Source organism: Phyllostomus hastatus, unplaced genomic scaffold (assembly GCF_019186645.2).
Source record: "Phyllostomus hastatus isolate PE091 unplaced genomic scaffold, TTU_PhHast_1.1 phas_contig_40, whole genome shotgun sequence".
Lineage (NCBI taxonomy): Eukaryota > Metazoa > Chordata > Mammalia > Chiroptera > Phyllostomidae > Phyllostomus > Phyllostomus hastatus.
In genome coordinates, this window is record NW_025333872.1 from 3,479,531 (window position 1) to 4,003,788 (window position 524,258).

At 41.6% G+C, this 524,258-nt stretch overlaps 3 protein-coding genes and 2 non-coding genes across 5 annotated transcripts; all 5 read right to left on the bottom strand.

The window, feature by feature from the left end:
- Positions 1-20,307: 20,307 nt before the first annotated feature.
- On the bottom strand, positions 20,308-34,230 carry KCNK17 (potassium two pore domain channel subfamily K member 17). Its single transcript, XM_045843661.1, has 5 exons — positions 33,842-34,230; positions 30,855-30,969; positions 26,098-26,258; positions 25,459-25,633; positions 20,308-21,037 (listed from the first exon to the last, which is right to left on the bottom strand). Exons 1-5 carry the CDS (start codon positions 34,112-34,114, stop codon positions 20,727-20,729), a joined length of 1,035 nt encoding a protein of 344 aa, XP_045699617.1. The 5' UTR covers positions 34,115-34,230; the 3' UTR covers positions 20,308-20,726.
- Positions 34,231-35,951: 1,721 nt separating this feature from the next.
- On the bottom strand, positions 35,952-42,062 carry KCNK16 (potassium two pore domain channel subfamily K member 16). The gene is made up of 5 exons (XM_045843917.1): positions 41,850-42,062; positions 38,868-38,982; positions 37,438-37,604; positions 36,513-36,678; positions 35,952-36,199 (listed from the first exon to the last, which is right to left on the bottom strand). The coding sequence occupies exons 1-5, from the start codon at positions 42,060-42,062 to the stop codon at positions 35,976-35,978; spliced, it is 885 nt and encodes a 294-aa protein (XP_045699873.1). The 3' UTR covers positions 35,952-35,975.
- A 6,897-nt stretch (positions 42,063-48,959) lies between these two features.
- On the bottom strand, positions 48,960-465,969 carry KIF6 (kinesin family member 6). Its single transcript, XM_045842819.1, has 23 exons — positions 465,837-465,969; positions 460,278-460,387; positions 455,339-455,413; positions 379,582-379,729; positions 374,446-374,555; positions 351,552-351,681; positions 323,435-323,641; positions 311,614-311,757; positions 310,608-310,694; positions 298,223-298,326; positions 255,519-255,624; positions 254,520-254,658; positions 249,741-249,956; positions 148,513-148,621; positions 136,027-136,082; positions 92,971-93,021; positions 72,270-72,354; positions 70,495-70,630; positions 69,434-69,531; positions 60,526-60,615; positions 59,075-59,181; positions 58,702-58,778; positions 48,960-49,169 (listed from the first exon to the last, which is right to left on the bottom strand). Exons 1-23 carry the CDS (start codon positions 465,900-465,902, stop codon positions 48,960-48,962), a joined length of 2,661 nt encoding a protein of 886 aa, XP_045698775.1. The 5' UTR covers positions 465,903-465,969.
- Positions 283,512-283,646, bottom strand: LOC123822326. Its single transcript, XR_006786294.1, has one exon. It is a non-coding gene; the product is annotated as a small nucleolar RNA SNORA48 (small nucleolar RNA).
- LOC123822373 lies at positions 296,389-296,495 on the bottom strand. Its single transcript, XR_006786325.1, has one exon. It is a non-coding gene; the product is annotated as a U6 spliceosomal RNA (small nuclear RNA).
- Positions 465,970-524,258: the final 58,289 nt, after the last annotated feature.

Genomic DNA, 524,258 nt, shown 5'->3' on the forward strand with positions numbered 1-524,258 from the left:
CATTATGAAATGAGTCCATAATAGTATCTAGCCCTGAGAACAGTGGCACCACTATTATCACCATCTAACGCCCATTGAAACCTTTTAAAACGTGGAGTCACTGGGCATACATGTCATGAGGTGTCCTTGGAGGTGATTGGCCTAACTGCCTGGAATGGACCAGGTCAGACAGAGACTGTTCGTTTTGAGAATAAGAGAGAATGCCCATCTGACCACAGCAAACATGGGCATGGGCTGAGCCAGGCTCCTGGGAAACAGGGACCAGCTGGAAGAGTCAGGAGCTAGAGAATCCGCAAGGTCTCAGCCCCAGGCAGGGCTTGGTGAGGGGTGTGGAAAGGGGAAAGCCTGCCTGTACTTACAGCAAGAGGGTTTGGTCAGTGTCCCAGGGATGTTCACATCAGTCAGCCTGAAGGACTGATACATGCAAATGATTTGATACCTGGATCCACCAGGAAGACCCACAGGCCTGCCTTTCTGTGGGTACCCCGAGGGCCTTTAGAAAGAACACTGTTCCGTTCTAGGAAGCAGGAGGTTGCATATAAAGCCTTTACAGGGTCTTGTGTTTTGTGAAATACTCATGTACGTACGGACTAAAGACTGGAAGGAAATATGTCAGAGTGTTAACCATCGTTTTTTTCACTTAGTGGGATAATGAGCAGTTTAAATTTTCTCCATGGCTTCATGATGTAGGTGGATGGAAGGTGGAATGGAAGAAGTCAACAAAGATTTTAAAAAATGTATTTTCCTCAAAGTCCACTTAACTTGGGGGTGAGAATCCATTGCCAGCTTATGACTTCTAGTAAACAAGTGACAGAAACCCAGCAGTGGGGGCTCCATTACCCCTTTCAGGATGGAAGTAAGGGTGGCCCGCGAAGCCTGAGTGATCCTCTCAGATTCTCACTTGTTCTCTTCTTCCTCACAAGGAGGGAAAAATGAAGACGAAGGCCCCATTTGCCCCCAGGGCTGTGCCCGGAGGAGTCTGATGCTCGGAGAAGGCCTGTGGAGAGAACTCTCTGAAGTCTAACACCAGGCCCAGCTTCTCATTATTGGGAGGGAGAGTCTGGACCCCGAGCCTTTAAAAAAATTATTTATGTATTTATTTATGTTTTTATTTTTAGAGAGAGGGAAACATCAGTCAGTTGCCTCTCCCAAGCCTCCAACTGGGACCTGGCCCACAACCCAGGCCTGTGCCCTGACCGAGAATCAAACCCATAGCCTTTCACTTTGTAGACTGACGCCCAAACCACTGAGTCCCACTGGTCACGGCCGTTCACCGAGCCTTTTGATGATCTGGTAAAGTTTGTGTTTGGCACTCTTATCTCTCTTTTCTGAGCTTTCTCTCCACTTCCAGACAAACCTTCTTGTTCTCCACTGTCTATGTATTTTAATGACTCTCCTGGCCCCATGCCTTACCTGTCCCCAAATTGTCCTCTTTTATCTCCAGATTCCTTCCCTACTTTTATGTTCCCCTCACTGCCCTGTTCTTTGCTATCTCTTTGCAAAGGATGCTGACATCTTATTCATACTATAGTGTAAAAGACCCCCACTTTGTGTTACCATTCATAAAACAAGATATTAATAAAAACAGTTTTATAGTGGAATTCACTCTCTGGAGAAGTAAGTGTAGACAAGCCAGAACCCAGAGCTGGAATCAAAGGTCTGAGTTTAAATTTTGTCTTTGCCGTTAAATTATTGGCTAACTTTGGGCAAGTCACACTCTCTCTGAGCCTTAGATTACTCGCCTGTGGAAGCGTAATAGGCCCTCAAAATTGCCTTTTTAAAAATCAGATCACAAGATATTTTTCCTGGGGTTCCCTTGGCAGGAAGCCCTGCTATTCCAATTTGCCTTTCAAAGCCCAGCTCAGATAAGCCCTTCTCCAGTGGCACACCCTGCCCCTACCCCCAGGTTGGTGAGTCTGTTCCGGGACTGGGTGGCCTCTGCATCTGGCACTGGTTCTTGCCTCTCAGCCCCTCCTTACCTTGCATTAAGAGCAGTGACCTGTCATTGTTGCTATGGTTCCCCAGGGCCTGGCACACAGTAGGCCTTCAGTGGTTATTCTAGTAACATTGAATGACACCAGCTGCTCTGGATTCTCTCTTCCATAGTGTTTAGTAGCTCACCCTACATGGTTTCTTCTAGAAATCCCATGGGTGGGTATTTGTGTCTTCATCCAGGTTTCTAAAGACAGTACTAGAAAGATCTAAGGGTGGAGGCCAGGGCCCCCTCTGCAGAGGCTGCCACCCTTACAGTCCTACAAACACAGACGGATCAAACACCAAAGAACTTTCAAATGACTTGCCCTGCCCTGGGCCAAATATCATTTTAGGAGTGCCCAGCCCAGCACCAGCACCCAGTAGGTGCTTCTCTGATGTCAAACACTAGTTCCTGCCTCCTCCCTTCCCTAGCAGGTGAAGTAAGAAGGGGTTTTCCCATAAATGCCTCTATGAGGGCTGAGTAAGGGGTCCAGCTGCCACCCAGTGACCCAGCACCTAGGCCACTTTGTAACTTATTCGGAGTCTCTTTCTTGCTCTCAGGGTTCTGGGTGTCCTTCTCCTAAAGGAGTTAGAGAGGTTGGGGTGTGGTGACAAAGAGCACAGATTTGGAGCTGGGCAGTCCCAGGGCCACCACTTCACAGAAGGGCCACCTGAGCAAGTTCCTGAGTCTCTCAGGACCCCAATGTCCTCATCCTGTAAAATGGGATAATCACAGTTAACTGCCTCATTGGGTTGTTGAGAGGCTTAGGTGAGAAAATATTTGTGCAGTGACAGGCCGAGTAACCTGGAATAGTAATCCCTATGTTCATCTCCAAACAGCATTGCCATTGTGGGCAGTAAGAAATGTCCACTCAGAGCAGCCCCTGCCAGGGCCGCTGGTCTAGAGTGAGCCCAGGAGAGGCCCTGGCAGTTGCAGGGCACCCAGACAGCCATGCCCTTGCTGCTGGCGGGGCTGCAATGACCTGGGTGCTTGCATAAGATTCGGGGTGAAAAGGCAGGTGGTTCAGTGTTGTGCAAAGCACAGATTTCCCCAGGGCCACAGAAGCTGCAAGCCCTGGCCAGGCTCTCCTGGTGATGAAATGTGCCCACCCTGGGTGGAGCCGGTCAGCCACAGCTATGGCCGGGCTGCCCCACCCTGTTCTCTGGAGTGAGGAGAGAACGACTTGTCTTCCTTTGGGTGTCAGCCTGGCCCAGAGCCCAGGGTCCAGGTACAAGGAGGGAGGGTCAAGCAGAGGCAGAGAGATGGTAGACCCTGATGAGAGCCCTGGCTGTGCTCCTGGCAAGCTGTGTGGCTTGGGGCAGGCCCCTTCCCCTGGCTGGGCCTCAGTTTCTGCTAATTTCTAAGGCTCCTTTTACCTCAAGGAGTGCCTGCTTTCCACCCTCCCAGGTAAAGGCAGTGGAGCTGGCTGACTTCTTGTTTTTGTAAAAGAAACTGAGTTTGGGTTCTAGTTTCATTCATTGATTTGTTCACACATTTGTTTGTGTTTTCCTAAGAGCTGGGTCCATTCTGCTGCAGTTAGAACCCCTGTTCTTGAAGCTTGAGGGTCCTACTAAGGTGAGAAGAAAAGACACATGTCCTCACATACCCCGAATTGGTCAGGTGACAGCAAGTGCCCAGAGAATCTCAGAGAGTGTGATGGCAGCTGTGAGGAGCCACGTGGGGCTGAAGGAGAGAAGGGTGTGGCACACTGAAGAGAAAGGGAGGGCATTTCAGGAGGGGGCGCGTGGTGTGTGCCTGAGAGGGCAGGAGCCAGAAGCCCCAGACAGTGCGGGGCCCCTGAGACCATCATCCAGACTTTGCTTCAGGGCACTGGCCCTGCTGTGGGGGCTCCCTTGGGTCTAGCCTTTGTTCCTGGCCCCTGCCCCCGGCTCTGTCCCCTGTCCGTGGTGGTTTTGGTGGTGCTGGTGACAGGTGGAGAGCAGCCGCTGGTGTGGGTGAGACTGGCCAGCTGTGGAGTCTGCGTCAACAGCTGCCTTTCTCTCACCATGCTCTCTTTTCAGGTTGCATCCTGGTTCTGTCAGGAGCTGTGATTTTCCTACCGCTGAGTCACCCAGGGAAGGGCAAGGAAGGAGCGTGATTAAAAGTGTTCCAGTTCCCGGGATTTCTCATTTCTGTTTACAGGAGTTGATAGCCAAGTCGCAGAAGTCCTGTGGTGAGCTGGGCAAGAGCGGCAGCAGGGCTCTAACAAGAATCCCGGTCAGATGAATTGTTCTCTCGGGGCACAGGCAGGGTCTCCAGAGCCCATGTCTCCCCTCAGACTGGGGCTCCCCGAGGACAGGGCTGTGTCTCCTCTTTTTATCAGGAACTTTTTGAGGGGTCGGTTCAGCTCTCATTTTTTTGTGCCAAGTTCCCTGTTGTCAGGGGACTCTGCATGCCCCTTGGGAGATACTCTTAACCCCACTGTCAGGACTAGACTAGGTGGGCTGGTATCGCCTCCTGGGGTTTCTCTTGCATCCAGTGGAAGGTTCCAGGACATGGAATCTGTCATTTCTCTGTTGTGTTCTTTTCTCCTCTTTCCTTTTCCTTTCTCCTAGTCGGATCACCAAGGTCTGGCGAGCCTGGGGGCGGCCTTTTCCCTCTCTCCTGTGCCTAAGACCTGACATCTCTCATCTCCCCTCCCCATCCCTCAACATACCATTCCTACCCATCCCTTGGGGCCCCTGGAGTAACCTCGGGCCACTCTGGTACTCATTGACCAGGGACCAAAGGTGGCAGAATTGGGCCCTGTTGTTGAACCATAGAACAAACAGACAGAACAGGACTGGCCATTTTCCCTCTTGGATCCTCCTCCTTACTAAAGTCCACTTGGGTTTGCTCTGGCTCCATCCTCAGTGGGAGCTGAGGACCAGAGAGAACTGACTCACAGGGTGAGATAACAGGAAGGACTTGCTGGTAATTGGCCAAGCTGGGAGCAGCGAACATCAACCAGCAAGTGGTTCTGGCAGCATTTCCATCATCTCTCACATTGTCCATGACACTGAGGTCACTGCCCTGGGAGCAGCTCATCAAGGTGACTCCTGTGTGCCCTGCAGCCCCTTCTATACACAGCTGCTCCAGCATCAGCAGCCAGTGTTTGCAGAGCCGGCCCTTTGGACCTTGGGTGTTAGAGAATGTGGCTCCTTCTCAAACTTTTCCATCCAAGACGAGCCCAAAGAAGCCAGACCATATTTCCCTGAAGGCCTTGGTTTGAAACAGCCAACTAGACGCCGTAGTAAAATCTCAAGTCTTCTCTTTATCTGAAGCCCACACGTGAAGTTTGCATTCTACTTCGTCATATTTGTGTTGAATATGCAAGTAATATTATTTTCCTCGCATTCTTTGGGTTAGATGGATGTTGCAGGAAGATGGGGAACATTTATCCTTTGGCTTCACCACCCTGTATAGGGCTTTTCCCCTCAGAGGGCCACTTGGCTCTTCTCCCTGGGAGAGACCGGAGAGGAATCTCACTCAGGGAGTAGTTGGCTAATGAATTCACGGACAGTCGGGGCTGTGTGTCTCATTCCATCTTGGGCCCCTTCTCATGCCCATGAGCCCAGCCACCCGACAGCCCTGCGTGTGGAGCGCGGCGGTGCTGGCAGAAGCGTGAGTGTGCCATCCAGCCAGACTCTGGGCCAACCCAGAGCCTGGGGGCGGCCTTTTCCCTCTCTCCTGTGCCTAAGACCTGACATTTCCGACTCCCAAATGCTTCTCAAACCCACTTAACTTTATTTCCCCCAGTTTTGTTGAGACATAATTGACCTACAGCACCGTGTAAACTTAAGGTATACAGCAAATGACTTGACTTTCACGTATTGTGAAATGATTATCACAATAAGTTCAGTTAACATCCATCATCTCATATAGAAACCCACCCCCCCACGCAAAAAAAAAAAAAAAAGAAAGAAAAAAGTTTTTTTCCTTGTGATGAGAATGGTTAGGATCTATTATCTTAACAGCTTTCAAATACACCCTAGAGCAGTGTTGGCTCTAGTTATCACATGCATTACATCCCCAGGACTCACTTGTCTTAGAACTGGAAGTTTGTACCTTTGGACCACTTTTATCCAATTCCCCTTCCTCCTACCTCTAGTAATCACAAATCTGATCTCCTTTTCTATGAGTTTTGGTGTTTTTGTTTTTTTTAAGATTTTACAGGTAAGTGATGTCATAAAGTCTTTGTGCTTCTGTCCGACTTATTTCACTTACTATAACATCCTCCAGTTTCATTTATGTTGCCGCTAATGGCGTTCACTTCTTTTTTATGGCTGGATAATATTTCATTATTAACCCCACATTTCTTTATCCATTTCACCCATCAGTGGACACTTAGGTTGTTTCCATGTCTTGGCTATTGTCAGTAATGCTGCTAGGAAATGGGGGTGAGGTTATCTCTTCAACACAGCGTTTCTGTTTCCTTTGGATATATTCCCAGAAGTAAGTTTGCTGGATCATATGGTAGTTAGTTTTTTTTTGTTTGGAGGACCTTCCAAACTGTTTTCCACAGTGGCTGCACCAATTTACAGTCCTACCAGCAGTGCACAAGGGTTCCCTTTTCTCTGCATTCTCACCAGCATTTATCACTTGCCTTCTTCACCATAGCCATTCTAATGGGTATAAGGTGATATCTCATTGTTGTATTGATTTGCATTTCCCTAATAATCAGTAATATTTAGCAACTTTTCATGTACCTGTTGGCCATTCACATGTCTTTGGAAAAATGTCTATTCAGATCCTTTGCCCATTTTAAAAAACAATTTTTAAAAAGATTTCACTTACTTTTTAGAGAGAAAGTGGGGTTGAGAAACACATATGTTTGAGAAAAACACCAGTCAGCTGCCTCTTGCACACCCCCAACTGGGGGCCTGGACCACAACCCAGGCATGTGCCCAGCAACCCAGGCGTGTGCCCAGACCAAAAATCAAACTGGCAATTTTTGGATTCACAGGCTGGCTCTCAATCCACTGAGTCTCAGCAGCCAGGGCCATTTTTAAAATTGGATTGTTTGTTTTTTTGCTATTGAGTTGTAAGAGTTTTTTTAAAAGTATATTTTGGATAGTAATCCCTTATCAGATATATGGTTTGCAAATATCTTTTTCTATTTTGTAGGTGGTATTTTTATTTTGTTGACATATTTTTCAAAGTAAGCTTTGAATCTTATTTCAAAATCTTATCACATTCTGTTGCTTAAAATCCTCCATAGATGTCTCACTAGATTCTGGGTAAAATCTGACTGGTGACCGGTCTGCCTGTCTCTCCATTCCCACCTCTTCCCTCTCTCAAGTCTGACATCTTTCTTTTCTCTTCCTTCAGAGGCTTTGCAGGTGCTGTTGTCTCTCTTGTAGAACAATTATCCAACCCCACCCCCAACTCCATGCACCACACTCCTCCCCCTACACCTTTTTGCTGCCTCTACTGGGCCTCCTCATGCTCTAGGCCTGGATGAGGTGCCCCTTCCTCCCAGCACTTTTCCTCACAGCAGCTGGGAGATACTTTTGAGAGGTTAACTGGTGCCCTATTTTCTCAGGGATGGGCCATGACAAATTGGAGAGCAGAGAAGTCCCTGGCCTTTGTGTTCTACTCCCCAAGCTCCTAGGGGAACGGCAAGGATGAAGGCATTAAAGAATGGGAGAAACATTAAAAAAAAGTAAGCACATGAAAAAACGCCGAGCATCACTAGTCATTAGGGCAAAGCAAATTAAGACTACAGTGAGATACCACTTCATACATATTAAGATGACTACTATTAAAAAACACGTTTGTCAGAATGAGGAGAAATTGGCACCCTTGTACACTATTAGTAGGAATGTAAGTGGTGCAGTTGCTGTGGAACACAGTGTGACAGTTTCTATAAAAATTGAAAGTAGTATTACTATAAGATCTAGCAATTCCACTTCTGGGTATTTATCCAAAAGAATTGAAAGCAGGGTCTCGAAAAGATATTTGTACACCTGTGTTCTTAGTAGCATTATTCATAACAGCTAAAACATGGAAGCAACCCAAGTGTCCCTTGATGGATAAGCAAACTGTGGTGTATACTCACAATGCAATATTATTCAGCCTTAAAAAAGGAGGAAGTGTTGCAACATGCTACAACAAAGATAAACCTTCAGATGTTACACTAAATGAAATAAGCCAGTCACAAAAAGATAAATACTGCATGATTCTACTCATATGAAGCACTTAGAGTAGTCAAATTATAGAGATGGAAAGTGGAATGGTGGTTGCCAGGGGCTGGAGGAGAGGAGCAGAATAGGGATTATTGTTTAATGGGTATAGAGTTTTAGATTTTCCAGATGAAAAGAGTTATGGGGATGGATGGTGGTGAAGGTTGCACAACAATGTGAATATATTTAATACCACTGAGCTCTACACTCACAATGGTTGAGATGGTAAATGTTCTGTTGTGTGTATTTTACCACAATTAAAGAAAGGTGAAAAAAAAAAAGAAACGGGACCCTTCTCCACTTCCATGATAGATTGTATTTCCAAAAAATGGTCACAATCATATTTCTTTCCCATATGCTCTTCCAGAAGAGGTGAAGTCTATTTCCTTCAAGAGATGGAGTTTATTTCCTCATCCTATTGGAGCTGGCTGGGGCTTTGTGAGTGTCTGGGAGAACTGTGTGCTTCCCAGGCTGGGATTGTATGGGGCACTACAGCTTCTCTCCTCTCTCTGTGCTCTCCTTTGACAAGCAGCCACCATGATGGGAAAAAGCCTAGGCTATGTGTAGGAGTGCTAGGTCTCAGCCAACAACAAACCTCAAATACCAGACATGAGTGAGTGACTGCAAATGACCCACCCTGTTTTCAGGCCCCAGCTGCTGCTGGGAGGATCAGAGTTGTCCCCACTGAGCCCCACCTGAATTGTAGCTTTGTGAGCAAAATAAATGTGGTAATTTTAAGCCACTAAGTTTTTTGGAATATTTTGTTATACAACCATAACAATTATACTCCCCAGCCCCTATCCCTTCCTTGACTTGAAAAATACTTTGGGCTAGAAGAAAGGAGGAGAGATTGAAAGCAGGGGATAGAAATAGAGAGGTTGAGAGCAAAGGATAATGAATACATTCTCTTATCACCTCACTCAAAGAGACATTTAAAATAGAGATTGAGCTATAAAGAAATAAAGAACATTGCAATTCTTGCTGATACAAGATTGTAGGTGGAAACCTCTCTGTCCACACAGAACTGGGATTGCCTGTTGACATGTTTGTGTCCTTGACCCCGTGTCTGTTATTGTCTGGGTCCCCTGTGACTCATCAGACCCAAGACCATCCTGTTGTGGAGAAGACACTCAGCAAATATGTATCAATGAGTCAATGAATGAATGGTGAGTGAGTGAAACCCAAAGCTCATTATGGGTTTTTCATAAAGGTCTTGGTCATATATTCAGAGATTATTCATGTAAAGTCAGGCTGAGAGACTTACTCTTTTTACAGATGAAGACAGTGGAGTCCAGACTAGGGCAGTGACTGGCCCAAGGCCTTGTGTCTAGTGGGTGGCAGAGATGATCCAAAACTCAGTCTTCAGGTGCCCACCTATGCTCTGCCCACCCACTCACTGGCCCTGACCACCACTAGGCCAGTCATACCCTGGAAAGGATCAATTTGGAGAGTCTTCACCCTCCCAATTGTGATCTGCTCCTGAGTTTACTGGCTGGGCTGGTCCTGGCCCCTTAAGAGAAAATGGAATATTCACAGAGACCACCAGAAAGGGAGCTCTTGTGGGCTGGTGATGGGGACCAAGAGAAGTTGCTGTGGAAGAGTATCTATTACATCGTAGGTACTCCATTAATGTTTGCACTGAAAATGAATTGCACTGAAATGAATTGAAACACCCAAATAAATATATAAACAAAAAAGAGGCAAGGTAATAAATCTGACAAGTTTAGTGACTGAAAGTAAACTCACAGGGTGATCTGATCATAAATTCCTAATTGAGCAGGCCATGGTGGGTAGTCACACCCCCTGTCTTTAAAAGATTTATCTTTACCTTAAGCCAGCCCTGTTCATATTGACCTTGTGCATCTAGGTTGGCACACCTTTGAAGGGTCAGAAGTGGTCCTCTTTTCCAGAGCCCTCAGAGTCATAACCATCCTTAGGAGCATGTAATCTTGTTCCAAATGTATGAAAATAACTGAAAGCATCATTCTCCAGGGTATTTGAGGCCTTGCTTTCTGGCTCAAATAAACCTGTAAAAATTCTCTACAGATTTGGATGTTCTTATATCTATAATAATTACAAATTTGTATGGTAAGTGCCATGTAAAAAATTTCAGGGAGATGTAGAGCATTTGAAGAGGGTCATGCCTTCCTTCTGGTGAGGTCTCTGAGGAGATGACACTTGAGCTGAGCACTGACGGGTGAGAAGGGGTTGAGGGTATGGGGAGAGTGAGGGGACAGCCTGCATGGTGTTCTCGGCAGAGGATATGGTTTGTGCAAAAGGCTCCAAGTGACAGAGAACTGGGCTTGTCTGAGGAAACAAGATAGGGCAATGTGACTGTTGTAACAGAGGAAGGCGGCATGTGACAGTGGTGGAGATGACAAGGCTAATGAAGTAAGCAGAAGCCAGACCAGTGGGGCCTGGGCACTTTGTCAGCTAGCTAAAAGAGTCCATTTCCCAGCTCCCCTTGCAGTGAGACGTGGTCATGTGACTAACTTCTAGCCAATGAAATGTAAGCAAATGTGTTGCCTGATCTTTAAAAACCTCTCTTTAAAAAGAGTGAGGAGCCCTGGCTGGGTGGCTCAGTTGGTTTTAGCATTGTCCTGTATACCAAAAAGATTGCAGGTTCCATCCTGGTCGGGGAGTGTATGGGAGGGAACTGATTGATGTTCGTCTTTCACACAGATGTTTCTCATCCTTTCTCTCTCTCTCTCTCTCTCTCTCCCTTTCTAAAATCAATAAACATATCTTTGGGTGAGAATTAAAAAAAAAACCTGAGGAGTGTGGAGTTCCTTCTATTCCTCTTCTCCTTTTATTCTCTCCACCTGAATGTGGATGACCCGAGTCATCTCCTGGAATTCATGAGGCCATCTGGCACCATGAGATGGCTGGAGATGATGATCATAAACTACTCAGCTTCAGAAGCTCCACGGGGAAATATGGTTTGGAGATAAAAATTTGAGATAGGTCAAGCTGTATATAGTTGGTTGTTGAAATCTTGGCAGGCACGTGATAGCCTAGGGGAAATGTGGAATGAGAAAAGAAGATGGCCTAAGGAGAAACCTTGGGAAAAAACAACATTTACAGAAATTGAGTTGGCCGGGTGTCTGGGATATGACTCCAGTTAAAGCTGTCAGTCTCCACCGGCCCAATTAGAAGAGCTCCAATATCTTCCTCTGGAATTCCCTTATCTGCAAACAACAGGACCCTCCAGGGGTGTAATCAGTCCCTAAGGGCTAACTCCTGAGGCCAAGAATGGGATGAGAAGAGTGGAGCCTTTTAGTCCCACAGACCTCATGGCCACAGGTCACTATTGTAGACTGGTGCAGCACATTCCTCTCCCTGAACATCCCTAAGAATTTATGCAAATTGATCCGCCCCCTCCCCCGTTGCCCTGCATTTGAGTAGCTAAGTTGTTCCTTGGAAGCAACACTTTACCTGACAAAGAAGGTCAGTTGTCCTCCATTTCAGAAAGGAAGGAAGAAAAGAAAGAAGCAAGAAGGGAGGAAGGAAGGAAAGAAGGGAAAGAAGGAAAAAAAAAATTTCAGACAGACATCTCTGCTACACCTCAAAGTGTGGCAAGGTAGGTAAGAAGAAGTCCAGGAGAGGCAGCCCCAGGATGGCCAGGCTCTTGAGAGGGGCATGTGAGACGAGGCTGGAAAGGGGCTGGTGCTGTGGCCTGAATGTCTGTGTTCCCTCAAAACCCACAAGTTGAAGTCCTACCCCCAAGGCGATGGTGTTAGGGAGCGAGGGCTTTGGGAGTTGCTTTGACCATGAGGGTAGAACCTGCATGGATGGAAGTCATTCCCCTTATGAAAGAGGCCCTAGAAACCTCCGTCTCACCTTCCACCACTGAGGACACATTGGGAAGGAGGCCATCTGTGAGCCTGGACATGGAGGTGAGGGGAGTCACCAGACTTCCCAGCCTTCAGACCATGAGGACTGAACTTCTATTGTTTACAAGTCACCTAGTTAATGGTATTTGGTTATGGCATCCCGAGCTGACTAAGACACCTGGACTTAACAACACGAAGGGACACTTTGGGGTCAGATTCCACAATGGAGGGTGTGAGGGGTGTGGCCAGGTGAGGAAGCAGCCCCTGTGCACCCCCTTTTCCTCCATGTTCTCTTGGAATCCTCACAGCCATTCTGAGGACGGGTATTGGATCCTGATCTACCTGAGGACAAGTACTTAGAAGCAGGAAGACTGAGGCCTCAAGAGGTTATGTGACCTGACCAAGGTCAAGGAGCTCCTAGGAGTACAACTAGAATTCAGACAAGGTTTGTTTGGGGCTAAGTTCCTAAACCAGCAGTTCTTAGAGTGCGCTTCCCAGACCAGCAGCTTCAGCATAAGAACACCTTAGAAAAGTCATTTCCCCTAAAATCACACACTCTGTGGGTGGGTCCAGCAAACTGTGTTAGGACAAGAACTCTAGGGCATACAAAATGCACGCTCAAGTTTGAAAGTGACTGTTCCAAGCCAAACCTGAAAGTTGTGCCTGCTGGCCCTCCCCTTCCCTCTCCTAGGCAAATGCAGCCATGGAGAGGGATTTAACCCTGACCAGCTCCAAGCTTCGGTTCACTTGCCAGCCTCACCCTTGGACTTAGCTCTACTGGTGCAAGCAGGGTCTCCTCCGGGTAGGGAGATGGCTCTGCCCACCCAGTTTTCCCCAGGAAACTCATAAGGGGTGGGGGGTGGGCAGAGAAGGGTGTAGCTGTGGCCTCAAACCCTGAATGTAGTTTGGGGTGAGAAGCGGAGGTTCACATTATCTTGGAATCAAGTCTTTTGGTCGCCTGACATTTTGTGTAGAATGCATGGGATCTCTCTCACTCTCTCCTTGTGTCCCACCCCCCATAGTCTCAGGACATGACTGTCCAAAGCAAGGTTGTTTTTAAAGGGGAGTTGGGGAAATGGGGGTTTCTGGCACAGGCTTTGGGGAATTTGGTCATTTCTGGTTCCCTCCATGGGCAGGGGGTGATTATGATAATGATGATGACCACTGTGTCTATAACCTTTACTCAGAGCCAGTCCATATTCTAAGGTCTTTATATTCATTAATCACTTAATTTTCACAACCTTGTGAGGGAGGTATTATTATTATCCTGTATTAAATGGAGAAACTGAGGCACAGAGCGGGTAAGGCCCTTGCCCACTGTCCAACAACCAGTAAGCAGTAGAGCTGAGCTCTGAACCCAGATGGTGTTCCTGTCGTGTCCATGCTCTCGGCTGCTGAGCTGTTCAGCCTCCAAAAAATAATGAAGGTGGTGATGGGGCTTTTCAGATTCCAGGCACTGTTGAAAGTGCTCTACCTTTAAAAACGTGGATGTTCTTATTATTGCAACAAGTGAGATATTTCCAGCTGACCCTTCACATTGGTGGACTAAACAGTTGTGGTTTAGGTTATTTTTATAACTGAGCTTGTGTGTGTGAATGTGTGTGTCTCCCCAGGAGAAGTGGGAAAGGCGAGGCCAGAGATCGTTGCTCTTCTCGTGGTGTCATGTTCTAAAATGAACCTGCACATCACGCTGTGGTTCCTGGGGAAAAATAAACCAATCCTCACTACCAGACAAAACAACAATATTTGCACAGCTCTGGTAATAATCGCTGGAACCTGCCCTCCCTCTGGCTTGCTGGTGGCGCCTTGCCCCCAGCTCACTCTCACTCACAGGGCCCCACAGCCTTCTGTCCACGAAGCTCATGTTCTTGGACTCACAGCTGTTCCTGGCTGGCTCAGGGCTTGCCTCTTCTGGGAAGGCTTCCCGAGGGCTCACGCCTCCACTCTGGGCAGGACTCAGCTCGAGACCTCGATGCTATCTCGTTGCCCTTCTCTCCCTTTGACCTCAGTGTTGCAGGACTCCGTGGTTCTCCTTCCACTTCTGTGATTCAACTTCCTGTCTCTTCCTCCTCTTCTAAGTTCAATTCTCCCCTTCTCTCCTTCCTTCCTTTCAATTGTTTCTCTTTCCTTTCCCTTTTCTTCTCCTTCCTTTTCTTTCTTTTACATGCCTTTCTACCCTGCCTATTCCTGCCTCTGCCTTTGCTCTTGAGGTTCTTCTACCTGATGTACCTCCCCTCCCCCTTACCTGTCCACCAGGGACCAATTCAGGTCCTTAGGCCTTGGTCCTGCCTTTCCTGAGGCCCACAGGTCTGACTGCACCCTTCAACAGCCCACAGCTCTTCACCATCTAGCCAGCCCCACTAGCTCAAGCATTTGGATCATTCTCAAGTTACCTGCCATTCATTTAAACATGTACTATGCATCCTCCAGGTGCAAGGCCTGCCTCTTCCATTGTCTGGACAACTCCTACTCATGCTTCTAAGCTCACCCAGACAATATCTCCTCCTGCCGTGATGACTTTTCCCACAGCTGGGCAGGTGTCCTTTGTGCTCCCCTGACCCCTGCAAATGGGAAGTGTGGCTAACACATACGTGATGGATGCTGGCAGTGCCCTGCATCCATCTGTACATCCACCTTGTACTCACCATTCCCATGTACTCAGCAGGCTTCTGTGTCCCATGTGCTAGGGAGTTAGCATCTCCCTCCCCAGGGAGCAGTCCCCAGGCAGTGAGGAAGGGGATTTGGGGATTATATTTCCCAGCTTCCTTGTCCCTCAGTGGGGTAACTGGGAGACATGATCCCCCCACCCCAGGCTTCCAAAGTTCTGTAGTGAGATGGAGCCCCGATTGCTCAGAGCAGTTACCTGCTCATTACCCCTCTCCGCAACGGTTTTCTTTCTTTGCTTATTTTACTTCCTTACTGGTGCTTCTTGGAGCCACTTCCAAACAGACTACTTGCAGTCAAGTCCTGTCCCATGATCTGTTTCTGGGGAAATCAAACAAAGAAGGCAAATCATATAGAACTTAGTCCATGACAGGTACTTTCAGAGTTCTGGATTTTCATGAGCTCATTTCATCGACACAACAGCCTCCCTCATGAGGCAGAGATGCAAATATCATAACTATTCATGTATGAGGAAACTGAGGCATAGGGTGTTTAAATAGAGTGGACAACTGTCCCACTGCTCTGGGGACTGAGGGGTTTCCTTGGATGTGGGACTTTCCCAGGTCAGTGTCCGGAAAACTGGGGCCAGTTGGTCACCCGAAGGTGAAGTGACTTGCCCGAGGTCAATAGGAGTGAGTGGGGGGATGAGACTGCACGTGCTCTGGGCCACCTGCCCAGCACCAGCCACGTGCTTCCCCGCCAGATGGCAGGGGTCACGTTTTGCACATTTCTGTGTCTCTACATTTTGAGGAGATGTTTGCTGATGACTGAGCCAGATGTTGGGGATGAGAAGGAAACAAGCGAGACGCAGGCCTGCACTCAGGGAGCCATGAGTCAGATGGGGGAGACATGATTTTTCCCGTCACAGAGCACAGAGTCTGGTGAAGGAGTTTCCTGTTGGGGACAGGTCTGCCCTTCCTCCCTGACCCTTCTGCAGGGCTCAGAACAAGGTTTAGGGGAGACTTTTCCCCTTCTTTCAATCTGCTGTCACCAGCCAGGCAGAGGCAAAGGCAAGCGAGAGTGGCAGGGTCTGCCTGGCACCTGGTCTGGGTCTCCACTCTTGATGTCACTCAGAGCAAGAGCTGGAACCTCTCCCAGATCAGGTGGCTGGATTGGCTCCACAGCTTTAATTCTGCGCTTTGAGCCCCAACCCCAGTCGGGCTGCATTGTCAGGGAGAGGGTAGAAGACTGAGGGACTGAGTCCTTGCAGGGAGCAGATGGCACTTTCCAGGGGTTCACTGCAGAGACTATAACAAAGGGCCCAGACACAGAGTGTGGGCAAGTCTAAGCCATGAAGTGACTCCTGGAGACTAGCAACAGTGGGGAGTCGTTGCCGCCCCTTGCCTGAGGACAAGGGAGGGCTCTTGCTACAACCTAGCCAATGCTGCTACCCAGGGAAGGGGACCACAAGGATAGGTTCTGTGCCCTCGGCAAGGAAGGAGGCCACTGCCTGAGCCAGGACCAGCAGGGAAAGGGGACAAACACCCTGGCTTCTCTCCAAGCCTGTGGTCCTACCACCTCCTCCCCTCTCAGGCCCAGTCACATTAGAAATGAAAGACTGAAAGAGCCTGGGGGACTCAGTCGGTGGGGGTCAGCCCTGCCCCCACTCGGCGGGTTCGGGGGTTCAGAGAGTGGATGGAGAGAGGGAGCAGAGAGAGATTAATAACCAGAGTAAGGCTGAAGGCTCACACCCACCCTCTGTCCCCTCCCCCCAGGGCAGTGACCTGGCCCCAGAGGCCCTGCCAGTGGGTGAGTGGGAAATTGCTCCTCCAAGACACACACTACCCCTCTCACTCTACAGGCCGTCTCCTGGCCTCCCAGAGCACTGGCAAGTTTATTCCTTCCATCCCCACCTCATTTCCTGCCCCTCCCAGGACCACTGGAGGCCAAAAAGCAGGCATGCCCAGGAGGTCTTCTCAGAGGCAGAGGTGCACAAAGGCTCCAGGAACTGCCCGATGAAAGAGGATGGGGGTGGGGGGAGAGCTTCAGTCCAAGAAGAAGGGAAAGAGGGGGGAACAAATATTTCAGAGCCCTATTTTGTACCCTATTTTGCAGCACGGCTGCTTTTTCATCCATTACTCACTTCCCCAGATTCATCCAAATATTCCTGAGATTGACATCAGGATTTCCAATTTTGGGATGGACACATGAGGCTCAGAGAGGTTTTGTGGCTTCTCAAGTGTTACACAGCAAGCAAGCAATAGAGTCAGTTATAGAGTCACATCTGCCTAAGTCCAGGAAAGAATAAATGAGGTAGAAGTTGGTCTGAAAAGATGTGGAAAAGCTGGAATGTGGGCAAAGGCTGAAAAGCAGCCCAACCTCAGGGCCAGGCAGGGGCAGGGAGCTCAGCCAGAGGCTGGTGGGAGGAGTCTGCATGGTTTTGCTTTTGCACTTTGGGAGAAAGAGCTGGTGGGGTGGGGAGCGTCCCTGGCTCCCCACAGGGCCATAAGTGGGGTGGGGGACACCCAGCTCGGTCACCGGGTTGCCGTTTCTGCCTCCAGGCATTGGTCTCTCGTGGGTCCTTGAGGGGTGGGGAGAGGCTTTGTGATTCGAGTGGAGAGGGCCTGAGAATCTTGAGCAAAGACCCTAGAGAGAGGCTGAGAAGCCCTTGGAGGAGGAAGACTGCTATCGTCTTGGCCCCAAGAAATAATTTTAACTGGAGATGAGTTTTGGCCAGCAAAGAAGGCTAAGAGATAGAGGCTCCAGCACTGTGTCCTTGGGGGGAAGAGAGAGGTCACTGGGGTCAGGGCAAGGACTAGTACTGTATGTTTATGGGGGTGGGGGTGGGAGGCCCAGGGACCAGCAGTCAGGGTGGTTTGGGGAGGGCTAAAGGGAGGGGTGTGGCTTTAGGGCAGTGCTCTCTGGGCCTGGGGCCCTGGGTGGGGACATGGTGAGGTAAGAGCCCAGGGGGATTGGGGATGGGGGAGTCTTAGCATAGTCGTTACCCCAGACTGAGGAGTCCTCTGGCCTGGTTCCTAATGTAAGGGGTCACCCCACCCCCAACCAGGCCTTCAGGATTGGAGGAACCATGAGGGAGGGGCCTGGGGAACTCTGCGTGTGCGCGCGTGTGCGTGTATGTGTGTGTGTGTGTGTGTGTCCGTCCAAAAGCTTCAGGCAGCCCCAGGAGATGGGTGGGGCTGGGAACTGCCCTCCCTGAAATGTGGTCAATTAGAGTAATCCAGACAACAGCTGAGGGAGTAGTAGTAAAATTCAGACTCCCTGAAGCCAGCCTCTTCTTTCACAGGTGATGAGGCACAGAAAGGGAGGTGGCTGGTCAACACCGCACAGGCTTAGAGGGAGGGTCTCCCTGCCCCAGGCTGGGCACTGGTCTTGCCGCCAGAGGGCTGGCAGCAACCCTCGTGATGACGCTCAGGGACAGGTGACTGACTATCTTTGGTCCTAACATCCACCAAAAATCTAATTTCCCTTGTCTTAAAACAGCATAAAAATAATAGCTCCTTTCTCACAGAGATGGTGGGAGAAGTAAACGACCTAGTGTAAGTGAAGAGCTTAGAACAGTGCTTGACACACAATAAGCACCCAATAAATGTTAGAAACGACGATAATGATGATGATAAAGGATGCCACTGTTTTAAGGGGGACCAAAATAGGACATGAGTCTGATTTTGCCCTGGCTGTATTGAAGCCACGGAGCTGGGCAGCCTGTCCGGCAGGGAAGGCCGCTGGCGTGTGGGCCTGCCTGTGTCTCGGTGGCACGGGAGCAGCGGTGGCCCGGCGTCTGCAAACTCAGCCTGCACTTCCTAGTCTCTGCCAGGAGGTTCCCCTGTGACTTGTGCTTGTCCAGAGCCTCCATCCTGTCCTGCGTCACTGCTTGCTCAGCCCAGTCTGCCTGGCCGGCCCAAGCCCCAAGAGGGGTCAGCTGACACACTGCCTGCCACATCACATCGTCTGCCTCCTGTCTTGCCCCTTGGGTCTGCTGTGAGTCGCCAAAATGCGCACTATGCTTTTTCTGGGCTGGTGCACACTTCTCTGGTACTTTCCATGCTGGTCCATTTAGTCTGGGAGAGCAGCCTTACTCTTATCTCCCTTTTGGAGAGGAGAAAACTGATGCGGAGACCTTAAGTGATTTGTGCAGGTCACAGAGATGGTGAACCAGGCAGGCTGGCTGCCAACTTCACACCCTTCACAGCCATACTCTACTGCTCCAAGGAGACCCCTTTTCTTCCTCCTAAGGCTTGGTGGCCTGACCAAAGCTGTGGGAATGAATGAATGACTTTGTTGATGGCTGGCATTCTGGAGGACTGCCTTTTCAGACTACCCCTCTCAGGTCATCATCACCTCCCCTCTCTCTCCCTCTTGCCTATGAGGAAAAGCTCTCACTGCTCATTTTACTCCACGATTTCTGTCCAGTGGCCTCATTGTATTTTCTGGTGACTTTCCCAGACTCAGACCTCTCCACGTGACTCCAAACGTGGTTTCTTGCACCTCTCTCTACAACCCCTCACTCTTCAGTATTTGTAAGGCAGTTCCTGTGACTCTTCTCATTGGCTGTGGAGCTGACATCTGTAAAGAAGTGGCCAATCAGAAGCTTTCCTCTGTTCCACCCCCAGCACCACAGTTTGCTTACCTCTGAACATGAGTGAGGGCGTGCATGGGGTGGAGGGTTTGATGGGGGACAAGGACTCTCTCTAGAGAGGCCAGGCATGAGAAAGTGTTCAAGGTGAGTTGAGACCACAAAAGCCAACTCAGTGCTCTGACCTCTCTCTCAGTTTTGAATTGCTAGGTCCTCATTCTGGAGTGTAAGTACAAAGGATGCCATGTCCATACCTCCAGCAATCTCTTATTCACCTCCGTTTACCTCTGCTCAGGCTATGGGCCTTGGGAAGTGGGCACGGGCCTTGTTTACTCACTGGTGTTTGCCCCTGGGTCTGGCCTTGGTCCCACTTAGGCCCGGGCCAGATGGTGCAAGCTGGATGATGTAACAGCTCTTCCTTTTTCTTTGGCCAAAAGGCTGCTCCTGGCCCAGTTTCAGAGGGCCCTGATGCTAAGGGGTTTGTCCACAAGGAGGTGCCACATGAGTCCCCAGGGTCCCTGTGATGCTGTCTGTAGGATGGTGCACGTGAGCAGAGACACAGATATCCACTGGGGCCAAGAATCTAGCTGCCCCAGGTGACCCTCAGGTGTTGGCTGATACTATCAGGGGCTCCTGGCTGGGCTTGGGTACCCAGGTATGGTGGGGACCTTCCCTGGGTATGTAGCAACCCTGAGCGAGAGATAGAAATGCTCAGGGTGAGATGTTCTGCAAACCCTACCTGGCTTTGCAAACTGTGGCTGGAGCTTCCATATGCAGTGGAGCAGGAGGAGGCAGGAGGAACCCACTGGCCCGCCCCTGGCTTTTCTGTGGTGTGAGTGAACGACAGAGCATGGAATCAGCATCCAAACTGTGACCAACGGTCTGCTAGCTGTAGTAGCAGTGCAAGTTCTCACAAGGCTTTAGTGGGTTTACCTGAGGCTCTCTGATAGTGTGGGTGGGGGGCACACTCCAGCCTTCAATCCGTTCCCTCCACCGGTCCTGGGAAAACTCACCTGGGGAGGAAGTGGTTTCTCTGTGTGTGCCTTTGTCTCCAGATATGTGTACGTCAATTAGAATTAGTTTTAGTTGTGTCAGAAAAACCCAAATAATAGTGTTTTAAATAAGATTGACATTTATTTCTCTCTCACATAAGTGATGTCTGGCAGTATTTAGTCCAGGTTTGTTATGGTGTCTCTGTAACCATTAGGAATCCGAGCTCTTCCTATTTTATTGTGCCACCCATAACAAATATGACCTCTACCTCATGGTGCAATATGGCTGCTGGAGCTCCAGCCACCATAACAGCATTGGAGTCAGCTCAAAATAAAGGGAATAGGGAAGAAAAGCACACACTGCCCCGAACTGAAAAACACATCCATATGTCACACAGGATACTTCTTTATGTATCCTTTTGGGCAGAATCTAATCATATAGCTGCCCTTAGCCTCACGAGAAGACAAAAAAAAATGTAGTCTTTAGTCTGGGTGGTCATGTGCAGGATTAAAATAAGGAGTCTTGTTACTGAGAAAGAAGGTGGAACAAATACTGGAGTGGAACTAGCTGTCCTTTCCGCAGCACGAGACCTGAGTAGAGGGTTCCGGATGCTGCGTGGTTTCCACAGGCCTCTCTGGATAGCAGCCTGGTCGTGGGGAGTGGGGCTCTGCCTCTTCATCGGGGCCCTGCCTCCAGCCTCGGGGCCTGAAGTCCCCCTTGCAGCTGTGGTGATAGCAGGAACACGACTTTCCTGGGGTCTCCATCAGGGCGAGGATCAGTTTGATGATCAAGGCCAGCCATGCCATCCCGAAGAGGATCCACAGGGACACTGTGTTCTTGTACCACAGTGGGTATCTCCGAGAGGGGTCCATCCCTATGCGGGAGGCAAGGTCAGAGGATGAAGTCCTGGGAAAGTCAGGGCCGTGGTTCCAAAACAGAAATGGACAGACATGGTGTGACACTATGAGCAGAATACAGGAAGTCCATGTTGGTCTGAGACTGCTGGCCTGGTGGTCAGGTCCGTAAGACTCCAAGAAGCCTCCCTGGATTGCTACCCTGGGTTTGGAAGCTACATTTCCTCTTTGTTTAAGGTACTCTGTGTTCTAAAGTGGGGTTCCAGGACCAGCAGTGTCAGCACCACCTCAGAGTTTGTTAGAAATGCACATGATTGGGCCTCACTCCAGACCCACTGCATCAGAAGCCCTGGGTGTGGGCCCAGCAAGCTGTTCTGACACCTGCTCTCCTTTTTGCCTCTCTCTGCGTGTGGCTTTCCTCATGTCTGAAGGGAGGCAGTATGCTAGGAGCCTCGGGAAGAACAGAACAGACGGTGCTGCTGCAGTTTGTACCTGCCTCAGTTCTCACTGTCTGCGTGCCCTTCATCTGTCTGACTGTCCCTCACCTGTGGAAAGGAGAAAATAATTTCTTATCCTTGGTTTTTATGATTAAGCCCTAAATTCTTATCCCAGGGGTCCTATTTACTTCTCCAGCCTCAACTTACACACTTCTCCTTTTGTGTGTTGGGCTCCAGTTACTCTGGTCTTTTCCCTTTGCTTCATCTATCACCTTTCCTACCCCAGGGCCTTTGCACTTGCTGTCCCCTAAGCTCAGGATGCTCTTCATTTCTAATTCCTCTTGGCCTGCTATCTCCCTCTCATCCTTTAGATGTCAGTTCAGACGTCACTCCCCAGAGACTAGACTGGGACCCTCTGTTAAAAGCTCTCACAGTGCATGCGCTTTTGCTGGGTGAGTGGGCCTCAGCTTCCTCATCTGTAAGATGGAGGTAATGAGGGTGTCCTCCTTCTAAGACTGTTGTGACTATCCTAGGGTTCACGATCCGAAGTGCTCAGTGTGGTGCCTGCAACACAGCATGGTGTGCTGTTTGCTGTATAGGTGGGCGATTGTTGCACTCACCATTGGTCCCCACACTGGTGCCCCCAACACAGTCAGGACTGGCTGAGTAACAGCTGAGGGAGGGAGCGAAGGGGGTGCTGTGAGGCTCAGATAATCATGCCGAGGGCCTGCTCGTAACTGAGTTCTCCCTGTCTGTTTCCCAGGGGCCGTCTGGCTGCCCTCGTTAGCCCAGGGTCGTTCAGAGGAAGATCTGTCCTCCTACTTCCTTGGCATCCTTTTCTCTCTTCGCTCCCTGTACCAGCCCTCTGTCCGCCCCCCGCCCTGTCCCACTGGCCCCAAGACAACCTCGCTGTCCTGTCCTCCCACGGCCAGGCCCCTCGCCTGGGTCCCAGCTCATGGAGGAGCCCGCAGCCTGGGACTGATCTCCCTGCCTGCAGGAGCCGGTATTGGATTAGGCTGATTGGGTTACAGGGCCACGATTCCGCTGGCAGTCCCAAATGCGATCAGCACTGTGTCAGCTCACTGGCCCGCCACCCACTAGCTCAGCTTGCTCCTGGCAACGGAGGGGAGAAGGTGTTCCTCTCCACGTTCATTTTATTTTTTTAGCTGAAATCACAGGTGGCAGGAGACTTGGCAGCTGGCAAAGCGCTCAATTGAGTTGCAAATGCAATTGTGGGGGCGATGGGTCCAGGGAGGAGCGGGCGGCTGGGACCTGGGGTCTGGTCCTGCCACTGCCTTTGGGCAAAGAGGAGCAGCTGTCTGTTGGGACACCACCCCTGGGGCTGCTGACTCAGGGACGATGGACACCCACAGTCCAGTGGTGGACCTTGGCATTACCGTCCAAGAAAGGGGTTTGACCCTGTCCCTGGAGGACAGGGAAGGCTGAGAGACATGGAGACTGGGGTTTGTCCCCTCCCAGCTGTGGGGGACTCTGGAACACATGCATAGGAGGAGCCCCAACTTAGGGGTCTCTCCTAAACCTGCCCTAGGCTTGTCTGCTCTGTGACCTTAATGAACTTTCCCCCCCCCCTCAGGGCCTCATTATCTCCTTGTACATGAGGCAGTCAAGGGCTCTCAGTGTGGTCACTCGCCACTGAAATGGCTGCAGGAGGAATCAGAGTGAGCAGCAAACCTCTGAAGAGGTAGCAGAGGGGGTAGCCCTGCCTGCTGCCCCTCTGGACTTTTAAAGGGCCCTTGTGGGTTTGGGCCAGGCTGCCTGCGTCAGGGTGTTTGGTGGAAGGGGGCTCTGGGAGGTCTGTGCCCCATACCCCTGCCTGGCCACTCCCCAAGCGTGGTTCACAGGGTAGCAGAGGCCCTGTTCAGCCCTGCCCTCCCTCGATGTCAGCAGAGGCCTTTCCTCCCATGGTGCCCCAGGGTGCCCATGTCTGCAGGGGGCCGCCCCTCCTCCCCTGCCCTGCCTCAGGGGCTGTGGGGCCTCACACACCCTCACAGAGATTCCCCTCAACTCCACCTAGGTTTTCCCTGTGAGCCCTGGTGGTCGTGGCTCCGAGAGCTCCTAGCTGGGGTCCTGTTTCCACGTTTTTGCTCTCCCCCTGCACTGGGCTCTCTCAGAGAACCAGGCCTTCTGGGTTTAGGACGATCACTGGGGACAAATCCTGAGTTTCGTGCTCTGAACCCTGGGGTGGGGAGGGGGGTGAAGGGTGCTGCAGGACCCACTGGTCAGAAGAGTATTTCCGGAAGGCCCAAGTGCGTCGTGGGAGGAAGGGGGCTCAGAGTGGAGAGGGAGGCAGGACCTGGTCACACAGAAATTCCCACAGGCCTTGTCATGGATTTTGTACTCTGTCCTTAGACTCTGGGAAAAACGGAAGGTTCTCAGAGGAGCTGGGCAGGTGACTTGACAGCACTTGTCATTTTCAGAGGTTGTAAGAGCCAAGGGGGGGCAAGATAGAGCCTGTACCCACCCACGGTGCCATCCTCATTGTCCTCTGTGTCAATGCGACACAGCCAGCCAGAGGCAGCTGCCCCGCCTGGACTAGGGAAATTGCAGGGGGAACAGGGGGGAGAGTTCAGACCCCAGAATCATTCTGTGAGCTTCGAGGGGCAGACGGAGCCCTTGGCGCTGCTGGCCTCAGCTCTCCTAAGACATGCCTCTCCGCCCTGAGGGGAGCAGGGGAAACATGACCCAGTTGGAGGAAGACTTCCCCAGGATTTCCTTCCAGAGTGAGCCTCCCTCCCAGGAAGTAAGACGCCAGGAAGGGGTAGCATAAGGCACCTGACACCAGACCCTTCTTCCTGGAGAAGGAGAGGTTCAGAGGAGGGGACCTTGCACACAGGCTAGAAGGCACTGAGGATGTCCTAGTCGTCGTCTGGCCCAGGCCCCTCAGATTACAGACAGGATCACTGCGTGAGGCCCGGAGAGAGCGTTTGTGAGTTGGTCTGGAGACAGTATGAGTTTTGGAATCAAAGAGGAGAGAGTTAATATCTCACTAGCTGTGCGATCTCAAGCAAATAGCTTGGCCTCTCTGAGCTTCAGCTTTCTCCTTAGTAAAATGGGGTGACACCCATGACTCTAGGTTTCCTGATGAGCTAGCTCTGTGTTACTTTGGTAAAACCACATACCCATATTCCAGGCTGGTTCTGTCTCCAAAGGAGTAAAGATGGGCAGGGCTGCCTCCCTAGTTTAAGGCCAGGGGTCCAAACAAAGGCACAGGGCTCCCTGAGCCCACTGTGGTGGTGGTGCCAGTGGCCACTGCTCATACAGTGGACCTTGAGGCGCTGAGGCTGAGCTGGTGGGTCCAGCCAGCCCTCCCTCCCACCGCTACAGAATGTCCTCTACTGCCACCTGCTGGGCATGTGCCTCAGCTTTATTATGCAAGGATTTCTAAGGCCCTACTTTTCCCCACGTTGAGTTAAATCACAGATTAAACCCCACCTTTGGCCCTCGGGGTCATGCAGCTCATTCATCCTGGCACTCAGAGTGCAGTTGCCAATTGCTTTCCAGTGGGGCTGTAGGGTGGTTTCCTTAGTCTCCCGGGCTCTCCAGCCTGATCCTTGTGGGCCCAGCCCAGGGGCAGTGGGAAGCTTGGTGTCTAATGGGGCAGAGTGAAGTGGGGAGGAGAGACCCTGGGACAAGGACAGACCGGGGAGGGGGTCAGGGACTCCCCTTATCTGGTGAGCTCCAAGAATGAAAGTTGACCTGTGGACATGCGGGGCCCTCCCAGTGCTTGTCGAGATGGCCAGGAGTTCAACTTACAGCCTGAAGCTCTGCTTCAAACTCCAGTTGTCATTTTTGCTGGGCAACCTTAGCCTGATCACGCGACAAAGGTGGGCTGACCCTGTCTCCTGGTCTTTGGGCATCAGGCCCCCACTGGGCCTGGAATGAAGCAGGTGCCCCGAGGACATGGCCAAGGGGCAGATGAGTGGAGGGCAAGGCCGCTGAATCCCCAGCCACCCCTCCCGCTCGCCGCTGCTGGGGGCTCTCACCAATCACGTAGTCTCCGAAGCCCACGGTGCTGAGGGTGATGAAGGCGAAGTAGAAGCCCTCCACGTAGTTCCAGCCCTCCATGTGGGAGAAGAGCAGCGGGGGCAGCAGCAGGAAGAGCAGGAGGCCCGAGAGGAGGGCGCCGGAGCCTGCCAGCCAGCGGGCCTTGGCTGGGTCCTGGGGGTGCACACAGCGCTCAGCCCCCCTGTGGCCTCCGTCAGTGCAGGGGCAGGGAGCGGGCAGCCTGGGGTCTCTGGGCTCCCTGGGGCCTCTCCACCTGTCTGTGTTCTCCGGGTTCCCAGCCAAGGCCTTGGTGCCCTGTGCCCTAACTACCAGATCCCACCACGTCTCCTCCAGTGATGCTCTTTTATTACTAAAAACCCCCTTCTGGGCAGTGACCCGCCCCCCCCACCCCCCCACCCCCACAATCCCCCCAGGTCCACACCAGTAACTCTGATTCCTAGAAACAGACCTCCTGTCCCTGGATTGACCCTCGGGCCCCGACTCCCACCACAGCTGTCTCTTCCCACCAGACACTCTCCCAGGGGCACAGTGACTGCCCTCACCATCAGCGGCACAACTCCCAGCAGTGCCCCCTCATTCCACAAGTGCCCCTCCCCTCCCTGACCCTTGCCCCTCACCTGCCAGGTGCCGCCCAGCCTGCGGGCACAGCGGTGCACCCCCTGCTCCATGAGGTGCCCCAGGTGATTGAGCACCACGAGGTTGAGCGGGATTCCCACCAGAGCAAAGAAGATGCAGAAGAGGCGGGCGGCCATCGTGTGGGGGCTCAGGTTGCCGTAGCCTGAGGGGAGATACGGGCACTCCGGAGGATCTTTCTTCACTGGGGGTCCCCATTCCTAACCCACTTCTGATGTGGCAGAAGTCTTCCTGTCCTGTGCAGGCACTGTGCAGGGGGCCAGTACGTCCATTCCCTCTTCCCAGGTGGGGTTGATGCCCCATGTTTTGCCGACTGGAAAACATGCTCTAGGAGCCTCAGCAGTGTGTGTGAGCTCCAACCCACGAAGTGTGAGAGTCCTGTCTTTCCTCTCTTCACTTCCTGCCTCTCTGGTGGGTGGAGGAATGTGGGACAGGGGCACGGGAGGCTTTGGAACCCGCTGCCCCTGCCCCTCTGGGATTCAAGCTGCTGTGCCCAGGTGGCTCCCAGCACCAAAGGCAAGCTGCTCCTGCCTGATGGACTCCTCTAGCCAGTCGTCTTGCTGGGGGCGTCCCATCGCCTGGCCAGGCCTTTCTCAGAGCGTCACTGCCGTCTGCGGCTCGTCCCCATCCAGGCCCCTGCCTCCCCTCTCTCCAGTCACAGGTATCAGACCTGCTTTGCAGCTGAGGCTCTCACCATCTCTCCTGCTCCTACTCTGTGCTTCAAAGGTGCCCCCTCCACACACATCTCTTACACACCTGATTCGGTCTTGATAATCTGATTTCCAGAGGGTTCTAACACACCTGGGATCCTTTCCAAACCCCTCCGGAGTGGGGGTCAGAGGATGGACCATCAGGTAACCTGGGGGAGGTGGAGGTTGGGCTTCTGTCATGAATATAAAGGAGTGGGGGGAGGAGTCTATCAGTCTGGACATTCCTTCTTCTTTCATTCCCCTCCACCCCTGTCTCCCCACTTCTTGGTCACCATTGTCTTGTCTTTCTAAAATGTGAAACTGATTCTATCATCCCCCAAGTTATTATCCTTTATGGTCCATCATGTCTGCTGTGGGAAGTCCAAACTTTCACCCAGCCCATCACTGGTCCAGTTCTGGGTACACTCCTGCCCTGCTGAACCTCCAGATGCCCTCATAGCTCCGTGCCTTTGAACATGACACTCCCCCTACCAAAAGCGTGCTTCCTTTCCCTCTTTGCCCACCTGCAAATGGCCCAGCAAGTCAAATCCTGGCCCCCTGGTGGAGGAGTGGCTCCGCCAACACCCTGCTTGACTTAGAGGGTAACCTACTCCTTGTATGAGAATGATTCGTTTCCATGCCTGCCACTCCTGAGGGCTGCGAGCCCCTTAAGAGCGGGGGCTGGGCTTTAATCATCTTTATATTCTCAACAACCAGCACAGGACTGACACTCCATAGGAGCTCGCCATACATGTGTTGAATGAGTACAAAATGAGTGAACGAATGAAAAATACAGGAATGAATGTACAAATATTAAATAGACAAACAGAACTCCTGAGGGGTTTGGGGAGGATCCCTTGCACCCTGCCCCACAGTGCTGCCTCAAGTCCCCACCCCTGACTCCACACTGAACTTGCACTGTGTTGAATGAAACTGGTGGTTTACTCGTCTGCCTTACTAAGAGTTCTCAGAGGATACAGTCCCAAGAGAGGCCAAAGTGTGTACTAGTGTAGAGGATGGGTTTGAGAGTGAGAGCCACTTCCGGGGTTTGAATCCCAGCTCTGCCCCTTGCAGGCTGTGGGACCTGGGGCAAGGGGCTTGAACTTTCTGAGCTTCTGCTTCCTCATTTGTAAAATGGGGACCTCACAGTGTGGTACGGGAATGAGAAGAGGCTGTGGAGGTGTCCTGTAGATGAGAATGTGAGCCCTGGAGCATCTATCTATTACACAGAAAGTGCTAAACAACTGTTTGTTGTGGGAATGAATGGATGAATGATCGAACTCCACTGAATCAGCTCTGGTCTGAGGACATCAGAGGCCTCATCCAGAGCCCCCTCTGTTTTTCCCTCTTAGCCTTCACAGGTCCCTCCTTGAAAGGAGGGAAGTCTCTTTGCCGTTGGCATCGGGAAGAGGTAAATGTCTTGGTAAACCTGTCTGCCTGCCTTCTCACCACCTCCTCCTCCTCCAGCTGTGGGTCCCACGGGGTCCTGTCCTCCATCCCTGGGGGTCTTTTCTTTCTAACCGGAGGAATGGCAGCACGCAGATTTTGAATCTGGGAGGTCTCCACAGATGCCTTTGCCTTCCAAAGGCTGACAAAGATGGGTTTTTCTCCTTCCCATCCTTCTCAGTCAGCCCTCAGGTGGGCAGGACTGGTGGACATCGATTCAGTCTGTTGACTGCTCGGTGGCCATGGCCCCAGTGCCACCTAATCCCCCTCTCATTGCAGTGTACCTCCCACCTGTCACCTCTTTTGCAGTCCTAAAACACCTTGCCCTACAAGGTCCTCTGTGGCTGGGCTCCCCTGTACCTTCCCCAAATCAACACTCAGTTCCAACCCTCTCTCCAGCCACCTGGTCCTCCTTATTGCCCCCCAAACATGCCAGCCACGCTGTACTTCAGGCCTTTGCACGTGCTGGTGGAGGGTGCTTTCCCCACTTATCTACTTGGCTTATTCCCTTATTTTGTTTCTGTTTCTGTTTCACTGTTACTATGTCAATGGCCAGCCATCCACAGCAGCCCCCACCTTCCATCACTGTCAAACTCCCTTCCCTGGCTTTATTTCTCTCTAAGCACCTCTTATAACCCAAATATTGTCTATGTATCTGTTAGTTTGTTGTGTGCTCCTACACAGTAGAATGTCATTCCGCCAAGGGCAGGGACTTGCCAGCTCGCTCGCCATTGTATTCCTGGCACCCAGAACTATCTGGCCCACACTAGGTACTCAGTCTTTTCATTAAATGAATGGGTGGATAGATGAGTGAACGGATGAGCAAGTTGTGGGTGGACTTGCAGATGGCGAACACTTTCAGGGCTCAGGCCCGTCCTGCTGCTGGCCCAGGAGTGTCGCATGCCTGTCAGACCCTGTTTCATTCCAGGGCTTCCAAAGCGCAGCCTTTACAGGGTGCCGGTCCTAAGGTACTGGAAACAGCAGCACAGTCCCTCAGCTGGGTTTCAAATCCTAACTCTGCTGCTTACTGGCTATGTGATCTTGGGGAAGCGTGCCACTTCTCTGTGCCTCAGTTTCCTCATCTGTGGCACAAAAATAATAAACCCTGCCCTTGGAGTTTGGAACCTATGGACAAAATGTGGGGTGTGGCAAAGTCCCCCTTTTTCTGCCTTCCTTCCCCTCAGACAGCAGAACAAAGCAGAGAAGAAGGGACAGGGGAATAGACCAGGCTAAGCCCTATAGAGCTGGGAAGAGACATCCTGTGGAATTCTGAATTCAGGGGGCCAAAGTCATAGGCCTGAGGCAGATGGTGTAGTCAGCATGGGGTTCAGAGACCTAAGACCCCTACACATGTGGCCGTGTATCAACATCCTGTCACCCCAGAACTCAATACATGCTGTCGGAATAGGTACTTTTGGAATTCATTAGTGTGTCAGTGTTTGTTGAGTCCCATTGAATGCTGGGCCTTGTACTAGATCCTGCGGGTAGAGAGACGCATAAATATCATCCTGGCCGGTCCTTCCAGGGCACAGGGTCCATGGAGTGTGAGGGGCCTTCCAGAAATGCTTGCCTCAAGTTGGAGCACTGTCCAAGCTCCTGTGCAGCCCTGAGACCTGCTTCCAAGAAGCTGATTTCAAACTAGATCAAAAGTTTGGCTGATTTAAAACTAGATGGAGAGTCCCCTGGGTGCTCCTGCCTGGCTGCTCTCTGGAAGGACAGTGCCTGGGGTGCTGCTTTCCTGGGGAGAGGAGCCTGGCTGGGCAGAACTGGTGGAGGTAACCCCGGACACAGGCAGTGTCAGCCTGCCACCTGGCGGTAGTTCTTGTGTCATGCAGGGCCAGGGCAGGGGGATGCAGCCATTTGACTTATTTCCTGGGTCTAGAGCTGGGGTACCTAAGGCTGCTCTTCACCTTCCCCTCACAAAAGCCCTCCCAAGACAAGTTCCACCTCGGCTTTCCTGAGGGCAGGGCTAGAGAAATGGGGGTGGCAGGGTGGGGAGACCTGGCCCAGGTGTCCTGGGTGTGAGGGAGGAAAGGGGCTTGGAGAGGATGGTGATGGGGTGAGATGGTGCTTTGGGGAGCTGAGGAGCGGTCTCCAGGAATGGCCACTTCTCCCCAAAGGCTGAGAACTGGTCAGGTTGAAAGGCTGTTTTTGGATTTCTCTCCCCTTGTCCTGACCTCCCCACCCTCACCCATGTCCCACCCCCAACGACTGCTGGGCTCAGTGTTGGGTGAGTTTGGCCGAGGAGACCAGGGCACATACAGCACCCAGAGCAACTTTACTCCTGCACGGGGAGACCCTCTACTTCCTGAGAGGTTTGTGGGAGGCAGAATCCCAGGGAGCTGTCCATGGGATTCTGTCTTAACTGGACCTTGCACAGAAACTCCAGAGGACCCTGGTGAAATGCAGAACCTGATACAGCAGACCTGCTGTGAGCCTGAGATTCTGCTCCCAGGTGGTGCCTGCACTGCAGAGACCACCTACCCTCAGAGTCCTGAGGCCCTGGTAACCTCATAACCTCCCGCCGCAAAAGGCACTGGTCCCCTGTCCCTGAGGGGGAGGCCACCCTCCCCAGCCCTGCCCACCTGACCCCATCCTGCTCTTACCAATGGTGGTGATGGTGGACACGGAAAAGAAGAAAGAGCCCATGAGCTCCCAGCGTCCCATGCTGGTGGTGTTGCCTAGGACGATGTCCCCACTTTGGTATGCTTGGACGATGCCCTGGGGGAAGAGGCTGCAGTGACCACCGGGCTCTGTGGTGTGACTGGGCTCCTGCGCCCAAACCCACATGCATGTGCACATGCACACACAGGCACACACAAACTCATGGCTGGTCCTCACAACCACTGAGGCCAGACTGGCCTGGGCCAGGAGGCACTTCCCCTCCAACCTGGGACCCCCCTGGGGCAGGAAACATGGGGGCAGCTCCCTCCCTTCCCTTTCCCCCAGAGCCCAGGTCAGCTAGGACATCTCACTGGCTAGAAGAACACCATATTCTTCTCTGCTCACTCCTGTTCTTGCAACAAGCACTGGACAGGCACGACATGTGGTGTTTTAGGGGACACGAAGATGCAAGAGACATGACCTCAGCCCTCAGTGGGACAAAGACAAACTTAACTCTAATGTGGTGCAGTCAATGCAACTTTAAGGCAGTGCAACTGCGTGATAATAGGCAAGACACTCAGCCTCTCTGTGCCTCAGTTTTCCCATCTGCAAAATGGGAACGCTAACAGCACCTACATCATAGAGCTGTGAGGGCTAAATGAGGTACTAGATGTAAAGACTTAGAACAGTGCCTGGACAGGGTAAATGTTAGTGGTGGTTGTCATCATTATTATTACAAATATAATGCTGGAGGAATACAGAGAGGAAAGGTGTTCATTCTGAAGGGGGTAGGGAAAGAGGCTCCATGGAGGGGATGAGGTCTTAGCCGGGCCTTCCTTGAGGGTCAGACAGGATTCTCCCGGGGGGTAGACGGCAGGCAAGACTGCATCTGGGATCTCAAATAGGGAGACTGAAAGGTCTTTGGGAGCCAGGCTGTGCTTGGTTCTGCCACACCAGGGATAGGGTGACAGGCCTCTTCCGAGGCCACTGAGCAAAGGAGAGGCAAGCTCAGGGTGTGTGCTCTATGGCAGCTGGCAGTGTAGAAGATGTTGGCAGACTGGAAGAGGAAAGACACCTGCAGGGGTGAGTGATGGAGAGGGCCTGGCCTGCATCCTGGCACAGAATGGCCCAGGAAAGACAGAGAGGAGATATTCAGAAGCCCAGCCCTCTGGCCCTGTTTGGTGTGGGTAGTGAGGGAAGAATGTGCGAATGTCAGGCCGGTGGAGGAGGAGGGCTGCCTGGTCTTGACCTTGGGGGAACTACATGGCTGCTAGGAGGTTGCATGCACATGTCTGGACTCAGGGAGGGAGATCTGGGTTGGAGACACCATATCCTTGTTCCTGGGGATGAAACCAGAGGACGGCGTGAATGGCAGGAAGCAGGAGGGGGTTGGAGGGGAAGTGTACAGAGAGGAGAGCCTTGCTGGAAACGCCCACATCCACAGGTGCACACTGAGGCAGTACTCATGGTGGTTCACAGCCCCAGCTTCTTGGCTGGGTAGCTATATATTTGTATTCAACCTCTCTGAGCCTCTGTTTCTTCACCTCTAAAACTGGGGTGGTAACAATGGTACTTATCAGTTAGGTAGGTGAGGATGAAGCAAGTTAATATGCTAGAGACAGTGCTTGACACACAGTAAATGCTACACAGAAGCATTTGGTATTGTTATCATCCCATCATTGTCATTTTCCCTGGGCCCAGGGAAGTTGATCTCCTTTGCAAGGGGAGTGGCACAGAGCCTCCAGGACCACCAGGCAGAGGACTGCAGAAGTTCAGAGGTGGGTAATGGAGGTGCTACATTAGGTCTTTAGTGGAGATGGTCCTTGCCCTCCCCAGCTCCAGGCCCTGCTGAGCCTCAGTCCAAGGGCTCAGGACTCCACCCCAGCCCAGGTGCCCAGGTTGCAGGCCCTGCCCTCTGGGAGGGGATTTCTGGCTAAAGGGCAGCTGTCTGGGCTCCGGGACAAAGCCAGGGTCTGGGATGCCAATGCATCCTCCAAATCGAAGCAGCTCCCAGTCCAGCATCGCTACGCTCAGTTGGAGGACACCTTCAGCCATCCTCCACGCCCAGCCCCAAGAGCCCTCCCTTGCTCTCCTCCCTCCGAACTCCCGGCTGGGTCCCCATTCCCTCAGCAGTCTTCGTCCTCAGGAACCCCTGCATCCTCCGGCCCACCGCTCCCTTCTGCCCTTCCAAGTCTCCACGTCTGGCCCAGTGTCCCAAAACGTGGGGTCAGCTAAAGAGCGCCCCTGCATCCTCCTCTCCTTCTCTCTGACTCGGGTCTGCACACTTGCAGCCCCAGGACCCTGGAACTCGCGCCTGGGTCCCATTCCACTACCATCCGGACAGGCGTGCTCTGAGTCTCCTTCCCCCAAGACGCAGAGGGTCATGCCCGTGTTTTTGCTCACTCTTGGGCACCGCGCAGCACCTGCTGTCGCCCTCGCTCCTAATTTGCATATTTGCATCGGGAGTCTGCCGAAGGGGCCAGGTGCGCCCCTTTGTTCTTCGCCAGCGGTCCGACCCCGACACAGCGCCTCTGGGTCCCAGTTCGACTCCCTCCCTTCCACCTTCCAAGCCAGCCAAGAGGGCCCTGCCCCTGTTCTGACTCGACCGTGTCGGCTCTGGAAGCTCGTGACCCCGGTAAGAGCGCCCCCAGTCGTCCTCATTCCCAAATTCGGTGTTTGCACCAAGAAACCCTCCACTGGGCGGGTCCTGCCCTCTCGTCCCTACAGGGCTCCCAGAGCCGCCTAATGCGGCCCGTTCCTCTCGCTGGAACTTTCCCTGGCTGCCCAGCCCAACCCTCTCTCCCCGACCGCCACACACGCGGCCTTCGCCGTCCCTGTGTCTAGCCCCTCCACCTTTCTTTTGGAGAAGAGCTCCCGGCGTTTTCCTGTCCTGAGCCAGGGCGCGCCCTGTTGCCCTCTGCCCGCCACCCCGTGCTCCCCTGCCCCGGATTTCCCCGCCGCGCCCCGGCCGGCCCCGCTCGTCCCTGACCCGGATCAGCGAGTCCAGCGCCGAGCTGTCGAGACACGTGAAGTTCCGCAGCAGCGCCCACTTTTCGCGCTGGAATTTCGCGCTGGAATCCTTCGCCGCGGGGCTCTCCAGCATCCAGAACACGCCAGTGCCCAGTGCCAGGTACGCCAAGTAGGTGAGTAGCAAGAGCACGATGCCCGGCACCACGCACCCGTTGGCCTTGCCCTCAGGTGCTGCCCGGCCTCTCTGCTTGCACATAGTAGGACAGACAAGGAGGCTGGAACCAGGAGTCATGGACGAAGTGGAAATAGGAGTTCTGCAGTCCCTTCTCTGGCTAATGGCTGCCTGTGCCCAGTTTTCTCAGCAAAAGAGGCGCGTGCTGGACAGCTCTGCCCCACCCTGCACCGGGATCCAATCCCAGGGGCAAAAAGAGGCCCTGAGCTTTGGCATCTGGCCCCGCCTCAAATGTGTACGGAGTGCTCCCTCCCAAGGCCCCCCCCTGGGGAGAGGGGAGGGCTTCTGGGTGACTGCCAGTGCTAAGAAGGAAGTGGTCCAGAGGCCTCAGCTGCCCTGGAGCAAACAGTGGGAGGGACTCCTGGAGACCACACTCAGAGGGAAGAGAAAGCAGAAGCCAAGTTTATTGTCTTAGGGCCCTTGCCTGAGTCCTTGGACCCTGGGACTATCTCCAGGATTTGCTGCCTTTCAAGTCCTCCCTGGATCTCTCACGCCATCATCCTTTCCTTTCTGTACCCAAAGATGAGGACCCCAGCTGATCACCACTTGTCCATGAACTTGGAAGGCAGGGGAGCCTTAACCGGTGGGGTTGTCCATTCCCTAGTTCTGAAGAGACCCCAAACTCCCTCCTCTACCCAGAATGGAGGAAGGGTCCTGGGCAGGTCTTCCCCAGGGATCCTCAGCTTCAAATCAGGAAGTCCTGGGATGTGACCCAGGTCTCTCTTGCTGCTGTAGCTCCTTCCCTGGGCATCCCACTTGGAGCCTCCTCTGCTTCACAGCCCTTGCCTCAGGCCCGTCCAGAGGTCCCTGGCCACTTGTGGGCCTGCTGTGCTGGCAACAGCCTAGGAAAGGTAGGGGACCAGGTTTGCAGTCCTTGGTGAGGCTGGGCCTTGGGACAGTCTGGCCTAGCTCTGTTCTCTCCTTCTGGCCAGAGGTGTTGCAATCTGGCAGAAGAAAGGCCATGCAGCAGAACTTGTTCCCAAGGGGAGGCTGTGCCTCTGTGGAGCTCATTTCCTGAAAGTCTTCTGGGATCTGTGGACTCTTCATTTTCCCAGGGAAACATGTGTTTGAAAAGGCTCTTAGGAAGACAGGACCCCAGAGAGGGTGATGATGTCAAGGGGCGCCTTGTGGGGGGAGCCAAGGGAGACCGTGACCAGGAATGTGGGAGGGACACCCAAGACCCCGTAAGCCTTGTTCACTGACAGCTCTAGACTTCTAGGCAAGGGGCCCTGGTAGGCTTTGACAGGCAGCTTGCCTGCCCCTCAGTGTAGCTTCCTGAGGGCAGAGATCTTTTTTGCACTAAGATGTGTCAAAGTCCCTGCTCCTTTCCTTCACCCTCCCTGCCAACCATTCCCATGGGCTCTCTCATAGCCTGGTCTGCCCTTGTCATAGCAGTTTGAGTACTGGGTTGGGTGGGGTTGCCTCTCTATCTGGCCAGTCCTTCCACTCAACTAAATGCACGTGGCGGGCAGGAACTTTCTTTCTTGTACCCCAGAGCCTGACACAGTGCCCGGCACATAGTGGGGCCCAGACCAGTGCACGTGTCCAATGAGGCAAAAGTAAAGTCACCCTTTGTTTGCGTCCTGTATGAGGTCTCCTGGGAGGGGGTGTGAGTAAGACAATGGGGATTTAGCCACAGTGATCCATGCCTGGTCACTTTGGAGGAGAAAAGGGCAGGGGCTCTGAGACAATGGCATACATCTTGCTTCACACACATCTGCCATTGATGCTGTCTTGACATTTTCTTTCTGTTACTTTCTTAGACATGCCTGCCTCCTTTCTTTTTCCAGTGAGCTCCAGCAACCAGTCCCGGCTGGGAAATGAGTGGATTGGGAGAGGAAGAGGTGGGGTGGGAAGTCCAGAGGGGGTATGGGTTGGGCTGGGGAAGGTGGGAGGGGCTCCAGGGGCCACTGGGGGGGCCTCATGTAGAGATTGCGATCTTCTGAGATCTGGAGAGCCCGTTGGTCTCAGGGACTCCCTCTTCCTTGAGGCCGAGGTCCCTGCTGAGCAGCCAGAACTGGGAGCACCTGTGCAGAAGTAGGGGACCTAATGGGAGGACCAGCGCCAGCCATGCCAGGCCCAGGAGGATCCAGATGGCTGCCAAGCTCCGGTACACTGAGATGTAATGCTTGCTGGGGTCCGTGCCTGGCAGGGAAGGGGGACATGATATTTGCCAGGGGTCTGTGGGCACAGCTACCCCCTACCCCCCAGGTCCAGAGGGGTCCTGCTAGCCTCCTCATAACAAGGATCAGCAACAGAGGCTTCTGGGGAAAGGTGACAAGTTCCACACCAGCAGCTTTGCAGAATGCTGTGAAAATCCACAGCAGCCTCAGACATCACTCATCTCTTCCAAAATCCAGGGGCTGCCTGATCCTCAGTAGGAACCCCCATTGACATCTCCCTATCCCCCCAGTCCTGGTGTCTTTGACCCTGAGATACACGACTGTCTCGTTCTTACCAACAACGTAGTCCCCGAAGCCGATGGTGCTGAGAGTGATGAAGGCAAAGTAGAAACCCTCGCTGAAACTCCAGCCCTCCACGTGGCTGAAGACCATGGGTGGGAAGACGAGAATGACCAGAGTCCCCAGGGTCAGGAACAGAGCCAGGCCCAGGATCTGCAGTAGCTGGAGGGAGGAAGGGCGTCTGTCTCTGAGTCCACTTGGAAGGCCCGGGGACTGTATGGAGTGGGGGTATCTGGGGCGAATTTGGCAGTGGGGCTGGGTCATAGCTAGGTCCCTTTCCTGCCCTGCAGACCTTTGGGGTGGGGCTTAGATACCTGTGTGAACGATCTTGCTCAGCTTAGGGAAAGATTTGGTCAGGGGGACTGCATTAGGGGTCAAGTTAGAATTCGGAGATTCCTTTGGGCTGGGAGATCCACTTGTACTGAGGTGTCCCAGATTCTTCTGCGCCCTTGTCCTCCTAGTGTGCCTGGCCAATGGGGTGGGCACTGGGGGCACACTGGGTGGTCTGGGTCTGGTGTTTGTTTTCAACCACAGGAAAGGATCTGAAGCTCTGCAATGACCATAGAGATGCTCCATGTTGACCTGCTGTCAGCAGGAGGCACCCAGCTGTCAGCTCCTTCAGGATGTATGGCAGCTACAGAGAACTGCCTGGCTCAGGGACATGCCTTCCCAGGAAGTTCTGGTCTTTCAGCCTGCTGCAGGACAACTCGGATGCTGGCACATGTTGCAGAGCTCCTCGAAGGCAGGCCAAGTCTTTGCCCAGCCTGCATCGCATTGAAACTCTCCCTTTGACCTGTCCTTTTCTTCCACCGGTGCCTACCTAGTGCCTGCTTGCCACACCCCATCTCGGTGTCAGCCTCTGAAGGATCAACCTGCAACAGCTTCTGTCACAGCAAGGCCTCAGGAAGGGAGGGGTCCTACCTGGAAGCGTCTGGGCTGGTCCTCCCACCTCTCGAGGGTGGTCAGGTGGCCACGGAGCCCTGTGCCCAGGTGGTTGAGGAAGATCACGTTGAGTGGGATACCCACCAGGGCATAGAAGACACAGAAGACCTGGCCTGCCTCTGTGCTGGGTGCCAGATTCCCATATCCTGCAGGGGAGGAGGAGAGTGTAAATGTGGGGAAGAGAGAGTTCAGAACTGCCTCCCCCACAGACTCTAGCAGAGGGTGGTGGTCTTCTAACATCTCTGCAGGGAGGAGAGGAAGTTCCTCTGATCTCATGAACACTCTTCCCATTCTCTGCTAGAATGATCTCTATTTATAAGACTCCTGCTTTTCTTTCAAGGCTTCTCTGAAATGACATTGCCTCTAGGAAGCCCTCCTGACTGCCACCCTTTTCTTCCCTACTAGGTGTGATTCCCCACAGTGCTTTGTGTCATTCCTATCTAATTATCTACTTTGCCTTGTATTATTTTTTTTAATCCTTACCAGAGGATATGTTCACTGATTCTAAGAGAGGGGGAAGAAGAGAGAGAAACCTCCACCAGCTGCCTCCCGAACACACCCCAACTGAGGATTAAACCTGTAACCCAGGCCTATGCCCTGACTGGGATCAAACCTACAACCCCCTGGTGAATGGGATGATTCTCCAGCAGCTTGGGCCACCTGGCCAGGCATGTACTATTGTTTTTGGTGTGTTTATCTTATTCCTCTTCATGGGATTGGAAGCTCCTTGAGGGCTGAGTCTGGGTCTGATCCAAGTTTGTATGTGTCCTCCCACCCCTACTCCTTCCTCTGCCTCCTGTGTCACCAGGGCTCAAAGAAGGCGTTGGACTTAACTGGCCTTGATTAAATGGATGGGGGTTTCCTTGAGGGAGGCGGAGTGTTTTCTGGCTGAGGGGTGTAGCAGACGTTCTCGGTGCCCTGTCCCCTTGGAACCCCTGGGATATCACCCACAGCTCTGTGCACGGTTCCTGCACACACAGATGACTTCCTACCCCAGGTCCCTGCATCTCTCTGTACCTGACAGATTTTTCTGCTGCAGGAGTTCACTAGGTCTGTAGGCAGGTCCAAAATGTTAGAGAGGTAATACATCCAGGATTAGCTCTCAACCAGCCAGGGCAGGAGTTAGGAGATAAATACCCCTTGTTTTTCACCCCTCACAGGAACTGTTCAGAGGATGTGCTCTACCTAGCCTCTCCGAGGGTCCCCAGTGGGCAGGAGCCGAGGTGCCCTGCCCAGTAACCTGCTCACTGATGCAAACTTTATTGCTTTTTCTCTCTGTTTCACTTTCCCACTTCTCTACTGGTGCTTCATGGAACTGTCTCCTAGAAAAACCACATCCTTGTTTCAGCACCTGCTTCTGGGTAACCCAGACCTAGAGGGGGGAAGCCCTCCTTCACCCTGCCCGTTACCTATGGTGGTGACGACTGTGCCCGCAAAGAAGAAACTGCTGCCGAAGTCCCAGTTGCTGGGGTTGGTGGAGTTGCCTTTGGGGTTCACGCCCTTCACCCAGGCTTCCATGATGACCTACGGGATGGCAGGAAGAGGGTGCTGACTGCACCAGCTGTTGGCCAAGTTCTCAGCAGGTGCTTCTGTTGTCACCTCACTTAGTGATATTCTTAGTCTCATTTCCCTTTCATGGGAAAGGAAACTAAGGCTCACGGTGGCTCCTTGCCCAAGGTCACTGGATTCCAAATGCACTGTCTGTCCTCTGTCCAGGACTGACTGCAGCGTGGGCTGCATGCATGAGCTGGTGGGCGGGAATGGGTCTAAGGAAGCAGAAGATGCTTAAGGAATGGACCAGGTGGGAGAGGCTGCCTGAGGCCAACAGGGTGAGGTGCAAATGGGTTGTTATGGCAATGGGAAGATTTCAGGTTGGATGTTCCTGGAAGGGTTTAACTTGGGAACACAGGGTTTAGGGGCCATTGGGAAGGCAAGGGGCTGCCTTCCCATGGGGCCAAGGGTTCCTTGTGCTTCCAGTGAGCTGGTAGCCTGGCTCTTTGCTGCCCCCTAGTGAGCATCAGCCCAGGCCTACAAGAGAAATTCCATCAGAGGCCAGGGCAAAGGTCTCCTGTGTGTATGTTGCTGTGTTGCAGGTGAATGCATGCTTTATGTGTATGTTGAATGCTTTGTGTGTATGTGTGTTGAGTGTGTGTTTACAGAACCTGAACCCGTCCCTGTAGACTCAAGCCAAGTTCCTCTGCTCCTGGGCTCAGCCCTCTTGGACATGGGCAGGGCTCCCTCCCCATCTGCTCCCTGATCCAAAGGCAGGCAAGAGTCAGTGGGGAAGGGGGCAGCTCCGGCCTCAAGTTCCTGTGGGAACCATTTTCCCACTGAGCTCTGGCCAGGGTCGGGTAGTCCCCTTGGGCCAGGCCGGTTAGGGGTCCTGACACGGGCTGTCTGCTTCTTCTCACTTGGGCAGAATTGGCCTCTTCACATGTGGACTTTGGCCTCCCTCTCTTTCCCACACACCCAGACAGACCAGGATGGAACATTCTGGAACACACCCTATCCCTGGAGACCCTCCCCCTTGGGAGCCACACTTGCCTGGACCCCGACCGTTCCCCACCCCTGACGTTCTCCATCCCGCTGAGGAGGGGCCTCGATGTCACTGAGCATGCTGATTGGGGTGCCCCTCGTGGACCCTCCGCCCTTCTCTAAGAACGCATGGTGGGGAAAGCCAGACTCTGGTCCTGTGAACCTCGACCTCATTTCCTGATGGCGTCAGCCCTTCATACTGCCTGCAGTATTGTTTATGGCTTTTTCCCTTGTGATTTGAACAGTGATGTGTGTTCTGGAATCTCTTCCCAGAGTTCTGCTTTTCAGCTAGACGTCCCCGGGCAAGTGAGGTCCCTCCTCAGGGGCTGAGGACCTAGGGATGTCCTGGCTGCCCTGGGGAGGCCCCGGGTGGCTGGGGCTAGTCAGTGGCACCTCCCTCAGGGCCGCGGTCAAGCCTTCTTCTGCAGAGCTTCCCACCCAGCCAGCAGCCCTCCCACACCCTCTGGGTTTTGCCTCTGACCCGGGGCTGAGGGAGAAGGAAGGCCAAGGCTTCCAGGGCCTTTCCCTTATCCACACCCCATACCTCCCGGAGCCCTGAGCGTCTTCTGAATCTTTCTCAGTCCTGATACAGGTGCTGTGGCCCCAGCCCTGTATTGCTGGGGGGCAGGCGAGTGAACCCTGAGGCTGGGGGCCTTATTTTCTGGAAGAAAGGGCCGGGGCAGGTCTCTCACAGTCAACCCATCCTCTGGGCCAGCTGTTTCCCATCTCGAGTGGGCATCGGCATTCCTGACTCAGTGGGTCTGACATTTCTGACGAGCTCCCAGGTGGTTGGTGCTGAAGCAGCTGGTCTCGGGGGCCACACTCTGAGAACTGCTGCTCTGGGCTGCATGCTGCCCGGCACATTTGTGTGGTGAAGAGCAGCAGCCTGGGTGTGAGTTCTCTCAGCCTTGGCCAGCACACGCCACCCTCTGTGCCTCAGTTCCCACCTACAAACTCGAGATGGCGATAATGTAGGTGATTATGAGAAAACCCCTAAAACACTGGGCCTCAGGTGATGGATCATGACCAGTGTAGCCCCATCATGGTGACCCTGTTCTCCACTGTTTAATGCACATTGTAAATGCTCAACAAATACCAATGATCATTGTGATGACCCTGCACCTGGCTTGTTTTTTTGAGGTGAGTGTCGTCATTCACTCCGCCCCCTAGTCTTGAATGCATTTACCTTCCCCGACAACACTCAGGTTTTGCCTTGTTTCTTGGAGAGAGCCTTCTGGGGCCCCAAAGTTTGTGCAGGGAAGCAGGAGGGGTCCAGGCAAGGGGTGACCCGCCCTGCTATCAGAGGGAGTTTCCCATGGGCGTAGGGCTGGCGGAGCTCAGTCGCTCTGGCTGTGCTCACCAAGCCCAGCTCCAGGTGGAACCAGCCTGGGGACGGCCAATGTGGTGGCTCCTCTCGGCCTTTTTCTGTGTCTGCTACCCACAGCCATGCCCGAGTGTGGTCAGCACAGGGACGTGAGCTGGGGAGAGTGTGGAAGGAACAGCGGCCTGGGGTAGGGGGCAGGGAAGTGCAGGAGTGTGGGGGAAGGAAATTCGCACAGCATGGAAATGCTGAAGCTCAGTTCACATTTATGCAGCAAGAGGCCAGTTAGAAAGTGCTTTTAATCTGCTGTTGAATGTCAGTAGCACAGATATGATTATTATCTCCACCTTCTCAGTGAGGAAATTTGGGGCCAATGTCACCGCATTCCAGTTTTAGACCTGGCCCTAAGTCTCCCTTGGTTCTGTTCCCACACCCTCTGCTTCCAAACAGGGCTTTGGTCCTGGATTGTAGCTCTGGACCTGCCACCCGAACCCCCATTCTACCCACCATCCCACAGCAGCGCACTCCCCTTCACCTGCACAAACTGCTCCAGGGCCTGCTGGTCCAGGCAGGTGTAGTTCTCCAGGAAGCGCAGCTTCTCAAACTGAAACTGATCCCTGGACTGAGCCTCCGCCTGCTTCTCCAGCAGCTGGAAGACCATGGCTCCGAGCAGCAGGTAGCAGATGTAGGCTAGCAGCAGGGGCAGCACCCGGCTGCCCCAGCAGTGGCAGAGCCCAGTGTGGGGCATGGTGTGGCCAGGACTCTGCCAGGTCTGTGGGGCTGGCTTTGGGAGGAGAAGCGGGAAGTGCGTGGAGGACCTGCAGCAGCCTCCTGCCTGCCTTGCCCTCCTCTGCACAGGTGGCTGGGAGTCTGTTTGAACAGTGCAGCTCAGCTTGGATGCACTAAGTGCCGTGAGTGCAAACAGGCTGCCACCCCCCACCCAGCCTTTATTTTCCATACAGAGCAGCAAATGGAATGGACCCCTCGAATAGACCTACTGGTTCCTCCTGAAGTCATCGTGTCTCGTCACCCTCTGCCTCCAAGCTGGATGGATGTTTCCAGGCCAAACCTGATGCTCTCACTCTGCGCAGGCCTGAATGGCCCCCTCGGCAGCCCTCAGCTTCTTACCCATGATGGCTCCAAGCCCCCAAGCTTAGGAGCTGGGAAGAAATCAGACTGGGTGTGAATAGACCTTGTCCTCAGTTGCCTTGGCTACAAAATGGGACAGGACAATTGACCTGCCTATTGGGGGAATTGAGGATGAGTAAACTGGGTAACAAATCAGGGCAAAGCAAATAGACAAATGACACTCTCAATGAGGAAGAGTTTAAGGGTTGGAGCTCCTAACAAATTGGATGCATTTGCTTCAGAGCTTTTGCTGATAGTTTTCCTTGCTTGAAATCCTTTAGCTGATTCCCTTCAGAGGATACTGTGTTGGTGAGACATATGTGTGAATAGAAAAGAGGTTAAAAGCATATGCTGGCTCTGAGTGGGTGTGATTGAAGGTCTTTTCTTCTCTTTCTCTATTTTGCTTATGTATGTATGTATTTGTAATAATTTTATTGAGATATGATTTACATGCCACACCATACATTTAGAGTATACAATTGAATGGTTTTTAGCACATTTTTAGAGTTGTGCAACCATCCCTACAATCAGTTTGAGAATGGTTTCATCACCTCGAGGGGAAACCCTGGACTCTTTAGCTATCAGCTCCCCTCCCCACAGCCTGTCCTGCCAGCCTCTGGCAGCCGTTGGTCTGCGCCTGCCACCCTGGGCTTGTCTGTTCTGGACATTTCATACAAATGTGACTGTTCAGTATGTGGCCTTTAGTGTCTGGCTTCTTCTGTTAGCTTAATGTTTTTAGGGCTCATCCATACTGTAGTATGTCAGTACTTGATTCTTCTTTATGGCTAAATGTGTTTCATTGTATGAATATGCCAACATTTTATTTATCCATTTCAGTTGATAGATGTTTGGGTTGTTTCTACTTTTTGTGTGCAAGTTGTTGTGCACACACATGTTTTCAAATCCTTTGGATATGTGCCTAGGAATGGAATTGCTGGGTCACACGGTTACTCTATGCTAAATGTTCTGAGGACCCACCAGACCATTTTCCAAAGTGGCTGTACCACTTTACATTCCCACCAGCAGTGTGTGAGGGTTCCAGGAGCTCTGCTTGTGTTTTCTGATGTTTTCTGTAGTGAGCTCTGGCAGAAGACACTAAGTAGCCTGCCCAATATCCTTTCTTTCCTTCCTGGCGAACATGTCACTTTGTACGTGTCAGGCAATGGAACATGACTGGTCCCACCCATCACAATAATCCTGCTCCCTGCTGTCCCCAGGAGCAGCCCTGGGAGGAGGTTTGTGTGTGAGCAGTGTGTGAGTCACGACCAATAAGGGAGTGGGGCAAATGGGGCCGAGGAGGCACCATCGTGCCGTCCCACCTTCACCTGGTTCCTGAGGAGCCCAGGTGGGTCCAGCACACCCAGTTAGACCCAGGTGGAGGCGGGGGAGCTGGGCTCTCATATTCCCACACTGGCCATCTGGCATTTCTGGCTCTGTGCATTTGCAGGCAATATGTCCCCAGTAGCTTGTGAACAGTCCACTGGAGAGGCCCAGGTGCAGGCCAGGCCATTGGAAGCAAGAACACCTCAAGTGGGGGAGAGGGGCTCAGAAATGGGGAGGGGGTTAAAGGATCGACACCTACTTTCCAAGCTCCCTTGCTGCTGGGGTGGCCATGTGACCCAATTCTGACCAATTAGATCTGGGCAGAGTAGGCCAAGGAGGTTCTCTCCTGACAAAGGGTTCAGCCTCAGTGGCCCTCTTCCTGTCTTTTCTGAATGCGCAGATGACTGCACCTGCTGAGTGAACTTGTGTCCTCAAGGGAAAGGTCAAGAACGATGCAAAGATGCTCAGCTGATTCATGCACACACCTGTCTCTAGCTCTCTATTCATGTTAGAAACATAAAGCCTATTTGTTTAAGCCACTGTTAGGTATTCTATTACTTTCCAATGGTTACACGAGGTTTTGTGTTTTGAATTGTTCAAGGCTTATTTGAGTTGGAAGGAATAGGACCACTCTCACGAAATCTCAAGTAATTGAAGTAATTTGTGGTGGGAAGCCAGGAGCAGCCAGGGTTCTGGAGGAACCAGGTCTGCCTCCTCACTCCTCACTCTCCACTGGGAATGTGCCTGCCCCTCCCCTCAGGGGAGCCCCTTCCCCTCATCCTGGAGGGTGTGTTTCTGGTCAGCACCAGCTCCCAGGGGCTTCTTCTCTCAGCATTTCTTGGCTCAAATGCTCTAGGAGGCAGTGTGTCTGAGAGCCCCCTTTCACAGGGGCCACATCAGGCTGAGGATTGGCTGTCCTTGGGTCAGTCCCCACCCTCAGCTGATTAGCCCCAGTCAGCTGACACCCCACGTACAGGTGCCACTTGGAAGGAACTATGGGGAGTCACACACTGTGGCAAGCACATCCGGGACAAGTAACTATGGTTCTGGAATGGGAGTGGGGAGGAGGAAGGGGGTGGGGAGGGAAAGAGAGGGAGAGGGAAGCAGGTATGCCTTACAGAAAATAAAAACAAGGGGGGATTTTTGCTCTTTTCAGGTACAGGAATGACCAAGAGAGTGATAGTGACATAGGGTTCTTCTGCTCCAAAGCCAAAACCAGAATGACCACAAATACAGGCTAGCCATGGAGGCTGTGCATAAGGACTATCCCGAGGCAGTAACAAGTGGGGTCCTTCGCAACACCTCACCCATTCTGTAGTTTGGTGGGGTCCTGTCTGGGGTGGCAGCTGCCTTCTTTGCAATCCTGCCGATTCTGCATTCCGTGAGGTCCCCTGGGATCTGCAGCCACCCAGCACAAAGCCCTCCGCACACCCACAGCTTTCCCAGACAGCACTGAGCTGGGATGTGGCCTATTCTTGGAGGCAGATGAAAGCCACGGAGCCATAAACCTCACCCTGGACTAGTGTTTCCTTGTGTTTTGGAGAAATGGGACAACAGAGTGCTGGCTGTCATCTTGTCACTACAGACTCATTAATTTCTGGTTTTAAGCAAAAGTTGTAGTTAGAACTGCAAGGCTGTGTGATAATCAAATCCTATTTTATTGCACTGGAGGAGTTCAGTACGTGAAGAATTCTCTTGTGTGCCGTTTAGGAAGCTTATCGGTTGAAGTTTGGGGATCTCAGGAAGGTCTTAGCAACCTCTGTAGCCTGAGTATCCTCAACAGGTCTGGACACCGTTCACAGGTGATGGTGGTTGTTCCCAGGTGGAAGGAAGTGAAGGGCGAGAGAATGCATTCTCTGCATGGGAGAACGTGGTGGGCCGGAGGGACGTCAGTGAGGTGCTGGGGAGGAGGGAGGGCTGGATCAGCCGTCACTGAAGCCCTCCCTCACTCAGGCCCTGGGCAGGGAGAGGTACCAGGCTTGCTGTGGGCACGGCACAGCACTGCATGCATTTATGGACGGCAATAGTGTTCCCTTATCTGCAGTTTCGCTTTCCATGGTTTTAGTTATCTATGGTCAGCTGCAGTCTTAAAATATTAATGAAAAATTCCAGAAATAAACAAATCATAACTCTTAAATTGCATGCCATTCTGAGTAGTGTGATGAAATCTTATGCTCCTGCTCCATCCCATCCAGGACATGAGCCACCCCTTTGTCCAGCGGCTCCACGCTGCACATGCTCCCACCCATTCCTCACTTAGTAGGCTGTTGGTTGCCGGATTGGCTGTCACAGTGTTGCAGTGCTTGTGTTCAAGTCACCCTTATTTCACTTCATGATGGCCCCAAAGCACAACAGTAGCGATGCTGGCAATTTGGATGTTTCAAAGAGAAGCCATAAAGTGCTTCCTTTGAGTGAAAAGGTGAGTATGTACAGGAAAACACACACACACACACACACACACACACACACACACACACTTCAGTACTATCGTGGTTTCAGGCATCCACTGGGAGTCTTAGAACGTATCCCTGTCAGATAAGGGGGAACTACAGTCCCTGTTGAGAACCTACTACGTGCTGGCAAAATCAGCCAGACTGTGGCTTCCTCCCACCTTTCCCGGCTGCTTTTCATCTCTCTGCTCTCTCTGGGTGCACCCCTCCCTTCCTCCTCTCACACTCAGGTTCTTGCAGACACCCACAGACCAGCAGGGCTGGAGCTAAGGACAGAGTCTTCCCCAGGAGCACTTCCTGCTCAGTGGGGAACTTCTGAAAACCCAAGGCCACAGAGCCAAAGGGTGGCAACACCATGGTGGGTTTGGTGGGTGGGGTTCAACATGAGAGGTTCTCAAAGCACTCTGCCCACGTAGAGGGAGCCCCCTTTCTCTGTCTCCCTCCCTTTACTCATTTAGTGAGGCCCGCTGATCGAGGCCTTGTGTGTGCTGGGACGTGCCTCAGCTTCTGGTTGGCTGTGGCCTCACGTGCTCAGGTTTAGGAGCAGGGCTGCAAGACTGCTGGGGCCTCCTCTACCCTGCAAACGTTCCAGCTCCTTGCCCGACACCTCCCCAACAGGGGCCCCACTCCACTGTGAGCAGCCGACGGACATAGGTCATGATTTATAATCCTTTTCAGGGAATTATTGCCACTAATGGGCAAAGCCAATTTGTGCTTCCCAAGGAGGGGAGGGCAAAATCAATTAATGGACAGTACCATGGCCAGGCCTGATGGCAGAGTGTGGCCTGACATCCGGCCGCGATAAGGAACTTTCTGAGGCTGAACTAATAAGGAGATTGGAGGAAAAAGAAGAAAAACAAACCCCCCAGATCAATTTCATGTACAATGGGCAGAGAATGCAGAGTAAACAGAGCAGCTGGGCCTGGACTCTTTCCATCTGGGTGAGTCCTGAGATAAGGAAAGGACAGGCTGCCTCCCCACCATCCAACATCGGCATTCACTTATGGAGCCACTCAATAGGCACATATCCGCACAAATGAAAAAGGGCACGTTCCAAACCGGAACCCAGGGGAGAAGATAAGGCCCACCTGCCCCAGTGCGTCCCCTGCAGGGAAAGCCCAAGGGGAGAGAAGGAGCCCTGGTTCAAGATGCTGCTGCCCTGGCAGAGCCAAGCTAACAGATGGCACCATGGGCTGACAGTGACACGGGCTGCCTGTGGTTGTCTGGGCTGGGGAGGTCTCACCACAGCACAGGGTGTGGAGCGTGTCCTGTGTGGAGGCAGCGGTGCAGGTGCAGGTTTGTGCGGGCCTTTGTCTGCCCTCGTGGCCAGAGAGTGTGATGTCAGGGGAGGTCTGGCCCCACTGTGCGACCAGCAGAGAGGATGGGGAAAGTTGAGGGGTGATTGGAGGGAAAGGCTCAAGACAAACAGACAGAGAGGCAAACAAACAGACAAAGCTTTATTTATTTTGCTCAGAAATTTTTTTTTAGCAGCAAGACTCCTCTCTCACGTGAGACCTTCCCTGGAGCCCCAGTGTGTAGCACAAGGCAGGGCCCTGGTTGAAGGTGGGAGGGCTCTTGTTTTCACCAGCCCAGAGAGCTTGATTATAAGAGCCCCACATGGTTCTGAAATAAACACCCTTGCCTAAACTGGACTTACCTCAGAGCAGACCCCGAGGCAAAGTTTGGATGGGAGTAGTTCATCTGGGAAGAGATCCCAGGAAAAGATGCCTCTAAGAGAATGGGGAAGAGAGACAGGGGCCAGTGCACGGTGTGTAATGGAGCAGGTGACGGCTGCGGGCACCCGGGGCTCAGCTCCCACTGAGGACCTCTGGGAGACTGTGAGGCTGTCCCTCAGGGCGGCAAGGATCTGGCCACTCCTGCCCCTCATTGGGTGAGGACTGCTCCAGGGGAGGTTACCTGTTGAACCACGAGCTGCCCTGCACACGGGCTGCCCAGGGTGCTCCTGTGGCCGAGAGAATCTTCAGGAAGAGACACACAGGTGCTTGGGACAGGAAGCCATTGGTACGAATGAGACTGTCCACAAAAGCTGCACATGAACTCCAGGTGGGCTGGGGGACATGGGCAGGGCACTGCCAATGTCTGTCGCAGGCTCTTAGTTGGCTACTCCTTTTTCTGAGTTGTTGTGGTTTGTAACTCCCACAGGGAAATAGCTCAGCTGTGCAACCTAGTGAAGGAGTTGACCAGCTTGGGAGCACAACAAGAATGAGGGGACCATGCCTCCTTCCCTTGGTGGCTACTACATTTGAGGAAGGCAAAGGGATTGTTCAGGAATTCACTGGACATTCCATATTAAAGCAGCCCCTTAAGTCTCCTTACCTCTACAAACTGTGGAAAAGACCCAGAAGCAAGAGAGTTTGGAGCTAAAGCAGCAATAAGCCCAAGAAGACATGGACCAGGATGTGGATGAGGGGTGTTGACCAAGACAGACTTCATCTCAGCCCCAGGGAAGAGCAGAGCCTCCCCAGGGCCTGAGAGAGAGAATGAACAGGGGACTGAGATCAGAGAAAAGGCCATGGCTGCTCCTGGGTATGTGGAGTCCTGGTACATATTTTTTGTCTATATAAGCAATTTGATTAAAAAATGTCCCAAATTCATGAGTCCATGTGAGGTATAGTGATTTGTTGGTGAACATTCAGAATATATGGTAGGAGAGTGATACTCATGGATTTGTTTGTTGCCTAATCACAAACATGTAAAGGTTCTTTGTCCTATGTCTGTGAGGGTCACTCAGAGTGGCACACTGGCACCACCCTGGTGGCCCAATCTTGAGCAATGCCATGAAAGGAACGATCAGTCAGCAGGAGTGATCGGCTCATGGGGCTGTCCTCCTGGAACCAGGGACTGACAAAGGAACTCCAGGACAATCCCATAGACATGAACCCTGGAGCACCTCGGAGCATCTGGTCAACCCCATGCAGGAGCCGAAGAGCACCCTGCAGGGCGAAAAGAAAACTGAGGCCCACAAGGGGCCTTGTCTGGGCTGGGGGTGGCCCACAGGTCTGGCATTGCTGGCCATGATGGCATCAGAGGGAGACTCGGAAACTTTCTAGTAAGGCACTTCAAAGTTCATGGCCCTCTGAGGCATGGTTGAGGGGATCTCCTTGCCTGGCTTTAAGGCCACTAATGAAAAAGCAAACCCAAAAGATGTTTACTTGAAGAGAAGATGATAACAGTATCTCACACCTGGGACCAGAGGGGGAATGAAGCTGGTCTGGGGAAGAGCTGCCTTTTTGAGACAAGGAGTTCAGTGGACAGAGAGGGTGGACCTAACCAGCTCTCTGCCTGCTCTTGGCTCTGAGTTCCCCTTCAGTGTGCACAAAACTGGCTCAGCCCTGCTGGCTGGCACGTGGCCATGGAGATCCCTAAAAAGGGGTGCTGCCTCTTCCTTTGCTGTGAGAGAAGCACCCAGGGCCATATCCAGAGGCCACTTTTCACACAGGAGAGAGAGCCTGTATTAAAGGAAATGCTATTCCTCCTCCCACGTTTTACACATACATTTTCAACTTTCAACACTCACCACTGACTTTCCTATACCTCCTCTGTCTTAAAGCCCAGGCAGCCCCTGGAAACACATCATGGAAGACTTTCCTCCCCCATATTCTTAGATGACTCAAATCCCCCATAGATCCCCTCTTTTCCACGCTCCACGTTCCCGTTCAACTGCTCAGCCTGATCTCCTCTCACGCCCCCCGACCTGCTATCCTAGTCCCAAGACTTTTTCTCTTTTGCCTTCCTCTCCACACTTGCCTGGCTCTCACACCCTTGCCCACTTTGCCAGTGAACCTAGGCCCATCCTATCCCACCCCACTCCTTAGCTCAGATTCTCTTGTTTATTTCTTTATTGTCTATGTCCCTAATTAGAATCTAAGTTCCAGGAGAGCTGGTGCTTTCTCTGTCTTGGTTACCTCCAACTCCTTAGAACTCAGGACAGTGGGAGGCATATCCTGTTGAAAGAATGTCTAGATCAATGACTCATGTTGACAATGAAGGAATTACAACAGACATCTTTCTGCCTATATTTTAAATACATATGCACCGCATTTTAAAAAATGTCCCTGTCTACTTTATCTGTCATCTCTGTCATTCACAGGTCTGTTTCTATTTGTATCGCTTGGTTTCTCTCCTCATTATGGGCCTACTTTCCTACTTCTTTGCATGCCTGGTAATTTTTAAATTGGATATCAGATATTGTGAATTCTGCACTGTTGGGTGCTGGATATTTTGTATTCTTTTAAATATTTTCAAGTTTTGTTCTGAGACTCAGTGGAGTTACTTGGAAACTTACTGGAAACAGTGTGACTCTTCTGAGGCTTGCTTTTCAAACTTTGTTAGGCAGGGCCAGAGCAGCCTTTCATCTGGGGCTCACATGGACCCATTTCTGAGGCAACACCCTTCTGAACTTGGTATTCAACGACCCTTTTGTGAGGAGATTTCTCTGCTTGGCTGCTGGAAACTCGAACTGTTCCCAGCCCTGTGTTATCTATCTCCTTCTTTCTGCTAGTTCTTTCTCCAGTCTTGGGTGATTTTCTCACACTTATTCATTGGTCAGCAGTTAGCTGAAGACTCAGGAGTACCCTCTGCAGATCCCCAGAGAGCGCCCTCCACCTCACCTCACCACCTCCATCTCTATCTCTTTCTCTCTGCAGCTGACTCATCTCTGGTACTCTGCCTTGCAAATTTAAGCCACCTTGGCCTCCCCAGACTGCCCCCTCCATTTCCTAAATTCAAGGAAACCACTAGGAGATGCCCCCTGGCGCCCCCTTCTTGAACGGCAGCCTGAACACTGCAGATAGTAAGTTGTAGCAATCATAAGGCCACCTCATTTGTTTCTCTTTTGGGTACCAATGTCCTCCACTGCCTTTTACCCAATATCTGAAAACCATTGTTTTGTATATATTTATATTATACCATATATATATATGGTCTAGTTTTCAGTTGTTATTATGCTCCAGAAGGACTGGGCCCTGCCCCAGGGGCCTCTGTCACAGAGCCAGCCTCAGCAGCAGGAGAGCTGGGCTCTGATTCTCCCCCTCATCACCTGAAGGAGTATTTATTGAGTACTGACTCGTGCTGGGGCCACAGTGAGAGCAAGACAGACAGATCCCTGTGTCATGGAGATCTTAGTCTAAGGGTTGGGGGGTGCAGGCCATAAAAAATAAGCCAATAAATATGATATGTTAGCTAGCGATAAAGAAGGTAAAACAGAGTCATGGGTTAGAGAGTAACTAGGGGGTACTTCTAGTCGGGGTGGTCAGGGGAAGCCCCCCAAGGAGGGTGCTTTTGCCACTAACTAGCTATATAATTGAAAGCCAGGGCTTCCCTTTGCTTCAGCTTCCTAATCATGTTAATGAGAGTGTGGATTAGAGGAGCTCTATGGGCCTGTCCAGCTTTCAAATGCAAGGATCTGTCTTCTCCTGCATGATTCCTCCACCCTGTCCTGAGAAGAAGGGAATATGCCAGTAGTAGTGTATTTTCTCTCTGCTCTCTCTCCAGGGTGGCGAGGTCCTGTGTCTATAGAACAGAGAGAACAGGGCCAGTGGACAAGCACTTTTATTCTGTGAGCTTCATTTCCAGGTGCCTGTCCTCCCCCTGCCCTTGTAGCCACCACCCAATGCCTCCTAGGGGTTGGACACCCTCTGCTGGATCTGCACCGGGAGCCAGGGCCTGGAGTGTGGGGAGGCTCCCTGAGACAAGACTCCTGGCAGCTGTTTCTCCAGTGGGAGTGGGAGTTTCATACCAAATTCTGTAGCACCCCAAGGTGCCCACACTGTAGAGCTCCTGGGAGCTATCCACTGCTCTGTGGGTGCCATGGTGTCTTTTGACCCTGCAGGGTGGGGGGATCCCTGGAGACACAGATCACTCAGGCACTGCCTAGGGGTCATCAGGACATCGAGGTGATGGTACAGGGTTTGGTCTGAGAGATTGGAACTGGTCACCAAGATGCCCTGCCTCCCACTGCCCTGGCGTTGACTCTGACCCACTACCTGGCTTGCCCTGGCTGTTCCTGGGCTTCTACACCAAGGGCGGGGCAGGGGAATGGGCTGGTGAATAGCTAAAAATGACTATTATTTCCCTCTGTTCCACCACTGTGAAGTGCCCCTGCACTATATTATAATAGTACTACTTTATAATCTAAAAGGGTCTCTGTTGTTTATGAGAAACACTGCTACATGAGTGAGCTGAATCCCTTGTCCTGACCCCAGCACCCTGGCACTGCCTGACCCGGCCTACAGCTCCAGCACCCACAGCAAAGATGGCCCCAGCCTCATAGACAGCCTCCAGGACACCACCCCTAAAGAAACACAGCCTCCTCCATTGAAATTAAAGTCACTAGTTGCTCCCAGCAGCCCCCAGATCTCTTCTGAGGCCAGGGTAAGCGAGAAGAGGTGCCTTCATCTGTCTTCCATTCTTGCTGGACACTTATTGGAAACCTGAAAGGAGACAGGATGCTCTTGGTTAAGCTGTGCAAGGGGCTCTGACTTCACCCAGATTGAAGGGCAAGGGGTGGGATGTGAAGGCCACACCCCCTGGGTGTCCCGCCAGGGACTTCTCAGTGCCCTGACTGCCAGCGGCTTCATTTACTCCCCAAGCTCTAAAGGAAGAAGTCTTCTTTGCCCTTTGCTGAAGTTTCATCTCTCTGAGCCAGAACCAACACTCATTTTCCACCCCACGGTTTTCACTGACACACCTACTTCATTCTCCAACGGATTCCCTCCTTGCTTTTCGCTCCAGATATTTGTTACAGTCCAGCCTGGCTCCTCCCGATCACGTCCCCTCCATGCCTGTCACCTCCCATGGCTGGGCACAGAGATGGGCTCTCTGGATTAAGAACCAGAGCTCCTGAGTTCTAGCCAGGATGGTCCCCCACCTGTGACATTCGTAAATTTGGAACAATCATGTTAGTTTTCTGGGCCTTGCTTTCCTCACTCCCTAATACCTGGACAAAGCAAAGTGGCCAGCATGGCTCCTGGCTTCTCCCTGTGGCCCATGGACTGGCAGCATGGGCATCACTGGGGACCTTGTTAAGAAATGCAAAATCTTGGGCCCCCCGCCCCCCAGACTCACTGGACCAGAATCTGCTGTTTAACAAAACCTCTAGTCTCAGTGACACGTTAAGGTATGAGGAGAACTGGTGTGAGTGACATGCAGTTAATCTGCTTAAAGTTTCGCTCTCAAAATAAGAGCAAAAGGGAATTTCTGAAGATTTTTGGGCAGAGTAATGAACACACTATTTAAAACCACCTGCAGAAGGTGGAGAGCTGGAGGGGTGAGGCAGTTGCAGCCATCCGGTATGTGGCCACGGGGACCTGGCAGTGGGCGGGGAGGGTGGGTGAGGTTGGCCTGGTGTTGCTGAAGGAGAATCGGTAATTCTCTGTGACACATTGAATGTGGGAGGTAGCTGGGAGGATGAGGTTGAAAAAAAATTCAAGGCTATGAGCCCTTGGTCCTTCAGATCTAATTCTGTGTGCAGCTCCCTGGGCTGGCTTCACTGTTCACAGAGCTGATCTTTATTTTTAAACCACTCCTAGCTGTCCTCACTGAAGCAACTCTAGGACAGGAAGGAAGGCACACCAGACCAGCAGGCACACCAGAGCACATGACGGTGATGTGTCCCAGTCACTCTGGACCCCCGGTTCACAGCTCTGCTGCTGGTTAGAAACCTCTCCGGGGCCTGTAGAAATGCTGATACCCAGGCCACTCTTGTGGCTGATTAAATCAAAATCTCTGGGTGGGGTCAGGAGATTCTGACGGACAGCTGGAGCTGAGACCCACTGCTTTCCTGTCTCTGGTTCCAAGGATTGGTGAGGGCAGGTATAGGGCACCACCAGCCATGTGGCTGCTGACCAAGTCTCTGGTCTTATGTTTCCTCTGCACCACTGACCAAGCAGCCTGGGCCAGTAGGGCAGAGTCAGAGCCAGCTCCCAGCCCAGGGCTCTCACTGGCCCCCACAGACACTTGCGTGCAGGAGTGACTGGGGTGGGGATGGGGTGGAGAAGAAATGACACTGACTTGGGCTGAGAGGGCATAGCACTCCAAGACATGGTTCTCAACCCCAAATAAAAGGCACCATTTTACTCTGGCTGGTGTAGCTCAGTGGATTGAGCGTGGGCCTGTGAACCAAAGAGTCATGGGTTTGATTCCCCGTCAGGTCACACACCTGGATTGCGGGCCAGGTCCCCAGTAGGGGTCATGTGAGAGGCAACCACACACTGATGTTTCTCTTCCTCTCTTTCTCTTTCCCTTCCCATCTCTAAAAATAAATGAATAAAAATATTTTTTAAAAAGGCACTGCTTTTGCTTCATATTTTACTTTATGAGCCCCAGTTAAGTGATGGGGCTATCAGTCTATATTCAGATTTTGTGACTGTAGATTCCCAGAGTGGAGGTTTATCTGCTGCTACAGATAAACCATTAAAAAAAATCACACCTCACCATGTGGTCAGACCTCACCACAGAGGCCAACGTCCCCACCCATAGCACCCTGGCACTTGGCATTTGTGGTCATTATTTGGCAGAGGCCGACCACTGGGCAAAGGTGGAATCTGAACTTGACAGATGAGAGGGAGGCTGCCAAGGTCGCACAAGGCAGAGATAGCCCCAGCATTTAAGCCTCTTCCCTCCCAGTTCCGTGTTCTTTCCATTGCACAGGGAAGGACACAGAACAAAGGAGAGAAAGCTGGAGGCTCCTTAGAGTGGAGAGGATGGGGTGGGGGCAGTGGGGACGCTGAGGCACTTGGTCAGAGCCTCTTCCTGCTACCAGCTGGAGAAACGGGCATTGTGGTCATGGGAGTCACACTGAGGCTCCCGTCCAGATGGAAATACTTCCAAACTCAGGAAATAAGGGGGATTAAAAAAAAACATTCTAGAAAGGATTTAACCTCGTTTTCTCAGATTTTAAAGCCATCCTTGGTAGTTAGAAACAGCAGATTTGGCACCATGGATGACTAACGCCTCTTATGGGAGATATATACCTGTCCGCAGGTGCCCCTGGCAGGGGTTTAAACTTTCCACAGCTTTCCCTTGAACCCTAAATCAAGTAGATTCACATGGGCTTTGGTGAGGTCTAAGAGCCGGTGGGAGGCTTATGTTAAATCACCCTCTCTGGGCTCCTGTTCCCAGACTGATAGTCACAAATTCCCCATAATGAGCACTGCTGAAGAAGCCCAGACAGGCAGGCCCCTAAATTAAGAGCAGAGGGAGCCCAGGGGAGAGGGGAGTGTTTGCTTTGGCCGGGGAAGGTGCCTGGGCCCCGGCCTGCGTGTTTGCCTGACAGGCAGGCTTGATAAGTGGGCTGTGCAGAAAGTGCTGTGCAGTGGGACCGGGGCCATCTGCCACGCGTCCAGAGAGGCTGCACCTGCTGGACTCTCAGCCCTGACCTGGCAGGAGAGGGACCCTTTATCATCCTGTCTTCAGCTTCCTTTGCAGCCCCATGGTCACTAAGAACCCGGGGTTATTTTTCTTCCCTTAAGAATAAAAATTGAACCCTTGAACTTGTTTGTTTTGATGAATGACTTCCAGGCTGCTGTTTGTTTGGAGAACAAAGCTCCCCAGCTGCAGGGAGGGTGGAGGCCAAGAGACCGACAGGGACAGCAGAGTGGCTCTAAGACCCTGGGGCCCAGCGGAGAGTGTGCAGAAGTCCTGGGCTCTCCTGGCCCTGCCGTTTGTTTGCCGGGCAAGTTATTCAACCTCTGTGTGCTTCTGTTTCCTCACCTGTCGAAAGGGAGGTCACACTCTTGGCTCCATATACCTTACAGGAGTGTTGAAAGCATCAGATGGAATAATATAAATAAAAGATGTATAACTGGTAATGTGCTGTACACATTTTAGTAAGAGTCCCACCCCTCAGCCCAGCTTTATGCACGGTTGGGCAGAGTGGGGCAGGGAGACACCATCCCGACACAGGCCTTGGGTCCATGTTTCTTCTCTTCTGAGAGGGCTGGATGAAAAAGTCTCCATGACGTGTAGAAAAGGTGAGTAAACATAACTTAAAAATATTGCTCACTTGTGGACTTCTTGATGGGAGAAATGACAGTTGATTTTTATGAGTTGTTCTGGGGAGGGGGCCTCCCTGCCCCCAAAGCCAACCTCTTTCTCCACATGGCCTGGAAATTACATCTTGTACTTTTCTCAAAAGATTTTCTCCTGCAGTTCTGGTCCTGTTTTCCACATCATCAATTTCCTTTGTTCTACTGACCATTCCTTTCAGTATATAAATGTCTTCAAAACCATTTAAAACAAAAACAAAATCCTTCCTGCTCTGTGCCGGCTTCCTGTAGCTGTAGCCTCCTCTCCTCTCTTCACAGGTAAACTCCTCTGAAAAGGCATCTCCACTCACTAAACTGTGAGTTTAGAGGTATCTAAATTCACAGAGAGAGGCGTCTCTGCTTCCTCTTCTCCCCTTCTTCCCTCCACCCCTGCGGCCACGGGGGCTGTTATCCTTGCAGTTACTGGCCCGAGAGGACACGTGTCCAGGGCCATGCGTCATGCACGTGGCCAGGGGTCCACGTTCTGCCCTTGCTGACTCAGCCTCTCAGCAGCACTGCACTCTCCCAGCCTGTCTGCCCTGCAACACACTCTCTCGCTGACTTGCCTGGGGTCATCACACTTACTCACCCGCTGGCCCATCTCTGGCACTGGCTGCACCTTCTCAGGGTCTTGGCTGCGTTTCCCACTCTACCTCTAAATCTCATGGCAACTAGGGATTTTACACAATGCCACACCACCCAGACCTCCCTGCTGAGCTCCTGACTCAAGTCCAGCTGCCTACTCATCTTCTCTGGGCTCTCACACGGCTTCTGCAACTCCAGGTCCTTCCCTCTCTATCTGCTCCTCCCTGTCTGTCTCATTTCAGAAAATGACACCACCATCCTATCATCAGCTGCTCCTATCAGAAGCCCAGGAGCCCTCCTGACTCCCTGTTTCCCTCACAACTCACATCCAATCCGCTGGAAAGTCCAGGCTGCCCCCATCCCTGGCCTGGACCTTCCCCGGAGCCTGATCGTTGTGCTCCTCCTGGTCCTCTACAGCCCACTGTTCATACAACAGCCAGAGTGAGTTTCCCAAGGCAGCAGTCACAGCTCAACCTGCCACAGTTTGAATTCTTCAGTGAATTCCCACTGCACCTAGAATAGAAGCCAAACCCCTCACACAAGACTTGTGTGACCCTGCTGCCTTGCTCGGCCCCCCAGCCACCCCTGGACTCATTCCCATCCTGTGACCAAGCAAAGCCCCTTCCCTTCAGGCCTGCCCACTCTGATTTCTCTGCTTGCACTGCCCACCCACAGAACACTGCACAGATGCTTCATTCTCACTGCTCAGCTATCGGGTTAAAGTTCTCTTCTCCAGAGAGGCCTCCCCCACCCCTCCAGCTACAAGTGGACTTCCTTGTTGCACTCTGCATTACATACTTCAGCTGTTTCATAGCACTCATGAGCACTTCAAATTATCTGAGGTATCAGTTGATGTGGCCATCATGTCTCCTCCCTCCTCCTGGAATGTCAAGGGCACTCTGTCTTGTTCACTGCCACGGTACAACTCACTGCACTGGCACAGCACCTGGCATACTCGAGATGCCCAATAAATAGTGTTCCTTCCCTGACTGGCTCTTCAGAACTATTTGGTGTCTGATACATGTCATTAGAGTTTTTTGGCCATAGATGGGGCCTTGGAAATCACTGAATCAAAATTCATTTTTTTTCATTTTCTTTTTTAGACAAGGAAACTGAGGATGAGAGAAAGCAAGTTATGTGACCAAGGTGTCAGGAGAGATTGTTGGAAGAGCCTCACTGCCTTCTCTGGTTCTCACTGTCTCAGGTCTCAGACTAGACTTGACGATGGTGTTGATGGTGCTGATCCTAGTGGGGAGGAGAGGACAATAAGTAGGACAATAAGCATCCTGGTGAGGAAGCCTACTTGCCACTGATGAGGACAACATGGCAAAGGCCACCCTCTACTGGGGGTGCTCCATTCATGTGCAAACCTCCTAGTCTAAACGGCAGAGAGTTGGCCATGAAGCCGAGTGTAGGGACCTCAGGGCAGGTGTCAGTCATTGTAGGATCCAGGTCTGCCATTTCATCCACCAAGGAGCCTGTTGACCTGTGAAAGCAATGCTAAGCCTGTCTAGTAGCCTTCAATTATCGGTTCGAGGCTAAGAGTAGAAGCAGGCTGGGGTAAGGGCCCTGAGGCTCGCCCGTGTGTCTCTGGGGCGAGGGAAGGCAGGAGAAGAGGTGACCTGTGCACAGCAGGTGGGAACCTGCCAAGGGGAAGGGGGCGGGCAGTGATGAAGGCCAGGAAGGGCCTTCTCTTTCCCTTCCTGTTGTCTGACACCCCACACATATGGTTTCTGTAATTGTTATGGTGTCTTCAGGCCTGGGCTTTCCAGTAGTGTTTACAGCTACAACTCACTGGCAAGATCCATGCTCCAGCAGGAGACTGATGTTTCTAGCCAGGGATTCCACAAGTTACCAAACCTCCCAGCCCCCTCCTGTTTGGTGAGGCCTGAGCTAAAGAGAGGTGGCTTTGGGGACAGCGAATAAAGAGAGCTGATGACCTGGAAGAAAAAGAGATGCTTTGCCAAACAGGGCAGGTGCGGCTGGGCTGGTCATGCTCTTCACCTGTCTTGGGGTTTCTGTTACTGTCTCTTGGGGCTTTCTCCAGGAGGACGCAGAGTCCAGGCACATGGAAGTGACCGCAAGGCCAGTCCTGTGGCTTCAGGAACATGCAGGAAGCTTCCTCCTTCCTTCTCACCTCACTGCCTTCTCCAGCCTCCCCCCTCACCTGTCCCAGGGATGGTGAGCAGAGTGTGGTCACCTGTGGCCCTGGAGGAAGGTGCACTTACATTTCTTCTGCAGAATGTTCTGTCTGGCCTTGATGAATGCCAGGATGTCAGAATCCGTCTGGCTGTCTCCGGTGAGAGGGATGGACGACACTGGCTTTTCAGGGATGCTGGGGACAGCCACATGTCACACTTTACTACACCCCGTGTTTGGGCTCAGTGCTTACCTTTCCAAAGTGCTTTTTCCTTTTCAGTGACCCGATATCACCCCGGACACTATGAGAATGAATTTGCCTCCTCCTCACTCCCTCCCCCTTATCTGTGCAGTAGCCACAGCAAAACTTTACATGCAGATGTGTCATGTTCTCACCACCTCTCCATCCCCTCACTATTACGCCCCTCCTTTTGCCCTCCAACTTACCCAAAGCAAGTGCATTTGACCTGGGACCTATCTTCTTCAGCACCCAATTTAGATGTCATATGCCCTAGGATGCCTCCCCACTGTGTCCCCATCCCCTCCATGGCTTAGCTAGTTGCTCCGGAGGCAGAGATAACTATTCTCCCTTCTCTCCTTAAAAACAGAACCACAATATTTAGCTAAAGAAGCTGCTATAGCTAAAAACTACATTTCCCAGGTTCCTTTGCAACTAAGCGTGGCCAGGTGGCCAGGCTCTGGTCAATGAGACTTGTAAGAAGTACAGAAATCCCCTTAGGAAGGGAGGGATGCCTGTGTCTTTCTCCCTCTTCTTTCTCCATCCAACTCCTTCATATAAAATCCCCCTAAAGAAAATTCAGAGCAATGTACTTTCCTGGCCTTACCAAGCTTCCATCCTTACACCCATCCTTCCACACAGCAGGTGACAGTCTCCACTCCCTTGGAAGGCAGTGAGGATTATATGCAATCAAATATTCATTATCACAAGTAATATTTTGTATCCTCATTCCAGCTGCAACTCAGCCAGAGGTGCTAAAGCAGAGTCACAGCGGGAGGCAGGGAGCTGGGCTGGGGCTATCCCTTCTCTGTTCTCTCTGGGGTGGGGGAAGGCCTGGTGGAATTCACCCCTGGGCATCTTGGGAGAAGAGTAGGGTCTGCCAGGCACAAAGGGCAGGCGCTGGGGAGAGGCTTGATTCACTTTGTTCACCCTGGAATGAACGGCCCACAGGACTGAGGCCAGGCTTGCAAACTCTGTGTCCTTCCCTGCTTGAGGACTCCGTGGTGGAGTTAATGGCCTAGATTGGGACTGTCCTGGGCTGGCTCTTCTTTCCTTTAATGGCCCCATGTACATCTATTCACTAGAGACATGATGCATCTCTGCCCGCACAGGGCCCCAGCGACACTGGGAGAGATTCCAGGGGATTCCAGGTAGCAGAGTGGAGACTAGCCCTGGCTCTATCTGTGCGGCCCCTGCTCAAGGGGCTCCTCAGGTTGTGAGGGGAAACAGACTGACGACTTTGATGCAGTCTGCCCACAGCAGGGGCTGTCACAGGCGCAGAGGGAGGAGAAGACCACAGACCTGCCGTCCAGGGAGGCTTGAGTGCTGGTCTGCTCCGGGCTGCACAGGATGGGGCCAGGTGAGGGCAGGACTTTCCTGGCGCTCACATCACTGTAAAAACCAAACCTACAAAGGAGAAGGTATGGGAGGAGGCTTACAAAGAGAAATTCAGTGTCTATATTTAGGGACTGTATGGAGTGAATATTTGTGTCCCCTCAAAATCCATCTATTGCCTTTCCAACTTTGATGATGTCTGGAGGTGGGGTCTTTGCGAGGTGATTAGGTTTAGATGAGGGTATGAGGGTGGGTCCCCATGATGGGATTGGTGTCCTTATAAGAAGATGAAGAGAGACCAGTGCTGTCTCTATCACGTGAAGACCTGGCAAGAAGGCAGCCACCTGCAAGCCAGGAATAAGGTTCTCACCAGACTCTCTCTTGACCTTGATATGGGTTTCTTCATCCTTCAGAACTGTGAGACACGAATAAACTCCTGTAGTTTAAATTTGCCTATGGGGTTTTGTTATGGTAGCCTGAGCTGACTCAGATGGGGGCCAAGACTCCCCCGCTGTGAAAGATGTCTTAGTCAGTTCAGGCTGCTGTAACAGAAGACCACAGACTGGGTGGCTTAAACAACAGGAACCTGTTTCTTAGTTCTGGAGGCTGGAAGTCCGAGCTTGGGGTGCCAGCGTGGCTGGGTTTCTGTGAGAGCCCTTGTCAGGAGAGCCGGTGGCCGACTCACCTGTGTCCACGTGGTGAGAGGAGAGCGAGGCAGCTCTCTGGCCTCTCTTTTCAAGGGCACGAGTCCCATTCAGGAGGCCTCCACTCTCAGGACCTAGTCACCTCCCAAAGACCCTGCCTCCAAACATCATAGATTAGGGATTAGGTTTCAACACACACATTTTTGGAGGACACATTCAGTCCATAATATTCCACCCCTGGCCCTCCAGAACTCAGGTCCTTCTCACATGAAAAATACCTTCATTCCATCCTACCAGCTCCCCAAATCTTAACTTGTTTCAGCATCAACTCTAAATCTGAAGTTCAAAGTCTCATCTAAATTCATTTAATCAGGTATAGGTGAGACTCAAGGTATTCTTGGTTCATCTAGAGGCTAAATTGCCCTCCAGCTGTGAACCCGTGAATCCAGACAAGCTACGTGCTTCTAAAACACAGTGATGGGACAGGCCATGACAGACATTCCCTTTCCAACAGGGTAAAGAGAAAATAGGGACAGGTGATGGGTGCTAAGGGAGTCTAAATCCTAGCAAGGCAAACTCTCCAGGGTTCTGAAGGCCTGAGAATAATCTTCATTGGCTCAATGATCTGCACTTCAGACTCACTAGGGTTAAGGTCCCGCCTTCTGGACCCACTGGAGTAGAGGTCATCCAGGCTCTGCTGGCCAGGGGTCATGCCCTCATGGTTCTGCTAGGTGCCTGCTTTACTCCAGCTTTGGGCAGATGCTGTTTGACCTGTTGAAAGCAAGTCAGTGGGCCTTCCTTTTGAAATGGAGGCGCAGCTCTGAAGGTCTCTGAATCCCCTTTGGGGTTGTTCTTCTATTGCCTTAAAGAATAGTGCATGTTCACAGCAGAATAGCTCTATGGTCCCATCCCGTGAAATCCAAGAAGTCCAACAGCGTGCCTTCGTTCCTCCCCAGCTCCCCCTCTCCAGTTCACACCGTCAGGGTTCCTGCTGGGGTGGCTACTGAGTCCCTGGTTCACACCCACACTCATCTCCTTATGGTCGCTTGGGAACACCCTTGGTGCTCTCTTCTGAAGACACTTCCTTGTTTTTTGCAATAACGATAGGCTGAGATTTTCCAAGTCTTTACATTCTAGTTCTTTTTTGCTTAATAATTTCAACTTCATGTGATTACTTGCTTCTTATATTTTACTATAAGCAGTCAGGAGAAGCCAAGCCAATCCCTCAACACTTGGCTTAGAAATTTCCTCAGCTAATATCCAGTTTCATCATGTGTAAGTTCTACCTTCCACAGAATACTAGAACTTGAACACAACTCAGCCAAGTTCTTTGCCACCTTATTACAAGGATTGTCTTTACTTCACTGTCTAATACCACGTTCCTCATTTCTGTCTGAAACCTCATGAGAATGACCTTTACTATCCATCCCTATTTCTATCAACATTCTGAACATGGTTATTTGTCTTCTCTAAGATGATGGAAGCTTTCTCGACAGCTCTTCTCTTTCCGTTCTGAGTTCTCCTTAGAATTCCTGTAAAAGTCCCTTTATTCCCTGGCCAGGAGGCTCAGCTGGTGGGAGCATCATCCCGTGTGCCCAAAGGTTGCAGGTTTGGTATCTGGTCAGGAAGTGTAGGGAGGCAATTGATAGATGTTTCTTTCACATTGATGTTTCTGTCTCTGTATCCATCTCTGTCTCTCTCTCTCCCTTCCTCTCTGTTTAAAGAGTCAATAAATATATTCCTCAGGTGAGGGGGAAAAATGTCCCTTTATGATAGTTTTGGCTACTTCTAGTTACGTAGTTCAAAACTTTCTAGCTTCTACCAATCACCTGGCTCCAAAGCTGCTTCTACATTTTTTGGTGTTTGTTATAGCAGCACCTGACTCCTGGTACCAATTTCTGTTTGAGTAAGGTCAGGTTGCTCTAATACAGTACCAGTTCTGAAGGCCGGAAGTCTGAGATCAGGGTGTAGCATGGCTGTATTCTGCTGAGAGCCCTCTTCTGGGTTTCAGACTGCTCACTTCTCATTGTGTCCTTACACAGAAAGAGAGTGAGTGTCCTCTCACGATCTACTCCTTTCCCAAAGACCCCATCTCCAAATACTATCACAATGAAGTTAGAGTTTCAACATGTGAATTTTAGTGGGGGGGGGACACACAGACATTTAGTCGAGAACAGATGGTTCACACATTAATTTTCACATTGCAGCATTGCACGCATTGGCTATGCAAATTGAACAAAAACAACAAAAATCACAGTTGTCATTTACAGACACCGTCTACACACCAGGTTCTGGGGAAGCACTCTGCAAACATCATGCCATTTAATCCTCTCGACAGCCTCATTATCCCTACTGTATACATGAGAAAACTGAGGTTTTCAAAAATAAATTTTGAAAGAGGTTAAAGGAATTTTGAAAGTTACCCAGCTGGTAGTGGCAGAATCTGGGTCTAACAACTCAGTCAGGCTTTAGGACCCCTGCTCTGAATCTCGATGTGATACTAACTGGACCCAACTCTGGTGCTCTGCGGGAGCACGCTGGGTGCACGGCTTATCCCTGGCCACACCAGCTGCCCTTAGGAGGCCAGCTGTGTTTCCTGAGTGAGGAGTCAGAACCAGCAGCTCACACAGATGCATTTTTGCCTGTTTTACTAGGCTGCCTAGTGCAAGGGCCTCACCTTGGATTCTTCGCTGGGTATAGCAGAACCCAGAAGCACCCCTTGGGAGATAAAAGGCCAATGGCCAGAGCTGTCCCAGACTCCAGTGACGGATGGGATCTTCCTCCTTGCTTTGGATCCGGTCTTACCTAGACAGCACATCGAAGAAGGAAGAGGTCTAAAAAGTCACCTGGTCAGAACCCTCCTTTTGCAAATGGGAACTCTCAGACCCATGGTTAGAGGCAGGTGCACCAGATTTGCCAAGTCTGCATCAGGACTCCAAGGAACTCCCCAGGCCTGACATGATGCTGACTTACCCCTGATTACAGCCCCTTCCCCAGCTCCAGCCTCTGCCCTCTCCTGTCTCTTCCAGCATCAGGCCTTCTTACCCTGGGCCTGCCCTTCACAGGTTCAGGACTGTGGTTCAAACAAAAGGAGAGTAAATCAGACCTGGGACTTCTTCCCCCTGATGCTTAATTCCCAGCACCCCAGAGACTCTTCACTGAGGGGGCCAGTTGAAGATCTGTTGTTTGATGAGGGCTGCTGCAGGACCAGAGATAGCCACTAGGTGGCAGGCTATGCACACTTTTCTTTAAGGACAGGGTTCAATTCTCTGGGCTCTAATTGGCGAGTTCTCCCTGCAGGTCAAGAGAAGGGAAGGAGAATGGGCTTTCCATTCCGCAGTACAGGTCAGTTTGGAAGCCATAGCAAATCTTGTAAGATCAAGTGATTAGCACACAAATGCTTCATTAACTCGATGGTTTCCCAGTGGAGCCTTTCCTAAGATTCCAGGGAGTGTTCACAGGGGCCAGCTGGGAGTAGACAGGAAAGGTCAGAGATGGACATGGCAGGGCAGAAGGGCATTGTGACCACACCGTGGCAGGCCCCCCGCAGGCCCAGATGCCCAGCCTGGTGCTTCCACCGGCCCCTGCAGGAGCATGGCACAGTGCAAAGGCATGGGGCTCCTGAGGGAAATAACTCCTCTGTTCCTAAGCTGCTCCAGTGTCACTGGATGCCACAGCTTGGTTTTTGAACCCTCATGCTGCAAATTGCTTCTATCCTTTCTCACGTCCAACCTGCCTTTGACACTGAATTCATTTCTCATGTTGACATTTGTTCTGGAGAGAACATACCAGGCATCAGAATTAATTATCCTTCTTAATAAAAATTAATAAACAATATTAATTGTAATTAGACCTCCTGGGTTGCCAGTTGGAGTGTCGTGAACTTAGTGACCGACCCGCAGGCCCTGTGCATCCTTGGGGAAGTGAGGACGTCGGGTTTCTTTCAGACCCGAGGAGCGGAGGAGCAGCCCCTGTCCCGCACAGAGTCTGTCGGCAGCAGCCGCGCTGGAGCTCAGGTGCAGGCAGCCAGCTGGACTCACTCTCTCGCTCCAGCAACTCCTCAGTGGCACTGACACATTTATCTGCTCATAGAATAACAGTGTCGGAGGGACCTTGATGCATCTTACAGAAGATGGAGGGAATTCCAAAGAGGGAAGGTGGCTTGCCCAAGGGCCCCCTGCTTGAAAGAGCTCTGATGAGGATTTGTTTAATACACTCTTTGTGAAAGTGTAAAGGGGGACTCTTGGAGGCGACCACTGGTGATCTGATGGGCACCTGTGAAATCCAAGGTCCTGAACGTTAAGGTTAAAGATCTCTTAGCAAGCACATCCAGGGATCATCCTGAATTGGAATACCCAGGAAGGCCAAGCCAGCATGGGTCCTACTTCTCAGACAAGGTGGGTGCTGAAGCAGGAGCGCGATCCTAATGGCTAGTTTTGGAAGGACACCACATCCAGGGCTAGTTCTTAGACCTAGTCCGCAGTGGGCACTCTCTCAGAGAGCTGGCAGGTAAAGGCCTGGTAAAGGACAGGTGGACAAGCAATAAAGAGTGGCAGCCTTTGCTGATAAGGAGATGGGAGAAGGGCAAAGAAGCATAGAGAGGACGAGAAAAGAAAAAAGGGAGAAAGGGAATGCAGGATGGGCATGCAGACGGGTAGAGTGAGAGAGTGAAAGAAAGATGGGAAGGTGAAGGCAGTGATGGAGTGAAGCTGGGAAAGGAGGGGAGGCAGGGAGTAGGGAGCAGGGAGCGGGAAGGAAGGAAGAAATGCCGCTTAACACAGAGTCTGAAAGTCTGGAGTAAGCTGTAGCTCTGCACATTACTAACCAGAGTCTAAAGCATCACACCCCCTTCCTGGGCCTCAGTTTTCTCACTAGTGAAACGAGGGGATTCACTTTCGGGTTTCTCGACCAAAATAGTGGGGCTGACAGCAGGGAGGTCTGGTTTCCAGGCCAGAGGCTGGCCTTCGAGGGTAGCACAGATTTGCTCTTTGCAAACCCTGGCCCCTTAGGAAAATCAGAATGTGGACACATTGAGAGAGGAGAGGCTCCATGCAGGAGAGACTGGTGTTTGGCAGAATATAAAGAAAGCACGTTTGTATGAAACAGTACAGAACACAAGCAGGAAAATGCCACCTCCCACTAAACAACAGAATGTGCCCGTGCCCCTGAAGCGCAGTCACTGATGTTAATGGAAATCGACTCGAGGAGTGGGGTGGGGGCGGCCAGATGCTGGTGGCCTGTGTTCCAATCCTGTTTCAGCACCTATTAGCTGGGTGACCCTGAGCAAGCTAATCAATCTCTCGGAGCCCAGTGTTCTCACCTGTAAGGTGGGGACAACGAGAGTACATACTTTGCACATTTGTTCAGTGCCTGGCCCAGGGAGCCCTTGGTGGATGGCAGGGGATGTTATTACTGTAAGAGAAGAAAGTCAATCCTGTCTCCCTGGGGGAATTTAAGGGCATCAGCAACTAGCCCTCCACTTGGATGTTCACAGACAATGCTTGAGATGCCACAGTGGCCGGGCAGAGCTCTGTGAGCTCTGTGAGTCAGCCTGATAAAGCAGGTGGCAGGTGATTTCTTTGTCAGAGGGGAGCCCTAGGCTTCTCCCTTTCCAAGCTCTCACCTGCCTGTTTATAACCTCTCTACCTGTTGTTTTTGGTGTTGAACTCCTGCTGTGGGAGGGAATTTAGGGGTGCTGACCACGTGCAGTCCAGGCATCTTAACAAACACTGGTCAGGACAATTGGTTATTCTGATGAGGGCTAGTGATTGGACCAGAGCACGGCTGCCCAGGGCCCACCTGAGAGCCATCCCCCCAGGGACTGTCCTTCAGCAGCCCTCAAAGGGCTTGCATGGCACTCCAGGAGCGGGTCGGAACAGCTCCCATGGCGGTCTGACATACACATTTGAAATTCAAGGCTCTGAACGTCACTTTGCAGGCACAGTCTATGTCTACCTCCTAGCCCCAGGGTGTGCTCACTGGGCCTTTCCTGACACCCCCGGTCATCTCGGACACACACTCTCTCTTCATTCATTGTCTTTGGAACAAGAGAAAAGTTGGAGATGGGATTTCTATTTTTTGGGCAGGATAGTTCCACCAGGAGCAGCTACACCAGAGATCAGACTGAGCCTGGGGAATACCCAGTGGTTCTGAGCCTCACAATTAGGCGGGGGCCTTATTCCCCTGTCGAGGACACAGGAGGGGCTCAGAATGGAGCCAGAGCAATGATTGGGGGGAGCTCTGGCCGCTTGGCTGGCTGGCTGTGTGTTTTTCGAGCATGCTCTGTGGAGTCCTGGGGTTTCTGGGAGGGGCCTCTGTGGGGAAGGGGGCAGGTGTGCAGGGCTGCAAACTCAAGTGCCCCGGAGGCTGTCAGGGACCCAGAGAAGCGCTGCTGTCTACTTACATGGCCTTTTCCTCTTCATTAGTGGTGTATTTTCAGGGAAGTTTTATAGAAAATTGAGCAGACAGTACAGAGAGTTCCCATGTAACCCCTTCTCTCTCCTTATGGTTTCCCCCTATCATTACCATCTTTGCATTGGTGTGGTATATTTGTTATATCTGATGAACTAATATCAATACGTTATTATTAAGTGATAGCTAACACGGGCTCCCTCTTTCTGTCGTGTGTTCTATGGGTTTTGAGAAATGCATATCACATGTCCACCATTGCAGTGTCCCACAGCATAGTTTCATCGACTTAAAAATCCCCTGTGGCCCTGGCTGGGGACACTCAGTTGATTGACAATTGTCCTGCAAAGGGAAGGGTCGCCAGTTCAATTCCCAGCCAGGGCACATGCCTGGGTTGCGAGTTTCTAGTTCCCAGTTAGGGGCTTGTGAGAAGCAACGGATTGACGTTTCTCTCCCCCTTTCTGCCTCCTTTCCCGTCTCTCTAGAAATAAATAAATAAAATCTTTTAAAAAATTCCTCTGCATTCCCCTCTTCACCCTTTCTACCCTCCACCCAGCCCTTGGGCATCCCTGATCTTTTACTGTCTCCATAGTTTTGCCTTTTCCAGAACGTCACAGTTGGAGTCACACAGTGTGTAACCTTTTAAGACGGGCTTCTTTCACTCAGCAACATGCACTTAACTTCTTCCAGGTCTTTCTGGCTTGATAATTTGCCTCTTTATCACTGAGCAATATTCCAGCATCTGGATGCTCCACAGTCTGTTTACCCGTTCACCCTTTGAAGGATGTCTTGGGGCAATTATGAATCAAGCTGCTGTGAACCTGTGAACACCCACGGGCGAGTTCTTGGGCGCACAGGATCCCCAGCTCCTTTGGGGATCTCCGTCGGCTCTTCGTGCTTGGGACAGTTTCTCAGACTTTTCCCGTGTCTGCTGACAGGTATTTTGTAGATCGTCCCTGCATTGGGACTTGCCTGCTGTTTTCCTCATGATCTGACGGGGTTATGGGTTTTGAGAAGAAGACCTCAGAGGCAGAGAGCCATTCCCATCACACCAAACCCAGCAGGCTGTCTGACACCGGCCCCGTGCCCGCCTTTCCAGTGCGAGAGCTCAGCCCCATCCAAACCCGGTCAGAGGACCGCTCCTGGTGGCGGAGGCCGAGGCCGCTCTCCTGCCCTGGCCTCTGTCGCGACCGTCCGTCTGGGCGCTGGTGACAGCGGAGGCATACGTCACTGACCTGCGGCCTGAGTAGTGTGGTTGGAAAGAGATAAGGGTGTGGATGGCACCAGAAGGGACCTGCCTTCAAAAGGCGGTGAGCGGGGAGGTGGCGCCCCTGCCGGGTCATGCCATCATTCAGGGAAACCAGCTCTGGGCCGGCCACGGTCCTCATCGGGGCTGCCCACCTCTGTCCTGACTGTGTGCCGGACAGTCTTTACCAGAGCGCCCCCGGATCCTGGCGGGCCGACTCCCCTCTGCCCTCCTACCCACACCCCTCCCTCTCCCCCCCACTACTCCCCAGCCCCACCTGCTGCCCACCCCTTCTTCCTGCTCAGGGCAGAACCAGGGCTTGTGGGTCAGCTGCTTCTCCTGTTGCCATGGCAGCGGGTCTGTGGCTGTCAGAGCAAGGGGAGGCCTGAGGGGTTGTGCTGAAACAGGCCTGAAAGGCACCAGCCTGCGTATTTACACACTATTTAACAGTGAAAGTGAATGATCCTCCCAGACCCCACAGCCTATAACCCTTTAGAGCAGCAGGAGCGGGCTGAGGGCAGGAAGGGGCCATTTCCGGCGCCCCCCACCCCCCTTGTCAGTAGAACTGTCTTCCTACCTGTTGCTGGGGGGAAGCTGGGGCCTTTCGTGCTGAGATTCAGGCACCTGGGGGAAAGGCTGCGTGTGGCCGAGCGGGTTCCCTGCTGCAGGGTTCACCTGTTGGCCCAAGAAGGAGTTTCGTTCACAGTGTTCGCCTGAGTCTGATGACCGGGGAAATGCCCTTCATTCAGCCCCCAGGGGAAAACCAGCTGTGGGCTGGCATGTGTGGCACAGGTGGGGACAGGGAGACATAGACGTGCAGTGACAAGTGTGATGACAGGCCCCAAGACACCGTCTTTGGGTGGCAGGGTGATAGGTAATGTGCGATTTGTTCTTTGTGCTTTTCTGGGCTAAGTTTTCCAAATTGGGCATGTATTACTTCCTGCACTTAGGAACACATGTTTAAAATGTGATCCAACAGTTCTCCAGAAGTCCTTTCTGGTTCTGCTTCCCCTGCTCCAGAGAGATGCCCGCTTTGTGCGGGGAGCAGTCCCGCCGCACTCCCTGGGGCCTGTGCGTCTCCACGCAGGGCTCATGGACAAGGCTTCCCTGCAGCTTCTCTGGGTCTTGGCAGAACGCCCAGAGCATGAGAGCGTGGGGGTTCATTTCCCACTTGCCTCCCTGTCCCCCCGGGATGCTGTCAGGGGACACTCTCCGTATCACCTCCCATGTTCTGATGAGGCTTACTGCTTTCTGGCTCGCCCCACCCAGGGTGCAGCCCCACTTGGGGTGTGTCCGCAGGCTGTAAAACCGCTCAGTGGCAGCACAGCCGTGGCACCTCAGGAGCAGGGTGCCCCATCCTCCCTGTTGCAGTCACCTGGTCCCTTTTAGGTCAGTGACATCCTGTGGGACAGAGGACTCACGGAGCTGACACCTTTGCGTTTCTTGTTACTAAAACGAGGGCTTGCTTCCTGAGCTGGGGCTGAGGGCACGTGGGCTTGAGAGTTGAAGCCCCCACACTCTTCCTCTGGCAGCCCCATGGGGGCCGTGTCTGCCTCTCCCCAGCTGCCCTGACTGTCCCTGGGCCCCAGGAGGAGGACAGGTGCTAGGGCAGCAAGGGGTCTGGCCAGGCACCCATACCTGCAGTCTGCTGGCCTCCTTGATCCACCAGGCTTCAAATTCCTTCTGCAGCTTCACCTTGGCTTTGTCCATGAGCAGCTGCAAGTGCTCTATCTCCACCTTCAGGGCCTTCAGGCGTGTGAACATGGTTTTATACCTGCAGTGGCATCAGAGAAGAGTCTTGAAAGTCACTGGTGGGAGGGAGGGCTGCCCAAGGACCGTCGGCTGCCTGTCTGTGCCTCAGTACTGTGTTGGTAAGAGGGACTGTAAAGTTGCCCACTGAGGCCAGCGTGTCCTCCCACCACAGAGAAGCAGAGCCGGGTGTTTTTGTCCAGTGGGCCCACAGGCCTCCGTGTGGGAGATGAACAACCGTTTCGCATAGTGACAGCTACCGTTATGGGGCATTTGCAAAGGGGCAGACGCTGCGCTGGGCACTGGACATACACAAGCTAATTCAATCCTCTCCACAGGATTACGAAGGAGACACTGTTATGTATCCTCTCTGCTGCACAGCTTTGGAACCTTGGGCATGGGAGGGTAAGTATTATAACTTGTTTCACGGCACAGAGCTAACAATGAGAGGAGCCAGGGTGGGGACCCAGGCCGTCTGGCTCTGGAAGCACAGTCTTCACTGCCTCCCAGTCCGCTGGTTCACCCCCGTGCTGAGGACCAGAGGCGGCAATGCACTTGTCAGTGCACCTGTCGGCATGGGTCACGCATGTGTGGGCGTGGGGCATGCTGCGGTGAGTCAGAAGCTGTCCAGCGGGAAGCGTTGAGCTGACCCTGAGGTGGGAAGTGAGGACCAAGGAGTCAGGATGGGGCACAGTGAAGACACAGAGGGATGGATTGGAAAGGAACTGAGAAAAGTGAATGGAGTGAGGGGGACAGCGGACACCTGGGGAGTGAACCCAGGGAGCAGCTGTGCAGGAGGGCAGGGCCAGCTTTCTGGAAAGAGGGGGCTGGCAGGAGGAACCACAGCACATAGTTATCAGGAGCGACCTGCCCGCCAGCTGCATGGGACCTGTCCTCAAGTCTCTGGATGGCAGGGGTGTGTGTGTGGGGGGGGCAAGGGTGGAGGGGTTTGCTCAGGGTGGGTGCCTAGCCAGTCAAGGGCAGCCTGTGTCGCAATGACACCATTGGCACCTTGAGGGCAAGGAGGTGACTTGTTTGGTCTCCCCAAATCTCTCCATGGAGTGGAAGGAAGAGCAAACATTTGCTGAATGCACGTACAAATGAATGAACTAAAAAGCTTGGCTGGAGTGTTAAGCAAGATTCTGTGACCATGCTGTGTATCAGTAATGGCCACATGTCTGTTTAGGCTTGAGGTTCCTCACTCTGTAACTGAAATCACCTGGAGGCCTGAAATGGCTACAAGGGGATACAATGTTCTCAGGACGCCTTACAGATTAAGAGACCGAGGAGGGAGGTGGGTGAAGCCGCAGGCGGGAGGCAGACCTCTCTGGTCATACTTCTTGCGTCCCCTAGATGGCAGCAGTAGACAAGGCTGGTTGCTTCCTCAGCGTCAGCCTGGGACATTGAGCCGCGTAGGGGGCTGACAGCAAAGGGCTCTCCCTGCCTGATACTTCAGTTCCCAGTCCAACTTCACCTGCCCAGGGATCCCGCTCAAAGGCAGCAACGTCTCCAGCTGTTTTAGGACACAGCTGCTAGGCCCACTTCCCAGAGAAGCTCTAGGCCTGATCGGGGCATAGCCACTCTTTGGACCCTAGGCAGCTCCAGTCTCCCTGGGAACCGTCTGAGGCTGGGGGCAGGGTGGGCAAGGAGAAGAGAAAGGGCACCTTCTCTTTTCTTCCTCCAGTTGTGACCGCAGCTTCTCTTCCAGCTGGTCTGGCCCTGAGCGCACGGCCATGTTTTCAGAGATACCTGGAGAAGGGAGATCAGTGCTCATGGTTTACTTCAATGGGGGAGAAAGGTGAAGGGGAAAGTGTGATATTTAGGCAGACGATGGAGCCAAATGGATGAAAGGGGACCCTGTGAGTTCCTTCCAGGGCCTCAGGATGGGAGCCCACTTCGGCCCCCTCCTCTGGATGGCGGCCCCTGCTCTGATGGAAGCCCCCACGAGGCTCCCGTGACTCTGACTCTGCTGGTCGGCTGTCCTCACGCCCAACATCTGTCACAGGAAGAGGATTCTTCCTTACGTAGCTACTAATCCTTTTGCTATTGAGTTCTCTCATTTCCTCTGGAGTCCCTAGGGAAGATGCGAAATAGCATTTCCCCATCCTTTGGTACAGAGCCCTTTGCAAACCAAGAAGACATCATTAAACCAGCTCACGTCTTTCTTTGCACCAGCTGAGGGGCTGAGTTCTGTAGGTTTCTGGTTTTGACTTCCCTCTAAAGCAGTGCTTCCCAAGCCTGATTCACCCAGGCACTGCGACAAGAGCCGAGACCCACACTCCCATGCGCTGCCCATAAGACAGGGTGACAGGACTGTGTCGAGGCCTTGGGGAGGGCCATGTCCCCACGTGTGATGACCCCCACAGCTGGTTGACGGGCTGCCCGCTCTGGCTAGTGTGGTTGTCTGGAGCCTGTTCTTTCCTGGCTGGGTGGTGAGGTCTGCTTACCCTCCCAGGAGTCTGTGGGGCTGCACTGCATTTTTAGCCTCAGAGGAGGCCCTGCTTTTAACTCCATGCAGGGCAGAATCTACTATGGGCTGGGTAATTTCTCTGGACATGACCAGACTTAATCCTTCTAGTACCCATCTGAGGCGCTGTTGTTCCCACTTTACAGAGAAGGGCTTTGAGGGTCAGAGAGGTTAACTTGCACAAGGCCACATGGGCCATTTGTTTGATTGCAAGGGTCTTGGGTTCAGAAATTCCTTCTATGACATTTCTGCTGTATGGCCATTCGGTTTCTGCCTAAATGATTACTTCCAGTGGTGGGGAACTCACTACTTCCTACGATAGCACATTTCATTGTGGGCAGCTCAGTTTCCTCTGTGAGCTGAGACCTGCCATACTAACTTCTTTTCACCTCTACTTTGGATCTTTGGAACAGTATAACATGTCCTCCTTCTAATATGATGGTTCTTTAAATATCTTAACAACAACAACAACAAAATACCACATGTGTCTGGAGCGATATTCTCAGGCTGACTCTGTCCTCATCGAAGGGCTCAGTGACAGTTAACTTTCTAACTGATCTTAAGTCCAGAGTCTGAACCTGGACACAACACTCCAATGTGTCTGAGAGGGACAGGGCAGAGAGGGGCTCTCCTTGCCGTTAAAAGTTTATGCTCTTTATTTCCACAGCAGGTGAATTACTAACAATGACCATTTATGGAGTGCCTTCTGTCTGCCAGGTTCTGCCAAGTGCTCTATACATCTTACTGCTCGTTCTCACACAGCCAAGCAGGGAGGTGTTACTGTCTCACTCCAGTTAGACTTGGAGGCACAGAAAGGGCTGTGACGAACCCAAGGACACACAGCTAGCAAGTGGCGGAGCTGGTTCCAAAGAGCTGAGTGCTGACACCGGGCAGCCTTCCCAGCAGCCTTGTCATTGTCTTGGCCATGCCAGTTTGTCACTGGCCATTATTAAGCTTGAGGTCAGTGGAAACACTTCTCATGTTTTTAGGAGTGGTTGTCGAAACACATCCCATTTCAGTGTGGTTGTCGTTTTGACCCCAAATGCAGCGTGCCCATTTACTGGGGTTCAGCCTGTGGAGAGGTCCTTACTCTGTCCCGTGCTTATTTCCCCCCTGACTGCCATTTCTGTCATTACCTAATTCATTGTTAAGTGTGTCCTACAGATTAGGATTCTGTTCTCTATCTTCCAGGTCCCTGTTGCTTTCTATCCCTGTGTCAAGTGACAGCTGCCATTCATAAAGTGACCGAGCAAGCGTCTGACTCCATCGTTGAAACACAGGAGATGTTTCTTAAACTTCCCCACAGAAGACCACACCGTCGCCCATGCTGGTGCATTTTATTGGCCCCAAGGAGCCAGACTGCCTGTCCATGTAGCCATGTGCCCCAAGCACAGCCCCCAAGGCAGGGAGGTCAAGGCACGGCCCTTCTGCTCTTCGCATCTCCCCGACTTTGTTCGCGGGCAGGCGCCCTCAGTGCGCTCTGTGTTTGCCGGCCCTCGTCCTCTGAAGAACGTCAGACGTGAGAAGCTGAAGACAGTGTCTTAGCATCGAACCGGTAATGGCAGGACTTGACATGGACAGACTATTTCCTCTCTTAACAGTTTCAGAGATGGACAAATGTATCTTCTAGCCTCTCAAAAACAAAAGCTGTGAATCTCCTTCCTTCTGTTAATACTTTTGAGCACCACACCAAGACAACCTCTGAGAAATTCAGTGAATCCCCTGCTCTGTGGTGACCGGCTGGGCGTCCTGCAGACACACACTGCACGACCGGACACTGGAGGCTGGGCTCCTGGGGCTGCCTGGGGGAGTCTCATCCAGCGTCCCCCCACCCCCAGGCAGTCTCAGGGGGCCTTGGGCACGGCAGAGGGCAGGACAGAGGCCGAGATGGGCTGGCTGCTCCAGCTGGAGTGCCAAGCCCTGTGCAGGACAGGGGCTCTTGCCCCACCCTGCACTGGCTGTCTTTTCCTGGAGCATCTTGCAGGTGCCCCTGGCAACAGTGAGTTGTGAGTATCCCGGAAACCTGAGGGTGCCCAGGAGCCTCGGGCAAGGAGAGCATTCTGAAGGCAGCTGAAGAAGAATGGAAGATGATGTCGGCTCCTGTGGGTGGGGCTGACATCATGCTGTGATTCATTCTTGTCACTCTGGCCGGCAGATATCATCACCTCCATTTTCCAGACAAGGAGGCCAAGGCTCAGGGTGACCAGGTGGCTTGCTCAATGCCATAAAGCTACCAAAGAGCAGAGCCAGCCTTTGAGTCCAGGACTAGCCATCTGTTCACCTATGTAACAAATGTTTGTGAGTGTTGACGTGGGCCCACTCCTGTGCCAGGGGCAGCCTACTGTGGAGGGCAGACATTCAACTACTTGAAAACTGAGTCTATGATAGAATATAGGGGTTGAAAGCTTCTGTGAGGAAAGAGAAAGCTGGGTACAAGTTGGACAGCAGCCATGTTAGGCATGAAGTCAGGGGCCTCTCTGAGGAGGGGACATTTGAGCAGAGCCCTGAATGAAGAGAGAGAACAGCGCGCAGAATTCAGGGGTGAGAGCAGAGCAGTAAGTGCAAAGGGCCTGAGGCGTGTCTGCTGGTGCAGCTGGAGAACAGTGGGAAGGCCAGTGTGTCAGAGTGTGGCCCCTTCTACCTGGTGTGATTTTGTGGTGTGAGAGAGATCACTAAGGCTCCTCTTCCTACTTCTCCATTCTTCCTGACCTCCCACCCACACCCCCCTCACCCACACAGGGCGAGGGAGAGCAATGGGAGTTGAGGCCAGTGAGGAAACTGAGCCCAGATCACACAGGACCTTGTAGTCATGGGAAGGACTTTGGCTTTGAGAGAGACCAGAGGCCGGAGGGTTCTGAGTAGAGGAATAGCTTGATCTATTCCTTTGGTAGCTAAGCCAGGCAGGTTTTTCTGCTGAGCAAGACAAAGCTACTTCAAACTGAAGAATAGTTAATGTGAGGTGGCGCCAGCATGCTGCAGACCTGTCAAACGATCTAGGACAGAAAGCTGGGCCATGGAACCTCGGGCAGCCAGAGTGAGGGCACAGCATACCCCCAAGACACAAGCGATCTGCCTTGTCATGACAACCAAAAGGGGCTCTTGCCAAAGTTGCTGTTTGCTTAGTGAATGGCACTGTAACCCCACCAGGAGACAGCCCCTGGCGGCATCTGATGCTTTCAGCTGCTTGGCCTTTCTGAAGAGAAATAGGGGCTGGGAACTCAAAGGGAAGCGAATAAAAGCACTGAGCAGAACAGAGGAGGAGGGAGTTACTGAAGAGTGTTCGGGCTTTGTGGGTCTCTGTGCCCGCTGGGACTGCTGCCAGAGACAGAGCCTCCAGTCACCTGACAGGAGCACACAGAGCCCTCCTTTCAAGCCTGGGATTCTGGCTGGGATGGGGGCGCAGGAGGTCACTGACCTGAGTGGCCTCTGAGGTCACACTGTGAATCTGTATGGGCAGTCGGCTCCAAAGCAACACAAAAGCAAGGAGGAAGGGCTTTATGCCAGCAGCTGTGGATCTGAATGTCACACTCGGAGGAGGCCCCGAGCTGTGAAATAGTAACTGAAACTTCAAACGGGGCACACATGGTCCCAGGCTGGCCCTGCCTCTGCCGTGTCAGGTCTTCAGGAGCTCACAGTGTGCGGAGGACAGGGCCCTTGCCAGGAAGGCCAGCCTCCTGCGTGCCCCTCTCGCCTGGCGTGATTTTGGAGGCCCTAGAGAGATCACTATAACTCCTCTTCACACACACACACACTGCACACCCTCAGACTCTCCTGTGCAGTTATTTAATGTCTGGACTGTGCAGAATCTCCTTCCTTTGGTCAGGGTCTCTCAGCTGGAGGTGCACATGAGAATCACTTACAGAGTTTGCAAAACACAGGCAGCTGAGCCCCATCCCAGACCTACTGAGTTAGAATTTGCCTGTACATTCCCTCGTGAATCCTTTTTTTAAAAAATCAAAATATTTATAGCCATAAGCATTTATCTGGTAAACACTATAGCAACTAAATAAGCAAAACCCAAGACAAGCAAGGAAGAATTGACAAACAAATTAGCGTTTGGTCTTTGTCACATAATTTAAATTAAATAATCAATAATACATTCCGGAACAGAATGATATTATTGATAAGGTTGATTTAAGTGCCGTCAGTGGAAATCTCCTTCAATGACAACATGTGCTCTCACCTAGTCAATAAAAACCTAAAATAAACTGTTGTGTGAAAGACTCCATAATTTTAAAAATCAAGACGAACTATATTGGAATCAAATGATCAGATTACACTATTCTGAAAGGAAAAACTAATTGATAAAGTGTAAGCAACAAAGAAGGTTATTAATAAGTATGAAATAACACAATGGTTAATTAATCTCGTGTTACACTATTTCCCTGGGGAATTCTGATGCTCACCCCTTGTTAAGAGACACCGCTGAAGGCTCTGAGCCCTGCTTCAAAGCACGTGCTTTGTGCAGGAGACAGCAGGAATGCAGAGCTGCCAAAGGTTGGGTGGGGTGGGGTACGAGATAGCGTGTCCCTTTGTGCATGGCCCACCTGCCAGATCTTTGGGAGCCACTGTGGAGAAAAAGGGCCTCAGAGTTTGCAGCAAGGAAAGTGCACTCTGTGGGGCTGGGTCTGCCTGCACTGGCCCTTGTGGGTGGTGGGTGGAATCTGAATAGCAATATCCACCGTGCGGCTGCTCCATGGATCAGGGACTTCATGTGTCTTATCTTATGTAATTACCACAGCCCCCGCTACAGATGAGTTCTGACAGGAGAAGTAATCAGCCCAGGATCGCTTCACTGTTGGGCAGAGCTGAAGTCAGGAGCGGGCTTTATCTGACTTCAAAGCCTGTGCTTTTTCCTCCGTAAGTGAATCCAATAATGAAGGAAGCCACAGGGCAGATCATTGAAGTTGGTCTTGACTTGTCCTTGGTATTTGAAGGTGATGCTCTTTTCCTTGGATGCCTTTCAGATCTGGGGCTTGGGCTGAGAGAAAGCTTCAGTTTCTTCCCGAGTGCTGGCCTGAGAAGGCTGCCCTTTACTACCAAAACCATGGCCTGCACCCTCACTCCACCTGGCATTTGCAGCTTGCCTGTTGGAGCCCGCCCCTCTCCAAGTTCAGACTCCGGAACGGCCATAGCCAGCCTGCCGCATCCACCCCCTTACGGTGTGCAAGGAGTCTGAAGAAAGGCAATACTGACATTCAACCAGAATGGCAACACTGACAGCACCAGAGCTGAATGTGGGTTTCCACAGAGCCAAGGCTGCGGGGCCCAACATGGCGGTCCTCCGGCCACTGCTGCGTGGGAGGAGGCCGTGAGTTATGTGGCTCTTCTGTGGCAGGCAGTCATCAGAGCCAGGGCAGCCCTCCAGCTGGTCGCTGCAGCTCTCCAGCACATGATTCATTTGCTGAACACCCTCTCTGGGCCTCCTTGGGGCTAAGCTGTCTCACAGAACTATAGATCACTCAGCCTCACCTTGTTTGAGAAGTCAAAGTGTCCATTCTAGTGGAGATTAATGGTGTCAGTGGCTCAATGACCATGATGGTCAGCAGCTCAGAGGCAAAGAGGCTGGCTTCCCAATCAGGCCATTTCCTGTTTAATGGCTCAAATTTATTGTCAGCTGAAGTGATCACATGCTAACGGGGGCTCAGTGCCACCGTCCATCTGTCTTAGTGTTGATTCTCCGAAACAGCAGCGCTGCCCGTGGCCTGCTCAGACTGAAGGGTGTGATGAACAGCACCCTGCAGGCACGTGGCTGTAACTGATAACCACACACTCACAGCCACGGCCGCAGGCCCCACACTCACTGCCTTGGCCGTCCCCTCGGGGAGAGCAGGGCACTCTCTAGAGGGGACATGGCCCTGCTTCAGAGCAATCACAGTTGTTGGGCATGCCAGCTCAGAGCAAAGACAGACCCAGACATCCCCTAAAAGAAGGCCGTCTGCCATCCCTTCCCGCCTGAGTCACCTGTTACCTCCCCTGCTGCTACTCTGGGCCTCGCTGCCTGAGATCACGCCCCTGGGATGGCGGCCTCCCTCCTTCGGCCCTCGCTGCCTCCCCTTCCCCGTTGTGTTCCCTGGGGAGGATGTGGGCCACAGAGGGTCAGCGGGCACCAGGGTCAGTGAACTTGCAGGCAATATGAAGGAGACCTGGGGCATACGGCATTCCCAGGAAAGCCATTTCTAGTCTTGTTACTTGCTTTAGTTCACACAGGTTCCCTTCCATGGCCACCTCTGTTCTCACTCTCCTATCTCTTCACAGTCCTTTCTGCTGTAGCCCAAGACCTACCTTTTGGCTTCTAGTCAGCTTTTCCCTGGTGGCATCCACTCAGAGCCTGGCTTGGTGACACTCTTACCGAAGCGCGTAGCACTTCTCCCGCCCACGTCAGCCCTCCAGGGGCAGGCCTGTCCTGAGGCTGCCCCTGCCTGCTCTCCAGCCCACCGTGACTTCCTCACGCCTCAGTCGGAAGCGTGTTCGCATCTGACCTCAGAGTCCAAGTCTCTTGGCAATTCCACCCTCTCTCACTTCAGCCGCACTGGCCCATGTGATCACATGCCCCCGTTCCAGTGGCTTTCCAGAGAGACATTAGCAGGAACCTTGGCATCCCTGAAACCCAGCCACATCTTTGTCACACAGGACCCAGCCAGTCGGGAGTGTTCTCAGGACACACAGGACCTTCCGGGGAAGACAGTTTCTTTCTCGCCTGCAAGGGTGAGCGGGGCCATTCCTCCGAGAAACGCTTCTGAGGATGGTGGTTAGTGGGGTTGGGTGATTGTCTTGACTGGCTTATAAGGGAAATTTCAGGACTATCAGGAGCTGAGTTGAGGACTCTTCACAAAACGGTCTCCTTCCACTTTTGGAAAATGTATCTGCTACTAGGCAATTTATAAGTTAATATGTTCATTTGGCAAAAATGTATTATACATAGTCAAAAGTTCTGAGACAGACCTCACAGTAGAATTGGTACATTTTCAAAGTAAGATGGCAAGAGGGAGTTGGACAACCAAAATACCCACAACAACGTTGGAAAGGACTGAAAGGAATTTTTGATGAGGATTTCATTAGACGGAGCGAGCATTTGCCTTAAGCCTGCCTTATCCTCTTCACTGGGGCGATGTGTCTATCTTCTCCCTCTCTCAAAAGTAGTCACGGGCTCTGGGCTGGCTCGAAGGAGACCACTTGGAAAGCTTGGTAAGAGTTTTCAGACAGGATAGTGAGAAGCTAAGAAAGTTCCTGGGCAAGTGGAATAGGGAAACTGAGACGGCTGAACACAATGGCCTGAGCAGTTTACAGCCAGGGGCAGATGGCAGGGGGCAAAACTGGGAAAAACAAGACCTCACCCCAGGGTAACCTCTCCTCCCCTGGCCTTTCCTCCCTGGAGACAACATCTAGACCTCCACTGTGTTTCAGCTCCAGGCCCAGAAAAGCAGTAAAACCAGATGGGTGATGCCAGAACCAACTGTAATGACCAAAAACCCCTGCCCTCACTGACCGATCAGTGGAGACCATGACACTGAAAGAGCACACCTGAAAGAGCACACCTGAAAGGGCACATCTGGAGAACTGATGGATGTTCTGCTGAAACCCTCCCCTGAGACCTCCCCCAAGAGTGATAAAGGCCTTAAGACAAAGGACCCAGGGCTTGCACTCTCCGGGGAGCAGTCCTCACCATTCCCTTCTTCTTCTCCCCCTTCTTTTCCCACAGGCACGAGTGGGGAAAGGCAATGGGCAGCGGGCAGCTGGCCCAGGCTAATCTCCTAAGCCCTGCCCCTGAAGCCCCCTTTGCTGTGATTTCCCAGGGAGCCAAGGCAGCCCAGCCAAGGCTCTTCTGTTGCTTCTTCTATGCTGAGCCCTTCCTTGTCTTACTGTCAACAGCTTTAATAAATTGATTCTCATAGTCAAATAAAGAGAGAGAGAGAGAGAGAGGGTCAGTCCTTGGGAGTGTGTGTGTGTTTGTGTACATGCACGTGTGCTCAGCGGGCTGATGTCTGATTCCCATTCAGGAACCCTAGAGGGCAGGGTATGGACTGAGGCATGCTAGGAGCAGAGCAGAGAGCTGCTGCTGTGTTCCTGTGGCCCCGGCATGGGCTGGAGGCTACAGGCCAGGAAGAGAGGGTATGGTCTCCTTAGTGAGCTGGGAACTGTGCAACAACCAGATCTCTGAAAACAAACAAATGAACACCCTGATGTGTAGTGGTGGCCAATTTTGTGGTGTGTGTACTCCCATCATGGCCAGTTTTATTTTAATTAATTAATTTATTTTTTAAAGATTTTATTAATTTTTAGAGAGAGGGGAAAGGAAGGAGAAAGAGATGGAGAGGAAGCACTGATGTGAGAGAGAAACAAAGATTGGTTGCTTCTTGTGCGTGCCTCAGCCAGGGACCAAACCTGCAGCCCAGGCCTGTGCCCTGACTGGGGATCAAACCAGTGACCTTTCACTTTGTGGGATGCCACCCAACCAACCGAGCCACATCAGTCAGGGCATCCTGACCCACTTGGAGCTACCAACACGATGTTCCTGAATTTGGACCTGGGAAGAGATACACACAGTTCTCATGAGCCAGTATGAGCTGGCTACCACTCACTTAGACTCTCTAGCACATAACTTAAGAATCAGATCCTTTTTAACAGGGCCACCTAGAGAACCTTAGTAGAAAAAAGCCTGGCAGTGGACCACAGGGTGCCTGGGAGCTGTGCATTGAACCCGTCCCATTTGCTTCTCCAGATCCACCCTCCACCCTCTTCCACTCTTCTGCTACTTGCCCCAGGAGGCTGGCTGGTAGAACACTGCACTTCCTTACCCTTTGCCTGTGGCTGGGCTCAGCCAATGGGGAACATGGGCAAGTGACTGGAGGCTGGGAGGAGAAAGAGGCTGAGGTAGTTCTTTCTCCGGACATCTCTGCAGGTACCATGAGCTGGATGTGTTGCTTGACTGAAGATCACAGCTCCTGTCAGATGGTTAGAGCCTTTCTGTGTTCCAGTCCTGGCACCTGCTCACTTCTCTGGCTCCCTGGAGGCCTAGGGGCAGCAATGCTTCCTGCCTTGCTGCTGTTACTATGTGCGGGCTGCCATGGTCTCCCTTCCAATGTCCCTGAACTGCTCACACCTTTGTCCATGGGCCTTTATCCAACTGTCTTCCTAACACCTACTTTGAGTACTGCCACCTACTTCCTGTGTGGACCTTCACTCACACAAGTTCAAAAATGAAGATTAATCAGAATCAAATTGGGGTTTGCTTTTTACTGCTTCTATTATCACAACGATTCCACTGACACAGTAATTTTATTTGATTTCTGAGCTGTTGGAATTGAATCCTTTTAAGAGTTCTGGAAATTATTATTGACCATTTCAAAGACAAAAAATTTCGGAGAATTATATAAATAACATGCATGTACCACTTCTGTATTTTGAAAAATCTAAACAGTTAGCTATAGTTGCTTCAGTTTTTGCTTTTGACCTTGAACATTGCGGAGTTGGCAGAAAGCTTCCTTAGTGCCCTCCCCAGCTCCTGAGACAACCCACCCCCTTTATATTCTCACCCCATATGTTTGATTCCCTCAAACACGACTTAGCTAGTTCTTGTCTTAAGGGGGTGGCCTAGGTGTTCTCTTTGTAAGTATTTGTTGGACTGAGTACCTGCACATATATATTTTGTGTGTCTTCCTGTATTTATGTTATCTTTCACAACAAAATGTACAAAGCTCCCACTCCTTTCTTCCCAATAAATACTGGGCTGGCCAAAAAGTTCATTCCCCATCCCCAATAAGATGACTCTAGTAGAGTTTAGTTGTCTTCAACTTCACTCAAAACAATTTTGTTAGATTGTATTGTGACAGCTGTCATATCGGCGTGCATTTAAAAAAGCATCAAAACTGGTGAATTTTTGTGTAGCCATTTTAATATTGAATATGGAAGGAAATATGCAACATTTTTGGCATATTATACTTATTATTTCAAGAAAGGCAAAAATGAAACTGAAATGCAAAAAAAGATTTGTGCAGTGTGTGGAGAGGGTGCTGTGACTGATCGGATGTGTCAAAAGTGGTTTGTGAAGTTTTGTGCTTCTTGCTGGATGATGCTGCATAGTTGGGTAGACCAGTTGGAGTAGATAGGGATCAATTGAGACATTAGTTGAGAACGATCAATGTTATACCATGCAGGAGATGACCAACATACTCAAAATATCCAATTCAATACTGTTATTGATGAAAATAAAAAATGTGTCTTTTATTTTACAGAAAAACTAAATGGACTTTTTGACCAACCCAATAGTATCGAACATTTAGGGATTTACATAAATGGTATTATTACATATATATTCTTCAACAATTTTCTTTCTTTCATTCACCATTGTGTTTTTTTGAGATTTATTCACATTGCTACATGTAGATCCAGTTTGTTAATTTTAAATTCTCTACAATGTTCCATTGCATGACTATATCATAACTATAGCTCATCTATCTACCTTCCTGCTGGGGGATCTTTGGCTTGTCTCCCGTTTGTGTTTGTTTGACTGTTTGGTGTGCTGAGAACAAGACTGCAGTGAGTGTCTCAGGCACGTGTGTGGCCCCTCCTTGGTGTATGTTCCTGGCATGGGCTTTCAGGGCTGTGGGGTTTGCCTATCTTCACCCCTATATGGTTGTTCATAGATCTGAGTTGTACAGTTCACTTTGCTCTGCTCTCCTTTTCCCTTTTCTTTCTTTTTTTATGAATGGAAACTTCTCTGCTGTGCTCTCTGGGTGTCACCTGCTCGCAGCTCTGCCAGGAAGGACTAGTCGTATCTATCTCCCGTGGGCCCCTGGCTCCTTCACATATCCCCCTGTGGTCTCCTGAATAGACACTAGTATATTCCAAAGAAACCTTTTTGTTGGTTGTTTGGAAGATGGCACCTATTGTTTGTGTCTGAGCACATATGACCCTGGTTTCTTGTTGGAGGGTCACCCAAGCTCATCAGCTTCTTTGAAGAAATGAAAAGGTCTTACCCAGCTCATTACATGCATGACAGGATCAGTCCTAGGGAACACGGGGACCTGTCCTGGGCTGAGATTTGCTGAGCACAACTGGTGATCTCTACTACTAGACTAAATTCTGCTAGAATTTTGTTTTCCATGTTTGTTATGGACTGAGTGTGTGCCCCACCCCCAAATCCATATGTTGAAATTTAATCCCCAGTGTGACGGTATTTGGAGGTGGGGCCTTCAGGAAGTAACTAGGTCTAGAGGGTGGGATTGGTGCCCGTACAAGAAGAGGCCAGAGAGCTACCTCACTCCTTTCTGCCATGCAAAGACACTGTGAGAAGCCAGCAGTCTGCAACCCAGAAGAGGGCTCTCAGCAGAACCCGACTATGCTGACACCTCGATCTCAGGCTTCCAGCCTCTGGAACTGTGGGAAATGAATTTCTGCTTATCAACCACTAGGCTACGGCAATTTGTTATAGGCAGCCCTAACTGATTAAGACATTGGTCAAATGCCTAATTCAGTCAAAGTAGCGGACATGGTTTCTGCGCATTTGGAAGATGAAAGGAAAGGCTCTGGCAACTGCTAGCAGGATCTTCAGCAGTCAAGTGCTCAAAGCAGTAGACAGCTCTTCCTGGAGCTTGACTACCTTTGGGCACAGAAGTGTGATTAATAGTGCCTGTGAGCAAATATGGGCAGACAGATGAGGGGACTATGGGACTGGGGTGACCTCCACCAGTTATGTCAATTGTTGCTGGCGGCCCAGAGCCATGGTAGGTTCTGTACCCTGGGGCTGTGACATTTGGTTTGTTTAGTTCCTGGCACTCAAGAGTCTGATACCATGACATTCCACTGAGCCTTCTCCTTTGTCCTCAGCTCCATCACATGAACACTATGCTTGACACTCAGACCAGCCCATTGGAGCAGATGTTCTGGTGTGGACAAGGAAACAAAAATTCAGGAAGATTGATGGACTAAGGTCACAGGACTAGCAAATGGTAGAGGAACAATTCAAGCAGGGATCTCCTAAGTCCATGGTGAGGGCTCTTTTTACTAAACCACAGTTGCTGTTCTTGACTGGCACCAGAGCCGAGGCCCACAGCCTCCTTCTGTTCTCCAGGTTGGCTGGAGAGGGAGTCTGGAACTACCCAAAGGGTCTGGAGCCGCAGAGATTGGGAGATGGGCCAGGGAATGGCGTGGGGACTCCTCACTCCTAGCTTCCATCTTGAGCCTAGAAACTTGGGTCAAGGACTTGTGTCACTGAAGCTGGTCCTATTTTCACAAGGAACCATGGATTAGAATAGATTCAGGTGGTGAGCTTTTATCATTGGCCGTACTGAGCTACCTGAGTCGTTCTGGAACCAATTAAAATGCCCTCTCGGCCTTGGGGGCAGCTGCTTCCTTTACAATTTGCCTTGCTGAGAGGGGTCGGCATTTTGACCACTTACTTCTGAGAAGATGCAGGCATTGCTAACCTATCCAAGCCCTCCATGTCTCCTCACTAAGACTGCGTGTGTTTCCTGCCATGTCTTAAGGAAGTCTGCATTCACAAGGAAATGAAGTTGCAACCCTTGAGGGCTGGGGGCTGTTAGATTCATTTGTTCACTCAACGCCGTCAGCACGTGCTGGCCAAGTCTCAGCCCATGGTGGGCACAGGGTACAGCTTGGCCCAGTTGCCCATTTCACAGATGCTGCAGCCTGGGCACAGAGCCCCTTAGCTGGCGCCTGGTGCATTTTTTAGGAAAAAATTGGATCCCTGAGATATCACTGATTTATTCAACAAACATTTACAGAGGACCTACTGCATGTTAATCATTGTGCTCGGTGTTGGGGAAGTTACTCCATGCAGCGGGGGAGACACATGAGAGACCTGCAGTTACCACACAGTGTGCTAAGTTCCATCAGAGGTATGTGCAGAGTTCTGCATGAGCCCAGAGGAAAGACAGCCCTGGGAAGGGAAGCCTGGACTATCTGCCTACAGAAATGTCTTAAACCAAACCCCAAGGTTGGAAGGGAGGATGACGTGTTAAAAGCTTCAGAACATTCTCTTCAAACAGAAGCTTAGTGGCAAAAAGAGGAATAGAACTTGCTTTGGTTGAATCAGGGTGGGTGGAAATGCCGAGGTCCTGCCACCTACAGAGTGACTTCTCTCACCCTCACCTCTGAGTCCCACAGAGCCCATTTTGAAAACCACACAGTAGACGACGCCAGAGGTCCCCTCCAGTCCTGCCTCACTCAGTGGTTCCTCTGCACACCCGGGAATCCCTGGTTTCACACACTGTCTGGGTCGTGCCAGGTGCTCTGTGAACCTGGTGAATCAATGGATGAGTGTCTGGCCTTTTGCTTTCTCTCAAATTTGTTGTCTGCACGTGCAGAATTCCAAAGAGCATTTCAAGACTCAATCTTAAGCAATTTTACACCAAATGGGAGGAAATGGTGACGGAAGAGGTGTTTTCTTGGAGACTGGCAGGGATGCCACAAGAGGTCACTGCAGGAATTCCGTTTGGGAGAAAAGAGCTGCTTGGAGGATGCTGGAGCGATAAAGTGAAATACGGAGCCCTCAGTTTGGTGCCTCCCCACCATCCTTAAGGCCCCTGCTGGGGACTGCAGCTGTCACTGCCCTGTTTCCAGGGTCAGGAGGAGCACATCACTGATGGCACTGCAGCCACAGTGGACTGTTCTTGGGGCTGCTTTGCTCCTGGGGTGGTGGGGGGTTGGGGAGGGGAGAGGAGGGCTATTCAGGAGGCTAGTGTTTGTGGGGGCATCTTAAGATTTTATTTATTTATTTTTAGAGAGGGAAAGGAGGGAGATAGAGAGAGAGAGAGAGTGAGACATCAATGTGCGGTTGCTGGGGGTTACAGCCTGCAACCCAGGCATGTACCCTGGCTGGGAATCGAACCTGGGACACTTTGGTTCCCAGCCCGCGCTCAATCCACTGAGCTACGCCAGCCAGGGCGTGGGGGCATCTTATATCTCATTTAGAAACTGCCAGTGCCATGCTTGTGGAATTTTCTTGTCATTTGTTAATCATTATTATTATTGCTATCTTCTATAGTAGCATATGAGTAACATGCCTAAAAGTAGAGGCAATGGAATGTTCCAATCAGTTATGTTTTTGCAGAATTTGGGTCAAGGAATAAATGTGGAGAAAGGTGTGGTGTCATCCAACGTGGAGTGAGCTTCTCAGGGTAGAGATCCCCTACTTCCATCTACCACAGAACAAAATAATTGGCTGGTCAGCTACCCTCAGGGGCAAGGCCAGGTAAGGTGGCGTGTGATCGGTGCTTTATTCAGAGACAGCCAGGCGTCCTCGAGGCCCTCTCTGGCTTGGGCTGGGAGTGTGTGTACCCAGAGGAACAGCCGGGGCGGGGGCGGGGTGAAGGCTGGGGTGGGGGCAGTGTGGGTGGGACAGATTAGTCAGTCAGCTAGCGAATGCTGGGGAGCTAGGTGACTGCCTGGGGCTTTCTTTATCTAAAAGACCTTTTTGACCAAGACTTCCTTGCTCACAAATGCTCACTGGCTCCACTGCCTATAAGGTAAAGGCTCAGATCCATGGTTCTCAATGGACTGGCCCAAGTCACCCTTTTAGCCTTTTTCTCAACTGCTTCAAATTCACTCCCTAACGGGGTACTCCTCCCTCTACCCCTGCACACACAAAAACATACCATGCACATGCCACACACACTACATACACTACACACACATCATACCACTCATACACCATTGGCATGCCACAGGCACAGCCCCCTCACACCTGACACACCACAAACATGCATGCCACACATGCCAAACATACAACACCCACATATCACTTATGCACACCACACAAACATACACACTACACACAATAGCCCCTCCTCCCCACACTCTCCACTTAGGTCACGAATCCTGCCCATTCTGTAGGGCTCAGCCCAGGCCGTGGTCTCAGTGACATGCTGGGCCATCCCCTCTGGTGAGTTTCCGAGGCTCTGACGGCCAGTTCCTCTTACCTGACACGTGTCACATGTTGTTTGGTAGTGCCATGTGTCCTTTGAACTTGAATCACAGGCATTTGGTAGAATTTTGCCAGCCCCTGATCAAATATTGCTCAGAAGAGACTCTTGAGGAATGCAGCCCACGCTCGTGGGGCTGGCTCCCCCTGGTTTTATTCCTGTTCTCGGCAGCCTTCAGAAAGCAGGATACCTGGAGCGTATTATCTCGGCCGCTCACATAAACACTTCAATGAATTGTGATTTAATGTCAGGCCTCTCACTTTTATAGAGGGTCGGTATAAGACTCATCTGGTTGCACAACATTTTGGTTTATTTTGTAAAACTGCAGTTGAAGACATCGTTCACGATGCCACTCAGTGTCCTTACAAAGATCCACATGATAAATTCCGGTTTGGGTTTGGTTCCAGGAAGAAATTCTATTTTTCTCAGATAAATTGGTTAGCATGCTTCCTGTTGCCAGAAAAGAAAACTGTAACTCAGGTGCTTCACTTTCTGCTTAGTGGCTAGATAAGGAGTCAAATTTATCACCTGTGTGTTATAATCTGCTCAGTTATGGGGTCCAAAAGCACTTAGTACTACTTCTTTTAATGGACTTATTTTATTTTATGTTCAAATGTTTCATTATACCTTTGCAAGATGTGTGAGTCTGGAAGTCATCTGGAGAAGCACTGATTGGGCCTATTTATTGCCTGGGCTGGCTGCTAGGGGTACAAAGATTCATTTGACTGCACCCAGCCTTCTAGAAGCTCACATTTCAGCATGGAGAATAGCTGGCTGGTGCTCTAACAGAGGTGCGTGGGGCTGGAGAACAAGGCAGACTTAGGGACAAGGGCCCAGGGGAGGAGTCATGGAGAAGGTCAAGGCTGAACTGGTTTTGGGACAGCAGTGGGAAGACGACACTGCATGGCACAATATGTACACATCTAAGCCTGAAATTAGAGGTATCTTTTTATGCACGCAGCACCTCATGCTGGCTAGAGTGGAAACCCTTGGAGGGCAGGCATCAAATCTCTGTGCCTTTGTGGACCCTGCTTTGCCCGCCTGACGCAGGGCTGAGGGTGGGGCTGCGGGTTGGAGTTCGGGGTCAGGAGCCAAGCCGCCTGTATTTGCATTCTTAACTGAACAACTCGAGGCAGATTCACATAACCCCTTTGGGCTTTAATGTAAACTGAGGATAATAGTAATATCTACTCATGGGGATTTTAGGAATGTTACAAAAGAAAATACATAAGTGAAGAGCTTAGAATCATGCCTCGCGTGTGGTAGAGTACTCAGAAAACTTTTGCTGATTGCGTTATTGACAATACTATACCACTGAGGGTAACCAGGGCAACAAAGTGGGAAAAACACACTGAATTCAACTCAGCTAGCTGAATCTAGTTCAAGTAGTATCACTCCCAAATGATGCTTAATTTAAAAATAACATTGTTGCCTGGGTCAGCCTGGCTCAGTTGGTTGGAGTGTTTTCCCATAAACTGAAAGTTTGCAGGTTCGATTCCTGGTCAGGGCACGCACCTAGATTGCAGGTTTGGTCCCTGGGCAGGGGTGCATATGAGGCAACCAATCAATGTGTCTCTCTCACATTGATGTTTCTCTCCCTCTTTTGCTATCTCTTTCTTTCCCTCTCTCTTTAAAATCAATAAGCCTGTCCTTGGGTTAGGATAAACAACAACAACAACAACAACAACAAAAAACATTATTTTATTGTTTTCTGAAATACCATATGGGAGCAGGCCCTGCTCTAAGTCGACTAGTGACTTTTGGTGGTTAATTATATTCTTAGAACTGGTCACTTATGTGTCTCTTACAGGATGCCCTCCAACTCCAGCTGCTACATCCAGGGGGCTTCCTGGACCCAGAGCTTCACCTGCTCCACTTCTGCCCACTAGCTTTGGAAAGGACCAGGGTTCATGGGTAGTCGGTCCATGCGAGAGAGCTGTCACATGGATTTCCAGCCAGGAAGGGAGTAGGAGTCATTTTCAGAGCGCAGACACGTGTGCACAAACTGACCTCTCAAAGGAGCTTTCTGTGTGCCAGTGGCGTGATGCTAAATGCTTAACAAGGGGCTACTTAGGGAAAAGGGCCTCGATTTACAACATTTGCCAGTTCCCTGGTGTACACACTCCCACCCCATGACTCCCAGCTGCCCGTGTGATGTCCTGCATGCAGGTCAACAAGATGTGCACAGGAGTCACGTCGGATCGTGTTTCAGTGACACAGACGCAGCTCGTGTCAAGGATCTCAAGAGCAGAGGTAATAGTAAAATGCAGTAAATTAATTAGGAAGTGATGAACCTTGAGTATCTGTCACCTTTGTTTTTAATGTACTTTATTTAACTGTATATAATTAATTTTAACAACACTGGGTTTAATCACGGCTCCCAAATTCCTGAAATGGTAACAGTTGCTCTTCCTGCACGACGGAGCACCTCTGGAGCATCGCTGGGCCCGCCCCCCTGCACCAGTGTGCACCCCTCCCACACGGCGCCTCTCTGTTCCCTGAGCTGTGCGCCTGTGAGACACGAGACTGCCTTACCCGCGTTTCCTCGGGTGTGTGTCTACTCACCCACACAGAGCTCTATTCTTGTGCAAAATAGGTGAGAAAACATCTGCTCAGACTTGCTCGCTCGTTACCTCCCACCCCCCAGACAGCCAACGGTCATCTACGCTTTCATGGGAACCTAGGAACACGGCGGCAAAGAAGAAACAATACCAACGGGAATACTTAAAATGGAGAATGAGGGAGAAGAGAGGAGGAGAAGACGCAACAACAGAGAGAAGGGAACACAAGACTCACAGAGCCAGCGAGCGGGAGGGCAGGAGAAGCCCCGCCCTGCCCCAGCATGTCCGGTGGGGTCTAGCCCCGCTCAGCGTGGGGCTGAAGGGTGAGGCGGAGGCGGGGGCGGCTCTGTGAACAGTCCGCTGCACTGGGAGGTTTCTCTCAATGAGAAGAACTCTTTTCTGAGCTGTGGTCACCTGGGACCGTGAACACTGGTAGCTCCAAGTCTCCATCGCATAGCTCTTAAGGAGTTTGGTCAGCTACATGGTGTTCGCTCCCAAAATGGCAGCTGGGCGACATTAACAAATCTTCTCTAAATTGGAATAGTATGCTTTAAAAATAAATAGGTATTTCACATGCACTTAAGTAGACTTCCAGCCCAAATGCTTTCTGTCTGAAGTGGGCTGGTTACTTCGGGCAGAGCTGGGCCCTCTGGCCCTGACACCTGCTGCAATTTGGAAGAAGGCTCCCAGGAATGAGTGGAGGAATTACCGAGAGGGGGATGGTTGAAGACAGACAGCAGTTTCCCGGGGAACCCAGGAGGGCCAGACACTGGGGCGGGACAGGGAGGATGGAGCACCTCTTGCCCTGAAGGCCACAGAAAAGGCTCCCTAGGCCCTGGATAAAATTACCCCTGGAGTTATATGAGTGGTACCTTCCACCTCATTGTTTCTACTCAGCCAGGGTCATAAAGATTGGAGAAGACACCAGATGGCAGCCTTTAAATGAAGTGCCCAGTGGCAGCCCTTAGGGATGACTTCCCATTCAGCGACCTACCCAGGAGGCCCAAAGGTCACCTTGACACAGCTCCCCAGCAGAGGTCATTGTGCCCTTCCTAAGTCTAGCCCTACAAGTTAGAGTCCCGGTGAATCCCTGGCTCCTTGTTGAGGAAGGCACTTGGCAGAATCTTGGCAGAATCCATGGGAGGGCAAGCCTGGCACACTGACGTGAGCCCTCAGTCCTGAGGCCAACAGGGGGAAGCTCAAGCTCAGGTCAGCGGCCTTGGGCTTTGCTTCTTTATTCCTGATAAAATCAGTAGGTATTGATAGGATCTGTATTATTACTGAAACTAAACAACAAACCTTCCTTATTATCCAGATTACTAGGGTCAAGTGGGTCATCCTCATGACATTGAGGCTGTCCTGCATTTCTCCCCTAGAAGTCCTGAGTGCTGGCTTCTCCAAATACAGGTCACTCCAGGACCAGGCCATCTCTAGAGGAGCTCTTTGTTTGAATACACAAATTGCTTATTTAGTAAAAGCTGTTTGCATCCTTGGTCCCAGGCTCACTGGAGAGAAGCAAGCTGGTCCTGCCCAGATGCCTGCTCCATCAGCCTCCCTGGGAGCTGCATGCTCCTCCCAGCTCACTTCCTGGGGTTACAAATCAAAAGGGGGCATTTTCTGCAGATGTCCCTGCTTAACACATTGTTTGTGCGTAGTTTTTATCACGTGCTCTACTACCAGTCCATGTAAAACATATAAATATGTTTCCTGCATACAATGTGTTAAAAGATGCCAAGGGCCTTTTAGAATATCACCATGTTTGTTTAGCGTTTGCATTATTAGTGTACTGAAGTGTGTCCACCAGTGCTGTGTAACCACAGACTGTGTAACCAGTGGCATAGACTCAGAGAACTGGGTTCGAATCCTAGTTTCACACTTAGTAGCCATGTGACCTGCAAGCCAGTGAATCGTTCTCACATGGAAAATGCACTTACCTTTCAGAACAGTGGTGAGGATGAAAGAAGACAGGGCACATAAAGTGCGCACAGAGGTGGCTCAGCAAATGGAAGCTGTTTTCCCCACCAGTTGTTACTGTTAGGAGGGGCTCTAGATTAGTTAGTAGTGGCTATAGAAAGCTCAGAGTGGGACCCTGAGGGGCTGGGTCATAGGGGGTGAATTTAGTCTGGGGTGTGGGGTGGACAAGGTCAAGAGGATGAGGCAGCAGCTGGGAGGGTGGGTGCCAGGTGTGACAGCCGTGAGCAAGCACACAGGTGGGGGAAACTGGTCCCAGAGGGGAGGGGCATCCGCAGACAGCTGCACTCCACAGCAGACCTTCCTTCCTTCACCTTTCCTAAGCTTTGGATGGGTTATGTTTTAGCTGAATGTGGGTTTTCAGGACAGGCTAGCTTGTATTACCTTCACCTTCCTCCTATAGGACCCACTTTGTACCCACCTAGAGCTACTTGCTGCAGATGCCGCTGGGTGATTTCTTCCTTCAGGTGACCTGTCAAAGACACAAAGGAAAACACTAGTGAGTTTGCAGTGGTCTGGAAGAAGAGCTGGCCTCAGAAACGTGTGGCAAGCTAAAAGAAAATATAGGGGAAGTATGAGAGACAAGCAGGCACAGTCTCCAAGAAGAGCCCTTCTATGCTCTGAATTTTGTTGAAAGAAGAGGCTGCAAAGGCTGGGGCCCTGGCACATCATTGCCAATACATTTCACCTTTGGAGTCTATCATTGGAGTCTATCGGACAGAGAGTTATCTTAGTCTATCACTGATAATTTTTGTTAGGGCTCTGATCTCTTAAATAGGGATGGAGGGTTTGATGTTTTATAATGCATAGGGCCACTTTTAAATTCACTCATTATTTTAAGCTATATGAAACTGTGTCAAATAAGAAAGATGGTTTTGATTTGTCATAATCTTAAGATAAACACAACGTTTGACCATTTGGTATGAAACACATATAATTTTAGGTTGTATTAATAAAGGTATAGCGTGTAGATCAAAGGAGGTGATAACTCCACTGCACTCTGCAGTGATCAGACCACAGTTGGTATTTGTTTTAGAAGCTACTTTTTATAAGGAATATTAGTAATATAAAAATATTTAGAAGATGGTAACTGGAATGGTGAGGAGTCTGAAACTATGCCATATGAGAAATATCTGAGGTAACCTGAGACATTTAGGTGGGGAATAAAACATGTGGAGGGAGAGGGGTTATGAAGATAATGGCTGTCTTAGGAAATCTAAACATTGTCATATGACTGAGGAAACATTTATTTTTGTCCTACTGCTGAGGGCAAAGGCAAATTGAATGAAGGCAGACTTGGGGCTCAGTATGAGGAAGAAATAGTTCATAATGAGGACTGTCTCAACATGGATTATGTTGTCTCAAAATTGATCAATTTCCTGGCAAAGCAGTGAGCCCCATCCTGAAGGTGCTCAGGGAAAAGCTGGGTGACCATGTGTTGGGTTGTTTGAGTGAGAATTCCTGCCCTGGGGAAGAGTTGGGATGAAATGGCCCCCAAGTTTCCTCCATCTCTGAAACTCTAGGATTTTGTGCTTGAGAATGGGTGAAACAGCAGCCCTGGGGGTTGTTTATCTCCAAGGGCTCAGCATGCTTGCTAACGTGTCAGTTCTGTCCACATTACATTTGGGAGATGTGATCAGGCCCCTGGGGATTCCAAGAAAGCCTGGGAACTTCACTGCTCCCTTGTCTAATATACAGGGTCTGGCACAAATAACGCCCCTTTTTATTACATAAAAATCTTTCATTACAAAATCATAAGCATGTAATTCTGTAACAACAATATCACACTCAAAGACACCACATGACATTCTAGGTGAAATGTTCACATTGCTGTCCATCTTGTGTAAGACATTCACTCACCCTACCGACCACGCTCAATGGCATCACCTCTGCCAGATCCTGTGTTCCTTTCTCCACACAAAGTGCGTTCTACACCTCAGGGGCTACAGCTGAACTGAGATTTCAAAAGTTGTCTACAGCTGAAGTGAGGAGGCAATAAGGCAGTAACATGAGACCTTGTCGCTCACCCAAAGTTCTAGGGCACTTCTGGAATGTCATGATTGGAGGATGGCAGGGACAGCAGAGGTCAGTCAGTTTAGCTTCCCACCCAATTTAGGAATCTCTTCTACAGAATGAAATGGTCATTTCATGTGTCCTGCCTGCTCCACCGATTAAATTGCATATAAGCAATTGCTGATGTGTCGGCACCTGCTTCCTTGTCACTTTCCAATTTGGGTCTAGTCTGTTCTCTGGAGGAGCACAAAAGAAGGACCCTCTCATTGGCAGTGAGAGCCCTTCATATGTCTCAGGATGCTACGAATTCTCCACTTAGACCTGTCCTTTCTGGGTTAACATCATCAGTTCCTTCAGCTCCCCCTCGGAGGTGGCTGTTTTCAGGTGTGTCTCTGTGCCTTGTCTTCCTGTATCCCCCACTGGAGAGGATTGTGCACAGAGAGGAAGCCAAGGATTGGGTAGGAGCAGTGACTGCATCCTAATTCCAAGTAGGGAGGGTGGGACTCAGGGGATGATGTGTTGAGAGGGAGTTGGGGATGTGGTCACCTGGCCCAAGGATAAGTGCTGGGAGGGTCTGGAGCCAACAGGAACATGACCTGAAGCACAGGCTGGCCCCAGCCCCAGCCCCAGGTGGGATCTTCTCCTTGCTCTGAGCAACATGGCCATTATTGTCTTCATCAGCAGAGTGAAGAGGCTGGGGTAGGGGTGCTGCTGGGCTGAGACTTCTGTCTGCATTAAATATCACTGACTTGAATTTTTAAAAAGCACGGCACACATGCTCTTCAAATAAAAAGATACAGTGATGTGACAAAGGCAACACACCACTTAGACATGTCCCTTTATTTAGAGCAGGCCACTGAGGCCTTTCTCATGCCCACAGTCTGGAGAGCCAATGCCACACGGGACCTGGCCCATTTCCTGGGGATCTGGCCCAGGTGCCTTACAGCGGAGCCTCCTGTGTGCCTGGGTTTCTCCTTCCCCATGACACTGACACTGACCTGCTGCTGTGGAGCCGCCTTGACAACCTGCCTTCCAGACCATGGCCTCCCTGACACAGGTCTCCCCAGCTCACACATTGCCCCCAGGAGGTGCTCAGCCTTGTAGGTGTGACCTGCCTGCCTCTGTTGGAATGACCAGGCTCCCTCTGCCAAACCCTGGGGAAGCTCTTTTGGAATGACAGGGTTAAGGGCTCTCACAGCCTCCAGCCTGGGAATGTAAATACAGATGGGATTTTGCTACCAGGACTGAAAGTTCTACAAACTCCCCAAACATACCACCTACTCTCAGAACAATGAGCTAGTTCTAGGAGACAAAAGGTCTGTCTTTATAACGTTCCATATAGTTAAAGGTAAGTTTAAAATGTGTTTAATGATGCTCTCTTTTGGCGAATTGGCTAACATCTCTCACCACAGGGCAATTTTTGTTTCTGAGATCTTCCTAAACAAGCTTCTAAAAATAGCCTTATGGCTGATGCCTAACTGCATTTTCCAACAGAGCCATTCTTCATGTGAAGATAAGTCTCTGCAATCTGCTGGATCTTCCAGCTCCACAGGTTTTGGCAAAGGAAGGAGTTGAGGGGACAGCAGAAGTCGCTCAGCATGCAGCGTGCTGTCATCAGCATGGAGATACATTTTGCTGGTTTTGGCCTTGTTCCTGGACACATCCCCACCCCGAGGTATGGTGAAGAGACAAAATGGACACAGAACTCCGGGCCAGAGGCAGGAGGTGGTCTGGGAGGGAAACCGGGGTGGGGAGGAGAGCTGGCTTGTAGGAGAAGAGTAATAGTAATTTTGTCTGCAGTGATTTATGACAGCACATGCCAGAAACATGTCTCCCTTTTGATTCATTAATTGACAGGGTGGGGGTGGCAGCAGCAGGTAATGGGGTGGTGTATCATCTATGCTAGTTCGTTACCCCTTGATCCTCCCCAGAGTCTTGAGATGTAGTAAAGCTGATATTATCACATGTGATGTGGGGGAAGGTCCAGAGGAGACACAGGACTTAGGAGTAGCCATGTGCAGGTGAGTGCACTGCATGGTATGTGTGCTACTCTGTACCAAGGAGCGCACACGAGAAGTAATATCACCAAGCAGAAGCAGCACTTATTTTTTACATCAATATTCACTCTTCTGGATCAAACAATTTTCCTCAGCTTCATGCTTTATTCTGCATGCATGTTAGTTTGGAATCATTCACCAAGCAAAGCTGCTCAGCTGGTGCAGAGCAAAGCTATTCACTTACAACGCCCACGCAGGGCTGTTGCAGGCTGTCGGAGCAGCTTCTCTGCTGTGGCGCCTTCCTGAGCGTGTCAACGTACCTATAAGTAGTAATATTTATGCCCATCCGCTATGTGTTAAGCACTATGTTCGAAGTGCTGTGGAATATACAGACTGGTAGTAGATTCTATCCTAGCTCAAGAAAGTTCGCATGATACAGGGGACACTAAACAGGTGGTCGTGTGCTCTTCCTTTTAAAGCTGGACCCATGGCTGACCTTGCTCCTTCATCGTGGATGGCTCCCTCTCCTGCTGAGCCTGTTTGTCTTTTCAACACAGCACTTTTGGGCATTTACAACCAATCACTTGGAATTGGACTTGAGGTGAATCAAACCTCTTTGCCATTTTGGTTATAGTAGAAAGTAATTACAAATTTGTTGATAGAAAAAGTTCAGCTCAAATCCCAATTCTGCTGCTTCCTATTTGGGTAGGTTACTTAACATCTCTAAGCCCAAATGTTATCATTTGAAAACTGAGAACAGTAATATAACTGTGATAATATCTGCCTTATTGTACCTCAATATTCTTGGGAGAATCAAGAGATAACGTACCAGCACAGATGATATGCCTCACAAGTTTTAGGTACCAAGGCCCTTTCAGACATTGGAAGGATACTATACACATAAGATGACAGGTCCTGCAGGCCAGGTGGCTAAATGTCACGTCAATGGTGGAGAGAAGTTTAGAGGAGGGAAAGGTGGGTTAGTGGCGTATAGAAAGCCATAATTACTAAATGTGAAACTTGAGCAGATCCTCAAAAGAGCAGAGGTGTTAAGGTGGGGTTGGGAAAGTCATTCCAAGCCAAAGAAGACTATTGGGCAATAGGGTGGAGAAGGCCAGGTATACATTGGTTTGGGGCAGGAGTTAGAAGGGAGGGCTGGACTGAAGGACTAGGGCTGGGGGGTAGTGGGGTGGGACCGAGTGCTATTTGTACTAGAGGCCAGGTCCTAGGTGATCACTAAAACCTCTGGTCAAATCTGTTCTTCTCTTAGGGTGAGGGTTAGAAAAAACAAAACAAAGCTGAAAAACAAAACAAAAAAGAGAAAAAGTCTGTTCTGTTCAGCTATCCTACTGCAGTATTCCAGTAAAATCAACATAGGATGAACATCAGTAGCAGAACTGGGGAAGGGGAGAATACACAGAATACGTCTGCTGTCTGAGGGCCTCTTTGAAAGGGAAGTTCTGGTTAGTGGTCCTGAATTAGGGTGTTTATATCCGCTGTGATGTGAGAAGCCAGTTTCTTTGTACGAACAGAAGATGGCGATTACTAAAAGGTTATATTCTCTAAAGGCTGTTTGTCAGGCTATTTGTAAAAATAATGGGATTAGCATAAATTAAATGTGTAATCTTTAGATGAATTTCTAACAAATAGAAGTGTGTAAATGCTTTGAAGCCTTCAAGTCAGTCATTTTCCCTTCCTCCTTGTTAATTATATTGCACCAGGTTTTATCTAAATTTGCTTCTATAATTTGAATATCTATTGAGACAGGAACCACCTCTTCCCACCATAGCAGTACAGGATAAAATTTAAAAAAAGAGAGAGAATATCAAGAAAACGTTGCTGGATTAGATGACGAGACAGTTCTGAGGACCGGAAGTGGGACATAAATGCAGAGTGGCTCATGGAGCCTCAGCCCCAGCAAGCAGGGCTCTGGGTCCTGGAGCTGGAGGGCGACACAAAGTGCACTGTGCCAGACAGGGTGCAGGAGCCTGGCTCAGGGTCTGAAGCTGCAGGCTGGGGTGAGACCCCCATCACTCTACGCGTGAGTAGGAGGGGACTGAGGAAGAAAAGTGCTGCCAGATGTTGCTGGGGGCTGTGGTTCACACCCCCCAGCAAGTCCAAGGAGGAAGAAAGGTACAAAGTCAGCCTCTCTCTGGTTCGTAAGCCAAGCTGTCTCCTGACGCTATGACCAAGTCGACCACAGCCCAATACTGCCGTGTCACTCCAAACTGTCGTTATTACCGCGGCTTCTGGCCTGGGGGCCTGGAGGGTCTGCCAGGCAGAGAGGGATGTGCACAAAGGGACAGAGAGAAAGAGAAAGAAAGAAAATGTGTTTTATTAAAATGGGCTTACCCACCAAAATGCCAAAATATATGAAGAAATCTAATGCTGAAGAAAGATAGCAAAATCAATAGTTGGAACATGAATTCATTACAGATGAAAGTAATTTCCCGGACAGGCGGATCAAGACATTTATTGATGCGGCAGACAGAGGGTGAATTAGTCTTGCTCTCCAGTCCGCAGCCCGCCATCCTCATCAGTCTGCACTGCCTGCATGAACGTGCGCGTGCGTTTTCATCCCCGCGCGCAGGCCCCACCCCACCCCCACTCTCCCTTTCCTCCAGTGGGGTTCCACATACATATACGTTCATTGTATGTATTCTTACAGTTTGCCTTAAAGTTTTTAAGGTATGAAGCTAATATTATGTGACAGCTCTCTTTCTGCTTCTTATCAGTACTGTTTTTGACATCTACTTACTTTGCTGTATGTGTATTTAATTCTCAGTTTCTAAGTGCTGGATGCACCCCACAGTGTGTACCCCCAAATTTTATTCCCCTTCCCTGAGGCTTGAACGACTGGATTGCCTCCTACTCCCACGAGTACAAATCGTGCTGAGATGGCAGTCCTGGAACGTGCAGTCCAATCCGTCTGTGAGGAAAGTTCCTCTGCCATCTCAGCAGTGCTGTGCACTTGGTAGGAGGTGCGGCTCTTTGTAATGACTGTGCCAGCCTACACTTCCGAGACAGATGTTAAAATAGGTGTGCTGCGAATACCCAGAGATTAATGGGGATGTAAGTTTTTTAAAAAAGAAATAAATCATGCAACAAATGGGTATAAATAAAATAATAAGGGAATAGGAAAGAAATGTTGAAGTAAAAATTAGAGTGATTGAAACAAAAAGCAATAAAAGAAATAAGAGAATAAACCACAGACTTGACATACTTTAAAGAGAAATCAGCAAATTAGAAGATAATATAGAAAAACCCATCCAAACATAGTACAGAAAGCAGAAAAGAAAAAAATGGGAAAAAGCAGTTAAAAGTCACAGACAAGAGATTGAGAACCTCCATCATCTGTCTAATATGAGTTCTAGAAGAAATGAATGGGCAATGAGGAAGAAGCAATATTTGAAGAGGTAGCAGCTGGGATTTTCCAGAATTGAAGAAAGACACGAGCCTCCCGGTTGAGCAGGTACTCTGAGCACTGGGAAGGGTACATATCAGTAAACCTGCCCCTGGATGTGTCACAGTGAAGCTGCACAGCTGCAGGGAAGCAGAGCCACTGTCACCAGCTTCCAGGTGACCTGCCCCGGAACCACTTAGACCATTGTCTAAGGTGCGGTGGCCCCCACCTCAGTGACAATAGGTGCCAGGAGTCGATGAGGGAAATAATGTTCACTTGAGTTTTACAGACAGTCAGACTGCCATTCATAGGTGAGGGCACAATATAGACATTTCCTGTGACGAGGGGTCTAAGAGCACATGCCACCCACAGAACCCCCTGCCCCAAAGAGAACTCAACTGAGAGGCAACCAGACGTGAAGTTTAAGTGCATGGACTCTGGAGCCAGGATCCCTGGTTTGCATATCAGCTGGGTCCCTGATTCTGCTGATGGTTTGGCAAGTTAATAGCAGGGATAATAATAGTACCTGCTGTGAGGATTGCATTAGGTCACATGTCAAGTGCTTAGAAGAGTGCCTGGCATAATAAGCTGTGTTAGTGTAAAGAGTTATTGTTGTGATCAGTAAGAAGAAAAATAAACACAAATAGTAGGGTAAAAGAAACAATGATGAGCATGAAACAAAATATTTAAATAAAATATTTAAGTACTGACCATAAAAGCTCTGTGTGCGTGTGAGAACTGACCCTTTATGCATTAACACCAGATGGAGATAAAGTAAGGGGGCGTCCAACGGGGAGTTAACATGGGCTACCGCTCTGGATGTGGGTGGAGGGAGTGTGCATTTGGAATGACTACAGACATTGTGACAGTTATTTTTTAACTTAAGAAAAATAAAAATATATCCTATAAAGGCCAAATAGATAGAGGATCAGAAAAAAGATGGGGGATGGTTGTAGGGAGAGAACGACAAAATTTTAACAATCCAGCAGAGCAGGAAAAGCGAAAAAGGAAACAAAAGAGACAATGGGGAAAAGGTGTAAGCCATCCTGTTTTTGGTCAAACGAACAATGGCCAGAGCCTTACATGTGTATTTGCACGTGTGTGTGTGCAGACGTGCGCACAGATATATGGTCACATGACCGGGGAGGTAACAGGAATGGACATCCACAGAGCTGTTGCGATGGGTCACCTGAGGGTGGGAGATGAACTGGGTAGAAGATGTAGAACCAAGTAAGATGAGAAAAAAATCACACTTTAATAAGTGTGTCTGATTTATGGTTTATATGAAAGTATATTTGTATATATTAATAAAAAGAAGTGAAAAATTAAAGTCCCACTGCAATGTGCTTCCTTGAGAGGGAAATGTGATGTTACACAGCATGCTGAACACTGTGCTTGGGCATCCACCACACGTGTGATGCCCTCTGTCATGTGTGTGACAAATATTCACAACCCGAGTCTTGGTGATGGGGCTGGCGCAATGAGGAGAGTTTCTACTCATTTGTCAGAGCTCTGTCACTGCCCAGGAGCCTGCTGGTGAAGGAGGAGGAGGATGGAGACTCAGGGAGCCCGGAACAGCAGCAGCAACCCATTGGCCTGGGCTGGGCAGCCCCTAAGGAGTCTCAACTCTCTGGGGGAGCAGAGGAAGATGGGTCCTTCCCTGGGTTCTCCAAGGAGAAAAGTTCAGTGATGAAGCATTGAAGGAAAAGCCAGGAATGGTCTAAATGCTGGGCAAATATTTTTAAGCCTTCTCATACCAAAATGACACTTCAATTGTCCAGAATTCAAGAGTCTTCTTCCATTTAGCATGCCTAACACCATATTTGGTAATGTTATTAAGTCACAGAGAGAGGAAAAACAGTTCATTCTCAAAAATAATAATTTCAAGATTAACATTGTAGCTTGACTTGATTCCTCCCACACACTCCTCCTCTCTACCCAGGATTTTCTCAAGAGTGCCCATCACCTTGACCCCAATCTTGTAGAGGAGGATGTGCCTCATAATTGATGAGCATCTCAACTCAGGATGAAAACACCAGACAGCAGTCTGGGCTTTGAAGACAGTCCTTCTCTTATCACATTTTGGGGAGTGCTCTCATTTTTAAAAAATGACCAAATTATACCATGTCTGGGAGACCTGATTTCTTTTCCTATGGGATTTTCCTTCTGGCTACCCAAGCAATCATCCTAATGATGCTAGATTAGCACATTTTGTCTGAAGCTCAGGCATTTGGCTCTGTATATGCTTAATTAAGCTAAGGAGCTTATTAATATCACTATTCCAGTATGTGATAATATTCCATAAACATGTTCAGAGAATTAAGTAACTGAGCTCATTTGTTAACAGCTCAAACAAATGTGCAAGTAGGTAAGCATAGGAAAAATTTCAGCTCGGCAACCAGCATGAATTGTTAAATACTAAACACCTCAGGGAGCTAAGGGCTCACAATTAAGTTGGCATCCATCCAAAAGTTGTTACTTTAGATGCTCAGATGTTCTTATCTCAGCCAGGGAGAGATACAACCAGCTTCCAAGGCCTGCCCTGGAGGAGTAGCTGCAGACCACACAGTCCTTCCTTCTGTTTTGGAGGTGTGGCTCTGGCTTCCAGGGACACTCCCTGGGGTGAGGGGAGGGCTCACACAGCGTGGCCTTGGGCTTTCATTCCTGCAGCCCAGAGGCGGCCCAGGGGACCCTCCCAGGGGTGCTCCTCTGTCCCACTGAGGGTGGGGCAGGCACATCCCACCACTTCCTGATGGCCCCTCTCACACTGGAGGCTGGTTTGTATGGGCCCCTTCTTGACTGTGGAGGTGGAGGGCAGGGTTCACTTAAAACTGTGAGATAAACCCCAAGCATGAAGATGTTTGACTTGGCAGTATACATAGTTCTTAGATGGATTAAAACGTTCAAACACTGAGTTCTACATGGCTCTTTGATATAAGTAATAAACTCTCATACTGCACGAGAAAGCTTGATTCCACTCACTTAATTTAAATCAGTAGAAAGAAACATGCCCCAGTTAAGGCTCAAGGCTGGTCAAGCCATCAGCCAGCCTGTGAAATAACAGCGATGGTGCTTCTTGGTGTGGGAACTGGTTGCCAGCAGCAGAGGCTGGAGATGGGGAGAAATGTGTCAATGAGTTTATAAACGAAAGTCAAAATCAAATGGAAATAGTTTCAGCTTTCAGGTTCAAAGGTCATTTCCTACATACTACATGTACTTGTTGCTTCTTTTGGGTGCAGTGGGCCAGACTCTCCATCTAATCCACATGGATTCCCTCTCCTGTGTTCTGTCTCTGCAGATACCTACTGTGGGGGGGGGGGCAGGGGGCTGGGATATATTAGTGGACTCAGGGTGCTGAGTCCCAGGAAAGGGGCCAGTGGAGACCCTGGGGAATCACAGTGGAAGTGGGAAGCCAGAGAAGGATGTCTGGTCTTCAGAGACCACCGAACTGGGAGGAGGAGAAATGGAAAATGGCAGGAGAAATAGCAGAGGGAATCATGGCCTGGGACAGTGGAAAGAACATGGGCTTTGGGAACAGGTGCTACTTACTACCTTGGACCTTGGGCTACTTAATCCCCTTGGGCTTCATGCCTTCATTTAAATAGGAAGATAACATCATGGCAAGGGTGCTGCAAGAACTAGAGAAAATGTACATAAAGCACCCAGCACAGCCCCTGGCATGTGCTAGGGACACAGTAAATGGGAGTAACAACGGTGGTGGTGGAGACAGTGATTGCCGCAGTGGAGGGAGGTTGCAATGCTCGGAATACGGGTAACAATACTGTGTGGAGGACAGAACGTAAAGCCACTGCAGTTGTTTCCAAGGCCTTGATTATGGTCAAATATGATATAACATTGGCATTTTCCCCTGTTCTCTTTTCTAAAAGCATCTTTAAGCCTAAATTAATAAGTTATTTTGGGTCCTGTGGACTAAACTGAAGGGGCCTCTATCCCCCAGTGGGGACAGTCACATGTCCTTGCAGTAGCCACAACTCAGGGCTTCACAAAGCAAAGCTTCAGTGTTCGGGAGCCAATGACTCCAACTACGGCTTTTTACAGATGTGGGACCCCCTGCTAGACCTCTGCTCTCCGATCAGCTACTTACCCTCAAATTCACCATTACTTTCAGTAGCAACAGGGTCTTTCATTTCCAATTTTATATAGTCAAATATGATTGATTTCTGGAATTGGAAGTAAATGACTTTTTAATAAGCTTGCTTGAAATGTTGGTAGTAATAGTCCTGTTTTCAGAGCCTGGAATGATTCCTACCATCATCCTTTAGTTTTTTTTTCTTCTAGAAAATAGCACTAGAGCTCTTTGTCTTTTTGTTTGTATTATGGCAAAACATCATCACAGAGGAGGGGGGGGCAAGAGAGAGAGAGGCACAGACGGGTTTGCTGACCATGGCAAAGAATGATTTTCAGGAATGATGTGCTTCAGAGGGAACAGTGTCTCCTCCCTGAACTTGAGTTCTCCCTACATGAAATGCTAGTGTACATGGCTCTGTTTCTGTATGGATTTCATGCCCAGTGGCTGTCACCTGGGCACTTTGGAGAAGTGGAGAGTAAGGAAACCTAGGGAGTTAGGACTAGAATTAGGATGCAGAGCAGATAGCAAAACCAGAGGGAGGTGTTTGCGATGAAGCTTTGGGAGAGGTGAAGGAAGATGAAGGAGGAAGAACTGTGCTTTTTCACTTATCAGAAGGGGTGGGGTGGGGGGATCGGAACTTGTGTAACTAGGGCTGATGGCACATGCTCAGGTACAGCATCTCTGAGTCAACAAATCCTAGTAATAACATCAGGAAGGCAGTGAACACTCAGTGAGAAGAAACACAAGAAACCTGGAAAGAATTGCCATAATATGCAAAGATAAGAACAATTTACAAGCTTAATGTTAAAACTTTAGGGGAGAGAGATCCTGAAAATTTTTCAGTGTGTAAGGAACCCCTCATGACAAAGTGAAGATGAATTAGATGTTGTTATATGTTCTTTAGTGTATTGGCGCTAGTGTTTTGGTGATTATAAAGATATTTGTAGGGTCTTTCATAGATTTACTTGCATACAATCTTATTTTTCACATAAAGGCCTAATTCTGAATTATGGCTTTTCCTATCCCTTGTGGCTGGGGATGGATGGACAACTGTACTCTGTGCATTAGACAGTGACAGTGACATCCCAGGGCACAGCAACTGAGAATTCTCATTTCAGCAGAAGCAGCTTCTCTTTCAGCTCATGGGCTACACTGGTCCTCAGCTGCTCTGGGGTCTAACAGGTGCCAGAAGGACAGCAGACCTTCACATTCTTTGAGCCTGGAAAGATTAAAAATTTCAGAATTAGGAGCAACCTCTGCCTTCTACGGGAGAGTCTGGATATTATCTTTGAGGCAAAGGCAACTCTGTTTGAGATATTATAATCATTTAATGGACTATCTGAGGTCTGTACATAGAAGGTTAAGTTTGACCATTCTTTGGGAAGCTCTAAAAATGAAAATAATGTAAATGCAGGTGGTTCAGGCTACAAGTTAGGTGTTCTGAGTTCAGGAACACAGATTGGGTGTTTCTTTAGCAGAACTATGTTTCCACATAGCTAGAGAATTTTTTTTCTCTAAATATGCATGTACATTGTCCTATGTCTAAAAAGAAGTGCTTGGCCCTGGCTGGTGTGGCTCAGTGGAGTGAGTGCCAGCCTGTGAACCAAAGGGTCACAGGTTCAATTCCCAGTCAGGGCATATGTCTGAGTTGTGGGCCAGGTCCCCAGTAGGGGGTGTGTAAGAGGCAACCACACATTGATGTTTCTCTCCCTCTCTTTCTCCCTCCCTCCCTCTCTCTAAGACTAAAACAAATATATATATTTATAAATATTTTTATATTAATTGTATAATTAATTAAATATATAATTAAATTATATATTTTATATAGTAAATATAAATATATTTTATATATTTAATCACTCCTATATTTATAATTTTATATATTTATATTTATATATAAAATATATATAAATATATATATATATTTTAAAAGTAGTGTTTGTGCTTGAATGGTGTGATGGTTAATTTTATGGGTCAACTTGGCTGAGGTATAGTATCCAGATGTTTGGCCAAACACCAGTTTAGATGTTGCTTTGAGATATGATTAACATTTTCATCAATAGATCTTCAGTAAAGCAGGCTACCCTCCATAATGTGGATGGCCCTAATCCAACCAGATGAAGACCTAACAGAAAAAAGACTGAGGTCTCCTGAGTAAGAAGAAGCTCCAGAATGCCTGAGACTTGAGCTGTAACATCACCTTTTCCCTGGGTCTCCAGATTGCAGACGTGCCATGCAGGATTTGAACTTGCCAACCCTCACAATCACGACCCCCACAATCACGAGAGAGAATCCCTCAGAATAAATCAGTCTCTCCTCTCTCTGTCTCTCTCTGTCACTCTGTTTCTGTCTCTCTCTCTATATATATGTACCTGTATTATATATATATATATTCTATCTATCTATCTATCATCTATATTCTATGGTTCTGTTTCCCTGGAGAACACTGACTAATACAGAGGGTATGGGTGTGTAATATTGCCCAAGCACTTGCTCTAGCACTTTGGAAGCAGAGGACAGACCACAGTGAGAGGGACATGCAGGCCTTAATCTTGTCCTCACCTTGCATGTGAATGGAGGTTCTCATTCAGATAACTAATCATGCTTATAATAACAGGGAAAAGGCACTACTGGTATTTAGTGGGGTGGTCCTGGTCCTGCACAATAAAGAATGGCCCCTCTCAACAGGCCAATGGCATTGCCATTGGAAAACATGACATTTGATGAACAATATGACAAGGAGCTGGTAACTGAGTGCAGCCACTTGGATTAGTGACTTGCTTGTGTCATTTAAGATTAAGTAGCCCAGAGTTTGGAAAAACAGTGTTATGAACTATTGGGTAGGGCTATGAGTCCAGACAATGGCCTGGAGAGAGTGAATATGTAACGAGACTGGTGGGCCTGGGGGCCAAAGTAGGTGGCTGCTTGGAGCACCTGGCTAAAGGGACAAAGAGGCCACCAAGAATGAGGCCTCAGAGCCACTGGGTCAAGACCCTCAAAGAGTCCCACTTCCACAGTAGTTTTTAGCTACTTTCCCAGGAGCATTTCCATTAGCCTCAAGCCTTCAGTAAAGTCTTGTAAAAGTCAGCTTGGCCTAGTTGGATGCGGTAGCCAGGGAAACAGGGCCCCTGAGGCTAGAGCAGTGGCCACTGGCATGCCACCGGCAGAGGACAATGGACCCAGCCAACCGGCAGCACAGAGGAAGATGAGCAAGGTAGATGCATACAACAGAGCATTCAAGAGGCAGTTCTCGGAGACCATCTCAGGTAGGGTCTGGGGACCAGTTTTAAACTGAATGGACTAATTTTTAGTAGTAAAGCCAGTAGGGACTTTGGCTCTAACAATTTGGGAATAAAAAGGAGGCACACCCCTCTCGCTGTCATAGGTCGGTGAGGCCAGGGCTGTCTGAGACTCAGTAGGATAAGTTTCCTCCAGGGCAGCTCCTATTCCGGGAACAAGAACAAGTGGCTTACATGGGAGGGCGGGGGGCGAGCGAGCCATGCAAACTGGAAGAGGACCACATTCTTTCAAACACAGCCTGGATGGTTATGTTCCTAACTGATGCCAATTCGAACTCACAAACTGCTGAAGAAATAAAATCTGGTTAAGTTTGTTCATTTTCACCCTTCTCAGAAAATTTCAAAAGCTAATATTTCTCAGACAGCTCTATGCTGGACACTTTGACAGGCCTCATGGGGTCCAAAATAAACATACCTGATCTAGATTCGGTCTCATCAGGGGGCCCAAGAAGCGGCCAAGGAATTAACAGAGGAATCCAACGATCGTTTCTTGTTTCAAAAGGCCTCAACTGGAAATAACTCTGGCTTTGGAGGATTCATGTGAGTGTGGCAGGAGGGAGGACAGAGCTGTGGGGAAAGTTTATGAATCCATGCAGGGTTATTTAAAAGGATTTTGATGCTGACATGGGAGAAAAGATCGGACTCCTGCTTCATGGTGATGAATATTTATAATCTTTTCAGAGTCAATACCAGTGAAGAGTAAAGATGTGTGACATGCAGTTTCTGGTGAGAACTTTGCTCTGGGCCTTAGAATATTGTCTGCTGGAGACAGTCTGCTTGAGGTAATGATTTTCTGTACCACAGAATTGCAGAAATCTGTTTTCCACAGATTATGTGTCAGCGGACTCATACCAATGATCCTTTGTGGGTTGTTATTTTAGCCATGAGAGGGCGTTTAGTGGAATTGGTGGTTTTTCACCTGGATCTTAGGAAATCACCAACTATGCTAATACAATGGATGAATGACGGGTGAGCTAAGATCTTGCATAAACATCAAGAAAAGGACAACTAATTGTCTGGATGGCAAACAGACCATCTTGAATTCCTAATAATGTGGTATTATCAATGTGGACAGTGATTTCTAGGAAGCTGTCCAAGGGGCCAGAGGCCTTCCTGTGGGTTCTCAATTCACTTTAGTTCTCTCAGATCCCGCGCAAATAGTCCAGGCCCAGTTGCCCTTCACCACCTGAGTTATGATGACCCTTTAGTGTGGGTCACCTTTACTGTGGCTACCTTTAGTGTGGTTTCTCCCAGCAGTAGATGCTGGTATAAGTAGTTTCTTTGAGAAGTGATCCTTGGAAATACTGATAAGAAAGTGGGGAAATGAGACAGGGATGGAAGGCAGCCAGAAGGGGGGCCATAGCCCCCATTATGGGCAACTGAAACTCAATCCTGCTGGGGACCGCCAGGGGCAGTGTAGGACACATACAGAGGTGTCCCTCTGAGTTGTTCCTCCTAGGGGTAAAGGAGGTGGGTATGTGTACACTGCCTTCCAACAGTCATTGGCTGAGGGCTCCTGGGGGGAGTTAAATCCCTAGCACTGGCCTGTCCCACGCGCAAACTTTGGGTGGCTGGAGAAGGCTCTCAGGGAGAGGTGAAGGTGCTGCAGATGGAGTCATGCTAGCGTGTGTACAAGGTACCAGGAAAGTGGAGCTCTGACAGCATCTGCTCTAACCTTTATTTCTTTTTCTTCATCCTCCCTGTTTGAAAAGATTACTACCTCCTCAGCTAATATAGTCTCTTAGAAACACAGGTAATTCTCTGGCAACCAAGTCAGCACAAAGACAGGCAGATGAAGTGAAAATTACTTGCCAGTCCACTGCATGATTTTGTATAGGTCTGGCTGGTATTTTGGGGGCCAGGTTTATTGGCCCAGCATATGGGAATAACTCTAGTAGCTCCTAGTTTTCTACTGACCATATTTTAATAGGAACCATATTGCCCAAGCCTTGGCTCATATTCTACATGCTGGGATGAGCTGCTCTCTCTTGCTACCTCAGTTACCCTTCTAGAAGTGATACCTTTAAAATGAAGCTCTGACACCAGAAGCTCCTTAGCTCTTTTTATCAAGATCAGCTTTTGCTTGGTGCAGTGGACAGGAGACAATGTGTTGCTATGATGGTAAATGCCACTTGGACGAATTCTGGCAGAGGTAGACACCATCTGGGGCATGAGGGACTCAAGCTATTTCAAGGACTTATCCTAGAACAATTCAAACAATGCCTCTTCCTTAGCCTGGGTCCCTCAGCCTAGAATTATCCTCTTTGGTGAAATGTCTGATCACCAGTCACTTTTGCCCCCCCAACCCCACCTTTTGTACTCTCTCACCTGTTCCATTGATCTACCCATCTATCCTTTTGCCAATGCTATACTCTCTTGATTACAGCAGCCTATAGTAAATCTTAAACTTGGGTAGAGTGACTTCTCCAGTATTATTCTTTTATAAAATTGTTCTCATTGTTCTAATTCTATTACCTTTCCATATAAATTTTAGAATCATTATGTTCATAGCTACAAAAATTCTGCTGTAATTTTTACTTGAATTGCATTAAATCCAAAATATAAAATTTTCTAATTATTGAACATAGTATATTATCATTTATTCGTGTCTATTTAAAAATTTCTTTCATAGATTTTGCTAGTTTTTAGCATAGAAGTCTTTCACATGTTTTACTAGTTTTATACCTAGGTTATTTCTTTATTTTTAACTTTTTAAAATTATAAATTAATACTATATACATACATACATACATACATACACATACACATATGTTCTAGAACTATATAATACATTTTAATGTAAACATTTACGTATAAATATTTAGCCCTGGTCAGTGTGGCTCAGTTGATTGGAGTGTCATCTCATAAACCAAAAGGTTGTGGGTTCGATTCCCAGTCAGGGCACATACCTGGCTTGTGGGCTTAGTCCCTCCCTGGTCAGGGCACATATCAGGGCCAACCAATCCAGGTTTATCTTTCATATTGACATTTCTCTCCTTCTCTCTCCCCACCTTCCCCTCTATTTAAAATCAGTGTGCATGTCCTCAGGTGAGGATAAAAAGAAATATGTAGTTTTGGTTGTCAGTTGTTCATTACCAGTATATAAAGGTATGATTAATTTCTGTGTGTGAACATTGTATCCTGAAACCTTGCTAAACTCTTTTATTGCTTCTAGGAGCTCTTTTGTAGATTCTTGGAATTATCTAAGTAGATATACAAGTATTCATACAACCTTCCATGTGTGACTAGGGACAGTTTTATTTATTCCTTTCAAATTCTATGCTTCTTATATGTTTCTCTTGCTTAATTGCACTGGCTAAAACTTTCAGTATGGTGTTAAATAGGAGTGGTGAGAGTTGGCAATCTTGTCTGGTTGCTGATTATAGAGAAAAAGCATTAAGTCATTCACCATTAAGTATGGTGTTAATGTGAGTTTTTAATAGATGTCCTTCATCAGGCTGAAGAAATTCCCTTATATTTCTAGTTTGTGAAAGTTTTTATTGTGAATGTTAAATTTTATCACATTTTTCTGCATCAAATAACATGATCATGCATTTTTTCTTCCCCAGTCTGTTAATATGGTGGATTATAGTATTGAGTGAGGTCTGAATACTGAGCTAGAATTGTTTTCCTGAGATAAGCCTCACTTAATTGTGGTGTAGTATTCTTTTTATATATTGCTGGATTTAATATGCTAGTATTTCAGAGTGTATGATTATGGAGTGTATTAGTTTATAGTTTTCTTGTAATGGTTGTCTGGTTTGAGATCAGGATAATACTGGCCTCATAAAATCTGTGGGAAGTGTTCCATCTTGTATTTTCTGGAAGAGATTGTGTGGAATTGGTGTGTGTGTGTGTGTGTGTGTGTGTGTGTGTGTGTGTGTGTTTAAATGTTTGGTACACTTGAAAAATAAAAGTATCTGGGCCTTCAAATTTGTTTTGTGAAGGACTTTTAACTATGAATTTGATGAATAGATATAGAAGCATTTTTGTAATTTGAGTGAGTTTTGGTAGTTTGTGGCTTTCAAAAAATTTGTCCACTTGCTTTAAATTGTTAATTTATGGATTGTTTGTAATACTCTCTTATCCTTCTGATATCTGCAATGATATGCCTCTTTCATTTTTGTTATTTGTGTCTTTTACTTTTTTTTTATCAATCTGGCTAGATGTTTATCAGTGTTAATGATCTTTTCAAAGAACCAGTTTCGGTTTCATTGACTTTCATTAATTTTCTTCCTGCTTTTCCTTCTTCAATTTCATTGATTTTTTGGCTCTTTACTGTTTCCTTTCTTCTGCTTGTTTTTAAATTATTTTTCTTTTTCTAGTTTCTTAAGATGGATGCTAAGGTTGTTCATTTTAGACCTTTTATTTTTTTTAACGTAAGTGTTTAAATAGTATAAATTTCCTTCTAAGTACTGCTTCAAGTGCAACCCACACATTTTGATGTGTTTTATATTCATATTTCTTCAGTTGAAAATATTCTAATTTCTATAGAACATTTAGAAATGTGTTTCAAATATTTCTATTATCTTTCTCTTATTGATTTCTAATTTAATTCTATTAGTTAGAAATCATACTTTGAATTACCTCAATTATTTTAAATTGTTAATGTTTGTTTTATAACCAAGAATATGGTCTGTGTTGGTAAATGCTTCAAGTGCAGCTGAAAATGAAGTATATTCTGCTATTTTTGAGTAGAGTGGGTTCAATAAATGTTAATTAGATTAAGTTGGTTGATTGTACTGTTTGGTTTTTATATATCCTTATTAATGTATGTCCACTGTACTATTGATTACTATGAGAAGAGTATAGAAGTCTATACTTATAATTATGAATTTTTCCAATTCTCTTTTCAGTTGTATCATTTTTTGCTTCATGTATTTTGGAGTTTTGTTATTAACTGCATATGCATTTAGGATTGCTAGGACTTCTTGCTGAATTGACCCTTTTATCAACATGTCATGTTCCTTTGTATGCTTAGTTGTTTTTTTCTCTGTAGTCTACATTGTCTGATTTCCTTTGATTAGTGTTTTCATGGTGTACACTTTCCCATACTTGTACTTTAATCTGTCTATACGATTATATTTAAAGTAGGGTTCTTGTCTATGACATAGGGTTTGGTCGTTTTTCTTGAATCCATTCTGCTAATCATTGCCTTTAAATTGATACGCTCAGACTGTATTTAATGTCATTATTGTTATGTTTAGATTTAGGTCTACCAGTTTCCTATTTGTTTTCTCTGGTTTTCATCCTACTGTTTTTCCTTTCCTGCCTTCTTTTAAATTATTTGAGTGTTTTTAGAATTCTATTTTAATTTACTGATTCAGTTTTTGATTATATTTCTTTGTAGTGTTTAAACTGATTTCTTTAGGGATTATCATATATACTTAAGATTCAACATAGAGGTCCCTTTACCATCTACTCTTATGTTGTAGTTGTCACATATATGTATATGCATAATGACATATATATGTCATATGACATATCACACAACACATGTATGACTTACGATGGGATTTAATGTGTATGTATATATAATTCCATCAGACAATGTTGTAATTTTTACTTTCAAAAATCATAAATTTTTAAATTAATGTAAGAGAAGGACAGACTATTAACTTATTTAGGCATATACCGTTTTGATTGGTCTTCCTTTATTTCTGATTATTTCAGTTCCTTCTGATATCACTTACCATCTCTCTGAACAATTTTCCTCAGTATTTCTCTTAGAGCAGATGCTGGCAGATAGCAAAAAATTTTCTTAATTTTCTTTCCTCAGAGAATGCCTTTATTTCATCTTCATTTATAATGGATATTTTTTCTCAATGTAGAATTCTGGGTTGATAGTTCTTTACTTTCAGAACTTTAAAAACATTACTGACTTCCTTCTGGTTTCTGATGTGACATACACAATCAACTGAAGGTTGTTATGCTGGAAACGTTCTCAATTTCTTTGTCTTAAAATTTTAACAATTTTATTATGATATATTTGGATGTGAATTTCTCTAAGTAACCTGATGTGTTTTAACAATTTGGGAACTTTTCATTCTTTCTTCATTCAAATACTTTTTACAGCACCACATCTTTCTTTCCTTCTGGGACTGATAAAACAAAGGTTAAATTTTTGTCGTTGTTGTCTCACAGGTCCCTGTGGCTCTGTTTGTTTAAAAAATATATAATTCGCTCATTGATATTATGCACATCAAAGGTGTTTAGCATATTCACAGGGTTGTAACCCATAACCACAATATATTTTTTATTTTAATTTTTAAAATATATCTTATTGATTATGAGATTACAGTTGTCCCATCCCCCACCTCTTCATTCCCCTCTGCCCTGCACATGCTCTTCCACCTGCATTCCCCTACACCCCTTTAGTTCATGTCCATGGGTCATATGTATAGGTTCTTTGGTTTCTACATTTCCTGTACTATTCTTAACCTCCTTCTATTTTCTACCTACCATTTATACTGCTTATTCCCTGTACCTTTTCTCATTTCCTCCTCCCCCCTCCTCTCTGATAACCCTCCATGTGATCTCCAGTTCTGTGATTCTGTTTGTGAGTTCCTTGTCATTTTACTGTTCTTAGTTTTGATCTTCTTCTTTTTCTTAGATAAGTCCCTCTAACATTTCATATAATAAGGGCTTGGTGATGATGAACTCCGTTAGCTGTACTTTATCTTGGAAGCACTTTACATTCCCTTCCATTCTATATTATAGCTTTGCTGGATAGAGTAATCTTGGATGTAGGTCCTTGCCTTTCATGACTTGGAATATTTTTTCCAGCCCTTTCTTGCCTGTAAGGTTTCTTTTAAGAAATCAGCTGCTAGTCTTATGGGAACTCCTTTGTAGGTAACTGTCTTGTTTTCTCTTGCTGTTTTTAAGATTCTTTCCTTCTCTTTAATCTTGGGTAATGTAATTATGATGTGCCTTGGTGTGTGCTTCCTTGGGTCCAACTTCTTTGGGACTCTCTGAGCTTCCTGGACTTCCTGGAAGTCTATTTCTTTTGTCGGATTAGGGAAGTTCCCCTTCACTTGTTTTTAAATAAGTTCTCAACTTCTTATTCTTCCTCTTTTCCTTCTGGCTCCCCTATGATTTGGATGTTGGAATGCTTAAAGTTGTTCCTAAGCCTCTTCTCCTTTTTTTGAATTCTTGTTTCTTCATTCTGTTCTGGTTGAATGTTTATTTCTTCCTTCTGGTCCAAACTGTTGATTTGAGTCCCAGTTTCCTTCCCTTCCCTGTTGGTTCCCTGTGCATTTTCCTTTATTTCACTTTGTACAGTCTTTACCTTTTCCTCTATTTTGTGACCATATTCAACCATTTCTGTGAGCATCCTGATTACCAGTGTTTTGAACTGTGCATCTGATAGGTTGGCTATCTCTTTGTTGCTTAGATGTATTTTTTCTGGAGCTTTGATCCGTTCTTTCATTTGGGCCTTTTTTTTTGTCTCAGCTCACCTGTTCTGTAGTAAGGGGCAGAGCCTTAGGTATTCGTCTGGGTGGGCCAACCAACGTCTTTACATTATATTGCTGTATGTAGAGGAGGGATCTGAATGGGAACAATGACATTTGTTCAGGTCTCTGCCAAATTTCAGTCACTTTCCTTGCTACCCACAAGCAAATTGGGCCCTTCTAGTGCTGATTCCCAGGTGTGTGGGCTTGTGTACTTTCTAGGACCCTGTGTGTCTCTCCAATGAACTCTCCTGTGAGGCTGGAAGTTTCTCCCACCGCCTCACCCCCAAAAGGTTTTTTTAGTCAGAGGTTTTGAGGCTTTATTTCCCCTGTGTTGGAACTCTGGGTTGGGTGGTCTGTCTCACTCCCCAGTTGTTCCTCCTGGTTTATCCATACATAAATGTGGGACTGCCTGCTCTGCCAGCTGCTGCCTCGCCTGATCCGTGAGCCGCTGCCTTGCCCACCCAGCTTCTGCAATGCTGACAGTCCTCTCTACCCTGGCAGTCCATCTCCTCCCCTCCTACTGGTCTGGATGAATTTTCTTCTTTAATTTCTTGGTTTTCAGACCTCCATACAGTTAGATTTTCTATCAGTTCTGGTTGTTTTTCATTTTTAAATTTGTTGTTGTCCTTCTTTTGATTGTGTGAGGAGGCACAGTGTATCTACCTGCACCTCCATCTTGGCCAGAAGTCCTGCTTTTTGAACATTTTCATCATCTCCAATGGGAACCCCATACCCATTAACAGCCATTCCTCATTGACCCTCCATAGCTGTAGGTAAGCACTTATATACTTTCTGTACCCACAGATTTGCCTATTTTAGATATGTGATATATTAGAATCATATGTAGTCTTTTGTGTCTTACATCTTTCACTGAGCATAATGTTTTCCAGGCTCATCCATGTTACAGCCTGTGCCAGTGCTTCATTCCTTTTTGAAGCTGAATGATACTCCATTACATGAATATGCTACATTGTGTTTATACATTCATTGATTGGTAGACATTTGGGTTATTTCCATTCTGTAGCTATTCTGAAGAATGCTGCTATAAACATGCCTGTATAAGTTTTTTTGTGAACATAAGTTTTCAATTCTCTTGAGTATATTCCTAGGAGTGGAATTGCTGGGTCATATGGTAACTCTGCATTTAAATTTTTGAGGAACTGACAGACTGTTTTCCAAAGTGACTGCACCATTTTACTTTCCTACCAGCAGTGTGTAAGTTCCAATTCCTCTACATCCTCTCCAACACTTGACTCTTTGACCTAGCTACCATTGTGGGTGTGAAGTGGTATGTCTTGAGGGTTTTGATTTGCTTTTCCCTGGTGACTAATGAGCTTGAGTATCTTTTCATATAAGTATTGGTCATTTGTGTATAATTTTGGAGAAATGTTTATTCAAATCCATTGTCTTTTTAAAATAATTGAGGTATAATTGACACATACCATTTTATTAGTTTCAGGTGTATAACATAATGATTTGCTATTTGAATATATTGCAGTATAATCACAACAATAAGTGGTTTTCTTAATTTTTTTTCATATTGCTCACTGCAAAGAAATACAATTGATTTTTGCATATGATCTTCTACCCTGCAACCATGCTGAACTCTATTTGTTCTAATAGGTTTTCTTTTATTAACTGCCTTAGAATTTTCTATATACAAGATCATTTCATCTATGAATACAGATAGTTTACTCCTTCCTTTCCAATCTGGATATCTTTATAAAGATATAGTATAAAGTTTTGCCTTTAATAAATGCTTGTCAAATTAAGATAGTGGTATGACTTTGTAATTTTGGTAAGAATGTTTTCTCTGTGTCTTTCATTGATGTAAATGTTAAACAATATTGGTGCCATTAAGATGTCTAGGGTTCCAGGATATCAAGAGTGGTGGCAGCAGCACCCAGAACCTGTCCTTTCACAGAACCAAGAGGCCACATGGGAAGTAGGAAACAGCAACCTCAAGAAGCAGCGTGGACAGCACTGGCACAGCAATGGCACTGGTCTTGTGGATGTTGACATCAGAGGATGAAGGTGGGGCATCTTAACCTAGCTGGGGCTGCAGACAGCACCGAGGAAGCCGCAGCAGGAGAGGAGGCAAACAGCTGCCATGATCTGGGTAGAGCAACCTTGGTTCTATGCAAATGTGAAATGCTGTCTGTGGACTCTTAAAATTAATGCAAGGGGATACTCTCAGGGGGCTGAGGGCCCCAGAATAGGAGGTAGGAGTGAGAACCAAATGTGAGGGCTATTTCATCTCAGGCTGCAGTGGTCTGGGAAAACTTGAGGTAGACCTGCAAAAGTCTACCACAAATATTTATTTGCTTTGTTCTTCCCCTCAAGATGCCAGTCCATTTTTCTTCTTTCCCTTAATGTTAAATCCCTAAACTATCTTCTATGTTTCTTAAAATCCTACACAACCTGCAACACATTACTTCTGGCTTCAGCACCCACCACAGAGCCCCTCACAATCTACTCTCACATCATAATCAATTGACATGTTAATTTTTTGAAAAATACATTTTCCTTTGTGTTGTTCAGATTTGATAATTTCTTTTATTCTTTCTTTAAGTTCACTAACTTCTCTCTGTCATCTCCATTCTTCTCTTGAGTTCATTTGCTATTTTATTTTTCAGTTTTAATTTTCCATTTGGTTCTTCTTCATATTTTTGATATTTTGATTGATACTTTCTTTTTTTCAGTTTATTTCAAGAGGGTCTTCCTTAATTCTTGAAGCACAGTTTTAGGAGCTGCTTTGTCTTTGTCTGATAATTCTACCACTGTGTCACGTAGGGATTGGAATTTATTGATTGTCTTTTCCCTGATGAGTTGAGATTTTCTTCGTTCTTCCTATGCCACGTAATTTTGGATCACATCCGGAACATTTTCAGGGTCTTGTTTAAATTCTTAGACTACTGATTTTCATTTGTTTGTTTCAGCAGACAATCAATCTGGTTAGGCTCAGGTAAAAAATTCCAATAAGCTTTCTTTGGCCTGTGGTCCCAATGTCAGCTCTGTTTTTAAAGGCTTTGCAGTGCTATTCGAATTCATCCCATGTGCGTGCTACCCAGTGGCCAGTATGGGACCTGAGTGGTAGTCTACCTTATAGCAGGACAGTTAAAGCCTTTGGTATGCTTTTTAGATTCATGGATGGTCAGTTTGAAAGTAAGCACAGGAGTTTATATAAACAACTTTCTGGAGTCATTGTCTTGATTTCTTTCCCCTCTGTGATCTGTCTGACATATTATGACTCCTAAGGCCCCACTTTTGGACCTCTAAATTCTGCTGTGCAATTTCCATGACTATGTCTGCATCTATATGACTGGGACCAAGTGGTGGAAGGACAGAGAGAGGAAGAAGCAACGTCTTCCCACATTTTTGATACCACAGCTCCTCTGGTTAGAATGGAGGGATCTCCTCCATCAGAGTTCTACACTCCTGTTTGGCTGCTGCTGCTTGTTTCTACCATCAAAAGATCTTCCAGGGTGTCAACTTCATGGTACTTGGAATTCTGGTCATCTCCCCAAAGCTGCCTGCTACCAATTGTTTTTTGGGTTCTCAGATAGCGCTCCATGTGTTTACAGTTGTTTTCAGTAGGAGAGAAAGGATAGAGTGTGATTATTCCACTTTGCCCAGAAGTGGAACCTCATAGTTTGTTTGTTTTCTTTACATTTTTAATAAGAATATGTCCATTTCACTGGCCATTTGTACAGTTAAGGCTGAAAAGTTATATACATAATATCTGCTTTATTTTCTTTTCTCATTGTGCAGGCAGACACAATCTCTCATTCACTCAGCTCATTAAGTGACTGTATTTGTACTGTACTTAATACCTTATCAAACCTCAGACATTTGTGCCCATGTGATACTATCAACCAGGCCAGTTCTCAGAGCCCCTCCTCACCTCCCCTGCCTCTAGAGCATTGTAGATCTGCCTCACATCAAAGTCACATTACAGAAATTCTAACAGCCTGGACTAGGGTGACATATGGTAATACTTATCATGGCCATATGTCTTCTGCCATTCTAATTGTATAATCTTAAGCCATTTTCATTAAATCCAGGAACAGAAAGGAGAGGTCATTACCACTATTAGCTAATAGTAATTCAGACACTCTAATAAATGCAATAAGATAAGAAAAAAAATGCTAAGTAAATATTAGAAAAAGATTTTTTCTTTTGTGATGAATACAACTGCATTTCTAGAAAACTCAAGAAAGTATAGCAAGAGAAACACCTCTAAAATTAAAAAGAGAATTTGATAAGATAAATGGGTACAAAGGAAATATTTTTTAAATATAGATTTTTTTCTATCTCAGGAAATAGAAAAATATTCCATTCACAAAAACAGCAAAAATTATAATGCATGTAGGAAGAAATCTTACTCCTAGGACTCTATTCCAAGGACTGGCAAGTCGGGGCTGGCAGGCCATTCTGTCCTGCGGTCTGTGTTTGTATGGCTTTGGACTGTGAGCTAAGAATGGTTTTTACATTTTTATAGGGCTGGTTAAAAAAAGAAGAGGAATATGCAACAAAGACCACATAAAGCCCACAAAACCTAAAATATTGATATTTACTCTCCCGTCCTTTACAAAAAAAGTTTCCATAGAAGTAAAAGCACCAGTATATAAAAATATATATGCATGGGTGTTGGTGCAGCATGTTTTATATGGCAGAAAAATGGAAATAAAGCAAATACCTGTTAACTGGAAGATAATTAAAAATAGTGTGATAAAACCATTTTGTAGAATATTATGCAACCAATTAAAAAATGAAATATACCAGTTGATTTGGAAGAATGTATATGAAATTCTGGATGCAGTGAAAAGCAGGATGCAGAGAAATATATATAAAGTGATTATTTTTATCTCTTTTTCTCTCTTTTTTAAAAGCTACAACTCAATCTTCCATATAAGTATGTGAATGTTAATTATATCGACAAGGAGAAAGAATTTTGAATGTTAGACTAAGGGGCATGAACACTTTTGAGTGGCAATGAGTAGACCTCAGAGGTTTCTAAGTGGGAGTGTGGAGGAGAGAGGTCAACTGGAGCTGTGGCTTGGGGACATTAATCTTTATAATACAATCCTTACTACTGATTACACAGAATTCTAATTTAAAGGTGGCTAACTTCCTATTGGCAGACTACTGCCAAATATGCTATTTCTCTCCCCACCAGCCCTTCTGTTCAATGGATTTCTCATGTTTGGATTCTTCTTTAGCATTTGAACAGCCTTGTGGCTTTGGCAGTACTTTGAGTCAAAGCTGGCTCTGAACTTTTTCTTCTGCAATCCATCCTCTCCCTCAAGGGACACAGGCAGAAAGGTATTGCCAATACTGTCTTCCTGAGACCACCTAGGGAGTAGCCCTTTTATCTTAGTTAGTGGCTGTTAGGGAAAAGTCTTCCCTAGTTCAGCCCTACCACTTGAGGAGATGGTATCTGGCCTCCCAAGTGTTGGGCCCATTTTTGCATGTAATGTCATCTCCATTTTTGGGGTTAATAAAGGTTTTGTTTCAGGTACCTCACTGAAGTTAAATTCTCATGACTCCTCTTCATCACACATTTTTAAACAAGATTGTAGCATTTACTTCTGTAGGAATACATGGTTTCATGATCTTCAAATATCTACTTGGTCTTGCTTTAGATTATTGGTGCAGGCAATTAAGTAAACTTTATATCTTTGAGGTTCCTTGTCTATTAAGTTTACTTGGTACATTACCCATTTCTGTAATTATTCCTTAATTATTTACTTTTATCTTCCAACAAAAGGGAGTACCTCAAAGGACCCTAGTGTTTGCTATTGAGTCGCTAGGTACTGTTACATTCTAATTATTTATTAGCAGGTTTTCTAGACTTCAACATCCTCTCAACATGTGTCCATAAGGTGTCTTGCAAAACAATTAAATTTTAAAAATACTCAAGCATCATTAAAGATGTCTTCAATAAAGATTAAGTTAATAAAATCGACATTTACATCATTACAAAGCTTACATTTTCAGCAGTGAAATCATTAGACTTGTGATCTGGTTAAAGATTTAATCATCTGTACGCAGGAGTCATTTATTCATGCAGTGGCTACAAGACAACTGATTGGGAATAACCATGTCCAGTTTTGGCCCACAGATGTTTTACCAAGATCTTTGCAGTGTGACCAAGGTTACCTTGGACAGGTGTGATGGTGAGGCAGCCATGATAACTCCTAACTAACAATTTCAATAAAAGAAGAGCAGACAATATAATATTTTGCAAGGAAGTTTTTACAAATTAGAGAAAAACAATTTTCCTAGGGTTCTTCCAAAAACTTAAGAGAAGATTAAAACAAGTGAGAGACTGGAAGACAACATCTGCTACATATTCCAAGACAAAGGCCCAATATCCAGAGAACACAAGGAGCTCCTGCAAATCATAAAGAGGAATTCAGCTAACCAATGGGCAAAGGATGTGAGACATTCAATTCCACCAGCTGTCAGGGAAATGCAAATTAGGACAATAATGAAACACCATTTTTTGTTCTCCAGCTGGCAAAACCTAAAATGACTGGTATTATTATGTGTGAGCAAGGATGCAGGCAATAGGTACTGTCACATACTGATGGGACTACAAACTAATAAAGAATTTTGGGAAGAGAACTGGGGAGTACTTGTGAAAATTAAAAATATACATTCACTGTTATTCTCCCCAGTTCTACTTCTAGTCTTCTATCTCAAAGAAATACTCATTTGTACATAAAAATTCTGGCCTTGTCTGTGGTACAGAAAAACTGGGGAAAAATGAAATGGGTTATCCATACTTAAAAACAACTGCGCTAGAAGTGGTGAGCAATAGACCCATACTCACTCTTTAGTGAGAAATACAAAATTCAGAATAACATGTTCATTATGGTCTCATTTGTGTGACAAAAGAAGGCATTATTGTATGTCTGTTGCCTCTCTGTCATCCATCCACGTACCTATCATCTATCAATCAATCATCTATCTATACATCTACAAATGCAGAAGGGGATGGAAGGACAATGAATTGTTGAAAGTGATTATTCACCTCTGGAGAGGGGCTGTAGTTTGTACTGGGGGAAAAGCACTTACATTTGATATGTATATTAATGCAGTGTTTGAACATTCCACAGCAAAATATACCATGAATCACTCAAGCAATTAAAAAGAGACAAAATCTGGGACTTCCAGCCAAGATGGAGGTGTAGGTAGACACACTGTGCCTCCTTGAACAACTAAAATAAGGACAACAACAATTTAGAAATTAAAAACAACAAGTACTGACATAAAACCGAACTGTGTAGAAGTCCAACAACCAAGGAGTAAAGTAGACACATTCACCCAGACTGGTAGAAGGGGTGGAGTCGGGTGGCTGGGCAGACAGGGGTCTTGGCAAAGCAGTGGCTGGTGGACGTGGTTGGTGGACCCTGGGTGTGCAAGGCAGCAGCTGGCGGACACAGTGAGGCAGCAGATTGTGGAGGGACACAGTGCACAAGGCAGCTGGCAGATCAAGCAGTCCTACATTTGTGAGCAGATAAACCAGGTGAAACTGGGGAGTTAGACAGACCTTGCAACTGAGGGTCCCAGCAAGGGGAAATAAAACCTCAAAACACCAATTGAAAACACCTGTGGGGGTTGAGATGCCTGGAGGAACTCCCAGCCTCACAGGAGAGTTCATTAGAGAGACCCACAGGGTCCTAGACTGTACACAAACCCACCCACACAGGAATCAGCACCAGAAGGGCCCAATTTGCTTGGGGGAAGTGGGAGAAGTGACTGAAATCTGGCAGAGAGTGGAGCAAGTGCCATTGTTCCCTCTCAGACCCTTCCCCACATACAGCATCACAACACAGAGACATGGGTTGTTCCATCCTAGTAAACACCTAAGGCTCTGCCCCTCACTACATAACAGATGCGTCAAGACAAAAAAAATGGCCCAAAGGAAAGAACAGATCAAAGCTCCAAAAAAGATACAACTAAGCGATGAAGAGGTAGCCAACTTATCAGATACACAGTTGAAAACACTGGTAATCAGGATGTCCACAGAATTTGTTGAATTTGGTCACAAAGTAGATAAAAAAATGAAGGCTACACTAAGTGCAATAAAGGAAAATGTACAGGGAACCAACAGTGATCAGAAGGAAACTGGGACTCAAATCAATGGAGTGGACCAGAAGGAAGAAAGAAACATCCAATCAGAAAAGAATGAAGAAACAAGAGTTCACAAAAATGAGGAGAGGCTTAGGAACCTCCAGGACATCTTGAAATGTTCTAACATCCAAATTATAGGGGTACCAGAAGGAGAAGAGGAAGAGCAACAAGTGGAAAACTTATTTGAATAAGTAATAAAGGAGAACTTCCCCAATCTGGCAAAGGAAATAGACTTGCAGGAAGTCCAGGAAGCTCAGAGAATCCCAAAGAAGTTGAACCCCCAAGGAGGAACACACCAAGGCACATCATAATTACATTACCCAAGATTAAAGAGAGGGAAAGAATCTTAAGAGCAGCAAGAGAAAACAAGACAGTCACCTACAAAGGAGTTCCCATCAGACTGTCAGCTGATTTCTCAAAAGAGATCTTGCAGGCAAGAAGGGGCTGGAAAGAAGTATTCCAAGTCATGAAAGGCAAGGACCTACATCCAAGATTGCTCTATCCAGCAAAGCTTTCATTTAGAATGGAAGGGCAGATAAAGTGCTTGTCAGATAAGGTCAAGTTAAAGCAGTTCATCATCATTAAGCCCTTATTATATGAAATGTTAAAGGGACTAATCTAAGAAAAAGAAGATAGAAAACATGTACAGTAAAATGACAGCAAACTCACAATTATTAACAACCACACCTAAAACAAAAGCAAACTAAGCAAACAAGTAGACCAGGAACAGAACCAGAGAAATGGAGATCACAGGGAGGGTTATCAGTGAGTGTGTGGAAGGAGGAGAGAGGGGGGAAAAGGTAGAGAGAATAAGTATCATAGATGGTAGGTAGAAAATAGACGGAGGAGGGTAAGAACAGTATGGGAAATGTAGAAGCTAAAGAACTTGTAAGTATGACCCATGGACATGAACTAAAGGGGGGAATGTGGGTGCAAGGGGGTGTGCAGGGTGGAGGGGAGTGAAGGGGGGAAATGGGACAACTGTACTAGCATAATCAATGATATATATTAAAAAGAGAGAGAGACAAAATCTAACCCTCCAATGGCTCCATAATTTTCTAAACTCCAGATTAAGGGGGAGGCCTTAGGAAGACAGACTTGCCTTTCCTTGACTGACTTAGCCCTTGACCACTCCCAGCAAGCTCTCTGCCTCCTTCCTTTATTCTCTTCCTGGGAGTAAAGATGGGGGAAAGGCTTCTTTCACTGACTCCCATTTCTTCTTCTTATTGTCAACTTGAATTCAGAGAGAACATGTGAGTTTCCTGGGTACCTATACAACAGGGGCCCAACACCTGCTTCTTAGTTGGGCTATGAATTTTCCTGCCACCTAAAACCATTGACCTTGGAGCCCAACAGAAACTGGGTTCCAGTTGTGCCCCTTACGAGCTGTGTCTTATTCGGCATATTCATTAACTCCTATAGGCTTCAGTTTCTTTATGTATGAGAGGATAATACAGTGCCTCTACCAAAGGTAGCCATTATTGTCATTAGGGTGGGGACTCAACCTCTTTGACATTTGCAGGCCCAAAGTCTGGGCTTAGACACGTGACGGCTGACCTCAAGCTTCTGTGTTTATCCCCAGTCCTTTCAGGCAACCCCAGCTTGGCCCAGACACTGATACCATACTTCGGGGTCTCTGTGGCATTCCTGCCCCTCATTATCCTTTCAGCTTTGCTCAGAAAGCTGCCCAGGGTCCTGCTGTTATTATTTTTCCCACCAAACTGCCTGGGCTTGGCTTTTGTTCATGAGATGCCTGATTAATGGTGCAGCCTGGTTGTGCTAGGGAGCATCCCTGCCTTTTAAACGTCCAACAGTAGACAGACACCTGAGGGAGAACTCCTGAGGTGGGACAAAGGTTTCTGCATCCTACTTCATCCTCTCCTCTGAAAGTCTGTGCTTTCCTGAGCTTGTTTGGCCATGGGGTTACACATGTATACTTTTAGGCTTGAGAAAGGAAGTTGTGGTACAGGCTGTGTGTTAGAGAGTGGGGCTGGTCCACAGGGTCATGTTACTACATGAAACCAACACCAAACCGAAGCCATCTCCACCCCGAGCAGAATGGCTACTGTCTAGGAGAGATAGTCCCACACCAGTGTGTTCTGTTTTTGAAAGCTATTGGTGGTTTTTAGCATGGGACGTATCCATGTTTTCATGGTGGTCAACAGTAGACACAGCAAAGCCTCTGCAATTTTCAGCTCTCCCCTGTCCAGCATCACCGACAGAGCCCCTACTCAGCCACAGTTACTCATTCCTCTTTTTAATTAACATAAAATGATGAAACACACTGTTCTCCTTAGAAGAGAAATAACATGATATGAACTCTCTTCCCTTGGAAGACAAGTGAGGTGAGTCCAGCTCATGCTCCTGTATTTAAAGACAGTCTCCCTCCTTTGGGTGTCGAGGGAGCCCTCAGTCAGGAGGGACCACCCACCCACAGACTCGTGCTGCCTCTCCCCAGCCAGGAGCTTCCTGCTTCCCAGAAGAGTTGGCACTTTCTGCAGGGTTATTCTGACACCAAGATAACACTATCTCTGGCAAGTTATTTTTGCAATACTTGCATGAAACTTATCATGTCAAGGATGTACATTACTCTTATGATGTGATTAGAATACATCAGCTGTCTTCTGAAGATCTGAAATGACTCTCCTGTGAGAGGAAGAAATTTTATTTTAAGGCATTTTATTAAATGAAATAGGTGTTGGAAAAATTGGTTCTTTGAAAGAGATTCAGCTTAGAGCTTCAGCTTAGGCCATATTTCACAATAAATCCTAAATAAGTTGAGTGTGAATAATAGAATAATAAAATAAACTATAAGGAAACTTAGGAAATCATTAAATAGATAGCAAGCAATGACCAACCCATCATTATCATTGTTATAAGTACAAAAGCAATGGAAGAAGTCATAAAAGAAAATATCAATGGATTTGATGATATAAAAAATAATAAAACAAAACCCTGCATATTATAGTGCACTTTACAAAGACTAGTCACTCTCATTGTTGGTAAAAGAAAGCAGAAATGGCCAGGTGCTTCCTGGAGAACCTGGAAATAAAGAAGTTGATGTCACTTTACAAGACTTGAAGCAACAAAAATCTTCACCCAGATTTCCATGAGATAAAGCCAAGAGGATATAAGATGTCAGTCATTGTGCCTGCCCTACCTATCTGCTTTAAGGGAAACCCCCTGTCACTCTCTCTGCTGCCTTGGTGGTCACTTTCTGAAACACAAGATCTTGCTTCCTCCTGGCCACAGGTGTCTGGCCCAGAGGTGGGTTTCTGACCCAAAGATAATACATTCTCAAGCAGCTGCTCTCTTTGAAGCCCAGAGTCATAAATTGGGCCAGCCAGGCTCTCTTTCTCATAACACTGAGTTAAGAAATAAGCAAATAATTAGCTTGTTAGCCTTGGGGACAGAATGTTTGAAGGTGCTTTCAGGTTATATCTGGGGTCAGAGTAGACTATGAGCAAGTGGGTCCTGTGGTCTGGATGGGCAGTAGGTTGCAAAGCAGACACACACATGTGTAGCAGAGACCCTGAGGGAGGCAGGGGTGAGTTCTGGGCCCTGGAGCCCCCTTGGCTCCTGATGGCCTTCAGGTGGTGGCTTTGGCTCCCATTCCAGTTTGGAGCGGTCCTAGATCTCATTACTGTACTGTGATAAGATTCTTGTCATCTCCACACACACATACTCTAAGAGCTAGTTTAGTGGGTCTCTGTTTCTGATAACCAAGAGATGATCAAATTAAAAGTAATTGTTTCTAGGACTTCTGGCCAAGATGGAAGCGTAGGTGGACACACTGTGCCTCCTCACACAACTAAAAGAAGGACAACAAAAATTTAGAAACAAACAAACAAAAAAACAACCAGAACAGACAGAAAATTGAACTGTACGGAAGTCCCAACAACCATTCATCCAGACTGGTAAGAGGGGCAGAGTCGGCGGCTGGTGAAGAGGAATTGCAGCAGGAAAAAGTGATGACTGGTGACCCGGGCACACAGGGCGTAGGTGGCAGCAAGCAGACTCTGGTTGCAGACCCCGGTTGCAGACCCTGGCATGGGTGAGGGGAGGCAACGAGCAGACCCAGTGAGGTGCGCAAGGCAGCTGGCTGTCAGCAGTCACACATTCACACGCAGATAACCGCTGCCCAGGTGAAAATGGGCAGTGAGACAGACCACGCAACCCAGGGCCCCAGCACCAGGAAATAAAGCCTAAAAGCACTGATTGAAAACACTTGTGGAGGTTGAGGTGCTGGGAGAGATTCCCAGCCTCACAGGAGAGTTTGCTGGAGAGACCCACAGGGTCCTAGAACATACACAAGCCCACCCACCCGGGAACCAGCACCAGAAGGGCCCAATTTGCCTGTGGGAAGTGGCAGAGGGGACTGAAATCCAACAGAGAGCTGAACAAGCATCATTGTTCCCTCTCTGATTCTGCTCCCACATACAGCATCACAACCCAGCAACTGGGTTGCCCCACTCTGGTCAACACCTAAGGTTCCGCCCCTCACTACAGAACAGGTGCAATGAGACCCCTCCCCCCTTCAAAAAAAAACATGGCTCAAACAGAAGAACATATCAAAGCATCAGAGCCAATACTTTTAAGCGACCAAGAGATAGCCAGCCTATCAGATGCACAGTTCAAAGCACTGGTGATCAGGATGCTCACAGAATTGGTTGATTTTGGTTGCAAGTGAGATGAAAAAATGAAGGCTACACTAAATGAAATGAAGAAAAATGCACAGGGAACCAATAGTGATGGAAAGAAAACTGGGTCTCCAATCAATGGAGTGGACCAGAAGGAATAAAAAAACATCCAATCAGAAAAGAATGAAGAAGCAAGAATTCACAAAAATGAGGAGAGGCTTAGGAACCTCCAGGACATCTTGAAATGTTCCAACATCCAAATTACAGGGGTACCAGAAGGAGAAGAGGAAGAGCAACAAGTGGAAAACTTATTTGAACAAATAATAAAGGAGAACTTCCCCAATCTGGCAAAGGAAATAGACTTGCAGGAAGTCCAGGAAGCACAGAGAATCCCAAAGAAGTTGAACCCCCAAGGAGGAACACACCAAGGCACATCATAATTACATTACCCAAGATTAAAATGAAGGAGAGAATTCTAGAAGCAGCAAGAGATAAGGAGACAGTCACCTACAAAGGAGTTCCCATCAGACTGTCAGCTGATTTCTCAAAAGAGACCTTGCAGGCAAGAAGGGGCTGGAAAGAAGTATTCCAAGTCATGAAAGGCAAGGACCTACATCCAAGATTGCTCTATCCAGCAAAGCTTTCATTTAGAATGGAAGGGCAGATAAAGTGCTTGTCAGATAAGGTCAAGTTAAAGCAGTTCATCATCATTAAGCCCTTATTATATGAAATGTTAAAGGGACTTATCTAAGAAAAAGAAGATAAAAAAACATGTACAGTAAAATGACAGCAAACTCACAATTATTAACAACCACACCTAAAACAAAAGCAAACTAAGCAAACAAGTAGACCAGGAACAGAACCAGAGAAATGGAGATCACAGGGAGGGTTATCAGTGTGTGAGTGGGAGGAGGAGAGAGGGGGGAAAAGGTAGAGAGAATAAGTAGCATAGATGGTAGGGAGAAAATAGACAGGGGGAGGGCAAGAACAGTATGGGAAATGTAGAAACTAAAGAACTTATGACACATGGACATGAAGTAAAGGGGGAAATGTGTATGGGAGAGGGTGTGCAGGGTTGAGGTGAGTGAAGGGGGAAATAGGACAACTGTAATAGCATAATCAATAAAATATATTTTAAAAAAGTAATTGTTTCTATGACTCAGAACACTATCAACATGACTAGAGGTTCATCCTGAGAGGCAGGAATGGGCTATAATTGTAGTTTAGTAAGTAGAAGCCTAGTATAAGAGGTATTTTATCTTTTCTGGAGAAAGGGGTACTGTGTACCAGAGGGGGCAGGTCTGTCTTGAAGCTGACTGTAATTGTTGTAGGATATTTGCTGCTGTGGGCAGTGGACATGGGGTGAGGCTTCACTGTGACCTTGAGAATCTAGCTCTCAAAACTCTTCACTTTGTTTTGATTCCTTTTGTGCTTGGTCACACCTATTTACTAACCTTCTAATAACTAATCCATTTTGTTCCCTGGGAGAAGATGCCTTAGAAGAAGGCAAGTTTAAGAGTTCCTGTCTAAAAAGAACATCTTCCATGGTATATTTAAAAATTGCCTCTCTGGTTTATAGTGAATTGATTGACATGTATCATTCTTCCTCAATTCAGATAGCCAAGGTCAGATCCCGGTTCCTGATACATTCACTAAGTTCAGACCACCCTGTCAGGACTCTTGGGAAGTAGCCATCCATCTTTTTCTGCTGATGTTCCTTCTTTTATGCATGACAATTATTGGTGTTATCCATTGTCAGTTGCTATACTCTACAGCCCTCCATCTTGCTCAAATCTTCTGTTTTGTTTATTTGTTTTATCCCCAAGATGACAGCAGCGCATTCAATCAATTCCATGAAGATATCAGTTGTACTGATTATGGACTGTCATTCAGATAACTCCATGTCTTGGAATTTCAACCTATTGAATTGTTATAGAAGGGATCTTAAGAAATCAGCTTTGTTCTATCTCCATGAGCCCTCTCTGAAAGATGCCTGTTTATCCTGTATGTAAAGGTTCCTAGGATTTCTACCCATTTAATTACCCTTTTGGGGGCAAAATGTCTTTTTAAATGAGCAATTTTTTTTTGCAATACAATTGAAAATTATTTCTTGCTTTCTGAGTCTCTTTAAAGATGAATTATGTCATTGGCCTACCTGCATGATATCAGATAACCAATAGTGGGTTCTCTTAGAGCTGTTTCTTTAACAGGAATCAGCTCATGTGTGATGAGTGGAAATGGTGTTATTGGGAGTGGTCTCTCTACATCCCTGCCCTTGGTCCAGTGTGGCCAGTGTCCTTTCTTAGAAGAGAGAATCTCTCCTGCTGGGTGGCTCTTTTCATCTCTTTGTGCACTGTTCATGTCTCTGTTACTCAGTGCTTCGACCCTCCTCATGCCCTCTTCTATCACGATAGCCTCAGTTTGGAAGAACAAATCTGCTGTTTCATATAGCATTTATTTATGCATTAAGAATTTAACATGTTTTTAAATTTATATTATGATTTTTATTAGAATTGTAATTGGTTTGTTAGAGTTCTAGTTATAAAGTTGCATGGATTTTGAGACGTCTTCCTAATCTTAATTTTCCTATAATCCTTGTTATTTTAAGCATGTAATCTTGTATTCATTGCATTATAGCAGGAGCAACTGTACTTAAAACCAGTTTTTGAGTTACTCATTTACAGCTTTGTTTTTTCCCAGGACAAATAACACAACTATTTCTAACTAAAATCTCCTTTACAGAGTTCTCGTTTCAGGCAGCAGCTATATTTCTGAGAGGTCTGTCATGAACATGATGGTTTTTCTGCCCAGTTAGACAGGGCATTTCATTGCCCTGGACACAGGGATCGCCTCAGAGAGAGCCCGTAATTGAAGCCAGGACAGTCATTCCTCCTTATGGGGACTTCTGTCAAAATTGTTGGGAAAAATCCCTTATATTAGGATTATGAATTCTATAGACCATGCAGGCTTAGAGCTTTCAGGGGCACTCTCCCACTAAATGCAGAGAGGCTATTAGAGAACCTAGGCAAGTAGGACTGCAAGATTGAAGAAGGAGAGGAGAAAGAGGAGGGGGAGGGAGGGGATGGGAGGTCTAGAGGAGGAAGAAGAAGTGCGCATTTGAAGCCAACTACATTCCTTGGACTTTCTGGTTACAGAGACAATAAATTCCTTTTTATGCTTACAGCCAAACATCCTGACCAACACAAATTAAGCCCAAATTAATTGAATTTTTGATAGCTTTAATTTAAAAATAAACTAAATACTCTAATGCACAGCCAGAGCTTAAAACAAACATGTGGTGAATCACTCCATAAAGCAAAAATCTACTTTGTAACTTTTTAATCATCACTTTAGCTGCTTTTCTCTGAACCATCTCTCTTCCGTGGAGAGTTATGAGGATATGCAACGTGGGCGAGGAGAGGCTGGGCAGAGTGAAAGAGTGGTGTCTTAACTTCCCCATTTCTTATTTTGCAGATATAGTATTTTTCCCTTTATGGTAACAATTTTGTTTTGTGTCCCTGATGACTTCCATGCCTGCCCTTAATCAGGCTTTCTCTAGTCCTGTTTGTGCTAGTTTTGGTACTTAAGCATAAGTACTTCATTACACCTTCTCCTTTTAAACCTTGTCTAGGTTTATGTTTTGAATTCTCTCATGTTTTCTGAAGCATTTTCAGTAAACCCACTCTGTTGGAACTGCATACAGCCTGAAAGCACAACCCTCCCATTTTCCAAACCATTGAATGTGATAGTCAAAACCCATGTGGGTCATGGAATCCTACCAGGACACCTGCAAACCCATAGCACATCTTTCTGCAAACTAGAGAAAGGTGCTCTTAGGTGCCCTAAGGGAAGATGTGACCCTGATCTTGTGCACATGGAGCAGGGAGCAAGGGCAGGCTGGGTTTCAGACCCCTCTCACTGCCACAACTGAGCCCATTAGTCATGTATGAAGACCCTTTAATCTTCTTGGGCTATGTGTGCATGGGCTAGGGTCTAGTTTGAGCCTAGGGTCTAGTTGCTGGGCGCATATCATGTAGGATGAAGGTCAAATACTCAGGAAAACTTAGTAGCAGCCTAGTAAAATTTTAGTTAGAAGAAAATGTCACAGTTAAGTATACCTGAATTTATGGAGGTAGTATACTGTATTTAAAAGTTTTTGAGTTGGATAGAAATTGATTTTAATTCCAGCTTGGCTGCTTAGTAGGTCACCTCACTGAAACTCCATTAAAAATCTGCAAAATAATGATAATACCACATTTCAGAGACTCTAGACTGCATCAACTGTAAGATATAATCATCATTACAGGGGTTTTTAAAATATAAAAAATTTAAAATCAGATTATGTAAAAGTAGCTAGGTGGGATGATTAACTGTATCCTGATTTAAAGTGTTAAGACTATAAAAATTGTGCATCTTAGAATATATGGCACATGGTAATACTCCCTTATAGCTAATGGCTCTTCTCTGTGAGGATTAAATGAAGTAACATATGTCAAGTTCTTGCCACGGCTCAGAGTCAGTGTTCAATAAATGGAGGCAGTTGTTGAAGCTGGTGACTAATAGTAACAAAAGAATATACTTGACTCAGGTCTTCATAATCTAGCAAAATTACCTGGCTGTTGTTTTTCCCCTACTCCAGGATAAGACACCAGAAACCAACATGCACAAGTAGGTCTAGAAGTAAATCTCAGAGGAAGATTAAAGTACAGAAAATGTACAAAACTGGAAAATAGTCCTATTTATTCTGCTGATGGAGACCCAATCTGATTTCCCCAAATCCCAAAGATACAAGAGCAACATTTTTAAAGAGAGTATTGTTTAGATGGTGGGTTGGGATCCTTCTCTGGATTTGGGGTAGGAGAAAGGAAACTTTCAGAAAGTTTTGTCAGCTCTTTTAGTGTTTGTCTTTTTCCTTCATCTCCCACTCACAGTAACTTCTATGACATTTCCTGTGATTTTCAAAATGAGCATTGACTTGATTGGCTCACTCGTGAAAACCCTTCTGTGCAGCACCCTGTGACGTTAGCTCTCATTTAGGCCTGGACGGGTCTGTGAGGGATGAAGACGTGCCAAGAGGTGTCAGTCAAACCCTTTCACCTGCCTCCAAAGCAGCTGGTTCCTGGACTGGTCTAGGAGTGGGACTTATGCCAGAAAACAGCCATTCATTGTTCTCTGTTGCCAAAGACAATGCTGCCAGTGGTAGAAAGAGCTCTGATGTAGAAACACTGATGCCAGAATTCTAATGAGTGAAAAATGTCCTGTTTTTTGCACTACCTCCAAAGCATTCTATTTCTTTTCCCACAGTTTGGGCTCAATAGCATTTCCAAAGACAGATAAATGGAATCAGGGTGTATATGAACATGTTCAAAACACCACTGACATGATGAAAAGCTTTTGTGTGTAGAACAGGTAAACACAATGAAAATGACTCTTCTATGGAAACAAATATTCTATTATGTTTTTTATTCTTCCATCTCTGATCTAAACTTGTTTCAGCATCAGGTTTGATCTAAATAAATAATGAACATAGAAGAACAAAAAGAAGTTTGTGGCAAGAGTTCATCTACCTAATTTGGGGTGGCTTGTTATAAGAAAAACAAATAATATGGAAGTTTCAGATTTAATGACGATGCCATGTAAATATAGATTTCATGTGGTCACTGTCAAGTTGATAGCCTTCAGAATGAAACTCAAGTGGCAGCTCTAGGTCACAATGCCAGAGAAAAGCCAAATTACCTGAGAGGACAGAGACGACCTAAACTTTAAACATGTGGGCTGGTCGATCTGTAGTTCCCACACACCTTTTTCATTTCCTTTCTGCAGGCCAATTACTCTCACGCTCCACTGCATCTCACTTCTGCCCAGGGGCCAGAGGCAGCAGGTGGCACAGTTTGGGAGTGAAGCTGAGTCATCATCCCATGCAGGTAACGATACATCCCCGCCATGCTCTTACCTCCTGACCTTTAGATTCACAAAAGGACTCACTGGGAACTGAAAATGTCACTTGATTTAATTTATTCCTGGGAAGTACTAGCTAGTTCTGCTAGTTCTCCTAGTAAAGTCATAAATATCCTGAAAACAGTTCCTTCAAGGTTACCTTGGAAATTTTAAATATGTGTATCAATTCTACCTTATACCTCCTTACTCTTAACCTTGTGTCTGAGGTGCAGTGATGGTGGGTTTGCTCAGTAATGGGGTTGAGTCTCAGTGACCCACTTACCTGGGCCCCCTTGGATCAAGAGCACATTTGAAAGATGAGTGACTAGAACACCAGTGTTAGTCTGCTATTTGCACAAAATGAAGAGTGACATTGGCTTTATTAGTACCACTGAACTAGCTGCTTTCTTGTTAGCAGTGAATGTTGGAATCTCAACATTGTTAGTCTCCAGAAAAAAACACAGGTCTACTTGCCCAGGGCTTCTGCTAGCATATCTGCAATTACAGACATCCCCTGTGGTAGCTCAATTACAGCCTCACAGCCTCTGCCTCTGCCGTGCAGCCGCAGGGCAGCCTCCGACTCACCTAATCTCAAGAATGTGGCAAACTGGATCCATCAATACACATTACTGCACCAAAATTGTGGAGAATCTAGGATTGTTTGTGACAACAACTCAAGGTCTCAGACTGAAAAGCTAAGTATATTAGCATAGGTCGTTGGTGCCTTCCGTCAGTGTTGTTCCATCAGTTTCATTCGTGATGGAACAGTTTTATATTGGTATAAGGTGTTAGGTATTTTTTAAAGAGCAAAACCTTATACTACGTGTGTGTGTGTGTGTGTGTGTGTGTGTGTGTGTGTGTGTGTAGAAGCTACTTATTTATTTATTTGAGAAGCAATTTATAAAAGTTCTTTCCCTCTTATCTCCCCAGGAATAAAAACAGACCATTGGGTCTTTTGAGTCAGATAATGCTCACAGGTTGGCTGATCCATGGAAGCCTGCTTCCCTGTCTCCCTCCTGGCCGCCAGCCAGGTAGGTAGATCAGCACTGACCTGCTGTCGGGTATCTGCTTTCCTGCCCCAACCAACTTCCTTATTGCTTTGGGTCACTGATCCTGAATCAGATAAGCTATGAATATTATCTCCAGAAAAATGCACACGCTCTTAACCCCTAATTTTTTTCATGCAGCTTCAGGAGTTTGGGGCCCAGGCCAAGAAAAGAGCTTTACATAGGGTTTTAAGAAACCAATTATATTAAAGAAGTTATTAAAAATTTAAAACTTTTTTTGGTACAGAAATATCTATGTGTTTTTATATAAAAGCATTAAACAATCAGATCTAATGATGAGTCTAATAACTACTGTAATTTTGAAGTACTGATGACTATAAAAGATATTTTAGGATGTCTGCCAACAGTGCTGTGAAATGAAAATATCTGTGATTTCCACTGGTGACAGGTGCTGCTAGTTCTGCTGTGGTCTGCTGCCTACACTCATCACTAAAGCAGTGCTAAACTGCAGTCAGAGGTCAGTGCACATGGAGGTGCATTTCCCCTCATCCCAGACCCTGGACTTCAGGTTACGAACCTCTAAGACTCTAGAGGTTCTTGGCCTGGTGCTGGGTATAGCCCTTCTGATTCAGGCCAATGAGGAGAATATAGAGCTCCCATTTGCTCAAATAAAACATCCAGAGGTTATCACGATTTTCAATATCTGTAGAAAACACCAAAAGCAACATTCAGAGTGGCTTTTGTCCCATCCTTTTTTGTAGAGGGAGGAAGAGTGGGACAAGGGGGACTCAGAGACTCAGCTGTGAGCAGGCTGGTAACTTCTGCCTTCCCCACCACAGTGGCCAAGGCTCAAGGCATCCCCTCTGTGAGGCTGCCCCAGGCTGGGAGATGATTTCCATGTGTCTTCTAGCTTGAAATGAAAGACACACTTTCCTCTTGCTTTAACAGAGATCTGTGGCATACTTCTGTTGAGTCCGCCTCTGGCTTTACTCTACCTTTCTCGGGATGTTCACTTCAGTGGGGGAGCCCTGCTGAGCAGCTTGCATCCTGGGTAGACACACTGGCTCATTTTTGCTTCCTCCCATTGGCTTACTGAATGGTACCAAAAAATACGCACCTGTGCCAAAATGCTAAGTATAAGCCTTGGGAGGTGTGAGAGTGTTTCATAGCACTTGGAAAAATGAATTGTCACTGTAATCCTGTGGTGATGATAAGCTAAGGTATTGCTGAAAGACACCTGGGGAAAGCTTTCTCATTGGGATACTAGAGCTCAGGCCTGCATGGGGATGAAAGTTCAAGTTCTAGACAAAAGAAACTGCTTTTCCTGATGGTGGAAGGGAGGGATGACAAACTTCCAAGGAAAGGCATTCTCAAAGCACTTCCTTGGCAGGGCCCTCTGGGGCCAGGGTGCACGGCTTCTGGGAAGCACATCCTGGCCTGATTTTCACCAGGAAAATGGTCTGTGAGAGAGACTCACAGACGATCATTTGCTCACCAATTTTACTTCTTGCTTCATTTATATTTTCTCCCAGGGCCTTTGCTTCAGAAAATCTGGAGAAAAGAAAAAAAGAAATGAGAGTTTATTTTTTCTCTTCAACCTAAATTATGTTTTAAAAATGACAGATTTCTAAGAGGTCTCTAAATTATTATAAAACTTTATTAAAAGGCATAAAATAAAATCCAAATAAATGAAATATACTAGGTTTAAAATAAAGATAAATTTTGTATTAATCACTGGTATTGTGAATTTTTACTCCTCCACCCAGCATAGAATTTGCATTCTCATATTCACTAACTTGTGACTTTCAAATTCTAGAATAAAGCATGGCTGCACGCTTTCTGTGCTACGTGTGCTCCACGGCGTCAGGATCTTATAGTTATAGTCAAAGACCACGTACTTAGTGTAAATTAAGTAACTTTTTTTCTCTTATTACAAAGTCCTATATCAGAAGGCAGCAACCTGTGGGTGGTCAGGAGACAAATCCAGCCCACCACGAGCTCCTGCAAAGGGCCGGTGTTGGGGCCCAGCTGCGTCCAACTCACACACTGTCCGTGGCTGCTCGCCTGCTAGGACGGCAGAGCTGAGCAGATTGGACACAGGCTGCGTGGCCCGCAAAGCTGAAAATGTTTACTATTTGACCCTTTACTGAAACGTTTGCTGACTCCTATGATAGCTGACGTTAACCACATTTTGAAAATATAGAAACAAGAAAAAATATCTCTAATAATCCCTCACCCAGAAAGAAGCACATTTTGAAATGTTTCCAGTCTTTTTTCTAGCCAGTTTTTTTACAGTTAAGATCATGCCATATATATGGTTTTGTGCTTTGATTTTTTTTTCCACTTAGCATTATAATGTATTTCCCCATGTCTTTATTTTCCTCCCACTGGTTCTATATAATCCGAGAAAAACTTAAGCATGCAAAGGAAGCACGCAATGTTAAAGAGATGATGTGAACAATAGTGGTAGCTCGTCTGATGGAGCACCCAGTGTCCTTTCAGGAAACCGAAGATACTCGAAAGCTGCTCCCCAATTTCTATTAACCACCCTCTAAAAATGAACATTTTCATTTGATACAAACATACCCATTGAAAATAAGTGTGTAATTCAGAATGGTCTACCATTTTCAGATTGCCTATGTGCCAGAAAATATACAGTCAATAAAAAAATACCAGAAAGGTGGAGACAAAAGACTCTCTGGATCTGTACAGCAAACATGAGTATCACTTCAATAGGTAATGATTCGTGGAGAAAGTGGTATCCTTGGAAACCAGTAGCACTGAAAGGTGGCGGGTTGCAAATCTGGTGGTGGGGGATGAGATGTACAGTTAGGCCCACTTTCCCCAGCATCATATTCAAGGGTAAAAGGAGGAAAGTAAAAAGGAGGTAAAAGGAGTTCAGGTGAGATGGCAGAAAACAGCTGGTGGAGGCTGCCCACACGGTGGGTTTTGTCCTTCAGTCCTGAGACAGAGAAGGTGCTAAAAAAAACATGTTGATACCTTTGAACGAAATGTTGGATGAACAAAATAAGCAGCCTTCCAATTCCTCTTGTACTTGACATCAACGACATTGTCGAGTTTCTTTAGGAAGTCGGAGTCCAGGTGATTGTGTTCGCCAGTTAGTGTGTGAAAATATGCTAACTACATAGTCCTTCACAACAATGTGATCCATTACACAGATAAAATATAAGAGAGCCTTGTCCATATCTACTACTGTTATAGGAATGTTTCTTCCAATGACCACCATCACTGTGTGACCATAGTTGTCAACACCTGTTTGGTATAAGGCTTTTAGAGAAGCAATATCAGAGAGATATTCAGATCTTGCTTGACATAACCAGTGATTGTAACAGAATTCCTTTCAGCTATGAAGTACTGAAAAGAGATCGCACACCCATTGTTCTTAAAGTGGGTCTGAGGTCCTGAGCCTTTTTCCAGGGGTTTGCGAGGTGAAAATTATTTTCATAATAATACTAAAACAACCTATGCATTTTCCACCATGTGGATGTCTGCACTGATGGTGCAGCAACTGCTGGGTGAAACTGCAGGTGCCTTCGTAGGAGTCAGGGCAGAGGGCCCTGATGGGGAGAGCAGTCAGTGTCCTTCACTTCTCTGATGCTGCTTCTGCAGGGCTGCCTCTGAGAACAGTCCCTGAGGGATCAGTCTTCTCTGCTCATCAATATCTCCTTCATTCGAGCAAAAGCGTGAGAGCCAATGAAACAGAGATCAACTGCCAAGCCTTCATCCTCCTCTTCTTGGTCATCCTCACTGGGTTTCTTACTTATTTGAATCTGCTGTTCAGGTTCAGGTACCAAGGCTCCTCTTCGGCAGTTCCAATATCTGCAGGTAGGTACAGCAGTGATAACCCCTCCTCCTTCAGTGACCTTGGGAAGTCCAGAGGTAGCAGTTTTTGATAAGTAGCCTCTTTCAGTTCAGAGACAGCAAATACTACTTTTTCAATGGTCTCCCCCATGAATCTCAAAGATCTCCTTACAGTGTGAAGTGCTGTGTGTGTTGCATCCTCTATAGGATAACCTTGTTTTATAGAATTGTTGACACAGAATCCAACAGAAGAGATTGACTGCTCTTTTACCAGCTGAAGTACATTTCTGTAGCAGCTGTACAGGGAACTCGCAGCTGCTGTGTGGTAGCAGCCCTTGTACATTGGCCCCACTGCGTGAATGATGAACAGGGCAGCTAAATGAAATTCTTTTGTCAATTTGGCTTTACCCATCTAGCAACATTAAAGTTTCTTGAGTTCCTCCTTCAAATCAGACCCTGCAAACATAAATATACTGTCTTTTTTTTTTATACCCCCTACTGGGGACCTGGCCCACAGCCCAGGCATGTGCCCTGACTGGGAATCGAACCGGCGATCCTTTGGTTCTTGGGCCAGTGATCAATCCACTTAGCCACACCAGCAAGGGCTGAAGATACTTTCTGACACAAGATTCTTATCTAGGATTTTCATTGCTGGTGTTCACAATGGCCGTATAGTTCGGTAATGCCACATCTTTCCCGAGGAAACAAAGAACCACTTTTCCATTGATATTCTTTCTATATAGAAAAGTTGATCTAATAGTGTCTGTTTCAGTTGCAGTATCAGGACCACATAATTCATCTTCACAAGAGCCACCCCAGTTGGTAGTATATCCACAGCTACAAGCTGGGAAGGTGCACCCAAGGTATCCATAAAAAGGGAACTTCAGCTTGTCTTCTCCCAAATTCCTCAGCAAGTCAATTCACTGGAGACATTAGCCCCTCTCTCCTCCTGGATAAGCTGTCCCCAGCAGCACCTCGGGTGAGAGGAACCCAGCAGCCAGGGGGAGATGAGGCAGGCTCATTATTCCAGAGAACTGACAGAACTGACCCCGCCCCCACACCACCCCTCTGCCTGCAACCCCTCCGAGGCCAAGTCTGGGTGCCTTGCCTCCCCATGTCTTTAGAAACTTCTCCATTATCTCTGATGGCTGTCTACTTGGTGGCTGTTTACTAATGCACCAGATGGTTGTGCTGATATTTACTTAAAGATTCCTCTATATTTTCCCACAAATATTGATGAGACACTGTGGAGAGCTACAGAAGTGGTATAGGTTAAGGCCTACATGAGAAACATGCAGTCCAGGACCTTATGAAATATTAATTGCTTTCCCATATTCTCTTTTCTGCCATGAAACTGAAGAGGTCACTGAAAATCTACGAAACAAATATATAACATATGGCTACAGTATATCACTGTGCTACTGGGGCGACGCTGGTCATGCCATTACAGTGCTGGGGAGGGGCCTGTCCGTGAGACAGGAAAGCTCATGTACAACGTAGGACTGACCTGGATTTTATGGTGCATAGAACTTTTTAGAAAACTTTTATTATGGAAATTTCCAAATAGACACAAAATAGAAAAACAGAATGAACCCTTACATACCCATCATCATATGTCATTAATTGCCAACACTTAGCCAGTTTGATTTTAGTCATCTCCTCTCTCCCCATCCTCTCTCCACCTCTCAAATCTTTCTGGAACCCAGTAAAACCCAGATGTATTATTTACCCATAACTGCTTTAGTTGCATAGGTTTTTGTTAGAGGAAGGAGAGAGAAGAGGGCATTTCAGGCAGGGAACAATATGAGCAAAGGCCAGGGTGCCACGGCTGCTCTGTGCTTGATGGAAAGAAGTGTGAATTATGTCACTGCTATTTTCCAAATCTGTCTCCTTGGCCTGTGACTACAGACAGGGGAAGTTTCCAGTGAAGGGGACTAAATTTTCCCTCAACGTTAGGTTTCTTGGAACTCCACCCCTGGCTCTCTCATTAAGGGTATTCAGGCTCACCAAAGATTATGCATGTTCTCTCTTCAGTTAGGGCCTGTCACCTCCTGGAGAGGAGTGCAGTTTCTTTTGATGTCATGCAGATTGAATTTGGCTCAGTCTACATCCCTATGACATATAGGTCAATGTGTTGGGCTCTGTGGGCTTGCACTGGCTTTGTCTGCTGGGCAGTCATCATCTGAGGTTCTGTCCAGGTTGCTCAGAAGATGAGGACTCTTCATGCTTTGTTTCTGCCAAGTGGGGGGACTAGAACTATTTGATGGACACCCTGTACCTAGAATTTCATAGGATTTGATAGTCCTTCATTGCTCAATGAATGATTCCTCTTCCTGTCAGATCTGTAGAGTATGGAAACTAGAATTATGAAAATGCAAGAGCAAGGCTGCAAAGCTGCTGAAATTCATGTCACCACTGGAAGACAGCTGAGTGGAGCTAGAAAAGCAAGGTACTTTAGCAGAATAGGCGGCCTCCATAGCAGCACTGCTCAGAGAAACCCTGACAGGCCTGGGATGAGGCCCCAGGTGACCACACCACCACCACAGCAGTGCCGGAGGCATGGCAGAGAAAGCTGCTTGGTGCTGCCGTCCATTCTTTCCACAGAGCTACCCAGGTCTGGCAGACATGGTGGGGGACCCCGTGAGCTGTTCCAGCTTCTTCTCTGCAGCCCAGTGCCAAGCTAAAAAGGGCTTACCCACTGAAGAGGTGTGGCTGAGGGCTGTCCTGTCTCCATGAGACCATTGTCCCTTTACTCCATAGTTGTCACCACTCCAGGCCACCCCACCCACATGTGTTCCTGATCTCTAGTTGTCAAGACAAACTTTTTCCTTAAGGAATCCCAGTTCCTTAAGGAGGAAGTTCCTGAGGGAGATGAAAAGGGAAAGGAAGCTACCAAAGAGCTGAGAAAGAGGGTGACCCCAGGCTGCCACGCCCTCATTCTTCCTTGCCCACCCTGCCCCACAAGGATCCCAGGCTGAGTTCTGCTCATCCAGACTGTGCCAGGAGGAGTCTTCGACTCCTGACCTTCTAAAAGACGCACATTCCCATTATTGGTGTGGTTCAGGGAGCCAACCTGTGGCCTAGGTGGGGAACCTGTGATGATTTTCCCTACTGCACAGGCCTCCCTCCCCCTACCTCCCCCAATAAATGCCCTAAGCTGCTGCTCACTGCTGAGGAGGCCCTTGAGGAGGGCCAGGTAGAAGGCTCTGGGACTCAGCCAGAACCTCCTGCGAGTGCCTTGGGTCTCACTGCTGGGGCCAAAGTGTTCCCATCAGGGAGCCCCAGGCTGTGTGCTCACGTTGGAGAGTGCAGTGCTGCTGGGGACAGGTCCAGTGTGGGGCTGGCAGGCTGTCCTACTCACCAAACAGAAACATCTCTACCTTGGGGTGAGGCCTGGGTTTGGAAGGGAGAAGGAATGCAGCATTTGGCTGTTCTTTCACACCTGGCTTCCCATGACATCCAGCCTTCACAGATCCAATTGCATTCACTTTGTGCCTGGCACCGCACTCGCCACGGTCCCCAGAGTGCAGTTCTCTTCCATTGGCTTCTGTGTCACATCACTTGGCTCTCCTTGGCTGCTCTGTCTCTGCTTTTCTGGGTCTTCTGTAGGTTTCATCCTAACCCTGTCCTCATGCTAGTGCCTCATCTATAATCTCTACCTCAGCTCTGCTTTATTTCCTGACCCTCATCCAGCTGCTTATTGGATGCCCTGCAAATAATTAAAATTCATTGTTTCCAGAGTAGAACTGATTGCCTTCTCCAAAGATTTCCCCCTCCCTCCCATCTTTTCCCATTTCATTGCAGGGCACCAACATGCACCCATGTGCTCATGCCAATAACCTGCACACCATCCTTTGCTCCTGTCTCCATTAGCCCCTCCACTCAATCCTGGAGTCTCATCTATTCTCCACACCCAGTATCTATCATAACATTCCAGTTAGCTTTGTTCTACTTGGCCTTATAGAAGAAGCTATCATCTCTTTCCCAGATTACTCTAACGACTGCTTGTTTGGCTCCCTGCATTCATATTACTTGTCTTTCCACATTTTAGCCTGAGTGAGCCCCTGTCTTAAAAGCAAACTTGATCCTGTTATTCTCTTGCTTAAAACTCTCCAAGTGCTCCCCAGTGACATCAGGACATAGCTCCGATTCCTTAACATGGCAAGGCAGACTCCACCTCTGGCTCCTGCCGATTTCCCCAGATCTTCCCTGGCATATACACCTCTGTCCATCCAGGAGGCCTGAATTGTTTTCAGTTCAGAGTTCACATTTTCTTGCTATTCCCTTTTCTAGGACCCTCTTTTCTTGATCTGGCTAATTTCTACTGACACTTCAGTTTCAGCTGAGATGCCTTTTCCTGTGGACAGTGTTCCAGGACTATGTAAGTCTGCAGTAGGTGTCACCTATGTGCTCTGCAGCACTCCAAAGTTCTGGCACCACAGGCAGATAGTGCACTGTATTGGGATTGCTTGTTTACTTGTTTGTTTCCCTTTTGATATCCTAAATGTCGTGAGGATAGTGACCACATCTGTTTAATTCACTCTTATATCCCAGGAGCTTAGAACAGGGGCTCATACTTAGTAAGAATTCCATAAATTTTACAGAGTAAAAGAAGGGGCATGTGAGCAAGCAACATTTGTGGTGTGGGGGGCGCAGGACTGGGAGCCAGACACTGGGTTCCAACAACCATTCTCCCTATTAGCAGCTGGATCTCAGAGTCCTCATTTCTAGATGAGAATGAGACACCTCTCAGGGCTAGGATGATGTGAAAAGTTCATGTGCAAGTGTGCTTTGGGATTGTGAATCATGACCACTACCTGGCCCTGTGGGAACCCCAGGGGTGGGGTTGCCTGTTGGAAGAAGTAACCACAGACAAAAGTAGATGAGCATCATCTTGGCAGCGAACCAATGATGGGATCCTTGCAAGTCAATGGTCAGGGACATCCAACACAGTTTCAAAGTTTTTCATCTTCAAAGGGAATACAAAGGATAGAGGGATTGAGTTAGAAATTCATGCAACTTCCAGGGCCAGCCCCTGGCAGAATCCCATCCTGCCTTAGTGTGTATCTGGCAGAGACAGATGTCATCACTGAGGGAGCAGCTGAGGAGGCCTGATGAAGAACCACAGACAGTTTACTGGGGGCCCTGTGCAATGGCTGCTTTAACCCAGGGCCACAGGGGAGCTAGTGTTCAAGGGCTCTCCAAGGGCCCCTGCAGTCATCTTCTTTGTCCTGTCAGCTTGGACAGTTCCTTTAGGCCAGTAGAGCAAACACATCATTGGAAGGCAAGGGGGCTCCTACAACATCTTTGCTAGTATTTTTGTCCAGGGTGATGAACTTAATATGTTATTTGTAGAGTGAATATATAACTCTTTCCCCTGTCAGAGAGGAAGAGAGAAGACTGGGCCTGTATCTATGCCACTGCCTTTTCTGTAGACCTGTGCCTGACATGGTACCTTGGTGTCTCTGCTATATTGCATGAAAATGCACCTTTCATTTCCCTTACATTTTTAGAAATAGGATATTACTGTTCTATTTTATCTCACTTCTGCCTCAAGATGGCTGTTGTCTCATTACCTGTTGAGAAGTTCCTTCCCTGACTCTCAAGAAGTCTGTTGCTCCATTGTCCTACTTCTAGAAAGATATATCATGATCAGTTTTCTTGACTGCTAAGATTTCCCAAAGTCAATTTCAAATTGTCATTCTGAAGCAAAACAGTGTTTTTGAGTATAATTTCTGAGGCCAGCACTGTCTTAATAACTGTAGGGTGACTGAGAAGATTCTAATCTAATCTCTGCTCTCAGAGCTTATAATTCTAGTTCAGGAGACAGGTGTAAATGCAAAAAACAAATGAAAAAATAATAAAGGTTAAAATTGAAGTCTAATAGGAATCAGAGAACTCCTATTTGTCATGTACATTATTTCCAGATGGTGCTGAGGATCCAGCTGAGTAAAGGGAAGCTTTTCTTGGTTTAATTCATGTTATCAAGGACTTCTTTCCAACTGCAGTTAATCTCCCTGTTTTTCCTTCCTTTGTTATTTAATGGCACTCTTTGAGTGACAGATTCAGTTTGTATGAAAGATCTGGCACAAAAGAGTTAGCTGTGTGGTGCTGGGCACATGGGGTTTCCAGACTCTCTTCACACTATTATATCCTATGAGGATGAGTCATGCCTGAAAATGCAGCGATTTTCAATCACAGTTGTCTTGTACTGAAAAGTCAGCTCTAATTCAGTGAAGGGCAAACATCCTATTAAGGTGCCAACATCTTTGTTGTTACAGGCAGGCTTTCCCCAACTGGAAGCCAGAGCTGGGAGAACTAGAAACTGCCTGTGAGGGCAGCAAAGCGTGCAGGTAAGAGGGGGAAGAAACCCCTTCTATTAAGTAACACAGACATGTAAGCCACTGATCATCCCCTCCTGAAACTCTATATCAACTCTTACACTCTTGGGGAGCTGGGGGAATCAGAAGGGATCCCTATATTTGTTCTAGAACTTGATTACCATGGGTTAGAGAGGCTGAGCTGGCCCAAGGCTCAGGTGTGGAGGCAATTCCGAGTCCCTCTTTCATGGACTCTGCCAACATGACATCACGACACTAGAACCAATGACAAGAGTTATCTGATATGGAAGTAGGGATAAAATGGCAAGCCAGGCCACTATGTCCTAGTTGTTGGGGACTATTACAAAGGTAGACTAGGTAGTCAGTAGAGTTAGGAAATAGTTTAATGCCATCCTGAGGAAACTCCACTGGTGCATATCTATTCCTAAGACAGCTAGTCTTCCCAGAGATGGTCCCTATGATGCTCCTGATCTCTGGAGGGAATGGGAACAAACATGTGGAGGGAATCAGGGTTATGGTGGACCAGTTCCTAAAGTAAGGGTGGCATGAAGGTCATCCCTATAAGCACGTGTGAGACCTCATTTTGATGCCTTCTGTAGGAACACTGGTTCACAGTTATCTGTTTTCATAGAACAACATTTTCTTTAGTCCTCTTCTTTAAGCAGTCATGAGCATGTCATATATAATAATTGAATACATTTCATGAATGCAAATAAAAGCTCCCTCCCTGAGAAAGCGGTAGGTCGTATGTTAAACTCCCCAGTACCAAATATTCCTTTAATGATCATTTATTACAGTAACTTCAAACAGATGTGACATTTTTTAAAAATGTGGGCAGGTCTCCCAACTTTTCATTTGACTTAAAAAGACTGATTTACTGCTGGGAAAAGCTCTTTCCAGAGGAAAGCTTTGTGTGAGTTTCATTAATTCCTTTGCTCAATGGCCTCGGGGAAGATGGGACCACCAGTACTACCAGCCCATCCTGCATGATTTACATGTATTTAAACCTAAAAGCACATTTGTCACATGGGTTGTCAGAACTCTACTAGAGTTTAATGAGCTCTGTAGTAGGAGGCTTCAAAAGACAACAACATCTTCATCTCTGTCTGTCCCCCAACCCACCCCACCCCCACCCCCTGCTGGAAACAGACCTAATTAGACCCGAGGGTACAAACCAGGACTGGGAAACATGCATGCTAGTTTTAGAATAAGAGAGATGAAGTAGTGTCTTTTTAGGCCAATGGTTCTTAAGCTTGAGTGTGTAAGAGAATCACCTGGTAACTGGTTTAACCTGTGGAGGTTTTGAGATCCTATCTCAGAGCCTCTGGATCTCAAGGTCTCTGGACGCTGCCTAGGGAGAGGTTTTCAAACCTGGTTGCATGTTAGAGCCTTTAAACAAATGGATGCTCAGGCTTTATCTAATTGAGTTAGATTGTCTGGGGAGGCAGGCTAAGGTGTTGGCAGCTTTTACAAGCTCCAGGAAGCCAGGTTATAGGCACTGGTGTGAGAAATGACACCTCAGACAGGGACACAGCTAAGGGCTCTTTGGAAGTTGTTACTGGATAAAGCAGCTGTCATCTAGCTTGACATGCTTACCTGCAGACAAACAAAGTATCCTGCTTCAACACGTCCCATTGACTCTGCTAAAAATACATGGCCTACAGCATGGAGAAGCCATGGACAGTTTGTGAACCCCTGATTTATATACCAAACTGTGTGTGGATATGCATGTGTCCATCTTTCTAGGGAGAGGGCTCTCAGCCTTCACCAGCTTCACTTCATTTTCCACTCCCATCCTTTGTTTTCTTTGTTTATTTACTTACTCACTCATATCCCTGACTCTTGGTCCTGTTATGTTCCCCCACAAAGGTAACCATTCTTATGGTTAAAGTATGCTAAAGTGTATCTTTTTGTTGGACTATTTTTGTTTGTGTGTGTGAATATATTTGTAATTTACATAAAGTGTGTGTTCTTAGGACAATCCTTGGTAGCACGTTAATCCATTGCTCCCACAGGCTGCGTCTGACCCCATGGAAGCTCTCCCAGTGTTTCACCTGTCCATGTCCCCAGGGATGGGCACCCAGAAGGTTTCCAAATCCCTTTGGCCACCCACAGAGCTGTGGCAGGCATCTTCATATGTGTCTCCTTCTGAACCATGAGGAATTCTTGGGAGATACACCTGGGAGGGGAGTTGCTGGGTCACTGGGGTACATATACTTCTTTGGACTAAGGAGGGCTGCACTGTGCTCCAGACGGCTGCTCCTGGTTACACTCCTGTCACGCTCACTGCATTTGTATCGATGCAAGGTCCCACCAACCTCCCCACCAAGTATAAAAGCTGTTGGTTAAGGTGGAAACTGGGCCTTTAAAGCTGATCGCCGTTCCTTTCTGTTTTCCCAGTCCGCCTTCTTTCCCACTCCCCGTGGCAGCTGTGCTGAACCTTCATTACCATCTGCACAGAGAAAATAGAGGTCACCTTTAATTTTCTCCTTCTGCTTGTAAACGCATTGATGTCAGCCACATCTTGCTTTGCTGTTCTACTCAGGCCTCCTCCCAGGCCTGGCGGCCCTGACTGTGATTCCCTCTGACCACTCCCGACTCCCAGAAGCCTTGCTGTGGCAGTCTTTCCCTTGCTTCTCTCTCGATCTCTCGCTTGTCCCTGGTTTGCTTCTGTGGCCTACAGTCTTGGCTGAGTCTCGGAAACAGACTTCCTTTCTCCTTAAGCTACCTCTCTTTTTCTTGTAGAAATGTTTTTACCTATAAAACAAAAAGTTTTTAAACTTTTTGAACACATTGTTTACTCAGTTTCTTCTGACTTGCTTTGTCATTCCTGACACTTCAATCCCGGTTCTTCTAGGTGCCAAGGCCATGTGAGCTTCCAGCTCCACCTGCTGATCTCTTGGTAGCATCTGCCACCACTGACAACATGCGGCTTCTTGGAGTAGTATCCCCTCTCAGCTGTCAGGACAGTATTTTCTCCTGGTTCTCCCTCTTCTTTTCCCTCTGCTTCTTCTCAGGCCCTGCTATGGCCTCCTCTCCCTCTCCCTGTCCTTCAGAGCTTTCCCTTGTTGTTTTCCTGAGAGAGCTAATCCACTTCCCATGCATTCTTCAATTGTCATTTACAAGCATGACTCTCAATCCTGGATCTCGTTTTAATTCAACAAATAGTTTTTGAAAATATACTGTATGTTGAGATCCAGAGTCACATGTGACATCAAAGAGTTCACAGCCTAGAACTCTCTTCACGTGGGAAACCCATACACGTGGGAGTCATTCTGTTTGCAATGGTTTGAGGTATGTATCTAATTCACGGGTTACCTGAAACAAAGTGTAAGTTTAGTCTACAGGACTCATAACACAGCCTGGCTCCACACTGTCAGGAGACGATGCTGCCTGCTCTGCTTCTGGCCTGGAGAACACCCCCAAGGCTTGTGGGTAACAAGATGTGCATATATGCACTTTCTGTGACATTGTGCAGGACCACCATCTAAGACATCTTTTTTCCCTGCCTTTGGAATAGCGGATATTGATATAGTCTCAAGCTAATGAGAATAAATGTACAATGTGAGTCTTGTGTAGAAAGTTAGTGCTGCCAGTCAGAGCCCCTGACATTACTTACCCAGCAGTACGAGGATGATGATGCTTACACACCTGAAAGAGAATGATACCAGGCTGGATGTAATTCACTGTGAAACTGAGTACAGGTCATGCCTTCCTTTCAGGAGTTAGGTTGAGCAATTTAGAGAGGACAGAAGCAAGACTCCTCTTGCTGGCCTGGCTAAGCCTTGGAGGACCAGTGAGTCCCTAACCAGCCTTACCTCTGTTTCAGAATCTGCTTGTTGTCTTCGATGGTAACGCTGTCAGCATGGTCCCTCTTGAAGATTTCAAAAGCCTCCTGGCGTCCTAATGACATCTCCTCTCTCATCCCTGTTGGAGACACAGGGAAAAGGCCTCAGTCACAGCATCAGGATCCCATTAATTGCACTGTCACTTTACTCAGACCGCAAAGCCAGCCATGGCTCCAGGAGGCTCACAGCAGAGAGGGTCCGACCAGACAGGTGGCCACAGGCTCTTCCAGCTGGCTGCCAACCGGGAGGAGGTTGTTCCAGCGACAGTCACACCCGCTGCACCCTGTGGGGCTGTGCCTGCACATCCATGTGACTTGTGGGGGGTGGGGTTGGGAATGTCTGGTCAAAGGAAATGAAAACCAGAGTGCCAAGCCCTCAATTGCCAGGAACATCTGCAAATGCACTTTCTGCCATCACTTAGTGCCATATTTCTCCCTGTTTTCCTGTTATTCCCCATTTTGGTTTTCTGTTAAATTTCACCCTGAATTTCCAGGCATTTAGTTTAAAAAAGTATAATTCAGACTGAAAGATTTAGAATCTAGGCAATTCTGCTATTTGTCTCCATAGAACAACTTATCCTTGTTTCCTGGGGCTAAATGAGGGACCTCCAGTCTTACTCAGGACTTAGCTTCTCAGTTGCAAGACCCACAAGCGGATGGAGGTGGAGGTCCCTAGTTCATATCTAACTTCAACATCCTATATCACTATTGCCACTACAGACTAACCTTCACTGCTGGGCTCTGCTCAGGGGCCAACTTCTGAAACCCAGAGTCAGAAGGGCCAAGGCCCTTGGAGAATGCAGCTGACATTCCTGCACCGAGGCGCTCTTCCTTATGCCTCCTTTGGTGAGGGTCAATGTAGGTGTGTGCTTAGGACTCTCTAGGTGAGAGCTGAATTCACAGCTGGATTTTGGATGATCTAAAGTCATTTTTATGCCTCTGCCCTTAGTTTCTTTGTCCATGTGCTCTTTGTTCATTTAACTCTACTTACCTTTCCAGCCCTGGCTGAGTATTACCACCTCCCCGAAGCTTTTCTTGAGGCCAAGACAGAATAAATCCTCCCGCCACTAGGTACCTATCGATGCTTCTGTAACATGCATAGCCCATAGACACTGTCACTTTACATGACAATTCTTTCTGGTGAAACATAAGTTTCTCTGGGGGTAGAGAGTACATTTTTTTGGTGAATCCTTGGTATCTTGTTTTATGACTGGTATTTAGAATGTGTTCAACATATGTCTATTAAATGAGTCAGGTCCAGAATGAACTAGGGCAATGATGAGTTTCTCTCTTATTGCCATAGGAACACAGTCCACGGCTACAGGGGTTTACCCTGAGGCCTAGGGGACCAGAGATGCATTCATATGGGCCACATAACATGTCTCTTGCCTGGAAAAAACCCACGGAATCCCATAACCTAGCCTCAGGGAGAGGAACTGGACCAGCCCATCTGACATCAATTTAGTGATTACTGTTGATAAAAATAGCACCATAAAAAATGTCTGAATGGTGAGACACACAAAGACACCGCACCCTTTTCCATCAGAAGCAAATGGGCACAGCTCAGTTCTGTCTCCACATCTGCCCTGCACACTGCAGAACTGGGGCAGGGGGGCCTGGAACTGGTCTGTGAGAGGCTTGGACAGATGAGCCCTGATGCACAAGAGACATTAACCAGGGGCTGAGGGATGTGCTCCATACCTCTCCCTGCCCCTGGTCTGTGTGCATTTTAACATGTACGATATGACTTTCACTGCGTAACAGAATAACAGAAGGTAGAGTGAACGAGTCTCTTGGAGTAGAGTTGGGGAAGAGAGAAACTGCATAGAGACCACATTGCAGTCTGCCTGTGGGATCCCCAAATTGCCTCCCACAGAGGAGATGAGAAGGCTCCCACCAACCAGTGGTGGAAAGGGTGGGAGGATGGGATGGAAGGTTGCTCTAAAAGCTGCAGTGAAGGAGAGGTTCATGGCCTTTCCTCTCCCAGGCTCTGCTTTCTTGTAGAGCTGATAGTCAGAACGGACAGCTGTGTGGGAAAGACATGTAGAGGTTTGTCAGTGCCCACAACACTGTTATAGCAGTAGGTCCTGGATGAACTTACAGTCAACTGAAAACTCCACTGGATCTTCCTTAAGGTAGCGAGAGACCTGGGCAGTGGGAGCAGAAATGGCATGGGGTGCACAGAAGAGACAATTCCAGGAAGACAGGTTGGGATCATTTTGCAGAGAATCTGGAAGGTCTTGCTAAGAAATTTGGTGGCAGCGTGACATCATACACAAGTCACCAATTTCCAAAGACTTGAAATATAGAGAAGTGCACATTATGGGGAAGTTACACTGGAAGTGTTTAATACTTCTGGTGATTTAAAAAGCACTGGGGTCCTGCAGTGCTATTGGCTTATTATCAGCAACACGGTATCGGTTTCCTCCTGTTACCATGGATACATATTCTGGAATTGGAGTTCTTTGATGGTGGTGACCTCAGGTGGATAAACAGTGTGATGGCCATCGTCCTGGCAATAAGCATCCTAAGTGTCTCCTCAGGAAGGCCAAGGTGAGATGGCTGCTGATGCCCATAGTCTGAGAGCAAAAAGATAAAGTAATTCCTGAAAGCCTAGAGAGACTTTGCAGCTGCCTTGTGGAGGAGGAGACTGAGAGTCCTCAGACAGGGCAGCTGAAAGGTGAGGCCCCAGGCTCCACCTCAGACCTACTCTTGTCCACCCCCTTTCTGCTTGTTTAGAGCCCACATCTACCTCTTTCTGGGTTGTACTAACTGATCAGGTTCCACTCCAGTTTGGGGTCACCCATGAAGGTAATGAACCCCTTTTTGTTTACTGAAGAGCTGTCTCCACCTCATTTTCCCTCTCAGGATTTAGAAAACAGCTCTTTCTCACATGCCAAGCTCTCACACACGTGGTATGCGGTAGAAAGAGCAGGGCAGTGGAGCACAGGACTGACTGACAGTTCACCTTGCTAATGAGATAATGAGCCTGTCTCTCACTTTAAATCAAAAGCTAGCAGTGACTAAGCTTACTGAGGAAAACATGTTGAAAGCCAAGATAGGCCAAAATCTAGGCCTTTTGTGACAAACAATTAACCAAGTTGTGAATGCAGAAGAAAAGTTCTTGAAGGAAATTAAAAGTGCTACTCTAGTAAACACACGAATGGTAAGAAAGTGCAACAGCTTTACTGCTGATATGGAGAAAGTTTTAGTGGTCTGGATAAGATCAAACCAGCCATGACATCCCCTTAAGCCAAAGCCTAATCCAGAGCAAGTCCCTAAATTTCTTTAATTCTATGAAGGCTGAGAGAGGTGAGGAAGCTGCAGAAGAAAAGTGTGAAGCTAGTAGAGGTTGATTTAAGAGAAGAATCCATCGCTATGAAGTAAAAGTACAAGGACAAGTAGTAAGTGCTGATGTAGAAGCTGTAGCAGAATTATCTAGAAGATCTAGCTAAGATAATTAATGAAAGTGGCTACACTAAACGACAGATTTTCAATGCAGACAAAACAGTCTTTTATTGGGAAAAGATGCCATCTATGGCTTTCACAGCTGGAGAGGAGAAGTCGATACCTGGCCTCAAAACTTCAAAGGACAGGCAGGCTTGCCTGTTAGAGGCTAATGCAGCTGGTGAGTTTAAGTTTAAGCAGGTGACCATTTACCATTCTGATAATTCTAGGGCTCTTAAAATTATGCTAAATCTACTCTGCCTGTGCTCCATAAATGGAATAACAAAGCCTGGATGACAGAACATCTGTTTACAAGATGATTTACTGAAAATTAAGCCCACTGTTGAGACCTAGTACTCAGAAAATAAGATTCTTTTCAAAATATTACCGCTCATGCCCTGATCTGTGTGGCTCAGTTGGTTGGGCATCATTCCACAAAATGAAAAGGGCACTGGTTTGACTCCCTGTCAGGGCACATGCTTGGGCTGAGGGTTTGTCCCTAGCTGGGGTGCATGCAAGAGGCAACCAATTGATGTTTCTCTCACACATTGATATTTCTCTTCCTCTCTTTCTTCCTCCCCTCCCCTCTCTCTAAAAATAAATGAAAAAAAAATATTACTGCTAATTGACAATACATTTAGTTACCCCAGATCTCTGATGGAGATGTACAACAAGATTAATGTTGTTTTTACGTCTGCTAACACAACTTCCATTCTATAGCCCATAGACCAGAGAGTAATTTTGACCTTCAAGTCCTTATTTAATAAGTACATTTCATAAAGCTATAGCTGCCATAGATATTAATTCCTCTGGTGGATCTGAGAAAAGTAAATGGAAAACCTTCTAGAAAGAATTCATTATTCCAGGTGCCAATACAAACATTTATGATTCATGGGAAGAGGTCAAAATATCAACACTAACAAGAGTTTTGAAGATACTGATATCAACCCTCATGGATCACTTTGAGGGATCTAACACTTCATTGGGGGAAGTAATTGCAGATGTGGTGGAAAAAGCAGAGAACTAGAATTAGAAGTAGAGCCTGAAGATGCAACTTAATTGCTGCAATTGTGTGATAAAGCTTTAACGGATGGGGAGTTGCTTTTTATGAATGAGCAAAGAAAGGAGTTTCTTGAGATAGAATCTGCTCTTGGTGAAAAGGCTGTGAAGATTGTTGAAATGATGATAAAATATTTAGCATATTACAAAACTTAGTTGAAAAAGCAGTGGTAGGGTTTGGGATGATTGGCTCAAATTTTGAAAAAGTTCTATCTACTGTGGGTAAAATGCTATCAAAGAGCATCACATGCTACAGAGAAATTGTTCATGAAAGGAAGAATCAATCCATGGGCAAATGTCATTATTGTCTCATTTTAAGAATTTAAGAAATTTCCATAGCCACCCCTAACCTCATCAAACACTGCCCGGATAACCAGCAGCCATCAACTCTGAGGCAAGATCCTCTACCAGCAACAAGCTTATGACTCACTGAAGACTCAGATGATCAGCATTTTTTAGCAATAAAGTATTTTTAAATTAAAGTATGTACATTATTTTTTAGACATAATGCTATTATAAGCAAAACTTTTACATGCACTGAGAAACCAAAAATATTTGTGTGACTTGCTTTTTTGTGATATTCACTTTATTGCCGTTATCTGCAGTATCTCCAAGGTATGCCTGAATTAACTTACTTAAACTTCTCCATGATCCCTGGTCATAATTTCATTTTACAGATGAGGAAGCTGAGACTCAATTAAGAAACGATTATAGGGGTAAAATTGCCCAGTTCTGCTCTTATATCAGTTTTTCCAGGGAAACTATGCATGATGGGGGTGGGCAGGTTGCAGACAACAAAATGACATGGGAGTAGTAGATTTAACCTTGAAATTGTGCTCTTGTGAATGCCTATCTTGTCCAAATCTTTAAGTTTTCTTTATAGTGTCACAGGAAAAAAGAACCATGAGTTTTGTATACCATTTGCACAGTTTACTTCATTTATTCATATGTTCTAAAACTGTTTCTGGAATTTATAAGCTCCACGAGGGCAGAAATTTTAGTCAAGTTTTGTCTGCTGCAAGGATTCTAGCATGTGGATAGTACCTGGCACAGAGGAAGAACTCAGTCAAATATCTCTTGGAAGAATGGATATTTTAAAGGCTTATTGTTTTTCTTTTCGATACAGCATATTATGACTTTATAGGGGAAGTGAAGCATGTCTCTATTGCTCTCCCTCCCTCTGCCACCATACTCCTAGGCAGGTTCATCCCTCATCTAGTGTGATTTTACAAATGTAACACCGTTTTCTCTGCGCTACATGTCACCATGCTTCAGAGCCCACCATTAGAGATGAATGCCAAATATTTGCATTCATAAAAATGCAAATATTTTTTAAAACATCACTATTTTAGGGCGAGCAAAGAAAACCCCCTGATCTGTTGCCAGTTAGCTAACACTCCTGCAAAGATGGGAGACATAAGATGGTGTCTCAGGCTGGTGCCAGAATCAGAGGGATCTGAGCTTGAAAGGGAAGATAAATTGTACCTTCTTGCCAACTTTGTTTAGTCTGATGGATTCAGCTGCTCACTAAAGTGTGGGCTTGGAAGAGCTCTGCCTTCCCATTCCCATTTTTAGCTCTTAGCTGTTTTCTTTTAGTGAATTTCAATCACAGGACCCAGTGTCAAGTCCCAGAAAATATAGATGACTCAAAGAGGCCTGCTGGCTTGCTGAGTCACAGGACTGTTTAAAACCTAAAGGAGAGCAAATACCATCATAGGATGGTATAAAATTTCAAACAAAATAAAGCAAAACAAACAAAAAAAGGCCCAAACACACCCAAAGACCCTGAAAGGAGAGGAGTTTCTCAGTCTAAGTCCCCAAAACACGACATTGTGATTCTGGGCTGTGAACTGAATGGAAAACACTTCCAAGTCCTAAAGGTGCCCCCTTCTTGATTCTGATACCTATTAAGGAGCACTCATGTAGAAAAGATAGTCAACAGGTACTCTCCATGCTGGCTTTGAGTTGGATTTCTGAAAATGTTAGGCAGCCAAAGTTCTAGGCCCTGGTGCCTGTGCATTTCTTAATGCTTTCCCTTTTTTGGTAGGCTGAAATTTGGTTTCTTATTTTGCTAAAGAATCAGTACTTTTGTAAGCAGTCCCCACTCCCAACGCAGGGTCCCATGGAAACCAAATGGAAAGGAAAAACATCAGATGTAGAGAGTTAATGCTGCCGCCTCTGGGCCGGCTGTCTGATTTCCTTTAGTCAAGGGCACGTGGGCCAGAGCTCATTTTCCTGGCTGCTCCCAAACAACCTACTGCTGCTGCAGTTACTGCTTAAAAATTCACAAAAGTAAAATAATGGAGAGTTATGTTATTCATGCTGAAAAAATGATTTCTTAGGGCCAAAAACTATTTTCCTTGGGAAAGACATTTATTCACATTGGTGCCTCTGACCAAACAAGGAAGGAGAGAAGAGAAGACCAAGGGGGAATGAGGGAAAGTGAGAGGTGGGGTGGATTCCCAAGGCAGAGGGGCTTTGGTGCATACTGTTTGAGGCTAAACGCATGAGAAGGGTCGGAAGTGGCTGGGGACACTTAGGGCTGACTCTGGGGAGAAGCTGGATGTGGGGAGGTGATTATAGTATCTGTGGCTTGGTAGCAGAAGCTTTCAAACTGAAGGTAAGGGAATGATATAGTGATGTGATAAGTATATACAGTATGTAGTACATAGAGTGTACTACATCATGGGAAGCAGCAGGCGGGGTGGAGTGTTTTTTTGTATGCTACATCATATAAGGTTCTATAGGCACTGAGAGTTCTCAGTAAATGTCACCTTCGTGAAATATACAAAAATATCCTCAGATAAATATAGCTAGAAGAGAAGTCCATCCTTTAGTGTGTGAAGAGGTTAGAATGTATGGTCCAATGAGATGGAGAGGAATGAAGAATTTAGATGAGAGAAGGGGATAATCTATCAAGGCAGTACAAAACATAAAGGTCAGGAGGGCTATGAGAACCAAAGGAAAGGTCAGTGGTCCAGCACCCTTGGGAATAAGGCTGGGAACAAGGATGTCCCAGGGGAAGTGTTGGCTACAACAGACACTCTGGGATGAAGGATGAGTCAGCAGCTTCTAGCATGGAGAGCAAAGGGTCTGTTGATGATGAACTGAATAAATTTGTGAGATGGGGAAGTGCTTTAGGATCTTATAAAGAGAAATGGACTATCTCCCAGAAAAATCAGAAAGCACATCTGAGACATTGCCTTTACCATCTTCCCCCCATGGTGGGGAGGATGCTGTCATCTAGGAAGGAGGAGGTTTTAGAAGTTACATGAAGGAATGGCACATACATAGCCCGTGTGCCCACTTTCCTTCCTCACACTGTTGGAAGATATTGTTAATTGATCACAGCATCCTTTGCTAGGGAAACAAATGATAGCACCAGAGTTTCATACAGTTCTTCAGGCAGCCTCTCCCAGTCAGCAGTCCCAGGCCTGGAAACACTCCCTTTATTAGATGGCTCCCAGATTACTACCCAGTAGAAGACATCTGCTGTTACTTTCGTCATTCCTGTGCTTTCAGGATCAAATAGCTGCCTGGTTCCATCACCTTAGAAGATGATGTGCAGGTGACGTTCCCCAGGGAGCAGTGGGTGGCATGTGCTAGAGTGCCTAAATCACCGAGAATGGCCATAGCAGTCTGGGAGTAGGTGCTGAGGAGGCCCCTGTCCCTGCTTCTGCAGGGCCAGGGTGATGGAGGCCACCACAGGAAGTGGTGCCATGTGCCATGGGCCTGTTTGCTTTAAGGGCCAGGAGTAGCTCAGCTACAATTTGAGGGGTTACTGGGTGGGGACAGCAGGGTATGAAATCTGAGGATGAGGGGAAGACAAAACCACTTAGCCACGGCCAAAGTGACTGCAGATGTGAAGACTAAAAAGTAGAATTTGGGGGTGACCAAGGACACTTGCCCAACCTACTTCCTGCTTTTGATTGACAACTTCTGGAATGGGTTAGTGCACCATGGCCTTGGGGTTAAAGGCCTATGTTCAAACCAGATGATACCACCTGGGCTGAAATCCTCAGATTAGGACTTGCCTTGGAGTTTCCTAAATTGCCACATGAAAGATGTCAAAGGAGAACCTTTAATTAGTAGATTCTTCGGGCTGGGTTGGACCAGGCTGAAGCATGGCAGGTTTGGCAGGGGCTCTAGGGAGTGGAGTGTAGGAAAAATCTGAAGTGGAAAGCCACAGAAACCTTAGGAGACCCACCCAATGGTGGCACCATGTCTAAATAAATCAAACGGGTTCCTGATTCCTGGTGCCAGAAATCACACATCCCACTAGCAACTTGACCAGGCCCAGCAGCTCAGACCACGTGGGCTGGGTGGAATTAAGGCGTGGTACTCGAGGCAGGTTGTGTTTCCCTCTTGTCTTGGCAACTGTGTCTCCTTCACCCTCCTGCCACAAGTGTCCTGGGCATTAGCCTCAGCAGGTGAAGAAAGGCCAGGTGTGCCAACCAAGTGGGCAGGCCTAGGGCCCCTGTGAGAATGGCAGCTGCTTGAGGGTAGTTGCCCATTCCCAGCAGTGACAAATTAAACCTTTAAACAATGGTCCCCAAGGTCATCTTCAGAGAAACTTGTTTCCTAACCCTGCATCTCTGGCAGGGGCTCTTGCCAGAGATCTCTGGCATCTCTGAGGAGCGTTCTTACTCAGGACAAAGTGCCCATGTGGGTTGCTTAGAGAAACCCATAGGCAGATGCAGGAATGGAGCTTAGAGAGCAGCCTCGGTCATGTTGGCATTTCTGTGTTTTGGAGTTAACTCAGGAATCTGGAGACCAGCAATATTTCCATTAAATAAGACAGCCTGCTGCCAGGCTAACCTGGATGTGTGGAGTCTTTTCCATCAGTTTCGGTCCATAGATCCGGCAGCCCTGCAAGAGCCTTGGTGTCTAGTTCCATGTCTGGTATCTGGACCAACCCTGGGAATTTGGTAGAAGGACATATGTCCTAGCACTTTGTGGGTTAAAGAGCAGTGGCCGAGAGGCCAATTGAACAGAAAGTCAAATTCCTCTTCAGCTTAGAAAGAGACCCCATATTCTTTGGATCTGACCAGCACAGGACTCCCTGAGTTTGAGATGACTTGGCCACTTCTAAAGGCCATGGTTAGTAAGATTCCAGCGACCAGCTTCCTCCTGATGAGTTTAGTTCTCGTGCTGGCCTATGCTTCAAGAGCAGTGGCTAAAGCAGTGTCCACATGTCCTGTTGTCTGAAAAATGAGGCCAGTTTTCTATCTATGCCTAAATTAGGGATGAATTCCATTTTAGAGTATTTATATACATCTTTAAAAGAAAATTAAAGAATTACAATCTGGCCTAGCAGCAAAAGTGTCCCTTTTCCTGAAATGCAAGTGGATTTACATAAAATTCTGATGCCCTGGCTTGGAAATAAGCACAAGGCAATATGGAACTTGGGTATGCTCAAGTTCATTCTTTGGGGAAAAAAAGAAAGGGGAACTTATTTTTTACTTGCCTTCTAAGTGACAGACACTATTCTGTATTTCACAAGCATTAACTCACAAATACTAACTCAGTATTCACTGCAACTGTACTGGTGGTGAGTGGAGGAGCTAATACTGATTAAGAACTTTGTATGTGCTAGAGAAATTAAATATGTTGTCTCATTTAATTGTCACAGTGATCCTGCCTAGGATTGGGTGCATTCTAGAGGTAAGGTAGTTGAAGTTGAAAAGGTTAAAAGTAACCACAGGACAACAGTTAGTAAAATAAATTCATAACAGTTTTATCTGACTCCAAACCTTTTCTTTTGCATATTGTGTTGCAAGTGAAAATTTGCCAAGTAGAAATAATGTCATAAATATTGGCAAACCACTGAGGTCAGACCTACAGGGTCAGGAGGTCAGAGGTAGTAAAGAGCAAAAGGCAGTTTTGGAGGATTGTGACTGGACGTGGACCGAGAACCATAAATGTAAACAGCAGACAGCTCAGAAGAGGTGGAGATTTATCTCTGAATGGGAAGATCTATCTCTGTAAACAGGAAGCTGGGGAAAGTCCCAGGTGGCCCTGCTTCACCTGGGAACCCAGGCAACGGGGAATGGGGCTCACATGCAAGGGGAAGGTTGGCTGACTTGAGTCTCTGCCATTACAACTTTATTAGTTAGCCAATTATCTCAGGTCTGGTTGAATGATTATCTTTCCCTAATCTACATGGAGCTTGCACTCAGAAGAGTCACCACAGTAAAATAGTTTATGCACTTAAAATGGTTCTGTTGGACTGGAGTGGGAATGGGGAGGGGTTACTGCAGAGAAGAGAAGGGGGAGGGTCCAGGTCTGAAGAGTGTGGTCTCTGGCAGAAGAGGTGAAAAGGGCCCTGGAGGCCTTCATTTTCCTTTTGAATTCTCTGTGTCCTAACTGCTTCTTCTCTGGAAAGCATTTCACTATTTAAATGTAACATTTGTTTATTCACTCAGGCAGTGAGTCCATTGGTGAAGCAGACCATCTGTCAACAAGTACTGAGCATATACTCCACTGACAACCCTCTCCTATAGGTAGTTATAGATAAATAAAAGAAATGCTGTCCTTGAACTTATAATGGGTTATGGGAAGGTCAAAGCTTACAGTATAAAGCATAAAAAACCCCACTATAGACAATGCATTGGTGGTGATACAACACAGTGCAGGTGGTTGTGAGGGAGCAAACAAAGGGACATAATCAGATTGCAGGGGGATTTTTCAAGGAAAATTCCTCCTAAGGAAGGTTTTAGAGGAACTGAGGGGCAGGAGCTGGAGGGAAAGAGGTCGATGCTGCTGTCTGCATAGGGAACAGAAAGGCAAAGTCGTAGGCGCGGGGAAGAGCCCACTGTGTGGAACATCCAGCACAGAGATTAATTGGAGGGACCTTGGGGTTTCCTTTGGTGTAGGTGGATTTCTTCCCAAGTGACCTCTTGGTCCTGACACCACTCCCTTAACTAGTTCCCTGCTCGCCCAGGGTGGTCCTAGGCAGAGGGCCACTGAAGTTTTCTACAGGCTTGTCAGGCAGTTCTCCCTTCCTCAAACAAAGAAGGTTTGCTTTACAGTGTAACCTCAGGCTATTCTTCTGGTATTCTTGTCTAGTGGCTGGGCAACAGAAATAGAATTTGTAGTCAGAAGACAAGAGTATGAATGCTGGTTTCACTTATTAGCTGTAGGACCTGGGTCTGCCATTTAAATTGTTCTAATCTTAGGCTCCGCATCCATACAATGAAGCTAAAAACTCCCATTTTACAAGATTATTTTGAACATTGTATGAATTAATCCATGTAAAAAGGAAAGAGCAAATGTAGCTTCTGTAGTAAGGTTAGCTATAATTGCTTTTTGCTTCTGAGATTCTGCATTCTACCTGCAGGAAATGTGCAAGACCTTATGGCTTATACTGGCTTACGGATTCATTATGAGTTACTTCCCCGTTGGTATTTTTCTCATCTACTCTTTTATTGTGTCGTACCTTATGATTTTGCATAAGCTATTACAGATAAAGTTTGGAGGGTGCATGTGTTAAAAAAAAAGAACTCCCGTCTCTTAGTGTTACTGTGAAGGGTCAATAAGAGGAGGTGGCACTTTGTGTAGATCTCCTGTTTGGAGCTACTGAATACCTCTGCAATGACGCATTTCTGTGACTATCTCCCCTGCCCACCTTCTCCACCCCTCTGGCCATGAACTCCAGACTGCATGTGAATTTGCCTTCTGTGTTTGTAGCCCCAAGCCGAGTGCCTGAAACATAGTAGATACTCCAGACAAAGTTTGTAGATGGAATGAATAAGCAAGGATAAAGTATCTCTAGTTAACTTGTTTTTCTTAAAAGCACTGTTAACTGTACATATATCTAATGCAGTTTTCTGTGTATATGTTCTATAATAAAAATAAAGAAAGCAGAATATGGCATCTATGACTTATTGATTTAAAAGTCTCTGACAGAATGAATGAATAAATGTGGAATACAGTATAAAAAGTGGAAGTGTAAATATGAGTTATTTTCATCATACATAATAATAAATCATCTAAAAACCTACACTCAGCAAGCTGTTTAGAGAGCAAGAACTACTTTAACACAGTAGGCGAACTCTTAAGGTGGTTGCAAATTATGGGTTAGCTGGGTAGGGTGAGAGTGGCTTCAACTGTCAGGAGGGCTGCATCTTCTGTGTTCTCTGCTTCCCAACCACACCAGCCGGGCTCGTGCCACAAGAACAACCTCAGCTCATGAGAAAATAGATGCAACAAGGCAGAGGCTTCCTCCTCTTCCCAACACCATGTCTCCTGGTGGCCTTACCTGCAGTCCAGGCTTCCCTCTGGTCATCATCTTATCAAAGGTCCCTTTTCATAGACAAAGCCTGAGCAGAGTCGTCTATATTCACCCTCTCTATCCCTCACCTCCCATTCTCTCCTTGATGCGGTCCAATGGAATTTCATCTCCTCGACTCCACTGAACATCCTCAGTGATCTCAGCATTGCCAAAACCAGCAGCCAGTTTTCTGGTCTCATTTTAGTTAACTTCTCAGTAAATGGCAGAGCAGTGAAGTCACCAACTATGCCATGTACCATCATCCAGGCCCTAGGTTCCCTGCAGTGAACAGATAGCTTAGGTTCCCAGGCTGTGAGCGGCAGTGAGGGGACTTCTTGGCTAAAGAACTGAAGTGCCACTATGCTCCCTCTTCTTTCACTCTAGTGACTGGTGACATCCCAGACAGAGTCTATGTCAGCCTTGCCCTGGTGACTATGGACCAGAGATCTGACCCTTCTGGCCCACATTGTGCATGCAGTGTGAACAAGGAATAACTTGTCATGATAAGCTACTGAGGTTCACTGTTAATTTATCACCAGAGTGTAGTGACCTAGTCTGTCCTGACCAGGGTGCAGCAGTGTTGGACACAGCTGACACCCACTTCCCTTTTGCCCGGAGCACTTCCTTCCTCATCAGTCCCTCCTGGTTTTTCTCCTGCCTTCCTGGCTCCTTTCCTCAGCCTCCAGATGTTGCAGCTCAGTGGGGTACAGTGCAGTGGGGCTCAGCTCTGGGCATTCTTCTCTTTCAACAGGTGATTTCATTTAGTCTCATAGCTTTAATGAGTATTATAACCAATGGCTCCAAAATTTACATATTTAGCTCTGATCTTTCCACTGAGGGCCAGCTTTGGATATTGAATAGCCCACTTGAAATCTCAACTTGAATGTCTACTTGGCATCTCAAGCTTAACATGCCCCCAAACAGAACCCTTAATTTCAAACTCCATTCCAAACTCTACTCCAAGCTGTTTCCCCTAATTGCTTCCATATCAGTAAATGGTACCACTCACTCAAGCAGAAACTCCAGAACTCTTCCACGATTCTTCAATTCCCACATCAGCTCCACTGGCAGGTCCTGTCTGCAACCCTTTAAAAATAAGCCTTACATCTCTTTGCTTCTGTCTTTTTTAAAATCCAACCTAAGTCACTGCCATCTCTCAACTGGAATGTCTCTTACCTGCTTTGCCAGCTCCTATATTGCCCTCCTACAACGTATTCTCCACACAGCAACCTGAGTGATTTATTAATAATGCAATCATGCCAGTCCTCTGCTTTAAACTTCCCACGGCTCCTGAACAAACCCCGGTCCTCAGTCTGGCAGGCCTTACGTCATCTCTCCTCCTCACACCTCACCCAGATCTTAGCTCACACCTTCTCGGCTCATTGACCTTCTTTCAGCTCCTCAAATGTGTCAGTCATATCCCCACCTGTGGGCCTTTACGCTTGCTGTTTGCTCCTTCTGTCTGGAATGTTCTTTCCCTGACTCTTTCTGACTATCAATTCACCTCTCAGCTCACAAGTCACCACTTTTGGTCCCCACTCCAATTGTTTCCACCCAATTAATCTGTTTCACATCCTTCCTAGCTTCCACCACCAGCTGAAACTGCATGTATGCATGTATTGTACAGAATGAAAATTCCGCAAAGGAAAGACCATCCTGTCTCATTCACTGCTCTTCTCCAGTGCTGGGAAGGAAGGAAGGAAGGGAGGGAGGGAGGAAGAGAGGGTCACAATCTTATTAGAAATAGGATCCCCTAATAGGTACAAAATTTGCACCCTTGCCCCTGCCTTCCAAATCAAAGATAAACTGCTCTCTTGTGAAGATGCTGACTCTTACTCATGTTGGAGTCTCCCCTCTCTGTACCCACAACCAGAACTAGAAAAACGCCCCTTTTTTCCACAGGCCCTTTGCTAACCCATCTCCCGATTAATCCCATTGCTTCACGCATCTGCTCTTTCCTTCTTACTTGGTTTTCACTTTCGTGCTTGTTTATATTTTGTTTTTATTTTATGAATACCAAACCTATAAGTAATTATTTCTAAAGGGAGCCACACTAAAGTCCACCTATAAATGGTGAGGGGGCTTGTGAGAACAGTTGTCTTTCCTTGTCCTGGCTAGAACTTCCACTTCTGAAACAGAGGAGTGAGAGGCTTTGGGGCTGTCTATCACTGTTTCAGCACGCTATAGGGCCAGCCAAGTAAACATCTGTGTCTGGTAATTGTGCATCCTCAGCAGAGAGAAGCAACTTGCCATTAGAGCCCGTTGGTATTAAGCCATTCAGGAAGGTTTCTGAGGGATTTTTCTTTCATAGATGCATTATCCCATAAGAATTCAAAGAAATATACTTGATGCTGAAGGTGAGTCCTAAAGATTTAAATCTCCATATCTTTACCTGATAAGGTAAGAACAGGTCCGAGGCCTTTACTTTTTCTAATTATCAAGGTATAACTTGTCCATTGCAAAAAAAATTTGGGAAATAATTAACAATGTAAAGAAGCACGAAAAAAGTCACTCATAATCCCTCTACCTTTCAGTTTTTTCTGTGCTTTATTTTACTATGTAGTTAAGATAGTATTGTATATATAATTTTATAGACTATTGATTTCACTTAACATTATCTCATGTGTTTCTAAGTTATTACATTCTTTATGAATATTACTTTTTTTTGTTGTATAATATTTCATTATAGTCCATTCTCTAATATTGAATATATATTTACATATAAATAATGCTGCAGTGAGCATATTGGTATATAAATTGTATTCCACATGTAATTAAATTAATTAACATAGATATTTATTAAGTACCCACTATATCCCTGTTACAGTTCTTGGAGCTGGTGAGCGAAGACCTATTTCCTTAGAAAGCTTACATTCTACTGAAGGTAACAGACAAAAGCAGCAAATGAACATATACTGTTAATTAGCTCTAGGAAGAGAAATAATGGAAAGTAAGGAATATGTGATATTTGAATTAGGGAGGAGGCTATTTCCCATAGACAGATGAGAAGAAATTTCCTCAGAGGAAGTAGTATTTGCACAAAGGCATACTGGGTGTTTTCTGGAGGCTAGATTCCTCAGGGGAGTTTCTGAGTTAAAAGTTCTTGCTTTGTAGGAAGCCAGATTGCTCCCTGCCAGCAGTTATCAGTGGTGCCTAGAAGGAACAACAGCTATAAAAAGGCACCCTACCAGGGTATGATCTGGACTAAGTTACTTAATTCCTCTATTGCTTAGTTTTCTTTTGTGCAGTGGCAATAATACTACTTGTATGTGTACATTTGTGTGTGTGTGTGTGTGTGTGTGTGTGTGTGTGGTGGAGGTGGTGGGATGGGGGTGGCTGGGAGAGGAGATGGTTCTTGCATCCCAGAAGGACTGGATGAGGGAGTAAACACACACACATCTGTGAAGAGGGAACGGTTAGGTTGTCCAGTGTGAGCAGGGCATTCCAGTTGGTGAAAACTTAGCTGGAAGATGATTATGGAGTGTGCAGCATGAACAATTACTGTGTCTGTGTTCTGCACATAGTAGGTGGTCAATAATGCAGAGTGAATGAAAGGAAGAAGGCAACCTCTTGAGAAGAGCTTATGGACACTGGAAGACTGAGAAGGAAAGGTCTTAGTCAACTGGTCACATAGCGGTACAGCATGGCTCATGATTTGTTTATCAGACACTACAAAAAAAGCCTCTCTTTATTCACGAGCCTGCAAATTAGTGGTATCCTCAGTTTCCTCATTCATAAAATGAGATTAGTAATGCCTACTTCATAGGGCTGTGTGGGAGGTTAAAAGGGATTGAAATACAGAAAGAGCACAACACTGACTTGTTCACAGTATCCCTGGATAAATGCTGATTCTCTCCCTCAACTTGTATAAGTAGGTGGGAAAGGATCAGGGATGGTAGGAGGTGGGGCAGCAGTATGAAGAGCTGAGAGGTCTCCAAGTAACTTGTATTTCCCCAAACCCCAGATGGGGCTGTACTCTTTTGATTTATCTGATCTTTAGTAGTGAAAATATTTTGTTGCATGTAAGATAATTAATGTTGACAAAAACTCCAAGGAAGCCTTGTTTGATGGCTGGTATTAAGCAAAGTTATCAAAGGCATGCATTTTAGCATCAGACTTAAATCCTCTCCTCACGTCAAATGATTAACCTGATTTGGAAAACACAGCTCAAATCCTATTCCCTGACTCCCCTTGGGTCTTTCCAGCAGCTTCTCCTGCAGATCTAGGTCTGGCTGCCTCCACAGGCCCTGCTCTAATCCCTCTGTTCTGCCACACCCTCCTCCCTACCACTCTGACTTCAGGCACAGGTCTTTCTAAGGTGCATGGGACTGGGCACACACTACTTGGGTAGTGCAAATTTGTCTGGAGTAGGACACACATTGGACATGACCACCAGTATTATCCTTCTCTTTTCCACACTCTGGTGATGTCCAGGATTCCTTACTCTTTGAGGCATCCAAAGGGGAAACCATGGATCTATTCCATCTGCTCTGGCCTTGAAGCTCCTCCTTGTATTTATTTAGCTTCTCTCTTTGCTGCATCTCCTCACGTGGCAGGGGCACATGAGTAGCTTTCCTCTCAGTACTTGTAGTAATAGCTTTTGTCTGACTCCCTCCCTCACTGCTTAGGTTCGTGTGTGTGTGTGTGTGTGTGTGTGTGTGTTTCAAAATCCTGTTTTTTCTTTAAGACAGAAGCAGAACTGGATTGTGGAAAACAAAGCCAAGGGCTGGGGGCCCTGATTGCTGCCATCTGCTACAATTGCAGAGAGAGGAGGAAGAAGGAGAGGGTGCTAAAAGTTAGGTAGGAAGGATGAAGAAGAATCTAAATTTGAAAAAGTTCTCAGATTGGCATTCGTCAGTGGTAGGAAGTGTTCACTGGCACACACTCCAGGGCTCCAGGACCTGGTTAACTGTTTGTGGTGCACGTGGCTGGGTAGAAAGATTCTCCTCTCTGCCCAAGCCCAAGAGGCTGCCTTTCACATGACTGGGTTCACTAATGAGCTGTGGGTTGCCTCGAGCAGTGATTTGCTCTCCAGATATAATGAATACAAAGAGTGAGCAGGCTGAAAGCCCCCCTGGATGGGCTTCCTCTTGTTAGACACAGCTAGTCTTTGAACTTGTAATTATGAGTCACAGGGCTCCCAGTCTGGTGCAAAAGTGACTCATTTTAAGCAAATTATCAGTTTTTGCCCTGTAACCAAATGCTGTGATCAGCCATTCGTTTAAAAAAAAAGGAACAGTTTTATTAAAAGAGCGGGATGTGTAGAAGAATAAATTGCACTATGCTTTCCAGACGTATGGACCAAAGTCAAATTCAGGCCCAGTGTGAGCCAAGCAACAAAATAAATAGTAAAAATGGCACAGAAAGCAAACGATCAGGAAAATTCATTTCAGAACAGATGCAAAACCAACTTTTGCAGCCAATAGCATAAAATTTCAATAATGCTATGATTCCTGGACATTCTCTGCTGCCCTCATTCCAACTCACTTGGACCTACTGGAATTGAGGTCAAAGAAGAAATATATTTTGGGGGGTTGATTTAACCCACAACATAGTTTAAGAGTCAGTGATGATAGATGCAGTTGAGTTGCCCAAAGGTGGTTACTTTGACAGATGGACTGGTAGACACAGTAATCAGAGTAAATAAATGTAATCTGGTGACGAGTCTGTGGTGGAGGGAAAATTCCAGAGCCTTCTGCTATGGAGCCTTCTCCTGAGGACACCTGCTATGTTAACAGTCTTTGGCTGAGGAAACACTTGAAATGATCATTATCCCTTTGTCAGTTGCCAGAGTAGTAATGGACCTGAAAAGACAAAGACAATTTTTTCTCTGATGCCTTAGGAATGATTAACACTCCCCAGGACCACAATAAAGGGAAGTGGGCCCAGAGTGAACTGGTTCAAGTATGTGTTTTTTTGAAGAATGGTTTGAAATTTCTAATTAATCCCTTTAAATATCCACCTACTCATCTACACCATAATAGTACATTCCATAAGCTACATAGGGAACTTGGCTCTGGGTTAAATTGTCTGACTTACAAATTTTAGATGCTCCCCGAATTACTTTCAATTTAAACTTGCCTTTCTTGTTTCTTAATTACATGATTTCTTGCCCCTTCCACAGAAACCATAGTTGCTAAATGGCTATTTTCATATGTTCCCAATTCCCCCAACTTAAATAATCACTCAATATATTTTGGAATATCCATCTTCTATGCTTCCTGCTAATCATTATAATTGATAAAGAATCAGTAAAAGCCATGAAAAGTGAAGGCAGAACATAATGGTTAGCAATCACCTCCTAATTGACAATTCCAGTACACCTTTTCAATTTTCATACCTCTAGGCCTCTCTCCAGTATTTGAATGCTCCTTAATTATTAAAATTTTCTTCCCTGGTATCTCCAAAGAGTGTCCTCCTTATTCTCCCTTGAGGTCTCTGACTATTCAGCGTAGGCCTCTTTCACTGGCTGCCGTCCTGCCTGCCCATCTCAGTGGCATAGCTGACAGTGACATAAGTGGGGATGGAAAGGAAGTGTTAAGTTCATTAGACATTTCTAGTAAAATGTGATGACTAACTAGCTGTGTGAATATATATTAGAGCTCTTAAGTTGCAAGTAACAAAAACCTCAAGTTTAATCTGGCTTTAAAAATGGATTGTGTTAGTAAAGGTAATTGAAAAATACAAAGACAACACTGGCTTCAGGCATGCTTTGATACAAAGACTCAAAAAAAAGGAGAAAAGATTGATCTGAGGGAAGTCACTGAAAATAAAGCTATAGCAATAGCTTCTACATCAGTAGAAATATTTTCTACATCAGACATCTACTGATGTAGAAAACATGAAAGACTGAAATAGGAAAGAGATTAATAAGGTCCAACAGATGTGTAATAGGAGTTTATAAAGAATAAAGAGAATGGTAGAGAGTCAAGAATATGGTTCTACATTTTCTAGAAATAATAAATATGTAAATCCTGGTATTCAGGAAGCACAATAAATCCTTGGCAGAAAAATAAGTTACCCCTCCCTTATTTCCTAGACATAATATTGATAGTGGGAGCACCAAAGACATGGGATCTTAAAAATAGCCAGGGGTTTTAAAAGACATATTGCTGCTAAGAAATAACAATTAGATTGACAGCATATTTCCCAATGATAACAATGGATACAAATAGTCACCAGGATAGTATCATTAAAGAATTGAGAGAAAATATGTATTAAGTTTCTATACTCAGCTAAATTGCCATCCAAGTGTGGGGGGACAAAAATGCTTACTCTCCATTCTACCCAGGTAGAAAGTTCAAACTCTAGCCTCAATTTTAAGCAATTTTTCACCAGCATCCAAACACACTGTGTCCTCTCCTGAACTCTGGGCTGTTGCAGTGCTGCCTCCTCGGCAACGAATGCCCCTCTCCACATGCAGTTTCCAACTAATTCTTCTATTTTACCTCAGGAAGAAGATTGCTGAATCCAAAATAAAAATATAGATAAATAAATAAATAGGAAAATTGAAATGAGAAGTGCTTTATATAACAATATTAACACTATTTATTAAATTGGAGAAAAGAAAGAATAAAAATAGATCTTATATTTTGGACAACAATAATGTTTAAGATGAAGAGAACTTTTAATGAAAATGTTCTAAGGCATTTGTGTTGTTTAGGAAGGCGGTAGAACTATTAACTAGTTCTAGATTTCATAAAGTAAAAATTGCTTGATAAAAGGTAAGAATAACACATAAAATGTCCAAGCCAATATAAAAAACTGGAACAAAAAACCTCTCAATAAATCTACTAGAAGTAGGAAAGAAAAAAAGAAACAAAGACAAACTACAGTGAATAGAAAATATACATTAAACAGAAACAATAAATTCCAAGACACTAGTAATCACAATATATGGAAATAGATCAAATTCACCAGTGCAACAATAAACATTGTCAGATTGGATTTAAAAAATCTAAGTATATTCCATTTATGAGAGACACATGTACAATACAAGGACTTGGAAAGGTTGAAAGTAATAGGATTGAAAAAAGATACTCAAAGCAAATGCTAACCAAAAAAAAACTAGTGTAGCAAGAAAATTCCAGTAGCAAATTATTATCAGGCAAAATATATTTTAAGCAAAGTATATTGTTGGGGCTAATAGGCTCATCATATATTGATAAAAAGAGGAAATAACAAAGAAGTCATAATTCATAAATTAGAAACACTTAAGTATAGCATCAAAACACATAAAAACAAAGTAAACAAAATACAAGAAAAAAAGGCCAAACTATTACCATAATGAAACATTTTAACATTTCATCATCATAATTGAAATATCAATGAGATAAAATGAGTAAAAACATTGACAACTTAAGATAACTGTCAATAAGCTTAACACAAAGAACACACAAAAATCCTATACCCCCAGAAGAGTAAAATATATATTCTTTTAAAACATACATAGAATATTGACAGGTCTCAACAAGTATGTAGAGTTAGTCACAGATATCACTGATAACAGTGCAATAAAATTAGAGATTGACAAAAAGTTGTCCTTAAAAACTTTGTATGTTTGAACATGTATAGAACATCTCAAAATTACTCATGGGTGAAAGGAAGACTGAAAAGAAAAGTAGATGCTATTTATAACTATGTTAATATTTTCATATCAAAAGTGGACTACAGCTAAATCTGTAATTACTGGAAATTTTACAGTTTAAGGATTATATTAGAAAATACAGAAGAATGTAAATTAATGAAATAAGCATATATCTTGAGAAGGTAGAGAAACCACATTAGAATAAATCCCTTACAAGAAGGAAGGATATAATAGGAATGAATTTATTTATGTCATTCCCTGCTTAGAGAAGTATCTCACTTACTCCCCACTCCACCCTTCCAGAAGGTCCAAATTCTAGCCTCAATTCCAAGCAACCTTTTCTCCAGTATCCACATACACTATGCTGCTTCCTCCGTTTGGAATGCCCCTCCTCACATGGCAGGCTCCAACTCACTCTTCTAATTACAGTTCAAGTGCTTCCTCTTCTGGGAAACCTTTTATTTTTCCTCAGCAGAATTATTAATTTATTCTTACATCGTTCACATCCATTTCAATATACAATGAACTTTTATCATATGAAAGGGAGCATATATTCATGAATAAAATTGCTAAACTGGGTTGTCAAAGAAAAGTTTTTAGAAGAGGATAGCCTTAAGCTAGAATTTACGTGAAGCCAAGCTAGGTATTGTTTGAGGCTCAACTTAATAGCAATAGGAGTAACCTCAACGGCAAATTATGGTTAAGATTTATTGAGCACTGCTTTGTAGGTGAGAGGAGAAAAAGTTCCTCATAAGCCAACTGCGCAGGAAATATGAGTGAGACTAAACCTGTCGACTGGCTAACTTCTAAAAATCGTCCCCAATCCTCTTCAGTTTTGCTTTCCTTTGCTCACCTTTCTATAGACAAAGACTGTTCAATAAAAATACAATGTAAGTCACATATATATAATTTTAAGTTTTCTAATAGAGCCACTAAAAATGTAAAAAGAAAAGGTGAAATTGATTTTAATATTTTATTTAACTCAATATAACCAAAATACTGTAACTTCCATGTGGAATCAATATTTATAAAATCAAGATATTTTACATTTGCCTTTTATAATAAATCATTGAACCCCTTTGCATCTTACATACTTACAGCACACCTCCTTCTAGGCACTGAATTGACAGGACAAACATGATCTTTATGTTTCATAAAATTTACAGTTTTTCCAAACATTCTTAAAGGCTTTCCAATAACCAGAGCATGTGTTAAAAAGTCTTATCCTTAATATTTGCATCCAAATTGACAAAACTGGTCAATTAAACCCTGGGTAGCATTGCTCAGTGGGTTGAGTGTTGGACTGAGAAGCAAAGGGTCACTGGTTCAATTCCCAGTCAGGGCACATGCCTGGGTTTCAGGCCAGGTCCCCAGCAGGGGACACTTGAGAGGCAATTGCACACTGATGTTTCTCTCCCTCTTTCTCCCTCTCTTCCCCTCTCTAAAAAGAAATAAAATGTTTTTTTAAAAACCCCAGTCAATTAAATATTTATGTGTAATAATAGAAAGCATGCATGTAGCTGTTCACATGTGTACTACAATATCATAATTCTTGTGCCATGCAATGATTAAAATGAAACAGTCTTACCAAAGCAATAAAGTGTATCTAATGGAAAAATATTTTTACTGCTTCTATGTTTATATTTAAATTAAATTAATTAAAATTACATAAAATTAGAAATCCAGAGCCTCAGTCACACTAACCACATTTCAAGTACTCAATAGTCACATGTAGCTAGAGGCTATCACATTGTACAGTGCAGCTCTAGAGGCTAGAAAAGCCACATATCCATGTTCCCAGCATTCCTTGTATCTTAGGGTGTCTGTATGATACATTTTGGCCAAAGAAATGTATAACAGAGTTTAGAGGAATCTTCTCAAAAGTCTTTTGCTTTCCTGATAAAGAAACAAACACACACAAGAAAGGAACTCCTCCTTTTTCTTGCTTTGAAATGTGAATGTTATGTGATACTCAGAGTTAGAGCAGTCATCCTGTCACCATGAGGCAACTCACATAAGGATGAAAAAGCAATACACTATGAATGATGAAGCAATAACCTGAGATCCTTATGACAATCACTGAGCTGATGAACTAACTCTGAGATTGCCTATCTTTGAACTACAATGTCTGTTCTTATAATTTAAGTTATTAATTGACATATAATACTTGCAGCTGAAAACATTCCCAATTGATACAATGAGGATGACACATTGGGAAAAGAGACAAATAGGCAGCCTGAGTAGGGTAGAAATATAGGTTGAAAAATAATAAGTTTTCAAAGATGGGGTAGAGTCAGAAAATAGATCTACTAGATATCTCAACAAAGAAGCCCAGAGTAATACAGCTGTCCCTGTCTTATGAACCATATCACACTCTATCCTTTCTATAATAATTTGTATCTGTCATTTTTTGTTACTAGATTATAAGGGCACTTTTACAGAGAAGGTAATATTCAGTAAATATTCATTAAGCTAAATAATTAGATTTAGAGCTGGAGGCATCAAGACTGGCTCTTAAGCCTAGGTCAAATGTTTAACATTACAGAAAACCCAGTAAACTAAAGCCCTCAGTGAGAAAATCTATTAAGGGTTCCTGTATTATTATGTCAAGCAGACAGTCTTTGGCCTAACTTTTAATACCATAAACACCTAAAACAAAAAGGACCGTATTGAATTGAATTTTGCCTAACCCTCTCTACTTTCCACTTAATTACTAGGTAGCACCTTTACCCTTCCTCTGACATTGGGCTTCTATTTTAATCTCTTTGAACATATAACACCTAACCTCATAGTATCCTTTCTCTTATTCCTCTGAACCAAGCTTCCTATTTTCTCCCCTTTTTCTCAAGCCTGCAGTATGAGAACAGGCCTCTGACTTATAGCTAGAATACTTGGCAAACAGCTTCCAGCCTCATCAACCCTAACCTACAGTACAATCAAATTCCTCTGATACTATTTTTAAAGTCACATTCAATATTATTTCAGATTTTAAAATGATATATTCTTGCCCTGGCCAGTGTGGCTCAGTTGGTTGAAGTGTTGTCCCATACACCAAAATGTTGGGGGTTTGATTCCCAGTCAGGACACTTGCCTAGGTTGTGGGTTTAATTCCTAGTCTGTCAGGGTGTGAATGAGAGGCAGCCAATCGATGTTTCTCTTTTGTACTGTTCTCTCTCTTCCTTCCTTTTTCTCTCTCTAAAATCAGTACACATACTTAAACAAATATATTCTTTGTAGAATATTTGGAACAAATTTTAAAGAAAAAATAAACTCTAATCTGACTACCAAGAGATAATAACTATATTTTAGTGTATTTTCTAGACTTTCAATGCATGTTTAGATCTATGTACCATGATTGAAATTGTATTATAAACAAACATGCATTAATCTTTTTCACTTCTCATCACATCATGAAACATTTCCTGTGTAATTAAAAATTCTTCAAAAGTATTTTAAAAACAACTTCATGAATCCCATCAGATGGCCATTTAACTTACTTAGCCATATTTTTATTTCATCACTTCTCTTTTCTGATTCCCCACAGTGGATGCCAATTGTCTTTTGTGTTAAATACAAATTCCAACTCCTGGGCCCTGTTAGGTGCTGCTGTTCCACAGCTGCCTCTGGTATTTCACATGTAGCCCAACGGATTGGTTCATTCCGTGTAAAACTTGCCTCTCTTCCACTGAGCCATCATTCATTTCCTTCCTCTTACATCTCTGTCAAACCACTGGGCTCCTTAAAATTTACCTTGGTTGTCATCCCAATAGTCTTCCACTGTCCCTTTCTTTGTATTTCATATATCACAGTTTATCTGGTGTGCATGTTTATGACTTCAACAGTTTGTAGCTGGTCATATTTAGGTTTCTACCATGTGTGTAGAGTCTGCCAGAGTGGCAGGGGCCGGCAGTTGGCCAGAAGAAGGAAGAGTGAAGCTAGTGGGCTGCAGGCCACTTCTGGAACCTCCGTTGCACTTTATGAGGTATGGTTATCGTGGGAAGGCAGAGGGTATGAGGTAGGACTGCTCTTGTTCTCAGGGATGAACAGCAGGGAGTAGTTCATGTTGGCCAGCTTTGATTAACAAGATAGACTATCAGGCATTTGGATACCACCTGGATTTCCAGGCTAACTGAAAACATATTTATTTTGGCTGCTGAGTATCTGGAGGATGAGGGAACCTCTGTATATATGGGAGGCTTACATTCCTTTCGGAAAAAATGATCTCAATGAAATCCAATATTTGCTTTCAATTAGCTGGTGTGTTAAGTATAAACTTGTGCACTAACTCATGAAGCATTCCTACTTTTGCATCTAATGTTCCTTTATCTCACACAGCTATTCTTTTATAATTGAAAATTGTAAGCACTTGGTTAAAAGCAGAGTCTGGAATACAGAACAGCCACTAGTCTCCTCCTCAGCCCAGTCAGGCCATCACTTAGCAGCTTGCTTTGACCCAGCCCGGATGCCGATGGGCTGAGGGGCTTGGCCAGACCTGGTGGGCTGTTTACAGCACCGATCACTGGAGCTGGGCTTGGGCTCACAAGTCTGGTCTTCTGCTTGAGGGAGATGTTGCAGCTTCTTGATTTCATCACAGTGGTACACTTAGGATGGATTAAAGGCCTCTCAAAAACTGCTTTTCTAAATCGATCATTTTACTCTTGTTGGACAACAAACTTTGGTCCTGACCGCGTGACTGTCCAAGTTTATGGCAAAAGAAAGCCATGTGAAAACCAGGTTCTGTGCTTGTTAAGATACTTGAGCAAAAATTTGGATAGTAGTTAGCAACTTTACAATGTATTTGTGAACTCTAACTGGTCAGGACTGCTTTCTTAGTAGCCCACTTTTCTAAATATTTCTAGTATCACCAGATGGTGGGGTAGTTCTCATTTTCCAGAACAGGCCATGGACTGGCCTTGCTTCTTCTCTAGGTGGGCAGGGATGTCATGCCCTAGGTATGCAGGAGCCCTGGAGGAGTCAGCTGTGTTCTGTGGGTGCCAGCGTAACAGGCCATGAAGTCATCAAGGGAGGACAAGGAGGAAGGTCAGATGTTATCACAGGGTGGTAAATCTGTTACACAGACACAGCTTTGGTAAATGAAGAATTTTGCACAAGTAGTCTTGTCTGCAAAAATCAAAGCAATGATGTTATCATCAAGAGGCAACAGTAGTAACTGAAGAAGTTGCCAAATGTGAAACCTCTAAATCATCTGTAACTCCTTCCCAATCACTGGTATTTTATTGGTCACAAAGACCTTTGATTTTGTCTCATGTGGAGCTCTCCTACTCTCCTCTTCTTCATCCCCATCACCACTGGCTTCCTTGGTTCAAACCCTCATCACGTCATGCCTAAACACATGCACCTTATACCTTCTTAACATGTCTCTCTGACTCAATTGCAAGCCTCTCTTTATGCTTGTCAGGAGTAGCTTTCTAAAATAAATCTGATTGTTTTTCTCTGAGGCTTAAAGACTTGAAGTTTCCCTCGTGTTTACATTCACAGTATCCTTTCCAAACTTTATGAGTTTAACAATGGGGTCCCAACCTAACTCTTTTCTTCTGCTGTTCCCCACCATACAGTGCATCTTGTGTTGTAATGTCACTCAAACACCCAAAGTCCTCTAAGCAATTTATACATATTGTGCATTTGCATGCTTCTGTTTTCTCTGACCACACTAGTATCCATTCCTCAAATGTTCTTCTCTATCACCTCTTTAGGACAAATTTATTTCAAGAGGCAACTGAGATGTTGCTGCCCCTGAAGCTTCCTTAATTCCTCTAGGAAGAATGTCACTCCCTCTTGTCTGTGGCACAGCCCTCCCCACATGCCTTTCTCATCCCCTGCTACATTACATGGGAAGGGCTCCTTTACTTTGATCTCTGACTTCTGATTTCTGACTTCTCTGTGAGCTCCTGACCTCAGGACTTTGTACTCCAGGACTAGCACAGAGCCTCATATATGCATGGTGCTCATTCAGGTTTGCTGAATACATAAATATGCTGGTAGAGGAAGTTTTTCTAATAAACTGTTTGGTGTGGCAATTAGATCAGCTTGCCGCCCTCCCTGTCTTCCTTCCAAAAAATCACTGGGTATCCAAACTCTTCTGGATCTTCCGGAAGAACATAGAGCAAGGGTCCCTAAGCTAAAAATCAAAGATAAAGGAGCTAAAAATCAAAGATAAAATCATATTTCCAAAATGGTGGTGTGAGGAGCTCGAGGGCCCTCTCACCGGCAAAACAACCATAGCTAGTGAATTTTTTAAAAAATTAAAATCTCTGGAAATTATCCTATGGGCACATAGAAAATGAGAAAATATTTATTCAAGAAATTCTGCTAAATCTTTGTAAGAATAGTGAGAGTTTTTAGCATTTGAGCCAGGACTCATTCCTACCTCATCTCCCAACAAATTAGTGATAGTTGCTATACTTTGGTTGAATGCAGATTAGAATACAAGGCTCCCTTTTCCCATAGCTTTCAGTCAGGGGTTATGGTGTCTTTCTAGGCACGGTAGGCTGCTGGCATTTCTTAGGATCCCTAGCTCTGTGTTGCAAATGAGAGATCGGGGCTCCCTTGCTCCACTCAATCTCTACTTTTGAAGCAGAAGCTCTACCCCAGGTGTTGCAGCCCAAGCCTAATTGTCTTTGTCCTAATTGCCTTTGCTCCAGTGTGCTCATAAAGTGATGGCTCCATGCTGGGAGAGGCCAGGATAAAAGGGAAAAGGTTACTGCCTCTGGCTAGAACCTTACTCATTAAGCTAGAGCATCACTTCAAGAAGACCATGGTCCCCATCCTCAGTTCCAGAGCACCTCAGAGGTTTGGCTCAGAAGAGGAAAACATAACAAAGAGAGCTTCATAGTTCTCCTCCAGGGAATAGACTTTATTTTGAACAGAAACCATGGAGAAGTTCACATCTAAGGGTGCTACTGAAGCAATGGAGATTTTGGTAGAAAGCAATTCTGAGGAGACTGGTAGCTCCATGAAAGCAACAAGTAAACTAGCTTAAGTTTAATAAGCCAGTTAGAAGTTTAACAAAGAGACAGATAATAAGAGCCTTCCTGAGGTTTGAACAGTCTCGAAGACTGGCCTCAAAGAGGACGCCTGCAATAGGGCTGAATTTAACTGCACCAAACTACGGAGCACTTTATGCTCAGCAATGTTACAAACAATAGAGCAGTCAGCTGTCAATAAGTGGAGGCTAACAGCTAGATGTGATGCTAACAGAGGCAGAAAGCTTAACAGAGAGATCAGGAAAACAGTGAAAGAAAGGCCTGCTAAAACCACTGTCATTCCAGGGTAACTGCCCATAGCCAGGATTGTGATACTCTCTTTCTTCTGGAGAGTATCACCAGAGGCTGCACACTGCAGGGAAATAGACTTCTCTGAGATAGTCCAGCCAAGTTAATAACCAAATAAACAAACAAATAACAACAGACCCTGGGGGTGGGTGACAGGGATCAGTCTCCACAGTTGCTGCGATATGTTACCTACATGTCCAATTTTAAACAAAGAATTACGAGAAATGCAATAAACATGGAAGTGTGATCCATACACAGAAAAAAAGTAAATAGAAATTGCCTATTAGAGGGTATAAATGTCAGCTTAGGAAACAAAGATTTCAAACCAGCTATTATAACTATGTTCAGAGAGCCAAAGGAAACCATGCTTTAAGTATTAAAGAAAGGGAAAGCACAAGGACCAAAACAAAAAGATTCACTAGAGGATCTCAACAGCCAATCTGAACTGACAGAAGAAAGAACTAGTAGATCATTAGAGATTATCCGTCTGAAGAACATAGAGAAATAAGGATGAAGAATAAAATGAGGACTTCTGGTAAAGATGGTGTCATACACAGACATGGCTTGCCTCTTTGCACAACCACATCAAAATTATAACTAAAATATAGAACAACCATCACTTGGAACTGACAGAAATCAGGTTGAATGGAAGTCTGACAACTATGGAATTAAAGAAACCACATCCATCCAGACTGGTAGGATGGGTGTGGATGTGGAACAGGCTCTTCCCTCAATCATACATGGTTGTGATTAGGGAGTGATATCTCTGGAGTCCCAGACCCACACCAGGCTCACAGCCAGGGATTCCAGTGCCAGGAAGATAAGTCCTCACTACTTCTGGCTGCAAAAACCAGCAAGGACTGAATTGGTGAAAAAAACTTCTGGAGCTCCAAGCAGTTCCTCTTAAAGAACCCACACATGGACTCATCTACTCAGAATCTCTCCCTCTGAGCTCCAGCACCAGGTAGGAGCTTGAGAGGCACTTAGTGGCATACAGGGAGGAACTGAAGTGTCTGGCATCAAGGCAAGCAGAGGCCAATGTTCCTTTTCTAAACCTTCCTCCCACAGACCCAGCAAGGCTGGTGCCATATCTGAGGCTCCATCAACCTGACTAACACTGTTTGACTTGTCTTGGAATTCCCAAAATCTCCACCCCACCCAACTTATGGGCTCACCTAAGCTGCTTTTCCATATGAATGGTTGGTCTTGGCTAGTACTTCACAATTTCCTGAATGCTATCAAATAAGCAACAGCTGGCCTCAGTGAGCCCCACGCTTGGTACTAGCAGCAGCCAGCCTAGATTCACAGCTTGGCTTTGCCTGGGAATTTCTAAGCTCAGCACAAATAGCAGCCATCTCAGATTGCTTAATAGCTTAGGCAAAGTGGTCCTGGAAAACACACAGGTGGGGGCTGACCTTGGCCTGTTTCACATGGGAAACCCCAGGGCAGGAACACCCAATGGAGAGCTACATACCACGTGGGAGCAACACCACCATGTACCTGCACAGCTGATCCTCCATGGAGGGAAGAGGTTGATGGTAAGTGGTCACAGCCAATCCTTGCAGCTGACTGGCCTGGATAATTTCCTCCCATTGATCTACCAGCAGCAACCAAGGCTCAACTGCAAGAGGAGGGTGTACTCAGCCCACACAAAGGGCACACCTTGAATACCCAGCTAGGGTAATAACAGAGGCTGTGCCACTGGACCCTAAGGGACACCTACTACATTAGGCCACACTACCAAGACACAAAGTTGAAGCAGCTCTACCTAATACATGGAAAAAACACAGGGAGGCTGCCAAAATGAGGAGACAAAGAAACATGGTCTGAATGAAAGAACAGATCAAAACTCCAGAAAAGACCTAAGTAAAATGGAGGTAAGCAATCTATCAGATGCAGAGTTCAAAACACTGGTTATAAGGATGCTCAAGGAACTTAGAAAGGACCTCAGCAGCATAAAAAAAGATCCAGTCAGACACAAAGGATAACTAAATGAAATAAAAAAACAATTTACAGGGAAAAAACAGCAGAGTGGATGAAGACAAGAATCAAATCAATCATATGGAACATAAGGAACCAAAAAACAACCAATCAGAACAACAAGAAGAAAAAAGAGTCCCCCCAAATGAGGATAGTATAAACAGCCTCTGGGACAACTTTAAGAGGTCCAACATTTGCATCATAGGGATGCCAGAAGGAGAAGAGAAAGAGCAAGAAAGTGGAAATCTATCTGAAAAAATAATGAAAATAATGAAGGAGGACTTCCCCAGTCTGGCAATAGAAATAGATTTCTAGGAAGTCCAGGAAGCTCAGAAAGTCCCAAACAAGATGGATGCCAAGAGGCCCACTCCAAGAAACATCATAATTAAAATGCCAAAAGTTAAAAATAAAGAGAGGATCTTAAAATACAGCAAGAGAAAGGAAGTTAGTTACCTACAGGGGATTTCCCATAAGACTGTCAGCTGACTTTTCAAAAGAAACTTTGCAGGCTAGAAGGAATTGGCAAGAAATATTCAAAGTCATGAAAATCAGGGACTTACAGCCAAGATTGCTCTACCCAGCAAAGATATCATTTAGAATCAAAGGGCAGATAAAGAGCTTCCTAGACAGGAAAAACCTAAAGGAGTTCATCATCACCAAATTATTATTATATGAAATGTTAAAGGGATTTATTTAAGAAAAAGAAGAGGATCAAAACTATGAATAATAAAATGTTAAAAAAACACAGATCTATCAACAATTGAATCTAAATAACAAATGAAGCAAACAAAAAGAACAGCGACAGAATCATGGGTACAGAGTGTTTTGATGGTGCCAGGTAAGAGGAGATGTGAGGCAATGGGTGAAGAAGTGAGGGGATTAAGAAGCACAAATAGGTAGTTACAGAATAGCCATGGGGATGTAAAGTACAGTATAGGAAATGGGGTAGTCAAAGAACTTGTATGCATGACCCATGGACATGAGCAATGATGGGGGGAACTGCCTGAGGGAGGCAGGGGTGCTGGGTGGAAGGGAGTCAAAGGGGGAAAAATCAGGACAACTGTAATAGCATAATCAATAAAATATAATTAAAAAAAGAAAAAAATGAATAGAGTGCCAAAGAAATGTGAATACCATTAACCACACCAACTTACAAGGACTGGAAGTACTAGATAAGAGAAGAGAGAGAGAAGAGCATTAAAAATGTTTAAGGAAATAATTCCTTAAACTCACCAAATTTGATGAAAAACATTAAAACATTAACCTAGACATCCAAAAAAGTGAGAACCACACCCAGCTACATCATAATCAAAATGAAAGCTGAAGACAGAAAACATTGAAAGCCAGAAGAGAAGAATGACTTGTCATGTACAAGGGAATCCCAGTTAGATTAAAAGCTGACTTCTCCTCAGAAATTGTGGAGTCCAGAAGGCAGTGGGATTATATAGTCAGTCCTGAAAGAAAAAAACAGCTATCAATAAAGAACTTATATCCAGCAAAACAATTTTTCAAAAATTAAGGTAAAATAAAGACATCCTGAAACAAAAGTGGAGAGAATTCATTGCTAGATCTACCTTACAAGAAATACTGAAGAAATTTCTTTAGGCCAAATACAAGTGACTCCAGATAGTCAAATCCATATGAGAAAACAAAGACCACCAGTAAATGCAATGATGAAGGTAATTATAGACATTATATCATATATTTTTTCTTTGAACTGATTTTGAAGGCATTTGTATAAAACAATGTGTATATAATTATATTGTGTGGCTTCTAACATGTGGAAATTTAATATAGTTTACAATAACACCACAAAGAAGGTGGGTGGGGGCAAAGCTGTATTGAAGTAAGGAAATTAACAACTTATACCAGATAGTAACTTGAATTCAAGGAATAAATGAAGAGAACCAGAAATGATAAATCATAAATATAATAAAGTCTATAAAGGCATTGTTACTTGCCTTTCTTCTCTCAGTTTCTTTAAGAGATAAAATTATGTAAAGGAGTAATTATAACAGTGTCTTGTTGGGTTTGTAACATATAAAGATGTAATATGTATATCAATAATAGTACAAAAGGAAAGATAAATAGAACTATATAGAATTAACATTTTTACATCTCACTGGGATTAATTAATGTATATCTGAAGTAGATTCTGATGAAGTTAAAATGCATATTTTAAGCCCAAATAACCATTAAGAAAATGACTTGCAAATAAATAGTAAAAAACATTCATTAAAGAGTACTGACTGATGTGGCTCAGTTGGTTGGGCATCATTCCACAAAGTGAAAGGTCAGTGGTTTGATTCCTGGCCAGGGCACATGCCTGGTTGCAAGTTCGACCTCTCACTGGGGTGCATAGGATAGACAACCAATTGATATTCCCCCCTCCTTTTCTCCCTACCTTCTCCTCTCTCTATAAAATGAGTGAATGAATGAATGAATGAATAATCATTAAATGAATTAAAATGCTAGACTACAAAATATTCACTTTATTCAAAATAAAGCAGTTGAAGAAGAGAGGAAGGAAAAAGACATGATACTTAGTAAACAAAAAGTAACATGGCAGATATAAATTCAACTAAAGCAATCATAACATTAAATGTGAGTGGATTAATCAATCTAAACTAAAAGCAGATGTTATCAAATGGGATAAAAAGAACAAGAACTGAGTATAGCTATTGGGGGCACACTTTATATTCAAAGGTACAAACAGGTTGAAAGTAAAAGGATATAAAAGTTACATTATGTGAACAGAAACCATGAGAAAGCTAAAGGGGATGTTAGATTGCTTGAATTGCAGAGGCAAAATGGTGGAGGAGTGAATGGAAGCCACACTAACCTTCTCTCAAGACCCATCTGGAATTACAACTAAATTGTGGAGAAAGCACTGAGAATAAACAGCTGAACAAAATATCAAGACAGAAGCCTTATGACCTTGGACAGACAGAAGAATCAGCTTCAGCAGTAACTGACTGGTAAGGAGTGCAGTGAAGACTCCAGAGGGCTGACTGGGCTCCCACAGGTGGCAGCACTGGAGGGATAATTAAGTGGCTGGTTGGCTCACCCTGAGAAGTGTGGGGTCTAAACCCTTAGCTGGGCCCCCCAGATTAGAGCTCCAGAGCCCAAAAAGTACACAGATAACAACCAGTGGCAAAAAGTGGCAGGGTTGCTCTCTGCCAGAGAGAGATGGTTGGAGATGCAAAGACCTGTTTAAAGGGTCAACACAAAAATTTTCATTTGTAGCCACTTACCCAGGGCTCCAGCAAAGGTGGGGGCACAGTGGGCTGGAGATGCCTAAGAAGAGACTGAGGATGGAAGCTTTGGGGAGAAAGATGAGAGTAGTCTCAGGGATCCCGGTGCTGAGTCATCAACCTATGGCAGCAACCATCTTGCTCAGGTAGACCACTCCCCTCTGAGTAGCAGCCTGAGGGGAAACAATAGCTCCAACACCCAGGAGTGATTCTGCCCTGCTCTATGGGGCTTAAACCTGCCCTATGGGGTGCAGAGTGACTAGATTAACAACAGAAGGAGACAGCCACAGACAGTACATCCCTGGCAGTCTTTGAGCAGCTAGCCTAAGGTCACATGGGATCAACATCTGACATCACCAGAGGCAGATCCAGAAAGGAAAAACAGTGGTAAATACTAGAGGCTACCAAGAAGAAATTCACTGTGGTCTTCTCCGTGATTTGCAGTATTTTCTTCCTGCAGAGCTTTTAAACACTCATTTCTTTTCCATCAAATTTGCACATATATGTTACTAGATTTTATATTATAGTTTGTTTCTCTTCTTTCTTATAATAGTCTTAATCTCTTTACACCCTTATTACTACTGGTTCATTTGCTGTTGATAGTAGGATTGTGGGAAGGGGAAAAGATATTTTTGTGGATGTGGGTTTTTCCCTGGGCTTTGTGGTTTTGTCATAGCAGGATCTGCACAAAAGAACACAAGACGTGGTGGGCCAAGGGACCCTCAGTCAACCAGCTGGAGGGAAGGACCCACCAAATAATGACTCAACAACAATCAAAACCCAGTTACATCCAGAGAGCCAACATAAATGGCATAAAGGAATCCCAAGAGCATCAAGTTCAGGAGATCAAGGACACTGCACGACAGAATCTCACAAGTATCCTACCTTAGAAGTTCACACCACAAACTCAGGGAGTCAAAACAGATCAACTTAAGAAACACAGGCAAACAAGAAGAGTCTCACAAATAATGGGAAGACGAAGAAACAACCCTCAATTGAAAGGGAAGGAAAAATCCTCAGAAAGAGTGCTAAATGAAATACAGGCAAGTCAACTATCAGATACTGAGTTCAAAACAATGGTTATAAGGAAGCTCAATGAGCTCAGTGAGAATTACCAAAAACTACAGGGAAGCTACAAGGAATTTATTGTGAATTACAACCACATGAAATAGGACTTAGAAACCATCAACAAGAGCCAAGAGGAAATAAAGAATACAATTTCTGAACTGAAGAACACAGTAGAAGGAATCAAAAGCAGCCTAGATGAAGCAGAGGATCAGATCAGTGAGCTAGAGGACAAGGTAGAAAAAAAACTCCCAGAAAGAGCAATAAAAGGAAAAAAAAAGACTAAGAAAGAACAAAGAGGTGTTAAGGGAATTGCAGGACAACATGAAACAGAATAATATCCATTATAATAGGGATACCAGAAGGAGAAAGGAGGAACAAGGGATAGAAAACCTGTTTGAAAAAGTAATGATGAAAAACATCCCTAATTTGATGAGAGAAAAAGTCGCACAAATCCAAGAAGTAGAGAGGGTCCCAAACAAAAAGAATCCACAGAGGCCCACTCCAAGATACATTAAAATGTCAAAATTCCAAGACAAAGAGAGAATCTTAAAGGCAGGAAAGGGAGAAACAGGAAGTAACATACAAGGGAGCCCCAATAAGGCTAGCAGCTGACTTCTCAATGAAAATGCTCCATGCCAGAAGGGAATGGCAAGTAATATTCTAATTAATGAAAAGCAAAGGCCTGCAACTGAGACTACTATACTGAGCAAGGCTCTCAATTAAAATGGAAGGCAAAGTAAGGAGTTTCCCAAAGAAAAGAAGGCTCAAAGAATACACCTCCTCCAAACCCACACTACAAGATATGCTAAAGGGACTGCTTTAAGAAAAGGAAGGAAAAGAGTGAGAGAGATAGAGAGAAATACAGGTACGAAGGGAGTTAAATGGCAAGGAATAACAACCTTAGATGTAAATGGATTAAATGATCCACTTAAAAGACATAGGGTAGCTGAATGGATAAGAAAACATGACTTGCACATTTGCTGCCTACAAGATACCCAGCTTAGAACAAAAGACTTACACAGACTGAAAGTGAAGGGTTGGAAAAAAATATTCTAAGCAAATGGACAGGGAAAAAAGCCGAGGTAGCAATACTTGTATCAAACAAAATAGACTTCAAAACAAAGTCCATAAAAAGACACAAAGAAGGAAAGTTCATAATACTCAAGGGAAGAAGCCATAAAGAAGACATAAACATTATAAACATATATGCACTCAACATAGGAACACCCAAATATATAAGGAAAATCTTGGAGGACTTCAAGAAGATATAGACAGCAAAACACTTATACTAACCCCCCACTGTTAACAATGGCTAGATCTTCCAACAAAATATCAATGAGGATATTGAGGCATTTTACAATGCCCTAGATTAAATGGAATTAACTGATATATAGATTTATTTTACATATGATGTATAACTGATATGTATGTAAAAGACCTATACTCAGAAAACTACACCACACCGAAGAAAGAAATTAAGGAAGACACAAATAAATGGAAGCAAATACCGTGTTCATGGATTGGAAGAATTAACATTATCAAAATGTCCATACTACCCAAAGCAATTTATAGATTCAATGCAATCCCTAGTAAAATACCAATGACATATTTCACAGATATAGAACAAACATTTCAAAAATTTATATGGAACCATAAATGATCCCAAATGGCCATAGTAATTTTGAAAAAGAAGAACAAAGTAGGAGGGATAACAGTACCTGACATCAAACTACATTACAGTGCCACAGTAATCAAAATAGTCTGGTACTGGCATAAGAACAGGCACAGATATCAATGGAACAGAATAGAGAGCCCAGAAATAAACCTGAGTCTCTATAGTCAATTAATATTCAACAAAGGGGGCAGAAGCATAAAATGGAGTAAAAATAGCCTCTTCCACAAATCGTGTTGGGAGATATGGGCAGCTACATGCCAAAAAAAAAAAAAAGAAAAAGAAAAGAAAAGAAACTAAACCACCAATGTACACCATACAAAAATAAATTCAAGATGTATAAAAGATGGAAATATAAGTTGTAATACCATAAGAGTCCTAGAAGAGAACTTAGGGAGGAAAATCTCAGATATTCCAAGCAGCAATATTTTCACTGATATGTCCCCTAGAGCAAGGGACATGAAGGAAAGAATAAACAAATGGGACTTCAAAATAAAAAGCTGCACAGCTCAAGAAAATATCAGCAAAATGAAAAGGGGACCAACCATATGGGAAAATATATTTGCCAATGACACCTCAGACAAGAGTTTGATCTCCAAAATATATCAAGAAGTCACATGACTCCACTCCAGGAAGACAAACAACCCAATTAAAAATGGGCAAAGGCCCTGAACAGACACTTCTTTAAAGAGGACAGAGGAAACAGAGACATCTGAAAGGATGTTCAGCATCACCAGCTATCAGAAAGATACAAATTAAAACCACTGGTGAGAATGGCCATCATAAACAAATCAACAAACAACAAGTGCTGGTGAAGTTGTGGAGAAAAGGGCTGTTGGTGGTAATGCAGACTGGTGCAGCCATTGTGGAAAATAGTGTGGAATTTCCTCAAAAACTTCAAAATGAAACTGACTTTTGACCCCGTGATTCCACTGTTGGTAATATACCCTAAGAACCCTGAAACACCAATTCAAAAGAACCTATGCACCCCAATGTTCATAGCAGCACAATTTACAATAGCCAAATGCTGGAAGCAACCTAAGTGCCCATCAGTAAATGAATGGATCAAAAAACTACAGTACAGTGCCCAGAGGGGAGAGGGGAGGGAATTTCAGGGGAAAAGGAGAAGGGTTTGCAGGAACAAGTATAAAGGACATATGGACAAAAACTAGGGGTGGTGGAAATGGGAGGGAGGTGGGGAGGGATGGGTGGGTGGGCTGGGATGGGAGTAAAGGACAGAAAACTATACCTGAACATCGATTAAAATAAAATAAAAATAAAAATAAAAATAAATAAAAAAACCCCACAGTACATTTACACAATGGAATACTCTGCAGCAGAAAGAAAGGAGCTCCTACTCTTTGCGACAGCATGGCTGGATCTGGAGAGCATTATGCTAAGTGAAATAAGCCAGGCAGTGAAAGAGAAATACCATATGGTCTCACCCATTAGTGGAACCTAATCAGCCAAACAAGCAAGCAAGCAAAATATAAGCAGAGACATGTAAATTAAGAACAAACTGACAGTAACCAGAGGGGAGGTGGGATGGGATAATAGTGGGAAAAGGGGGAAGGGTCATCAAGGGACATGTATAAGGGACACATGGACAAAACCAAAGGAGGGTAGTATTAAGGGCAGGAGGCAGGGATGGCTGGGGTGTGTGGGAGTGGTGGGGGGGAAATGGAGACAATTGTACTAGAACAACAATAAAAATAATAATAAAGAATAAATAAGTAAAAATTAAAAAAGGAAGTGAAAGTGGCTATACTAATATGAGACAAAATAGACTTTAAAACAATAAATGTTAGTAGAGATAAAGGGGTTCATTTTATAATGATAGAAGCATTAATCCTTCAGGAAGCTAAAACAATTACATGTATATGACTAAAAACAGAGCTCCAGGAAAGGTGAAACAAATTCTGACAGAACTGAAGAGAGAAACAGACAACTCAACAATAATGTTTGAAGATTTTAATATGTCACATTCAAAAATGGATAGAACAAGTAAGGAGAAGATGAACAAGGACACAGAAGACTTGAACTTACACTATATATCAACTGTACCTAACAGACATCTATAGAATAATTATACTCTATCTAAACCAAGATATACATTCTTCTCAAGTGTAACATTCTTCAGGACAGACTATATTTTACACCATAAAATAAGCCTCCATAAATTCAAGGATTGAAATCATACCAAGTATGTTCCCTAAATAGACTGGTGGTAGAAAAAGCCAAGGGGAATTATAGAGCAGAGAGTAAGGAAGGGCCAGGAGCCCTTATCAAGGATAAGGGAGGGGCAGGTAAGGAGGCAGAGGAGGGAACTTTAGGGTGTGAGGTTCAAAGTTCAGAGATCTAACAGCAATTTTATATAGAAAAAGGGCCAAGACAGTAACAGAAACTTGCACTCTGACAGGTGGCTGAGCTGTACAAGAAGTATGATGTCACTGAGTACCTCCCAAAGCCTGCCTGGCACTTCCTGCCAGTGATACAGGAGGGCACAGACTTCTCTAGAGGAGCATCTAGATTGGTCATAGAAGATCATCCAATAGTGTATCCTAGTCAACTTGTCCCCAGGTACTTCAGTCTGGAGTCCCCCAGATGACTGTCCTGGAGATGATCTAAGGATGACACCTGTGACACCCAGGGGTATGGTTAGGAGTGATCCCTTTGCATGCTCCCCAGGTCATGTGGAAGATATGCATTTACAGGGTCAGGTTTGGAAAGCAACAGCTTTGGGGGAAGGAAAAGGAAATAATATGTAGGGTTTTTGTTTTTTTTTTTACCTTTGTGGGTAATCATCTACTAACAGATGTTCCCACTATTCCCCTTAAGTGAAACATTTGGAGAGAAGTGTGAACTTCACCCATGAAGACCCTTCCCAGCAGGCACATGTACTTCCAAGGGAGTAACAGGCACTAACTACCTGTATTTCTTTATGTACTCCCCTTTTCCACACCGGCTCCTTCTAGATCATATTGCTTTAAGATGATCAGATTTTTCCTTTAATGGAACACCACAGAGCTCTTTTCCTCTTTGACCTTTTAATTCCTGTTGAATAATAAAACTTAACATCGAACTGTGATTTGATATTACAACACCAGGGATGCCAAAGGTAAGGCCTCGAGTTTGCCAGAAGTCTGCATTTCTTGGTCCAGAGAGATTTCAGGATGCAATCTGGAAGTGTTTTAAATGCCAAAAGAAATGTGACACTCTCTCTTCTGTTTTCATTTCCTTTTCTCCCATTTGTCTTTCCCCTTGGCATCTTTATGGTCTCCATGTTTCCTCCTTGAGACAGTCTGTCCAGCACACGGACCCACCTCTTGCTAGGGAAGGCTCTGCTGTGAACAGAGTAGCTGTGTTTGCTGACCATCTATTTTTGCTTCCTCTTCTTGGACTCCCTGACCTTTCTTTCCATTATGCTTCTGTGGCCCACACCTAGACTCCTCAAGACTTTTTTTGTCTGGCTGTGACATTGAGCTCTCTCTGTCTTCTGTGACAGCTATGCACATGGATTTACTGTACTCTTACTGGGCAAGGACACTGGCCACATGGCCAGAGCTGGGAACTCCATGTCTTGGGTTCTCCTTACCACTGTATAGATCCTCAATTAATGAAGCCACATGTGTTCAGTAAATGCGTACGTGTGATGGCTGCAGGCTATCCAGAGACTCTCAGGTGCCCTGACTCTGAATGCTATCAGGAGATAGTAAGAGAGTAGGAAACATCCTCTCCCAACACATCTGGGACCCAGCTTAAGGCAGAATATGTCTAAATAATTCAAGTCCTTGTATTCCTCCCAATGGAACTACTTTAACTCTAGGAAAGGGAGTTTTCCCTATATATTTACCTTGGTCTCAATAGAGCTACTTGCTGAACATCTAAATTGAGAGGATACACGTGTAGGCTTTCTGAGGAATGAACAAACATCAGGACATCATAGAGTGGAGTAATTATAACTACATGGACTTCTTCTTTCCCCATTTTTAAGTGAAGCCACTGATATTTCTGACACACACAGGAATTCCAACTGTATCCTGAAGCCAAGAAAACCTAGCACATGAAGCACTTAGACTTGATGTCTGAGAACACTGTATGCTAATGCAAGTAGCGACAAATCCCTCCCTGGACCCAACACTTCCAATGCGCTATTAACTTGCACCTTCTTCTCCTTCACAAGCAAACTCCTGGAAATGCTGTCAGTGTTCCCTGGCTCCCTTTCCTCAACTACTCTTCACACCTCATTCTGCTGCAGTCTGGTTTCTATACTCAGCACCTCATTGAAATGGCTCCTCTGAGGTCACCCACCACTTCCTTATTGCCACACCCAACAGTCTCTCTCTCTCTCTCTCTTTTTAAATAGACTTTATTTTTAGAGCAGTTTTGGGCTTACAGAAAAACTGAGCAGAAGGTACTGAGATTTCCCATATGCTCCCTACCCCAATACATGCATAACCTTCATTATCAACATCCCCCACCAAAATGACACATTTATTACAATTGCTGGATCTACATTGACACATCATTATCACCCAAAGTCCATAATTTATATTAGGGTTCACTCTTGGTGTTGTACATTCTATGAGTTTGGACAAATGTATAATGATGTGTATCCACCATCATGGTATCCTACAGAGTAATTTCACTACTGTAAAAAATCTTCTGGTCTTCTGCTTGATTTTTTTTTCCCCTTCACCACAACCCCTAGTAACCACTCAGCTTTTTACTGTTACTATAGTTTTGCCATTTCCAGAATGTTATATGGTTAGAATTATATAGTATATAACATTTTAAGACTGGCTCTTTCAATTAATAATATGTTTAAAGTTATTTTATGTATTTGCATGACTTAATAGTTCATTTCTTTTTAGCCCTAATATTCCATTGTCTGGATGTACCACAGTTTATTTATCCATTCACTTTCTGAAGGACATCTTAGTTGCTTCAAAGTTTTGGAAATTATAAATAAAGCTGTTACAAACACCTCTATGCAGCTGTTTTGTACACATAGTTTGTTAAGTCTTTTGGCTAAAAATCAAGGTGTGTAATTGCTAGATCCTATGGTAAGAGTATGTTTAGTTTTGCAAGAAACTGTCAAACTGTTTTCTAAAGTGTCTGTTCCATTTTGCATTTCCACCAGCAATGAAAAAGAGTTTCTGTTGTTTCAAATCCTTCCCAGCATTTAGTGTTGTCAGTGTTCTGAATTTTGGCCATTCAAGATGTGTAGTTATCTCATTTTTTTAACTTCCGTTTCCCTGATGACATGTGGTATGACACATCTTTTTAGATGTTTATTTGCCACCTGTATATATTCTTTGGTGAGATGTCTATTAAGGTCTTTAGCCCATTTTATTTTTTAATTACAGTTGACACACAATATTATCTTAGTTTCAGGTGTACAACCCAGTGATAGTTATATAATTATAACTTACAAAGTGATCATCCCAATAAACCTAGTACCCATTTGACACCATATATAGTTATTACAATATTACTGACTATATTCCCTATGCTGTACTTTACATCCTGATGACTATTCTGTATCTACCAATTTGTACTTCTTAGTCCCTTTATCTTTTTCACTTATCTTCCCAATCCTCCTCCCATCTGGCAACAATCAAAATGCTCTTTGTATCTGTGAGTCTGTTTCTGTTTGGTTGTTTGCTTACTTTGTTTTTTTTTAGATTTAATTGTTAATAGATATCTATTCATTGCCATTGTGGTGTTCTTCTTCTCCTCCTTCTCCTTCCTCCTCCTCTTCCCCCTTTCCTTCTCCTCCTCCTTCTTCTTCCTCCTCTTCTTCCTCCTCCTCCTTTATCTCTTCCTTTCCTTCTCCTCCTTTTGTCTTCTTCCTTTCTTCTTCTTTACCCCTTGACATTTCATGTAACACTGTTTTGGTGAGGATAAATTTCTTTAGCTTTTTCTCATCTGGGAAGCTCTTTTTATGTCTTTTGATTCTAAATGATAGCTTTACTGGGTTAGAGTAATCTTGCTTGTGGGTTCTTTCCTTTTAACACTTTGAATATTTTTTTGCCAATCCCATCTGCGCTGCGAAGTTTCTGTTGAGAAAACATCTGACAGTTTTTTGGGAGCTCCCTTGTAGGTAACTAGCTGCTTTTTTCTTTCTGCTTTTAAGATTTCTTATTGTCTTTAATTTTTGGCATTTTAATTATGATGTGCCTTAGTGCGGACCTCTTTGGATTCATCTTGTTTGGGCTTCTCAGTGCTTCTTGAACTTGATATCTATTTCCTTCACCAGATTAGGGAAATTATTTCTCCATCATTTTCCACATAGCTTTCCAATTCCTTGCTCTCTCTTCTCTTTCTGGCACCCCCATGTTGCAAATGTTGGCATACCTGAAATTGTCCCAAAGGCTTCTTGGGACAATTTCTCAAGCATTTTGAGAAATAACCAACATTTTGAACTTTGCATCTAGTACATTGCTTGTCTCCATTTTATTGAGTTCTTCTTCTGAGTTTTGTTCTGTTCTTTCATTTGGAACATGTTTCTTTGTCCCCTCATTTTGGCAGCCTCTCTGTGTTTGTTGCTATATATTAGGTAGAGCTACTATGTGTCCTGAGCTTGGTAGTGTGGCCTAATATAGCAGATGCCCTGTAGAGCTCAGTGGCACAGTCTCCACAATCCCCAAGCTTGGAATTCCAGGTAATCTCCTACTCCAGCACCCCATGTGGGCTGTGTGCACCCTCTTGTTATAGTTGAAGTTTAATTGCTATTGACAAACCAATGGAAGGGATTTACCCCCAGGCTGATTGGCTGCAAGGACTGGCTGCAATCACTGTGGAGGATCAGCTGTGCAGGAGCCAGCCCCATGGAGCAGGACTTCAGTGGGGCTCTGATGCCCACTGAGTCCACCCCTTAACTGTGTTGCTGGTGGAGGTGGTTGGGTGGTACTTCGATGTGTTATGAAGCTGTCCACTGACTGTGCCAGCTCTGGGCCACCCAGGATGTGCAGGACAAGGTTAGTCACTACTTATGTCCTGCCCAGGATCACCTGGCATCAGCTCCAAAGTAATCTACAGATGGCTGCCACCTGTACTGGGCCTGGAGATTCCCAGGAAAGGCTGAATGTGAAACAGCTTCCCATTAATGACCAGCTGCCATTAATGCGGGGCCTGGAGCCAGTTAGTGAGAGATATGGGGCACAATGATGCTTGTTTGAGAGATTTTAAGAAAGTCTGAAGCCTGAGCCAAGACAGGCCATTTGTATGTATAATTGCTGGAAACAGGTTGAATGGGGACCTCAGGGAATCACCAGGGCAGGGGAACACTGTTATCCAGGTTGGTATGGTGCCTGCCTAATGGCTCTGTTGGGGGAGGGGGATGGCTCAGAAAAGGAAAAATGGTCTCTGCCAGCACTTCTGTCTGGGAGAAAGCTGATAGCCCTCGCCTTGATGCTGTATGTCTTTGGTGTCTTTTGAGCTGCTGCTCCAGTTCTGGAGCACAGAGGAAGTGAGTCCATGCATGGGCCCTTTAAGAGGAATGCCTGGGACTTTAGAACCCTTTGTCTCATTCAGACACAACTACCACTGATTTTTATGGCCAGAAGTTATGGGTACTTCTCTTTGTGGCACTGGAACCCTGTGCCCTGTGTGAGAGGGCCTGGTGTGGGGCTGGGACCCCTTGCTGCTCAGGGGTGACTCTCTCAATTTTTATCCACCACACATGGGTGTGGGACCAGTCCATTCCGCATCTCCACTCCTACCAGTCTCAATGTGGCTTCCTTTTTCTATCATTAGTCGTAGGACTTCTGTCTAGCTAGATTTCAGGCAGTTTTGAGTGATGGTTGTTCTGTGGTTTCATTGTCATTTTGATGTGATTGTGGGAGAATGTGAATAGCATGTTTACCTACAACACCATCTTGACTGGAAGCTTTTGGTCCATTTTTTAATTGGGTTATTTGCTTCCTAATTGTTAAGTTTTAATTCTTTGTATATTTTGAATAACAGTCTTTTATCAAGTGTGTTGTCACAAATATTTTCTCCTAGTCTGTGGCTTCTCTTTTTATATTCTTGACAGTGTATTTTAGAGGGCAGAAGTTTTTAATTTTAGAAGTTTAGTTTATCAACTCTGTTGTATCTAAGAAGCCATCATCAAACCCTAGGTCACTGGATTTTCTTCTATGTTATCTTCTAGGAGTTTTATAGTTTTGTCTTTTACATTTAGGTCTGTGATCCATTTTGAGTTATTTTTTGTGAAGAGTGTAAGATTTCTGTCTAGATTTCATTTTCTCACATATATATGTCCAGTTGTTTTAGCACCATTTGTTGAAAAGACTATCTTTTCCCCATTGTATTGTCTTTCCTCCTTTGTCAAACATCAATTGACTCTATTTATACAAGTTTGTTTCTGAGTTATCTATTCTTTTTCATTAATCTATTTGTTTATTCTTTCACCAATACTACACTGTCTTGATTACTGTAGCTCTTGAAGTAAGTCTTGATGTTGAGTAGTGTCAGTCTTTGAACTTGGTTCTTCTTTAATATTGTGTTGACTATTCTTGGTCTTTTTCCTCTCAATATAAACTTTAGTTTAACTACATACACAAAATAAGTTTTTTGGATTTTGATAGGTATTGCATTGAATCTGTAGATCAATTTTGAAAGTACTGACATCTGTACAATGTTGAGTCTTCCTATACATGTACATGAAATACCTTTTCATTTATTTAGTTCTATTTATTTCATTAGAGTTTTGTAGCCTTCCTCATAAAAATCTTATATATATTTTGTTAGATTTTTAAGTGTATCATAGTTTTGGATGCTAATGATATTGTGTTTTTATTTTTATTTATTTATTTGAATGGCCCTGATTTATTTTTTTTAAGTATTTGTATTGATTATGCTGTTACAGTTTTCACAATTTTTCCCCTTTATCCCTCCTCCACCCTGCTACCCCAACCCTCCAGCATCCCCCTCTTAGTTCATGTTTATGGGTTGTATGGATAAGTTCTTTGAGTTCTCTGTTTCCTATACCATTGTTTATCGCTCCTGTCTATTTTATGCCTACTAATTATGTCCCTGTACCTTCCCCCCATTCCTCCCTTTCCCCTCCCCACTGAAATCTTTTCATGTGATGTCCGTTTCTCTGATTCTGTTCCTGTTCTAGTTGTTTCTTTAGTTTTTGTTTTTGTTGTTTTTCTTTTCTTTTAGGTTCATATGTTGATAGTTGTGAGTTTGTTCTCATTTTACTGTTCATATTTTTGATCTTCTCTTTCTTAGATAAGTCCCTTTAACATTTCATATAATAATGGCTTGGTGGTGATGAACTCCTTTAACTTAACCTTATCTGGGAAGCACGTTATCTGCCCTTCGGTTCTAAATGAAAGCTTTGCTGGATAGAGTAATCTTGGATGTAGGTCCTTGCCTTTCATGACTTCAAATACTTCTTTCCAGCTCCTTCTTGCCTGCAAGGTTTCTTTTGAGAAATCAGCTGATAGTCTTATAGGCACTCCTTTGTAGATAACTCTCTCCTTTCCTCTTGCTTCTTTTAGGATTCTCTCTTTATCTTTAATCTTGGGTAACTTAATAATGATGTGCCTTGGTGTGTTCTTCTTTGGGTCCAACTTCTTTGGAACTCTCTGGGCTTCCTGAACTTCCTGGAAGTCTATTTTCTTCACCAGTTGGGGAAGTTTTCCTTCATTATTTGTTCAAATAAGTTTTCAATTTCTTGTGCTTGTTCTTTTCCTTCTGGCACCCCTATAATTCAGATATTGGAACATTTCAGGTTGTCCCAGAGTTTTGTGAGTCTCTCTTCACTTTTTTGAATTCTTGTTTCTTCATTCTGTACCTGTTGGATGTTTATTTTTTCCTTTTGTTCCAAATAATTGCTTTGAGTCCTGATTTCCTTCATGTCACTGTTGGTTCCCTGAATATTTTGCTTTATTTCATTTTGGCTATCTTTCATTTGTTTTTTCATTTTTTTTTTTGACCAAGCTCAATCAGATCTGTGAGCATTTTGATTACCAGGGCTTTAAATTCTCCGTTACATAGGTTGGCTATCTCCTCCTCACTTAATTCTGTTTCTGAGGTTTTGCTCTGTTCTTTCACTTGGGCAAGAAATTGTAAGGGGGCATGGTCTTAGGTATTCAGCAGGGCAGGGCAACCCTCTTTGCTGCACTGTGGGGGAGGGGTCAGACAGGGAACAATGCAGCTTGCCTGCTTGTCTCTAGTGCACTTTCCAATGGACTATCATGTGAAGCTGGGAGTTTCTCCCACTGCTGCAACTGCCATAGTCCACAGTAAACTCTGAGTCTCAGTTTTCCCTTAAATCAGCTTCTCCTATGCCGCCTCACTGCAGCCAGCCCCACCCCTAAAGTCTGCTGCTTAACCGTGATTATTCTGAGCAAGCCTGTGCAGTCTGCCGCCTTACCAGTCTGGTTGTTCAGGTTGACTTTTTCTTTAATTCCCTGGTTGTCACAGCTCCATGCAGTTTGATTTTTCTGGTGCTTCTGGTTGTTTATTGATTTTAGACAGGTTGTTATCTTCCTTTTGGTTGTGCGAGGAAGCAAAGGGTTTCTACCTTTGCCTCCATCTTGGCCAGAATTCCCTCATTGTGGTATTATGTTTTTAATTTAAAATTGTATTTGTTTATGTATGGCATATAGGAAAGATAATTGACTTTTTGTATGTTAAACTCTGCATCCTGCAACATTGTTTTAACTTATTAATTTCTAGGTTTTATTTGTTTGTTTGTTTTTTCTCTGAGCTTCCAGGATCTGTGGTTTGGTGTCTGACACTACTTTGCAGGCAATTCTGAGTCATTACTGTTTCAAATAATTTCTGTGTTCCTTTCTCTTTTCTCATTCTGGTATTCCTGTTACACATATGTTACACCATTTGTAACCTGTCTTACTCTTCTTGGGTATTCTGTTCTATTTCTTTCACTTTTCAGTTTTAGAATTTCCATTTATCTGCTTACATTGCCCATCTCTTCTTGAATGATGTCTACTTTATCTATGAGTGCCTTCAGTGTATTCATCATAGCTGTTTCAAATTCCTGATTTGATATTCCAATATCTCTGCAATATTTGTGTCTAGTTTTGATCTGTCTCTTCAAACCCTTTTTTTTGTATGTATTGTAATTTTTTTCTTGATAGCTAAGTATAATGAACTGGGTAGAAAGAACTGCTATAATTAGGCCTTTAGTAACGTGGTGGTAAGGTGTAGGGAGAGAGAAAACATTCTGTACCACTGCAATTAGATCTCAGTTTTTTAGTGAGCCTGTGCCTCTGGACTGTGACCTTCACATATACTTCTCATTTCCTGCCTCTACCCACCCCTTGTGGGGGACAGGATGGCTAGAGCGGACTCGAGTGGGGTATTTCACTTTTCCCACATGGGAGACTAGAAGGAGCTGGGTTGGGTATTTTCCTTCACCCAGGGCAGTGGGGCTCTGATGAAACCCCAGCAGGTTAGGTTCTGGTTAAACAGTTTCTCCTGAGGGCAGACCTTGTTAAGAGGAACAGAATGATCGGGTATGTTTCCAAACATCCCTTTTCCCCTCCCATTTTCCCCTCCCATCAGGGGATTTTTCTCGGATATTTACTGTAAGAATATGGTAGAGCACTTGGAAATAAAACTCACAAAAGTGTGCCCCCCCCCCCCATAAAAACTCCTTGGAGCTCTTAACTCTCAGAGTTGGCTGCATTGAACCTCAAGCAATTCATCAATCACACTTCGGGTTTCCCTACCACTGGTTCCTGTGGGTTTCTGCTTCAGTTAAGTTATGGTTCTCTGTATTTGCTTGTTGGCCTCTCTAATTTTGGAGGCAGTGGTTTGCCTTGTGACCTCACTTCTTTCATGGATCTAAGAAGAGTTGTGTTTTTCAGTTTGTTTATCTTTTTACTATTGTTAGGACAGGCAGAGTGGTGACTTGGAAACGTTTTAATTGTGGGACCAGAAACCCTGCAGTAGTCTCTCTGTAGTCCTTAACCTTATTTGAAACTATCAACTAATCCCGAATTCTCTTCTCTTGGTCCCCAGGACCCTGCAGTTTGTCTGTCCTCCCTGTCTGTCCCTGCTCAGTTTTCATGATGGGCTTCTTCTCTTTTTAAATGAAGGCATTTTTTCTCCCTCTAACTAGAAACTTTCAGGACCTAGGTAACAATATAGTTCAAAAACTGCTACCCTAAAAATGGTAAATGATAAATGACCCCAAAAGATTAATTGTTGGTATTTTTGCCTTTTGTATTATTGAGGCACTAAACATAGACCCATGATATAAACAAAATCTATGGTTGGTCTCAAAGGCAGTAGGAAATCAAAGAGCTGTGTAGGGCTTTTTCATAATGCAAAGCAAAAAGCAAAAATAACAAATAACATGCACACACATGCACATACATGTTCTAAAGTGACACTCTAGTTTTAAAAAGTAGCTGCCTGGGCTTTCCTGGCCTTGCTGAGAAATCGAACATTCCAGGCTTTCTGCTTCTGCAGGTGAGTCCTTGCCAAGTAGGCCACAGTGATTCACACCGTCTCTGATAAACTCATCAGGCAGCTTTTGTTTTCATGCAACTGCAGTGCCAATGTCCCCAGAATCTCCAATAATAAGTATGTTGCACATTTTCCAATCACTTACTGAGCATAAAAATGGTACCTTCTAAACATTCACAAAAAATGAAAAGGATACAAATTGACATGTAGAAAAATAAGATTTTGATAATTTTGTTGTGTGTGTGACAAAACCTTTAAAGAGCCCTGAAGTTCACACTTCCCCTACACATTCTCCAGTTTAATAGACAATCCAGGAAGGCCAGCTGCATGTTCATTCAGTTGCCTTGAGTTCTCCCGACCTACCACTGCTTACTTGATGATACTGAGTTTAAGACACAGGGCCCTAAATATCAGGAAGAGACTAAACATTGTATAATGTTATATTCTCTTTACAATTGATTTCTAGAATGATATTAATAAAAATTAGTTAAAATAAAAAGGAGATAAAGTTCAGTTTTTTGCAAAATTTTCTTATCTGAAAAATCTTCATTCCCTGGTAGTATAGGATAAATAACTCTGCTTGATGTATGGGTCAAAGATGTAATAGAAATCAGGGTTAGAACACTAGATATATTTATCTCTAACTTGACTTGTAGCTGTATTTTTTCCTTTGCTCAAGAGCTTCGCTGATTAATTTGGTAACCCAAGTATGATAGAAAACTTAAGATGCATCCTTTTCAATGAATAGTTTTTCTTGGTGGAAAATTCATTTGAGTTTTGATACAGGATCATGATAATATCACCCACTTCTGTTCTTTATTTGGCCTTTGGAAAATCCAATCCTGGAGATAAAATAGATGTATATTTCCTAAAAGGTTTCATAGTGTTTCTGTGTGACTCTATAGAAAAGCTAATATCTGAAAACAGGTAACAATTGAAGGAGGGGATCTTTGACATGAGAATGTTTAAAGACAGTTATTTTTAAGAGTTTGAAATATTTAAAAATCTTTGGTTATATGTAAGCCATAATGTATAGTAGGCAATTCTAAGTAGGCAAAATAGTTAATAAAGATATTACCCATTTTGGGGTTAACAAAGTCTTAAAGCAAATTTCTTTCATAGTTAAGAATTCTCTTTGATTGCAGCTATCCAGTAACTAAGGTAACTGGCACATAATAAGCACCTGATAAATTTCCCTTCTTTATTTGCATAATGAAGTACATCTTACAAACTTTATATTTTATGTTAGAAAGCCAGAGTCTTGCCTATTCGATGGGGGTAAAAACTGATCACAGAAACATAACAATGTGAGCTGGACTGTCAGTTCTTCCCATGAAAGGGCTGTGGTCTGCCGGCTTCTCCTCTTTTTTGGTCTCACAGCTCCTCTGGGAACTGTGGGCACGCGGTGGGACTAAGTGAGTGCTTGGTTAGAGCTGTGTGTTGTCATATGTGGTTTGTGAATTTTGACAGGACAAGCTTATCTCTGTGTAAGTGGCAAATTTTAAAGAGTGGTTCCAACCCTAACTTTAGTTGAGCTGCCTTACAGTGCACCCATTGCCTGGTGGCATAGTCATTGGGAAATCATCAGAGGTACTGATGCTCGTTTATCCCCAAGTTTGGATCCAGGACAACTGCTGTGACTTCACATGATCACAAAACAGTTTTATAATGGTTCTGTTGATGAGTGTGGAAGTAATATTTCTTCCCTTGCACTTTTCAGTGCCCAAATTCCATAATTTATAAACTAATTTTGCAATGAGTTAAGAAACAAATCCCTGAAAGGGCACCAGTTTGGGATTCAAAGAATTGATCAAAGCTCTGGCCTCTTTTCAAGCATTGTGTGATTTTGGCCAAGTCATTCAACCTCTCCTGGCTCCTCCTCACTTATGAAATGGGTGGGTGGTGAATATGGAAATAACATATACATGTGCTCTGGGGAGGAAGTGACAAAATGAACACAGGTGAATGAACTAGACTGTTAAATGCTGAACATATGTTAGAGTTGTTTCTTCTTGACATGCCATTCAAACAAACATCCCTCCACCACAAAGTAACAACAGAAAAGAACCAGTGATGAGAGTTTGCAGGTAACCCAATTTTTCAAGTGTTCTCATTTTAAGCAGTTACCATATTTTTCAGACTATAAGACGCATTTTTCTCCCCTCAAATTTGGGAGGAATAATGGTTGTTAATGCTGCTGTTATGTTTATATTTACATTGGTGAAATATTATGTTATTTATGTTATGAAATATTGTACTGCTTCAAAAATTTTCCCCTATTTTCCTCCTGTAAAACCTAAGTGCATCTTATGGTCTGAAAAATATGGTAATCTCCATCAACAGAACTATTAAAAATATCAAGGAGGGTCCCCATTCACATTATTTCCTTAGATCCCTGACACTATTTGATGAAATTGTTTTATGACATACAGGGTATGGAATCAGGGTTCTAACCTGAGTTTCAGGTCTGCCTCCTCCTTTTCCTGGAGGCTTTCTGCCTCCCTGTTCCTCAGTGGGGCCACGGCTCCTGACCAGTCCCTGGCTAGATGGGCGCTTATGTTCTGGGCTGGGCTCAGCTCTCATTCTCTCATGAGGAAGGGGGAACTTCATGAGCAGGTGGAGGACTTTGTGTTTCCCCTTTTGGGGTATGCTTTTCTTTTGGGGCCACAGGTCAGCTAGAGCAGAGCTGTTAGGAAAGGCCTTTCTGGTACCAGTGCACCATGGAGGGTCTTACTGACAATTGCTCTCACCCTTTGCTCATCTAACAGTGGCTTCTCTTTGACTGAAGACAGAATAAAGCAAACAGCTGGCAAATATGCTGCCAGAGACTGGAATTCCATAAAATTCATACAACTAACAGACAGGCAATCAAACATGCTATGTTTGTGGGCTATGCTATTTTCATGTGGGAACACACAGAAACAACAGAAAAACAAGGGAGCCCAGGCCTGAAACTCCAGCTAATGGCAGTCTACACAGCCACCAGAGCTGATTTCTGGGTGGAATCTGAGGAGAAATGAAGCTGAAAGGAGCCTGACAAAGCCACATACTGGGGCCTTATTTTGTCTCTCCTGATTTACTAGATAGTTCTATGAAAACTACTTAATCATACCAGCTCCAAACCAGTCTTTAAGTGAATAAGAACCCATAAAAAAGAGTCATGAGAGCCATTCTCTCCCTAATTCCTCACCTTTCTGGGGATAAACAAGGCATTGCATTCAAGATTCTCCAGTTTTCAGCCTAGGGCAAATAACTCTTCACTCTTAGAATCCTGCATGTAATCTTTGAATACTTACATGCTGCTTTTACATCTGCTCTGTGAGCTTATCATATTTTATGTTGCTTGAAGAAAGAACCATTTCTAAGTGAAGACTAGTAACTCCAATCACTTGCGCATTTATTCAATAGTTTATCTATTCATTCACACAAACATTTATTGTATCTACCAATCTTCATGGAAAACTGACTGTGTAGCAAGGCATTTGGGAAAGCTCTGGGAGGGTAACAGAAATGAAGATGTCAGTCCCCTAAGAAGAAGCTTAAAATTCTTTGGGCCCATGAATATAGAGATGCTCAACCTCATTCATAGTAAGAGAAGAGCAAATTAGAGCCACACAAATATTTTGCTAATAGATGGGAACAGCCCGTAAAGTGGAAGTCACTGTGCTGGCAAGGCTGAGGGGAGCAGGCAGTCCCAGGCACTGCCGGGAGACTGCAGGTTAGCACCACTCCCCAGCGGGGACAGGTTGCACATCTCAACTAAAATTATAAATATACATAGATTTTGATGCAAGGAGCCCATTTGTGGAAATTCATTCTGCAAATACATAGGCACATGTACAAAATGATATGAGGACAAGTTATTTCTTGCAGCACCATCTAGAATAGCAAAAGATTAAAGAAAAACACACCCATCAATAGGGCTGGTTCTCTGTATAATGAAATACTATGCAGCAGACAGGAAGAATGATGTGGAAAAGTTTCAAGAAGAATGATGTGGAAAAGTCTGTGACAAAAGCAAAATCAGGTAAGTACGTACAACATGTTATTATTTTTTTGTAAAAAAAAAACAAGGAAGATAAGAATATGCATTACTATTTTTTTGAGTTAACATAAAGAAACCCTGGAATTGTACACAAGCAAATCATGGCAGTGGTTTGGAGTGGGAGGGTGCTAGTGGGTGGGGTGGGGAGCGGGGTGCCAGGTGGGAATGAAACAGCTAGGGACAGAGGGAGGAAATCCATCACCGTATACCTCTTTCTATTGTTTGCACTTAAAAGCCATGTGGGTATACTGCCCTTCATAAAATGAAATAAGTATGCTTTAAAAATTTTTTTGGAAAAACAAATGTTCTAATAATACATACAATACACATAACTAACTCATTTTAAAATTAAATTTAAAACTCCTTGAGGGATGAAACACATAGAACAGGGGTGTCAAACTCATTTTCACTGGGGGCCACATCAGCCTCAAGGTTGCCTTCAAAGGGCTGAAATAATTTTAGGGCTGTATAAATGTAAGTACTCCTTAACAGTTAAGGAGTTGAAATTACATTCAGCCCTTTGAAGGTATATGCGAGGCTGATGTGGTCCCTGGTGAAAATGAGTTTGACACCCCTGACATAGAACCTTTTAAATTAATCTCTCAGACAGTTTCACCCTCTCCAATTTCTCTTATAAACTTTTGACAGATTAATCTTCTCAAACACCCCTTTAGAGAGATTGCCAGAAATGTTTTTTTATGGTCCTGACATCAAATTCAAACATCTCTGACTTTTAGGGCTCTCCACAAACTCACCACACTTGCCTGATACAGCCCAATGTCCACTGTTGAGATCCCTACCAAGCATTTGGGCTCCCATCAGTTGGGTTTGTCATTGTTCTTCAATGTTCCCATCCCTGTGCCTCTGCTTGGGCTAGTTTCCCTGTCCGAGGGGATGCCTTCCACTCTGCCCTCTGTCTATCCTGAGCTCTGCTGCCTTCCAAGGTCCCTCTCATGCGTAAAAGCTGCATGTTAAGCCCATGTTTATGTATTCCTTATAAGATCTCCATAGTACTAATCATCAGTATTGCATGCTTAACTGATTCCACAGTGAGACTGTTAGGTCTTTAGAGATAAAGCCAACAGAATGCATACACACATGTATGCTCACACACACACATATACACACACCACTGGGACCCTTGGTAGGAAGCAACATCAACCTCACGTTTCCAGCTTTGTGGGTCCTTCTAAGAAGAGGTTGTCCAGGTCACAGCTGTAAGGATTGGCTAGAACCCAACCCGTCCCTCCCTTGCTGCTTCAAATAGAGATATAGGGATCCTGATTAAATTGTCTAGACTCTTATCAACTTTTACTTACATAACATGCTCCCATTCTTGAAATCAAACTGAAATCCAAACATTACTGATGATGTCTGGTGAATTGGAGGGTGGTCCCACATGGAGCTTGTTTGCATATGGGTCTTTGCCACCACTACTGCCATCACCCCCAGTCAGGAGAGGTAAGAGGGAAGAGGGGACAGCTTCAGTTCTCAACCCTTTTAAGCCCAGTCTGAGCATCATGGAGCAAGAGCCTGTAGGTCGAACCAAAAGTATGTCTCTGACTCTGTGAGAGAGCCACCCATTCATGGCAATGGGGCTCTGGGAGAGTGAGAAATGGTGAGAGTGTAAAGCAGCTTTGACAGTTTTTGAGTTTTGTAGCTTTGGAGAGCCCAAGAAGCCAAAGCCTGAGCAGGGTAGCATGGTGATGGATGAATAAAAAGTGACTTCTCAAGCCATGGACATCAGGGAGGGGACCACTACAGAATTACCAGACACGTCAGTCCTTGAGCAATGTAAGATACCCACAGGGGCTTCCAGAAGTCCCTGGGTGCTGAGGGGATTCTGAAGGAGGCTGGGGACGGGAGTGAGTAGTGACAAGAGCCAGTGGCATCCAAATTATTTCTGTGGGGGTAACCTCGTCCACATACCCAAGAAAATGACATCTTGAGAAATTCAGCTTAAACTTGCTATTTATCAACTAGTTCCTCCTGCAGTGTGGGGCTCATAAGCTCACTGATAAGGAACACATAGTTTCAGTGACAGAATTTTAGAGCTAGTGCTGGGAGCCACCAGCAGGTTTCAGCCTGAGTGCTGACTCCCTCCTATCTACTGGTAGTGATTCCTTGGAGTCCTGCTGAGATGGATTTTGAAGCCAGGTTGGATTCATTGGAAGAGAGCATCACAGTCCATTATAGAAGTCTCTTGTGGCTCACAGTGGGGGGGGGCACAGTTTTTGTAGATTTGTCCTCTCACTCCTATATTACAGTTAAGGAAGCTGACCCCTGGAGAAAAAAAATGGCTTATTGCTTGTTCAAGGTCTCTGTACCAAGTTAGGTCTCTTCTCTCCCTTCCTTGGCTTCTCCATTGCTTTTTGGATTTCTTTTCTTTTCTTTCTTTCTTTCTCTTTCTTTCTTTCTTTCTTTTTAGGTAAATGAAAACGTAAGGATAATCAAAATAACAAATGATCTAAAACCTTGATTTTAGATAAGTCTTTTTGTTCCAGCCCTTCCCTATGCTCCTCTACAAAAGAAACTATGAGTTTCTCATAAAATAGTCAACCAAATTGAGATTTTTTTTTCCTTTCTCTCTGACTTTCTGTTTATCCTTCTGGGGAAGAAAGAAAAGGGAATCAAACAGGTAAAGCATAGGCAGTCTGAAGGAGAAGCAAGCAGAAAATATTTGGCTAGCACACAAACTGAGTGAATAACCCAGAATTAATAGTGCCCCAAGATCTTTCTTATTTGCATCAGGATCCCCCCACCACCTGCTGTTTTCCTGATGCTCCTTTCTCCATCTCTGCCACACACAACCCCTGCCCAGTTCCACATCTGATTCCCGAAGCTGGGTTTATAAGGAAGTAGTGATTTTTAAAGATGTCCCACCTGTCACATCACATTATGAGTCATCACACTGGGGTGCACCTTTGTCTGACATGCCAAGTTTTCTCTGCTCACACTTCAAAAGACAATCTTTCACTCACAATAACAATTTGAAATCCATAGATACAGGACAGGGTTTAAACTAGTGCATCTGAAGCATCTGAAAGAGATCTAAGCTTGGACCCTAACATAAGGGCATGAGTACTTCAATGTTTTGCTGCTCTTTGAGGCCTTTGTCCAGGACCCAGAGGAAAAACTCAAGGACAGTTACTGTATATCCAAGATGTTAGCCCAAAGAAAAAAGGGGAAAAGTGAAAAATTCTAATAGCATTTCAGAATCAATAAATGAAACAAGACAGGCTCTGATGGAAGACAAAGTATCTAAAAGTGACATTTTGGGTTAAGGCTCCTGGCCAAGATGGCAGCATAGGTAGAAACACTTTGCTTCCTCGCACAACCAAAAGAAGGATAACAACCAATTTAAAAACAAAAAACAACCAGAACTGTCAGAAAATCCATCTGAATGGAAATCCAACAACCAAGGAGTTAAAGAAGAAACATTCATCCGGACAAGTAGGAGGGACAGAGATGGGCAATTGGGGCAGAGAGGACATCTGTCAAGGCAACTCCTGGCAGACTGGGTGGTCCTGTATTTGTGTGTTGATAAACTGGGAGGAACAACTGGGGAGCAAGAGACCATGCAACCCAGGGTTCCAGAGCTGGAAAAAGAAAGTTTCAAAACTTCTGGCTGTAAAAATCTGTGGGGGTTGCAGCACCAAAAGAAACTGCCAGTCCTAAAGAAGAGTCTATTGGAGGGGCCCACAAGGTCCAAGAATGTACACAAACCCTCCGACGTAGGAATCAGCACCAGGAGGGTACAATTTGCTTATGGGTAACAGGGGAAGTGACTGAAAGGGGGCAAGAGCTGAGCAAGCAGCATTGTTCCCTCTCCAACCCCTCCCCCACATACAGCCACACAACTCAGTGAAGTAGGTTGCCCTGCCCTGGTGAATACCTAAAGCTCTACCCCTTACAACATAAAAGGTACACCAAGACAAAGAAATATGGCCCAAATAAAAGAATAGATTGAAACTCCAGAAAAAGAACTAAATAATGAGGAGATAGCCAACCTATCAGATGAAGAGTTCAAAACACTGGTAATCAGGTTGCTCACAAAAATGGCTGACTACAGATGCAAAATAAAGGAAGAAGTGAAGGTTATACAAAGTGAAATAAAGAAAAATATACAGGGAACCAACAGTGAAGGGAAGGAAACCGGGATTCAAGTCAATGACTTGAAACAGAAGGAAGAAATAAATATTCAACCAGAAAATAATGAAGAAACAAGAATTCAAAAAAGTGACTGAGAGACTGAGAGACTGAGGAACCTCAGGAACAACTTTAAACATTCCAACATCCAAATCACAGGGATGCCAGAAGGAAAAGAGAAAGAGCAAGAAATTGAACACTTATTTGAAAAAAACAATGAAAGAAAACTTCCCCAATCTGGTGAAGGAAATATATATACAAGTCCAGGAAGCACAGAGAATCCCAAAGAAGTTGGAGCCAAAGAGAAACACACCAAGACACATCGTAATTACATTTCCCAAAATTAAAGATCAGGAGAGAATCTTAAAAGCAGCAAGAGAAAAGGAAATAGTTACCTACAAAGGAGTTCTCATAAAACTATCAGCTGATTTCTCAAAAGAAATCTTGCAGGCAAGAAGGGGCTGGAAAGAAGTATTCCAAGACATGAAACGCAAGGACCAAGATTACTCTATCTAGCAAAACTATCACTTAGAATGAAAGGGCAGATAAAGTGCTTCCCAGATAAGGTCCAGTTAAAGGAGTTCATCACCACTAAGCCCTTATTACTTGAAATGTTAAAGGGACTTACCTAAGAAAATGAAGATCAAAACTATGAACACTAAAATGACAACAAACCCACAACTGATCCTAAAAAAGATAAAAACAAAACAAACTAAGCAAACAACTAGAACAGGAACAGAATCACAGAAATGGAGATCACATGGAGCATTATTGGTGGGGAGGAGTGGAAGACGGGGGAAAGGTACAGAGAATAAGAGGCATAACTGGTAGGTACAAAATAGGGGGAGGTTAAGAATAGCATAGGAAATGGAGAGGCCAAAGAACTTACATGTATGCCTTACATGGGCATGAACTAAGGGAGGAATGCTGGAGGGAAGGGGAGAATAGGGTTGTGAGAGATAAAGGGGAGAACAAAATGGGACAACTGTAATAGTGTATCATAAAATATACTTAAAATTATTTTGTTAATTATAAGATAAAATAAACTCATTTTTATTAAAGAAAAATGACATTTCTTTGTGACTACCTGTTCTATTTATTCCAAAAAATACTTATTGAATTGTGAACTGAGGGCCAGAAACCAGGGATAAAAGACAAACGAATCAGTCATACTCTGTGTTCTTCAAGTCACTGTGTGTGGGGGGCCCTACACACATGTAAACAGATGACTTCAGTAACGTGTGACAAGTGTAATGAAGATGAGGGCTGGAGCCAGGAGAACACTTTCAAAAGTGATTTAAAAGTAATTGCTGCTGCTAACATTTATTTTATGCTCATTGCACACTACTCTACATGTGCATCTGTGCATTTCTACCTCATCTCCCCTCCTATGCTGTTGAAAATGTGGTAGAACCACATTTTCAACTTACTTCTTTTGTTTATAGAGTCTGGTCTACACAGATGCTTAATAAATAATTAGATCCAGAGATATTTATTGAGCAGCTGGCACCTGGTGTAGGACTGAAAGTAGAGGCTTCCTATGCTGAATAAATTAATTCTCACATTCAAGATTGTGATTCAGTAAAAATGAAAGGCATGGTCTGATAGAGGATCACAAAAGCACTGTGGGAAGGCAGGGCCAGGAGTGAATAGTCTGCTTGAATAAACAGCAAGGCAGGAGGTGGAGGAGGGTGTGGAGTGGACTCCTGCAAAGGAAGTCCAGGGAAATAAACTGGTGGGAGATGCAGCAGCAGGAGAAGAGAAAAATGTAGACATTTTTTGGCCTGTAGACAGGCCAATGCCACATTGAGGACCTGGAACTTGATATTCCAGTCAACAGAAAGTCCATGTTGATTGATAGAATTAATGGATTTCAGGAGTCCCACATATATGTGCAAATTGGTCAGTATTACTGAAGTTAAGCAGTTACTGAGAGCCACTTGTTCTGCGAATCTCGTGAATTTTCTCTGCACTAAGCTGCATCACCTATGGTAAGGACTGGGCCTTTATATATAAAGGTATTACTACTTCCTCATGCACAGGCCAGGCCACCTCAGGTGGTCAGCCTGTGCTTGTGACTGTCATCATCTCTGCCCTTCCTCCATCTGGTGTCGGCCTCTCCAGGGCAGCCATTCTTACCAAGTCTGCAGGATGTGCCCTCTGGGCCCTTCACTGGCATCTTCTCTCCACTCCGACCACTCCCTTTCTCAGCTTCCCTCTGCCTGGAAATTAACTGTCACCACCCTCCCCAGGGCTCTGCCTTTGTCCTAGAGATTTCTCCATTTTATAGGTGAGGAAATTAAAGCTTAGTGATGTTAAGCAACTTGTCCATTGTCACACCAGCAAGCCTAGTTAGTGCAAAGGGACCTGCAGTGGTGCCCCCAGGGCTGGAACCCTGGGGACATTCTGACAGGGACACCAATGCAGTCTACACATAGTATATGAGATTAACCACCTACAAAACTATTTCATAGACAGACTGGAGGAAAGGAAAGCTCTAGAAATTTAATCAAGATATGATGAAATGTGAAAATGCTCACATCTCCTCATCAAAGAGATCGTTCCTGAAGCTTTGTCTAAAGTCATCCCCCTCGCTCAGTCCTCCTCAGCACATAAGGGCTCAACATCAAAGAACACTTATGATGTCTTTGCTCACCTCATTGTTTACTGTCCCATCCCATTCAATACGAGTCCCTTGAAGGCTTGGGTCCTGTGTCTTAACCAGACTCTGATCCCAAGCACTTTGAACAGAGTTTGGCTCATAGCGGTGGATTGATACAACCTAACCTTTAGTGATTCTCAAGTGAAAGGCTTGAGAAAGCACTACCCACTTTCCACTTCCTAGAGGGAGATTTTGACCCTCTCTCTCACTGGTAATCAGTGGGCAGAGTAGCACTGTCGCAAAAGGATTGTTGACCCCTCAGGTCTGTCGGAGGAGCACCAGGGGCAAGCCTCTGATATCTAGGCTGAACAAGAGGATTAACACATTGTTAGAAAGAATATGCCAACACACAAAGAATGGTAAAGAAAAGAGATAGCACTTACTCTGGGCCCAGGAAGGTCTAAGTGCTTTATATTTTGTAAGTCATTGAATCCTAAAAACTATCCTATGAGGGAGATGGCATATATTATTTCCTCTTTTGCAAATGAGAAAACAGGCACAGAGAAGTTAAGTAACTTGCCTGGGAATGTACTGTTAGGAAGTGGGATTTGAATCCAGGTACTCTGGCCTGGAGTCCATGCCAGGCACTATAGAACACTGCTTGTGGCATATTCAAGATGACCACAAACACTTGAACATTCCTGCCATCAGAGGATGGACTCTGTATCTTCCCCTTAAGCCTAGATTGGCTTGCAGCTAATTTCAGCAATAAGGTAAGACAGAAGTAACAATATACCAGTCTGGGCCTCGCTTTTCAGACGAGCAATTTCCATTTCTTTCCTCTGGTAGCCTTGAGCTTTTAAGGAAGTAGTCTGACTACACTGTGGGCAAGGCCAAGTAACGAGGCCCAAGACTATATGGAGAGAGACAGGGTCAGCAGGGTCCAGGTTTCCAGCTATCCCTTCTCAGGCACCAGGTAGAAGAGTCACCTTGAACTGTCAGCCCTGCCCAGCTGACTGTCATTGGAGATTTAATGTCACATGGAGCTGACCCCTACCTAAATTCCTGATTCACAAAGGAATGAGCTACGATAAAACAGTTGTTGCTTCTCACCACTTAGTTTTGGGATAGTTTGTTAGGCAGTTATGTTGTGTTAACCAGAATACTGGTCTTTGAACATTTTGACTGTGACACACAGAAAGGAATACATTTTCCAGAAAACACACACACATAGAACAACCCTAAAGTTTATCATTGGCTGCCGGCTTTGAAAGCCCAAGTGACTGAATGCTTATCTTCCATATCTTTATCAGAATTAAAGTGAAGACAGCTTTAGAAATAGGTTTTAAAGTATTTTCCACTTTTTCTTAATTTTATATAAAATCTTTGTTTTCAAAACTACCTTTGACTGTTTGAATTCCTTTTGTGGGATTTCTTTTTTTTTCCTTCTTAAGGATCAGTTTTTCCTAAGGAAGGCTACTGACAATTTTCCAAATTATTTTTGACCCAAATCACAATAATTGGTGCTCACTGAATACATCTGTTAGTTTAAAAATGGACTTGAGAGATATCTCAGCTGGAAGTGAGGTCTGCACAGAGCCACGTAATTGTTACCACTAAAAAGAACCTTAGATTATTTATTTCTGACTTGTTGCCAGGATAGAAAATGAAGAGTACTCACACTTGAGCAAAAATCTCAAACAGGAAATCTGAAGATCAGAGAGGGTCGAGGACTGTGACAGGAGTGGCAACACCTTTGCGGGATGAAGTGTTTCCCCTGTGGCTGGCTCGATAGAAACAAAAGGAAAACAGACCTGCCAGGGAAGGCCACAGAAGAAGGGGATAGAGGGGTAAAGCTCTCATCAATGAACAAACTAAACCTTACAACAGGACATAATGCCAACCCAGAGGCACTATGAGTTTATACTGCCAGTCATTTCAAAAAGGAAAATGAAGTCTTCGTCAGAGCAGTGCACAGAGTCCAGGGAATGGCGCAGATGACAAAAATCACATTCAGAAGTGAACTACTGGTGATGTAGTCAACCTGTGACAGTGTTGTTCTTCTTATCCTCTGGCCCAGTTTCACCCTTGGATATATGGAACTGTTCTAAGTCAGGTGGAAATCAAATGTGCATGTTCAAAGGACAAATTTGGCCCATTGTATCTTTGCAAAGATATTAATAAAGTGCTAGAAGTGAAAATGATTGTTGGGCGATCAGGGTTCTTGTCTCAGATGAGAGATGCTGGGGGAGAGGGGAAGTGCTTCATTGTTTTCTCCTTTGGAGAGGCTCCAGCTCCGGGTTCTGCAGTGTCCGCGCCTCTCGCTAACCCTGCAATGTGTCCACAGGAACATCATCTGTTCCAAGGAAATGCTCTGACCCCTGCAGCAGAAGGCTCTGGATGATGTGAATACACTTTTATATCGAAGGATGAAAAGTGAGTTATCACATCTTCCTTGATGAAAGAAGTGGGAATGCTATGGGGGGGGCGGGGGAGTACAGATTTGGGAGTCCAAGCAAGTGTTTTTTGAGCTTGTTGTCTGTTACCAATAAGTTGCCTGACTTTGTGTTCACAGCAAATGACCTTGCTGTACTAAGCTTCAGATTTGTAACTAAAAATAAAATGGTTGGTTGACAGGCTAAATAACATGTCTTTAGCTCTAGTAGTCTGTGATTTTATGACATACCAAATTATCTGTAAAAATGTTCTACTAGCAATTAAAGGTGATGATAAAATTATAAATGGGGAATAACAGAAGTTAAAATAGTACTTTATCTGAGAAGATTGTGTCAACCCTTAGGAAAAAACCACACTGTACTATACAAGTAGTGATAGCATGAGTAATAATAACATACTTTATTTTGCAGCTACTACATGAATGTCAGGCTGGATGCTGGGCACCTTACATTCACTATCCCTGACTCTCATGACAGTCTACACACTAAGTGTGGTAAATTGTATTTTCCCAAACTGGCCACAATGATATACCCCATCCCACACACGCATCTAGAATTTTGTCCTTTCACCATCAAGAGGTGGAAGACTAATTTCTTTCTCCTTGAATCTGGGTGGACTCATGACTCATTTGTAACCAAGAGAATAGACAGAAGTAATTCTGGATGGTTCCTGGGGCTAAATCATAAAAGACAATGCAGCTTCTGGTTTCTTAGCTAGAACTTGTTCTTAAAGATTGTAGTTGGTAAATAAGCAATCTGGCTGCTTATATGTTGGGGTCTGGCATGTTGTGAGAAAGCTATGACAGAGACCACGTGGACAGGTCCTGAGACATGAGAAGAGATGCCTAGATAGCTCCCAACTTCTCCAGCATCCCTCTCCCCACTGCTGCAGCACCAGCTACCATTTGAGAGGCCCTAAACCAGATCTACCAAGCCAATCCCTTCCAAAATCCTGATCCAGAGAAATTGTGAGCCATACCAAAATGATTATTATTTTAAGCCACTAAGTTTGGAGTGATCTGTTGCTTGGCTATAGCTAACCAGTAGATTTTGATAACTTTGGTACCTGGAATTGGGGTATCTCATCAACAAAAACCTATAACGTGTGGTATTGGCCTTGGGACTAGACAGTGGTAGGAAGCTAGAAGGGACTTGAGGAGTCTGTTAGTGAAAGCCTACAGAGTTTTAAAGAGAGGGTTAGCTGAAGGCTCCAGAGACTATTGGTGAGGGCTTAAGGAAAAGTGAGGGAAATATTATTTGAGGTGAAGTAAAGGAGACTCTTGTTATATAGTAGGGGAAAGTTTAGCAAACTTATCACCAGCAATAATGTAGAAAATACAAATTGTTCCTAAAGAACTCAATGATTTAGCTAGGAAGATTTCCAGGAAGAGTGTTAATGTGCTGCTTGGTGTCTCCTAGCTGCCCATATTAAATGAGAGGAGAAAGATGAATTACGAAACAAGCTTCTCAGTTTGTGAATGGAAGCTGTAGAAATTTTAAAGAGTACAGAAATTTTAAAGGGTATAGCCTTTGCTGGTTGAACCCTTTTCAGCCGACAAAGGGTTCTTGAATTAAGAAATGGCTTCCTGGGAAAGATGACATCCAAGGTAGGGTGTTAAGATGCTTTGTTAAGACCCCATAAAGAACTCTTTGATCCTTTCAGACAGATAAAAGAACTCCTAAGAATCATAAGGGCGTGGCTCTCAGATGCTTACAGAAGTAGAGAAGGACTTACCTTAAAGAAAGTCATGGGTGTGAGTTTTTTCTAATGGAGTAGATTATAAATTGATATGCAGGCAGCCCATAAAGTGTTTAAGGAAATTGTTTCAGTTTGGGCTGAAGGGGACAGAGATAGTGCACAATATAAAAGAGCCATTGGACCCTCAACCTTTTGTGGGTAGGAGGTAAGCTGAGAAGTTGCTCAGTTGCAAATGTGGGCCACTTTGCATGGAAAGAAATGGGTACTCCAGAGACTGGACCCAAGGGAAAAGGCAAAGTCATAGAAAACAACTGCCAGGGAGTAGGTTGGGTTCCCATGAAGGACCTGGAGCTTTGTGCCTGGATAGATTTTATAATTGCTATAACTCAGTGCTTGCCAAGTGCCTCCCATTCTCTCCTTTTCTGAGTGGGATCATCTAACAGTTATCTGAGCTTGACATTAAGTTCAACATATCCATTGTATTGTATCTGTGTTGGGGCAGGTGACTTGGGGAAATACGGTGCTCACAGAGAACTACCCAAAGAAGTACACCAGGGCCTGATTTAGAGCCTAGACCTTGAGCCTAATGCTTTCTTGAGGTTCTTGATTTTTATAGGAAAAATTAGAGCTCAGAGCACAGAAACTGTCATGTTTAATATATTGACTTCTTTTTCTCCTTGACATCTAAGCCATTAACTTAGGTCTTACTTCCATCATGAAGATGACTGCTTTCATGTTCTTAATGATGAAAAAAATGGTGATGAAAGCTTGGTGTCCCTCCTTCTCCTTTTCTAGAACCTAGGGGATGTACCTCTCACTGGAGAATTCTTAGTTCCATCACTTTCTCTTGTGAATGACTTAGAACCTACTTATGGAAGATAAATCTTGTATATTCTGTAATTTTAGAGCTGGAAAGGACCTCAGAAGTCCAATAGTTCAACCCCTTCATTTTACAGATGAGAACTTCGAGGTTTTATTTGTCAGTAGAATGATTTACCATAAAGTGGTTAAGTGACTTGCCCAAGGTCATGTAATTAATGACAGAGTGAAGGCTAGAAATTTCTTCTGTCATTCCATTCTGTCATTGGACAAGCTTTTCTGAGAAAAGCTGCTATTTGTAAGGCATGTCTTAGATTCTTTCCTTCTCTGGATTCCTTTCATACTGACTAGATGATGTTAACCAGAATCAGGAAGTAAACAGGCATTCAAGCCAATCTACTGAATACCTTCTTTTTTAGTATATAGTTCTAGAAAAAGTTTGATGAGCAGAGATATTAGATGTCTTTGGCATCCTGTTGTCTGTGGTTTTGGATTATTTATGCCAGATGGCTTGTATACCACCTTACCATAGATAATCAGAAACTAAGTAAATTGGCTATTTTCTTTCTTTTTTAAAAAAGAGTTTTATTTATTTCTTTTTAGAGAGAGGAGATGGAAGGTAGAAAGACAGGGAGAGAAACATCAACGTGTAGTTGCCTCTCACGTGGCCCCCACTGGGGACCTGGCCTGCAACCCAGGCATGTGCCCTGACTAGGGATCGAACCAGTGACTCCTTGATTCGCAGCCCACACTCAATCCACTGAGCTACATCAGCCAGGCTACTTTCTAAGCAGAACATTCTTCCTTCTCATTTGGCCAACTTTAAATGTACAAACTGCATTTAATTCAAAATTTTACAGCAACTTTTCTTACCAGCTGCTTTGGTATATTCCCTGGCCTTTCCCAAAACCCATCACTGCTGCTTAGCAAAATGGAGCTCAACCTGGAGCTCCTCCCAGAATCTTCTTCTGGTTTCTTTCTAAACACATCTTGGTGAGATCTTGGCATCTTTAATCAAAATTTTCCCCACTGCTGGCACCAAACCTGTGTTGCACAACTCCCTACGTGAGGAATATTCTCTGTTTCCAAGAACATTAAGAACTTTCTTGATATCTTTGGAAAAATCTCAGTAAAGAAACCACTTCCTCTTTAATCCATTAGGGGCTGTCAGTGGGGACTGGAGATTCTCCCTTCCTTCCTGCTTTCTTGTTTAGTGTTTATTATTGACTTGACAGTTACATAACGTAGAAGGTAAGGATGATATCTCGTGAGTGACGCTGGGTAGTCCCTGGTATATAATCCTGCACTCATGAGAACATAATATTACCCTTTGAGTATAAGATTCAATTGACTAAGTCCTGGGAATACTGTTCATTTTACATCTTGGATGTTTACATATTAAGAAGTATATAGAGCCACTTTCTTAAGAAGTTTCTAAAATAAAAGTTTTACAATGAAATAACTGATAAATTAAAAGAAATTAACAGTATCAAATAAGAAAGTATTATGGCTTTTTGTAGGTTAAATAATCACAGACATTTTTGGAGCACAAGAGAAGGGGAAGACACTTGAAACAGTATTTTTATAAAAGAAATATGCAGAACTATATCATTCGAGCAAAAGCATATGTTAAATTTGATAACAAATTAATGTTTTTAGAATTCTAAATTTTTGAAAGAAAGTCTAATATTCAGATGTAAAAGAATGGGATATTTTATTTATGGAAATAAAATGTGTTACAATATTTTCTTATTCCTTGGTCCTTTTTGTAGAAAAAATCAAGATGAATGGATGGTGAGGTGTATGAGTATAAGTAATGGCAAATAGCTAAAACCTACAAGGAATGCCTCATGACTTTATAGACAAAAATGACAGGATAGACTATTTGGAATGGGGAATCCACAGAAACTTTTCTAAACAGGCAGGGTCATTGCCAGGGTCATCTTTGGCTAACTTGCAAACACTTTTCACAGCAGGGGAGTTTCTTGGGGAAGTGGAGATGGGGACATCAGAGGCTGTAGAGCTGCCAAAGTTATTTCGGGAAAGGAAATAAAGGTGGAAAAAAATCTGCATCAGTGTCTCCACACCCCATGTTGGTGGTCACTCCAATTCCAAGTAGTCACCAACATTTTCAGTAGATGAGATAACTGCATTCCCAAATAGCCACGGAAGGGACAAATCACTGTAATTAAACAGTTTCCAGATCCTGGGTCTTTGAAGACATGAATGAAGGGATAACTGAGAGGACTTGGTCTGGGCTCTGCTCTGCATGTCTCTATACCAAAGTGAAGCTAGAACAGGGAGGACACACAGCTTAGTAATTTGTGGCAGCAAGAGAGCAACAGCCCCTATATTGAGTGGAAGAGGAAGCACTTGGTATAAACAAGGATGCAGGAGGGCTCCTTGAGTGTGAGCCCTTATTCAGCAGCTCCCTGTTCCCCCAGCTGGAGCTGGATATAAGTTTTCTGAGGGCAGGCAAAGTGGCCAACATTTTTACACTTTGTATGTGTTTCCACAGTGGCCACCTTGGTGCCTTGTACCAGCATTTCCTGCAGTATGCTGCAAGGAACAATGAGTGAATCTTGCCCTGTTAAAGGTCTTACGTATGTAAAAGAGTGGAGCAGTGCAGAGATAAAACAAGCCTTAAAAATGACAGGTTAAACAAAACAAACAGTTGTATGGGGGTTTTCCTACACCATCAATAAACCAATGCACCATATGACTCTTAAAGGGAAAGATGGATTACTTAGCATCTCTTAAACTTTCAGATCAGAGAACAACACCTTGTTCATGGATTTTTTTTTCAGGACTCTATTTTATGGATGGCATCTTCCATATGGGAAGTGCTCCACATTTTTTGAACTGAATTGATATAGAGCAAGTCTTACCCTTTCACTTGTGCCAATATATTTCTCCCTGGTTTTCCTTTCCTGTGTTAAATATTCTCTGTAGACATACTTCTCCTGTAATTATTACCATAGTTTCTATCATTCATTCCTTTTTAGTCTGCCTGCCTTCCACACTGTTAAGACCTGTGAAGGCAGGTTCACCACTTGTCCCCCTGAGCTCCCTCTTGTGGGGATGTTCATTAACGACCTTCAAGACTGGGGCATTCAGACTGAATCTGACACTTCAGAGGCCATCCAAATGGCCAAGGCAATCCAATAGGTGAGACTGTCATGACTGCTGTGTTCTGGACACTGCCTCTCTCCATCTGCCTGGCATCCCATGGGCTTTGTTGGCAGCCAACACTGCTCCTGCTGACTCACCCAGAGCTAGCAGTCATCGAGATCCCTGGCCCTTCTACACAGGGAGCTTCCTCTCCCACTACCCTACTTTTACCATTTTCTTTGTTTTTGTTTGAAAGAGCTTTATTGAGATAATTCACATAGCCTAAATTTTATTTACATGAAGTACATAATTTAAAATTTTTTGGTATATTCACCAAGTTGTGCAACTATCCCCACAATCAATTTTGGAATATTTTCACTGTGCCAAAAAGAAACCCTGTATGCTTTAGTTATTACCTCCCAGTTTCCCCATCCTCTCAGGCCCTAAGTGACCACTACTATACTTTCTGTATCCATAGACTTGTCTGTTTAGACATGTCACTTAAATAGAATCATATATTTTTTTGTGATGGGCATTTTTTACCAAGCATTATGTTTTCCAGGCTCATCCATGTTATAGCATGTGCCAGTGCTTCATTCCATTTGGGGGCTGAATAAAATTCCATCATGCCCTGGCTGGTCTGGTTCAGTGGACTAAATATTGGCCTGTGAACCCAAAGGTCACCAGTTTGATTTGATTCCCAGTCATGGCACATGCCTGGGTTGTGGGCCAGGTCCCCAGCTGGGGGAGAGTGAGAGGCAAAAGATAGATGCTTCTCTTGTATGGATGTTCTCTCCCTCTCTTTCTCCCTCCCTTCCCCTCTCTGTAAAAATAAATAAATAAATAAAATCTTTTTAAAAATAATACTCCATCAAATGGATATATCATATCTTGTTTATACATTCATCAACTGGTGGACATTTGAGCTGTTTCTACCTTTTAGCTATTGTAAAGAATGCTGCCATGAATATTCATATACAAGTTTTTGTTTACACATATGCTTTCAGTTCTCTTGGATCTGTACCTAGGAGTGGGACTGCTGGGTCTATGTTTAATTTTGGAGGAACTCCGAGACTATTTCCCAAGAGACTGCACCATTTTACTTTCCTACTAGCAGTGTGTGAGTTCCAATTCCTCTACATCCTCTCCAACACGTGACTCTTTGACCTAGCTACCACTGTGGGTGTGAAGTGGTATCTTGTGGTTTTGATTTGCTTTTTCATGATGACTAATGAGCTTGAGTATCTTTTCATATACCTGTTAGTCATTTGTGTATAACTTTGGAGAAATTTTTATTCAAATCCATTGACCATTTTTAAACGGGGTTATTTGACTTTTTGTTGTTGAGTTATAAGTATTCTTTATACATTCTGGATACCAGACCCTTATCAGATGTATTAATTTTCAAATACTTTTCTCCCATTTTGTAGATTGTCTTTGCACTTGCTTGGTGGTATTCTTTGAAGTACAAAAGTTTTGAATGTTGGTGAAATTCAATTTATTTTTTGTTGCTTATGTTTTAAGTGTCACATACACAAAACCAGTGCCAAACCCAATGCCATGGAGATTTACCCCTATGTGTTTTTCTTAGAATTTGTAAGTTTAGCTTATCAATCAATTTTGAGCTATTTTTTTTTGCATATGGTATGAGGCTGAGGTTCAACTTAATTCTTTTGAATGTGGGTATCCTGCTTTCCTACTGCCACTGCTGAAAAGACCATTCTTTCCCCCAATGAATGGTCTTGGCACCTTTTTTGAAAACCAGTCAACCATAGATGTGTGGCTTTATTTCTGGACTCTCAATTCTGTTCCACTGGTCTATATAAAGATAGACACCTTTATACCATTACTATACTGTCTTGATTACTGTTGCTTTGCTGCTTTACTGTTGCTTTGGATTTAGAAAGTGGTGAGTCCTCTAACTTTTCCTTTTCCAAGGACATTTTGGCTATCAGGGTCCTTTGAATTTTCATATAAATTTTAGGATAAGCTTGTACTTTCTACAAAGAAGCCAATGGCATTGCCTCTGTAGATCAATTTGGGAAGCATCACCATCTTATTAATTTTAAGTCTTCTGATCCATGAACATGGGTTATCTTATCTTTCTATTTATTCAGATGTTCTTTAACTTCTTTCAATAATGTTTTGTAGTTTTCAAATCATAAGTTTTGTACTTTCTTTATTAAATTTATTCCTAGATATTTTATTTTTGATAGTGTTATAAATGGAATTTTCATATTTTTATTTTCAAATTGTTATAGCAAAATGTTTAGAAATATAATAGACTTTTACATATTAATCTTGCACCTTACAAACTGATGAACTCTTCTGTTAGTTCTAATAGTTTTTTAGTAGATTCCTTAGAATTATCTATACACCAGATCATGACAGCTTTTTACTTTTTCTCTTCCAATCTGAATGCCTTTCATGATATTGACTTTTTAATACTAAGAGTAGAACTTTACATTTACTTCTATCCCACTTAATTTTGTTTGTCTTAACCCATAGAATGCTTTTTTAATTGGATAGTCTTTTAGTGCATTTTGTTTATGATTCATCTTTTATTGCCAGAAGTTTTCACAGTGTCTGCTGTTTTGTATTCAATAAATGTTTGTAAAATTGAGATGTGATATGAATCTGCAATTTTGGTAAGCTAGTAGTGTTCTGGATCTTTCATTGATGTAAATGTTAAACAATATTGGTGCCATTAAAATGTCTAGGATCCCAAGATATCAACAGTGATGGCAGTGATACCCAGAACCTGCCCTTTCACAGAACCAAGAGGCCACACCAGAGGCTAGAGAGCAATGAAGATAAAACCTCAAGAAGCAACGGAGGTATAACCATTACTAAAAGAGTTTTCTCTCTCTCTTTTTTTTTTATTAGTTGTTCAAGTATAGTTGTCTCCATTTTCCCACCACCACTTTCCCTCACTCCATGCATCCCCACCTCCGATTCTCAATCCTTCCCCCCTTTGGCTTTGTCAATAGGCCTTTTATACATGTTCCTTGGTGACCCTTCCTCTTCTTTCCCCCTTCGTTGGCCTCCCTCTCCCCTCAGGTTACTGTCAGCTTGTTTTTTATTTCAATGTCTCTGGTTATATTTTGTTTTCTTTTTTTGCCTTGTTGATTAGGTTCCAAAAGAATTTTCTTAAAAAAAAATAGAACCATATATAATCCAGCAACTTCTCTCTTGGGTATATATCCAAAGGAAATGAAATCAGTAGTATTTTGAAGAGATGTCTGCACTTCCATATTCATTACAGTATCATTCACAATAGCTAAGATTTGGATACAACACAAGTGTCTATCAATGGATGAACAGATGACAGCTGTCGAGGGGGTGAGTGGAGGGAGGAGAAAGAGGGTAGACAGGGGATAAATGGTGATGGTCAAAGACTTGACTTGGGGTGGTGAACATACAATACAGTATACAGATGATATGTTGTAGAATTGTGTACCTGAGACCTGTACAATTTTGTTAACCAGTGTCATCCCAAAAAATTCAATGAAAAGAAAATGTGGTGCGTATACAATAAAATATTATTCAGCCTTTAAAAAGTAAACCCTGTCATTTACACATTGAGGAACCTAGAAGGCATTATGTTAAATGAAATAGTGCAGGCACAGAAAGACAAATACATCATTATCTTACTTACATGAGGAATCTAAAAGTGTCAAACTCAAAGAAGCAGAGAGTAGAATAGTGAGTGCCAGGGGCCAGGGCAATACAGTGTTATTAACCATGGTCGCCATGCTGCATGTTAGATCTTTAGAATTGATTCATCCTGCGTGACTGGAATTTTGAACTCTTTGACCAACCCTTATTTTTATAACTTATTCAGAATAAATTCTGGAGATCTTATGCATAGCATGGTACCTATAGTTAATAATACTGTATTGAATTTTTGAAATTTGCTAAGAGTAAATCTTAAATGTTCTCACCACACACATACAAAAGTATGTAAAGTGATGGATATATTAATCAGTTTGAGTGTGGAAATCATTTGACAATGTGCAAATATGTCAAAACATCATGTTGTATACCTTGAATATGTATAATTTTTATTTGTCAATTATATACACCTCAAGTAAGCTGGGAAATAATGATGAATAAAATTAAAAAAAAAAGGAAACAGTGTGGACAGCACTGGCACAGCAATGGCGCCGGTCTTGTGGATGCTGACATCAGAGGATGAAGGTGGGGCATCCTTACCTGGCTGGGGCAGCAGACAGCACCGAGGAAGCCACAGCAGGAGAGGAGGCAAACAGCTGCCATGATCTGGGCTGAGAAACCTCGATTGTGAGCAAATGTGAAATGCTGTCTGTGGACTCTTAAAATTAGTGCAAGAGGATACTCTCAGGGGGCCAAGAGCCCCAGAATAGGAGGTAGGAGTGAGAGCCAAATGTGAGGGCTATTTCATCTCAGGCTGCAGTGGTCTGGGAAAACTTGAGTCAGACCTGCAGGAATTTCTCAATCACAAATTATTTCTGTGATTCACCCTTCCCCTCAAGATGCCAGTCCATTTTTCTTCTTTCTGTCAATTTAAAACCCTTAAGCTGTCTGCTCTACTTCCTCAAATCCCATACAAACTGCAATCCATTACTTTTGGGCTTTAATATCTACCATCTACTGAAGGAGTTCTACCCAAAAGTCTCTCAGATTTTGCTGTCACATCACACTTCATTTGCCAAATGACCACAGGGCTGATGGAAGTCAAAAGGGAAGGCAGAGCCTTCCATATTTCAGCGTGTGGACTCAGATGGCTCAATTGCCTCCCATAATAAGTAATAGTGATAGTCTTCCTAACATTCCTTGAGTACTTACTCTGCTCAGCTGTAATTTTAAGCACTATATATATGTCTATATAAATATATATGTCTATAAGCATACATAAATAAATATATATATACATAAATGTGTCTATATGTAGACATATTTAAGACTCACAGTAACTATCTGAGGGTTAATAAATTTCCTCCTTTCTTGTAAATGTCAGAGTCCAGGTCCCCACACCATTCTTCCTGCTCAAATGCAATTGAGGGAATGAAGTTTAGATTAAAGTGAGCCCTGCATTCTCAAATCTGAGATGGTCATAGGGTAAGTTAACCTCTTTTTATGTGAAAATCTTATTTACAGAGAAACTACCTATTATGCTCAATGTCTAAACTCAACAGAAGCCACTTAACAATGGTAGATTCTTAATAAAGAGCCATCAGAAAATTGGCCAATTTAGGAATTCTACTTTGATTTATAGTATTTAATCAAATTACTTAAAAAGGCTAACTCTTATACCAGATTTACAAACCCATCACCAAGTTAAAATAATTCCTAGGGTCACAGAGATTGCAAACTGGAGTTTTCTCCAAACTACTTAACAAGGCAGGCTGAATGCAGAGGTCACGTGGCCACGCCCAGCTCCTCCAGGGGCAGCAGCTGGACTACACTAAAAATGGAAAGCTGCTCATTCTACATCGACTCCCTTTTGCAATCTCGGTAAGTTCCTCAGTGACAGGGGCCAGGCTGCCAAAATATAAGCATCAGGATCTGGGCCAATGTAAACACCCAGCATTGTGGGGCTAATGTGCTGAACTAGAGTTATGCTGCTACCTGCCATTCCTTACTCAAAGATGACTTTCCAGATCCAAGAAAAACAGACCTGTCAGCATGAAAATTGGTATAGTTGTCAAATAGGGAGGCTAATGCCGTTCAAGCCCATTGTCTTAGCCAAGTCTGAGGAAGACCTTAAAAATCACAGGCTTCTGATAGACCCCTTGCTTGGGCTCACCAGACCTCATTTTGAACTGCCCCGGCAGACGGGTCTGGGTGGAGAGGAAGGGTCTGGTTGTTTGATCTGTTTACCAGTCAGTCAATTCTGGCACCAAGCACAGTGTTCAGGGTTTCTGACCACCAGTCTCAGACAGACTCAGAACAAAACTTGTTCCTTACATTAAAACTGAGAGATTTTAACCATAGGTATTGCTTCCGTGGGGCCTTATGAGGCCCGATCTCCAGAAAAAGTCATGCTGACCTCACCTTTGACAACCCTTCATTGTCCTGTCATCCCCCCAACCCTGTGCCAAATTCATGTTTCCTAACTTTTCCATAATGATCTTACAGATGCCTTCTGCCTGTCCTCTTTACTATGCAGCTCAAGGCCCTGTTCTCCTCTCCACATTCTGCAGGTGAACTTCTAAGAGGCCATAAATGGTTGGGGACTAGAGAGTCAGATTAGTCATATTGAAAACTCATTCTTGGTTGTTCGTATTTAAAGGAAGCTTCTATCCTATAAACTAGAACTCTAGGATGTCTTACACAGAGGACAATTCTGTGGTTTTCAAACTTCAAGGCATGTCAGAATCATAACTTATGAAAATGCGGTTTGCCCACAGTGGGGTTCACGTTCACCCACTGCCCTCACAGAGCTTAGGATTTGGCATGTTGGGGAACACTGGCCTGAACAGAGACCAGGACCTCCCCTCTCCAGCTCCTCCAGCTCCTGGGCTCTGCCCACACAGTCTATGTTTTCAAAAAGCTTCTTGGATGATTCTGATGCCACTGAGCCACAGACCTCACTGCCCCACACGGTTCCCTCATCTTCCTCCAAAATACCTTTCTGAACAGTGGCTAATACAATAATTCCAGTGGGGTGAACATTCTCCTGTGAGGGACACAGAGTTGAGGGTGGGGAGACTTGGCCATTTAGAAAGTAAAGAGAGGGACAGGACAATGAGGGCTTGCCACAGATAAATGTGACTGCTTCACAATTTCTTCTAGGGCAGGGTCTGCAAGCTTTTTTGTAAGGGGCTAGATAGTAAATCTTTCCCTTTGTGGGCCACATGTCTCTGTGGCATCTACACCATCAGTTGCCATGGGAAAGGACAACCTGTAAACCAATGAGCATGACTGCCTTGCACTCAAACTTTATTCAGAAAAATGGGAGGCTGCAGGCCGTGGGCTGTGGCCATAGTTTGCTGATGCCTATTCTAGAGTCAATATTACAACAAGTATCTTTAAAGAAAATTACAGGAGAGGGGATGGTAAGGTGTTGGGTTCTAACTGCATTTTAACAATTATTTAAAAATAGTTGGTAAGGGAAAATTAACTAGCACACTTGTGAACGTGAACTTCCCTGAAGATAAGGAAGACTGGCATGGCATATTCAAGCCCTCTGGCCTTTCCTGTGAGGACACAGGAAAGGAAATAAATAGATGGTAAAAAAGAAATGTTAATCAAAAAAATAAACAGTTGATAAAAGCTCTGGAAATAATGAGTAATCACTTAGAGAGACTGTGATATAGAGAATATGTAGAAAAAACAAAGGATTGGAAGACAGAAGAACTCAACCAAGTGTGTTAGGCATTGTGAGCTGAGACCCTGCCCTTGGGGAGACTGAAGTACCATGGGAGAGAGGCCCTTAGTCAGATGGTTGGAATTGGGTGCCTAAGTGTAATGGAGACCTAAACCTAACTGAGCCTGGAGGTACAGGAAGACTTCCTGGAGGTGGTGACACAACTAGAACCTTGTAGGATGAAAATCAGTTGGCCAGATTTTTTTTTAAATAAAAGAGAACCAGAAAGATCATTACAAGAGGCAAAACCATGAGCAAAAGCATGCAGATGAGAAATGGCAAAATGATAAGCTCAAGGCTGGGGAGGCAGAAGGCTCAGGTCACCAGGAGCTGTGTCCCCACTGCTGGGGCCTGGCATTTCTGGTTTACTGCTAAGTGGGACACAGTTTTCCAACAGCCCCTATTGGTTCCCTCAATGCCTGCACACACCTCTATAAATAGTTCCTTTCTTAAAAACCTCTTTAAATTTTCCAGCAGAGCATGCCATCTCTGTTTCCTGCTGGGATGAAAAAGTATGAATTGAGAAGGTGGGTAAGCACCTCTTCCTTTCCCTCTTAGGCCTGCAGTAAGACAGTCACTTTCTTTCAAAAGAACCCTCACTTCTAGCCTCTTCAACATCCCTTAGAGAGCCTCAAGGTGGGTGGTTATAAGCAGCATATAGAAAAAATGGTTTCAGTTTCTCCTGTAAAAGCTTATGATTTACTTCAGGAACTAGATATGTAAATTACTTCTCACAACAAAGGACGGAGGAACTGCTACATACTGTGGGTGCATGGGGAGAAGGATGACCAGTGGCTAGTATTGTTATTACTTCACACAGGGAGAGGCGGGGTGACGAGTGGATTTGTGCTGGGGATGGGGCATGACATCTGGGGTGGCTTTAGTTGGGGAAAGGCAGAGTGGGATGCACATGGGAGATGAGCTCTTGGCGGTGCTGTGCTCAAAGTATGAACCCTAATGTGTCAGGGATGAGAAGGCCATTTGTCTAATACCTTAGTTCCCAGCAGCCTAGACTTGGGGACCATCAGAAACAAAATTCTGGAAGAAAGGCAAGAATTGGGAGAGTTCTAGCAAAAACCAGAGCAGAGTCTTACAAGATGTGTGCTAAATGTTAGCAATACAGTGTGCCAGGGCCCACTTGCAAAATCCTACAAGTGATTTCTATGTGCATTAGAGCTAGGCAACCAATGGATTAGTGGGATGGATGGGTTCCAGAGGCTACTACCACTAAAAAAGAAGCCAGTGTAAAGAATCAGAAATAAAGAGAAGAATCTTTCATCTCTACAGAAAGATAAAAAATGTGGTGGTGGTTAGAAACAATATTATTTTAAATATTGTATTCTTTTCTTTTGCCCTATGATTCTTTTTTGTCCCTCTACTATAGGATTTTGCATATGTTTTAATTGCCAGCCTTTGATCATTTGCTTATGATGCTGTTGAACCATATAAAAGGGAGGGATTTCCAGATTTTCTAGAATTTGCTGGTTCACTCTTTTTCAGCCCTGTAGGATCTGGGTTCTCTGCAGCCTCCCACCTGCAGCCTGTGTCTGTCTTGGCCATGGCAGGTTGCATGTTACCAGTCTCAGCTGCTGAGCTCTGGGGCAAGATCTGCCACTCCACGCCAGTGTTCTGATGTTCCTGGCGGTGAGCCTAGGAGGTCTGGTATCTGTCTTTCCCTTCCTCACTCCATGCAGAAGGGGTTATGTGAAAGCATTTTTCCCTGGCTTCTCTTCTTACCCTGCCAGAATGCAGGCCCATCCTGAGCTTCACTGACCTTGGCTGAGACCTTGACATCCATCTTGGACCCTGCAGGTCCTTTTAACCAGAGGACTAGCTTCTATTTCTTGTACCTGTAACCACAGGCTAGGATCTTCTTGCAAACTGACTGACTCTGAAGATGTGCAGGAATATATCCATCCTAACTTTGAGTTTTGCTTGCCTCCTGGAAGTCCACTAAAATTTGGTACTATGTGCCAGGCATATTTCTATGTTTTTGTTTTTGTTTCCCAGTAATTTTTTCAACAAACCAAAACAGCAGGCATCATTTCCAATTTTATACAGATAAGGGAAGTGGGGCTCAGAGAGGTTAAGTAATGTGCCCAGGGTCACAGAGCTACTGAGAGCATATAGATGAAGATTGCAGTCAAGATATTTATGCCTCCACAACTCATGTTCTTTCTTCCGTACTGCAACAGCTGGCTTCCTGCTGGTGTTCCTGAGTTTACCACAACATTGCGATCTTACAGCAAGTAATCTGGCTGCCTTTTTGGGGGCATTAGTCAACATGCAGCTAGGTTTGTTTTCCCTACTGCCTGTGGCACCTGCATCAGGCTTCCTCTTCTTCCTTCCTACCAGATTCCCACAAATCGATGTTTTTCCTCTCCCTTCCCTTCTCTCTAAAATTAATAATAATAAAAAAAAGCCCTGGCCAGTGTGGCCCAGTTGGTGGGGCCAGTTTGATTCCCAGTCAGGATGCATGCCTAGAGTTGTGGGATCAATGCCAGCAGGGGTAAGGTTGGGGCACATACGAGAGAGCTGATCAACATTTCACTCCCTCTCTTTTTCCCTCCCTTCTCCTCTCTGGGCCTGAACCTGCCCAGGGTACACAAACAGCAGGTACTTGCAGGCTGATCATTTATACTCTCCATCCCTGTTCACCATGATCCACAATATCTTCAGGCATTGTTTCCATGAAACAAATGAAGCCCAGACTTTAGGGCTGCTCACCTGGATGGACCCCGAGAGGATCTTAGTGACATGGCACATGACTATGAGATGTAAAAATTTTAGAAGTCAGATATTTTATTGCAATCTTTTAAGACCACTGGATCTTCCTGCAGTTGGAAGTGCGAAATGCAGGAGTGACCACTGGCATTTTGGGATCTAAGGAGAACATTTAATCTGGTTTTAGGGTAATATAGTTGCATGGTCCTTGGTTGCTTTTGTTTATGCTTAAATTATTGCCAGTGGTCCTGGTGTGGCAATAGTCTCCAGCAACCCATTTTTCACTCACTGTGCCATCTCACCCAACATTGTGGCATAGAGGTATATAGGTCTAGAGGTTATACTATGATATGAACATGCCCCATGTCACCCACTGTTGGAAGATTTTGGCACTGGAATAGAAATAAGTTTTAAGTGGGTCTGTAGAGGCAGAAAATTCCTCCAAATCGGACAGCTCATATACAAAAGAGCATGCTGGAATTTTTCCACTTTTTATAATTCTAACAATTTACATGATGTGAAAATGATGAGTTGTAAATCTGAAAGAATCTTTTCTAAACTGCTAATAATATAAACAAGTTTCAGCTAACCATGCTTAGAAGGAAAATTGAGTCAGGAGGAGAACTGAATCTTTCTATTCTCTCTATGGAAGATGATATTATAAAATGGTTCTATAAAGCAGTTAGCAAAGATTATGCAGTGAAAAATGTAGAGAAAATGTGTTATGGAAGTATGTTAATTAAATATTGTATTTATATGGATTTTGTTTTTTAGCTTTTTAAAATTTGTAATGTGCCATCAAGTTTTTTCTCATTATTTCATAAATATTTAACTTTATTTCTAATTGTGAATTAATAATTTTGTATTCTTTTTCTTAAAGAGAACTCCCCAAACTATATAAGCTTCAGGCCACACAAACCAGGGTCCTCTCCATCAGTGGCATTTACAAAAGGGCTCTTTAGTCTAGATCTAGGGGTGCACCATGTAAAAGTTGGCACTTTTTTTTTTTTAAACTTTGTTGTTGTTTTTCTCTTTCCTTGGGAAATTAAATGGCTCAAATGAGGAGCAAATCCCTGTCCTTTCCTTCTTGCTGCTGACCAACCATGTCACCTCCAACTAGCATTAGCACTTAAGCAGAGAGAATGCCACGAGAGACCGAGTCAGAAAAACCTTCATGTAGGGCACAAAGTGGGGAAGGAATGCAAATATGTTTACTGAGTGCCTATTAATTACATATGTACACAAACATAATGTGTATAAGATTTAATTTTGCATTCCTTAGAATAATCCTGGAATACCAAGAAATGAAATCATTAGAACTTTAATTAAGTCCACCAATATTTTTCTTGCTAATAACTACATATAGAAACTATATAAAATATTACATAGAAAAAAAAGATGTAATGAAACACATCTGATTATCTCACTTATGAAACTACTTGAGTGAAGTTTCTCAAATAATTATCTAAACTCAAGACTTGATGGTTTCCCTTACTATTTGGTTTTTGGGTTAAATGAATGGATGGAAAAATGGAAAATAACACAGCACTAATTTGAACACTGAAACTTGATTAATGACAGAAAAGTCAGCACTGTTTGCACTGATGATTAAAGTGAACAAACCAAAGAAAAGCTTAAAAAATGTTTTTATAAGTTGTGATGAAACAGATCTATAATGAAATAAATGCTCTAAAACCTCAACTGGAAAGAGAGAACTATGAAACCTATTAAATTTTTTAGCTGCATGAAAAAACTTTTATATATACACATTACACATTAAATTCATGTGGATCGGAATAAGGTAAGGAAAATATTTCAATTATGAGGACTGGGTTTCATTCTATACTGGAGGCTCTTACAAGTTTCATTCTGATTGTTTGGACAGAGGAGCTTTTTCATGTCTTTATCAAACCTGAATGCCTAGAGACAGGAATGAAGGAAGATTTAACAAGAGGAGTAGGTGATGTCATGAGTGGGAACCATGTTGGAAGAGGAAGAAAGGGAATTTAACACCAAAATATACCTTCCCCCAGTCATTGATCTGGACTCAGCTAAACCAGGCCCATGGCCTCTCTGTTGTGATCACATTCATCTGCTCTTGTGGTCCAGGCATGTGCTATCCCTTCACAAGTTTCCTGAGATTCTCTCCCATGTCTAGTCTCCTGATCACCACTCTAAATTTGGTTCTTTTAAAAAATGATACATTTTATTGATTATGCTATTACAGTTATCCCACTTTCTCCCCTTTATTTCCCTCTGCCCTGTACCCCCCTCCCACCCACATCCCCCCCAAGTTCATGTCCATGGGAGGTATATATAAATTCTTTGGCTTCTCCATTTCCTATACTATTCTTAACCTCCCCCTATTTTGTACCTACCATTTATGCTTCTTATTCCCTGTATCTTTACTCCACTCTCCCCACCTCCCTCCCTGCTGATAACCCTCCATGTGATCTCCATTTCTAGGATTCTGTTCCTGTTCTAGTTGTTTGCTTAGTTCTTGTTATTTTTAGGTTCAGTTGTTGATAGTTGTGATTTTGTTGCCATTTTACTGTTCATATTTTTGATCATCTTCTTTTGCTTAGATAAGTCCCTTTAACATTTCATATAATAAGGACTTGGTGATGATGAACTCCTTTAATTTGACCTATTCTGGGAAGCACTTTATCTGCTCTTCCATTCTAAATGATAGCTTTGCTGGATAGAGTAATCTTGGATGTAGGTCCTTGCCTTTCATGACTGTGAATACTTCTTTCCAGTCCCTTCTTGCCTGCAAGATTTCTTTGGAGAAATCAGCTGCTCGTCTTATGGGAACTCCTTTGTAGGTAACTGTCTCCTTTTTTCTTGCTGCTATTAAGATTCTCTTCTTATCTTCAATCTTGGGCAATTTAATTATGATGTGCCTTGGTGTGTGCTGCCTTGGGTCCAACTTCTTTGGGACTCTCTGAGCTTCCTGGACTTCCTGGAAGTCTATTTGCTTTGCCAGATTGGGGAAGTTCTTTTTCATTATGTTTTCAGGTAAGTTTTCAATTTCTTGCTCTTCCTCTTCTCCTTCTGGCATCTCTATGATTCGGATGTTGGAATGTTTAAAGTTGTCCTGGAGGTTTCTAAGCCTCTCTTCATTTTTTTGGAGTTCTTATTTCTTCATTCTGTTCTGGTTGAATGTTTATTTCTTCCTTCTGCTCCAAATCATTGATTGAAGTCCCAGTTTCCTTCCCTTTACTGTTGGTTCCCTGTAAATTTCTCTTCATTTTACTTTGCATAGCCTTCACTTCTTCCTTCATTTTGTAACCATACTCATCCATTTCTGTGAGCATCCTGGTTACCAATGTTTTGAACTCTGCATCTCATAGGTTGGCTATCTCTTCATCACTTAGTTCTAATTTTGGAGCTTTGATCTGTTCTTTCATTTGGGCCATATTTCTTTGTCCTGGTGCAGTTGTTACGTTGTAAGGGTTAGAGCCTTAGGTATTCACCAGGGTGGGGCAACCCACATCTCTACATTGTGTCCTTGTGTATGGGGGAGGGGTCTGCAAGGGAACAATGCTCAGCTCTTGGCCGGCTTTCAGTCACTTCCCCCACTTCCCACAAGCAAATTGGGCCCTTCTGGTGCTCATTCCTGGGTGAGTGGGTTTGTGTATGTTTTACGACACTATGGTTCTCCCCAGCAAACTGTCCTGTGAGGCTGGGAGTTTTTCCAGTTACTGCAACACCCACAGATTTGTACAGCCAGAGGTTTTGAGGCTTTATTTCCCTGCACGGGAATCCTGGGTTGTGTGGTCTGTCTCGCTTCCCCATTATTCTTCCTCTGTTATCTGCATGCAAACCCAGTGTGACCACCCAGTCCTCCAGCTGCTGCCTTGCCCATTCTAATTTTAATTCTTATCATTAAAGCTCTGATGTATTATCCTAAGTAGAAAATGAAATCTTTTCTTACCAACACTCTGAAATATATCTCTCACATCGCACTTCTGGTCTGACAACACAGAATACACCTGACAAAATTACCATAAAGTGATGGAGGAGGTACTATTACTTTATGTCTCCCAACACAGAGGGGGAAGAAATGGGACCCCTTCCACTGCCAGCAAACTGTGGAGGATATCCAGCAGACTAGATGCTGGTCAAAATTTCATGACAATAGTTCCATCAGTATGCGAATGTCTAAATCGCCTGTGATATAACCACGTTTATGCATCATTTAAAGTGATTGAGGTTGGTCTAGATGTATGAAAATGGATAAGCCTCCAAGACATATTATTGAGTGCAAAAATTTTCAGAATGGTAACATTTACTACAATGTAAGTTTCATAATGGCAAGGATCTTTGTTTTATTCTGAATTCAACTGCCAGCACCTAGAACAGACCCAGTCTAGAGCAGGCACTTACACTTTGCTGAATATACAAATATAGTCATGTAAAATAATGTTATATATTTTCTATGGATTTGCTATATATATAAAGAAAACATGTATTTATACATAATAAATATATTTATATTACTTATATATTTTAATTATATTATACATTATATATTACATTATACAATATGTAACATACATTATACATTAGAAAATAAATATTTATGTTTTGAATTATATGTTATTTATATGCAAATATATACACATATACAAATATGTAAGTATATAAACATATATATACATATGTATATAAAAAGAAAAAGTAAAACAAATAATCTATACACAGTTCTAACTGGGGAGGTGGGATTGGAAAATTGGGGTAGGTTGTCAAAGGAAACTTGGTGTTATTTGTGAGGTTTTTGTTTTTTAGAACAAAAATATGTGCAAGTATTACTTGTAAAATTAAAAATGAAAAGTTTTATGTTATCATTCTTACTAAGCTATGTGGATGTGTGGCCACATGCAATGCAAGATAATCTTAAACACTCCTTCCATATGCTGTGCACAGCTAATTTGAGGTGTGTCCGACAGTAGACTGTCCTGATTTCTGCCTCAGGTACTAGGAAGCCAGCTGACTCTAGGTGGTTTCCTGACCCCTTTCCTGCTCTTTCCTGACCTCTGTCACTCCAAGAGTTAACGCCCAGTCAGATAACACTGTCCCTGATGTGGAGTGAGTACTGGAGGGAAGAAAGGTAAGAGCCGCAGCAATTCTGAGGAGCCAGTGTCCCTCTCATTTCTCCCTCATGTGCCCACTCTCCCACTGCATTGGGCCTGCTCTCCAGGCTTTTAGAAAACAGGCTTCTGACAGTGTAGTACCCCATGTGTCTTTGCCTCAAATTACCTCTGTTTAGTTTTAGCTAAGAAAGGACTTGATTAAGTGAAATGCACTGAGGTAGAATGATGTATATTTCTAGAGCTTAAGCTTTTTAAGTTTCATTTACCCAAATGAAACTGAAACTGAGGCAATTTCAAGCTTAGGGAAGAAGGCAGATGTTTTGGGTAGAGCATCCCTAGCCCCCACCAGAGGTCTTTATTGTGGGATCAGGAACCAGTGGAAAGGAGGAAGAGTTATACTGAGAATCCAGGCTGTAGCAGGGGTCAGCTGACCACCTTGCACTTTAACTTTGGCAGATTTGGTGTGTGACAATGAACAACACAGGTGGAAGGGAGTTCATCTTTCTGGGTGTCAGATACCATGTGCAACCTGTACTTGGTGAAAGACAGGGTTTTAAACCCCAGAGTCAATCTTATGTCAAACAAAACCGTTCCATGAAAATGGTTAATTTAACATCAAAGCAGTAAGTCTGAGGATAATAAGATCCTGTGGGTACTGTTTGGTAATGGCAAGAATTGATTATTTCACACAGAGTATGTAATTAGAGTAGAAGGGGTAATGAGCAATGAAGGTATGAAATGAATATAGTAACCTATTACGTTTTTACTTCTGCTTAATATTTTCTTAAGGAGCCTTTCCCTTGTATATCTAAGCTAACACAATCAGTTTAACAGAACTTGATGATTTTGGCGAGAGCAATGGACCAGTAAATCCTGTGTATCTCCCTGTAGGCCCTTATCAATAAACTGCCTTGAGGCTCGGTGATAAAATTCACAAAAATCCCCACATTAGGCAGAGCATGACTTTTCCACTATCACATACATACAAAATGCTGTTCTGATCTTATTTGTGTTTAAGAATAAATTGGGTCAGAAGAATTCACTGAGATCATAAAGGGCAAGAGAAATGCTAGTGGATAGCAATCCAACAACTGCTAGAGTTAATGGAATGGGAAAAATTGAAATTTAACTTATGAGTCAGTAAATTAACCATCTAGATAGTTCTGGACAGTAAGTATGGCAGGATATTTGTTTAACTTATTACAGACTAAGAAGACTAGAATAGGACAGGATGTACTACAAAAGCATGGAAAAAATGAAAGGGTTGTGTGTGTGTGTGTGTGTGTGTTGTGTGTACTTGTATATCATGTGAGTGTGCTATGTGCATGAAAGTATATGTATATACACATATATTTGCATAGCTATGATTGATGGAAATGAGTTAGAGTCACTTCATTATCTAAGTTAAGTGATAAGCACTGCAGACTAATAGTTAAAAAAGTCTCCATTGCTCTTTCTTGTATCAGTGGACTGCAAAATACTAAGGTGATAAATCTCACTGAGATTTTACTGTAATATAGGAGAATGATTGAGTAACCTGGGAATTGAAATATGACGTACTATACTGTAGTCTTATAAAAAGAATATGTCAGGCGTTAGTCTGTATCACTAATATAAATTTCTGCTCTAAGGAAATGATACCATGGATGCATTCAAAGTCCAGATGGTGCTTACACCTCAATTCAGTCGCTGTTTGTAATAAGATTTGAAGGATGAGCCAACTGCTACATGACACTTCTTGGAAGGACCACTGACTCCTATTAAACTCTTGTGGGTAAGGTCATACATATGCTGCAAAATGTCACTCAAACCATCCAAATAGTAAATGTTGAGTTTCTAGAGAAATAAAGCCCCTAAAAAGAGATATGCAAACACATCTCAACCACACAACTGGAGAAGGTAACCCCCTCATCTAAAAATTCAGGGTAGCCTTGAGTTGATTTTCATCATACATTGAAGACGGAGAAACCTCAATGTTAAATGTTAATATCCTTGTTATATCTGTCAGCTTCACTAAGGCATATGGAAACATGTACAAAACTGAGCTCTGGAAGCTTCTACATCTGGCTGCCTTCATAAACATCCCTAGGCCCTCCTGATTATGTGACTAGTAAAGCTAGAGTGGAGAGCACTTCAATGGAAGAAAGCAGTGCATATAATAATTCTATTTTTGTTTGTCAGCAGGAGGAGAGGACGCTAGCTAGGCACCCAGTATTTCTGGTCATCTGAAAAATTTCCAAAGAAATAAGCCACATTATTAATAAAAGTATTGGCAATAAAACTTATTTCCAAAAGCAACCATATACAAATGACTGGGCTCTAGGAACATACTCACAACAGATACAGAGTTTATTGTATCTTGACTGGAGTCAGTACTGGGCACTGATAATGAATCTGGGGAATAAATAGCTGAATTCAGTGGTATCGGGTGAACTCTATGTGCAGCAAAAACATGTTCATGAGCAACAGTGCACAGGGTGTTTTCCCAAACAGTGTTCTGCACAACACAGCATCCTGTAAGGTGTAAACAGGCATCCTCAGACAAAAGTCTGAGAAACACTATGTACTGTAACAGCCCCATCCTGGAGCAGAAACCTGGACATATAACAATGTCCATTCCACCCCCACCCTGGACCAGAAACCTGGAATTCCACTAGCCTAGGGAGAAATAGATGAAGGACAAAGGATAGAAAGCTTCTGTGTTTTGTACTCACATGAAGATCAACTCCACTTCCCTCCCTACTTCATTCCTCCCCCACATCTCCTGCACCCCTAAACCCCCCTCCACAAAGAGATCCCTGAAGCAGTCCTGCACACCAAAAACCATACTAGGCCCGCTTATTCCTCTTCTGGAGAAGTTTCTTAGAGTCTACCTAAAATCCCCATACCAAGGAAACATCACAGCAAACAAAAGGGCCTGGGGGAGTGTTGTCAGATAAGATACAAGACTTCCAAGTTAAATTTGAAGTTCAGATGAATAATGAATAATGTTTTAGTGTAAGTATGTACCAAATATTGAATGGGATCTAGTTATACTAAAAAATAAAATTTGTTGTTTATCTTCAATTCAAATTGACTCGAGGACTTCCAGTTAAGATGGTGGCATAGGTAAATATGGCTCACCTCCTTGCACAACCACATCAAAATTACAACTAAAATACAGAACAACAATCACTCAGAACTGTCGAAATTGAGTTGAAGGGAAGCTTGACAACTAGTGAATTAAAGAAACCACATCCATCCAGACTGGTAGGAGGGGCAGAGATGTGAAATGGGCTGGTCTCACATCCACATGAGGTGGATAAAAATTCAAGAGGGGTATCCTGGGAGCAAGGAGTCCCAGACCCACACCAGGGCCCCCAGACCAGGGTTCCAGTGTCAGAAAGATAAGTTCCCAAAACTTATGGCTGTAAAAACCAGCATGGATTGAGTCAGTGGAAGAAATTTCAGGAGTTTCTTAAAGAAGTCACACATGGACTTACTCACTCAATCCCTCTGAGCTCTAGCACAAGGGTAGAAGCTTGAAAGGCAACAGTGGCACACAGGGAGAAATTCAAATGTCTGGCATCAAGGCAGGAGCTGGGGAACAGCTTTCCCCCCAACAGAAAGGTGGACAGAGGCCATTTTTCCTTTTCTGACCCTTCCCCCATCACAGCCACAGAGCCAGCAGGTGGGTGCCATATCTGAGACTCCATCAACCTGGCTAACATTTGCCCTTCCCTGGAGATCCTCTGAGACTCTGTTCCATCCAAATTATGGGCCCATCCAAGCTGTTAACAATGACTTTTCCATATGAATGGCTGGTCTTGGCTCATGCTTCTCAACTTCCTAAATCCTATCATACAAGCAATAGCCAGCCTCAGTAAGCCACTGGCCCCCAAACCTCTTGCTAAGTGGTCCCAGGCCTGCCACTAGCAACAACCAGCCTAAATTTACAGCTTGGCTTTGCCTGGGAATCTCTAAGCCCAGGTAAGTAGCAGCCACCTCAGATTGCTTTATAGCTCATGCAGGCTGGCCCTTGGCAGAACACAGGTGGGGGCTGACCTTGGCCTGTACCACCTGGGAAACCCCAGAGCCTACACACCCAGCGGGCAGCTACAGATCACGTCAGAGCAACATGCGCCCCTTGCACAGATGATTTTCCACAGAGGGCAGAGGCTGGTGGTCAGTGGTCACAGCCAGTCCTTGCAGGTGACTGGCCTGGGTAAATCCCTCCCATTGACTTGCCAACAGCAATCAAGGCTCAACTACAAGGGGAGGGTGTACTCAGCCCACACAAAGGGTGAACTTCAAATACTCATCTTGGGTGATAGAGGAAGCTGTGACACTGAACCCTACAGGACACTTATTACATTAGGCCATGCTATCAAGACCAGAAGTCATAGCAGCTCTACTTAGTATATAGAGACAAAAAAAGAGAGGCTGCCAAAATAAGTTGGCAAAGGAACATGGCCCAGATGAAAGAACAGATCAAAACTCCAGAAAAAGAAGTGAACAAAATGGAGATAAACAATCAAATAGTTGCAGAGTCCAAAACACTGATTATAAGCATGCTCAAGGAACTTAATGAGGACCTCATCAGCACAAAAAAGATCCAGTCAGAAATGGAGGATACACTAATTGAAATAAAGAATAATATACAGAGTAATAACAGTAGAGTGGATGAAGCTGAGAATCAAATCAATGATTTGGAAAATAAGGAAGCATAAAACAACTTCGCAGAACAAAAAGAAGAAAAAAGAATCCAAAAAAGCTAGGCTAATGTAAGTAGCCTCTGGGACAACTTTAAGAGGTCCAACATTCCCAAGATAGGGGTGCCAGAAGAAGAAGAGAAAGAGCAAGAAATTGGACATCTATTTGAAAAAATAGTGAAAGAAAATTTCCCTAATGTGGTGAAGGAAATAGACATGGGAGTCCAGGAAGCACAGAGAGTCCTAAATAAGATGGATGCAAAGAGGCCCACTCCAAGACACATCATAATCAAAATGCCAAATGTTAAAGATAAAGAGAGAAGTACAAATAGGTAGTTACAGAAGAGCTACAGGGATGTAAATTACAGCATAGGAAATGGAGAAGCCAAAGAACTTATATGCATGACCCATGGACATGAACAGTGGTGTGGGGATTGGGTGAGGTAGTGGGAGTGCTGGGTGGAGAGGGGAAAAGGTGGAAATATTGGGACATCTGTAATAGTATAATCAATAAAATATAATTTAAAAAATTGACCCTAGTATCCTCTGTTTTTATTTCTAAGTCTGGTAGTAGCAGCCAGAAGGCATCCTTCTTTTGTGATTTTCAGGACATTGCTCAGTACATCACAGCTTAATGAGGTTCAAGACATCAGAAAATGGGGTGCTGCAGGATTCCCAAGAAATTTCTGTTCACTAAAATGAAGCAGAATAACCAAAAGCAAATTAACAGATTCTCAGAAACATAACGAGAAATGAGGGAATAAGATGAAGAGAGAGATCAGCCTGAAAGGCAGGAAGGGGGAGAAGTGATATTTCTGAGCAAAGCCTTCTGGCTGGGGGAGGCTGCAAGGCAGAGTAATGGGAGACAAAGGGCTTGTCAAACAATGACTGAGGTTCTAATAAAAATCCAGCCTCATTTGTGTACAGTGGAGAAAGGTGCATTGCTTCCAAGGTGACCTTTTTTGTCACACTGGCGTCTCCCCCCTCAACATATGCACTGACTGCAGTAAATATTAAGAACATAATCATAAACATGAAGACCAGCTAAGCCTAACTGTAGTGGGAGCACAGTGGGAAATTCTGGCTTGCGTTGTCAGAGCAGTTGATAGATGTTTTACAAAGATCATGTCTTCTGCTACAATGAAAGTCAGGGTTCGTCTATCATGTTCCCAAAATACATTTCCTACTGAACACACTGACAGAAACCATTTTCATCTTTGTTGGTATAAATCCCAGAAAATCATATTTGAACAAGGCAGTTCTGATGGAATTCTCACACTCCAGGGTGAAGGCAAATGATGCAGCTACTGCAATTATTGCCTCTCATTGCAGGGTGAAGTCTGATTATATTATGGCTGTGGGAAGTAACAGCTAAAATTGTCAGATAGGAGCTTTAAGGATTCTCAGCTCCGTGCTTGACCCAAATAAAACAGACCAGAAAAAAGAATCTACGTGATTCAATTCTATTTCTCCTGCTTTAGTGTCTCTGTGTTACCTCCAGAGGGGGCTCTGAGGAGGCCACCGAACAGCGAAGACATACTTAGGGGCTTGCAATTTAGGAAATACAATACTAAATTTATAAATATCAGGCTTAGGAATGACTCATTTCTACAAAGCCACAAAATTACTGCTGCTGATGCAAGAACAGCCCCCAGATCGGTGCCCCCAGTCCTCAAGGAGCTGCTGCTGCTGCTGCTGGAATCCACTAGGACTCATCAACAGCAGAGCAGGTGGGGTCATACACCAATGCCTCACATGATGTGGGAAGAATGCTAACAGAGAGATCCTCCAAAGCCCTTCCAAACATTTCCATGCTATACATTCACCCTAACACCACATGGCCCTGTGATTTCACTGGGAGAGCAGCACTCCAGAGGCTGCTCTCCCCCAGCTACATTCCAGGGTGAGTGCACTTCAAAGGGAATCCTCAGAAGAATCCCATGTAAAAAGCAGTAAGAGAGGGAGTCTGCTACACTTACCAGGCCACAGCCCCAGAATAATCAATCTCACCAGGACTTTTATTTGTCATCTTTCCTACCCACAAACACAAGTGCCACCAGGCAACTGTCACCTCACATATTATTCTTGACCTCCTTGCCTTACCTTGGTCTCATCCCACCCACTCCTCCAGCACTGCTGGCCTCCCGCAGAACCTGTCCTGTTCTACTCTCTGGACCCTGCATTGCATTGCTTATTAAACCCTGCCACATGCTCAAGATTTCCAGGGAACACCCCCTGCAGCTCTTTCTTCTCACAGAAATCTGACTTCCCCTCAAGGACAAACTGCCTCTTCTGGAGCCCTCTCAAGTGGAGGATGTTCATTCTGCTATGATGTGAACACCAGAAGGGCCAGAAACAGTTGCCTTCTGACTCACCAATACCATTTCAAAATCACTACTTTTTAACGTCAAGGCCAAAAATCTTTGTCCTTTGAGATTTGTGCCATTTAGTCCCACTACCCATGCTCTCTGATGCTGAAATTTAAGGATACTTGTTATATGCTCGTCCAATGAGTGAACAACCTCCCCTGACTTCTCAGCTATTGCCAGTAGACTTGGGCTCCTTCCTGGCTAACAGTTTTCTTTTCCAATCTATTTCCTGCCAATATCCTGAATGATTTCAACATCCACAGAGAAACTCCACTTAACAAGCCTACCCTCAAAATTCCTTAACTTCCAATGATCTGTGTTACCATTCCTGGCTCATTTCCTTACTCCTACTCTTCAACCTGGTACAGTGAGCTCTCTGCCTCCACACTCTTTGAAGTTGCTTGGGTAAAGGTCAGTGATCACTTACCATCCAAATCCAATAGACTTTGTAGTCCTCATCTAACTTGACTATTTTTGCAACATTCAATACTGTTAACCACACCCATCCCCTTGAAACTCAATCTCTAGCCTGGTTTCTGAGATGTCACCCTCTCTCAACTTTCTCTCTTGCCTGTCCTATTCTTCTTCTTTCTACTGGTCCTTCTGCTTCAGGCTACTCATTAATATTGGGGATCCTAAGTGTTCACCCATTGGCCCTTTTTTTCCATCTTTATCCTTGTTACCTACCTTTTTCAGCCACCTTATCCACTCTCATGGCTGTAAGTCCATGTCCCATATCTAATTAACTTCTTGCCTTGAGCACTAAAGCTATATATTTATTAGCTTAGATGTTATCCTCTCATACTCATTCTCAACATATCTATAATTAAACCAATAAACTCTCCCTCCAAACCTGTTCCTCTTTACATATTCACTACCATGGTAAATGGCACCATATCCACTCAGACAGCTGGGAATCATTCTAGATGGTTCATCTCACCTCCATTCTAATCAGCTGCAAACCAGTTCTCCTTCCTATGTGTACCCTCAAGTTTTTCTTCTCTTCTCAATCCCTACTGTGGCTGGTTTGATTCAGGCTCTGATAATTTCTTACCTAGAGTGCTATGACAAAATCCTGCTTACCTTCCTTCCAGTTTCTGATCTATCAGCATGTTACTCTCAGTGATCTTACTTTAACAGAAATCTGACCATGTTACTCTCCAGTTACAAAGCCATAATGGCTCCCCACTACCAAGAAAATAAAGTTCTAAATTTGAAAGCATGGCTTTTAAGCTTTTCATGAGCTGATGTCCCTTCAGCCTTATTTCTTGCTAAACACCATTGTATCCACACAAGCCCTACAATCCATCCAAACCAAATGCGTGAAATCTCACAAACACCACGTGTTCTACAAGTCCATGCTTTTGTTTGAGATGTTTCCTAGGCCACAGTGCTCTGTCCTTTTCTTCCCTCTTCTATTCATTCTGCCAACCATAGATGTGATTGTGCTTTGAAGGTTTTGTTTAAGTACCACCTCTTCCATTCAGGTTTTCCTAAACCTACCCAGGGAAAGTTGACCATTCCTCTTCCATGTCTTGTGACACCCTCTCTGCATGTTCATCATGGATCTTCTTCCAGACTGTAAACCCTCTACAGGTACTGGATCTCATCCACCTTTTAATTTACAACACTTAGCACAATGTTTATTAAATGAATTAATAGTAGCCACTGCTTTTGTAGCTAACGATAGAGCTTCATGTTTCCCAGAGCCTTGTTATAGAATGTTTACATTCTCTATCTCATCTAGAATGGCACAGTGCTTCACATGTTCTAGAGGTTAAACATATAATTGGTGAAAGAATAATATCTCATTGCCCAAGTCTGGACAAGACTCTGCATGTGTATGGGCATGTGTCCATGTATGCACATGTATCCGTGTTTGTGTGTATGAGAGAGAGAAAGAGAGGGCCTGCTGTTTCTCTGCTTTCTCTGCTGCCATAGTGAGAGGGCATGTGTTTTTGGCATCTCAAGCAGGAATGCAGAATATATTTTGTCATGAAAATAATGCTAAAAGTAGTGATTATACAATTCCTTTATTTATTCAGCTTTATGAGTCATTTTACTATAGAATTACATTATGGGCAATAAAGCTAAATAATTCAGTTAAATTAGGACTACATTGGTATTTTGGATGTTGTGGGGGGTATGCCATCTAGATACCCCTTCAAGAATCAAGTACTTCAAGAATAACATAAGGAGGAATAAATTTAACCAAGGTGGTAAAAGTCTATATATTTCTACATTAATGAAAGAAATGGAAAAAGACACAAATATCTGGCTGGCGTAGCTCAGTGGGTTGAGCTTGGGTTGTGAACCAAAGTATCGCAGGTTTGATTCCCAGTCAGGGCACATGCCTGGGTTGCAGGCCATGGCCCCCAGCAACTGCACATTGATGTTTCTCTCTCTCTCTCTCTCTCTCTTTCTCCCTCCCTTCCCTCTGTAAAAATAAATAAATAAATAAATCTTTTAAAAAAAGAAAAAGACACAAGTAAATGAAAAGATATTTCACGTACTAGAAGAATCAATGTTGTTATACTACCATACTACCCAAAGCAATCTTACATTCAATGTAATCCCTATCAAAATTCCAATGGCATTTTTCAAAGAAATAAAATAATCCTAAAATTTTTATGGAGTCAAAAGAAAAAACCCAAATAGTCAAAGAAGTCTTGAGAAAAAGGGACAAATCTGAAAGCATTCTACTTCTTGATTTCAAACTATATTTAAGTGTCTCAGGTTCAATTCCCAGTCAGGCCACATACCTGGGTTGCAGGCCACGACCCCCAGCAACCGCACATTGATGTTTCTCTCTCTCTCTCTTTCTCCCTCCTTTCACTCTCTAAAAATAAATAAATAAAACCTTAAAAAAAAATAAAATAGCAATGCTCATGTTTAAAAAAACTATATTTAAAAAAGTATGACATTGGCACTGAAATTAAATATATAGATCTAATATAGAATAGAACAGAACTGAGAGGCCAGAAATAAATCCATGCATAGACGGTCAATTACTTTATAGTAAAGAAGCCACTAATATACAATGCGGGGAAGGGTGGTCTTTCAATAAAATGGTGTTGGAAACACTGAGCAAGTCACATCAAAATAAATAAATCTCAACTACTGTTTTACACCATACATAAAAACTAACTCAAAATGAATTTAAACACTTGAACATATGACCTGAAATCAAGAAACTCCTAGAAGAAAAGATAAGCAGTAAGCTCCAAGACATAGGTCTTGGCAGTGGTTTGTTGAATCTGACACCAAAAGCAAAGACAACAAAATTAAAAATAAACAAGTGGGACTACATCAAATAAAAAAGCTTCTGCACAGCAGAGAAAGCCATCAGTGAAATGAAAAGGAAACCTATTAAATGGAAGAAAATGTTTTCAAATCATATATCTGAGAAACTAATAACCAAAATACATAAATTACTCATACAACTCAATAACAAAAAAACAAACAAACCAATTTAAGAAAGGGCAGAAGATCTGGACATTTTCCAAAGAAAACATACACATGGACAACAGACATATGAAAAGATGTTCAACATCACTAATTGTCAGACAAATGCAAATTGAATCCACAGTGAGGTATCACCTCACTTCTGTCAGAATGGCTGTTATTCTTTCCATTCTCATCAAAACTTCTGGTGAGTATGTAAAGAACACTTCTGGTGTTGGTGAGGATAATAAGAAGTGTTAGTGAGGATGTAAACAAAAAGGAACTCTTGTGCACTGATGGTAGAAATGTAAATGCCACAGCCAATGTGGAAAATGGTATAAATGTTCCTCAAAAAAAGTTGAAAATAGAACTATCATATGATTTAGCAGTTCCACTTATAGGTATTTATCTAAAGAAAACAAAAACACTAACTCAGAAAGATATCTGCACCCATATGTTCATTGCAGCATTATTTACAATAAAATTACAATGGTCAAAACATGGAAACAACCTAAGTGCCCACTGATGGATGAATGGGTAAAGAAATTGTGATATACACAGTCATAATGGAATATTACTCAGCCATAAAAAGAATAGAATATTGCCATTTGTAACAATGTGAATGGACCTTAAGGGTATTATTCTAAGTAAAATAAGTCGGACAGAGGAAGACAAATACCATATACTATCTTTCATATGTGGATTTTAAAAAACAAAAACAAGCTGATAGATACAGAGAACAGACTGGTGATTGACAGAGGTGCATGGTGAGAGTGAGAGAAATAAAATTTAAGGTAAAAAAAAAGAATAAGGAAAGAAAAACTTATTCCTCCAGTTGTTGGAAGTACATTAACAGATAGTCTTCAGTTGTCAACCCTATTTTAGGGTTTTTTTAGCTGAAAAAAAATATGCCCTGTTTACAGCCATGCTTCCTGCCAGAGGTAGGCCCATATCCAATGACTGAACATCATGAAGGTAGAAAGGCCTGTCCCCTTGCCTCAACTGGGGAGGGTTCTGAAAACCCGCTGAGTTCCAGAGCCCCTGAAGCTCTTGCCAGGGCTGCAGCACAGCTCAGCTTTCCCTCTGGCAGCCAGCTCCTGCTCTCACTTCCACAGGCGTTGGTCCCAAGGGTCCTTCCTCATATATATGTAGCTCAGACTGCTTCCTAGGGAACCCAAAATATCTTTACATGTGAAAATAAAACCTGCGCCTAAAAATAATCAACTGAAGAATTAATTTTTGAATGCAGTGTTTGCTAAAATGAAAGTTACCTGTGTTCTGACAACAATGTTTGTATTGATGATCCTCTATCCTAGGGCCAAAAGATAGAGCCCCATTCCCAGGACCATCATTAACTTTTCTGTTCTATCATATACAAGTAAGTTGCTTTGGGCAGTTGGTCTTCAACAATTGTTTGGTTAGGGTACTCTACCAGACCTGAGTGCCTACTCTCAGCAATTTCTGGTTTGAGGGTATCACTCTTATTTGAAGTATTAATTTGCTTGAGCAGACAATATCCAATATACTTTTTGGATACAACTATACAAAAATACAGCCTTTTACGCCAAACTCCAGGATAAGGTAAGAAAAATGGCATTATCCCAGAATATGATTCTCCCACAACAGGGTGGGGAAACTGGGATGTTGGCCTGTATCTTACCTATTTTCTTCTGTGATTCTAGAACAATACTTGTTCATGCTGATGAAAATAAACACACAAGCAAACAGCACATACATGCAAATCTTTTACCTTTTCAGGCTCATTCTATCTGGCTAAGTCTTCCTCTTCCATTTCCTCTTCACTGTCATCAACAGATCTTTTTTTCTAAGTCATTTCACTGAGCACTTGGGTTCTAAGTTCATGGTTTCCCTTTATCTATGTAAACCAGCAATTTCAATACACAACTGTAATGTCCATAGGGAATAGGTATCCATTTCACCAAGCTACTTTCTGCCTCTTTGATACCTCTAATTCTTTGAATCCTCCCCAAATTTGGAATCTGTGTTCCCCTTCCTGACCATACTGCTTTCTCCAAAAGTACAGAATGGATGGCTGACTGGACTATGGTTTTTCAGGAACCTTCAACTATTCAGGACCTTTTCTTGAGCATTCATTATACTGAAAGACGGCTTTATCAATTTACTTATCTCCCTCACTGCATTAAAAATTTCTGAGATGCTCATTGATGGTGACTTCTATGCGAGACAGGTAGGGCACATAGGTGTTCATGGGTGTCTGCTGAATCTAAGTGTCAGAAGTTGAGTCCCATCTGAGGCTATGCCACTTTCCCTTAGAAAATACTTTGACTTCTTTTTGTTTGCTTACTTTTTAGGTTTAAAGACCTTGTTGGAATCACAAAGATTATCAAATAAAACAACATTTAGAAATGAGTATGAGCCTTGATTTTAAAAACAGAGGCCTGTTCTCTCATTCTCTGTCTCTCTCTCATCATTTATTTGTTTCATCTAATTTGCAGACACTTCAAATAGAAGGGATGTAAAGAGGTAACACTTAGAGCAAACCTTGGATAATTAACTGGTCAGTACTGTGCTCTTCAGAAGTGGGACTGGCCATGGTGCCAGAGAGAAGGCAATGATCCATTTACTGACTACCTCTTTAAGTACATTTATGGGAAAATGCAAAGATGAAGAGTGTGGTCAGTTCCAAAGAAAGAGGGTAAGATTGATCATGAGAGATGAGGCCTAACACAAAGCAAACTGGAAAGGATGTTAGAAAGTCTAATTTCTCATCTTTTTCTCTGGTTGTTTTATGGGTTAATTTTGCCCCCATCAAGTGCTCTTTGAGCTTTACTTTTCACCTTCATGAAGGATTGGGTATATTATGCCTTTATAATAGTAGCTTTGGTCTAGAGAGCAATCCTTTGAGCAACAGCAAGGCAAACGTAAGGAATCGACTCCAGGTTTAAAGCAGTGTCCCAGAGAAGCAGCAGCTCCTGTTCTCCTTCCTGTGCCTCGGCTGCACCCTCAGTGCCAGGAGCACTCAGATAGCCAGGAACGAGGAAGAGAAACAGAGTCGGCCTTTTGCCATGAAGAACTGCTCTGGGTTCCATCCAGCACAGCTCTTCACACTTCTAGCCTCTTCTGTTTCCATCATTCTCAACTTGTACTATTATGATATTTCCTAAGCCATTTACTCATCTCCAATATGCCCTAAAGATTTCTTCCACAAACACCTCCACAGAGCACAACTCTCACCATGCCCTTTCTGCTTTGGTGGTTTCTTTGCAACCAAATGAAGAAAATTCCCTGGCCTGGTATTCAAGGGTTTTCATAATGTGTCCCTACTTATTCAATAAAGAAATGTAAGAAATTAAAACAATATGAAAGCATAGAAAGTTAAAAGGGGAAGTTCCCATCTATCCCTCAACTTCCATTCCCTGAAGCAACCATCCTGACAATTTCCACTAATTTTTGTAGCCTTATTTCTTCTGACTTCCTGTATTTCTCCAAGGCCCCAGCTAAACAAATAGCCTTGCCAACTATATATGTTTTTCCTTGCCTTATTCATAATATTCGTTCATAATATTCTTTAAACCTGGAATGTTTAGAATGTTCTTTGCTCCATCTTTGAATAACCAATTCAACCAATCCTGTGAGACCTAACTTCCTTGTCACTTGCTCAGTAATGCTTTTCCAAATCTACTTATTAAAATTCTTCTCTTCTTGTTTGAATTCTCATAGCATTTCTTCTAGTTTCTGCCTATAGCACTCATTATTTTATTTTCTGCTCTTTGGATACAAAGCCAACCTCCTTTACTTAAATTTAAGCGCCCGGAGTCAGAGGCCATTTCTCTGTTTGCCTCGGCACCCCCCACAACACGTACCCTTGGACCTTCTATGAACATCATGGAGATTTAATACATTCTCATGGAGTGAGAGAAAGGAGCCTGGAGCTGTGGCTCTGGCTTTCAGTTCACCTTTTGAAATGCCAATGACGTCCCCTTCGATGAGTGGGTTTTGTGAGCATCCCCGGCAGCTAATGGGTGTGGTAGGTTGTCAGGGGATATGAAACACTGACTGGCTCCAGGTACCTACTTGGAACTTACAGTCAGAGAACTGGAACAGAAAAAATAATCCAAAGAAACAAAAAACAAAACAACAACAACAAACTAAAAAATCTCCCCCCACCCCCCCCAAAAACCCCAAGCAAACTATAAAACTCCTGCTATTTTAAAGAGAACATTATGACTCTTTTCAAACTGCGGAGCTTAACAGTCCCTCCTATTATTTCAATAAAACCAAAACAGACATTTAACCTCTAAGACAACAACAAAAACCCCAAAGCCTTTATTTTAACCTTCCTCTGCTTTGGCGGGCTACTTGCACAATGACTCTGCGGGATTCTCTAGTGAACCATGAATTTGGTTTCATGTTCTTTCAACACGAGAAATTTGAAAGGAGTCATTTTCAGCATAAAGGGGGACTAAAGAGGAGAAGGGGAGTCAGCTAAAAGTGGAGACAGTTTCACAAGTCGCAGAGTAGAAGACAGTCAAATACACTTGCTTTCTGCATTAAAGAGAGCCCCAGGGATGGTGGATAGAAAAGGACAACACCTACATAAGGCAGAAACACATTCAAAACAACATGTTTCTTAATTTTTTATATTTGAGTATATAAGCTTCTTGTATATAAAATAATGCAATAATAAAAGCCTAATCAGGTCCTAGGATCTTAAATGTTGTAACAAGCTATCCCATTACCTGTTGCTTTGCAGCATTGATTCCTCCACAGCAATTTTCATCCTATCTGTAGTTTTGCCAAAAAAATAAAAGCAATCCCCCATCAATCTCTCCTCCAAATGCTTAGATCATTATCAATCCATTTGTTAGCCTGCACCTATTTAAAGTTATTGCTAGAACTATATCCAATGACAGTTGAAACAATTCAAAAATCCTTCCAACTGTAAGGCTTTTCTCCAAAACTCTTTTACTTCATTTGTACTTGGACTTTACAAACAATTTCCATTATTTTTTCAGTGATTTTCTATTCAAGTAAACTTAATTCATTCTCTAAACAAAACTATAGTCTTTCTTGATAACAATATCAAGGGAGGGAAAGAGTTACTAAAAGTTGACTAAAATTATGAGTTAGCAGAGAGATTATGAGATGCTGTGGGGAAAAAGAATTATGAGAAGAGAGATGATATGGGCAGGAGAAAATAGGAATAGAGAAGGTCTGGCACACAGCAAGGGGATGGGCAGTGATGTCCAAGGCCATTTCTGCTTGGGCACATGGTGTGCATCTTTGGAAAAGGCCAGTAAACTGAGTTTGTTCTGTCATGAGCCTGGGTTCTAATGTGGGTACTCATTGTGACCTTTCATTTTAGCAGAGATGCCAATGCTATGTTCTCTATGGCCAATGATGCCAATTGTCACAGGGCCAGGGAGACCCTGTTCTTTACTTCCATGAACAGCCTCACCGGCCACCCAAAGGCCTGGGGCCAATCCTCACCCTTATCCCCCACCCCCTGTCATGGCCTTGAGTCGCCAAGTCCTGTTTGTTCTACCTCCTAAAGGCTTCTAATACCCTACCTCTCTCTTGACATCCCCACCATTTGACACGGACTACAATACTATAATGGCCTCTAACTAGATATGCAAAATTTGTGTCCTCTGCCAATCTATTCTTCCTAGCCTCTCACTCCCCAAACCCCAAACACCTGGCTTTTTGCTTCCTAAAATGCTTCTTTGTAACGCAAGTGCCCAGAAATCCATGTAAGTGATTGTTCTGCTTGCAATATTCATTCCAGTCACACCCCCATGCCATGCCCCTTTCTACATCTTTCTGGTCTTACCTTGAGGTAGGGTTCCCTGGCATGTGCTCCCTCCATAGTACAGAGGTGTAATTTGTAATGAACTGTTCAAGGCTCTATTCTCTGTCAGTCTGTATGTGCTCTGAGGTCAGAGATTGTGTTTTCCATGTACATCCTCATTTGTAATATGGGATAAACAAGAACTTATGGGGTAAGGATTAGATTAGTAAATTCAAGTGGAAAACTTTGAATAGTACCTTATATAAGGGCTATGTAAGCTTTAGCTGCTATAATAATAATAATAAATAATAATAAGTAGTAGTAGTAGTACAATACCTAGAAGTATGTACTCAATAAATAGATGTTGAATGAACAAACTAATAACTAATGAATCCAGCAATCCAGAGGGGCTTCTACTTTTCCAACCAGCTGTTACCCATAATAGACTACAAGAATGCCATACAGAACACAATCACAGAGAGGAATAATCACTTTCCCCTGTCTACAGCCACCATGATAAATGGTAAAAACAGCATTTTTGGTTTCCTGTGATTTTGAGTTTATCCTATGCTGTTACTAAAAAAATGTTAAAAGCAAGAAGATCTGGAATTAAAAGATAAAGAGGGGTCAAATATATGGTAATGGAAGGAAACTGGACTTCAGGTGGGGAGCATGCAAAGTACACAGACATCAAATTATAATCCTGCATACCTGAAAATTATAAGAGATAAAGGGATATAATATCACAAACTCTATATCCAAGCTTCTTAATCTCATCTGTATTAACTAAAACATACTTTTCTTAATGACTGCAATTCTCTAATTACTCTGAAGCTATCTTTTAGAAAATCATGCATGTCAACTCACCCATCCCAATCAATGTTTATACAGAAAATTTCAACCCATGTTGCCAAATCAGAAGCTTTTCACCCCTTTGTCCTAGTACATCCCATGGTTCAGATTCTTCCACGTCTTTAAGAGAAAGACATCAGTCACATCCCTGCATGTTGTGCCTGGCTGGTCTGCTAGGAAAAAAAAAGCACACAAATCCACCCAGGCCTCTGGCCTGGGCCTGTAGCTGTGCCACTGACACACTCTAAAGCTACAAATGGGGAAGGAGCCTGTGAGTGGGTGCAGCCCTCTGAGACTGTCTGACTAAGTTTTGCTTGTTTATTGCCCTTCTCAGCAGGCTGGGATAATATTTTTAAGTTATGTAGCTGCAGATAGTTTATTTGAATTCAGAAATAAGCACTGTGTCATCACATCAGCAGTGCAACATCTGTCCTTATTCTTTCCCTCCTACATCAAAGGAAAGTCTTTGTTCCTTTCTCAAAAGTTAACTTTTATACTGTTGCCCTGGATCTATCCATTTCTGCCTCTGAACACTGTGGCAATTCAGACATTGTTTTCTCAGTTTAGTCTTAAACTTTGAAAACTGATATTTAATTTATTTGATACTTATGGTAAAAATTCTAAAAATAAATGGATAGAGCCTACATTCTTGCACATTTAAAACTAAAAACTGCTACGATAAATTCCATTATGGAGAATGAGGAATACTAGAATTTTTTTGAGGATGGATAAACTTTACTTGGGGTCTTTTGTAGCTGCTGCCCCAACTACAATGCCTCAATAAATATTAGTAATAATAAAAATGATCATTATAATGATAAGATTATAACTGTTTACATTTTTTATTTTTTATATTGATGTATAATTTATGATAGTCTATGTTTTCTATTTAAGGTTATATAATCTACACTTATAAAAAAGTATCACTGACCTGTTTTTCTCTGGAGTAAGCTGGATCGGTGCTCTAAAGTGGTGGAGTCCTGGACCTGTGTGGGAGTTGAAGACAGCAATGGCCTTGGACCTTCCAGGTTCCCAGGAGGAAAGGGTGAGCTCTGTGCATGTCTGCACTCATTTCTATCCATGATAGATAAGTGGAGAGCATCCTGAGCTTTCTTCTTTTCCTTCTTTAACATATTGACCAGAATATCTGAGACTTGGCTTAAGGATTTCATGACTCATGCTAGATTATAATGATCAAAACACGAGTGTTTCAAATGAGATGAATATATTCCCAATAATATTTTCTATTTGTCACATGGTAAAAACTGATTAAAGAAAGTCTCCCATTTCCTGGAGTCACAGACAGAGTCATGGACAGGGTAGGAGGCTATTGGTCTTTCAACATGGCGCCATTATAGGAAAAGATAGGTCTTTAAACTATTCTGAGTTTAAACCAATAAAGCCTTAAAATTTTTATGAAAGGTTTATAAAAATAAAATGAACACTGAGTAGCAGTAGGCAATGGAGCTATGTATATATCAGTGAGTAAATAAGAGTTTAATCCAGGAGGCTCAGGAGTGGAGAGAGAGAAGCAGAACCGGCCCAGCTGGCAGATGGGCCAAGCCAATCCAGGTGGCCAGAGCACCCCATCTTAGTTAGAACACCTTCCAAAAGCCTTCAAAGAGACTTTGGTTACAATATCTAATTTTGGGTCTAAAGCTGAATTCAAAACAGGTAAATTATTTGTTAGATTATCACTTTAAAATGCACCTTTTGTAGGCCGTTTAGATATACTATGGGTACTGGTGATACGTGATAAAATCATTCCATTCTACTCTCCTTCACCGTTCTTTCGGGTTTGGGATGCCTAGAACTGTAAGGGATTTCTGCTGTCACTACAACAAAAAACTATAATCCCCCTTGAGAATGTCAGAACTCTAACTGCATTTGAAGTGTAATGAATTCAAGATCTTTCCATCCCTAGAGGTGGCTTTGTTCATGTAGGAGTTTGAGAAAATGTGAGGAAAGTACAGGAGAGAAGACTGATACTCAGAAAAGAGAGGAAGCAACCAGTTACACTTATTCTTGGGCAAGTAATATGGAAATCGTTTGGCTTCCATCTTCCACCTCAGCTTTGACTCAAACTTTTCAATTTCTGGAAGAATATCAGTTTTCACTTTGCAATCCCAGTGAAGCCTCTATCCTTTACCTTAAAAAAACCTTGTACCCACCAAAGGTGTTCAAACCATCTGTGGTGTCTAGGCATTGGCCCGACAGAGAAGAACAGGATCTATCTGCCCACATCTTCCACTCCTCTTTGTGGCCACCTGGTTATCAACAGCAGCATCATACACTTCGATTGGTTCATACACTGCGGTGGCAACATGCTTTCATTTACCCATCCAGTGATGTCTCCTGGAACTTGTACTATGTGCTAGGCAGTATTCCAGATCAGGAATAGAAAGGTGAAAAGGCAGCATCTCATGAAGCAAGTTTCCTACAAGAGAAAATCAGGTCACACACATGTGCATGCATGTGCACACACACACCAAATGTTAGAACATGAAAGTGCCAGGTAGCTTATTTTAAAACATCAAGAGCAAATGAATGGCTACTGTACATTGGGTGCTATCCTTTTTAAGAGTGACATTTATGCTGATATCCGAATGACAAAAGGAATCAGGCAGAGGAAGAGTACCTGAGCAGAGGAAATGGGCAGGGCTAAAACCCTAAGCAGTGGGCTTGGCAGGCCCTCCCAAGCAGAGGCCATTTTACCCCCCAGGGGACATTTGGTCAGGTCTAGAGGTATTTTTGGTTATTACATATGGAATGGGGGTAGGTGCTGTTACAGAAATGTAGTAGGTAGAGGCCACAGATACTGGTTTTTTTTTAAATTTTATTTTATTTTAATCATTGTTCAAGTACAGTTTTCTCCCTTTTACTCCCAATCCAGCCCACCCTCCCAACCCTCCCCACTTCCCTCCCATTACCACCCTCCCCCTAGTTTTTGTCCACGTGTCCTTTAAATTTGTTCCCGTGAACCCTTCCCATTGTCCCCTGAAATTCAGACTCCTCACTCCAAATTCTGAGGCCTTGAGTAATCATGCCCCCACCTACCATTCTGACTTCATCTCTCATACCCTTGTCCCATAGACTTTGGTCACAGTGACTGTTTTGTTCTTCTAACACAGGAAATTTCAGCTTCAGCACCACTGATATTTAGGGCTGTACAATTCTTTGTTGTGGTAGCTTTCCTGTGTTGTAGGATGTTTAACAGTATGATTATGCAAGGCCTCAGAATTTGGAGTGAGGAGTCCAAATTGTATTCTCAGTTTAATGGGAAGCCACTAGAACATTTTAATCATACAAACTATATGTTCTGATTCATATTTTATAAAGATCACAATACAAATCTATCTTCTTTGCTGCCTTCCTTTTTCTCATCTTTCCTTGTGTTCTTCCCCTTCCCACTCTGTTTAACTCTGGGCTTCCTTTGTGTCAAGCTCTGAGGGGGGTACTAAGTGACACTCTGTTATATGTTTTCGGAAGAGGGTGTCTGAACTGCATTCAAACTGATAAAGTCACTAAAATGACATCATTTTCACTCTCTTTCCAGAACAAATATTCAGTGTTGTCCACTTTCATTTTGGTAGCATTACAATCTTTTGTTTACTTCAGTATTATCACTTTCTTTTCCCCTGTTACATCATATCTTCCTTATTTTGCCTGTCATAGTCTTGGCCTTCTTGGCTCTACTTAGTTCGGTCTTGCTTCTACAAAAATATATATATATATATATATATATATATATATATATATCCTCCAACCCAACTGTGAAAAACTATGCAATTTCAGGAACATTTCTTGGTCATTAGCCCTTGATAAGTATAAACTCATTGATGAATTATTCAAATCTTAGCTGCTGTTTTTCCTTCCTCTGACTTATCCATTGTCTACAGTTGTCTACAGTCACATACTGCATTCTGTAGTACTGCAGAGTGCTCACAGTACTTCCAGGGGATGATCTCAGGGGCTTTGCTCGGCACTCTGGGGTTGCCAGGGCAGGTCTGTGCTTCTCCTCCTGAAGAGGAGGAAACTGCTTCATTGAATCGCTGTGAAGCAATGCCTAGGGAGCTAGGATGTCAATCTGGGTGCAAACTTTAAGTTCAGTGTTGTTTGCCCCATGCCTCTTACACACCATCACTTTGAATATGAGTCTCAGAAGGACGGGGCCCTGCTCGAGTTATTCAGTCAGGAAAGAATCTAGTGTAGCCCCCCATGGACAGCAGTACCTGGATTTGCCAGTGAAGAAGGAAATGATGTATGTCTCTCTCTCCCCGTCAGACCTCACTTCATCCCTCCTCTATGTACAGACATTCATAAGCCCAGAAGGGGATTAAGAAGTTGGTAGGAGTATTTAGGGGAAAAGATCCTCAATTAGGATCAGGCCCAGGAAAAGCAACAGAGCTCAGACTGGGGCTGGGCCAGGACTGAGGTCTAGGCTGGAACCATCCTGGGGATGGAGAGGGGAGGAGAGAGGAAAAGGAATGCAAGCTTACAACACCTGTGGCAGCTCCCCTAAACAAGGGCTTGTGTGGGCGTGTCCTTCACAGTTGAACCTATTGTTGCTGGATGGTAAAGCAGCTAAAATTCATTGGAATCAGACATAGAGGGTCTACTAGTACTCAACTAAAATTAGAGACTGAAGTTAATCAGGCAGTGTGCCTACCTCATATTTGTTTTTTTGTTTTTGTTTTTTTTTTACTTTTTTGTTACCGGATTCCCTTCATGTAGGTTATTTTTATGCATTTTGCACAAAAACTAAAGCTAAAATGCCTTTTAGTAATTAAAAAAATGAGCCAAATATCTGTTCATAAAGAACAGACCAAAATAATTTCTTGTGTATGTTTAAATCTGCAAATGTAATGAAAATGTCAAATCTTTCATAAGACGCTTGAAAGATAAAATAAGAAACAATACTGAAGACATGTGGGGGAGACCAGAGGTCTAACTCAACCACCAAGGGCTCTTTAGAATTAACCACCTGGCCGGTCACTGCAGCAACTCCCATGGGCGGCCACCACATTCGGCACCCGAAATACACCACCTCCTAGAGCCTGGGAGAGTTCTATCACGAATGCTCATCTGTACTCACTTCCAAATTTGGTAACATTTGTGAGTGGAATCCAAAGCAGTAGATCTGGCTTTTAAATAAAAAGTTACATTTAAATCAATCTCTGCACTTCATAAGATAAATACCATTTGTCATTTTTCAGCCATCATTTGAGTTTCACCCACACACAGCCACAAATTCTGGGCCATGGTGAGGCTGCGGTCAGCCTGGTGTCCGGTCAGCTCGCTAAAGATAACCAGTTAACTTACTGTCTCAGGACTAAAACAGAGCACTGCAGAGAAGTCCAAGAACATTTTTAAAAATTTAATGTTAAAAGATGGTGTAAAAAGGCCCATACTTTTCAATAGACTGTGATTTTTAGTCTCTCTCTCTCCACACACACACATATACACATATATATCTGAAACATTATAGCAACTATATCTGGCTAAATTTTCTTCTTTTTTAGCAACTTCATTTTTCACTAGTTGCTACATTTTGTTTCCTGAAGAGACATTTCACTTTTAAACAGAAAGAAGCGATGTGAACTGGAAGCAGGGTGGGGAGCGAGGTGATGTAGCCATGGGAAGACATCTAAGTGCTCCCACTCCCCAGTAGAGGGAGATTTTTTTTTTGTTATTGCCTCAGAAAGGATACTGATTTCATTATCTCTCTGCTGTAGAATATCTCGTAGCTTTTTATATTCTTCCTCTTGTAATGGCTCTTGGCAGTCCTGATCTTTGATTTCGGAGGACACTGTGCTCTTCCCATAAATCTTCTTGTCATTCAGTAGTTTCTGGAAAATGGAATAAGAGCTAGTGTCAATGCTTCTATTCCAATTTGTTTCCTCAACTCTTTCCACCTTTCACAATGGCTCACACATGTCAGACATACATGTGCTTTCCTGCCTCCCTTGTCTGCGCAACGCAGGTCCCTTTGCTTGGCACGTCTTCCTCTCCACTGTCCTCTCTCTGTCCTCCTTCTCCTCTCCACTATCTGACCTCTTCTTCTCCAAACTGGGAAATGCCTGCTCAAACATTATCTCCTCTTGAATTTCTTTCACTCTCTCCATAACCCCAAACCACTTTTTAAAATAACACTTAGCATGTAGTGTGATTATTCCTTACGTATGTCTTCTCCATGACTTACTTATTCAACTTCGCCTTCCCTATGCCTGCCCCATAGCAGACTCACAACACATGTGCACTATCTTAAAGAAATGTGCCAAATTATAAGTGAGGCAGAAGTAAAGGTTAATGATAGTCCCACTACGTCATCACAAAAGGTAAAACCCAAGGCGGAGAAAAACTGAGATTTATATGGATACATTAAAACTACTAGAAAAAAAAAAGAAAGAAAAATTCTCTTGATTTAGTTTGAACATAAATGGTTTTTGAACATGGAATTATTCTGTGTAGAAGGTAGAGGTTCCTGGCAAAAGAATCGGAAGTCTATGGTCTGAGCTTATTCATTGGCAAGTAACAGACAGGCTCTGAAGAAATTCGATGACAATCACAGCCTTGGTTCGAAGATCATCCTGTTCTGGCTGTGTGAAGACGAGTCCTAACTTTTTAAGAGTTTGTTAACTAGGAACACTTTATTGCAGTTTGAACATAGCAGATGATGGCTTCTACTAGGGGAAATGCTCACATTTACCTTTAAATAATGGAAACAGTGATGAATTTTACGCATATCGGTGCCAACCTCTAGTCTGCTCTCTGGATCCTGGTCTTCCAAAAAGGATGTTATTAGTTTTTCCAGCCTAAAAATATATAATATATGAGAAGCAACTATGAGCTAGGAACTTAAAGTCTAACAGCATTATTTGCTTGGTTAACATTTGAAGTACAGAAAATTATTCTTACTTCTTTATGAAAATACAGTTATCTGAATGATTTGACTCTAAATATTAAGGGGAAAGAAACAAATCAACAAAGCAAAATCTGAAATTATGCAATTAATTTCCAGTGAATTTTCATATACAGCTTTCAGTATAAGAATTATTTGATTTCTACAAAACACGCATCCTGGCTAAGCTGAATTTCTATGCCCCTGTGCCTACTTTCATGCAACCTTGCTAGAGAAAGTAATGGAAAAGTTTATTAGTTTCATTAAACTTATGCTACTTAGCACCAGCAATAACCTCAATGATGCTGCACAACCCTTTCCATTATTTCTGGCTGATTTATATTCTTCACAGTGGCTATTCCAAATCTTCCTGCAGCTCTCAAACTTACCCACCACCCCTTTACTCCCTGTCAACAATGTAACTTCTCACTAGACTAAGATAAGAATGTCAAAGCTGGCAGAAGTGGGTTCCTTTGGTTTCCTTTCCCTTCATTTCAGAGTGTCTCACCACTCAGGGTCCCTTCCTTCTTCACATATTTTGCATAATATTTATCCTCCTTTTCATGACCAACATCTCGCTTTGGGCCCTTTTCAGGCCTCTACCAGGGTTACCTGATTAATTTCCTCCTTATCACCTCTCCATACTGACTCTTTCCCCTTTACTTACAATGATGTTCATGTTTTTCCTACTCTAAAACAAAACAAAATAGAAAACAAAACACCTCCCTTTGGAGGGACCATCCAACCACTCTATTCAGAAGTCCTACTTTAGATTTTAGCTTTGCGTGTGCTTACTACAATCCATGCTGTGTTCTACAGTCTGTGTACCACCTCAGCTACCCCATTAGCTACCCATTTTGTATTCCCTCTCCCCCACCCAGTATGTACAGCACTGCACACATTAGATTCTCAATACAAATGTGTTAATTAGTTAATGGACTCATGTCCATGGAAATCATTCCCCTCTCTGTTGAGATGAAATTCTTCATAAGGAAGGTGTAAGGATGGCGATCAGTATCTAAGATGCTAAATATTGTAACAGGGCAGCAGCATATCTTTCTCACATTATTATGAAAATATTTACATACTTTCAGCATCTTTTTAAATTGTATACACGTCCCTTTCACTGTTACTATCAGCCCATTCAAACAAGACATGATAATTTCCATCTTATAGCAGCTTTGGATTTTACTTTAACCTCTTCCTATAATCTATGACATGTAATAGCCGATGTTTACAAGTGTGAGACAATTTAAATGGTTATTTTAAGCAGTTTTTTTCAGGTAGAAGGGTACTTGTCATTTGTACTACTTGCCAATTGACAGCATGTTTCTTTGTAGAACAGAACTTCAAACCACTGCACACATAGAGATTTATTTTTGATACAAAGATTTTTATATGTTTTGTGTAAAATATTATAAAATACATGGCTTATGAAAAATACAAATACAGATGTGGAAAAATTAAAAAGTTAACATTTCTTTCTTCCCCCTCCCCTGTCACCATTCCCATCTTCTTTAAAAAAATGTTATTTACTTATTTTTAGAGAAAGGGGAAGGGAGGGAGAATGAGAGGGAGAGAAACACTAGTGTGAGAGATGTTGATTGGTTGCCTCTCGCATGCCCCCAGCTGGGGACCTGGCCTGCAACCCAGGCATGTGCCTGGACTAGGAAACGAGCCAGTGACCTTTCAGTTTGCAGGGTCGCGCTTAATCCACTGAGCCACACCAGCCAGAGCATTCCATCTTCTTTATTCACTCTTGATACCTTGGAGAATGTACCGATAACAGTTGAAATACGTTTTTTTTTTAGCTCTTAATGAAGCAGATGTCAATATCCATATGTTTATAGATTTTGTTTTTTTGTTTTTATAAAAATTAAATCACATTATGAGTAGTGTTCTGCATCATTACTTTTCTAAACAATTTATAACAAATTATTCCATGTCAGTACATACACAATAGAGCTATTTCATTTTTCATGGCTATATAATATTCCATGGTTTGGTCTATTCATCCTCTTATGATGGACATCAAGGTGACATATTTGTAGCTGCCACTTTTCTCTGTAAGCCACAAGGAAGCCTGGATCTACGATTCCCTCTTAACAAGGCTTCAAAAATGTTTATCGACTTGCATTTTTCCTGAACACTTGGAAAACATTCTAGAACTTTGAAAATCACCATTAGTTCTAGGATATATCCATTTTTTGGAGTGAAAGTATTCTGTGGTTTCCAATGTCCATAAAGTTTCCCACAGACAATATTAGGTTAGAAACAGCAGTTGATCAATTCTTCCTTCTTGCTTTTTCTTTTGAAAATAATTTCTTCTGTAAAGTTTGATCATAAAGTAGATATTCTAGGAAACATTCCATTAAGGAGGGCTCAAGTGGAATCCTAGTTCACAAGAAAGCACTCTAGATACAGGCCTGCTGACTGGCAGGTCACTCAGCTGCCTTGGGCTCTGGCTATTCCATCCAGGCTCCTGTCTCACAAAGTAATGATATAGGATACAAGGAGGACCAGGGACATGGTCCAAAGAAAAACTTCTTCCTAATGAAAGAGCTGTGTTGTTTTACCATTTCTGGGATTCAACGAGTCTGCTACAAAACTAAGAACAAAAATCAGGCCTTTGACAAGAAATTTTTTTGTCAGTCCTTGAGACCACAGGCCTATTTAGTCAAGAAAAATGCCTGGTCTTTCCTTTGTACATTGACGTATTCTTGAATTTATTTTCTTATCAACCAAGTACTTGACCTAATAATTAAAGTGTAAAAAAATTGCCTAATTTAGATATTTCCGATACTCTTCTCTAGTGGTTAAGAGTGAACGACTGACCCCAAATTCCCTGTATTTTCCTATCTCCAGAAATAGCTTCTGAGCTCATACCCCGTTGCTGCTCCCACCGAGGGGTCTCTGGCTGCCAGAACCCTGCGGGATGGAGAAGAACTGTTTGCAGAACAGGCTCTCCAAGGAGGTCAAGCGAGTACAATAAAGGCTGTTCTTTAGGAAAAGCCCAAGTAAACAAGAAACTTGACTTTTTCTCTCTTTTCACTAAGAAAAAAGAAGGAAGAGACAAGAGCCCTACAAGAGAAGTAAAAACAAATGTATACCATCCTGTTCCAGTTCATATGGACAGGAAAGATCACAGGTAATCTACACATGACTGAACACATAATGTGGCTGATGGGGTGTGACTGGGGCATGTGTTGTGACTACACCTATCTTGACCACACCGACTGCGTGTAGCCCAGCTCAGCTACTCCATTGTACTATAGATTTGACACCTGGCCACATCTTAAGAATTGGCCATATTTCCGAACATGTGCTTTACCCCCTTGAGACCTCTACTTTTTTTTTCTGCTCCAAATATTTTTTTTGCCCCAAAGTGAAGTTTTGTCTGCAGCCATATTTTTATGGAATTTACATTTAACACTGTGAATAAAAAGGAAAAGCAAGTTAATTATCACTAATGTTAGCTAATATTATTTGAGCAAGCACTAAATGCTAGATACTGTTCTGTGCCTTTGAATACATCATTTCTTTAATCCTCACAAGTAGAAGAGATAATTACTATTACTATCCTCATATCATGGGTCAAGAAACAGAAGTACACAGAGGTTAAATATCTCACTGAAGTTCACATAGCTAGCAAATGGCAGAGCTGGATTCAAACTCAGGTAGGCTGGCTTTCAAATACAAGTTTTTAAGCACTATATCATACTATAGCAAAGTTACTGAATTTGTTTAGATATCATATCGTGTTTATAAAAGTGAATTCCATACCTACTAGGATTTTTTGAGGAGGTAAATAGGTAACTAGAAAAGCAGGAAATAACTAAGTAGCAGTTGCTTGGATCTTAACAAGGCCATTGACCAGCATGATTTATAACAGTAAAAGATGTTAGAAATGAATCAGAGTGTTCCACATTAGGAAATTAGTTAAATGAATTATGGCATAGTTATGTACTGAGTTAAGTAACTATTTAAAATGGTGGTGAAGAGAGAGGTATATGTATATTTACTGACATTAAAAATACTTATACTATATTATGATAGGTTGACAATGAATCCCTTTACAGTGAATCTGCAAGTACTGTGTAACACCCAAAATGACAGAAAGGAAAAGATAAAGAAGGGAGGGAGGAAGGGAGAAAGGAAGGAGGGAAGGAAGGAAGGAAGGAGGGAAGAAAGGAAGGAAGGGAGGGAGGAAAAGGAGGAAGAGTAACAATCCTGAGCCTTTTGCCCAGTTGCCTTTGGCTGGAGAACATTTATTATCTCCCTGTGAAAAGAGACACTAGTGCTCCAAGCTGAACTTGCTCTTGCGTAATATTTTTGTGACTATGTTACATTTAACTGTTTACTAAATTAACTTCACTGTTTATACATTGAGTGTGATTATGTTTTCATTATTCTGAAATAATCTTTGTTTCTAAAAATATTTTAAAAACATGTTCTTGTCAGCATTAGCTTCTAAAAATGGGCTAGAAGCCATATCTCTCTGGTACTGATTGTGGGAAAGTTAGAAAACAGGGAAACAGTATGTCAGTATGAAATAGCGTGCCTTAACTGGGGCATGGAAGCCAAGCTGCTTCCTACCCGCTGGGACAAATATGGAGGTGTGCCCTGGGGAGTTGGGGTGGAGCATGCCCTTGCAACCAGGGGACAGAATCACAGATGTGTCCCATAATACAGGATTACCCCAGGGAATTTGCTAAAAACAGGCTAGGCAGAGAAAAGTAATGGAGCCTTGTCCTCTGGTCTGGAGCTAGAATGTAAGTTGGATAAAAAATACCCCAGTTGGCGGGGCAGGGTTGTTTTGTGGTAGAATCATGGAAGTGCCTGGTATCTCTGAGTAGATGGTCCTTAGTGTATCTGGCTTCTCATGGTTCTGGGGCTGGAGTAGGCAACTCATTCCAAAGAGTGAGGAAGGAGTTCTGATTTAAGAACTTAACTGCTATCAACTATGCCAAGAAGCATCAAAATCTGCCTGACATCTACCAATCATTTAGCCATAAAATATGATTCCATCCAGGGTGGGCTGTCCTTGACAGGGTTAAACAATGGGGACAATAACAAACTATAATTACACATTAACATGAGCCAAGTTCTCAAAAAGAGCTGGATAAAGATATAACCGTGATAAAGATATAACAGCGATAAAGATGTAACAGAAAACTTGATAATTCTCAATGTCCTGGAATATGATCATTAAATAGGAAGAATAAGAAATACAAAATTTTAAAAACTGATCAGGGTAGAGAAGACAGGTGGCTGAATTATTAGATTGAATAATCTCAATTATTAAGTAATTCACCACCCAATATAGGTTACAAATTTCTCATCTGCAAAATGTGCAAAATAATATCATCTCTAAACTCTTCAAGCTATATGAAATAAGATAACACAAGGAACAAAGGGAAGGTACTTACCACCTGGCCCATTAATGCCTTGCTATTCAAAGGCATTAATGTATGAACGGGGGCCTAATAGGCCTTACCTGGGAGCCTCCTAGAAACAACATCGCAGGCTCCCTCTCAGACCTACTGGACCAGAATTTAGGCCCCACCCAGACCTGCTGAATCTGCATGTAAACAGCAGTCCTTGGTGATCTGTGGTAACACTGATTCATCTTTGAGAAGCATTACAAGGCCACCTATTGTTGAATGCAAGAACATATACGCATTTTTCACTCATATATGCATTTTGGTTTGGAAACCAAACAAATAAGTAACTCTAAATGTTAAATGAAGAGTAACTAACATCCTTGGATAGTCAGCTATGTCTTGGCCACTGTGCTAATGATTTCGCATGTTGGTTGTTTTTTTTTTATTTAAGTGGAAAAATAATTAAAGAGAACATCACAGTCAGGTTTCCAATAACTGCCTTCTCCCAATTATTTCATCATTACTCTTATTGAACATCCATTACACATTAGGCACTCTCACATGTATTTTGTTATTCATCTGTACAATAAACCTATACATTATTTTCTCTCTATAGGTGACAACAGGAAACCTCAGAGAAGTTAAGTAATTTGCATATTATTACAAAGTTAGGGAACTAAAACACAGAGATTTAAAACCAGGTCTTTTGAATCAGGAAGCCCCACTCTCTCCACACAGTGCCACTCAATTCCAAAAATGTCTCTCACTTTGTCATAATCCCTGATACACTAAATTTATATTTTTCAGTTCAGAACCTTCCTGCACATTTTTATAAACAAGTAATGATACAAACAATAAGGTCAACAGGATCAACAAATAAATTTCATGTCTGAAGAAAAGACATGAAAGAAAAGAAATCTCAAAGAAAAGATTAATAGGATTCAATAATGGGCATTCTTGAGACTCAATGGTGGGAGGGCAAAGGAAGGCCTTATTTTGACTGCTAACATGATGGGCTTCTTTTACGGGATATGGCCATTTAAAACATACAGTGTTGGGATAGCATGTAACTTACAAAAGGAAAGTTCAGATAAGAACAATAAATTCACAATTTATGATTAACTGTAATCCATGGGACACGAAAAACCAAAGGTTGAGATTGTGCCAACAGAACCACGACCAAAGGAAATGACACAAATATTTTTCAGGGTCATTAGTTTCATGTTTGTTTTTCGTTGGATTCTGCTGAAAGAATGATTCCCAACTGGTATAAAGGTAGTTAGTTACTTCAAGATTTTTTTCTTTTAGAAATCTCTGGTCTGTGACAAGCATTATATACATTATACGCTCCCCTAGCTCTAACCAGTAAGTGAAAGACATGGTCCCTCACGTGCAAGGAATTGAGTTCAATGTCAGCCACTTTGTTGGAATGAGCTCTTTTTACTATCAGCAGGAGGCCAGAAAGTTATGGTTTTGGTGATGTAGAGGAAATTCCTACAGAGTTTCCCTTCAAGATTTATCTTAGTAATGCATATTTCCTTTACCCCCACAAAAGCACGGTTATGTGGTGCCTCAAATGCAGAGTTGCACAACTGCTTGATACAGTGTTTTGAAATAGCAAATGTGAAAAATCCAAATCCAAGTCTAAACAGGTTTGTCTCTTCAATGGTGAAGATTTGCTTACTTAGAGGGAATGCATTTGTGGCCATGTACGTCAGTTTATGGAAACATAAAAACTATTTTGAAATAATTTTTAAATAAACTAAAGCAACTTTAAAGTTATAAAGGCATATTTTTAAAAGCTCTTTTATAATGTAATGATGAAGACTTGCAAAAAGTTATAAAAATTAATCCTGATTTTGTCAATCCAGATAGTCATATATCCAATTTACTTAAAGGTGTATACATCTTGATATGATTGAACATTTTAACTTCACTAGATATAGAAAGTCTTAGTGGTTTAGAACAAATGTAAATAAGAGATAAAAATCATATAAATTAATCAATCCATCAATATTAATAATTCCCTCTTTAAATTCTACATGTATCTTTTGAGCTCCTTGCTTGCTACACTATGTTATTTGTGTTTAATGTAAACATGAATACTCATTGACCTAATTCCATAATAAGGAAAAAACTGACTTACAGGGAAGACAAGGATGGTATGGTAGGACGGGGCAGGGAAGCTTGTTGGTGAACAGGACAGGTGGTGGCAGGGAAATCTAATGGACAAGTCACATTCAGGAAGGCAGCAATGACAGTCAACAGAAACAGATAGTCCAGCAGACAGAAAAGGCTTCCTGTCAGTATGGCAGAGACAGAAAGAGCTCTGAGAGGAGTTAGACTGGATTGAAGCTTACAGGAGAGTGCAAACGAGAGACAGATTCCCAGAGAAAGGAGTGGGAAGAAAGAACTGGATTAGAATGTGGAGAAACTACCAAGAGAACCTCTCTAAGAAGAACATTGAGGATAGTGATCAGATCAAGTCTGGGGAGCAGAAGAAGGCAAAAGGGGAGGAGGGATGGGGTAGGTGGTGAGAGGAGAGAAGAGGAAGGTAGACCACAGGTAGATAAAATTAGAGCATACTTATGGAAAAAAATTTATTGGGAAATTTGGAGAAACAGGGCCAGTTAGAAATGGAATGGGCTCTATCACAGCTATACATCTCCATGGTTAAAGTGTCCCAACTATAGACTTTGCTTCATTAATTTGGAGTAGTAAAACCTTTACCCATCCTTTGCACCCACTCTCTGAATTCTTTTTCTGTAATTTTGACTTGTATGAGATTATAGTTGTAGGGAACATTCAACTTTAGAGATAAACATTTCTCAGCTTATTCCATTAGCCAAAAATTCTAAGGAACTTGGTTTATATACAAAAATGTGGGAAAATATATACATACACACACATATGTATATTGAGTTCAATGTATACATATATATTTAATTAGACAGAAAACTTATAATAGTTTTAAAAGACAGATTTCAAAAGATCTGTTATATAAAAATACAAAGTAAACCCTTCTGGGTATGTTCCCATTTCATAAATAATTTACTTTATTCTATCTTACAAAAAGTAATATAAAGGTGTTGGAACCATGTATGTATAATATTAAACCTAAAGCAAATGTATGTAAATTTAATCATACAATATCATCAAGTTCTATATTAAATTAAAGATGGATTTACAAGGTGAAGACAGAGACCCTAAGATTCAATAAAATCACAATAAGAAATATTGCAACCTTAATAAATTAAATGTTTTTAAAATGACCACTATATTATTAAAACAATGATGCAGGACCTATATAAAGAAAAGGTGGAGCCCTGGCTGGCGTAGCTCAGTGGATTGAGTGCGGGCTGGGAACCAAAGTGTCCCAGGTTCGATTCCCAGCCAGGGTACATTCCTGGGTTGCAGGCCATAACCCCCAGCAACCGCACATTGATGTTTCTCTCTCTCTCTCCCTCTCTCTCCCTCTCTCTCTCTCTCTCTCTCTCTCTCTCTCTCTCCCTCCCTTCCCTCCCTAAAAATAAATAAATAAAATATTAAAAAAAAAAAGAAAAGGTGGAACAAATTTGGAACAGGAACAAAGAGGAAAAGAATACACTGGGAGGCTTATTCTGAGAAAGATACAGACTATAGTCTCTTCCTAAATTCATCAATAAAAGTTAAAGTAAATTCAATAAAAGTCTCAGTGCATTTTTCCTGAAAAAAATGCATATACACATGTAACACAAATATTCTGTATATCTTTTGAGGGGCGAATGGCCTCCAAATGCCCCCAAATCTATTCTGGGCAACACAGAGCCTCTGTTTGGAGATGTACATATATATTGATATGAGATGTGAAAATCTGAATAAAAAATGTAGGTTGGAAAACAGAAAGTAAAGTATGAGTCATTTTTCTTAAAATACATATTTATATGTATTCACTGAAAACTTTGAAAGAGTACAATCAAATAATGTTATCTCTGAGTGTTGGAATTACAAGTGATTTTTTTTTCTTTATCCATCCTTTCACTTTTCCATAATGAACATGAATTGCTTGTAAAATAAAATATTGTAAAAATCTTATAACTCTCATGTCTACATGTTAAAAATAGATAAAAACTCTAAAACTTAATTATAACCATTCAAGTTACTTTCCTTGACAATAGATCTCTGGGAGAAAGATGCACCTCATTTGATATTAGGGCCTTGAAATAAAATCCAGTTAAAAGGCAAAGCTGTTACTCCATTGCTTCCAGACAGGTTTGATTTGTTGATATGATCTAATTACTTATTTTATGGTCCTGATTACAGTGGTTAGTGGCTATTGCTGCATTTGTTTATCCATCCTCTGAGCAAGCTATCAGGAACCTGGTGTTAGACGTTGCTGTGATTTATTATTTCCATAAGTGCACATTTGCACACTGGGAGTTTTTTTTCATGTGGCATTAACCATATAAAATTGTAATTAGAACAAACATTTGTTTCAGGAAGTCTTTAAAAATGTCTAGCTCCAGGTATACGCAAACTTTTCCTGTGAAACGGTTATTGGGGGAAGCAAGAAATATGAATATTCCTGGTTGTGATAAAGGGTCACATTCCTTCTTTTAAAACAGTTCCCTGGAGCTCATCCCCGCCCCACAAAGCCAAAAGCATTAACATTGAGAAAGCATTAAATAACTGGAAGAATAAAAGAGTATATGTATGCTTTCACACTCAAGCCTCTAGCTGAGAATCAAGTACTTGGACTTCTGATGGAAGCACTGCGGAGGTCAAAAGAATCCAATGCGTCAACCATGCCCCAGTTCATGGAATTGCCATTCATACCTCATCTCTGTTAGTCTGCTTTCGATATTCATCCATTTTGCCCATTAGAACCCGAAGCATTTAAACTTTAGGAGAGTAAAATAATCATTAAAGTACAGAGACAGCCACGATATGGACACAGGCTTTTTAAATCATATTAGATAACTATGTCTTAAGAACTCAAATGCTTCCATAAACTACTCCAGTATAATTAACACAAGCTGTAGACTATGCTTTTATTTTTAGTTTTAATATCTTCAAAATGTAGTGTCAGGACCAAAAACACTTTGTACTGAAGTGGAGAAACCTCATCTGTAGTGAATTATATCTCGTGAATGATTTCAGAGATCTGATTTTTATAAAATAAGAGAGAGAACATTAGCCATTAATGGCCTCTGGGATATTTAATTCACAATGCTTAGGTTACTGCTTTATAGCAGCCATTGTTAGAAGCTGGGGTAAGTATGCCTGGGATCCAAGAGATGTGAATTCAGAAGGTTAGCAGATAATCTGTCAATTTTTTAAAAACATTGTCCAATTACATGGGCCTCTTCTCTTCAAGTGGTGTGAATTAACCTTATGGTATAGATATTCATGCATGTGTCTCTCTTACAAGATTGAAACTCACTAAAGCCAAAATGTCACTAATTTATCTTTATAACCCCACCCCATCATCCCAGCAACAAGCACCTCATTTTGTTTAATGTCTCTGCTGTGGGCTGAGGACATAAGCTTTATGTGACTGAGGGAGGCAGCCGTTTTAGGGGCATTTTGCAGAAGTCACTGCCTATGCATTTTCTGATTCAAGTCAGACCCTCTCAAATTTCCTGACTTTGAACAGATCTGAGCAGTAGCAAGCAGGAATAGAAATAGCTGAAGCAATGAAAATACTACTGCACACATTCTTGAGGTTGTATAACTGCAGTGGGAAGTTTCTGCATATTAAAAGTTTGATGGGGGCACTCAGGGATGGAGAAGATAAGTTGCCTTTATAGCAAAAATAGGGATCAGCATTCAAACCAGAAAGCATGGCAAGTGTGGGTGCAGAGGGGCAGCTCACTGGAATCAGGAGACAAGGCAGAACCAGAATCATGAAAGAAAAAAGGCCTAAGTCAGAATCCAAAGAAATCATAGGGGAGGATCCACAGCTAAACCTAGACCTACATAGTAAGTTATTATAAACCTATATCATTTGCAAGGAATATTTACAAAAGTGAGTTTAAGCCGTAGAGTGATTTTTTAAGTAAAAGAATACTGAGAATTCTAGGACCTAAATATCAAATAGCAATATTTTAGAAACAAACACTGTGCAAACTTCCTAACTCTGTGAGGAAGACATACTCAGCAGGTTCATCAAAGCCCAGCTCAGCCAAGAGGAAGGTTCTGCTCAGCACCTGGACAGGTCCCTGGGGCAGCCATGGGAAGGACGGGGTCACCTAAGAGTCCCCAAAGAGTAAGTACTCTCCTGTGATTACGAGGTTGGCATGAGGTGATCCCTAGCCATCTGAGCTTAGAGTTGTGTGACCTATTCAACAGAAGCCATGTAAGAACATGTTTCTGTGAAACCAACAATACTGACTGAAACAAACAAAAAATCCCATACATTTCTGCTCTTCTTCTTTGGCTGATAACAATGAAGGATGAAGGAATGAACTTTGGACAAGTTAGTTATTTGACCCAAATGGTGGCTAATAAGAATAATTAGGATCTGTCCCTGTGTTTCTTACTACCTCATAGGTTAGTGACCCCATGATTACTTGAACTGTGAAGAATTTCATTATTGGCATGAACTCTTGAGTTTTATCAGCTGTGGTTACTTCCACATAAACTGTCTCATATGAAAACAAGCACTGGTTAATATACTTCGAACACACCAAAAATGAGCCAGGGGCAGTGGGTGGATGTTTACTTTACGGCCCTATTCCCTGTCCTATTCAGAAGCTAGTCCCTTAGGCTGGAAAGGAGAATACATTTCCCCACAAGTCCTTTCCTTGTCTCTTATCAGACATTCCAAAGACCCTTTCTATACGGCATCGTCAGAGTGAATGAACAATGGTGAAGGAAATCCAGAGTTCCATATAGACCTTAGTTTCAGATAATGAAAAAGATAGAAAAATCAACCAATGTAGAACATTGCTTCCATTTGCCCTGCAAACTCCTTAAAAGCAGGATTCAGGTTAAGTCATCACTGTAAACCTCATATCGTTGTGGCTCAAGGGCCAGAAAAGAGTAGCTCTGAAGACAGACAAAACAGAATTCAAATTCTGACTCTGCATTTCATCTTGCTAGCTGAATCTTATTTGCCTCATGAAGTTACTGTGGAATGTTTTACTAGACTACATATATAAAAATATAATGCAATGCCTATTGGTAAATGTTTAATAAATAGCATTTATTTTTATTACAATTATTACTACATGTTTGCTGAGTGATTTGATTATAACTCAGTATATAATCAAATATGAGTTAACTTATTGCATCTTTAACAGATTTTAAAATATTTTTATTTTGTCTGATAATATAATGTTCCATTATACATGCAAAAAGTTTAGAAAATACAGAATAAAAAAGTTACTCCAATTCTGGAAACCCAAGATAATACTGTGAAATTTTTATGTTTATTCTTTCAGGTTTGTTTGTAAGCATATATACATATATGTTCATATATGCATACATATAAATGCTTTTTTGTCATAAAAGTAACAAAATACATAGTTTGGAAATGTTCCCAGGTCAATATCATATATATAGGTTTTCATTGACATTGACATTTGCTGCATTATATTCCACTGAATGAATATATCATAATCCAATTCTGTATTATAAGTAGTATGATAACTATCTTTATATGTACATCTTTGTGTCCTTATGGACAAATTTGTAGAAGTTAAATTCCTGAGCTAAAAACCAAAGCCATTTAAGAAGTTTGTATGGTTTTCAAAACTGGTCAGCAAGGAGTATAAGCTAAAAATTATACATGGGATTTGCTCAGATCTCAAGACCATGCTTCCCTGCCTACTACCCGCGACTGGCCCTATCTACTCTGTCTGCAGTATAAGAGCTCACCAGCACAGGCTGTCGTCATCCTTCTCATTCTTATCAGTAAGACTGGGAAAAAATCACATCTCATTTTAATTTGCATCTGTCCAATAATGGGCAATTTTCATTTTTTGATGGTTGTTCTCTTCCTCCAAATTTATATGTAAAGAGAACAAGAAAGAGGGAGATGTAGGAAGAAGGGGAAGTGTGTAGATTTCAATTAGGGGTTTCAGATTAGCTAGAAAAGTTAATATTCTACACTGTGTTCTGTCCGGCACCTGCTAGTCCACTGATCTGGAAAGCACATTGATGAGGAAAGCAGTTGAAAAGCACTAATAGTAGGAGGTGGATTTATGAACAAGAAGAAATCTGATTTTTCTAGTAAGCTGAAGAATTTATATGTCAGGCAAAAGCTACCTTGACATTAATGATGACAAATTTTGGAGGTTGTGGCAAAAGTCGTCATCGATATGCTCAGTTAATAATAAATGGAGAGAAAGCCACTAGGAAAATTGGGCTGGGAGAATGAAGATTACTCTGAGATACAGAGTATAAAATATCCCATCCTGAGTCATCACAGAGCTCCGCTCCTCAGAGGCAGGTGGCTTGCACTAGGGCAGGCTGTTTGTAGGCCAGCAGCAGGGCAGGGTTGTCTTGGGGATGACTGCCTTCCTGCCTGGATATAAAGGTGGGCAGGAAAGCAGCGCTTCTCCCAGAGAGCCTGGGAATGCTGGCAGGAAGGGCTCCTGTGCACGAGGGCAGCCTGAGGAGGAAATGGGTGCCTGCCTGAGGCATCTTGCATTTTATTTTGGTGAGCCTTTGTTCAGGGGAAAAGGGGAAAGGTTTACAGGAACAGGTATAAAGGGTACATGGACAAAAACAAGGGGCAGGGTGGAAACAGGAGAGAGATGGGAGGGCTTGGGGGGTAGGCTGGGATGGAAATGAAAGGCAGAGAGCTGTACTTGAACAACAATTAAAAAAAAAGAAGAAGTGCTCGATGGTATTCAAGGACTGAGAATTAAAGCCCCAAGACAGATCTGAATTTTCAGTCTCCAGCCGCAGCAAAGTCAAGGAATGACATAGAAGGACAAATCTCAACATCTCTACTCCCAAGCCTCGGAGGATAAAGCTAAGACAAACTGATCTCTCTGAACTCTCTTTAGCCCACAGATTTGTAAGCAAATAAGATAAATTAGAAGTTTACCCAAAGGCTAGTTTCTAAGTTCATTTAATAACTTACCTCCTCTCCCCTAAAAAACAAGTAATCAAACAAACTCCTTTTCAGTAATAACGAAAAATTTCAACTCAATTGATCTTGTCCATTTTTAAGATTTTAGGATGTTCATTAACAATCTTATGTTTGTGTATTTTTAGTACACTGTTTACAGACGTTGAAATGATAAATTCAGCAAATGGAAAACAGAAGGTTTTGTTGACATGTCAAGCATTTGAAAGAAAAAATGGAGAGTTCAAAATAAAAACAACTTGGGAAGTACCTGAAAGAAGTATTAAGGTATTAAAATGGAATGTCTATGTCAAACTTCCACAGAGAGATGCAGAGAATCCCACCTGGCAGGCATCCTGGAGAACGGGTGGAAAAGAGAACAAGAGCTTGCACTCTACAGCTTCATGTTGGATATAACATCCGTAAGCCTCTTGTGAAGACATGTAGGGGATAAAGCCTTCATCAATGTCATTCAAGCAAAATGTGTCTTTTACTTCTGGTATATATCTCATGCACTCAGATATGAACACGCACATATACATATTGTTTTCTTCTTTATGTTTGTGTATTTTAGAATTTTTACATTGAGTATATATTACTTATAACTTGGGTCTATTATGGCATGTAGACATACATACATATATTAACAAAAATTCTGTTTAAATTTATAAGTTTATTTTGAATAAAATATAAACTTTATGTACCAGTTCTCTTTAATGATTGAGGCTGCTACTCTATCTTTGAATTTCCAAATATCTTGGAGGTGTCAGCAAATTTTTCTCACTTAGGGAGTATGTGGAGGTCTGTTATGGTTAAGGAAGTGGACAGTAAGATGCAAAGCAAACAACTCCAATTTGGAAACATTTCATGGACATTCTATTCTGGAAATTTATAGTTTTGGTTTTATTTATCCATTTAGGTATACAGTCTTATATCAACTGCATAAGAAAAACACCACTCTGAAGCAGCTGATTAATAGTACACAATCTTAGAGCCCATATATATAAAATAATACAAATATTAACTATAAAAATAAAAAAGTCCAGTGGCAGATCAGTTAGATCTTAGAACCAACTATGTGTATTGTGAAATAATTTGCTATATGCCAGGAGAGAATGTTTGTTTTTAATTCAGCTATGAAATTTATTATAAAAATAGAGTTAAAATAGAAGGGTATTTTTCCGTTGTTCATTAATTAAGTGAAACAATTTTATTTTGCCACCTCGAGGTGTAAAATCATCAAGTGACTTTAATTTGTTTAGATATAACTTTGAAAAAATTTTTATTGAATTTATTGGGGTCACATTGGTTAATTAAATTATGTAGGATTTAGGTGTACAATTCTATAATACATTATCTGTATATTGTTTGTGTGTTTACCACCCCAAGTCAAGTCTCCCTCTATCACCATTTATCTCCCTATAACCCTCTCCTATCTCCCTCCACCCCTCTTTCCCTCTGGTAATCACCATACTGTTGTCTGTGTCTATGAGTTTTCTTTGCTTACTGCCTTCACCTTTTTCACCCAGTCCCATGACCCTCCTCCCCTCTGAAAGCTGCCAGTCTCTCCTCTGTATCTATGAACCAGTTTTTATTTTGTGTGTTAATTTATTTTGTTCATTAAACTCTACATATAAGTGAAATCATATGGTACCTGTCTTTCTCTGACTTATTTTAGTTAGCATAATACTCTCCAGGTCCATCAATACTGTCTCAAAAGGTAAGATTTCCTTCTTTTTTATGGCTAAGTAGTATTCCATACTACTGCGGTATGTAAACATACAACAGCTTTTTTATCCATTCATCTACTAATGGGCACTTGGGCTATTTCCATATCTTGGTGATTATAAATAATGCTACAATAAACATAGGGGTGCACATATTCTCTTGAATAAGTGTTTTGAGTTTCTTTGGATATATTCCCAGAAGTAGAATTACTGGTTCACAAGACATTTCATCTTCAGTTTTTCTGAGGAAACTCCATATTGCTTCCCACAGTAGCTGCACCAGCCTGCATTCCCACCAATGGTTCAGAAAGGTTCCCCTTTCTCCACATCCTCACTAGTACTTGTTTGTTGATTTATCGATGGTAGCCATTCTGACAGGTGTGATGTGATATCCAATTGTGGTTTTAATATGCATTACTCTGATGATTAGTGACATTGAGCATTTTTTCATATGTCTGTTGACCATTGGTATGTCCTCTTTAGAGAAGAGTCTATTCAGGTACTTTGCCCATTTTTTAATTGTTTTTTTTTAATGTTGAGTTTTATAAGTCCTTTATACATTTTGGATATTAACCCCTTATCAGCTATGCCTTTCACAAATATGTTCTCCCATTCAGTGGGTTGTCTTTCATTTACACATAACCTTTAATTTTCTGTAGAAACATTAGAAAATATAGCTAGATCAAAAAAAACTAAAAGAACAAAATGAACAAAACAAAACAGAACCCCCCAAAACAAGAAAAACTACTTCTGATTCCAATAACATTTTCATGGCTTTGCCTTTCAGTACTCTTAGTGCATGAGTGTGTTATTGTGAGTATATTCTAAAACAAGACATTAAAACATGATTCACTGCCCTACCAGCCAAGATAGAGGCATAGGTAGATACACTGTGCTTTCTTGCACAGCCAAAAGAAGGACAACAACAAATTTAAAAACCGAAAAACAACCAGAACTGCCAGAAAATCCAACTGTATGGAAGTCTGACAACCAAGGAGTTAAAGAAGAAACATTCATCCAGACCAGTAGGAGGAGTGGAGACAGGCAGCCGGGGTGGAGAGGAATCAGGGCAAGGGGGTGGCTGGCAGAATGGGATGTGCTTCGGCTGGTGGATCGTAAGGCAGCACCTGGCAGACAAGGCAAAGCAGCGCTGGTGGAGCCAGCAGTCCTAAATTTGGGTGCGGATAAAGAGGGAGGAACAACTGGGGTGCCAGACAGACCATGCAACCCAGGGTTCCAGTACAGGGAAATAAAGCCTCAAAACCTCTGACTGAATCAAAGGCATTTTAACAGAAATGAGAAAAACAAATCCCATTTTATATAGAAACAAGAAAAGTAAAGTACCTAGAAATAAACTTAACTAAAGAGGTAAAAGATCTGTATTCAGAAAACTACTCAACACTGAAGAAAGAAATTAAGGAAGACACAAACAAATGGAAGCATGTACCATGCTCATAGATTGGAAGAATTAACATCATCAAAATGTCCATACTACCCACAGCAATTTATAGATTCAATGCAATCCCTATTAAAGTACCAATGACATATTTCACAGATATAGAATAAACATTTCAGAAATTTATATGAAACCATAAATGGCTCTGAATAGCTGCAGCAATCTTGAGAAAGAAGAACAAAGCAGGAAGGATCACAATACCTGATATCAAACTGTATTATAAGGCCACTGTAATAAAATCAGCGTGGTATTGGCATAAGAACAGACACATAGACCAATGGAACAGAACAGAGAGCCCAGAAATCAACCCAAGTTTCTATGGTCAATTAATATTTGACAAAGGGGGCAGAAGGATAAAATAGAGTAAAAATACCCTCTTCAACAAATGGTGTTGGGAGATCTGAAAAGCTACATGCAAAAAAATGAAACTCAATCACCAACTTGTAGCATACATAAAAATAAATTCAAGGTGGGTAAAAAACTTAGATATAAGTTGCGACACCTAAAAAGTCCTAGAGGAAAACATCAGCAGGAAAACCTCAGACATTCCACACAGCAATATCTTCACCGATATGTCCCCTAGAGCAAGGGACATTAAGGAAAGAATAAACAAATGGAACCTCATCAAATTAGAAAGCACCTGTATGGCTAAAGACAACGGCATTAAAATGAAAAGAGAACCAACTATATGGGAAAACATATTTGCCAATGACACCTCAGACAAGGATTTGATCTTCAAAATATATAAAGAACTCACATGACTCCACTCGAGGAAGACAAACAACCCAACTAAAAAATGGGCAAAGGACCTGAACAGACACTTCTCCAAGGAGGACATACAGAGGGCCAATAGACATATGAAAAGATGCTCAATTTCACTAATCATCAGAGAAATACAAATTAAAGCCACAATGAGATATCATCTCACACCTGTCAGAATGACCATCATCAATAAATCAACAAACAACAAGTGCTGGTGAGGCCATGGAGAAAGGGGAAGCCTTTTGCACTGTTGGTGGGAGTGCAGACTGGTACAGTCACTGTGGAAAGCAGTGTGGAGATATCTCATAAAATTAAAAGTGGATGTGCCTTTTGACCCAGCAGTCCCACTTCTGGGAATATATCTGAAGGAACCCAGAACGCTAATTTGAAAGAATACAAGCACCTCTATATTCATTGCAGCATTATTTACAATTGCCAAGATATGGAAATAGCCCAAGTGTCCATCAGTAGATGAGTGGATAAAACAACAGTGGGACATTTACATGATGGAATACTATCCAGCTGTAAAAAAGAAGAAAATTTTACCCTTTGGGACAGTGTGGATGGACCTGGGAACATTATGCTAAGTGAAATAAACCAGTCAGAGAGAGACAAATATATGATTTCACTCATATGTGGAATCTAAACAACAAACTGAACTAACAAGGAAAATGGGGACAGACTCATAGATAAAAAGCAGGATAACCACTGTTGGGGGGGGTTAGTGGGTAAAGTGAGTGAGCAAAAAGGAAAAAGGACTTGGACATGGACAATGGTGTGGTGATTACTGGGGGAAGGCGAGTATAACGGGACTAAATGGTAATGGAAAAAGAATACAATAAGGACTAAAAAAAAAAAAAGATAATGCATCTCCACCCTGACTGGTATGGCTCAGTAGGTTGGGTGTTGTCCTGTGAAGTGCAAGGTTGCTGGTTCAATTCCCCATCATGGCACATACCTGGGTTGCAGATTCAGTCCCCCGTTGGACTGTGTGGAAGAGGCAACTGATTAATGTTTTTCTCACATGTCAATGTTTCTCTCTTTCTCTTTCTCCCTGCTTCCCCTCTAAGAATAAATAAATAAAATTTTTAAAAAAGATAATTCATCTTCTTAAAGTAGGAGAGTCAAGATTAGAATTTAAGTTTCTTGACTCTCAGTCCATTCAAATTTTCTCTGATTGATCTCAGTGACTCTGGGCATAGTTCAGAAAGTATTTGTGGGCAAAATTCTTAATATTTCAGGTAATTCCTCAGTCATTCTCATTCATAGATGAAATCTATAAGGCATAGCACACAGTGGATAGCAGACCAGTGTGCACTGAATCTAAATGTCAGGAAGTGCTTTCTGTCAACAGACTGGTTTTGAGGAATCTTGTTGATACTGCAAACCCTGGGGCAGATCTGAGTTAAGGTCATAGAGATGAATAATAAATGGCTCATGAAAGAAGCCAGAGAGGAAACTGAGGCCCTGGCAGGGGGTTCACTGATTCATTCAATGAGGATCTACCATGAGCCAGGCACTAACTCTTTTGTGAAGTAGAGAGAGAAAGTAAGATATATAAGAAATTAAATACAATGTTGCTGCTATGAAAAAATTAACTCAGCATAAAGGACATAAGGGTGATGTGGGAAGGTGTATTTTAGAGAAGGTGGCCTGTGGAGGTCTTCCTGATAACTCGACGTTTGAGTAATGAAGACTTTTTGGGGGAGGGATGGAGGAATCAGGGAAGCAAAGGCTAAGCGTGGGATGGAATGAGCCCCCAGAGGTTGCCAGGGGCCACCTGGGGCCTTTGCAGGTCATGGGAAGCGGTTCTGGATAGTGAGGAGACAGTCAATATCATAGTCTCTGGGACAGTTTCATCCATAATGACAAGAAATTAGGCCTAACATTCTTTGTTTGTTTTTAAAGATTATATTTATTTCTTTTTAGAGAGAAAGGAAGGGGGGAAGAAAAAGGAGAGAAACATCAATGTAAGAGAGAAATATTGATCAGTTGCCTCTCCTATGTGCCCCAATGAGGGACCAAGCCTGCAACTCAGGCTTGCACCCTGACCGGGAACTAAACCAGCAACTTTTCACTTTGCAGGATGACACCCAACCAATTGAACAATGCTGGTCAGGGTGAGGCCCAATGTTCTTGAAATTTTTCATTTTATAATGAGAAATCTGTGTAGGACAGAGTTCACTCATATTTCAGTTAAGAGGTTGTTCAGACTCCTGCATGTGTGCCTCTCTTCCATTCATTCTCTCTCTCTCTATCCCCCCATATTCCTCTCTCTCTGCCTCTCACTCTACACTCCTACATCTCTCTACCTATATCTCTTATCTCTGTCTCTATCTCTATCTTTATATCTGCTCCTATCTTTCATCCTTGTGGAGCCTGGTTTCCTAAAATTTATTCTTCTCTGAGTCCACAGTGCAAGATGCTTCCAGGTAACAATCAGCAGAATTCATCATGTCACAGAACTTATACATTGTAAGACATAATTTTGAAACATGTTTTTAATAATAGTTTGACAAATAAAACCACTTTGGATGCCAGTGGCAATAAACTGAATATGAAAAGGATAAAGCATTATTGATCCAAAATTAAGTACTAACAAGAAACTCTCCCTAAAACACTGTTTTGCCATCTAATTCTCACTAAGACAATATTCACTCAAATATTGTAGGGTACTTATTTATTTGTTTTTTGGCTTAATTTCATTTCTAAAATAGACTGAGGGTGATGGTCTATCTCAAATTATATGTGACAATCTTGATTTTAATTATTCTGTCCCATACTTTTGGGAAGAAGCTATCAAATTTTAGGTCCAAGAGAGCCACTATTCCTGTAGTTGAAATTTATTTCATGGTTCTAATCCAGTTCAAATATACTGAGAAACTGAACTCAATTAAACTTTTATTAGAGTACTCTAATAAAAAATTTGAACTGAAAGTTAAATGTGATGAAAATGCTTACTTTAAAAGGATGAAAACCCTGATGATTTTCTTTAACTCACTTCCTCTATAAAGTCTTCCCTCCCTGTGCCCCTGTCCTTTGCAAAATACTCCCTTCCCCATCTTGAGCCGTGCATATCATGGCAGCTGAGCATTGTCAATAGCATCATATCTGGCCGTCTGCTCTGCTATCTCCACTGCTAGGCTGTTGTGGGCCCTCTGGTGTGTCTCTGGGCTCCCTGGCTCCCAACTCAGTACCTGACATAGAGCTTTTCAGTAGCAAAAATTAATAAACCTATAATAAATTAGTTTTATCCCAAACTGAGACTTATTTGTTAGAAAAATGACTCTTCCTTTAGTGTATTTATTTGCATTTAAATAAAAGTTTGAAAGTCAATGAAACTTTTATTAGTAGAGATATATGGCCTTTCGAAATAAATTCTGTATTTGTTAGTTTGAAAACACAATGTGGACTATCAGTCAAGATGGCAGCATAGGTAAACACAGCTCACCTCCTCAAAACAAACACATCAAAACTACAACTGAACAACCATCACTCAGAACTGTCAAAAATCAAGTTGATGGACTTCCATGAACTATGGAATTAAAGAAACCACATCCATCTGGATTGGGAGAAGGGGCGGAGACATGGAACAAGATGGTCCCACACCCAAATGTGGTGGATGAAAATTCAGGAGGGTTATCTTGAGAGCGAGAAGTCCCAGCCCTATTCCAGGTGCCCTCAGCCCAGGGTTCCAGTGCCAGGAAGATAAGTCCCCACAACTTCTGGCTGCACAAACCACTGGGGATTGAGTTGGTGAAAAAAACCTTCTGGAGTCCCAAGCATTTCCACTTAAAGAACCCACACTCACTTCATCTTAGCTCCAGCACTGAGGTAGTAGTTCGAAAGGCAATAGTGGCATATAGGAAGGACTGGAAGTATCCGGCATCAAGATGAGAGTTGGGGGACAGCTTTCTCCCAAACAGAAAGGTGGACAGAGGCCATTGTTCCTTTTCCTAAACCCTCTCCCCACAGAGCCGGCAAGTACGTGTCATATTTGACACTACATCAACCTGGCTAACAGCATTGGCTTCATCCTGGGGATGCTCTGAGTCTTCATCCCACCCAAGCTGTCAACAGTGGCTTTTCCAAATGAATGGCTGGTTTTGGCTCATGCTTTACAACTTAGTAAATTCTCTCAAATGAACAACAGCCAGCTTTAGTGAGCCCCTAGCCCCTGTACCTCTTGCTAAGTGGTCCCAGGCTCAGCACTAGCAGCAGCTGGCCTAGATTCACAGCTTGGCTTTGCCTGGGAATCTCCATGCTTATATAAGTAGTAGCCATCTGCAGATTGCTTTGTAGCTTATGCAAGGTGACCCCAGGTAGAACAGAGGTGGGGGCTGACCTTGGTCAGCATCACCTGGGAAACCTCAGAGTCTGTGAACCCAGTGGAGAGCTACAGACCACACTGGAGCACCACCATCCTGCTCCTGCACAGCTGATCCTCCACAGAGGGCAGAGGTTGGTGATCAGTGGTCACAGCCAGTTCTTGCAGCTGACTGGCCTGGGTAAATCCCTCCCATTGACCTGCCAACAGCAATAAAAGCTCAAATACAAGAGGAGGGTGTACTCAACTCACATGAGGATACACCTCAAGTAAGCAGCTTGGGTGATAAGGGAGGCTGTGTCACTGAACCCTATAGGACACCGATTATATTAGGCCATGCTACCAAGACAGGGAGTCATAGCAGCTCTACTTAGTACATAGAAACAAACACAGGGAGGCTGCCAAAATAAGTAGGCAAGGGAACATGGCCCAAATGAAAGAACAGATCAAAACTCCAGAAAAAGAAATAAACAAAATGGAGATAAGCAATTAAACAGATGCAGAGTCCAAAACACTGGTTATAAGGATGCTCAAGGAACTTAATAAGGACCTCAATGTCATAAAAAAAGATCTACTCAGAAATGGAGGATACACTAATTGAAATAAGGAACAACATACAGGATAACAACAGTAGAGTGGATGAAGTGGAGAGTTAAATCAGATTTGGAACACAAGGAAGCATAAAACAACCTTGCAGAACAAAAGGAAGAAAAAAGAGTCCCCCCAAAAAGAGAAGATAGTATAAGCAACCTCCAGAAGAACTTCAAGAGGTCCAGCATTTGCATCATAGGGATGACAGAAGAAGAAGAGAAAGAGCAAGAAACTGGAAATCGATCTGAAAAATAGGAAAAGGCAACTTCCCTAATTTGGTGAAGGACATGCAAGTCCAGGAAGCACAGAGAGTCCCAAACAAGATGGATGCAAAGAGGCCCACTCCTAGACACATCATAATTAAATGCCAAAGTTTAAAGATAAAGAGAGAATCTTAAAAGCTGCAAGAGAAAAGCAGTTAGTTACCTACAGGGGAGTTCCCATAATACTCCCTGCTGATTTCTCAAAAGAAAGTTTGCAGGCTGGAAGGGCTTGGCAAGAAATACTCAAGGACATAAAAGTCAGTGACCTATAGCCAAGACTGCTCTACCCAGCAAAACCATCATTTAGAATCCAAGAGCAGATAAAGAGCTTCTCAGACAAGGAAAAACTAAAGGAGTTCATCATCATCAAACCATTATTATATGAAATATTAAAGGGACTTATTTAAGAAAAAAGAGATCAATACTATGAACAATAAAATGGCAATAAATACATATCTATTAACAATTGAATAAAAAACCAAACTAAGCTAACAAGAAGAACAGAGGCAGAATCATAGACATGGAGAGAGATTTCATAGTTGCCAGATGGGAGGGGGCTTGGGGAAATGGGTAAAGAGGTGAAGGGACTAAGAAGTACAAATAGGTAGTTACAACAGGCATGGGGGTGTAGAGTACAATGTAGGAAGTGGAGTAGCCAAAGAACTAATACGTATGACCCATGGACATGAACAAAGGTGAGGGGATTGCCTAAAGGAGTAGGGGAGTGATGGGTGGAGGGGGACAAAGGAGGAAAATTGGGACAACTGTAATATCATAATAAAACATAATTAAAAAACAATGTTTGGTTTTATATTACAACTATATTTTGTCTTGAATATTTAACTTTATAAAGAATAAAAAAAAGAAATCCCATTAGGTAATAATATCCGAATAAGTCCCAATATAAAGCAAAGCCCCAAGGATGGAAAGTGAAGTCCTACCTTCTGCTTTGAAAATGGATTAAGGGCCCGAGGGTCAAACCTAGCACAGCCCCCAGCTTTCCCAGCTGTTTCAACCTGGAAGGAGGGTGTTATTCCCCAACAGGAGCAGTGAGTGGAAAAAACAGTGACTTGAGGACCCTAAAGAGCATGAGTGAAGGCTGCCTTGGCTGGTGCCCCCAGTGGCTGCAGGAACCTTTTCCCATTCAGTAAAATGGGCAACACACTAGGGCATCATTTGCTTAAGGTACCACCTGCTTGCTTAGATAGATTTCTATAGCTTAGTATCTTAAATTGTGTGATTACACACTCATGAGCCAGTCGAATAGCTCTCAAGTCTTTCCCTGTGGAGTTCTCATGTAACACGTATAATCTTTTTCTGTGTTAATATTCGCTGCTCTTCTTTGATTATGTGCCAGAAAATGATGCAAATAAAGGTGCTGTGACATTCACTTAAGTAGACACAGGCCTTTTAGCATAGTGGGGGACACAGATAACAAACAATACCACAGGGACATGATTATAAACAGAGTTAAGTGCTTTGAAGAAAAAGTACAGAAAACATAATAATGTGTAGTGTAGTCATGATGTAGTTAAGGCTGCAGATTGGAGAAGATGTCTTTGAGGAAAAACAATTTAAACTGGGGTTTGAAGGATGTGTAGAACAAAACAAGGTGTGTGTGTGTGCCCCTGTGCACGCACAAGTTATCCTACTCAGAAACTAGAAGCAATTGCATGTGCAAAGGCCCCACGATGAGACAGCATAAATCATTTAAGGCACTGAAAGGCCAGTCTTGTTGAAGGGGCAAAGGGGAAAAGAATGCAAAATATGGCTGAAAACACAGAAAAGGACCCAATCAGGCAGACACTTACAGGCCATATAAAGGATTCTGTTTTTGTTCACTAAAACGATGGGAAGTTAGAAGTTTCTGAAGAGTTTCAAGAAAACAGTGAAATGATAAAATTTACACTTTTAAAAAAGAAATACTCTGGTTGCACAGAAAATGGCTCAGAGGGGAGCAAAGTGGGTTCAGGGAAACCTATTACGACACCATTTTAGTGGTGGGAAGAAAATGACTGAAGTTTGGATAAGAGTAACAACAGCAGAGGCGTGGTGAAGTAGCTCGGTTCAGGACATGTTTTGAAAACAGAGTAAACAGAACTTCCAAGTGCATTGGATTTAGGGCAAAAAAAAAGACAGAAACAGAGGTAACTTAGAAGTTTCTAGCCCAGACAACTATAGGACTTGTAGAGACATTGACTGATAGGCATTGAGAGGCAGAGACCAAGTCTGGAGAAAGGTAGAGAAGACTTTAATTTGGGGAATTTTGAGTTTGGTGTCAGCTGTGAGGTAGGTGATGTGATCAATGAATATGGCATTCAGAGAAAAAATATGGATTAGAAAGTGGGTATGTGTAATCAGCATTTGGATGGCACCTGAAGTGAGGGGTTGATGAGATCGTAGGGAAAAGTACAGAGTCAAAGAAGAGGAGGTGCTAGGACAGTGCCTTGAGAAATGCCAACATAAAAGAGGGGGATCTGGCCCAGGGGGCCAAGCAGCAGTATGAGATGGGAAGAAAAGAGAGGAGAATATTTCAATGAACAGGGATGGTTAATAACTCTGAATGCTGCTGAAAAGTCAAGAAAGGTGAGGACTGAAATATGCCCATTACATTTATCAACATGGAGGTCATCGGTAACTGTAACAACACTTCAGTGTGATGCTGCAAAGCCAGACTGGAGTGCGCTGAGGAGTGATGTGGGGAAGGGAATGAATGGAGACAGTGAGTGAAAGCAACTTCTTGGAGTAGTTCAGCTTAAAGGAGAGGAAAGTGAGCAGTTGCTAGTGGGGGAGATTGGGTCAAGAGGGAATATTTTGGTTTTAAATATGGGGAAAAATGAGCCCATTCAAATACTATTAAGAGTCCAGTAAAGAGGGAGAAATTGAACATAAAAAACCCCAGAAGGATAGCTGAGGTTCCTGAGATGGCAGAAGGGACTGGGATTGAGAGTACAGCTGGTGAGGTTAGCTCTACACGTGAGACGGAACACACCCTCCACTATGCAGGGAAGGAAGGAGAGGGCGGGTACAGATGCAGGTTGGTACGTAGGTTTGGTGGCAGAGCAGGAATCAGCAAGTTCTAACTTGTGCATGTGGTAATTCATTGTAAAAAGATGTGTTTGTGTGCACTGAAGGGCTTGTAGTCAAAGATAAGTTGCTATTTTAAACTAAATACAGCAAAATGAAAATTCTTCACTGTACAGTTTTGATTTATTTGGCTTTGTTTAATTACTGGTCTTTTAACTTTATATTATCTTTTATAATATAATTTTTAAAATTTAGGTTAGTTGAGGTTAAATTTACAGAGTAAAATTTTCAATTCACCCTTTTAGATGTGTATTACTATGAGTCTTGACAAAATGTGTAGTTTTATAACTGCTACTAAAATCAACATACAGAATATTTCAATCACCCTAAACAATTCCCTCTTGCTCCATCATAATCAATTCCCTCCCCCACCAGCCCCTAGGCAACCACTAATCTGATTTCTAGTCCTATAGTTATGCCTTTTATAGAATGCCACACTAGTGGAACCATATACTACATAGCCTCCTGTGTCTGCTGGCTTCTGTTACTTATAATGCTTCTGAGATTCATTCAAAGTTGTCAAATGTATCAATAGTCCATTTGATTTTTATAGCTAAGTAAGATTAAATTGTTTAGCTAAACCAAAATTCACTTAGACACTCACTGGTTTAGGCTGTTCCCAGTTATGGGAGACTATGAGTGAAGCTGCTGTAAATATTTGTGTAGAAGTCTTCGTGTGGGCATGTCTTCATTTCTCATACATAGGTACCCAGTAATGGGATTGCTGGGTTTATGGTGAGTGTTACATTTAATGCTATCAGAAACTTCGAAATCGCTTTCCCCAAGGGATATACCATGTCACATCCCTACCAGCAATATATCAGAGTTTCAGTTTTTCAACCTCACCAACACTTGTTATTGCTAGTTTTAAAAAGCTACACTAATAATTGTATATATTATCTCATTAAGGTTGTAATTTGATTTCTCTAGTGACTAATGACTTTGAGCTTTCATGTCCTCACTTGCCCTCAGAATATCTTCTGATATAATGTCGAGCCTAATATTTGGTCCATATTATTGTTTGTCTTCTTATTAAATCGTGATCATTTAAACAATATTCTGGATATAAATCTTTGTCAGATATATATTTTGAAAATGTTTTTTAAGCCTGCATTATTTATACATTTTCCTCTCCTTTTCTTTTTGCCATGTGTCTAGGGCATGAATCAGGCATGTGCACAGACCAAAGCCAAGCTGGGATACACAAGGACTTACCTTGTTCCTGGCTAATGTGAGACCAGCATCAGCAAACCAGGTGCAACCTTACCCAGCTCGGAGACATATATATTCTTAACAGTATCTTTCAGAGAGCAGATACTTTAAATTTTGATGAAGTCCAGTTTATAATTTTTTTCTTTTATGGTTTGTGCTTTTTATGTCCTATAGAATTTTTGTCTAATTCAAAGTCACAAAGGTTTTATCCTGTCTTTTCTTTTGAAGTTTTACATTTTACATTATATATTTAGGTCTGAGATTCATTTTAAATAAATTTATGTGGTGTAAGGTATGGGTTGTTATTCTTGTCCAAGTTGTTTTATCTATTCTAGGTCCTTCCTATTTCTGTGAATTTCAAGAGCTGCTTGTCAATTTCCAAACACACACACACACACACACACACACACACACACACACATGCCTGCTGGAATTTTGATTGGGATTACATTTAATCTATAGATCAATCTTGGGAGAACTTATGTTTTAGTCTTGAATAGCCCAATCCATAAACATGCTATATCACTATTTAAGTGTTCTTTGATTTTTCATCAATGTTTTACATTTTTAGTATACAAATCTTGCGTATATTTTGTTAGAGTTATCTATAAGTGTTTTATGTTTTTTGATGCTATTGTAATGATGCTGGCATTTTATTTCAATTTCTAATTGTTCAGTGTTAGTATATAGAAGCACAATTGAGCTTATATATTGACTTTGTATCCTACAACTTTGTTAAGCTCTTTTATTAGTTCTATTAGCCTTTTTAAAACTAGATTCTTTGGTGTTTTCTACATAGACAATCATGTTGTCTGTGAATAAAGATAGTTTTATTATTTCCTTTCTGATTCTTTATATTATATCTTTTATTTATTTTAATTCATTAGTTAATTAATTATATTCATTATTGCATTGATTGGATCCCTTAGTGTGGTAATGAATAGAGGTGATAAAAAAGAACACACTTGTTTCCAGTTTTAGGGAAAAAGAATTCTTTCTTTCACTGTTTATTTCATATATATAATGAGGACATATGGTACTTCATTAGGTTGTGGAAGTTCCCTTCCATTCCTATTTCACTGAGACTTTTGACCATGAGTATAAGTTGAATTTTGTTAAATACTTTGTCTAAATCTACAGAGATAATCAAATGGATTTTTATTGTTGTTGCTGTTTAGCTTATTGATATGGTGAACTACATTGATTTATTTTTGAATGGTAAACTTGTCTTGCATTCCTGGGATAATTCCCATTATTTATTATCTTTTTTATATTTGTTGGACTTTATTTGCAAGTATTTTATTAAATATTTTTATTTATAGGTGATGTTAGTCTGTAGTTTTCTTTTCTTAAATTTGTTTGCTTTTGATATCAGGGCAATACTGGCCTTGTAAAATGAGTTGGGAATTGTTCCCTCCTTCCCTGTTTTCTGAAAAAGTTTGTGTTGAATTGGTATTGTTTATGCCTTAAATGTTTGGCAGGGTTTCTGTGATGTTATGGCCTGAGTTTTCTTTGTTGGAGGACTTTTACTATAAATTCATTTACATATATAGATATAGACTATCAGATTCTCTATTTCCCTTGAGAATTTTAGTACTCTGTGTCTTCTAAAAATCTGTCAGATTTATCTAAGTTACCACATATATTGCCATAAGTCATTCATAATATTCCCTTGTTATCCTTTTAAAAGATTTTTTGCCCCATTGGGAAATATTCAATAAATGGAATATTTGATTATGCATATATAAGTAGACACAAAGGGAGGGAACTGGGGTGATGTGGCTAAGTATAAATTCAGTCAGCAGGCTTCTGCAGTAAGTATGAATAAGGGAGACGTGTTTCTGTGGATCCTGATTACTACCTACTTCAAATCAGATCACAGAATTTCTGAGCTGACTTTTGGTCTTCACCTCAGTATTATATCAACTCAATATATTGCTTCGAAATTTAAATCTTCAGTCTCAACCTTCCATTAAAAGTTCGAGAATTCAACCTGTACATCATATACTCCTTCATTACATTAAGAATTGAACATTTCTTATTCTCAGCCAATTTCTTTTCCCAAGTTTTTCATTTCCTGATAACATGTTTTAAGTCTTGAGCTTTTACTATTCTCCTTCCTATATATCTTTTACATTTGTGGCCATCACTTCTATTGATTCTTCCTCAACAAATTCTCTGACATTTGCCTCTTCCACTCACTGTTTACTGTCTTTTCCTTCACCATCACTCTGAACCCCATTGTAATTCATTTCTGACTTCTCAGTCCTGTTGATTCTATTCATTGTAACAGCCATATAAATCTTTATCATGTAAATTCTTTCACAGTCACCCCATTAAAATGGAAACTCCTCATTTAAGTTTCTCTTTGTGCTTCCTGCTCTCTGAAATGCTCTGTATTTTAGTTATTGATCTTGTGTATTATCTCCTCCCCACTAGAATACAGCTCCATGAGGGCAAGGACTTTGTTGTGTTCATTCCTATATTCTAGCACTGAGAATAGTGCCTAGCATAAAGAGCACAGTAAACATTACTGAATGAATGGATGAATTGCAATGCTCTTAAATGACAGTGCTCCCCAGTTACAGTAAATAAAGTAGTAGCTCCTCTACCTGTGAAGTCCATAACCCATCATAAAGTTACCATTTATCTGTCTAATCCTATTCTTCAATACTCCCAAAAGAACCCCAGGCTCCTGCCAGGGGCTAATTTCAGTCCAGATCCTTGCTAGTTAGTGCCTCTTCTGTGCAAGTCCCACACTGGTTTCTTGCTATTGGCCCCCCACCCCTCACTTCCTCACACTGTGCTCATTCCCTCTCAGCACCACTGTTTCCGTGGTCCCCTTCATCTTATAATGCTACCTTCTCCTTTCTGATATCCTTTAAGGCTTTTTAGCTTGCTCAGTGGGTGATATCTGCCATGACTTCCCCCATCTGAGTTTCTACATCATGATTTAGTTTTTCAGTATTACAGATAATGAGTAAATAATGTATTGAACTGTGTGTAACAAACTGATATTAGACTTATTTATTTTTAAAATTATTTATTAATTTGAGAGAGAGAGAGAGACAGCAATCTGCTGTTCCACTTATTTATGCATTCATTGGTTGATTCTTGTGTGTGTCCTGACTGGGGATCAGACCTGCAACCCTGGTGTATTGAGCTGACGCTCCAACCAACTGAGCAACCTAGTCAGGGCCTTGATATTCCATTTAAAAACACAGAGTGCAAAGAGTGTGTAGATAGTATTTAGTATAATTCTCTTAGTTTACACATATAAGGAAACAAGTCTGCAGAGCCGTGAAAAACTAATATGAGTAGAATTAGAACTCTAAGTAAGGTTTTATAATTCTCACTGTCCATTTTTTCTTTCCACTAATATATTCTCTTATTCTTTGTGTTATATATACATATATATGTGGGTGTAAATGTGTGTGTTGTGTATATATATTACTTACCAATAAAATTGTAACTTTTTGGAATAAAACATGCAACTTCGTGTATCTTATATTTCTGAATCCCCTAAAGCACCTATTAAAATAATTAGCATCTAGTAGGTGCTCAAAAAATTCAGGCTGAAGGATTAATTTGTTTGCAAAATTTAAGAGAAATAAGGCAGAGAGAGGCAAATACTGCTTGAACCCACTTACATGTGTAAAATAAGAAAGCTGAACTCAGAAACAGAGATTGGACTGATGGTTGTAAGAGGCTAGGTGTTGAGGGAAATAGGAAGATGTAAGCAAAAGGGTCCAAACTCCCAGTTACAAGGTGAATACTTTCTAGGGATCTAATGCACAGCCTGCTGTCTATAATTAATAGTCCTGTATTATATACTTGCAGATGCTAAGAGAGTAGATCTTAAGTGTGCTCACAACACACAGACACACGGACAAAAGCAACTATGTGAAGTGATGAATGTGTTAACTAAGTTTATTGTGGTAATCAATCCACTGTATATCTATACTATTAAATAATCACATTGTATACCTTAAAATTAACACAATGTTTTATGTCAATTATACAAGTGGGGACCCAGAAAAACAGAATTTATTTATAAAAATTATATATTTATTATACCCTGGATGGTGTAGCTCAGTGGATTGAGCACAGGCTGCAAACCAAAGTATCGCAGGTTCGATTCCCAGTCAGGGCACATGCCTGGGTTGCAGGCCACGGCCCCCAGCAACCGCACATTGATGTCTCTCTCTCTCTCTCTTTCTCTCTCTGTTTCTCCCTCCCTTCCCTCTCTAAAAATAAATAAATAAAATCTTTTAAAAATTATATATTTATTCTTACATGTTTAAACTTTAATCATCTTCAAAGTACTCTCCATTTGATGTAATATACCTATTGAGACTTTTTCTACTGCTCAAAACAGTTTTTGAACGCGTTGAGTTTGATGCCTTTTAGTGCTTCTGCCATTTGTTTTACTTCTTCCACAATGACAAAATGTTTCCCTTTGAGGACTTTTTTCATAGGGGAAAGAAAAAAAAGTCTCTTGGGTGAGATCAGGTAAATAGGGAGGTTGGGACATAGGGGTCATGCTGTTTTGGTCAAAAACTGCTGAACATTCAGCATGGTGTGGCAGGTGTACTGGTAAATCACCCATCATGAAATGGACAAAGCCATTGAAAGAGTATTAAAAAAAATTCACTAAAGCCAAATGCAGCTTCCTACAACAATGCCTGATGGCACACTAATACAGATGGGTACCTAGAATACTCACCTAGCAGGGGAAGGCTGTACTACAAGGGGCCCACCCTCCAGAAGGCAATTTCATTTTTTCAGGGGTCCCCTTCTCAATAAAGCTGGTGGGAAAAAGAAATGGATCCAGAGGTTTGGAAGTTCAGTTTGGGTGAATTTCAGTCCAGGAAATGCAATTAGATTCCATCTCAGAAATATACTGTTGTTACCTTGCAAATATTCTACTCATTTAGACTTGGGCCAGGATATACTGCTTCTATCCTAGTCAGACATCTAAAGCACAGGTGGCAAACACAAGTCCCTTGGGCTGAATCCGGCCCTCCACCTTGCTTTATACCCAGAAGCAGCACCAAGCTCTTGTTTAACTGTTAAGGGTAGTTATATTTATACAGTCCTAAAGTTACATTCAGTCCTTTGAAGGCAACCTCTAGGCTGATGTGGCCCCAGGTGAAAATAAGCTTGACACCCCTGATCTAAAGGATTTTCCTTTTTTTTTTATTAGAGGAAGAAAGAGGTTATGTGTTTAGAGAATCAATCAGAATCAAATATTCACCCAAGAAATTCTACATAAGCATTAACTTGGCTATGCAGCCTTCATCCAGCTGTCTCTTTTCAAATTTACACAGGCAAATAAAAAGAGATGTAAAGTAAAAGTTTTATAATAACTGGAGGCTGACATCTGAAATCTTCAAATGAAGCATCCAAATCAATGCAACATATATTTACATTAAGAACTGAAATGTTGGGAAATAGTTAGAAAATATTTGATAGGGCTAGGTATTAACCAACAGCTCTAAACTGTCCAGTGCACACAGAACAGAATACATTATACCTTAAATATTTGCTTTCTGACATCCTTCACAGAGTGCCTGACAGGAATGTCCTCATGCCATGCCAATCAGCATAAGCTTGGGAATCAAGAGGACAGAGAAGTAGACCAGAGATCAAACGTCTCTGCCCTATGTCCTGCCATGCCATGGACCCTTCCTCTCTTCAACACCACTAACCTCCTCCCACCCTAACCCAGGGCAGGTCTGGATGCGATGAGAGGACTGAAGCCGATTCACATTCCTGAGTGCATGTGCTGCGGCCCTGGACGACAGAGAAGTGCAGTCTAATGATATGAAATAGCCCTGCCACATTAGGGGCAGATTTTAATTTATCTCTTTTACTTCTAGATGATAAATTTGATGAATTTTAAGTTGCACCAACATTCAATCTTGGTAATTATGGCAAAACATAACTGCAACAATATAACAAACACCGTAACAAAAAAAAACCACATTATCTGAATAATGCTCACTGCCAGTTTGAACAAGCACCAAAGTTACTGATTGCTGGAAAGGCCTGTGCTTTGCCAAGGAGGGGTGGATGCAGTGTGTGACATTTCCCTAACTGCTGACTAGAAATCATTAATAAATGTAATGCTATATAGTTGTTTTGACAGGAGAAAAGTCATTTCATGGGGAATTGTTGAAGTTTACTTACTAGCACAAGAACTAATTTTACATGGTTTCTGAGCTTGAAATTAATCATTACTATCTCTGCAATCTCATGTTTTATTTATATCTGAATTTCATAACACTATACACTGCATCATAATTACTTGTGCTTGTGGCAATCACTGCCATTAAATTGTGACTGGGGTCCAGGTTTTGTTCATCCTTGTGTTTCTTTCAGGGCCTAGAGTAGATTTTTGTGAATACTATGCAAACAGCAAATGTTGAATGAATGAATGGATGGATGAATGAAATTGCCCCCCAAAACTAATGGCAGCCCCATAGATTGTATGTAGACTGTTTGTATATGTGTTACCTGTGGATCAAAGGAAAGCAATATATAATCTAAGAGTTCTTCAGTATTCTAAATCTGTTGCCACAATTTTCTCTGCTAATTCTACCTCCAAACTCCCTTGAATGGCATGTGATTGTTCTCAATAACTTTTAAATGAAAATATGTTTATGTATAAATAACAGGTTAGTAAAAGATATAATGTAAATATAATACAATATTAAGTATATTAAGAAAATATAATAAAATTTGCTTATTATTGTTTCTTATATAATTTTTTTATGTATGAAAATATAGTCTGTGAGAGTTTTTTTTTTTTGTAGCTGTTCAAGTACAGTTGTCTCCATTTTTCCCCTACCACTCCCCTCTCCCCACCCAACCTCTCCTCCCACCCTTGATCCTACCCACCTTTGGCTTTGACCATGTATCCTTTATATAAGTTCCTTGACAACCCCTCCCCTTCTTTCCCACATTATCTCCCTCCCCTCTCCCCTCTGGGTACTCTCAGTTTATTCTTTATTTCAATGTCTCTGCTTATATTTTGCTTGTTTGTTTGTTTTGTTGATTAGGTTCCACTTATAGGTGAGATCATAATGGTATTTGTCTTTCTCCAACTGGCTTATTTCATTTAGCATAATGCTTTCCAGTTCCATCCATGCTATCACAAAAGATAGGAGCTCCTTCTTTTTTTCTGCTGTGTAGTATCCCAGTGTCTAAATATACCATATTTTTTTGATCCATTCATTTACTGATGGGCACTTACATTGCTTCCAGCATTCAGCTATTGTAAATTGTGCTGCTGTGAACACTGGAGTGCATAAGTTCTTTCGAGTCGGTGTTTCACGATTCTTAGGGTATCTTAGCAGTGGAATTGCTGGATCAAAAGGCAGTTCCATTTTTTGTTTTCTGAGGAAATTCCATACTGTTTTCCACAGTGGCTGCTCCAGTCTGCATTCCCACCAACAGTGCACTAGGGTTCCCCTTTCTCCACAACCTTGCCAGCACTTGTTGTTTATTGATTTGGTTAAGATTGCCATTCTCAACCATGTGAAGTGGTATCTCATTATGATTTAAATTTGCATCTCTCTGATGGCAAGTGATGCTAAACATTCTTTCATATATCTCTGGGGCCTCTGTATGTCCTTGGAGAAGTGTCTGTTCAGGTCCTTTGCCCATTTTTTAATTGGATTGTTTGTCTTCCTGGTGGGGACTCGTGTGAGTTCTTTATATATTTTGGAGATCAAACCTTTGTCCGAGGTATCATTGGCAAATATGTTTTCCCATATAGTTGGTTCCCTTTTCATTTTGCTGATATTTTCTTTAGCCTTGCAGATACTTTTATTTTGATGAAGTCCCATTTGTTTATTCTTTCCTTTATGTCCCTTGCTCTAGGGGACATATCAGTGAAAATATTGCTGCTTGGAATATCTGAGATTTTCTTCCCTATATTCTCCTCTAGAGCTTTTATTGTGTCATGACTTATATTTAAGTGTTTTATCCATCTTAAGTTTATTTTTGTATATGGTGTAAGTAGGTGGTCAAGTTTCCTTTCTTTGCATGTAGCTGTCCAGATTGCCCAATACCATTTGTTGAAGAGACTATTTTTACTACATTTTATGCTTCTGCCCTCTTTGTAGAATATTAATTGACCATAGAGCCTTGGTTGATTTCTGGGCTCTCTGTTCTGTTCCATTCATCTATATGTCCATTCTTCTGCTCGTACCAGACTGTTTTCATTACCGTGGCTTTGTAATATAGTTTCATATCCAGTATTGTGATCCCTCCTGTTTTGTTCTTCTTTCTCAAAATTGCTGCAGCTACTCAGGGTCATTTATAGTTCCACATAAATTTTTGAAATGTTTGTTCTATATCTGTGAAATATGTCATTGGTACTTTAATAGGGATTGCATTGAATCTATGAATTGCTGTGGGTAGTATGGACATTTTGATGTTGTTAATTCTTCCAATCTATGAGCATGGTACATGCTTCCTTTTGTTTGTGTCTTCCTTCATTTCTTTCTTCAGTGTTGAGTAGCTTTCTGAGTACAGGTCTTTTACCTGCTTGGTTAGGTTTATTCCTAGGTACCTTATTTTTCTTGTTGCTATATCAAATGGGATTTTTTTTTCCTGATTTCTGTTTCTGATATTTCACTGTTGGTATACAAAAAAGGCCTTTGGTTTCTGAATACTGACTTTGTATCCTGCTGTTTTGCCAAATTCACTTACTAGTTTGAGCAGTTTTTTGGTGGAGTCTATAGGATTATCTATGTACACAATCAATGTCACTTTCTATGTAGACTTTCTATGTCATCTGCAAACAATGACAGTTTTGCTTTCCTCCTTTCCAGTTTGTATGCCTTTTATTTCTTTTTCTTGTTTGATTGTGGTGTCTAGGACTTTCAATACTCTCTTGAATAAAATTAGTGAAAGTGGACATTCTTATCTTGTTCCTGATCTTAGTGGGAAAGCTTTTAGTTTTTAACCATTGAGTATGATGTTGGCTCTAGGTTTCTTGTATATGACCTTTATTATATTGAGCTATGCTTCTTCTACTCCCACTTTGCTGAGTGTTTTTATCATAAATGGGTGCTATACCTTATCAAATGCTTTTTTTTATATCTTTTGGTATGATCATGTGATTCTAGAAATGTGTCTATTTCACCCAGGCTTTCAAATTTCTTGGCATATAGTCATTCATAATAATTTTTTACAATTCTTTGCATTTCTATAGTATCAGTTGTAATCTCTTCTCTTTCATTTCTGATTTTGTTTATTTGGGTCCTCTTTTTCTCTTTTCTTTTCTTTTTTTTCTTTATGATTCTGCTTAAAGGCTTGTTCATTTTGTTTATCTTTTCAAAGAACCAGCTTCTGGATTTATTGATCCTTAAAATTGTTCTTTTAGTCTGTATGTCATTAAATTGTGCTCTGATCTAGGTTATTTTCTTCCTTCTGCTTGCTCTGGGCTTTGTTTGTGGTTGTTCCTCCAGTTCTTGTAGATGTACAATTAGGTTGTTTATTTGAAATGTTTCTATCTTTTATAGGTAGGCCTGTATTGCTCTGAACTTCCTTCTCAGGACTGCCTTTGTTGTGTCTCATAAGTTTTGTACTGTTATGAGCTCATTTTCATTTGTTTCCAGAAATTTTTTTATTTCTTCTTTGATCTCACTCTTAACCCATTCATTGTTTAATAGCATGGTATTCAAACTCCACAAATTTTAGTGTTTTTAAATTTTTTTCCTTGAGGTTGGTTTCTTGTTTCAGGCCCTTGTGGTCTGAGAAAATGCTTGATACGATTTCAATTTTCTTGAATTTATTGAGGCTTGTTTCATGTCCTATCATGTGGTCTATCTTTGAAAATGTTCCATGTACATTTGAAAAAAATGTGTATTTTGCTTATTTGGGATGAAGGGTTCTATATATATCAGTTAAGTCCATTTGATCTAGGGCATTGTTCAATGACACAATATCCTTGTCGATATATTGTTTGGAAGATCTATCCATTTTTGACAGTGGGGTGGTAAAATCCCCTAGTATAAGTGTGTTGCTGTTTATATCTTTCTTGAAGTCCTCCAAGATTTTCCTTAGATATTTGGGTGCTCCTATGCTGAGTGCATGTATGTTTACAAGGTTTATGTATTTTTGATGAATTCTTCTCTTAAGTATTACAAAATGTCCTTCTCTGTCTCTTTTTATGGCCATGTTTTGATGTCTATTTTTTTTTAAATATAAGTATTGCTACCCTAGCATTTTTTCCCTGTCCATTTGCTTAGAATATTTTTTTCCAACCCTTTTCTTTCAGTGTGTGTAGGTCTTTTGTTCTGAGGTGGGTCTCTTGTAGGCAGCATATGTGGGGGTCATGTTTTCATATCCATTCAGCTATGTCTTTTAGGTGGAGCATTTAATCCATTTATATTTAAGGTGGTAATTGATAGGTACTTATTCCTTGCCATTTTACTCCCTTTGTACCTGTATTCCTCTCTGTTTCTATCATTCTTTTTCTTCCTTTTCTTAAAGCAGTTCCTTTAGCATATTTTGCAGTGCTAGTTTGGTAGAGATGTATCTTTCAGTCTTCTTTTGTCTGAGAAACTCCTTATTTCACCTTCCATTTTAATTGAGAGCCTTGCTGGATAGAGAGGGCTTGGTTGTAGTCCTTTGCTTTTCATTACTTGGAATATTTTTTTCCATTTCCTTCTGGCTTGTAGTGTTTCTGTTAAGAAGCCAGCTGCTAGCCTAATTGGTGCTCCCTTGTATGTTACTTCCTGTTTCTCCCTTGCTGCCTTTAAGATTCTCACTTTATCTTTGAATTTTGCCATTTTAATTACGATGTGTCTTAGAGTGGGCCTCTTTGGGCTCCTCTTGATTGGGACCCTCTCTGCTTCTTGTTTTGTGTGACTTTTTCTCTCATCAAATTAGGGAAGTTTTCTATTATTACTTTTTCAAACAGGTTTTCTATCCCTTGTTCCTCTTCTTCTCATTCTGGTATCCCTATTATATAAATATTATTTTGTTTCATGTTGTCCTGCAGTTCCCTTAACACCTCTTTGTTCTTTCTGAGTCTTTTATTCCTTTTATTGCTCTTTCTGGGAGTTTTTTTCTACCTTGTCCTCCAGCTCACTGATCTGATCCTCTGCTTCACCTAGGCTGCTTTTGATTCCTTCTATTGTGTTCTTCAGTTCAGAAATTGTATTCTTTATTTCCTCTAGGCTCTTGTTGGTTATTTCTATGTACTTTTTCATGTAGGTATACTTTGCAGTAAGTTCCTTGTAGCTTCCCTGTAGTTTTTGGTAATTCTCACTGAGCTCATTGAGCTTCCTTATAACCATTGTTTTGAACTCAGTATCTGATAGTTGACTTGCCTGTATTTCATTTAGCACTCTTTCTGAGGATTTTTCCTTCCCTTTCGATTGAGGGTTGTTTCTTCGTCTTCCCATTATATGTGAGACTCTTCTTGTTTGCCTGTGTTTCTTAAGTTGATCTGTTTTGACTCCCTGAGTTTGTGGTGTGAACTTCTAAGGTAGGATACTTGTGAGATTCTGTCGTGCAATGTACTTGATCTCCTGAACTTGATGCTCTTGGGATTCCCTTTATGCCATTTATGTTGGCTCTCTGGATGTAACTGGGTTTTGATTTTTGTTGGGTCATTCTTTGACATAAACATAATGACCCAACAACAATCCCTCCAGCTGGTTGACTGAGGGTCACTCTGCCCACCATGTCTTGCATGCTGTTGGGCAAGTGCTGCCAGAACAAAATTACAAAGCCTAGGGAACAAACCCACATCCACAAAAATACCACCCCCACACACAATACCACTATTAACAGCAAATGAACAGTATTAATAAGGTGGTAAAAACATTAAACTGTTATAAGAAAGGAGAGAAATAAACTATAATATAAAATCTAGTAACAATATGCACAATCTTGATGGAAAAGAAATGAATGTTAAAAAGCTCTGCAGGAAAGAAAATATTGCTAATCATGGAGAAGATCATAGTGGATTTTGTCTTGGTAGCCTCTAGTATTTGCCACTGCTTTTTTCTTTCTGTATCCATCTCTGGTGAAGTCAGACGTTGACCAGTCTGACCTTAGGTAGCCTGCTCCAAGATGACCAGGGATCTACTGTCTATGGCTGTCTCCTTCAGTTGTTAATCTAGTCACTCAGCACCTAGCAGTCAGGCTTAAGCCCCAGAGGGCAGGAAAGACTCTCTCCTGGTGTTGGGGCTATTGTTTCTCCTCAGCCTGCTGCTGCTCGGAGGGGAGTGGTCTGCCTGAGCAGGATGGCTGCTGTAGTATGGGGGATGACTCAACATTGGGATCCTGGTGTCTACTCTCTCAGCTTTCTACCCAAAGCTCTTGTCCCTAGTCTCTCCTCAGGCATCTCCAGCACACACTGCCCTCACCTTTGCTGGAGCCCTGGGTAAGTGGCTGCAAATAAAAATTTGTGCATTGGCTCTTAAACAGCTTTTTATATCTCTAGCTCTCCATCTCTGGCAGAGAACAACTCTGCTGCTTTTCACCGTCAGTTGTTATCTGTGTAGTTTTGGGGCTCTGGTGCTCTAGGCTGGGAATCCAAGCTAAGGGTTTAGACTCCACACTTCTCAGGGGGATCCAACTAGTTGCTTAATTATCCCTCTGGTGTTGCCACCTGTGGGGGCCCATCCAGCCTTCTCAAGTCTCCACCACACTCTTCACCAGTCAGTTAGTGCTGAAGATAATTCTTCTGCCTATCCAAGGTTATAAGGCTCCTCTCTCGCTACTGTGCAGTTGTTTGTTCTGGGTGATATCTCTGCAATTTAGTTGTAATTTCAGATTGGTCAAAAATATGGAACATTTCACAAATTTGTGTGTCATTCTTGCACAGGGGCCATGTGAATCTTCTCTGTGTCATTCTAATTTTAGTGTATGTGCTGCCAAAGTGAGCACTGGATGCTTTTTTATATCAGCTCTATAATTCTCCATATTTGGTGGAGCTGAGGCAACCTGCAGTGCATATTTACTTAATTTGACTTCAGAATTTTACCCTTGAACTGAGCCTCCTGAGTCACATGTAGGATACATAGGAATTAAGGAAAACACTGGTACTCATTTGATATGTTGGTCATTTCCCTTTTTGTCCTTGGAAACTCCATTCCCTGACCTCTTTAACAGCTGGCTTCTGGGTAGTTCAGCCCATGGGAGGCACTGGGGAAGGGTCTGGAAGGGGAGAAGAGGGAGAAGCTAGGGCTTCCTGCTAGGATGATGCCTTTCCCAGCACCTGGGGCTCCTCAGTGGCCCTGCTTTCACTGGTGACAACATTCATTGTGGTCCAGCTCCTGCATGTCAGCTCCACTCAGGCTTTGCTCTCACAACCTTGCACCCCATCCCCTGTTCCTGGGCCATGGCAGCTACTGCCTCTTCTGATCGCTGGATACTGCAGCGCATCCACTATACCATGTCCTTTATGGTATGTATCCTCTATTAAATTCCTTTTTTTGGAAAGGTTTAGAATGATTTTATCTTCCTGGCAGGACCATGACATGAAAATCAAATTTCTAAGGTGACACCTTCAAAGATAATAATTGGCAATTCCTTTCTTTGAAGTGACAGGAGGACCATAATGAAGGAATTCTCAGTATGTAAGGTACCTCAACTTATTTCAAGGAGTAACATGAAATTTTAAAAATATCAATTTTGGCACTATAGTTCAGCTTATAGTTACATATAGCCACAAAGCAGTTTTGTGAGGAAAGCCTTCAGGGCCTATCATATTATTAAACACACTCTTCTAAAATTAGGAAATGTTATCAAGAGGAGTAGAAGCTTAGTGTATAACAGAAAACTTCCTTTTGACTTACCTCCAGTGGCAGCCATGAAATAGTTTAAAGAGAATATTTTTATTATCTCTGTAATTTACCATTTTGTATGTTGAGAGAGAGTTAGGTGAAATGGCAATATACATTTAGAAAGATCTTGTGTAGCTCTAGTTCTTATTCGGAAATAGAAACTACCACTGCCTTCCAAGCCTCATCCATTGTTATCACTCCACCAATGCTTCCTAAGCAGCACAGAAACAACAAGAAAGCCCCCCATGATTAGAGAGAAAATGGGAGCCATATCATGCCACTGATGCTGCCATATGGCCACACATCTGAAGGCTCTGAATGATGCTGCCCTCACATAAAGCCCTGAGTACCTGGTTTCATTCCCATTTCAAGTGTTTGAACTGTAACATATTGGCCACCTATTTATTAAAGGAAAGAGCTTACTTTGGCAGGGGATATATTGGTGCTTGCAGCAAGATGTTGTTTAATACAAAAAGAGATTCTTGACTTCCTTTCAGATCTGAGGTCCACAGCATGAGAGTGTTTGGTAGATGTGTTTTAAAACTGCATGACTATTACACAACCCCTTTTCTTTAGTTGGCACAAGAAGGGCATTCCCATCCTCAATGCTCTGTTCCCTACTTCCTCAAAGCTTGGTTGACAAAAACACTACCAGCCTTATCCAGCTTTTCATGGAAAGCTGCCACTCTTAACTGGCGCCTCCATGCAATTTCAGACTGTCCCGGGAGACCTTCATGCTTTGAGGTGAATTCATAACATTAGGGCCAACAAAGAAGTTAACACAACCTTATACTGTTAAAGAAAAAGAAAAAAAGTCTGCATGCTTACTGAAGCAGCTCTGCTTCTGTGAGCGCCTCTGTCCTCTTCTCCCCAGTGACAATGGCCAGTTCATCCTTCAGCTCCTGGATTTCCTTTTGTAGGCGTATAATCATCTACAAATGGAGAGGCAGAGAGTAAATGTCAGCTCCTCATTAAAGGGAACTTGGTGACAGAGAACACAAATTTTTCTTTTGTTTTAAAAAAAATCCTCATCCAAGGATATGTTTATAGATTTTAGAGAGAGGAGGAGGGACAGAGAAAGGAGACAGAGATAGCAGGGAGAGAGAGAGAGAGACATTGATCAATTGCCTCCCATATACCCCTAGGTGACTGAATGGAGATTGAACCGCAATCTAGGGATGTGCCCTGACAGGGAATTGAACCTGATACCTTTTGGTGAGACATCTGACCAGGGTCATATATCTTCAAAAATTATGAACTATTTTGAGGATACAGAAATCTATAGAGAATGATATAAAAGACACTTTCATACCTACCACCAAGCACTGTTAAATCTTAACATTTTGTTAAAATAGTTTTAGAATTCTTTCTAACAAATAAAACATTACTGACAACACTGGAACTCCTTATTCCTATTCCCCTTCTGTCCTTCCTGAGGTGATCACTAAACTGCATATGCTGGGGAGCATTTCCCCATGTTTTCAGATATTACTCCGTATGTATGGATATACTGTAAATAATGTACGGTATCATTTTCCATGTCTTAAATGTTATGGAAATGTTATTATCACTGCACCAACACTGCCTTTTATAAGAACATGTAATTGCAACTTTTTTTTCCCCAAAGTGTTGTTGCCTTTCATGTGCCCCCAACTGGGGACCTGCCCTGCAGCCCAGGCATGTGCCCCAACTAGGAGTCAAACCAGTGACCCTTTGGTTTGCAGGCTGGCACTCAATCCACTGAGTCACACCAGTCAGGGCAAGCAACTTGTTTTTACCTGAGTTTCTTTCTTTTTTTAAATTTAATTAATTAATTAATTAATTAATTTGTTTGTTTGTTTGGAGAGGAAGGGAGGGAGAAAGAGAGGGAGAGAAACATCAATATGTGGTTGCCTCTTAGGTGGCCCCCACTAGGGACCTGGCCTGCAACCCAGGCATGTGTCCTGACTGGGAATCGAACAAGTGACCCTTTGGTTTTCAGGCCTGCACTCAATCCAGGCCCCGGTTTCTTTATATCGATTTATACTGCTTAATGTCACTCTAGTTCATTAATTTTCAGAGAGATTATATATATATTACTTAAGTAAGGAAATAGATCGCAGTTTAGTTATCCATGTTTCCTGTTGATGGGCATTTAGGATTTTTACCATTGCTGCTACAGTCTCTGGGTACATATGTGAGTTTCCCCATAGTGCACACCGAGAATTGTGTGATAGTAGAGTATCATATCTTCCCTTTATTACATAATATATTGTTTTTTTCTTTTTTAATATTTTTCGATAATGCTATTGCAGTTGTCCCATTTTTTCTCCCCTTTATTCCCCTCTGCCCTATACTCCAGCTCCCTACAGCATGCCCCCTGCCCTTAGTTCATGTCCATGGGTCATACATATAAGTTCTTTGGCTTCTCCATTTCCTATACTATTCTTAACTTCCCCCTATCTATTTTGTACCTACCAGTTATGCTTCTGATTCCCTGTACCTATTTCTCCCCCTCCCCCTGCCCTTCCCTACTGATAACCTCCCATGTGATCTCCATTTCTATGATTTCTGTTCATGTTCTAATTGCTTGCTTAGTTTGTTTTTGCTTTTTGTTTTAGGTTTGGTTGGTAGTTGTGAGTTTATTGTCATTTTACTGTTTGTATTTTTGATCTTCTTTTTCTCAGATAAGTCCCTTTAATATTTCTTATAAGGGCTTGGTGGTGATGAACTCCTTTAACTTGACCTTTTCTGGGAAGTACTTTATCTGCCTTCCCATTCTAAATGATAGCTTTGCTGGATAGAGCAATCTTGGATGTAGGTCCTTGCCTTTCATGACTTGGAATACTTCTTTCCAGCCCCTTCTTGCCTGCAAGGTTTCTTTTGAGAAATCAGCTGCTAGCCTTATGGGAACTTTTTTGTAGGTAACTGTCTCCTTTTCTCTTGCTGAGTTTAAAATTCTCTCTTTATCTTTAACCTTAGGTAATTTAATTATGATGTGCCTTGGTGTGTCCTTCCTTGGGTCCAATATCTTTGGCACTCTCTGAGCTTCCTGGACTTCCTGGAAGTCTATTTCCTTTGCCAGATTGGGGAAGTTCTGCTTCATTATGTTATCAAATAAGTTTTCAATTTCTTGCTCTTGCTCTTCTCCTTCTGGTACCCTTATAATTCAGATGTTGAAACATTTAAAGTTATCCTGTAATTTCCTAAGCCTCTCCTCCTTTTTTCGATTCCTCATTTCTTCATTCTGTTCTGGTTAAATGTTTATTTCTTCCTTTTGCTCCAAATTGTTGATTTGAGTCCCAGTTTCCTTCCCTTCACTGTTGGTTCGCTGTATGTTTTGCTTTATTTTACTTTGCATAGCCTTCACTTCTTCCTCTATTTTGCAACCATGCTTAACCATTTCTGTGAGCATCCTAATTTCCAGTGTTTTGAACTCTGCACCTGATAGGCTGGCTATCTCCTTGTCCCTTAGCTCTGTCTTTGGAGTTTTGATCTGTTCTTTCACTTGGGCCATATTTCTTTGTCTTGATGCACCTATTATGTTGTAAGGGGCAGGGTTTTAGGTATTCACCAGGGAGGAGTAACCCACGTCACTGTGTTGTGTTGCCGTAAGTGAGTGAGGGATCAGAGAGGGAACATCACCATTTGCCTGGCTCTTGCTCAGCTTTCAGTCACTTCTCCTGCTACCCACAAGCAAATTGGGCCCTTCTGGTGCTGATTCCCAGATGAGACCCCTGTGGGTCTCTCCAACAAACTCTCCTGTGAAGCTGGGAGTTTCTCCCACCACCACAACCCCCACAGGTGTTTTCAGTCAGAGGTTTTTAAGGCTTTATTTCCCTGTGCTGAAACCCTGGGTTGTTCAGTCTGTCTTGCTCCCCAGTTGTTCCTCCCAGTTTATCTGCCTGCAAATATGGGACCAACCACTCTACCAGCCACCACTTCGACAACTCTGCCAGTCATCCCCTTTCCAAGAGTCCTCTCCAAATCAGCTGCCCATCTCCATCCATCCTACTGGTCTAGATGAATGTTTCTTCAATTCCTTGGTTGTCAGACTTCCATACAGTTAAATTTTCTGGTAGTGATGGATTTTTTTTTTATATGTTGTCCTTCTTTTGGCTGTGTGAGGAGGCAAAGTGTGTTTACCTAGGCTTCCATCTTGGCCGGAAGTCCTACACAATATGTTGTTAAATTTTTCTTCAGAGTTGTAAAAATTTCTATTCTCATCAGCTGTGTATACATGTTCACTTGTTCCACATTTTTGTCACTATGTATGTAGCACAGACAGACACTTTAATTCTGTCAATCAGGTAGGTGTAAAATGGTATCTCATTTGGGTCTAATCTGCATTTTCATGATTATTAGAGAAGTTGATTGTCTTTATATATGTGGGCTGTTTTGGTCTGCTCTTCTGTGAATTATTTATTTACATTCTTGCTCAGATTCAATTGGGTTGTTTTTGCTTCTCTTTATTCATTTGCAGGCTTCTTTACATAGTCTAGATGTGAACAGTTTATTACTTTTGTTCAATACACACACTTTCTCCCAATCTATGTCATATTTTTCATTTTGTAGTGTTCTTTGTGGTAAATGAAAGTTTTAAATTTCAACATAATTTTATTATCAACTTCTTCCCTTATGAGTTGTATTCCTATGTCTCCTTAAAGAAAATCTATTTTACCTAAAACCATAGGAACATTTTCATATATGTTCCTATAAAAGTTTTAAAGGTTTGCTTTCACTTTCAGGTTGATTTTATCTTGTATAAAGTATGAGATCTGGATCTAATTTAATTAATTTTTATACAGCTAACCATGATAGTTTTGCTGTTATATAACCTGTTTTCACATATAAATGCATCTTTTTCTGGGCTATTGGCTAAAAACATTTCTCTACTTGATTATATGTATAGCTTGCCACTCTGTTTTAATCAGCTTAAAGCATTTTGGTATCTAGATAGAACAAGACACTTCCATCTTGTTCTTTTCCATAACAGACTTGGCTATTCTTGGTCATTTCCTCTTTCATATAAATTTTAGACCCAGCTTATAAAATTCTGCCAAAGGCTCTCCTCAAATTTTAACAGAAAATAAATTTGATTAAAATAAATAAAATAAATGTAGTAAAGCATCAAATTTATGATGCTGAATCATCATACCCATAGACATGGTATGGTTTTCCACTGATTCTTTTAATAAAGATTTATAGTTTTCTCTATAAATATCTTGTCTTTAATTACATTTTTTCCTAGAATTTTTTTAAGTCTGTTGCTATTATAAATGCAATTATTGTAAAATTGTATTTTCTAATTGTTGGATTTTAATTGATAGGAAAATGATTCATTTTATATATGGATTATGCACCCAATAATTTTCTGAACATTATTTTGGTCTGTTTATCATTAAATGCTCTCTTGAATGTTCTATATCAGCAACCAAATTGTGTGCAAGTAATGATAGAGCTTGTTCTTCTTTTTCAAATACTCATTCATTTCTTAAAAATTGCCTCTGTCCTAGCTAGGACTTCCAAGTGTTTCAGAATGATATGAAAAATAAAGAATAAATAGTGCTTGGTTTATAATATTTTGTTTCATTTTATTTCATTTAACTCTTAAAATTTAGATCTTTCTTTTTTTTTTAAGGACTCAACTTTTTTTTAAGATTTTATTTATTTATTTTTACAGAGGGAAGGGAGGGAGAGAGAGAGAGAGAAACATCAATGTAGCTCTGGCTGGCATAGCTCAGTGGATTGAGCACAGGCTGTGAACCAAAGTGTTGCAGGTTTGATTCCCAGCCAGGGTACATGCCTGGGTTGCAGGTTATAACCCCCAGCAACCGCACATTGATGTTTCTCTCTCTCTCTCTATCTCCCTCCCTTCCCTCTCTAAAAAATAAATAAATAAAATCTTAAAAAAAGAAACATCAATGTGTGGTTGCTGGGGGCCATGGCCTGCAACCCAGGCATGTGCCCTGACTGGGAGTTGAACCTGGAATGCTTTGGTTCACAGCCCACACTCAATCCACTGAGCTACACCAGCCAGGGCTAGATCTTTCTATTTAAGTTTTATGTCCAGATGAGTAAATATGTAAAAGAAAGAAAGAAAAAAGGAATGCTTGTCTTATTCCCTCTAACAAGCCACTTTTAAAATGGTTGCTGTAATATTTGATTGAGCTTTAAGAAAGTTCACTATTCAGCAGTCCTGAGAAAGAAGTTCATAGTGATACAGGCCTATCTAAAAAAGACTGAAATATTTCAAATAAACGATTGGACCCTACATTTATAAGAACTTGAGGAACAATAATCATGACAGCCCAGAGCAAGTATAAGGAAGGAAATACCCAAGATCAGAGCAGAGTTAAATGACATAGAGAGTAAAAGCACAATTCTAAGGATCAATAAATCCAGGAGTTGGTTCTTTGAAAAGATAAATGAAATCAACAAGTCTTTAAGCAGACTTATCAAGAAAAAAGGAGAGCGGAACCAAATAAATGAAATCAGAATTGAAAGAGGAGAGATTACAACTGATACTATAGAAATACAAAGTACTGTAAGAAATTACTATGAAGAACTATTTGCCAAGAAATTTGAAAACCTAGGTGAAATGGACAAATTTCTAGAAAAAATATAATCCTCCAAAACTCAATAAAGAAGGAGCAGAAAGCCTGAACAGACCAATAGCACCTGATGAAATTAAAACAATAATCAAAAAGCTCCCAACGCACAAAAACCCTGGACCAGACAGTTTCACAGGAGAATTTTAAGCATTTAAGGATGAGCTAATACCTATTCTTCACAGATTATTCCAAAAAATCCAAGAAGATGGAAGACTCCCAATCTCTTTTTATAAAGCCAGCATCATCCTAATCCTAAAACCAGATAGAGACATAACAAAGAAAGAAAACTTCAGGCCAATATTGCTGATGAACATAGATGCTAAAATCCTCAACAAAATATTGGCAAACCTCATCCAGCAATATGTTAAATAGATCATATACCATGATCAGGTGGGATTCATCCCAGGGAGGCAAGGATGGTACAATAATTCACAAATCAATAAACATAATACATCACTTAAACAAAAGGAGAGACAAAAATCACATGATCATAGCAATAGATGCAGAAAAAGCATTTGATAAGGTACAGCACCCATTTTTTATAAAAACACTCAGCAAAGTGGGAATAGAGGGAGCATAGCTCAACATAATAAATCCCATTATATCAATAAATCGGGAAAAAAAATCCCATTTGATATAGCAACAAGAAAAATAAAGTACCTAGGAATAAACTTAACCAAGCAGGTAAAAGACCTGTACTCAGAAAACTACTCAACACTGAAGAAAGAAATGAAGGAAGACACAAACAAAAGGAAGCATGTACCATGCTCATAGATTGGAAGAATTAACAACATCAAAATGTCCATACTACCCACAGCAATTTATAGATTCAATGCAATCCCTATTAAAGTACCAATGACATATTTCACAGATATAGAACAAACATTTCAAAAATTTATGTGGAACTATAAATGACCCTGAGTAGCTGCAGCAATTTTGAGAAAGAAGAACAAAACAGGAGGGGTCACAATACCTGATATGAAACTATATTACAAAGCCATGGTAATGAAAACAGTCTGGTACGGACAGGAGAATGGACATATAGATGAATGGAACAGAACAGAGAGCCCAGAAATCAACCCAAGTCTCTACAGTCAGTTAATATTCTACAAGGGGGCAGAAGCATAAAATGTAGTAAAAATAGTCTCTTCAACAAATGGTGTTGGGAGATCTGGACAGCTACATGCAGAAAAATGAAACTTGACAATCAACTTACACCATACACAAAAATAAATTCAAGGTGGATAAAAGATTTAGGTATAAGTCACAATACCATAAAAGCCCTAGAGGAGAACATAGGGCAGAAAATCTCAGATATTCCAGGCAGTAATATCTTTGTGATATGTCTCCTAAAGCAAGGGACATAAAGAAAAGAACAAACAAATGAGACCTCATCAAATTAAAAAGCATCTGCACGGCTAAAAAACGGCATTCAAATGAAAAGAGAACCAACTATATGGGAAAACATATTTGCCATTGACACCTCGGACAACGATTTGATCTCTAAAACATATATAGAACTCATGTGAGGTACTCCAGGAAGATTAAAAACTCAGTTAAAAAATTGGCAAAGGACTTGAACAGACGCTTCTCCAAGGAGGACATACAGAGGGCCCAGGCACATATGAAAGGATGCTTGGCATCACTAGCCATCAGAGAGATGCAAATTAAAACCACAATGTGATACCACTTCACACTGGTGAAAATGGCTGTCATAAACAAATCAACAAACAAGTGATGGAGAGGATATGGAGAAAAGGGAACCCTAGTGCATTGTTGGTGGGAATGCAGACTGGTGTAGCCACTGTGGAAAACAGTATGGAATTTCCTCAGAAAACTAAAAATGGAACTGCCTTTTGACCAAGCAATTCCACTGCTGGGATTATATCCTAAGAGCCCTGAAACTGCAATCCAAAAGAACCTATGCACCCCAATGTTCATAGCAGCACAATTTATAATAGCCAAGTGCTGGAAGCAAGCTAAGTGCCCATCAGCAAATAAGTGGATTAAAAATCTATGACACATTTACACAATGGAATACTATGCAGCAGACAGAAAGGAGTTCCTACCCTTTGCAACAGCATGGATGGAACTGGAGAGCATTATGCTTAAATAAAGTAAGCCAGGCGGTGAGGGACACCTTTAACTGAAACGTAATCAACAAAAGAAAAAAGCAAGCAAAGAGACATTGAAATTAAGAACAATCTGTCAGTAACCAGAGAGGAAGTGAGAGTGGAGATAATGGGGAGAAGGGTTTTCAGGAACAAGTATAAAGGACACATGGACAAAACCAAGCAGGGTGGGGATGGAAGCAGATGAGGGAGGTGGGATTGGCTAGGATGGTGGGGAGTGGTGGGGAGAAAATGAAGACAACTGTAACTGAGCAACAATAAAATAATTTTTAAAAATTACAAAAAAAGAATGTTCAATATTCAAAGTTTGATGAGTCTTCCAAACTATGTATGAATGTTTAAAGTTATCAAATATTTTTTTCTGCATCTGATGATGTGATCACATAATTTTTATCTTTTAAACTCTAAATGTGATGAATCACCTTAAGTTTTGTAAGTATGTTGTTTTGTTAGTATGAACTACTTCAGAGATACAAAAGGGTATAAGAACACCTTGCACACCAACTGACATAACTGAAATCTCTTAAGTGAACACCAATGTACCCATTACTTAGCTTAAGAAATAAACAGAGACATTGAAATAAAAGAAAAACTGACAGTAACCAGAGAGAAGGGGGGAGAAGAATAATGGGGGAATATAGGGGAAGGGCCATGGATGAACATATAAAGGACACATGGACAAAGCCAAGGGGGCAAGTTCAAGGTGGGAGGAGGGGATGAGTGTGGCATGGGGGCATGGCAGGATGAAAATGGAGACAACTGTACTTGAATAACAATAAAAAAATAAAAGTAATAAATTATGACTGAAAAGAAAAGAAATAAAACATTACAGACTCTTTTAAAGCCCTTGCCCCTGTGTAGCTTTCCCTAAATGAATTTTCCTTTAAAATTCCCTAAATTTGGTGTTTTTGGTTGGTATTTTTCTCATGGTTATTTTTCTTTTACTATACATTCATTTCTTTTCTAAGGATACCACATATTATATTAATGATCATATGATCAACCATAATGCAAAGTTCCTAAAATAAAATTAGTAGGTGAAATCCAATTTTTATTCTTCCTTCAATATTTGGTAAACATAAAAAAAAAACACTGAGTCTGTTCCTTCTCTCCTTCTCTTCTTCTCCCTTTCCCTCTTTTCAGTAGCTTGTTACTATTGAGTCAGTTTATTTATTAGTTGTAGATCTATTAATATTTTTAAGTTTTTCTTGCTTTAGCTTCAGTGTTATGTTTTTCTAGGATGTTGCTCATTTTGTTTAAGTTTTCAAATTTATACCATAAAGTCATTCAAAATACTTTATTATTATTTTAATATATTTAATGTACCTGCAGTTAAATCCCTCAGTATTTCAAATAGTTGTTATATCAATTTGTGCCTTCTTTATGGATTTTTTTCATTAGATTTTCCAGAGGTTTGTTCATTTTATTAATCTTTAAAAAATAAACTTCAGGTTTTCTTGTTTCTCTCAACTCTATCTTTCCTTTGGCTTTCTGTTTTTACTTTTTTATGCTTTTTAGTTGCTGTATTTCTATTTTTTTTATTTACTTAAGTATTCATTTTCCAAATTCTTGGCTTGGGGTTACCTGACTAAGAAAATCATGCAAATATGAACTTCAAACTCATGTAAGGCAGAGCTTTAGGATTTCAAATTTTCAGAGAAACAATGTTTTATTCTACCTTGAGTCTAGGCTAAGGCTGAAACATTTCCTTAGCATCTCCCTAAGCCAGGAAACAGATTTCTTCTTTTCAGGTGCAACTTTTCACTGGTTTTACTGGGGAGAGAAGAGATGTCTTAGGTTCTTCATACACCTTCCAAGGGCTTTGACTTCTATGCCTTTATTAAAACCCTCTTCATCCTTCCTCTCCATGACAACTGCAGCCTCAGCTTTGCTTCCTGGCTATGGAAATTCTCTTACTTCCTCTAGCCTCAGACATACATTTCAAAAGATGCTCGTTAAATTTTATATAGGTGAGTCTCATATTATCTGTACCATATAAAAAGGGCCAGAATTTCCAAAAAAGGTAATATAAATATTTTGAGCATGTCAATACTTGTAGAATTTCATTTAAATGTGAAGAATTGAGTTGGTTTTGGTTGTTGCTTCTTTTCAAAAACATTCTTAGAATCATCAAGCTATGCAGAATGAAAATCCTTGGACAGAACTATGTGAATCATTCATTTTTACCCTCCTTCTACTAAATTAATCTCGATGCCATGTTTTCTGCTTCTACTGACACTTCTAATGTCAAATCCAACAAACAAATTACCTTCTGTTTTACTGAAGAGAAATCTTACAACTAAGCTAACTTTTCATAATTTTGAAATTATCCCACTCACACTTTCCCTCAAATTACTGCAGGAATTTTGGAATGAGAGCCATCCTGAGGAGATGTTGGCACATGCCCAGTGACCACAGAATCTGGCCTGTACATGGACTTTTTGTTTTGTTTTGTGGATGCTACCTACATGTATCTTTATTATTTTATTTTTTACGTTGTATTGTTTATGTGTTACAGTTGTTCCAATTATTTCCCCCTTCAACTCCCTCCAGCCAGCTCACGCTCCACTTCCATAGTCAAACCCCATCCTGTTGTCCACATCTATGGGTCCTTCATATCTGTTCACAGTTATTTTATCATCTTGTCTCTCTGAGGCACTAATACTTATAAAGGAAGCAAGTCCAATCTTACAGGGCTGGTCCACATTTGCCATTAAATTTTGAGAGTAAGACATAGGAAATCCCACTCAAGTTGTACTTTGGGTGGTTTTGCGGACAAATTTTCAGTTGTCACTTGTTCTTCAGAAATGCTCTGTACATAAAATAATGAACAGTAATGTCAGTTTTTGAAGCAATTATAAAAGGGACCAGGAAACCACACGTGTCAATTACCAGTTTGTTCTGTACCAAGAAGACCTCAGCATTTGTTCAATTATCAGCTATTAGCTTTTGACTCCCACTTTCTTTTTTTTTCTTTAAATATCTGACTGACCTGCATCAAACACATGATAATGTTTACCTTTCTTCAAATTCCTCATGTTTCTTCAAAGAAAAGTCTCTCAAGACAAATTTAAAGAAAAAAGTCCCAATGTCTAATATTTATTTTCCTTTAATTATATACTAATTTCTGGCTTCCAGCTCATAATACCCCCATTAATGTCTTTCTCCTTCTGCACAGTAAGGTTACAGGGCAATTGGCAGGGTTGGGACAGCAGAAGAATTCATCCTAGGAATTCAATTCCACTTGACACAATTCCTTTGAATTTTGTTTCCTTTTTCCAGTGGGGGCCGGTGTGATGCTGTATCTGACCAGGGCCTGTACTGGAAACATATCCTGCCTCACCCATTGGTTTCTTCTGAAGAGAATTCCATCAGGGGAGCTCCAGCTCCCTGAGGAGAGCAGGACAAAACATAGCTCCATTATTTCTTTTTCCTCCTTCTCCTCTGCCCCTCAATAGAATGATTTCAGGGGAAGAAGGGCAAACAATCAAGAGGAAGTAGTTAATATGGGTAACAGTGAATTTGAGATTTTTCTTTTGGAACTTGAGATTTTTCTTTTGGAACTTGAGAACTTTGTAAATAAAACACTCTTGATAAGATTTCTCATCATCTTTTACAATGAATTCTACTGAGCTTCCACCAGCTTGTTTTCTAGAGAAACTAAAGAAAAAAAGGAAAGCTGAGTGACTTGCAAAGTAATATAATCTTAATTTTGGAGTTTTACAAAATTAAAAATTTTATTTCAACCTTTTTTGTGTTGGCATGAGTTGATTCCACTTTGCATTTCATTTATGTAAGACTAACAAAATAGAGAATAAGGAAAATATCTGCATTTATAATGAGTAGCTGAATCATGTAACTTGCAAACATTTTTGCTTAAAAAAGCACTTTGATAAAGCACAGTTCATTTCATGAAACTAGAAGCTCGACCAGTTTTTCATGGATCAAACCACTGTTAATTTTTTAAAATCTCTAGAAAAATAACAGAGCTGTTATCTAAAATATGGTTCTATTTAATAAACACTAGGACTTCTTTTTTTCTACAGCTTTCCAAAAGATGGTCTGTTATTATTGTCTCCAGAAAGTTAAGTGCTTTGAAAGGCTATGACCTGCACGCAGACGTAACCGTGTGTGATCCCACCATATACATCCTCAGGACTCACCTTACACCTTGCTAGTGGAGTAATGGGGGGGTTGCAGGTAAGGGCACGAGCCCTGAGTCAAACTGTGTCTGCACCGTGGCTCTGCTACTTAGTAGCACTGGGACTCTGAACAAATTATTTAATATTTCTGTGCCTCAGTTTTCTCATCTGTAAAATGGAGATAGAGATGGCATCTGCTCATGAGGCTGTTGTGAGAATTAAATGAGTTAATATGTTCCCAGGACTTATAATATTGCCTGATTAGGGGAAGCAAGTGCCTCCAGAGTTTAGCTAATCTTTAATATAGTACTCTGATTTTGAACACAGTCAGTTAAAGTTTACTTACCAATCTGGGGTCAATTTCTTCATTAAGAACAGCTTCATTCTTTATGAGTGCCACCCGCTGTGCAAATCTGCAGGTAGATATAGACTCCTAAGAAAACAAATAATGCCTTAAAATGTTACAGCACAGAGAGACAAAAGTAAATTTTTGTTCATAGGAAAAAGATGCATATCCAAAGAGTGACATGTATAAAACACAATGAGGAAACATGCTTCTAGATTAGGGAGTTTTGCTCTGGAACATTATTTTTATTAAAATGTGGCTTGGGTTTAGTAAAATGATCAATGCCAAAGGTATAGGAGATCCTGAGATCCTAAATGGCAACTGGTGTGTGTTTCTCAACTATTGACTGTTAAAGCAGAACCATATATGCAAATCATAATCAGAGCAGATAACCTAATCCATAAACATGAAAGACCACAAATGAAATATGTGTGACAGACCAAAAAGAGAGGCTTTCAAGGCACAATACAGTGCACCTGGGGCTTGGCCGTGTTTGGAGAGGTCCCCTGCCATTTCCTCTTTCAGAGAAAATCTAGATCTCAAATATTAAACTGAAATGCATGAAACATCATAAAGCAACTCAGGAAAGCCATTCGGTAGCCAGACCCTGCCAAAGCATCCTCAGTATTGTGCCCAGAGACGTGTTGAGGAACACACCTTGGAAATGTCTCTAAGGTATTTTAGTAAGCCAGAGAAAAATAGAGCAGGAGACGCTGATGGGTCTTTTCTCTCATGTCTCTGGCACAAGGTAACCAGATTAGGAGGTCTTCTGAAATTTGTGTATGGGGCTTCTTTAAACCATCCTGTATATGTGAAGTCAATTCTCAAATGGGTAGTTACAATGCTGATGAATAACCCAAAGGTGTGAATTCTGGAGGGTATATTCTAACCTGAAGGCAGACTCTAACCCAGCGGAATAGATGGAAACCCACCGGACCCTCAACTCTATTACATAGACTAACGTTAAAACTCAGACTGAGAGCTCCAGAAAGAAGAACCAACATACGTCAATATTCCTTTTCTCTAGAGAGAGTGTTGCAATCATGGTTGTCATGCAGTTCCCACCCAGACTGTCTCTTAGGATACTGGTCATCATGGAGTTCCTGTATGGAATGTGGGAACGGTGTTTTTCTGAAAGGGCAATGATAACCTGAGGTGAGGAAGGAAAATAATGTTATCAGCTTTGCAGAAAATGTATGTCCAACAACTAAGGGGCAACTACAATAAAAATACTGAAGGGAATAAATATCTTAACAATATTCAGTGTAGTAATGGTGAAGATGGAATGAAGTAAATGTAGGAAATATATACCAAGATGATCCCTGCAATTTCTGGACAGATGATGTAACTTGTACAAAATGGGATACATTAGTATTCTGTTTTTAGCCATTGGGAAATTCATATAAAGACTTGAGAGGAAATCATGCCAGATTTGAAAAATCCTACCAAACTCAGTCTCATCTTCAAGGTAAAAGAAGCAGATTGATATTATTTTGATACCTTTTATATCTCAAGTAGCCTTAACCAGAGAAGTAAAAATTTTAAATTAACAAAAGGGTATATTTTAAGACTTAGAAATTATAATTTTAAACTAATAAAATTTACCTCCAACCAATTCACTTAAATCTGTAAACAAATTAAAATTAAATCAGTTTAACAACAAAACTACATATAGAGTTATTAGAAGCTGTCTCTCTTCATTGGTCATTTACTTTCAATTACTACATTTCTAGCAGATCTGTGCTTAAAGCCCTTGATACTTGAAATAGTCAGATACTTGATAAAGAAATTATACTTGCCTCTAGAATTATAAAAATCTCAGTTTTATAAAATGCAACTATTCATGAAAGAGAATTCTCTAATTGGTGATCAAAATGTAATATTCAATATAGTACTAATATCTTACTGGAGTGTATACATGTTTCTGAGTAATTTTTACAAAATAAAACTTATAGATTCATTGGAAAAAAGAAGGCAGTAGGGGTTAGTGGTGGAGACCCCAGATTCTGGTGCCAGACTGTCCAGGTCCAAGTTCTAGTCTCACTAGGGTGGTTTCATTCAATATCTCTGCTTCTGTCTCCTCATCTGTAGTATAGGGGGAAAATATACCTACCTCAAAGGTAGTGGGGAAGATTAAAAGAGTTAAAATTTTCAAATTACTCTGAGTAGTGCCTAGCCTGTAATAAGTGCAGTGTACATGTTTGCTACCATTTAAGTAATAAGGCTAATTTGTGTTGGTTTCACTAAGCCTTGCTCATCTTACTCCTGAGTGTCTCAGATACCTAAGAATGTACTAGATGGATGGATGGTAGATGAATGAAAGTCTGGTATGCATTGTCCCCAAAAAGACCCACCAGAGATTCATGGTTTCCCTGGGAAGTGCTAGGATGCCCATTGCAAAGCATCAGGAATAAGTCATCCACAGATGTGACTTCAGGGGCACCACAACATCCCAGCTCTTGAAAATACTGCCAATACCTGCCATTATTCTACTTTTCCCTTCTTCCAGGTGTGTAATTCCCATTATCAGAACTTCCACTCCTTTTGTTTACAAAACCAGATGGGAGTATTATTTTTGAGGGCTCTTTTGAGTAGTATACAATTTACACCCTGGTCTTGCTTGAAATTCATGACCACAGATTTCACTACAAACCAGAAATCCTGTGGTATTTCTCTCAAGAATCACGTTTCCACTCTCATAAATGAGGCAATCACACCATACCCTTGTGCTTCACTCTATCCAGACTCCTATCTGTGCCTTCAGTCTGAGCTGATGGCCACACACCCTTCTTACTCAACATAAGCAGCCTGACCAGAACTAGCTCACGCCCTGCCACTAAATCCACATTCTACCCTTCCTCCAGTTACTACCGTTCTCCTGCCTAAGGCCAGCCCTCCATCCTCTTCTTCTCTCACCTATTTTGCTCCTACAATGAATCTCTCTCTCCTCTAATCAGTTTTTCTCCATCCCCTGGATCATTCCCATCTTGCATGCCCACAATAGCACTAAGCTCAGGTGGCTCTCTGCAAGGTCATCAGCAATCCCCACTGAACCAAAAGCAGCGACTGCCATCTTACTAGACTTCTGCATCAAGAAAGCATTTACCACAGGTACTCACTGACTCCTTTAGAAACAGTATTCACTTAGTAATCAGGACACCACACCTCTGTGGTTTTCATCTTTCTTCAAAAACTAGTTAAGCTATCATTTGGAATGGGAGGGCAGATAAAGTGCTTCCCAGATAAGGTCAAGTTAAAGGAGTTCATCATCACCAAACCCTAATTATATGAAAATTATTCATATTTTATATATGAAATATTAAAGGGACTCATCTAAGAAAAAGAAGATGATCAAAAATATTAACAGTAAAATGACAACAAACTCACAACCATTGAATGAACCTAAAAAACAAAAACAAACTATGCAAACAAACCAGAACAGGAACAGAATCACAGAAATGGAGATCACATGGAGGGTTATCAGCAGGGAGTGGGAGTGGGAAGAATGGGGGAAAAGGTACAGGGAATAAGAAGCATAAACAGTAGGTACAAAATAAATGGGGGAGGGTAAGAACAATATGGGAAATGGAGAAGACAAAGAACTTATATGTACGACCCATGGACATGAAATAAGGTGGGGGAATGCTGGTGGGAGGGGGTGCAGGGTGGAGGGGAATAAAGGGGAGAAAAAATTAGAAAAACCATGATAGCATAATCAATAAAATATATTTTTAAAAGAATAAAAAGAAAAAACTAGTTAATGAATGCTTCCTTTTCTTCTTCCCAAACTGTAAATATTGCAGTGTGCAGGACTCTGTCCTCTGCTCTTTGTCCTCTGCTCTCTCTCCATGTGCAAACTTACCCAATTCCCTGGCTTTAGATACATCTGTATCCTGATATCTCCCCAGTTTATGCCATCAGCCTCAACCTCTTCCCTGAGTTTATCCCTGTGGCAACTGTACAACTTGGATGTCTATTCTTGACTTTCTCTCCCCTCTACCCCTAAGCCTTATTCTTTCCCAGACTTTACCCATCTACTGGCTCAGTCCAAAATTTTAGGCACCATTCCTTATTTCCCCTCATCTCCAACTTCCAATCCAGAGCAATTTTCTATTAGGTTAACTACAAAACATACCCAGAACTGGACCACTTTTCCCCACCTTTCTGCCATCATTCCCATTCAAACCTCCATCATCCTTTCCTTGGGGAGCTGCACAAGTCTTTGAATCCACCTCCTGGCTCCCTCTTTTGCCCTCCCATGGTCTACTTTCCACATAGCAACCAGAGAGATCTTTATAAAATGGAAGTTACATCAAATCACTACCTTGCTTACAACCTTCTCAATACAACTCAATATCATGACCCAACTCCTGTGTGATCTGATCCCTGTCCTCCTACCTGATCTCATCTCCTGTCACACTTTCATTGCTCACAGCACTCTAGCTGTGCCAGGCTCACCCCTCACCACAGCCTTGCAATTCATTGTTCCTTTTACCTGGAGTGATTTTCATAGGGCCTCCTGCTCCTCATCATTTGAATCTTTGCTCAAACTCTATCTCTTTACAAGCATTTCCCTTGGGCCCCCTATGAAAAGCAACACCCCTTAACTCCAAGCTGTCACTCCATTCAATTTTTCTCCCAGTTCTTATCACTATCTGAAATTTTATTTATTATCTTGTTAGTATCTGCCTCCCCACTGGACTTTTTTCTCCACAAGACCAGGGACTTCATTTTTCTTTTTCACTGCTCTATCCCCACTGCCTAGAACAGTGCCTAGCACCTAGCACATGTGGCAGAAACCAAATCATCTCACTCAGCTCTCATTACATCCCCCATTCCAGTTTTACTTCCTATAGAACTACATTTCCTAGTTTCTCTTGTAACTCATGTTTTGCATGAGACATAGCTCCATCAAGCAGACACCCCTGTGTAGGATTTGGAGGTGAGTGAAGAGAGGTGATTGCCACGAGAAGACCAGATTTATAGACAGTGTGGTAACAAAGGCATCTGGTTTTCCTGAGGCAGCTGCAGAGAAGTTTCTGGAATCTAGGATTTAATGTCTAAGCGCCAAGTGGGGATAACTGCAGTCTCTGCAGAGCACTTTCATGGTGTGGTCAGACGTGTCTGCTGGTTGCTCTGCTCCCAGATGGACAGTATCCAAGCTCAGTTTCCTAACTTTTCTTGAGGTTCTTTATATTTAATAAACTCTATGCTGCTTAAATTAGTTAGAGCGGATTTTCCAGTTTGCAACTAAGAAATCTGACTAACACAACATGTGCTCAACAGATTTTGTTAAGTGAATCTGAATAGATAAATGAGTAGATTAATTAGCTTCACCTGGGAAGACAGTACGAGGGTCATTAGTATGGAATGAGATTTGAGAGTACTGATTCTGTATAATTGGAAAAGAAGTGGGGAATGTAACAGACTGGAGCCTAAGTGGCACGGTTGCAGCATGGGGTGTTAAGTGCTTCAGACCCTCAGAGCCAAGAGGACAATGAAGTCTCGGAAAGAGGCAAGGCAGGTCTGACATGTGCAGAGAGGTTGGCATTACTGTTTATGAATCATCAGTTAAATCTCTAACAATGTTCTAAGTACTTTGAAGTTGTTTCATAAAACAAATGTTACTATTTTTCTCTGCTCTAAGAAATGATATTGATATCTCTTCTATTCAACAGCTTTATTGACAACTAAGATAATATAAAGGAGAATACACTTACTGAACTTCCTGTTGACATGAAATGGTGTGTTAGTTAACTTGTCTTTGGTTGCAGTAACAGAAAATATAACCCAAGTTTTCTTTAGTTATAAGAAAAATTTATTGGCTCAGTACTATCACCAAAGAGTTAATTTATACCCATATCTCTCCTCTGTCTTTCATGTGGTAGAAGTCTGCCTCTCCTCATGTCCATAGGATTGCTGCCAAATGCCCTCATGCTACAGACTTCTTTATTCATAACTGAGGTGGGAAAGGGCCTTTCTTTTCTAACCATTAAACAAAACTCCGAGCTTCTCTAGAGACCAATTTGGGTCATGGGCCCATCCATGAACCAACCAGGACAAAGTCAGCCTCTGAGTGGCTTAGCCTCATCAGGGTGGTTCCTGGGGTTGGGATGGGCTCCTGGCCACTACCCCCTGGAATGAGTGGTATGGAGGCAACCCCAATGTCCTTCCCAGAAAGGATTCTAAAATTGTTAAAGGAAAGAATTAAAACTTGCAGTGGGATTATGAATTAGAAAAATGGAGGAAATGAAGACAGTTCAGAAGAAGAGAAAGAACTCAAGATTTAGAGTCAGAATCCAGCTTCCCCACTTGTGTGAACTTATATGAATCTTTTACATGTATCTGCCTCAGTTTCCTCACCTGTAAAGTCCCCACCTGTAAAGGCAGGATGAGGAAGCCTGCCTACCTCACAGAAATGTTTTAGAGATAAACAGAGAGCATTTGTGGCATTGTTCTTGGTAAAACAGAAGCACTGAGCTGCGGTAGGGTCTGAAGGCTATGGACTTTGTGATCCTTTTGGAGGCTTGTTTTAGCCATAGACACCCAGGCCTAGGCCTCTTCTTCAGAAGAGGACGTGGAGCAGGTACCTTCCCAATGCTGAAGAGCTTGGGAGTGCCATAGTCAGCCCATATACAGATCCTCAGAAGCACCCAGAAATGGCCGGTGTCTGGGAAGAGGCAGAGGGAGGGGCTGCTATGGGTTCTCTAAATTGGGCAGGAACCAGTGGATCTGACTGGCACAGGGTAAGGAGGTGGTCATATAATCTGGATTTTTTTTTTAAGTTTACTTCCATTTTGCATTTCGTGTGTAAATATAATAGTATGTTCCTGAAGGCATTCTTTAAGTGACAAGAAGTGAAACTGCACATTATACTTAATAATATCTCCAAGAACCTAGAAACCATGACCAAAAATCAATAATTTGGTTTACTATTGAATGAATTAAAGAGATTTACTTTAAAGAGATCAGAAGTGCATGGACAATTATCCTCTGAAAACTGAAAAGATTTGGAGCAGTCACAGCGAGTACTAGCACTATCACTTTTAATTCTGAGCACAAAACATTCAGTGGAAGCCAAGTGGAAACTGAAACTCTGGAAGCCCACTCATGTTGGATAGCTGGCTGAAGTGGCCCCGATTCAGGTTTCTGTAGAGGCAGAAAACACTCCCTGTTCGCAGTGGTTTCTCACTGCATGATTGGGCTGGTGGAGACGGTGGTCACACCAGGAGCACTCGGGAAGCTCATGGTTAGAATAAGCATGCATGGATCCTTTTCCCTGCATGGACTTGATTTCTGGACTGAGGTGTACCCTGTTATTGTGGCTTAAAATGTTTTTGAGGAGACTTTTTGGAAAAAAAGTACTGTGTACACAAAGAGAATTCCAAAACCAACAATACCCTGGCAAACAGAACGTTATTTACTTAAGAGCACAGCAGGGTGCATTCATCTCAGAAAGTCTGTGCCCTGCAAGCAGGTGAAAGGTCTTGCAAGTATGGCCAGAAGGGAAGTTACAATTCTGCACAGAATTTCTACCACCAATGTGAGCTAATTAATGTAATAAAGGTTGCCAAAATGTTCATTGCCTAATCCATCTCTATCTTACATAGTGAAACTGAGACAGAGAGAATGTAATAATTTACTGACACATGAATTCTTATTATGGCATTTATCTTACTGTATTGTGAGAATCTGCTTATATGATTTGTTCTTTCACTAGACAATATGACAGCACAGACTACTTCTCAATCATACATTTATCCCCATTGCCCAACCACTCATAGCACCCAGTGGATACTCAATCACAATTTGTCAAATGAATGAAGATAGTTTTTTAAAGTATATTTTATTGATTATGCTGTTACAGTTTTCCCAATTTCACCCCCTTTATCCTCCCACTACCCTGCATCCCCCAACCCTCTAGCATTCCTCCCATCATAGTTCATGTCCATGGGCTATACATGTAAGTTCTTTGAGTTCTCTGTTTCCTGTACTGTTTTTGACCTCTCCCCATCTATTTTATGACTGCCAATTATGCTTCTTCCCTGTACCTTTTCCCCCCATTCCGCCCTTCCCCCTCACCACTGATAACCCTCCATGTGATGATGTCCATTTCTTTGATTCTGTTCTTCTTCTAGTTATTTGTTTAGTTTTTGTTTTCATTGTTTTCTCTTTTTTAGGTTTATTTGTTGATAGTTGTGAGTTTGCTGTCATTTTACTGTTCATAATTTGGATCTTGTTCTTTTTCTTAGATAAGTACCATTAACATTTCATATATTAAGGGCTTGGTGATGATGAACTCCTTTAACCTGGCCTTTTCTGGGAAGCACTTTATGTGCTCTTCCATTCTAAATGATAGCTTTCCTGAATAGAGCAATCTTGGATGTAGGCCCTTGCCTTTCATGACTGCAAATACTTCTTTCCAGCCCCTTCTTGCCTTCAAGATTTCTTTTGAGAAATCAGCTGATAGCCTTATGGGAACTCCTTTGTAACTAACTGTCTCCTTTCCTCTTGCTGCTTTTAAGATTCTCTTTATCTTTAATCTAAGGTAATGTAATTGTACCTTAGGTAATGTAATTGTGCCACAAGGTAATGATGTGCCTTGGTGTATTCTTTGCGTCCAACTTCTCTTGGACTCTATCGGCTTCCTGGACTTCCTGGAAGTCTATTTCCTTTGCCAGATTGGGGAAGTTTTCCTTCATTATTTGTTTAAATAAGTTTTCAATTTCTTGCTGTTGTTGTTCTCCTTCTGGAACCCCTATAATTCAGATATTGGAACATTTCAAGTTGTCCCAGAAGTTCCTAAGTCTCTCTCAATTTTTTTGAATTCTCGTTTCTTCATTCTGTTCTCATTGGATGTTTATTTCTTCCTTTTATTTCAAATCGTTGATGTGAGTCCTGGTTTCCTTCCTGTCACTGTTGGTTCCCTGAATATTTTGCTTTATTTCATTTTGGGTATCTTTCATTTGTTCTTTCATTTTCCAACCAAGCTCAATCAGTTCTGTGAGCATTTTGATTACCAGGGCTTTAAATTCTCCATCAGATAGGTTGGCTATTTCCTTATCACTTAGCTCTCTTTCTGAAGTTTTGCTCTGTTCTTTCATTTGGACCCTATTCTTTGTCTTAGGGTACCTATTAAGTTGTAAGAGGAGTGGGGCCTTAAGTATTCACCAGGGCAGGGCAACCCTCTTTGCTGCACTGTGGTGCTGCCTGTTGGGGAGGGGCCAGAGAGAGAACAATGCAGCTTGCCTGCTCAGCTCTACCCGACTTTCCAACGAACTCTTTCTCCCACCGAGCTAACCCTGCCATAGTCCACAGTCAGTTTTGAGTCTGTTTCTCATTCAGTCAGCCTCACCCACACAGTCCACAACCTCGCTGCGGGTTCTCTCTGTTCATCACTTTATGGGTCTGGTTGTTCTGGTTGACCGTTTCCTTAATTCTTTGGTTGTTGGAGTTCCATGCTGTTTGATTTTCTGGCACTTCTGGTTCTTTACTGATTTAAATTTTTTTTTAATTAGAATTTTTATTTATGTATTTTCAGAGAGGGAAGGGGAGGGGGGAGAGAGAGAGACAGACAGACAGACAGACAGACAGACATCAATGTGCGGTTGCTGGGGGTCATGGCCTGCAACCCAGGCATGTACCCTGACTGGCAATCGAACCTGTGAAACTTTGGTTCACAGCCTGCGCTCAATCCACTGAGCTATGCCAGCCAGGGCTGGTTCTTTACTGATTTTAAATTGGTTGTTATCCTCCTTTTGGTTGTGTGAGGAAGTGAGGGGTTTCTATCTATGCCTCCATCTTGGCCAGAACTCCCTGAAAAACCTAAGGCTCTTTTCTCTTGTTTGAATGAACATAGTTAAACTAATTTGTGTTACACTTCCAGTTTTATTAGGCATACAAAGAAAATTTGATTATGAAAGTCTTCAAATTGTTATTTCATTAACAGTATCTGCCTACTCTTTTTATTATTCTCATTCCTATGGACTCTTTGGTTCTCTCTCTCTTATCTCTTTTGGCGTGAAATAAAAAAAAAATTCTCTACTATCCACCTACTTTCCCCCTGGCAGCTGCTCCTTGATGTACTCAACCCCATGTGTCCACGTCCACATACTACAGTTTTCTATATTTATGTTCTTCTTTCCTCTCCTGCTAATCTCCTCCTCCTCCCTCCATTATTTTGTGCTATGACCTCTGTGAAGACTCTTGTATATCAGTGTAAGTAGTTAACAACTAGAGTGATGCAGCAGGTGAATATGAAATAGATAAATTATGGTCAGACACCCAAAGGTCAATGATATGTAAATATCAGTGTGACCTTGGGTGAATCCATCCCCCTGGACTGGAGCTAAGGGCTGACAGGCTCCCAGTTCCCACTGTCTGACATGCTGTAACCCCATCCTTGCCTGGCTCACTCCTACTCATTCTTCAGGTGTCTGCCTACTGTCAGCCCTGTGAAGACCTCCATGACCACCCCTCCTCAGTCTAAGTCCCCCATTACAAGACATCCTTACTCCTTGTACTTTCTATGCATAGCTCTCCCTGGATTACAAGTGATTACTTCATTTTATCTATTCAATGTATGTGTCCCTCCACTGGACCATGAGGCCTTTGGGGCAAGAACTGCAACTGTTTGCTCACCACTATGCTCTAGGGCAAGCATGAATAGTAGCACATTATTGCTCCTTACAAATATTTGTTAAATAAATGAATCAGTTATACAGAAAATCAAATGCCACTTCCCCCATGAGGCTGATGTTATGAGGATTTTGTAGAGAAGATATGTGGGGAGAGAAAGAGTTTTAATGACAAGTAGCAGCTTGCAAAGATCATGTAAAATAAAGGAAAAGAAAGGGTTAGAAGCAGCACATTTCTCTTGAGTAATTACAATGGATGGAAATTCTGATTCAACTGATGGATGTTATTTTGTATGAACAGATGGACATAATAGGAATTAAAATAGACAGTGCTACCATCTGAAACAAGTAGGTACATTTCTTTGAAATTAAGCATTTTGAATACAGTCAGTCCATTATGATTTCATATCAATGTTTTGTAAGTGTCCTATTGAGTAAAAAGCTCTGTTAAGTATAAGTAGTATGAATTATTTGAGCAAGAAAGAGCTCAGGAATGCTGACTCTTGTTAAGAGTCACTAAAATGATTTGAATGCCATGCAGACCTTCATCTCTGGGCACTGCATTACTGGGATTCATTGGGTCACAGTCTGACTATGCACACCTTGTTCAGACAAAGCTCCCTTAGCTTTTCTCTCATCTTCTTTTTCAGCCAACTTGACCATTACAAAGGATTTAACACCAAAACAACAACAGTCTCAAAAGGTTATTAGGCAGTTTTTAAAAAGGTGTTTTTATTTTTCTCAAATCTTTTAGCCTCCAACATTCATTAACAGGTCCTCTGCCTTGCCAACCTACTCTGTATTTCTCCACTCCAGTTTTTGATCCTGGTTCTCTTCTTTTTAGACTTTGGAAGTATTTCTATCTTTAATATTCAAGTCTCAGCACTTGAGACTTGAGCTGAAAGGAATGTGAGAAACCATCTCACTCAATTCACTCATTTTAGAAATGAGATTTTTTTTTCTGGAAGATTTATTTTGCTAAATTCAGATAAGCTTTCTCTGCCCTCAAAGTCAAATTCATAAATTAAAAAGCGAGCACACATGGGGGTGGACTGGAGCAAGCTTGGGCAGGAGCCTGGAGGGGAGTTAAGGCAAAGGGAACCATCGCAGAGTCAAAATTACCACCTAGGTGAAGTCACCAGAAATGGAAAAGGTAATGCTCATCTCTAAATTTTTTTCCCATAGCTAACCTACGAGCATGAAGAAATAGGCCATGGGAGGCCATTTAAACCTACATTCACATCCACTACTAATCTTACTACAACAACGATTATGCCTCATGAAATAAAGCACAGGCTTTGAAGCCAAGCAATTCTAGGTTCAAGTCCTTATCTCACCACTAGTTGTGTAACTTGGGAAGGTTTTGGGAAGACCCGAGTTTTCAAGTCTATAAGATGGGGATAATAACTCACACCTATAGTGTAGGAGTGTTGTGAGGTTTAAATAAAATGGCACATACAAAATGCTAGCAGCTATACCAATATGCATAGCAGCATTAATCAAAAGGTGGAAACACCCCAAGTAAGTGTCCATTGATAGATGAATGGATAAACAAAATGTGGTATATATGTACAGTGGAGTGGTGTTCAGCTTTAAAACAGAATAAAATTCAGATACACACTACAAGACAGATAAACCTTGAAAACATGCTAGGTGAAATAAATCAAACACAAAATGACAAATATTATATATGTGATTCCCCTTACATGAATTTCTAGAATAGGCTAATTCAAAGAGGCAGAAAGTAGAATAAAAGTTACCAAGGGACAGGAGTACAAAGAAATAGGGAGTTACTGTTTGATGGAGACAGAATCTCTGTTTGGGATGATGAAAAAGTTCTGGAAATAGCCAAAGGGGGGTAGGATTGAGGGTGGGAGTTGGGGGATGGTGGGATGGGGAAAAGTAGTGATGGGAAAATGGAGACAACTGTATTCAAATGTTAATATAAAATGATTAAAAAGAAAAAAGTTCTGGAAATAAATGGTGGTAATGATTGCACAACATTTTCAATGTACTTTATGCCACTGAATTGTACATTTAAAATTATTAAAATGGTAAATTTTATGTTATTTTACCATAATGAAGGAAGAAAAGGAGCAAAACAGAACAAAAATGCTAGGAGAATGCCAGATACAAAATACAAGGTCAACAAACGGTAGGTATTGTTACATCCCATTGTGCCCATTTTACCTGTTCTAAGTAATGCAGTGACAAGTTGATGTACTTGGCCTCTGTGAGAAGCTGGCCCCCTACTCCAGTTTTTCCAACTCGCTCTGAACCAGCCAGGTCCACCAAATGAAGTTTGGCATGTCGGACAGTTGCAGATCCTGGTTCTTTGCTTGATAAATGAATAGTGAAAATGCAATGGGAACGAGTTGAAGCTTGGTTCATGGGAGTCTACAAAAAAGATATTTTGGAAAATATCAACAGATATAAATTTATATTTCTGATAAGACATTTCCCATGAAGCCAACCTTGTCCATGGAGAAAGAACAACCACCACAATACCCAAATACTTATAGTTGAGATCCTTTAAATGAATTGTTTTACTATATCACATCTTGAATGCTTGGTAACAGATGTGGATGGGTTAATTTAGAAAGTAAGAAAAGAGTTTGAACGAGGCAAAGCTTGGGTCCTCTTACCAGTATGATAATTTTATTTCATTATATGACCACAATTCATACTTAAACCTTGGCTTGCTATGTTGAGATGCTTAATCTGGCTATCACAGGAAAGCAGTGAGAACAGACACATTGAGAGAATTCATTACACAATTGTAATCACAACCCATAGACAAGAATGCCCAGCATCACTGCTATTTCCTGACACTGAACCAGTGGTCCCCGCCAAAGTAACAAACAAGAAAAATAAATACAAAACACAGTGATAGGGAAATAAGAGATAAAGTGTCATTATAAGCAGAAAATATGGTGGTATACATAGAAAATGCAAAAGCATATACAAGCTGTTAAAAACTAAAAAGTATAGCAGGGTTGCTGGATGCAAGATCAAAACACGAAATCAATCAAGTTGCTGGTAATAATCCAGCAACAATTAATCAGTAAACATTACCATAATGGCAGCAAAGATGATGAGATAATAAGGAAATGATCCTATCAAAATGCGTAATTTGTAAGGAAAAAAATAAAATTACATCAAAGATACAAAAAGAAAACCTGAATAAATAGCATGCTAGGGATTAAAATACTATTTCATGGGTGAGAAATAAAATTAATATACATGTTAATGTCTCTATATTAACCTACATATTCAATGCAGTTGAAATAAAAGCACCACAGGTTTTGTTTCTGGAACAGAAGAAATAAATTGATTCTAAAAATCAGAAGAGCAAATATTGAGAAATAAAAACAACCAATTATATGAAAGAAGAATTAAAGAAGGGGACTTGCCCTGCTACATATCAAAGTGTATCATGATGTCATCATAGTTAAAACAGAGTGGTACTGGTGCAGGAACAGGTAAGGAGGTCATTTAGGAATTCTGTAGGATACAGGTAACATCATACCACAGTGGAAAAAAAATGGCTAATCAATAAATGGTGCTGGAATAACTGGCTATCCATCTTGCAAAGTATAAATTTAGATAGCTTCCTCATGCTGTACATACAAATAAATTCAAAAACATGTTAAAGGCTTAGGGATAAAATAATACAACTTTAACATTTACATTAGTAAACACGGTAGCATACTGTAATTGACCCAAAGTAGTAATGGATGTTTTGTGATAAGACATAAGATACAAAAATAAATTGATTTAAAATATTTGACCTAACAATCCAAAATTAAAGAACTTCTGTATGATAAAAATCTACCACAGACTTCTGGCCAAGATGGAGGCATAGGCAGACATATTGTGCCTCCTTGCACAACCAAAATAAGGACAACAACAAACTAGAAACAAAAAAAAAACAACCAGAACTGACAGAAAATTGAACTGTATGGAAGTCTGACAACCAAGGAGTTAAAGTAGACACATTCATCCAGACCAGTAGGAGGGGCAGGGTCAGACCACTGGGTGGAGAGGGGTTGCGGCAATAAAAAGTGGTGACTGCCAAACCCCGGGTGCACTGATGGTAGCTGGCAGATCCCGGGCGTGGGGTGGCAGCGGGAGAACCCAGCAAGGTGGTAGATTGTGGAGGGGCTCAGTGTGCCAGGTGGCTGGCAGACCCGGAGGTCCCACATTCATGCACAGATAAACCAGGTGACACTGGGGAGTGAGACAGACGGCACAACCCAGGGCTCCATCGCAGGGAAATAAAGCCTCAAAACACCAATTGAAAACACCTGTGGGTTTTGAGGTGCTGGAAAAGACTCCCAGCCTCACAGGAGAGTTTGTAGGAGAGACTCATGGGGTCCTAGAATGTACACAAGCCCACCCACATGAAAATCAGCACCAGAAGGGCCCAATTTGCTTGGGGAAAGTGGCGGAATAGACTAAAATCTGGAAGAGAGCTGAGCAAGCGCCAGTTCCCTCTTGGACCCCTCTCCCACAAGCAGCGTGACAACCCAGCAACGTGGGTTGCCCCACCCTGGTGAACACCTAAGGCTCTGCCCCTCACTATATAACAGGTGTGTCAAGACAAAAAAAATGGCCCAAACGAAAGAACAGATAAAAGCTCCAGAAAAGATACAACCAAGCAATGAAGAGGTAGCCAACCTATCAGATGCACAGTTCAAAACACTGGTGATCAGGATTTCCACAGAATTGGTTGAATTTGGTTGCAAATTAGATGAAAAAATGAAGGCTACATGAAGTAAAATAAAGGAAAATGCACAGGGAATCAATAGTGATGGGAAGAAAACTGGGATTCAAAACAATGGACTGGACCAGAAGGAAGAAAGAAACATCCAATCAGAAAAGAAGGAAGAAACAAGAATTCAAAAAAATGAGGAGAGCCTTAGGAACCTCCAGGAAATCTTTAAACATTCCAACATCTGAATTATAGGGGTACCAGAAGGGGAAGAGGAAGAGCAACAAGTGGAAAACTTATTTGAACAAATAATAAAGTAGAACTTCACCAATCTGGCAAAGGAAATAGACTTCCAGGAAGTCCAGGAAGCTCAGAGAATCCCAATGAAGTTGGACCCAAGGAGGAACACACCAAGGCACATCATAATTATCTTAGCCAAGATTAAAATGAAGGAGAGAATCCCAGAAGCAGCAAGGGATAAGGAGACAGTTACCTACAAAGGAGTTACCATCAGACTGTTTTTCTCAAAAGACAGTCTGATTTCTCAAAAGAGACCTTGCAGGCAAGAAGGAGCTGGAAAGAAGTATTTCAAGTCATGAAAGGCAAGGACCTACATCCAAGATTGCTCTATCCAGCAAAGCATTCATTTAGAATGGAAGGGCAGACAAGGTGCTTCTCAGATAAGGTCAAGTCCGAGTTCATCATCACCAAGCCCTTATTATATGAAATGTTAAAGGGACTTATCTAAGAAAAAGAAGATAAAAAACATGTACAGTAAAATGACAGCAAACTCACAATTATTAACCACACCTAAAACAAAAACTAAAACAAATTAAGCAAACAACTAGAACAGGAATAGAATCACAGAAATAGAGGTCACATGGAGGGTTAGCAACAGGGGAGTGGAAGGAGGAGAAAGGAGGGAAAGGTATAGAGAATAAGTAGCATAAATGGTAGGTAGAAAATAGACAAGGGGAGGGTAAGAATAGTATGGGAAATGTAGAAGCCAAAGAACTTACATGTATGACCCATGGACATAAACTAAAGGGGGGAATGTGGATGGAAGAGATATACGGGGTGGAGGGGAGTGAAAGGAGGATATGGGACAACTGTAATAGCATAATCAATAACATATATTTAAAAAAATCTACCACCAAGTTTAAAGATTAGGAGAAGATATTTATAATACATATGGCTGACAAAAGATTAGTACTTAAAATAAAGAACACTCACACGTCAATAAGAAAAGACAAATAACTCAGAAAAAAATGAGGAAAAAATATGAACAGGCAACCAATAAAGAGTAAAACTGAAAACAGTCAATAAGTACTTAGAAAAAAATGTTTAAACTCACAAATAATGAGGCCAGATAATTAGAGCCATAACAATAAACTCTTTTATTCATATCCATTGTACTGGAAAAAAAGTTTAAAAATAAAGTTTTACAAAAGTGTCTGTAAGAATATAAAGAAATAGGAACTTTTACATGCTGCAGGTGGGGACATAAATTAAAAACCTTTTTCTGAAACAATTGGATAATATTTGATAAAATTACAAATGCCTATAATGTACAACCCAGTAATAGATTACTAGGTATATTTCCTAGAGAGAAATCTCGGACAGGTACATCAGGAGAGAGAGACAGGGAGGAGAAGGGGGAGAGGTAGTCAGAGAGAGGGAGAGAGAGAGAGATCGTTCACTGAAACATTGTTTGGGATAGCAAGATATTGGTGTAAGGTTCACAACCTGAATGGACATCTCTTGTGCAAAAGATGAATAAGCTGGAATAAATCAAACTATAGAGGCATTAAAATGAAGCAACTTTTGGACAGATTAACCTAGACTGATTTCTAAAATACAAGGCTGAGGAAAAATAACAAGCTAAAAAATGAAATAAACACTATAATAGAACTTATATAGTTAAAAATGTAATATATGATCTAAAAATATTTATTCATGGTGATATAACTTAGGCTGTTAATAATAAAAATATGGCCTGGAAGTATATGGCAAGTAAATGATAGTGGTTGCCTCTTTGTGGAATGGAAGTGAAAAGCCAACAAGGAGACTTCAACTCCCTATTTCTTTTATTTAAAAATTATTGGAAGTAAATTCTGATATCCAAAAACATTTAAAAATAAAAATTATATAAAATATTTCAAATGAATGTTTATATGACTAAATGTATTCAAAGTTCCCCTTTTGTGAAATGGAACTTAACCAAAGACTCTCCATATGGGTGCACACATACGCAGATAGGTTAACATACTTGGATGCTATTTCAACCAGAAATTCTATAAATTATTGATATTCACCATTGTTGACTTACACCAATAAGCAAAATACACAGATGTCAAAATACTGGCATAGTTTTGGTAATGATGATGTAGCTAGTGAGCTAAATAAGCTGAAAATGTGATCCATTACTTGTTGCCGCTATAACTATATCCAACCTAGCCAGTGTGTGATTTTGCATGCTAAAGTGGATCAGAAAATAACTGTGCATGTAAAACCGCAAACTCAAATTTAGAACCTAAGTTGAGGTGTTTTGGACGTGACTAAGTTATTTGCAGAACTTAAACATGGGTTTCATTTCACTGTTACTTTCACACAACAATAAATCCTACAGTACTGTAATAAAAGTCAAGTTGACAATCGACATAAATTAAAACCATAGAGACTATCCCCAACAGCTGTCTTCAGCTTCTAAACTGATATCCTAAAATCACAGTAAACTGTAGGTCATTAGTGAATATTGGAAAAGTGTACCCATTTCAAAGGAATGAGAGATTCACATCAATTAAATTATATTTCTGGAGTCTGTAATTAAAATGCCATAATATGCTATAGGAGTCCATGCCTACAATTTTGTAACTTCTCATAAATATTTTCTGCATGAAGTAGTAGTTGGTGTCCTCTTAGCTAAAATTTTCTTAAACCTCAGAAAACATTCTTTAAGTGTAGCTGTTTAAGTGTGATTGAATGTGCGGGTGTCTGCTCTGTGTTTATTTAAGGACATCTTTATGTCTCATAGGCATGCCCCTATGTTTGTCCTTTTAAAGGTAAAATTGTATTAAAACATTTCTGAAACTGCCTAAGAACAGATGGCACCATTTAGGCAGATTCATTCAAATTTAAGTGCACATTTTAAACAAATGTGCTCTTGGCACTAGAGACTGTGCCTTTGGAAAATTTCTAGTGATGATTAATCATCCCCATGCAGAGAACTTTCACATTTCATATCAGTCTATGTATACAGCTCTGTGTCAGGCAGTACAGAGACTAGAAGGAAAATAAGACATGGGCCTTGCCCTCAAGGAATTTATAATCTAGTTTAGGAGCTGAAGACAAAACATGTAAAATTAGAGTAAATGATGAGAAAAAGGCAAATGAGCTGTAAAGAAAGTGATCTGTCCTCAGCACTGAGCATACAGATCCTCCCGCTAAAACTTAAGAATGCTAGCTATTCCCTCATTCTGGAAGTTCTCCACTCCCCCACTGCTCCCTGTTTTCTAGAGTCCAACCCTCCTGGTACTTTTCCTGTCTCCTTTTCCTTTACTGTACCCTTTCCTCTCCAGTCCCTAAATTGGAAATGTTGCAAGCTATGGTCATCACATTTCTTCCTGGTGGAACTCTTCCTTCCATTGCTCTAATTCTCATCAGATATGCACTCTAGTATAGTTAAAAATCACACACTAAAAACCTTAGAATGTGCAGTGAACATGGAGGTGCATATATCTTTTTGAATTAGTGTTTTTGGTTTCTTCAGATAAATACCCAGAAGTGGAATTGCTGGGTTATATGCTAGTTCTACTTAAATTTTTGAGGAATCTCAATACTATTTTCCATAGTGGTTGTCCTAGTTTATAATCCAACAGAGTATGAGGCTTTGGTCTTCTTTACATCCTCACCAACACTTGTTCTTCATTGTATGGTTGATAATAGCCATTCTGACAAGTGTGAAGAGATACCTCATTGTGGTTTTGGTTTTCAATGTTTACAATAGCCAAGATATAAAAGCAACCTAAGTGTTCATCAACAGACAACCAGGTAAAGAAAGTGTCGTATATCCTTTATCTATCTATCATCTACCTATCATCTATCTATCATCTGAAAACGTGGTATATATAACCACATTTTCTTTATCTAAACATATGTAAAAATTGAAATACTATTCAGACATGAAAAATAAAATCTTGTCATTTGGGACAACATGAATGAAACTGGAGAGTATTATGTTAACTGAAATAAAACAGAGAAAGACAAATACTCTATGATTTTACTTACATGTGTAATCTAAAACACAAAACAAATGAATAAAATAAAAGAGGAACAAACTGATAGATTGCCAGAGGGGAGGGAGGATGGCCCCCAAAAGAGAAGAGGATTAAGTAGTACAAATTTTCAGTTGTAAAATAAGCCACAGGTATGTAGTGTACAGCCTAAGGAACATAGTCAATTATATCAATGGTGATTGATGGTTACTAGACTTAATAGTGATCACTTTGTAAAGTTTATAAATGTTGAATCACTATGCTGTACACCTGAAATAAATACAATATTGTATGCCAGCTATAATTTAAGTCTGGTTCCATCACTTACTAGTGTTGAAATTTTAAACAAATTTACACAAAGTAATGTTGGTTTTCATATCTTTGTAATGCCATAATGATACTTGCTTTGCTGCAAAAAATTGTATAAAATAACAATTGAGTTGTTTAGTGTTGCAGTGGCCCATGATCTGAAAAGGTCAGATGTCCATCACTGGTGATACTTACTCTATTTAGATACCTCCTGTATCCTTATTTCCAAACACAATTTTTCTGTACACCAGATAAGAATGTTTAAGAGCTTGACTGATGATTGTCACTAAAATGCCTTAATATCTTGCCTTACCAACATCTTGAACCTAGTATTTTCCCAAAGCAACCTCATTACACCCCACAATCTCTATCTCACAAATGGATATAAAATCTGTCCTATTCCTATTCCTTTACCTCTCACCTGGATTACTACAATCTCTTACTAGTATTCCCATCTTTACTCTTGTCTCCTTCAATTGTTCTCCACCTTGCAGACAGATTACTGCTTTTAAAAGACATATTTGATTATGTCAACCCTATCTATATCCTTGAAATAAACTGACATGCTCCCTAAGACTAAATATCTCTACTTTCTTCAACTGTGTTTTACGCAACTGTTTATCAAACTCTTTTAAATGTGGCCCTTTCACACTCTGAATTGAATATATTCTTTCAATAGGATCATAACCACAGCAGAAAACACTGGAATCTGCATGTCACCAACAGAAATAAATAGCACATAAAGTGTTCTACCATATTTCCTCCAGCCTTTTACCAGGCTATGGTATTTCTATGGAAAACATAACACATTTATCTGATGACTTCTTTTTAGTCAATTTGTACCCCAACATTACAATCTGTTGAGATCATTCCAGATCTTGATTTTTCATTCAATTTTGTGCTATCTGTGGATGAAAAGATCTTATATATCCTCACCCAAATGATGTGTAAGACATCAAGTAGGGCAGAACAGCATTCCCTGATGATGCCACGACTCTCTACTCTGTTAGTTAACAGTTATGAGTATTTTCAAATTGTCTTTAATCCAAGTACTTTCATAGACCTTCAATTTGTCTTTATATCCCAGAGGATATTTTAGAAGACTTTATGAGATAAAATGAATTCATTTAATCTATGAATTTTTATAACCCTATCAGAAAAGGAAGTGAAATTAGTTTAAGATGAATCAATACTGAATCTTTTCTAATTGTTTATTGGACATAATTTAATAATATTTTTCAGATCTTTTTCTTAGGGCTTGGTATCAAAAATATCAACTTGTTCTTTTCCAAATACGTTTTCTCTTTTGGAAAGTTGAGAATAGATACTTTTATTTGGGGGTAAAATTCTAAACATCTCTAGCCTCACTGGGTTTCTTACAGATTTATCATATCTGCAGTCTGTGGTCAATGAAAGTTAGTTTTTCCTCTTCCTCATGTCCAGTACACAAAGTCGTACATCTCACGGAAGGTCCACCTGGAGGTTAGTTACCTCCTCTTCACAGGCCCTCCACTTTCTTCCTTCTCCCACTCGGGCTCTGAACTGCTTGAGGGCAGAAACTGTGTCTTACTCATCACTGTAACCATAACACAACATAACATTTTCAAAAATATTTATTAAATTTTTGACTGTCACTCATTTCTAGTTTTTTGGACTCTCTATGACATGTCTCATAATTTATAAAAATCTCCAAGTAATTTGGAGATTACATCTGTAGACTCTCTAGGTGTATAGAATATAATATAATGGAGTCTAAAAATTAGAATTTTTTGAAACAGCCAGATTGAGTCAAGTCTCTCCATTTATCTGGAGCTTCAATTCTCCTTTGTTCCCATCCCCAGACCTTTCTAACTACTGTCCTCTATTCTTTTACATAAAATGTCCTCTTTCTGGCCAAATATTGCCTAGTATTTCTTATTGGAAAAGTATGCCCTTTTTCTCCTCTGAAAATAATCCTACTTGAAATTTATTTATTTTCAAAAATTCCCTTGGATTATTCTCAATTGATGTTGACACTGTGTTCAAAAAGGCCATCTGACCCTTCAGCTGAAGGGTCGTCAAGGAACATGTATAAAAAAGATCTATGAATAAACCAAAGGGGGTAGGATTGAGGGTGGGAGATAGGAGATGGTGAGGTGAGGGAGACCAGTAGGGGGAAAATGGGAGACAACTGTACTTGAAAACAATAAAAAATAAAAATATTTAAAAACAGAACAGTAAATTAAAAAAAAAAAGCCATTTGATATCCAAAATCTGGAAAAATCCAAAGAATGGATATTGTTCCAAATAGATTTTAAATGTCCATCATTTTTAAAAGTGTATTTTATTGATTACACTATTACAGTTATCCTATTTTTTTCTCCCTTCACCAGCTTCCCCCCACCCGCACCATCCCTCCCACCAGCATTGCCCTCTCCTTAGTTCAATCCATGTGTCATACATACAAGTTCTTTGGCTTCTCCATTTCCTATTCTTAACTACCCCTGTCTATTTTGTACCTACTATTTATGCTTCTTATTTCCTGTAACTTTTATCCCATTCTCCCTCCTTCACTGACAACCCTCCATGTGATCTCCATTTCTATGATTCTGTACCTGTTTTACTTGTTTGCTTAGGTTTTTTGTTTGTTTGTTTGTTTTAGGTTGAGTTGTTGATAGTTGTGAGTTTGTTGTCATTTTACTGTTCATAGTTTTGATCTTATTCTTTTACTTAGACCAGTCCCTTTAACATTTCATATAATAAGGGCTTGGTGATGATGAACTCCTTTAACTTGACCTTTTCTGGGAAGCACTTTATCTGCCCTTCCATTCTAAATGGTAGCTTTGCTGGATAGAGCAATCTTGGATGTGGGTCCTTGCCTTTCATGACTGCAAATACTTCTTTCCAGCCCCTTCTTGCTTGCAAGAATTCTTTTGAGAAATCAGCTGCTAGTCTTATGGGAACTCCTTTGTAACTAACTGTCTCCTTTTCTCTTGCTGCTTCTAGGATTCTCTCCTTATCTTTAATCTTGGGTAACTTAATTATGATGTGCCTTGGTGTGTGCTTCCTTGGGTCCAATTTCTTTGGGACTCTGTGAGCTTCCTGGACTTCCTGGGAGGCTATTTCCTTTGACAGATTGGGAAAGTTCTCCATTACTTTTCCAAGTAAGTTTTCAATTTCTGGCTTTTCCTCTTCTCCTTCTGGCAGTCCATGATTCAGAACACTTTAAGTTGTCCTGTAATTTCCTAAGCCTCTCCTCCTTTATTTTGAATTCTTGTTTCTTTATTCTGTTCCAGGTGAATATTTATTTCTTCTTTTTGTTCCAAATTGTTGATTTGAGTCCCAGTTTCCTTCCCTTCACTGTTGGTTTACTGTATGTTTTGCTTTATTTCACTTTGCATAGCCTTCACTTCTTCCTCTATTTTGTGTCCATACTCAATCATTTCTGTGAGCATCCTAATTTCCAGTGTTTTGAACTCTGTGCCTGATAGGTTGGCTAGCTCCTCGTTGCTCAGTTCTATTTTTGGAATTTTGATCTGTTCTTTCACTTGGGCCATATTTCTTTGTCTCACCACACCTATTATGTTGTAAGGGGAGAGCCTTAGGTATTCCCCATAGTGGAGCAACCCACGTTGCTCCTTTGTGGAGCTATAACTGGGGCAGGAGTCAGAGAGGGAACAATGCCACTTATTCAGCTCTCACCCTACTTTCAGTAACTTCCTCCACTACCCACAAGCAAATTAGGCCCTTCTGGTGCTGATTTCTGGGTGGGTGGGCTTGTCTGCATTCAATGACCTATGGGTTTCTCCAAGAAACCCTCCTGTGAGACTGGGAGTTTCTCCTGCTGCTATAATGCCCACAGGTTTTTACACCAAGAGGTTTTGAGGCTTTAGTTTCCTGCACTGGAATCCTGGGTTGTGTTGTCTGTCTTGCTCCCCCATTGTTCCTCCTGGCTTATCCATATCCACATGCAAACATGGGACAGCTTGGTCTGCCAGCCACTGTCTCGCCTGGCCTAGTCTGCTGTCCCTCGTCTGCTGCCTTGCTACACATCGTCTCCTCCCTGGTTTCCTGTGTCCACCCTCCTACCAGTCTGGATGAATGTTTCTTCTTTAACTCCTTGGTTGTCAGACTTCCATATAGTTTGATTTTTCTGGCAGTTCTGTTTTTTTTTGTTTTTTAATTTGTTGTTGTCCTTCTCTTGGTTGTGTGAGGAAGAAAAGTATGTCTACCTATACCTCCATCTTGGCCAGAAGTTAAATGTCCATCATTTTTTTAAAATGACATTGTAACAGACAATTTGTTACAGTTGGTAGTAAGGTATGATGATTTGATCCATTGTACTACAAACAAGCCCATTTTGTGCAATATAAAGAGTGGTGCAGATTATAAAAGGTGATGCAATAGTGACCCTCTCAGACAATGGAAGCTTCAAACTGTCCATATAGAAGAGGCCTGGAGCAGCAGTGTGCTTGTAGAGTGGTCCTTGAAGCCACCCTTGCAAAGCACTTTACATAATATAGCATTAAACTGAGGAAACACCACATGCCTGTATTGAAGGCTGAAGCCCCTTCTCCCACAGCCCTTCAAGGCACTGATGCACTGGCTGGGCTACCCCTCTCAGAAGCTATTTCTATGGTAAAAAAATCTCAGATTTCATTGGACAAAAATCATTTTCTACTGAGCAGAAAATACTCCTAGGCTCAGTAGAAATTGAATTTTGAAAAGAAACAGTGTAACAATAAGAATTGGGCAAGACTGATAAACATTTGCAAAAGGCTGTTTGTTCTTCTTCACTTTTGGGTTCTGCAAATGTACAACAACCAATCCTTGTATTTATGATTTTGTTATACATATTCCTATCTGCAAATCAACAAGAATTCCCTGAAAATTAAAATTTTCACTTTTTAAAATATTTCATGATGGTGTGTTTGTATGCGTTGTGGTCATCTTCAAGACTGGAAATTTTGATTTTAGAGGCAAGAATTGATAACTAAAATATGTTTTTTGTGTTTACATAATTTATTCATATTTTTATAGCATTAATTTTTTCTACTTTTAATCTCACATATTTTAAATAACTTCAAAAATGATTATACTAGCCCTGGCTGGTGTAGCTCAGTGGATGGAGCGCAGGCTGTGAACCAAAGCACCGCAGGTTCGATTCCCAGTCAGAGTACATGCCTGGGTTGTAGGCCAGGTCCCCAGTGGAGGCCATGTGAGAGGCAACCACACATTGATTCTCTCTCTTTTTCCCTCCCTTCCCCTCTCTAAAAATAAATAAATAAATAAAATCTTAAAAAAAAACCCACTACAAAGTACTTAAAAAAATGATTATACTTAATCACAACCTTCAGTCATTAAATAATCTCTTTATATATATATATATCATATATAGAATTCTTTAAACACTTATTATTACCATATCTTTACCTTATACTCTATTCTTATGCACCAAAGTCTTTTTTTTTTAAATCACTCTGCTATTTTGGAGTAAAATATCTCCACAGGAATTTCCACTAATCTAGAATAGGTTAGGTTAAGAAAATCTTGGACTGACAGGAATATACAATATATATGCTTGAGACTCTTTAAAGCAAACCTACTAAGACCAGTAGCAGCAGCCAGAGTATCCAGAATTCAGCCTTCCACTCCAATTCTCCTTTTTAATAACACTCTCTAACCTAGATACCCTAACTGATACGTTCTTCTGCTCATTTGCTGTCTGAATCAAAGACTGAAAATACTAACCTCCATGACTTTTCTAGGCTAATATCCTACCCTTTCAGGCTAAAACTCACCCTGAACTAAGGATTACCTAACCCTCTCTCCACTGGATAAATAATTCCAAATCTAGTTCTTCCCACAGTAAATGGACTAAGGAGTTGCCCTCCACCTCTCAACATGCTCTTAATGTTCTCTGACTCAGCCTGGAACAGTGAGGCCTGACCAAACCTGGTGGTTTAGCCTGTGACCCTATAAACACCTGCCTTGATCTTTTTTTGAAATTGTTTCAGAACATTCTGTCTAGCAGCAAAATATCCCCAATTAGATAGACCTCTGTTGAAATTAACGATTTTAAACCGCTCATTTTCCTTTTTGATTTTTCTCAAAGCAATCAAAATCACTTTCCCTAGTTGCAGGATTTCTAGGTCCAGCATACTGTCAAAGTACTTTGTAAAAGAAAAAAAATAGACTAGGTACACCAATATTGTTTAAAATTTAAAAAGTAAGCTTTAGAGCAATGTGGAATGTATCGTAAGAATGTTCTAGCAATTATGATTCACTTTTTAAGTAAGAAAATACCACTATGTTTTATTATACTATATCCCTCCCAACAAGTCTGGAGACAATTTGATAGATTTTTTATTTTTATGTCCTCAAAGATTTATTAGCTGACAATAATTTTAGGAAAACTCAATGTCAGAATTAGTGATGGCTCTTCTGTTGATGTCAGATTTCAGAACATTGCTTCCCTATGGGTCATTTCTGTAGGATTTGGCAAATCAAAGTCAAATGCATTTATATTAAAAAAATCTAAGTATGCTAAAATTGGCACATATGGCAAATTGAAAAGGAATTTTACCCATATCTTTGATCAGAGTTATGTTCAATTATCATCCCTGTTTGTCATCCTTAAACTAGATATCATCATATCATCAGGGTGAAGATTTGGTCTCTGAACAGCAGAAACTCTATAACCCCCAATATTTCTCCCCCCTATTTTTACTTGAGTGCAGAACAGTCATACCTAAATTTAGTACCCAATGGGAGTAAATAACTCATTCATCTAGCATATCTATTTGTCCTTTCTTAAATTGAGTTTAACTTTTTTTTTCTTTCTTAAGTCTGGCTTGACAAGTCTAATTTCCAAGTCTAATTATCCACATAATTGGATAACACTATTATGGGGCAAAAAAATTCTAATGGTCTTATAAAGAATTTATAGCAGTTTACTTAAACTTTCTTTAAGGAACCACCTCCCCCCTTTTTTATACATACTAATTACCTTCAGATAACAGGTAAACTGAAAATACCCTCTACTATCCTGTGTATAGACAATAAGGAATGGATAGTGGTAACACACCAAGCAGAGATCAGGTATACTTTAAAAAAACAATCCTCACTAGAGAAGGATATATTTATTGATTTGAGAGAGAGAGAGAGAGAGAGAGAGAGAGAGAGAGAGAGAGAGAAATATCAATGTGAGAAAGAAACATTGATTGGTTGCCTTCCATAGGTGCCTGACCAGGGATCAAACCCACAACCTAGCTATGATGTGCCCTGACTGGTAATCAAACTTGCAACCTTTTGGGGTACAGGATGATGCTCCAACCAACTGAGCCAGACAGCCAAGGCTCAGGTATACATTTTCAAAAAATTTATTCTCATGAAGGAAGTTCATTCTGTTACAGTGATTTGTAATAGTTCTCAATGCAATCTTTGAGTTTGGACATTAAGATCAGCAACAGGCACAGATTTGAGGATGATGTCCCTCAAAGTAAAGATGCTGAAGGAAGAACTCTAGAAGCATAGATGTCTGGTATTAGGTATAATATTTCACTCTATTTTATAGCCCAGTAGTATTTTCTCCACATTTTGAAGATTCACAGTTCTATCTATGACCACAAAGATCCCTTGTTGTTAGAACTGGCAAGATGGCAATGGTATACTCGAAACATGATCAAATTACTTGTTGAACGTTTTTGGTGGCTAATAAGACCCCTGTCTCCTCTCTCCTAGCATGAAACCAATACAAGGAATAGATACAAAAGTTAGCCTGTCAAGAAATGAAAATATCTATCAGCAAGAAATACTAGAAAAATAGCTTCTGTGCTTAAACTATAGCCAAAATTGACTTCCTGCCAGTTTTCCCCATGTGTATTCCTGATTTGTAAGATAGGCCGAAAGCAATTGATCTGAGTTCTCAGTTTCTTAATGAATTGATTTACTTAGGGGCCAGTCTGAGGCCTTTGTTGTCTGATCCATTCCTTCCCTTTTCTACACCCCAGTGATGCTGAGTCCTAAAGGCAGCATTTCTCTAAGATTGCTTTTAGCTGGCATCCAACTGGGAAGATAGAGAGGGGGAGAAATACTCTGCTTTTCCCTTCCCCTCCTGCTGGTTGAGACCAGCCTGATGCAGTGGCTTCCTGTTGTTGATAACCTCTGAGTTGTATCAGCATCCCACTTGACTTCTCAGATTTTTCCAACACCCATGAGACAAAACAATCTGTGTTAATTTTTGTGTTTTAAACACAGTGACTTACTTTCCTGGTTGGATCATGACTAATACACTCAATTAAATATACTACATTTAATATATGCTTACAGATATTATACAAGACTGACAGAAGTATAAAGTTTTTGTATTTTTTAAATTTTTAAAATACATATTATTGATTATGCTATTACAGTTGTCCTATTCCTTTTCTCCCCTTCATTCCCCTCTGCCCTGCACACCCCCTCCCACCAGCATGCCCCCTTGCCATTAGTTCATGTCCATGGGTCATACATATAAGTTCTTTGACTTCTCCATTTCCCATACTATTCTTAACCTCCCCCTGTATATTTTGTACCTGCCATTTATGCTTCTTATTCCCTGTAACTTTTACCCCATTCTACCCCCCTCCAACCTCCCTGCTGATAACCCTCCATGTGATTTCTATTTCTGTGATTCTATTCCTGTTCTAGTTGTTCACTTACTTTTTTGTTTGTGTGGTTTTTTTTTTTTTAGGTTGAGTTGTTGATAGCTGTGTTTGTTGTCATTTTACTGTTCATAGTTTTGATCTTATTCTTTTACTTAGACCAGTCCCTTTAACATTTCATATAATAAGGGCTTGGTGATGATGAACTCCTTTAACTTGACCTTTTCTGGGAAGCACTTTATCTGCCCTTCCATTCTAAATGAAAGCTTTGCTGGATAGAGACACCTTGGATGTAGGTCCTTGCCTTTCATGACTGAAAATACTTCCTTCCAGTCTCTTCTTACCTGCAAGATCTCTTTTGAGAAATCGGCTGCTAGTCTTATGGGAGCTCCTTTGTAGGTAACTGTCTCCTTTTCTCTTGCTGCTTCTAGGATTCTCTCCTTATCTTTAGTCTTGGGTAATGTAATTATGATGTGTCTTGGTATGTTCCTCCTTGGGTCCAGCTTCTTTGGGATTCTCTGATCTTCCTGGACTTCCCGGAAGTCTATTTCCTCTGCCAGATTGGGGAAGTTCTCCTTTATTATTTGTTCAAATAAGTTTTCCACTTGTTGCTCTTCCTCTTCTCTTTCTGGGACCCTTATAATTCAGATGTTGAAACATTTAAAGTTGTCCTGTAATTTCCTAAGCCTCTCCTCCTTTTTTCGATTCCTCGTTTCTTCATTCTGTTCTGGTTAAATGTTTATTTCTTCCTTTTGTTCCAAATTGTTGATTTGAGTCCCAGTTTCCTTCCCTTCACTGTTGGTTCGCTGTATGTTTTGCTTTATTTTACTTTGCATAGCCTTCACTTCTTCCTCTATTTTGCAACCATACTTAGCCATTTCTGTGAGCATCCTAATTTCCAGTGTTTTGAACTCTGCACCTGATAGGCTGGCTATCTCCTTGTCTCTTAGCTCTGTTTTTGGAGTTTTGATCTGTTCTTTCACTTGGGCCATATTTCTTTGTCTTGATGCACCTATTATGTTGTAAGGGGCAGGGTTTTAGGTATTCACCAGGGAGGAGTAACCCACATCACCGTGTTGTGTTGCCGTAAGTGAGTGAGGGATCAGAGAGGGAACATCACCATTTGCTTGGCTCTTGCTCAGCTTTCAGTCACTTCTCCTGCTACCCACAAGCAAATTGGGCCCTTCTGGTGCTGATTCCCAGATGAGTGGGTTTGTGTACATTCTAAGACCCCATGAGTCTCTCCAATGAACTTTCCTGTGATGCTGGGAGTTTCTCCCACTGCCATAACCCCCACAGGTTTTTCACACCCAGAGGTTTTGAGGCTTTAGTTTCCTGCACTAGAACCCTGACTTGTGTTGTCTGTCTTGCTCCCCAATTGTTCCTCCCCATTTACCAAACACAAATGTGGAAATGCCTGGTTTGCCAAGCTGCTGCCTCCCCCACCAAGTCCTCCAGTGGCTGCTTTGCTGAACATCCTTTCTGCCCCAGCTGCCCATGTCCACCCTTCCTACTGGTCTGGATGAATGTTTCTTCTTTAGCTCTTTGGTTGTCACACTTCCATACAGTTCAATTTTCTGGCAGTTTTTGGTTTTTAAGTTTGTTGTCCTTCTTTTGGTTGTGCGAGGAGGGAAAACGTATCTATCTATGCTTCCATCTTGACTGGGAGTCTTGCTTTTATATTTATTTAAAGTCATAGGTAAGACACTATCCATTTTGTCTCACAAGATGCTTGCATATATCTTACCTGCAGTTCAACACCTGTAAGTTGCTTTAAATTACATGACTCAAAATGCCTAAATGTTTCCCTTGTTTTTACTTGCCTGCCAAAAGAATCAGAGCTAAAATTTGTCCTTAATGGCAAAAATTAACTCATTCCAATTGTCTATTATATCTTACCTTATTTTAAATCAAGCTTACCTTTTTAAGAATTTGTTATCTTTAACATTTCGTCCAGATTTATGTTTTAGGACGTGAGGACAATCTGGCTATGACATGTCACCCCATTGATTGCCTGGGTTGATTTGGCTGATCTGGCTGGCTAGGCGGGTGACCCTTTCTCCCTCACTGATTCATGTGTGTTCCTCCTCAAGCTGCATGCTCGGTCAAGAAGGATGACCCACCCAACAAGAGGAGAGGACCAGTCTGTGGTCAAGGGTATATGAGTAGCTACGGTCTCCTGCTAGAACCTCCAAACAAGTTCTCAAGGTCCAGATTTATGTGTTTTAATATTGTAAATTGCTTCAAACCCATTTGAAAAACAGATGAATATGTAACATTAACATAAACATTGTTTTCTTACTAAAAAGCCATGCTACATTTGAATTTTATGAGGAATAATGCATTATTGTAAATGATACATGCACATTATATTAATTAACACAGACCAAATTACACTTTGGTAGCAAATTAACAAATAGCACTATAATCTCGGAGGCTTAAAATCAAAGGTTTCTATCTTGTTCACATTACTTGTTCAATATGGTTTAATGGAAGTTCTGCTCCATCTACTTGACACTAAATTAGCAAGGCTCGGGGAGAAGCTGCCAACTTGTGAGGCTACCATCTCAAAATAAAGCTTCAGGTTTTGTCACAAAAGGGAAAGAGATCAAGAATAGAACCTCAGATCTCCAAAATATATAAAGAACTCACATGACTCCACTCCAGGAAGACAAATGATCCAATTAAAAAATGGAAAAAGGACCTGAACAGACACTTCTCCAAGGAGGACATACAGAGGGCCCAGAGATACATGAAAGGATGCTCAGCATCACTAGCCATCAGAGAGATGCGAATTGTAACCATAATGAGATACCACTTCTCACTGGTCAGAATGGCCATCATAACCAAATTGACAAACAACAAATGCTAACAAGGATGGAACCCTAGTGCACTGTCGGCAGGAATGCAGACTGGTGCAGCCTCTGTGGAAAACAGTATGAAATTTCCTCAGAAAACGAAAAACGGAACTGCCTTTTGACCTGGCAGTCCTACTGCTTGGATTATACTGTAAGAATCCTAAAACACCAATCCAAAAGAACCTATGCACCCCAATTCATAGCAGCACAATTTACAATGGTCAAGTGCTGGAAGTAGCCTTAGTACCCATCAGTAAATGAGTGGATCAAAAACCAATGGTACATTTACACAATGGAATACTATGCAGCAGAAAGAAGGATCTCCTACCCTTTGCAACAGCATGGATGGAATTGGAGAGCATTATGTTACGTGAAATAAGCCAGGTGGTCGAAAACAAATACCATATAATCTCACCTATAAGTGGAACCCAATCAACAAAACAAACAAGCAAGCAAAATATAAGCAGAAACATTGAAATAAAGAACAAATTAACAGTAACCAGAGGGGAAGGGTTGAGGGAGGGGGATAATGAGGGAAAAAAGGAAAAGGAACGTCAAAGAACATGTATAAAGGACTCATGGACACAGCCAAAAGGGGGTAGGATTGAGAGTGGGAGGTGCAGGTGGGTGGGGAGGGGAAAAGTGGTGGCAGGAAATGGAGACAACTGTACTTGAACAACAATGAAAAAAAGCCTCAAAACAAAATAACATCTCATATTCAGTCACACTTCATTGGCTAGAGCACGTCACATGAATTCTTCAAGGAAACATGTGCACTGGTAATCTTTACCACACTCATTATTTTAAAAATCCAAACAATACAAAAAGGAGCAAAAATGAAAGTAGAGATTTCCCAATCAAAATAACAATGGTAAAGTTTGATAAAAAATTGTTTAGACATTTCTTTATACATACATAGAAACAGAAAATCAGAAGTACTTTTATTACCAAAACAAAAGCACATTGTACATTTTGAAATTATTAAATGAAATTTTATTTGAATTTAATAGAAAAAACACAAATGAAATAGAGGAAAATTAGTGAGCTTTAAATAAATGTCTTTGTCCCCCATGGTTAAACTAGACAAAGAACATGTATCAATGGCCATGGACATGAACAATAGTATGGGAATTGACTGTGGGAGTGGGGGCAGGGATGAGCAGAGGAGGGTAAGGGGGGAAAATGGGACAACTGTAATAGAATAACAATAAAAAATGATTTAAAAGATATATATATCTTTTTTCTAAAAGTATCTCTTTAGAATTAGGAAATACTCATAGATGGACACCAACAACAGTGTGGTGACTGACAGGGAGAGAGGTGGAGGAGGGTATGGGGGAATAAATGGTGATGGACGGAGGCTTGAGTTGAGATGGTGAACACACAATGCAGTGTACAGATGATATGTTATAGAGTTGTGTGCCTGAAACCTGTATACTTTTGTTAATTGGTGTCTCCCCCAAGGAATTCAATTAAAAGAATAAAATAAAAAATAGCAAATATTTTTTTTATAAAAAGAAATACTCATAGAAAACATTAAAGGACTTGGGTCATTATGTTGACATATAATATTTATACAGTATCCATTTCTTGCTTTGAAATATAAGAAAATTAGCTTATTTATACTGCTACTTCATCCTCTCCTTTCTAACTCTAAATTTTTGTTAGGTTTATTATTTACTTTTACATTTTTAAAGTTTATAATATTTACATTACACAATTGTTCATTTTTATGTCTACATTAAAATAAATTCTAAAATTCTATGTTTCTCACAAATCCCACCAATCTATCTTACCAATCCTTCTGTAATGTTTTTCAGTTCTTGAGCTCTTTATTTTGGTTTGCCTTTCTGTTGGTTAGACTGCATTGTCAAGCAATTTTTTAAAAGAATTCCTGTGTTCATTTTCTCTCTGAATTTATACATGCTTAAGAATATTTGATGTTTTTGCATTTTTAGGACAAATTGATAATTCTGCTGTGTAAAAAATTGTAGGGATACAATATTCTTGCTTCAGAATTGGTTTCATTGTCTCCTGTCACTGAATGTTACTGTGGAAAAGTCTGGGAACAATTTCTTTCATCTTCACTCATAGTTGGCTTGCATTTTCTGACTTGATTTCTGTGAGGCTCTTTCTTCAGCTTTGGAATCTAATAAGTTCAATAAATTTTATCTTGAATTTGAGCCTTTTCAGTTTTTTAAAGAGTGGTCTGCAAATGGGTTAGAAAATATTCAAATTAAGTTTATGTCCAGAATACGTTTATTTTTTTAAAAAATTTTGATGGTATTGAGTGTATTTTTTATTGTTGTTCAATTATAGTTGTCTGTGTCCAGAACACGTTTCCTATCTGCTATGTCCTTAGCCTTTACAGCATAAGCTTTCCTCAATTTTTGCACTAAGAGGTATGGGATGGTAAAACCTCTTAAGTCACAGACTCACTGAACCCTACTCACACAGGCCATCTTTTCTTAGCAATGAGTCTAGACCACTGACCACAAAAAAGGCCTGTCTTTAACATTTCTTCTTTGCATGCACCTTGTATAGTGTAGAATAAATATCTGTATAATGCTGCTCTCCCATACTTGCCCATGTTCTTAGATATCATCACTTTAACCATAAGATCATCAGATTTGCACTTGAGAATTGTGACCCTTTCTTAAAGGGGAAACTGTATCCTGCCTGAGGTTGAAGAATATGTATGTTGGCTCTCAGCACCCTCCTCACCACAATTCAAATCTCATAGTATTTGCCAGGTTTTCTGATGGTTTGAGGTTATTGCTATTTTCTTGTTTCACTGAAGATAGCTTTTATTGCCCCTCTATTTTTCACATTCTGTTGCTGTTGTTGGTGAATTTCAGTAATACAGAGTGAAGCTTACTTTCTTCTACTACATTTAATTACAAATGAAAATTTTAAAGATCAAAAGAAACTCTAGAGCTAAATTTTTACAGCCAAGATTAAGTTTCTCTAATCATGTATATAGGGTAGGTACATTTTAACATTCCAATGACTGCACCACGCCACTTCACTTATTTTCATAAATGTTTTAGATCTCGGAACTCATGGTTCACACAGCACCGCAAATTGGATTATATGAGAGCAGACTGAAAAGTATGTCATAACACAGGATCACTATTTTAAAATGTATATTTCTCATTTTTAATATATAAGAAAAAGAAATGCCTGGACTATAGTATGTGCTCAAAATTTAAGTTCTTTTCCTTCTGGTAAGGATATGCAGTAGATAAGATGAAGAAGTTATAATTGTTAACATGTTGTTTGCTAAGGTTTCTAGCACCATATTGGGACCTAATAATGAGATGATATTTGTATTATATATAACAAGAGTGGGGCCAAAAATATTTTCATTTTGCTCTTCCCAGGCTTATAAATCTTGAAATAAACTTGCTAATTTATTTACAACTAATGTATCTTTCAAACAAAAATCTGTGAATATGTGTTAGTCAATGTCCCTCTAATGGTATAGAGCAGTATGATTCGGGAACATTAATTACAACCTAAAGCCTCTTGTTTCCCACACACACCACACAAGAAGATTGTGGCTTAGTGTTGTTAACAAACACAACCTAATAGTGAAGGTATTCTTTCCTTCCTGTATTACCCTTATGCCTTTGGACAACACATCCAATGGCAGCTATTCCTGTGGCTGGCATAAACCTACTAACTCCACTCACATCCTGTCTCCCAACTGTCTTTACATGTCTGTAAGGTCAGACAACTCACTCCAAAAGTTTGACAATGAGCAAAGTCTGAGAGCTTATAATGCACATCAACACAACTCAAATAAATCTAGTATGTTTTTTATTTCAAGAAAAGAATTACGTAAAAAGGCCTGAAATAGTTCCTGGAAAAATAATTTCTAAATCCCATAAACATTATTGGTAGGTTGATTATTTGGAGAATAAACTTTTCTAAAAGGTCTGGAGTCTCACAATGTTTTTAAAAGTCAAAGTCACCTGTCATGTGCTCTGTAATCACACACTTTTGATTCTGGTCCTGAAATATCAGGTCTTATCACCTGAAATCATCAGGTCTTCCTCTTCTATCAATTCAATAGAACAATTAATTAATGACTGACCACATCACTGCTGGATACAAAGAGAGTAGAGATGAACCAGTTAAAAGTCTTGTCTTTAAAGAGCTGCTAGCTGAGAACTATAGGGTCTTTGCAAATGTTATTTAATTCTTACTATAATCCTAGAAGGTAGCTGTTATTATGCCCATTTTACATGTTAGAAAGTGCAGTTTAGAGCAGTTAGGTTAGTTTAGACCAGTTAGGTCACATACCCAAGGACATACACCTGGGAAGGGGAGGAGCAGCAGTAGAACAGAAAGTCTATAGGAAGCTCGTGCTCTTCACCACGACCTGACAGGGATGTGTGGTGATGGTGAGGAAGGCACAGAGTGGACATCGAACTGCCTGGAGGAACTCACCGGATGGCTCACGTGGGGAAGGAAGCCATGTGGGAAAAAAGCAAGATAACTACCAAGGGACCCTGGGCTTTCCCAACGTTGGCACAGAATATTCTTTTCTCATCAAAGTTCTCCTCCAAGCATTTTAATAGCAAATATTGCATACTATTAGATACAGCATATTATTGCTCCTGAATTAATCAGGGTCAAGATCTATACCAGGTACCTTTTATATAAGGAATTATATCCTAGGTTATTTGGACACCATGTTAATTTGGTAGGGGTGCCATAACCAAATACAACAAACTAGGTGGCTTAAACAACTAAAACTTATTATCTCACAGTTCTGAAGACTAGAGGTACAAAACGGAGGTGCTGGCAGGATTGGTTCTTCCTTCTGAGGACTGGGAGGAAACTTTCTGTTCCAGGCCCCTGTCCTCAGAGATGATCTCTTCATTTCACATGGCATTCTCCCTGTGTGTGTCTATCTCCAAACTTCCCCACTTCATAAGGACACAAGCCGTGTTGTTTAGAGCTCACCCTAATGACCTCATTTTAACTCGATTACCTCTGTAAGACCCTATCTCTCAATAAGGTCATATTCTGAAGCACAGGAGTTAGGACTTCAACATATGAACTGGGGGAAGGGAAGAGAAGACACAGTTTAGCCCTTAACAGACACTACTGTGAAGTTTTGGTGGAAAGGACCCAGGACACTATTCTCTTCCCCACATCAGCTTATATAAGAGGCTCCTGTTAGCCTCATGATTCACTTTGAACATTATTACTCCTTAAAATGGGTATTTAAATGGCACTTTTATCAATGGAGGCTACTTCTAGAGGGAAGATTCAAAATGAACCTTGATTTTGTAAATTTAGAACAGTTTTATTTTACTTCAAGGTTCAGGAAAAGTCTCCATGCTCCAGAAACTTCTGGTAAGATTTACTCCAACCTGAAGATGACCATCCCTTTCCATGTCGCAGGCCAAAATGGGAACAATGGGTGGCTGCAACTGAGCATCAAATTTCAATTCAAAATAATAAAACACTTTCTAATAAGTGGAATCATTCCTCAGTGAACTATTGCATTTCTAAGCATGCTATCCAAAGCAGAAACCATAAAACAGACTGATTTGACTATATTAAAAAAAGAAAACTAAAAAATTATATTATGAGAAAAGTTTTTCCTAAACATATGACAAAGACCAAAGTTATTGTCTTTAATGTTCATGCATTCAACAATCATTTACCAAGTCCCTAGCAGGCATCAGGCTCCTTTTCTGGGAGCGGTGGTCCAGGGGTGCCTGCATGGAGCCAACAACACGACCAGACCTACTCTAACACTCCCAGTGAAAAACAAATAGAAGACGTAAACAAAAACACAAATACAAATGGTAAATAAAGATATAAAAGAATATGGTAATCAAAACCAAAAACTAAAACTATATATATGTCTGTGTGTGTGTGTGTGTGTGTGTGTGTGTGTGTGTGTGTGTATTTTTTTTTCCTACCAAATTGGCAGAATTTTCAAATACAGTGGTGTTGGCAAGGGTACAGAATACAGACCTGCTCACATACTTTTCTGGGAGTGAGTTTCAACCAGCTTCTCAAAGGAAAAATCTAAATTGCCCCCAACTTTAGCCTGAGCACATTTAGATGCTAAAATGTCCATTCCTGGACTCAAATGCAGAGATTCTGAATCCAGAGTTCAGAAATTGTATCCCCCAAACTGTGTCTTTTGACTACAACAGGGCACTCAGTTGCAAGTTACCCTCTGGCCATACTTGGGGACAGATTGCTTAGATTATAGGTAGGATCGAGCAAATGGTCCCAGCTATGGAATTCTGCAGGGCCTGACAAGCAAATGAAGAATGTTTCGCTCAATTAGACTCGATTAATTCATAGAAACATTTAACTATAAGACAAAAAGTATCAGCCCTGGCTGGCATAGCTCAGTGGATTGAGCATGGGCTGTGAACCAAAGTGTAGCAGGTTCGATTCCCAGTCAGGGTACACTCCTGGGTTGCAGGCCATGACCCCAGCAACCGTACATTGATATTTCTCTCTCTCTCTCTCTCTATCTCCCTCCCTTCCCTCTCTAAAAATAAATAAATAAAATCTTTTTTAAAAAGTATCAAGTAATAGTTGCTACTGGGAGGCTTTGACACTGGGTCACACACGGGTCACCTTTTAATATATTTATTCTCTTTAGCACAGCAATTCAACTTCAAAAAAATTACCCTAAAGATATAATCAGTTTTTATTGAAAACATTGGTAGGATTACAGAAATTATTCAAGAGTTCTGAATAAGCAAGAAGATGAAGCTAAACTTGATAACTGTTCCTTAAAATGCTGGCTCTGAGGGGACATGAAAGGAAAGAGCTCTCCTCTCCTGTCCCACATATTCAGGCTTTGTTTTGCAAGTGTTTTCTGGTTACTATGACAACTTCTGGATTTCTCTGTGTAAATTTTGAAAAAAAAATGTATACTGTATTCTTTTTCTCCTGGTAAGCTCACTCTGCACTGACAAATTACATTCTGACAGCTAGGCTGTAATCTAAAACATGCTATTTTTTAGGGACTCTGAATAATAAAGCATTTCCAGAGATTGACAGTTATTTTTCATTTGTATTTTTATGTATTTGCTTTCAATGAATTCAAGAGATAAACCAAAGTGCTAAATATTCACTGTACTTTTTAAATGATTCAAAAATATATCCTCACTTGAAAAACTGGACATATGTCAGTTTGATTGCTGTACTTGTGAAATGCGGCATAAGGAAAGAACATGAGTTTCTGAATCAGCCAGACTTGGAGCTGAATCCTGGCTCTGCCACCTGCTAGTTGTGGGTTGTTGGACAAGTATTCCAACACTTTGAGCCTCAGTTTCCCCTATAAAATAAGAATCAGAAATAATATATACATATACAGTGTCCACCACAGCATCAAGTCTATTGAAAAGGTTCTCAGAACAACACAGTAACTGTTATTACCAAAGAAGATATAAAAGCAAGTACACAAACATCCAAAACCTATTAGATTTGGTTTTTAAAAATTAGGCTTTACACTGGAAAAATGAGTTAATTGAAAAAATGCACACTGGCACTATTTGAATTGTAGTTCTTCAGGTTTTAGGTTATTTAGAATAATATCATTAGGTACTCATCAGTAAGTAACAGGAAGAATAGTTGGGATTTTGTAAGGTGGTAGAACATGACAGATAAGCTTGAACAAGAAAATTTGAGGTCCTCAAAACTTTACAATAGGTTGAAAAGATGTAGTTAGCTAAAGTTAACGAACTAGATAGCAACTGGCCAAGCTTCTGAGCTAATGGAGGTTATGGTAAATAAGGGCCAAGAGCCCTCAGTAACTCATCCCAGATGAGGGGATGTAATTGTGAGGACAAGGCCTAGATTTATCTCAGGATGAGTCACTTCTGGAGAAAGGTTAGCACTGAGGTAGGAACACACTTCTCCTTTTTCTTTTCCAATAGCATTTATTCTCTTTTTCATATTTCACTGGTGGGCAGGATCCATTTATGTTCTGTATCTCCTGGCTTACTGTTTGTTAAACTGTGTATGGATTTTTAAAAAAGAATTTATTTATTTCTAGAGAGAGGGAAAGGGAGGGAGAAAGGAAAGGAGGGAAACATCAATTGGTTGCCTCTGTGACCTGATCTGGGACCAAACCCGCAACCCAGCCATGTACCTCAACCGGGAATCAAACTGGTGACCTTTTGCTTTGCAAGGTGATACCCCACAAACTAAGCCACTAAGACAGAATCAGGATTTTTAATGAGGCATGCTAAATCTTTCATCATTATATGCCTTAATTCTTAAACTGCCTTTATTCCTTAGTCTTTAATTATTGTGACAAATAAGAGTATCACAGATGACCACATGGGCAAAATGTTGAAGCAAAACACAAATGCAATTTTTTGTAAAGCTAGACAAGATATTCTGAAATTAAAAACTATGTAAAACTCTTCCGAAATGAAAATAATAATTTGAGTCCATAAGTCCACATTATACGTGGCACATAAACTCAGTTTATATTGATGCAGTACTGTAAAAAACAACACCCATACCACCACAAAAACAGGTATCAACACTGTATTTTCAGTATCTGAATTTGGTTTCCATTTGTTTATCTTGTATCTGAGGTGCTGTGTCCCAGTGAGTGGAGATGGGGCAGGAAAAAAGGTCAGTTGATAGACTTTCTCAGAATGCTCATCCTCCCAGCTTATTATCCTCACCTACCACTTGCTATCAGACACAGACAATCTGGGAGCATGGTTTACAAAGGAAGCTGCCAGGGCTAACAGGGAGCGGCATGTTTGGGGAACTATTCCCATGCCCCCGCAGCCACCGTCACCGCTCGGTTCCCATCACCCCTGCGTCACTGGATGAGAGCTTCCTGACCCTCCATCTCTAGTCAGTAACGGGTTGAGGTTAGGGTCCCCTGAACAAGTAGGGTCAATCCTGGCTCCTGCCTTGGGTTCCCAGATAAAATACAGGTGCCTTGCTTTGAATGGCAGATTGACAACAAATAGTACAAGTATGTCCCAAATACTGCACTGAAACATACTCATATTACACACTGCGGCAGTGTTCCCAGATCTGCCAGCAACAGCGGCCAGTGCACAGAGCAAACACTTCCTGTATTCCGTGCAGTGTTCCACATGCCTTCTAATTAATAATGCACTGAATACATGAAATTATATGGGTATGTAAACAAATGCCATACATGGATAATCTGAGATTACGAAAAATGATTCTGTATTTTTAAATTCCAAAACTTATGCAGAAATTCCTATAATTAAGACACTTAATGAGTTCTCATTCATTAACTGCAAACCAATTTGTGTGAAATAGAAAAATAGAAATTTTTTTCCATATTTTAGAATCTAGATTTTAGTTCCTGCTCATTAACTAGCTGGCTGACCTTGGGAAAGTCTCCTTACTCCTCTGCATCTAGATTTCTAATATGGAACATGAGATTCAGGCAAGATCATTTCTAAGGTCGTTGCTGTCCCCCAAATTCTATTGTATCTTCTAATACATGAAAACAGCTTGCAGAGAAAAGTTGACTACCTCTGCAATCATTCTGTTGGTATCTCCTAAGAAAAGCAGATTCAGAGCTTCTTCCTCCGTGGTTGCCTGATGAAGAGACAGGTTTTTCAAGTGAATGTTCTGATCGGGGTCCTCCAATATTGTCACTTTCCTGAGGAAATGGGAAAAAACAAAAACAGGGTACTTTGAGAATGAAAATAACTTGTCTTTTTTATAAGTTTATTTTTTTAAAAAACTGTATAGTATGATGTCTTGAACTTATAAAATCAGGTAACACACAAGAGAGCAGACAGTGCTCGACTAGCATCACACACTGACATCACCTTGACAGTGCATCAGAGAGCCTTGGGGCTACGAAGTGCATCCCAAGCTCCTGATTCAAAGCCATCTGCCTTTGCAATCATCAGATCACTAATTCATCTTAAAATGCATATTATTACCTAATTAGAAGTGCAAATAGATAACCTTCTACCTACTTGGCCATATTGTCTTTTCTGGGTCATAATTCAATTTCTTTGCATGAGTAGTGCACTAATTTTTTTTTTGCCTACTTTCCCACTTTTGTTCAATTTCATATCAATTTCAATTTAACATGACATTTGAAATTGGTTAGCTTATCAATTTAAACATTATGAAAATCAAAGACTCCTCCACCCCACTAGGAGTCATTACTTGTCTCGTTTTCTTATCAACATGAATAAAAAAGTTCTCAAGAAGTCTTATAAAAGTTTTAGTTGTCATTATTATTTTTATGTCCATCATATATGTTTCTTGATCCTTTTTCTTTTATAATATTCCTTTTCCTTCCATCACATCCTTACAATTAGGGCCTTGGAGCTGGAATTATGTTCATCTATTACAACTTCCTTAATGGGTATCTTGGTGCCAATGCCATTTCCTCCCAGGTGAATCCTAACCCTGTTCCCAGAGCTGGCTTGTCCATACTCTCCTTAAAGTCCTTTTAGCACTTTTTGCAATTGAACACAACTTGGCCAAACTCCTCATACCGTGCTTCAAAGGCCTACAGATTCAAGCAATAACGTTTTTAGAGAGAATTCCTGTTTGCCTCTTGAGTTTTGACTTCCTGACTTTCTTAAGAATTGTTAGAAGTAAATCTTGTAATTTAAAAGTATTGCTAAAATATCACCTTTAACTGGAACATAATCAACAAAAGAAAAAAAGCAAACAAAATATAACCAGAGTCATTGAAATTAAGAACAATCTAACAATAGCAAGAGGGGGTGGGGGAGGGGACAGTGGGGAGAAGGGTTTTTAGGAACTACTATAAAGGACAAATGGACAAAACCAAGGGGGAGGGTGGAAGCAAGGGAGGGAGGTGGGTTTGGAGAGGGTGGAGGGGAGGGTTGGGGAGAAAATACGGATAACTGTAATTGAACAACAATAAAGTAATTTAAATATAAAACAAACAAAAATATTTCCAGGTATCTGCACTTGCTTAACACACTCAAAATTGATGATAATAATTGATGATAATAATAAAGATTGGCATCATCTAGAACTATGTCTCTAGAGTATAGTTTGCAAATAAACATTTGTCACTTACCTATTAATAAGAACACAGCTAGAATACCTTAAAAACTAAGATTTTGCAAATACCATAATTTTTCTCTTCCCTTTTGTAAGGAAGTTATCTGGACTTTCATATGTAATTTGAGGATGCTTAAAATACAAATCACAGGAAGAAAACGTAGCTCTACCAGCACATCTGTGACCAATATGTCACTAATAATGTATTCCTTTGCCAAGTTTTAGACTCCTTTTTGTCTCCTTCAATAGCAACTAAGATGGAAAAGGATCTCTTTCCTTAATGAAAACAAGTGTATTTTATTTATTTTTCAACAAGACTCATAAGTAAGCTTATTAAAAATGCTAAAGAGTTCAAAAATGCTTAGAAAACATGATGGCATTTTTAACTGAAATGGATGAATTGTGTTCTATTTTTAGGAACCTCCTTTATTCATTAAACTTTATTTTCACCCTGATCCTTCTGAAGTGCTCAAGAAGATGTGGCTAAATTCAACTTCCAGGGACACAGAAGTTAGAAATCTTCCTAAATCCAGTTTCTGGGGCCTAATGGTGCAGAGGGTAAGTAATATTGGAAGGAAGGAGAGAGGTATGAAATCAGTGATGAGACAGATGAGACAGTACACCTAAAGTGCGAAGAGAGTTCTATCTTTTTCAACATGAAGACAAACAGAATTTCCCATCTCTGAGGCAAAGTCACCTCTGATACATGTGGTAAAACCAAAACAGATACAATACTACCCTGTGTAAGTTCAGAAAAGGGAGAGGTAGGTAGCAGAAAATGATTAAAGAGGAGGATAGTCACACTCATTGGGCACATGCCAGACACCTGCAAGTGTCTCATTTAATCCAGGTGTTCTCACCTTAGCTACACAGAGGAACAACCTGAGGAACTTAAATAAAACAAGACACACTAGTGCCAGGTCCCATCCTAAGCAATTCTCCTTTGATTGGCCTGAGGTGTGGTATGGGTATTAGAATTTGTAAAAAGCTCCAGGTGACCCTCACGTGAAGCCAAGGTTGAGAGCCACTGGCTTCATCTTTCATAACTCCTTAAGGTACACATATGGGGAGGTTTCTGGCTTCTTCATCTATACTTTCTACCCAGCTCCACCTCATGCCCAAAGAGTAAAGTTACTTATCTTCTGGGTTGTCGATGAAGTCACTCTTGAGTCACATCCAACAGGCAAGGTCACATTTTAATTTCCTGTCCTTCATGGGAAGTTCCTTTCCTACCTCCCTGATCATGGAGCTGATGGGCCAACTAAGCCACCCATTAACCACAACAATAACTAAAGTTCAACTGCGGATTATGGGTCTGCCTAAACTTCCATGTGGTTTATATCATTGCTGAGTCCTTCTAAGTGATAGTAAGGACACATCGTAGGTATATCTCTTACCATTATTTCACTGAAATAGAAAACAAGCAACTATGGAATTTTAAGAGTGTTTGCTTATTAGACAACCTAAATGGATTTAGGATTATATTTATATAGAATAATTAGGAGCATAAGGTAGAAAGTGTTTGTGAAATGTCATCAGTGGCATTTGGCTAAGTTACGTTTTTCTTCTAAATCGTTCAGAGTCTTTGATCCCTCATGTGGCTACTTCAGAACTATTATACTTCCATATTCACTTCCAGGTGCTTGTCCAGCTTTGTCACTGTGATCAAAATAAATCTGCACATGCCCCCAGTTATCTCTCATTACACATCACTACGCATTTCTCTGGCTCTTCTGATACTACCTTTCTCTCACTGTTTTCTGATTTCTTGACCATGGAGGTTTTGAAAGTATATATAAAGGCAGGTTGGTGTCCAAATTAGTTTAGTTTCTTTCATGGCCATCTCCCTTCTTAGGGCTCATCTCTGGGCACACTCTAAAAGGCTCCATTTCTGGCATCCATATGGATTCTTCTGCAGCACAGATTTCTCTCTCTAGTCAGGATCTCCCTCACCAGCTCTTTTTAGATTCTTTCCTGATTTCTGCCCAATCACTTGGGCATGAGGCTTTGAACTTTCCCTTATTGCCCTGCCTACCCTCATTGAAAAACCCCTTTTCAGGAGAAAACTGTACTTGAACAATGATTAAAAAAGAAAAAGAAAAAAAAAGAGAAAAATCCCTTTTCACTAAGGCTTGCAGCCAGTGTGTCAGCCCCACCCACTCTGGTGCCTTTGCTCAGAAAAGCTCAGCCCGAGTCACACCCTGGGGACTACCTTTTGCCTAGGTGGGCTAATCTGGGAGTGAGAATGCTTTAAACTGCTGCTGGCGGAATGCTCTTTCAAAGTTGGAGGAAACAGGAATGATTAGCAAAAATTTCTCCTCAAGTTGCTCTGTTCCCCACCCTTTCTTTCCCTCTCTCTCTCACAAATCGATAGCTATTTCCTGAATCCTTAGTTGCCACTTGATTCTGACTATAATTTTCATGGGCTTGAAAGAGGGCTTTATTAGACTTTCTTAAATAAACATCCTAATTCCAAGATGGAAACCCCCAAACTATTTATTTGATTTTTTGAAAGCTCCTGTGAATCATTTTTCCTACAAAATGTTTCTAAAATGTTTAGATTTCAAGCAAAAGTCACTGATAGCCTTAACTTGGACATCTAAGTGGAAAAGTTCTGCTAAGTATACTCGGTCTGCTTAATGATGGGGAAGAAGCAAGCTTTGTGTTTTCTCTGTAAACAGAGAATCTTTTCCATTTAGCTAAGTATTTGGAATTTGCAGGCTGTTTCTAACTGACTGGAAGACATATAAAAAGCAATTGCCAAGCTCTTATTCTCAATAATGGAAGCCTTCCCCACCCCACGCTCCACCTCCGCAACACTCCAGCACCACCAATTTGCTGAACGGGAACTTTCCAGGAGTTACTGCAATGAACCTGCTTTCTCATTTTCATGTTATAGACAAATGTTGCCATGGTGATTTCTTTTTTTTTCCTACTTGCAAATGCCCCGTGTGATTGTGCAGGCAATGTACTGCACACAGTGGTACCACGTCCAAGAGGGTGCAATTAACATGAGTTTGTATATTTATTATCACAAACATCTGTCAGAATAAAGCGTCTTCTAACAATACCAGCATATTACAACAGATTTCCAACAAATGGCAGAGGTACCTTTTAAGAATTCATATGAAGCTGCCATACAGACTAGAGGTGGCCCTGTCTAGGTACCTGGACTCAGAGCGACAGCAACAGCAGGCAGGCCTCATGAAAATGTGAGGGGAGCCACCAGGCTCTTCTAAGTAACTAGATGTGTTTCATGTGTTGTAAACACAGTTTCACTATATTTCAATAAAGAGAATATTCTCTAGTTCAGTGGTTTTCAACCTCCTTTTATGTTTCAGCCCAACATACATTCTCAGAAGTTCTTGATAGTGAAGATTTGGAAAAAGAGATGTACATTTTTAGGAGAAATATGTACGGGCAGCCTCCTTCCTGCATTTAAACAATTTCAAAGGCAGATTTTCTTTATATTGACAAAAGATTTCCTCTGTTATAAATTACAAAGAGTTGAATCATATCATTTGAGAGAGTTTTATGAACTTACGATACATTTTTGTAATGATCTTAACCTAGACAGAACAAGCTAACAGTAATGGATATTTTTGCTACTTAACCACTATTGAAATATTTTGAAAACTCCTTCTGGTAGCTTGAAGTCATATTTTTTCTTTATAATTTTATCTAACATTATATCCTTTTATGGATAATGAAGAATATAATCGCACAAGACATTTTAGAAATTAAGTTACTTAATTTAACCTACTAAAAATGCCAGGCTCTCTAGCAAAAATTCAAGAAAAAAATATACTAATTCTCTACAATCTCTTTTAGAGGATAGAAGCAAAAGTAACATTTTCTAACCCATTCTATAAAGCTAGCATTATTCTAATACCAAAATAGACACAGACGTTACAAGAAAATTATAGACTAATATTTCTCATGAACATAGATGCAAAAATCCTTAACAAAGTATTAGCAAATCCAATCCAATCATATATAAAAAGAATTATACACCATTACCAAGTGGAATTTATTCTAGGTATACAAAGCTAGTTTAATATTAAAAAATCAATTATATAATCAATCATATCAAGATACTAAAAGAGAAAACTTACATGGCCATATCAATTAATGCAGAATACTCATTTGACAAAATCTGATGCCCATTTATGATCAAAACTTTCAGTGAACTAGAGATAGAGAGGAACATTCTCAACTTGATAAGGTTACTATAAGAACCTACAGCTAACATCACACCAAACTGTGAGGCACTCAAAGCATTCCTACTAAAATCAGATGTAAGGCTGGGATGTCCTCTCTCAACACTGCTTTTCAACTGGAAGGTTTTACTGATGCAATGATGCAAAAAAGGAAATAACTTCTTTGTGCCAAGACAAAGTGCCAAGGCAAAGAAAAATGGCCCAAGAAATAAAACTGTCTTTGTTGACAGATGACATAATCATTTATAAAGAAAATCCAAAAGACTTTTTTTTAACAAAAGCTCCTGAACTAGTCATTAGGGCAGTATTATGGAATACAAGATTAAAATACAAAAGACAATTGTTCTACTATATACTAGCAATGACCAGGTGGCAACTGAAATTGAAAAACAAAATACCACTTACATTAGCACTCAACAAAATGAAATAATTAGGTATACATCTAACAAAATAAGCATAAGATCTATATAAAGAAAACTACAAAACTCGGATCAAACAAATCAAAGAAGAACTAAATAAATTAAGAGATATTCCATGTTTATGGATAGGAAAACTCAATATTGTCCATATGCAACTTCTTCTTAACTTGATATATAGATTCAATGCAATCCCAATCAAAATGCGAGTAAATTATTTTGTGGATATTGACAAAATAGTTCTAGAGTGTATATGGAGAGACAAAAGATGCAGAATAGCAAATAAACATCGAAGGAGAAAAAAACTGGAGGACTGACACTACCAACTTTAAGACTTACATATATCAGGGGACTTCCAGCCACAATGGAGGCATAGGTAGATGATCTTTGCTTCCTCATACAAAAAAAAAAGGACAACAACCAATTTAAAAACAAAAAAACAATCAGAACTGCCAAAAAAAATCAAGAACTGTCAGATTGTATGGAAGTCTGACAACCAAGAAGTTAAAGGAGAAACATTCATCCATACTGGTAGGAGGGGTGGAGATGGGCAGCCAGGCAGAGAGGACATGCAGCAAGGTGGCAGCTAGTGGACTGGTCAGGCTCACATTTGCATGTGGATAAACCAGAAGGAATAACTGGGAAGTGAGACAGACTACACAACCAAGGGTTCAGCACCAGCAAGGAAAGCCTCAAAACCTCTGGCTATAAAAACCTGTAGGGGTTGTGACAGTGAAAGAAACTCCCAGTCTCGTGGGCAAGTCTGTTGGAAAGACCCACAGAGTCCTAGAATGTACACAAACCTACCACCCAGGAATCAGCACCAGAAAAGCCCCATTCACTTGTGGGTAGCAGAAGAAGTGACTGAAAGCTGGCTTAGAGCCAAGCAAGTACTATTGTTCCCTCTTTGACCCCTCCCCCACAACGCAGTAAAGTGGGTTGCCCTGCCCTGGCAAACCTAAGGCTCTGCCCTTTACAATGTAACAAATGTGCCAGGACAAAGAAAAATGGCCCAAATGAAAGAACAGATCAAAACTCCAGAAAAAGAACTAAGTGATAAAAAGAGAGACAACCTCTCAGATGCAGAGTTCAGAGCACTGATAATAAGGATGCTCACAGAAATGATTCAGTACAGATACAAAATACAGGAAGAAGTGAAGGCTATGAAATAAAGAAAATATACAGGGAACCATAGTGAAGGTAAGGAAACTGGGACTCAAATCAACAATTTGAAACAGAAGAAAGAAATAAACATTCACTGGAACAGATTAAAGAAACAAGAATTCAAAAAAAAAAAATTAGGAGAGGCTTAAAAACCTCCAGGACAACTATAAATATTCCAACATCCGAATCACAGGGGTGCCAGAAGGAGAAGAGCAAAAGCAAGAAATTGAAAACTTATTTGATAACATAATGAAGTAGAACTTCCCCAAAATGGCAAAGGAAATAGACTTCCAGGAAGTCCAAGAAGCTCAGAGAGTCCCAAAGATGTTGGACCCAAGGAAGTACACACCGAAGCACATCATAATTAAATTACCCAAGGTAAAAGATAAAGAGAGAATTTTAAACTCAGCAAGAGAAAAGGAGACAGTTACCTACAAAAGAGTTCCCATAAGGCTAGCAGCTGGTTTCTCAAAAGAAGTCTTGTAAGCAAGAAGGGGCTGGAAAGAAGTATTTGCAGTCATGAAAGGCAAGGACCTACATCCAAGATTACTCTATCCAGCAAAGCTTTCATTTAGAATGGAAGGGCAGATAAAGTGCCTCCCAGATAAGGTCAAGTTAAAGGAGTTCATCATCACCAAGCCCTTATTATATGAAATGTTAAAGGGACTGATCTAAGAAAAAAAATGATCAAAAATACGAACAGTTAAATGACAGCAAACTCACAACTATCAACAACTGAACTTAAAAAACAAAAACAAACTAAGCAAATAACTAGAACAGGAACAGAATCACAGAAATGGAGATCACATGGAGGGTTATCAGCAGGGAGTGGGAGTGGGGAGAATGGGGGAAAAGATACAGGGAATAAAAAGCATAATTGGTAGGTACAAAATACACAGGGGGCATTAAGAATAGTATAGGACAATGACAAGCCAAAGAACTTGTATGTAGTACCCATGGATACAAACTAACGTGCACAGGAGTACTGGAGGGAAGGTGGGTGCATGATAGAAGGGGAGAAAGGGGAAAAATGGGAGAACTGCAATAGCACAATCAATAAAACAAAATTTTTTATAAAAAGAAAAAAACTAGAAGGAACAGGGAGAAAAGAAGACTCACATAGATCAATGGCACAGCATAGAGAGCCCAGAAATGGACCCACATAAATACTGTCGGCTGATCTTTTACAATGGGGCAAAGACAATATGATGAAGCTAAGACAGTCTCTTCAACAAATGATGCTGGAACAACTGGACATCCACAAGCAAAGAGATGAATCTAGACACAAACCTTATGCTTATCACAAAAATGAACCAAAGTGGATCACATTTGTAAATGTAAAGTGCAAAACTATCAAAATCCTACAAGATAACAGAGAAAAACCTAGATGACCTTGGGTATGGTGATACCACTTTAGATACAACACCAAAGACATGATCCTTGAAAGAAATAATTGATAAACTAACTTTCATTAAAATTAAAAACTTTGGTTCTGCAAAATACAATATGAAATTAGGAGATAAGCCACAGAGTGGGACAAAACATTTGTAAAAGACACACCTGATTAAGGACTGTTATCTCAAATATACAAAGAACCCTTAAAATTCAACAATACAAAAACAAATAACCCAATTAAGAAATAAGGAAAAGATGTGAACAGACACCTCACCAAAGAAGATATACAGATGACAAATAAGCATATAAAAAATTCTCTGAATCACATGTCATTAAAATAACAGCGAGATACCACTGCATACCTATTGAAACAGGCAAACTCTGGAACACCAACATCAAACTAGTGAGGATGTGAAGCAGCAGGAACTCTCATACGTTGCTGGTGAGAACACAAGATGGCACAGCCACTTTGGAAGACAGCTTGGCTACTCTTCACAAAACTAACATACTGCTTACCATGTGACTCGGCAATGTGCGTCTTGGTATTTACCTAAAAGGGTTGAAAACTATGTTCACACAAAACCTGCACATTGATGTTTATAGTAGCTTTATTCATAATTTTAAAAACTTGGAAGAACCAAGATGTCCCTCAGTAGGTAAATGAATAACTAAATTTGGTACATCCAGACAATGGAATATTATTCAACATTAAAAAGAAATAAACTATTAAGCCATGAAAAAAACCACAGATACTATTAAGTGAATGAAGCCAAACTGAAAAGGCTATATACTGTATAATTCTAATTACATGACATTCTGGGAAAGGCAAAACTATGAAGACAGTTGAGGTACGGCGGTAGATAACTAGGCAGAGCAAAGAGGACTTCTAGGGCAGTAAAAATACCCTGTATGATATTATCATGATGGATATATGTCACTACACGTTTGTCCAAATCCAAAGAACGTGTACACCGAGAATGAAGCTGAAGGTGAACTCTGGACTTCAGGAGATTTTGATACCTTAATGAAGGCTCATTCTAGGGAACAAATGTATCACTCTGGTGAGTAATGTTGATAACGGGTAAGGCTCTGCACATGGTGGGGCAGGCGGTTTGGGGAAAATCTCTGTACCTTCCAATAATTTTGTTGTGAAACTAAAACTACTCTAAAAAATTATTTGTATGTGGTTTATTCCATGTCTGAAAAGGAGCAAATTTGAAATGAGCATGGGATTAATTCATTTGCTGTAATGTATCCTACAAAACTCAACGGTGCCTGGTGTTGATGTGGAAACATCTTCGTACTTTCCAGAAGCTTCTGCTTCTAACTGTGCTTATACTTTCATGCGTTAGGAAAACAGACATCTCCAAAAACACTCAAGACAGAGAACTAGAAGCTTTTGGCCACTACCATGGATATGCAAAACCAAAACAAGAATTATCTATAGTAGGCAGAGACAGAGCCATACTAGGTACAGTTAATGTGTAGGAAACCAACACTTTTCTCACAAATAGTTGTATTTACTTATGCATTGGTTACTGTTGTTTAATTATTTCATTGAGATTTAGCATATATGTGAAATACTCATGCTATTTTTTAACAGAATTATATCCAAATATAATTTTTACAATATTTTATTTATTTATTTTTAGAGAAAGGAAAAGAGAGGGAGAGAAACATGAGGGGGGAGAGAAACATTATTTGGTTGCCTCTTACAAGGGCCCCAGGCTAGGACAAGCCCACAACCCAGGCATGTGCCCTAACTGGGAATCAAACTGGCAACTATTTTCTTTATGGGACAATGCTCAACCAAGCCACAGTGGTCAGGACCAAATACTCTCACAATTTTTGAATTGCCAATAACTTGTTAAGTTCACTTTCCTGCATTATACTAAACTAACCAAAATTTCCCCGTTCCCAAACAAAATGACTTTGCAGTCACAAACATACAAAGGCTTGCAAATTCCTGTGACTGGCTTATCAGACACTTAACTACTGCCTACACACAATTACCATTTGCATGATTTTCCAAAAGTGAATACTGTAGATATTAAAACCTGTGCCTGTTATTTTCCTTATACTAGTACTCTTTGCTAATTCCAATTACAGTTAGCCATATCAAAATCCTTCCGCTGCTCTAGGATCACACATAATCCATCATTTAATAAAATATCTTGTTTGGCCTAATTTCATATAGTGACTATAGAACCATATACTGGAATTTATCTTCTTCAGAGCTACCAACATTTGTAACAAAAAAATCATTTTCCCCTATTTTCAGGGATATTTTCATTCTTATTCACATTTTATTATTGTAGTATCACAAATTATATACTCAAGTTTCCCACATTTGGGGAAATTGTATAAATAGATCTAGAGGGAATGGGTTTAAAATTTTGGAAAGCCTTAGCATTTCCTTTGCCAGGTAGAGAGCTTTATATACCTCTAAGTTTACACAACTGCATTTTACAAGTTCTGTTTATTTACTTTTATTTATTTTCAAGATATAGTGTTTATTTTTCCAACTACAAAAATAATATATGCTTCTTGTGAAAAATTTGAAAAATTTTTAAACATAGAAAGAATTAAAAATAATAAACAGTCCCACCACGAAGAATATGATGATACATCAATATATTTTCTCAAAGTAATTTTCTTAAACATTTTGTGCAGACTGGTGGTAAAATTATAAATGTACTTGTTATTATATTATCATTAATATATGATGATTATATATTATTATATTATATATAATGTATAGTTATATACATTAATTATATATATAATTAAAGAGAATATATTTTCTTCTATTATTCAGGGTACCAGTACAGGAAAGGAAATGTGGTACCTACATGGAGTTTTCCCCTAAATAACTGTGTGGTTTATAGTGCAGATTGCCTATATGGCATCTGCCCTTCCTTACTCCCTAAATATTAGGCTCTGATTTTTAAAATTTTAATTATATATTATATTTATTCCAATATAATAGAAATATTACCATTTCACATATAGACAATATAAAAATTATTGAGTTTGCTTTTATTTTTAACCAAACCTTTAAAATCTGTGTGTATTTTCTTTTTTATTGTATTGATTATGCTATTACAGTTGTCCCAATTTTTCCCCATTCCACTGCCTCCACCCAGCACCCCCTACTCCCTCCTTTGATCCACTCTCTCTTGTTCATGTCCAAGGGCCATGCATATAAATTCTTTGGCAACTCCATTTCTTATATTTGTTCTTAACATCCCCCTGCCTGTTCCGTAACTACCAATTTGTACTTAACCCCTTCATCTTTTCCCCCATTCCCTGAGGTCCCCTCCCCACTTGCCATCTTCCCAATGTTCTCCACATCTAGGATTTTGTCTCTGTTCTGCTTGGTTGTTTAATTTGTTTTTGGGACTCAATTCTTGATAGACATGTACTTATTGACATTTTAATGTTCATAGTCTTGATCTTTTTCTTAAGTAAGTCCCTTTAACATTTCATATAATAAGAGCTTGGTGATGGTGAACTCCTTTAGCTTTACATTGCCTGGGAAGCACTTTATCTGCCTTTCCATTCTAAATGATAGCTTTGCTAGATAGAGTAATCTAGGTTGCTTTTCATCGCTTTGAATACTTCTCACCAGTCCCTACTAGCCTGCAAAGTTTCTTTTGAGAAATAAGCTGACAGTCTTTGGGAACTCTTTGTAGGTAATTATCTGCTTCTCTCTTGCTGCTTTTAAGATTCCCTCTCTGTCTTTAACCTTTTGCATTTTAACTGGTGTGTCTTGGTGTGGTCCTTTTTGCGTCCATCTTGCTTGGGACTCTCTGTGCTTCCTGGACTTGCATGGGATTTTGTTCAGGGAATTACTTTAAGATAATAAACATCCCCAGACTCCCTTGCTACTAGGGCTGGCCATGTGCTATAATTCTTGTCAGTGCTAGGTCACAGACAACACATGCTTTTATCCTTCCTCCTTTTTTCTTCCAGAAATATGGATGGAATAGTGAAGATAGGATAACTATTCTGCATAAAGACTAAAGCCATCTGGTAAGAATGGTTGAGCAGAACAGTAGAGCCCTGAAATCATCCTGCAGGGTGTGCAGCAGGCCCAGCCCTGGCTCCAAACTGGAGAATCCTTACTGTATGTGGAGGTGGGGGAGGGAGAAGGACAGACTAGTTGGTTAAGTTGCTGTAAGCTGGACAGCTTTTCAAGCAACTATTAGTTAATTTACTAACAAAAAATGTTCAGTAACATTGACTAAAAACATTTTCCTCTATATTAAAAAATAATATGGCATAGGATCTCATTCTGGTTTATTTATTCTTTCTTCTTCATTGTTTAATATTGAAATGGTATAACATGATTTTGTTATTAGAGTTTTTACCTAATTTGAATATATGGTGCCACATATCCTCCCTCATTTTTCTGTTTTCAGACATTTCATTCCTCTTCTTGGTTGTTTATCCTCTCAGATAAACTCTGGAATCATATCAATGATTTTTTTCCCCACCATTAAGTTTTATTTATTTATTTTTCTATGTAACAATCTTTTTATTGCTCAAGTACAGTTGTCTCCATTTCCCACCATCACTTTCCTCCACCCCACCCACCCCCACCTCCCACCCTCAACTCTTCCCGGCTTTGGCTTTGTCTGTGGGCCCTTTATACACATTCTTTGATGACTTTTTCCTTTCTTTCCCTGTTACCCCCTGCCCACTGCCCTCTGATTACTGTTACCTCGTTCTTTATTTCATTGTCTCTGGTGAAAGACAAATACCATATGATTTCACCTATAAGTGGAACCTAATCAATAAAACAAACAAATAAGAAACATATCAATGTTTCAAAAAATCTTAAAGACTTCACTCATAATTTCACTGAACCTCAACATTAATAAGAGAAGAACTGACCTCTTCAAGGTATTCACATCTCTCATTTAGAACAAGATCTTCAAATCTTTTGTTTTACCAAAAAATGTATTATTGCCTTCACAAAGTCCCTGAATGTTTCCTGAGTACTTTACTTTCTTTTGCTACTGTAAGTGACATCTACTTTGCCATTATTTCTTCTAACTGGCCTGTTCCTAGGTCTTGCTTCTTAAACTGAGTTAGATATGTACTGAAAGATAATGGGTAGTCAGCCAGCCTGCATAGTATCAGTCAGATCTCAGCCTGGATTTTGTCAAATGTTTCTGGCTATCCTAGAACTCAATCTGAAAACACAAGGTCAATTATAATTGGCTAAATAGACTAACTGCTGTGCAAGTTTCAGGCCAGGGGATATTTATGTTCTACTTGTGATCCTCATCTCCTGGTCCAGAAGATCCCTCTCCCTATCTGATGTGACCTTTCCCTTTTGTCACCTAGATTTCATTCTGAGGTCTCTTCCCTGTACATCCTCACTCTAGGCTGGCTCAGCACTGCTGTTAGGTCAGTCAGAATTCTGGTCTTGGCATACGCCAGTAAAATCAGGAAACCACTTAGGGTCATGGGAGCAGAGACACTGGTGTGAGAGGACTGGGCTGGACTACGACAGAAAAAAATTGGTTAATGTGAGCTCTGCTCACAAGACTTAAAGCATTTGTATGTTTTTTTTGCATGTACATACATTGTTGAAAGCAGTTGAGTTTTGCAGAAGTCTCTTGAGGTGTTCTGCAAGTATGTTATATTTTAAAACTGAAGGATAAGTTGATTAAAGATGGAATACAGTTTGAATTCTTTATAATGCCCTTAAAAGAGCTGAGATCCTTGCAATATCATAAATGCTTGGTATATATGATGTTGACACTTCTAAAAGGTTGTAATAAATTCTTTCTCTATAGTTGAGCTACAATAGTTAGATGTGTTTCTAAACTGTGTATTCTTTTTTTTTCTTTTAAAGATTTCATTTATTTATTTTTAGAGGGGAAGGGAGAGAGAAAGAGAAGGAGAGAAACAGCAATGTGTGGTTGCCTCTTGCACATCCCCCACCAAAGACCTGGCCTGCAACCCAGGCATGTGCCCTGACTGGGAATCAAAGCAGCAACCCCTTGCTTCACAGGCCTGTGCTCAATCCAGTGAGCCACACAAGTCAGGACCCAAACGCTGTATTCTTTTAAAGATACCACAAGCCTAAATTATTCAAAATTCTTTATATAATCCCATAGTTTTCCTTTATATACTCAAAATTTGGAGCAGATTACAAAAAAAAAAGATGTAGTACCAGAATAAAGCAAATGACTTATAAAGCAATTATAAAGACAATAAGTCAAGTCCATACCAATACTTAATATGCACTTTACCTTATAACCTCAAAAAAAGAAATTGCATGCATTTGTTTACATACAAAGCACTAGGAAAATGAAATCGACCGAGGTGGCAATGTTTTCCTGTCATTAGTTAATCCCATGTTACTAAAAGCCCTAAGTATCACAGATACACTTATATACTTCTATATTCCAGAGGTATAAGTGAAAATACTGCAGCTATTTCTTCCAATTTTTATACACATCACGTATTAGGCAATTGTTGGTGAAAACTAACACCCATGCTATAGGCAGAATGTTTGTGCCCCCAAAATTCATATGCTGAAGCCCTAATCCCCAATGTACTGGTATTTGGAGGCAGGACCTTTGGGAGGTGTTTAGATTTTGATAAAGACATGAGGGTGGGGCTCTCATAACAGGATTAGCATCCTCATAAAAACAGAGGGCGATCAGAGCTCTTTTCTCTCAGCCCTGTGAGGACACGGCAAAAAGTCAGCCATCTGCAAATTAGGAAAGGAGCTGCCTCCAAGCGCCAAGTCTGCCAACAGCTTGAGTATGGAGTTCCCAGTCTCCAGAACTGTGAGAAATAAGTGTCTGTTGTTTACCCGCCCAGTCTATGGCATGTTGTTATGGTAGCTGAGCAAACCTCCTATCTAAGACACTTCTGATACTGAGAAAGACTTATTTTAATTGTCCATTCAGAGAAGGGGATCCTAGCTTCTGCCTTGTTAATTATTCTAGTGGGACAGGTTTGGGGTAGAACTGTATTGTTTTCAGGATAAAGGTACTATATTCCCTCTGCCATGGTCATTGGCAACATTCCATTTTTCTAGGAATAAGTCTCCAGCCAATCCATGATGGACATAGTATGCAACTTACCATCACTCGTCACCAGTCACTTGTTCAGATAACCCTGCACCCTAGCTTCTAAAGAGGTTACATCTTAGTTATGTTAGTAACTTACTCAGTTGAAGAAAAGACTGGAGTTAGTTTTAACTTTGAGATCAATAGGCCAGGAAATCTCTTCAAATGCCCAGTGGGGCCAAAAAATAACACAAATATAAAGTGTAATGCAATAAGTAGGAATAAGAAGTAAAGGATGCATCCTTCATCTAAACTTTAGATTCTAAAGAAACTAACTTCAAAAATTTTAATCAGAAAATGTCTAGGCCAAACAAAGAAAGTTTAGGGCTGATGCAAGAAGGGTCCAGAGCATAAGTTGAAAGGTGGGCTTGCAGGGGTGTACAATTTGCAGCCCACGGGCTGCATGCGGCCCAGGGTGGCTATGAATGTGGCTCCACACAAAATAGTAAATTTACTTACAGCATGAGATTTTTTATCTTTGTTTGTGTTTGTGTATTTAATGTGCGACCCAAGACAACTCTTTTTTCACCAGTGTGGCCAAGAGAGGCCAAAAGGTTGGATATCCCTGTTCCTGAGATTAGAGGAAGGCAGGTGAGGGGGAATAGGATGTGAGGCAGGAAGATGAAGAAATTCATGTTTCACTGTTTCCACATTCTCTCTGAGCTAAGGATACAATTGGTTTCAAAGAATATTAGGGCAGGTGGTACCTGACTAGAGAGTCAGACATTTGATATAATTATTGTGAGGAATGGAGAAAAGGGATTGGACACACAAAGGCCTTGCTTAGCAGGCTACGGTCCCAGCTGACGATGGAAACCATAATATGGCAGAGTTTTTCTCCAGCTGTCTCTGAACTCCCAGGTTGAAATTAGTGTCCTCCCTTATTCTTCCTTTAGGGGATCCAGGGCATCTTACTGCTTATTGTGTACGATTGAAATGATCAGTTTATCAGTCCGTTCTACTAGACTAGAGCCCTGGGAGGGCAGGAATGGGTACTCTCAGTGCCTTGCAGAGTGGCTGACATGCAATAGAGAGCTGAAATGGACTCAAAGCTTTAGCTCAAAGAAGAGACTCCTGAGGACTGAACAAGCCCAGGAAACAACAGTCTGCTCAGAGCTCAAATGGAATGCCAGGACACAACATGGATCTTTCTGGCAAGAGCACCACCATCCCCAGCTCTGATGTTTGATAGACTGTGGTTGATATCGTGGTCTATATTTAGGCAGACATGGACTCCTGGGGAAATGTCACACAATCAACAAGAACCTTATTTTAGTCACATATAAAACATGGATTATGATATCTACTTCTTTAAATGAGGTAATGTATGTAAGATCCCTAGCAAAAAGACTAGCATATGATAGGTGCCCATCTTCCTCTTTGAGAGATTTTCCTAGTATCTTCAAGAAGAACTTTCCCTGGGTGGATGGGGGAAGGGATTAAGGCAAACCACCAGTGATAGAATCACTTGGGAACCTTATTCAAACATATTTCATATTTAAATTTTCTGCAAGTGAAGGCCAGGGATCTACATTTTAACAACCATTCCAGGAGATTCTCATACAAAGTTAAATTTCAATTAACTGGATTATTAATTTTGCCCCTCCTTTTTACTCCCTCCCTCCCACTGACACCTAAATGACCCTGCCAACTTCCCACAATGCTCTGGGGTCTCTCTCACACCCATTTACTCCAGTCCTACACGCCACTGATTTTTATTCCTAAAAGCAGTTCCAATTATGCTATGCCGTTGAATAAGAATCCCCAAGATCTACACCTTGACTGTCAAAACCTCGCATTCATCTTTTCAGTCTTACTGTTCTCACACACTCCCTTCCAATCAAACAGGCCTATTAACTGTCACAGGCCAGGCTGCATGCTCTTCAATGTCCCTGCTAGTGTTTCCATGTGAATGCCACATCCCGGTGCCCCAAGTCCCATGCTTCCCCGCAAGAGCTACTTCATATCACCTTCCCTATGATTCTTTTCCTGATCACATGACCTGATGTGATTTCTTTCTACTTTAAGCACTTATCAATCTTGGTTCCTCTCTTTTGATATTTTTCATATTTTACCTTATCTGTTTTGTATGAATTTTTACCCACTCAGTGGGTTCTAGGAAAGCGAAGACTATGTTAGCACACTCAGTGCCTAGCACTGTGTGAGGGGCACACATTGGATCTCAACAAAGGTTTCTTGAGTAAACGAATGTTTCCATATGACCACACTACAACCATGAGGGCAAAGGCTGTGCATTAATTTTTTGGTAACTCCAGGAGCACTTTTGCAGCATTTTATACAGATAGTGAATTCAATTTTAAATACTTCAACATTTTTCCTTTGATGACCGATATTTTAAAAACACAAAACAGCCAAGATTTCAATACTAGATACTGACGTTTACTGACTTTTTTTTAAACAATAATAACCATGACCAACTTTGGAAAGGTAAATGGAATATGTGTCCCTATTTAGGAATACTAAAATTAAACCAAAGTAACTATTTTGCCTACAGTTGAGACCAGCAGTTATACTGTTTTACTTCATGAGGCATACTTAGATTCCAACTATATTCTTTTTATAGCATATGATGTAAAGAGCTTTCAAAATAGAAGTACCATTTTCACTTAAATTACTAAATACAGAATAGGCTTAATACAAATATGTATGGACATATATGTTCTATATAAATATATTGCCTATTAACTTTAATTAAACTGTTAATTTTGTGATAATTGTACATTCATGTGCAGCTGTAAGATATAAAATGCAGAGTGATCCCATGTACCCCAGTTTCTCTCAATGGTAACTCCTGGTAAAACTATATTAAAAAATCATACCCAGGACAATGGTATCAATACAATCCACTCATTTATTAAGATGTTTCAGTTTTGCTTGTACTTGTGTGTGTGTACCTGTGTTTCTGTCACAGTTTTGTGTACCCACAGCCACAGTCAAGATTCACAACAGTCCATCACCACAAGGATCCCTCACTGTGGGATCAATGGCTGGTATAGCCATTCCCACTTCCCTCCTTAATTCTTTCCACCACTAACCTTTTATCTATTTCTATAATTTTTCCTTTTAAAAATATTACATAAATAATATTTCACTCAGCATAATTCCCTGAAGATTCATCCAAGTTGTTAAATGTATCAATAATTTATTTCTTTGTTATTATTGTTTTATTAAGTAAAGGTTCATAGACTACATTAAGGTTCCCTCTTTCCATTATAAATTCTCATAGATACAGAGTACAGATTAGTGGTTGCCAGAGGTGGGGGTGAGAGGAATGGGCTTGTAATACCGGTTCGGTGGTGATGAACTCCTTTAGCCTTTTCTTGTCTGGGAAGTTCTTTATTTCTCCTTCAGTTCTAAATGATAGCCTTGCTGGGTAAACTATTTTCAGTTGTAAGTTCTTGCTTTTTTTCCTTCTTTTTTTTTCCCTCCAGGTTCTTTAAATTTTTATTGTATTTTTTCCACTACCATTTAGTGTCCTGTAAAATGCCGAGAAACCCGATAAAGGCAAAGGTCATGGCAAGGGCTGCGACTTTTGCTGCCCTTGAGAGAAAAGCCATGCTGTCCCTTTTCCTCCACAGGACTTATTTTCCCCACAAGACAAAACAAGAAAAGTCAAATATAACTTTACGCTTAAAGGAACTTGAAAATTTACAACAAAAAAGCCCAAAATGAGTAGAAGGAAGGAAATAATACAGATCAGAGCAGAAATAAACAAAATAGAGTCTAAAAAACAATACAAAAGATCAATGAGTACAGGAGCTGGTTAACAAGATTGACAAACCTTTAAGCAGACTCATCAAGAAAAAGAGAAGACCTAAATAAATAAAATCAGAAATGAAAGAGTAGAAATAACAGCTGACACCAAAGAAATACAAAAGAGTGTTAAGAAAATATTATGAACAAGTATATGCCAACAAACTGGACAACCTGGATAAAATACATAAATTCATAGAAACATACAGTCTTCCAAAACTAAATCAGGAAGAATCAGAGAATCTGAATAGACAGATTACACCTAGTGAAACTGAAGCAGTGATCAAACCCCACACACTCCCATGTGCCCACCCCCCCCCCCGGACCCCCCACAACAAACAAAAACCCTGGACTGGATAGCTTCACAGGTGAATTTTACCAAACATTTTGGGAAGAAATAACACCTCTCCTTCTCAAAGTATTCCAAAAAATTCAAGAGGAGGGAAGGCTCCCAAGCTCATTTTTCATGAGGCCAGCATTATCCTAATTCCAAAACCAGATAAAGACACTACAAAAAAAGAAAATTATAGGTCAATATCCCTAATAAACATAGATGCTAAAATCCTCAACAAAATATTACCAAACCAAATACAGCAATGCATCAAAAAGTTCCTTGTACTTTTTCACTTTGGATATTTCATGCCAATACCTTCTGGGCTGAAATGTTTCTGTTGAGAAATCAGCTTTGTGTTATGGGAGCTCCCTTATAGATAACTAACCTTCTCTTGAGGATTTTATATTTTCTCTTTGTCTTTAACCTTGGCATTTTAATTATGATGTGTCTTTTCTTCACCAGGTGAGGGAAGTTTTTGGTCATTATTTCTTCAAATAGGTTCTCATTCCCTTGCTCTCACCCTTTTCCTTCTGGCATGCCTATGATGTGGATGTTGTTATCATTCATGTTGTCCCTAAAGGCCCTTAAACTGTTATAATTTTTTAAAATTCTTTTTTGCTGCTCTGATTGGATGCTTTTTGCTACCTTGTCTTTAAAATTGCTGACTGAATCCTTTGCTTCATTCAAACTATTGTTTATTCCTTCCAGTGTATTTATTCTTCATTTCAGATATGGTATTCTTCACTTCTGACAGGTTCTTTCTTATGGTTTCTATGTCATTTTTCATGCTGTTGAGCATCCTTTTAACTATTATTTTGAACTCTATATCTGATAAATTGCTTGTCCCTACTTCATTTAATTCTTTTTCTGGAGAGTTCTTCTGTTCTTTCATTAGGGACCTGTTTCTTTGTCTCCCCATTTTAGCTATATCTTTGTGTTTCTTTCTATGTAGTAGATAGATCTGCTATGGTTTCCAGTCCTTGTGGGGTGGCCTTATACAGTAGGTGCCCTGTGAGGTTCAGTGGTGCAGTCTCTTTAATCATCTGAGCTGGGTGCTTGAGGAATGTTCTTTGTATAGGTTATGTGAGCCCTCCTGTTGTAATTGACTCTTGATTGCTATTGGGCCACTCATGCATGGATCAACTCTCAGGCTCACTGACTGTGAGGCTCAACATTGACCATGATGTGCAAGCCACTATGCAGGTGTTGATCACATGAAGAATTCACTTTAGCAGGGTTTGGTGCCTGCTGAAATCTCCCTTTGGAAATGCTGCTTGTGAAGCTCCTTGGATCCTGCTCTGATGTTGTCTGAAGCTGGCCACTGAGAGTGTTGGCTCTGGGCCTCTTGGGAGGGACTCTGGTGTAGTGCAATGTCAAACACTGCCTGTGACTGCCTCTGGGAAACCTGTTTGGAAATTCCAGTGATCTACAGTTTGTGGTTTCCTCTGCTGGGTCTGGATGTGTTCAGAAATAACCAAGCTGTGCACCAAGGCTGGCTTTTACCGGGTCCAAGGGAGGATCAGCTAAAGTCTCAAAGCTCCCAGAGATCCACCTTCACCTGCAGGCTTTCTATTAGGCTTATTCAGTGTGTGAAACCACGCTTTCTAGTCTCAACTGTAATTAACAAACACTGGATTACAGAATTTTTTTGTATTATAGTGGGGTTTTCTTTTAGTAGTGATTGAAAATGTTTACCTTTTTGTAAACATAATTCTCCAGTTTCTTTAAGGACAATGTCTTCCATACAGTAAGTAATTTTTCCTTTCTCTTAATTATTATACAAGTTATTTAGAGTACCAACAATCGTCTTCTTTTTAAACTTTTTCCAAATAAATACTGTAAGCATAAAAGAGATGACATGTAAAAACATTCAATCAGCCCTGACTGGTATGGCTTAGTTGGTTGGATGTCATCCTGCAAAGTGAATCATTGCCAGTTCGATTCCTGGTCAGGGCACATGCTTGGGTTGTATGTTTGGTCCCTGGTGAGGTGTGTACAAGAGGCAACTGATTTATGTGATGTTTCTCACTCACATCAGTGTTTTTCTCCCTCTCTTTCTCCCTTTCTTCCTCTCTCTCAATAAATAAATAAATAAATTTTAAAAATTCAATTAACATAACAGAAGAATACATATAAAGGTGGTATAAAGAGTATAACTTATTTTCTTTATTATTTCTTATTTTCTTTACAAATGAAACAAATGGTTATTGATCTTTTTGGTAGAAGATTAATATATATTTTAATTGTTTTAGAGTATTTAATAAAAAGAATATTGAAATGTGTTTTCATGGTTCTGGTGTCTTCTGATATATGAAGATGTCTGGACAAAGTATGTGTATATGCATTGTTACCAATTAACATGTGTCTAATTTAGGCAGATAGTCAAACCAGCAGTGAGTAATGTTACACAAATGTTGGCAGGGTAACTAATTCCATTATTAGATAAGCTCTGAAGATTCTACTTATAGTTTGGTCTTGAAACAATCAGTGCCAATTGTGACCAAATGACTGTCACTGTTAATCCCAATAATAGCAGAGAAGGATTTGGGGAAAACATAAAGTTTTATTTTCTCTCTTTCGGATTCTCTTACTGCTGCTTGAACCCTAATTTGAGTACCTTCTTCAGAGAAAGGCCCCAATTAGAGGAGTAAAATGGCTTCATGTGGCCAGAGTAAAGTAGCACTTGTCCCATCCCACCGATCCTCTCTGCGCCCACACTCTGAGGATAGCCGCTGCTCTCTCCTGAGCCAACTCCAAAAGAGACTTTCCCAAGAATTGAATTTTAAGCAATTTTAGTTCCTATCACTAGTGAGAAAGTATCCTTTATATTACTAAATGATTCTGTTACCCAGCATTTGTTAATTATAATTGAGACTAGAAACATGCGAAGTTTCAGAGAAAACGATTGAAGGAAACATCTGAAAGTAATTGGCCCCCTACCCCCGCCTCTGTTGTTCTGCTACTCACGGCAAGTCTTCCAAACTGGAGGCTTCGTGTCTTGGATCCAATAGATCATAACCACATTCATTGTAGATTTCCAAATAAGAAATGTGTGTTGTATATATCTTGCTGCTGTCCTGATTTGGAAAAGGGAGAGACATTATTTAATAGCTATAAATAACAATTCAGCACAGAAGAGGATAAACACATTTATCATTTTAGTTTCCTCAGTTTCTCTCTTTTCCTCTCTCACTTTGTATGGCTTACATTTTTGACTTGTAACACTTTTAAGTTGCCAGCTACCATATGCCCAACACTTTTCCTTCCTCCCTTCTTCCCTCCTTTCCTTCCCTCCCTCCCTCCCTCCCTTCCTTCCTTCCTTCTTTCCTTCCTTCCTTCTTAACAGCCAATACCCATCATTATAAGCAACTTCAGTGTGTTACTTTGTATTGGTTCCATATTATATGTAAAAAGCCAATATACTTACAATGAGCTGACTTGGTTGCAAAAATGTATAACACCATTTTTTTTTACTTCCTAGACCAAAAAAATAGTTTACTAAGACAAAATAAACTTATATTCTGTGAAAAGTCTATTCATAAAAGAACAAAGAATTGTTTCTTTGGTTTAAAAATTTCAGTAGCACAAAAGTTTCCATCTTTAATCACATTTTTAAACTTTTCTAATATTTAAATTTTCTAATGACATAAATAGGAAATGGACAATAATTAGATAATGTAAAGTGAATTCCAAGGGACAGAAATGGTTTAGCTATATAGCTGATCGAGTATTCGTAAGCTCTGACGTCACCAGGTCACTGCCTATACCTTACCTGGTTAATTTTTCTGGCCCAAGTGGCAAACCAGGGGTATTCAGCTATTGATTAGACAGGTATTTTCTGTGAGTCACTGCTGAAGTGCAATGACATAGGTGTCAGTGAATTTAGGATAAAATGTCAAGGGAACTGGTTCTATGGTTCTGGTCTTAGTTCTGTCAACAGACAAAAAAAGCAACAAAAACAAACAAATAAAAAAACAACATTCTCCCTGGAGTGGAATAAAACGGAATTTTTTCAGCTCTTGAGGAAATCCCAAGTTCTGTTTTTAATACAAAATATCATACAGTAGTACTCCCTTCTTATTCCTCCCCAAATATTAAGCAGATATTATCCTGTTTTTCCTAAGAGGAGAACATATTTGTGTCTTGTGGCAAGAATTGGTCAGCAGGTTATCAGAGTGAATAATCACAGAGTGGATTTGCTTAAGATCAATTTCCTGTTAAATCACATCCATATCCAAGACAATCCATTTAACAGGTGTCATTCAAGGAGAGAGAGAACCAAACCACAGAGGTAGGGAGGAAGCAAACCCAAAGCTGGAATCCTAGCCCAACTAGCTATGAGCCCCTGCTATGTCAGGACTCAGTTTCCATATCCATTAAATTAAGGAAGCTGGACAATGAATTCCTACACATTCTTCAGGTTAAAATTAATATAGTTCTCTCATCCTGAAATGGCTCAAACTATTCAAATAAAGATACTACCATTTCATTAAATTAAAATAATACATGAAAAATTCAAGCAACTCTCAGCCAGCACATGACTATAGTAAAATGCTCAAGCTACAGCTCTAAAATTTCATGTTCTAGTGTTCTACTGTGGACTGAATCTCTACTAAACATATTTCTTCCAACTAACTGCTGGAAATTCTATCAATGTGGTTGTCTCTGGCTGCTTATCCTGAAAATGATCTATCAGCTAGTTAAATTAGTATCCCAGTTTAGTAAAGGCACCATTTCAACATAATTCTTTGGGTTGAAGTTTGGCTTAGTGCAGGTATCAGAGACCATACGTACTAGACAGACTTTGTGTGGCCTTCAGGCTAGTGCAGTGATTCCTAAAATACTCCATGAAATATTCATGGAAAAACTGACCCATGGTGAACACATACAAGTGAAGCAAAAGTAGGTTTACAGTTGTGAGTATGCAAAACAGTTTTATTCCTGTGCTATTATTTATTAATTATTGAATTATTTTCATGTGAACAACTGTAAACCTACTTTTGCCCTGCCCTGTATGCACTGTTCCTCTCTGGAAGATCCACAGAGCACATTAAAGGCCACAGCAACATCCCGAGATCCTGTTTAAAACAACATATTCCTAAAACTTATCTGAGCATATCTGAAATATTCCGTAGATTGTGGCTGGAGGTTTTGCAGTTTTAGCGTATACTTCTGAGCTCATCTTAGCATCAGATAAAAAACTGGATTTAAATTCTGGATCTGCCATCTGTCACTGAGTGATCCTGCATTCCTATCCTCAGTCTTTTAACCATGAAAATGGGGGATAATAACCTTTATCTTGTGGATCTATTGTGACAGAGAGATAGAACCTGTATTTAAAATCCTACCAAAAATGTGTGGTCTGTAATAGTCACCAATAAATTGTTACTGCTGTTATAATTATTCCTGTTGTTACTATTTTTATATGCTTAAAAGCCTTTAAATGGAGAATTCTGTGTGTGAATATAAAAAGAAAGGAAAAGACACAAAATGAATAGTCAACTTGTATGTCAACTTGTATGTCCACTTGCAGTGGAGAAACCCTCTTCTTCCAGAAGTTAGAAGAAGTCACAAAAACAGAAATGTCAGGCCCTGGCCCCAAGATGATAAGGATAATGCCTTTGGCTCCTCCGCTTCTGCATTTTCTAGGCTTTCATTGGAAGGAAATTCGCCGAGCTATGTGGCAAGCTACCTTTCCTTATTACTCTTTTTTTAGTGTTTAGGACTGCCAGACTGTAATGTAACACACATGTTCTCTGTAGACAGTCTTTTCTTCTGCCCCAAAACAAGTTTGAACCTCATAATACTCAAAAATAATGGGCAGTGATTTCTAAAATAAATGCACTCAATTTTCTTCTTTTAACATCACTGAAAATGTGCTCCTATCATACTCACAGGCATTTTGGGACCCAATATGTACTGGTTCTTGTTTATCTTGAAGTAAATACTTTGCATAAGTCAAATATTTTATTTAAGAATTCCACAGAGCACCATGTAGCTCTCTAAAGCAATCAGTTGGGGACAGCTGAGTACCTGTCTGCATTTTTTTGGCTCTACACTGTGGACAAACTTTATGACACACTTCAAGTTGCCTCTGCCTTGTTTTGCCATAGTTCAGTTTGATCACAATGAATGTCTTGTTCCCTATCATGGAAACTGTCTATTTACAAAGAGTTGTCCTGGCTGTAAATCAGTCTGATGGCCTCTCTCCAAACTCAGGATCATTAAGGATAAAATGGGGTTTAGAGTAATGTCAATGACAAACCCAGAAAACAATGAATCCAACACATGGTAGGTACTTGAGAGACATGTAGATTTTTAGCACTGTACTCTATATTTTGTACTATATTTTGGTAAATATAGACAAAAATTTTTTAAAAGACAAATATATTTTCTGTTAGGAAAGGATTTGTTTATTCTGTTTAACTTTATCAAGGGGATTGGCTTTGTTCTGAGTTTCAAAGGGTTCTTTGAAATTGGTCATGGATCTTTTCTCCATGTGCACAAACAGTACAGTAAGTCCTTACTTAACATTCCCAATGCGGTCAGTGGCTTTAAGAGAAACAATGTATATTTTACCATAGGCTAATTGATATAAACAAGAGTTAAGTTCCTACAGCATCTCATCAACATTTTAACAAGACTTGGGATTAAAGTATGTTATTCAAGGACCTGCTATACACAGCTATAGTAATAACTTTCATGTATTGAGCATCTACTATGTGCCAAGAACTGGACATCCTTAAATACAGTACACTCAAACTCTAAAACCTGAACCTTTAAGAGACTGTCCCAAGTCCCCATACTGTGAGCAGAAGCAGGTTGGCGTAAACCAACTTCAGTGACCTTTTCAAGACAACACATTTGCACATTAGGCCACAACAATGAAAGCCATTACAAACACGTCCCCAGTTTGTGAAATCTGAGGGGAATAAACAAAACAGCTAATGTCAGAAATAAATGAGTAAATGAAAAGAAGGAATTTGAATCCAACATATGTACTATACTCAACTCTCTGTTCCAAATTTTCTGGCATGCAGAGTTGGAATGTTTGAGTTAGTGAGAGATGAGCTGAACTAATGGGTAATTGCTACTTTATGGATGGAAATTAGAATTATGCAGATCTCAGCAATTTCTTCTTATTGTTGCAACTTAAAATGCAAACAGCATACAGTTGAGAAATTTTGGAATGACTGTTACACTGACCTAGTTAGGACGTTTGTCATATAGAATTTGTGCAACCAAGCAATTGTTGGAACTACTAGGGATGCTAGAGATCCTCTAGTCCTACTATTCAATCTCCACTTTCACAGAGGAGAGAATGGAAACCCAGAGAAATGGCTCATTGTAGAGAATCTGTTAAATACAACCAACAAAACAAATTCAGCCTGGGATATGGGGAAGTGTATAGAGTGATGAAAAGCACAGAGCTTGGTGTCACACCTACCTGGAATGGACCTCCAGATCAGCTACTTAGAAGAACCCAGAAAAAGATATTAATCTGCGACTTAGTTCCCCAAATATAAAATGGAAGTAAGGATTCCTATAATGTTAGTTGTATTATATGTTGTATTAAATACTGATGAAACAATAGACACTTGGAGCCATAATGCCTATTGTTTTATGATGCATAAAATATAGATAGGGAATTTGTCCTTATAGTAATATTAACTGCAATAGGATTTTTACTCTGGTAAATTCCTGTGGGTTTCTTTTTAAAGTGTGATGAAGGAACAATCACATTATCCTTTTCAGTGCTTTAGCAGCTAAAATAAATGTCTGTTTTGGCAAGAGGGCATTCTTTAGTTTCTTAATGGAGAATGTAAGATATGGAAAATGTGTTGTCTGTTCTTTTAACCTCCACGTGTATTCAGAAGGAACTCCCTTTGAGCCTTTGCTGAAACAGCATCCCCTTAATGAGAAGTACCTTCTTAATTTCTACTTCTTCAGCAAAATCCCAAACTTCCCTTAAATGTGAAGGCCAGAATTACTGCACAATAATCCTTTTTCATTTAGATACAATATAATGTCACCATAAATTTTTTGCTCACAGTAAATTTCTGCTGAATACATCAAATACAAAGTGAACTTGTACTTCCATACCTTTTGCAGTTGCTCAAAAATGTACGACAGTGTCCTTGGGATGATGCCTCTGTCCCTGTAGCGCTCTGCCCCACCCGTGATGGTGAATGTCTTACCGCTGCCTGTCTGCCCATATGCAAAGACGGTGCCATTGTAGCCTGCCAGGACACTACACAGAGAAATGGCACACTTTTAACATCCAAACAGATCATTGCATTTGTATTAAATGGCTTATATTAAAATAGCAACGTGACTCACTACTAATGAAAAGATATCTATAGAAAATTTTCTCTATGTGAGTATCTAGCCAGATTTACTTTTTATCCAGGAACATCAGCACATTCATTGGTCTTTTTCTCTAAGAAAGCACCTGCAAAAAAATGGGGACCAGACACCTTAAGTTTTTCCTTTCAAATAATTAGATTTTTAAATTTTAGAGTGGTTTTATATTTACAGAACTTTGCAAAGATAGTACAAAGAGCTTATGTACACCACACCTAGAGTTCCCTATTTTCCCCTATTGTACATTTGTCACAACTGATGAGCCGATATTGGTACATTATTACAAACTTTGTTAAAGTGTCCTTGGTTTTTATATAATGCCTTCTTCTTTTCAGCTTTACTAAGATATAATTGACATACAACATATGCAAGTTTAAAATGTACCATGTGATGATTTGATACATGTATATGTTGTAAAATGATGCCACAATAACATTCATTAGCATGTCTATTGCCTCACATAATTACCATATGTTTCGGACCATAAGATGCACCTAGGTTTTAGAGGAGAAAAATAGAAAATAAATTTTTGAAGCAAAAAATGTGGTAATGTATTTAATAACATAAATAACATAATATTTCACCAATGTAAATGTAAACAGAACTCAACAGCAGCATTAACAACCATTATTCCCATACAATATAATGTAGAAATATTTAGTGGACCCTTGACTAAATGTGGACATATGTATACACCTAAGCAATCCGAACCCCTGTCAAGTTGTACAACATGAACATCACTCCAAAAAATTTCCTCAAGCCACATTCCAGTCAATCCTCCACATCATTTTCCCAGAGACAAACACTATTATGACTGCTTCTCCCTCAATATAGATTAGTTTCATTGCTCTAAAACGTCATACACATGAAATCATAGAGTACGTACTCTTTTGTGTATGCTTCCTTCCCTCAGTATTTTGAGATTTGCCCATGTTCATTATCAGTAATTCATTCCTTTCTATTACTGAGTAGTATCCCCTATGCATGGATATACCACACTTTGTTTATCCATTTACCAAGTGATGAACACCTGGGCTGTTTTCAGATTTTGACTATTGTGAATAAAGCTGCTATGAATATTTGTGTACAAAAAAAAAAACAAAAAAAACACAACCATTGTTCCTCCCAAATTGGGGGGTGGGGGGGTACATCTTATAATCTGAAAAATACAGTACTATTTCTTTTGTGGTAATAACATTTAAGGTATATTCCCTTAACAACTTATGTACATACAGGGTCCGGCAGAAGTAAGACCTGCTAGAGTGTGGTTAGTAGGGTAATACTATGGGAATAATAATTTATAGTTTTAATTTGAACATTTCACCTAAAATGTCATATGATGTGTTTGAATGGGATATTGTTCTGTTACAGAATTACATGTTTATGATTTTGTGATAAAAGCTTTTGCAATAAAAAGGGGGCTTTATTTGTGCTGGACCCTGTATAATACACTATTGTTAACTATAGTACCCATGCTGTACATTAGATCCCCAGAATGTACTCATCTTATAACTGGAAGTTTGGACCCTTTGGCCAATACCTCCCAATATTCCCTACCCACAGTCCCTGGCAAAAACCATTTTAGTTTTTATTTTCATGAGTTAGGTTTTTTAGATTACACATACAAAAACATATGGTATTTGTCTTTCTCTGTCTGGCTTAGTTCACTTAGCATCAAGCTCTCAAAGACATCCAAGTTGTCGCAAAAGGCAGAATTTCCTCCTTTTTCATGGCTGCATTATAGTCTTGGGTGTGTGTGTACACATCTTCTGTTGGGAACCACCCTGCCTCGTTTCAGAAGCTGTAGCCCCTCATGGCTAAGGCTGAGTGAGTGACCTTTGGACCATAAGCCACTAAGGAGACAAAGCTTATCTCCCTGGCAGGGTGCTGCCTCTGCTCCTTTTACTTCACCCTGCCTGGCCCCCAATGCTTGATCAGTTAGCCAATAACAGGTAAGATTCCTCAAAGGAGGGATGACCTAACACAGACACAGGCACAAGGGGGCCCCAGGGAAGAACTTGGGAGGCTATAGAAAAAGGGGGTGATGGACCCTTGCCCCTCGACTTTGACATAGCCTGAGTTCTCATTCTGTCTGCAAGTCTCCTAATCTCTTGACTGCCTTAGTTCCCCTGCCTGACTTAAGCCTGAAACAATGACTTAAGCCTGAAACAATGCTGGAGGTGGGTGCTGCCCTGTGCTGGAAAGGGCAGGTTCCCTAGGGTGATCAGGCTTAAGAAAAAATGCATAAAATTCTATGAAACCTACTTTGCTAATACCCTCAATTTAAATAATAAGGGACCAAGCAGGAAGTGAATTTGTTCCCTAAAGTTTTAGGGCCCTTTAACTATCTGACAATGACTGAGAATAAGCCCTAAGAGTTCTTTGAATGCTATCTATTGTTCAATCATTTCTGCCTGACAATGACTGATGAAGTTTATTCCTGTGCAAATTGAACGCAATAAAAGCTTGGCAAGGCAAGGGTGGGGCACTCTCCTCTTGAGAGGGTGGCCCAGGCGCTCTGAGGCTTTTTTTCCTCTTGAGAGAGAAGTCATGCGATCCCTTTTCCTCCACAGGACTCGGTCATCCATGTGAATTTGTCTTGTATCTCATCTACAACACCGCGGACCCCAGGAGCTGGGATCTATATCAATCTTCTTTATCCATTCATCCATCAGTGGATACCTAGGTTTTCCCATGCTTTGGCTATTGTGAATCATGCTGCAATGAACATGGGAGTGCCAATATCTCTTTGAGGGAGTGATTTCACTTCCGTCAGATATATATACTCAGCAATGACATTACTGAATCATATGGTTGTTTTATTTTTAATTTTTTAAGCACACCCCATACTGTTTTCCATAGTAGATGCACCAATGTATACTCCCACCACAGTGCACAGAGATTCCCTTCACTTCACAACCTCTACAGCACTTGTAATCTCTTGTCTTTTTGATATCAGCTATCCTAACAGGTATAAGGAGATACCTCATTGAGGTTTTGAATTGCATTTCCCTGATGATTAAAGATGTTGAACACCTTTTCATGTACCTTGCCTATTTGTCATCATCTTTGGAAAAATTCCTATTTAAGTCTTCTGCCCATTTAAAATTGTTTTGCTTTTTAAAATTTTTGCTATATTAATAATATTAATGAGTTTTGATATATTTTAGATATTAACTTCTTACTGATAGCTTGAAAATAAGTTGCTTTTCATTTTGTTGATTGCTTTTTTTGCTATAGGTAGAATTCGATGCAGTCCTATTTGTTGATTTTTGCATTGGTTGCATGAGCTTTTGGTTTCAGATCCAAAAAAGTTGTTATCAAGACTGATGTTGAATTAGTGGTTTGTGTTTCTTTGGATAAATCACCAGAAGTGGAATCATTGGGTCATAAAGCAGATCCATTTTTAATCTTTTGAGGAAACTCCATACTGTTTTCCATAGTGGCTGCACCAATCAGCATTCCCACCAACAGTACACTAAGGAGTTCCCTTTTCTCCATATTCTAGCCAACACTTGTCATTTGTAGATTTATTGATGATAATCATTCTAATATCTCATTGTGGTTTTAATTTGCATGTCTGTGGCATTTAGTGATGTTGAGTATCTTTCCATGTCTATTGACCTTCTGTATGTCCTCTCCAGGGAAGTGTCCATTCAGATCTTCTGCCCATTCTTATATTGGATTGTTTGGCTTTTTGCTGTTAAGTAGCATGACTTCTTTATAAATTTTAGATATTAAGCTCTTATTAGATTATCATTGATGAATATCTTCTCCCATTTAGTGGGTTGTACCTTCAGGTTTTTTTTATGGTTCCCTTTGCGGTGTAAAACCTTCTTAGTTTGATGCAATCCAATTTGTTTTCCTTTTGTTTCCCATGCCCAAGAAGATATATTCCTATGCTCATTTACAATGTTATTTACAATAATCAAGCTATAAAAGCAACCAAACTGCCTAGCAATAGACAAATGAATAAAAAGCTGTGGTAGATATATATATAATGGAATATTACCAGGTCATAAAAAAGAATGAAACCTTACCATTGCTATAGCATGGAAGGACCTAGAGGATATTATGCTCAGCAAAATAAGTCAGTCAGAAAAAAATAAATACCATATGATTTCACTTATATGTGGACTCTAAAGAACAAAATAAATGAATAAACAAAACTGAAACAGATTCACAAACTTCCAGGTCAAGATGGTAGCATAGGCAAACATGGCTCACCTCTTCACACTACCACATCAAAATTACAGCTAAAATATAGAACAATCATCACTCAGAACTGACAGAAATCAGGTTCAGTGGAAGTCTGACAACTATGGAATTAAAGAAACCATATCTATCCAGACTGGTAGGAGGGGCACAGACATGTTATGGGCTGGTCCCACACCCATGTGTGGTGAATAAAATTTCAGGAGGGATTTCTCAAGAGCAAGGAGTCCCAGCCCCACACCAGGCACCCTAGCCCAGAATTCCAATGCTAGGAAGATAAGTCCCCACTACTTCTGGCTGTGAAAGCCAGTAAGGATTGTATCAGTGGAAGAAACTTCTGGAGCCCCAAGCAGTTCTTCTTAAAGAACCCACACATGGACTCACCTACTCAGACTCACTCCCTCTGAACTCCAGCACAGGGGTAGCAGCCTGAAAGTCACCAGTGGTATACAGGGAGAAACTGAAGTGTCTGGTATCAAGGCAAGCAGAGGCCATCTCTCCCTATTCTAAATACTACTCCCACAGAGCCAGTAGGCTGGTGCCATATCTGAGACTCCAACAACCTGACTAACACTGTCTGACCGGCCTTGAGATCCCCAGAGGCTCAGCCCCACCAAACTTATGAGCCAACCCAAGCTGCTTTTCCATATGAATGGCTGGTTTTGGCTCAGGCTTCATAACTTCCTAAATCTTACCAAACAAGCAACAACTGGCTTCAGTGAGTCCCAGGCCTAGCCCTAGCAGCAACCAGCTTAGTTAGATTCACAGTTTGGCTTCTCCAAGGGAATCCGGGAATCTCCAAGCCCAGCACAAGTAGCTGCCACCTCAGAATGCTTTATAGCTGAGACAGGTCACCCGGGACAAAACACAGGTGGGGGCTGACCTTGGGCTGAACAAGCCAGGAAACCCCAGGGTAAGTACACCCAATGGACAGCTACAGATTACATCAGAGCACCACCACCCTGCTCCTGCACAGCTGATACTCCACAGAGGGTAGAGGTTAGTGGTCAGTGGCCATAGCCAGTCCTTGCAGCTGACTGGCCTGGGTAATTCCCTCCTATTGATCTGTCAAGAGCAACCAAGGCTCAACTACAAGAGGAAGGTGTAATAAGCCCACATGAAGGGCACACCTCAACTACTCAGCTTGGGCGATAGGAAGGCTGTGCCTCTGGATCCTACAGGACACCTACTACATTAGGCTACACTACCAAGACACAGAGTCAAAGCAGCTTTGCCTAACACATAGAAACAAACACAGGGAGGCTGTCAGAATGGGTAGACAAAGAAACATGGCCCAAATGAAAAAACAAATCAAAACTCCAGAAAAAGAGCTCACTGAAATGGAGATAAACAATCTATCAGATGCAAATTCAGGACACTAGTTATAAGGATGCTCAAGGAACTTAGTGAGGACCTCAACAGGTAAAAATGATCCAGGCAGAAATGGAGGATACACTAATTGAAATAAAGAACAATTTACAGGGAAACAAGAGTAGAGAGGATGAGGCCAAGATTCAAATCAAATACATGAGACATAAAGAAGCAAAAAACAAAAACAAACAAACAAAAAACAACCAGTCATAACAACAAGAAGAAAAAGTATCCAAAAAAATGAGGATAGTATAAGCGGCCTCTGGGACAACTTCAATGGGTACAACATTCACATCATAGGGATGATAGAGGGAGAAGAGAAAGAGCAAGGAACTGGAAATCTATTTGAAAAAAATAGTGAAAGAAAACTTCCCTAATTTGGTGAAGGAAAAAGACATGCAAGTCCAGGAAGCACAGAGAGTCCCATACAAGGTGGATGCAAAGAAGTCCACTCCAAGATACATCATAATTAAAATGCCAAAGATTAAAGATGAGAATATTAAAAGCAGCAAGAGAATAGAAGTTACTTACCTACAGGAGTTCCCATAAGAATGTCAGTTGATTTCCCAAAAGAAACTTTGCAGGCTAGAAGGGATTGACAAGAAATATGCAAAGTCATGAAAAGCAGTGACCTATAGCCAAGATTGCTCCACCCACCAAAGATATAATTTAGAATCCAAGGGCAGATAAAGAGCTTCCCAGACAAGAAAAAACTAAAGGAAGGAGTGCATCATCACCAAACCATTATTATATGATATGTTACAGGGATTTATTTAAGAAAGAGAAGATCAAAACTATGAACAATAAAATGGCAAAAATACAAATCTATCAACAATGGAATCCAAAACACAAACTGAGCAAACAAGAAGAAAAAAGACAGAATCATGGATACAGAGAGTGTTTTGATGGTTTCCAGATGAGAGGGGGTGGAGAAGAATGGGTGAAGAGGTGAGGGGATTAAGAATTACAAATAAGTAATTTCAGAATAACCATACAGTACAGGAAATGGAGTAGCCAAAGAACTTACACGCATGTCTTATGGACATGAACAATGATGAGGGTATTATTTGAGAAAGTGGGGTTTCTGGGTGGAGTGGAGCAAAGGGGTGGGGGGAATCAGGACAACTATAATAGCATAATCAATAAAATATAATTTAATAAAAAGAAACAAATTCATAGATACAGAGACTACTGGTGGTTGCCAGAGGGGAGGGAGTTTGGTGTGAAAGAGGTTGAGGAACTAACAAGCACAAATTGCTAGTTACAAAATAGTCATCGGGGAGTAAGTAAAACATAGGAAATATCATCAATAATATTGTGATAACTATGTGTGGTGCAAATTGGGGTCTGGAAATATCAAGGGGGATGCTATGTAGAGTATATGATTGTCTAACCACTGAGCTGTACATCTGAAATCAATATATAACTTTCTTTAAAAAAGATCAATGTCAAGGAGCTTTTTCCCTGTGATTTTCTAGAAATTTTAGTCTTGGGTTTTACATTAAGTCTTTAATCTATTTTGAGTTAATTTCAGTGAATGATATAAGATAGGAGTCCAGCCTGGCTGGCGTAGCTCAGTGGATTGAGCGCGGGCTGTGAACCAAAGTGTTGCAGGTTCGATTCCCAGTCAGGCCACATACCTGGGTTGCAGGCCACAGCCCCCAGCAACTGCACATTGATGTTTCTCTCTGTCTCTCTCTTTCTCCTTCCCTTCCCTCTCTAAAAATAAATAAATAAAATCTTAAAAAAAAAGATAGGAGTCCAATTTTATTTTATTTTTTTGCATGCGAATATCCAGATTTCCCAGAACCATTTATTGAAGAGAATATACCTTTCTCCTTTAAGCATTCTTGGATAACATGTCAAATATTTGTTGTGTGTGCATGTGTTTACTTCTGGGCTCTTGATTCTGTTCCATTAGTCTCTGTGTCTGTTTTTATATCAGCACCATATCATTTTGGTTACCATAGATTTGTAACATAGTTTGAAGTCAGAAATGCCTCCAGCTTTGTTCTTCTTTCTCAGCATTGTTTTGGTTGTTTAGGGTCTTTTGTGGTTCCATATGAATTTTAGAATTTTTTCTATATCTATGAAAAATGCCATTGGAATTTTGATAGTGAATGCATTGAATCTACAGATGCCATCTTTAGGTAGTATGGATATTTTAATAATATAATCTCTTCCAATCCACAAACATGGGATAGTTTTCAATTTATTTGTCTTCTTCAATTCCTTTCATGTTTTATAATTTTTAATGTACAGATATTTCACCACCTTGGTTAAATTTATTCCTAAGTATTTTATTGTTTTTGATACTGTTGTAAGTGAAAAATAAAAATTTTCTTCTTCAGGTATTTTATTATTAGTGTATAGAAACACAACTGATTTTTGTATGCTGATTTTGTATCTTAAAACCTTTACTGAATTTATTGATTAGTTCTAACAGTTTTGGGTGGAGTCTTTAGGATTTTCTCCATTTAAGACTGAATCATCTGCAAACAGACAATTTTACTTCTTGGCCTCTAATTGGATGCCTTTTATTTCTATTTCTTGCCTCACTGCTCTGGCTATGACTTCTAGTACTATATAAACAGGAGTGGTGAGAGGTTACCCTTGCCTTGTTCCTGATCTTAGCCGGAAAAATTTTTAACATTTCACCATTGAATATAATGCTAGCTATAAGGTTTGTCATATATGGCCTTTGTTATAATGAGGTATGTTCCTTCTATACTCAGTTTGTTGAGAATTTTTATTACAAAAATGTTTAATTTTGTCAAATTCTTTTTCTGCACCTATAGAAATATCACATGGTTTTTATTTTCCATTTCATTAATGTAGTGTATCACATTTATCAATATGTATATGTTGAATCATCCTTACATTCTATGGATAAATCCCACTTGATCACAGTATATGGTACTTTTAATGTGCTGTTGAGTTCAGTTTGCTAGTATTCAATGTTTTGTTGAGTATTCTTACATCTATATGTAGAGACATAAGTCTGTAGTTTTCCCCTCCCCTTTCCCCATCCTCCTTCTTCTTATAGTGTCCTGACCTGGCTTTGGTATCATGGTAATAATGACCTCATAAAATGAGTTTGGGAGTGTTCCCTCATCTTCATTTTTTTTTAGAAGACTTTGAGAAAGAATAGCATTAATTTTTAAATGTTTGGTAGAATTCACCAGTGAAAGCACCTGGTCTTGGACTTTTCTTGATTGGGAGGTTTTTTATTACAGATTCAATCTCCTTATTTGTTATTGTTCTGTTCAAATTTTCTGTTTCTTCATAATTCAGTCTTCAGTGTTCACAATTCAACTTGGTAAGTTCCATGTTTCTAGGAATTTATCCATTTCTATGGGTTATCCAACTTTTTGGCATATAATATTCATAGTCTCTTATAACCCTTTGTATTTCTGTGTGTCAATTGTAATGTCTCTTCTTTCAGTTATAACTTCATTTATTTGAGTCTTGTCTCTTAGTTGAGCTACAGCTTTGTCAATTTTGTTTATTTTTGTTTCAAAATAAACAGCTCAGTTTCATTGATCTTTTTATAGTTTTTCTGGTCACTATTTTGTTTATTTCTACTCTGATCTTTGTCATTTCATTTCTTCATCTAACTTTGGGCTTAGTCTGTTTTTCTAGTTTTGCAAGGTATAGATTTAGGTTATTTGTGAGCTTTGTTTTTCTTAAAGTAGGTATTTATAGCTATATACTTCCATCCTAGAACTGCTTTTGTTAAATTTCATAAGTTTTAGTATGTTGTATTTCTATTTCTATTTGTTTCAAGGTATATTTTTATTTCCTTTTTGACTTCTTTCTTGGTATGTTGGTTTTTTAAAGAATGTGCTGTTTAATTTCAGTATATTTGTGATTTTTTTTTGGTTTTCCTCCTGTTACTGATTTCTAGTTTCATACCATTGTGGCTATTAAAAAATATTTGGTTTAGCTTCATGTTACTAAATTTACTCAAGTTTGTTTTGTAATCTAACATATGATTTATACTGGAGAATGTTCCATTTCTGCTTGAGAAGAATGTATATGCTGCTACTGATGGGTGGAATGTTCTGTATCTGTTAAATAAATTTATTTTAAGGCACAGTTCACATCTAATGTTTCCTCATTGATTTTCTGTGTGGATGATCTATCCAATGTTGAAAGTGGAATATCGAATTCCACTACTATTATTATATTTTCATCCCTTTCTCTCTTTAGAACTATTAGTATCTGCTTACTATATTTAAGTGCTCCCTATGTTGGATGCATATATATTTACAATTGTTACACCCACATGATGAACTGACTTTTTATCATTATCCAATAACCTTCCTTGTCTCCTGTTACAGTTTTTGGCTTAAAGTCTATTTTGTCTGCTATAAATATAGCTACTCTTGCTTTCTTTTGGTTTGTTTTTGCATGAAATACTTTTTCCTATCCCTTCACTTTCAGTCTATGTGTGTCCTTGAAGCCGAAGTGAGTTTCTTATAGGCAGCCTATACTTGGCTCTCGTCTTCTAATTCATTCATTCAGTCACTCTTTGCCTTGTGATTAGAGAATTTAACCCATTTACATTTAAAGCAACTATTGATAGGTAAGGACTTACTAATGCCTTCTTATTTCATTGTTTTCTGGCTATTTTATAGTTTATGTGTTCCTTTGTCCTCTTTTGCTGTCTTTCTTTGTGAACTGATGCTTTTCCCCTGCAATATTCTTTGATTCCTTCTCTTTATCTTTTGTGTATCTAATATTGGTTTTGTTTTGTGTTTACCACAAGGCTTATATAAAGTGTCTTATAGGTAGAACAGTGTATTTTAAGATGATAACAACTTTGATCACATGCAAAAACTGTACCATTTACCCTTCATCCCATGTTTTATGTTTTTGATATCACAGTTTAATCTCTCTTTATATTGTATATTTATTAATAAATAATTGTAACTAGAGTTATGTTTAATACTTTTGTCCTTAAACCTTTATACTAGAGTTAAGTGATTAACACATCACCATATCATAGCATTAGAGTATTTGGAATTTGACTATATACTTACCTTTACCAGTATTTTTATATTTTCATATATCTTTTGTTACTAATTATTATCCTTTCGTTTCAACATGAAGAACTCTTTTCAGAAAAATTTAAAGGACTTAGTATGGGGAGTGACCAAAAAGGTATTACTCCTGTGTGGTTCAACTTTCCACATTGAGAGGCTTAATAATTGTTCTCTATGTGAAGACATTTGGTGTTGGAACTACTATGGTATATTTAGATGAATAATTAAGAATCTGCTCGCCCTGGCTGGCGTAGCTCAGTGGATTGAGCATGGGCTGCGAACCAAAGTGTCGCAGGTTCAATTCCCAGCCAGGGTACATGCCTGGGTTGTAGGCCATAACCCCCAGAAACCGCACATTGATGTTTCTCTCTCTCTCTCTATCTCCCTCCCTTCCCTTTCTAAAAATAAATAAATAAAATCTTAAAAAAAATCTGCTCGATGGAATTTGCCACAATGATATAACAGTGTCCCAATAGCGATAAAATTTGGATATATGGTATTTCTTGGCCATAACATCTCTAGGTAAGTGAAGCCCATATCTTCAAGTGTTAAACCTTAAACATTTTTAATAGAAAACTTCCTAAAATATTTAGGCATTCTGTGTCTTAAACAAAGAATTCAGAGCACAAATTAGCCTTTCATCTTGAGCTAGCTAAGCCTATGAAAAGTGAGTACTATTGTGTGCTACACTGTTACCTGCTGATTGTTATGTCTACATTTTATAATTAAATCTTCTTTCTCATGGCCTGCATCCTGCCTCTAAGGTGTGCTCTTTTTGTCTGCATCTGCTCTGGGATAGAAACCCAGATGGTAAAACTTCACAGAGTGCTGTGTAAAATAAAAAGGATCTATAGAACACCTGTGTATACTCTATGGCTATTTGTTACTGTAATATAACAAGTAATTAATGTAAATGGGCCAAATTTGTCTCCAGTTCCTTTTTTTTCTAGAGCCTCTTATTCCATCTTAATCTTCTGTGCCCTCTCCATTGGGAAGTGGGCAATTTCATATGCTTCTAGTATCATCTGTCCTAAGGGAAGATACTAACTAAAAATAGGGAAGAAAAATGGTGGATTAAGGACCTTTGAGAATTCACTCCTCCATAAGAACAACCACAAAGGAAAAACTGTAAAATCAAATTGTTAAGAACCCTGGAATTATCCAAAGGCTAACAGGAATCCAAAGAGTACTCAGAAAAAATGGCTGAATCTCAGTAAGAACAGTGAGATTTATGGCATTTTACCTTCACCATTTCCATTGCCTTCTCCCTAGCCCTGTGGTAGCCTTGAAAAACAACATCTTTGTAACCAAAGAGACTAGCAACTACTGGATGGGGCATTACATGCTTGGAGGTTCCCCAAAAATACAAAGAATTGTACTTCTCTAATCTGTCTGGCAGCTCCCAGGTAAAGCCTCACTCACAGTACTTGTCTTTGTTTGTCCTGACTCAGAATTCACTACAAATAGTACAAAAAGTCCTGTCCTTATGGTGTTTTTTGAAAAAAAAAATCATAATGATTGTTTAATGTCACAGTTGCTTTAGGCTGAAATATCAGCAAGGCAAACAAAAAGGTGAATAAATCTAACAATAAAAATCTGTGAAACACAATGTCTATAAGAGGGTTTGAAAAGTTCATAAATATTCCTAGGACTCCTGAAAGGCACATACATGTGCAGGTGTTTTGCATGCCCAGGAAACAACTGAGAAAGTCATTATATCTCACCTCTGGCTGACCTTGAGGCTCTGCACAAGCAGGAAGTGAATGCTAAGGCAGAGTTATAAGCTCCCAGTGCACACAGAAAGCCCTTCATCAAAGAGCTAGAGACTGATTTGCTCAAGGCATTTAAGGAAATTCCTGTCTAATCATTAGCTGACCACTAAGCTACCTGAGCAAGGATTTCAGAGGCTGTACACAATGAAGAATACAGACTTCATAAAATGAGTCCAGAAAATTCACTTAATAAACAAACAGCAAGAACAATAACAAACAAAAACAAACTCTGGAAAGGATGGGAATCTGATTTCCAAAGCTGTCATACTGTATTACTTAAAATGCCCAGTTTTCCAACACCAAAAAAAATGAGGCAGAAAGAAACAGGAAAGAATTTGCCATACGTAGGAAATAAAGTGTTTAACAGAAACAGTCCTTAAGGAAGCCCAAATTTTGGTGTATTATATGAAGAGTTTAAATTAGCTATTATAAATCTAATCTGTTCAGAGGACAAAAGCAATGCATGTTCAAAGTACCAAAAGAAAGTATGAGAATGATATCTTACAGGGAAAAATATTAATAAAAATGCAACTTATTTCAAAGAACCACACATTCTGGAGTTGAGAAGTAAAATAATCAAAATAAAAAATTCACTACAACAGCAAATTTAAGTTGGTAAAGGAAAAACTTTTCACTAGGAAAAAAATCAGTAAACTTCAACATAGGTCAGTTGAGACTACCCAGTGTTAATGAGGACGTAGAGAAATTAGAACCCTTATACATTGCTGGAGGTAATGTAAAATGGTGTAGATGCTTTGACAAAAAGTTTTGTGATTTCTCAAAACGTAAACATAGAGTTACCATATGACCCAGAAATTTAACTTCTAGGTATACATCCAGCAAAATAGAAAACATATGTCCATACAAAAATTTATAATGAATGTTCAAAGTAGCATTAATCATAATGACCAAAAACTGAAAACAACCCAAATGTCCATCAACTGATGAATGGATAAACAAAATGTGATCATACCATGAGATACTATTTGGCCATAAAAAGGAAGAAAGTATTGATACATGTTACCAATATAGATAAACCTTGAAAACATTAGGTTAAGGAAAAGAAGACAGTCACAAAAGGTCACAGTATATTCTACTACAAGCAAATTCATAAAAGCAGAAAGTAGATTAGTGGTACCAGAGGCTGAGAATAAGGAGAAATGGGGAGTACAGGTAATGGATGTGGAACACGATGATGAAATATTCTAAAATTAGATAATGTGGATTGATGGTTGCACATTTATACTAAAAATTATTAAACTGTATATTTCAAAGTAAAATTTTTGATATGTAAATAATATCTAGTGAAGCTGTTAGAAAAATGAGATTAGGGAAGAAATCAAAAAGTTCCTGGAAATGAACAAAAATGAACTCAGAACAATCCAAAACTTATGGGACACAGCGAAGGCAGTCCTGAGAGGGAAGTTCATAGCAATATAGGCTTACCTAAAAAAGACAGAAACATTTCAAACAAATAACCTAACCCTACATCTACAAGAACTTGAAGAACAACAAGAAAGACAGCCCAGAGCAAGAAGAAGGAAGGAAATAACCACGATTAGAGCAGAATTAAATGACAGAGACTAAAAGCACAATTCTAAGGATCAATGAATCCAGGAGCTGGTTCTTTGAAAAGATAAACAAAATAGACAAGCCTTTAAGCAGGCTCATCAAGGAAAAAAGAGAGAGGACCCAAATAAACACAGTCAGAAATGAAAGAGGAGAGGTTACAACTGATACTGCAGAAACACAAAGGATTGTAAGAAATTACTGCGAAGAACTATATGGCAAGAAATTTGAAAATCTAGGTGAAATGAAAAAATTTCTAGAAAAATATAATCTACCAAAGCTCAATGATGAAGAAGCAGAAAGCCTGAACAGACCAATAACACCTGAAGAATTGAAACAGTAATTGAAAAGTTTCTACACACAAAAGCCCTTGACCAGACAGTTTCACAGGAGAATTTTACAAAGCATTTAAGGGAGAGCTAACCCCCATCCTCCACAGATTATTTCAAAAAATTCAAGAAGATGGAAGTCTCCCAATCTTTTTTTATGAAGCTAACATCATCCTAATCCCCAAACCAGATAGAGACATAACAAAGAAAGAAAACTTCAGGCCAATATTGCTGATGAACATAGATGCTAAAATCCTCAACAAAATATTGGCAAACCTCATCCAGCAATATGTTAAATAGATCATATACCATGATCAGGTGGGATTCATCCCAGGGATGCAAGGATGGTACAATATTCGCAAATCAATAAACATAATACACCACACAAACAAAATGAAAGACAAAAATCACATGATCATATCAATAGATGCAGAAAAAAGCATTTGATAAGATAGAGCACCCATTTATGATAAAAAACACTCAACAAAGTAGGAATAGAGGGAGCATAGCTCAACATAATAAAGGCCATATATGAGAGACCTACAGCCAACATCATACTCAATGGACAAAAACTTAGAGCTTTACCACTAAGATCAGGAACAAGACAAGGATGCCCACTTTCACCACTCCTATTCACATAGTACTGGAAGTACTAGCCACAGCAGTCAGACAAGAAAAAGAAATAAAAGCCATCCAAATTGGAAAGGAATGTTTACTGTTTACAGATGACATGATAGTATACATAGAAAATCCTACAGACTCCACCAAAAAACTATTCGACCTAATAAATAAATTTGGCAAAAACAGGCAGTTACAAAGTCAATACTCAGAAATCAAAGGCATTTTTGTACACCAACAATTAAACATCAGAAAGAGAAATCAGGAAAAAATCCCACTTGACATAGCAACAAGAAAAATAAAGTACCTAGGAATAAACCTAACCAAGGAGGTAACAGATCTGTACTCAGAAAACTATACAACATTGAAGAAAGAAATCAAGGGAAACACAAACAAATGGAAGCATGTACGATGTTCATGGATTGGAAGAATTAACATCATCAAAATGTCCATACTACCCAAAGCAATTTATAGATTCAATGCAATCCCTATTAAAGTACCCAAGACATATTTCACAGACATAGAACAAACATTGCAAAAATTTATATGGAACTAAAAAGACCCTGAATAGCTGAAGCAATTTTGAGAAAGAAGAACAAAGCAGGAGGGATCACCATACCTGATATTAAATTGTATTACAAGGCCACTGTAATCAAAACAGTCTGGTATTGGCATAAAAACAGACACATAGGCCAATGGAATAGAACAGAGAGCCCAGAAATAAACCCAAGTCTCTATAGTCAATTAACATTTGACAAAGAGGGAAGAAGCATAAAATGGAGCAAAAATAGCCTCTTCAACAAATGGTGTTGGGCTATCTGGACAGCTACATGCAAAAAAAAAAAAATGAAACTTGATCACCAACTTACACCATACAAAAAAATAAATTCAAGGTGGATAAGACTTAAATATAAGTCGTAACACCATAAAAGTCCTAGAGGAAAACATTGGCAGGAAAATCTCAGACATTCCACAGAGCAACATCTTCATGGATATGTCCCCTAAAGCAAGAGACATAAAGGAAAGAATAAACAAATGGGACCTCATCAAATTAAAAGGCTTCTGCATGGCCAAAGAAAATAGCATTACAATGAAGAGAGCCAACTGTATGGGAAAACATATTTGCCAATGATACCTTGGACAACGGTTTGATCTTCAAAATATATAAAAAACTCACACAACTCACTCCAGGAAGACCAAAAAAAAACAATTAAAAATGGGCAAAAGACTTGAACAGACACTTCTCCAAGGAGGACATACAGAGGGCCTAGAGACACATGAAAAGATCCTCAGCATCACTAGCCATTAGAGAGATGCAAATTAAAACCACAATGAGATACCACCTCACACTGGTGAGAATGGCCAATATAAACAAATCAACAAGTATTAGAGAAGATGCAGACAACAGGGAACAGTAGTGCACTGCTGGTGGGAATGCAGACTGGTGCAACCACTGTGGAAAGCAGTGTGGAATTTCCTCAGAAAACTAAAAATGGAACTGCCTTTTGACCTGGCAATTCCACTGCTGGGATTATACCCAAAGAGCCCTGAAACACTAATCCAAAAGAACCTATGCACCTCAGTGTTCATAGCAGCACAATTTACAATAGCCAAGTGCTGGAAGCAAGTTAAGTGCCCATCAGCAAATGAGTGGATCAAAAAACTATGGCACATTTACACAACGGAATTCTACGAGCAGAGAGAAAGAAGGAGCTTATACCCTTTTCGACAGCATGGATGGAACTGGAGAGCATTATGCTAACTGAAATAAGCCAGGCAGTGAGGGACAAATACCATATGATCTCACCTTTAACTGGAACATAGTCAAAAAAAAAAAGCAAACAAAACATAACCAGAGTCATTGAAATTAAGAACAATCCAATAGTAGCTAGAGGAGAGGGGGAAGAGGACAGTGAGGAGAAGGTTTTCAGAAACTACTATAAGGGACACATGGACAAAACCAAGGGGGAGGGTGGAAGCAAGGGAGGGAGGTGGGTGTGGAGGAGGTGGGGAGAAAATACGGATAACTGTAATTGAACAATAAAATAATTTAAATTAAAAAAAAACAAGGTATGAAAAATAATGATAAACTTCAGCAATAAACAACAGGATAGACATTTTGGGTGAGAAACATTTCCAAGTTTCCTAAAATCAAAAATTCAGGTGGCTGCCTAACTAATCACAGGCAGAGACAGTTCTGATATGTAAATAAATCAATGCTTTATAAATCCAAAGTTTGATCAGATGACATCTGCAGTGCAGAAATCTTCCTTTTGCAAAATGCATTTTCTTTATAAATTTAAATTATAAAGCTAAGATATTTTGTCATTTCTTATCTTTTAATATTCTCATGAATAAAACAAAAATAAAGCTTCTACCCTCTTGGAGATTATAAACTGAAGTATTACTTCACACACATCACATTTACATGTTAGAAAAAATAAAAACCATTTAGTTCTTAACTGTTATGAATGTTTACTTGTTTAACTTAGATCCCAAGTAGAAGGCAGTTGGGAAGTATCTGTATAAAATGAGACTTCATTTTATTTACCTAGATAAGAAGGTTTTAAGAATCTTTTTATACAATTATACATGAAAGTAACCAACAAAAATTATTATTGTGATGGTAATTTAGTTCACTGAACCAAACAAATGATATTATAGCCCCTCAAATATGAAGACACAACATAGTTGAAAAAAACAACAAAGTAGTAAGATCACGGATTTTAAAATTGGTATAATTAGAGATCTTCTAACTACTTTTTGTCCAACAGAAGGATCCCTTCTCAGGTATTTCTGGGAAACAGAAATCCGCAGGATGCCCCAATGGCTATTTGATCCCTAGAGTCAGAGAACCTCCGGGGGGCTGCCTTCATTTTTGAGAAAACAGGGGCAGGTGAGGTGGCACCTTGAAAGACCATGTAGTTTAGTCTTCAAAAAATTAAGAATCTCAGGAAAATACATGTTTATATTTTTTGAAAACTGTGCACTAAAAAAAAAAGAAATTAGTTCACTCAGAAAACACAAATAAAGCAAATAACTAGTACTAAAACCAGAATTTTTAAGCTGATAGAAATTATATTATAGCCCTGGCCAGATAACTCAGTTGGTTAGAGAGTTATCCTAACATGTGAAGGTTGCAGGTTCAATCTCTGGTCAGGGCAATACAAGAATTAATGAATGAAGGCATAAATAAGTGGAACAAATCAATCTCTCTCTCCCCCTTCCTTTCCCTCTTTCTCTCTCTAAAATCAATAAACAAAAAAAATAAAAAATAAAATAAATGATTTTATGTTTAACTTCACTAAAAATCTTTGCTTCATGTCAACAAAACTAATCTGGAACAGAATTATCAAAATTAAGGCCTGTATTTTAAATACATGGTTACTCTGTTTCTCCAGCTTGACTTTTACACAGTTCTAAGAGCTCAAGTAGCTGAAATTCACTTTTTGGCCTGTTTTTGATTCTCATAACAGTTCATTTCTGTCCACTGCATTCCTCTCCCTAGAATAAAGTCCCTCAGATGCAGTCTCAAGCAGCTCTTTGATGTAGCCCATCATCTTTGATAGAGAATATGGTAAGTAGACTCCTAATTGTTTCACTTTCAGAATATTTCTGAATGCATAATTCAGCAGCCTAAATTTTTAAGAGAAATTTGGACCCAGAACAATAGTAAGTCATCATTAATACAACATAACTCAGTTTTGACACATATAAAATTAACCTTCCAATCTGTTAAGCCAAATGAGTATGCAATTTATAAAATTTTAAGCAAATTTTGGTTATGGAGCATTCCCTTCTGCTATAAAGAAGGAAGGAGAAAAAACATGAGGGGACCCATCCTTTTGGGGAACTTGAGAGGGCAGTAGAGTTAGAGAGGTATGTTTTTCTATCCAGCAACTTTCTTTCTTTTCTCCTCTCATCCAATTTCTTATTTTTTAATTACAGTTTACATTCAACATTATTTTGTATTAGTTTCAGATGTACAGTGTAGAGGTTAGAAAATCATATAATTTACAAAGTGGTCCCCCCTATACTTCTAGTACCTACCTGGCACTGTATGTAGTTATTATGATAGTATTGACTATATTATCTATACTGTACTGTACCTTTTTCATTCCTGTGACTATTTTGTGACTACAAATTTGTACCTTTTTCACCTAGCCCCTCAACCTCCCTCCCCTCTGGCAACCATCAGTCTAATTTTTATGAGTTTGTTTCTATTTTATTTGTTTACGTTTCACATATAAGTGAAATCATGTGGTATTTGTTTTTCTCTCTGACTTGTTTCACTTAGCATAATACCCTCTAGATATATCTATGCTGTCACAAATGGTGAGATTTCATTCTTTTTTTATGATGGAGTAATATTCCATTGTACATATGTACCATTTTTTATGCACTTGTCTATTGATGGATACTTGGGTTGCTTCAAATCTTGACTATTGAAAATTATGTAGCAATGAGTATTGGAGTGTGTATATTCTTTCAAATTAGTGCTTTGGATTTCTTCAGATAAATATCCAAAAGTAGAATCACTGGGTCATAAGACAGTTCCATTTTTAATTTTTTGAGAGACCTCCATATATTTTTTCATAGCAACTGAACCAATCTGCATTCTTGCCAATAGTGCTTGAGGGATTCCATTTCTCCACATCCTCACCAACACTTGTTGTTTGTGGATTAATAATAGCCATTCTGACAGGTGTGAGGTGATATCTCATTGTTGTTTTAATTTGCATCTCTCTGATGATTAGTGATGCTGAGCATTATTTGATATGTCTATTAGCTATTTGTATATCTTCTTTGGAGAAGAGTCTATTCAGGTCCTCTGTTCATTTTCAATCAGATTGTTTGGTTTTTTTGATGTTGAGTTTTATGAGAACTTTATAAATTTTTGACATTAACCAAAGGGAGGAAGGATTGAGGGTGGGAAGTGGGGGTAGGAGTGCGGGGGAAAGTGGTGGTGGGAAAATGGAGACAACTGTACTATAAAATAAATACATACATACATACATACATACATACATACATAATTTTTAAGAGATCAAGTAGGAGATATCAAACTACCTGGAATCAAACTCTACTACAAGGCCATAGTACTGAACAGCCTGGTACTGGTATAAAAACAGATACATAAATTGTTGGAACTGAATAAAGAACACAGAAATAAGCCCATTATTATATGGTCAATTAATATTTGACAAAGGAGAAAAAATATACAATGGGTTAAAGACAGTCTATTCAATAAATGGTGTCAGGTAAATTGGACAGATAAGATACATGCAAAAAAAATGAAACAACCACTTTCTTAATAACACATTAAAGAATAAACTTAAAATTAATTAAGACTTAAATGTAACACTCAAATAAAATTCCTAGAAAAAATACAGAAAGTAAACTCTCTAAACAATATCTTTAAATCTATCTCTTCAGGCAAGAGAAACAACAGAAAAATAAACAAATGGGACTTCATTAAACTAAAATGTTTTTTTACCATCAACAACAACAAAAAAAGACAACCTACTAAATAGAGGAAGATATTCTCCAATAATATATTTGCCCAGCAACTTTCTTAGTTCTTGTGCTTATGGTGAAACCAGCCCTTGCCTCACCCCCACTCCCACCATTCTTCAAGGTTGTGAGGAATAGGACACGTGACTCAGGCCTGACCAATCACAAACTTCATTCCACCATGGACCCTCCAATCTATGCCCCATCTATAACAACTACTATTCCAAGAGACTGATGACATGCCTCAAGTAGAACAAATAAGGAAAAAGCTTTTCCTTATTGTATAGTTTTTGAGAAGGAAAAAGCTCTTTTTTGCTGGGATTCATGAGCTGTGGCTACCAGGGGCCATGCCCTTGCCCTTTGGAACAAGGAAGTAGGGCCAAGCAGGGGTCAGATGGGCGGAGAAGGAATATTGGTTATGACAGGTTCCTAGTTCAAGTAACAAAGACCCTGATTTTTACAGCACTGCCTTCAATTCTCTGAACTAACCCAGTTCTGAGGCAAGAAATCCTTTCCTTTCTTTAAGTTAGGATTCTGTTGTATGTAACCAAAAGAGTCCTAACTAATGTAAAGTTATGTTAATGTAAAGTTACAGTAATCTGAAAAACATCTTTTATACCTTGGTATAGACCAGAGGTCGTGAGCTGGCAATGAATCTTGCCTACAGGGATGTTTAAACTTATCTAAATGTGAATGCCTTTGTGTGGACATCTGTTCTTCAGTCTGCCACAATCTCCAGCACTCCCTATTGTCTTAGATGTTGTTGCTTCCCAGAGGTATCTAAACTGCCTTGAAGACATGGTGTAGTCCATGTAAATGCCACCATTCCCCCAGAGCCACACAGCCCTCTGCCATTCATGCAGGCTACAGTGAGTCATGGCCCCTGGAGGTTTGTGACATGGCATTCCTGTTTAAAACCATTTGAGTTTAGTTCCCCTGGTTTAGACACCATCCCTTCTAAAAGCATGTTCTGGCAAAGTCATTCTAAGATCTTTTTCAGCTTCACTTGTATTCCAACTGATCTAGCTGTAAGTCCTGATAGAGAAATAAAGTAGGTTACAAAGCTAACCTTAGTTGACCTAATGAAATCATTAGCTATTTTTTGGAAAGAAATGCCCAAGGCCAGAATATCTAGATTAAAAACAACCTACACATCCAAAATAGGCTTGTGTCAGAAAAATTAAACTGCAAATGTGGACTAAGTGGTAATTGATACATTTGGGATCATCACTAAAAGCTTTTGTAAGCACCTGTGAGCACATTGGTTATTGGACACAGATCACAAACAAAAGGCCCACAGGCCAAGCACAGCCAGCAGAGCATTTTGTTTAGCCAGCAGTGTCTTTTCCTTCTCTCTTGTTCTCAGTTCAATCTGATTGCTCTCGGCTCCTGGGACCTGTGTTCCCCGGTTCAGGCACAGATACCACCAGTCCCTACTGCCCTCGTTGGCTCACTTCAGTTTAGCTCCCTGCCCTCCATGCACTTTTGAGTTTTGAAACCCCTGGTACAAAGTAGCTCAGATAAATGCTAAAAGAATAACACCATGATTTTAAAAGGTAAACTAAATATAGACATAGAGAAATCTTTCAGATTTTGAAATGTCATAGGCAACGTCCTCACACCAACAACCACTCAAGAAACAGACTCTCTCTCCCAATCATTGCTCACATTTCTTATGTTTTAAAATATGATAGAAAACAAGAATGTTGAGTTTTCTTCTCAAATAGTCACTTGGGCACAATCAGGACTCCCACGCTTGGATGTGTCACAAAAACCAGATCAGCAACCGCCTATCTCGAATGGTGTGTAAATTCTCCTCCTTGGATGTGGGGGCTGAGAAGAAGGACCTTGTGGGGTTCTTTGCTGCTCTGAAATTCTCAGGGATTTGTTCCCAGTGTTGTCTCAACTACTTCCAACCAAACTTTGCACGAGGCAAACACATCACAGGGCACACAATTCAAACACTCTCTCAGAAGGATCCTCGAGATCTTACGCACACTAAACAGCTTCATATCCATAAGCTCATGGACCAAATCCAGGCCACAGACTCTCTGAATGAGGCTGTTTATTATTTCCCAAATTCCTGAAGAAAACATTTTGTCTAAGTATTAATAATAAGCAGCTTAAATCTGGAAACAAAACAGAAATGTATGAAACTTCAATAGAAGAAAATGACCTCTTCTGAACACAATCCAGTTCTGAAATATGTTTCAGTTTGAAGTCCAGTATACTATATTACAATATGAAGGCTACATTTTTATATTATTTACATTGTGAAAGATGCATTTACTATAGCATTTCTGACAGACATTTTTCTGTGACCTTTGAGAATAAACAGTTAGATTCATTAAATACATAATCATTTTCAGATGACCATCTAAGGTGGCAACTAAAATGAAACAACAAATATTTTATACAATAGTATGGAAAAATTCATCGTCTATAGAAATTTACTTGGGCACAATCTTGCATAAAAGTTGAACTTATTACTTTGTGTTTCTTTTCTAGGGATACAAAAGAAAACAGAAAATGATTTTCCCTAACATTGTAACACTGAGTTCTCCGTCAGTATACTGATCAACCACATCCTTAAAGCATCAATTGCATTACATTAGAAGCCCGGCATTGCAAGGTAAAACAAAATAATTAGCAAGATAAATATTTTAAGTGTATGAGGATGTACATATATATTATGCCTATATAATTTTCTAATTTGTATGTTAATCTATTATAAAAAAAGCAGAGTTATAAATGTTTCTTGTGGAGAGAGAGAGAATTTATACAAAGTCCTCTCCAAGGAGTTCTCATTAGAAAAAGGCAAAGTGAGAAAACTGTATTTCCCTGGGGCTTTGATCCTTTTCCTCACAAGGCAGAATGGAGCTCCGGGCCCTCCAGCCAGCTGAGTAGGTGGAAGCAGAAATCCAGGAATCCAGGCTAAGAAGTGGGGACTAAAGGGCTTACCCTGTGGGAAGGAATTTTGTGAAAGGTTTGAGAGAGGGGAATAAAGAACTCCAGGGTGGCAGGGAGAGCAGCAGGGAGTTGCCATGGTGTGGAGGATGCTGAGAGAAGCAGCAAGGAAAGATGTTTGCAACACATTAAAAATGCACTCCTCTACCCTTTGCATTTCACTGAGAGCCTGAATACACCCTGGCCTTTGTGTACCTTCAAAAGTGACAACGTACACAGACTAGACCACATGGAGCTCTAGTTTATATTTGAGTTACAAGCCTTTCTCTTTATACTTCCAGTCTCAAGCATATTTGCAAAATAAGACCTTCTAATGATTTTAATTTTGTATGAAATGGAAAACATTTTTCACATTCTTGAGAATCAATCACACTTTGATTTCAATGGACAATAACCAAGGGGGGAATTGCCCTTTGGAACAGAAACGTAAGTTATAAATACATTTCATGCAGTTACTAATCATTCTTCACTGTGGCTTTAGTTGTATCATGGATACACAGTGGTTTAATGAGATTCAAGAGCTGAGAGTCTGAAGCAGAAAGATGTGACTTGATTTGCATCACTCTTAAAGGAATGAGGAGAAAGGAGAAGAAAATGTATGAGTCATATCATTATTCAGCTGACTGTTGAGCTGAATAATGTTAAGGTTATCCTGCAGGCCATGGAGAATCGCTGAAGGGCTTATACAGAGGGTGGTGGCCAAGCAGTGACTAGTTGTCACTAGAAGGGCACGCAAGCAGGGCACTCTATGGAGAGTTAATGAGGAGAGCAGGGGGAAACAGTGTTCACAAAACTTTTTGAGAAAACTATCCTACTATTAGTTCATAGATAGTATAGATGAAATACCATCTTTACAAAGTGCTCCTTACAATATGGTCTTGATAAACTAAATGACCTCTGGTCTTAAAGCAGTCAATCCAAATTTGCATATCCACATTTTTCTGATGCATCTCAATCTCAGTTTCATCAAAACTGATTCTATTATTTTTCCTCTCAAGTTATTCCTCCTCCTTCATCCTCTAAAGAATTTCTTCAGATAAAAAACTAAGCTTTACAAAAGTTAACTAAATCAAGGTCACATTTATTAAGTGATAAGACTAAGTCCAGGTTTATCTGGCTCCAAATACATTTTTCTACTACCTAATTAAGTTATAAAAAGAACCTGACCATCTTTTTTAAAAGTTAATAATCCACTGTGTTCATTAGAATGATATACTGTTAAATATTTATTTAAATATTTATTTATGACACATCAATTGAGACACATCATAATTATATTACCCAAGATGAAAGATAAGGACAGAATCTTAAAACCAGCAAGAGAAAAGGAGGCAGTTACCTACAAAGGAGTTTCCATCAGACTAGCAGCTGATTTCTCAAAAGAAATCTTGCAGGCAAGAAGGGGCTGGAAAGAAGTATTCACAGTCATGAAAGGCAAGGACCTACATCCAAGATTACTCTATCCCGCAAAGCTATCATTTAGAATGGAAGGGCAGATAAAGAGCTTCCCAGATAAGGTCAAGTTAAAGGAGTTCATCATCACCAAGCCCTTATTATATGAAATGTTAAATGGGCTTATCTAAGTAAAAGATGTTAAAAAATATGAACAGTAAAATAACAACAAACTCACAACTACCAACAACTCAACCTAAAACAAAAGCAAAAACAAACTAAGCAGACAACTATAACAGGGACAGAATCACAGAAATAGAGATCACATGGCGGGTTATCAGTGGGGAGGGAGTGGGGGGAGAATGGGGGAAAAGGCACAAGGAATAAGAAGCATAAATGGTAAGTACAAAATAGAGAGGATGCATTAAGAATAGTATGGGAAATGGAAAAGCCAAAGAACTACGGGAGGAGAATGCTGGTGGGAGGGGAGGTACAGCATAGAGGGGGAATAAAGGGGAGAAAAAAATGGGACAACTGTAATAGCATAATCAATAAAATATACTTTAAAAAGTGAGGCTAATCAGAATAAAAAGGTTAAGATTAATACAACACACTAAGCTATATGCAATTAAGTTACCTGCTCCAATACTTTTCATTTGTTTTCTCTTAAAACCATAGCTTTATTGCTCACACTGCGTGTAGTGAGCATTTTACAGGGGTAAATGCAGTGCCCATTTATAGTCCTTTCATCTGGGGTATCTTGATTTTCATTAACTGTATACTAAAGTCCTGCTAAGCACTGGAGAATAACAACTTACTACTAACTAGGATGGTTAAAGCTAGGAGAGAAAATTAACAACAAAAAACATATCTATCATCCATTGAGAGAGAAGCAAAAGAGATGTCTTTAACATCAGCATGTTAGTTATAAGGTTAATAGCACAGAAGACAGAAAAAAATAGCTAATATTTTTTAGAGTTTTCCTCCTTAGGACAGCCATCAAAAGGAGGAAGTACCAGAAGCTTGGTACTGTCTCTAGGAAAGGCAGACGTAGAGCAGCAAAATAAAGGACTCAGATATTTGCTTAAATTTCCTCTGGTGCCTCGTATCTAAAAACTCTCTTTAATTCCACATCTGGAATCCAAGAATCACAGGGGGAGTGCAACGTGTAATGAGTGACTAAACACATTTGACACCACAGGTAAATTCTGGCTGCTGGAAGGCTCCTAAAATCTAAAGGAGAGGGAAGGGCAGAATCACTGCTCCAACTTCACAGTTTGCTGACTGTTAAAGTAACAACAGAGGACTGAGGCTTCAAAAGAAGAAATCCCAGAGAATGCCAGTATGGGGGTGGGGATGGAAGGGGGTTGGTTTCATAGACTTCTTGCGAAGAAAGCTAGGAACTTGGTCCCCTGAGTGCACAGGAAACAGAAAAGCTCTGGAGTACAAAATGGGATACACTAGAATGAAAACCAGCTATTCGAAAGCATATTCTTTCAAACAATAGGAACTGGTTCATTGATGTGGCCCATTATTATGACCTTGTTGTTTTCAGGGTAGCACTGCAAGACTTGTGGGAGCATATGCGGCATTAACAAGAGGTAGGAGCCCACTCGTAAAGAGATTAATAATATTAAATGTGCTTGAGGTGAACAGATCACGTCAGTCACATTCACTGATATCTACAGTGAGGATAGAAGCACTCGAGGGTGGGGTGGGGGACAAGCTGTTACTTAAAAAAGAAAATAGAAGTTATCATACAAGAAACTCCTTGTCTCTTCTCTCTACTCCCAACCTCCATTCCCACATGTATAAATCCATTTCCTCTGCCTCATCACTTCCTCCTCTTCTCTGGTACTAGAAGATTGGTCCTTCTATCCAAAGCAGTCTCATCTACCTAAACTGTAGATTGTATTCTCTCCTACTTCCCTAGGAACCTTTCCCACCAATAACCCCTCCCTTATATTTTTAACCCTTTCTTTCTATTCATCAATTCCTCCTTAGAAAATAAGTAGGTGCAGGCTCAACTTTCTCCTATCATTGTAAACATTTTTATTTATTTTTGATTATACAAGTAATTCATAAATGCAAGATTATGCTCTTGTTAAATTTTTAAAAATTTCATGTCAATTAATTACACGAAAGTCCCCCTTGAATATAATTCCACTCCCCCATCCTCAAACTTTCACCTCAAACAGTTAATCACTGTTATCCCTTTTCCATGAATATTTGCAGGCTTTTTTACCCATAGCCTTGCTGTATGTCTTCTACTCTTTTTAAATAACTGGTTTAATGCTCTGTGTACTGTTGGGCAATTGGTTTTGTCCATTCAACAATATATCTTATCACATACGGAGATCCATTTCATCCTTTTATACTCTAAGTCTGAATAGTATTTCACAGTAGCTTATTCATACTTATAATGGAAGAGTTCCTGCTTTACTAGACTCTTACTTAATGTTACCAAAATTTTATTTTTCCAATTTAATAAGGGAAAGATGCCTCTCATATTTCTAACTTTCATTTATCTGATCACGATGTGATTAAGTATACTTTCATATTCATATTTATAGCCATATTAAACATAATTTTATATGTTTATTCACTAATTATATTTTCTCTTCAAGGAACAGTCTGTTCATGTCCTTTGACTAATTTTGTAACAGATTGTTTATCTTTTTCTTATTAATTGGTAGGAGTTATTTCCCTTTTATAAATATTAATCCTGTCACAGGTTGAATATTTTCTTCCACATAGTAGCTCATGTTTTAATGGTATTTATGATAGCTTTTGTTGTCCAAACTTTTTTGATCAAGTCACATTTGTTGTCTTGCATTTTGTTAAGAGGGCCTTCTATTTCCAACAATCATAAGCATGTTTTCCCTTTCCCTCTATTTATGGCTTTTTAAAATAATTAGTTATTTAATTCATCATATGTTTATTTTTTGTTAATGGCATGGGTTAGAATCTAGCTTTGCTTTTGCTAAGTTGATAGCTGATTTTCCCAGCACCACTTATTAAATGACCCATCATTTCTCAACTCATTTAAAATAATACCTTTATCATAAACTAAATTTTCATTTACACAGGGTAGGGCAAAGCTAGGTTTACAGTTGTTCATGTGGAAAATAATACAATAATTCATAAATACTAATAAAAGAATAAACTCTGTGTTTCAGATACTCACAACAATAAACCTACTTTTGCCCCTCCCTGTAAATGAGACTTTTTCTGAAATATCCATTCCATCCTATTAATTTATCTTCCTATTCCTGTACCAATACCACACTATTTTAATTATCATTGATTCACAATATAGTTTCATATCTGACAGGGCAATACTTCACATCTTTGTTCTTCTACAAAATTGTCTTGGCTATGCTTGCACATTTCTCTGTGAATTTTAAAATCATTTTTTTCAAGTTCCAATTCTTCTAATTTATTTGACCACAGAACTCATTTTTCAAAGATCAATGTTCAAAAGAACACACTCCAGTGGTACATTGGCTTAGGTTGTATCTGGCCCGAAGATTTATTTTGTTTGGTCGGTCTCATGTTGACCTGTTCATGTTTTTAAAAACATCTGACACCCACCTGCGAGCCGAAAGTAAATAATGACTGTGCAACAGGGTGCATGTCTGTGTGTGGGGGGTGGTGGGGGAGGTTGTCTTTGGTTTCCCAAATAGCAACAACTGGCTGGGGCCAAGTGGTGACTGCTCCTTTTATTTACATGGGCCTTAAGTCCAAGTTCTCGAGTTTCTGAACTTGGGGCCCATTTCACTTATTTGTGCTATTTGCCTAGACCCTAGACAGCCTTTGCCTCTGAGGACCTCACATTACAGTGATGCCATCCTAAAGAGTCTCATGTCCCTCCAATTCATCCTCTCTCTACATTGCCACCAGAACGATTTTTCTTTAACACAAATAACTGGGCTGCCACTTTGATTTAAATTACTTGGCAACTTCTGATTCCTTTTAGGGTATGATCCAGTTTTCTCTGTAGGCCATATGAGGTTTTTCAGAACCTGGAATACTTTTCCTGTGTCATTTCCAATTATCTCCACATTACCCATTCTCTAGCTATTTGTCCTGTCTGTCATTCTCAATAGGTTTCCCACACAGTCATCTATACTTGAATTTAAGTTCTACATGGAAGGCCAAGTCACTCCACCACTCACAGACCTCACTCTCCAACCATCTGCCCAACCAAATTTGTTCTTCCCTCATATGTAGTTGCTTGTATAACACCTGCGCTCCAAGTCTCAGACTCAGCTCCATTACTACCTACTCTCTACAGTTTTTTCTGACTCCCCCCGCCCTCCCAGATCACTCTCACCTTCCCACTGCTATGGCAAGAAAGAACCAAGGCTCTTCTTCTGTGTTCCTCTCGCACTCATCAACCTACCACTGCATCAGTGAGGGACTCATTTTCTGTCTATTTGACACATACAACTGTGTTCCCCTTACAGACAGAAATTCTGTCTTAATTCAGTGTCTCCTAAACCTCGAGCAGTGTAACTAGCAGTCTATAGACATTTGATGAAACATATGGAGTAAAGGAAGAGGAGTTTGGAGAGAGGAAAAGGAAGGATGGTTGAATGAATCAATTATTGCTTCTACTTGTAGGAAGCTTAGAGTCATACAGAATTCTGCTCATTATCTAAAAATAATAGCATAATCGGCATGGCTGAACTGAATCCCCAAGGACAGAGTAGAATTCTCTTTGTCCTGCATTTTAACAAATGGTGTGGACACAACTACAGAATTGTTTGTCTGACAAACTTATAAGGGTTGTGCAATGCCACAGGCAAGTTTTCTCTAAATTTAACATTAAAGATTTTAAGGTTTTTTTGTCTTGTAGCTGATATATTTTTAATTCTATTTGAAAATAATAAATAAATTTTATGGTAATAAGTGATAAGTATACAAATATCTTCTTTGCATAGTTATTCATCAGTCTATAAAGTTAAGACAACCTGTGCTTAAATAAGACTTAAGGATGCTCTTTGGCACATACAAACATTCTGCTCACATATTAAAGGCCAATCAGCTATACCAGCTTCGTAAAAAAAAAAACAAAACAATTAGCTTAACAAGATGCCTAAACCCTATAATCACATTTATAGATCATTTTTAGTTTTTTTAGCTTCACTATGGCATTTTTAGCATCTGTTGAACAGACTTGTATGTGTACATATAAAACACAAAATTCCATTAATGCAACATGAAGGTTTCAAGTTTAAACATACAGGAAACTAAGAAGTTATAGCCCTCGTAACAACTTTAATGTATCCACTTTATATTTTCTACATGTGTTAGGTTAAGGTACTAAAATGTTAAACATTGAGCTAGAACACAGAAAAGACACATATATAAACAGTCCACATTCTCATCTTGCTTAGAATGTCTACCTTTATTTTCAAAGAACTAACACTAGTATGATCTGTTTTCCATATACATAATAGATACATGTAGAAGGGAGTTGGAAGGGAGGCTATTTTATTTAAATATTCAGGTGGTTTAAAGTTAAATATTCATACTGCATTAAGAACAACTTCATGCCCTGGCTGGCATAGCTCAGTGGATTGAGTGTGGGCTGTGAACCAAAGCATCGCAGGTTTGATTCCCAGTCAGGGCACATACCTGGGTTGCAGGCCATGGCCCCCAGCAACCACACATTGATGTTTCTCTCTCTCTTTATCCCTCCCTTCCCTCTCTAAAAATAAATAAATAAATAAAATCTTTAAAAAAAGAACAACTTCATGCTGCATTAAAAATTACTATGAATTTTCAGTATATTTTTAATAAAAATTGAAAAAATATAGAAAGTACTTATTTCCAAAAGAAAAGAACTACATGATCTCACTAAGTATCTTGAAAATTCTGTAAGTGGTTGGAAGAATAAAAAAAAGGTATACTTAACAGTCATACATCTTTTCAATTCTATTTATTATTTTATTTTCTCCTAAAACTCTTTTTATGCAGAAATTTTAGAAAGAATTCTGTCAACTTGGAAATAAGCACCCACCTCTCTTGAAAAGCATAATTTGTTTCACAAATGAGGGGAAAAAAGCTTATTTTGTTCTACTACTACTTAACTCAGCATATTAAGTTCAGAGTTATACATTAAATAATTTCCCTATGAGCTGAGGCCAAGCACAAATATTTCCACCCAAGGGGAAAAGTTTAGAGTGAATGAAAACAAAACTCAATAATGAGGGTCTTCACACAGGGGGCAGTCAGCCAAGCTACAGCATAAAACTCCAACATGGTGTGTGGCTCTTATTTGAATACACGAGAAAGAACTACCAAATCGTTTAAGCACTGGGGCTTAATTTTGAGTTATAACAAAATACAAAAACTTTGGGCTAGAAAGAGCTGCCTGGCTTGTCCTTCTGCTCTCAGGTAGGCCCACCCGAACTATCCTGGACAGAAGAGAAATTAGACTGTATTTAGAGCCTGCCAAGAGAATCCACAATTGCTCCTAATAACTCATTCTAGTATTAAATCGCTCTGTCAAGAAATCTTCCCAATATCTCCAGTAAATCCTTTGTGCTGAAATTTAAACCGGAAAACTGGCCCCAATGTGACTTTAACATGTGGTCCCCCAACCTGGAGGTAATACTGCAGCATAAAGCTCACACAATAGGACTGATTCTCTATGTATTTTACAGCAATTTTCCAACAGTTACTTAAGAATATCTGGGCCAAGAAAATGCTACACACAGAAAATTCATGTCCTATTTTGTTACAGTCTTTGGAGTATCATCTCATTAATCTGAGTTTCTTTTGTTAAATGTGACCACAGGTCGAAGACTAGCAAAGCAGCAGATCACAAAAGAAGACCAGTTCTCTACACATGCACTTCACTGGTCAGTGAGTAATCAGACTGGTTTTTTCACCATATTCATGGCTGATCAAGTCAGGATTGATCAGCTCAACCATGCAATGATCTTAGTCGGGAACATTATGTTTTGTATGATTTACTTAGCCTTAGAGAAATGGCTTAAATTAAGTCATGTGAAAAACGGGCCTACCTAGCCATATTGAATTTATCCATTATATGCAGTGTAAAATGTTTCACTGAAAGCTAATCAAGAATTTGTTGAAGGGCAATTATTTATCCCTTCATTTATCCATTCCTTCATGCATTTATTCCAACATTGATGATTCCCCCTCTTCTACAGCACTGTTCTAGATACAATATAATATAAATAAGTACAATTCATGGGCTACGCCAGAACACATGGAGTATACAACTCAGTCTATACTCGGATGAGAAGTCCTAGACAAAAGGTGTTGCCCAATCACTGAGGGTATCATCAAATCGGGTAAGGACATTGGGTGAAAGTCATCCGGCTGTGTTGTCAATGTCTCCATGGAGGCTTTGCAGTGCAAAGTGCTAATTTCAGATGTATAAATTGCTCACACAATTTTGTCAATGACACTTTGCTTCAACAGCACAAATCTTGCACTTTTTTTCCAGGTCATCTAAAACAGGTGTTAAAGAGCCAAATACTTTTGAGCTACAGAGCCCCAGTATTCAGTTTATTCTATTGGGTGATATGAATGTCATCAGTCTAAACATACTCAGCACTGTGCCCCTAGTCAAAGAACTTTACAGCAACTCCAAAATAGTAAAAGTTAACTTGAGATAATAACATTGTCTGAATATACTAATATGATCCAGAAGCTCCAATTTTCTTTCCAAATAAGTGAAAAGTTAAAATAAAGTTATTCTGGTCAACAAAGCCATTATGCGTGATTCCATAATTACACATCAGGTTTTTCTAAAGAAAGTAATAGTTTCCTTTCCATTCCCTGTAAATCCTATGAAAGCACTTTGCAGTGCTTCACACAAAAAGCTGGCGCTTACATATTCATTGCTCCACTGCTCTAGGTGAGAGCTGAGAAATCCAGATTGGTTTTACTCGCACTTCAATTACTGCACTATGGAATCAATCACACCGAAAGGCTGATGTACACAGAAACCCGCACACAGTGACTATCATTCACAATCAGTCTGAAAAGACACATCAAAGGCTGCTATTTCAAAAGCTATTCTCACTGCAATTGTGTATTGACAGAAGATCCAATAATAATTTTTTAAATGGGTAGGCTCAATTCTTCATCGAGATTCACTTCTACCATCTTCATAAAGACTTTTCTGATTCCATTGCCACACTAGTCCCCTTGATTTGAATTTATTTTTATTCCTTTGTAAAATTTCTCTGATTGCCCTGGCCAGGTAGCTCAGCTGAACTAGAGGGGGGGTGGATAATGGGGGCAAGAAGGGGAAGGGGTAAGCAAAGGAACATGGATAGAGAACTCTGAACTCATGGGCATGGACAATGAGGGGGACTGTGTGGTGGGTGCAGGGTAGGGGTGAGCAATGGAGAAAAAGGCAGAACAACTGTAACTGAACAATACATTTTTTTAAAGTATATTTGATTTAAATTTGGAAATAGTACACATATGTTTGATTATTATTATTAAGTTGCTTATTTTTTTTAAGTTGCTTACTACATGTATATGTTTAGTTACTATTTTCTTAAGTGCTTAGAATGATTTTCTTGTCAGGTTTCCAAGTATGCCCCACCGGGCAGTTGAGGTGTTTGAGAAATCAGATACATTAAATATGTAAATGAGGTTTCAAACTGAATTACTTAAATTGGAACCAGAATTAATTTTTTAGAGAAATTTTAACTCTTAAACTTTAATTAACCAAATGTTAATAAAATAATAAATGAAAGAGACTATTCTTACTTTTATGTAATAGGGACTAGATTTAAAAATAGAACCCAAAGTTTTGTAGATTGAAATAGGTTTCTGAATGCATAGCCTTAATATATTAAATATTAATTTAAAACCCAATTAAATGGAGGAAGTGCTTGTAAAAATTCCCCTTGGACAATAAAATACTCAACCTGAAAGCAGGGACTTTCTCTGCTATGTTTACCCTGGTGTCTTTAGAGCCTGAAACTATGTCTGCACACAGCAGGCAGTCAAAAATGAATATTGGCTTGCATGGCTTTGGGCTGGAATCCACTGGAGCAATTTCTTCAACTTCAACCTGGTATCATTCTGAAGATCAAATCACTGCAACAGTCCTACCAACACCAATGAAAAACCTTTGTTGTAGTGTATGGGCAGATTTCAAGAAATTTAACTTTTGGAATAGGAATGCCAAGGGATACTGTGGACAACAAGCCCTGTTTAAGTGTGGGTCTGTCAGGGTTTGTTCCTTGGCTGGTGACTGGAGGTGGATTACAGGAAGAGAAGCAGGGAGGGGGTGGTGCTCTCCAGAGTCAGGCAGCACACTAGCCAGCCTCGGGCTCCCGCAGGAAGATCTCCTACGTGCTACTATAGTCAAAGCAGAAGCCAGGCCAGTCGCAAGGTGTTGGACTCTCAAAAAAGGTCAGGATGAGCACATGTAGGCACTTTTAGAGTTAGCTGAAAAGCTTTAGGGAAAAAGTGTGCTGATTAGAGGAATTTATGAAATTTGAATACAGCACCAATAAAACTGCAGAGCATTTTGGAGGAAATGGGGCCCAGGTAGCAGAGTAGACAGTCCCTTCTCAGACATGGGCTGGGAAGGGAAGTGATTACAAGGAGTAGTAAGTAAAAAAACAGGCAAGTCTGAGGAAGTAGCTGCCTTTTATTTATTTATTTTTAAGTTCTGAGGTTTGGCTTCTCCTAAAGGTATAGACTGAGAAGAATCTTTTATAACGACAGCAAGAGAGTAGATGAGGAGAAACACAAACACTCCCATAGGTGAGAAAGTGCAGATTTAAGCAAACATTCAAATTCTATGGACACTGTTTGACACTAAAGCACATAAGTCAGCCAATAAAAATGTTGAAAACTTGTTCCTAGCACCTAATATGTGCTAGGACACCGTGGTGACCAGTACAGGCAGGTCCCCATCTACACGAGGCTTACACTCTAGTAGAAAGAATTGTAATCTGAATTAATGCCGATTTAAAATGTAAAATAAATGTTGTATATAATATAATATCATGTGGTAATAGCTGCTATAAAGAAAAATAATAAAGCAGGGGAAGGAGACAGAGAATGGAAGGACTTTAGAGGATTGTTGGGATGAAGAGGAGCAGATCAGACAGTTCAATTTTGGCATTTTGGGGCTAGGAGACAGAAGGCTGGGAAAGAAGAAATAGAAAGTTGGTTATCCTGAGAATCACCATCTCTGGAAATATTACCCAGCCTTAGACAATGGCATGACAATTACCTCTAATTTCCCCACATGATGGCAGCCTTGATTCTGCAACTAAAAAGTCTTAAACTCTTTACCTACCCTTCCCTTCTCACTGGCAGATGGTTGCATGTATAAGCAACTGTCATTACAGATCTTCTCATGGTATTTCTACATAAATCAGGGTCTTGTGGACGCAAAATATAGTGTTTTTCATGATAGCTGACTACACAAAAGCATGTGAAACCTGTTTGGTGATGAATTCGATAGGTGAAGAAGGAACATGAGCTGCCTATGAGCAAGGTTCAATTACATGCACGGGAGACCTAGAGGAAAGAAACAGCAACAACCTGTTTACATTTCCCCTTCTCTAGCCTGAGTTATAGTGTAAGTAGCAAGTTAGAGAAACCTTCGTGTATGCCTTTCAAAATGAATTAATTCTTTGTCCCCTGTGTGACTTACTTTTGCCTTAGGAAATGAGAAAAGCAGAGCAATTTATTTACTGGTTGTTTTCAAAAGAAGAGTGATCACAGGATGAGTCCAAACACTGACTCATCTAACGAAAGGTACACAATCATGACAAACTGAACTAGTTAGAACTTTTTGTCCTAGAGCCCAAGGAGCCCACGGAAGTCTCTCCCTAGGAAGTCTCTCCCTACTGAACACCAGACCCAGAAACCCAGTACCTATCAAAACCCCTGATATAACAGGTCATTCAGCCTTTGCTTGAATACTTCCTGTGATAAGAAGCTCATTTCCTCATGAAACCATCATCTCGCTTCTCCTCAAGTTTAATTGTTGCACAGCATTTTTGTACTCAGAACTCCAGGGCACCTCATGGTAACCCTCCCTGAATGCTTCTGCTCTGCCTCATCAAGTCGTCAAAATTTCATTAATTATTCTATAAATTCCTCAAATAAGAACTGCAAATGCAACTCAAAACCCCCTCCATTGTAATTTTAAGAAATATTTATTATTAATTTCAATGTTACAGTACAACCTTGTGAATACATATTTAAGTTGCCTTTTAGTACTTAAATGGCATCTACTTAAAATGATATTTATCTGGAAAAATATCTAAAATTATAAAAAGCATTGAAGCATTTATTCCTAAGAATAAATATTGAGCAACTTTACACCATAAAATCCTTATTTTAGTTAATTGCTAGAAAATAATTTGAATAAATTTATTCTTAAAAATAATTTATTTATTTTTACTTAACACCTATACATTTGATTTATGAAATAAAGGATAAAATATATTCTCTTCAAGCATTGACTTAGATGTTATGAGAAGCTGCATAAACAGACCAAAGGAAAAAAAAATAAATGAGAAAATCTAATAAAACAAACCAAGTCAAACATTTCAAAGGTCACTTTTTAATTACTTTACAAAGCGTTCATTATGTAAACAAAACTCTACTCCACAAGTCATACTATTCCCCCATCACCACTCTGATTCTTAGAGAGAATGGCTAAAAGCATTCCAAGGGGTTCCTTTGTCTCTGAATACTAATATTAAATAATCTGTGAGCATGATGCAAAGCACGCACATAAGGACTTATCCAAGGCATAGAGGCTGGCCACAGAACTTAAAAACTGACCTGCATAATTCATGTAAGTGCCACGTCTTTGAGGTGGTGAATCATTTCCTTTGCTTTAAAATATTTTCCACATTTCACACAGGTCCATTCTCAGTTTATTTTCTTTCAAAAATGTTACTACTCATTCACAATCAGCTACTTAAACTTTAATTGTAATAATAAACTATCATTTTTCCCTGCTGCTTGACTGATCTCTGTCATGCAGGGCACTAGGCTTTGTACCTCAAATAAGATGTTCAGAGGTACATTTTCCAGGAATAGAATAGACATGTTTGAGGGTGTGCTGGCACCTTTGATATCACAGCATGGAGCCTGTAGTCCAGCTGGAGACTGGACCAGCACAGAGGTGACAGGTGCTGGCTGGGGTCTGGACTCCAGCATACTCGGACTTGTGGAAATGTGGCCAGTGACAGCAAATTACATGCCGCTTTCTTCTCTTCCTTTAAAATTGTCTTTTTAAGTAGCCCAGGCAGAAGTAAGTGAAAAGCAGCCCACTCTCCTGGAAGTCACTTGGAAAGGGTCCTTTGGTAGAAAAAGCTGCCCCAGGCTCAGCGAGGTGACAAAGTCCCCGCTCCACAGTGACACTGAGAAGGCCATGGGGCTATGCCTCACTCTCTCCATGAAAGCATTTTGCTGTCCCCCATTTCTTGGTACCAATATCTGTATTTGTCAGCTTAGGCTGCCATTATAAAGTACCATAGACTGGGTGGATAAAACAACAGAAATTTATTTCTTATGGTTCTGGAGGCTGGAAAGTCCAAGATCAAGGTCTGGCAGGGATCAGTTTCTGGTGAGAACTCTTTCTGGCTTACAAACAGCTGCCTTCTCCCTGTGTCCTCACATGGCTGAGAGAGAGATCTCTTTTTCCTTTTTTTTTTTAAATAAGACTATAGCCCTATTGGATTACTGCCCCACTCTTATGACCTCATTTAACCTTAATTACCTCCTAACAACCCTAGGTCCATATACAGTCCTATTTGGAGGTGGGTGGGTGTTGGGGTTTCAACATATGAATTTGGAGGAGATACAATTCAGGCCATAGCAACTAGAAAAGAAATTGATTGAATGGAAAAGGAGTAGCTCACAAAATCTTCAAGTTTAGAGTACCAGAGACAGAAAATTGGCAAGAGAAAAAAGAAGCTGGACAGCCAGAGCCATGCCCCAACCATGCCCAGAACCATTCAGATGAGGATCCCATTGCTGCCACTGTATGCCAATGCCGAGGCTGTCAGTCTCTGCCGCCTCAAAATCCAACTGCTGGTGTCATGGGCATTGCCACCACCACCAGCCCAGGTGCTCACTTGCCCTGCCTCTGTCAGTCTCAGTTCAACATCCCAGGAATCTGATTAAGCAAGCCTAGGTCACAAGCCAGAAACCTAGCTGCACAGGATGCTGGGAAAGCAAAATTTGGGCTTTCTCTTAGCTTCTTTAGTGCAAGACAGGCTTCCTACCAAAATTAATATGATACAGAGTTCTCTAACATAGGAAAAGCATTCAAATGCTAGACAGACACCTCTCCAAAGGACAAATACCCCTACAATTACTATCTTCTGTTACAGATAATAAGTATATATGTATATATTTTTTAAATACAGAAGTTTTATGAAAAATATACCCGTCTTACAGCCATAAACTCTAATAATGTCAATCTCTTCTACTTTATATTATTAAAAATGTCTATTAACAAGTAAATTGATTTTTTACATACTAGATCACAAATCACAATATGAAAAGCCTAAGACTAAGATTAAAGTCAGCAAAAATGGAAAATATTTAGGAAGTTATCCAATTACTAGCTGAGAAAGGATAAGAGTGTGCGCCCTGGCTGGTGCGGCTCAGTGGATTATGGGTGTGGTTCAACACAGGCTGTGAACCAAAGGGTTGCTAGATCAATTCCCAGTCAGGGCACATGCCTGGGTTGCAGGCCAGGTCCCCAGTAGGGGGCCAAGTGAGAGGCAACCACACATTTGTATTTCTCTCCCTCTCTCCCCACCTTCCCCTCTATCTAAAAATAAATAAATAAAATCTTTTTTTTAAAGGATAAGGGTGTGGACTAGGGCACTAACTGGGGAAATAAAACATTGGGGCAGATATGAAATACTTTGAAGATGAAATATTGACAGGACTTCCTGATAAATGAATGTTAGTTGGAATTATGGAGAGAAAAGCATAAAGATAAAATACAAAATTTCTAGTCCAGATAAAAACTTATTTCTTAACTAAAGTAAGCTCCTTCACTGTAAAAGTGGTTGAATCATTAGCTTGCCTAAAAAAATTTCAAACACCAGCAAAAAAAAAAAAATGAGCCAAAGTCTTGGACCCAGTAAGACACCCTGGGTAAACAAGTCAACACAAGGGGCTGTGTCAAAAAAGATCAAATTGATGTCAGGTATCTATAGTGTACTGCATTTCTGGGAAAGTTTGGAGAAGAGAAAATTTTGAAAAAGATTTCCAACTAAGGGGAAAAATAGTATACATGAACAAAAAAAGGAAAAGAATATCTGAAAGTAACGTAGTATATTCAGTATTTTTAGCATTCTTTACTGATATAAAGATACTTTGTAAATTTAGGAATATAAAATACCTAAATGAATTTATTCAAAAAAGACTAGAGAGAGAAGAGAAATAGAAATTAGCCTTGTGAAGCTTTCCCAGAAATGGACCGTATAAATTTAACTGATATCTCTATGACATAGCAAATGAAGGAAAGAGGGTGAATGCCATGAACTACAGATCAGTCAGATGGAAGTTGATCCTGGGCAAAATGCAGGGAGAAATAATCATAAGACTGGTTTATTTGCTTACCTGCCAGGCTATGAGCATTCTGAGAGAAAGCACTGTGGCCTATTGTTATTTCAGTCTCTGGTGTACACACTACACACAACAGCACATAGTAGGTACTTTAAGAAACAGTGGTGGAAATAAATTGGACTGAGTGGGAAAATGTTGAAATGTAAGCTGAAATAAATAACAGAGTGGGGTACATTTGTAGGTAATTTCAAAGAGCTCTGATCAATGTCCACCAACAGAGAGACCTTTATTGGCTTATCCCTGGGCGATGTGACTGTGACTTCTTAATCAACAAAACAAACAAGCAAGCAAAACATAAACAGAGACACTGAAATAAAGAACAAGCTGACAGTAACCAGGGTGGGGAGAGGGATAATGGGGGACAATAGGGGAAGGTCCATCAAGGAACACGTATAAAGGACACATGGACAAAGCCAAAGCAGGTAGAATCAAGGGTGGGAGGCAGAGATGGGTGCGGCGGGGGGAATGGTGAGGGGAAAATGGAGGCAACTGTACTTGAACAACAATAAAAAATTTTTAAATTTTCAATTATAACTTACATTCAATATTCTTTTTTATTAGTTTCAGGTAAATAGCATAGTGGTTAGACAATCATATACTTTACAAAGTATTTCCCCGAATAGTCCCAGTACCCACCTGGCATCATACATAGTTATCACAATATTATTGACTATATTCCCTATGCTGTACTTTATATCCCTGAAACTATTTTATAACTGACAATTTGTACTCTTAACCTCTTCACCTTTTTCACCCTGTCCCACCAAACCCTTCCCTTCTGGCAAACATCAGTTTGTTCTCTGCATCTATGAGTCTGTTTCTGTTTTGTTTGCCCATTTATTTTGTTCTTTAGATACCCTCATATATATGTGAAATCACATTGCATTTGTCTTTCCCTGTCTGACTCATTTCATTTAGCATAACACACGAGGTCCATCCATGCTCTTGCAAATGGTAAGATTTCATTCTTTTTTATGGCCAAGTAATATTCCATTGTATATGTGTAACAGAGCTTTATCTACTCATCTATTGATGGGCACTGGGGTTTCTTCCACATACTGGCTAATGTAAACAATGTTGCAATGAACATAGAGGTGCATATATTCTTTCAAATTAGTGTTTAAAAAATTGAAATGGATTGCTTTGTTTTAATATTGTTACCAAACACTTGTGAAAAATTAAGATCATATGTAGATCAAATTAATGAATGACTCAGCTTTGAGAGATAAAACGAACATACTAGATAACTGAGTCAGGGCAAAACAAAAGGTAGAATGAGCACCAAATTTAAGGGCAGGAGTAACAAAAATGTAACAGAAGTCAATAAATGGTCCTGCACCTCAATAGTAACAACAGACAAACCAGTTGCATCAGTACAGAACAGGGAAATATGTAATGACTGAGACTTCTAATTCTTCCACTTTTGGCTGGCCACAAAACTTGAAATCTCTTCTTCTAAAATCTACTTAAAGACTCTGGACAGAATATAATGTATACCCTTTAAGTTCCTAGCTAAATCTGCAAAACAAAACAAAAAAATGTTAGAAAAAATACCTAGAGATCCAAAAAAATGGAAAAAAGAAAAAAGAAAAAATGCATGAGCTAATGCTGGGGCAACCCCCTGGGAGTATTGGGGGTAGGAAAAGAATTCTAGTATCAATAACTGGGGTTTAGACCAATATAAAATAGGTAGTTGGAAATAAGATCCCTATATAAACCTGGGACCAAAAAGCAAATAAAACAAATTTCATATATACCTATTGGCATGGGAAGTGACAATGAAGTCCACCTGTTTTTGCCTGAACAATGGGTGGAAAAAGAAAAGGTTTTCCTTCAGCATTAGTAACCATTGATCTACCCATGTGCATAATAACTAAGGTATAAATTTGCACTACCCAACTGGTCTGCATCTCTCAATCACTGAAATTAATATAAAAAGTATTTTGAAGCTGATGATAGCTCTGGGACAGCAGGCAGAAGCAAAAATAAACCTAGTCTATAGTGACATGCCCTTAACACTATAGTATAAGACTGCAACAACCAAAACCCCACTGAAATAACCTCACAATCCAAACCAATGAAACCCACAAGGATACAATCCACCAGGAGTCAGCAGGTGTAACAAATAACAGGTCTAGACCCGCAAGAACTTTTGACATAAAGATCGTACAGCACATGTGTTTAAAATTACTAAATACTTAAAATAAGTAATAAATATAATAGCAAGACACTATGAAAAGAACAGATAGATAAGAAATGACCAAATAAAATTATGAAAATGAAGATACAATCATTGAAATTTTAAAAAGTTAATGTAAGAGCTAAACAAGTTAGCCATAAGTGAAGAAGTGACTAGTAAATTAGATGATATATTTGAGAAAATTACCCAAGATGCAATAAAGAGCAATATAAAGATTAAAATATATATTTTATAAGCCTAAAAAATAGCACAGAACAAAAAGGAAAATGTATGCTTAATATGAGTTATAAAAGGAGGCATTAAAGCCCGGCCAGGTGGCTCAGTAGGTAGGCACATCATCTCATACACCAAAAGGCTGCTGGTTCAATTCCTGGTCAGGGCATGTGCCTAGGTTGTGGGTTTGATCCCTGGTCAGGGCACATACAGGAGGCAACTGATTGATGTTCCTCTATCTCTCACTCTTGCTCTCTCCCTTCATGTCTCTCTAAAATCATTACATGTATCCTTAGGTGAAGATTAAAAAAAAGCAAGGCATTAAAGAGAATGAAAGAGAAAAATTCTTCAATGAAAAAATAGCAGAGAATTTTCCAGAACTGAAGACAGATGTGAGTCCTCAGATTTAGGAAGCACAATGAGTCCTAAGAAGGAGAAATACAAATAAATCCACATGGAAACATATCATTGTGAAACCACAAGACATATACGCAAAGTAAAACTCTTGAAAACAGTACAAGAAATTGGGGGGGGGGGACCAATTAGACTAAAGCAGATTTCTCAAAAGCAAGAATTAAAAGATGATAGGATGATAGCTTCAAAGTATTGAGAAAACATAACTGTCAACCAGGAATTCAAATTTCAACAAATATATAAATCAAATGAAATAAATACTGATAGTTAACATTTGAAGGACACTCTCTGAAAGAACTACCAAAGGATATACTTCAGGAAGAGGAAAATTAAAACCAGAAAGAAGTGAAAAAGGACATTGAGCAAAGAAACTGAAAAAAATATGGGACAATTCACTGATTTATTTATTTATTGTTTAGAGAGAATGGGGAAGGGAGAGGAAAAGGGGGAGAGAAAAATCATTGTGAGAGAGAAATATTGATCAGATGCCTATCTCACATATCCTGAAGTTGCAACCTAAGCATGTGCCCTTGTAACAGGGTGCAGCCAAGGCAGGGGGCAAATAGGGAGTTGGAATGGGGCCCCAAAACTCAAGGTGTCCAGGAACCATTAGAAAAATACATAGGATGTCCTCCCCCCTCCCCACTACAGGTTTGAGTTGGCGGAAGGGACCCATGGAGCAGGGCCATTGAGAGCTGTTTTGCATAGCAACAGCTTTGCAACTAACCTCTGGCATGGTCATTTAACATATCTATAACCTTTAACTGGTTTCATGGATATGTTAAATAGCTGTGGCCATGCTTTGAGCCAGGGAGATGGAAGCGACTTCCACCCAAGATGTAACTGGGGAGTAGCTCCCCCTGGTTACAGCACCTGCGTGAGAGCTTGGAGATGATTGTCTCCACGCCATGGGGCCATGCCTGCCCAGACTCACTATGGCAGCCCAGTAAAGCTGGAAGGATACAAGAATGCTGGCAGGTGTAACTGACTGTAGGAGGAGTCGGAAATGGGGCTGCAGAGGAAGATTGGCACAGGGATTTAAACCCAGACTCAGCAGCCATTTGAGGGAGAACCACGCAGCTTTGGCAGAGTGGGGACCCCCACAGCTTTGGCGCAGGAGAACCATGCAGCTTTCAGAGTGGGGACCATGTGGCTTTGGGGTGCTTCCCTTTTGCCACGTGGCTTAGGAAGCAGGAAAGACTTTGCCTGGAAGAAAAGGGGTGAAAGGACTCTTGCAGGTGGGCCATGAGAAGGTACCACATGACTTTGGATTAACTGGAGATCTTGGTGGCAACACAGCTGATGGTGCCAGTAGCCTGAATCACGGACTTCTACTTCTTTTCCTGCGATACGGTACCCCAGATTAGGACAGAGGGAGAAGAAAGGACTGTGTGCATCTGTGGGTATCCTAAAGGACTTTACTATTTTAATGAAGATATTGGGTCACTACTTTAAGTCTATACAGCTTTAAATAAACATTTCCTTTCCTTTTCACAAATCTCTGGCATTGAGGGACGTCTTTCCTCTGGTGGCAAGCATAGAGAACCTAGTGGGGGTTCCTTTTGGTAATAGTATACCATACCCACCCCCACCTTTGGTTCTGTTCTGCAACACCCTGACTGGGAATCAAACTGGCAACCTTTTGCTTTGTGGGACAACATCCAACCAACTGAGCCACACCAGTCAGGGAACTCACTGATTTTTTTAAAATAAAATAACAATAATAATGATAATTTATATCATATTAAAACAAGGTATAGTTAAAACATTTAACAATAATAAGGTAAAATGGGAGAAATGTTATTAAAATGAATCATATAAATCAGGAGATTAGAAATATTAATTAATTTTAGACTCTATGAATTCAAGTATGCTTATACATTATTAATGATAACCACTAAAAGAGAATGTAAAACTTCCAGATAAGCAGTATAAATTTTTTTCAAAAGATTTTATTTATTTATTTTTTAGAGAGGGAAGGGAGGGAGAAAGAGAGAGAGAAACATCAATGTGCGGTTGCTGGGGGTCGTGGCCTGCAACCCAGGCATGTACCCTGACTGGGAATCAAACCTGCGACACTTTGGTTCGCAGCCCGCGCTCAATCCACTGAGCTATGCCAGCCAGGGCTAAGAAGTATAAATTTTTAAAAGTTGGTTAGCAAAATAGAATGTAGGAAAAGGGGAGGGGAGAGAGAAAAAGACAGAAAAAAAAAGAATAAATAGAATGTAAATATGACAGAGATAACTGCAAATATCAGTAACCACTAAACTGACTAAAACTTGAATAAAAAAGTGAAAGTAATTAATATTTCATTACAAAGAGATACAACTAAGCCATAAGAACATGGAAAGTTTGAAAGTAAAAAGGTGGAAAATACATGTCACTTAGTGTATACATTCACACTTTTTGCTGTGGGTTATATCAGTGTTTGATTACTGTGTTCTGGCTCAGACCCTGTGGTAATATTCTCTATGTGTGTTGTGGGCTTCCAACATGGGCTTAGATAAGGTTTTTTTAATGAACTTTAGGATATAAAGAACTGTTACAGATAAAGTCAGTCACTGTATATCAGAAAAGGAAAGATTCTCAGAAATATGAAGCAATTCTGATCAAATACTATCACCTCCAAATATTCAAGGCAAAAATCGACAGAATTACAAGTAGAAATATACACATCTGGAAGTTTTTATACACCTCCCTTGGCTCCTGATAGATCAAAAAGAAAAATGAATCATACAAATATAGCACACTTGGACCACAAAGTCAACAAGCTTGAACCAAAGGACAAATATGGAATCCTGCATGGAAGTTAATTAGTTATTGAAAGAATTTAAACATTCTGAAATTGATCCTTGGGATCACACATCAGGTGGAGAGTTTGGTCAAATGACCTCTAAGATGGAAACTAACTTCAAGATTGTTTAGTTTCAATAAATATTTCATTCAAAGATTTTTAACTGAGGCTCCTTCCTTTTTCTTTCAAAACTGGGTAGCTCTAGGATGAGTTATAGCTTGAGGTATAAACCTCAATGTTCCCACTGTGTTCCACTTTGAGTCTGGTGTGGGGTGGGGATCACCAAGCTAAACCCAAAGAAAACTTTATGGGTGTAGTCCAAAGGGAACCAAATCAAACGAACCAACAATTTTGCACAAATTCTCATGAGCCAAAACCACTGAATTTCGCTCAGCAACAAAGACCTATATTAGACCCCCCTCATCAACTGGAGCCAAATTTTTCTAAACCTCAGACATGTCAGAGCACTGTTCTGTTTGAAAGATGAGCAAAGGGCTAAATTTTTAAAGAACTAAAACTATTTAAGTTTCTCTAACATTTTAGAGTCTTTCAATGCAACATTTTGGAGTCTTTACAATGGAATAAATTGAGAAGAAAGAAATCATGTGAGGCCCAGCACCCTTTGCCAGGGAGCAATGTTTTCCCCCAACAGTCACCATGATGGGGAGGGGAGGGGAATTCAACAAACAAATGAAAGCAGTATTCTAGAAGGAAAAAATAAATAACAAAGCACATGCTGAAACAATATAATGGGCTAAATTTACAATTAACATCTTTGTAAAGACAGACTTGGCCAAAACATTGGTCTGTATATACAATTATAGTTCTACTGTTATAAAAACAATCAGGACGAAAGGGAGCCATCATTTAATTGGTCTATACAGTGCCCAGTTGTGCTGTGTGTACTATGCATGAATTTACATTTACAAATTTATGATATCTCAGCATCCCTCTTTAGAGAGCTCAATTAATTTATTTACCTTACATCATTTTAAGGGAAGCACTAGGGAGGTATTGTCTTCACTGATGTTTACCTTATAGCAGGGGTGTCTGGGAAGGGTAATGGTGGGGAGAAGACAAGGAGGATGGGAGAAAAACCAACAGAAGAGTCATCTGTCCTACAAGCTTCTAGATCCTTTGGCTTTTTCTTAAATTCTCTTAGTCTTTTGTATATGTCATTCCATCTCCCTGGAATATCATCCAGAATGCCTGTTTCTGAACCTAAGATGTTTTACATCAGCGCATAGATATCACATGGCATGCATTCTTTTCGTGCATGAAAGCTATTAACGACTCAATATTATACCTTACAAGTTCTGGCATCTCAAATAAAGCAAACAGAATGAGTTCTAATTCCCCAAGCAAACTATCAGTTCCCTACTATTTGTCAGTATCTCCCACTGTACTTGTCCTGGTGCTTTCAATGAATATGCACTGAGTGGTTTAGACTGGCCTTCCAACAACCTACAGTTCAGAAAGATAAATAAGACACCACTAATGCAGAATCCACTGAGACATACATAAAACTGTAGAAAGGAAGTAGGTCAGGTGATTTTTTAATGGGCAGATTATACTCATTGTGGAGGAAAATAAGATGGGCTTATCAATGAATACAATCTAAGAACTACAGGAGAATGCAATGTAACAGACTGGGGAGAAGGTAATACCCTACTCTACTTTGATAGCTTGACAAAGATGAGAAACAACTGGCCATTAAGCAAGGAGCTTGGCTAAAAAGAGCAGAATAAGATGTAGTGGATGACATAAGTAAGAAAGTAGCTGTAGAGATAGACACTACTATCCCATAAGCCCCCTTTTTCCAAGCACCATTATATTAGGTAAGGTGAGGAGTTTAACAGGGAGCACAGGTAGGAAATGCAAAAATGAATGAAATGCAGTCCTTGTGCTCAGTATGTACAGGATATAGACAGACAAATACCATTACAAAATGATAAGGGCCATATGTTGAGTGTTACGGGTACAAAGGAGAGGGCATAAATACTTCTGTCTGAGAGAGCCAGAAAAAGTTCTTAATAAATGACTTTAAAAACTCAAGACATTTTTATATAACATAGCATTTATATGGCTCATAACATTTGAGCCATTAAAACATAAATTTGATGGTCTGATTTGAACACAATTACCATTACAATGAAAGAACTTCTAATATAACAAAGCTGTTTCCACATTTCAGAATATACAATTAAAAACAAAAACAAAAAACCTCCACTGCTCTGTTTACAACAAGCTGTCAGCACCAAATACTTCATAACGGGAACTGTGTTCTGTTTTGTCTTATTTCGTCTTCTGGCCCTTGTTCATGTATATTCTCATGTGTAAAAATAGCACCTGATCATGACCCTTTCATGTTACAGAAAGTAGGAGAGAACACTGTTTAATCTAGGAACTTTTCTAGTCACCAAATAGTAATTGCATTTTCATTTTTCTCTCTTCCTCAACTACTTCTTCCTCCAATACTCAAATCATTCAGTAAGAAACAAGCACAGAACCCAAAGTGCACATTCCATCTGCACAAGGTGGGCAGATTACCTAGATCTCACTCACTTGCCATTTCAGAGTCAGGGTTTTTCTCTTCACAATTCCAGAGAGAAACAGAGAAATTGGTTGTTTTATCCCCAGTTTTTGGAGACTGGAAATTCAATCTCTGGCTTTGTGAGAAATTCCACTGTAACAGAGCCAATGGCAGGCCCTATGGAACCCACGATAATGAGATTTTAACACTATTGGCATTATATTTATTCAAGGAAAATTACATTTTGGGGGAATGATGAATATAATGAAAGCTCCAAGTTCAGAAGTATAGCGTTAGAAAAATTCACTACTTTTTCTTTCAGAGAACCAAATATGTTTGTGGAGGTGAAAAAATGAAGTTCTGTCAATTCACTCATTCCACAGATACTTATGAAAGCTTACTACATACCAGGCCCTCACTGAAGTGCGGGGAATGCAGCAATGAACAAGACCAAAAGGATCCTGTTCTCATGGAGCTTATATTCTAGGTGAGGGAAACAGACAGTAAGTAAAAAAAGAAAAAGATTAGAAATTGTAAGTGCTATGAAGAAAATGAAAATAGGGTGATGAGCTAGAAAGTTACTATATATATTATTTAGATTGGGAGGTCAGAGAAGGCCTCCCTGAAGAGGTAATATTTAAGCTAAGATCTGAGTGACAAGGAGGAACAACACCTAGATAATTGGACCCAAAGGCAAGAACAACCTTGGCTTGTCCTAGGAAGAGAAAGAAGGCTACTGTGGTGGGGGCGAGGGGAAGGAAAAGGTAGATCTGAGGGTTCAGGAGAGGCCAATCGTGTGCAGGGGTGTCCAACCTTTTGGCATCTCTGGGCTACATTGGAAGAAGAGTTGTCTTGGGGCACACATTAAATACATTTCAACATGTAAACACAAAAAAAATCATAATGTTTTAAGTAAATTTACAATTTTGTGTTGGGCAGCATTCATAGCCATCCTGGGTCTCATGCAGCCTGTGGACCCCAGGCTGGACACCCCTGCTAGAGTTTTACAGACAACATAAGGGAATCTGGGTTTTATTCAGTTCAACAAAAACATTGTGGAGTACTGTAAACAAGGGAATGACTGGATCTGATTTACATTTTTAAAAGTTCACTTTGGCTACTGAGTGGAGAATGGACTATGGGTGGGCAACAGAGCAATGGATCAGAGGGTTGCTACAACACTGATTAGGGTGGCAATAGTGAAGAAGGAAAGTGAATCAATTTGTTGCATACTTTAGAGTTTAATCTGTAATACCTGCTAATGGGAGATGAGGAAGAGAGCCATCAAGGATGACTGCAGCCATTTACTGAGATAAGGAGCCAACTGAAGGAGGCCAGATTTGGATGAGGACCAATAGTTCCCTGAAATATGTTATCTTTTATATGACCATTAAATAACCAAGTGGAGATGTCAAGAACATGATTAGATATAGAACTTTGGAGTTCTGGGGAGAAATTAGAGCTGGAGGTACAGATTTGCTAGTCAATGACACAAAGATTGTATTTAGGGCCATGGGACTGAATGACAACCCAAAGGCATCAAGAAGAATTGGTCCAAGGATGAAGAGGCTATGAGTGTTAAGAGTTTATGGAGAAGAGGAGGCATTGGAGACAAGAACTGCCAAATGAGTAAGGGAATAGGAAAGTGTGGGAGACCATCTAGATCCTCTAGGAAGATGATGCCAAAATGGGATTAGATATACAAGAGATATAAAAAGAGGAGGGAGCAGGTATAGATAAAGAGAGTGTCAGACATTATACATGTCTGACATCTGTGGGGAAAAAAAAGAGGGATGGAAGGATTGGATGGGAAGAGCTTCAAGCCACAGCTTGGTTCTAGAGAGACTTGGGTTGGCCAATGTGCACTTCCTGATCCAATGTGTCTATTAGAAAAATCTCATGTAGTGAAAGAAATGTCCCAGTTCTAGTACCCCCGTCACTCTAAGTTAATGTCGATTAATACTGTGAGAAAACCTGGGCTGTGTCCACTGTGTTGGATCTAAGAGTATGGTAGATGAAGGCTCTCACTCTGTAGCCAAATCACATGAAGGGAGAACTAGGTGGGATACCTGCATAGGCCCGATAGTGTGACATTATGAAAATCAGTACTGAAACAATGTTTCAAAGAAGAAGATAAAGTTAGCCCTGCCAAATGCCGCTCAAATACCAAGTAACACAAGCATGGGCATGTGGCCATAGTTTTTGACAAAATGGAGGTCACCAATGACCTTAACAAGAGCAGTCTCAGGGTGGGTAGAGCAAACAGAAGTCCAGCTGCAGAGGGTCAAGGAATGAGTAGGACATGAAAGTACAGAGAAGAGGACAGACAATTGTCTTCAGGTAGTTTTCCTGGGAAAGGGAAGGACAGAAATGGGAAATAGCTGGAAGGGTAAATCATGGGCATCAGTTTTGTTTTAAGGTAGAAGATACTAAAATGTACTGATGAGAAAGACCCCATAGATTCTAAAAATCAATGAAGGTGCAGAAAGAAAAAAATTCCAAGTGCAATATACTTGAGAAGGCAAGAGAAGAAGGCCTCAGTAAACAAGTGGAGGGCTGGCCTTTGGCAGGGACAGCGGAGCTCTGAGCATCGTAACAGGACTCCAGCCACGGAGTTAGGAACAGATGCAGGCTGGCAGGTTTGATGGTGAGAGAACGGGGCAGTACTTGTCTGACTGGGTCAATTTATTCAGTGAAATATGAAACAGCTGAGAGTAAGAGAAAGGGAAAGGAATGCAGTTCATTTGAGAATTAAATTGGGAAACAGTCATCTCTGAGAGTGAGAAAGCAAACATACCAAGAAAGTGTATTAGGACTGTAAAGCTATAATGAGTGCCCATTTGAGATAAGTGGGCATGAGTTTATAGTGAGATCAATCAACACAATTAATGTTTTTCTCTAGCAATATTCAGTTTCATGAGTTTACACTCATGTTTAACTGAGTGTAAGTATGGAGTAGCAGGGTGATTAGGTTTAACGAGACAAGGGGTTTTGTTAAGTGTATGACATGACACGGGAGGAAGTGGAAAGATACAGAGTATTTCTCGTGCTGGATCCAACCCCAAGTGGACCACCGCAGTTGTGAACAGATAATACTGAAGGTGGTTGCAGTGGTTGAATGGCTGGAATTCCTTCAACATTTCAAACCCCTAGAAAAACTTTTACTTCTGCTTTCATTCTCAGTTTGGGCAATCTCTGTACTTATTCTTCCTCTGTTGCAAATTAAACTCACAGACATTAAAACAAAGAATATAATGCATAAACCTGCTATTTAAGTTTATTTTTGTTTTAGTTGATCAATGACAATTCTTTGAGATTTTCTTTTTCTTAATGAGGGGTAGATTTTTAAAACATTGCTGTACTTCAATATCCCTTATTTGGATGGCAGATGAAAGAGCCTTTTGATGAACATAAACAAAATAACTCCACGTGTCATTTCCTTAATTCTTTGCCAGGAAAATGGAATAACTCATATTTGATTTAATCTGTCTAGATCTCAAATGTACATAAAATGGAAGTTTTTGGTAAAACTAATACCACCATATTACTCTTTCTTATTTTTTGGAAATCTGTCCTAAAAAGTAGGTGCAACCAGATTTTCCTAGTTATTTGAGCAGATCTTTGAAAATGCACTTAAAATATACTCTCTTCATGCAAAAACATTTGACCAAAAAGATGCTATTTTCACCAATCACATGATAAAGTTAAAACATTTTAGTAAGCAGCTTTCTTATAACTTTAAAGCTACAGTTTACTTCAGAATAAATCTAGAATAAAACACTAAGGTAAGTAGTTTGAGAAAATATAAATGATTGCTTGTGCTCACAGATTTGAATTTCTGGTCAAATTCCCTAGTTTGGCTGTTTAAGCCCACGGTAATATCGTGCGGGGTTCCGGGCAACAAGAAGAGGGAACTGCCAAGAAGCTCTGGCCCTCTCCCATGACCTGACTGCCCACGTTAGAAAAAATGACTGGGAAGCAAATTTGTCAAGAACAATACCTTCACTACAGAACAACCACCCAAACCCAAAGTATAAACAGCCACTCATTCAAATGTACTATTTTTAACAACAAGAACACCTGAATCATAAATGTATGTTTTTTCTTCTTTGAATTCCTAAAAAGCAAGTACATTTTAAAGATTTGTGTATACCTGAGACCAGAATAATTACAGACTATCACTCCATGAAGTTTTAATGATCCAAGGATCCCATAGGAACTGTAACAGGGCTGTTTCTTTATTTTCAGTATTTTAGCATGAATAAAAGAAGCTACACATTGGGAAGCTGCTATGTTGGAAAGAAATGTAACTGCCAAATAAGTCATCCAGAAGCAGCATATTATAGCAACCAGGGGCACCTACAGTCCAGAATCAACATACTGCAGCTGCAGTCAAAGGCGGTGCACAACACAAGGCCAAGGGGACGGAAAATGTGACAGGTCACACCCCAGAAGAATACGGAGAACAATGAACAATGAAGAATGAGTGGTGGATGCAGGGGGGAGGGCAGAAGACGTCTCCCAACACAGAGAAGACAACAAAATGATGACTACATCAGTTCTGGAAACAAACTGACAGGACCAAAATAATGCAAAAACTAGGTCATTGTGAGAAATGAATACCAACAGCTAATGTCAGGCTCTTAAGAACAGAAAGAAGCTAAATTCAAGCCTTTGAAGAGTTCATATTTTTAAGCAAATACTTAATGGTTGGCAAAGAAGTTTTTTAACAGAGCGGAGGATAATAAGTAAATTTTGAGTTTCTTATTCCTTAACACAAAAGAATATCATTCTTTCAATCTTTCCTGGGTAAAGTAAAAAGATTACTATCTTTTGAAGTATTAAGATGAAAATGCTACAGGGGAGAGGGCACTGGTGATAATTTGATCAACCTTATCTGTCGACGTAATTAAGTTTAATATATTTTGAGTTTAATATATTTTCGCAAACATTCCGAAAACAATGGTGAAACACTGTTATCATTCATATCAGCATACTTGGGAATAGCAGACACTTAAGGTCATGTAGCCTGGAGGCAGGCGAGTCCTGGCTCTATCACCGTGTTAGCCCTGCGATCTTTGCCAGTCAGTAGTGTTCCTGTGCTTTCCTTTCCTTTTCTTCGAATGAGGATACTATTTGTACTTACTTCATAGCATTGTTAAAGGGATTAAAGTACTCAGTGGAAAGCACTGCATCAGTGAGGATCCAAACAGGAAATAGATGGGACACTCCATTCATTGGGGAAATTTTTACAAAGAGGTGGGACACATAGGGGGCCACAAGAATAGTCTTAGCCAATCTGTTACCACCTCTTGGCCTGAAAGTACAGCGTGAAAGAAAGGTTACTGGAGTTCAGAAGGGGATAGCATTATTATAAAGATTAGGCTGCCTTGAGAAATAATTGATCTTCAGAATGAAGAAAACTGCCAGTCCAAGGTGACCTTGCAGGAAGAAAGCTGGTGGGGGGGGGGGGTGGAAATAATCTGACCTCCTTTTCCCTTCCTTTCTGATCTCCTGCTGGGGCTTTCTGTTGGCTGAACCTACTCAGAAGCCAGAGGGCAGGAAGCAGACTGATGAGCTCATAGGTCAACCTGCCAGGACAAAGAACAGGTAGAAAAGGAAAGACAGGAAATGATGTACTGAAATCATCTGACAATTTTAAGTTTCGCCTACGAATTATGTCATCCGATCAGTACCAATTGTAACGATTAACTCAGAAGACTGCAATGCAAGATTAATAGGATCTATTTTCATCTTGATAAGTATAGACTGGGGACCAGGAAACTTATTATTTATTAAATTTATTATGACCCAGGAGAAAAGAGGCATCACAGAAAAGAGTCAAAGACTACCAGCTGTAGTCTTTCTCAGCCCCTCAAGAAGCTACTACAGTATTTTGTGACCTAGCCAAACCCAAAAAGAGCAGTGTGGTAGGGGACACACCTGGGACACCCTCCAGAGCCTTGGGCTCCTACAACAGACACACCGAGAGTCATGAGGAAGAAGTGCAGGGCTGAATATAATCTGGCTTTTTATTTATTGTGAATAAAGACTATCTAATTCTGAAATATAATCACTGTAGAAAATATGTGGAAACAATAATATGAAACCTACTTTCTTATCTCATCATTTAGAAATATGCTGTAAAAGGTGTAAAAATGTTTAGAATTATGAGAAAGTGGATTTTAAAGCACAAAATGCAAGAATTAACAAACACCAGGTCATGGAACGCTGCTGTTACACAGTCCGACAGTAACAAACATGTCCTATGCGTCTGGTCACCAAGCCAAATACGACGTGATACCTTTTTAAATTTTGTTAACAAATCATGTTTTTATTACCTAATTAATTCAAAGTACAAGAAACTGTGTGCCATTTGGTAAATGGGAAAAATTAAAACATTTCTTTGTATTTATATACATTTTTATTAGGATAAACTTTATAATGTAATATTTACTAATACAGTGATATGAACTAAGATAATACTTCCTTTTAATCTACATGGTGAATGATTACATAATTTAAAACATCTCTAAAGGGGTTTTCAATAGTACACTCTGGGGTGTACTATTGAAAGGGTGAGTGAGTCTGAAAGGGTAATACACCTGATAGAAGGCAGTGCTTTCCAACATTTTTCATCTCATGGCACACATCAACTAATTACCTAAATTCTGTGGCACACTGAAAATTATAATTTTTTTCCAATCTGACAAAAAATAGGTATAATTTTGATTCATACATAGCCAATGGCTATTGTTGTGTTGGCTGTTGTCATTTTTTATTTGACAGTCTAAGGAAAAAAGAGGTCAGCACCCCTGACTAAACAGTAAGGTATTGCCTGTTTTAAAATTCTTGTGGCATGCTGGTTGAAAATCACTGATATAAGGTAACTGAGACTAGAGAACTAGGCAGAGGCCAATTCTGGAAAGCTTTGCACGTGAGGCCTGGAATAAAGGGCTTATACTTCATTTTGCAAATGATGGTAAATCATTGAAAGTTTTCAGCTGGGAAGAGGCAAAATTTGGTGCAATAGTTTAAAATGACTAACCAGGAGTATAAAAACATCTGCAGTAGCAAGAGCCTAGAGCAGGAGGCCAGCTAAAAAGGCAGGAGGGCAGGTCAGCGGGAAGCCCCTAGGGGCACAGACCTGAACTGAGGGTAGTGTGGGGGAACGGACAGACAGGGTCACTCAGGAAAGAGACAGTGAGAGGGAAGGAAAGAGGAGGAAGAAGGCAGGGAAAAACATACTGTGAAGGAAGAATGGGCAGGACAAAATACAGGGAATACGGGTAAAAGATGGCTCAAAACAACTTCAAAGTTTCAAGCATAAACACTGCCAGGCTGCAAACAGATCAGGAGTGAAATGCCTTTAGCTGATAAACCAATAACGTAAGAAGAGAACACCATCCAGAGGGAAAGGGCCACAGGCAGAGGGAAACGCAGGGACAGAAGAAATCAGGTGACGCTGATGTGAACTTTAATGAGGAAAATATAGAGGGGGTGGCAAAAGTAGGTTTACAGTTGTTCATATGGAAAATAATACAATAACTAATAAATAATAATACAAGAGTAAACTCAATGTTTCATGTACTCACAACTGTAAACCTACTTTTGCCCCACCCTGTAAACAGACAAGACAATAGCAAGGAGGGCTGGGTAGCAAGGAGGGTTGCCCAGATAAAATACAGTTAAATTTGAATTTCAGCTAAATAACGAATACTTTCTAGGATAAGCATGACTTATGCAACATTTGGGACATATTTATAGTAAAAATGTATTCATTGTTGACTGGAAATCCAAATTTACCTGCTGTCCTGTGTTTTCATTTGCTAAATCTGACCACCCTTGCTGGAAGTGAAACAGGAGATGAGCTTCTGTGAGAGGCAGGCTGAGCTGGAGATAAAAGTCTGAGTGGTGGATTTTAGTCAAGAGAAACCTAAACTTAAAACTAAAGAAAATGAGTCTTTCTATGCTCAATTTTTTAAAGCCACTAACTTCCCCAAAGTAACCATTGCCATTCTTTTCAAACATGATGGCCATACAGAGACACGGTGCCCTTTGGTTTGGTTTAAGGTCACTGTAATAAATCACTCAGAATCATGCTCACGAAGAATTTTATTGAGGAAGTTTCACACTCACATTTTTGTCCATACTTCTAATCTTGGAGAGGTTGAAAACATGAGGTAAACTGCCAAACAACTTTTTCAGTATGCTAAAATTTTGATATATGACTCATCACAGTGAGGCCTTAAACATAGTTGAACATGTTTACATTTCAAATAAAATATATTCTGTATTTTTATATGTCTAAAAAGAAGAATGATGATTTTATCTCTGAGATATTTCTGAACCACTGCTCATTACTTATTTTGCCAAGTAACCTCTAAGGAGAACTATTTTTACCAGACCTACACTTTAATAAATTTACTTGAAGCTACTTAATATACAACCCTGTTGTACTCTTATTGCTCCTTACAGGATTTGCAATGTGTGAGGTGAAACAGAAGTTATACTCGATACTTTTTAAAGATTTTATTTATTTATTTTTAGAGAAGGCTGAAGAAGGGGAGAAAGTGAGGGAGAGAAACATCGATTGGCTGCTACTTGTATGCCCGGACCAAAGACTGAACCCGCAGCCCAGGCATGTGCCCCGACCGGTAGTCCAATGGTGACCTTTCACCCAGTGAAATGATGCCCAAGCAACTGAGCCACGCTGGCCAAGGCAATACTCAATATGTTTTTGATGAGAGAAAATAATACAGTATTTAATATATCCAAGCCTTACTTTTAGAAGTGACACACAAGATACCAGCTGTTAGGGCAGAAATGAAGCAGCCTTTCATCCATCATAAACAACTCTCATCTCTTCATTTAGGGAAGAAGGGCAGGAGTAACAGGAACAGTGTGAGAAGCAGTGGCCACATGTAGAATTAGTGTAGAGACTCACTGCCCAGATCAATGCACGCATGTGCCCTGCGGAAGTCAGTATGTGCCAGGACTCTGAGAAGATGCTCCAGGAAACACCTTACAGCATATCTGAGGACTCAGGCAAGAGTAGGAAGGGAACGCTTAAGGGCAACACTAGCACAAATCCAGAGGTAGTAAGACTGTCCTAACTTGAGAAACATTATATTCAAGCTCAATGAACAATGTTTGTTGTATGTCTTAGGAGATAAATTATAGGTAGACACTCCTGGTTGTCTCTAAATAGTCATTCTCACCCTCTTACTTAATAACCAAACCCCAAATTTTAGTTGGGCACCCAACTAAAAGAATAGCAGGCATACCTCAAAGATATTGTGAGTCTGATTCCAGACCATGGCTATGAAGGGAGTATCCCAATGAAGTGAATTATAATCCTTCTGTGGTGGAGAGTCCTGCCTTCATTATGCAACAAACAAAACCCCCCACAATATCTGACATGCAACACAGCAAAGTGCAATAAAACAGGGTGTCCTGTACACATCCCTGCCTCACTTACGGCTCAGTGTGGCCGTGTGACTGAGGTCTAGATGGAAATTTTGTGTGAGACTGCCAGTAATTCTCTAAAAAGGAATAGCTGCAACCCACTCTTACTCTCTCCTACTGCCTAGGAAAAGCATCTTTGGGCTGAAATTCAAGCAGCTGTGTTGTACCACAACATGATGTGGGAAGAATGGAACAACGAGAGAGAAGGAACCTGGGTCCCCAGTGGCCACGGAGCTACCAATGTGGCCTTGGATTGCCTACTTCCAGGTTTCTTTTATGTGAGATAATAAATGCTTGTTACCTTTAACGCCTCATTGACACAACTAATGTATGTATGTAAAATATCTCAGTGTCTATGGTCTAACACATAGTAGAAAACTAATACATTAGTTCTTCTTTATTTAATATATTACTACAAACAACCTCAAATATAATGACATCTGTAAACTTCCCGTTGTTAAATAGATGGGTTAATTATTAGATATCACAGAAGGGCACAGTCAAAATGGGAACAAGCCCCATTCTTATCCTTTAATTTCTATAGTGACCCCTGAAAGTTTTCAACTCTTACATATCTCATCGGACCCTGGCCAGTGTGGCTCAGTTGGTTGGAGTGTCATCACGTAACTGACAGGTTCTGGGTTTGATTCCTGGTCAGAGCACATACCTAGGTTGTGGGTTCGACCCCTGGTCCAGGCACATAAGGTAGGCAACCTATTGATGCTTCTCTCTCACACAGATGTTTTTCTCTCCCTTCCTCCCTCTGTAAAAGCAATGAAAAATATATATTCAGGGTGGAAATCTATCTATATCTATATCATCTATATCTATATCTATCTATATCTATACACACACACAACAAGGTTGTATCTTTGGGGGGCAGGTATATCTACATATATAGATATATATGGTGGATACACACACACACTCACACACACACCAGAGTTGTATATAGATATATCTTCACCCCAAAGATATATTTATATCATTATCTTCAAATTGATTTTGCTTTGTTTACTTTGCCTAGTAACTCTAGGCAGAGGTTTATCTGTCCAGTTTGCTTTCTTATCCCTCTTTTTCTGGTATCACCAACATCTTGTCCTTTGGCAGACCTCTCCCCATCTCCGGGTAATACAGGTGGGGCTATCAAACAGGTTGGGAGTACCTAGGTAAAGAGCATACTCCAACCTCTAGAAATAGTGATTAGTTTGGGGATGGGCATGTGACTCCACAGTCCTCACATGGATATTCTACTTAAGCTCATAGGGAAGATAAGGTCCTGGTTCTGCAAGCTTGTAAACTTGGAGGTGCCAGGCACATGGAGGAAACTGAGACAGAAATCCACACATTGCTAGACTTCCTAGTAACATAAACCAGTAAATTCATTTTTCTTTGAACTGACACCTCAAGAGGTTGCTACCTCTTGTCATTGAGAAAATCCTGGAGACTAATATTTGACTGGTCATTTTTAATGTGGCTAGTTAGGTTGGTTGACATGGTAAAATAAAATATTGTAAATTGGGAAACTACAGCAGTAACAACTTTTTAGTATTTGTCTTAGTATCTTCTTAGTACCCTAAAATTTTGATTCATATCACTCTTATAATTTTAGTCATGTAATATTAATATCACATGAAAATTGAAAAAATTTTGGGACCATGCCTTCATCTCATATGAGACTGTTGCCATGATTTTCATCCTTTAATTACATTTAAAGAAGGTAATCACATTTTATGTAATATCAACACTTAGAAAACAGAGTGTTACTTAAGTGTTTCATTATTCTGGTGGCTTCCCTGGAATCCAAATTTTATTGTCTTGATATAAACACTCTACCAGAAACACAGATAACACAGCAACTTTCAGAAACAATTTCTCCCATTAAAGAAGCAGTTTCATTTGTTTAAAGTAGCATGAAGCACAAGTCAACATTTCTTTAAAAAAGGAAACATCCTAATTGTAGAAATTGTAGAAACATCCTAATTTGTAGAAATTGTAGAAATGTAGTAAGATGAAAATTTGGTGTTATCACGATAAAATGATCAAAATTAAATCAGAAGTAAAAGGAATATTGATTTTAAAAGATCCTAGCCAGTAAATATACATTTGAATCTCTACAGAGCTATGGATGAGGAATATTTTGTCTATGAATATAAATAACTCCTAACACAATTGGCCGTATACCTAAATCCAGAATGAAAATACAGACACTCCTAAGTGAAAACATAGTGCACTTACCATAATCTTATTATTTAGATTGAGTCAAAACAGGGTCTCACAGGAGTTAAATATCCTTAACAAGTAAAGAAAGAATTCAGTCACTGGGGCTTTCTTTTATTTCAGCTGTTTGGGCTTTTATAACAAAGTTTTTAGTGTTCTGAAAGTCTTTTCAGGCTCTAAATATGCAACAATTATAGGTAAACATGATTTCATTAGAATGCATTGAGTGTACGGCTCTGTAATGGGAATTTCATTAATTAAAGTAGATGGAAATACAAAAGCATTAGCTATAAACAATTTGAGGAGTCAAGAATCTAATTTGCTTACTACACAACAGAGAATAAGACACTGCAATTATGTGAATAACTATGGCTTGCATATTGCAACTGCATGTTTATCTAGTAGTTTCAGACTTCATTCACTCCACAAATATTCACTGGGCATCTACTATGTGCCAGCACCATTACAGGTGCTTGGGAATCATCAGTGAACACAACAGGTTCTTGTCCCCATAAGGCTGATGTTTTAGCAGAGGAGACAGATCATGTACAACAGATGTTGTACATTAAAAAAAAAAAAAGTTGGACCAAGGAAGCACATACCAAGGCACATCATAATTACATTATCCAAGATTAAAGATAAGGAATCTTAAAAACAGTAAGAGAAAAGGAGACAGTTACCTACAAAGGAGTTCCCATAAGACTAGCAGCGGATTTCTCAAAAGAAACCTTATAAGCAAAGAAGGGGCTGGAAAGAAGTATTCAAGGTCATGAAAGGCAAGGACCTATATCCAAGATTACTCTACCCAGCAAAGCTATCATTTAGAATGGAAGGGCAGATAAAGCACTTCCTAGATAAGGTAAGGTTAAAGAAGTTCATCATCACTAAGCCCTTATTATATGAAATGTTAAAGAGATTTATTTAAGAAAAAGAAGATGATAAAAAATATGAACAGTAAAATGACAAAAAAACTCACAACTACCAACAACTGAACCTAAAAACAAAAACAAACCAAGCAAACAACTAGAACAGGAACAGAATCACTGAAATGGAGATCACATGGAGGGTTATCAGCAGGGAGGCGGAGGGGGGAGAATAGGGGAAAAAGTACAGGAAGTAAGAAGCAGAAATGGTAGGTACAAAATAGACAGGGGGAGATTAAGAATAGCATAGAAAATGGAGGAGCCAAAAAACTTACATGTATGACCCATAGACATGAACTAAGGGCGGGGGGCATGCTGTAGTGGGGGTGCTGGGCAGAGAGGAATAAAGCGGAGAAAAGAAATGGGACAACTGTAATAGCATAATCAATAAAATATATTTTAAGAAGTGCAGCCAGAAGGTGATAAGTACTGTGAGAGTAAATAGAAAATTCAGAGGAAGGTTGTAGGGTCAGTAGCAGGAAGAGGGACCTGCTGCAGGTTTAACTGGGTGATCAGGGAGCTCATTAAGGTGACAAGTCTTTCAGCAAAGACTCTGGAGAGATGGCAGTGTGAGCTATGTGGGTACATGGGAGAGAGCATGCCAGGCAGGAAAAAAACAGCCAAGATAAAAGCCCTGAGGCTGAAGAGTTCCAAGTGTTGAAGCCCGAAGCAGAGTGAGCAAAGGGAAGAATACTGGGGCAGGGGGGAACCCACAAAACTACAAGGGAAGGGCTGCTTTGTTTATAAGGGGGAGGCACAGCATGGAGGGCTTTTATGATGGGAGTAGTTACATTATTTGCAGGGCCCCTTGTCCAAAAAGAGGAAAAGTGCTGTCAAAGGTATTAAAATATAAAAGTTTTTTTTCCCTTTAAATTATTTTAGTATTTATAATACAGGGATTACTTATAATTAGAGAATTAACAGTATTACACAAGTAATGAAAACATTTCAAATAGCAAAAAATATGTTGGTGTTACCATTTTATATAACACAAAGTATTTTATTAGTATGTTATCTTGGTTGATCATACAATTTTTCTCATTTGCTTTTCTACATATTCATTTATGAGATCACCAAAATGTATATATTTAGCAGCTTCATTTTTAATCAATATAATTGAAAGCTCTTGGCAAATACAAGATCACAAAAAATTTTTGATAATCTCCAATTTTGAGAGAGGTCTTTGTGCTGACACCACTGTTGTGGGAGCTGCTAAAACTATTTCATAGTCTATGACCACACTGAGAGAAGTCACTGATGAATTATTTCAGGATGTAAATTGTAGTATGTGTAAGCTGACAAATCTTGCAAAACAATTTCTTGAAAAAGATATAACTTTGTGCAAATCAGCTTCTTGTGAGTTTGCATTTAATTTTATATGCAAATATATACAATGCATTTTAACATTTCCTCTGACATCTCTGGTTACTTGTGGAGGCTGAACAAGAAAATGAAAGTAGCTTCATGATTTGTATGCAATTCAAAACACCTGTTTATGCATTCTGACACTCTATGATTACAAGAAAAAATTAATTTTAAAATTGTCTTCCACATTAATGGGAAACTCCTAAAGCTTTCTATGAAAATAGTGTCCTTTTCTGTTGACTGTGATCTTTAAATTTAATTTCTATTCCTAAGCTCGTGGATAATTTGCTTTTGATGTTGCAGCAATTTTCAAAACTGAAAACTCTAAGCTCTTTTAAGAATTCCAACAACTGTCTGCTATACTTTATTGCCATGTCCACATGTCTGCTATTATTATGTGATTATTTACTGGTAGTTTGCTGCCCCAGCGTCAGCAGTTCCTGTTCAGGTGCTCAGGCTGAAGTTAACAGAAGCCGCTCTGGGACCACCTCTGGGAACCCATGGGACAGCCCGGCTCACATGACGTCCTGGTGCTGTCCCCTGGGGAAGCTCCTGCTCTCTCTCAGGGGCATGCTGCCCTTCTGCTGAAGCTGCCCTGGTCACCACCACCTAAATGGGTACCCGTATGCCTGCCCCTCAGGGTTCCCGGGTGCCCTGGACTGTCCCCAGGTGTGCAGTACACAGCTGACCAAACCCTGTTGCGTGGTCGCTGCCTTCTCTGCCTGAGCCGTGTGTCTGCAAACTGCTGCTGGACCCCAGCCACGCGCGCACGCTGCTGCTGCAGGGATCTCCTCTCCTCGGGAATATGCTTCTTGGAGTCAGTGAATTTCACTTACAAAACGCAAGCTCAAAGATAAAATTATCAATATGAAGACAGCAACAGCAGAGAATTAAAGCAAGCGTGGGCCCCGTTTCAGTGCAGGGCCCTGAGCAGGGCACAGCCCAGGACTGTGAAGCTGGAGGTGCTTCTAGGCTATCATAAACAGCTGGGCTCCTTCTCCGAATGAAATAGGGAGCCACTGAAGGGGTCGGTGCAGGGAAGTGACATGATATGCATCACTTGCAATCACCAGTGAAGATTATAGGCTTTGCATTTCACACTAGAGAACTAGACCCAATAAATTCCCCTGATTTGAACATCAAACTTGATTTACACAAGAGTCATTCTGCTTTTTTGGACATTCTATTCACTCAAAAGTAATTTCTAAATAAAATCACTCTGTACAACCTAACTGTATACCCTTTTTATTTGCCAATAACATCTCAATAAAACTTCAGGGAAAAAACTAATTTCTAAATCTTTATTCAGAAGAACATTAACAAAGTAGACCGAGTCTACTTATATATAGAGTGCCCCCGATTTGTTCGATGCATTTGGCTGTAATGAACAAAGACAGAGGGATGGAAGGTAACTGTAAGCATATGAGAGCACGTGGAAACAGGGTTCCCACCAAGCCTGGGCTTGCAGGACCTCCTGCTTGTCTATCCTTGTTGAAGTCATCACCTCTGCTGATTCATAACTATGGTCCCTTGTTGTCCACAGTGATCTCTCCAGCTCTTCTTCCCCATCTAACAGTCTTTCAGTTTCTGCTCCCGCTGCCAGCCGCCAGCTTTGGTCCACGTTTCCGGGTTCACACTGCCAAGAGTGAGACTCTAGTGGCGCCACCTCGTTTCTAGCTGGGCAACACTGTTAGCCCGAGATCTACCTCCTAGGCCATGGGCAGCCTTTGCATTATTGTCCTTGATTCAGATCCCTTCTTCTGATCATCTTAGCTGTGGCTGTAGGACACAATGCCACAGGGTAACAATAGAGTTCCCTGGGGTCACTCCCACCAGCACTGGAAACTGTAGGCAAGACAGTTTGCCTTTATCAGAATCTGTGAGGAAGGCAGGCCTGGAAATGGCATAACTGAACCCTTCCGCAAAATGTCTTCTAACACACAGCTTAGTTTCTTCTGTTTCAGTGTATGACATTCAGCGCCTGAATTCCATCTTGGCCTAATTTTGGTAACAAAGGATCTTTTTTATAACAAAACTCCATCTAAGAAAATTAAGACTTACTTGTAGTGCCTGACATATAGCTAGCACTCAATAAATGTTAGCTGAATGAGTGATGAATAAAGTTCAACTTAACTAACTGCTTTCCTCTGAGAACAGTTACATTGTATGAAGACATTTTATGGACTAAAAGAAGAAATGTCATTTACAGCACATGAAAATTTAACAGAACACTGGGAAGAGGGTGTGGCAGCTAAAGTACCATACGGAAATCATGAACATCTGGAGAAAAAAAATCCAGAAGGTAGGAAGTAAAAGAGCGGTTGCCTCTCACCTTCATGCCATAGCCCCCAACACTGGGTGAGACAAAACAGCCTCCCACGCTGGCCTATCTGTGATGGCCAGGAAGAAAGGGTTCACACCACAGAATGCTGCTGAAAGGTCAGATAGGATGAGGACAGAAAAATGCCCACTGATTCAGTGACATGACATCATTGGTGAACTTAGCAAAGGGCGACTGCAATAAAATGAAATAAAATATGTAAATGCAGTTGTGTGATATGGCAGTTTAAGGATCAAAGGACTATGAAAGGAAGATCTATTCCAGTCTCAGCTCTGCAACCTAATTCTGGCGTGCCCTGAAGAAGTCAATTAAATGCTCGGAGCCCTGCCTCCTCATCTAAAATGGGAATGATAATACCTACCTTCCCATAGGGTTGTTGTAAAAACTGAGACATACATGTGAAAGTTCAATGAGACTGACAAAGCTCTACATAAAATGAAGTATATTCTCAATGTTATCAAATAACGATAAGTAAATTTGCTTGGGCTACTTAGCAAAAAGTACACTAAAAATGTGACCAAAAACACTTGGTCGAGCATAAAAGGAAAGGCCAGTTCACTGGGAATTTCAGAAATTCTACTAAAAGAGCTCTACTCCAAGTAAAGCGCCTTTCAAATGAGGAAAATATGCAGGCCTGCGAGTGATAAAGCACTAGATATATTTACTGCTATATTTCCCCAACAATGTAAACAACATTCTATGCATGGTTCTGCTTTTTACCACATTCAATTGTAACTCAAATAATTACGGTAAAAATTGTGCTAGTTGCAATCAGTCATTACACATTTGTGTAGGAAGGATTTTACAGAAGTCTTTGCATTTTATTTTCTGTCTTATAGATCATTCTTTTGGAGAATATTAAGGTGAATGATAATAACTATAAATATTTTAGATTATCTGTGAATGTATCGCAAGTCCTGAAATAAATATGTATGATAAAAATTGCAAACTTGTGCCTCAGGAGAAACCAAATCTAAAACGAGTGAAGAGGAAAAAATCTGTAAAGAAAAACATTCATACCGTGGTAAAACCTTGAACTGGACTGAAAAATCTTTTTCTATAAAAATGTTGGTGGGGGCCCCAAACAGATGATAGCTGATACTTACTGAGCACATACTATGTACCGGGACTTGTGTTCTTTCATGTGCAGTTCATTTGATCATCGTGGCAAATGAAGTAGCTATAAAGTATCATTTTCTTCATTTACAGATAAAAAACTGAAACACAGACAGATTAAGTAATTTGTCCAAAGCCACACAGCTATTAAGTACTAAAGTTGGGAGCTGAAGCATCAGAAATAAGCAGTTCTTTTAAATCATTTTGTCAATGTCAACAATAAAGTATGAAGATAAGAGGGGTACCCTTCTGAACATGCAGCCCTGTGCTACTGCACAGGCCTCATGCCCAGGAAGACTCCCCTGAAATTATAATAAGGTGCCTCAACTGATTTTAGAAAGGAGTGGAGTGTAAATTATAAACAAACATCAATTTCAAAATTATAAAGTTGTTTAAAGTGCATCTCAGATCTCTGAGAAAGGTATCATTAAAGACGGAGGCTACGAGTACCTGTGTGAGCGTTACACCTGGCTCCGTGAATCTCAGACTTCAGTGTTCATCAGAATCAACCGCAGGGTTTGTTAAGCACAGGTTGCTCTGATTCAGCAGGTCTGGGTGAGGCCTGTGAATCTGCATTTCTACAAAGTTCCCAGGTGATATCGATGGTGCTGGTCCAGGGACTACACTTTGAGAACCACTAGACTAGACAAAAGGCAGCTATCTATTGTGTTGTTTTAGATTCAGTGAAAAGACCCCTGTCCAAAAAATAGTTCATGCAATAAAGTCCATCACTAATGTCTTCAGCAAGAATGAGAAGGCTACAGCTCCTAAAAAATAATCCTTTATTTTATACCCTAATGCTCTGAGTATCCAGTCTACACTCAACACTGCTCTAGGAGCTGGAGATACAGTAGCAAACAAAAATAGAGTCCTTGTCTTCATGGAGTTTACACTTGAGTGTACAGAGGCAGACAATGAACAAATTTAACAAGCAAATACTGCGTACAGGATATTATTTGGTGATACATGCTATAAAGAAAAACAGACACCATGAGCAAACCTGGGAGAAGAGGGTTCTAGGCAGAGGGAACACCAAGTGCAAAGGCCCTGAGTTAGGAACACACGTGATGTGTTTGAGAAATGGCAATATAAAAAATAATGTTTTTTAATTATGTATGAATGAGGGAAGTTTTCTATTGACCTTCAGAACTAATGGGCAAAATGATACTGAGTATGTGAATTTCAGAGTATTGGGGGGAAATGGGGAGAGCTCTCAGCATACTCAATGTGCAGATAATTTCTCTTCTTTATTCCAGTACCACAGTGTTTTGAGAACCCAACCTTTCATAAATATGTAGATTAAACATTATTGGCTTTCGGTTTTCTTTCGGATTTTGTTTTAATGTGCTTTGCCATCAGGGTAATTGCTGAAGAGAGAAGCCCAGAAGTTTCAAAGCTACAACTGAGAGAAAGGTGGAGGTGTTATAGCATAAGTTAGTTTGCTCCTGCACCATCTACTTAAGATTCCCTGTGCCCATTCACACTGATGGCATCTCACTGCAAGGGCCTGTGGCTCTCTGCCCTCACACTTAACCCACCTACAAGTTCTTGTTTTACTCATACACCAGTGAGGGTGGACATGCCACAAGGTTAACATCCTGGAACAGGGAAGCACCCTGGAAGCAACCTTGGACCCATAAGGAACAGGGGTGGTTAAATACAAAGGAGCTTCTTTGCCCCATTGATAGGACAGCTCTGAGGCATGTTCCTCTCAGTCCTCCAGAGAATACCAGTGGGACTGAGCGCCCACAGTGGTCACCTGTTCTTTAATGTACCTGATAGTATCTCCCCTGTTGCACATCCTTACTCCGCTACTGGCACTTCCTGGGCTCACCTAACAAATAAATTACTTTCACTAGAATCCTAGCTTTGGAATCTGCTTGAAGGGGCGCCAGACGAAGACAAGTACCTTACAGCTAAGGAGTCACATCACTGTGTGAGAGCATCTCTGATCTTTCCAATTCAAGCAATGCTTTTTATCTTACCATTGACCCAGAGATTTTCACCACGTGTATACACTCTGTCAGAGAACTCAGTCTCCACAAATTGCTTCACACCACTCTCGAGCCATTTTTTCGAGGTATTTCATCAAATAAATTGCAAATAGCTTTTAACTTGTAGTTATCACCACCACAATTTCTTGATTGGTCATTCTCAAAAAGACACATCTAGAACTACACTCATTTGTTTACTAGCAATAATAAGATCCGTATTTTAAATGTGCATTGTTAGTACCATCTATGCTTATTAGATGGACTGCCGTTGCTGTCTCCAAACTTACTAGCTGAAGGTAGAGAGGCCAAATTATCCTCTTCTTTTTTAAGACATTGGTAGAGCACCTCAGGGTCATCATCTTGTGTAATTTCATGGTTTGAAGCTGTTAGTTTTTCATGTTTTTAACCACAACTCGTGTTTTTCAGTTGAAAATGTAATTTAAAACGTGTTAAACTTGCAAGTTAGTAAAATCACAAAAGCCATAAGTGTAACATTATCAGGAAATTCAGTGTAGCAGGAAGTAGAGCTGAGTACTGGTGTGTGTTTATAAACAGTGCATCTGATGAAACGAAGTTGTGGCCGGAAGCTGAACAGGTCAGTGTGAGTCAATGGGTTTTTGCATAATTCGGTTGTGACCAGTGTTTTCTGCTTGAAAGCCAACTTTGAGAAAAATAAAGCATTTACTGCCAGGCATGTTTTGGTGAATGTCAAATGGGAATACTTTATTGAGTCTCATGGGGGAAAAGTTCTAGTCTAATGATTTAGATTACATAATTTGCTGACTGGAAGAACATCACAGAACAAATGATACTAAAATCCTCACATCTGGGAATATTACTGTTTTATTTGGAAATAATTATACACGTACAGGAAGTTATGAAGAGAGAACAGAGTGGTTCTGTGCAGCCTGCACCGGTTTCTCCCATGGCTACATCTTACACAAGGTTGGCATGTCATCCAAACCAGGGAACTGACATCAGTAGAGCATGTGTGTAGAGCCCTATGCCATTTTGTCACAAGTGTAAATCTGAGTAACTTTCATCGCATTGTCACCGCAGAGATCTAATGATGTCGACATCTGACCAGTTTGAATGAAGAATAGAAACCTTGCTTCCCTTTAAGACCTTTTCCCCTCCCCCATATATAATTGTCCTCAGACAAAGCTTTAATTTTTGCTTTGATTGCCAAACACAATTTTTTTAACTCAAGAAAAGGAAACTTTATTTTATTAATGCATATTTTGCCCATTCTATTGTTCTTTCTCCTTTTCTAATGTCTCAAGCTTCATTCTTTCTTCATTTCTCTTCAAGAACTTTCTTTATACCTTCTTTTAGAGGAGGTATGTTGGTGATTAGTTCTTTTAGTTCCCCTTTGTCTGCAAATGTCTTTACTTTCCCTTTATTCTGAAGGATAATTACATTGAGTATAGGATTCTGGGCTGACAGGCCTTTTCTTTCAGCACCTGAGATTATTCTGCTACTTTCTTCTAGACTCCATGATTTCTGATAAGAAAGCCACTGTAATTCAAATCACTTTTCCCAATAGGTAAGGTATCATTTCTCCCTCACTGCTCTCAGATTATTTCTTTGCTTTAGGTTTCTAAAATTTGACTATGATTTGTCTTGGAGTGGATTTCTTTTGAGCTTATTCTGCTTCTTAAAGCACTGGTTATATGCCTTTAGCCAAATTTAGGCAATCTTCAACAATTTTTTTTTTTAAAAACGTTTCAAACCTACTCTCTCTCCTCTCCTTTCCTCTCCTCTCCTCTGGGACTCTGATGACATGAACGTTAGACCTTTTGCTATAGTTCTCACTGGTCCCTGAGGGTCTGATCCTTTTTTTTTCTTTTTCAGACTGTTTTATTTCTGTTGTCCATACTGGGCAATTTCTATCGTTACATCTTCAAATTTGTTGATTCTTTCCTCTGACCCCCCCATCCCACCAATTTTTTTTTCAGTTATTGTAGTTTTCAGTTCTGAAATTCCCATTTGGTATTTCTTTATGTTTTTTTGTTTGTTTGCTGAGACTTTATATCTTTTCATTTGTTTCAATTATGTTTATAATTGCTTACTGAAGCATTATTATAATGGCTACTTTAAAATCCTTGTCAGACCATTCTAAGGCCTGTGCTTCTATGTAATGGCATCTGTGGATTGTTTCTTCCTATGCAAGTGGACATTTTCCTGGTTCTTGATATTTCACATATGATGCATGGTTTTTATTTGTCTCCTGGATACTTTAGGTATTAAAAGGTTCTAAATCATGCTTAATTCTTCTGTTTTAGCAGGCCTCCTCTGATACGACAGTAGTGTGGGGATAGCAGTGCCACCTCACTCCTGCCAGGTAAGGTGAAGATCCAGGCTCCCCATCAGCCTTTCTCAACACCAGTGGAGGGGCCTCATTGCTACAGATGGAGCTGAGAGTTCAGCCTCCCTTTTAGGGCTCAACTCACATCTCCCTAGAAAGGAGAGGGAGTGATAATGGTGTTGCTATTCACTGATACCACCACAGCATGGGGGTGACTTCAGGATCCCCCTGTGCCTAGTACTGACAACTTGGGGGCAAGGGAGGGAGTTTTTACCTCCTCTGATGCCATCCTGGCAGTAGGGGGTTGGGTACAGCCTGGCCTTGGCTGATGGGGTTGGGGGTGAGGGTGGGGCTGTGGGTTTCTCCATAGCATTTGCATGAAGCAGCACAACTGGTATCTAAAAAAACACAATGAGATACCATTTCATACTGGTGAGAATGGCCATCATAAAGAAATCAACAAACAACAAGTGCTGGAGAGGATATGGAGAAAAGGGATCCCTAGTGCACTGTTGGTAGGAATGAAGACTGGTATAGTCACTGTGGAAAACAGTATGGAATTTCCTCAGAAAACTAAAAATGGAACTGCCTTTTGACTCAGCAATTCCACTGTTGGGATTATACCCAGAGAACCCTAAAACTCAAATTCAAAAGATCCTATGCACCCCAATGTTCATAGCAGCACAATTTACAACAGCCAAGTGCTGGAAGCAACCTAAGTGTTCATTAGTAAATGAGTGGATCAAAAAACTATGGTACATTTAGACAATGGAATACTACACAGCAGAAAGAAAGGAGCTCCTACCCTTTGCGACAGCATGGATGGATCTGGAGAGCATTATGCTAAGTGAAATAAGCCAGGCAGTGAAAAACAAATACCATATGATCTCACCTGTAAGTAGAACCTAATCACAACAAACAAGCAAGCAAATTATAACCAGAGACACTGAAATAAAGAGCAAACTGACAGTAACCAGAGGGGAGGTGAGAGGGGATAATGTGGGGGAAAGAGGGAAGGGTTTTCAGGAAAGGACACATGGACAAAGCCAAAGAGGGGTAGGATCAAGTGTAGGGAGCAGGTATGGCTGTAGCGGGGCGGGGGGAGCAGTGGGGGGAAAATGGAGACAAATGTACTTGAACAACAATTAAATTTTTTTTAAAGAGACATAAAGTTAACCATAAAAAAAGAAAAACTCATAGAATTATACAACCCAAAGAGTGAACCCTTATGTAACTATGGACTTCAGAAAATAATAGTGTATCAATGTTGGTTTATCAATTTCAACACATGTACCATACCAATGCATGATACTAATAGGGGAAACAGAGGCAGGGAGCAAGGATATAGGAACTCTCTGTACTCAATTTTTTCTGTAAACCTTTAACTGCTCTAAAAAATAAAATCCATTAATTTTTTTAAATGAAATAAAAAGCTTCTGTTTTGCTAGGCTGCCCCTTCCTAGTCCTCTGGCTGCAGAGGGCAGACTTTTCTGGCACTTGTGTCTCAGCCTATTGGTTTTTCTGGGCTGCCAGCTTCTCCAGCATCCATCCTGAAGTATATAAGAAAAACAAAAACCAAAAAACGGGAACTCTCTGCCATGTTCCATACTGTTACTCAGGTCCTAAGTTCCCTGGCTAGTCTACCTTATTCTCTCCACCTTTCAGAGCCTTCTTATGTTTTATACATAATGTCCAAAGTTTTTAGCTGCACTTAATGAGAGGAACAGAGGAAAGTGTATCTACTTCAGCTTAGGCTGCAGCCAGAAGTCAATGAGCATATTTTAAAGTGGCAAAAGGAATGAAGATTTCTAGTTTTTCATTCCTTACATTGAATAGGGTATTGAAGTTCACAAAGTACCTTCAGATGCATTGTTTCTTTTCATCCTCAGATGAAACTTGCAAAATTGGTATTCCTAGCATCCCCTTCCTCAGAAGCAACAATTGATTCAGCAATGACAGGTCTGATGCAAAATCACATAGTCAGTGACAGGGCTAGGGCCAGAATTAGTTTATTCCACTTGATGCTAAAAATTTTTAAACAGATTTGGTAGAAGCATGAGTACACAGTTATAGGATAAATCTTTCTTTAAATATTGTGTATAAATGAGATTTTATCGGTATCTTAAGCTTACCATTTCGAAGTTACACAATTCAAGTTTGCATAAAGTATGAACATTCTGTAGATAACATATTTAAAGTCAATGAAGATAGTGATTCCCCCCACCCCAGTTCCTTAATTTAGCAAATTAATCTGCTCAACAACCCTCTCCTTCAGAGCTGAATGGAAGGGAAACAAGACTCTGCCTCATCTGAATACCCACTGCTGCAGCACACCTTTCTGCAGAGCAGAAGCCTGGATTAGTGACAGTGACCAGAACCCTTGGTGGTGAGCAACACTCAGGAGGAAAGAGGGCTCTCACACTCAGCACACAAGCTTGGGGTATACCCTTCCAGACAGCCCGTGCCATTCCTTCCCCACAGGCACTAGGGTGAACCACAGTGAACAGAAACTGTGTTCTCAAACACACAATGGCCCTCTCAAATGACAGAAAGAGCCACCATCGAGAATCGCCAACTCTCTGAGGAAAATCTGCACCAAGAGAGCAAAGCACCAAACTCAACAGCAGAACACACACATAAAGAAAAAGTATATAGGAAAATGAGCCAATATTTGAAAAGGAGATCACACTTGTCCTTAGAGCAGGAGTGTCAAACTCATTTTCACTGGGGGCTACATCAGCCTTGTGGTTGCCTTCAAAGGGCCAAATGTAATTTCAACTCCTTAACTGTTAAGGAGTAGTTACATTTATATAGTCCCAAAATTATTTCAGCCCTTTGAAGGCAACCATGAGGCTGATGTGGCCCCTGGTGAAAATGAGTTTGACACCCCTGCCTTAGAGGGAAAAGAGAGGATGTCACAATTCATAACAAGAACAGACTGCTCTTCATTTCTTACAAATAAAAAAGTAAAATTGTAAGAATTAAAAATTTAGGAGGTAGGCAAAAGGGAATGCACATGGACAGGGCTAAGAAGCAAATTATCGTGTTCAAAGGCTGAGCCAATAAATTCTTCTGGAACTCAGAACCTGAAAACAGAGAGATTGAAGCTGTGAGTGGGCAGTTATATTTGAAGGACAGAACTGGCAGTTCTGGAACTAAAAGTTCCAGAAACAAAGAATAGTTATGTTGAAGGGAAAAAATTATCTTTTAATTATCAAAATAATGATCAATGTGACAACCCTGGAGCTTGAACAGAAAAGTTTTCAGGTTGAATTGGCTGAATGATAAAATGCATGAGAAAATAACCATACCTAGACTCATTGACATGAAATTTCATAAAAGCAAGTAAAAAGAAAATAAAATCCTTAAAACATACAGAAAGTAAAAACAGGTATTTCCTAAAAAGAAAGGAGATCCAGACTGATAATGATGTCTACTCAGCAGCCCTGCATGCAAAGAGAAAATGGAGCAGTATCTTCAGGTTTCAGAGAAAGGAACTTGTAACCTAGAATTCCATACCCAAAATGTCATTTAACTATAAAGGAAAATGAAAGGCTTCAGAAAGCTCCCCAATCTCAAATTCTCACTAACAGATTATTTGAGGATGGTTACCAACAAAACTAAAAAGGGATCCAAAAAATAGGCATGAGTATAAGAAACAATGATGAGAAAAGAGACAGATTTAAATAAATGCTGATAATAAAAATGAGTGATAGCAGTCCAGAATGAAACTATCAGTTGCTTTCAACATCTGAAGTGGTAGGGGAGTAGGAAGGTCAAAGTGAAAGTGTGCTTAGGTCACTGAGACAAGGAGAAACAGACAGAGAGAAAATTTAGATATTGAGAAAAACACAAATAAGTTTATCCATCTGAATTTATACTACAGAGATGTACTTAAGTACAGTGTCCACCTTGGGAGAAGATGGAAAGCACCAGCAGACAACAAAGAGCACAAGCCAATAAACAGCGAGAAGGGAAAAAACAGGGTATGGCACATGGAAACACAGGTTAAGGCAGAAGGAGTACCTGCAAACACCATTACAGTAATCACAATAAATATGAATAACAGGGGCAGTAACCAATTAAAGAGCAGGCACCCTGAGTTTGTTTAAAAAGGCAAGAGCCAGCTATATTTTATTTATCACACCTACACTTAGAAACAAAATGTCCCAGGGTAGTTGAATTTAGAAATCAAAAAAGATAAACCACATAAAGGCTAATAGAAAACAAAAATAAGCAACAATAGTTTCAGGAAAAATGAAATACAAGGAGAAAAGTTTCAAAAGGGACAAAGAGGAATGTTTCCTACTGATGAAAGATATGATTCACTGGGACCAACTGGGGCAGCCTGGAACAAGATGTTCTCATCTGCTACTTCTAAAATCCTGTCGTCATTGTGTTGAGGGTCTTTGTGAGTCAGTGAACAAAACAAACCCCCAGCCTTTATGAAGCTTTTGTTCTAGTGGAAGGATGACAGACAAAAAACTAGTAAGTAATTAAACTCTACAGTATGTCAGACAGGGACAAGTGCTGAAAAAAAATAGGGAAGGGTGATAGGAGGTGCAGTTTCAATAGGGTGACAAAGGGAGGTCATACTGAGAAGGTGATATGAGCAAAGACCTCCAGGAGCTGAGGAAGCAGCTATGCTGATGCCTGAAGGACAAGAACTACAGACAGAGAGCACAGCAAGAGCTGGAGGGTGAAGTGGGCTCAAGCCGGCATGGGCAGTCAGCAATGGGAGGAAAGACCACACATCCATGAAACAGAAACAAAATTCCCTCTCAGATGATTTTAGGAAGTTTCAAAATAAACACGAGATCAATCATCTGAAAAATGGCATCAACCAAAAGATTACCTAGAAAAGGAGATTTTTAGAAATGCATGACAGTCTAGGAGATATGAATTTAATCTAAAGACCTAGAAATCTATACTGAATAGAATTCTATGTCTTTAGTCACAATCCAATGTTACTGGATTACAACTATATGTAAGACAGCGGACACCTACTCGGTTGCATTTTACCCACTGTGAAGAAAGACACATTAAAGGGGAAGGGCTTAATTAAAAAGTTTGGGGATCTAATGTACAGCATGGTGGTTATAGCTAATACTATTGTACCATAGACTTGAATGTTGTCAAGAGAGCAGATCTTAAATGTCCTTGCCACAGAACTGGTAATGATACGATGAGATGGAGGTAGCAGCTAATATTATGGTGATAACCATTTTGCAATTTATAAACATATCGAGTCAACATGTTGTACACCTTCAACTTATACAATGTTATATGCCAATTATATCGCAATAATAAAGCCAGAAACAAAAGAGAAGGGCTTGGTATGAATAGGATTTATAAAACAGGAATTTGTGAGACAAAAATGCGGTGATGTGCTTCCAACAATGCTCCTGGGAAAGGGTTTACTGATTAATGGACTTGAAAAGTGAGTTTATTTAGCAGGTATAGTTTTCATTTTAATCATCAAGATAACTATATCTGGGGATTATTAGGTCACAGAAGTCACCCAAATGATTTCAGGATTGGAAAGCAATCTTATTAAGTAGCAGATTCCCTACAAGAGAAAGGAAACTGTACTTATCGAAGGACTTGAGTCTAGTCCCAAGGAGGCTCTGCTGATACATACGAATAAAATGGCGTTCTGCTTTATTCAGTATTATCATGTGACTTTAGTTCTCACAGTCATCAGACCAAAACTTTCTGGATACACAGAAACAAAAGGGTCTGAGGAGCTAAGGGCTAAGATTTGAAATATAGTTATTACATTGAGATGGAGCTGGATCATTAGGCCTCCCAGGTGCCACCCATACCTAGTTGTACATCCATCCAACCCTATGTTTGAAATACTGTACTGAGGAATGACCACGGGCTTAACAGACAGAAAACCACCTGGGATTCTGCCAGCACTAGCCATCAAAGCTGAACAGATTTATGTATCTTTCAAAACGGGAGTAACAATAGCTATTCTGTCTATCACACTGGCTTGTCTTAAGGCTCAGAATCTAAATCTAAAACAAATAGCCAGATGAATAAAAGGTATTACTGTGATCATCATTACACATCCTGTATCCTGAGTATATAATTGATATGCTCATCACCATAATTATCTGAGAACTGAAGACAAGAAGAAAAACCACTAACCCACTAAACAAAATATAGGAAATCCTACCTCTCAGCAACTGGTTTGGCAATGTTTTCAAAAAGGGTCTCTTGGTTTGCATCTTGATCAAAAATCCTTTGAAAACTGCAAATGTGGAAACAGTAATTATTTTAAAGCTGAGCCTTCAAACACTATTGGATTAACATTTTTTTCTGACAGCTTTGTAAATCACCCCATATTTACATCACTGGGCTTACCTAACCTAACACAATGTTTGTCCTATAGTCCCAACTACACTGTGCTCTTGTACCCCTATACACAAATAGTGGGCAAACACTATTGCTTTGACAAGATCTGCACAATAAATCCCTCTGAAAAACTGCAGCAGCTTTGAAACAAATAATAAACTGTGTGTTTTTTAGCTCTCAAGAGGGACAGTGTCTGCAATTGGCATCAAATTCAAATCTAGATAAGTGCATGAAATGGAAATCCAAGAACAGGATGTAAACAGCCAAAGAACTTCTGATGTCTGACCTGTAAGAAAAGAACGCAGCTATGAAATGTATGATTATTGAACTTGGTTTTAAAATTCTGAACTAAAGTTTATTTTCCATTAATTAGGTACTACATCCTAGTATTAGATACTTAATTTTCAGAGAAGTGTATTTCGCTTTGTTGATCATGAGTCAAAAGTCAAAAAGTGAATTAAGATAGATCTGTCCTGCAAAGAGAACTCTTTATCAGATTGGCAAGGCTAGGGGCCTGGGGAGGTGGGATGGTGTCAAGTTCATACTTCCGTGCAGTGGTACTCTGACTAGCTTAGCGCAGGATCATAAGCACAGTGGAATGCTTGGGGACACACGGCCTATTCTTTTACAATGTGGTAAGTTGCTACTCGTAAGCATTTCCTTCAAAAAACATAATGGTGGAGGGGAGAGAGAGAGAGAATGTAGTATCTAGGGTGAAATGTTAAATATTGGTGAATCTCTCACATAGAGTATAGGAGAGTTGATTGCATTATTTTTCCACATGTATGGCATACTGAACAGTCTTCAAAATAAAAACTGGGAGAGGGAGGGGAATGCTTTAAAGCAAAACATTTAAAACGAACACGAGCAGCTTTCAGAGTTACTTGGGAACTTTCAGTTCATGGGCCTGCCTAACACAAGTGAATTGGGTCCATCTCTGATTAATGTAGAGACTACATGAAATGTAGGGCTGTTTTCACTACTGAGATGTTTGGAAGGATATCTGGAGCTGGGCTGGAAATATACAACAGATTAGCATTCATTGCCTTTAATCAAAGTTAACTTCAAAAGATCCCTTTGGCTTATCAACCTCCCTTTTGAAGAAGCAAATAATGAAACCGTATATAAAGGGAGATTGTAAGTCACTCTGGCTACCTTGTCGTTTAGCAGCCAAGACTGTATCTTTGACAACAACATTCACAACATTCACCCAAACATTCCCCAAACCCTGTAAGTGCACTGGGGCTTCAGACATGAACATGGACATAACACAGAGAACATGGCTGCTCAAGTGCTCCTCAGAGCCATGATTACTGTGATATCTGAACACAGACCCAGTGTGCTGTTGAGGATGAGGATAAGGCTGCTTTGATTCTTTACCAGGTTGATGATGGCTGAGTGAATCAATAGCTATTCTCAGCCCCACTTCCTTAAGCAATAAGAATTACATCTATCAATCTATCACCATGTAAACCAAAGTGTTGACAAGGGTTTCAATAAACCATACAATAGCATTAGATATCAAATATCATTATCCCCAAATATTTAATTTTATATAGTAATAGTTACATAGTAATCTGGAAAGGCATTATGGTCAGCTATTTTCTGAACATCTTTGAAGAGAAATATAAAATCATAGGGTTTCACAAGTTGGGTCTAATCTTTTACAGAGGAAAAAGTTGTTTTATTCCAGGAAGATAAAGCAATTTACTTGTGGCCCTGGAGCAAACCAATAATGCACCTTGAGACATGACTTAGGTTTCCTGTTTCCTAGGAGGTCCTTTCATTTATTTGGAGGTTGCGTAAGCTTTTTCTAAACTCCATTTCAAATCCGACATAGGCTGATCTCTTCCCACCCCAAAACTGTTCAACCCGGTCTTTCTCATCCCAGTAAATGACAACTCCATCCTTCTAAAAGTTCAGTCCAAAGCCCTTAGGGCATCCTTGACTCCTCTCCTTCCATTACACACTATATCCAACCCATCAGCAAACTCTGTCATCTCTGACCTTTAAAATACATGCAGAATCCAACTATTTCTCAACATTTCCACTCGCTACTACCCCAACCCAAGCCATCAGAATATCTTGCCTGATCTTTTTCACTCCCTTACAGTCTATTTGCTACATGTTAGCAAGAGTGATCCTGCTCAAACATAAGTGAGATTATTTCATTCTTCTGATAAAAATCCTTTATTGCCTTCCAGAGCACTTTGGGAAAAAGCTCCATATGATCCGGCCACTCTGCTGCCCCTTTAACCTTCTTCTTTCCCTCTCCCCCTTGCTTACTCACCTCAAGCCACACAGATCTCTTATCTCCAAACAAGCCAGGCATTGTCCCATCTCGGGCACTTAGCTCTTGCTATATTCTCAGCCTGGAATTCGCATCCCTCAGATATTTGTCTGGCTTCCTTACTTCCTTCAAGTTTTGTTCAGATGTCACTCTCTTGTACACCTTCCCTGCCTGCCCTGTGAAATACTGCAGCTTCCCTCCCCTTTGCTGCCCCTCACCCAGCACACCTTGGTCCCCTTCCCTGCCTTATTCTGCTCCACGGCACTTAACACTTTCTGACACACATGTTACTTATTGATCTGCTTGTGCATCTCCTCCCACTAAATGTAAGCACTGTAAGAGCAGGGCTTTGCTTCACCCCTGCTGTATTCCTAGCCATTAAAATGGCACATGGTGAATGGTCAATAAATATTGATTACACAAATTTTCTGGTGAGAAAACAGCCTTAAAATGCTTAAATATTAACCTCTGAACATATGTATGTTAAATATTTTATTAATTTCCTTATTTAAAATACCAAACCAATGTTTCTAATTCAGAGATTAGAAAGAATGATTAAGAAATTTAGAAATAAGCAAACAGCACTTTCCCAATAAACTTATATTTAAATGCACTCTGTATCTATGTGACATACAGAATACTTTGGAAAGGGTCCATACACACAGACAAGGTCATTTTTTTCTTAATAATCAAACAGAATCGTGCTGAAGAAAACGTTTTAGCAAAATGTGGCTTACAGAGAATGTTCCAGGCCAGCCGTCATGAAGTCATACAGCTACTAAGGCCTGTAGTACACTTACATCAGTGGGAGAATGCCCCCTTCAGAAAAGCTAAGTCATTTATTATAAGGCTGCTCCTTAAAAGACAAAACAAAAGGCAATGGGGAGCCAAAAAGACAAGGTGAGGACCACCTCACTGTGTGAGCAAGTGCTCCAATCCGGCTTGTACTTGGTGTAAAAAGGGACACGAGAAGATGGGGTGAGGTGGGAGGAGAGACACGTGCAGGAGAGACAAAGGGTAGAGTTCTGAAGACCAAAGAGAATTTTATGAGACAATCAAATAAGAACAAATAAATATGAGAGAGTGAGAGAGAGAGAGAAAATCATAAAAAATAAATATCCAAGGCAGTTTTATCCAAAGGGTAAGGGCAGAAATAGTCTCAAAATAAGAACTACGTCACACAGCCTAGAGAGAAATGCAAGAAAGCAGTTGGGATTCCTTCAGCAGAACCCAGAAGTCACCACGTAAGTATGAGCCGCAGATCAAATATGGATTTAACTTGGGCTCAAACTTCTCCAAAAATCAAAAGTAAGGATTAAAGGCAATCACATAATCTGAAACTGGAGAATAAAGACTGAATGAAATAGCCATCATCGCACAAGTCAAGGCCTGGCTGCTGGCAGAGTGTCTGGTCTGCAGGCCTGACGAGAGTCCGGGGTGGCCACTGGGCGCTGTGCTCCTGAACCACACAGGTCAGCACTGTCCAAAGGAAATGTAATGTGATCCAGAAACATGAGTGTATATGTTATTTAAATAAAACTTCCTAGTAGCCACATTTTTAAAAAAGTAAAAAGAAACAGGCGAAATTAATTGTATCAACATAATATATTAAAAATTTTATCATTTTAATGTAGAATATGAAAATATTCTTGAGATATTTTACATTTTTTTCATACTAAGCTTTCATAAATCCTTGATATATTTTATACTTACAGAACATCTCAATTTGGACTAGCTACATTTCAAGTGCTTAAGAGCTACATGTGACTGGTGGTTGCTACATTGGAGAGTAAAGTTATAGAGTATTCATATGTGCATTGAGGTCTCTACACTATTTATGTTATAAAGAAGGCTCACCTATACAGGATACAGATTGTGCCTTAAGTTCTTATTTTTAATAAAATTTGGTCACACATTGAACTTGCTAAACTGTAGTGGGCCGATTAGGAAAAGAATAACACTGATGTATAAGGGGAATCAAATCAACAAAACAAACAAGCAAGCAAAATATAACCAGAGACATTGAAATAAAGAACAGACTGACAGTTACCAGAGAGGAGGAGGGAGAAGGATAATAGGGGAAAATAGGGGAAGGTCCATCAAGCAACATGTATAAAGCAACATGGACAAAGCCAAAGGGGGTAGGTGTGAGGATGGGAGGCAGGGATGGATGGGGCAGGGGGCTGTGGTGGGGTGACAAATGGAGACAACTGTACTTGAACAGCAATTTAAAAAAAAAAGGAAAGGCCGGGATCTTGGTATATCATAGTGGATAGAGAAGTATACCCTCTTTGCAACTTTGGGCACAGCAGTGAAAAGGGAACTTGAATTCTCTACCTACCAGATGAAATGGAGAGCTGTGCTACATTATTCCCCAAAAATGGAGCTAAGGACTTCACAGTATATATGAGTGCAGTAGGAGTTAGTTCCACAGTAAAACAGAAATAAAGAAGGAGGAAGATAAACTTACTTAAATTTGTAGCTTTCTCGCTTATTATTCACAAACCCATCTGCCAAATCACGAGGTACGATAATTTCCAAGCTTGGTACTAATTTTTCACTTTCATCTATGGAATAAATCTGCAAATATGAAAACAACAAATGAGTATACAATGCTAAATTTATGGCTTGAAGTATGACCATGTTATTATGATGTGCATTGTAATTTTATAAAAAAGTAAACTTTAAAGATAAAAAGTCAAAATATAGTATAATTTGGGTAATTTTCCTCTTTGAACTGTGTGCAGACTCAAACAAATACATGGAACTGAAAAAGAGGTAAAAAAAAAAACTAAATGAATGCTCTGTCACACAGGTGGCCAACACAAGGCCCACAGGCCGAATCTGGCCCTCCACCTTGTTTTATCCAGCCTGGCACCTTGTTTCTACCTGGCAGCAGCACTGAGCTCTCGTTTTACTGTTAAGGAGTAGTTACATTTACATGGTCCTAAAATACATTCAGCCCTTTGAAGGCAACCACGAGGCTGACGTGGCCCCCGGTTAAAATGAGTTTGACACCCCTGCTCTATCAGATCGTCTTCGAACATTTAATATTCAATTTGAATATTTGAGTATCTCTGTTGTTAAGAAACTAATAACCCTGAAAGCAATATATTTTCTAAATAATGCTTTGGAATTATATTACAGAAATTAACATTTTACTACAAACAACAAGCATTTCTGAGCATTTACAAAATGCTAGACAAGAAGATAAAAGGACTACATCTGAGACTTCTGAAGGAACTCAAGAGTATGCTCTAACTCAAATTATGTCCAAAGAAGCCCAGGTTTTCATGAGACATAGTCAGGCAGTTGACAAAAGATATGTGCTTTCAAAAGACACAAGTATTTCATGTCTTTGTTGTCATCTTCAAGGTTCTAATCCCAGCTCAGCCATTAATTAGCAAATGACCTGGGGAAAAATCACTTAACCTCTCTAGGCTGATGTGAACATGAAGGCTCTTAACCAACTGCCTTACAACCGTAATATTTTGTGACTGTCTTCTTGGTTATGTACTCCTTTATTTATTGGCCAGAAAAACCAAGAGTCAAGCCTATAAAGAGGTCATGTGGAATAAAGAAAAGAATAAGATTTTGAGTCCAAAGATCTGGGTCCAATGATGATCTTAATTTACCAGATGTGTGACCAGCTACCACATTCAGAATCTTAGTCCCTTATACATAAAATGAGGAAAACAGAATTGCCTCCCTCACAAGAATGCTGTGGGGATCAAATGATGTCATGGAAATGGAAGCATTTTGTAATGCACCATAAAAAATGTTAGTCATTAGTTTTAAAGGTTTTTAAGAAAGACTTCTTGTCTTTCACCAGGAAATAAAATTATTTCTAACAGACAATACCTACTGTTTAAGACCCATTAGATGTTTCACTGGGGGTGGGGGGAGGGGGTCATATTCTTAAACAAGTGATAGCCTACTCAAATCTCCAGAAAATTTGAATAATTTTCCTAAGCAGACTTTTACTGAACACTCTCATTTAAAATGTAAAGAATCTGTGTGAAATAAAATTATTTGTAGAAAGTAATGGCATCAGGTCCAAGGCTTTCTAGCTAGGTTTTCTCAAGAGACATTAAAAAATTGTATCCTGTAGGGCACTACATTGAAAAACAAAGGGTTAATGCCCAGACAGGTGAGTAAAACAGGGGGTATTAGACATGAAATACCAGGAGGGTTGCCACACAATGAAAACAACAATAAAAAACAGCAGTAAAAGCCCGTAACACTCAGTGCTCAGAAGACGAAAAGGACTATCTACTAGAGTGAAATAGCAACATCCACCACTATCAGTAAGCCATTCTTTGAGGCATTAGGAAAAGCCCCTTATAACCAGAAAACTTGTTTACTCTAATAGATTGTCTTTGTAACCTTAGTCACAAAGTATTTGAAATACAGTAGTTTTTTTAAGAATTGAAGGCATTTTCAAGGAAGTTCTGGCCAAGATGGAGGCATAGGTAGAAACCCTTCACTTCCTGGAACAACCAAAAGAAGGGTAATGACCAATCTCAAATCAATAAATAACCAAAAGCACCAGAAAATCTAACTGCATGGAACTCCAACACCCAAGGAATTAAAGAAAAAATCAACCAGACTGGTCAGGCAGACCCCACAGGCAGACTCAGAATATCCAAGCGAGGGGGCTGAGGGGCGGGGCTAGCTGCTGAGCTCAGCAGGCTGCAAGGGAGGAGTTGGCCAAAGGGGAAAACTGAGACTCAGAACCGACTGTGGGCTAAGACTGGGGTTGCCCGGTGGGAGTTTCTCCCAGTCTGACACAAGAGTTGAAAAATGCACTAGAGAGGAGCAAGCAAGCTGCATTGTTCCTTCTCTGGCCCCTCCCCCACAGGAGGGTTGTCTTGCCCTGGTGAATACCTAAGGCCCCTCCCCTTACAATTTATGAGGTGCTCAGAGATAAATAAATAATGGCCCAAATGAAGAACAGAGTAAAACCTCAGAACTAAGCGATGAGGAGATTACCAACCTATCTGATGGAGAATTTAAAGCCCTGGTAATCGAAATGCTCACAGAACAAATTGAAAACTTATTTGAGCAAATAACTAAGGAAAACTTCCCAGATCTGGTGAAGGAAACAGATTTCCAGGAAGTCCAAGAAGCCCAGGGAGTCCCCAAAAAGTTGGACCCAAAGAGGAACACACCAAGGCACATCATCAAGGCTTATACCCAAGATTAAACACAAAGAGAAAATTCTAAAAGCAGCAAGAGAAAAGGAGACAGTTACCTAAAAAGTAGTTCCCATTAGAATATCAGCTGATTTCTCAAAAGAGACCTTTGCAGACAAGAAGGGGCTGGAAAGAAGTATTTGAAGTCATGAAAGGCAAGGACCTACATCCAAGATTACTCTATCCAGAAAAGCTTTCATTTAGAACCGAAGGGCAGATAACGTGCTTCCCAGATAAGGTTAAGTTATAGGAGTTCATCATCACCAAGCCATTATTATATGAAACATTAAAGGGACTTATCTAAGAAAAAGAAGATAAAAAATATGAACAGTAAAATGACAACAAACTCACAACTATCAACAAATTAATCTAAAAAAAAGAAAAATAACAAAAACAAAAACTAAGCAAACAACCAGAACAGAACAGAATCAGAGAAATGGACATCACACAGAGGGAGTTCAGTGGCAGGGTGGGGGGGGGGGGAGGAACAGGGGGGAAAAGGTACAGGGAAGAAGAAGCATAATTAGTAGGCATAAAATAGACAGGGAGAGATAAAAATGGTATAGGAAACACAGGACTCAAAGAACCTATATGTACAACCCATGGATATGAGCTAAGTGTGGGGGGAATGTGGAAGGCTTGGGGGGGGCAGGGTGGGGGAGGCGATAAAGGGGGAAAATTGGGAAAACTGTAATAGCATAATCAATAAAAATACTTAAAAATAAAAGGATAGAAGATAACTACATCTAATGAAAAGATGAATATGAAAATATTTTGAAATATACAAAGCACTGTACAAATGAAAAACCCTGCCATTATCAAAGGTTCATCTTACATATTTTCTGATTTATCATCTCTATGTTACTATAATTTAACTTATAGTCCCTTAAGAAATTAGATTAATGAAGTAGTGGAGCCATAAAATGAAGAAACAGAAGAAAACTTCATACCACTTAAAGCTACAAGTTACATTTCCAGCTTGAGAAACAATCAGACAATCCTTTGAGGGCAAAAAGATAGGGTGCTGGAAGTGGGATTTCTAAGGGAGAGCAGGAATTTGTTCATCTGCGCTCTCGTGTGTGTGTGTGTGTGTGTGTGTGTGTGTGTGATAATGTTGAATCTCAGTAAGAAATGTGACATTATAAAGATACAGTATGACACCTAAAAATACTTCCCAGAGCACCAACAATGTACTCCACAGAATCCCTCCAAAGAAATGCAAAAGAAGGCATATTAAAATATAAAAACATGCATTTTAAGAAAAGAGTTCAATATTTAATCAGACTCTCCATCAGCCCACCCCCAGTCCTGCCTTTGTCCTCTCACATTACCATATCCAGGCACCTGCTTCTGACTGCTGAGTCTCTGTCAATAAATTTAGCATTTTTACCAAGAATCTGAGGGGGAGGAGAGGAGACATTACATGTACTTTTTACATATGATGCACTTTTAAAAACCTTCTTCTAAGGGAATGTAAGAGGAGAGAAATTGGGATTATACCCATGGCTCCTTTCTACACTGCTTTATTTTTTAAAAAAGAATCAATATTTTCTTTGGAGTCTTCTCATGCACCTTCCCAATGCATTCCATGAGTAAAAAAGAGTGATGACAAAGATGCTATATTCTCCTTGTTTTAAATACATAAATTGTATGAGGCAAACGCTAAACTATGACATGCTATGATGTTACATTTATATATGTATATAATATAGAAGTACAGATATGGGATAAAGATAAAATATTAGTAATATACCCACTCCAGGCACTGATTAATATGACTCAGATTGCTCTTGCCTAAATCCTCACTTTGGGAGGCAAAATTTTTTGTCTGAAGATCTAAGGGCTTTGGAATAAAAAAATTCTACATTATAATCAGGGTTCTGTCACTCACAAGATGGATGGCTTGGCCACATTACTCCCCCTGAGACTCAGTTTCCTCATCTATAAAATGAGGAAAATAACACTAACCTTGCAGAGTTCTCATGGGAACCAGGAAGATGTAGACAAACCACATAAGTGGTAAGATTGACTATACCCCTTTCCAAAGGCTGAAAACTATGTTTTAAAACATTTAAGAAGCATTCAAGGTTATCTCTGCTCAGAGCAAGGGCAATGTCTTTATCTTTGTACACTTCTGAGTTTAGCATACTAGAGAAAGAACCTAGTAAGTGCGCTCAGCTACTGTTTTCTAAATAAAGAATACATGCAAATTCTTTGTGTTAGGATGCCTAAATATCTAGTTACATGCGCAATTAGTATTATGTCAACGCTCATGTTTCTGTTGCAAAATGAAAATACAGTCAACACATTCTAAGGGCCCACTATGTGCACAGCCACAGTGCATATGCTGTTTATCTGTATTTGAATCTATTATTCGTAATATCTCAAATATATATGGACGTGCATCTCTTGCTTGCACTTTTTTGCCCAGTGTGGGAAACATAAGTTTAAGTGTATGTGTGTGCAGAGATGCGTGAACGTTTCCCAGAAAGGGGCAATAGGGGCCCATAGTTGAGGCACAACTTATGTGAGTGTACAGACATGGGAGAGCACGCGCATCTGCCCCTACGTGAACAGGTGTGCCTAGGTGCAGGGTATGTCTGCACCCACAGAGCTGTGCTAAGTGGAAGTGCCCGAGTGTCTGTCCGGGTCCTCACACCAGTACGCTGGTGTCTGCGCAGCTGTCGGGGCTCCTCCGACAGAGTGTGCTGGATCCTGGGAGGCTTTAGGCGCCGGAAGCCCAAACCCCTAAGCCGCGTCCAGCCCCTCGCGTGCCGTCCTCCCCCAGCCGGGAGGCCCTGCCGCTCCTACACCCTCCCCGCTCCGACCCGTACCCCTTGTGGCTGCTTCCGGACAGTGGGCTTCACCCTGGCGAAAATCTGAATCGTCTGCTTCACCATCTCCTCCCCGGCTTTGTACTGACCCTTGACCTCTCAGGCCCACGTTCCCAAAACTTCAGACTCCCACCACCTCGGCGAGCGGCAGCCTTAGCAACAGTAACTAGGGACTCTACCCAAGGAGCAATGCGCCAACCAGGACCGCCTCCTCTCACTAATTGGTTGCTGATAGATGGGGCGGCCCCGAAGGAGGGACTGAGGAGTGGGTTGAGGCCAGTGGAGCGGACAGTGCTGCGCATGCGCGTGGTGGAAGACTGGTCTGAGGCCGTGGGTTTAGCCCCAGAGTTGGCCTGGAGGGTGCTTAATGGGGTGACAATCACCATGCCTTTCCCCGTTCCTTAATCCATTGTTCCTCTGTGCCAGCACCTCTTTATAGCACTGAGGCCATTCTGTCTTTTAGTATTCATTCATTGAAGAAATGGCACTTAATCTGTGACAGTAATGGGCTGGTTTGGGATCCTGAGCTGAGTAAAACTGTCTCTGGCCGCTTGGAGATTAGGATCTGATGAAGCACACAGATTTGCAATAGGAAATTAGAGTTATGTCCGGGTTGCCCTTGATCAAGTGTCTCAGTTGGTTGGAGTCTCATCTGTATGCCAAAAGGTTGAGGGTCCGATCCCTGGTTGCGGCGTACGCCTGGGTTAAGTGTTCTGTCCCTGGTCAGGGTGCATACAGGAGGCGACAGATTGATGTTTTTCTGTTTCACGTCGGTTTTCTCTGTCTCTCTCTCCCTCTCTCTAAAAGCAATAAATATATTCTCAGGTGAGGGTTAAAAGAAGTTGTTTTTATGTCGAGGTAAGCAAGGACTTCTGTGAAGGGTACCTCATCTACCTCTATAATGGGACAGGCAAGGCTGGAGAAAGGCTGGGCTGTTTCCCATTCAATGGTCACATCAGGAAAGAAGGAGCTCCCTTGCACATTGTTGCTGGGAATGTAAATTGATGCAGCCACTGTGGAAAACTGTATGGAAGTTTCTCAAAGAGTTAAATATAGAACTGCCATAGTATCCAGTAATCCCACTCCTGGGTCTATATCTGAAAGAACTGAAATCAGGATGCCTAGGAGATATTTGCATATTTATTGCAACATTAGCTAAGATATAGACCAATGTAGTGTCCACTGATGGATGAATGGATAAAGAAAATGTAATATATATTATATATTTTATGTTCTACATCGGCAATGAAGTTATATATGTATTTGTTATGGAGTTAACCATATATAGCTAGAACAGATGACACTGAGTGTGTCTACTGACAACATGGTTCCTGTACTGCATGTGAAATATAAATGGGACTGATATTCTTATTCTTGCAAGACAGAAATTACCTTTTCTCTTTGTGTAAAAACCATCGAGCTCATACTAAAGTGACACCCAATGGGTATTAGAAAATGTTAAATGCATTTAATTTAAAATGGAATGTAATTCTGCCATAAAAAAGGAGATCCTGCCATTTGCAATAACATAGATGAAACTAGAAGGCATTAAGCTAAGTGAAATAAGTTATACAAGTAAAGACAAATACTGTGTGATCTCACTTACATGTGGAATCTGAAAAAGTGGAAGTCAGAACAGAAAGTCGAATGGTGGTTGCCAGGAACTGGGTGGGAGAAATGGGAAGGTAGGGCTCAAATGGTACAAACTCTTGGTTCTATGAGGAATGAGTTCTGAGGATCTAATTTACAACATGATGATGATGTATTACATACTTGAAAGTTGCTAAGAGACTGAATCTTAAACATTTTTGTCACACACAGAAAAAGTATGTGTGATGGAGGTGTTAAGTAACCTAATAGTGATAATCACTTCACAATATATACATGTATCAAATTATCACATTATACACCTTAAACTTACATGTCAATTATAGCTCAATAAAGCTGGAAAAATATATTAAATGACAAGCACTTCAAAAGACACTGTTTAAACATGAAAAGATGTTCAACATCATTATCTACCAGGGAAATACACATTAAAACCACAATGAGATATCACTGCACACCTATCAGAATGACAAAAGTAAAAAATAGTGACAAAACCAGATATTGACAAAGATATAGAGAACCTGAATCATTTACACATTAAGGGTGTGAATGCATAATGTAAAATGTGTCACAACTAATAGTACAGCAACTCTAAAAAACAGTTTTGCAATTTTTTACAAAACTGAAGATTCAATTATAGTAAGATCATGGACATTTATCTCACAAAAATGAAAACTTGTGTTCACACAAAACCTGTGCATAAGTGTTCAGAGCAGCCTTATTCATAACAGCTCCAAACTAGAAGGAACCCAGATGTCCTTCAACCAAAGAATGAATAAACTGTGGAATACTATTCAGCAATAAAAATGAAGAAACTACTGATACATATAATAACTTGGGTGAATTTTCAGAGAATTATGCTGAGTGAAAGAAGCCAAACTCAAATGCTGTATGATTCCATTTTTATAACATTCTTGAAATGACAAAATTATAGAGATGGAGAGCAGATTAGTGGTTGCCAGGGGTTAGGGAGGCAGGGAGGGGGTGAGGTGGCTGTGGCTATAAAAGGATCCTTGTGATGGACTGTTCTGTATCTTGACCATGGTAGTGGTCACAGAACTACACAGAACAAAGGACACATGTACAATGCACATAAAACTGGTGAAAGCTGAGTAAGATTGAATAAGATGGATGAATTGTATCAGTGCCCACTCCCTGATTGTGACCTTGTACCATAGTCATATGCACAATGGTATGATTAGAGGACCTGGAGGAAGGGCATGCAAGATCTCTCTGTATTATTTCTTAAAACTGCATGTGAATCTCCAATTACCTCAAAATAAAAATGTGTTTTTAGAAAGAAACTGTTAGAGAATGAAAATACTACCCACAAACTGGGAGGACATTTTTGCAAAAACACTTATCTGATAAAGGGCTTGCATCCAGAATACCTGAAAACTCTTAAAACTCAATAGGAGATAGGAAAGCAAACTATCCAATTTGTTTTCTAAAAATGAAGGTGAGCAAGCATTTGAACAGACACTTCCCACTATATAGATGGTAAAAAGTACATGAAAAGATATTTAATATAATGAATCATTAATGAAATGCAAATTTAAACCATAATAAGATACTACAACACATTTCTTAGAATAGCTAAAAATAAGAAAATAAAACTGGCAATACCAACAGCTAGCATCTGGAACTCTCTCAGACTTGGCTGGAGAGAATGCAAGATGGCCCAGTAACTTTTAAAAACAGTTCCATAGTTTCTTATATACAGAGCAACACATATACTTACCATTAGACCCAGCATTTCTGCTTTTAGGTGTTTACCCAAGTGAAATGAAATGTAAACACGCAAATGATTATTGTGGTTTTCTTCACAATCACCCAAAACTGGAAGCAAAGTAACTGTTCTTCAGCTGGTGAATGGAAAACAATCTGGTACATTCACACAACTAAAAGAAATGGACTGTTGATACCCGCAACAATGTAATTGAATCTCAGATTTATTATACCAAGTGAAAGTTGCTGAATTCAAAGTTACATATATTATAATTCCACTTATATGACATTCTATAAAAAGCAAAACCATAGTGACAGAAAACAGATCAGTGGTTGCCAGGAGTTGGGTGTAGTGAAAGGGGTTGACTACAAATAGGCATGGGAGAGGTTTTGCAGGAGTGGGCAGGGAGTAATGGAACTCTTTCATACTTTGATTGTAATTATGGTTACATGACATTCATCAAAACTTTATACATTTGTCAAAACTCACTCAAAGGGTTGAATTACAATGCATGTACATCATGCTATTATAAAAAGGGTGAAAAAATGGAGGATGGAGTATGAACAGGGATGGAGTAACGGGGATTGAGGAAAAGAGAGAAGCAGGCATTCATGAAATAGACTTTAAAGGCTGCGTTACTTGGTGGTCAGGAAGAAAAGACTCAAGATTGCACAATTTGGCTGTCTTCATATCTTGGCCATTGTGACTACTGCAGTGACCATGGGAGTCCTGGCATCTCTTTGCTACGGACCCCGTTCCCTTCAGGAATGAGGCAACCTAAGTGTTCCTATACACACAATGGAATGTGATTCAGCCATAAGAAGGAAAACACTGCAATTTAAAATAAAATCAATAAAACTGGAGGGCATTATGCTAAGTGAAAGTAAGCCATACAAAGAAAGACAAATACTGTATGATATCACTTATATGTACAATCTAAATACATACAGTAAAAACAGAGTAAGATGGTGATTGCCAGGGCCTAAGGGGTGGGGGAAATTGGGAGATGTTGATGAAAGGGTATAGAATTTCAGTTGTGAGATGAATAAGTTCTGAGGACATTGTGGCTATAGTTCATTACACTATATGTATACTTGAAATTTGCTAAGAAACTACATCTTAAGTGTTTCACCACAAATAAAAAAATAAAAAATGATGATGTGAAGGATGTATTAATCAACTTCCTTCTAGTAAATACTTTATAAAATATGTGTATACTAAAGCATCACATTATACACTTTAAGTATACACAAATTATTTTTCAATTGTACTTCAAGATATATTTTTTCAATTATATCTCAAGAAAGCTGGAAAAATAAAATTGGGCTATTGAGTGTATGATGCAGGTATTTACCTGGACAGGTGAAATAGATTAGAATGGGAAAGGGGGAAATAAGGGAAAGTTTGGTGCATGTTAAATTTCAGGTACCTGTGGTACTTTGACTAGTCATTTCGGCTATGTCTGAAAACCCAGATGTGGTAGCCACTGAGAGGGACTGAGGCTGAGATCCCAGCACTGCTGCTTGAAGATGGGAGAGGGGCTGCAAAGAGGCCCAAAGGAGCACCTGGAGAGGTCTGAGGGAGAAAAGGGAGTGTTGTATCATGGAAGTTGAGGGAAGAGAAGATTTTGAGAAGTTTTCAACCATGTGGATACTAAAGAGGATGTGCTGAAAATGCCCATCCAATTTAACAACTAGAAAGTCATTGGCAACCTAGACAGCAGCTTCAGTGGAGTGATGGGATCAGAAGTCAGATTTCAGGAGGCTGAGGAGTCAATAGGAGGTTAAGGAGTAGAGGCAGCCAAGACAGGCTACTTTCCCAGAATCTGGGTGGTGAAAGTCTGTTAAGAAGCAAAGCAGAGTGTGAGAGCTTCAGGAACACAGGGTAAGAAAGGGTCTTTTGTTCATATCTAAGGGGGTAAAGCAAATAAAGAAGGGGAGGTTGAAGGTACAGGAAAGAGAGAAGATAATATATGTTTGCCCCGGGTGGATAGTTGGTATTATACCAAGAGGGTGCAATGGAAGAGGCAAGGGAACCAAGGGTATTCACAGAAGATCACTTTCTGTGTTGAATCATGAGGTCCAGGCTGCTTGCCAATGGCCTTTGAGAGGAGGAGTGTTGTGAAGTTAAGGAAGGACACCTACGGGCCTAAAATGTCAAACTCTACACATCCTATCTTGAGCTCCCAGTCATGTGATCAAATGCATTGATAAGAAAGATTTGAAGGTTCAAATTTTTTAAAAAGATTGTATTTATTTATTTTGAGATAGAAGAGAAGGGAGGGAGAAAGAAAGGGAGAGAAACATCAATGTGAGAGAGAAACATCAACTAGTTGCCTCTCAAATGCACCCTAACCAGAGACTGAACCCGCAACCTAGGCATGTGCCCTGACCAGGAATTGAATAGGTTACCTTTTGCTTTGTGGAACATGCCCAACCAACTGAGCCACACCAGTCAGGACTTGTAGGTTCAAATCTTTCTTCTATCACACCTAAGGGCATAACCTTAAGCCAATAATTTATGTTTTTTAGTCTCAGTTGTCTCATCCAAGAAATGGGATGGATGATAACAGCAACAGCCCACTTATGGAGTTGCCATGGAGGTTATGTGACACATGCATGTAAAAATGTTACTGCACTGGCTGGGTAGCTCAGTCGGTTAGGACATCGCCCCAGTACACCAAGGTTTTAGATTTGATTCCTGGTTAGGGCACATACAAAAAGCAACCAAGGAATGCATACGTATATGAAACAATAAATTCATATTTCTCTCTCTAAAATAAATAATTTTTAAAAGGTCTTTACTGTAGTGTCTGGTGAATAGAAAATGCTCCATAGACAAAGGGTTCTGACCTCTGGACTAGATTCTTTTGATTGTAAACATCACCTAAGGAGCAGAAACTATGACATGTATGTGAATAAGACATACCGGGGATTGCAAACTCAAATATCTCCTGGGCCCAGACTGATGGTGTAAATAGGTCTAGCAGACAGGTATGTGATAATAGAAGAGTTGTCACTTTGAACTGAAGACTATGTACCCCTAATTGAAAACATTCTCTTCAAAATGTTAAAGCACAAGGTTGTCTAAATAAAGCACATTTGTGGGCCCCCAGTTTACAACCTCTGTGTCTGCTCCTGGTATAGCCAACTTTAGGAATTCCCAGGCCCAATGTCTGACAGGTTTACCTAAATCTCAAACAGATGGCCCTAATAGGTATAAGTAAATTTTGAGAGTAAATCTCCAAGTTACAGTGTCTTTTCCACAACTAGATATATGAGTATATTCAGTATTAATATTTGCACCTTATCTACTTGCTTAAATATGGGAATTAAGATGCCTTTAAATTGTTTAAAAACACTCTTGAGTTCTGCAGTTGCCAAAATAACATATAATTGCACCAGGCAAATTAGTCAGGGCTTAGAGGCCTCAAATCTGTAAGAAATTAAGCTGTGCCTGAAATGAATTAGTCTATAAGCAAGTTAGCTGGTTTCTGTTTGTATGTTTTTCAAGAAAAATTGAAACTATAGTGTTAGTTTTCGACTACCTCTGTAGCTGTTGGTACTACAACTATAAAAGGCATCATTTTTTGGGTAAGTCTGAAATGGGACCAGTTAAAATTTTATGGGCTGGTAATTTTGATATTACAAGATATGTACATAAAATTAACTAATTTCAGTAAACTCCCCCTTCCCCCACTTTATCCGGGGTTGTGGGGGATTTGTGATCATTAGTTCTAAAATCTTTTGTTATGACATATCTCCCCTCCAGTGATCAGATGAGCCAAAGTATTTAGACGGGAAGGGTAGGCCCTCATGAACAGGACAGAAAACATTTGATTGGAGTCTTCTACTAATAACTTACTTGGAGAAACAAGACCAGTAACCAGAATTTTGCTGCTTGTTGGTAAATGGCAATATGAATAGAGCAAAACTCAGCTGATGTGAACTGTCCCTGCACTCTCATGAAAACTACTCTCTTTCACAATACGATCTCATGAAATGTTTGGGGATCATGGCTAAGACATCAGGCATAAATTCCCTAGTGTCCCCAGTTGAAGACTTTATGGAAAGGAATTAAAAGGACAAAGAAAGAAGATATTTGCTGTGGTGGATGTTTTCCTGGAGATCCCCTTGTCATCCGAGGTCCCGTCCATCAGTCTTATGCATGGTCAGTACCAGAGGGAACCCCTTATACTTATTTCATTGTTTCTAAATCAAGTGGAGAATACACAGAGCATTTTCTGGTACTCATTAAATGCTAAATAATAACAACATGCTGTTAAATTGCAGAGCAAGGGTACCATGGAATCTGTAATATATAATTTCAGTGAAGAATTTTCCTTTGAGAATATGTTCGGCTAATTTAAAGCATAATTTCATTAACATAACCATCTCTGCACACACAGCGGAGTGGAATTCATAAAACTTTACTAGCACTTGGGTTTATAGGATCTCAGTGGGAATTGCTGGGTTTGGTAAACTTGTGCTCCCTCCCTTTTCTCATCAGATGGTGGCTGCAGACTTTGGACATCATACTGAGCTCTCTTTGGGGTTCATCCCCTTTCTGGCTGAGAGGCAGAGGCCCCTTTCCTCCTGCTTTGTCTGACTCTCTTCCTGCAGCCCTCCTGGGGCTCCCCTGACAGCAACATCAAAGTCATTCATGGCTGGAAACTGGTGGCCAGCCATATGGAATTACAGCCCAGGCTGTCTCAGGATTACAGAGTGTAGCACACGAACCAAATGACAGTGCCGTGGCACAGAGGAAAGGCTGGTGAAGCCTCCAGTTTTGAATGGAAAATATGACTGTTCGTATATTTATACACAGGCTCCTCATAAACAACCTGAATATTTCACCAACATCCCAATGAAGCAAGGGATGGGCTGAGTTAAAAATAGCCTCTCTTCTAAGTAAATTACCCACCCTGCCCTATCTCCTCTGGGTGTTTACTTTAATGTATTTCTTTGCATATTTCAGAATTATAAAAACTACTTACCAACAGAGAGCATAACTTAAGACATGAAAGAAAATGGCTCACATAGCAGAGTTCCCTTATCTAATGCATTATTATTGCCACAAAATCCAACCACACCTTACCCAACCTGAAGCTAGCTATTCAGTAGCCTCTTCTATCTAGATCTCTACTTCCTCCTCTCCCATTCACTTCTCAACCTCCACAGTCTGGCTATTGCTCCCACACTCCCCAGAACCTGTTGGAACTTTGTACCTCCAGAGAGATACTTTTTGTCTGCACAACTTGGGAAAAAATGCTGATGAATCCAGTTGCCCAGGCTTGACTTCAAATCCATCCCTTGCTCTTCCTCTCTTAGGTAGCTTTATGCAGTTTCTAAGTCTTGATGATCTTGCCTCCTAAATATATGTTGTCTCTTTACCATCAAGTCCTGGCTCAGTACTTACTGCTTTAGTGTGGCTTTTAATCTCTGTAGGGTAAATGGAGGCAGTCTGAGGAGGAGGCACCTTCCTCACCCAGGTGTCTGGGTAACTAAGGGAAGCAGGGGTCCCATAGCCTTGAATGGACCTGATAAGTAGTGTTCTCATAGTTTTGAGACTGGGTCCAATAAACTGTTCCCATAACATGAAGTGGGGTCGCATGCATAGTGAGAAGCTCGGTAGCAGATCTGTTGGCACCCTTCCAGCTTTGTTTGCCTCTAGTACTTAAGTGGGTAGGGACTCCCTGCTGGGTGCCATGCTGGGGAGCAAGGGTCATGACAGGTGCCATGCAAGGGGACAGGTGACATGCAGTGTGCCATGCAGAGAGACAAGCAACTTGCAGCATGTGTGGCTCACCCAGCGGTGAATGAAAGCATGCCAGACATCCCAATGGCCCCGTGAATATTCTCCGTCTGCCTGAATACCATGAACCTGTCAGGCCTTGCACAATCGTAGCACGGTCTCTTGCCAGACCTAGCAAGGATCTCCTATCTGCTTTTCTTGCCTATAATCTTGTCCTTCCCTTTATTCCATCTTCTACACCTGCTACCAGATTATCAATGAAAATTCATGTCACTCCTTGTTTGAAAACCTCGAATCCTTCCCTGTTACAAATGATACAGAGTCCAAACAGCCTCCATAACCTGGTCCCAAACTGTTTTTACTTCAATTTCATAGCCCTCATCAGGTCCTCAGCCCCTCCTTCCCTGCTCCTGTACACCAGGCACTCATTTCCTGCAGCTCCCAAACTTGCCGTGTATTTGTGTCTCCAGGCCTTTGTTTGCACTCTTCCTTCTGTTTCCAGTGCTGCTTCCCACCTTGTACATTAGGAAAACTCAACCCACCTTTCAAGATGCAGCTCAAATGCCACCTGCACTGTGAAGACCATCATCCCCCTCTCTGATAGGCAAAGTTAATGACCCTCTGTGCAGCTACATGTTGTATGTCCCTTTGTAACATTGTCCTGTCAATGTTACCTGTATGTGCCTGTCCCCTCCTCATGCCCAGGGATTACTTAAGGGCTTTGACTGTTTCCTCTGTACTCCCAGTGACTAAAAAGTTTTAGACACATACCACAGATTTTCACATGCCTGATGAATGAGTGGATCCCTAACTCGTTGCAAAAAAAATATATATATATATCAATAAAATAAAACTCTTACAGTTTAAATTTGTATATGAGGTTCTTATTTCGATAGTGAAAATTACTTTCTCCTCTCACCCAAGAGAACACAGATAACTCACAGACTGAGTAGATACTGAAGGAGAAAATGAGTTAGAAACAAATACAGCATCACTGTTTCAATTTCTGAATGCTCTTTCCTCAGCAACAAAAAGATGGTTACAAATTTCCCAGGGTGATAAAAAGAGTGCATTTACATTTGTATCAATGGAAGATAACAGAAGCAGTGATAAATACAGAAGCAAAGCAGCCTATTGTTAAATTAGGGAGTTTCATCTAGGACGTCTGGGAAGCATTGAATAAATCTAGGAATGAACTTGTTTTTAATTTAAAAAGAATGCACCATTTACAAATGGCCAATTAAGTGGTTATCCACCTTCTTTTGTTTTCTGTTAAAACAGGTTTGTTCAGATGACTGACAACGCGTCTTTGGCACTTCAGTCAACTGTTCTTCCTTTTTTTCTTATGATTTTTATTCCCCCCAAACACCAAAGAAATGTTTTCTACTACATAGCCAGATGCACTTTCTCTTTTCCCAGCTCTTGCTCATTGTTCAGATCCAGGCAAAAGATCACTTTCTCTGAGAAAACTCCCCTGCTCATCTCAAACTACAAACAGAGCCTGAGCTACTCAGGCCCTCAGCACCCTGCACACCCCAATTGTATACTTACATCACTTTGTCATTATTATTTATGACAGACTCTACTTACTCACCATCGGATTCTCAGTCCACTTACGTAGTAATTTCTTAATAAACATGGGTTTAATGCAAGGTAATATATTTGTTGAGTGAAAGGATGCCCATGGGGTGAGAGGAATCAGTGTTATCTTAGCTTGCCTGCTTCCCAAACAGACACTGAGGCAAGAATTTGCAGGTAAGGAGTTTATTTGGGAAGTGACCTCCGGACAGGGAGGGACAGAAAAACAATGGCAGGTGCTATATGGGTGGGTTATCATAGTGAAAAACAGGCACAATCCCACTAAGGACCTTCTGAAAGAATACATAACACAGCTCAGCCTTGTCCTCCTGACTGGTGAGGGGTGAGGAAGGTAGGAGTATTTATCCAACAACTCTTTGTCCTCGATATTTGGGGGATATTCCTGGGGGTGTAAATATCCCTTTCCCCAGCACTTCCAGCCTACCTGGTGTGCCAGTGCCTTGACCTTCAGAGAGAGCCAATGGGTTTGAGAGAAACACAGGTGCCTGAGGTACAACATGGTGGCATGCACAGGAATGCCCATCAGAGTTGCAGTGACAACTGGAGTGGACTGGGGACATGTGAAACGGTCACCAGCATCTTCTACAGTAAGCACTATTAATGGTTTTCTTTTAAATATTATTTTAAAAAAACATGTATGTTAGCAAATTACCAAACACATCTGTATAGTTTTAAGTCTTACATAATTATCTACCTCTAAGTAACAGGATCTGCGGTAGGTAGTCAGACAGGCAGGAGCAGAGCTAGGACAATGGGCCAGGTGCGGAAGGTCGGAAAGCCTTGTGGGGGTGGGGGTGGGGGTGGGAAGCTAGCAATGAGCAAAACTGGAGAAACAAGGACCTTGCCCCCAGGGTAACCTTCCCTCCCTTAGAATATCTCTGGTCAGGTGGCTTGGACACTCCCCCAACCTTTTCTCCACCTGGCAAGTCCTGTCCCTCACAATAACAGTTGCACACCCTTAGTGGAGGAACAGAAAAGAGGGCTAGAGAATGGCCCTTAAGCCTTAAGCCCCAGGACAATGAGGTTCTGGCCTACATCAGATACATCTAGTCCTTAGCTGTGTTTCAGCTCCAAGCCCAGAAAAGCAGCAAAACCAGACAAGCAAGGCTATGGCTGCCCTCAGGACCAGCTGCATTGACTAATGAGCCCACCCCCACAACCTGCAGCCCGGCCACCATCACTGACAAATCAGTGGAGACTGCTACCCTGAAATGACACACCTCGAAAGCTGATGAATATTCTTTTGAGATTCCCTCCACCTCCCCTAAAATCTCCACCCTTCGAAGCTCTTAGGACAAAGGACCCAGCAAGCTCTCCCTTCCAGAGCACAACCCACGCCTTTCTCCCCTTCCCCATTGAGGCTCCTTTTCCTTGCCTCTCTTTCTCCTAAGCTCCAAGAGACCTTCTTTTGCCTCTGTAACTTGTTTCCTGAGTCCATTTCTTCTACAGCTCATTTTTCTACCTCTTTAACTTTCTAAATAAACTTTGTCCTATAGTTTGTCTTGGCTCTGAATTCTTTCTTAGCCAGAACTCAAGTACCAAGGTTGCTGAACGGAGGTCCGGTCTGATCCCACTGGTATAACACTTGGTGCCATTTTTGTCACCACCAACAGCTCTACCTCTGAATAATAATGTAGTGTCTCGTACAGTCATAGAAAACCATATGAGATTAATCTGCTATAGGAACAAATGACATGAATCTTTGCATAGCTGCTTGGACCACCTTTACCAACCAACCATCCCCTTACCTCATCTACTTGATTGATAATCCCTGGTCTATGTCTGCATCATGTTTTACAGTGTCAATGTGAGTTTTGATAACATTCAATTTTTATATACTAAACATCTGTACCATACAACTTATTTTTATGGCTCAGTTGCTAAATCAAACATTACCTTTCCTGAGTAACATGTTGGTATCCAGCTATACAGTCATATAGTTTTTTAAGTGCCCCGTGGTCAAATGAGTTTGGGAAATTCTGTCCTAAAGTCAAGCCCTACTGAAATGGTTTTGATGGCTTCTCATTGTCTATTAAATGAAGACCATCTCACCAAGACACTCCACAAATTAGCTCCCACCCTTTTCTGCTTTTTCCCCAAACAGAGTCAGCTTCCCTCTTGCCCCACACAACGTGCTCACACACTGCACCCATGCTCTTTGTGCTTCCTCCTGACTGGGCATCTCTTTCCTCCCATCCCCCAAGGCTGCCACTACATCATTCTCATCTTTAAGGTCCATCTTAAATTCCATGCGCTTTCATTTCTCATCACATTTACAAAGTGATATCTCCACTCTCCTGTCTTGGAACCCCTTGCCCCTGTGTATATTCACTTAAAGCTCTTTATGTAAAGAGCTCTCTAGTACAGTTTTCACTGAAAATGTACATTCTCTACCCTAGCCTAAAGTCTTCCTATCAGATGTTGTAAGTTCACTTGAAGGCCGGAACTTGACTTTTCATATCCTGTACTACCTTAGCAGAGTGCCTGGCACATAATACTCAAACATTAAATGTTCATTGAATTAAATTCCTAAAATTTATTTTTAAACTAATGTACAGTAAAATTTACATTTTAAAAAGTACAGGGCTGTGAATTTTGACAAATGCATAGAGCTATGTAACCATCACCATAATTGGGACATAGAACAATTCTATGCCCCCTCCCAAAATTCCCTCAAGCTGCCCATTTGTCTTCAGATAATCTCCTCACTTTGCACCCCTGACAGCTAACTGATATATTTTCCATCCCTATAGTTCTGCCTTTTCCTAAATGTCATAAATGGAATCATACAAAGTGTAGCCTTTGGTTCCGGCTGCTTCCTCTCCATGCACTGCACTGGGGAGCCATCGACTCTGTTGCACATGTCAGTAGTGTGTTCTTTTGTATAGCTGAGTAGTCCTCTATGGATTGGATCACCACAGTGCATTTGTCCACCCACTGCAGGGCATTGCGTCTTCATTTCTCTAGGGTTAACTCTTAGAAGTAAGATTGCTGGGCTACATGGTTAGTGATAGATAACATTTATAAGAACCACAAAACTAGTTTCCGAAGGGACTATACCATTTTCCAATCCACCCACCAGTATTTGAGAATTCTACCTGCTCTGTATCCTCATTAGTACTTGGCACTGACAGTTCTGAAAAGCTTTTTGGCTATTTAATAAGTACTTGTATTTCATGTGGTTATAATTTTCATTTTCTTAGAGACAGATGCTATTATGCATCTCTTCCTGGGCTTATTTGTAATCTGAATTTTCTTTGCTGAAGGGAAAACCTTTTGTCCACTTTTTAACTGGTATTTATTATTATCATATATGTGATATATAATTTGTAGATGTTTTCTCCAAGTCTGCAGCTTACCTTTTCATTCTCTGAACAGTCTTTTATAAAACAAAAGTTTTTAAAATTTTGATGAAGTTTAATTTGTCAATTTTTAATGGCTCATGCTTTTGATGCTATGTCATGGTCTAATCCAAGGTCATGAAGATTTTTCTCCTGTGTTTTTTCCTAAAAGTTTTATAGTTTTACACTAATAATCTTACATACAGACCTATGATACATTACCATACACTATAAAACAGTTTTTGTATTAGGAGTGAGGTACACTGCAGTGAACTGCATGGCTTTGGAAGACAATTTGCCTTTACTTTATTGCTCCCCACCTCACTTCAACCACTGCAAGCCTAAAGATGCTCCAATTTCTTACATCAAGGTTATAATTCTAGTGAGAACCTTTGAGGCTTAGCAAATTTGAATTGAATTGGCTTAAATTTTTCAGATAAGCTGACTGTAAAGAGTTTTAAAAAAGAATAAAAAGCACAGATACTGAAATATGTCATCCTTGCTCTGACAAGTAAGTACTGGTTGGCAAAATCAACAGACAGTATGTGTGTCCATCTGTATGTATGGATCCATTCATTTATATACATACATGCATGCACACACACACAAACACCTATAGGCTCTGAAATATTTCAGAGTTATTGCCACTCCCTAGAGCTTTAAGCCATAATTTTACTTACTCAGAAATTCCAGCTACCCTTCTCCCAGAGTCAGGAGATTTTGGTTAGTGGCTTTACAGTTTGTCACAACTGTCACATTATTCAGTTTATAGAATGTCCTTGACTTGGGTAGACCAAAGATGGATTTTCCATTACATCACTTAGAAATGGATAGGTCTTTCCATAAACACACTTAGACACTTTACCCCAACTCTCACTTTTTTATATTTCATTTGGCCATTTTTTAAGGGCACTTTTGCTGGCAACCAACACATCCCTTTTCACCCTGCTGGCACTGTCAAGAAGCTGGAGTGTATTTGTCCTGACCTGAATCAGCAAGAATGGCAGTGCGGCTTCTCTGCCAAGTCCATTGCATTTGAGGCCCAAGGCATCCCTGTCACCCCATCACTATGAGACCTTCACACAGAGTTGGAAGCATCTTTACTTCCTTGGATTTAGAATTAGTGACTTTCTCACTGTTGTCAATTTAGTGTTTATGGGTTCATTTAATGTAGCACTGTGATACTTTAGCCTAAAATATTATCTTTTAATAAAAATAGCAGTTATTTAGGTCAGCCTTTACAAACACACACACACACACACACACACATGAATACTTACTCTGGAAGACTGAATTATTCATTTGAACTCTTCATTCACTGCCCTCCACCCCACCCACAGGACAATGGGACGGTGGGAGGAGTTTACTTCTTCCCGAAGTCCACATTATTGACATGTGCCTGGCCAGTGGAATGTAGTGAAAATGACATGAGCAGAGTTTTACGTATGCTTTCATGGCTTGGCTTGCCTTATTGTACTCCTGTGATCACCATAAAAGAGCATAGCTCAGCTAGTTCCCATCCCTTCAGTTTGGGCCCAGAATAAAACACATAGAGTTGACTCAAACCTGATCTGGAGGCTGAACCTAAACTAGTCAATGTGCAGCCTGAAGGAGAGCCAGTCCACAGAACAGTGAGTAAGAAATATAAAATGCTTGCTGTTCATAAGCCACTGAGTTTCTGCTGCATAGCACTATCACCGTCATAGCAGACTAACATGCTTACCAATCTCCAGTCATGTTTCCCACGGGCAATAAAATCAGCCCCAAACCCAGCACAAACTGTTATTCACTAGGATGAACAAGTACATAGTTGCAGCCATGAATCAGGCAGCTATGATCATCTCATGGATATTTTTGCAGCCTAGCCCATTCTTCAAGAATGTGCTTCGAGCAGTATTTCTGTGTATTGATTTAGTAGCATCAGTCTGTATAAAATAATAGAATGTAAAGGCTGTCATGTCTTAATTATCCTCACAAGTGCTAGATCCCAACAACTGAAGCCTCTATCAAGATTTTATGATTCATAAATGAGTGATGGCACAGGTTCCAAGATATAGAAGCCAAATTTCTAGACAATAGAAAGAGCCACTAAAATTCAGCATTTTCCCAATGATATTAACAGACCCTGATCATTAGCTATTGTTAAAGTGTCCTTTGCGATGCTCAGTGAGTATCAGCATGGAATAGCAAGCTGTCCCTTGTTTTACTTTCATCCCCAAAGGAACATAATTTCTGGCATTACTTGCTCCATGAATGTGGATGTATTTTGCAGTTATGTTATAAGGGTTGGCCAACCTTCACAATGTATTTCCTGTACTCTGGATAAGCTGGATAGTTTTATTTGAAACCTTTTATTATGGCATGGTTTTTAAAAATCTAAGGACATTGATTGATATTCCTTTTACCAAGAATGTCTCAGAATAAGATGACATCATCTTCTCAACAGAAAGTTTCTAGGCCACCTTAAGCCCCAGATTTGTCTCTTTAAAATAAGGCCAAATACCCTACTTTTAATGCATCATATAAAGTCCTTCATTTAAAAAAAATAATCACCATGAAAGCCATACTTAACCTCATAAAGCATGTGTTGGCTCAGCTCACCTTCTCAAAGCTCACCTCCCCTTGTGTGCCTTGACTTTTTCTGCTTCTCATCACACCATTCCATTATCCCTGAATCAGATTGTTTCTCTTCTGATTAGTCAAACACAGGCAGATTTGACAAGGCTTAATTGCATAAGAGATGTTTAGCCTACAAGAACAAACATGAAAGGGGGACATTACAGTTGTCTTTTAATATTTGGTGGTCTGCCATTAGGAAGAGGGAGCATGCCTGTTCTGTGTTGCCAGGGAAAGAGTGGAGCTAGACAAAGAAGAATAAGTCATAGGGAGGAAATTTGGGCTCAGTTACAAAGCTTTCAAACAATTGGGAATGTCAAGTAATAGAACAGAGAGCAGTGAACACTATGTCAGTGGATATGTTCAAGCTTCTCAGGCATAATAGAGACATAATTCCTGTATCTTTGAGTACCTTCTAACTGCTTAATTCTTTATAGTTAATCAATATGAGTGTTTGTACAGTGTAGGACAACATGGGCCACACTGAACTGTCCTGGCTTAAGTGGAATCTAAATGAAAAGATAGTATGTAGGATAACAAGCATTTATTTCCTTGCATTCTGCTGGTTAGTTTTGCTTTTTCTCCATAGCTTGATCTCCATTGTCAAGAAACATAAATATGTGTTTATCATTATGGATGAGATAATGCTAATTTAGTACCTCCCTTGAAATTCCTGAAAGGAACTTATTATTCCCTGTTCTATTTTCTGACCACAACAATTTTGAGGTAAATGTCTTTTAATCTAGTTATTAATATTAAGAGTATACTAAGATAAATATATTCTATGTAGGTTTGTTAAATCAGCAATACATTAAAAAGGTACCAAAATGATACATGGTAAAAATTCTATTTTCTTCTTTTCTTAAAAAAACCACAAAGTTCAGATGGTTTTTAAAAATACTTACAATTTATCTTGACCATCCAGATGATTTATTTTGAGATTTAAGATTTTTTTCTACTTATAGACAACCTTTAGAAAGTTTTTCACTGTGATCAATTAGTACTGAACTATCTCAGTGTTTGAAAGAAAATGTCCTTCCTGAAGAATTTTTTTTTCCAGTGAGGAATTCTAGGTTAGCAGTTATCAGTTATAGATTTTTTTCAGCACATCAAAGACATCAATCCACTGGTTTCTAGCTTCCATTGTGCTGCTGAGAAGTCAGCTGTCAGTGTAATTTTGATTCATTTAAAGGTAATCTCTTTTTCTGTGACTGCTTTTAAGATATTTTCTATCTTAGGTGTCCTTTAGCCACTTTCCTCTAATGCACCCAGGTATAAATTTCCTTTTTTTTTTATCTTGTTTTTGACTTTTTATGGTTCTTTAACTGGAGCATGCAACTTCCATTGATGGTGTTCATCAGTTCTGGAAAAATTTCACCCCTCAATCTTCAAATATTTCTTCGTATTATTTTTCTGTCACTTTTAAAAATCCAATTAAATATCCTAAAATTCCTCATTATAGACACCATATTCCCTGTATCTTCATTCTGTGTTTTCTACAGTTTTTGCTTGTTTGCTGTTTGTTCTCCATGCTTCATCTTTAATATTTTTGACTAGTCTTCTAATTCTCTAAGTCTCTCTTCAGTTGCTATTAAACCTATGCTATTAAGTCACTTAATTTGGTTATTACATTTTTAATTCTAGAATTTTTATTTGATTTTTTTCAAATATGCTGAGTCATTTTTTCTGGCTTCTAGTCCTATGCTGTAATTTTCAGTTTGTCTTTTTAGGTCATTGAATACATTAAACATAATTACTTTGTGGTCTGTTTCTAATAATTCTAATACCTAGAGTCTTATATCCTACCCTTTTCCTTTATATTATATTATACACATAATGTTAACTGAGTCTCCTTACTTATAATTTTAGTATCTGTATAATATTCTGCAGGCATGTTAGTTTCTTCAGCTATAAGATGGGAATAGTTCCACCTTTTGTGGTAGTTGCCTGGGTTATAATAATTAATCTTTTCAAGGTTGGACTCTAAATATTTATTTCTGTTCTCCTGTATCTTTACAATGATTATAACTTTAAAAATTATGTGTGTAGATGTGGTTTTGAACAAAACATAAAAAATGAATTAAAATGTAGGGTATTGGAATTGTGTGTGTTTAAATATCCTGTTATTTATTTTGGAGTATGTTTGTGCAATAAACATAAATCATAAAAGATAAAATGAAGTTTCTTTTTTTTAATTAACATGGTGATTCTTTTTTTTAAGATTTTTAAAATTTATTTTTAGAGAGGGAAGGGAGGGAGATGGAGATGGAGATAGAGAGAGAGAGAGAGAAACATCAATGTGCAGTTGGTGGGGGTCATGGTCTGCAACCCATGCATGTACCCTGACTGGGAATCAAACCTGCGACACTTTGGTTCGCAGCCCGTGCTCAATCCACTGAGCTATGCCAGCCAGGGAAAATCAAGTTTCTTAGACCTAAAATGGTAATAGCTAATATTTTAATGAGTACTTACTATGTGCCAGGCCCTGTTCTAAGACCTTAACATGTATTTGCTTATTGAGTCATACCAGCAACACTCTTTGATAAATATGATTATTATCCCTATTTTATATAGTTGAGAAAGTTGAGGCACAAATGGGTTAAATAACTTGTGTCCATGACCCCACAATCAGTAAGGGGTAAGGCTAGGATTCTAGCACAAGCAGTATTTCTCCAGAATACACTTTCGTAACTATTGCTTTATGCGGGGGGCAGCGGGGGGAAGGAAGCAGGAAAATATATACAACAAAAGTATCAAAAAGTATAACACCATTAGTTTTATCACATCCTCTTTGACATCTTCAGCACCATTCTATATTAACCTCTTTTCCTAGAGGACTAAGAAAAGAAAGATGGGAAATGAAAAAGAAGGTGTTCTAGATACTACACATGTGTAACAAATCATCCAAGACTTAGTGGCATAAAACAATCATTTATTTTGCTCATGGATTCTATGGGTCAGGATTTCAGAAAGGGTAGAGTGAGCCAAGCTGGTCTCACCTCACAATGTCTGGAGCCTCAGCTGGAAGACTTGAAGCTGGGGATAGGAATCATGCGATTATCCAAAGGCTCCTTCACTCTCCACGTACATGTCTGACTATTGATGCTGATCATTAGCTCAGAGTCCCAGCAGTTCTCCATAGGCTAGTATGAGCTTTCTCACAGTTTATGATGCTATCTTCCTCTAGAGCTAACACTTTCAGAGAGAGACAATTTTATATATTTATATATATATGTATATGCATATATATATTCAAATTTGTGTGTGTTTGTGTAAAGGTAATTTAATAAAGCCTGTATGCATGTGTGTGTGTAGATAGATAGATAGATAGATAGATAGATAGATAGATAGACTGAAACTCTTACAGCCTAGCTGGGAAGTCACTTAGCATTTTTCCTACCATATTCTGTTGGTTGAAGCACTTATGAGCCCCAACCCCAGCTTAATGGCCAAGGGGTCTGCCTCATTTCTTGATTGTCTGGAACATACTCATCTTTACAAGGAATTGCACAACAATTAATGGCTTCAAAAAATAATGCTTACCCATCCTCTTGGAAAATCAGGATAAAATTCACTTCAAATACAGTGACCAATGCAAACTTTAAAAAGAAGCCCACAAGAACTAGGTTTTTTTAAACAAAATGGAAGCCCTTTTGCCTGAACAACTTCTTCAAATCTATTTCTAGTCAAGGGCTTATTACAGAGACAAACAATCCAACAGATCCTTGGAGACCTTTCCTTAACCTAAGAGGACAATGATTGATTCCTAGTTGCTTTTCCATTCCCTACCCACCCCAGAACTCACATCCTGAAAAAATATAGACCCTATAGAACCAGATTGTAAACTTCTTGAAATCAGCTTCTGAGTTTAAATTCCCTTGTAATCCTAAGAGTGTTTAGCACATTTTATTCATATGGTAGATTCTCAGATATTATTTAGCTATAATTTAGCTTTCAGTCATGTGACAAAAGATAAATGTTTTAAAATACAGAGTTGATTAAATTACTTCTACACAATAGGTCTGACATTCAGAAACAGTGTTTCTAAGATCTTCAGCTACTGGAAAAACATATGAAACACAGGGAAATCCCTTCCTATCACCACACAAATGAGGAAATATTCTCCAGGGAAGATGACCTTCATGGGCCAATTCCTAATAATTTAAAAACTTATTTCAACTGAACTAGGAGCCCTCACACTGCACACTGATCTCAGCCATTCTTACAGTTTTAGCTACCTCCTAAAAGCGCATGATTCCCAAGTCACTCTCCAACTTCTATCCCTTTCATGACATCTGGACTACCCTTTCCCACTCCTGAGTGGGAATCTCCACTTGAGTGTTCAACAGCCAGCTCAGTATTAACATGTTTAAAGCCAAACTCCATATCTGTTCTTCCTCATATTCCAAATATTGTTTTATAACATTTCCCCCCTACTGGACTGTTGCCAGAATTCTTGGCATCATTCTTAATATTTCCTTCAACCCTACTCTCCAGAGATATAGTCAGTTGCCATATCCCATCCATTTGGCTCCTTAGTTCTTCTCACTTCTTAACTTTTTTTTGCAATTTAATTCACATTTTGTAAAATTTGCTCACTTTAAATTCGTTACTCAATGTGTCCTAACAGTTGTATATAGTTGTGAAACCAACATCACAATCTGGTTTTAAAACCTTTCCGTTATACCAAAAAGTTCCCTTGTACCACTTTGCACTCCCACCCGGCCCCAAGCAACCACTTACTGGTTCTACAGTTTTGTCTTTTCCAGAAGTTTCATATAAATAGAATCATACAATATGAAGTCTTTGTAGTCTGGCTTTTTTTATTTATCATGATGTTTTTGAGATTTACCCACATTGCTGCCTGTATCAATAGGTTGTTCCTTTGCATAGTTCATAGCATTCCATCGCACAGATATACCACATTTTGCTTATTTATGGACATTTGGGTTGCTATTGACTATTATGACTAATACATGTAAATCTTTGTGTGGGTATAAGTCTTTGTTTCTTTGGGGCAGATGCCCAGAACTGGAATTGCTGGTTTATATGATAAATGTATGTTTAACTTTTTAAGAAACTGACAAAGTGTTTTGCAAATTAGTTTCTATTTTACATTCCCACCAGCAGGGTATTTAAGTTCTGGGATTTTTTTTTTCTCTTTTGCATCCTTATCAACACTTGATACTGTCTATCTTTTAATAGAAGCCATTTTATTAGAATAGAGCAGGAGGGCATGTCATTATCACTTAATTTGCATTTATTTAATGACTAATAACATTAAGCATCTTTTCATGATCTTTGCCATCTACTTATCTTCTTTGGTGAGATATCTATTAATATCATTTGCTCTTTTTTATTGAGTTGTTTGACTCTTATTCAGAGCTGTAGAAGTTTTTTTATATTTTTCAGATACAAATCCTTTATCAGCTATATGTTTTGCAAATATTTTCACCTACTCTGTGACTTTCCTTTTCATTTGCTTAATAGTGGCTTTTGAAGAGCTAACATTTTCAGCTTCTTAGCTCTTTTGATTCTGGCTCATGCTTCCCTTCCAGCCACTTCCTTAATTCAGTTCTTTTCCATTCTTGGCTGAATTTTTTTTAGTAGTCGACTGACTAGTCTCTGTATCTCTACATCTCATGTTCTAAAATGCTTTTTGCTTTCAGGATTAAACACAAATTTCTTAGCCATGCACATGGGACAGCTACGAAGGGGTACCCCTCAAGTCTCCTCCCAAAGAACCTACTGCAGACAGCATTGCTGACTGAGAGCCACCAGCTGTCACAGCTGTTGGTCCACCTCAGCACTCATACAACAGCCACGTTTACTCTGAGCTGTCCCTGGACAATGAGTGAGCATGGTGGAAGGACCAGGGCTGAGCCATCCTGCACAGTGCAAGTCTCTTCTAAACAGGTAACCTTTGTTTGGGAACTTCTGATCAGCCTTCTAAGGCTTTCTCAGGACTCTGCTGTGGCCTGAAGTTTCCAACCATATTCCTCCTTAACCTCTTTCCTTTCGCAGGTGTGAAACCTACATCACAACTGAAGGCTCTCCTAGCCTTCTCCTGTTTCCCTTTCCACTCTCCTTGTGGGTGTTTTACCCAATAAATCTTTTGCACTATAACTCTAGTCTGGCATCTGCCTCTCAGAGGACCTAGACTGTCACAACAGGTAAGGGAATTCTTGATTTAGACCCTTCAATCTTACTGACTCTTCAGTTGTCAATGAGCTGTGCCTTCTATTTCCAAATATCATGACTATGGAGAGAACAAGGGCTTCCCTTGCCTCATCCAAGATTCCTCCTCTTTGCTCAAGGTAGCATTAGGAAAATCAATCTGCAGTATTGCAGAGGCCATAACAATGTGCCAAAGAAGCCTTGTATGAGTAGAAAGAACAGAAACCCTGAGGGAAATTCAGGTCTTACTTCCATCTACACCCCCACCACCTCCTTTTGAGTTGTAGGTGTAGAAGAAAGAAAGAACAAAAAATTATTTTTCCTTCATGGGGAGTTATTCTCCCTGTGCCCATAAATAAAGTCACTCTTCCTTTTGCCAAAATGATGCTTCTGACAGTGCTCAAATGTGGTGCTACAGGGTGTTCTTCAGCAGTGAGAGACAGCACAGGGAAGTGAAGGGTTTATCACTATGAGAATATTGTGGAACCCTGGCAGGGTGGCTCAATTGGTTGTAGCATCATCCTATACACCAAAAAAGAAAAAAAAATTCTGTGTTTAAGCCCCTGAGGGAGGCAACCAATTAATGTTTCTCTCTAAAAAGTCAATAAATGTGTCTTTGGGTGAGGATTAAAAAGAAAAAGAAAAAGAAGCCAAGCCTGTTTCCATGTGTAGAATATACTATAGCTTAAAAAGTAACAATAGTAATATTGCAGGGCTCTGTAAAAAGTTACAGGGATCTGGGTCCCAACACAAACTTTCTAGACTAGACTCTATGGCAGGGGTGTCAAACTCATTTTCAGTGGGGGCCACATCAGCCTCATGGTTGCCTTCAAAGGGCTGAGTGTAATTTCAACTTCTTAACAGTTAAGGAGTAGTTACATTCATACAGTCCTAAAATTATTTTGGCCCTTTGAAGGCAACCATGAGGCTGATGTGGCCCTCAGTGAAAATGAGTTTGACACCCCTGCTCCATGGAGAAAGGCACTGGAAAGAGTATGTTTAACAGTGCTGCAAGCAGTTCTTAACGGTGTTTGAGAAATTCTGATAGAGGGCTTAAGAACACAGGTACTAAAGCCAGCCTGATTCAGTTTGATTTTCAATTCTGACATTTGTAGGCTGCATAATGTTGGACAAGTTCCTTAACATTTCTGTGCCTTAATTTTTTCACCTGTAAAATGAGATAATTAATAGTGCTTCCCCCAAAGGTTGCTATGAGCACCCAAAGTGTTCACAGCTTTAGAGTGTGTAAAACACTAACTGTCATGTAGCCGATGGCTCATTCTATTTTAACTCTGTTTTGTTGTTGTTGTTATTGCTATCATAATCGTCATTACCACTATGCTTATTAGTGAGAGAACTGAACAAAGATCATGAGCACTGCTAGGTAGTATGCCATGTCCAGATGGAGAGAGCATATTTGGCAGGGGTAGGGTTAGGACATAGAAGTAGGCAAGACCCACCATCTGCGCATAGCTAGATAAGTTTTTCCTTACCCATCACATTCTCCTGTTTAATCTCCACCACCCAGGGCATGCATCTGGCAGCTCTCTGCCAGCAGCAGGAGTTGGATCTGTGGTTGGTATAGAGACAAGGTAACAGCCTTTGATCTTGGCTTCAGGGCGGCTCTGATGTATACAGAAAAGAGTCATCAGATCAGGGTTCAGATCCCAGGGTATCTCATTAGAGGGCTGAATGAACTTGATCAAATTATTTAAGCTCTTTTGAGCTTCTGTTTTCTTCATTTCTGAATGTTTACTAGCTCTCTGGGCTATTGTGAGGCTTAACTGAGATGATGTATGTATATGCTCTGGCATCTGGTAGGGGCTGAAGAAACCCGTGTTCCACCTTGTTTTACCGGTGCTATTTTAGCTCACTAAGCTAGCCCATTCACAGAGCCTGGATAAGTCCCGCTGTATCCTTGTGAGGGTAAGTTGTGAGACCTGAAAGGCTCCCCAAACAGCCAAATCTATAACTCAAATACTGCATCTTTACTTTGGGTGTCTTGGTGGTGCGTGGGACTTTTCACTCCTTACTCATGTATTGCGTCGTCGCTTACCCCTATAGTCTGGGAGTGGTATTGCAGCTTCAGAGGTGTAAAACGCTGATAGAAACCTATCTCTGCTCAACGACCCCAGGTCTTTCCCCAAACTCTGGCTTGGGTTTCATCAACATAATTTTGAATTCTTGCCCTCTGCCTTCATGTTGAGCACATATAGACTCTTTAAACATGTCATCAAAGTGTTTTCCAAGTTTCCAAAGTGAACTTTGGAGCAGTGTGGTGAGTAACATCATCAACGCAGCACTTATTAGTAAAATAATCTTTTAAACAGGCTAGTATGTTTGGCATTTTGAAGTGTCCAAATTTCAAAGGAATGTATAAACTAGTTGGTATAAATTTTATTTTATTTTTTCAAAATTAGAACAGTTCTTAAAGTAGTTGCCAAAATGGTGCCTAATTTAGAATGGTTCTTTCCATTTTGGTTTGCAAAGGATTTGCTGTGGGGTAAGGTTATGTAACAGAGATTACAAATCAAAATTTACTTCTTCCAGATTTCTAAGCTTAATGAGAAAGTTAGTTCCCCCAAATAGATTGGACAGTACTTGAAAGCTCTCGTGAGGTGAAAGGCAGGATTATGCAAAGATAGTAACAAGCAGTTCACAACCTTTTTGCCATATTTCAAGTGTGATGGTGAACTCCTGCAAGCTAATAAAACCTAAAAATAGAGATGTAACAAAAACTTTTTGGCACTGAGAATGAAAATGCTAAGATATTCTAAAAATTTGCTAGATAAGCAACTCATGTAAAAAGGTGAAACAAATCATACAAATTGTATGATTGATTTATTTTCTCATGAGTCTTTCCTTCAGGGAAAAATGATTTCTAGAGAAATAGAATGGAAGTCCGGATGTGGTTGCCAAGACATCCCTTGAAGAAAAATTGCATCTTTTAGATTAAAACCAGGATGGAGTAACACCCACAACAGTTGGATGCCCTGTTCCTAGGAAGCTTTGCCACAGCTGATCCTTATGTCCTTTGTACAAAAAGAAGAGGCTATACATAGGTTGATAGGGAGAACCTTCTTTTTTTTTAACAAAATGTAGCCAGTAAGTGGAGTCCTACCAAAAAAAAGGGGTTAAGAAGTACCCATGGATGAGGGTTAGTGCCATGGCAAAGCCTCTTGTCCTTCCCCAGGAAGAGTTGGCAGGCTGTTTAAGAGAGTCCTGCCCACATTAATACATTTAAAAAACAGGCCCAAATCCAGCCCAGTAGAAAGATATTTTTAGCCATAGGCTTAGACCTGTGTTTTGTTCATTTATTGCTACAGAACAAGGTATTCCCAAACTTAGTAGCTTAAGACAACAACAATTTTATTATTTTTCATAGTTTTGGACTCATTTGAGGAGTTTCCTCCTCCATGTGGTAATAGCTGAGCATACTCAGTAGCATTCAACTGATGGCTGAACTGGCAGTTCTAGCAAGGCTGTGTCACAGGTCTGCTGACTTGATGCTGCCCCTTATTCCCTTTCTGTGAGGTTAGCTTGGGCTTCCTAACAGCATGGTGGTCTCAGGGTGCTGCAACTTCTAGTGTAGCAGCTGGTTTCACTAGGTCTCAGAAGTTACTACTCATCACTTTTGTCACATTTTATTGGTTAAAGCAGCACATAAGGCCAGCCGAGATTCAAAGGGAAGAGAGAAGAGAACTAGATCCCTCATCTTGATGGAGTAACATGCGTATACAATGAGGAAAAGAACTGGTGGCATTCCTTTTTTGGGAGTCTCTACCACAGCCTGAGAAGGTGGGGCTGCCAGGGGATGACTCTGGGGAAGAGTGTAAACTCCGGTGAGGCAGGGGAGAGCCCTGTCTGGAGGCAGAGCCAGTGTGGGAAGTGTGTTAAAGCTGAAGCAGTTTGGTGCCAAATTTCAGGTAGAAGTTCAGAGATAGTAAAATAAGATGTTGATCCTGAGTAATCTCAGGGTATAGGAGAAAAGGGAACTAGGGAAACTATACTAACATGAATCAGACTTCCCATGGGTTTATTTTAAAAGTTAAATGTCTATAGAAAAACAAGGCCTTTTTATATCGTCTTTGTATCATCGATGACTCTGTAAGCTCATGGCTTTAGGTAAAGAGCAGAGGACAAGTAGTCCAAAGATGATGGGGTCATGAAACCACAGTCAGCCACCTGGTGCTGTCCTGGTTGCAGGTGGCTTCCCCATCAATGTGTCAGTGCTTTGGAACCTTCACATGGGGTAGCCAGTGGTTTTCATCAGGGAGATAGACATGCCCTCCCAGGGAGTCCTTGTAAATGTGGTCATGCTAAAGACTTCTGGTGGTGCTGGGAGTGCTCCTGGCATTCAGTGGGCAGGGGCCAGAGATGCTAAACATCCCAATGCCCAACACACTTGGGGATAATTATTCCATTCCACATGTCAGCAGCACCCCAGTTGAGAAACACTAGACAATTGGGTGATGTAGGGTATTTGGGTGGAAAATGTGGACTTTGGAAGATGTGGGGACTGTGAGATCCCAAGATAGGCTCTAGTCTTCTAGTAAGTTCAGAGTCAAGTGTGATGCTAAATTGTAGGAAATATGATGCTTATAGAAAATACACTCCTTAGATCACATACTAAAAAAGGCCATCATTGGGAACATGCATATTCTCACCATAGCTTTTATGAAATGTTAAGTGGAGAATCAAGAAAGGGCATAATTTTTTTAATAGAAATAATACTGTACTGGTACTATTTGAAAACTTCCTTCCAGGGACTGGTTTATCTCCACATGTGGAAATCATGACATGAAGAGATGTTTCTGCTAACTATGTATGGAATCACATTTTATTCTTCCTTAATCCAACTGATGTTTCCCCACACGCCAGTCAGTCATTCACTGTCTGTGAAATCCAGTCTTTGATGGTAGTTGAACCGGACATATCCTCCAGCATGAAACTCACCTGGTGTTGTAGAAACATACTCTGCAATGCTACATTTAAAAACAGAGCTTGCATTTAGGAGGAAGTTCTGTTCAGTCTGGTCAGGAAATTGCCTCTCCCAACTTTAATTTTTTTTGTTTTGTCTTCTTCGTTTCTTTCTAAGCTTTTACTTGTTTATGTGGCTGTGACTAATAAAGAGATTTTCTTGGAGGGAGGGGAATGTTCCAAGTGCTGCTTGGTGTTATCCATCTTGAGGCCTGGAAATGTCCTAGGAGCTTGCTGCTGTGTGGTCAGCAGACAGTGATCAAATGTAGTAGCAGCCAAAGGGAGAGTTTGTCTCACCCACTCCTAAGCTCCGAACTTTCAGATTTTAAAAGCTTTTTAACTGCTTCTAATTTGTCAGTAAATAATACAAATTCAGCACAAACAGAAGTGATTTAATTGGGTACATTGACATCTGCTTTTGCAGCCATGAACTTCTGAAAATCATGCACAGATATTTGAGTTGTGTCTATGTTGACCATGAAGAAGGTCATGAGAGGGGGAAGCTCTAACAGATATAGTGTAGATTTTTATTATCCATACACAGTGAATTATCTGTGACAAATTTTTGAAATCCCGACTTTATTTCTTCTTCTACCTAGCACTTATCTGGACTCCTGCCCTTTGTGGTTAGTTGATGTGTGTCCTGGGAATGCAAACTCACTTTAGAGCATTCTCTTTGATGGCTTGGAAGGCATTTGAGACCATGCAGAGCCCCAGGGTCATGATTATGAACAACAATTATTGTACTGGAGATTTACAGATGTGCCGGTTACTAGAGGATTGTGGTTAATAGAATGCTGAACAACAAAGAGTTTATTGTATAACTGAGGAGGAAAAAGCTCCCCAACAGCAAAATACATAATCTCAGAAAGTCAGGGGATCTGGAGGAAAACATACAAAGTTGAGTTTTTCCTTTATAAAAAACTGTTTTGTTGTTCACCCAAATTAAATGGTCAGAGTTTTAAAAAGTCACCCTGTGGGAAATATGTTGCTTCAAAGGAGAAGGAGATCAAATGTAGATGCAATAAGCCAGCGTCCCTCATATGTAAACTCTTTTCCACAGCCTGGTTAAGCATTTGGTGAAATCTGATTAGCTCAGGTCACTAGGGAACCATTTAGAGGCTTCTTACTTCATTGCACTGATTTGGGTCTAGTGAACCTCCTACTGCACATGAAATATCAGACCTGATCTTTCAGTGGCAAATTCAAGCACAGTTCAGGAACTACATGACACTCTATACTCAATGCATTGACTGGACACTGCCTTTTAATATTTTCAATTGCCTTGAATTCTGGCAACCAGATATTTAAATTGAGTTATGCTAAGAAGGTCATCAAAATGTAAGAAAACTCCATGGTGGTAATGCTGAATACATCAGAGTGAATGTGTATTTTTGTGACCCATTTCTCAAGACCCGTGGAGTGAGATTTCTAATAGACCAAACCTTGTTGAGTTTATCTCATGCGTTAGGTAGGCAGGCTATAGAGTGCCAGGCAGCTGATAGTAGAATATGTTTCTGTCTAGTGACTGCTGTGGATACCTCTTCCCGATCCATTCCCTATCCCCTTCCATCGTTCTCTGTGCTCAGGGAGACTGACTGACTTTGGATTTGTCCAATGTGGGGGCACCAACATTGGGAGACTCAAAGAAAGGGAGGTCAGGAAATTCTTCCCTGCCACCCCAGTTCCTAAAGTACCTGGTAGCTGCCTCCCTCTATCGAAGTCTGCAACTCACTCTGCCTCTGCTTTCTGGTGACCATTCTCTCCCTCCATCCTTTCAGGCCTAGTAATTGTAACAGCTCCCCGCTGCAGCCAGCCCAGGATGCAGCACAAGCTTTTGTGGGTTCTTTCTCCCACTTGCACCTTGGGAAGTAGCCCCTTCATTAAGCTGGCCTTCCTTAATCCAGTTTGAATGTGATGGCCTATCTCCTGCTGGAACCTTGACAAACAGACTTACTCCACTCCTTGTTATATATGATGCCCCATTTCCCAGGCTATAATCATAACAGACACAGAAGAGTATTTCTCTCATCCTTCTGCCCCCCACTCCTCAAACCAGCTCCCTGCAGAAATTTCAGTTTCCTGGTGTCCCAGCAAATTCCCTTGATTTGACCCTTTGCATGCACTACCTTCCTCCCCTCCTGTGCAGTTCAAAAGGCAGCAGTGGCAGCTTTGGCCCTGATGGCTTCCTGAGTTCAGATGCAGCAGAATGTTTGGGCAAGGTCCCTGATATAGACTCTTGAAGCACCTCTGTAGTTAATACAAGGCTTCCAAACTCCAGCTCCCACCAGCAATCCTGGCTACCACTGTCATGCTCTGCTCCTCACTCTCACTGGTTCATGGAGAGGAGCTTTATATCTTTACTTGTTCTGTATCAGAGTCCTCTTGGCCAAAGTCTTGGATTTGGGCCCAGTGGAATGGGTCAGAGTTTAGTCTGAGTGATAGTTAATGTGCTAATCTTAACATCAGGCCCCCTTTGGTTTATTAGCCTCTTGTACTGAAGTCAACTTCCCTACCTCTATTTATCTTTCCCTTGGGATGTGTTCTTTCTTAGGAGGGAGTCAAGTTTCCCATTCAGATAGTGTCCTGTTGGACTGCCCTGTTATTTATTCTTCTAGGTCTGCTAGACATGTCTGGGTCCTAAGGGGAATACAGCTTAGATTCACTCGATAACCCTCATATGCTCTAGTCCTCTTATGCTCCTGGAGACTCCACCCCTGCCCTTATCTGCTCATCTGTGCTCTGAGTGGCTGAACTCTATGGACTCCTTTGGCTGCCTCCCTTGCCCTCAAAATGACACTTGGGCTCAGGCAGTAGAAGGCCGTGGCCGGCTTATTGGAAGAAGAAGCAGAGAAAGTCCCAGTGTTTACTCCCTACCGCTTCCCTGCCAGTGCAGCTTGGCAATAGCTGCTTTCTCTACTTATGGCCACAGCTCCTACAGATCACCTTCTACCAGGGTGCATGACAGCTTTTGCTGCATTCTGACAAGAATGCCTCCTTTAGTCCTTTCAGTCCTTGGTGTGGTATGGGGGGCAGAACGGTCCCCCAAAGATGACACACTCGAATCCCTGGAACCTGTGAAGAGGTTACATCACATGATTACAGTTGTAGTCCTCTTATGATAGGGAGATTATCCTGGATTATCCAAGTGGGCCCAACCTAATCACATGAACCCTTACAAGCAGAGAAATTTGTCTGACTGGAGTAAGATAGATGTTGCAGTAGAATAAATCAGAGAGATTCCAAGTGTGAGAAAGATTTACTGCTGGTTTTGAGGTGTAGGGACCAGAGAGAGGCTCTAGAAGCCTTCAGCTGACTGTCAGTGAGGAAACGAATCTCAGTCCCACAGCAATGAACTGGATTCTGCCAATGACCCACATGAGCATGGAAGGAAGTTCATCCACAGAGCCTTCTGAGAAGAACCCTGACCTTAGGAGTCAAGTTTCTCAGCCTTGTGACTAAGCAGAGGACCCAGCTGAATCACACTGTCACCAGACTTCTGACCTATACAACTGTGAGATGATAAATTGATGTCATTTTAAGCCAGTAGATTTGTGGTATTTGTTATGACAGCAGTGGGAAATGAATGCAGGTGGTATGACTTTTCTTTGCTGCTCGTCTTTGGGTGCTGTACCATTCCTTGTTGCTCTCTGAACTCTGACCACACCACACCAGTTGTCTCCTCAGTTACCCCTTGGAGCAGCTGCCTTCCCTGTTGGCACCCTGAGTGACACACCCTGTTCTATTTGAAAGCCCTAATGAAACTCCTCCAAATATTTGCTAAGTGGTCATAATATGTTCTTGAAATACACAGTGTAATAGGTTTCATCAGCGTATATAAGCCACGTGTCTCATATAGCCCAGCAGACATTAACTGATGGGGGAATTTTAACACCATCTGGAGAGTTTACATGTGAGGTCTACAATATAAGAGAATGTTGCTGCTCTTATCTCCAGGATATCTGAGGTCCTTCTGAAACAGGATGAGAACAAAGATCAGAAAGATATGACATTTAGCTCCTCAAAATATTCCTAGGAACTCAGCTGCTCAGAGACCTACATATCAAGATCAGCTAGGCAGGTCACAACACCAAGTAGAAGAACAGGATGTCTGGGTCCAGTGTGCAAAGTGTCATTCCTACTGCTCATGAAGGACATGCCCAGTCCCGGCAGCCATCTCCCACACAGAGTTCTGGTGCTGGTCCAGATAAGAGGGTGTGTGAATGGATCCATGCTGCTCAGGACAGGCCTGTGGGTAGTGGGTCTTTTTCATTTACCACATGCACTTAACCATGAAATACTGCCCTGTGTCCTTGCTCCCCTGAGTTCACAGAGACATCCTTGCCCTGGTTTTGAGAGGCTCCCAATACAAGAGAGTTTTAAAAATCTTCTCCTGGTCCAATAGAGGGGATTAAGGCTGTGCTTTATAGAAGCAAACTGCGTAAGATTGGAGCCTTGATGAGAAGATAAAGGATTAACTTTAACTTTACTTTAAAGTGAAATGCCCCCTCATTTATATTCCCCAGGGTCCTTTGGGTATTGTGCATTTTCACTGGGACCTGGACTGTGCTTCCATTACATGGCCTTGGATGTTGGTGCCATCAAAACTCTGCAGCTTTAAACCAGAGCACAAACTAGACACTTCACAGGGCTTTTGTTTTCCTCACCAGTCACAGCCAGTCCTAGCCATAATGGGTAATATGTCACTAATTATAAACAAGCAGACAATGGAGTTTGTTTTTACCCCTGAGAATCTGCACTCATTCCCAGTCTGATCTGAATGCATTTTCAGCTGTAATAGAAACCAGAGCTAAGTGCTTTGGGGCTTTATTATGTGCTCAGAAAAACAGAACTAAAAGGAAAACCCAACCCAAGTTTTAAAAAGTTGAGTGCCCACTCTGTGTGGATTGCTTTACACATAATTTCTCTAGTGGGTAAAATAACCCTGCAAATTCACTATGACCCTTATCACCCCTAATTTATACATGAGAAAACCAGGGCTAGTGTGGTTATTTTCCCCAAGCAGGGCCACCCAGTTGGCGTGTGTTGAAGTTGGGATGAAACAGGTCCCTCTGGCACCAAAGCCCAGGCATGAGACGTTGCACCACACTGCCACACCAACGAATTTCTCCCCAGAATTTAGGGATCTTTCATTTTCTTCTTGGGTAGGCATTGCTGGGGCTGGAAGAAAACCCTTCTTTTGCCTTCCATTAAAACTACATCCCAACCCTGTCTGATAAATAATATTTGCAGAACACAAAGCCTCCTTACAGACCTGTGGATTGTGAAGTCGCTGCTAGAATTCCGCTGCTCCCGTACTCCCATGGAGGAGGAAAACTCATCCTTTCAGACCAGACAACTGTGTAGCCTGAGAAAAATCAGTCTCACCTGTTGGAACTCAGTATAGGCTTTAACAGTTCCAGGCCTCCCCCAGCTAAAAGTCCAACTTGAAATAAACCTTCTGTATTTTTAACAGTCCTTTCCATACCTCTGCTTATCACCCTCCACCCTGTTTATTCCCTACCATTCTTGAGTTATAAGATGATAGGTAATGGGACAGAAATGGAGATAAGGGGGATTGGGTTGAATATAAAAACATCAATTGTATTAAACTTCTTTGCTAAAAAGTGTCCTTGCAGATATCAAGCTGATAGGTGCTCAGAGGCCAAGGCAGGTAAGGGGGCTGCCTCTCTGGCCTGGCATTTCAGATGCCATTGGGCACACCTGGCTAAGTATATGAGCTGCTCAATGGAGCCTCTCGTATGGTTGGGAGATCAAAGCAAAGTGTCCCCCCAGAGTCTGGTCTTTCTGAAGGAGCCTTACTTTCCTCTGGAAATGAGATCCCAGCTGAGGGAGGCTACCCACTGTGGACAGAGATCAGAGGGAGGGCCGGGCAGCGTGGTCAGTGGTTGGTAATAGTATTCCAGCCCAGGACTAGCAAGGCTTTGAAAGAGAGCCAGGGCACTAGATGGCAGGCCCCAGGCTTGGTTCAGAGAAAACCACAGAGGGTACCAGGACACTGTGAAGATCTGGGAGCTGATTTGTTCCCCTGTGTTGTCACACGCCAAGTTGGCTAAGCTGGGAGAAGAGCGGAACCTATGTCAGCTGGGTCCTCACCATGCCTCTGCTCCTGCTTTGTGAGGCCACACTCAGCTGTGGCATCCCTCCCCAGGCTTCAATCTCCACCTTAATCAAGATTGCCCTCCCTGCATCCTGATTTCTACATCCAGCTTGGAATGCTTTCTTAAGCAACAGACTCCAATTTTAACAACCACTGAATATGAACCCCTGGGAGCCTCACAGGCACCACAAATTTAATACCCCAAACTGAGCTTACCATTTTCTCTTCTTCAGAAATGCTTTTCCACTGTTTATCATCTTGGTCAATGGCATGACTCTTCCCAATACTCCCAAGAGGGAGAATTCAGAATCCTCTGAATGAGGATCCTGGGATCCTGAATTCAGAATCCTTCGGTGTCTAGATGCCACCCTCATTCATAAATCTTCTATCTCAGACTTAGCTCAGGTCTCCCTCATCTCAATGGAGGATTGTACAACTCACCATCAGCCTCCCCACTGCAGCCTTGGCCCACTGCTTGAATCCACCTTCCACCCTACCCTGGAGTGCCCTTCCTAAGCCCTCTGGATCCAGGTACATTTCTGCCCCATGGCTCTAGAAACTTCTGTGCTTTCTGGAGCACATACACCAAACCAATTGGTCCTTCATGCTTCAACTTACAACTTTCCTGACCTCATAGAACATCTACCCTCCAGTGTAGGCTCTGGAATCAGCTTGCTGATCTCAGGATCTTGGCATCTTGGGCAAGGGTTTCGTTTGTTTTTATTTTTTCCTAAGGATGAAAGGCACCTGGCAGTCTCTGCCACCCTCATTGACAGACTTTCTGACTTCTGGAGTGATATATGTATAAATGTACACACAGGAATGCATGGAGAGAGAGATATAAAAAGTATCTGCTGAGCACTTACCATGTGCACAGGTACAGTTCTAAATACCCTATACACATTATTTATTTCTCCCTCCAGCCCTCTGAGGTAGCTATTATTATTATCAACCTCAATTTACAGATAAGGAAATAAAGGCACAAACAAGTTAAGAACTGACTCATAGTTGCATAGCTAGAAAGTAGCAGGGCCTGGATTTGAACCTCTGCTGTGGAACTCTGGAACCCACACCATTAACTGTGATGGCACATCACCTGCTCCTGCCTCATGCCCTCACAATGTGCCTTCCTAGTCTGAAAGAGCCCCTCTGTTTGACTAATCTGGGAATTTTTTTCCCAATTAACTCTTATACTTTGGGACCCTGGAAAATAAAAACTGGGAGGGCTCTTGGCTCTGGTCCAAATTTTCCACTGTTTAGAGAACAAAAGCAACTTAGTCAGAATCACATAGGAGATCAGACAAGGCCAGCACAGAATTTCCACACTACTTTTGTTGTATGTTTGTGGATATAATTTTTCACTTTTTAGTCCCTTATTATTACATTGCTGGTTTAGGATGCCTGTAAGATCTATCATATTTCAGAAGGAAAGTGGGGAGACATCTGTGTGTACACACACACACACACACACACACACACACACACAAGAGATACAGCCTCAGCTTCTCCTTCGTGAGTTCTTTACCTCTGGTAAAACTGGGCATCCTTCCCCAGTTCTTGTTGATTTTATCTAGGCTGCAAATGTGGAAGCAACTATAGCTCTTCAAAGAGCTGAATACCTTACTATGACTGTGCTCATCTGTTACTAATGCCCAGTGAATGCCAACAAGGACTAACAAAAGCAGAGGGATAAACACATTTAAGCCAGACCGATTTCCAGAGAAATAATTTAAAGATTGTTCACTCAAGTGCTTGAAACACACAAAAATAATGATTTCCCCATGGATACATTGTGTGCTGGCTGGCACTCTAACTTTGGCCTTACACGCAGAATCCCATATAAAGTTAGGGGCAAGATGAAAAGGAACAAACACTGAACCATGGAGGGGTGCCATTGTGTTGCAGCTGAACATCCCTGCCACAAATCATCCAGCTCCAGTCTGCTGTCTGGGGACTGCAGACGCCCAGGATGCTAAAAGCTCAATGTCCATAGGAGTGCCATGTATGGACGTTGGGACACACAAGGAGAGGACACTTGCCTGCTGTAATGTTAGGGGGAGTAAGCTTCTTAGCTTGCACAAAGCAGGTTTGCCCATGTTTATTTGTCTCCTTTTTACAGAGAAAAACATCAAAGCAGACCTGTAGGTGGGCAGTTGCGGAGTGCCCTAGTCCCACTGTGTGAGCCCTGAGTCACAGGGGAGACTGCATTATTTCAGATGCTGGTGTGTAGTCTACCTTCTGCCCCTCCAAACTGTTGGAAACCGCCAGGGGCTTTGGCCACCTAGAGAAGGTTGTCTGACCCTGATCTCCAAAGACTAACTTTAGGTATGCCCATCACCCTCATGGTAGCCCATATTTTGGCAAGAAATCAGTGTGGCCAACCCTATCCATTTGTAATTGCTCCTAAGCCCTCCATCGGGGGCATCATCAATGATGGCAATGACCTTGGGAAGGTCTGCCCTCGTGTTTCCTTGCCTAGGCTTTTCAGGCTATAAGGGTCCATCAAAAGTGATGAGTTTTTTTCAGTGTTTCAAGGAAGCTAAACAACAAGAAAAGCTTATACATTTGGTAATAAGACTGCACATGTTGGCTAATGAACAGGTTTCTTTGACTATGGCTAGAATTATATTAACTCAGAATGTAATGATGCTACTACATCCTGTTCATAAGTATTAACTGCTACTGATGGCATCTTAGGACTGGCTGGGACTTTTTAAAGGCATCAGATTTGTTTGTTGGGGCCACATGCTGTTTCTTCTCTCCCAGTGCACATTCTACTCAATTCCCCACTCTCACTTATGTTTCTGAGAGGTACAATATCTGCTTTGCCCCTGAATTCAGAGCTCGTGGCTTCTGTCATCTTTCCCAAGCGTGGGTTCTCTGCTCATCAACCTACACATGGATGAGAGACCAGGGAGACTAAAGGATAAAAACTTGCCTGGTCTCCTCACCTGTCTTCTCTAAATGTCATATCATCAGGGAGGGCTGGTGGGGAACTCAACAGGGGTTTGTCCTCCAGGGGCTTCAGTGGGGGTCCTGGATTCAGACTGAGTCCCCTTGCTGAGGAGTTCAGAGTGAGAGAACAAGCTGTGGGGCCATTCAGGAGACCCAGTGCCCAAAGAGATTATATCCATTTACTGGATGTAGAATTACAGTCAAAACTGAACTACCCATCACAGAAAGAGTGCTAAAAGGGGACTTGCTAGTGAGGCTGGAAACCACCGCCTTACCCTGCCAAGGCTCCACCTCCTGTCCTGCAATCAGGAGACTTGTCTGACCCCTCGGGAGGGGGCTCTGTCAGCCCAAAACCTCATGTGTCACTGTGACGTGCTGTGAGTTTGAAAATGGTATAGAATCAGGATCAAAATTAGAAAGCTGCAAACTTAGAAGGAGTCTTGGTTCATCTGGAAGGGATCGAATCCCAGAGCAAAGTTCTTTTATATATTGTACAAGTAATGTATTAAGAAATTGCTCATGGGGATGCCCATTGGGCAGTTGAATGGGAAGAAGACAAACAAGGACACTTGGACAAAAGTGTACTGGGGGAAGGATTCAGCCTAATTCTGCAGGGGTCCTCTGGACAGGACCTTCTGCCTGTGAGTGGCCACAACCCCAGGCAAATGACCTGGATGTTATGCTTCCTACACCATAGTCACAGGTTAAAGGCCTTTGGGAGTGGAGAGGGGGCCTCTCGAGAGCCTCCCAGCTCCTTTGCTCTTTGTCAGAGGGGGGAAAGTGACTCCAGTGCCTGAAGACAAGCCGCCAAAGGTGACTTGCAGGTGTAGGAGATAGAAACCCCACCCCTCAAAAGTAGGGGATGAGCAGAGAAAGGGTAAAAAGAGATCCCAGGGAAGCATCTGGGACTGCTGGCATTGTCTGCTAAATTCCAGTGTCCATTCATAGGTTCTTCTCTCCCGCTTGACTTCTCTGGTGTGACCAGGCCCTGTCTCTCTGGTTTGTAACTGTCCACTCAGACTCTGACTTGCGGATCCTACATTTCTGCCTCCTCAGTTAGGGGCTGATGTCTGTCCTACAAGGACCAGTCTTACTGAGGCAGAGGGTAAGAGGCTGGCGTGGAGCCCAACCCATCCTCGTCATTGCCTTGCCATTACCACCGCCACACTTAATCCTGCTGTAGAGATGAGCAAGGAATGCCCTGGGTCTGTTCACATAGTGGGTCTTGCACATACCGAGTTATTGAGTACTATCTGCCACTTAGGATTGTTCTTACCACTGCTCCTTTTCATTGTCCAGTTTATAGGGTTTCTCATCCATATGCATGAGTTTATGTATTGTCTAGATTTATCAGATGAAATGGTACAAAATATATTCATGATTTATGTGTGTGTGATTTTGTCAAGTGGAGAAATTCATCTTCAAATATTACTTGGCTATAGAAAAGAATGAAATCTTATATGATGGCATGGATGGAACTGGAGGGTATTATGCTCAGTGAAATAAGACGGAGAAAGACAAATACCACACCATTTTACTTATATGTGGAATCTAATAGAAAAAATAAATGAACAAACAAAAATGAAACGGAATCACAGATACAAAGAGCAGACTGATGGTTGCTAGGGGAAAGGGGGATGGGAGTTGGGTGAAAAAGGTGAAGGGATTAAGAAATACAAATTGGTAGTTACAAAATAGTCACAGGGATATAAAGTACAGCATAGGGAATATAGTCAATAATATTGTAATAACTACATATGGTGCCAGGTAGGTACTAGAAGTACTGGGGGGTGGGGACACTTTATAAAATATGTGATTGCCTAACCACTATGTTGTACAGTTGAAACCAATACAAAATAATATTGAACATCAATTGTAAATGAAAAATTTAAAAAGTGAAATCCGTTTTCTTTAAACAACATACATCAGTGCTATCCATTCTAGGGCTGTTAATATTGATAATAACAATAAATTATAATGACAACACTAATAACAGTAGTAGTTAGTGTTTTTTGTGCCATGCGCTGTGCCTCACATGCATTACATTGTCATCATTCTTGCCATTCCCATTTGCCAAGGAGAAAATCAAAGCACAGAAAGGTCAGGTAACTGGATGATGATAACTACACAGCTACTAAGGCATGGCGAATATATTTGAAGGCAGGTCTGACAGCCCCCTAAGTTCATCTTCTACTCATTCATATTGCAGTCTGCTGGTGGTTGCCAATGCAGACCTTTGGAAATGCCTAGAAGTGTGATAAAACAAAGGTGCACAATTATGGACTCAGCACTTCCGACACCAATGGGAAGGTGCCTGAGATACACTCGAGAATAACAATAAAGGGGACAGAGACCTGGTCCTCACCCCTGAGTGACTGTGATCTGGACCAATTATTAGGCTGGTGATCGTTACATGTCTAACCCTAATAGAGTACTGAGCAATTGATGAAAACTCCATGAGTCCATGAATACGATACTAGCTTAGCTTCAACCCATCTTCTTATTTATTCTCCCCCAATTTTATCCAATATATATGCATTTTTCCTTAGCTTCAAAGGGAAGTTAGAAAGAAAATGAGAGCAATAAAGGGAACTAGGAAGCTGGCTGACAGTGACTTTGCACTTTTTCTCTCACATTCTCAGTGCACACATACATAGGAATGACAAGAATTCTCACACTGGTGTCTCTACCCATAAGGTCACAGTGTTCGTCAAATTTGGCCTTCTGGTTATAAACAAAAGGGCATGGCCTAGAAATGGATGAAGATGATACTGTAGAAAAATTAAAGAACATTTTGTGAATTTCAGGTTTTATTTTATAAAGCAATGACACGGAAAGATAATCTGAGTTGTTTGAAAGAACTTATTTTAAATCTAAAAATAGCTTCTTTCTACTAAAAAGGGAGAGTTAGTGGGAAATAGAAATAGTTTACTGTGGGTGATTTATAAAGCATGCTATTTTTAGGGATTAAAACTGTCTACCTGGGTTTGAATTACTTAATTACTTACAAACTTGAATGAGCACAAGGCAGTTAATTTGTCAGTTTTTTGAATGACCTCTGTGTCATCATGTCCTCTCCAGAGGAGCTCTGGGTTTATCTCGGGTGGCCTCCGGTTGTGCTGAAGCCTGCAATAGCACTTAGTCCCTCTTCCTCCCGACAGGCCTCTCCTCAGGGTCCTTCACAATGGTTTCCTTTGAGCCCAAAGAGCCTCAGTCTTGAAGGCCTCTGTCTAATGTCTCTAAGGAAAATACTGGAATCCCTTGGAATGGAGCAGAACTGGAAGGGGAGATGTCATTATCCCAGAGCTGACTGTAAATTGTGCTGTTTAGTCTGTAAAGCACTTAGGTCTGGAAAGTGTAACATGATGCTTTAGGCTGGCTGGTCACTGTGGCCCTTGTCAGAGTGTCAGCTCTCCGTGGCACCAATCAATGCTGAGCTTTTCAGGGCAGTATCCTGCTCACCCTAACCCAAATGGATGCTTCAAAAGACCAGTCTCTTCTTAGGTGTTGAATAGCTGTGTGTACAAAGGGCCTGGACCTGAATCTTAAGGATCTGAGTTCAAATTCCAGCTTTGCCTCTTTCTTACTGCTTTATCTGAAGTAAGGCCAGTCACTACAGCTGCCCTGAGTGAGTGAGTCTCTGTTGTGTTAAATGGGCCTCATCATTTCTACCAAACAGGTTTAACAGAACGATGCAGCACTGGCACAGCCCTGTGTGAGGCTAGGGTGCAGTGTGTGTTCTCCCAGCTCTACCCAGGTCGTGGTGTGGTGTAGCTGGCTACTACTGCTCACTCAGCAGCTGCCGTGTTCAAAAGATCTGCCATCATTTCTATCTATTTTTTTCTAAATTAAATTTATTGGGGTGGCATTGATTAATAAAATTAAATATGTTTCAAGTGTACAATTCTGTGATGCATCATCTATATATTGCGTGCCCGCCACCCAAATTCAAATCACCTTGTGTCACCACCTATTTGACCTCCTTTACCCTCCCCCAACCCTACTCCCTTCCTTCTGGCAACCACTATACTGTTGTCTGTGGCTATGAGTTTTTGTTTGTTTGTTTGTTTGTTTTTCTTATTTGTTTTTTTGTTGCTTTTAGTTTTATATCCCACATATGAGTGAAATCATGTGGTTCTTGACTTTTTCTGTCTGACGTATTTTGCTTAGCATGTTATTCTCAAGATCTACCCATGACATACCACCTCACAGCTGTTAGAATGGCTTTTATCAACAAGAAAAGTAATAACAAATGTTGGAGAGACTGTGGAGAAAAAGGAACTCTCATTCGCTGCTGGTGGGAATGTAAACTGGAACAGCCAGTTTGGAAAACAGTATGGAGGCTCCTCAAAAAATTAAGAATAGAGTCACCATGTGATCCACCAATCCCTCTTCTGGGTTTCTACTCAAAAAATTTGAAAATGTTTATTCGCAAAGACATACTCATATGCACCCTATGTTCATTGCAGCACTATTTATGGTGGTCGAGATGTGGACAGAACTGAAGTGTCCTTCACTAGATGATTGGATAAAGAAGATGTGGAACATATATACAATGGAATACTACTCAGCCTTAAGAAAGGATGAAATACTGCCATTTGTTCTTGAATCTATCTGTTCTTTGAGAATCCTGGCTGGCCCGAAGACCTGTTCCATGGATGTCTCTCCTTTACCAGTTTTGTAGAATTCTACCCATGTCCCAAACCACCCTATATTAAGTAGTTCTCTCTGCTCTTCTCCAAACAGTATCCTGGCTGTTTTCTACATACCATTAGCCACATCTTTCATTTTATTTGTTTACTTCTTCTCATCTGTCCTCCCCACTTCATTGTGAGCTTCACAAGAGTGTGAACACAATTGGGTTAGTCACACTGTGCCCTGACACCTAGGATAGTACCTAACTGCTCAGTAAATACTTTGTAGGATGAATGAATAAAAAATAATATACCCCCAAGATTCAGACAATAGGCAGGTTGGGTGAGATACCCTCCTTGCTGGCCTGGGAAAAGCTCAAGGTCGGAGTCATGTCCCTGGAAGGTCCACCAGCACAGCTTCATTCTTGGCTACCCTAGGGTACATCATCACATTATTTTTACAGCACAGCCTTGGACTCCCCACCTCAAGGCTACTTTTACTGAACAAGAATAACTTCATTTACGCTACTGTTATTTTGAATTTTTTACTATATGCAGCCAAATCTTATTTAATTGATATACAGGGAATTTACATTCAAGGGAAGCTCCGCTGGGCTAGAGGTTGCTTTGGAACAGCAAACAAAGTAATGGGAGGCCTGCGTGGGCTTGTGTGGGGGGAAGGTTTCATCAGAATCCTGGATGTGTTGGTACAAGAAGGAGTCTCTTTACCCCAGTTACAGATACAGCACTAGGAAGACTCGGCCACACTGCACATTAAGCCAAGCCCACTTTGCTCGGTATGGACTCAAGTACACATGTGTTTTAAATTATTCTCTAATTGCTTAAGTGTTTGTGGTGTCTTTGTTTTTAACTTGGGGGCCTGAGAGTAGAAGGAGGGAATCTCACTCTTCCCCATGCCTACACCCAGAGGGGAGACCCTCACAGAAGCTACCCTTACTAGGCCTAGTGAGAGACCAGTTGGTTAGAAGGCCAAGACTCCTGGGTGTGAGAAATGAAGTGACCACTGGGCATCCCTTCTAATCCTCCAGAGCCCAAGCCCCAGTTTGGGGTTGTGTTGGGAAATCTGACTGTTTTTGCTTTTGTGGCAAGGCTAGCATATACCTAATTAGTCTGTTTGTCTTAAATCCACCCACTCTTAAAAGAAAAAAAAATAGCCGGAGCTTAAAATAGTTCAGTTTTATAGGTGGGAGCCATTGCCAGAGCTTTAATAAATATTGAAAACCTCTTGTTGGTCTTTGCTGGACCCGCTTCTGGGGCAAAAAGCTGCAGGGACCTAGCCGACGCTCCCTGCTGGGGTCACGGGTTGGCTCTCACGGCTACCAGGACACAAAGCTCACAGCAGTTAGGAATCACACCACACAGGGACTGTCAGAGAGGAGAGAAACCAGAGCATCATGGAGATCATTCTACTGTTTCACACACGAGGAAACAGGCCCAGAGATGGGGAAGGACTTGCCCAAGGTCTCACAGCTTGTCATGGCAGACCTTTACCTTGAACACATCCTAGCTTCACTCCTCTCCCTTATACCTCCAGTCAGAGACATAGGCAATCCAACCTCCATGTTTAATTGGCATTTCTCCCATGAGCCTCACCCATGATCTCTAACTACCTAAGTCAGTGACTTCTTAATTCTGTTCATCTGCAAGAAAAGCAAACCACTTGTTGAGTCCTCAGCCTGTGCTTCGGCCCTGCGCTTCACACACGCAACCCATTTGATCCTTGTAAGTGACTTGCCCAAACTCATACAGATTGAAAGTGATTGGGGCTTAGATTTGGGTCTTGGTGTTCTTGCAGGTATTGGGATTGTCTAACTCCAGAGCCTCCAGTCTTAACCACCATACTAGATGGACTTCTAAGTTTTTAACATCTTAACGTTTCTGTTCAAGAAATCTAGTGCTACTCACCAAACCCCAACAGACCATGTCCCAGGAGCAATTTTTCTGTAATGATGATGGAATCAATGGATCTAGTCATACATTCTGGTCTGTTCTACTTTGTGGACACATTTGTGGCCCATGTTGAATGACTATAGCTTGTATGATTTCTCAACTCCTGCCTGCACAGTTTTGAATGGGACCCAGAATGAGAGAGGGCTCCTCAACAGATTCAAGCTGCTATGGAAAGTGCCTTGCCATGTGGGCTGTCTGACCCAGCACATGCAGTGGTGCATGAAGTGTCTGTGGCAGACTGAGATGTTTGTGTGAAGCCTTTCGCAGGACCTAGTCAGTGAATCACAGCAAAGACCATCAACATTTTGAGCAGATATGCCATCTTATATTAATAATTATTTTCCTTTGAGAAACAGCTTTGATTTGCTCCCAGGCCTTAGTAGAAGTTAGATACCTGTGACCATGGGCCACCAAGTTACCATGTGACTTGAGCGGCCCCATTATGAACTAGGTGTCAGGTATCTGAAACATTAAAATATAAAGTTAGCCCTGGCTGGTGTGGCTCAGTGGATGGAGTGCCGGCCTGTGAACCAAAAGGTTGCTGGATCGATTCCCAGTCAGGGCACATGCCTGGATTGAGGACCAGGTGTCCAGTAGGGGGTGTGTGAGAGGCAACCATACATTGATGTTTCTTTCCCTCTCTCCTTCCCTACCCCTCTCTCTAAAAATAAATCAATAAAGTCTTTTAAAAATATATAAAGTTAGGCATGCATGCCTCATCCATCATCAAGTGAAAGTGATGTACATAAAATTGGGCTCAAACAAGCCTTAAAGCAGTGGTCCCAATCTTTCTGGCACCAGAGACTGGTTTTGTGAAAAATAATTTTTCCATGGGCCAGGGGGTGGGTGATGGTTTCAGGATGATCGCAGCACATTACATTCAAGTTCACCTCTGCTGTGTGGCCTGGTTCCTAACAGGCCTGGACTGGTACTGGTCTGTGGCCTGAGGTTGGGACTCCTGCCGTAAAGCACAAGTAAATTCCATGAACAGTTAGTTCAAATATCACAGCCCATGCTCATGGACATTCTTCCATGGCCCATGTTCAGACAAGATCCACATTTGGTTTAATCCTATGCTGTCACTGTCTTGAAATCCTTAATTTTTGAGCAAGGGGCCCTTGATTTTCAGTTTTCTCTGGTCTCCACAAATTATATATCCAGTTCTGTCTCTGCCACATTGCTTAAACTGCATCTGTGACTGTGTGTGAGTTTTGTATGACCAGGTGACTTAAGAAAAAAAGATTCAGACATGATTTAGATGATTATCTGTGAGATACTGACACAACCTGAAAAATGGATGGCTATAAAACCATAGCCTCACTCCACAGTGTCTGTGAAAGACAATGGTGAATGGACATCCTTCCAATGAACGGAATTGTTCATCTTGCCAGGAAGAAGAGATAGCCAAATGTTGGGATCTACACTGATTCACGCATAATAGCTAATGGTTTGACTGGGTAGTCAACGACTTGGAAAATTGGTAACAAGGAGTTCTAGGGAAGTGGTATAAAAATAGATTTCTCTGAATGGACATATAATATAAAGATATTTGTATCTCTGATCAACAAAGAGTGACCTCAGCACAGGAGGAGCTTAATAATTTGGTAGACAAGGTGACTCATTCTGGATATGAGACAGCCTTTCTCCCTAGCCACCTTTCCTTGACCAACTGGCTTGTGAACAAAGTGGCTACGGTGACAGGAATGGAGGTTATGCATGGGCTCAGAGACATAGACTTCCACGCACTGAGGCTGATCTGGCTACAGCCACTGCTGAGTGCCCAATATGTCACTAATAGAGACCAACAAAGAGCCCTTGATAGTACACCATTTTGGGGGAAGAATGAGAAATCAGCCATCCACGTAGTGTCAAGTCGATTATAGTAGGCTGCTTTCAGATACTTTCTTTGAATATAGATTTGTCTGCTTACAATGCTTCTGTCAAAACCACTATATGTGGATGTACAGAATGCCTTATTCAGCCTCATGGTATTCAATACAGTGTTGCTTCCGACCACAGAACTCATTTTATACCCAATGAAGTATAGTAATGAGCTCATGCTCTTGGATTTCTCCTGATCTTATCATGTTTTTTCATCACTCTGAAGCAGCTGACCTGCTAAAATTGTGGAATGGCCTTTTGAAGATATGGTCATGATACCAGTTGTGTGGTAATACCTTGCAGAGCTGGGGCAATGTCCTACGGAATGAGGCATGTGCTCTTTCTTAATCAGTGATGAAGATATGGTGCACCTTCCTTCACAGTCAGGATTCATGGGCTCTCCAATCAAGGAGTGGAAGTGGGAGTGCATTCTCTCACTATTTCCACTAGTGTCCCTGTATTTTGGGATCTTCTTGTCTAAAGAGCATTGTTTTCGAAGAAGAAATCCATCCACCACAGCAATGATTCCATTAAACTAGAAGTTGGAACTTCTTCCTGACCTCTCTGGGTTCTTCGTGCTAGGAAATAAATAGACAAAGAAGGAAGGACTACTGTATCAGTGTAGGTGATTTTATCAAGGGAAAATTGTTTGCTGTTATACAATGAAGGTGAGGAGAAATATTCTAGTATATCTGGAATTTAGGAGATTCCCGATGCCATCTGTTAGTCCTCCAATGTGCAGTGATAAAAATCAAAGATAAACTACAGCAATCTAGAGCAGGTGGGCCTGCTAGCATTCCAAGCACTTGAGGGGTAAAAGTTGGGTCATATCCATTAGGTAAGAAATCATAATCACCTAAAGATGCGTATTGAGGGCAAAGGGAATAGAAGAAGAAGGTAGTTATAAGTACAAACCATAACAATATGACCAGTTGCAGAAATGAGAACTATAATAGTTATGATTATTTCTTCCTTATTTTCCTAGGACCATATTAACTGATTTTTCTTCTTTTCCTTTGCCATTTCTTTACCATCAAAAATAAGATGTGTTATAGTAGTGAACTTTATATCTTAGCAGTTAATCTACAAGATATCACCAGATGAGTATGACTCAGTAGGAAGAGGAATGAACATCGCCCAAAGATGGACTAAAGAATTTTGTTTTCTCTTTTACTGAGTAGATTACTGTTTTTGGTGGTACATGAGATTGTTGCATCATGTGAGGCAAGGCGTGATCTTGCTGTTGTGTCTTTTTTTGGATGTTAAATATGACTGAAAGAAATGTCTGAGATGTCAAGTTTTCATGGATGGGCTGTGGTACACTATATTCTATCCACTTAGCTAAGCTGAAACTGTTTCCAGAATTCTCTTCTCTGCCTTGTTCAGGTCAAGGATGGCCACAAGAGAAATATTCATAAGATTTTAAAGGCAGAAGTGAAGCTATATAGTTATTTTGTTATGCTCTGAAGGTTGTTGTGCAGCGGGCACTGTTGAAACTCATGCATGTTGTAACTGATCTGCTGATTCATGCTATTGATAAGAGATGGACACTGGACACAGTCTACCAGCTCCCACCAGATATCCTTCCATCTCTGAATCTTGGACCAGGTATATATGAAGCTGTGTGGCAAAGGTACCAGCTCATTCTGCAGGCCATAGGGTCATCAGCAGCAGCAGTGATGAGAGAGAGACGCTGTCTGGTCTGCCGTTCCAGGTTCCAGCTAAACCTCAATCTCCCCACTTCCCATCCATCTTCCCTTCACAACTTCTGGCTCTGGTGACTTTGCGTTCAACATGAGATACAGAAGTGACAGTCTTAGAAAGATTCCAGCACCAGCCTCAATGCTAGTTCTCATCCCTTAAAAAATCCCTTATTCCCTATCACTCCTATTGCTCATAGTGGCTCATCTTCCCTGAGTGAACCCTGACTGATACATCTGAACTGATATGTCCTCTCTCAAAGTTCTTTTTTCTTCATTACTCCACTTAATTCTTAGAGTAACCCCTTGAGGTAGATATTACTATTGTTACTTTGAAGATGATTAATTTGAAATCAGATAGGTTAAGGGACATTCCCCAAATCACCCAACTATTAAATAGCCAAAACAGGACTCCAAGCCAAGTCTAAATGATTCTGAGTTCAAAATTCTTCTGCTCTCCAAACACTTTGACTCTACACTTTGTTATATTTCCCAATTTGTCTTTGTTGCTCTATTTCTTACCTTGGTGTCACAAGACACTAAGAAATTAGTTGTCATGGGGGGTGATTATGAAATCAACTTGACCTTTGTCTCCTGCTACCCTTTTCCCTGCTACTAGACAAAATCTCGGGCCTTGTGACTTTTCTGTTCATTGGTAGGCGATACAAAGTTCTACAAGCATGTTAGGTTGTAAAACGTAGAGTAGGTTTAAATCCTGTATGTTAATTAGCACATCAATTTATACTTGGAGTAACGCTCCCTTCTTCTCTGGCCCTCACCCTCCACTCCAGCTAAACTGGCTGCAGTCTAACTGCCTGCCTTTGGGGAAAGGATGTGGTTAGCATCCTTCTCTCTTCCTGGCCTCACTCTTCCTGGCTCTCATCCTTGCCCCAGATTTGAAGTTGGGAGGAAGGAAAGAGGCAGGAAAGTTACTTTGTTTTTCTAAACAGTTTTGCATATCATAATTTATGTCCACAAAATTCACCAATTGTAAGTTTATAATTCAATAATTTTCGTAGATTTAAAGGGTCGTGCAATCATCATAAATGTAATTCTTTCAGAACATTTTCATAAACCCAAAAAGTTCTCTTGAGCCCATTTGCAGTTAGTCCTATTCCTCCCCTAGTGCAAGGCAACCACCGGTCTGCTTTCTGTCTTTATAAATTTGCCTTTTCTGGATATTTCCTATAAATGGAACACTATACTATCTGCTGTTTTGTGTCTAGATTCTTTTACTTAACACAAAGTTCTTGTTGTTTGTTCATATTGTGGCATGAATCAGAAATCTGTTCCTTTTTATTGCTAAATACTATTCTATCATATGGCTATATAATGTTTTATTTATCCATTCACCAGTTGATGAATGTTTGGATTGTTTCTAGTGTTTGGTTATTATGAACAATGTTGTTATAAAAATTCACATACATGTCTTTCTGTGGATATATATTTTTATTTCTCTTGGGTTTGTTCCTAGAAAAGGAATTTCTGCAGCTAATGGTGTGCTTATGTTTAATTTTTAAAGAAACACCCAAACTGTTTTCCAAAGGAGCTGTCACATTTTACATTCCCATCAGCAATGTATCCTCACCAATGATAATTGTTGTCTGTCTTTTTGATTCTGGCCATCTGCTCTAGTAGATGTGTAGAGGTATCTATTTCATTAATTCCTATTTCCTTAATGACTGATGATATTGAGTATTTCTTTATGTGTATTCAAATCTTTCACCTAGTTTTCATTGACAAGTGAATAAAAATGGTGTATGTATATACAGGGTCCAGCACAAATAAAGCCCCCCTTTTTATTACAAAATCTGTTATTACAAAATGATAAGCATGTAATTCTGTAACATAACAATATCACACTCAAGCACACCATATGCCATTTTAGGTGAAATGTTCAAATTAAAACTATAAATTATTACACATATATGTGACCCTATCGACCACACTCATGCAGGCGTTACTTCTGCCAGACCCTGTGCAATGGAATATTACTTGGCCATGAAAAGAATGAGATCTGACTATTTGTGACAGCATGGATGGACCTAGAGGGTATTATGCTAAGTAAAATAAGACAGATAGAGAAAGACAAATACCATGTGATATCACTTATACATGAACTCTAAAGAACAAAGTAAATGAGCAAACGAAGTAGAAACAGAATTATAGACACAGAGAAGAAACTGATGGAGGCCAGAGGGAAGGGGTGTTGGTAGATGGTGTGAAGAAAGGTGAAGGGGTTAAGAAGTACTAGTTGGTAGTTACAAAACAGTCATGGGATGTGCAGTACAGCACAGGGAATACAGTAAATAACATTGTAGTAACTGTCTGTGGTGCCAGGTGGGTACTTGAGTTATCAAAGGAGACACTTTGTAACCTATATGAATGTAATCTCTCTGCTGTACACCTGAAGCTGATACAAAAAGATGTCGAATGCAAAATGTAATTGAAAAATAAAATTTAAAAAATCCTTTGCTCACTTTTCATTGAATTATTTGTCTTTTTATTCATTAGTGAGAATTCTTTAAATTTTGAATATGAGTCCTTTATCAAGTATATAATTTGCAAGTATTTCCCCATATATGGCTTGTCTTTTTATTTTCTTTTCATTTCCAAAGTGTCTTTTGATGGAAAACTTTAAAATTTTGACAAAGGCAATTTGTCAAAATTTTTTCTTTTCTTTTTTCTTTTATGAATTGTGTTGTTAGTGTCATGAGTAAGAACTCTTGGATTGACTCAAGTTCATCTATTTTTATTCTAGAAATTTTATAGTTTAACACCATTTGTTGAAAAATCTATCCTTTCTGCATTGAGTGGATGAAAATAAATTGTACAGAAATTAAAGGCTCTATTTCTGCACTTTCAATTCTGTCCAGTTGGCCTGTAGTGTATTTTATATGTAGATTCTGTATGTCCATTCTTATGCCAACCAATACCACGCTGTCTTGATTATTGTAGCTTTACAGTCAACTTTGAAATTGGGTAGTATAAATTCTCCAGCCTTGTTCTTCATTTTCATTTTTTTGTTATTCTAGTTCCTTTGTGTAAATTTTAATATAAGCTCACCAATTTCTTTCTTTGCAAAAAACAAACAAGCAAACAAACAAATGCCATATTAACCATATTAAGTCTTCCAATCAAAGAACATTTAAAAGGAGGTTGTTTAATTTCCAAATATTTTGGAATTTCATAGATTTGTTGTTGTTGTTTTATAATTTTAATGTTTTAAGTCCCTTGCAGTCAGCTCTCCTACTTTGTATGACTTCAATTCTTTTCAATTTATTTAAACTTGTTTTATGATTTCATATCATATAGTGTTTTAAGGAGAATGTTCCACATGTGCTAGATTAGAAGTAGTATTAGAGACAAGGGAGATATTTCCTAATGACAAAATGGTTACCCATTCACTGGAGAATACATATGATTTTAAAGCACACTTGAAATATTCTTCAGGAAAGACAATATAGTAGGCCATAAAATAAATCTTAATAAATCTCAAAAGACTGAAATCGTACATGTATGGTATCTGGCTACAAAAGAGTTAAACCATAGTATCGGAAAAAATAGACTTTGGGACACACACACACACACGCACACAATGTTGGTTAAGTCATGTTGGTTGATAGAGTTATTCTCTCTTATGTCCTTCTGATTTACTCTCTAGTGATTTAATAAATTGCTGAGAGTAGGATGTTAAAATCTCCAAATCTTTTTATTAAATTTTGCATTTTTCCATTCAATTCTGTCACTTTTTAATGAATTTTGAGGCTCTGTTATTTGGCATATTTTCCTGATGTATTGACAATGTTATTATTATGAAATATTTTTCTTCATCTCTAATATTTCTGGTTTTGAAATCTATATTGTCTGATGTTAACATACCCACTCCAGTTTGTACAATATTTATACTACTTGTACTTTTTCCAAACTTTTACTTTTACCCTGTTTGTGTTTTTAAATGATACAGTTTTTTTCTTGCAGACAACATATAGTTGATTCCTGGCTTTTTAAATTCAGTCTGATAATCTCTGCTTTTTGATTGGTTTGTTAGGCCATTTACATTTAATGTGTTTACTTTATGGTTGAATTTGCATTTACTACTTTGTTATTTTTTTCTTAATGTTTTCTGCTCTTCTTCAACTGCTTTTTGTGTGTCGAATACTTTTTTTTAACCCGAGGATATATTCATTAATTTCAAAGAGAGAGGAAGGAGCAGGGAGAGACAGACAGACAGGCAGGCAGACAGACATCGATGTGAGAGAAACGTTGATTGGTTGCTTCCCACATGTGCCCTGGGTGGGGATGGAGCCTACAACCCTTTGGCACAAGGTTCAATGCTCAGGCCAACAGAGCCACCTGGTCAGGGCTAAATACATTTTTAAGAAGTACAGTTTTATTTCTTTTAACCATGTTTGAAGGTTATTTTGCCTAAACTCTTAAAGAATAGTTTGCTGGATTTAGAATTGTTGGTTAACAATGTTTTTCTTTCAGATCTTTGAATATGCCATTCTCCTGTCTTCTGGCCTCCACTGGTTCAGACAAGGAGCCAGCCGTTTTCATATTGATACTTCCTGTGTGTAACTAGTCACTTTTTCCCCTTCTTCCAAGATTTCTCTGTTTTAGTTTTTAAGAGTTAGCTAGACTTCATGTCTAGGTGTGAGTTTCTTTGTGTTTATTCCACCTAGAATTTTTTTTTGCCTCTTGGGTGAGTAGATTAAAGGCTTTTATCAGATTTTGGAAATGTTATGCCACTGTATCTTCAAATGTTATTTTCTGTTCTTTTATCTCTTCTTCCCTGGGACCCCCATTTGATGAATACGGGCACAGTCGATGTTGTTCTGCAGGTCTCCGAGGAGCTGTTCACTTATCTTCATTTTGTTTCCTCTCTCTTCTTCAGATTGGTAATTTCTATTGATTTACCTCAGGTTCACTGATTCTTCTTCCATCCTGCATCTGATTCCGAGTTCCTCTAGTGAACTTTTCATTTCAGTTGTATTTTTCAGTATCAGAGTTTTTATTTGGTTCTTTAAAAAATATAATTTCTGTGTCCTAATTGAGAATCTCTATTTGTTCATTCATTTATGTCACTCTTTTCTTTAATTCTTTAAGCCTTGATTTCTTCAGTCTTTAAACATTCTTTTAGTTTTGTGAGATTAACTTTTTAAATTCATTTTATTGAATATATTGGGTTGACATTGGTAAACATATTTATAGTAGCTGCTTTTAAGTCTTTGCTTGCTGACTCTAGTATTTGAAGACACTCAAACAGTTTCCACTGACTGCTTTTCATAGTGCATATGAGTTACACTTTATGGTTAGTTTGTCTGCCTTATAATTTTTTGTGTGTGAAAACAGGACATTCTGGATAATCCTTTTGAACAACTGTATTCTGATTCCCTGCCCACCCCCCAAGATTGTTGTTGTTGTTGTTCACATTGTTTGTTTTGTAACTTACCATGATTAAGTCTGTGAAGCCTGCAGTATAGGGACACTGGTGTCTCAGATCAGCTCTGTTTTGAGTATTCTTACTTTTATTAATAAGCTTGGCTCTTTTTAAATTCAGCATTGTGCTTTTATAGTGTAGTGATCAGTCAATGATTTCATACAGCCTCAAGTTGGAACACCAAAGATTCCTGCTATTCTTACCTTAAATTCATCAACTTTTTTAAAGGTATAAATACTTCTGACATTGTTATATGACTTTGTTTGTTTTCCAGAATGCTGAAGTGGGGTTTTTTTCCAGTTTTACCAAGATTCTTCATTGCTTTGGGGGTAGAAGTTTTACAGATCTCCCTATTCAGCCATTGTTGAAAGTCCTTTCTTCCACAGAGAAATTTTTGCTTGACCAGTTCAGTTGTAAAGTGGCTTTGCATACATCAGACTCTCTTCTCTGAGTCCTTTCATAAGTTCTTCAGAGAATGTTCAGCTGGGCCCCTCCACACACGACTTCCCTGATGTGGGCGGTGCATTCTCTTCCTTCAGCTGCTTCTCCCCAACCGAGTTTGGTTTTCCAGTGGCCCACTCCACACCAACTCCCACAAATTCTTTTCAGTATCATGGTCCCACGATTCTTCCAGGTAGTCCTCTTTGATACAATCTAAAATCACTGCTGGCTCACTTTCTTTCCCATGTGGCCCACATATGGTCCTCAGGAAACATGTATTAATCCCTGTCCTAGCAAGCTCAGGGAGTGCCAGCCTTCTCAATAAAGCAGCTACTCTCCTTTGATCCACCACAAAATTAATTCACCATCTGTCTGTTGCCCTCTTGATTTCTAGGCTGGAGTCTGACACTGTCCACACTCCCAGCTTTGGGGAGAATTTAGTGAGGTCCTTGAGTCAACACCCTTAAGCTGTTCTTATTGTATGCATGAGAAGAAGGAATTTTGCTGCAGGTCTTTCAGAGAAATCCTCCTTGTAACATTCTTTCTCAACTTCCACACTTCTAATTCTTTTTATAGAATGAGGTTTTTTAGAAGCATGAAACCAGTTCCCAGATATTTCCTCTTGAAAATCTGCTTCTCACTCTGAAACATTATTTCAGAATTTCTTATCTATTGTATCTTGCTGCCTCATTAAAAATTCCAATTCAGCATCCCATTACACTTGTGTTTATTTTTAGAGACTTCTCTGGTCCCCTTTAGACTAAACAATGTTTCTTAAAATTACGGGATGTTCATAGATGTCATGTGAAAAATGGGTCCTATAAGGAAATAAATGTGCTAAGCAAAGTTAGGCAGATCTGTTTTGCTGTGAGCCTTCTCAGAACCTTTAATATGCTAATATTAATAGGCACTGTGAAGGCCCAAGGGGTGTGTGTGTGTGTGTGTGTAGAACACACAGCTTTTATCAAACTCATTTGACCATGAAGACCACTCTTCTTACCTTTTTGACAAGCCCTTTTAAGAGATTAGCATTCTACAGAACACATTTTGGAAATATTGGCCAGAAAGTACCTATGGAAAGAGAAGGTATTTTCCTCCTCATCCAGAGTGCTCCCCTAAGGCAGGCAACATGTTATTGCCTTTCACCTCCTCCTAACCACAGCAACTTTGAAAGTTTCATGTGCTTTTACTTCTTTAACCTGAATGTAGTAGCACTTGATTGCATAGTCCCTGCACTGGACTGAGTTCCTTATTGATAGTAATCCCATCTTATTCATCTTTGCATTTCTAGGGCTTACCACAGTGTCCAGGACTTAGCAGGAATGAATGAAAAATAGTATTAGAGGACAGTTTCTTTGCTGTTGCTGCTTCTTTTTTTTTTAAATAAAAATAACCCCCCCCAAAAAAAACTCCCCAAAATTTTTACATCGCATATATGTAGCAATCAAATGAGTCTGTTGGGTGTTTATGAAACTCCCCAGTATATGGAAACCTGTGCTTATTAATATCTGCAGGAGGATTCATTAAGTGTGCAAATATCCTGTGCTCTTTCCAAGGGCAACAAGGGTGGGTTTTCTCTTTCTTTATGTCGATGTGTGTGATTGTGTGCACATAGCTAAAGAGATGAGTTGCTGAGAACTTTGCAAAAAAAAATGAATGGGATAAGACAGATTGTCAAGTTACTGAGTGGTAATTAAGAACAGATTCCTAACATCACTTTACTATTTTAAAGAATTTTTCCTCTAAAAGACAAAACCACCAAATGATGAAATGTGTCATGCTTCTACTGAAGTTCCTTACCTTAGTCTTCCACAAGTCTCTACCCAGCCGCACATACACATGTATGCCAGCCCAGACTCACACACACCTGAAGATTGTAAGGAGTCTCAAATTATTTTCAATGGAGAAAAGTGTGTGTGTGATTTACTCATCTTCACCCTCAATGTAGAATAGTTGGGAAGATTTCTTTCTGTGAAATGTTTCAAAATAGAATATCACCCTGAAGCTGACCGGGGCACTTGGCCCTGAGCATTATTTTTCAAAGGGTTTTGAGCTACTGGAAATGGGACTATAATGGGAGTTTGTATGCAGTCATGACTGTGCAAGAACTGCGGCTCCAGAAATAACATCAGCAGCTGTGGCTTATAGCGGGCACGTTCTTCCTCAGCCTGGGGACCTTAGGCTCTGATCACACATTGTTGGGGGGCGGGTGGTCAGGAAGGAATTCCACCCCCTTTCCCACCCACTCAAGCACTCTTCACACTGTGTGACATTCCATCCCACATCTGGCCAGGTGCAGGTCTTACTGCCCACCCCTGGGGGGCGGGGACATACCGGATTAGACACACACGTGGCCTGACTTGCTGTGGGGGTAGAGGGCTGCCGCCACAATGTCCCAGGATTGTGTGTCTTGTGGTTAAACACTTAGGGTTTTGACGTAGATGAGGCAGCAGAGCCGACCCTCCAAGCCACTGCAAACAACCTGAGAAGGCTTCTCAAAAACAAGTCCTGAGACTCAGAAGGAGATGGCCTTCATGGGGGCAATTTTCCAATTGCTGCCTATTTGGTGTGGTCATGTCTGAGCCAGGGGAGGTTTCTTAACTCCAGGCAATGATATTTAGAGAACTGGATGCCAGGAACCTGGTGAATTGTACACAAAAGCTATGCTCATTCTTACTATTAACTTAGTTAACAGAGGAGCTGTGTGTGTTGAGGGGTGGACATTCGAAAGAGCAAAGAGCGGAAAAGGCATATGAGGAGAATGGCCATCTGTAAGGTACCAACATTCTATAATTTAATTCTCACTTTGGCACCATGGGGTGGATCCTCCTATTAATCTGCATTATTCAGAGAAGTCGAATGATGCTCTTGCTCAGCGGTAAGACCAAAGCTGAGATTAGAAACCAGGCATTTTGGAGGCTGTGTTCTGAGGCCTCTCCACTACACCACACCACAGCAAGGACCCGAGGCATTTTCAAGCATGTCATATCCTACTAATAGTTCCCTCCCAGGAAGGATTTGTGGTAGCTCTGGACTTTTTCTCTCTTTAGCCATGTCCTTGGAATTTACTGTCAGACAACAGAGGTTCAGGAGGGCTGCTCTAAGCCATGGAGATCACATCTGTTACTATAAGTGAGAGAAGCAGGATCGGGCCCATGATCAAAACACCTCCTGGGTGAGATGTCTGTACTGAACTGGCTCCAGCTCACAACAAGCTGCTTCTGCCTTCAAGAAACTGACAGAATGCTTGATACAAAGTTTAGAACATCCTTAAGGAGAGCCTGGGGCATGTATGTTGATCCTGACAGGCTAAGTAGTAAGATGAAAGACCTCAATTCTGAATGTTCCCCTTCTTCCCCAGTCTCAAAGGAACTTACTGACGCAGAGACTTTCAATCTGTGTTGACTCACTTGACCTTTTCAACCATCTTTTGGGATGGAACAATCTTCATCCCATGTTATTGATGAGGAACTCTGTATTAGTCATAGTTCGCCAAAGAAACAGAGACAGCAGGGTGTGTGTGCGTGTGTGTAGATAGATAGAGATTTGTTTCAAAGTATTGGCTCATGCAGTTGTGGAGGCTTGGTTGAGTCCAAAACCTGAAGGGGTAGGAGGGCAGGCTGGTGACTGAGAAGACTTATAGGTCATGTCTGAAGACCATCTGCTGGCAGAATCCCGGAGGTCAGTCTTTGTTCTATTAAGGTCATTGACTGATTGGATGAGGCCTACCCACATTATGGAGGCTCACCAATTTAAATGTTAATCTCATCCAGAAAACACCCTCACAGAAACATCCATAAAAATGTTTGACCAAATATCTGAGCACCATATGAGCCAACTTGATACATCAAATTAACCATCACAAACACTAAGCTTCAGAAAGTTACCTCCCACGTGGAGGTTGCACAGTGAGAGACAAAACTGGGGATTTAACATGAGTTCTCTTCATCATCTTCTATGGCCTGTGTTAGTAAAACAGGGAAAATACATTATTCATGGAGACCCTCATACTGATTAGATGGCATGCCATGGGATTCTCATCTACGCCTCAGAAGGTCTTCACTGAGTGCTCCCAAGGTCCGTGATGTTCGGGAGCTATACTCCTGGGAAGAGAATAAGGAGGGACCTTTGTGAAGCTACTTCTCTCCATGAATAGCCTATGCCTTGGATATACATGGTTAGCTTTGGAAGCCAGGACAAGCTTGGTGAACTAGTTGAGGACCCCTCAGTACACAGGTTCAATTTTCCAGATGAGCAGTGTGCTGCACACAGTCTATGTCCAGGAAATATTCCTGGGACATTCAGATGACTGGCAGGTGAAGAAAGATGTAGAATTGGAGATGCCCCTACCCCTACATTAGGGTTTGGTATGTGATAGAGTTGGCATAAGGAGGTGAATCAGATGATCTTAGAAGAAGTCCACCCACTTCATGAACCCTTTAGGGCTCACCAGCTTCAAAGCCTCTTAGCACTGAGGTCCACACATTTAATGAGCTTTTCCTATCCCTCTCTCCAACAGAAACTGAGTGAGCTCACCTGCACAGGGGTGGAGACTCCCCTCCTCCAGCCCCAGATGATTCTGTGGTACAGCCGCACTTCCGTTCTTGTCTTTCTCCTGCTCCCCACCCATCACCTCTAAGTCTCACCCCTATCTGGCCTCAACTTTAAATCCTTCCTTTCTCTCACTTTGCCTGGAATGAATTAATGAGGATGTCATAAGGAGTTAATTCTATAAGGAGGTAATGAGGATATTCTCATTACGCCAGCCTCTTCAGTTCTATTTGGTCTGCTGTTGCTGATTTTTCTTAATTCCACTTCATTTCCTTATGACAGGGACAATTAGGTTGGCTTGTGGTGTGATTTCCAAGGGAGGGTGGTCACACCAAAGCTTCTGGTACTAAAAATTAGTCAGTCATAAAAACCCTCTTATGCTAAAAAAACTTGCTGCATCCTTTTATTTTTCAAAAATAGTTAAAAATAGATCCCATATATTTAATACTTGCCACCCACTGGGTGGGATTCATCTGAAGGACCAGTAACCTCAGAAAGAGCAAGTGCAGGGATTCAAGGTAGGATGTCAAGGGGGAGCTGCAAGGAGAGGGGCATTCAAGAAGACAGTGAACTGAACTTAGTTCCCAAATAGACTGTGGCACTTTGCACTTCCAGAATTTACTTGCAATCTGCTTCATCTTGGCTAGTTAAGTAGAATTCACGCTAATTTAGGGGAATAAGTGTTCTTCATCGGCCTTTTTTGCTGTGTGATTAAAGATGTTGAAGAAAATATACAAGGTTGGAATCAGAGGAACTAGGTTAGGGTCCTCTGATTGTGATCGGGAGCAGAACCTTGATCAGATCTGGCATATGCAATTCTCCCAAAGTTGTGAGGTTCAGAGAAGACATATGTGAATAATCTTCAACTATGAAGAATTATGCCCATGCAAGGCATATAAAATATCATTGCAACACACCTAT

Excerpts from the sequence above, each read along its gene's own strand:
- KCNK17 (XM_045843661.1), bottom strand. The coding sequence starts at position 34,114 with ATGACTCCTGGTTCCAGCCTCCTTGTCTGTCCTACTATGTGCAAGCAG. Across the intron at positions 30,970-33,841 it reads CGCTGGACTCGCTGATCCGG|GGCATCGTCCAAGCATACCA; the intron begins GTCAGGGACGAG and ends CTCTTCCCCCAG. Across the intron at positions 25,634-26,097 it reads GGCTGGGCGGCACCTGGCAG|GACCCAGCCAAGGCCCGCTG; the intron begins GTGAGGGGCAAG and ends GTGCACCCCCAG.
- KCNK16 (XM_045843917.1), bottom strand. The coding sequence starts at position 42,062 with ATGCCCCACACTGGGCTCTGCCACTGCTGGGGCAGCCGGGTGCTGCCC. Across the intron at positions 38,983-41,849 it reads CCCTGGAGCAGTTTGTGCAG|GTCATCATGGAAGCCTGGGT; the intron begins GTGAAGGGGAGT and ends GCCATCCCGTAG. Across the intron at positions 36,679-37,437 it reads ACCAGCCCAGACGCTTCCAG|CTACTGCAGATCCTGGGCCT; the intron begins GTAGGACCCCTC and ends TCCTCCCTCCAG.
- KIF6 (XM_045842819.1), bottom strand. The coding sequence starts at position 465,902 with ATGGTGAAGCAGACGATTCAGATTTTCGCCAGGGTGAAGCCCACTGTC. Across the intron at positions 379,730-455,338 it reads GCCAAACCAGTTGCTGAGAG|TGTCCTGGCAGGCTACAATG; the intron begins GTAGGATTTCCT and ends TTCTCTGTGTAG. Across the intron at positions 254,659-255,518 it reads ACTGTTTCCATTATTTAAAG|AAACTACTGAATGACAAGAA; the intron begins GTAAATGTGAGC and ends TCCATTTTCCAG.